Source organism: Mesoplodon densirostris, chromosome 1 (assembly GCF_025265405.1).
Source record: "Mesoplodon densirostris isolate mMesDen1 chromosome 1, mMesDen1 primary haplotype, whole genome shotgun sequence".
Lineage (NCBI taxonomy): Eukaryota > Metazoa > Chordata > Mammalia > Artiodactyla > Ziphiidae > Mesoplodon > Mesoplodon densirostris.
In genome coordinates, this window is record NC_082661.1 from 154,073,264 (window position 1) to 154,649,979 (window position 576,716).

The following is a 576,716-nucleotide window of genomic DNA, read 5'->3' on the forward strand; positions in this document are numbered from 1 at the left end:
CAGATGATAAATAAAAGAGCTGGGATGTGAAATAAAGTTTTACTCCAAAGCTGGTATCTTTCCATGATGGCATTCTATACTCTGACAACAATTTTAGTTTGGAAAAATAGGACTAAATCTCAGAGGAAAGCTAGATAGAGCTAAAAACATTGTTCCTTTCAGAGTAGGAAATGATTAAGAATGAGGAGAGATTAAAGTCTTACACTATTGGGATAAAGGACTAGAGCAGCACTGTCCAATAAAATTTTCTGCAGTGATGGAAGTATTTTATACTTGCACTGCCCAATATTGTAGCCATTAGCCCACACGACTATTGAACACTTGAAATGGGGCTAATATGACTGAGGAACTGAAATTTTAATTCTAATTATAATGAATATAAATTAAAAAACCATATGTGGGGCTTCCCTGGTGGTGCAGTGGTTGGGAGTCCGCCTGCTGATGGAGGGGACACGGGTTCGTGCCCCGGTCCGGGAGGATCACACATGCCGCGGAGCAGCTGGGCCCGTGGGCCATGGCCGCTGAGCCTGCGCATCCGGAGCCTGTGCTCCGCAATGGGAGAGTTCACGGCAGTGAGAGGCCCAAGTACCGAAAAAAAAAAAAAAAAAAAAAAAACCATATGTGGCTAGTGACTATCACATTGGACAGTTTAGAACTAGAGAAACCAGCCAGACATGGAGACAGTCCATCAGAGGAGAGGCCTTGTTGGTAACCCCCAAAATCACTAGGTATTTGATCATCTGCCTTATATCTGTGGGTAAGATTGGTCCTAAGTTTGGGGACTGTAATTCATTAATTAGGAAGGGGTTCTTTCCTACTGCAGACAACAAATTAATTTTACCAACTCTTATTTTTGGAAGGAGAGTAAGTACAATACTCCACTCTTTTCTTCTCTTTTCCCTTCCCTTCCTTTTCCTTTCCTTCCTTTTGCCGCACCATGCAGATCTGAGTTCCCCAACCAGGGATTGAACCCACACCCTTGGCAGTTAAAGCGTGGAGTCCTAACCACTGGACTGCCAGGGCTATTCTGTAAATAGTACCTTATTGTGATGTTTGCACTTTGCACCTCTGTGTTTTGACATTTACTTGACTCTGTTTTTGCATAAGTGAAGGTATTCTCCCAGATCTCTAAATGTTAGAACATTCCAAAAAAGAAATACACATTCATCAAGATAAAAAGGAGGGTAGGGTTCTGAAAATTCTTATTTGTAGTCATTTTTGTATTTCACTTTTTTTTTTTTTTTTCTTTTTGCGGTATGTGGGCCTCTCACTGTTGGGGCCTCTCCCGTTGCGGAGCACAGGCTCCGGATGCGCAGGCCCAGCGGCCATGGCTCACGGGCCCAGCCGCTCCGCGGCATATGGGATCCTCCCAGACCGGGGCACGAACCCGTATCCCCTGCATCGGCAGGCGGACTCTTAACCACTTGCGCCACCAGGGAGGCCCTGTATTTCACTTTGATTTCTGTTTTGATAAAGTACTTTAAATCAGTACAGTGGAAAATCTTAACCCTGATATTTTGTTGTGATCATTAAAATTCCCTTGGTTTAACCTCAGTTCATACACCACATGATCAAGCAAAAATATTAGAAGCTCTAAATGTTGACTCAAAAGATTCCTTGATGTCTGGAAGTTCTGAAGAATGTTGTACTGCTGTAATTAAGATATTTAATGCCTAGTCTCTGATTATCTTATAAGTAGTTGGATAGGTTGTATAATGGTTGGATAAATCAAGTACTCTTTAAAGACTAATGACTTCAGAAGTAGGAACAAGTAATAGGATCTCTTTTGTTGCCATCGATTTTGTACTTGGTAACCTTTGGACTGAAAGCATTGTGATGTAGTCTTGCACTCTGTGTAGTGTTTATGCAAATAACGAATGTATTTTTTCATTAGATTGGGACGTCAAGAAATCTGTGTTCAAGTGCCACTTCTGCTGAGTTGTCTGTTAAGGAAAAGCCATTCACCTCTTTGGGCCACAGGTCCTCTGCAGCATCTAAGAGTTGATCCAGACTTGATTCTAGAATGATCTCCTAAGTATTCTTCTAACTAAAATTCCTTGAATCTTCCTTGTCTTTCCCCCTTTGGTCTCAAAGGACGTACACAGGTAATTTTTACTTCCGTGCTTTTATAAACATGCTCTTGGAATATTTCATTTCCTTGGAAAACAATTCATGGGTGAGTCAGCATGACGGGAAAAAACACACACACACAATAGATATCAAAATTGCATGATGTGGTGAAACGAAAAATGATTTTCTTTGTAAACCGAAATGATGAGGTTCAAAGAAACCAATGACTTATTTGTAAAATGTGTGGTGGAAGGCTCTAGGCAGCAGAGCTAACGTGCTGTTACTTATGAAGCAACGCGGGGGGAGAGGGAGGGGGCCCAGGAGTCCTCTCCATACTGCCTGAAAACGGCTTTGACTATAAACGTTCCTTTCCGTGAGGGAGAAAGAAAATGTGTGTCGGGAGGCGAAAGAAGGAAGGAAGCAAGCAAGCAAGCAAGCAAGGAAGATTAAAAGCTCCCCCCAACCCCATCCTCTCTGGAAATACATCATTAAGGGAATTTCCTCCTGCAGCCACGGAACGTTCTGTGGCCGTTTCCACGTCACTGTTAGGGGCAGCCAGGGATTTTGCTTTTTCTGGCGGTGACTTCCCAACTCCTCCTGCGGGTCCCCTGTGGGTCGCCGAATGTCGCCCTCTGCCCGGGGCGAAGTCAAGTGGCGAGGAGGCTCGGTAGGCAGGCGGGTGGCGCAGCGGCCGGCAGAGGGCGCAGGAGCGTTTCCTGCGTGAGCGTGGCCGCGGGGCCCGTTTCCGGAAGGCTGATTGCATCAGGTGTGGAGCTCGGCGCCTCCTCTGCCCAACCTGGCGGCCACTGCGCCTGCGCGCGTCTCCCCGCCCCGCCCCGCCGCCAAGGACTCCACCGCGGGTTTTCCTCCCGGTCCCGAGGAGATCAATCCTGGAGGGGCGGGCGCCGTTTACCGCCCCGGACCCCCGAGAGTGGGGATGGTAGGGTCGGACTCCTGGGGAGCTGTGGAGTCCGAGGGAATAGAGTACCTGCGGAAAGAGGACCTGCCTGTAAGGCTGGTGGCGGGTCCCGTCTCTGCCGCTGACGGGAGGGGTGGTCTTGGGCTAATTTCCTCGCCTCTCTAGGCCTGAAGGACATAGGCTAGAACTAAAAGGCGTTACAGTTAAGAGTCTGCATTTTCTCAAAGTAGGTTAAACTGTGGCCCCCAACTATCCGTGGTGCACGAACTCCATAGGCGGATCTTGGGGTGCAGAGACTCAGCCCCAAGGATGAGTGAGCACTTTCATGGATTTATAGGGATTTCTCAGTGGCAATATTGTTTTTGCGTTGCGGAAGGAGTGACGTGATTGTTGGCCTCCAGATTGGTCTGAGGGAAGTTGTTCGTGGCAGAGGTTTGGGGGTGCAAATGCCAGAAACTCCTCTTCCACAAGGCAGCTTTCCCCTACCACTCATTCCTTCCAACCCCACTCGAGTGTGCGTCAGGGTTCCATTATACACCCTTTTATACACACCTAGTAGATTTCCCTCCTAACACTCTTCATGTTTGAAATGACATTTTTGAGTGATTATTTAATGGATTTCTGACCACCTCGCTGGACTAAGCTCTATCAAAGCAGGGGTCTAGGCTTTTTTTTATTCACTGCTACCCCCGGGCTAACCATAAGATCTTGTGGGTCCTCAATAAATTCATGACGTCGAAGGAAAAACGTAATGCCGGCCCCAACCGCATCGAGTCCTCTCATGAAGAATAAGGACCGGTGGGGTGTGAGTTTGCTGTTTGAGGAAGGAGTGCATTCTGGAGGTGTGGGGAAGAGGATGAGTGAGGAGGAGCCATTACTTTGTAGTTACTATTAAATTACTTTTAGCACAGTCCTCCTGAAGGAGATAGTAGGTAAGGCTGTGTGTAGAGCAGTGGTTCTCAAAGTGCGGTCCTCAGACCAGCAGCACCAGCATCATCCGGAAAATTGTTAGATGTGCAGATGCTTGGGCCGCACCACAGACCTACCCATTCAGAGACTGTCCAGCAATCTGTTTCCAAAAACCCTCCAGGCGATTCTGACGCAGGCTCAACTTTGACCACCGCATCGGTGAAGAGCAACCCCAGTGATGCTTTGGGGACATTATTCACAGTGTCCGGGGCCGAGCACTGATTACTACCTATTGAGTATCCATTCTTATCAGGATCTTGCTTGTCTGTTTAAATTGGTTAAAATTTAGTTAATATTCCTGGAGGTGAAAAGGAAATTATGTTTTCCCCCTCCTGCAGGTGTGTTTCTTCCTTGAGGCAATCTTGCTGTGATTTTCACATCAAGACATAGTGTGTGTGTGTGTGTGTGTGTGTGTGTGTGTGTGTGTGTGTGGCATATGCCTGGGGTTCTAGATAAGGAGACGGAAGGAGAAGATCTCGCCTACAAGTTGCAGCTGGATGGGCCTGGGCAGCTCTCATCTGAGGATATTTTCCCATTATAAGGAAATGCAGACATGTGGGAGAAAAGACTAGCCAGGGATAAGGTTACCTTTTGGTGCAGACAGACGCCGAGCCTCACGGAGGGGTTATCATACCGGGATGCATCGCCTTGGGTCTCGACACTCTGGCCCGCATTCCTCCCTGCCATCTTCTCAGATGATAAGTGGAGCGCGAGTTCAAGAGGCCCCAAAGCCTCTGCCTGCAGGGGTCGCTCTAGGAGCGCGGCCCGCCCCCTCCTTCCAGGCCCCCGCCCCCGGCCCCGCCTTTCTCGGGATCCGCCCCCGCCCGGTTGGGCCCCTCCAGCCTCTCCGCGCAGCCGCCGCCAAAGCCCGGAGAAGTGGAATATCGCCGGCGCCGCTCTCTGAGCGGGACTCGTGGAGCGGCACTGGGCATGCTCAGTGGCCAAAGCCAGTCCTGGTCTCAAGTAGGAAGCTCGTGCGCTGTACCCGCAGCTGATCCTGGCACTCCTGGCAGGGCGAGACTGGAGCAGAGCTGCCGGGCGCCGGAGCCGAGGCGAGCGCCGCGCGCACTGCCGGTGAGCCCTGCTTTCTTCCTTGCTTTTGCTCTCGACCCTGGGGCGGCCCGGGAGTACTGGTGAGAGACCCGGGCAGCGGCAGCAGCTTGCGGCGAGTGGCTGCGCGTAGCCGGGGCGGCTGCTGCTCTCCTCCCGGCCCCGAGGGCTGCGCGGCCACTGCCTCTGGCCCAGCCGCAGCCACAGCTGCAGCAGCTGCCACCGCATCTGCAGCGGGCGTCTGCTGCGGAGTCCCGTGCGCCCTGCGCCCGCGCCGCAGGGCTGGGTGGCACGGCGCCCGCGGGCTCACTCCTTGACTCCATCCCTCTGGCTTCTCGGCGCCCTCTTTCCATCGGCAGCCGGGGTTTTGCAGGGCCTGGGGCGGGGGAGACAGGGTGGAGGGGTTGCGCCGGGCGGGGGCTGCGGAGGGGAAAAGTGAGGGTGGGCGCCGGCGGGGAAGAGCGCACACCCCCTTGCCCTGGCACCGGCCTCCGCTGTGCGGCTGGGCTCTCCCCGTGCGGCAGCGCGCTCCTGCCGGGGAGTTGAAGACCGAGCTGGCTTATAGGGGATTCAAAGGGGGAAAAGTTCATTTCCCCCTCGGAGGCAGGGAGCGTTTTAACTAGAAAATGGCTGTGCGAAGGGGACCGAATCAGGGAAGCTGGTCCTGAAATCCCCTCCGCTGCCCGCCGGGCGGAATGGAGGGTTGAACGCTAGAAATGACATCTGTGCGATGAAAAAGATTGCTGGGCGGAGGGAGGGGTGCGGAGTCCCATAGAAACAATGAAAGGTGATCTTGATGTCGGCGGAGAGGTCTAGAACTGAGGGGTCAGGGGCCAAGGGCCGAAGGATCGTGGGACCTGGATTTAAAAAAATCATACATTGAAGAAATCAGATTTAGAGTTGTGGCCGTTTTGTAGTCAAGTTCAGCGCTGTTTAGAGCCAGGACTGTCCCAGACGGTTTTGGATGGATTGAGTGGTTGGGGAGGACCAACACTGAGAGGAGAATAAGGTCAGTGTTGGAAGCTCAGACAAGATTGGGCGCAGGTTTTTTTAGAAGTCCCTCAGTCACTGGCTTTACATTGCGCCTGATGACTTAGGTAAAATACTCAAAGGATTATCATAAAATGATGCCAGCAGTGGTGTTTGAATTCCAAGAAATGAAGAAACTTTGTGAGGTTGGCATTGGTTTGTCATTCGTTTTAATATTTCACTGATTTAAAAAGCAAACAGTGGCATCCTGATCCGTTATTATGGATTTGGTTCTCTTAAGTCTTTGGTTTATTTTTCTTGTCATGGATTTATACTTCAAATCTTGTCTTTAATTAAATGGCCATGATAATTAAGAATATCTGAATTCGGGTAGATGGCCTTTCAGGAAGGGGGATTTCTTTGTGAAGCCGCTTTGTTGTGTTTTCAGTTTGTAGCTTGAAAGCAGTTATTTGTTCAACAGTTGTTTATCGTAACTTGCACAGTCCTAGAAAGGGCACTGTTTTGAAAGGATGACATTTGTCAGGAGGATGAGGAACGTCCACGCTGGGGGAAATGCTGAGAGAACACAGGTGGCAGTAGAGCACATTGGTCCGGTAGTCAGAACACCTGGGGAAAACAGATGCAAGGTTTCTATAGCTGTCCTTTGGTCATCGGCTTACTATATGACCTCGAAAAATCACTCAGGGTCTTCCTAGGCTGGGCTTGGTCTAGATATTTGCTCAGGGCCTTTGAGAAAGAACTCTAAAGTTGAGATCCTTTTCCAGGGAAGGTGTTTACTTCTTTCATTCTCTCTTCAAAAGGATACTTTTAACTAAGTAATTCGTCTGCAGGGAGCCAGCAGGGTCCCCTTTTCTGAAACTTCTATAAAGTGGTAGTGGAAAAACTTGATGAGCTCAAGTGTGAAAGACTGGCTTTTTACAGTTAACTGCAGTAATAAGAATACTGACTACAGAATCATCTAGGAAAAGTCTACTAAATAGTGCAAGAATCCACGTGTACAAAGATGAAATATTTTAAAACTTAACTCTTTTTGTCATGTTTCAACTTTTTGATGACTTTTTTTTTCTGCCACCAGAGAAACAAAAACAAACATCAAATTCTTTTTTTTTTTCCTCTCTTTTCTGTTACAGTAGGAATTAATACTGAAAGGCTTGCCATTGTACTAGAACAGTGATATGTTGATTACCCTCATTTCAGGATATCTAAATTTGTCTTTTAAGAGAAATGGAATGTTGTCTCTCTATACCTTCTTCAGTTATGCTTTTAAAATATTCAGTACCCTGATGATATAACCCCTTAAATTTTCCAGGGGCACAGGACAGACTTTTAGTAAAGTATTGTAAGAAGATATTACTACTTATGTGGGTGATGGTTATTTTCCTATCCTAAGTTGAGGAAAATAGCATTTGTTCATTATTTACTATGTGTCAAGTCTGATATTGAGCTTCTTACATATCTTATGTGTCAGCATCTTTGACATAAATGTCTGCTTCCCAAGAAAGTCCCTCTGAGGAGGTGGACAGTCTTTTGCTTGTACAGCAATAGAACTTCAAAGTTTTATTTTATATGAGACTATCTTCAACTGTTTTCATTATTATTCAATAAGCATTCTCTTGTGTAACATATTTGTTATTTAGAATTAGATTTGATTGGAACAGCATGTCTTCAAAATGATTTGAATGTTTTTAAGAAGCCTACATCCAGGTTTAAAAACTGTTTTATGTTCATTTATTTTCAACAATGTTGTACTACCAACAAATAAGTGTAAGGAAGATAAGCCCAGATTACCCATTTTAATTTTATGTGTTATTAGTGCATATGCTGCATGTTGATATATGTTGATGGTGTTTCTTTCGGTTGAAATAGTTTGTCAAAGGCAGAGTGACAGATTCTCCATAATAAAGGGTCTGGTGGGATTTGACGAAAAGACCACCAACCAGGGACTCCTAAGACTTGCCTTCTAGGCCAGGGTCATCCACTACTTAAATTTGCTGTGTGACCTTGGGAAAGTCAGTTCACTTCTTTGGATCTCAGTTTTCCCATCTGTAAAATGAGAGCATAACAGTAGAAAGCACCCTCTGGGTGTCTGTTGGGCCTTCATGTCCCAGTCCAGGGGCCTGTGAGGCATCCATTTGGAAAGGGGGACTATATAGATAAAACCTTAGATGAAGCCGATTTTGTTTCACTAAGTCTGGCCTGTCCTGCTTTGTGGAATGCCTTTCCTTTTTTTGGCCAATTCCTATGTCCGTTCTGGTTTTTATTTGTCAAAGGATGGTGGTCATAACATTAACTCTTTGTGGCGCTGCCAGGTGTAGGTAGGAGATAAGGTAATGATTAGATTTGGGTAGAGCGCCGTAGATATTTGAAACTGTTTTACAGCATCTTCTGAGGAGACACTGTGCTCTTGGGCATGCAGGTAATCCAAGGAATAAGTCTCCTCTGGGGCTGTAGAGGAGGCTGCCCTGTACCTTGGTTGCCGGGGCCTACCCATGTGAAATTTGGACAAACTTTTCCCATGTCCCTGTCCTGTCGATTCAGCTGTTGATCAGAATTGCAGCCCTTGGTCTCTGGAATAAAATTATCATTATCAGTTCATGTTAGCACCATCGCTGTATTGAGCAGGTGCTGTATTGATCTGCTGCCGTAATAGCAGGAGTGATGGCTGTCGGAATGCAGCTATGTGAACCTCTCTTTTGGCAAGCCATGATGATGGGGCAGAGAGCAAAGGAAACCTGGTGTTTGTAGTGTACTCTGCTTTTAAGATGGTCACAAAACTCAGCCTCATTAACGTTTAAGTGAGGCAGGTGAAGAGAAGCCAGAGGTGTCAGCGTTTAAATAAGTGATAATAAATAGTAAGTCTAGAGCTTCTGATCATAACTAGGCTCCAGTGTTGCTGGGCCCGTGGTAGGAGCGGGGCAGTAACTGCGAACACCAGGTGAGAGCTGGCGGAGAGGAAGGACATGGAGGCTAGGAAGTCAAGTCATCACAACTTGGCAAGAAGTAAGAAGGCTTGGTCGGTTTAAAGGTATGAGGCCATTGGGTGTAGAGTTACAGGAGACATTCCCTCTGTACATAACCGTATTTCCATAATATTTGGATCCTACCTAGTCTTCTAAGCATTGAACAAATGCTAGGGCAGGCATTACTTTTACAAGCAGGAAAAAAGTCACAATGTATCACTTATTGGTGTATAAAATGTGCAGATGCATATGGACAGCTATGGAAAGAGAACATGGGAAAAGTGAATGGTATGGAATTATGGATTAAGGTTTTTCTTTATTGTTTGTGAATGATTTGGTCATTGTAAATAAAGCGAACCGTTCTATCCTTTGCCTCTTGTGAAAATCTTGCAAAATTTTGTCTGCTAGGCGATAACTGAGGTTTTTGCAGTGTAACTCTCCTGGAAAGTATGCTTCAGGAATGCTTGGAGTAGGAGGCAGAATGGTTTGTTTTGATTTTTACCTTTCAAGTTGACTAAAACGAATGCACTTTTGGAACTGAGCTAGGAGAAGTGTGTGCTTTGGAGGACAATGTTGGGGAGAACTTGCAGAGCTCCAGAGAGTGAAGGGAAATGCTGTTGTTGAAGAAGGAAGACTTGGCATTACCGGTGGTATGGAATGCAGCGTTTCCCAAATCGCTGCCCTATGAATCAGAGCTTAGTTTCTACACAATATGAAAGTAACTGAGTGTCTACTATGTGCACATCACAGTGCTAGGGCTGTTGTCTGTTGGTGAGGTTTCCACTCTCCTTATCCAAGTGATGATGATGGCAGTGTAGTGAATATTTCATAAGTGTGTCCAGATTAGATGTGTCCTTTTCTCTGAGATTATATCATTCGGATATGGGGGTAAGATTTCTTTTACAAATTGATGGGAATATTTTTATTTGGCAGCTTAATGGTCCATGAAATTGATAAGTCTGGGAATCTGGGCCTGAGATGTAGAGAGCTCTGCCCTCAGGATCAAGTTGAATAGTGGAGGCCAGGCCAAACTGGAGCTTCTGGGTGGGCTGATGGCGCCTCCAGGCCTTCCAGGAATGTGGAGTCACTGGTACAGACCCAAGGTCCTAGGAGCCGAGAAGAAGCTAATTTTGAAAGTGCTCTGGGAACCAGCGAGTATTTTTGAATTATAGCCCAAGAATGACAAGGAAAACGCCAAGATGAAAGATGAGGTTCTGAGAGAGCAGAAAGGAGAAGGGACTGAAATGTGAATTTTTGCAGGCTGGGCTGCAAAATGACACATCTTGGTTTTTTGTTTCTTTGCATACAGGCTTCTTTTTGCCCAAACAGCATGCTTTGGCAATTCAGGATTGGTGATTCTAGGAAATGCTGATGGAGTTACAGCCATAGAACCGGGAGTCGTGTTATAGCCGCCTTGCTTTGGATCTCTGTAGTGCCATTCCCTCCAGGGTGAGCCTTGATAAGTCACTAGAGGAAGTTTAAGAATAATTTGCTCATGGAATTGGTATTATTCACCTTTAGTTTGAGTTGCTGTTAGTGGGTGGTAGGAGAAGAAAAAAAAATTATTATTATTATTATTATTATTTTTTTTTTTTGCGGTACGCAGGCCTCTCACTGTTGTGGCCTCTCCCGTTGAGGAGCACAGGCTCCGGATGTGCAGGCTCAGCGGCCATGGCTCACGGGCCCAGCCGCTCCGCGGCATGTGGGATCTTCCCGGATCGGGACACGAACCCGTGTCCCTTGCATCGACAGGCGGACTCTCAACCACTGCGCCACCAGGGAAGCCCCCAAATTATTTTTGAGTTTTAAATAGTAGCTTAAGGAAATAGGTAATGTATTTTCAGATAATACTTTAAAAATCTGTGCTTAGTAATATGTGGATCTCACTGGTTGTAATAATAATATATTATTAATATTGTGGATCTCTTCGTGCAAAGAGCTTTACGGATGTTGCCCTATTTAATTCTTACAAAATACTGTAGTGCTATTCCTATTTTAAAGATAAGAAAACTGAGGTCCTTTTCACTAAAGGCTACACGGTGAACAGTGATGCTTGCCTTGGAACTGTAATCAACACAGAGGAGTCTGTGGTTTGCTGAGGAGCTGCTAGGGTGAAGAAATAACATTTATTAATTAAGGGCCACCTCTGCCTGGTGCTATACGGGAAACATTTCACTTTGTCTTTTGGGGTACCCTCTTCTTTTTTCCCTTTTTATAGGTGAGGAAACTCTGGTTCAGAAACATTAAAGCACTCACCCAGGCCCTAAACAAAGCCTGTATTATTATTTCCACCACAACATGAAACTTTCCTAGATTCAGCCTTGGGGAGAAGGTGAAAATTTCTCCTTTTGTCCATTTTCAAAATCCCGTTAACCTAAACCTGCATGCTTAGTGGTGGAGCTGTTGCCTCCAGATTATGGCCCCCATGTGCATTTCTTTCGTCTGAACACAAATTGAATAGTTGGAAAATCCAAATATAATTTCTAAATATGTCTGAAACTAAGGGTTGCTGTGTTGAATCTCTCTGGGCAGATTCCAGTTTAGGATATTTCTATTGTAAATAAAATACACCAGAATCTGATTAGTTGTCACATGCCAATCATGAGGCAGTGTTGGGGTGACAGAGGCCTTTGATGACTTCAGAAAGTTGACGTGAGGATTTCAGGGCCTCTCCAGCAACCCTGAGGCTCACTTGAGACTTCTGGCTGCTAGAGAGAGGATGGTGGGTACCCCTTTCTGGGAGCATCAGGCTCCTGCTTGATGGCTTTGTTCTTACCTTCTGATCTTCACTTGGTTTCCCAAGTAGACCTTTGTCCTGGGCTATAGAGTCAGCCAGCAGACCTGCCACATTGAGTGTCTTGATTTGCTGGGCAGTACTCTGTATCAGTGGAAGTTATGACTAACTAGAATTTCATTACGAGTTAGGTTTCTTGAGTTGATTCATTCTTGAGTGAACAAATAAAACTGAATTTTTGAGTAGAACTGAGGCATGGTCTGGACTCACAGTGATCTCAGAGGGGCGTAGATACTTCGGGAAACACTGATTCAACCTTGCATCCTGAGCAGAGCCTCTTATCCTCCCCGATAACCAAACTTTATTTTTTTATACCTTTTCCAGATCACTAGTGCAGACAGACATGCATTCATTTGGGTACACTCAGAAACTTCGGCTTCGTTTGTCCATGCCTTTGTTCAGCAAATGTTTATTGAACACATACTTGGTGCCAGGTACAGTGGGAAGTTCAGGAAGACAGAAGGGAATGTACCAGAGTGTCAATATAAGGTGCTTCAGTAGAGGCATGTGTGTGAGACTCTGAGGGAGGGGAGGCCTTATAGGAGCCGTGGCAAAGGACTGTGGCAGAACCCGCTACAGAAAACCCTTCAGCTGTCTCCTTTTCCATTTTTCTTTGGCTTAGTGGAAGTGTTGTAGCCTGCTTCTTCTATCCAACACCTAGGATTTGCCACTGCTTCTATAAAGGGCCTAGAGATTTGGCCTTTCAAATCTCTGTAGCTGTGGTTCTCAGAGGGGGCAGTTTTGCCCTCCGGGGAACATTTGGCAGTACTCCCTGGAAACATTTTTGATTGTCATGATTGTGGAAGAAGTACTGCTGGCATCAAGTGCGTGGAGGCCAAGGATGCTGCTAAATATCTTGCAGTGTGTGCACAGGACAGCCCTATGGGAAGGCAGTTGAAATTTGGCGGTTACCAGCCAGACTTTTAGGATTCCAGTACTGCTCTGCAATTTCATAGCCATGTGATCTCAGACACCACAGTTACACTTGGACAACCGAATTACACAGTGCCTCAGTTTCCTTATAATGTGGTAGTTATGAGGATTTTGTGAGGTAAAGTATGATAAGGGCTTATGACAGTACTTGGGGGAGTTCCCTGGTGGTCTAGTGGTTAGGATTTCGGTGCTTTCACTGCTGTGGCCCGGATTCAATCCCTGGTCAGGGTAAGCCAAAAAAAAACAACAAAAAAACACAAAACAAACAAAAAAACAATACTTGGCATAAAGTAAGACCTTAACAGCTATTATTATTTTTAGTTTTAAGCAAAAACTTTAACTTTTGTCTCTGAAGAGCTTGAGTTTGGAGAATCCAGGACAGCTGAGTTTATGGCACCGCCTCTCAGTATGCTTTGGGGTAAGAATTGACCATTGTTTTTGTTTCTCTGGTTCCTTTTTGTCCATGGGTTTTATTTTCCACTGTTACCACCTCTTGATTCTAGGACTTTCCTTTGTCTTTCATCCATTTTTTTTCCCCAGGGACCCAAATTTATGCCTTTAATGAACCTTCCCCCTAGAGGGCTGAGAAATATATTTATGATTTTCCTTAGCTCTGTCTATTTTGGGAATGGTGAGAAAACGGGAAGAAGGTCAAGGGAGATGTTGCATTACTTCCTGATGGTCACAGCTCCCTTCTTTATAAAATTCCATGCGGGATTGAGAGGCAGGTGGTACCGTCTGCTTAGTAACTCTTCCCTCTACGCCCACCAGCTCCACCCCCAAGTTAGGTGCCTGCTATTTCCAAAATACCCTGTAATTGGGTCACAGCATTATCTGCCTGCTGAAAATCATTTCTAAAAATCAAAGTAAAGGCTCAGTCTGTCTCAGAGGGATTTGAAATGTCTCTGTCCTCTACCTCTGGGCTTTGCAGAGTTGTTCTGAAAACAAAAGAAAGCAGACTTGTTATCTCGATTAGGTGGCAGTCTCTCTGTGGCCTAGAGCAGTGTCATATTTTCACTTGCACATGCGCTCAAACCATGAGTCCTTTCTGACTTTCAGCTGGAAGGTGAGCTTGTGGACTCCACACAACAGATCAAATTTACTGTTGAATTTTTTTAACGTGATTGACTTGTAAAGGTTTTCATTCAGTGTTTTGAATGGTATCAACAGACTAGAGAAAAATTAAGTTCAGTTGATATAGGTTTCTAATTACCTTCCCCATGACACTGTCCTCTCTCCCTAAATGAGAGCAGTGGCCTCTCAGTGGCCTCTCGGCTTGTCCAGCTCCATTCAATCAGTTTGGCTTTCCAAGTGCTGGGCGCTGTTCCAAACGATGCGCATGGAAACTGACTGGGATGGCCACTGCCTCTGACAGCTAAAGAACTAGCTACGGTAAATGCGATGTGTGCTTCCCAGATCAGCATCTGCTCTGCCTGGGTGTGGGGTGTGTGTCAGGCAAGCTTCCCAGGAGAAGGGATGCTCCATCTATCCCACCGCACACCTGGCCCTTCCTTCTCTGCCGCTGCATAAGGCGCCCCTGACTCCCAGCTCCGAAGTGTGCCTCCACTTCCTTCCCACCGCTCTTGCCTCTCACCTAGGAGGCTGCAGCTCCTCCAGGGCCTCTCCCTGTTCTCAACAGGGTCTCCGAGGTCATCTCTTGAGATCTGCAGGCCTGGGCACGCCCACCCCACCCGCAGGGGCTCCTCGACGCCCTCAGGAGGAAGCCCAGCTCCTTGGCACCGCATCTGAGCCCCTCATGGCCTGCTTGCTCTGCAACCTGTGCTCTGAGCTCAGGCCTCACGGTATTTACAACATGACAGTTTTCTCTGGCCTTTTATCCTATTCCCATCGCCTGCAACCATCCCTGCCATCTGTGTGCTCTTTACCTGCTTGACTTTCCTTCCTCCTTGCAGGAAGTAGCTTAATCATCACCCACCTCAGTGTGCAGCAGGATGACCTGAGGGCTCGTTAAAACACACACGGCTGGCCCCACCCCAGGGCTTCTGATCCCATAGGCCTGTGGTGTCTGTAGCCTGATGAAAGCTTGCACTTTAATGATTTCCCAGGAGATTCTGCTCGTTTGGGGCCTGCACTTGGAACATGGTCACCCAGGAGAGGGTGACTGGTTCTTCTCGCTCCCATGGTGAGCTCCCTCACACCCACTTACATCCCACCTTTGTTAGCACTCAGAATTGTAACCATTTACTTCCCTGGCTCCTTTTCTAGTCCGTAAGCCCTGGAGGAACAGCACTGTGGCTTCTTCATCTTTGTGTTCCCAGTGTTTTGGAAGTCCTGGGTGCTTGATTAACATTTGTCAAAGAATGAGTATGTGAATGAACAAGAATGTTATCGTTCGAGGCTTTGATAAATATGCCCCAGGACATTTTCAGCATCTAGTTTTCCTGAGAGTTTATCCCCAGATATGATGGTATAGGCTTATAGTATGATGTTAATGGGGTCGGTATGAGTTAACATAAGCCGATTAACTTTGTGGTTTTTGTGTCCAGATTCTAGAGAAGTTTTGGGGAGGGGCTACCTTTAAACCCATTATTGTTTCTGGAGTGAATCAAAATACATTGTTTTCTTATAGTGGCTCAGGATGAAAATATATGTTCACAGGAAATGCAGATGTCATTTAATTTAGCCACAGCATAAGCATGGCCCCTTTATTTGAAATAATAAATCATATTGAACTGAAATTAAGTATAACCAGATGTTTAATCATTTCTCCAAGCCAGAGGGAGGGATAGCCAGAATACTTCATTTCCTTATTCATTCTGGAAATGTTTATTAAGCACTTACTATGTGCCAGTGGGTTCGAGGGGCATGGCGATGATTAAAACTCTCTCTGCTGTCTCTGTGGGAGGGTCTGTGAAGAAATAGAGACGGGTGATGTGACGCAAAGTGCCTAGTGGGCTCCTTTAGATCAAGTGGTCCTAGTATATGACTATTAAGCTGTGTCCCTAGTGGCAGTAAGTGATGGCCATGTCAAGATCATGGAGAGGAGCAATTTTAGGCCAGGAGAATGGTACAGAGGGCCTCACTTTAAAACATCTCTTGGTGACAGGGATGATAAGTTAGGAATTTTGGATTAGCAGATACACACTACTATATATAAAACAGATAAACAACAGGGACCTACTGTATAGCAAAGGGAGCTATATTCAGTATCTTGTAATAACCTATAATGGAGAAGAATCTGAAAAAGAATACACACACACACACACACACACACACACACACAATTGAATCACTTTGTTGTATACCTGAAACTAGCACAGCATTGTGAATCAACTATACTTTAATTAAAAAAAAAGATACTCAAGGAATACGCCCCCCCCCCCCAAACGAAAAAAGCTCCTTAAGGAGCCCTAATGATCCTATAGTCCTGAAAACTGGATTGATACCACATTATTATTGTGCCTGGTCATCGGTCATCCAGGCTTCGGCTCTAGGCTTGCTTCCAGGTCCTCTAAAGCAGTGTTTCTCAAAGTGATTGGAAACCTGAGTGATTGGAAATATATTGTGAATAAAGGTTTCTGCCATTAAATTCAGAAAATTGTGTATACCTACTCTCCATCAGCATATTTAAGAAGTCCTGCTGAAAAGAAGTTTGTTAACTTCCTTTAACCCAGCATTGGCCTGTGGGTGCATCTTGCACAGTCTCTTCTGAACTGGTGTTTCTTGGCGCACACCTTGGACAGCCAGCTCTAAAAGTTCTGCTTTGCATGCCCCTGAGAGAACGTTTCACGTGACACAGACTTCTCTGCTCACCCTTCAGTGTTTTCTCATCATTGTGGAGGACTGCAGGATCTTCAGTGGGGACAGCATTTCTTTTATTGGTTTTCCTCATGCCTGATCAGTTGATCAGTCCCGCTGGCTTGGGTCCAAAGATAAATGGCATTTCGAGCCTGAGAGATCATTGCTCGTTTGGTGCATTTAGGAGAGGAGCTGGCTAATGGAGAGTGGTTTTTGACTTGAATTGTTCAAATTATGACTTCATCTTCTTTCGGGTATCTAGACATTGTCTTGGAGGCCAGCTGACTCTAAGTGGACGGAGGGAGAGAGGAGTGACCAGCTGGAGTTGCTAAGGCTGAGCATTAGGTATGAGAAAAATAAACTTGGGGTCAGACTTGGTTAAGCCTGTCCTGGGATTTTGCTGACATTTTGGAATCTTGAGCCCAACTTAAAAAAATATTGGCTTTTAGATTTTTTTTCTGTTGAGGTGTGTTTAGTTTTGGTCCTACCTGAGGTCAGAGCTGATGGACTAGGTCTGTCTTTGTGAAGAGTTTTATTCTCTGATCATCTTTCTGGTTGTAGTTTGGCACAGAGGCCAGGAAATGGACTAGGTCGGGTGAGCTCACTGAAAATTTTCATTTGAGGGAGAGCCCTGGATGAATCTTTTTGAAAGAATATTTGTATAGATAGGATAATTCAGAGTAAAAGAGTGTTGGTTCAGTTTTCAGGGATGGGAGGAGGCCCCTATCCTGTGCTGCTGATATTTTATGCTTGGGGCAACTCCCAGAAAGATATACAGTAGGACTTAACTGAGAAGAGGGTTAAAAGAAGCTGCAGATATAGATGGAATAGCCCCCAAAACCCTGCACCCAGGGAAGGAGCCAGTGTGGAGCACTAGGAGAATTAGGGCTGGGGGTCCCTGGGGCTTCCTTCTAGTTCTGGGAATTTAGACTTTGAATTTGCAGTGATTGGTGCTTTTGGGTCCCCCTTGTCAGGGTACTCTTTTCTTGGCATTGGTGCTTTCCCTAAATGGGACAGTACATTTAGTGTGAACAGTAGATTTATTGCATACCATTGCTGTGGTCAGTATCTCCATGTCTTCAACCATCTATTATCCCGAATTTCAGGGGGAAAAAAAACCCTGTGTTTGAATTAATCGTATTGCAATGATTTGAGCAGAAAATGTATGAGCAGTGGTGCAATAGAAGTAACACTCACCACTCTTATTCATGAGACTTAGCAATTGGGTCAGTGTCGTTTTCTAAAAATGTCTTTTTTTCCAGGACTTGAGGTTATTTGTACTAAAATAAATAGAGGAAGTCTTGCATTCCATCTACTTAATGTATAATGGTCTCCCGATCAAAGCCATCTCCTGCTGACTTGAGTTTTATTTTAGCTTAAATCATTTTCCTTTACTAGTACCAGATCGTGCTGTTATGTGTATATTTTACAAGCTGCAAGTAGAAATAAAAAGCAAAAATAAGATGTGGCATTGTATTGAATTTTGTCTTTTTCCCCCTTTTGTTCTGAGAACATGTGGCTTACAAGAAAAACCAATAAAGATAGATGACTGGGGAGAGTGTTGATTTGTGGCATTATTATCTTTATTTCTTGTAAAGAAAACAGGATTTTCATTAGATGCTATTGTGCTGTTTTCCATTGAGAGAGATAATAGTGGGATGGATGGCCCCATTCAGAGTCTATATACATTTTTGCTTAACATTTAAATGATTTTTGTATGAACATTTGTAAAGGTGTTTCTTTCTTTCTGCAGCACCAGCTATTAAACACTGTGGTGCTATCTTGCCCGAAACAATTTCCTTCCATAGGAGAGCTCGGTGGATACACGTTTTTATGAAATCACATTTGCTTTTCCTTAGTGTTGACCTTGAAAGCTAACTTTTGAAATGCTTGCAGATAGATCTTTTTGATAGATGGTTAGGTCAAAGGAGGATGCCCAATGTGATGTGATTTTTTTTTTTTTAACATCTTTATTGGGGTATAATTGCTTTACAATGGTGTGTTAGTTTCTGCTGTATAACAAAGTGAATCAGCTATACGTGTACATATATCCCCATATCTCCTCCCTCTTGTGTCTCCCTGCCACCCTCCCTATCCCACCCCTCTAGGTGGTCACAAAACACTGAGCTGATCTCCCTGTGCTATGCGGCTGCTTCCCACTAGCTATCTATTTTACATTTGGTAGTGTATATATGTCCATGCCACTCTCTCACTTCGTCCCAGCTTACCCCTCCCCCTCCCCATGTCCTCAAGTCCATTCTCTACATCTGCATGTGATGTGATTTTAAACATTTCATTTGCATAAAGCAAAAGTTCGTGGGAGAATGAATAGAAACAAGTAGAGATTTCACGGTGATGTTGGGGATGACTCGGCCGGCTTTCCCTCTCTTCTTTCCCAGCCACCCTCAGCGTTTCTTATCCTTTTAGCAATGAGTAAAAGGGAAAAACATAATTCTCATGTATTCATTCTTAATTCATCTAAAGGATGTGCATTTCAGGGGTGTTTCTTCAAGGAGACTAACTGGGAATGAAAGAGAACTGGCATCATGCTTAGTGAAATAAGCCAGTCACGAAAGGACAAATATTGTATGAATGTCCTTATATGTGGTGCCTGGAGAAGTCAGATATATAGAGACAAAGTGGAAGGTGGTCGCCAGGGCCTGGAAGGAAGAGGTTATAATGGGGAGTTATTGTTTAATGGGTTCAGAGTATCAGGTGGGGAAGATGAAAAAGTTCTGGAGATGGATGGTGGTGATGGTTGCACAACACTGTGAATGTGCTTAATTCCACAGAACTGTACACCTAAAAATGGCTAAAATGATACATTTGGTTATGTACACTTTACCACAATTTAAAAAAAAGTTTAACCCCCCCCCCCCAAAAAAAAATAAAAAGAGAGAGAACTGGTCCTGTGTCCTCACCAGCAGAGGTACCGTGACCCAAGGACTTCTGACTTATTGTCAATGTGGAACCTGAAGGTGTTCATTTGCACTGGACTGAAGCTGCTGGGGCCTGTTCTGATGTCTGTGCAATCTGCCCCGGGGGCTGAGGCTCTGAGATTGTGCGGGTTCCCAGGACCCCAGGACCCCAGGAGCTGGGGAGGGTACAGGTGCCACTCACCGGAACCTGATCCTCAACTCCTGTGTTTTCAAAAGCTTTCTTTAGTGCAGGACTAACACTGATCCAGACAAGTTTGAAATCGTGAATTGGGTATGCTCTATGTGGGTCATGTTTTTGGTCATGTATATTACTGACTTCTGCTTTGAAGATGAAGTGATTTGGTAAAAATTAATCTTCATTGGGATGTCCTCAAAAACTGTGGCACCTTTCCCATCTCTTCTGTTGAGTGTGCCCTCATAGCCAAGTGACCAGCTGGCCTCACCCTTCTTTTGCCTTGTCCATTTGTGGTTCTAAAGAGAGCATGGACTTCAGATCTAGACAGAGCCGAGTTTCAGTTTGGGCCCTGCCTTGGGATAGGTGGATATAGGTGGGTGCCCTGCCTGAGCCCCAGTTTCTCTCTATGAAATATCCAGAGTGATACCTACCTGGGTGGGAGGGTTTCCTGTGATAATGTGAAAATGTGTGCTATAAAGTGATCAAGATATTTACTGCCTTGATTTCCTGTTGTTGAAGTCGTTGGTAGGTGGACCAGGCATTTTAGATTAACTCCACATTGGTTATTGTGCTGTGGAAGACGGTCCTTGATCAAAAACTTACATATGTTTAGTATTAAAATATTTAAACATAATTCTTTTAAAGAAGGCTGATGGGGAGATATTTGTAATTGGTAGTAGGTTTTTAATGCTTTATATTCAACTACATAGTCTTGGTGTTGACTGTTACGTCCCCCCTCCCCTTTAAGTATCTTCAGAGAATGTGGATGACAGTTCCTCAGCGTCTTTGATGCCTCATATTATAGTTTAATAGGTGTGGAAGACCTACGGGCTGGGATTTGATCCTGGATCGGTCTCTATCAGCAAAAGTTACCGACTTTTTCTCACCTGAAGAGGATCCTGTAGGGATGATAAGGGTTAATGTTTATTGGGCCCCTCCCGTGAGACAGCAGCCACTGGCTGTGATGCACGTGTCAACGTGGAGATCATTTGGCCCCATGCGCCTGTGAAGTAGCTGCTGTAGTTATCCGCAGATACAGGTGGGGAAGCTGAGGCTCACCCAGTTTGTCCCAGGGCACACAGCTAGAGCAGGCGATAGGATTGGGCTGAGTGTCGATTATGAGGACAGAACTCGGCATGGGGAAGGCACTCGGTAAATGTGAATGCAGGTACTTGAGTACACACACATACCCTTAAATTGATATTTCCCTGAGACGCAAGAACTACTAAGATTGCAAAATCAGGAAATATCCTGGGAAAGTAGAGAGAGTCGAAGGACCAATCAGCATGAGAAAGCTCGTGTCAGAAACACAAACTGTGTTTGGTTGTAATTGTAGCTGCTTTGCATTTCTTTCTATTTGCTGTTTGAAACAAAGAAAATGTCTATACTCTCTGTAGGGTGATGTATACTTTCAAAGGATTGTAACTGGGGTTGTGATGTTTTTCTTGAGGAAAAAAATCAGTTATTTCTTTTATCATTGAGGATTCTGTCCTGAGAATGCGCTCAGTATAATTAGAGAGGATAAGCTCCAGCCGCCAGGGGTGAGCAACTGGCGGTCTTGAAATGTTCTGTAAATATATTAGTCTGAAAATTGCATTTTAATGCAGTGTACTAGCAAAATTGAATTTTACTTGCTAATTTATTCCATGTTAATAGTGGCCTTTTTCTACAGGAAGCCTGTTACTTTATTTAAAAAAATATATAGGTCATTTGTTTCTTCCAAAATAATTGAACGATCTTTTGGAATAACCTGTTAGTACTTCCACTTCTATTTGAGCCAGGATAGTGATGGAATACAAGAAAGCAGATAGAATTTCAGGTCAAGAATTTGATTTTAGGAAATATCATTTCCCCTATGATATTTGCTTTGACTAGCTTTGGTGTACTGTGCATCCTGATTTAAATGCTATATTTTGATATTTAAAATGAGTTAAGGCAACTTTGTGGTCCTTTTTGCCACCTAGGTGATGCTAGTATAATAAAATGTATTCATTGAATTAGTTATCAATAATGTCATCTAAGAAAACCGTCTCAAAGATAATTCCTGAGTAGTGAGTTGGTTAACAATTATTTATGCCAGAGAATTTCCCCAAGTCTGTTTTAATAAACAAATAAATAAATAAACAATTTATTTATTTGGCTGTGCTGGGTCTTTGTTGCGGCACACGGGATCTTTAGTTGCGGCATGCAGGATCTTTAATTGTGGCATGTGGGCTCTTAGTTGCAGCATGTAGGATCTAGTTCCCTGACCAGGGATCGAACCTGGGCCCCCTGCATTGGGAGCATGGAGTCTTAACCGCTGCACCACCAGGGAAGTCCCTAAAGGGCCAAATTCTGAATTAGCCTGTTTTGGAAATTTCTGGTTGTTTCCTTAGCATACAGAGAAAATCAGGCTTCCAGTGTGTGGTAAAGGTATTTCACATGATTGACAGATAAAGAAAGCACAGTTGATGTAGGGTGAATGTGCAAGTTTGACATTAGACTCTGGAAGTATAGGGAAGCTATCAATGGGAGAAATTTGAAACACACCTGTTTACTTGTATAGTTGTGTACTTCATTTCCATGTTCCCTTGAGGGCTAATTTTTGTTAATAAAAATTTGAAGGCCGCATGTTATCTTTAACTGTTAGCTGTAGGCCCCAACGAATCAAAAGAAATGGATACTTCTCTTAAGAGTTTCAAAAGAAAATATCAAATGATTATAGGTCACTATTATAGAACGTTGTTTGGTGATTGTTCATTGGTCAAAATTCAGAAGTATTGCCTTGATGGAAGAAATGGAGAGAGAAATGAAGAGAGTGGGAAGGTAAGCAGATTATAAGTATTTTACTTTAAATTTTTCTGGTATATTAACTGGCTTCCATTCTAGGGGAATACTTGCTTTTTTATGATAAAGTTTCTAATTTACTTAAAATATGTTTACATTTTGATTGTGTTCTGTTTACCTTGTATGTAAAGAAATGCTTGGATCTCAAACATTTAACCCTTGAATCTCAAACATTTAACCACTCCCCTCTGTATTCAAAAGAGTGATTTGAGAGCTAACAAATTTTGCACCAATCAAGAGAATTAACTGGCTAGAAAAACGGAGTCATTTCCCTGCATCTGTGGAGTCAGTTCTGTATAGGGTATTTGTTACCTTTAGAACTGTGTCTCTCCCCTTGTGCACTGCCCCTCCCCCACCAAATACCTTAAAGTCTTAACCTCTGGTACTTGTGAATGTGACCTTATTTACAAAATGGTCTTTGAAGATGTCAAGTTAAGATGAAGTGAAACTGGGGTAGGGTGGGCCCTTAATCCATTGTAACTGGTGTCCTTATCAGAAGCGAAATTTGGGCATAGACATAGACTGGGAGAATGCCACGTGAAGACAGAGATACACAGACACAGAAGGAAGATGACTATGTGATGATGAAGGCAGAAATTAGAGTTACGCCAGGGCTACCAGAAGCTGGAAGAGGCTAGGAAGGACCCTCTCCTAGATGCTTTGGAGGGCGCATGGCCCTGCCAACACCTTGATGTCAGAATTCAAGCCTCTAGAAGTCTTAAGAGAATACATTTCTGTTGGTTAAGCCACACAGTTTGTGTTTGTTCCAGCAGGCCCAGGAAGCGACAAGGCTTTAGAGTCGGACTGCTTGAGTTTGAATCCTGGCTTCACATTCTAAATGTTGTGATCTTGAACCTCAAGTTATAAGGCAAGTTTGTGAAACTCGTGGTGCCTCAGTTTCCTCATCTGTAAAGTAGGGCTAAAAAGAATACCTTCCTCATGTAGTCATTTTGAAGATAAAGTAATCTATGTTTAATACCTTGGCAGTGCCTGGTGCTACTACATGTGAAATTCAGTCATTCAAAAACTATAAAGAGATGATTTTTGATCCTTCAACAAATATCTGTTGAGCTTCTTTTTTAATGACAAGCCTCATGCTAGACAGTGAGTGTTCAGAGTGAACCCTCATAGATCCTTTAGAAAGAAGATTCCACGTGGCATCTTTATGGGCAAGAACTGGGTTTGACCTTTCCTTGGACCTTGGGAAGTCCAGTACAGGACCTGTGAACTGCACAGTCAGTGAGCATGGAGCCAAACTGCCTGGGGTCAAATTCTGGTTCTTGCTAGCTTTGACCTTGGGCGATAACAGAATCCTTAACGTTCTCTGCCTCCACATCTGCAAAATGGTGACAATAATTGTACTTTTGTCAATAGGGTTATGGTAAGGATTAAGTGAATTAAAATACATGAAGTGCCTAGAATTGTAAGCACATAATAAATGTTGTTATATTATTAAATAAACCCAGAAAGATTTCAAACTTGTAAATTAATTCATTTTTTTTTGAAATTTATTAAGTGTGGAGAATTCAGATATGAATCAGATACAGCTCCTTTTCACATAGAATGAATAGTTAAGTCAGGGAAGACTAATTCACTTACACTTTGATGAAATAGTATATGAACAAAGAAAATGGTGGTAGAAAGTAGAAAGAGCATGATTAATTCTCAGGGTTTCAGAGTATCAGGGAAGGTTTCCCACATATGGGTTTTGGAGGTTGAATAATTCTCAGGGTTTCAGAGTATCAGGGAAGGTCTCCCACATATGGGTTTTGGAGGTTGAATAATTCTCAGGGTTTCAGAGTATCAGGGAAGGTTTCCCACATATGGGTTTTGGAGGTTGAATACGAGTTTTCTAGGCAGCAAAGGAAAGAAAGAACATTAGGGGAAATGGGAGTAGTATATCCAAAGGCATGGAGTATTACCACCATGACATGCACAGGAGATACACCCAGTGGGTTACTCATAGTGGTACAAGACTATAGGTCCTAGAGCCAGGATTCAAATTCTGCCACTTACTGCTGTGTCTCCTTAAGCTAATTTCTTGACCTCTCTGTGCCTCTATATTTTCATCTTTTAAATAGGGATAACAGACTTTGGGAGGATTAAATGGGCATATTAATTAGAAGTGCTTAGATCAGTGCTTGTCCAAAGTAAGTGTTTTAAAAAAAGTATTGGCTCTAATTAATGTTATTACTCTTCAATTTGCTAAAAGAAGACAAGGGTTCTCTTAGGATTCTTAATCGAGTTCAGCGATTCCTGTGGGCTTGGATAAATGCTGTACCCTTGGGTCTCTATAGTCTCTTGAAACAGCTTTCACCATTTGAACATTTGGGTTAGGAGGTGAAAAAAATACATTGTTTAAGTAGAGGAAAAAGTGATTAAAGTAGGCCAGACATTGGCACAAAGCTTTGTGCAGATTGCTGATTAGGCAAAATAAAAAAAATAAACCAGCATGTTGAGCCAACATGGTTTTGTTTTTAGCTCTGGTGAACCACCTGTATCTTTAAGTGATCAATTTAAAGATGGTTTGGTTTATTGTTAATTGTCTCCAAATTACCCAGTGACATCAGTCTATGTTCTGAACCAGGGTAAGTTTAGAAAAACCATCACTGGAACGCAGCCCATTGGTGGTGCTGCTAAGTTGGCAGGTGTTCAGAGGTGAAAGGAGGCGTGTGGCCTCGGGATTTCTTTGGCTACACTTCTCAGAGCTGTGATGGCAAATGCATGAATGATTTCAGCTGTGGTCCAATCTACTTTTATTTTTAGTTTCTAAAGGGGGGTGTCATTTCCAGTTGTGGTTTTCTTTGATCATGAGAGTCAAATGTACTCATTATGACAAGACTTAAGCAGAAAGAAAATAAAAAGTAAACCATCACCAGAAATGTCAACATTTGGAGATAATAATTGTTAACACTTGGGGTAGAGCCTGCTAAGCCTCTTCCCACTTGCAAAAAAATTAGGCCTTTCTCGACTGCAGGGTCAGTAAGGCCAGCATTGGACACAGGGCAGGCTGGTGAGTGAGATTTTTGGGGAGATGTTTAATTAGAAAATTCAGGACAGAAACAACATAGTGATGATCATGGAATTGTTTTACACTAAACTAGTTAAAAATGTTGGTGAAATAAGTGGCTGAAAAAAAGTTCTATTTACTCACTAAGCATTTTTTTAAATAAATTTATTTAGTTTGATTTATTTTGGGCTGCATTGGGTCTTCGTCGCTGCACGTGGACTTTTCTCTAGTTGCGGCGAGTGGGAGCTACTCTTCGTTGCCGTGCGCAGGCTTATTGCTGTGGCTTCTCTTATTGCAGGGCATGGGCTCTAGGCACATGAGCTTCAGTAGTTGTGGCTCGCGGGCTCAGTAGTAGTGGCGCACAGGCTTAGTTGCTCCGTGGCATGTGGGATCTTCCCAGACCAGGCCTCGAACCTGTGTCTCCTGCATTGGCAGGCGGATTCTTAACCACTGCGCCACCAGGGAAGCCCATCATTAAGCGTATTTATTGAGTGCCAATGAGATGCTAGGGATACAGCAGTGAACCCAGCACAGCAGATAAAAATCTGAGCCTTTGTGGAAGTTGCATCCATTGTCAGGATTATAGACAGTAACTAAATCAAATAAATAATCGAAATCATAAGGAGGAAGTACTGTGGAGAAAAATGAACCAGACCAGAGGGATGGGGTGGTAAGGGGAGGGTGAGAAGGAGGGGATGTGATTTTATTTTATTTTATTTTTTAAATTGAAGTAGAGTTAATTTATAATGCTGTGCCGATCTCTGCTGTACAGCAAAGTGACTCAGTTATACACATATGTGTATATATATACACATATTCTTTTTTTTATATTCTGTGTGATTTTAAACGGGGGGCAGTCAGGGAAGGCTTTACAGAGAAGGTGTTTGAATCAACACTTGAAAGAGGTGAGGGACGGTGGCCTGTGCTGTGCATACTTGGGGAAGGAGTGTTCCAGGCAGTGGTGTTCCAGGAGTTGGAGGGTTTCAGCACGGCTGCAACGAGGGGAGAAGGAGTGGATGGGATCAGAGAGATGAAAAGGTGGGGTGAAGGGCTGAAACATCCCTCTAGGGCTTGTTGGGCCATTGGAACAGCCTTGACTTTAATGCCAATTAAGATGTGAAGCCACTGGAGGGTTCCCAGCCAGGGGTAACTGTCTGACTTACGTTTCACAAGGGTCATCTGGTGGCTGTATGAGAATAGATTTTAGGTGTGCTGAGTGGACTCAGGGAAATCAGTCCAAAGATGGTTGTGGTAATCTGGTTTGAGAGACGATGGAGAGTTGGACAAGGCCAGTAGTGGTGGAAGTGACTGGATTCTTAGTATATTTTCAAATTGGAGCCAATAGGATTTATTGACGGCTTGAATGTGGGGTGTGAGAGAAAGGGAGGAGTCAAGGATGATTCCAAGGATTTTAGTCTGAGCAGCTGGAAGTATGAGGCTGCTCTGAACTGAGATGGAGAAGACTATGATTCAGTGGAGTAGGCTTTGGTGAGGGAGTGTCATGGTCTGAATGTGTCCCCCCACCGAATTCCTATGTTGGCAACCTTACCCACTAATGTGATGATACTAGGAGGTGTGGCCTTTAGATAAGGTCATGAGGGTGTACCCCTCATGAATGGGATTAGTGCCTTTATAAGAGTTATGAGAGAGCTTGCTAACCCTCTCTGCTCTCCACCACGTGAAGATATGAGAAGTTGGCAGTCTTTACCTTTCCTGGAAGAGGGTTTTCATTAGACACCGGATCTGCTGGTGCCTTGATCTTGGACATCCAGCCTCCAGAACAGTGAGAAATAAATTTCTGTTGTTTTTAAGCCATCACTCTATGGTATTTTGTTATAGCAGCTTGAATGAATAAAGACAAGGTGGATCAGGAGTTCAGCTTTGAATATGGCAATTTGAGGTGTTTAACAGACGTTGATTGGAGATACAGACCCAGCAGTTGGATCTAGGGGTCTGGAGCTTAGGGGAGAGGTCTGAGCTGGAGTTACAGGTTTGGGTGTATAAAGATCATCCAGGGAGGGAGTGAAGTTAGAGAAGACTTGCACTGGCAAGTTAGGGTTGGGGAGATGAGAGGAAGAAGAAACAAAGGAGACTGAGAAGGACTGGGCACTGATGGAGGAGTGTGATGTCTTCGAAGCCAAGTGAAGATGTATTTCAAGGGAGAGGTGTGATCAGCTGGGTCAAATCTAAAAATAAATCACATCTCTGTGTGAAACTGTAGTAATTATTGAAAACTTATGTTTGTTCTTTAGGTTTTATCTTATTTACTTCTCAAGATATACGGAATAAAGTAGAAATGCCCCATTCTTTCTTCCTGCTCCCTGTATGTAGCAGAGTTAATAGTTAATAGTCTGGGTAACCTTCCAGATGTGTGTATTTATATATCATATTGATATCTGTGTATCTATATCTATTTGTAAACTTTTGTCTTAAGATATTTCAAATATACAAATATCCCAATAAGTAAAGACTAATGTATTAGATCCTGATGTGAACATATTAAAGAAATGTGACCACTCTTCTGGATGACTTAAAATTTATCTTTACTTCCTTATTATTAGAGTTCATACACATACGTACACCTTCTTGCTTGTGTGCACACGTGTGTGTTCTCTCTCTCCCTCTCTCTCTCTCTCTCTCTCTCTCTCTCTTTCTCTCTCTCTCTCTCTCTCTCTCTCTCTCTCTCCCACCCCTCCTCAGGCTCTTCTAACTTGCCCAAGGCTCTGCTGTATTTTTCAGACAGCTGCAGTAACAGCAGAAACGGTGGTCCTGTTCCCAGCTGGGTCTTGAGAGAGCTGCAGAATTAATGATGCAGAAAACAGCAGCCTCCACAAGGAACGCATGAAGCTTGCTGATGAAAGTAGCCTTGCGGAGTCCCAGGTTTCCATTTGGAGAGCTCAGGAATGCCAGTGGGAGGATCATCGTCTAGGAGAAAGTCTGAGGCTTTGGTGTCCTTCAATCTTTACCTCAAATCCTAGCTCTGGCACGTAACTGTGATGATGGACCAGTCACACCCAGTTTTCTTCATCTACGGACTGGAGAGATCAATTCCCACCTTAAAAAGTTGTGAGGTTTGTAGGTGATAATGTGTGTAAGTAAAGTGCCTAAGAGAGGGCCTATCACATAGTAGGTTCCAATTACATTCGTTCTTTCCCCCAGGTCTTTCTCATCTTTTTCCTATTTTACTGTTAAGGTAATCAGTGGATGAAAAAGGTTTGCAGGTATATTATTTAAGTAAATATATTCTGGTTATCTAGAAAGGAATATTGAGATTAAAGAATTTTAGTACATGAAGTAGTTGAACTGAGACTAGAATTCTACCAGGTTTTTGTTTTTGTTTTTTAAATCCAATTTCTTAGCCAGTAAGCTTTTATTTTATTTATTTTTGGCTGTGTTGGGTCTTCATTACTGTGTGCGGGCTTTCTCTAGTTGCAGCGAGCGGAGGCTACTATTCCTTGTGGTACGCGGGCTTCTCATCGCGGTGGCTTCTCTTGTTGTGGAGCACGGGCTCTAGGCACGCAGGCTTCAGTAGTTGTGGCACGTGGGCTCAGTATTTGTGGCTCGTGGGCTCTAGAGCGCAGGCTCAGTAGTTGTGGTGCACAGGCTTAGTTGCTCCATGACATGTGGGATCTTCCTGGAGCAGGGCTCAAACCCGTGTCCCCTGCATTGGCAGGCAGATTCTTAACTACTGAGCCACCAGGGAAGTCCCTAGCCATGAAGTTTTAAAAGAATTTTACTGAAGGTGTGTTGAATTGTTCAAAATCCAGTACACATTTATTGCACTGTGCTAGGGCAGCGTATAAGGTGCTTAGGGGACAAAAGTGAGTGCGCCGACCCCAGCCTGTCTCCCTGGGGATCACAGATAAACCGTGTTAGCGTATGGAGACCTGTTCCTTTAACACAGAAGAAGGATCAATAAATTACATCTGGGGGTTTTAGAGAAAGTAGGAGAGAGGAGATGACATACTATGTCAGGGCCACAGTTCTACACCTGAAGAATCTGGAGCCAGATTCTTCACGTCCAGAACATTTAGGTAATGACTTCCTTGGGCAAACTCAGTGTTACATACATTACATACAGATGTTCATAAATGTGCATTTACTTGTACTGAGGACTTCGGTCTGTTAAGATGCTTTTGTCGCTTGATTTTTGAACTGGGCCTGTTTTGTTATCAGGTAGCTCTGGTGAGTGAGTTGTTTCGAGGAGGGGATTTGTTATCACTGTAAAGCTGCAGGGATAGGAGAATTTAATTTACTCGTGAAATTTAAAAATTAAGGTATAGCTTCTATATAGGGAAGTACACAAATCTTAGGTGTACAGCTGGATGAGTTTTCCCATATGTATGCACCTGTGTAGCCATTAGCCAGATTAAGATAGAGAACATTTCCATCCTTCCCGCAGCTTTCCTCTTGTCCCCTTCCATAGGGTATCCCTCCCATTACACCTCTGTCCCTGTAGCTGAGCTCTCCCTGTTTTGAACTTCACATATTTGGAGTCATACAGTATGTGCTCTTTTATGTTGGTGCTCTAATGCTCAACCTCCCATGTTGTTGTGAGTTGCAGTAGTTCATTCTTTTCCGCTCTGTGTAGTCTTCCATTGTGTGAATATACTTCCACTTATTCTCATTACTGTTGACAGACAGTTGGTTTCCCGATTTTTGGCTATTGAGAATAATGGTGCTATGAATATTCTTGTATGTGCCTTTTGGTGGACACGTACCATGCATTTCTTCTAGGTGTATTCTTAGGCATCGGATTGCTGGTCGTCCAGCCTTAATGGAGTCAAAGTGGTTGTTCAGGTTTACATCCCTGTCAGCTATGTGTGATGCCACCACCTTTTAACCCTTTTAGGACTTGCTGTGTTCCCCACCATAGTTAACTGCACCACCGTCCCCACAGGCACCAAAGCTGGAAACCTTCCTGCCTGTTTAAGATCCTTTTCTTTTGCCTTGTCCAGGTAGGTCATCAACAGGAATGGCCAGTCTTCTGAAATGTCCCAGGAATCTGTTTTCTCTTTTCAGTCCCCAAATGTCTTCCAAATGGAGTGGAGAGCTGAACTTCAGCAGTGATAATAATGAGGGTCTCATAGGATTCATTTTTGCATGGTTCGATTGTTGGCATACCGGTAAGGGATGGCACATTGCATTTTGGAACTTCCTGGATTCTCCTTAATGGCAAACAGGTAGCAGAGAACTGAAGCTCGCGGTTGCAAACTGAGCATGCACAGGCACCCTGCAAAGTTAGCCACATACCAGACAAATGAATAATAACATGCTAATTGTTATCCTGCCTTGGAGAAGGTCTGGTAGAGTTATAGCTTCAGGCACTGTGTAAGACCTAGCTTTTTAAGCTGGCAAAACGTTGATTACTATTTTTAGTTCAATTTCTACCCTTAAAAAAAAGGTAGCATACTCCTTGCTACTCCTGGATGGTTTTATGTATTTTAATTAATGTTATCTTATTGCCTTTGTGCTCCGAGGCTGCTTTAGTGAAAGATGTAATTTCAGAAGGCTGATGAAATTAGATGGGTCTCACTGGGAAGACTGTTATTCATATTTATGGTTATAAAATATTTCAGGTACATCTATGTATGACATTCCTGGGCTATAGGCACACGGTGTTCTGAAACCATTTGTCTTAGAGTAGTTCAGACCAGTGGAACAGTAGTAACTCTAGTTTAGGGGTGATTTTGTTGGTTTTGGTGTTAAACATGTCTTTACATTTTTCCCTTAGAATCTCATCATGCAATGATATGTAAAGAAGTGAAAGTAATTCTTTAAACCAAGCACACACAACCCTCCCAGCTTTATTACTTTATAGTCAGACCTCACATATTCTTGACTGAATTGGCATGAGATATGGAACCCGGTAGAAATCAGCTTTATTTGGGTCTGAATGAGTAGCCAGCTGTGGAGCATGGAAGATATATTTTAAATCATTTGCCAGAGCTGAATGCAGTTAGTCTTGCAATAAAGTGAAAGGCAGTTCTCTGAGAAAGAAAAAATAATGTCTTGAGTGAGGCTTGAAATAAGACGCAGTCAATAAAGAGAAAGGCTATAATAAGCTATTTATTATGATCAAATGCTGAGCAGAGTTTCTCATTAGTGGGAGTTAAGAATTAACATATAAGATGTCACAAAGCTATTGAACAGTGATAATACAGTATCTTTCCTACCTTAAAGGTTAGGGTCCTGAAAACCCTCTTGATGGTAGAACTTGAGGTTGCAAAATTTAAAATCCTAGGAGGAAGGGAAGAGTCAGGAGTATCAAGATAATAAGCGAATCTCAGGAACTTTGTACACAACTTTTTTCGAAGTTTCTCTGAAATCAAATAGCCATGTGTACTTTAGAAACCTCCTGCCTAGTTTCATTGTGATAGTGTGTATTCCTTTTGCTTTGTGACTATATTAAGAGGCTTTTGTTTTATCCAGGGGCTAGTCTCCTATCCAAATGGTCAACGCCTTCCCTCCCTGCCCCGCCCCTTTCCTTCCTTCCAATATTCCCATTTAGTCATTTCCTGTTTTGTACCAGGTAGTATTTTAGGCTTTGGGGACGCATTGAACCAAAATCCCTTCCCTCAATAAGATTAAGTTCAGGTTGTGGAAGGTAGACAAGTGTCTCAGGGTTGGGTTTTCCTGAAGTAGACGCTGAGATGGAGTTGGGGGAACAAGATGTTTATTTGGGATCAACACGGTGAACAGAAGGGGGTGGAAGCAGCATTGGGCCGAGGAAGAAGTTGAACTGTGATGCAGATTTGACATGACAGAGCCCCCACCAGCCTGTGGAGACCTCTGGAGTGACGTGGATTCCCTGGCAGAGGTTCCGGCACTGAGCGATGACCTCACTGCTTTCAGGTGTGTTACCAGGTGTGGCTGCCCCAGGAGGGGTGTGGCCTCCGGCCGGAAGCTCTCTGCACTAGCTGACCAGCTGACCCCGAGGAGCTGGGCCCTGGAGCCTGTCTACCTGCAGCTGCTCTGCAGGTCCTAGCAGTGGATCTTCCAGTCTATCACAGTAAGTGTTTAAAGTATCTGGAGGTGACGGCACAGTGATGGAGAAAGATAAAGCCTGGGAGGGGAGTGGAGAGTGGTGGAGGGAGATAGGCCTTATGGAGGTATTTAAACAGAGATCTGAAGGAACTGAGGGCGCTGGGACAGAGCAGGCCGGGCTATGGGAAGAGCCAGAGCAAGGGCCCTGAGGGGGAGTGTGTCTGGCCTGTTGGGGGAATGTCAAGGGGCCCAGTGTGTGAGTCGGGGTACAGTCATGTGGGGCCTTTGGGCCGTGGCACGGAGTTCACCTTTTATTCTGTGTGAGGTGGTGTATTAATTTGCTAGGGGTGCTGTAATAGAGTACCGCAGACTGCATGGCAAAACAACAGAAAGGTATTGTTTCACAGTTCTGGATGTTCTGAGTCCACAATCAAGGTATTGTAGGGTTGGTTCCTTCTGATAGCTGTGAGAGAGACTCTGTTCCATCTCTCTCTCCTAGCTTTTGATCATTTGCTGGCAGTAGTTGGTGTTCATTGGCTTGCAGGTCTCGGCCTTCATCTTCTTCACATGGCGTTCTCCCTATGTGTGTGTCTTTGTGTCCAAATTTCCCCTTCTTATGAGGACACCAGTCATATTGGACTAGGGCCCACCCTAAGGACCTCGACTGATTAATCTGTGATGACCCTCTTTCCAAATGAAGTCACATTCCGAGGTATTGGGGGTTAAGACTTCAACATATGAATTTGTGGGGGAAACACTTCAACCCACAACAGGTAGGAAGCCATTAGAGGGTTTTGAACAGGTTAATAATATAATAACCGGATTTATGTTTTACAGAGGATCACTCTGCTTTGTGGAGATTAGAATGAAGGGAGGAAGCAGAGGCGTTGCTATAACTGACGCAGGAGATGATGTTCGCTGTGCCAGGTGCTAGAGGTGGTAGTGAGTGGTCAGGTTCTCGATATAAGGTAGAGCTGTTATCCCGTTAGATTAGATTAGATGTGGAGAGAAGAGGGGAGAGAAAGAGAGGAAACAAGTGCAGTACATTGCCATGTACTGAGATGGGCAAGCTTTTGGGAGGAGCCAGTTAGGTGGTAATAGTAGGAATTTGATTTAGGACTTAAGTTTGTGATGCCTGTTAAACACTCATGTAGAGACGCTGAGCAGGCAATTGGATACATGAGAGATTCTGGAATCCAGAGTTCAAAGATGAGAAGGGACCAGCAAAGAAGACCCTAGAGAGAGGAGTCAGTGAGGTAGAAAGTGAACCCAAAGAAAGAGGGGGGCAGGGTTTCAGAAGGCATGTAATGAATATGTTTCAAGACAGAGTAATCATCCAGTAGAATAAGGGATTCAGATTGACCACTGGCTTCGGCAACATGGAGGCCGTTGGTGACTTTGACAAGAGCAGTTTTGATAGAACGACAGGGATGAAAGCCTGATTGGGGTGAACTCAGTGGGAAGAGAGAAAGTGGAGGCTGTAAATATAGGCAGCTCTTACTTTTACGACTAGCTTGCCGAGGATGGGGGCCCATGTTCACCCCAGAAGTACAGAGTAACTAGGATGCTAGAAAGGGGAAAACCTTTGGGAAACCTTTATGTAACTGTCTTAGAATGGAGGTCAGGTACTTCTCAGGCTCCCTCCCCGTTTCTTTTACAGGGTTATTTAACCTTAACTCTGCTCGGTAATAACAACTTCATGCCAAAGTATGTTATGTTAGCCCCTGTCAGACAAGTTTTAGCTCCTTTCCTCCTAACAGGATAATGTAGTAATACTGAGTTCTTGAGGGGTGAGTCAGGCAGTGTTAGGGTTATATAGGATTAGTCATGAATTTATAAGGGAAGAAAAATTTGACCTGAAAGGAAATTTATCTGGGATTCACTTGCTTGAATAAGGAAAATGAAGAAATTGTACATAATTAGCCCTCAGGATAATTTACATCCAAAACCAATTTTAGTAGCTTCTCAATTTCATCCTTCACATATGTTAAGATCAAGAATTATGAGTAAGGTGTAATTGACAGACTTGAATATCATCTCTTGTCATCTTCCCAGTCCACCAAGGTAAGGAAGCAGAAGACCCCAAAGGGCAACTGCAGTAGTTAAACAGAAGAGCCTTGGATTGTATCTGCACCTCCTCAGTGACTCAGGGAAGCCATTAGGAAAAGCTCTGTGCACCTGCTGGGAACTGAATGTAGGTGAAGGTGTGAACTTAAACTTTCAGGGAGACCTGTACAATTTCAGAATCAAAGGAGATATTAAATGCTTTGTTTCTACAAGGCCATATTAGGTCTGAATCTTTTAAACATAAATGATAGAATTAAATTTGATCACTAACGTCCTCCCTTCTTTGAAGGGCACATCTATTCTGTTAACTCACAGAATTTGCAAATGTGATTATTTTGTGAGATGAAAGGGTTTTTTTTCTTTCAGGGATTTATTCCCTTCTACGGAGTTCACAGAAGGAAAAAAAGGGGGGGGGTGGAATTAAACTGCACAACAAGAAGAGCTTTAGATTTAATAAAAGGGAAGCTTTTCCTAATGAGGCTCCTTGAGGCTGGTCATGGCTTCTCTGTGGGATGTATAAATCACTGCCTCGTAGATGGTCAAGTTGTGGAAAGGCAGAGTGGTCGGGAGACTTAAATGGGGGTGGGGAGGCCCCTTGGTCCATTGGAAGATATAAGAAAACACCTGGGCAAGTTTCATTCTACTTTTAAAGACCCTCAAGAAGCAAACTAGCACAATCCCACCATTCTGCAGGTTTACTTAGGCTTGTTCAAGACCCATGGGTGTTTGAAAGCAGTTGTGTCCGTGTAGGAGATCGTGAGGTAGAGACAGACATACAGCTTTATATGGATTCACAGACCCAAGCCTTTGCCCTCGAGACAAATGATTTCTCAGGTTTTTGTCCATTCCTCTCGTTATTGTGTTCTTGAAACTTTCTTTTTTGTCTTATCTGAGATTGGCCTCTTAAATTCAGCAATGAAATTTAGGTGTGAAAGAAAGAGGAAGATTAAAATTAGTTGGGTAGTGTTTCTATTAAATCCTGTAATGAGTTAATATTATGGAATACTGTTTTGTCTTCTTTCTCCCCGAGGCTGTAAAATATTGTCATTTCCAAGATAAAGGAAGATTCCTAGGCTGCTGTCTTCCTTTCTTCTGAATTTATATATAATCTCGCATTATTAACCCTTTGCGGCTTTTTTATGCCAGTGTATGTTACGGGAAATTTTAAATAAAGCCAGCTGTGTTAAATATTCATAGAATTGATTTCACTTGTTTAAAGTCTTTGGTGATTTATCTTCAGGGAGTGTTAATACAGCAGTAATTCTGCATTACATTTCTTGCACCAACATTTAATTGATACTATATTTCACGAGGATTATTGCAGGTTTATTGCTGTAGTATTTAGAGTTGTGGTTCAGTGCTAGTAATTCAGAGGAATCGGATTCCTGAATCTGTTGTTTCCATTTTAATCGTGTGTGCTTTTGAGCTGGCAAGTTTGAGAAGGGCCAGTAACTGTTTAAAAGACCTGATGTACAAAAACCATTTTGGTGGAGTAGACCTGAAGATACTTTGCTTGTGGATGTCGTTGTGTCTTTTTTTTTTAAATGATGGTATGTAAATTTAATCTGTATTCCTTTTAAAAATGATATGCAAATTGATAAGATCTATATTATTTTGGTGGATATTGGTGGCTGCTTTACTTCTTAATTAAGGTACCTGGGATATCTCAGACTGTGTGAATGGTAGCAATTGTATTGCTTTTTAAAGCAGACTGATTTACATTGTTATTCTCTTCTAGAAACTGCAGTAGTTTTTCAAACCACTAGGACACCAGTATTCTAACTGTGCAGTTCTCATTGGAACCTCACACAGTAGGACAGTTCGTAGGTGCTCACTATTATATTGAAAGAACAAATAAATGTCTGTACAATGAAAGACATTTTGTTGAGTAAATACACAGATGTCCATGCACTAGAAATGGCACCTATATTACACAGTAGTGGGCCCTGAAGGAAGGAGGAAGGTTTGCCCATCAATCACAGTCCTTAATAAATCCTGGTTGAATGAATGAAAAGCAGGAAAAGAGGTCGGAGGCAGTTCTGGGTGAGTAGAAGGAAGGAGTGAAAACCACAGAGGCTGGGAAGTGCGAGGCCAGGCCGAGGCCTTAGTATGTTTTATTGGATTTAACTAGGGCAGGAGAATATTCTGGAAGGAACTCCAGACTAGGGGTTGGCACTTTGGTTCTTTGCCACTGAATGTGACCTTGGGTGGCTCTGAATTTTGGGCCTCTGCCTTCCCTAAAGGCTTACTGTGAGGCTCAGATGAGAAAATTTATATGAGTGTTTTGCAAGCCATGAAAGGTCATACCTATGAGGTGTTGCTGTGAGCCTTGATGGATGCTGAGGGTCATTCATTCATCCATCAAATACCGCCACCTGCAGCAGGCCATGCCTTATGATATTGGTGGGTAAAATGCAGGCCTTACCTCCTGGGTTTTCATTCTAGTGGTGAGAAAGGTATTAACCAAACAATCACTCAAGCATGTAATTACAAATTGTGGTAAAGACTGTGAAGTCCAGTGTGCTAGTGGCTCGTTTCGTCTGCTTCTGGGGCCTGAGGGTTACCCTGTACTGTGTGGAGTCGTTAAGGTTCTTGCAGGGAGTGACTTAAACCCAGCATTGCTTTAGGAAGTTTCCTCTAGTGGATAGGATGGATTGACGAAGGATTGGAGCCTGGGAAAACACTTAAATGAAGCTACTGTTATAGATATCATACATCTGTCATAGGACATATATATGTCATATTTTGGATTTTTTTTGGAATTATTTTAATGTTTTAAATGTTTAATGTTGATATTTTCATGTGCAGTTTTCTAGGGTCTTGATGTTGTTTGGTTTTCATTTGGTATATTAGTGAACATCTGTGTTTAGTTAAACATGAAGTTACCATAAAATATTAGGAACACGTATAGGTTCTTGTGTGTGCCAGAGACACTGTGCTTAGTGCTTTATATATATTGACTCCTACTAACTCTCAACAGCCACATGAGGTGCTGAGACCATGTTATCCTCATTTTGCAGATGAGGAAACTGAACCTTGCTCAAGGATATACAGCTGGTAAGTGGGACTTGGACCCAGGCCATCTTGTTCCAACTGTATGTTCTTAATTACTTCGTTATCATCTTTTCACTTGAAAAGAAAGAATTAATTTAACATCTGTAAGAGAAGGTAAAGATGCCAGTAAAGCAATCTTTACATAAACACTGTGAATCCCTTGTCTCAATATATTTCCTTTGTGTTTTTTAAAAATAAAATTTTGCCAATTACAAAATAAGGAAGAAAACCTATTTTAATGCAAAAAAATTTTTTAAGTTATATTGTGGTTTTATCATTTTGCCAGGAGGAATTATAAAAGTTTGGTAGTCCTTGACATTGCATTGTAGGCTGCATGTCTCCCCAGTTTTTCCTTTGTTTCATAACCAGAATAACTATCAGCCAAGTGGGTGAGTGTCCAGATCTGTCACTGTAGTAGATTTTATGTTTGCTTCTTGCCTTCCATTGCCCACAAGAGCTTCAGTCCATTTCAGTTGTATGTTTAGTTCCAGGGCAATAGAATCTTAGAGTGGGTAGCACCTGTGGTGTGTGTACATCAGCTGACTCCCAGAGATCACAGATAGGGACCCGAGAATTAAAGCAAACAGGGTCATGGTGCTAATTATCGGTAGAGCCACAGTTAGAGGGACGTTGGCCCAGTGTCCCTCCACAGCATGGTTTAGGCTTTGCATGTGGAGGGTACTGGCATACGTCACCCCAAAACATGACTGTAGGAGTTTAGGACGTGCCACCTCCGAATATGCCACTTTGATGTATTGATTATTCTGAACTGTAGGCGCTTGAAAAAAAACAATAAATGCAAGGGAGAGGCTTTGACCCAACTCCCCTTATCTGCCTGAAAACAGATCCTCCAAAAGGAACTTAGTTGTCATAGATCCTCACTCCAGGAGCTTCATCAACCAGGGAGGACTGACTCTTATCGCAGGAGAGGAGCCTAGGTGTCGACACCACCCCCAGACAGACTTTGTCACAAACTATCATACGTCCTGCCTAATCTTCTAAGGGCCCATTCATCTTTCCAGAAAATCATTTACTTTCTGCTAAGAGGCCAGCTTCCCCCTCCCTTTTCCCTATTATGATGGTGTTTAAGTCTGAATTCTAAGGCACCTCCTTGAGTTATTCATTTTCCTCTGGGTATCTTCCATGTATACAAAGTATACATGTTAAGTTTCTGTTTGTTTTTCTCTTGTTAATCTTTTTTTTATTACAAGGGTTTCAGCTAAGAACTCAGAAGCGTGGAGGGAAATTTATTTTTCCTCCCCTACACTGTTCTATGGCCCCCCCTTTTTTTGCATATTGTTCCTGTTCTATTTCATTCGTGTAGTATAATTGACAGTGAAAATTTGTATTAATTCAGCCAAGTGCTTTGAAGTGGGGGTAGGACTATTAGTTCAAAATGAGTTTTTGTTCAAATTATTTCAATTTGAGTATTAATACAATCTTAACATTTTTTTCCTGTAATTTTAGTTTTTTCAACCCAATAATGCTAAATGAGACTTCCTATGTTAATTTCCCTCATCACACTATTGTACTTTTCATTTGTTTTGCTTATTTTTCCTAACGCTAAATTAAAACTTTAATCCTGAGCTGTGGGCCAATGTGGATAATCTATTAAAAAAAGTCTGAGTTCAGAATTAAACTAAACCTATGGCTTTGGCTTAGTTTGGTTTATGGTTCAAAACAGCTTTCTATCTTGATAGTAAGAGAAAATGTTTTGTAGTACCTCATAAAGGACTTTTTATATATTACTTTTTGATACTGCGCTTGTTTCTTGACCTTTGAAAGAAAGTCCCCTGAGGGCTCTGCTTTTATTTGGTTAATGCTGTTAACTGCTAAAAAGCATATTCTCTGTAGGAATTGGGTGTGGGTATAATGTTACTAAAAAGAGACATAGCTGTGCAGTTTCACGAATTGTTACATTTTCTTTATGTGGTTAGAACCTCTTTTTGGAGTCCTTAATACTTTTTGTGATTGGTGTATCTTTCTGTACATTGTATTTTGTCCCCATTTTATCATCTACCAGTTATGTCTCAGTAATAGAGCCAGGAGGCCAGAATCTCTTGAATATTCTGTGCAGAATTTTGTGTTTACAGGATAAGCTCTCTTATCTGGGATTATCATGACCAGCAGCTGCTCAGTTGAAGTGGAGAAGTGTAAAAAAAAAATGCTACATTTATATCTTAAGCATTTTATTTTAAATTCAAACATATAAATGTACATCTGTTTGCTGATTTCTGAGGTAGGACCTGGTAAGTGGTTTCCATGTTGTTTTTTGCACATAAACCATAACCTGTGACGTCTGGTGCACCTGGTTTTCGGTCTGGCTTGCTTTAAAGTGTTATTGGAAATTCAGGATACTTGTGAACTATGAATGTAGAATCCTTCCAGATTTTTCTGATTTGCCTCCCCATCCTTTGTCACTTCTTCATGCCTAATATAACAGCAGTTATTTTAGTGTTACTCTTCTATTGTGTTATTCCACAGTATTCAGATGTTCAACTTCGTTTTCATAGAAACATTTTTTCTGAACTCATATTTTATGTATTTATATACAATTTATTATGTGTTTGGGTACAATTAAATTAAATTATAAGAACAACTGGCATAAATAGAAGTAAACACATCTGACCCTAGAGGAGGATACAGCTTTGCTGGTGGGAGCACATCACTGCTTCTTAACCTATATATGGTGAAGGTCTAGTCTTTTTATTTTCTGTCATGGACCTATACTATTATTAACAAAAAAGGAAAGAAATAAAAAAGACATATGATATGCAAGCCTTAATTCTTTTTAACATTTTAGAAACAACATAAATAAAATTACATCTCAGTAAGTACCAACACAACAAATATTGTGGGAAAAAATTACAAAATCTGTGCATGTTCTTCAGAAGCATGCGTGTATGCAATTCACATAAAGAATCACTGTCACTCTTGTTAATTTGTCAATCCAGTTATAACTAAACAAAACTTGTGAGTAAAATGGTGATGCTCCACATTAAATACCCTATGTATACTTTTTAACAAACTCTGTGTATATCAGTGCTTAAGATTTTTAGTGTCAGAAATGAACTTCTTGCTTGTTTATCTACTCTAGGCTGGGTTAGTGGTAGCTTATCTTGGGGTTAATGAATAACGTATATCTAAACTGGTTGTGGGTTTGTTTTAATAACACTCATGGTAGAGGAACTGGCCTTGTAGAGGGATGTTGATGAAGATGAAAAAAAGCAAAGCAATTTCAGCAAGCTCAAGATCTTCATTTTTCACTTTTCTTCAAAATGAAGCAAGCGATGCTCTAGCGTCAAAATTCACCTTCAGTTCTTCCTCAGTAGCCAGTTCCAACTTGTCCTTTAAACTTACGGTCAAATTTAAATGATCTTTTGATGAAAAGAAATGGATGTGGATTTTAATACATTTATATGAAAATGTATTAACAAAGTAACCTTAAACCATCCCTCGTGGTCACACGGTTCTACAGCACTTGACTAGTAGGCAGCTGGTGCCTCATGCAGCTCACCTCACAAGGTCAACACAGCCAGAACTGGTCACTGAGATGAGTTCACTATTCATGCACTTGGATGTGGCAACTGTGTGTAATGACTACCCACGTTTGTAAATGCTCACTCTCCATTTCCTGGGCAGCTGGTAACAAATAGTTTGCAGACTGGCATCCATCTCTGGACCACACCTTGAGAAGCCCTGGGCTCAGGTAGCACCTCTTACTAGCTGTGAGCCGCTGGTGTGCTGAAACATCAGTTGTTATGCTCTACAGAGGCAGTGGGATGTGCTGATTAATCTGGCAAGTAGGTTAAAGGGGAGAACAGTTAAGAGAGCTGCTTTTGTATAAACACCCCTGCCCCCCACCAAGGTTCTTAGCTTTCATGAGAGTCACAGTATCAGATGTATGTGTGTGCATATTTGTATGTATTATGTGTCTGTTTATTCAGTGATTGTGAGGATAGGGATCATGCTGTCGTCTGAAGGAGTTCACGACATGCCTCCCAAAATGTGCCGCTTTGGTATATTGATTGTTTTAAACTAAAGGCACTTGAAAAACAGCAAATGCTGTGCGAGGCTTTCTCTGAACTCCCCTTATCTACCTAAAGACAGACCCTCCAAAAGGAACTCAGTTGTCACAAATCCTCTCCCCAGGAGTTTCATCAACCGGGGAAGATTACCTCTTCACATACACCACACCCAGACAGACTTTATAACACACTGTCATGTCTCCCATCTATTCTTCTAAGGGCCCATTCATCTTACCTAAAAATCATTTACTCTCCCCTGAGGGGCCAACAAACATCCCTCCCTTTCTTTCCCGTATTATGATGGTATATAAACTCTCAAATCTCACTGCTTTTTTTTGAGTACTCACTTTATTTTTCCTGTGATGTCCCCATGTGTGTAATATTAAAAATGCATAAATTTGTAGACCTTTTCTCCTGTTAATCTGCCTGTTCTCAGTTTATTTTGTAGACCTAGCTATCGAGCCTAGGAGGGTAGAAGGAAAGTCTCCCCGCCCATCTTTGTCCATCTTTGAATTACCCACTGGGCTTTGCATGCAGCTGCTAGATATTGCTGCATGTTTTATATATATATATACATATATACATACATATATATATATCTGTATATATATATATACACATACGTATATATATATATATATATATATATATACACATACGTATATATATATATATATATATATATACACATACGTATATATATATATATATATATATACACACACATACATATATATATCTGGAAGTTCAGTGGAGACATTTTCTAGAGCCAAGTTCTTTAAAGTGTAGTTTTCTTCTAAGGAAACAGCACACTTGAATTCTCATTCCTCCTCTGGTTTCCTTTGCCTGAGTATATTGCCTGGGCCCAGGAGAATTTAGCTGCTGTTACAGTGAAACATATCTTGAAAAAATGATCAGTTTGGGTGTTTCAATACCCCCACTTTTATCTTTTCACTAACTTAACAATTGTGAATGATTTTAAATCCTCCTGTGAACAAGGACTGCTCAGGAGCTGTGATTTATCCTACTTTCATGAGTTCATAGTTGAGGTAGAAGCAAGTTTTTCAAGCAAATGAAATTTTGGCCATAGTTAAAACTCGTTTTCATGAAAGTTACTAGTGGGGTTTTTGTTGTTTGAAAAAGGAGCAAATGCCCTTATTGTAATAATCAGCTGTTTAAAAGAGAAGGCAACTTAATAAAGGCTACAGAGGGAAGTGAAAAGGTACTGATGATGAGTATAGATTTATCTCAGAGTAAAAAAAGGTGTGTTAATTTTAGGAGCATTTTCTTTCTTGATGTTATACCTTGCAGTTTGAAGTTTTTCAGTATCCTAAAAATGAGCTGACTTGACAGTCAAAAAGTATCATTGAAAAAATGACAACTTGGCATCTTTTGCTTGGCTTTTTTCTCCTCCAGCAGGTGAAAGAAAAAGCAGTTGTAAATTTCAAGCATATTTAGAGCAAAGACATTGTGACATAATTCTTTTTTTTTTAATAAATTTATTTACTTATTTTTGGCTGTGCTGGGTCTTCGTTGCTGCACGTGGGCTTTCTCTAGTTGTGGCGAGCGGGGGCTACTCTTCATTGTGGTGCACGGGCTTCTCATTGCAGTGGCTTCTCTTGTTGCCGAGTGTGGGCTCTAGGTGCATGGGCTTCAGTAGTTGCAGCACGTGGGCTCAGTTGTGGCTTGCGGGCTCTAGAACGCAGGCTCAGTAGTTGTGGCGTGCGGGCTAGTTGCTCTGTGGCATGTAGGATCTTCCAGGGCTCGAACCCATGTCCCCTGCATTGGCAGGCGGATTCTTAACCACTGCACCACCAGGGAAGTCCCCGTAATTCTAATAGCTATCACATAATGAGTGCTTACCGTATCCATATGCTTGACGTACTATGCTTCATTTAAACCTTGAAAGAAGCCGAGGACTTGGGCAGGATCATCCACCCCTGTGTCTGAAGTGCAAACTACTGTGCTAGACTTTGGGATGTGGTGGTTTGCAAACCAGACTTAGTCCCTGCCCTCTGGTTGCTCCTAATCTAATCAGGAGACCAAGAGCCTTTATGTAATTAGAAGTGGTGGTAGGTTCTATGAAGGGAAATCGTAGGGTGCTAGGAGAACACCACCAAACAGAGGGTGCTCATTAGTTCTCAAGGTTGGTCAGTGAAAGCTTTGCTGATTAAGTGATATTTAAGCTGAAACCTGAATGATATTGATGAGTGGAAGTTAGCTAGGCTAAAGTGTGTGTGTGTGTGTGTGTGTGTGTGTGTCAGGGTAGAGGGGTGGGAAGACATTCTAGACAAAGAGCACAGTTTGCACTGAGTCTTTGGAGTGAAGATCAAGGCTGACTCAGGAACTGGAGGGTGCAAGGGGGAGGGACCCTGATGAAGTGTGGGGTAGTGGGCAGGGTCCAGGACACCAGGCTACCACCTGGATTTTATTTTATTTTATTTTATTATTATTATTTTTTTTATTAATTTCTGCTTTATAGCAAAGTGAATCAGTCATACATACACATCTGTTCCCACATCCCTTCCCTCATGCATCTCCCTCCCTCCCACCCTCCCCATCCCACCCCTCCAGGCGGTCACAAAGCACCAAGCCGATCTCCCTGTGCTATGCGGCTGCTTCCCACTATCTATCTACCTTAGTTTGGTAGTGTATATATGTCCATGCCTCTCTTTTGCTTTGTCACAGCTTACCCTTCCCCCTCCCCATATCCTCAAGTCCATTCTCAAGTAGGTCTGTGTCTTTATTCCCGTTTTACCCCTAGGTTCTTCATGACATTTTTTTTTAATTCCATATATATGTGTTAGCATACGGTATTTGTCTTTCTCTTTCTGACTTACTTCACTCTGTATGACAGACTCTAGGTCTATCCACCTCGTTACAAATAGCTCAGTTTCGTTTCTTTTTATGGCTGAGTAATATTCCATTGTATATATGTACCACCCGGATTTTAAATGCAACGGAAAACTATCTAAGAGTTTTAGGTTGGGGAAAGACATGGATAGGATTACCTTTTATAAGGATCGTTCTAGGCCACTGTGGATATAGGTCCTAAGGGAACCATATAAAAAGGTTATTCAATTGAAACCAACAGGCTGCTAAACCTTTGCTGAGTTGTGTGTGTGTTTGGCTCTTGGCCCTTGGCTATTTTGTCCTCCATAATCCTTTTTTTTTTTTTTTTTTGTGGTACGCAGGCCTCTCACTGTTGTGGCCTCTCCCGTTGCGGAGCACAGGCTCCGGACGCCCAGGCTCAGCAGCCATGGCTCACGGGCCCAGCCGCTCTGCGGCATGTGGGATCTTCCCGGACTGGAGCACGAACCCATGTCCCCTGCATCGGCAGGCGGACTCTCAACCACTGCGCCACCAGGGAAGCCCCTCCATAATCCTCTATTCAGCAAGATTCAAAGCTGGCTGCTGACATCTCCTGCTTTACAAGATGACTGTACCTTGAGTACATTCTTTTTGTTGGGAGCCGCCTGTTAATCTTTGCAAGAAAGTGTGGGCAGTAACGATCTTTGGGTGTTACAGGCTTGCAGAATGGTGGTTGGGCAGGGCCCACGGCAAGTAGCCCTTCATCCCCATAGTTTGGGGTCTGGCTGTCAGCTTTAATAACCTGGAGAATCAGTTCTTTTCTCAGCACACCTGTAAGGTGATTGGACTCTGGGGATTGGGCTTTTGTTAACTCAAATCATAAGAGATTCATGTAAACTAAAATATCAGATGGTTAATGTTAACGACTAGAGCCAGAAAGGGGTCTGGACATGAGTTCTGGAGGGAAACCTACCCGGGAAGCCAAATGAGAGTGATGTCATGCATTGGTTAGATCTCGATAAGGGCCATCTCTGCAGAGGAGACGAGACCCCTTAGTCCACTGGACATTAATAGACATTGTACAGGTTTTTGCTGCTTTTGGTTTCTTTTTCGTTGGTTCATACACTTCCTTGTCTATTTAAAATTTTTTAGTGTTTTAAACTTTTTATTCTGAAATAATTTTAGGCGTTCCAAAAAATAGCAAAAAGTACAAAGAATTCCTTTACATTCTTCATTAAGATTTTCTTAATGTAAGGGTCTTATATAATCACTGGACAGTGATCAAAAATCAGGGACTAAACATTGATTTAATATTATTATCCAGGGACCTTATTCAAATTTTGCCAGTTAATGTCCCATTAATGTTCTTTTTGGTTTAGGATCCAATCCAGGATTACATGTTACATTCAGCTGTCATAGTGCCTTAGTTATCTTAATATGGAGCAATGCCTCACCTTTCTTTGTCTTTCATAACCTTGACACTCTGGAGAGTAGTGGCCAGTTATTTTGTAGAGTGGCCCTCATTTCGGGTTTGCTGGCTGTTTCTTCACGACTGAATGGAGGTTATGCATTTTTGTTAAGAATATTGTGGAAGTGATCTTGTGTGCTTCTCAGGGCCTCATATCATTCCTCGGTTTTTAACTATAAATTTATTTGTTCTTCCTTCTAAACGGATATGATAGTATTAAGTAGGCTCAAGCTTCTCAAACTTCAGATAATGTGGACCTCTGAGACTATGTCTGGGGGCACGCATTGCGGCTTGAGAAACACTAACAAGAGTTAAATGCTGTCATTTTGAGTGATCTTGGTACCAGCATGCTTATAAATGCAGTTGTAGGAATTGAGATTACTTGACTGTAAGAAGGTTGGCATGTGAATGGCCTAAAGTATGCTTATATTATTATGTATTAATTTTTAAAAACATCAAAAAAAAAAAAGAAAAAACAAATAGAAAGTTTCTAGATCTCAGACTCCTAGGGAAAATGTCCCTGGACCCCCCAGTGAAGGAAGCTTTGGAGGAGGCTATGACTCCTTGCTAACTGCCTCATTTACCAGATCTTGTTAAGGGTTTTAGGAGTTCCCTGGGTTTGAACTGATTATTCAGGGTGGGTACCTCTCCCCCTCCCCCCATAACCTACTCACCTCACCTATTATACATGGGCTTCTAACTTAGAGTAACCTCATTCTGTTTTAGGGTTGTTTTAGATTCATAAAAGAAATAAAACTAGTCAACATTTTTCTTAACAAAGTTCATTCTTCATTCTTTCCTGATTCCTTCCATTTCTAGTTTTATCTTTAAAACCTACAGTAATATTTTCTTTTCCTTTTTTCCCTCTATTCATTTTTGGCTTTTCACCCTGGTAAAATACTATTAAAATAAATCAGCTAAATTTTAGCATAAATATAGTGAAAGCCAGCAGTTGAAATGATTGCAGCTTGAAAAATGTTAGATGGAGGCACTTTAGAAGAAAGATTTCACTGTATCACAGGCTGCTGCTTTGAAATAACTCATGTTTCTTTCCCACCTCTAAACTGTCATTTTTCCAATTCTCCTTTTTTGGAAGCCTCAGTATTCAAAGGTTTGACAACAATTTAGGAAAATGAAATCACTCCCCACTGTGTGTGACATTTGCTTGAAGATAATTCATTTGGCTCAAAATTGACAGTTGCTGAAATGAGTGAAACAATGAAATGTTTGCACGGGTTCATTTTTTAAAGGAAGGAAATCCATCAAGGTGGCCATTTAATTGCAGGGCTCTGAAAGCCTTTACCTGAATATATATCTTTGCTTGGATATTTTCTTCTTCAGTTTCATGTAGAGTTTTATGTAATGATTGGAATTCTTGGTACCTTTGCCTGTGCTGTATCTTACCTCCATCTTTGTCCATTCTTCCACCTTACTTTTGGGTTGGTAATCAGTTTCCAGTATCAGGTAGGATACATTCTATTGTAAATGGCAGAAAATTCAACTCAAATAGGCTTAAGCAGTAAAGAGTATCTGTTGGCTCAGTGAACTAAAAAGTAGAAATGACGTATAGGGTTTAGGTATGGTTTGAGCAAGGCTGTGATTTCATTGCTCAGATCTTTAGGCCAGTGCTTCTCAAGCTATCTGAGGAAAGCAATTTTTTAAGAAAAAATTCTAAACCAGTGCAGATCAGTACTTTTATAAAATACAATACAAACACAAGTGAATTACTAGAAAAATGAAATTTAAAAAGACAAATATATCCCATATTTTTAAAGTTAAATTCAACAGATGTAAAACTTTTCTGCCAAGTTGCTGTAAATGTTTCTAAACATGCTTATTTCTGTCCTGACCTTGTAATAGACTGTTACAGGCTATTGAGAAGCCCTGCTTTGGGACTGGCCTTTCCTGCCAGCTTTTTCAGTGTGTTTTTTTCAGGGTGATAAAATGGCTGCTAGTAGCTTCCAGAATGATATGTATCCTTGTTCACATCTAGGGAAAGAGTTTTCCTAACTATGGTTCAAAAGTGTTGAGGTTCATACCGATTAGATCAGTTCAGAGCCCTTCCCTGTGATCAGGGCAATGCCATTGTCTCCTTGTTCCTGTTATTTGTCCATTCTCGAACCACTGACTGTTAGAAGGAAGATAGGAACATAGGGATGGGGTGGGCAGTCTCACTTAAACCATATGTTTGCCATTCAATGCTGGGGAGGCACCTGCAAGACTACTATTTGGTATTAATAAAGACACCAATAGCCACCATTTGTATTTATGTTCAGCATGTGGTGTAACAAAAAGTTAATATTTCGTCTTTGTCCCAGGTTGCTGGCATAGAGCTCCTAGAACCGTTGGAATCCCTGAGTGGTCAGAATGTCTTTTGTATGCTAATGACATGACTTCTGGCTAAGGGATGGAAGGACACTGCTAGGTAGCTTCAGGATGAGGGCTGGGCACCAGAAATACCAAGCCATGATTAGATGGTTGAGCTCCAGCCCCTCCCGGAACTCGGGGGGTTGGAGGAGAAGAGAGGGACTAGAGGTTAAGTTCAGTCACCAAGTGCCAGTGATTTAATCAGTCATGTTTAATTTAGGCAATGAAACCTACATAAAACCCCCAAATGACTGGGTTGGTGAACACATTGTGGTGCCGGGAGGGTGGCGCATCCAGAGAGGGCATGGAAACTCTGTGTACCCCCTCCCCTCAGACCTTGCCCTGTGCGGCTCTTTCATTTGGCTGTTCCTGAGTTGTGTCCTATGTGATAAACTACTAAATGTAAGTAAAGTGTTTTCCTGAGTTCTGTGAGCTGTTCTCGTGAACCTGAGGGGGTAGGTGTTGTGGGCTAAGTCAGATAGAAATACAGGTGACCTGGGAACTGGGTGCTTGTCACTGGCATCTGAAATGAGGACAGTCTTGTAGGAGTGAGCCCTTAAACTTGTGGGTCTGATGCTCCCTCTGGGTAGTTGGTGTCGAAATTAAATTGTAGGACGCCCAGTTGGCATTGGAGGATCAGAGAATCAGAGATAGTTCTTCAGCATTCCCAAGAGACAGGTGCTAATGTGCCCCTAGTGTACAGTGAGGAAATAGACAAGCGATTTACCAGTGCTACACAGTTAAAACTCGCACACCTGAGGTTCTTTGGATTCCAAATCTCAAACTGTCTTCCTTTATGTGCATGTGTTGCAGACATCTCAAATGGTCAATTAAAATACAAAATACTTGATTTTTTTGTGAGGGAAGTATTCAAGATTTAATGGTTTAGGGAAGTGGTTTATTACTCCGATGGTGAAACTTTCTGAAAATGGGGCTGAAAGGAAAATATACCCACTTAAAATCCTTTGTAAAATAAAACTTAAAAAGAAAAATGAGAATCCAGAATTACGCCCAGAAGGTGGACATTATGTTAACCTTGATATATACTTAAACACCTGGATTTAATGTAGTCCTGTAAAAAATAGGTATGCTTTAAGGGATCATTTAGGAACATTCCTAAGAGAAAGGAATCAACCTCTAAGTTATAACTTTCTGTTGGTTCTGAAAATATTTGGAGTTTACTCTTCGTGTTTACATTAAAGCTAGTGTGATACAGGATTTGAAATTCAGGGGATAAAATCGCTATTTTAGTTATTTAAAAGTTACCATGAGAAGTGATATTATTATTTCACTTTTTCAGGGAGTCTGTATAAAAAATAAGGTTTTTTGGTTTGCTTTTTTTCCCCCACATCTTTATTGGAGTATAATTGCTTTACAGTGGTGTGTTACGTTCTGCTTTATAACAAAGTGAATCAGTTATACATATACATATGTTCCCATATCTCTTCCCTTTTGTGTCTCCCTCCCTCCCACCCTCCCTATCCCACCCCTCTAGGTGGTCACAAAGCACCGAGCTGATCTCCCTGTGCTATGCGGCTGCTTCCCACTAGCTATCTATTTTACATTTGGTAGTGTATATATGTCCATGCCACTCTCTCACTTTGCCACAGCTTACCCTTCCCCCTCCCCATATCCTCAAGTCCATTCTCTACTAGGTCTGTGTCTTTATTCCCATCTTACCCCTAGGTTTTTCATGACCTTTTTTCTTCATAGATTCCCTATATATGTGTTAGCATACGGTATTTGTTTTTCTCTTTCTGACTTACTTCACTCTGTCTGACAGACTCTAGGTCCATCCACCTCACTACAAATAACTCGATTTCATTTCCTTTTATGGCTGAGTAATATTCCATTGTATGTATGTGCCACATCTTCTTTATCCATTCATCCGATGATGGACACTTAGGTTGCTTCCATGTCCTGGCTATTGTAAATAGAGCTGCAATGAACATTGTGGTACATGACTCTTTTTTTTTTTTTTTTTGTGGTATGCGGGCCTCTCACTGTTGTGGCCTCTCCCGTTGCGGAGCACAGGCTCCGGATGCGCAGGCTCCGGATGCGCAGGCCTAGTGGCCATGGCTCACAGGCCCAGCCGCTCCGCGGCATATGGGATCCTCCCAGACCGGGGCACGAACCCGTATCCCCTGCATCAGCAGGCGGACTCTCAACCACTGCGCCACCAGGGAGGCCCCATGACTCTTTTTGAATTATGGTTTTCTCAGGGTATATGCCCAGTAGTGGGATTGCTGGGTCGTATGGTAATTCTATTTTTAGTTTTTTAAGGAACCTCCATACTGTTCTCCATAGTGGCTGTATCAATTTACATTCCCACCAACAGTGCAAGAGGGTTCCCTTTTCTCCACACCCTCTCCAGCATTTTTGTGTCTAGATTTTTTGATGATGGTCATTCTGACTGGTGTGAGATGATATCTCATTGTAGTTTTGATTTGCATTTCTCTAATGATTAATGATGTTGAGCATTCTTTCATGTGTTTGTTGGCAATCTGTATATCTTCTTTGGAGAAATGTCTATTTAGGTCTTCTGCCCATTTTTGGATTGGGTTGTTTGTTTTTTTGATATTGAGCTGCATGAGCTGCTTGTAAATTTTGGAGATTAATCCTTTGTCAGTTGCTTCATTTGCAAATATTTTCTCCCATTCTGAGGGTTGTCTTTTGGTCTTGTTTATGGTTTCCTTTGCTGTGCAAAAGCTTTTAAGTTTCATCGGGTCCCATTTGTTTATTTTTGTTTTTATTTCCATTTTGCTAGGAGGTGGGTCCAAAAGGATCTTGCTGTGATTTATGTCATAGAGTGTTCTGCCTATGTTTTCCTCTAAGAGTTTTATAGTGTCTAGTGTTACATTTAGGTCTTTAATCCATTTTTAGTTTATTTTTGTGTCTGGTGTTAGGGAGTGTCCTAATTTCATACTTTTACATGTACCTGTCCAGTTTTCCCAGCACCAGTTATTGAAGAGGCTGTCTTTTCTCCACTGTATATTCTTGCCTCCTTTATCAAAGATAAGGTGACCGTAGGTGCGTGGGTTTATCTCTGGGCTTTCTATCCTGTTCCATTGACCTATCTTTCTGTTTTTCTGCCAGTACCATACTGTCTTGATTACTGTAGCTTTATAGTATAGTCTGAAGTCAGGGAGCCTGATTCCTCCAGCTCCATTTTTCATTCTCAAGATTGCTTTGGCTATTCGGGGTCTTTTGTGTTTCCATACAAATTGTGAAATTTTTTGTTCTAGTTCTGTGAAAAATGCCAGTGGTAGTTTTATAGGGATTGCATTGTATCTGTAGATTGCTTTGGGTAGTAGAGTCATTTTCACAATGTTGATTCTTCCAATCCAAGAACATGTTATATCTTTCCATCTATTGGTATCATCTTTAATTTCTTTCATCAGTGTCTTATAATTTTCTGCATACAGGTTTTTCTTCTCCTTAGGTAGGTTTATTCCTAGATATTTTATTCTTTTTGTTGCAGTGGTAAATGGGAGTGTTTTCTTAATTTCACTTTCAGATTTTTCATCATTAGTGTATAGGAATGCCAGAGATTTCTGTGCATTAATTTTGTATTCTGCTACTTTACCAAATTCATTGATTAGCTCTAGTAGTTTTCTGGTAGCATCTTTAGGATTCTCTATGTATAGTATCATGTCATCTGCAAACAGTGACAGCTTTACTTCTTCTTTTCCAATTTGGATTCCTTTTATTTCTTTTTCTTCTCTGATTGCTGTGGCTAAAACTTCCTAAACTATGTTGAATAATAGTGGTGAGAGTGGGCAACCTTGTCTTGTTCCTGATCTTAGTGGAAATGGTTTCAGTTTTTCACCTTTGAAGACAATGTTGGCTGTGGGTTTGTCATATATGGCCTTTATTATGTTGAGGAAAGTTCCCTCTATGCCTACTTTCTGCAGGGTTTTTGTTATAAATGGGTGTTGAATTTTGTCGAAAGCTTTCTCTGCATCTATTGAGATGATCATATGGTTTTTCTCCTTCAGTTTGTTAATATGGTGTATCACGTTGATTGATTTGCATATTTTGAAGAATCCTTGCATTCCTGGAATAAACCCCACTTGATCATGGTGTATGATCCTTTTCATGTGCTGTTGGATTCTGTTTGCTTGTATTTTGTTGAGGATTTTTGCATCTATGTTCATCATTGATATTGGCCTGTAGTTTTCTTTCTTTGTGACATCTTTGTCTGGTTTTGGTATCAGGGTGATGGTAGCCTCAAAGAATGAGTTTGGGAGTGTTCCTCCCTCTGCTATATTTTGGAAGAGTTTGAGGATAGGTGTTAGCTCTTCTCTAAATGTTTGATAGAATTTGCTGTGAAGCCATCACGTCCTGGGCTTTTGTTTGTTGGAAGATTTTTAATCACAGTTTCAATTTCAGTGCTTGTGATTGGTCTGTTCATATTTTCTATTTCTTCGTGTTTCAGTCTCGGCAGGTTGTGCATTTCTAAGAATTTGTCCATTTCTTCCAGGTTGTCCATTTTATTGGCATAGAGTTGCTTGTAGTAATCTGTCGTGATCCTTTGTATTTCTGCAGTGTCAGTTGTTACTTCTCCTTTTTCATTTCTAATTCTATTGTTTTGAGTCTTCTCCCTTTTTTTCTTGATGAGTCTGGCTAATGGTTTATCAATTTTGTTTATCTTCTCCAAGAACCAGCTTTTAGTTTTCTTGATCTTGGCTATCGTTTCCTTCATTTATTTTCATTTATTTCTGATCTGATCTTTATGATTTCTTTCATTCTGCTAACTTTGGGGTTTTTTTGTTCTTCTTTCTCTAATTGCTTTAGGTGCAAGGTTAGGTTGTTTATTCGAGATGTTTCCTGTTTCTTAAGGTAGGATTGTATTGCTATAATCTTCCCTCTTAGAACTGCTTTTGCTGCATCCCATAGGTTTTGGGTCATCGTGTTTTCATTGTAATTTCTTTCTAGGTATTTTTTGATTACCTCTTTGATTTCTTCAGTGATCTCTTGGTTATTAAGTAGTGTATTGTTTAGCCTCCATGTGTTTGTGTTTTTTACAGAACTTTTCCTGTAATTGATATCTAGTCTCATAGCATTGTGGTCGGAAAAGATACTTGATACAATTTCAATTTTCTGAAATTTACCAAGGCTTGATTTGTGACCCAAGTTATGATCTATCCTGGAGAATGTTCCATGAGCACTTGAGAAAAATGTGTATTCTGTTGTTTTTGGATGGAATGTCTTATAAATATCAATTAAGTCCATCTTGTTTCATGTATCATTTAAAGCCTGTGTTTCCTTATTTATTTTCATTTTGGATGATCTGTCCATTAGTGAAAGTGGGGTGTTAAAGTCCCCTACTGTGATTGTGTTACTGTCGATTTTCCCTTTTATGGCTGTTAGTATTTGCCTTATGTATTGAGGTGCTCCTATATTGGGTGCATAAATATTTACAATTGTTATATCTTCTTCTTGGATCGATCCCTTGATCATTATGTAGTGTCCTTCTTTGTCTCTTGTAATAGTCTTTATTTTAAAGTCTATTTTGTCTGATATGATAATTGCTACTCCAGCTTTCTTTTGATTTCCATTTGCATGGAATATCTTTTTCCATCCCCTAACTTTCAGTGTGTATGTGTCCCTAGGTCTGAAGCAGGTCTCTGGTAGACAGCATATATATGGGTCTTGTTTTTGTATCCATTCAGCCAGTCTGTGTCTTTTGGTGGGAGCATTTAATCCATTTACATTTAAGGTAATTATCAATATATGTTCTTATTCCCATTTTCTTAATTGTTTTGGGTTTGTTATTGTAGGTCTTTTCCTTCTGTTGTTTTTCTTGCCTAGAGAAGTTCCTTTAACATTAGTTGTAAAGCTGGTTTGGTGGTGCTGAACTCTCTCAGCTTTTGCTTGTCTGTAAACGTTTTAATTTCTCCATCAAATCTGAATGAGATCCTTGCTGGGTAGAGTAATCTTGGTTGTAGGTTTTTCTCCTTCATCACTTTAAATATGTCCTGCCACTCCCTTCTGGCTTGCAGAGTTTCTGCTGAAAGATCAGCTGTTAACCTTATGGTGATTCCCTTGTGTGTTATTTGTTGTTTTTCCCTTGCTGCTTTTAATACGTTTTCTTTGTATTTAATTTTTGATAGTTTTATTAATATGTGTCTTGGCATGTTTCTCCTTGGGTTTATCCTGTATGGGACTCTCTGTGCTTCCTGGACTTGATTAACTATTTCCTTTCCCATATTAGGGAAGTTTTCAACTATAATCTCTTCAAATATTTTCTCAGTCCCTTTCTTTTTCTCTTCTTCTTCTGGGACCCCTATTATTCGAATGTTGTCCCAGAGGTCTCTGAGAGTGTCCTCAGTTCTTTTCATTCTTTTTTCTTTATTCTGCTCTGCAGTAGTTATTTCCACTATTTTATCCTCCAGGTCACTTATCTGTTCTTCTGCCTCAATTATTCTGCTATTGATCCCTTCTAGAGTATTTTTAATTTCATTTATTGTGTTGTTCATCATTGCTTGTTTCCTGTTTAGTTCTTCTAGGTCCTTGTTAAATGTTTCTTGCATTTTGTCTATTCTATTTCCAAAATTTTGGATCAGCTTTACTATCATTATTCTGAATTCTTTTTCAGGTAGACTGCCTGTTTCCTCTTCATTTGTTAGGTCTGGTGGGGTTTTACCTTGCTCTTTCATCTGCTGTGTGTTTTTCTGTCTTCTCATTTTGCTTATCTTACTGTGTTTGGGGTCTCCTTTTCGCAGGCTGCAGGTTCATAGTTCCCATTGTTTTTGGTGTCTGTCCACAGTGGCTAAGGTTGGTTCAGTGGGTTGTGTAGGCTTCCTGGTTTAGGGGACTAGTGCCTGTGTTCTGGTGGATGAGGCTGGATCTTGTCTCTCTGGTGGGAAGGTCCACGTGGTGGTGTGTTTTTTTGTGTCTGTGGCCTTATTATGATTTTAGGCAGCCTCTCTGCTAATGTATGGGGCTGTGTTCCTGTCTTGCTAGTTGTTTGGCATAGGGTGTCCAGCACTGTAGCTTGCTGGTCGTGGAGTGAAGCTGGGTCTTGCTGTTGAGATGGAGATCTCTGGGAGATTTTCGCTGTTTGATATTACCTGGAGCTTGGAGGTCTCTTGTGGACCAGTGTCCTGAAGTTGTCTCTCCCACCTCAGAGGCACAGCACTGACTCCTGGCTGGAGCACCAAGAGGCTTTCATCCACACGGCTCAGAATAAAAGGGAGAAAAAATAAAGAGAAAGAAAGAAAGAGGATAAAATAAAATTAAATAAAGTAAGATAAAATAAAGTTGTTAAAGTAAAACAAAAAAATAATTATTATGAAAAAATTTTTTTAAGTAAGAAAAAAAGAACGGACGGGCAGAATCCTAGGACAGATGGTGAAAGCAAAGCTATACAGACAAAATCTCACACAGAAGCATACACATACACACTCACAAAAAGAGGAAAAGGGGAAAAAATAATATATCTTGCTCCCAAAGTCCACCTCCTCGATTTGGGATCATTCGTTGTCTATCCAGGTGTTCCACAGATGCAGGGTATATCAAGTTGATTGTGGAGATTTAATCCGCTGCTCCTGAGGCTGCTGGGAGAGATTTCCTTTTCTCTTCTTTGTTCGCACAGCTCCCGGGGTTCAGCTTTGGGTTTGGACCTGCCTCTGCATGTAGGTAGCCTGAGGGCATCTGTTCTTCGCTCAGACAAGACGAGGTTAAAGAGCAGCTGATTCGGGGTCTCTGGCTCACTTAGGCCAGGGGAAGGGAGGGGTACAGATGCGGGGCGAGCCTGCGGCGGTAGAGGCCAGCGTGATGTTGCACCAGCCTGAGGCACGCCATGGGTTCTCCCGGGGAAGTTGTCCCTAGATCGTGGGACCCTGGCAGTGACGGGCTGTACAGGCTCCCGGGAGGGGAGGTGTGGATAGTGACCTGTGCTCGCACAGAGGCTTCTTGTTGGCGGCAGCAGCAGCCTTAGCGTCTCATGCCCGTCTCTGGGGTCTGCACTGATAGCCGCGGCTCGCGCCCATTTCTGGAGCTCCTTTAAGCAGCGCTCTTAATCCCCTCTCCTCGCGCACCGGGAAGCAAAGAGGCAAGAAAAAGTCTCTTGCCTCTTCTGCAGCTCCAGACCTTTTCCTGGACTCCCTCCCGGCTAGCCGTGGCGCAGTAGCCCCCCTTCAGGCTGTGTTCATGCCGCCAACCCCAGTCCTTTCCCTGGGATCCCACCTCCGAAGCCCGAGCCTCAGCTCCCAGCCCCGCCCACCCCGGCGGGTGAGCAGACAAGCATCTCGGGCTGGTGAGTGCCGGTCGGCACCAATCCTCTGTGCGGGAATCTCTCCGCTTTGCCCTCCGCACCCCTGTTGCTGCGCTCGCCTCCGCTACTCCGAAGCTTTCCCCCTCCGCCACCCACAGTCTCCGCCCGCAAAGGGGCTTCCTAGTGTATGGAAACCTTTCCTCCTTCAGGCTCCCTCCCACTGGTGCAGCTCCCGTCCCTATTTTTTTGTCTCTGTTTTTTCTTTATTCTTTTGCCCTACCCAGGTACGTGGGGAGTTTCTTGCCTTTTGGGAGGTCTGAGGTCTTCTGTCAGCGTTCAGTAGGTGTTCTGTAGGAGCAGTTCCACGTGTAGATGAATTTCTGATGTATCTGTGGGGAGGAAGGTGATGTCCGCGTCTTACTCTTCCGCCATCTTCTCCTGGTCAGCCTGGTTTGGTTTTTAAAAGGGGTTTATCATCACAGAAAGTATCTTTTAAGCACTTAATTGTGTTTGTGCTGTCTGGTACTAGGATAATTTATTGTGTTCTCTAATTAGATAAAGGGAAATTATGTGTCTTGAGATCATCTCTAAATCAAAGGAGGCTTCTCTTGTGCCCTGTGTCAGTGTCTTGGAAATTTGTAGCCCTAAACTACTGATTGTAATTTGTGTGTACATTCAAAATCAGTTGAGAATTCAGAGATTGAGGTTGTGATTTAAACACTTGCTTACATTTTATTCCCAGATAAAATAAATATAGAGCCCATTAGGAGTTATCTTTTTTTTTTTTTTTAATTATTTATTTATTTATTTATTTATTTATGGCTGTGTTGGGTCTTCGTTTCTGTGCGAGGGCTTTCTCTAGTTGCGGCGAGCGGGGGCCACTCTTCATCGCGGTGCGCGGGCCTCTCACTGTCGCGGCCTCTCCCGTTGTGGAGCGCAGGCTCCAGATGCGCAGGCTCAGTAGTTGTGGCGCACGGGCTTAGTTGCTCCGCGGCATGTGGGATCTTCCCAGACCAGGGCTCGAACCCGTGTCCCCTGCATTGCCAGGCAGACTCTCAACCACTGCGCCACCAGGGAAGCCCAGGAGTTATCTTTACAGTTAATTTTCTTCCTTCTATGATCCCTGTCTTTGAAACATTAGAGAATGTTTATATTGATGTGGGTTTTAATTCAAAGCTATAAAAGTGTGTTACTTGAAGTATTATGGAAATAATTTTTTTTTTCCTTAAGAAAATTGATTCTGTTTTCTGAAATCAGCTTTTCATCTTCTACTTTTCCTGCCTTCTGGTCCCACGTATTCAGTTGACAAATCATGTCACTTCCTTTTATTTTTGCTCATTCCCAGTGGCCTCTTTCAGAGCCCTGTTAACTGGATTATTGGAACCCAAACTGGATTCCTGGCCTCTAAGACATTGTCAGTGCTGCTGCTAACTCTGTCTAATACAGATCTAGTGCTACTCCCCTCATCAAACATGCTCGATGATTCTCAAATCCCCAGCAGATATTCAGGAGCTTTCCTTACCAAACTCTTTTCCCATAAAATCTTTTATCCACCAGCGCTGCTATCAGTTTAAAACATGCCAGAGGGCCTCCCTGGTGGCGCAGTGGTTAAGAGTCCGCCTGCCGATGCAGGGGGTACGGGTTCGTGCCCCGGTCTGGGAGGATCCCATATGCCGCGGAGCGGCTGGGCCCGTGAGCCATGGCTGCTGGGCCTGCGCATCCGGAGCCTGTGCTCCGCAACGGGAGAGGCCACAACAGTGAGAGGCCCGCATACCGCAAAAAGAAAAAAAAAAAAAAAAAAAAAAAAACATGCCAGAAACATTCCCACCTTAGTAACATGCCCAGGTTATCCTCTATGTCATATTGTCCTTTGCTCCAAATGGACCCAAACCATCTTTTTTCAAAGTCTAGCTTAGGTCCCACCACATCCTTGAAGTTCTTCTAGAGCCTTCTCAGATAGTTCTCATCTGTCCCCTTTGAATTAACATTATGGCCTTTATCACCCTCATTAGATTGTGTCTTCTCAGAGATAATATCTTGTCTTATTCACCTTCGTATTCCGTCAGCCTTGCCGTGTTGTTGAACTGAATCAACAATTAAATGGAATTTACTCTTTTAAAACAGAGAGGAGAAGGGAAGAAGGGAGGGAGAGAGTGAAAATATGAAAATGAATATGAATGCCTGTGTGTGAGCCCAGGCATACTTCCTTTGTATAAGGTACAGTGCAGAGCCCTGAGAGAGATAAAAAGAAAGCTCAGCAAAATCCAGACTCTGGGAAACGCTACAGGACAATTGACCTGGTTTCCTCAATGCAGCGCTATTTACAGTAGCCAGGACATGGAAACAACCTAAATGTCCAACGATAGATGAATGGGTAAAGAAGATGTGGTATATATATATACAATGGACTATTACTCAGCCATAAAAAGGAACAAATTTGCAGAGATGTGGATGGACCTAGAGTTTGTCATACAGGGTGAAGTCAGCCAGAAAGAGAAAAACAAATATTGTATATTAACACATATATGTGGAATCTAGAAAAATGGTACAGATGAACCTATTTGTAGGGCAGGAATAGAGACGGAGACATAGAGAATGGACATGTGGACACAGGGGTAAGGGGAGGGTGGGACAAATTGGGAGATTAGGTTTGACATAAATACACTACCATGTGTAAAATAGGTAGCTAGTAGGAACCTGCTGTATAGCACAGGGAGCTCTGCTCAGTGCTCTGTGACAACCTAGATGGGCGGGGGAAGGTGAGAGGGAGGTCCCAGAGGGAGGGGATATGTGTATACATATAGCTGACTCACTTCATTGTACAGCAGAAACTAACACAACATTGTAAAGCATTTTACTCCAATTAAAAAAAAAAGAGAGAGAGAGACAGAGATGAATAGGGGACCTAGAGGTTAAAAGAGACTTAGGAAATATATCAACCAGTTGCAATGTATACACTGTTTGCATTCTGATTCAAACAAACTGTAAAAAACATAAGAAAATTGGGGAAATTTGAGCACTGATCAGATAACTGGTGTTAAGAAATTACGATTAATTTTCATAGGCATGATAATGTTATTGTTTATGCTTTAGACTATCCTTATATGTAAGAGATGCACACTGAAATACTTGTAGACGAAAGGATGTGATGCCTGAGATTTACCTTCAGACAGCCTGGAGTTGGTGGGAGTGGTGGAGGGGTAGGGAATATGTGGTTTTGGAGAGCAAACCAGATTGGGTGTGAGTTGATAATTGTTGAAGCTGGATCATGGGTGTTATGGGGATTCCTTCATTCTTTATACTTTTCTATGTGTGTGAGAGTTTCCATAATAAAAGGTATGAGATAAAATAAGGGATAAGACATGAATCTTGTTTTCAAAGAATTGAAAGGACATGAAAATGGCATTTGGGAGGCTCAGGTTCTAGCCCTCGCTCGCTCTCCAAGTACCTGTGTGACTTGGAGTCACCCATTCAAGGCTTCTGGGCCTCACAGACTCTCCTGAGTAAATGAGCTCACTGGGTGGTCCTCATTGCCACTGGTCGATTGGAATGCTGCTCTTCTGAGAGAGACTTTGGGCCTGCACTCCAAGAGAAAGAGTCTGGATTCAAGGAGCCGTGTCTGTGAGGGCATGATTTTATTCAAGCTGTGTATTTGCCAGATCCTACTTCCAAAGTCGTTGCCTCCTCTTCCCCAGGGAAACTGGCAGCATTCTGTAATACATGTCGTCAGTCAGTTTGAGTTGATAGAATTTCAGGCAAAGAGCAAAGCAGCATCCTGTCGTGAGCTGGGAAGTCTTATCCACAGAGTTGATGCTGTGTGTGTAGTGATTAAGAAGAGCTCAGGCTCTGGAGGCCAGGTTCCAGTCCCCACTTAACTACAGGCTGTGTCCCCCAGACAGGTGACTTAACCTACCTTCCTTAGAGGGTGGTTGTGAGGATTAAATAAGCCAGTACATGTGGAGTGCTTTGAACGGTGCCTGGCACATAATAATGGCTCAATAAATGGTAGATATTCTCATTGGCTTCAGTAGTGCTGCTTGTATTTTGGATTTCTAATTCTTATAGGCTCGTTGAGGCTTAAGGACATTTGTTATCCTCAGTTGCTTCCTTCTCTCCTTCTCTCTCTCCGGGTTAGAAGCACACTGGAGAGCTCACCGTAGTCTCTGGGACATGAGAGCGAGAACAGGGTAACCTGGGAAGGGAGCGAGTGACCAGAATTGCCTCTCAGAAGTTATCCTGTCTCCGCTGCCTGTCACTTGGCTGTTGATGGGCTGAGCTGCTGAAGGATTTGGCTGAGAGGGCATAGTTAGTGGAGCCACCTCTGGAATCCGGTCCCCTGGCTGCTGGTTATTTCTGTGGCTGTGTTCAGCTTCCTGAAGTCTCGTTTGGCATCCTCACTGATGACTAGGAGGCAGTCTTTCTGATCTATCTAGTATTTTAAAAAAATCACCCCCTGTGTTGAGAAGGAAAGTCTGGAATACCCTAGCATTTGTAGGGCAGGGAGATGGGAGGAAGCGTGGTGTTCTTGGGCACTCTGACTAATTGCTTAAGCAGCAGGGATTCTGTCACTTCCTTTCTAAGGCCTCCGTGATCTCAGACCCTTGTCCTCCCCATCCAGGCCTGCAGCACCTGGGAGGCCCCGGCCCGTTCCTTACAGCCCGCTTGCTCCAGGCCCTGGATCAGTGCCTCACAGTTGTCTGAATTACTTCTCCATCCTTGTTTTCATCCTTTATGTTTCCTAGTAAATAGCACTGTTTCTCCGGCACCCACAAAGTAGCATCCTGTGACTTTTTTTTTTCTTTTTCCCTTGAGCCTACTGCTTTCCTCCTTAATGTTATTTCTTCATTGCCTTCATTTTCTTTGGATGTGTCTACTTATTTTCTGTTCATTAAGCTGAAAATAGGTTTACAAGCTTCTCTTATTTATTCCAGGGATGAGATTCCAGTTTATAGATTATCCACATCCCTTTGCTTTTTCTGCAGCTTTGAGGCACTTTGCAGCTCATGGAAATTTCCTAATAACAAGGAAAGTATTATCTCTATAAGATTTGACAGATTACATAAAGATTTCGTAGAGAAAATAACATACTAGACTTAAGAGTTGAGAAGGCTAATAAAAAGAAATGAAATTGAGTTATTTGTAGCAAGGTGAATGGATCTAGAGTCTGTCATACAGAGTGAAGTAAGTCAGAAAGAGAAAAACAAATACCGTATTCTAACACATATATATGGAATCTAAAAAAAAAGAAAATTGTTCTGAAGAACCTAGTGGCAGGGCAGGAATAAAGACACAGATGTAGAGAACGGACTTGAGGACACGGGGAGGGGGAAGGGTAAGCTGGGATGAAGTGAGAGAGTGGCATGGACATATATACACTACCAAACGTAAAATAGATAGCTAGTGTGAAGCAGCCGCATAACACACGGAGATCAGCTCGGTGCTTTGTGACCACCTAGAGGGGTGGGATAGGGAGGGTGGGAGGGAGATGCAAGAGGGAGGAGATATGGGGATATATGGATATGGATAGCTGATTTACTTTGTTAGAAAGCAGAAACTCACACGCCATTGTAAAGCAATTATACTCCAATAAAGATGTTAAAAAAAAAAAGGGGGGTGGTGCCGAAGCCCTCACGCCTAGAGCCTGTGCTCAGCAACAAGAGAAGCCACTGCAATGAGAAGCACAGGCACCACGATGCCCCTGCTCGCCGCAAGTAGAGAAAGCCCACGCACAGCAACGAAGACCCAACACAGCCAAAAATAAATAAACTTATTTAAAAAAAAAAAAGAGTTGAGATGGCTAGATTTTAACCTGGTTTGAATTTCCATTCACAAACTGTGGGTCTTTGGACAAGTTATTTTTACCTTTTCCTACCTCAGTTTTCTCATCTGAAAAATGGGAATCTCTAGGGATTGGCAGGAGATGATATGTTCTTGGTACTGATTAAATTTAATAAACATTAGCTAATATTACTGTGGGTATTGTGATCTTATTGAGCTTCACAGTATAGTGGTTTTTTTTTTTTTGAGGTAGATCAGGTCATCTTCTCCATTTTTATCTATTTTCGTTAATTCATCTATTCCTTTCCTTTTGCCTAGGAAAAAGAGAGAGAAGGAAGGGAGAGATTTAAGGCTAATAAATTCTATTTACAGCTGTAGCATCAAGGCTTGGTGAGTTTGAGATTTGCCCTAAAATCCTCTCCTGGAGGAGGAGGCAAAGGGTGAGTGGAGGACTCCTTTCTGTACCTTTATACTCCAGCTTATTCTTGGTTCAGTACCACCTGAGAGGACCTGGGGATGGGGTGGGGTGGGTATCTGGAGCTTCTCCTTCAGTCCACTTTCATTGTCCTTGATTTAGAACCATGTCCAGGGCTCCTGAGTGCAGGTGATAGGCCAGGAGGCAGTGTGGTGCAGTGGGCAGACATGCCCACTGTACTATAGAACCTTCTCGGCTCTGCAGCTGAACCTCTCTGCTCTTCTGTTTCCTCCTTTGTACGAGAGCTGTGCCATGGGATGATCTAGAGGAGCGGGACATAGGTATGAAGGGCATGACACACTTACCCAATGTTGCGTACCCAGTGTTGGCTCCTTTTCGGGTTTAAAATGTGTTTCTGAGTTGTACAATGGAGGGCTCCTGCTAAAGGGATTTCGGGTTGCAGCACACAGGTTGCAGAGGCATTTGGTGGGCAGTGGTAGCCTCGAAACACCCCACCCTGCCAAGAAAGGCTGGTCTGGTAGAGTTGGGACTTGCTTTCAGCCAGTGTCTGACCTTCGGGTGGGCATGAGAGTGACATTGCTTTGTCAAAATACACCTTCTGGGCTCTAACCCTGACCTACTGCCCAGACATGTACCTTTTGGAAAAGGTTCCTAGGTGCTCCTGATGCCGGCCTGGCTTAGAGCCACTGCTTTAGACAAATCAGAGTGACTGTTAATCCATTTGGTTCTCACACCAGCCCTACGAGTTCCGTGCTGTCATTATGCCCCTTCTGCATGACACGTCCGAGGTCACACAGCTAGGATGGGGTGGAGCCAGGTTTTGAGCCCCAGCGACCTGGCCTTGGAGTCCGTGCCCTTGTCCCTTGTGTTGTCCTCCTCTCTTAATCAGAGATAGAATTGCCTTGGAAATGGGCTTTGGAGAGTGTAGTTCTTACTTAAGGGCTGGGGGAAATTTGGTAAGAACCAGCAGCTTCTTTTTTTACTGACCCTGCGTTATTTCTTGGCGTATCCTGGCCTGCTTCAGATTTCAAGAAGATTCATACCTTGGAGCAGTTGTGTGTCCTGGCAGGTGGGGATGAAGGCAGTAGAGCAAATTGACAAGCCCGCCTTGCATGTTTGCAACTTCCGCTCTCCCGCTTACTCTTCAGTAGGGGTTAGCTTGCTCCAGGGGTGAGAATTTGGGGGTCATTTCTTCGGCTTTTTTCACTGTAGCCAAAATGCTAGACTGAGCGCCCTTCAAGGGTGGCTGGTCCTTTGAGACAGCCTGAGGAGAGTGGCTTTCATTTCGTCTGTACTCAGAAGAGAGCGGAGCACAGTTCCCGAGGGACTGCCGGCTCACGGCTTTAACAAGCCTGGTGTTAGATGGTCGTGGAGGACAGCTTTCACGCGGGAGCCATTGCAGCCTGGGACAGAGTGTTTGATAGTCTGGGGCATACGTGCTTTAGACTGACCTGCCCAAGAAAGTTGTGGAGCCCTCAGACAAATGCAGCAGGTGTGAAAGAACAATAAAAACAGCCACTTGGGGCTTCCCTGGTGGCTCAGTGGTTGAGAGTCCGCCTGCCAATGCAGGGGACGCGGGTTCGTGCCCCGGTCCAGGAAGATCCCACATGCCGCGGAGCGGCTGGGCTTGTGAGCCATGGCCGCTGAGCCTGCGCGTCTGGAGCCTGTGCTCCGCAACGGGAGAGGCCACAACAGTGAGAGGCCCGCGTACCGCAAAAAAAAAAACCCAGCCACTTGCTGTGTGCCGGCCACAGTGCTAAGGTCCTTTAGGACACTAGCCCTCATCCTCATGCCATCTGGAAGGTAGATGTTATGGCCCCCTTTTTATAGAGGAGGAAAGGGACTCAGCAAGTTAAATGATGAGCCAGTCTCAAGGTCACACAGATAATAAGTGATGCAATCAGGATTTGAACCCATTTCTCTCAAGACTCCAAAGCCTGTGAACTTTCCTAATACTTTCCTAAAACTGTGTACTAAGCTTCACAGCAGACATTAATTTGCAGATAAAAGTTTTCTCTTCTCTCTTCCTAATATAACATCAGGATTTACTTTTGGATAAAGCGAATAAAATAAACACTGCTCAATGTTATCCTGAAATGAAAAAAAGGAAAAAGGAGTGAATGAGTGAATGAATGAATGAATGGATGGATGAATGAAGCTGGATTGGTGATGGATTTAGAGAGCACAGGGAGATTCAGTGTCCTCAGGAGCTCTGGTAATTTCCTTCAGAACAATGTCTTTTGGGGATTTCTATCCCTCTTTTGTTAAAATGATACAGGATCTGGACCATGAAGGAGCAGTTTGTATTTTTAGCTACATTTAATTCCTGACTTCTTTACTCTTGAATTTTCCCCCTCAATTAACTGTATTCCTATTCCTCCCCTTTTCTTTTCTCCCACTTGTCCTTTCTAGTAGGTTTTGCTTGCCAATATTACTTGGTTTCAGGTGGATGAAGTGTGTAATTTTAATAGTTGAGATTTCTTTGAAAAAGTCTGAGGAGGATTAATAAAGCCATATCTATCAATGTATGAGCTGTGAAAATATAGGATGAGCTTTCCAACAAATGTTATTATTATAATAATACTTATGGTTCCATTTCCACGTCAGCCATTACAGATGCCCTGAGGAAACAAACATGGGGAAAATTAGATGTGATCATATTAATTATGATTTCACTTCTGTGGTTAAATAGATTTCCAGCTAGAGCTGGAGTTGCTTCTTAATTAAACAAATATTTCTTGAGGGCCTGAAATCTGCCGCACCGTGTACTAGTTTGTGATTTCACCTGTTCTTTGGGTAGCAGCACCATTTATGCTTTGAGTTGGTTTTTTAAATTCTTAGCAGCTGCTCTCAACATAATTTATTAGGCCAGAGTTTAGGAATGCTGTTCCATGAAAGCCCCTTTCCCACATGCTTGAAGGGTAATACGAATTACAAATTTCAAATACGAATCCTGGACTTAGGGTTTAGAATTTAGAAACTTTCATTAGATTTTTATTGAAACATGAGCTGTTTCATACACTGTGGATATCCTTAAATTATTATTAGCAAAATATCAAATTACTTGACTTAAAAAAATTTAATGATGACCAGAAGCATCAATTTGAAGTCCTAGTTCAAACTACTTATGATTTAAAATGAATTAGATGACTCACAGACTTGGATTGGGTGGCGAGACTGGGTAGAGCCGGGTTCTGGTCTCTGCGCATCAGCTGTGTGACCCTGGGTAAGCCTTTCAACATTCTGGGCTCTGGTGTGCTCCTCTGTTGAGTAAGGGATTGGATGGATATGCTGTGACCTCCCTGCTGGTTCCTACTGGGTCAGACTCTGTGGGAAGAGAAATACAAGATGTTGACACATGGGCCAGTGTGTTGGAGAGAGAGTTTTTTTCCTGGTAGGGGGACATTGTATTTTAATTATTATTTTTTTTTAAAAAGTAAATTTATTTATTTATTGCTGCACTGGGTCCTTGTTGCTGCATGCGGACTTTCTCTAGTTGCAGCGAGTGGGGGCTACTCCTTCGTTGCGGTGCATAGGCTTCTCATTGCGGTGGCTTCTCTTGTTGTGGAGCATGGGCTCTAGTCACACGGCCTTCAGTAGTTGTGGCATGTGGGCTCAGTAGTTGTGGCTCATGGGCTCTAGACTGCAGGCTCAGTAGTTGTGGCACACGGGCTTAGTTGCTCTGCGGCATGTGGGGTCTTCCCGGGCCAGGGCTTGAACTCGTGTCCCCTGCACCGGCAGGCGGCTTCTTAACCACAGTGCCACCAGGGAAGCCCTGTAGGGGGACGTTTAAAATGAACTGTCTAGAGGTTGAAGGAACTACAGTCCATCAATCCATAAAGAATAAGAATACAGAAGTTAAAAAGAAATGATTGGGAGTTTCTTGTACTCATTCAGAACAAGAATGCTGTACTCACCCCAATTCCCGGTTGTTGAAACCCAACCAGGAAAGGGACTTCCTTAGGCAAGGACTAGCCTTTGTTTGACACATTGCATTTGCTCTACTGTTGCTAGGTAGGTTTGTGCCATTTTATACATTCTAGTAGGAATGGGTGGTGGTTGGAGCTGGGCTGAGCAGTGCATCTACATATTAGAAGCATATTTCTTATCTATTAGAAACTGCCACTGTTGGAGGAAAGAAACAAAGTGTGCTGCCTTAAAAGATTCATCAGTATTGAGCTGATTCAAACAGTTGGAGACTTTGGGGAGAAATTGGAGCTTAGTAAATGATTTCTTGCTGGTGCTGTTGTATTCCATTTCTCTCTGTTCATTTATGGAGAGAATGATGAATGTATCAAAGGGGTGGCGAAGTATATAAAGACCAGTGTTCCTTAAATCTCAGTAATTTATGGACCTCTTTATTTAAAGGAAAAATTTCTCACAAATTCCCAGTACTAACATAAATATTTTTATTATGAAGAAGCTTAAATATGCCTGAACATAAAACTAGGTATAAACTCCTTATGCTTCCAGCTCTTATATAACTATAAAACAATGACAAATTTATAGAGTAAATTCAAGCAAAACCAATAACATTCAAATTAACATCAATTTATCACGACAGATAATCTTTTGGACTAAAATTAAACCTCTCCTTGGAAATGTGATCATGGTTCTGACAGCCAAAGTCCCAGTTCAATTCTCCTTCTATTTCCCTATATTCAAACCTTCCTTCATATAAAGCACCTTCATTTGGCCAGAATGTATGATTTTGGTTTTAATTTAGCTTCATTTATTTTTCTTCCTTGTCCTTGATGATTAAATTCATACTACTAGGTGCCATGATGATTAGAAACATAAAAGTAAACCCACTTTTGATCAAGCCAGAAGTTGGGACTTGGTGCCTCGTTGCATTGGGGTGGGTAGTGGAGGAAAGAGTAGGGTCATTGGTACTTGCTTTACTGGGTTTCAGATTTGGTTGAGAGTGAATGGTGTCATTCAGCAAAATGTGGAAACAAAGGAGAAAAAGTAGGTTTTGAGAGAAGATGATTAGTTTGAGACGCAGGTTTCTAGCAGTGTGGTGGACTGGATACTCAAACGCACTTCCTCACTAAAGCATTGTAATCTGGATAAAACATTTTTTTGCGGTACGCGGGCCTCTCACTGTTGTGGCCTCTCCCGTTGTGGAACACAGGCTCCGGACACGCAGGCTCAGCGGCCATGGCTCACGGGCCCAGCCGCTCCGCGGCATGTGGGATCTTCCCGGACCAGGGCACGAACCCGTGTCCCCTGCATCGGCAGGTGGACTCTCAACCACTGCGCCACCAGGGAAGCCCTGGATAAAACATTTTTTAATGCACTTTTGGGATCACAGGAACTAAGACATCTCCAAAGTGTCAACTACTAATTAGTAAGGTAAAACCCAAGCTGGGAGCTTTCTGTGTAAACAAACACAGAAGACGGGTTCCCTTCACCAGTGTGGTTGGAGACTAAGCCTTGGGTGAGTTGCAATGTTCAAAGAGCTTGCATTCCATTAGGACCTGTAAAAGAAGCTAAAGTAGCTCAGATAATGCCCATTGGCTTTTGGCAGAAGCTAATGCAAATCCTTTCTGGAGGAAGGCATGCCTACTTTAGACCTTAGGATTCTCCGAAGATCAACCAAATAAGAGTTCAGAATCAAAGATTTCTAACGCTACTAGAAAACGAGCCACCAGGAGTGAGGGTCATCAGAAACAAACAAAGGACAATAGGCTTAACCCTGAGGACTTTAGATATTAAAATTATCTGATACAGAATATAAAATAACCATTTTAAAATGCTTTAAGAAATAAAATATATAATCACACATAAGTGCAGAGAGCCTGAGATAAAAATTGACCAGGCTTGGGGAAAGGCAGTGGAGGAAGGATAAATTGGGAGTATGGGATGCACATTACCATTTATAAAATGGATAAACAACAAGAATTTACTGGATAGCACAGGGAAATATATTCAGTGTCTCGTAGTAAACAATAATGGAAAAGAAGTGAAAAAAAGAATATAGATATATACATATATATGTATAACTGAATCACTTTGCTGTATACCTGAAATTAACACAACATTGTAAATCAACTATACTTCAATCAAAAAAAAAAAAAAAAAAGGAGACTTCCCTGGTGGTGCAGTGGCTAAGACTCTGCATTCCCAATGCAGGGGGCCTGGGTTACATCCCTGGTCAGGGAACTAGATCCCACACACTGCAAGTAAAGTTCCTGCATGCTTCAGTGATGATCCTGTGTGCTGCAACTAAGACCCAGTGCAGCCAAATAAATAAATAAATATTTTTAAAAAAATGACCAGGCATATTATTCAGCCATAAAAAAGAAGGAAATTCTGCCATTTGTGACAACATGGATGGACCTTGAAGGCATTGTGCTAAGTGAAGTAAGTCAAAGACAAACACTGTATGATCTCACTGATATGTCGAATCTAAAAAAAACCCAGACTCATAGAAACAGAACAGATTAATTGTTGCCAGAGGTGGGGGATGGAGGAAATGGATGAAGGTAGTCAAGATACAAACTTCCGGTTACAAGAAAAATAAGTTCTGGGTAGATAATGTGCAGCATGGTGACTATAATTAATAAAACTGTATTGTATATTTGAAAGTTGCTAAGAGAGTAGATAGTCAAAGTTCTCATCATAAGGAAAGAACTGTAACTATGTGAGGTAATTGATGTTAATTAAACTTACTGTGGTAATCATTTTGCAACATATACGTAGATCAAATTATGTTGTACACTTTAATACAATGTTGTATGTCAGTTATATCTCAATAAAGGGGGTGTGTGTACAAGAGCAACATAAATCTAGGTGTTTTGTTGTTACTGGAAAAAAATTAACCAGGCAGATTTGGGGGAAAAAAGCAAGAACAAAACCTAAGGGAAAAAATTATAACTGTTGACATAAAAACTCAATAAATTAGATTAGGAACAGCTAAAGAAGCAATTCATGAACTAGAAAAAAAGATTTGAAGAAAATAACCAGAATGTAACATAGAAATAAAAAGAAAAACATGAAGGTGTATTTGAAGACTATAAATCCTATGATGAGATCTGTTCAGAGTCCCAGAAAGATGATAGAGAAAATAGAGGGAAGTAATAAATGTTTAATGAGAATCTAGTGTACAAATAATTTCCAGAGAGAGTTCACAAAGAACATAAATGACTGGTGTTCCTTAAATCTGAGTAATTTATGGACAAGATAAGGGGGGAAGCACAGCATATACCAATAGGATAAACAAACAGAAATCCACATCTAGACATAGGAAAACTTAAATACACCAAAGTAAGAAAGATGATTTTAAGAATACCCAGAAAAGAAAGATAGATTGTTAATCAAGGGAATGATAGACTGACAGCTGACTTCTCAGCAATAATGGAAGCTGGAAAAATATTTTCAAAATGCTAAAAGAAAATGCTATTGGTTGTATATCAGCAAAACTGTCATTCAAGAAAAAGGCAAAATATGCTTTCCAAAAACATTAAACCTTACGACAGCTGACCTTTACTAAGAAACTTCATAAAGGATGTGCTTCATGGAGAAGAAAGTGATTCCAGAAGGAAAGTCTGAAATGTGAAAAGGAATGATAAAGAAATTGGTAAACTTGTAGATAAATCTCATTAAAATTAAATTTAGTTCCTCAGTCATATTAGCCAAATTTCAAGGCACATGTGGATAGTGACTACTATATTGAACAACACAAATATGGCACATTTCCATCATCGAAGAAAGTTCTGTTGGATAGCTCTGTTGTGGAATAATGGAAGGGAAATACACTAAGATAATCTCTGCGGTTCGTTGATTTAAGTTGCCACTGTTTATAAGAGCCACCATTATACTATGTGTATAAGATTTTAAGAAAAACATTGCCCCAAATTTTTAAGATGCCGTTTTTGTAAGGCACATCTCCACATTACCTGTGTGAAAATGGAAGAAATGTGTCTCTTAGAATGGATGCAATATGGAGTTAGAGCATGAATGAACCAGGAATTGAGATCCAAGTAGGTTGGACATAGAATAGTCAAGAGAGAGAAATCATGGTGTGTACTTGGCATAGAGCATGTCTCAATAAATGTTTGATGAATGAATGGGTGATGTATCGGATGGGCGTCTTCAGACTGTCCTGGTAGCTGGACTTGGCATCATGGTCGAAGTCACCCAGAAAGTTTGTATGAAGTGTGAGGAGAGTCAGGATGAAGCCTTGGTGAATACCATTGATATTCTAGTGGTCATATAGAAAGGAGCCTAAGAAGGAGCCTGAGAAAGAACTTTCAGAGAGGTGGGGAAGAACCAGAGAGAACTCAGGCCACCTGAGGACAAAGGGTGAGGAGGTGAGATGCTACAAGGACTCTGTTAAGATAAGGCATATATATTCTTGAATAAGCATCAGCCTGCCCTATGTGATAGGAGAAACACTGAGAATCACAAAGGCATCAGTGATTATTTCTGCCAGAGCATCTGAGAAGGCTTCATGAAGGAGGTGGTATTTGGGCTGGGCCTCAAAGGAGTAGTAATTGGCACATCAGAGTAGTAGGGTGAGATGGTCTAGGCAGGTGGAGTAACACTAACAACAGTGTGAAATTGTGAGAAGGTGTCAAGCCCTTGGCAGTAACTCCTAATGAGGCCGACTTCACTGTGTCCAGCTTTTTTCTAGGTAAAGGGCTTATGTTGGTGAAGGAGCTTGTGTTCCCTAAGATCAGAAGCATTGATCTTAAGTTGGAATGGAAGGCAGTTAAAATAACTGCATACCTGACCAGACACCTCCCTAATGCTCTGAGTAGACCACACTTTATATATGATTTTTCCAACATTATCTCAGGTTATACAGTTTATTACTGAATTTTGGGATTTAAGTTCTGTATTAATGCCTATGATATATTATTAAGATGATTAATCATATGCCATCCTTAGACTACAGAGTGGGAAACAGATTTAGCTTGCTAAATAAGTTCACCAGATCAGAGTGCTAAGAAAATATGCAGCAGATAAGACTTGGGCAAAAATCCCAGATTCTTGATTTAAAAGCTGTGTAATGTCAGTCAAGTTATTTGACCGCTTCATGCTTCAAGTTTCCCCATTTAAAAATAGGCATAATAATAGTTCCTACTTCAGGATGGATGTGAAGATTAATAGAAAGCACTTAGCAAAAGAGTTATTCATTATTATAATAAAAACATTCCAGGACTTTTTTCAATAAGGAAATACACTGTATCAGTGGTTCCCAGCTGTGGGAATGATGTGCATCAGCATCATTTGGGGCCAGTTAGAAAAATAAAGATTCGTGGGTTTCCCTGGTGGCGCAGTGGTTGAGAGTCCGCCTGCCAATGCAGGGGACACGGGTTCGTGCCCTGGTCCGGGAAGATCCCACATGCCGCGGAGCGGCTGGGCCCGTGAGCCATGGCCTCTGGGCCTGGGTGTCCGGAGCCTGTGCTCCGCAACGGGAGAGGCCACAACAGTGAGAGGCCCACGTACTGCAAAAAATAAATAAATAAATAAATAAAATAAAGATTCGTGAACACTACCCCAGACCTAGTACATCAGAGCACCTGGGCTTTGGACTTTGTATTTTTTGGTAGGAACTCCAGGTTTAGGAACCCTTGCTCTTGGGCTGAGTAGCATTTTGGTCATTTTTTTACCTGCATATTTACATTCTTCTTTGCTCTACAGTATTTTGAACATTGGGTCTTGGTATTTGTTGAGTATGTGAGCTTTCAGGTTTTTAATCCAAGAGATCACTGTGTGACTCTTCACTCCTGTACCTTCCTTTCTCTTTCTCCTCCTTTCCTCATCTACCTCCCCATCATTCCATATTGAATTTTTAGACAGTTGAATTGACTTATCTCCTGGACTAGCCTAGTTCTCAGCACCTCCCCCACAATCTCTTTTAAATAGATTTTTTAAAGAAACTTTGTAAAGGCAGACATTTGGCATGTTAAAATTGAACTTCAGGTTACACTAAAATTAATAATTCAACTTTTTTTATCGTTTGAAAAAACTGACTACAGGAAATACTTCTAAAATACCTTATATTCCCCCTGTTAAAACTGAGGTTGTGTTTGGATAGATTCCAGCATTTGTTCTTTTTCCTTGGGAGGGGGGTAAGATGTGGGAGTGTTCTCCATGCCAAAATACACAAATTTAATCCCTCAGACCTAAGAGTGCCTTTCATATGATGGCAGTTATTTGGTATATTGTAAAATGTAGCCTGGGAAATTTAAGAAATAAAATATTTACTATATTTAGATCAATTAGAATATTCCTTTTAACTTTTGTGTGTGGATATTTTGGTGAAAAAAAAATCATTGTATTGCAGCAGAAGTAGCCTTGCTAGTTAAATCTGTTTAGTTCATATATTTTGCATTTCATTTGGATGAGGAAGTGTCAGCTTCATTAGGGCAGAAATTTTGTTCAATGCTAAACCCCCAGCGCCTAGAATAGCGCTTGGCACATAGTGAGTGTTTAATAAAACTGTACAAAGTGAATAAGGTAATAATTAACCAACCCAAACTAAAAACCACATCTACCACTGCTCACCGAGAAATTTCCTCAAGGGCTTGTGAAGGTAACAGTACCTGAAATTTGTCTGGTATTCAGATTAGAGGCTGCCTGCATGTTCCCATGGCCCCCTGTGCCTCTCACAAATCACACTGAGTCCCTTCACTTAGGTCCTTGCAGGAAGGGACTGGGTCTCATGTTCATGGTTGTATCCACAGTGCTGTATCTGGCAGCTTTGTGGTTTCTTAAGTAAATATTTGTTGAATGAGTACATAAAGCTTAAAAAATTTCTGTAATGCCTTTATATTTGGTTTCATTGGTTGACAATCCCATGAAGCTGGCTGTTTTACAAATGATGGAACTAAGGTTAAAGAGTGTAAATTAGGGCTTCCCTGGTGGCGCAGTGGTTGAGGGTACGCCTGCCGATGCAGGGGACACGGGTTCGTGTCCCGGTCCGGGAAGATCCCACATGTCGCGGAGCGGCTGGGGCCATGGCCGCTGAGCCTGCGCGTCCGGAGCCTGTGCTTCGCAGTGGGAGAGGCCACAACAGTGAGAGGCCCGCGTACCGCAAAAAAAAAAAAAAAAAAAGAGTGTAAATTAGTTATTCCAGAAAGCCTTGGGTCATAAGTAGCAGAGCTGGGACCACAACCTCTCTCTCTGCTGATTTCTTTGTCCCTTGTTCTTTCCAGAACACCCTTTAAAACATTAGAAAGCATAAATTCCCTCCCCACCTCCCCCAACTGTTGAAACCCCCTTTACTTGAGAGCATGACGTGGGACATTACTAGGTGAAACATTTTCCAAATTGTCATAATGTCTCCATAAACTTTGTTGGGTGGCAGTTTTGCTTACTTATAATAGATTCTTTTCAGTTTCTGGTGATGGGTAATTTAAAACAAACCCAGCCCCCTCCCAAACTTTTTAAGACGTGAAATTATCAGTACTTTCAATCTAAGATTTTAAAATCAAATTTCCAGTGCCATGAGAGGAATGTTCTCTGACATATTCTTGCCTGATCATTTTGAGAGAGAAATTTCAGAAGTATTCAATTGGCTTGGCTGATATTTCTGGAATCAGGCTCAAGAAGGAGAAACTTTCCCTTTGATGTTAAAATAGGAAAAAAAAAATGCTGGCCATCCATTTAAGATTCTCAGATGGTGGCAGTGTCTGGGGATACGTTTTGCCAAAGGCATTCACTGAAGCTAAAGAACCAAACAACACACAGCCAAGGTTCCAAGTAAGAAAGGATTTCAAAATCAATGCATCCGATCTAATTCTAATTTGTTTAGTCTCTACTGAGAAAGATAATTTGTTGACTTCAGCAAGATTATGGCCAGATTGATTGGCAGGTCAGAGTTTATTCTACCAGACTGCTAAATTTAAACGTACTGCCATTACCTTACAAATGACTTTAAAGAGTTCCTTGAACAATACTCACCACCAAGCTTTGATTTCATTGTGAAATAGCAACAAGAATCTGATGCCTTTTGCCATCTGTGGACAGTAACCTTTAGCATCCGATCTGAGGCACAGAAAAGAAGGAATAAACTGTCCATATTGTCATTCTTTCAGGATCCAGCCGTGGAAATAGATGGTGGGGACTTTAGGAGCAGTTTGGGGCGGAAAAAATTCGTGTTTTCTTTTTCGAGGGTGCCTGACTCCTGAGATGAGGTGGGACGGAGCCATTGTATTGGTCCCAGCACTCACAAAGGGAGCTCACATCATCCCTGGATGTGGCTTTTTTTTTATTAGTGGCTTCACAGTTCCTGCCTTTGTGGCCCTGCTGCACAGTAGGCAAGGGGTGACAGAGGGAACTCAGCGAAGGCTTTTCAGGGAGTGTTTCTGAGTTTGTCACTGCCATATGTCCTCTCGTCTCCCTTGCTCGTCAGGCTGTTCACATTTTGTGGGACTCGTAGGTTTCTGACTGGTGTGGCATGGATGCTGTAGGTAAACGCTGAGAAAGAAGTGGAGGTAAGCAGTGTTCCTGTACATCACTTAGAGAAAGAGAGAAAAGTCCTGCTCATCCCCAAGCTTGTAGCAGGCATAGGATAAGAAGCATTAGGATTATTTTATTTTAGTTTTTAGTGACTCTCTTCTTTTCTTTTCTTTTTCCTCCCTCCCTCCCTCCCTCCCTTTTTTTTTAACAATGTTTCATTAAAGTATAACTGACCTATAAAACTGTTAGTTCCAGGTATACAACATAGTGATTCACTGTTTCTGTACTTTACAAAATGATCCCCACTCTGTTTCTTAATTTTTGAAATCAGTAATATCTCTCCCCTAAAACTTGAGTTGTTTTAGAAGGAAGAGGCTCAGACTTGATGCCTGGTCATCTAGTAGATCATTTACTTCCAACACTGGGCCGAGCATGCGTCCCTCCTCTCTCTTACAGGTGGCTCACAGGTGCCAGCGTCATTTTCTCTTGTTGAAAACCTCTTGTCCTGCTTTGAGCAGTGGGACTGTGCTGTCATCAGTAGGGCAAGTACTAGGACCAAAAAGCTTTCAGCGTGACAGGCGGTTTCTGTTCAAGACACCTGCTGCCCAAGCACACTGCAACCATTGTTTCTCCGACGGAATGGGTTCTGGGCAGAGCCTCGTCTATTTTAGGCAGCCTTTGAGTCTCTGGTTTTTTTCCTGCATGCATTTCATTTTTGATGGAATAAATTTCTGTCTCGTTCTACTGGTTTTGCTGATGATGAATTTAACATGTGCTGGTGGTTCATACGAACTTGTATTTGGAGGAGTGCATGCTGAGATGTTGTAGTGGCGGAAAGAGCACTTGGTCACAGTGGAGCCAGGCGATCTGGACTCTCATCCCTGCCCCACCAGCTGTGTGGCCTTGGGAGAGACATTTGACCTCTCTGGGTGACAGTGTCCTCATTTGTAAACTGAGGAGGTTGGCTTCTTAGAATGATGGACTGCCAAGTACCCTAATGTTAAGATGCTACCATTGTGTTTTGTGTTTTCTGAGATGCTAGGAGTATCAGAAATGGGAGTGTGGCAGTGTTCACTAAGGGCTCTGCCCCGGTGAAATCATAAGTAACACCAGGAGGCACTCTTTTTAATTAAGTGACAATTGTATGGCATGGCTAGTGATAGAGAAGTTTGGATGCATTAGTTAAGGGAGAGGAATAACTCTGGGTCTTCTTGTTTCTTTGTGACAAGTTTGCAAAATAACAAGATTCCTTGTTTCTGGAAAAGTAGTCATTCAGCCCTGGGAGTGTTATTGGACACTCGGGTTTTGAACTTCTAAATGAAGAATTACAGAGTTCAGATAAATGAAGACTTTAAAATTTTAGCTCTTATTGTTCAGGTAAGAGGAAACCCACAGATCAGGCTAATATAGTATATCGATATCCCATTTCTGATTTGCATTCCCATACTGTTTAATAAGAACAACCTTATTTAAAAATATTCTAATTCTACAAACAATATGTATTAATTATAGAAAACTTGGAAAATACTGAGATGTAAACACAAATATTTCTAATTCCATGACCAAGAAATAGCTATTATTGTTCATAATTTGGAGTCTTTAGATTGTATACACTCAGTTTGTAGAACAAAACTGGGATTATACCACAGGTACATAACTTGATATCTTGCTTTTTTCCTGCCGTGTTCCTTTCAAAATGATTTTTGTGACAGAGGTTCAAATGAAGGTAGAGATTAATGTAATATTGTGCTTGGCACACTTGTGACGGGGTCTGCTCTGACTTAACAGAAATAGAATTGTGGACCTAGTATCTGAAAATAACGTATGTCTCATTCCCTCTTGAACAGGCTTTCAATATTTGGCATATATTGATGTTGTCATAACTGTTGCTATAATTAACAAAGACTTCTTAAGCTATTCTTAATTGTTCACTAATTGCTTTTATAGGATAACCTCATTTGAGTTTTCTGTTTCTAAATTGCTAGCTGCAATATCAGTGAGCCTAAGTTATTTTAACAGTTTTTCTGAATGCCTTGATTCTTCAAGCTGAAGCATAGTAGCTAGTGTGGGTCAGGCCACAGGTTTGGCATGAAGTAGGATAGTTAAGTGATTCCTTTTGCCTGAATATATTATACATTTGATAATATTTATGATTCACTTGAATATTGGTTTTCATATATCATTTTCCTCTATTAGGAAATGAAAGATGATTAGTTTCCCCTTTGGATTATTTAGCCTATAAAATTTTCTGTTACACCATTCACTTTGCCTTGAAAATACATTCTAAATCCTGAACCACGTTGGAATTTTTTATGACCTTTCCCTTATGTGTCTTTTGGTAGTGCCCTTTGAAGTCCTGAAATGTTTTTGTATTTGATTGAGATTAAATCTGGGTTTCATTTTACTTTTTTAAACATATTGAGCAAGTTAATTTTCTGTTCGGGTTCCTAAGGGGAATGATTCCAGCCCTCTGTGTCCCAAGAATCCAGACTGAGCCTTGCCAGAACATTCCTGTGGTTTTCCACAGGGCAGATGAGTGTGTTCATGAAATTTTAGTCGTAGCTCGTGTTTTCTGTGGTTAATTAAAACATGTGGCTTTAAAATTTTCCGCAAACAGAGCATAAGTGTTTGGCCAGACCCTTTCAGTAATGATTAAATACTTCAGTCCTCCCCTCAGAATAGCCCTAACTTGTCTTTAGGACACCTTATAAACTGTTGTCTCTGTTCATTAATGATTTTAAATGTTTGGAAGTTGCTGGGGATTAGCCTGCCAAACATACACTCCTGAGAGAGAGAGTTTGTGACTGTGAATCCCTCTAATGGCTTCCGGCCTTCGCCCCTCCAGGTCGGAGCTGCCGTGGGGTGAGCAGCTGCTGTCCGTAGCCAAGCATGCTGTGGTCGGCTCTGCCCAGCTGTGGAACAGAAACATTTGCTGGATGGAAAATCCATAAAAGAAAGCTCCTGTGAAAGCCTGAGACAGACGATAACTTAAGCAAAATCAGGTTGGTATAAGATAAGAGAGGCTGGGTAAAGTGGACTGGGTCAGATGGGGAAGGTGGTGTTCATTCCATGGAGTGTTTTTGAGCCAGTCCCAAATAATCATTCGCAGTTATCTGAGAGATTCCTAGCATTGTACAGGTGGCAGGTATAGCCTGACAGACTTCTGTGTACAGTGTATTGTGGTCTTCCTTTCTTTCCCTTCCTTGTTCCTCTCCTCTGTCCCATCCTCTCTCTCAGAAAAGAGAGGAGGATCTTAAGCTCAAGCAAACGTGTAAGAAGCCACAGCCAGAGGTCACCCATAATCACTCCATGATCTTGGCTTTATTTTGGAGAGAAAGCCGTGTCCTCGAGAAAGCCTGGACTTGTACTTTCAGAGACTTGGCCCTCATTTGTGTTTCCACGCTAAGAAGGGTAGGTTGTGAAGACTTGCCAAATTTTTGAGGAGGAGGGGTTCTTCTGTGTGTGTGCTCCTTCGGTTTGCTTGGCAAGTTTTTACTTACTTTTATCTCCCCCTGTCAAACGAAAGCTAGCAACACATTCATTTTCAGCAGTGTGTGCACTTGGCATTAAGATACGTAGGATGGAGGAGAAGAAATGTCCTGAAAATAATTGGAATGTGACGAAATGCCACATAGCCTCCCTGTGGACCAGGAGAAGGAAACTGCATAAACAGCCTCACATGTGGCAGTAAGGTGGGAAAGAATTCATTCTGAGAAAGAATGTCATACAGGGACAGGCACTGCAAACACTTTCTGTTGAATATTTGGTGGTTAACTCAGCATTACACGTAATAAGCAGTGGATAAATACTCAGCAAAAGGGAGGGAGTCGGCGGTCCTGAGAGCCTGTGAAGTAGTGAATGTCTCTTGGCTTTGCCCACCCAGCATCCCTTTCCTCCTCCTTTCAATAAATCACCCGGATTTCCCCTGGGCTGTCATTCCCCTTGCTTTGTTCTCAGCCCATATAGTTAGAGGAGGTGACTCCGCTGCCTCTTTCATGGGCATGTGACATCAGCTTGGCTAGTCAGGGTCACAAGGGTCCGTTGTGGAGGTATGGAGTCATGAAACTCTTGCAAAGAGGTTTTTCCTTTCTGTGGGTTTGTTAAGCCGGAGCTGCTAGTGACCCTCTTTTCTACCACGTAGGGAAAACCTTTCTGAGAATGAAGTCAACACAGAGGAAATCAGAGCAGGGAGATGGAAGAAAAGGAATGGGGATGAGGGGGACACATGCACACATACTCCCACCCTACACCCACAACTTATGGCCCTGGATTCAGCAGCCCCTAAAGCCAGCAACTCCAGTTTCACTCTCCAGGCAGGTTAGCTATTTAGTTTGAATTAGGTGTCCATCGCTTACATCTAAAAACATCCTTCCAGGTAGGAGGTCTTAGCATGAAATGACCGTGGCATAGTCCCTGTCCTCAGGGGCTTCGCAGTGATAAGCCAGATCAGTATTAGGTTAGCTGACCCACAGTATGAAAAATATATCACTAGAGGTAAGAACTAATTTCTGAGGGAGAGAAGAGATGGGGAATTATGAATTCTGCTGGCTTGGGGAGAGACCAGCACAGAGAGCTGTTATTTAACAAAGGAGAAATAGGAACATTTTTAGAACTGTATGTAATTCAATTACTTGCCTTTTGAGTCTGAAAGAAAGGGAGGCTTTCCAGAGCGTATAGTTAATTGCAGATAAGGAAGATAATTTCAGAGCTTCGCCAGCAGTAGAGTCTTGGTATTTACTGTACACACAATTGTTTCGGGAGCAGCCAAATGAGAGGTTATCAGAAAGTTGTCCAGAGTTTATTTGAACACCACAGGGGAACAGCTGCTCTTCTCACCAAAACGTCAATTGGCTTTCTGGTGTCAGCAGAATTCCGAGTGCGTCATGAACTTTAAAGATTTGTTTCTTCTTCTCCATGTTAGGCTTTATGATTATTATTTTATTTTTTATAATTGACCTTGTTTGACTTTTAAAAAATTAATAGTCTTTATTTTGGGGAAGCAGTTTTAGGTTACAGAAAAATGGAGCAGAAAGTAGAGTTTCCATACCCATAGCCCTGAGTTTTCTCATAATATTAATGTCTTGCATTAGTGTGATGTATTTGTTAGTTGATTAGCCAATATTGATTTATTATTATTAACTAAAGTCCGTAGTCTACATTAGAGTTCACTGTTTGTGTTGTACACTGTGGGCTTTGACAACCTGTCTTTTGAACCAGCCTTTGGATAGGGATCGTGTTGAATCTCCAGATCAATTTGAGAAATATTGCTGTCTTACCAATGTTAAGAATTCTGATCCATGAACATGGGGTGTGTTTCCATTGATTCAGGTCTTTTAAAATTTCTTTCAACTGTGTTTTCGTTTTTTTTTTTAAACATCTTTATTGGAGTATAATTGCTTTACAGTGGTGAGTTAGTTTCTGCTTCAAAACAATAGTTTCTGCTTTATAACAAAGTGAAAAAGTTATACATATACATATGTCCCCATATCTCCTCCCTCTTGCGTCTCCCTCCCACCCTCCCTATCCCACCCCTCTAGGTGGTCACAAAGCACCGAGCTGATCTCCCTGTGCTATGCGGCTGCTTCCCACTAGCTATCTATTTTACATTTGGTAGTGTATATATGTCCATGCCACTCTCTCACTTTGTCCCAGTTCTCAGGGAACACAGCTTACACCTCCTTGTTAAATTTATTGCAGTGTATTTTTTTTTCTTTTTGATGCCTGTATAAATGGAATCATTTTTAAAATTTCACTTTCAGAGTGTATATACATTGTTAGTGTATAGAAATACAATTGTTTTTTGTATATTGCTCTTGTTTTCTTCTACCTTGTTGAACTTGTTTATCACTACTAATAGTTTTTTAATTGTGTATATGACTACTTTAGGATTGTCTATACACCAGATTATGCAATCTGTGAATAGAGATAGTTTTATTTCTTGTCCAATATGGATGTTAGTATCATTTTACAGTGATTTGAAAACTTTACTGTGACATGAGAACTACAAAATAACATGTTATGGAGATTCTAATGAAATCATCCTATTCTGTAGCTTTATGAAAAGGACAAAGGATGGTATTTATGAAATTTATCCCCTCGTAATTGAGCTGGTAACTCAGTCAGTGAGCTTCTTAGCCATTCCTGTATCTTCTTTGGGGAAATATCTATTTGGATCCTTTGCATATTTTTATATTGGGTTATTTGTCTATAAGTCCCTTTTTGGATATACGATTTGCACATATTTCCTCCCAGTCTCTGGCTTGTCTTTTTGCTTTCTTAATGGTATCTTTTGAAGCTCAAACATTTAAAATTGTGATGAAGTTCAATTTATCCTTTTTTTCTTCCGAAGCTTATGATTTTGATGTTTCTAAATACTCTTTGCCTAACCAAAAGTTGCTAAGATTTTCTCATATGTTTCTTTCAAAACTTTCGTTGTTTTAGCCTTTACATTTGGGTCTATGATCCATTTTTTTTTTTTTTTTCTTTTTGCGGTACGCGGGCCTCTCACTGCTGTGACCTCTCCCGCCGCGGAGCACAGGCTCTGGACGCGCAGGCCCAGCGGCCATGGCCCACGGGCCCAGCCACTCCGCGGCATGTGGGATCCTCCCAGACCGGGGCACGAACCCGCGTCGCCTGCATCGGCAGGCAGACTCTCAACCACTGCGCCACCAGGGAAGCCCCTGTGATCCATTTTGAGTTAAGTTTTGTGTATGGTGTAAGGTTCAGGTATATGTTCAATTTCTTTTTTCTCTTCTCTTTTCTCTTCTCTTCTCCTCTTCTTTCTCTCTCTCTCTCTTTTTTCCATATGGATATCCAGTTGTTCCAGCACCATTTGCTGAAAAGCTTATCCTTTACCTATTGATTTATTTTGGCACCTTTGTAGAAATTTATTTATTTAAAAAAAATAATTAATTAGGGCCTCCCTGGTGGCGCAGTGGTTGAGAGTCCGCCTGCCGATGCAGGGGATACGGGTTCGTGCCCCGGTCTGGGAGGATCCCATATGCCGCGGAGCGGCTGGGCCCGTGAGCTGTGGCCGCTGGGCCTGCGCATCCGGAGCCTGCGCATCCGGAGCCTGTGCTCCGCAACGGGGGAGGCCACAACAGTGAGAGGCCCGCATACCACAAAAAGAAAAAAAAAAAAAAAAAAAAAATTAATTAATTAATTTAATTTGTGTTTGGCTGCGCACTGGCTTTCTCTAGTTGCGGCGAGTGGGGTCTACTCTTTTTTTTTTTTTTTTTTTTTTTTGCGGTACGCGGGCCTCTCACTGTTGTGGCCTCTCCCGTTGCGGAGCACAGGCTCCGGACGCGCAGGCTCAGCGGCCATGGCTCACAGGCCCAGCTGCTCCGCAGCATGTGGGATCTTCCTGGACCGGGGCATGAACCCGTGTCCCCTGCATCAGCAGGCGGACTCTCAACCACTGCGCCACCAGGGAAGCCCGGGTCTACTCTTCATGGCGATGCGCGGACTTCTGATTGCGGTGGCTTCTCTTGTTGCAGAGCGCGGGCTCTAGGTGCACGGGCTTCAGTAGTTGTGGCACCTGGGCTCAGCAGTTGTGGCTCACGGGCTCTATAGCGCAGGCTCAGTAGCTGTGGCGCATGGACTTAGTTGCTCCACGGCATGTGGGATCTTCCCGGACCAGGCCTCGAACCTGTGTTCCCTGCATTAGCAGGCAGATTCTTAACCACTGCCACCAGGGAATTCCCTGTAGAAATTTAACTGACCATAAATGTAAGAGGTTTTTTTTTTTTTTTTAATGACTCTCTTCCTTATGCCAGTACCACACTTCACTTAAGTTTTTGCAATGCAATTTTTCAATGAAAAGGTTTGTTCAAGAAATGGACCTAAGCTGCAGTACAGCTCCCTTTAAAAAAAAAAAAAACTGTTGTACCTTTGCTACTTTTCATCTCCGTTCCTGTTTGAGTCACTCTGTTAAAAGTATTAGTCTCTGGGGCTTCCCTGGTGGCACAGTGGTTGAGAGTCTGCCTGCCGATGCAGGGGACGCAGGTTCGTGCCCCGGTCCGGGAGGATCCCACATGCCGCGGAGCGGCGAGGCCTGTCAGCCATGGCCGCTGAGCCTGCGCGTCCAGAGCCTGTGCTCCGCAATGGGAGAGGCCGTGAGAGTGAGAGGCCCGCGTACTGCAAAAAAAAAAAAAAAAAAAAAAGTATTAGTCTCTGGTTATTTCTCTTTGGGATAACAGTGGAAATCTGAAGTCTTAGGAGAGAATGCAAATTCGTCCCGATGCATTTTCTAGATTATTTTATTTCCAAAAAATACTTTGTTTTTCATAAAAGTGGTAAGCTTTTTTATGCCCATTATCCATTTGTATAAAACAGACTAAATTAAATTTTTTTCATTACCTCTGTCTTAATCATTACCAATAATTATTGGCTGAAAGATTTATACATTTGGTATATTATTTCAGGAATTTCAAGTATTTTCATTAATGGTTATATGAATTGGGTCTTTTATACTGAAAAAGGTAAATTTCACAAAACAATTATTTTACCAGATGGAAACTCTATGAATTGAAATGTCTTGGGTTTTGGGATTATAGTATGGTTTTATAAAATTGGACATTTTTTGTAATATAATTAAAATGCTAGCTACATTTTTATATCTACCTGTGCTATTTTTGCCTTTGTGTTGGTATGGTTCTCAATAGACTGCTGTGGAGACATTAAAATAATTATATTAGAAACACGAAGACTGCAAATTTATATCTCTTCTTTAGTTATAACTGTAAAAATTGTGAATGCATAGAGGTTAAAAAGGAAAAAAGTCAGTGGTTTATTGTGATGTTTGAATTCCAGTTGCCCTTTTTTTTGTTTTCTAGTAAAGTTACAATTTTGTTTGGGGAATGACTTTTATTTTTAATGTGAAAAAAATATAAATTTAGTCTTGCTGAAATTCAGAGACATTTCTCTTCTCTGGCATATAGCTAAAAGCTGACTTCTGCTATTGGACTTTAATCAGATATTAAAATCACATGATTAGATTTAGAACATGTTTTCTGCCGTTGCATTAGTGGGTCAAGCCATGCCTCCCTGTTTCCGGAGGGCTCAGTTCTCCAGGATGGCTTATCTGCTTCCTGCCCTTTCTTGTAATCTTCTCATTTCCACCTGGGTAGAGCTGACGTGTTTTGTTACCTGGCCCCTTTGCTTTCCTTGCAGTCCTCTGGCTGATAATGTCACTTCATAAAAATGCACCCATGGGCAACATGGAATTACTCTTTTTATTTTCATTTAAAAGAAAAAGCAGTAGGTAAGCTTTCATTTATTTCTCTAGGATGTGGGTATCATGAATTTTTTAATCCAGTCACTCCTTTCTGTCCTTTCTTTCTCTTTGGTGCCCTTTAAAAAATCTTTGTGACCTATTTGCAGAATGATGAATGACCTTATGAGGAGTGTAGTATAATGTTCTAGGATGATATGGTCCTATTGGTCTTGTTTTTCTTAGGGAGCTGAAACATACTAGGACTGGGTGAGGGTAACTTCTTAACTGCCCTTTATTCTGAATAGAGGCTTATGTTGACTGAAGTTAGGGGTTCGGAATGGCTGAGCAGTTGCAATTTGAGTTGTGGTACAGTTACATTTTGTGAAGGCTCCTGCCTATTTATAATCATTTGGTCACAGAATCAGATCAACTTGGTCACATTCAGTGAGCCTGATGCAAGAATAAAGAGCATGTCCGGAACTTGCTTTCGTTAGGAGAAACCACATTCTTGTGTAAACCTCTAATGAGGATGTTTATGATAAATATATGTACTGTATTAATAGAATTTGGAATATTACATCTTTTGACTTTTTGTTTGTCTTTATATTTTTTATGTTACATAATCTGTGAGGTATTAGATTTCCTTTAAAAGCCTTCAAAGGTACCATACTCCAGTGACATGTAGTCAATTTATTTTAGTGTAATTACTGATATAAGAACAAGCAGTAGTTTCTCAGTCCCATAGTGACCTGTAATGAATAAAACATTTAGTTTGATTATACTGTCCGAATAAGACCTATACTATTCATGACACGATAACTGTTCAGAACTTCTGAAGTTTCCAGACTGATTACTATATGCTGAGATAAGAATTCATCTTCATTTATAAACAAAAATAAGTCTATTGGATGTTTTTACATAGACAGTATCCAAGCCAGTCATTTATTTAGAAAATGAATATCAGCATCAGTCTAGCTTACATTAGGAAATTGCTCTGTGCAATTTGCTAGTGTGCCCTTTTTAAGAATGAAAAAATTAGTTTTTCCTGCATTATTCATGCTGCTGAGGCCCTTTGAAGACAGAATTTAGACTCTTAGTAACTCCTCCATGCTTGGTTTCATAAGGCTGGTTTTCTTGACGACTTTAGGTTGTAAATAGTTTGTGAATGCTGTGGCTCCTTTCTGGTGTCTGGTTAAAGCTTGACAGTGGCCGTGCCTGGGAAAGTAGGAGGGTAATTAGTGGCTTTACCAAAGATTTATCTCAGAAATAGAAAGTCTGGAGTTCCAACCAAGACTTTAGGTCCTCAATGATTATAAAATTGGATTAAAAATGACCACTGACCTTGAGGAGGCATTCATTTATGAGTGTTAAGAGATGCTGAGTTAATTTTACTTGGTTCAGTGCAATTCAGTTAAATTCCAAATGAACTTGTTAACGGTATTAACAAAGTCTACTTTGGTAGTTGCTGGAGGGGAAAAAATGAAGTATCCTGGAGGAGAAATATCCAGAATACAAGCCCTTCTGGGAGAGGTAACATTTTATTGAGCTTGTCCAGTGTGCTAAGGACTTAACACTTTCTCAACTTCTGATGGGTTGGGACAGGGGTGGGGAGAATCCTCACAACAATCCTATGAGAGAGACAGTATTACCTGTTTTGTAGATAAAGAAGCTCAGGAGCTGAGAGATCAAATGGTTTTATCCAAGTTTCACATCTTGGATAAATTTAATTTAAATTTGAATCTAAACTGTTTCTAGATTTAAATTTGAATCTAAATTTGAATCTAATTTAAATTTGAATCTAAACTTTTCTTTTTCTCAAACCTCATGATATACCTGTGTAAATAAAAGCACAGCCTCTCAAGTGGGTGGCCTGTAGAAAACTCTGTGTGTATCTCTTTATATATCTTTCATCATTATTATAACTAATGAGATAATAAAGGCCCAAAAAGTACTGTATGAATAGGATGCTTTGGAATTTCCAAGTAGAGAGAGGTTAATTTGGATGTAGATTAATCTGGAGAAGTGGCATTTTGTTCTTTTTGATAAATGAACAGGAGGTAGGAGGTTGTAAGTGGATGGGGGTTTTCAAGGCTTTTTACCTGAGGAAAATACCTAATCAGACCCTCAGAGGCAGAAATAAAAATGCATGGCATGTTTGGGAGTCTGTCCACGATCTTACAGCCAAGGTTTGTGGCCCAGCCATGCACTCTTGTCAGCTTGCTGTGAGTTACCTGGAGGTATCTGGTTACTGAGGGAATCAGACCCTCCCAAGCAGCTACTTAGAGAAGGAAGGAAGAAGGTCAGCCTTGGACTTCCCTGACTGTCCCCCACCCTGATTCTGCACTTGTTGTTTGGGGGGCTTCGAGCTTCTTTGCACTGCCTGCCTTGGGGGCTCCCATGGTATTTGACAGTGGGGAGGGACCAAGGCGTTCAACTCTATGACGGTTTCAGTGTTTTCCCCTGGTAGTATTGGTAGTTGAGCACTGCTGTGGCATTAATGAATATGTCCCCTCCTCAAATTCACATGGTGAAATCCTAACCCCCCAAAGATGATGGTATGAGGAGGTGGTGACTTTGGGAGGTGCTTAAGTCATGACGGTGGAGCCCTCGTGAATGGGATTACTGCCTTATAAAAGAGGCTCCAGAGGGATCCTAGCTCCTTCTGCCATGTGAGGAAACAGCGAGAGCGCCAGCTATGAATCAGGAGAAGGGCCCTCACCAGAAGGTGACTGTGCTAGCACTGCGATCTTGGATGTCCAGCCTCCAGAACTGTGAGAAATAAATTTCGCTTGTTTATAAACCACCCGGTCTCTGATATTTTATCATAGCATCCTGAATGGACTAGGATAAATACCTAGCAGATGATAATCTCCCCTTTCCCCCACCCTGTTCCTGCAGTTTTGTCTTAGACAAGAGAATATAGAAAAAAGTAAAAGGTCAGCTACGCAGAGCCCTTTATGAAGCTGTGATTGCCAGCCTCCAGCTTTGATATGTGATGCTTCTGGTTTGGTTCGTAGAGTCTGTGTTGTCTAGAAGAGCTTGACTTGTTCTGTGATGGGGTGGTTGTCTGGCAGTTTTGTGATGCAGTTTGAGACAAAGCAGGTCTGTTTTGGTACTTATATTACATGCAGAAAAGGGACTGCTGTTTGAGATTGGATTATAAAGTAGATGCCACTGGAGAGCAATTTCTCAATACAGTTTAAAATTTAAAATCACCAGCAATTTCATAAATAGGTTCACTTACAACTATGCCAAGATATTTATACAAGGTATATTATATTATAGCATATTTGTAAAGAATGAAAGCTCTGTATGTGTGCTGATTTGGAATTACATTATTTTTATATATACATACACATATACAACTTATATATATATGTATGTGCTTGTGTCTATATAAAATGAAAAAATGTTTTGCAGAATCATGTGACTACCATTCCCTTTTGTATAAATGTTTTAAAGAAGATATTGTATATATGCTGGTACATACCTTTCTTCCCCCTAGGGAGATATTACACTGAAACCCTTTTTCTTTTCCATATTATTTGAGTTTTCTAGCCATGTTCATTTATTCATTTTCTTTCCTTTTAAACAAGAATCAAGAGCTAGCTGGGCAGTATATGATCATGACCATAACCATTCGGGTTTTTTTTTAAATTAATTAATTAATTAATTTATGGCTGTGTTGGGTCTTCGTTGCTGCGCTCGGGCTTTCTCTAGTTGCAGCAAGTGGGGGCTACTCTTCGTTGCGGTACGCAGTCTTCTCATTGCGGTGGCTTCTCTTGTTGCGGAGCACAGGCTCTAGGCGCGCAGGCTTCAGTAGTTGTGGCACGTGGGCTCAGTTTTTGTGACTCGCAGGCTCTAGAACGCAGGCTCAGTAGTTGTGGCGCACAGACTTAGTTGCTCCGCGTCATGTGGGATATTCCCAGACTAGGGCTCGAACCCATGTCCCCTGCATTGGCAGGTGGATTCTTATCCACTGCACCACCAGGGAAGTCCCATTCATTGTGTTTTAATGCAGTTTATAAAACCTTACTAAATGTTTGTAAAAACACTGTAAATTTTTTTCTCATGTTCATTTGTCAGTCTTTCTTGCCTCTTTGCATGCAGAGGAAGAAGGTAACTTTTATGGGAAGAGTGGTAAAGTATGCGCTAAGCCAGCGAACGTTCTCTTGAAAGCTTAGTTAAAACACTGAGTTGAGAAAGGAGAAAGATAGATATTTACCAAATGTGATTTGAAGGACAAAGAATCCCTTCGTGCTGAAGTATGTCTGAAAGTGTACCCTTATGCTCAGTTTTTTTTCCTTTAAATATGAGCTTTGGACTGAATTGTATTTGCTTTTCAGACCACAGGGCTGGAGGTGGCAGTGGAAGTCTTCAAAATCTGATTGCTCATCAGGAAAGCTGTTTGCTGAGAAAGGCCTGCCTGTTTGGAGTAGAAGTTATGACTGATACACAGATAAAGTCAGGGTTCCTTTTAAATATCTTCTGACTTCTGTGTCCAGATTTTGCTTTTCTCTTAATTAAAACCCCAGGCATGAGTCATAGGTCAAAGAAGATGACTCCCCTAAACTCTTCCAGTAACAGTAACTGCTTAACTCTTCCACTCTTGGTAGGCTTCTCTGGAAACCATTGTATCTGTTTCTTTATGGTGTGATTTACCTCCTTTGGTCTTAGTTTGGATGCTGAAATTTAATCATAGGAAGAAGACAATTTTACTTTAGAATGTAGGCAGTTGTCTGGAGAATAAACCCGTTGTAATATCCCTTATGTATGCATAGTTTGATCTCTAATCCATGAGGTTTTGTTTTTTAATCAACAAGGCCATGGAATTTTTCTAGTTTCAAAAGAATTTTAGTGACTTTTTTTTCCCTAAAATGGTTTGATATATAGCTCATCAGTAACATTTATTTTTGCTTTATCTTCCTTTCTTTCTGCATAGCTTTTGTACCGATATCTGACCCTCTTATACTTAGTCATGGCAAGAATTACACCCCCCATATTTCAAGGTGTTTGAACCATAGTGTAGGAATTGTAATCTATTAGGAATGTTAATACAAAATACATATATGTGCGTATATTTGTGTATGTATGTAATTATTTATGTTTATATATAGAAATGTCTGAAACAAGTCTGTCACAGTATATCATGAGTGAGGAAAACTGATATTACCTTCAATAAATACTCAGTTCCCAAAAGAACTTGATAATTAAAAAATTCAAGGTAACCAGTGTCTAGTATGGGGATCACAAACTCATATGCCTACCAGGACCTAACAGAAAAGTAAACAAGTGAACTGGGGCATAGAGGGGGAAAAAGGGCACAATTAGGGACTTCCCTGGTGGTCCAGTGGTTAAGACTCCACGCTTCCATTGCAGGGGACACAAGTTCAATCCCTGGTCAGGGAACTAAGATCCTGTATGCCGTGCGGTGCGGCTGAAAAGAAAAAAAAGGTGTGTGTGGGGGCACGATGACCACTCAGCTGTTGAGGAATGAGGGCCAGTGTTGCCTGGTCTTCTAGTATTTCAAGAGAAGACATAAATTTGGATTTGTATGTGACTGCTCCCAGTCTTCAAGTGTTGACAGTACATTTAAAATAATTCAGGGTTTCCCTGGTGGCACAGTGGTTAAGAATCTGTCTGCTGGGCTTCCCTGGTGGCCCAGTGGTTGAGAGTCTGCCTGCCGATGCAGGGGACACGGGTTCGTGCCCCGGTCCGGGAAGATCCCACATGCCGCGGAGCGGCTAGGCCTGTGAGCCATGCCACTGAGCCTGCGCGTCCGGAGCCTGTGCTCCGCAACAGGAGAGGTCACAACAGTGAGAGGCCCGCGTACTGCAAAAAAAAAAAAAAGAAAAAAGAATCTGTCTGCCAACACAGGGGACATGGGTTCCAGCCCTGGTCCGGGAAGATCCCACATGCCACGGAGCAGCTAAGCCCATGCACCACAACTACTGAGCCTGCGCTCTAGCGCCCGCGAGCCACAGCTGCTGCGCCTGCACTCTAGAGCCCGCAAGCCACAACTACTGAACCTGCGCTCTAGAGCCCGCAAGCCACAACTACTGAGCCTGCATGTCACAACTACTGAAGCCCGTGCACCTAGAGCCCGTGCTTCTCAAAAAGAGAAGCCACTGCAATGAGAAGCCCGTGCACTGCAACGAAGAGTAGTCCCCGCTCACCGCAAACTAGAGAAAGCCCGTGCCCAGCAACGAAGACCCAACACAGCCATAAATAAATAAATAAAAATAAAATAATTCAAACATTGTACTCTTGGATTTTTCCCTATGATGTTCTTTGTCAGCAAGTGTTATGATTGCTGCCCATAGAGTAGGTGTTACGGTGCCTGAAAACTGTACGGCATGGCTCTTGCTTTCTAGGGGCACACAGTCTAGATGGGCCAGTGTGATGTGGGATGTTGAGTATGGGCAGTAAAGGCCACAGGAACCCTGAGGAGGTAGAAACAGGCATGAGCCAGACCATCCTGGGAAGATGTCCTAGAGGAGGTGGAACCTGCAGTGAACTTTAAAGGGGCAGCAAGGGCCTTAAGATCCAGGGCACTGGAGAGGAGCAGGGCGGGTGGTGGAGAGCAGAGGTGGGGTGATGGGAAGGTGTTTGAGGTGTTGGGACAGGGCTGGGCGCGTGAGGAGAAGGTGGTGGGCTTCGGAGCAGGTCTGTGCCCCGAAGGGAGCTCCGCTGTGAGCAGGTGATGCTGTGATGGGGGGCAGCATTCCGAGCACCAATCCTGCTGCGCCTTGTAGGATGAAGAGAGAGAGGGGAGAATTGAAGATGGGAAGAACAAATCCTAGACTTTCACAGCCATCTAGGAATAAGGAGCAGGGTCTTGGCTGGGGCTTCGTTATTATCAGTGAAAAGGAAGAAATGTAGATATGTTTCCAAGGTCCAGTCCATCAGAAAACTTCATTGACTCGGCCTTCAGAGCATACCCGTGTTGCCACCTTGACCCAAGCCGCCATTCTGTCTTGCCTGAATGATTCCAAGGACCTGCTAGCTGCTTTCCTTGATTCTATCCTTGCCTCTCTTTAGTCTGTTCCCAGTAGAGTGATCCTGTTCAAACTCGTCACTCTATGACACGCCCCTGCTTAGAACTTGAAATGACTTCTCTGTCTTCATGGTAAAAGATGAAGTCCTTCCAGTTACCTGACAGGCACCATACTAAGCCCCCTCCTTTCCTCTCTGACCTCACTGCCTCATATTCTCCCCCTGGCGAAGTCCACTCCAGCCACACTGGCCTTTGAACACACTGGGCACTTTTCTGCCTCAGGGCCTTTATGTTTGCTATTTCTTCTTCCTGTATCCTCTTCCCCAGATATCCACCTGGTGAACTTCCTCTCTTATTTACATCTTTGCTCAGGTGTTACCTTCCCAGTGAAACCCACCTACCTACCCTGATGGTATTGAAAATTGCGAACCTTCCTGCCCCTTTCCCCAAATCCCTCTTCTCCTTCTTTGTTATTTTTTCCTATAGAACTTATCCCTTTATAACACATTGCATACTTATGTTTTAAGTTATTATCTTTCTACCCTCACTCTAAAATAAATTTGTACAATAGGAATTTGTGTAAACAGAAGTTCTAAAAGGCAGGGGTTTGGGGGGGTTTGTGTTCACGGGTATATCCCCGTCATCTAGCATAATACCTGGTGGCGAGTGGGTGCTTGATAAATACTTGTTGCATGAATGAATAAGTGGCTTTCAAGAGGCACGTAATATATACTGCATGTCTGTCACTGAGAATTAAAAAACAAAAAAGAAAAAAAAGATATAAGACCTGCCCTCAGAGCGCATGGTCTAGTGGGGAGGTGGCCAGGAATACAGAGTATATTGACTTAATATAGTGCGTCCAGAGTTCTATGCAAACACAAGTCATGGTGCAGATACAAAGGTGAGTAGATCACTGTTACTGCTTTATAGGTTTCATCTTCTAGAGAGGATGTGTGAGTTGAGATGAAAAATGACCAGGACTGTGGCGATGGGAGTGGAGAGGTTGGAAGAGACTGGGGAGGTACCCCAGTAGTGGGATTAACAGGATGTGGTGAAGGACAGGGAGTACAGGGCTGATGGGCTGATGGCTGGGGCTTGTAGGTGGTAATGTTATCTGTACTAGGAAAGGCAGGTGGAGGAGGCAGGGTGGGAAATAGCCACTAGAGACCCAGGAGGGATGTGATAGAGAATGAAAAATATAACATATAGCTCCTAAGTTTTGTCTTTGGGAAATGAGGAGGCTGGAAATACCCATGCCCCAGTCAGGGAATTGGGGAAGGTAAATGAGTTTGTAGGACAGTAGGGGAAATGATGTGTGTATCTTACCAGACTGTCAGTTCCAGGAGGGCAGGGATTTTGTTTGTTTAGTGATGTATCTCTCGCACCCAGAATGCTGCCTGCCACATAGTACAATCTCAGTAAATGTTTATTGAATTGATGAATAACATAGTCGAATTTGGAGGACGTAAGTGTTTATAAGGTCATAAATTGTTAAGGCTTAAATTGAGATTAAACACATTTAAATGATACTGGTTTTGGTATTTCTTTTAAAAAGAGCTTTGGTAATCATTTAGATGTAGGGCTTTAAAACGTTACATTTTGCTGATGATATTCCCGGTCACACACCTGGTGTGAATAGAAGTCTTGATTTCAGTGTGGGTGTGTGTGTTTTATGGAAGTACTGTTGTTTTACAGTATTACATTAGTTTCAGGTATACAACACTTAGTGTTATTTTTTAAACCCATTTCGATATCAGGAGCAGACAGTACAGATTAACACAGCAGTACGTAATCCTGCATGCAAAGACATGAGTGTCTGCATGAAAAGGTACACGCGAAATAAGTGAGAATGTGTTTTTTTACACTTGCCTTCCATGATGATGAATGTCAACTGAATGTCCTGATTTTTCCTTGTGTTGGATCTTCGTTGCAGTGCAAATTGCTTATAAAAAAATGTGGCCTGGCAGCAGCTGGTGCTTAGAGTGTACACCCACCCCCAAAGACTTTTCTTTATGATTGGATTTGGTATGTAACAAAGTATTTTATAAAGGCAGTGAAAATTATATGTTGGTTTTTTTTGTTGTTATCTAAATGAGATTAGGGTTGGGACATTGTTGGCTTGGGACATTTTTGTTGTTATCAAAATGAGATTAGGGTTGGGACATTGTTGAATGTAATATCCTTTCATTATAAAAGAAAGGTAGTTAATGTTCAAAATAGTGAGAATTGGGTTATCAGTTTATTGTCTAGCCTTTGACACCGGTAGGACTAAACAAAAACAGAGTCTTGCCATGGCAGTGGTTCCAGCAGGGCAAAGGGCTGAATTATGTCCCCTCAGGATTCCTATGTTGAAGTCCCGACCCTCAGTACTTTGGAATGTGATTGTATATTTGGAGATAGGGTCTTTAAAGAGGTGATTAAGTTAAAATGAGGTCGTGGAGGTGGGCTTTAAACCATTATGACTGGTGTTCTTATGAGACAAAGAAATTTGGACACAGACACGTATAGTGGGAAGACCACGCCAGGACATCTAACAGCAGAGGAGAGAGGCCTCAGAACAAAACAGCTTTGCCAACACCTTGATGTTGACACCTTCATCCTGGACTTAGAGACCTCTGTTGTGTAAGCCATACAGTCTGTGGTAGTTTGTTAGGGCAGTCCTAGCAAACTAATACAATCTGAAGCCAGGGTTGTTCAGGGAAACTTCCTCCTTGTGACTTTCTCCATCACCTGGTTTCAGCATCACAGTCCCCCTGGGTGTCTGGAAGAGGGTGACTCCCTGGTGCCCTGGGTATTCCCCAAAAGAATGTGTCAATCTGAATGCTCACACATTCAGATTACCAGGCAACTATGGTGGCGATTCTTTGGTATATTCATTCACTTCTGATCATTTTTGTTTGAAGCTGCCTGCCTTGTCAGCATTTCCATTTCCCTCAGAAACTCAATTAAGAGTGTGAGATGAAGCAGAGGCACTTATCTTACAGCTTTTCCATGACTTGATGTCTCAACTTTCACTGATGTGTGTAGTCCAAGCTCTGCAGAACGGAGGAGATGCCTGCGGAGACAGGGCGGCTTTGTGGACGGCTGTCTTTGCTGGGAATTGGGCCATGTGTGTGAGACACCAGGGTTTCAAGCCAAGTCTGCTTTCTCAGGAGACCATCTCTGGCATCTTGAAATTTAAGTGAAGCTTAATTTAATCCCTGGTTTTCACAGTAAATCTGTAGGCTTAAATCTCACAGTAAATCTGTGTTACTTACAGTAGGAGTTGGAAAACCATTGACTTCCTTTAGCCTGTTTATTTGAATTTGATTTACTGGGAAAATCAAGAAACAGAGCACCAGAGGTGTTCCAAAAAACTTAAAATTTTTTCACTCCACATTCCAATAGATCTACTTTCACAGTGGGTTGGGCAAGTGGAGTCTATAATTAATTAGGTTAAAGTAAATTTTGGTCTTGTTCCATGCCTCCTATGCTTAGAGAACATGAGGGGTGAGAACTTTCCTCTTGAATTCTTTCTTGATTGGGTTCCTGGGACACTCAACATCAGGATATTGAGAGCATCCGAAGCCTATAGTGAAGTGTTCCTGTTCTCTACTGTGTGTCCAGTGTCAAATAGACATGTTTGATGTTTTGGGGGGCTTTTTTGGCTGCGCTTTGCGGTATGTGGGATCTTAGTTCCCTGACCAGGGATTGAATCCGTGCTCCCTGCATTGGAAGCATGAAGTCTTAACTGCTGGACCACCAGGGAAGTCCAAGTTTGATGTTAATACACCTGGTTTGGTCGACTTTTCTGAGTGATATCATGAAGAGTGCTTCTTCAAAGTCCTTATTTTCATATATTGCTATTATGTAAGAGAGATGAGCTATCATTATAATTGAGAGCAATTTAAACTCTTCTGCTTTAAGTTATGAAATAACTTGTTTTGGTTGTGCCATCTCCCAGCCTGGCCTTTTCAGCAAATTTTTGTGGCTCATGGGGACAGATGACCCTGAGTGCTAGCAGCACCTGCAATCAGAATAGTTCTCATTCCAGGGCCTACACAACAGGGTGTGTTTGAAAGTACTTGGAAGCAAAGTATAAGCAACACACTGTACACTTCATCATAAAACACTGTACTGGAATCTGCCTCGCCTCAAACCTGGGAAGCCATTCTCCCCTCTATCTTAAGATTTTGTTACAGTTCCCCTCTCTATAAAGGGAGAAAGAGTAAATGGAAATTTCTTTACTAGGATGGAAAATGAAAATACTTAGATGAGGAAAAAGGTGATAACAGAGCTTGTATTTGAAGATGACCAAAATCTGGGTGGAAAGACAGTCCTGGAAGAGTGAATTAGTAATGTGTATTCACCTAAATAAATTGTTTATCCAGCTTATTATTCTTTAACAAAAGCAATTATTCCATGATTAATTAATTGTAGACTATGTATCCAACAGATTGTATGGACCAGAATGTATTTCATCTATAAGAAAAGAAAAAAAAAAAAACACCCTTAGAAAGGATTTAAATCAGGGGTCAGAGACTTACAGCTAAGAGGCCAGATCTGGCCTATGGCCTGTTTTTATATGGCTCACAAGCCTAGAATGGTTTTCACATTTTTAAATGACTGAAAGAAATTAAAAGAAGAATAATATTTTGTGACACGTGAAAGTTATACATATTTCAGTGTTCATCAGTAAAGTTATATTGGAATACAGCTGTGCTTATTCACTGATGTATTGTGTTTGGCTGTTATCATGCAGCAGCAGAGTTCATTAGTTGTGACTGAGGTTCTGTGGCCTGCAAAGCGTAAGTTAGTTACTCTCTGGCACTTTACAGAAAATCTTTGCCACTCTGGTTTGAATAATTGTTTAAATTTGTTCATTTTTTAAAAAATTATTGTTTACTGTGTACTCTGCTGGTTTTGATGTGCAGTGTGGAAAATCCTCATGTAGGATGGCAGGTTAATCCATAAACTCATCTTTTAGTTTACAGAATCCCTTCTATAGCATCTCTAAAGATGGCTACTGAATATCTCTTTGGTCACTGGAAATTTAGCTGCAGTCATTAGCAGTCCTTTTTATTTTTATTTTTATTTTTCCCTAACCAAATCATTTATTCGACAAAGATTTAGTGAGTGCTGACTGTACACCACCCACGGTTCTGGGCAGTGGGGATGAGTGATGATCCTAACAGACAAGGTCCCTGCTCTCTGGAACCATGCGTTCTCGTGGGAGGAGATGGGCCATAGACAAATAAATATATAATGTATTGGGGTAATAAGCACAATGAAGAAAAATCAAGGGGTGAGAGAGAGCTAGAGCAAGAGAGGGCTGCTTAAGAGGTGGTGATGGGGGCTTCCCTGGTGGCGCAGTGGTTGAGGGTCCGCCTGCCAATGCAGGGGACGCGGGTTCGTGCCCCAGTCCGGGAGGATCCCACATGCCGCGGAGCGGCTGGGCCCGTGAGCCATGGGTGCTGAGCCTGCGCATCCGGAGCCTGTGCTCCTCAACGGGAGAGGCCACAACAGTGAGAGGCCCGCGTACCGCAAAAAAAAAGAGATGGTGGTGGGCAAAGGTCTCCTAGAGTAGTTGCAGTTGAGCAGGACTCAGTAATATGGAGACCCAGGAGGTGGCATTCTAGGTGCAAGAAACTGCAAGAGCAAAGGCCCTCAGGTGGGAGTGAACTTGGCATGTTTGAGAAACAGCAAAGATGCCCTTGAGGCTAGGGCAGAGGGAACAAAGGGAAGAGTATTGCAGAGTAAAGCCACAAAATATGGGGGTGGAGTGAGGGACAGGTTGCGAAGGGTACTGCAGGACAGAATGAGGACCTGAAATATTCATTTCTCAGAGATGACAGGGTTTTGAGCACAGCTGACTTGATCTGACTTACATTTTAAAAAGGATCACTTAAACAAGCGGGACTACATTAAACTAAAAAGCTTCTGGGGGCTTCCCTGGTGGCGCAGTGGTTGAGAGTCCGCCTGCCGATGCAGGGGACACGGGTTCATGCCCCGGTCCGGGAAGATCCCACATGCTGCAGAGTGGCTGGGCCTGTGAGCCATGGCCGCTGAGCCTGCGCGTCCGGAGCCTGTGCTCGGCAACGGGAGAGGCCACAACAGTGAGAGGCCCGCGTACCACACACACACACACACACACACACAAAAAGCTTCTGCACAGCCAAGGAAACGGTCAACAAAATGAAAAGGCAGCCTACTCAATGGGAGAAAATATTCACAAATCATATATTGGATAAGGGATTAATATCCAAAATATGTATAAAGAACTCATACAGTTCTACAGCAAGAAAACCAAATAATCCAATTAAAACATGAGCAGAGAAACTGAATAGACATTTTTCCAAAGAAGACATACAAATGGCCAACAGATACTGAAAAGGTGCTCCCCATCACTAATCATCAGGGGAATGCAAATCAAAACCACAGTGAGATAATCACCTCACATCTGTAAGAATGGCTTTTATCAAAAAGACAAGCACGGGCTTCCCTGGTGGCGCAGTGGTTAAGAATCCGCCTGTCAATGCAGGGGACACGGGTTCGAACCCTGGCCCGGGAAGATCCCACATGCCGCGGAGCAACTAAGCCCATGCGCCATAGCTACCGAGCCTGCACTCTAGAGCCCACGAGCCACAACTACTGAGCCCACGTGCCACATCTACTGAAGCCCGTGCACCTAGAGCCCCTGCTCCACAACAATAGAAGCCACCGCAGTGGGAAGCCCGTGCACTGCAACTAGAGAAGACACAACTAGAGAAAGCCGCGCGCAGCAACGAAGAACCAAAGCAGCCAAAAATAAATAAATAAAATAAATAAATTTATTAAAAAAAAAAAAGACAAGCACAACAGGTGTTAGTGAGGATGTGGAGAAAAGGAAACCCTTGTGCATTGTTGGTGGGACTGTAAATTGGTGCAGCCACTGTGGAAAACAGTATGGAGGTTCTTCAAAAAATTGAAAATAGTACTGCCATATGATCCAGCAATCCCACTTCTAGGTAAAAATCCCAAGGAGATGGAAACAGGATCTTGAAGAGATATTTACATTCCCATGTTCATTGCAGTATTATTCACAGTAGCCAAGATATGGAAGCAACTTAAATGTCTGTCAACAGATGAATGGATAAAGAAGATGAGATGTTTTATATATATATAAATGTATACATACACACATATACATACACACAATGAAATATTATTCAGTCTTGAGAAAGAAGGAAATCCTGCTATTTGTGACAACATGGATGGACCTTGAGGGCATTATGCTAAGTAAAATAAGTCAGACAAAGAAAGACAAATACTCTGGTATCACATAAGTATGGAATCAAAAAGAAAGCATTGGACTCATAGAAACAGTAGAAGAGAGGAGAGCCTTGTAAAAGGGTATAAACTTTCAGCTATAAGGTGAATAAGGTCTAAGGATTTAATGTAAAGCATGGTGACTGTAGTTGATAACACTATATTGTGTAATTGTAAGAGAATGGAACTTAAATGTTCTCACCAAAAAAAAAAAAAAAGATAAATACGTGAGGTGATGGATGTGTTAATTAGTTAGGTGAGAAGAAACCTTTTACAATGTCTATGTGTATCAAATCACCACAATGTATACTTTAGATATCTTACCATTTAGTATGTCAATTATACCTCAATAAGGCTGAAAAAATATCATTTAAGCTATAAGTATATTTCCTCTACTGTGTAGTTCATTGCAGATGATGGCATTTTGTGGATTAAACAACAATGACAAAAAAAAAACATGTCAGTACACTAGTCAAAACAGTTAGCTTTTTTTTTTTAACATCTTTATTAGAGTATAATTGCTTTACAATGGTGTGTCAGTTTCTGCTTTATAACAAAGTGAAAAACAGCTAGCTTTAAAAGGTGCCGAAAGGAATTCCCTGGAGGTCCAGTGGTTAGGACTCCGTGAGTCCACTGCAGGGGTCATGAGTTCAGTCCCTGGTTGGGGAACTAAGATCCCACATGCCGTGTGGCACAGCCAAATAAATAAGTAAGTAAGTAAGTAAGTAAGTAAGTAAGTAAGTAAGAAAAGGTCCTGAAATATTGTCGAGTGACTTTTGTTTGACATAATTGATGTAAGGCTGCCATAAAGGTGGGATCAAAACAGTAGTAATTAGGGCAGTATCTTGTTAGGTGAGTATTCAAAGGTTTTAGGTATATGATCAGCCCACGTTTCATCAGGAAAGAGGTGGCACATTCATACTGAGAACTTGGACAGGGTGTAGGGGAACTACCTGAGATCTGCATCGCCCTGGGGCTTGTGGCAGCAAAGCTCCTCCCACTTGGGGGCCTGAGGGGTGAGGGGGGAGACAGAGAGCTGTGTGTAGTGGGCCACTGGACAGGACTTGTGACCTGAGAGCCTGCAGGGAGGGAGCTGTTTTCCTCCTTCCTTCTGCTCTCCTGTGGTTGTCCTCCTGTGGACATTGGTCAAACCCAACCAGGAGCCAGAGGGTAAGGGAGCATGTTTTTTGTTTCTTTGTTTGTTTTTATTTTTATGGAAGTATAGTTGATTTACAATGTTGTGTTAGTTTCAGGTATACAGCAAAGGGATTCAGATATATATATATATATATTTTTTTTTTCAGATTATTTTCCATTATAGGTTATTACAAGATATTGAATATTGTTCCCTGTGTTATACAGAAAATCCTTGTTGCTTCTCTATCTCATATATGTGTCTGTTAATCCCATATTCCTCATTCCCCACCCCGATCCTGCCCGTGTTCCCCTTTGGTAACCATAAGTTTCTTTTCTATGTCTGTGAGTCTGTATTATTTTATTTTTCTCTGTCTGATTACTTCACTTAGTATGATACTCTCTAGGTCCATCCATGGTGCATGTATCTTTTCAAATTAGATTTTTCATCTTTTCCGGAAATATGCCCAGGAGTGGGATTGCTGAATCATACGGTAACTCTTTTGAGTTTTTTAAGGAACCTCCATACTGTTTTCCATAGTGGTTGCACCAATTTACATTACCACCAACAGTGCAAGAGGGTTCCCTTTTCTCCACACCCTTTCCAGCATTTATTGTTTGTAGACTTTTTGATGGTGGCCATTCTGACCAGTGTGAGGTGATACCTCATTGTAGTTTGGATTTTCATTTCTCTAACAATTAGAGATGTTGAGCATCTTTTCATGTGCCTGTTAGCCATCTGTCTGTCTTTTTTGGAGAAATGTCTGTTTAGGTCTTCTGCTCATTTTTTGATTGGGTTGTCTGTTTTTTTTTTTTTTTTTGATATTGAATTGTATGAGCTGTTTGAATATTTTGGAAATTAACCCCTTGTTGTATCATTTGCACATAGCGTCTCCCATTCTGTCAGTTGTGTTTTTGTTTTGTTGATGGTTTCCTTTGCTGTGCAAAAGTTTATGTGTTTGATTAGGTCCCATTTATTTATTTTTTGCTTTTATTTCTTTTGCCTTGGGAGACTCACCTAAGAAAATATTGCTGTGATTTATGTCTGAGAATGTTTTGTCTATGTTCCCTTCTAGGAGTTTTGTGGTGTCATGTCTTATATTTAGGTCCTTAAACCATTTTGAGTTTATTTTTGTATGTGGTGTGAAGGAGTGTTCTATTTTCATTGATTTACTTGAGGCTGTCCAGATTTCCCAATATGACTTGCTGAAGACACCGTCTTTTCTCCATTGTATATTCTGGCTTCCTTTGTCGAAGATTAACTGACTGTAAGTTTATGGGTTTATTTCTGGGCTCTCTATTCTGTTTCATTGATCTATACGTCTGTTTTTGTGCCGGTACCATGCTGTTTTGGTTACTGTAGCTTTGTAGTATTGTCTGAAGTCTGGGAGGTTATGCCTCCAGCTTTGTTCTTTTTCCTCAGGATTGCTTTGAGGGAGTGTGCTGTCAAGTGGGTCAGCTTCCTGGAGCAAAGAACAGAGAGGAAAAGTGGAGGGGCGAGTGGAATGTTAGATCTTAGGTGACACCTGTGACACTTTTTAGGAGTTCCAACACTCTGTTGCTTGCCCTCCCCCACCCTAACCCCACCCACAGATACACCACAGCTGAGTGTGTGCGTGTGTGTGTGCGCATGCACCCCCCCCCACACACACACACCCGCCGTGAAGTTCCCTCTGGTATCCTGTGATCACTTTTCTCATGAGTGCAGGGGAGCAGTCTTATAATATATGCCATTGGACACACAAGGAAGGGTTTGGAGAGCCCCACAGTCCCATCTTTCATTCCTGAAACATTCAAAGCACATGTGTGTTATTGATGGTAGAACAGAGCATTTTATTATTTTTTTTAAAAGTCTCTTGTATAGTTGGATACAGACGGAAAAATACAGTGAGACGGAATTTAATACCTTGGTGAACTATATTCAGTTTTGGTTATTATTCTGGTTAAAAACAAACAAAGCAAGCATTGATTTTTAGCCTCTTTGATCCAAATGGTTTTAGTTTTCCACTGTTGGGCATGTTAAAACTTTGAAGACACAGAAGTACGATTCAGTAAACTGCTTCTTTCAGCAACTTCTGTGATGTCCTGGGGCACTGGAAGCCTTCGGTTTCCTTTCAAGGCAGGAGCAGTTAACTCTGAATCACTCACTCTCTGTGCGAAATCAGGACCTTTATATTTGGTACCAGAGGGCAGAGAAGAATTTTTTTTAATGATTTGATATTTTAAAAATATTTGACTTTTCATTTGACTTAAAGAATCCAAGGTTCTAATAACAGAACCGTCAACTTGGCCATTAGAAAGAGGTCTATAGAAAGAGGAATATGCACAAGCCGATTTTAGGCGTTATTTTGTAGAGGGTGGTCCTTGTAGGACGAACTCAAACTGTGTCGCTGGTAAAACTCATTTGCCTCTGTCCTTTTTCTGGACTCTGGATGAAAACCAAGATCTGTGGCACATTCCCTGAATGTTCTTGGCCCCCGAGTTGGAGGCCTCATTGAGGACTCATGGGGAAAACAAAACTCTCTCTTTTCTATTTATGGTTATCAGCCATGTTGTAAAACTTAAATATAATTTGTTTTGCTTTAAGGTCAATGAAAAAAAGTCATCTTGAACTTTGCATTAGTTGTCAGGCACCAGAACAGGGTATGTTTTTGTTTCATGGCTTTTGCCTGTGGGTAAGCTTTGCAGCTCAGGATCGTTCATGTGGTTGTGGACCACTGGGCTTGGGGAGCACCCACTGTGTGAGGCCATGTGTTAACATGTGGCGGCTGAAGCATGAGTGAAGCGGGGCCCTAGTCCTGAGTTAGTTTATATGATTCTTCTCAGGAGATTGGATGCATGAGCGGATACGTGGCCTGTAGAGAAAGAGCGCCTCCAGGGATGAGGCAAGTATTGTGGACAGTTTCTGGGAGAGGGACTGGCTTTCTGTCTGGAGAGGGCAAAAGCACTGTTGGCTTTGAGCCAGGACTTGGAGGATCCCCCGCGGAACAAGGTCACGCAGTGGTGTATTTGACTTGAGTTCTGACTTAAATTGTAAGCCTCAGTTTTCCTCATCTATAAAATGGTGATGATATCTTTACCACCCATATCACAGTACTTTTATGAGACTAACTTCCAAAATGCACCACAACCAGTGAAATACCCTCAATGCTGTTACTTATTACTATGGTTAATATTGTCAAATGGTGTCTGTTAAATGGTTACATAGCTGTGAGGAGCTGTAGTTTTCCAGGAGTTAGATCTAAAAAAAGAGTTACTGTTACTCATGGTGGTTTATTAGGCTAGCTCCACATAGGAAGGTTTTTATGTGTGGAAATGTAGCTGATCTCACAAATGTGGTGGAGAGAGCCATTTACTAAAGTGGAGAGGAATCCCTGAACGGTATCTGAAAGGCCGAGTTCCCTTTTTTTTTTAGGGAAGAAATCAGGCATAGGATGGTTCAGTATATTAATGTGTAGGTACCTAAAGTTCTGGGTTTGAGATGGCCATGGAGTGTGGGACTTGAAACTCTGTGATTCTTTAAGGAAAAAAACAAAAACAAAAAAATCAAAACCAAAAAATAACCAATGCTTAAAAAAGGAATTGAACATCTTAAGAGTCTTTCTGAGACTTAACTTAAGAACTTGAGTTGATTTAGGGAAGTAGGAGATGTGGTACATTCCTTCCTGTGTATGTTCATTAAAACATCGTGAATTAAGCTGGAGAAACTGGAGCCTGAAGCATGTTAGTGTTGTATGAGGGGAAGGACATACATGTATGAGATTAGGTTTAAAAAACACGTGCCACACATTCAGCTGGAGATCCTCATTTGAATTCATTCCCCAGATAGGCCCTAGTCAGACGTTTCATTGTCGCCCCTTTTGCTAGAATGACTGAACCACTCTTCTTTAGGATTGATTTTATAAGGAGTTTATGAGCCAATCAAGAAAACTGACCTCATTGTCACATTATTTTTTCCTTTTTTAAAATAGACTTTATTTTTTTTAACCGTTTTAGATTTACAGGAAGATTGAGAAGATAGTACAGAGTTCTCATTAACTCTCTCACCCTGTTTGCCCTGTTATTGACATCTTACATTCATATGGTACATTGGTTACAATTAATGTACCAGTACATACATTTTTATTAACTAAAGTCCATAGTTTGTTCAGATTTCCTTAGTTTTTGCCTAGGTCAAAAACTGTCCTTTTCACTCATATCTTTACCTCATCACATAGGGCAGTGGTTTCCTGATAATAGTGGCTTTTCAACAATTATTGGTTGAGCGAATAAAGAAAGAAGATGCAATACCTGCCCTTAAATTGTTACAGTGTACTGGGAAAGGATCAGGCCGCCATGCAAATGACATACACACTAGTGCTTAAGAGTTTAGAAGCAGATGGGCTATATTTGAATGAAGCCTGGAACTGCCACTTACTGACCCTGTAATTGGGTAGGTCACCCAGCCTCTCAAAGCCTGTTTCCTCACCTGTGAAAAGAGGTAATGACAGCTCCTACCTCAGTGGGGTAGGAAAGAAATGAGTGAAGTAAAGAATGCATGCGACAGCATGTGAACAGGGCCTCACACGTGGGAAGCTCTCAGTAAATGTCAGCTTCATTGTTTACCTTGCAGGGTAGAATGTGATAGGTGTGCTGAGAGGTACAAGGTGTAATGGGGAGGCTGAAAAGGGGAGATGCATAAAGTGGGGTGGAGGTTAGGAAAGTTTTCCAAGAGGGGGTAGCCTTTGAGATTGACCTGAAAGAATAAACCAGCTTTCACCAGAGGCCCAGTGACTGGAGGGAGAAAAATGCCAGGTTGAGACAATATAACACACAAAGTTACAGAGGTGGAAGGCGTGAGAGAATGTGTTCTGGAGGAAAGAAAATAATCTACTATAGATGGACTGTAGTCTAATATGGCAAGAGAATAGGACAAGGGAGATAAAACTATGGGGTCATAAATGTTTTTGATATAAATTTAAACTTTTAATTCTAAAATTTTTCAAATATAGAAAAAAGCAGAAGGAATATACTACAATGAAAACCCATAGAACCCCTATCTGATTTCAGTAACTATTAGCATGTTTCTTATTTACATCATCTGTGTAAATTTACATATATTATATATGTATTTTTTATTTATTTTTGCTGTGTTGGATCTTCGTTTCTGTGCGAGGGCTTTCTCCAGTTGTGGCAAGCGGGGGCCACTCTTCATCGTGGTGCCCGGGCCTCCCGCCATCGCCGCCTCTCCTGTTGTGGAGCACAGGCTCCAGACGCGCAGGCTCAGCAGTTGTGGCTCACGGGCCCAGCTGCTCCGCGTGCCCCCTGCATTAGCAGGCAGAGCCTCAACCACTGCGCCAACAGGGAAGCCCTACATATATTATATTTTGCTGAGCCATTTCAAAATAAATTTTAGATATCATGGCATTTTACCCCTAAGTACTTTAGCATTCATCTCCAAGAAATAAAGAAGCTGCCTTATGTAAATGCAGTACTATTATGATGGCCAATAAAATTAATTGTAGTCCTCAAATATCATTTATTATCAGTCCATAGTCAAATTTCCCAAAGACTTAGTCCCCTAGGTCTTTAGCATTGAAAAAAAAAAATTAAACCAGAATCCAAGCTAAAGACCGTGTACTGCATTTTATTTGATTGTCGTGCCTCTTATGTCTCCTCAGATCTAAAATTCCTACTAAGATATTAAGACTCTGAGGCTTTGGAGCACCGAGAAGATTATGGTGCTTTCCCCTCCCCCACCCCATCTACCCTCCATATAATTCAAAATAAAAACAATATTGAATTTCAATAAAAGAAATGTAAGCAAGTCCAAGTAGATTCAGATTTTTTCTCCCATCAAGATGATGACTTTGATGCTATCGAAATCTCAAGTGATCACATTTTTAAATACCTCAGCATATGCTTATTTGCCTTGAATGGTCCAGCTCTAGACTCACAGAACTCAGTAGAGATAAAGTGACTCACTGTTTTCAGTTGAGCTGAATGTCTAGCGTGTCTAAACTTCACAGATAGGAAACCACATCCTTAATAGACACACAGAAGTGATTTTTAGTCCCATCGTACATATAAAGCCTTCCAGACACTAAGTTCCAATCCCTTCGGGTAATTTCACAGTGAGTTTCACAATATTTCTTTAAGGCAAAAAGTCACTTAGGCCTGTGGGTTGGAAAACAGAGGATGCAGAACCTTGTTGGTCCTACTTTAACCAGGAACACTCTGGTTACAAAGTGCCTCTTTTGTTTTTGGCCCTTCCTGAGTCACAGGTACGTATGGCTGGGCAAGAGTCCGGAATAGCTGTGGGTATGGGAGTGGGCATGAGGTGCCCACCTGCCTGGGCTGCAACTTCTGCAACTCATAGGATAAACCTGGCATCCTTTGGAGCAACACAGAAAAGGAGGTATTTGGGGAGTGCTTTCCTGCAAATGCACACCCTCTAATTGCCTTTTCCTGATTATCTTTCCTTGTTACGTTTGGAAGGGAGGCTCCTCTGAGGACCATTTCTTTGCACCTCGCTTGCAGGTGCACGGTGAGTGCTGCTTTAATTTATTGCACTTCGCCTTGTCGGGGAACCCAGCCCACCCCACCTCTGCTGGGAGAAACGCATTTCCACCTCCTTTTCAACTTCATGAGGTTCTGTTGACCCACTTGGAAGAGGTTCATTGTAGCACCTGCTTGTTTTTTTCTTCTGCTTAATTTGGTTTGCCTTTTATTGTCTTCCAACTGAATGGATTCTTTCTCTTTCTTTTAAGGGAAAGGAACCTGAGAAAAGCAATGCTTGTGGTGGTGACTGCTTGCTAAGGGTAATTACTGTTTTATGTTAATGTACATGTTAAAATGAGCAGACAGGGAATTGCTAAATTCACCATCTTGTTATTTCCCAAGTCTGGTCCTCTTAAGTATATTTGTTGCTTAAATAAAGATGTAGCCATGCAAAGTAGAAATGTCCAAATGTACAGTTTTTTATGCATGTGTATATATAGCATTTCAAATTTTTATTTCCATCAGCAAGAGTCATTATAGAATACTTGGAAATTACAGGAAAGTAGAAAGAAGAAACCCAGAGATAACTAGCGTTAACACTCTGAATTTATGTCTGGTCATTTAGTCTACATGTTATTTCTCTTTAAATGGGCACAGTTTCACTATTACAGTCTAGGACTTCTTGCTCCTGGGAACTGTGGTCCATACATCAGCAGCATCAACGTCTCTTGGGAGCTTGTTAGAAATGCAGAATCTTGGTTAGCCTCTTGTATGCATCCCCCCACGCCCCAGGAAAAGAAATGCAGAATCTTGGGCTCTATCACAGACATACTGAATCGTAATTTGTATTGAATGATACTACGTATCCATTAAAATTTGGAAGCGCTTCTCCAGAACACAGTATACCCAGGACAGCAGGTGAAGTGGGTAGGACCCAAAGGCCAAGACTGGTTTTCTCCATTTTCCCTGTGTCACTCTTTCCTAAAACAATTTCCTCAGTATGTGATAAAGATAAAAATGAGGTCAATTTTCTAACAAGACATAGTAGCCTTGATAAGGAACCCAGCTGTCTCATGTATAAACATTTCATTTAGCAAGCATACATTAGGTGCCTGCTGTGTTCCAGGGCACACATGCAGCAGTCACGAAGCCTGCCATTAAGGCTTGCATGTACTGCAGTAGAAACAGATAGAGGGCAAGGGGAGGGGGTGGGTGGTGCTACAGGGATTGGGCTTGGAAGTCAGAAAGAAAAATGGTTTCTGGGCTGAGTCTTGAAATATAATTCACTGAACATGAGTTATGAGTATTGCTAGGCTCTGGAGAGAGCACAAGGCTGGATAAAATGGATCCCTTCCTTCAAGGAGTCTGTGCTTGATTTAGGGACAGGGGACAGTATTTAAAATGATAAATAAAATCTGAAGCACCTTGGTGTTAGGGTAGAACCAGAAGATCAGGGTCTGAATATCAACTTTACAACTCTGTGACCTCGGACGAGTTATTTCACCTGTCTGGGTATCCATTTCTTCCGTAGATAGAAGCAGAATAACGTAAACTACTTCACAGAATTTCAGTGATCTTTTTTTTTTTTTTGGCTGCGTTGGGTCTTCATTGCTACGCGCGGGCTTTCTCTAGTTGCGGCGAGCAGGGGCTACTCTTCATTGCGGTGCGCGGGCTTCTCATTGTGGTGGCTTCTCTTGTTGTGGAGCATGGGCTCTAGGCGTGCGGGCTTCAGTAGTTGTGGCTTGTGGGCTCGGTAGTTGTGGCTCGCAGGCTCTAGAGCGCAGGCTCAGTAGTTGTGGCGCACGGGCTTAGTTGCTCCGTGGCATGTGGGATCTACTCGGACCAGGGCTCGAACCCATGTCCCCTGCATTGGCAGGTGGATTCTTAACCACTGTGCCACCAGGGAAGTCCCTCAGTGATTTTTAAATGAGGTAACATAGTAAAGTTCTTGCCTACAGTGAGTACAGAATCAGTACCATGTGGCAAAGATATTTAAAAAGTGTCAAGTGAGTGCCATAGATAGAAGTATTGAGGAGAAACAGAGAAAAGAGAGGCTGTTTCTACCTGGACTGTGAGAGACCTTGTGGCCAATGTGGCCCTGAGGATGTGAATGAGGAAGAGTGGGCCAATGGGAACCAAAGTGAAAGATGAAGCTGCACTTTTGAGACTGGATAGACTGAGAAGAGAGGTAATAGAAACAAGGGATCAAGTTTAGTGGAGGAGAATTCTGTTTCCAACACATTCAGTTTGAGGCAGCTGCTGAAAGCTGCGCTTCTGGGATGCAAGTTTGCCCACATGGAATGTTCGTTATTCAGACACATGCCCCTCTGTTCTAGGCTTAGCCAGGGCTGGGCATGAAATGAAGTGCTCAGCTTCCCTGGTCCTGGTGTTTGGTCAGAATACCTCTTGCAGAGGGACTCTTTCTTGCTCACTGGAAAGGTACACATCTATCCAGGGTTTCTCACCAGGTTGGAAAACAATGCACAATTTTTTTAAACCTTGAGACTTACCTCTTCTTCCAAAGAAGAGGTATGGAAGAGAACTGAAATTATCTGTGCCTAATTTTTATCCATTGTTATCCTCTTCCTTGGGTTTCTTTTTCTCTGTAAATCTTCTTCCTCCCAACTAATGACCATTAATTGCTACAGAAGAAAAATGAATTGGAAAAAGTTTTTTGAAAAATGGACTAAATGCTCTAACACCAGTGGTCTCTATTTCTATTTGTGTTGGTTTCAACCGTAGGCTCCTTTATGATCTCTCTTCATACGGAATAGACACAGCCTACAAGTAACCATAGTTACTGGCTTTTAGAGGTTACAACCAGCCTGCCATATAAAATGCTAACATTTTGCCAAATTTGTTTTATCTCTGTCTCTCTCTGTTTCTATCTCTCTGTCTCTGTATACATACACTTTAAAACACTTTTGCTGAACCAGTTGAGTTAGTTATAGAGGTCATGACCCTTTACCTGAAATATTAATACTTTAATATGTATCTCCCAAACACAAGAATATTCTCCCACATAGTCCATAATACCGATTCAAATTTCCCCAGTTATTCCAGTAATGTCTTTTTATAACCCCTCTCCTCATCCAAGATTCATCAACAGTCATTCACTGCATTTTGTTTCTTTTCCTTTAATCCAGAACAGTCACCCTGTTTTTGTTTATTTTTGTCATTCATGGCACTGATATCTTGGAAAATGCCAAGGTAATTGTCTTGCAGAAAGTACCACAAGTACTGGATTTGTTTGATTGTTACGTTATGATGAGATACAGATTAAGCCTTTTGACAAACATACTACATAGTCCCTGTGGAGACATGTGACGTTTGGTTATCCTATAATTGGTTGTGCCAACCATCACTTGGGTGAGGTGGTCTGCCAGAGCTCTCCATTATAAAGATACCTTTTCTCCTCGGTAAGTGATAAGTAATCTGTGGGGTGATATTCTGAGACTGTGTGAGTATCCTATTCCATAGCAACCCTTTCCCTAATGGTTTTAGTGTCCATTAATGATCCTTGACTGAATCAATCATTGCCTTGGTGGTTGCAAAGTGGGATTTTCTATTTCTGCTATTCCTTTGGTGTTTATTAGCTGGCTTTCTTTGTAAAAAAGAGCTTTACACTATCCCCCTTTCCATGAATATCTGTGGATTTATGGTTCCTTTTTTTAAAATTGTAATTTATCCGTATCATTCTTTTTGTTGTTCAAATTGTACCACATTTGGCCAGTGGGAGCCCCTTCAAGGCAGCTCCTGTGTCCTCCTGTCGTGTCTGCATTAATATTTGAGCACTTCTTGCTTTCTGGCATAGTATGATGTTCTAGGCTTATACTGTACTTTCCTTACCCCCAGGCCTGGACCCAACTATTTCTCCAGTGAGCTATGGTGCTTAGAAAAACAAGATCTGGGTATTCAAACTTTCCTTTAAAAATGCATATAATCCAGAGAAAGTTATAATTCCTTAATTATTTGTTGAAGCTCCCCCATTCCCCAGCTTCTGCTAAAATATTGCCATGGAGTCATTGGAAGTTTAGAAGTTGGAAGGAAAGGACCAGTGAGAGGAGGAGGCCGTTGAAAGAGAAGGTCATTGGGCTTTGGACCAGAGGTGGTGCAGTGATGCAAAAAGGGGGAGTCAGATAGTGCCAAGACCAATTTAGATTATGTTGGAATTCTGCCCACAGAGTGACTAGAGAGCCTGAGAAAATAATTTCTGCTTATTTTCCAGGTAGACTCTGAAAATTGGTTGCCCTTTTTTATATCCGGTAATGCTAAGAGAGTGTATTCCCCTGAGCTATACATATGCTAATTCTTAGAGCAATTTAAGAAATATAGTTTCCATACTGAGAGTTCCTAAGTGTTCTGTATTTTCAGAGTCAGTGTGAGGTGTGTATAGGTAGATGTATATTTCTGCATGTCTTTTTTAAAAATTAAAATTCATAGTTTTTATTTTGAACACTCCTAATTGAAAATAGTATCTGAATTTATTTGCTGATTATAATATTTGGTTGCAAATTATTAAAGGTGCATATGTGCAGTATTTTAGGCAGCAATTTTTGAGACACAGAAGCCAAGAATTTCAGTTATTTTCCAAAGTAATCAACATACATTTGATAAAATGATAGTCTCTGATCTTGAACTTGAACTGACTGATGTTTCTGGAACTCAGTATCACCTCTGTGATCTCTTCTTGTATATGATAGCATAATTAAAATATTCATTTGCCTTTTCTATTCTGTGAAACAAAACAGAACAAAACATGAAATCAGTAGCTTTGTTTCCATTTGATAGGGAAGTTATGAAAATGCTTAAAAATACAAAAGCAAATTTGAAACAGAAGGGTTTTTTGTTTGTTTTCCATTGAAGTCAGCATTTTTGGAAGTAAAAAACAAAACAAAACAGAGACTAGTACATCTATACTTTGTACAGCAGGAATATGTTTTTGTTTCTTTTTTTTGCGGTACGCGGGCCTCTCACTGTTGTGGCCTCTCCCGTTGCGGAGCACAGGCTCCGGACGCGCAGGCTCAGAGGCCATGGCTCACGGGCCCAGCTGCTCTGCGGCATGTGGGATCTTCCTGGACCAGGACACGAACCCGTGTCCCCTGCATCGGCAGGTGGACTCTCAACCACTGCGCCACCAGGGAAGCCCAGGAATATGGTTATTGTTCAGATGTATACACTGCATGTTACAGATGCCTTTATCATTTTATAAAACAAAACCACACACACACACACACAATCACTGATTTTTAACCCTCAGTGCATTCTTTTTTTTTTTTTTTTCTTTTTGCGGTACGCGTGCCTCTCACTGTTGTGGCCTCTTGCACTGCGGAGCACAGGCTCTGGACAGGCAGGCTCGGTGGCCATGGCTCACGGGCCCAGCCGCTCTGCGGCATGTGGGATCTTCCCGGACCGGGGCACGAACCTGTGTCCCCTGCATCGGCAGGCGGATTCTCTACCACTGCGCCACCAGGGAAGCCCCCCTCAGTGCATTCTTGAGAATGGAGAGTGGTACTAAAGCAATTGCTCTACACCAAATGGTTACTGGCTATTTGGCGTGAGTAAGGCTATGCTGAAGATGGAAAGGGGCACATCCTTTAAATGTGCTGCTTGCCAGAATAGGTAAGTGAACTCAGGTTGTGTGGTGGCCAAATTGTTACACATTGGCCCTTGACTTAAGAGTATTGTAGTTTCACCTTTTAGTTCTTATGCAATTTCAGTGCATGGGATTAAACTAAGCAGACTGATGACTAATAAGGAGTCACCATTTTTGGCAAATGGATTATTTTCAAAGTCCAGTTTTATTGTTATTGGGAAAATTTTAATACAACTGAGTTCTTTTGGAGGTCGTAAAGATCAATATCTCTTTCTTACTTTCTATCAAAAACTCCCTGAGTGAGGCACTCATCCCCACAACCGAATCCATTGCTTCTTGTATTTCTTTAATCTTGATCTTGTTTGAAAGGAGCTTTATCCAGAGCACAATTTCTTCATTCATAACTAAATTTCTTTCAGACATTAAGACAGCTAATATGCAATTATATAATTAAAAGTCTTCTTTCATCTGGATTTTACTAAATCCATAACTGTTTTAGCCAGTAAAAGCAAATTATATTTTGGCCTCTAAAATGGATTTGTATACTTTGAACATCTTTTGGGACTGTATTTGCCCTTGAATTATGAGATAGAAAATACTTTCTGTGACTGGATCTGTTAATACCTGTGGAGGAAGCATCTGGTACCCTTGTTCTTGGGCTGGTGTTCATTCTACTGGCTGGAGTCACATTCAGAATTAAAGTGGAGATAAAAGGTTTTTTCCCCACCAAATGCCTTAGTCCTATTTTTACATAGTGTTTGGTTATTTCTAACTGTAAAAGTAGATGTGATTATTGTGGAAAATTTGGGAACCACAGGAAAATGCAAAGAAAATAAAAATTATTCTAATTCTGTTATCTCTAATTAGCAACTATACACAAATGTTGACTTTTTTTCATTCTAGTCTTTTTTTTCTAGGTATAGATACTTTTAAACAAAATTGAGAGCATATGGAACAAATCATCTTATAGTCTGCATTCCCAATGAACACTGCTTAAAAACATTTTCTCATTTTATTAAATATCTTACAGATTTTAAAAAACTTTATCTGTTGCTGAATATTTATATTTTAAAATTGCTTAAAATGTTATTACTTTAATGGAAAACTTCTTTGTACATATCTTTATGTATATCTTGGACTTTTTTTTACAGATAACTTTAATCTTTTAAAAATTTATTGGTTTCAAGGAATGACAAATAATTCAGTTTCTCCTCTCTAGCAATTCTGGCTAAGTCCTCTTGTCTGCAAGAATCGTATCTTTATAACACCATCATGTTGGTCTGTCCGGAATGGTGCAGTAACGCTTCATTTATCTAACAACACCATTATGGAACTTCTCATAAATAAATTTTTCATGTAACTGAAACACCCTTAAAAGTGTTCATACTAGGTTATTGTAAACCTAGTATGTGAGTGTGATTCTTTCTAAAATTAAATTACATATGTTGCTATCCTCTTTAACATAATTAACATATTTTCAAATCATAATTTAACCCCTCTGGTCTAAATCACAAGTGTCGTGGGACTTCCTTTGGTGGTCCAGTGGTTAAGACTCAGTGCTTTCACTGCATGGGGCTGGGTTCGATCCTTGGTCAGAGAACTAAGATCCCATAAGCCATGTGGTGTGGCCAAAAGAACCCCCCAAAACAAAACAAAACACACCACACACAAGCATCTTTGTAAACACTAGTTATTATACAGTCAGTTCTGCTAAAATGCAATGTATGTGTTTCTAAAAACCACCATGCTATGCAGAATCATGTAGTAAAGCCCCCAGTGCTTAAGGGAAAAGTAGGATCAGGGACATAACACTCAAAAACCTTTATCAGTGAGGCATCCCAGCACTGGAGCCTACCTGGGCTCTTTGGTGGGGCTGATGGTGGACTCTGGGAGGGCTCACGCCAAGGAGTACTTCCCAGAACTTGTGCTGCCAGTGTCCTTGTCCCCACTGTGAGACACAGTCACTTCCTGCCTCTGCAGGAGACCCTCCAACACTAGCAGGTTACCTGCACCACTCATAGAGCCATTTGTGAGGAAAGCCTGTCACATGGCCCTGCCGACCCGGCCACTGCTGACTGAATCACAGGGGACACGGGTTCAAGCCCTGGTCCGGGAAGATCCCACATGCCGCAGAGCAACTAAGCCCATGCGCCACAACTACTGAGCCTGTGCTCTAGAGCCCACGAGCCACAACTACTGAGCCCATGTGCTACAACTACTGAAGCCTGCGCACCTAGAGCCCGTGCTCTGCAACAAGAGAAGCCACTGCAATGAGAAGCCCGCACACCACAACAAAGAGTAGCCCGCGCTCGCCACAGCTAGAGAAAGCCACGCACAGCAACGAAGACCCAACACAGCCAAAACTAAATTTTAAAAAAAACACCAAACCTTTATCAGTGACACATTAAAAAAAAGTAAGATGGGAACTGAATAAAAATTGGAGCACAGTTTTACACATATTAGTTGGTCATGAAGTAAGTAGATAAAAAGTGCACTAAATATGGCATTTTACCTTGAGAAAGTCGTGACGTTTTCTGTGGACTGAGGCCCTGGAAAGGTTGCAGTTTGTGAGTCACTGTGAAGTGGTGGAAGGAGGGTTACCTGAAATCAGAAGGAAAGTTGGGGCACCCAGCGTGGAGGGCTGTGGCTCGGCACACGTCTGGGGGACTGAGATCGCCAACAGATATTTGAGGCGTGGATTTTGTGCCTTTTGTGTATCCTTAGACAGCTGGGTTCCACCCCGTGCAATCTTCTGCTATTACCTAATGTTTCTTGCAGTGAAATCATACCTAAACAAATGTGAAAATCAAGTTACGCTCAAGTTGCTCCCTACTGTATCAACCTTGGAACAAACACGAGTGTTATAGGAGAACTGAGTGTACTGTGTGGCACCAGGGTGATGTCTAGGGGATATTTCTGCTTGTCTCTATCCTAAATGGAGGTAATGCATGTAAAAACACTTAGAGAAGAATCTGGCTTGAGAGTCCATACTGTGTAAGTGTAACAATAACAGTGTAACAGTAATAGTAACTCTAAACTGTAACAGTAACAATGACAGTAATAATAAATGATGACTATTGATGTCTGTGGGATTCTGACTGCCTACCATGGCAATGCTTCCTGCCTCCTCCTAAAGGACCTATTTCTCAATCTCTTATGGCTTTTAAATGAGTTTATCACGCTTCTTAGAATTACATCTAATGTGTGGCCCAGTGTGGGAGAGGCTGACAGGTGCACAGACTTTAGGTTATGGTTTACCTGTGGCATCTGTTACACCTACTTAAACTCGTTTATCTTATGAATGATTTATTACCTATGTATTCATTCACAGGATTGTTGGGGGAAGTAACTGATGTTTTAAGTGAGATTATCATCATGCAGAATTTTCAGATTTTCTCTTTTATTAGAAAAAAGTTGGGACTTCCCTGTTGGCGCAGTGGTTAAGAATCTGCCTGCCAATGTAGGGAACATGGGTTCAAGCCCTGGTCGGGGAAGATCCCACATGCCTCGGAGCAACTAAGCCCGTGCGCCACAACTACTGAGCCTGTACTCTAGAGCCCTTCGGCCACAACTACTGAGCCTGCGTGCCACAGTTACTGAAGCCTGTGCACCTAGAGCCTGTGCTCCACAACAAGAGAAGCCACCACAGTGAGAAGCCTGCGCACCGCAACGAAGAGTAGCCCCCTCTCACTGCAACTCTAGAGAAAGCCCGCGCACAACAACAGAGACCCAGTGCAGCCTAAATAAATAAATAAATAAATTTATTTTTAAAAAAGTTAACACGCCTCTCTCTTCTCATTCCCACCTGCAAAAGTGAAGTGTGCTTCAATGGATACATCTGAAGGGCATTTACAAGTTGTTGGTGAATTTCTTTAAGTTGTTATTGTTCACTTCTATTTACAACTGCTTCTGTGTTTGTGAGATGAGCTCATCTTTGGAAGGTGGGGCAGGCAAGTGTGATTTCAGAAGACCTTCCCTCCCAAGTCACAGTATAATTAGAAGTCCACATCCTCCCTAAGTTGCTTTTTAGAACTCCCTGAGAAGGACATTTTTATCGTGAATGGTTGCCAACACGCCTTGCTGATTCCGGCTTTAGTAACTTTAATAAGATGACAGATCAAAACACTATCTAGATTTAGCAAGTCTTGTTAGTATTGTTCTGAAGGAAAAGTAGCTAATATAGCTCATCATTTAGATATTCCAATGAAATCTGTATTTTAATTATGCAGAGACTCTGAATAACAATGGGATGTTTTGATTTTTAATTTCTAATCTGACTTTGAATGTTAACTTTTTGTCTCTACACAATTTCTAGATATATTCGGGCTGCCTGACCTCATTGAGTGATTGCTATTAATTAACAAGACTGTGGGAAAAGGGAAATTGCCTTCTGAGCTTTGTACCAAAGACCTGGGGAAAGTAAGTAATTTTCTAATTTGCTTTTTAAAAATTTTATTATATTTCTCTCAGAAAGTTAACAGTTTGTCTGTGGCTTTTCTACTTCCTTTCTTTCCTGGCTTTGTAAGTTTTATATGTTCTTACAGACTTGAAACATGGAAAGGGACTCAGGAGACCTTTAAAAAAAAAAAACCTTTCAAGAGATTAGGATGACTTTCTGCAATGTGCCATTTCTTTGGAATTTCATAAACTGAGTCCTCAAGGTTGTGATAAAACCTTTTATCAGGTGTTCAGTAGATGAATTAAACTCTAAAGGTAAGACAGTGTAATATGGTGTGACAGAAGAGTGAGTCCAGTTTTTTGCGCTTCAGGAGTTTTAGACTTTTAGATAAGCTCTTTGGTTCTGAATTTTTTAGAATAAGAATGTAATCCATTTGGTTCTTTTCTTGTCTGGAAAGGAAAATAAAATGTGGAATCACTTGTTCAATAAGTCCCTCATGTAGCTTGGTTTTGGAAGAATTGATGCATGTCAGTTTTATTGTTTTATAACTTTTTCGAGAAACTCTAAGATAGTTTAATTGAGAAACCTGTGTGAATGGCTTGACTATCTCGTAGAAAAAATTGTTCGACGCCATAAAGTTCAGTTTATTTCCCTGATCTTTTTGAAGAGAAAGGTAAAATGGGCCCTAAAAATAATGCAGTCTACTTTTTTGTAGATACTACTTGGAAATGTGAGTGGCCCATAAGAATGTAAGCGAAACAACACACATACACCCACACACACACGCACGTACTCATGCACACGCATTCACACACACCTCCTTTCTGGTGTATTCCAGAAGCAATATCATTGACAGTAGGAACTGTTTGCTCATTAAATCACTAGATAGTTTTCTAAACTTTGTATTCTTTGTGTATTGCAGCTCCTCTACATATCTGACAGTACAAATGAGATAGTTGAAACATTCCTAAAACAAAACAAGACAGAACAGAAACTATACTCTAGAAGTTCCATAGAAGCATTAAACAGTAAGATCAGATTTTATTGTTATATTGTTTGTAGTGTAAATTTATTTATAACTAAATTGTGTGTTATTTGAAATAATTTTAATAAGGTAAGGGTCTTTAATTATTAAGCTGTTTTGAAGTTAAATAAGATGTACTGAAAAGAATATTACATACACACACGGAGTATACACATACCACGAAAACAGTTTCTGAGAGCCATCAAGTCTCTGCTAAAATATAAATCCAATGAAAGCAAGGACTTGGAAAATTTTCTCCAAAAACATTTTTTTTTGTTACGGTGAAATATTTGCAGTAGTGAAATACTATTGTCAGTGGAATTAAAAAAAATGATAGCAATATATTTAGTTGAATTTTTTAGCCTTGTATTCACATATTAACCTTAAAATAAAGGATATTTATTCCATCCTGGAAGGATATTTGAAAGAGGATTATGTTGGAAGTCACCAGTCTGTCCACAGAAGTAGAACGAAAAGAGCAAAAGATTAATTATCTGGCCATTAGGATCTCAATATTTGCAGTGGTGTTTAGATTGGAAATACAACTTAGCCCCAGAAAGTGAGCACTTAAAGTGCCTTTCAAATAATTTAGCATTTCTTTAAAATTTAATATAGTCCCTGGTGAAATATTTTCCTTCCATTACACCAGAATATTCCCTTTGTGATATTGCTGTAAAAGTTACTTTTCCATTTTGTAGAAGCAAGGCATCAGTAGGACTTTTGATCCCCACAATAAGCTAAAGACAGTCCCTGTGTTACCAAAGGGACTATGGCAGAAGGATCCCTGCTTACTGAAACTGCTGTCATAGCTGAAAACTTATATGCACAGAAGGATGTTCACAGTTGACTTTTAAGTTAAAAAGAAGGTGGTTATAATGCATAAGTATGCTCTGTATAAATCTAGTCCTGAAGAACTAGTTATATGGAAGTAAACATTAAGGGAGAGGGCAGGGTGGGGGGAGATGGAGGAAAGTCCCTCCTGAAATTTACAAAAGTCACAGGTGAATGTTTCTGACAGTACTTTGAAAACTGTAAGGGGTACTTAAATGAATTGGTGACTTATTTTGGGGGAGATTAGTGCAATTTTAGGGAAAATTCAGAACCCTAAACAACCACCACACTATCTTTTTTTTTTTTCTTTCTTTTTTTTTTTTTTTTTGCGGTACACAGGCCTCTCACTGCTGTGGCCTCTCCCGTTGTGGAGCACAGGTTCCGGCCGCGCAGGCTCAGCGGCCATGGCTCACGGGCCCAGCTGCTCCGCGGCATGTGGGATTTTCCCGGACCGGGGCAGGAACCCGTGTCCCCTGCATGGGCAGGCGGACTCTCAACCACTGTGCCACCAGGGAAGCCCCCACGCTTCCTTTTAACTCCCATTTGTCCTCTACTTTTATTTTTTCCTTAATCACAAATATGTTTTCAAAGACTTCCTTGTTTCAAGTGTTTTATTTAATTGTTTGAAGTAGGTTTCTGGAAACTTGAGTCTATAATATTGACAAAATGTGGATGCACTTTTGAAAAATTAGCCATGGATTATTTTAAAAGAAGCAGAAAATAGCTTCTATTTTATTATCCTGTTTAATACATATATATGTTTATTTTTATGTTAATACTATCAGAGTAGTATATGCTACAAATTATTTGGTATCCTTTCTTTTCCACTTAAATAATGAATTCCCATGCTAATAAATATTTGTCTACAATATTTTTAGTGAAAGAGAAACAGTTGAATCTTAGCTTTTTGTTTAATTTTAGGTGATCCTGGCTTTCAGTTAGAAGGGAGTATAAATATGTGAAATATATGGTGTGGGTTTTTCATCTGTGAACAGAGAATAGACTAGGATTCACCTTCTACAATCTCTACTGTGTTTACTGTAACCAGACATGTTCTGAGCAGGAGGCTTGTGGGACTAAATATGTGTTCAAAATGGTAAATGTCACTGTTTGACGGGTACTGTGTATAAAGCTTGAGTCTTCTTTGGTCCCTTTGTTATATTACAAGAGTGCTGGAGACATCTTTCTCCCGCTTAGCTGTCTTCATCAATATTTCTGTGCCTAAGGAAGGATTCTACCTATGTATTTCTCCCTCCCAAGAAGCTCTTAATATCTCAGATGAGGTGATGGGTACAGAAGGAACGTTTCATAGACTTTGGAATATAATTTATTGGAGCAAATTGAAATCCAAATTAATTGGAGATGCAAAATGTATTATAGACCTTTTCATGCCTTCTCAATTTTAGGTTCATTTATTAAGCCAACATTTTTTGCACAACTACCATGTGCCAGGCACTGTGTTAGGAGCTCATTATACAAAGATGAATGAGATATGCTCTTGCTTTCAGGGAACTTAATTTGAGTTTCAAATTCAGATTCAAATAACATACATTCAGTGTGTACTATGTGATATTCTGGATATTCTCAAATGAGGTGTTTGACCACTAACATTCAGTTCAGTAATGACATTCATTGACCCATCCCTTTCAAAATAAATCATGAATAGAATTTTCTAATCCTTAGGGGTTTTTTTCCATTTTATTTTCCTGAACTTTTGGTACCTGCTACTACTTGTTAAGTTAAATTAGCAAATAGAAAAAAAAAGTTAATGAATAAAAAGCATTTAATCAATAAACTTAGAACAATGATTTAAAAAACGTGTGTATATATTTATACACACATATGTGTACACACACACACACATAATATTTGGGAAGCAGTATGTATATAATGTAGTTGTAATTTCTCCTAGTAGAATAATTCTTGGTTCATGTGGTACAGTTAAATATACCAAGATTTCTGATATTCTGCCCTTAGACTGGCTCCGCTGTCTGAACAAGTGTGGAAGTCATAGTAGTGAGTCACTAGATTGTCACAGTAATTCTTAGGGTAAGGATTATTGAAACTAGGGGGAAAGTAACTCGCCAGCATTCACACAGCTAGAAAAGGTTTGAGTTAGGATTCTAACTCTGATCCATCTAACTTTAAAGCCCATGAGGTATCCATCTGACTCTGGTGAGCTTGTAGGGAAGATGGATTCACAAATGCTGTGGGCCTGCTGAGGAAGGGGCGGTCATTTCCCGAGGAATCAGGAGTCTGTATGACATTGGGCATGTTCCCCATTTTCTCAAAGTCCATCTCTTCATCTTTAAAGAAGAGTTGGTAGTAGGATCTAGCAGGGCATTGGACCAGAGCAATTAAGGAGCATTGGTAAGAAAAGTAGCTAGGCATGTGAGATGGAGAAATAATAGGTCTGACTGGAAGCCACTGCTAGCAATTAACCCGGGGAGTGTGCTGGGAACTGTATTAAGAGTTTCACGTATTTCATCTTATTTAATCCTATATATCAGTTCTGAGAGGTAGGTGTTATTGCCCCATTATAAAGATTTTGAAACTGAGGCTCAGTGAGGTTAAATAACTTGTCTAACGTCACATAGCTAGGGAGTGGAGTGGTCAAGACTTGAACTCAGGTCTGTATGACTCTCATGTTTATGCTTTAACCACTGTGCTATGATCAGAAGTAATCCTTTCTGTGTGTCAAACTCCCTTAACACCCTACTTCAGTCTCTCTGATAGTATATTCTGATTTTATCTTTTATTGTTTTTAACTTGAATTGGGTTATAGTTATTTACATAATGTTTAATAGACTGTTAGGTCTTGAGGCCTGGGATCTAGTCTCATTCACTTTTTTTTTTTGTCTTTCATAACTCTTTGCTCAGTAAAATTTGCATTGATAAGATGAATAATCTCTAAGATATTTTGTCCCTTGAAATTCAGTGTTTTAAAATTATATATGTGAAGCTTCTGTTGAAGTTATATCAAGTGTTACTCAAATTGGGGTAATTGGATTTTAGTTTGATATTTGTTTACTTATTTATCTATTTAGTTGTTTGATATCTAGATTGATCTCTAAAGTTTCAGGAAATTCCTAATTGCCATTTTATCTTGTGACTTGCTGTCCAAAACTGAAGCTGAGACTAAAATGCACTTCTTGTAAGCCCTTTTGGAGGCTGGAAAGCTGTGCTTGCTGCTTCAATGCTATGGCAGGTATAAAACTGTCTTAAATGATACTTTTGAGTCCATAAAAAATACTACACCATCATTCATGCAGGTAGGGACCTCAGTTTGTGAAAATATGTGGAGCCCTTGTGTTGACGGTTACTCCTGTTGGTCCTGGCTGCTTTCAGATTTAGACAACAAACGGAAGTACTTTTCTGGTTCAGGGCATATTATGGGAGACCGTTGGGGTCAGGCTGCATAGGTTTACACCCTAGTTTCTTGGTTTATGAACTCTGTGACTCATGACAAGAAAGCATCTGTAAAATGAAGATGGATAAGAAAACAGGTTGTTATAATAGGTTCGTGTACTTGGTTCACTGGGAATTTAGGGAGAAAATATCCGTATTCAGATGGGAGCCACTTTTGCTCAGATACTCTTTAAAGGAGGCCAAAACTGTGAGCTCGTAGGACAGAATTTAACGGTTCAGTATTACAGCCCGTGTTTATCCCTAACCCTTTGCTGTTTTTAAACCAGAGTTCACGTTCTCTTGTAACTACTGCATTTATTTTCCTGTACTCTAAGGAGGTAGTTTAGGCTTTGCTTCATGTTCTGTATGCTGGAGCAGAGTAGGAAACGACGTCTTTTAAGAAAATAGAAAATGTTACTCAAGATCAACATTGCCTCTGGGCTTTGAAAAACTCTGGGGTTTCTTTCATCTTCCAAGAGAGCTGTGAGGAAGGAAAACAAACCCTGGGGAAGTTTCATAGCTTGTCTCTGCCACTGTTACTGGAAAAGGGGAAAGTAAGGGCCCATAAATAGCTGTCATGGTCGCAGTTGATGGCAGGTTCAGGTGTGCTAGAAATAAAGCACAGGGAGCTGCTTATTTCCACGGCTGCTGCTCGGCCTGACAGCAGGAGAATGGGTCTCAGAATGTGGCTCTACAGTGAAAACAAAGTGTCCCGTCCATCACAGGCATGCATTTCATAAATTTCAATTTGCACAAAGATTCATGATGTGATTCCCTTTTGAGGTTTAATATCTTAGATTGCTAACAAGTTGGGTAAAAATACTCTTCAGCCTCAGCCTTATTCTTGTAGTTTTTGATTGCTTAGTTTTGCACTTTGAAGGAAGGGCACGCTTGGCCTGTACCTTCTTGATGGTGAAAAGCAGGAGCTATCAATAAATGCTGAATTTAAAAACCATTTCCAGGGTTACCTTCCCCCACTACGTGACCCTTGCAAAAAAGCTTTAGTCTGCTGTAAGCTGGTAATCCCTTAATACATGGATACCCTGGTGGGGAAAATAAAATCGGATTGTATACCTTTCCCATTTACTTGTGGACTAATTGTTGTTCTCCTGCATTTAAAAGCAGATGTTATATATGGTCTTTATTATGTTGAGGAAAGTTCCCTCTATGCCTACTTTCTGCAGGGTTTTTATCATAAATGGGTGTTGAATTTTGTCGAAAGCTTTCTCTGCATCTATTGAGATGATCATATGGTTTTTCTCCTTCAATTTGTTAATATGGTGTATCACGTTGATTGATTTGCATATATTGAAGAATCCTTGCATTCCTGGAATAAACTCCACTTGATCATGGTGTATGATCCTTTTAATGTGCTGTTGGATTCTGTATGCTCGTATTTTGTTGAGGATTTTTGCATCTATGTTTATCAGTGATATTGGCCTGTAGTTTTCTTTCTTTGTGCCATCTTTGTCTGGTTTTGGTATCAAGGTGATGGTGGCCACGTACAATGAGTTTGGGAGTGTTCCTCCCTCTGCTATATTTTGGAAGAGTTTGAGAAGGATAGGTGTTAGCTCTTCTCTAAATGTTTGATAGAATTCGCCTGTGAAGCCATCTGGTCCTGGGCTTTTGTTTGTTGGAAGATTTTTAATCACAGTTTCAATAATAAAGGCCATATATGACAAACCCACAGCCAACATTGTCCTCAATGGTGAAAAACTGAAACCATTTCCACTAAGATCAGGAACAAGACAAGGTTGCCCACTCTCACCACTCTTATTCAACTTAGTTTTGGAAGTTTTAGCCACAGCAGTCAGAGAAGAAAAGGAAATGAAAGGAATCCAAATCGGAAAAGAAGAAGTAAAGCTGTCACTGTTTGCAGATGACATGATACTATACATAGAGAATCCTAAAGATGCTATCAGAAAACTACTAGAGCTAATCAACGAATTTGGTAAAGTAGCAGGATACAAAATTAATGCACAGAAATCTCTGGCATTCCTATACACTAATGATGAAAAATCTGAAAGTGAAATCAAGAAAACACTCCCATTTACCATTGCAGCAAAAAGAATAAAATATCTAGGAATAAACCTACCTAAGGAGAAAAAAAACCTGTATGCAGAAAATTATAAGACACTGATGAAAGAAATTAAAGATGATACAAATAGATGGAGAGATAATACCATGTTCTTGGATTGGAAGAATCAACATTGTGAAAATGACTCTACTTTCCAAAGCAATCTACAGATTCAATGCAATCCCTATCAAACTACCACTAGCATTTTTCACAGAACTAGAACAAAAAAATTTCACAATTTGTATGGAAACACAAAAGGCCCCAAATAGCCAAAGCCATCTTGAGAACGAAAAACAGAGCTGGAGGAATCAGGCTTCCTGACTTCAGACTATACTACAAAGCTACAATAATCAAGACAGTATGGTACTGGCACAAAAACAGAAAGATAGGTCAATGGAACAGGATAGAAAGCCCAGAGATAAACCCACGCACCTACGGTCACCTTATCTTTGATAAAGGAGGCAGGAATGTACAGTGGAGAAAGGACAGCCCCTTCAATAAGTGGTGCTGGGAAAACTGGACAGGGACATGTAAAAATATGAGATTAGATCACTCCCTAACACCATACACAAAGATAAGCTCAAAATGCATTAAGGACCTAAATGTAAGGCCAGAAACTATCAAACTCTTAGAGGAAAACATATGCAGAACACTCTATGACATAAATCACAGCAAGATCCTTTTGGACCCACCTCCTAGAGAAATGGAAATAAAGACAAAAATAAACACATGGGACCTAATGAAACTTCAAAGCTTTTGCACAGCAAAGGAAACCATAAACAAGACCAAAAGACAACCCTTAGAATGGGAGAAAATATTTGCAAATGAAGCAACTGACAAAGGATTAATCTCCAATATTTATAAGCAGCTCATGCAGCTCAATAACAAAAAAACAAACAACCCAATCCAAAAATGGGCAGAAGACCTAAATAGACATTTCTCCAAAGAAGATATACAAACTGCCAACAAACACATGAAAGAATGCTCAACATCATTAATCATTAGAGAAATGCAAATCAAAACTACAATGAGGGGCTTCCCTGGTGGCGCAGTGGTTGAGAGTCCGCCTGCCGATGCAGAGGACAGGGGCTCGTGCCCCGGTCTGGGAGGATCCCACATGCCGCGGAGAGGCTGGGCCCGTGAGCCATGGCCGCTGAGACTGCGCGTCCGGAGCCTGTGCTCTGCAACGGGAGAGGCCACAGCAGTGAGAGGCCCGCGTACAGCAAAAAAAAAAAAAAAAAAACTACAGTGAGATATCATCTCATACCAGTCAGAATGGCCAGCATCAAAAAATCTAGAAACAATAAATGCTGGAGAGGGTGTGGAGAAAAGGGAACCCTCTTGCACTGCTGGTGGAGGAAATGTGAATTGGTACAGCCACTATGGAGAACAGTATGGAGGTTCCTTAAAAAACTAAAAATAGAACTACCATATGACCCAGCAATCCCACTACTGGGCATATACCCTGAGAAAAACCCTAATTCAAAAAGAGTCATGTACCAAAATGTTCATTGCAGCTCTATTTACAATAGCCCGGAGATGGAAACAACCTAAGTGTCCATCATCGGATGAATGGATAAAGAAGATGTGGCACGTATATACAATGGAATATTACTCAGCCATAAAAAGAAACGAAACGGAGCTATTTGTAATGAGGTGGATAGACCTAGAGTCTGTCATACAGAGTGAAGTAAGTCAGAAAGAAAGACAAATACCGTATGCTAACACATATATATGGAATTTAAGAAAAAAAATGTCATGAAGAACCTAGGGGTAAGACAGGAATAAAGACACAGACTTACTAGAGAATGGACTTGAGGATATGGGGAGCGGGAAGAGTAAGCTGTGACAAAGCGAAAGAGCGGCATGGACATATATACACTACCAAACGTAAGGTAGATAGATAGTGGGAAGCAGCCGCATAGCACAGGGAGATCAGCTAGGTGCTTTGTGACCGCCTGGAGGGGTGGGATAGGGAGGGTGGGAGGGAGGGAGATTCAAGAGGGAAGAGATATGGGAACATATGTATATGTATAACTGATTCACTTTGTTATAAAGCAGAAACTAACACACCATTGTAAAGCAATTTTACTCCAATAAAGATGTAAAAAAAAATAAAAGGCAAATGCAAAAAAACCCCAAAAAAACAGATGTTAAACTCTCCCTTTGATGTTCCACAGCAGACAGACTCCAGTTGTGTGTTCCAACTTCTGATGCATATCTGTTGTTAAATGAAGATCAGCTTTGGCAGATTACAGTTTGATGGTTACATTTTGACCTGGATCCACAGAACAGAGTGGCAATTTAGTCTTTCATCTGACACACATTTAGTGGGTTCCTGCCTGGCCCTTTACATAAATTATTTTCAAATCTCACAAATACCACAAAAACCTAGCAAACTTGATAGTGCTATCTCTATTTTATAGATAAGAAAAATAAGGCATAGAGAATGATTAGAAAACTTGCCCAGGGTAACATTGCTATTAAGTGGCTGGGATTTGATCTGGGGTTTTTGGCTGACTCCAAAGCTGTTACTGTGGTGGGGAGCGGGGGAGGGAGTGGGGAGACTGCCTTTTGAGAGGAGTTGTTCAGTGGAGCAAAGATCTTGAGGTGTTGACATAAAAAAGAAGTCATTAACCATGAGCCCGTCATTCATTCATTTATTCAACAGATATTTATTGAGTGTCTATTTTGTGCTAGACACTCTGAAAGGTGCTGGAAATTCAGTGATGGGCAAGACATAATCCTTCACCAGCTTCAAGGAGGAAAAAGGTATGCAAGAAAGAGTGTTCCCCTCCAAAGGCTGCGGTGTCTTGCTTGGGAGAGCAGAAGAGCTTTTATAAAGTTGTTTTAAGATGTGGGAATTTTGACGCCTTAATCAAAGTTGTTTAGTTTATTCTTCTTTTATATCAATGTATATACTGTACTAAATTATCTACAAATAAATAGAGAGGTGGCTTCACTAGGAAACTTGGCAACCGTACTCCTTGGTTGGGCTGCTTAGGACATGCAGAAATGGAGGCTGGAGTGAAATGGTATTGAGGTTTTTATTTTCTTTAATTTATTTGGTTGCGCCGGGTCTTAGTTGTGCCTCACGGGCTCCTTAGTTGCAGCTCGCTGGCTCCTTAGTTGTGGCATGCGAACTCTTAGTTGCGGCAGGCATGTGGGGTCTAGTTCCCTGACCAGGCATTGAACACAGCACCCCTGCATTGAGGGCGTGGAGCCTTAACCACTGCGCCACCAGGGAAGTCCCCTGTATTGAGTTTTAAACAAAGTGTGGTGAATAAAAATTTGAACAATGAGCTGGCAAGGACTGAATCTAATTCAGTTTTGGGATCCCCATTTTATGTAGGAGGACTTAGCACAGTGCCTGGTATGTAGCAAGTTCCTAGTAATTCTGGTTTACTGGTTCAGTGATGAGACATAAAATAAGAGAGGGAAAAGGAAGTTTGTGAGTTGTGGGGTGTGTGGGAGATAAGGTAATATCGAGGAGGAGTGTGAGGGTAGCCATAAAATAATCGGATAAATAAATAAGGAGAGCACACGACATATGACAGACTTGATTCATATGTACAAACCCTTTTAATATCCAAGGCAGGGAGGAGCTGTGTTTATGTAATCTGGAAATGCCATTGCGTTTGGGTGCCTGAGAGAGAATGCAGCTTTCTCTTGACCTTCTGATTGGACTCTTCTGACTTTCTATTCACACATGAACCCACTCTACCCCCTTTCCCACCATGAACTTTATTTCACTTTTTTGAGACTTTCAGCTTTTAAGCATGGTGTTTGGTTCTTTAATAAGCAGGGTGGCAATATGTGTCAGTTTGCTGGGACAGTCCTGACTGTGCCTGTTGCTATTTTTGATAATGCCCCCTTTCAGAACCAAGTGTTCTGGTTTGGATGATAAATTAAATGGCCACCCTACTAATAAGGGAATTTGGTGACGTTCTGTATCATTAAAAAAAATAATCTTTACAGCATTCAGACTACTTTGATGAATTACCTTAATGTGGATGTAGTACCTGTAAAATTTCGAAGCAGACTAGTGTCTGATCTCTTATAATAAGTAGGAAGAAGAGAAAATGAGCGGTACCTGAAAAGATTCAGATGTAGAGAGATATAAGCCAATTTCAACAAGAATTTTAATTACAGCTAATGACTGGCATAGCCTATGAGAAAGGGCATTTAAAGACTGTTCTGATGATGGGCAGTGTTGAGGGAATCTAGCATCTTTTGAGATAATCTTGTCTTGATTGCTAGTTTTTATATAGAGTTTCAGTGTTTCCACAGCAGTGGTAATTTAATTCAGATGTACTTTCATTTGTTCTCTAAGTAGAAAGTAGAAGAAATAATTTCTTAGAACAGAGGTTTTGTCAGAGGTTTAAATAAATGACCAGAGGGGAAGTTGTTGAATTCAAGTTTTTTCCTTAAATCTGTTAAATTGTGTCTTTTGTAATAATAATAATAATATTTTAATAGTAATATTTTAATCAAGTGAGATTCACATAGGGATTCAGTGCACATTAATAGAATATATGCTGGGGCTTTTCTCTTAATAAATAGGATTAAATTGGTTTTATAGTTCGCATACATGGATTTGAAGACATGAACTAGTATTTTGTCACACAGATATATGTAAAAGCTTTTTAGGTATTCAGGTAACACTTGACAATAATTGCAGCATGAGAGTTGGGTAGGATTAAAATCATGCTTGTTAGGCCAGTCTTTTCCATATTAATATTGATATTTTATGAGATAAGGATGCATTTACCTTCAAGTCCCATAGTTTCTTGTTCCCTGCAATGTTATCTTTCATAGGAGGATAGATTTCCAGAGTAGAGGGACTGTTTCTATACAACCTTAAAATTCTGTTTGTTTTGGAATAAAATTCTGGCTCTGCCTCAGGCTATCTGTGGGTGAGTTCTTTCTCTGAGCCTCGGTTTTCTAGCCTATAAAGTGGGAATAATGGTATCTATTGCTTAGAGTTTATTAATATAGTGTTTATTCATTCCTGCATCTGTGATAAGCACTAACAAAAAGGTTAATGTTCTCCAAGTCTTAGGAATCAATAGCAGAAACTGAGATGGAGAGACATATATTATTGTTGGAAGGATGAGACTCAAAATAGTTGACAACCAGATGCTGGCCAATCAGAATGGATGCTGACTATAAACATTGGACAGTCATCACAGTGCTCACCTACTGAATATCATTCTATGTTATCAGTATCAGGAAATCTGTTTAACCTGTGATGATTTGCAAGAAACCCATTGTGTCTCCTAGTTATAAATTAATGCTTCCTCTTCTGAGGTGATCGGGAAAGGACACCATCTTCATATGATGAGGTGAGCCTAGCTCTCATGACTGGATTCCTGTCCCAAGGTTCCCTTTTCTTTGGGGACCTTGCTAATCATTGCTGCCAGCACTGTGATAGCTCTGCTATCCCACTCTGCTTTCCTATTTCCCACTCCATCCTTAGCTTGGAAACATGTCCTTAATTCTCTATAGTAGATAAAAGTTGAGTTTATGACCTTTAACAAAACGCTGAGAGTCCCGTAAAATTGCTACTAGATATGGCATACTGAGACCCATCCTCACTGGGCCCTTACAAGGCTACCTCTCTGGCCTAGACCACCAGCCCCCTCTCCCAGAAGTGACTATCAGCATATTTAGTTGTAGAGGCCAGGCATCAAATAGATTAAGGCCCTGGAAGAGGGAAGATTTCTGCCAGGTCTTTCCTTCCCAGTTTTCATTTCTTATCTCAGGCTCTGCCTCTTCCCAGAATAACTGACACTGGGAAATCCACCTCTCACAGGGCAGATCCTAACCGCTTACCCCAGGGATGGGACGACAATAGCCACAGCTGTCAAAAAATGCAGAATCCGTGCAAAGGCTTCCATATAATCCTAGAAGGTTCCTTTCCTAAGGCAGGCATGAGTTGATTTAATCATATTGGGCATATACTGATGTGGTCAAGAATCTTTAAGAAATTGTTTTGTGATCACCTCACACCTGTTAGAATGGCTGTCATCAAAACTACAAGAGATAAAAAAAGTGTTGGTGAGGATGTGGAGAAAAGGAGCTCTTATGCACTGTTGGTGGGATCGTAAAATCGTGCAGCCACTATGGAAAACAGTATGGAGGTTCTTCAAAAAATTAAAAATTAAAAATAGAACTACCATAAGGTCCAGCAATTCCACTTGTGGGTATATGTCTGAAGGAAATGAAATCACTATCTCGGAGAGATATATTTGTTCCCCCATGTTCATTGCAGCATTGTTTACAATAGCCAAGACATGCAAGTATCCGTTACCAGCTGAATGGATAAAGAAACTGTAGCATATATATCCAGTGGACTATTATTCAGACATCATAGAGAAGAAAATGCTGCCATTTGCAACAACATGGATGGACCTTGAAGGCATTATGTTAAGTGAAATAAGTCACACAGAGAAAGACAAATACTGTGATCTCACCTATATGTACAATCTAAAAAAATCCTGAATTTACAGAAACAGAGAACAGATTGGTGGTTGTCTGAGGTGAGGGGTTTGTGGGTGGGAGAGGTAGTCAAAAGGAACAAACTTCCAGTTATAAGATAAATAAGTCATGGGGATGTAATGTGCAGCGTGGTGACTGTAGTTAACAATACTGTACTGTGTATTTGAAAGTTGCTAAGAGAGTAGATCCTAAAAGTTCTCATCACAAGAGAAAAAAACTTTAACTATACATGATGATGAATGTTAACTAACTTACTGTGGTGATCATTTAAATTTGAATAAATACACATCACGTCATTATATTGTGCACCTTAAACTAATACAGTGTTATATGTCAATTATAGCTCAATAAAACTGGAAAGAAAAAGAAATCATTTTGTGGGGAGATTTTTTCCTGCCAGCAGACTAAGGTGGTACTCCCAACCTGAAGCTCAGGAGTTTTATTAGGGAAGACAGAGGAACACTGGAAACCTAGGTTCTAGTCCGGGTTTTGCTAACTGCTAGTTGTGTGACCTTGAGTTACATAGGTACCCCTTCCTGGGGTCCTCATTTTCTTATCCATAAAATGATTTTCACATGTAATATGATTTTAAAGGTCTTTGTCAATCAGAAATTCTATGCATCTATAATAACTCCTAAAAATGCACAGTACAGGGCTTCCCTGGTGGCGCAGTGGTTGAGAGTCCACCTGCCAATGCAGGGGACACAGGTTCGTGCCCCAGTCCGGGAAGATCCCACATGCCGCGGAGTGGCTGGGCCCATGAGCCATGGTCACTGAGCCTGCGTGTCCGGAGCCTGTGCTCCGCAACGGGAGAGGCCACAGCAGTGAGAGGTCCACGTACCGCAAAAAAAAAAAAAAAAAATTGCACAGTACAATTTTTGAACAAATTGATCCTCTCTGTATCTGATGGTGGTGATTACCTTCCTTGACACTGCCCTGGTTTGTGACTGTAGCTGTTCTGTGGAGACCCAGGTATCTGTTGCTGGAAAAGGCCTTTCCACCCATTATCTGATATTATACTATTCCGTTGGTATGCTTTTCAAGTGCAGTGGCAGAACAGGCTCACCAAGTCTCCCCTGTGATTGTCTCGTGCAAAAAGTTGTGAATTTGGTCCATTGTCAGCCTGAATGTTAGTGATGATGCCACCCTATTTTAAACGTTGAATCCTCTGTATGTCTGAATGGTAGCTTCCAATTCGCAATGTTCAATATATTACTTTATAGGTTGATTAAGTATTATTAATGTCTGTTGGTAACTTGGAGCAATTCACCCTTAAAACTTATTGAAAGAGAGAATATGTGTGGACTTCACAATTGCAGAAATGTCTTTGGGGTTTTGATAAGGATTCCATTGAATATGTGTATCACTTTGGGTAGTATTGACATCCTAACAATATTAAGTCTTCCAGTCTATGAATGAAGGATATCTTTCCATTTATTTGACTTTTCTTGAATTTCTTTCAGCCACATTTTGCAGTTTTCAGTGTATAAGCCTTTTGCCTCCTTGGTTAAGCTTATTCCTAAGTATTTTATTCTTTTTTGATTCTATTATAAATAGAATTGTCTTTAGTTTTCATTTTGGATTGTTCATGGTTAATGTATAAAAATGCAACTGATTTTTGTGTGTTAATTTTATATCCTGTAACTTTGCTGAATTTGTTTATTAGTTCTACCATTTTTTTTCTCTTTTTTTCTGGAATCTTTAGTGTTTTCTACATCTGTGATGGGTTTTCATGTCATCCGTGAACAGAAATAATTTTACTTCTTCCTTTCCAGTTTGGATGCTTTTTATTTATTTTTCTTACCTAATTGCTCTGGGTAGGACTTCCAGTACTATATTGAGCAGAAGTGGCAAGAGTGAGTATTCTTGCCTAGTTCTTGATCTTAATGGAAAAGCTTTCATCCTTTTCCATTATTGAGCATATTGTTAGCTGTGGGTTTTTCATATAAGGCCTTTATTTTGTTGAAGTAGTTTCCTTCTATTCCTAATTTGTTGAGTGTTTTTTATCATGAAAGAGTACTGAATTTTTCAGGTTTATTTTCTGCATCAATTGAGATGATCAGGTGATAATTTTTTTCCTTCATTCTTTTAATGTGGTGTATTACATTGGTTGATTTTCATATGTTGAACCATCTTTGCATTCCAGCAATAAACGCCACTTTTAATATGCTGTTGCATTCTGTTTGCTAGTATTTTGCTGAGGATTTTTCCATCAGTATTCATAAGGGATAATGGTCTGTAGGGATTTGTTTGTTTGTCTGTTTTATGTAGAAAACTTTCATTGGTATTAGTGTAATGCTAGCTTCATAGAATGGGTTTGGAAGTGTTTCCCCCTCTTTAATTTTTTTAGGAGGACTTGAGAAGGATTCTTCTTTTTTAAATGTTTGATAGAATTTACTGGTAGAGCCATCTGGTCCTAGGCTTTTCTTTCTGAGATTACTGATCAGTTTTGTTATTAGTTATAGGTCTGATTTTCTTTCTTCATAATTCCATCTTGGTAGGTGTTTTTAGAAATGTACCCATTTCATCTAGGTTGTCAAATTTGTTACCATACAGTTGTTCATAGTACTCTTTTATAATCCTTTTTATATCTTTACAATTGGTAGTAATGTTCTCTTTTTTATTTCTGATGTTAGTTATTTGAGTCTTCTTTCCTTTTTTTTTAGTCTAATTAAAGGTTTGTCAATTTTGTTGGACTTTTTAAAGAACCAAACTCTTGGCTTTGTTGATTTTTCCCAGAGGTTGGCTTTTATGACTTTTATTCATTCTTAGAGTAAGCAAACTGATGTTTATATTAGTTTAGTATTAGACTTCTGTATTTTGTTTTTGTTATTTGGCAATGAGTAAGACCCCTTTGCCTTACATATGTAGATGTATGAAGGGTTTAAATAATCAGTGCTTTTAAAATAATGCGCTTGACATTTTTTTCTTCTTGGGTGATATTTTTGTCTCACTGCTTATTGTGGTTTGTTCTTACAGTTTGTTGCATTGTTGTGGTTACTCTCTCAGGGATAGTTAAGGTGGTGTCCCATGATTTGGTTTCCAACTGGAAAGTTCCTTACAGTTTCTTCATGTTAAACTGCTAAAAGTTCAGGTGAGATTAATTAATTTCCATTATTATTTTAAGTAAAAAGCCAATTATTTATAGAAATGCGTGAACTTAGGGAGGAAAGCTTAGAGGACTAGGTAGAAAATTACAAATTTTAATTCTGTTTTTGTGAACCATGATGCTTCATTCACTGATGTGGACTTACTGCCTCTTCCCATCTTACTCCTCCATGCAAAAATTTTGAGGTTACCAAAATTCAGTCAGTGGCCCTCTCTGTGATTATAAACCAACAGGAAGCTTCAGCATTACTTTCAAGGGAATGCCACTCAAAGCAATTCATTTCATAGCCCCCACCCTACCCCGAGCTAAAAAATCTTGTCTAGGCCTGTTGGCTTACCTTAATTACTTCTTCTTCTTCTTTTTTTAATTAATTAATTAATTATTTTTGGCTGCATTGGGTCTTTGTTGCTGCACATGGGCTTTCTCTAGTTATAGCAAGCGGGGGCTACTCTTCATTGCGGTGCTCAGGCTTCTCGTTGCGGTGGCTTCTCTTGTTGCGGAGCACAAGCTCTAGGTGTGCGGGCTTCAGTAGTTGTGGCTTGCGGGCTCTAGAGCGCAGGCTCAGTAGTTGTGGCGCACAGGCTTAGTTGCTCTGCGGCATGTGGGATCTTCCCAGACCAGGGCTCAAACCCGTGTCCCCTGCATTGGCAGGTGGATTCCCAACCGCTGTGGCACCAGGGAAACGCTTAATTACTTCTTGGTAGTCCATTTATTCAATCCATTTGGACCAGGTATATTTGATCTCAGGGGTATGATGAAGACTTGACTTCTGTTGTGTGATGTCCTTGTTTCTTTCATTATCCCAATCTTTATATAGACTTATTTGTGAGTCAAATAATTTATTTTGATAAGAGATTTCTATCACTTTCCCCATATATTTGATAGTTTCTTGTTATCTAGAAATCACTTTTATTTCACCAATAAAATAGTTTCTTGTACAGTTGCTTTATTCTGTTTATTCTTTCTTCTGTCTCATTGATTCTAAGACATACATCTTTCACATTTTGACATTCTTGAAATTTGATGTATCTTGCAATTGCTGACATCTTATAACTATTCTTGGCAGCACTTTTGTTTTTATTCTTAGCACATAAAATAGTGGTGTAGCTTCCAATAGCACTTAGATTTGATTAAATAAGTTACTATTAATAATCATTGTAACAATTACTGTTAGACATATAATGTTAAAATGCTACTTTTGCAAGAATCTGTAATGGCAATATAACAGTTTTACAATAGGAGCTATAAATGATGATGTAAATATCAAGTATTACAAAAAGTTTAGAGTGGAAAAATCACCTATAAGCTCCAAATCTATTTACTTAAACAAGTATTTTTGTGTGTATTTCATTTCAGTCTTTTTTAACATATGTATATATTTTTATTTGGTTGTAGTTGTAGTATACATCTTATTTTGACCCCTTCTTTTTTATTATTGTTACATCTTAATTTCCTCTGTTGCAGGCCTTCATGTTTGTCATTTTTAATGGTTCCGTAATCTATCCAATCTTTGACCGTAATAAAACAGCACATTGCCCAATTGTTGAAAATTCAGAATATTGCCATTTTTCTATGATGAATAAAGCTTCAGTGAACACCTCTTTTGCGTATTTTTTTATTCTTAATTTTGACCATTTTCTTAGTAAAATATAACTTTGTAGAAGCCTTCTAAACTTTGTTTTATTGTCAAGAATCAATCTTTGTATTCAGATAAATCACCAAATAAATAGCTACTATTTTAGTGCCGTTCATCATTCATCATCAGTATATTGGATTATTCTGTGTTCAGTAGTGCCAAGAGCTAAGTATTAAAAGTTCAATAGGGCACACCTCTGACCTGTAATATCTCATAGTCCAGTGGGAGACTCAGACTGGTCAAAAACAAATACAGCAATATGAGTGATGTTGGAAAGATATGGTAAAGTTTCTTAGTTGCATGAAGTTGACTTTGACAGTATTGTTGATTGGTATCCTTTATGATATAAGAGGTGTGGATGTATTCATGTCACATAAAATCTTTTAAGTGTGTATAATAGGCTTAATGATATGACAGAAATTGGTCTCTTTTGACCTATCCAACCTCTTGTCCTTCACACTTAAATCTTTCTGGGGGGCTTGTGATCCAGTGTTCATCAGTGTTTCATGTCTCTGCAATATGCTAAGTTCCCTGTTGCCAGTAGGTGTGTCACATGCCGCATTCCTGTTCCACACCTACTACAAACTGCTGTGCTTGTAGTAAATGTTGAAGGATTGGTGTTCATTTGACTTGCTTTCAGTTACTACTTTCTAAAGTGAGTGATAATATTTCACCATTTTATAGTTTCCTTAGAACTTCATTGACTGTCAGTTTACATTGTGTGATATTGGTGAAACCAATGCCATTTTAGTTACATCTTGTCATTTGTTTAAAAAATTTAGATTAAGAAGGTGTTTGAGAGATTATATAGTCATATAGAGATTCTTATAGTAAAAGCTTTTTTAAAATCTGCTACTTGTGATGGTTGGAAGCAGAACCTATGCAGAATGAAACAAAACCCCTCAGTGTGAATTTCTGAATGATCTCTTAAGCCATTGGAGAGGGGAGAAAAACAAAGAAATATTTCTATATACCTAAATATTAATTCAGGCTTTGGATATAGTGAGTCTATTTTGGAAGTAGCTTTTAGGGTTTCACCATTTTGAAATTCAGTAACTAGCTGTGAATTTGCCTCCTTTATACTTATGTGTCAGAAACTGAGACTTATTTTAAAATTTCTCACAAAAGTAGTCTTGGAAAAAGCTTTTGAGACTGATTTCTTGGGATCCCCCCACCTTTTCATTTCTGAAACCTAAGTAGCAAAATCAAAACCTGTGCTTTGTTCTGTACAGAGCTGTGGTGATTAGATTGCATATTTACTTTGACACACGCATGTTGCTGTGTGGAATCACTGTCCGTTGTAATCTCCAAATGAAACAGGGAGCTGGGGGCGGGGTGGTGTTCTGGGATTAACTGAGATGAATTTATCTCAGCTTTTCAAAACACTGTGTGAGCACAATATAATTCACCTGGGCAACTGTGGAATAAAACTCTTGTTTTAGTGGCCATTAGATATTTCATGGGAACTGACGGCACAGGAGAAGAATATATGGTAAAGATGCTTTGGCAGTTGATAGAATTTGAAGTAGCATTTACATCACCGACTGAAATACAATTAATTTTTTTTCCAAGATGATTTATATAGCCTGACTTCTGTGACTGAGGGATTGATCTCTTGGCAAGTCTTTATGAAATAACACCACAGGAGGGGAAATCATGTGCGTACATCAGGCTTTGCATTTACTTTGTTAGCCTTCTTTACAGAGTGCGTGTAATCTTGTTCAGTATGACTAACAAAAACTGTAACTGTACTTTGTCATGAAAGACTTCCTCAGTTTCCAGAAACAATGGGCACCACAGAGAGAGGCTTTCTTTCTTTCCATCCACATTTCTATTAATGTCCTGATTTCACTTTACTCTTTTATGAAGCCCTTTTGGTCACATCAACAGTTTGTTCTAATCTATCTATCTTAACTTCTAGCTTCGTCTGCAAAATTTGTGTGGTTAGCCCAACACACAAGCAGATAAATTGCCTAGGGTTCAGCTTTCTCAGTCTTGGAACTAAATATGCTGCAGTAGGCTGAGCTGATGGATGTAGCTTTTCAGCAATATTGATGTTTCTACAGCTGAATATAAATCTTTGGATGCCTTGGTTTGCATTTTCATATTCATGTGCGGTTCTTGACCACTGGTTTTCAAATAGCTTCAGTTCTCAGAAAGCTCTGTGTTAAGTAGAAAGACAAAGAAAATTGTTCTTCCTCACCCACTGCTCTTCTGCCCACTCACAACAGTAAGAATCGTGAGCACAAGTCTTTTGCCAAATGTGAGTAGTGACAACTCCCAATTCACAAACTGATTACACGCTCGTGGCTTGTTGTCAATCAGTTAGTGGTTTTGAACTTGGAATTTGTTTTCTAATGAGAGAAAAGAATTCAAAGAATAGATGAGCCCACTAAAACTTTTAACCCATAACATTCCAGCAGTATAGTTTTATTTGTACTTTAAAACCTAACCTTCCCCCATGTTTCCCTGTGGAAAAATGTCCTTGATTCTGCTTTGGTATCATAAGGAACGTAAACGTTTCATTCTTAACTTCAGGAGATGGCCACCTATCTCCCCCTGTGTATCCTGGGGCAATGTATCAGGCAGGGTTCTGAGACAGAAACAATGGAGACTGGCTGAATGCTTTACACAGAGAAGTAATTTATGGAGATGCTGTTGGGTGGTTTCTAGAACTGCTAAAAGTTAGGAAAAGGTCAGGAGCAATTAGAGACTACACAGCCAGATTCATAGCCCAGGTCATATGTTATGATTAGTTCTATGCAGGGTGGACCCTGTCACTGAACACAGGATCATGCTGGTTCACACTGACCACACCATGGGGACCAGACACTTGCTACCACCTCTGTCACCTCAGCCTTTGCTGCCTCTGGGCACTAGATGTTGTTGCCATTGCCCTCACCCACAATAAGTTCCTCCTGCCCCTGTCTCCAGCTTTAGATGCAGGTCAGGCCAAGACTAGGTCCCATGCCTTAGCTGCAAGGGAGTCTGGCAAGGTGAGTGTCCAGCCATTTTTGTCTCTATGTTGAAAGGTGTGTCTCTCATCAATACTCATATGATGAGAAATTTCCCAAATATAGGAATGGGGTTCAGATGCTGAATAGTCTCCATCCTTCTTCCCTCTGTAAGGACAAATCTTCACTACAAGAAACCACCGTCTGGGCTCTGGTAGATGGGGAGTGGCCAACATGTTTATCTGTTTGAAGCTGTAGTTGACCACTCTATGATAACAGAGATGGCGGATTCCCTCTTGTGCACTGGTATCCAGGGACCCTTTCATCACGTGTTAACTAAGGCTAGAGGTGTCACTTGACAATTTAGGTATAACTGACCTCTCACAGTGTGCTCCTTACTACTTTAAGATAAAATGCATTACATGGAATTTTAACAATTTGATTAACTAGGAGGAGCAGATTAAGATTTATCTGGTTTTTTTAAAATTTATAGTATAAAATGAAACTTCACATTATCAGTTTGTCTTAGATGATTTATAGATGGTTTATATATTTTATTTTATTTATTTTATTTTTTTTTGTGGTATGCGGGCCTCTCACTGTTGTGGCCTCCCCCGTTGCGGAGCACAGGCTCCGGACGCGCAGGCTCAGCGGCCATGGCTCACGGGCCCAGCCGCTCCGCGGCATATGGGATCCTCCCAGACCGGGGCACGAACCCGTATCCCCTGCATCGGCAGGCGGACTCTCAACCACTTGCGCCACCAGGGAGGCCCGGTTTATATATTTTATTCATAAATTTCTACCCTCTTAAAAATGTTTTTTTATTTGCAGTAATACATATATGTAGCTTACAAGTTGCTGCCTGCTTATTTGCATCATCATTTCCCATTTCTCAGAGGCAACTACTTTCAATTCAGTGAACTCTTCTTCTGATATTTACTTCCATGTAGCTAATTATCTTTATAATGATGTTTCTTGAATTTTTTTTTCTCTTTTAGACGTTAAACATTGAATTTCTATTAAGGAATATAAGGGGTTAGCTCTCTTTTACACTCCCTCCCTTAAATACCTGCCTCTCACTCTCTGAGATAGTTATATCTCGATTTATTTTCACCATAAATACTTTTCCCAGCTGAGTTATGCAGTGTACTGTGATTTTATTTTCTTTCTTGTTCAGCATATTAAAAAAAATCTTTTTTTTTTTTTGGCTTCCTATTCTATTTATGTGCTACTTATTCATCCCCAAATTCTCAAATAAGGTCAAACACAACGGCTTGGCTCTCAGTTCTTTTGTGTGTGTCTGTGGTGTGTGTGACGTTTTTCCGGGAGCCTTCTGCTTGCCTGCTCCCTTCTGGACTGTTTGCTCTTGAGACCTTATGCACAGCTGTTGACCTGGAATTTTCTTTTACTACCATGTTAGGAGTTCTTGATTGACCTGTTTACTGAATAGCATCTCTCCTGGTTTCCTCTTTCTTTTGGGGGAGGCACATTGCCCAGTTGCTTCTTGAGAAAGAAGAGTGTGTATGATGTAATTTTTTGGAGATGTGGCATGTGTGCAAATATCACTTAGTCTCTCCTCACATATGATTGATACAGAATTTAAAGTTGGAAATTATTTTCCCTGAGAGTTTTGGAGTCCCTGCTTCATTTTCTTCCGCTTCCAATTTTGCTATTGTTGGATGCTTTTCTGATTCTGGTTACTTTATATGTGACTTTTTTTGGGAGGAGTGTAGCGGGGGAGCTTTTAGAGTCTTTTATTTTTAATCCCTAATGTTCTGAGGTTTCAGCATAATGTGCCTTGGTGTGTAACTTTTTCCATCCATTGTGATGATTTTTGCGGTAGGTGGTGGAGGATAATTTTCTTCGCACTGTTTTTCTCTTTTCTGAAACTCTTATTTGTCAGATGCTGGAACTTTTGTATTTTTCCTCCAACTTACTTATTGTTAAAAAAAAAAAAAAAGTCCCTGATCTCTATCCTTCTATTTTTTTGTTCTACTCTTGGGGAACATTTAAATCTCTATTATCTTCTAACCCTTCTATGGATTTTTAATTTCTGTGATGATAATATTAATTTCTAGTAGCTCTTGTTCTAATAATATTTCTATTTTATAGCATCCTATTCTTGTTTTGCTTTATGGATGCAAGTATCTTTTTAATAATGTGTATGAAGTTTTTTCCCTGCTCCCAGCATTGACTGACTTTCTTTTCTCCTAAAGTTCCTGTCCGTCACGTTAGGCTCTTCATCACATGTCTGGTGATCATTTGCTGTCCATTTTTATTTATGTGGAGGCTCTTTGTGCGTAAACAAGTTGACAGGGCTCTCTCATGTCACCTGGTGACCTTACTTGCCATAGGATGATTTTCTGTTTTCAGAAGCCCCCTTTCTCCCTAGTTTTGGTAACTGTAGATCTCTTTTCTTGGGCTGGTTAGAAACCCAGCAAGGGAAGGGCTGTGGGTCTCTCTGCTCAGTGTGCACTTTGACTCAGTCCTCTGTTTCAGAATGGTACCTCCACCCAGTCACTCTTCCTAGTGTCCCTGAGTCCAGACCTTCTCAGGCGGAAGGAGAGAGTTGACAAGCTTCATGGCTAAGGACAGATCTGGAGGTTTACTCCTTAAAATGTCTTGCAAGCAGTTCTCCGGTTTTCAATGCCATCTCTGCACTTCCTTCTCCATTCGTCCCCCACTTTAGATGTAACTGGGCTTTGTACTTTCTGAAGGGTCAGTGCCTCATATTGTCTGACTTCTTCCTGTCAGTTCTGCTAGTAGGCATTTCAGTTTTATCTGTCCCTGCTTTGAAAATTCACTCGGCATTTGCCCATCTGCTTTCCATTTTCCAAAAATTTTTTCCATTATTTTTCTCTTTTTCCATTCTCTTTCTTCTTTTGAGTTTATCTCTTCCTCTTATTTGGTGTCACTTAGTGGAGGGAATGCAGTTAAGCACATGATTATAATCCACCACTTGATGCTGAAAATCCTTAATCATGAACTTTTGAGATTTGGTCTTTCCATTTGCATACATGGTTGTCTGGTCCATTAAAAAAGAGTTAATTTGGTTACTCTAGGATGGATTCCATTTACTATACTTTTCAGTTTCATTCAGAGATTGTTACTCTCACTGTCAAAATTGAACTAGGTGTCATCCTTTCTTGATTTGAGTACATAATAGGAAAAAGGGTCAGTTATTTCTTAGGTATAAATTCCAAATCTGACCTCAAACCCAGTCACAAGAATAACACACACAATTTACAACACTTCAAAGAAATGACTTCCATCCCTTCAGGTTTTCCATGGCCATAATCCCAGTTGGGTTAGTTTTTCTTAGATTCCCTACTAGTTTGACTTGAGTTGTGTCCAAGCTGGAAAAACATTCTTTTCTAAGTACCGTTTTATGTGGTGTTCCCAGGTATATTCTGTAGGCTACTGAGTTTCCTTGAAGCATCTCTGTAAATTCTATAGAAGAATGTCAGACCATGATATCTTTCTCCATTCCTAGGATAATATCTCAGAATATCTCTTGTAAAATGCAGATTTCATAATGTGCCAAAGGCTTACATTATTGAACATGTAAACCCCACAGCAGAATCAGGACCAAATATGACCTCTCTTTCAACTTTTTCCTTAAATTTTATTAGTTCTCCAGTTTTAACATTAACAACTAATTTTTTAAATAATGTTTAATGTATTAAGGTATGTCAAGAATTACTGTAAAATTGCTATGGGCCTTATTCAACCATTGTAAAGCAAAGGGAAAGCCAATTCTGATTCCCACCCTAGAGCTTACAGCATCCTTTTTTTTTTTTTTTTTTTTTTTTTGCAGCACGCGGGCCTCTCACTGTTGTGGCCTCTCCTGTTGCGGAGCATAGGCTCCGGACGTGCAGGCTCAGCGGCCATGGCTCACAGGCCCAGCCGCTCCGCGGCATGTGGGATCCTCCCGGACCGGGTCACGAACCCCTGTCCCCTGCATTGGCAGGCGGACTCTCAACCACTGCACCACCAGGGAAGCCCCCCTTTTTTTTTTAAAAAAAAATGTTTACCTTCATATGGTAGAATTAATATGTTCCTGTTTCAGACACCTCATGTTCTTTGTTGGTCGAGGTTGAGAGTATGTAGAGCTTCTGAGAGGAAACATTTCTATTTGAAGGTCCCTGTTTTCATCATGATAGGTAAAGGGTGCCAGGCATCTGTTCCGTGCTAAAGCTTACTAGAAGTATCGCTGCCTCTGAGCAAGAAGCAGGAAGTATTTCTGTCCTTAAAACCAGAAATAGATGCTCTTTCTCATGATCATAACTCAAAAGATCATCTTTTTTTAATGAGATGGGCTCATCCCTTGTGGTTTTCACAGATTTAATGATCAGATTATTTAATGCAGAGCTTGGAGAAAAATAGGTCTGGTGAGATAGATTATGGAGATTTTCCTGGAAGCCAAAACAACATCAACTTTGTGCTTTTTCTTTTTCTCTTTGTAAATCTTTTTACCTCTTCTTTCTCTTTTATTTTTCATTTACTATTTTTGATGATTCTTAAAGAGATTTTCCTGTCTTATTTTAACATGGTGGTACATTTACATAATTTTCACTGTATTTTAACTTCAAAAGATCATCACCAGGGGAGAAAAAAATAATCTGCAAGAAGAATTGGATGCATCAGGATTTAGGTATACTGTATATAGTCTAACTTGCTTTAGAAAACTCTGCCAAGTATTGTGTAATGTGTTGGCAGTCGGAAGGAGAAAAATTACTTCTTTGCTGATTTTAGGAAGTCCTATTTGTGTTTTGGAAAGTGGAGCAAGGTAAAAATAAAGGGAAGAAGGTCAAAGTACTTTAAGGGAAATAGGTATTATATATGAAAGTGTCTTGTAAATTGCTAAATAACATAAAGCTGGTAGCTACTATTATTGCAAGGGCATAACTTACAGTGAGAAAGCAAGGATTCAAAAAAGAAAAATGGGAAAAAGGGAAAATAAATCATTTGAATAAGAAAAAGTTGAGGAAGAAACAAAGTGGGAATATCATAATGGGGGGAAGTTTTACATTCTAGTTTTTTTACCTGAAAGTGCAGTGATACTTGTACTTCCTATTTAAACAGTTACGTTGAAAGCATTTTATTTATTAACCAAAAGGAAAGTTGTCGAAAATAATTTGGGAAGAGGATCTTATCATATGAGGTGGTGAGAGCTGGATAGAAACCACTAGGCAGATGACTTTCTCAGCTCTAAATAAAGATCTGTGTGTCATAGGGGGTTATGTAGTGCGTTTCCACTTAATTAAGGTCTAATTCACATTTGTTGGTATTGTCTGAGCCTTTCATTTGTTCTTCATACCTTTGCAAGGTAGGTATCATTAACCCATGTTACAGATGGGAGTAGAAGGCTAATTGACTTGCCCACAGCCACTTACTTATCCAGTGACAAAGCCCTCCCTTCTTAACCTTTTGAGTTTATTCCCACATTTCCCCAGGTACTTCACATCAGAGCAATTGGTTCAGTTGTGTTCCTGGATATTCAACTTATTGGGTTTCTCTAAAAGAAGTCCTTGAAATATAACTGCAGTCACTTAAAAATAACACCCCAGGGCATGTTTTAGGTTTGGCTGTGTCTGTACTAAATGACTTCGTGCGAGTCCTACTTAAGGAATACGATTTGAATTCTGTAAGAACCAAGGAATAAACAAAAAAGACATCTCAACTGCCCCAATATGGGTTCAGAGTCTGTGTACTGTGTCCTTCAGAACTTATCTGGAGCTTGGTATTTTAAGTTTTAATTCTCTTATGCTTTTTAGTTTTATTTGGTTTCCAAAATCATAGCTGACTTGAAAAAGGGAAAGGTTGATACTCTAAAAGCAATGAGACTCAACTCTTGACAGCAAGGGAGAGGACATAACCAAACTATGAAAGGTAGGCAAAAATATCTCCCAAAATATAGCAGTCAGCAACTTTTGAGTAGAGGAACAGACATCCCTCTGTGCCTGGAAAGGTTGTCTTGCCACTGGCCACTCTAGGCAAGGTCAGTCCGGTTACCAGCAGCACACACATAAAGCCAGTCCTATGCCCTGTCCCTCCATCCCATCTATTCTTCTTCCACTCACATCCCGACTCCACTTGGCTCTAGACCTGGATCTGTGACTTAGATTTCACCTTTGGCTCTCCTTTTCCTTGGTGTTTGAATTTCATCAACCTCTTCCCTTTGATTCTCAGAGTGTCCTGCTGCTTTGGTGGGAACTCCCCATCTAGCTCTCATCATGGTGGTAGAAACTCAACATCTGCCTAGTATCCACTGGGCCAGCTTCTTTTCCTCAGAGATAGTGTTCTCATGTCCTAACAGAGCATGATAATTGATAGTCATATTGATGATCCTGTGTCACCAAAGCCTAATCACATTCTGGATCCTCTGAGAAGACATTACCTTTTAGGGAAAAAAAAATAATCCAGTATGGTTGAAATTAAACCCATTTTATTACTTAGATGGGTCATCCTTCAGCCATTATGAAACTCTTCATCATCCTGAATGCCTTACCCCTTGAGGTTTCTAAAAAGCAGAAATTATACAGTACTATAAGTGCAGAGTGATACAGAGACTTATAATTTGATGAGTTACAGAATATGTTATTTAGAACATAATCAACTTTTTTAGTAGCTTGAGCCAGCTTTCATATCAAAAAAGATATTACATTAAACAAAGCCCTTTAAAAATATTTTGCTCACAAATTTGTCTTTTAGGTTAATAGCAAATACTTAAGTAGAGTTGTTATGTTATAAAACAGTTAGAAAGGGAGATAGTAGAACAAGTGATTGTTGACATGAAACGTTTATTTCGGAGAGAATTCTTGGCATTTTTGCCCCATGTCAGCGTAATAAGAATTTGGAGGAGAGGAGGGAAGCATTGATGTATTTGTTGAGGATTAATGTCCCTGTAGAGCATTTGTGTTAGTGAATATATTATGGATAATACCATAAATATAGTAATTAAAAAGTTGCACACTAAACACTCTGTGCACTGGCATAAATATTCCTTTCCTCCCCTTGGTGGCTTGCATTCAAGTGAATGGTGTATTGTTCATCTTGGTCTCCTAGATTCTTAATCAAGAATAGGAAAAAGGATGGCAGTCTCAAAGATCTGTTTCCTTCTCCATATATTGCTGTTCAGATGGGCAGAAACAGATTGGATGTTTCAGGACCGAGTTATTTTTTAACAGTTCAGAAAAATGTCACGTAGTACATACTAATAAATAAAACAACAACCCCACTATTCCTCACTTTTGGGAACTTTATCCTTAAAGTTGTTTCCAAACAATACTACAATGCGCTTCTTGTCATGTGTAAAATGTGTTCAGTGTGATCAGTGATACCTTAGAGCTTATGCGTTATGAAAGAAATGAGATGACGCATAATATAAATATATGTTAGGATCAGAATTTTTAAGGAAGCGAGACTTGATTATCTCATTTGGATCCGTTGCCCAGTGGGTTGAAGCTGAGCGGGTTGCTGTGTGAATGCGCGGCTGGGAGGAGAGGCACCCTGCTGTTAAAGTAATAATGGGTCTGTCCTTCACACCAAAGGATAACAAAGAAGGCAGATAGATGTAAAGTGGGCAATTTCTATTTCTTTGTATGCTCAAAATGTTCGCACCTACTTATTTTCCCACTTAAGAGGCACCCTGTTTTTCATAATTTCATGATTTCTGATTTCTCTTAACACACAGTATTTATTTATGAGTTCATAGAGACGTTCTTCTGTGAAGAGGAAAGTAAATGCAGTTGAATGCGATTTGCGGCTTGGCTCTGTGTCAGATAGGGTGGGGAAGGAAGGAATAGAAAGACTAATTCTGTTCTCGCCATTTAATTGGCCTCTTTACCTCCTCGTTGTGAGAACTCTTCGCTTATGTATTGGTTTATCGATTGATTCCATGTTTATGGACTGCTTGCTCTGTCTCCTGCGCCCCAGGGACACAAAGACGAATGGCCCAGTCAGTAGTCATCTGATGGATCTGGAACCATCTCAATCCTGGCTGACTTCAAGGATGATAATGATGTGTTTATCTATCTAAAATTCTGTCATCTTCCAAAGATGGCCTGGAGACATGTTCATGTGACCAGAATAGACAAACAACCCTGGAGTAGCCTCAGAGTTTCTGAGATCACAAAGACTGCCTAGAGAACAGAAAATCTGCTTTTCAAGGTGTTTTCCATTGCATTAGATTTTCTAATGAGCCTTGCTACTTTTGGCATCGTTGGAGTGCTTTACAAGAGCTAAGTCACTCCACCCACTTCCGGATTCACCAAAACCTGAGGCGAAAAAGTGGGCAGGAGATGGAGCATGATGACTGCGCTGCTGTCTTAAGGGACATTTCGCTAGGAAACCGCGGGCAGGTGCCGCTGCCAGCTCCACTCTCCTCTTTTTTAATTTATTTTATTTTTTTAATTTTTATTTATTTATTTTATTTTTTATTTTTTATTTTTTGCTTTATAACAAATTTAATCAGTTATACATATACATATGTTCCCATATCCCCTCCCTTTTGCATCTCCCTCCCTCCCACCCTCCCTATCCCACCCATCCAGGCAGTCACAGAGCACCAAGCTGATCTCCCTGTGCTATGCGGCTGCTTCCCACTAGCTATCTACCTTACGTTTGGTAGTGTATATATGTCCATGCCGCTCTTTCACTTTGTCACAGCTTACCCTTCCCCCTCCCCATATCCTCAAGTCCATGCTCTAGTAGGTCTGTGTCTTTATTCCTGTCTTACCCCTATGTTCGTCATGACATTTTTTTTCTTAAATTCCATATATATGTGTCAGCATACAGTATTTGTCTTTCTCTTTCTGACTTACTTCACTCTGTATGACAGACTCTAGGTCTATCCACCTCATTACAAATAGCTCAGTTTCATTTCTTTTTATGGCTGAGTAATATTCCATTGTATATATGTGCCACATCTTCTTTACCCATTCATCCGATGATGGACACTTAGGTTGTTTCCATCTCCAGGCTATTGTAAATAGGGCTGCTATGAACATTTTGGTACATGTCTCTTTTTGAATTATGGTTTTCTCAGGGTATATGCCCAGTAGTGGGATTGCTGGGTCATATGGTAGTTCTATTTGTAGTTTTTTAAGGAACCTCCATACCGTTCTCCGTAGTGGCTGTACCAATTCACATTCCCACCAGCAGTGCAAGAGTGTTCCCTTTTTTCCACACCCTCCCCAGCATTTATTGTTTCTAGATTTTTTGATGATGGCCATTCTGACTGGTGTGAGATGATATCTCATTGTAGTTTTGATTTGCATTTCTCTAATGAGTAAAGATGTTGAGCATCCTTTCATGTGTTTGTTGGCAGTCTGTATATCTTCTGTGGAGAAATGTCTATTTAGGTCTTCTGCCCATTTTCGGATTGGGTTGTTTGTTTTTTTGTTATTGAGCTGCATGAGCTGCTTATAAACTTTGGAGATTAATCCTTTGTAGGTTACTTCATTTGCAAATATTTTCTCCCATTCTGAGGGTTGTCTTTTGGTCTTGTTTATGGTTTCCTTTGCTGTGCAAAAGCTTTTAAGTTTCATTAGGTCCCATGTGTTTATTTTTGTCTTTATTTCCATTTCTCTAGGAGGTGGGTCAAAAAGGATCTTGCTGTGATTTATGTCATAGAGTGTTCTGCCTATGTTTTCCTCTAAGAGTTTGATAGTGTCTGGCCTTACATTTAGGTCTTTAATCCATTTTGAGCTTATGTTTGTGATGGTGTTAGGGAGTGATCTAATCTCATACTTTTACATGTCCCTATCCAGTTTTCCCAGCACCACTTATTGAAGAGACTGTCCTTTCTCCACTGTACATTCCTGCCTCCTTTATCAAAGATAAGGTGACCGTAGGTGCGTGGGTTTATCTCTGGGCTTTCTATCCTGTTCCATTGATCTATCTTTCTGTTTTTGTGCCAGTACCATACTGTCTTGACTACTGTAGCTTTGTAGTATAGTCTGAAGTCAGGGAGCCTGATTCCTCCAGCTCCATTTTTCGTTCTCAAGATTGCTTTGGCTATTCGGGGTCTTTTGTGTTTCCATACAAATTGTGAAATTTTTTGTTCTAGTTCTGTGAAAAATGCCAGTGGTAGTTTGATAGGGATTGCATTGAATCTGTAGATTGCTTTGGGTAGTAGAGTCATTTTCACAATGTTGATTCTTCCAATCCAAGAACATGGTATTATCTCTCCATCTATTTGTATCATCTTTAATTTCTTTCATCAGTGTCTTATAATTTTCTGCATACAGGTTTTTTTTCTCCTTAGGTAGGTTTATTCCTAGATATTTTATTCTTTTTGCTGCAATGGTAAATGGGAGTGTTTTCTTGATTTCATTTTCAGATTTTTCATCATTAGTATATAGGAATGCCAGAGATTTCTGTGCATTAATTTTGTATCCTGCTACTTTACCAAATTCATTGATTAGCTCTAGTAGTTTTCTGGTAGCATCATTAGGATTTTCTATGTATAGTATCATGTCATCTGCAAACAGTGACAGCTTTACTTCTTCTTTTCCGATTTGGATTCCTTTTATTTCCTTTTCTTCTCAGATTGCTGTGGCTAAAACTTCCAAAACTATGTTGAATAAGAGTGGTGAGAGTGGGCAACCTTGTCTTGTTCCTGATCTTAGTGGAAATGGTTTCAGTTTTTCACCATTGAGGACGATGCTGGCTGTGGGCTTGTCATATATGGCCTTTATTATGTTGAGGAAAGTTCCCTCTATGCCTACTTTCTGCAGGGTTTTTATCATAAATGGGTGTTGAATTTTGTCGAAAGCTTTCTCTGCATCTATTGAGATGATCATATGGTTTTTCTCCTTCAATTTGTTAATATGGTGTATCACGTTGATTGATTTGCGTATATTGAAGAATCCTTGCATTCCTGGAATAAACCCCACTTGATCATGGTGTATGATCCTTTTAATGTGCTGTTGGATTCTGTATGCTCGTATTTTGTTGAGGATTTTTGCATCTATGTTCATCAGTGATATTGGCCTGTAGTTTTCTTTCTTTGTGACATCCTTGTCTGGTTTTGGTATCAAGGTGATGGTGGCCTCGTAGAATGAGTTTGGGAGCGTTCCTCCCTCTGCTATATTTTGGAAGAGTTTGAGAAGGATAGGTGTTAGCTCTTCTCTAAATGCTTGATAGAATTCACCTGTGAAGCCATCTGGTCCTGGGCTTTTGTTTGTTGGAAGATTTTTTATCACAGTTTCAATTTCAGTGCTTGTGATTGGTCTGTTCATATTTTCTATTTCTTCCTGATTCAGTCTTGGCAGGTTGTGCATTTCTAAGAATTTGTCCATTTCTTCCAGGTTGTCCATTTTATTGGCATAGAGTTGCTTGTAGTAATCTCTCATGATCCTTTGTATTTCTGCAGTGTCAGTTGTTACTTCTCCTTTTTCATTTCTAATTCTATTGATTTTAGTCTTCTCCCTTTTTTTCTTGATGAGTCTGGCTAATGGTTTATCAATTTTGTTTATCTTCTCAAAGAACCAGCTTTTAGTTTTCTTGATCTTTGCTATCGTTTCCTTCATTTCTTTTTCATTTATTTCTGATCTGATTTTTTATGATTTCTTTCCTTCTGCTAACTTTGGGATGTTTTTGTTCTTCTTTCTCTAATTGCTTTAGGTGCAAGGTTAGGTTGTTTATTAGAGATGTTTCCTGTTTCTTAAGGTGGGATTGTATTGCTATAAACTTCCCTCTTAGAACTGCTTTTGCTGCATCCCATAGGTTTTCGGTCGTCGTGTCTCCATTGTCATTTGTTTCTAGGTATTTTTTAATTTCCTCCTTGATTTCTTCAGTGATCACTTCGTTATTAAGTAGTGTATTGTTTAGCCTCCATGTGTTTGTATTTTTTACAGCTCTTTTCCTGTAATTGATATCTAGTCTCATAGCATTGTGGTCGGAAAAGATACTTGATACAATTTCAATTTTCCTAAATTTACCAAGGCTTGATTTGTGACCCAAGATATGATCTATCCTGGAGAATATTCCATGAGTACTTGAGAAAAATGTGTATTCTGTTGTTTTTGGATGGAATGTCCTATAAATATCAATTAAGTCCTACTTGTTTCATGTATCATTTAAAGCTTGTGTTTCCTTATTTATTTTCATTTTGGATGATCTGTCCATTGGTGAAAGTGGGGTGTTAAAGTCCCCTACTATGATTGTGTTACTGTCTATTTCTCCTTTTATGGCTGTTAGTATTTCCCTTATGTATTGAGGTGCTCCTATGTTGGGTGCATAAATATTTACAATTGTTATATCTTCTTCTTGGATCGATCCCTTGATCATTATGTAGTGTCCTTCTTTGTCTCTTCTAGTAGTCTTTATTTTAAAATCTATTTTGTCTGATATGAGAATTGCCACTCCAGCTTTCTTTTGGTTTCCATTTGCATGGAATATCTTTTTCCATCCCCTTACTTTCAGTCTGTATGTGTCTCTAGGTCTGAAGTGGGACTCTTGTAGACAGCATATATATGGGTCTTGTTTTTGTATCCATTCAGCCAATCTGTGTCTTTAGGTGGGAGCATTTAGTCCATTTACATTTAAGGTAATTATCGATATGTATGTTCCTATTCCCATTTTCTTAATTGTTTTGGGTTTGTTATTGTAGGTCTTTTCCTTCTGTTGTGTTTCTTGCCTAGAGAAGTTCCTTTAGCATTTGTTGTAAAGCTGGTTTGGTGGTGCTGAACTCTCTCAGCTTTTGCTTGTCTGTAAACGTTTTAATTTCTCCATCAAATCTGAATGAGATCCTTGCTGGGTAGAGTAATCTTGGTTGCAGGTTTCTCTCCTTCATCACTTTAAATATGTCCTGCCACTCCCTTCTGGCTTGTAGAGTTTCTGCTGAGAGATCAGCTGTTATCCTGATGGGGATTCCCTTGTGTGTTATTTGTTGTTTTTGCCTTGCTGCTTTTAATATGATTTTTTTGTGTTTAATTTTTGACAGTTTGATTAATATGTGTCTTGGCGTATTTCTCCTTGGATTTTTTCTGTATGGGACTCTCTGTGCCTCCTGGACTTGATTAACTATTTCCTTTCCCATATTAGGGAAGTTTTCAACTATAATCTCTTCAAATATTTTCTCAGTCCCTTTCTTTTTCTCTTCTTCTTCTGGAACCCCTATAATTCGAATGTTGGTGCGTTTCATGTTGTCCCAGAGGTCTCTGAGACTGTCCTCTGTTCTTTTCATTCTTTTCTCTTTATTTTGCTCTGCAGCAGTTATTTCCACTATTTTATCTTCCACCTCACTTATCCGTTCTTCTGCCTCAATTATTCTGCTATTGATCCCATCTAGAGTATTTTTTATTTCATTTATTGTGTTTTTAATCGATGCTTGATTCATCTTTAGTTCTTCTAGGTCCTTGTTAACTGTTTCTTGCATTTTGTCTATTCTATTTCCAAGATTTTGGATCTTGGAAATAGAATCTTGGATCATCTTTACCATCATTATTCTGAATTCTTTTTCAGGTAGACTGCCTGTTACCTCTTCATTTGTTAGGTCTGGTGGGTTTTTATCTTGCTCCTTCTCCTGCTGTGTGTTTTTCTGTCTTTTCATTTTGCTTATGTTACTGTGTTTGGGGTCTCCTTTTTGCAGGCTGCAGGTTCGTAGTTCCTGTTGTTTTTGGTGTCTGTCCCTAGTGGCTAAGGTTGGTTTAGTGGGTTGTGTAGGCTTCCTGTTGGAGGGGACTAGTGCCTGTGTTCTGGTGGATGAGGCTGGATCTTGTCTTTCTGTTGGGCAGGTCCACGTCTGGTGGTGTGTTTTGGGGCGTCTGCGGACTTTTTATGATTTTAGGCCACCTCTCTGCTAACGGGTGGCGTTGTGTTCCTGTCTTGCTAGTTGTTTGGCATAGGGTGTCCAGCACTGTAGCTTGCTGGTCGTTGAGTGAAGCTGGGTGCTGGTGTCGAGATGGAGATCTCTGGAAGATTTTCGCCGTTTGATATTATGTGGAGCTGGGAGGTCTCTTGTGGACCAGTGTCCTGAAGTTGGCTCTCCCACCTCAGAGGCACAGCACTGACTCCTGGCTCCTCAGTTTGGGATGATTTGTTGTCTATTCATGTATTCCACAGATGCAGGGTACATCAAGTTGATTGTGGAGCTTTAATCCGCTGCTTCTGAGGCTGCTGGGAGAGGTTTCCCTTTCTCTTCTTTGTTCTCACAGCTCCTGGGCCTCAGCTTTGGATTTGGCCCCGCCTCTGCGTGTAGGTCGCCGGAGGGCGTCTGTTCTTCGCTCAGACAGGACAGGGCTAAAGGAGCAGCCTCTTCGGGGACTCTGGCTCACTCAGGCCGGGCGGGAGGGAGGGGTACGGAGTGCGGGGCGAGCCTGCAGCGGCAGAGGTCGGCGTGACGTTGCACCAGCCCGAGGCGCGCCGTGCGTTCTCCCAGGGAAGCCGCCCCTGGATCCCGGGACCCCGGCAGTGGCGGGCTGCACAGGCTCCCGGAAGGGTGGTGTGGACAGTGACCTGCGCTCGCACACAGGCCTCTTGGCGGCGGCAGCAGCAGCCCCAGCGTCCCACGCCCGTCACTGGGCTCCACGCTTTCAGTCGCAACTCGCGCCCGTCTGTGGAGCCCCTTTAAGCAGCACTCTTAATCCCCTCTCCTCGCGCACCAGGAAACCAGGAGGGAAGAAAAAGTCTCTTGCCTCTTTGGCAGCTCCAGAGTTTTCCCGGACTCCCTCCCGGCTAGCTGTGGCACATTAGCCCCCTTCAGGCTGAGTTCTCACCGCCAGCCCCAGTCCTCTCCCTGCGCTCTGACCGAAGCCCGAGCCTCAGCTTCCAGTGCCACCCGCCCTGGCGGGCGAGCAGACAAGCCTCTCGGGCTGGTGAGTGCCGCTCGGCACCGATCCTCTGTGCGGGAATCTCTCCGCTTTGCCCTACCCAGGTATGTGGGGAGTTTCTTGCCTTTTGGGAGGTCTGGGGTCTTCTGCCAGCATTCAGTAGGTGTTCTGTAGGAGTTGTTCCACGTGTAGCTGTATTTCTGGTGTATCCGTGTCTCCTCTTCTTTTTGCCTCTTCTTTGAGATGTCTGACTCTTCATTCTCATTAGGTTAGTCATGCTAGAAAGAATCTTTGAATTGAAGCATCTTAAGAGGCCTTGTACGATAGTGAGTAGTGGTTTCATTTAATGAAGCTATATGTAAACGTTTGGAAAGGTTGGTACCGGGGAACAAAGATCATTTTAAGAAGAGTGTTCTAGGCTTCCCTGGTGGCGCAGTGGTTGAGAGTCCGCCTGCCGATGCAGGGGACACGTGTTCGTGCCCCGGTCCAGGAAGATCCCACACGCCGCGGAGCGGCTGGGCCTGTGAGCCATGGCCGCTGAGCCTGTGTGTCCGGAGCCTGTGCTCCACAACGGGAGAGGCCACAACAGTGAGAAGCCCGCGTACCACAAAAAAAAAAAAAAAAAAAAAAAAAGAGTGTTCTTCTGAATCTTTTGCTTGTATGCTATTGTTTTGGTACTACTAATAATTTCTACTGTGGGTGTGCCTATCTCTCAAATGCCCCTTCCCACCTTGATATGTACTGGCGTATATGTTTATTTACCTTAAAACAGGGTCAGACTACTTATAACAGGGTAGCATGCCAGAAACCAAGATTTTCAAGATCTATGTCATCAAACCATTTATGTGTCAACTTATTCCTAGCAAAGAACCTTGGCAGCTATTTATCTACAATACTGATGTCATTTAGTCTGTTGCCTCTAATACCCTAGTGCTGTTACCTACAAGCTTACTATAACCAGATTTGTTTTCACTCCTGTAAGTCTAATCTACTTCTAATATAAGAGGGTTGTGAATTCCCACTTCTTCTTCAAGGTCAGGCCCTTCGTTTGTACTCCTGACCCTTTTCCCCCACCTCCTTTGGGATTTTATTCCATCCTTACCTCCTCCCTCTTGAACTCTCAACCTTTCTGTCTCTACTGCTGTCAATCCGGCCTTCCGTTCGTTAGCACCAGTGCCTTTCAACAACTGTTGGTTCTGCTTTCTCTTCTTTCACTTGCTCTGTTATCACTGCCTCTACCACTTCAGTGAAACCACCTTCAGTCACGGTGGCCAGTGAGTGCTTAAGTGTCAAAGCCAAAGCTATAGTTTTCGTTTCTTACCTTTATGCATCTCATTGTCTCCCATGGTACCTCTCTGCCTTTCTTCCTTGGTCCTTTTCAGAAGATCTTTTTCCTCTGCTAGTTCTGTCATTGTCTCTGCGGTTCTGCTTTTGGCACTAATCCTCCAGTCTTCTCCCTCTACCCATGTTCCTTCGGTGATACCACCCGCTCATCTAATTTCTGCTACTTTCTATGTAGTGACCACTTCTGTGCCTTTACGTTTTGCTCAGGTTTCTTCCCCAAGCCTCACCCTCACGAATATCTGGTTGTCCTCACTCGAATCTTCTACATCTCAATTTCTAATGCACCAAACTAAACCCGTGGTCTTCCTTATTAAACTTGTTAATTCACTAGTATTCTCTACCTCATTTGTCACTGCCGTCCACCCACATGGCGTCAGGTACTGTGTTGTTCTGCTTTTAGTGTCTGGATGTTTCCCAAGTACTAATTCTTCTCTCCTTTTCCCTTCCCCACCTACCTCCACTGCCCTAATCTTCACCCTTCCTCTCCAACCTAACCGGTCTCCCTGACACTACTCTGCCCTCTTTGAATCCATCCAGAGAGAGAGTAATGCATCTGAAACCCAGCTCTGATCCATCAGTGGCTGTCTGCAACTAGTTTAATGTTCTCGAATATGTGTACAAGGTTACAGTCGGGCTCCAGCTTCTTTCCTGGCCTCACTCTAGAGAGTCCAGCAACACTGAATACACCAGGCAGTTTTCTTACTCCTGCCTTTTCCATTGTCTTGTATCTCAGTCCCCACTTGGCTAAGTCCTGCCCAGCCTGAGGACATGCCAGGCACCCCTGGTACTTGGAAGCCTTCCCCAACTTCTCCATTTCTGGGCTGCTTGCCATGAATCTCAGTCATTGTGCTCATCCCACTGCCCTTTGGGGTCAACTGTGTGTGTTTCTTGGTCCCACTAGACTTTGTTTTCCTTAAAGACAGAGACAGTGCCTTATTCTTCACATATAGGAGGTGTTCAACGTATGCTTTTTAAGTGAAGACTTTATAAGGACAATAAATCAATTTGACATCTACAAAAAAGGGCAAAAGTAATCTATGCGTAGTAGTACCTTTAGAGGGAGCACAAAGGGGGTTTCTGGGGTACTGATAATGTTCTGGGTTTTGATCTGGTGTGTTCAGTATAGGAAAATTCATTGAGCTGTCTGTGTGTGGTATGTGTCCTTTTCTATATTTATGTTCTACTTCAGTGAAAAGTTAAAAAAAATTAATTAGATGTCTTTGCTACCCAATGTAGAAAATTAAATTTTTCCTTTCAAGCTTTTAGAGTTTTGTTTTTTTTTTTTTTTTTTTTTTTACAGAATATCAGTTTAGATGTCACAACAAAGAACCAGGCTAGTGCTATTCCTTGACGTTAAGGAAGAGTGAGATGAAAAAGCATCAGCGTGGGTGGGGTTGTCTGGTCCTCTAAAGAGGGCCAGTGGCGGTCCAGTGGTTAAGACTCTGCCCTTCTAATGCAGGGAGTGCAGTTTGATCCCTGGTCAGGGAACTAAGATCCCACATGCCACGTGGCGTGGCCAAATAAATAAATAAAAAGGGCCAGTGAGGGCCAGCCCTGATGGATAGACTTGCAGCAACGTGCACTTCTGTCACACTTAGTATAGGGGCCACATGCTAATAATCATCAACATGCTCTGGGCCTGCCAACAGTGACAGGGAGACTTCATCTCGGATGTGACTATGAATAATTCATAAACCTGGTTATCTGGAAATTTGTGGTCATCAGTAGCATTTGAATGAAAATATGCAATCATTATCCTAAATCTGTTTTTTTATTTCTACTTTCTTTTTGTCTCCCCCTCCCTGTACCACAGCTTAAACATCTCAGTCTTTCCTGAGTACTTGGAAACTGCCGGGGCCCCTGATAATGTGCTGACTGGTCGCTATGGGCAGACGGTACCCAGAGGCTCACTGTTATCCAGGCAGCTCATGTATGTATGAGATTCGTCTCTCTTTTTTTTTTTCCTTTAATTTTCAGTGTAGAATATTGCAGGCTACTGAACTGGTGAAGGTTTATAAGATATGCATGACAGTGTTTAGAAATGCAGGAGAATGGATCCGCTCTAGGGTAAGTTTTTAATATTGAATGATGAGAAATGTTATCTAAATTAGGATTTTTATAATTCAGTGGCCCTATAAGACAGACCAGAAGTGTATATCAGCAATCTCCCTTTTCTGTTTCAGCGCATCCACCCACATACAGGTTTTGTTGTTTGTTTGTTTGTTTAAATTTTCCTTTTTCATCACAATATATAACATTTGAAACAATAGCAATGCCATAAATTAGAAACATTTCCCAGTGATTTAAAAAATTCTCTTGCAATAAAAAAATTCACAGACCCAGAAGAGGTCCTCAGGGTATGTCATTGTTGAATACATGTTGGCAAGAGAGTCCCCGACTCTAATTTCTTTTTTTTTTTTTTTTTTTTGCAGTACGCGGGCCTCTCACTGTTGTGGCCTCTCCCGTTGCGGAGCACAGGCTCCAGACGCGCAGGCTCAGCGGCCATGGCTCACAGGCCCAGCCGCTCCGCAGCATGTGGGATCTTCCCGGACCAGGGCACGAACCCGTGTCCCCTGCATCGGCAGGCGGACTCTCAACCACTGCGCCACCAGGGAAGCCCCTGACTCTAATTTCTTAACATCCTTCATAGGAGGAAGCTGTTGATTCCCTCAGTGATGACTTTCTATGTCTCACAACAGTTAAGTTTTCCCAACAGTAGTCTTTTGGGAGTGGCTACCAATGCAGCCTTTTCCTATTTGGCTCTACCCTGATAACTTAGGAGAAAATGATTATTGCCCATTTAATGTTCTCTCTTACTTCTATAAAGCATAGTCTGTCTCAAACTTATTTTTTGCTCTCTTTGGTCTTTCAGCCTTGGGCCAGCTGTTTAGGTATTTACCTGTTTTTGTTGCTGCCCTTTGGACCTCTGGAATTTTGAATTCAAATCAGGGGTGTGTTTGGGGTAATTCCTCAGAATGCCTTTGCTCCCCTATCCTTTCTGTAGTTAATGGTTATTCACAGTTACCGTTAAGCCCCATTTCCTTGTACATTTCTTTTTCTTTTTTCTTCGTAGAAAAGTTAGAACCATCCTCAAACCCTCTCGCAGACAACTGCTTCTAAAATAAGCCAGATCGGTAGAAGCAGCAGCGGAAGGGAGCACTGACAGCAGACTGGGGGCTCAGACCAACCACCAGCGTTAGAGCCGGCTGGGATGGGAGCAGTGGCTTTTACTGATAGACTTTCGTATCCTCCAAGGGCATCACTTTATTACTCTAAAGTCAGCCATTTTTATAGTGAACATTATCAGAAAAAGTTTACCCTTGTCATACTGTAAGACAGAGATTGGCAAAGGGTGGCCCATGGGCCAGATCTAGCCCATGCCTGTTTTTGTAGGGCCTAACAATGGTTTTCATGTTTTTGAATGGTTACCTACATAATCCGTTTTGCCTCTTGCCCCTCAGAGCCTAAAATATCTACAGTCCAGTCTGTTAAAAAAAATTTGCCTGGGCTTCCCTGGTGGTGCAGTGGTTGAGAGTCCGCCTGCCGATGCAGGGGACACGGGTTCGTGCCCCGGTCCGGGAAGATCCCACATGCTGTGGAGCGGCTGGACCCGTGAGCCATGGCTGCTGAGCCTGCGCGTCTGGAGCCTGTGCTCTGCAACGGGAGAGGCCACAACAGTGAGAGGCCCGAGTACCGCAAAAAAAAAGAAAGAAAAAGAAAAATGTGCCTGTCTCTGCTGTGGAAAAAGTTGAAAGGCATGTAGTATGATTCAGTCACATGAAATTGTTAATATTTGACTGTTTTTGACCTACAAAAATGCTGATGGCTTATGGTTCAATCTAATATATTTTGAGGACATTCTTCCTTTAAAATGCTTAAGATTTTAAAGTTTGGTTTCTTGGAGTAGAAGAAGTAAACTTCCTTGGAAAATTCACAAGTGTGGTCCTGCTCATTTTTCACCACCATCGTACTTTTCCTCTCCAGAACTTTCTAAAGGGCTGTCAAGTTGTTGAGAGGAAGTGCTTCTTTTTCACTTGGCTTAATTCTTACTAATACTCTCTAGGAGAAAACTGTCTTCTTATCTCACCCTTCCTGGGTGCTAGGAATGAGCTTGCCACCCCCAGAATAGAGGTGGCTGCTATGAATACGCTGAGGCCTCTGCTGGACATGTCACCTGGGCCTTTTTCTGGCGGGAAGGAGGGTGCGTGTCTGCCTTGTCCAGGGGGCATGCATGATGGTCCCTTGGCCTGCAGCGTGTCTGCGTAATGTGTTCCTTGAAACATCCTTCCCTGGACCTAGAACGTGGTTCCCACCCTTCTGTGCTTTCCACCTCTCTTTCCAGTGTTCTTGATCCCCTAGTCCAAAGCATTAAAACCATCATTTATTTTATGCGGTTTGTTTTCCATTCTTTCCCCCTCCCCTTTGTACTTCCCCTTTCCTGATGGTTAAGTAAGATTTGCTTGTTGCAATCTCCAGCTGACATTCTTCAGTGGCTACTCTTGGTGGTAGGAAATGTTCACCTCAGCCGCTCTGTCTCCTGTCACCTGAGGCAAGAAATCTAAGATGACTTGGGGCCTCCGGGCCAGGCCTAGATCTGATCAGGAACTTTAGACATGAATAGTTCCCTGGAGATGGAAACTATTTCAGGGGAAAGAAATTCTCTGGAGTTTATCATTTTGTCATTAAGTGTGGTCACAACCCTCCGTCAAGGGTTGGAAGTACATACTGCTCTGAACTGTTTCCGAGGCTTGCATGGCAAATGGGAATTCTGGATTTTCTTTTTTCGTGTTTTGGGACCACTGTTCTGCCTTTCAAGGCTTTTTTCAGGACAGGATGCTGTTCTTTGGTGGAATGTGGAGTGGCATCCATTGAGCACCAAAGTAAGAAGTCAGTAGCTAGAGCTGACCTTTCCCCACTTTTCATATAGATATTTGTGCTTGTGTTAAGACTAGAGTTAAATTATCCTGGAAATTACTAGTCAGATTGCATCCTTATTTATTTTTGTTTGCATCTTGTAGTTTCCTTGTGTGACTGCAGTCTCCGCTCTAACCCTGACCATCAGAGTCTGGACCATTGCAATAGTCTCCCGACCTCTGGCCGGAAGTCTCTCTCCCTGCAAATTTGACTCCTGCATAGTGGCCACATTAATCTCACAGAAGCACAGCTCTAATCACATCACTTCCCTGTGCTCAGCGCATCCCCGCTAGTCCAGAAGGTCACCCTGACGTTGGAGTCCTCCACGTTTTCTTTCACTGCTCCTTTTAATACCCATGATTACTGGTTGGTTACTGATGTGACTGATGTGATTGTGGTTATTGATGTGTTGGTGGTAGTCTTACTCCTCAGTAGGTGTCCTGTGTTGGCCCGAGTGGGCTGCTCCTGCCGAGACACACCCTTTGCCTTTGGGTCACTCATTGTTCGTGCTGTGCCCTCGCTGGAATGAGGATCCCTCTGTGGAGAACCTGCTAAAACCCCATTCTGACTTTCGGGTGCAGCAGAGTTGCCCTCTTTCCCAGGAAGCTTCCCTCGTTTCCCAGCAGGAAGCACGCATTCCTGTAGCTCTTACATCTCCCTTGTGAAGCTTGTGTCCCAAATTACTCATTCTATCTTGGCGTGTGTGTATACTTCGTCAGACCTTTGAAACTAAACTCTGTTTCATCTCCCTCCTCTCCTCTGTGTATGAGGACAGTGCTCCATCAGTGGTAGAAGCTCAAATATTTGTGGAATCACTTTGGGCTTAGGGGTGAGACTGGGTAATAACTGTCCTCAGGAAGCCCCTATAAAGCATTTTCCAGAGAACTTGGTGGAACCTGTGCAGACCAAGGCCAAGGCCAAGGCCAAGGGGGTGTAATTAAGGCCTCCAGGGCTGTCCATGTGCTGGGCCCTGTGCTGCTTGCCCGCCCCTGGCTCTCCTGCCTTTCCTTCCCTCCCACTCACAGGGTGGGCATTTCCTCCCTTTCTTAAGAAATTGCCGTTTAAAAAGTTTAAACAGTAGCAGGCACATATGATTATTTCTTTTGGCCTTCCCTCTTTGACTTCCCCTGTTCTCAGTGATGAAAGACATTGGTTTTGTTTGTAGTCCTACTCCATGCCACTCACTGTGTACTGAATTTACTAGAAATTCTCCACTTCAAATGGGATATACTTTGAAACGTTCATCATATCATCCCCATTTCACAGATGAGAATACTGAGGCTTGAAACAACAAAGTAACTTGTCACAGCGGAGTTGCAGTTTGAGCCTAGGTTTATCTGCCTTCTGTCTGTGTTCTTTCCTCCCACCAGGCTTTCTAGTGACCTGGTCATCACTTGGGTGATCACTTATTTAGATGTTGTCCACTCTCCTGTTCTCCACACCATGGCTTTTAGTAACATGGTCTTAGAGGCCTAAAGGATTCTGCATCAAATGACGCTGACATCTGTCTCGTATCTCCTCTTTTATCCATTATTTGAACCCAGTAATTACAGGTAATGTGAAGGCCCTAGGAGAGCACTTCATATAGAAAGAGTTAATAATAATACAGAAATAGTAACAATGCTTTAAAAATCATGCAAGTAATATATGTTTAATATAGAAATTTTTTAATTTTTATTTTTATTTTATATTGAAGTATAGTTGATCTACAATGTTGTGTTAGATTCAGGTGTACAGCAAAGTGAATCAGTTATACATATACATATATCCATTCTTTTTCAGAATCTTTTCCCATAGAGTTCCCTGTGCTATATAGTAGGTCCTTGTTGATTATCTATTTTATATATAGTAGTGTGTGTATGTTAATCCCAAACTCCTAATTTATCCCACCCCTCCACCTTTCCCTTTCAGTAACCATAAGTTTGTTTTCTAGGTCTGAGTCTGTTTCTGTTTTGTAAATAAGTTCATTTGTACCATTTTTTTTGATTCCACATATAAATGATATATGATACTTGTCTGACTTACTTCACTTAGTGTGGTAATCTCTAGGTCCATCCATGTTGCTGCAAATGGCATTTCATTCTTTTTTATGGCTGAGTAGTATTCCATTGTATATATGTACCACATCTTCTTTATCCATTCCTCTATAGATGGACATTTAGGTTGCTTCCATGTCTTGGCTATTGTAAACAGTGCTGCAGTGAACATTGGGATGCATGAATCTTTCAGAATTATGATTTTCTCTGGGTCTATGCCCAGGAGTAGGATTGCTGGATCGTATGGTAACTCTATTTGTAGTTTTTTAAGGAACCTCTATACTGTTCTCCATAATGGCTGTGCTGATTTACATTCCCACCAACAGGGTAGGAGGGTTCACTTTCCTCCATACCCTCTCCAGCATTTATTGTTTGTGGACTTTTTGATGATGGCCATTCTGACTGGTGTGAGGTTTTTTTAAATAAATTTATTTATTTACTTATGGCTGTGTTGCGTCTTCGTTGCTGCGCACGGGCTTTCTCTAGTTGTGGCGAGTGGGCTTCTCGTTGTGGTGGCTTCTCTTGTTATGGAGCACAGGCTCTAGGCACTTGAGCTTCAGTAGTTGTGGCATGCGGGCTCAGTAGTTGTGGCTCACAGGCTCTAGAGCGCAGGCTCAGTAGTTGTGGTGCTCAGGCTTAGTTGCTCCGCGGCATGTGGGATCTTCCCGGACCAGGGCTCGAACCCATGTCCCCTGAATTGACAGGTGGATTCTTAACCACTGCGCCACCAGGGAAGTCCCTCATGTAGTTTTGATTTGCATTTCTCTAATTCTTAGCGATGTTGAACATTGGAAAATTTTGAAAATGACAAAAAGAGAAATAAGTTCTCACAACCCTGTATACCAAGGGATAACTGTGTTAAACATTTTGTTGAACGCTTTCCTGTACTTCCAGTATTCTCTCTTAATATATTTATTTATTGTTTATTTACAGTAATAAGACAATGTCAGACATTGTGTTTACTTAACAAAGTGGTGTAAATACCTTTCTAAACAAGTAGCAACTCAGTAGCTGTAGCCTGTAGTGGACTTACTTATGTGATGTCCCAGAGGAAGGCAGTAAAAGCAGGTGAGTGCAGGGAGCCTGATTCCCCTCCACAGGAGGAGGGACTTTTATCCTGGTTAAAAAGATGTTGGCCAGGACCCACTGAACTGATTTTCTCCCTCCATTAACACATCTCAACTCTCAGTTTGAAAAGCACTGCCCTAGAGATTACAGAGTACTGGAGGGCAAGCTTGGGCAGACTTGGAGTTTTCAGGGGCTCGGTGTGGGGGAGGGTTCTGAACTCAGTTGGGGTTTGAGGAAACATGGGGAATTTTTTGTTCGTTTGTTTGTTTTGGCTGCACCGCGCTGCATGCAGGATCTTAATTCCCCGACCAGGGATGGAACCAACGCCCCCTGCAGTGGAAGTGCTCAGTCTTAACCACTGGACCGACAGGGAAGTCCCAACATTGGGATTTTTTTTTTTTTTTTTTTTTGCGGTACGCGGGCCTCTCACTGTTGTGGCCTCTCCCGATGCGGAGCACAGGCTCAGCGGCCATGGCTCACGGCCCAGCCGCTCCACGGCATGTGGGATCTTCCCGGACCTGGGCACGAACCCGTGTCCCCTGCATCGGCAGGCGGACTCTCAACCACTGCGCCACCAGGGAAGCCCCCAACATTGGGAATTTGAGTTAAGACCAGGAGCCTGAGAGCAGTGCCCAAGATCATTCACAGCCAAGTGTGGGTCTCACTGCCTAGAACAGCCAGGACGTGACGTGGCATCCCAGGAGAGGGGCTTTCTGTTCTGGTTTTCATTGGTTTTCCTGGTATGGGATGAAGGCCTGCAGGATTGTCCAGATCACCTGCAGGGGATCACAGCAGGGAAGCCCCTGGGGAGTCTCAGGGTTGTAGTGAGTCCATGAATGAAAAGTGGATGTATGTAGGAGTTGGGAAAGGTTAAAGGGAACACGATTTTTAAAATACACTGATTAGATTTTTCTTCTGTCCAAGAAAAAAAAAATCTGTATATTTTAGAAAATGCGTAAATACTAAAAAGCCCAAGGGGGAAAAAAACCATCCTTAACATTTTGCTTGTCTTTATAATCTTTGTGTGTGTGTCTATATAAGCACCTGTACTTTCATGTTAGCATTATTGTTATCATCATCTTATTTTATGACCTACTTTTTGTTGCTTAATTCATCATGGAAATTTGTGATATTAAATGTACTTCTAGTAGGTGGTTTTTACTGATCTTATACTTTATTACAATGCATGGATGTATCATAATTAACAGTCACCCATTGTTGAACATTTAAGTTATTTCCAGTCTGTTGCTGTCCTTGTAGATTACTTATAAGTCTTTTGTGTGTGTGTGCTTAAGAAATATTTAGAAGTGAAATTGCTAAGTTGAAGGGTTGCTTGCACATTTTAAAGATATTGCTACACACATCCAAACTGTTCTCTAGAGAAGTTTTATTTACTTTCATCACTCTTGTGTGAAGATTGCCCATTTCTTCCTACTCTGGAAACAGAGAGAGGAAAAAAAAAACACACTTTTCTATATGATAGGTGAAATATGCTATTTTCATTGTTATAGTTTGGATTTCCTTTTTATTAATATTGAGGCTTAGATTTAAAATTTTTTAATTCAGTTTATTTAAACTTAAAAAAAAGTTTATCTGTTCAGTAGCCCAAAATCAGCCACTTTAAATATGTGCGATGCAAATGTAAAAAAAGTCAATTTGACGTGTGTTGGTAATATGACTTGTCTTCATTACATGTAGCTTGTATTGGTTATAAGCTGAAAGTCTGATTCTTTAAAGAGATAAGGTTGCTAGGTTTTTCATATGATAATAGCTTGGGGATTTAATTAAAATATGAAACCAAGCCCTCAGACTTAGAACTCTGGACTTAAAAGTCGACAGCCTGGGCCTCCCTGGTGGCGCAAGTGGTTGAGAGTCCGCCTGCCGATGCAGGGGATACGGGTTCGTGCCCCGGTCTGGGAGGATCCCATATGCCGCGGAGCGGCTGGGCCCGTGAGCCATGGCCGCTGAGCCTGCGCGTCCGGAGCCTGCGCGTCCGGAGCCTGTGCTCCGCAAAGGGGGAGGCCACAACAGTGAGAGGCCCGCATACAGCAAAAAAAAAAAAAAAAAAAAAAAGTCGACAGCCTGTGAGAGAGTCCTCGAACTGGGAGATGGGAGGCCTGGGTTCTAGCCCTGGCCCTGCCGTTCCCGGACTGAGGGCATAGAAGAGTTATTAGAACCAACTGAATGTCACTTCTGACATCTGTAAATGGAGGAGTTGGACTGGATAATGTTTAGGTAACCTCTAGTTCAAAAATTCTATAGTATACTTGCTTTCCAGAGAAAGAACTGCAACTGAACCTTGGCTCTAGGGAGAACCAAGCCAAAGGCAGAGCAATTATATTCAAGACATAGAACACAAAACATTAACAGATAGTGAAGTAGTGTTTGACCTTGGATTTTAACTGCTTAAAATACCTGCAAACAGGCCAAGGCAAAGAGCATTGAAATGAGAGGTCAGAGCCGAGTAAATAAAGGTAATCCACTTTACTACACAACTGCAGTGACAAAAACACAAGTGCTTTTACATGATAGTGTTTAGATAGCTCGACAGTTTAGACAGGTGTGTTAGTACCTGTTTCCTGGTGTCATTGTGTAAATGCTTCTGATAGGAAAAGTCCTGAGAACCATTATGAATGTCATTAAGTACAGGACCTGACATATAGTAAATGTTCAATACATACATAATATTTTATATATAATGAATGAACAAAGGGGATTCCTTGCACATTACAAGTTTTTCCAAATCCTACTTTCTAACACACATGGTTCTATTGCTTTAGTTGTGTTCAGGGTAGCCTCTTTCTGAACATGACAACCCGTTTTGTTTGCACACACCTGACTTCATCAACCCTCTCATCCAAATCTCCTTAGTGTTCTCCTCTGCAAACTGGGAGGCAGTTCTCACGACAAACTGGGAAGTAATTCTAATGCCCTTGTATGCTTTGGTGTCAGTTACCTTTGTTTCTCTCAAGGCGGAATTATTCCTCTTCTTCTACTTACCTTTTGTATTAGTTTTCTGTTGCTGCCGTAATAAATTACTGCAAACTTGGTGACTTAACACAAATTTACTCTCTTAACTATTTTGGAAGCCAGATGTCTGCAAGGAGTCTTACTGGGCTATCAAGTTGGCAGGGCTGATTCCTCTTGAAAGCTCTAGGGGAGAATCTGCACTCCTGACTTTTTCAGCTTTTAGTGACTGCCTGTATTCCTTGGTTTGTGGCCCCTTTCTCCGTCGTCAAAGTGAATCACTCTCATCTCTGTTCACATTACCCTCTCCTCTTCTGCAGTCAAATCTCTCTCTGCTTCCTCTTACAAAGACAAATTGTGATTACATTTAGGGTCCACCCAGAACATCAGCATCTCTCCCCATCTCAAGACTTTAACCTAATCATAGTTGCTGTCTTATTGCCCATATAAGTTTCTAGGGATTAGGATGGAGATATCTTTTGAGGGGAGGGGATGACATTATTCAGCCTACCTTTTGTCTTCTTTCTTTTTTTTTTTTTTTGCGGTACGCGGGCCTCTCACTGTTGTGGCCTCTCCCGTTGCAGAGCACAGGCTCCGGATGCGCAGGCTCAGTGGCCATGGCTCACGGGCCCAGCCGCTCCACAGCATGTGGGATCTTCCCGGACCGGAGCACGAACCCGCGTCCCCTGCATCGGCAGGCGGACTCTCAACCACTGCACCACCAGGGAAGCCCCAGCCTACCTTTTTTCTTTTTCCACCCTGAACTTTTTCCTTTTCTACTTACTGCCAACTATTTGCTGTTATAGGAACACACACACACACACACACACACACACACACACACACACACACACAGCTATTGCATTTACCTTGAGAAATATTAGTTTCCTCCCCAAACAAACAAACAAACATTCCATGTCTGAATTGCTGTGCCAGGTACTCTAACCAAAAAGGGTAAGATTGCTCCTTACCTGACAGGACTAGGAGGCAAGGTATAGTACAGAGGAGAATATAAAGAAGCCCCAAATTTAAGATACTGTTTTGTTGGCAAATCTCCAACCCCTATTAAAACAAACCCTCCTTATTAGCTGAGCCATCTTCAAATTCATGAATTCCCTCTTTGGCTGTTTCTTATCTATTCCTGAACTTGCGCATTGAGGGTTTTTGCATCCCTCCCCCCACCAAATGAGATATAATTAACATACTATAAATTCACCCCTTTAAAGTGTAAAATCCAGTTGCATTTAGTATATTCATAAAGTTGTACAACCATCACCACTATCTAATTCCAGGATGTTTTTATCACCCTGAAATGAAACCCTGTATCCATCATTGACTATCAGTCCACATTGCTCTCCTTCTCTCCAGGAAGCAAAGAATCTACTTTCTGTCTCTATGGATTTGCCTATTGTGGACATTTCGTATGACTGGAATCACATAATATGTAGTTGGCCCTCTGAATCTGCAGGTTCCTCATCCATGATTCAACCAACCGCTGATAGAAAATACTTGGGAAAAAAATTCCAGAAAGTTCCAAAAAGCAAAAGTTGACTTTGTCATGTGCTGGCAACTATTTACATAGCATTTACATTGTATTAGGTTATTATAAGTAATCTAGAGATGATTTAAATTAAACGGGAGGATGTGTGTAGGTTATATGCACATTCTACACTGTTTTATATAAGGGACTTGAGCACCCGCAGATTTTGATGTTTAGTAGGGGTCCTGGAACCAATCCCCCATGGAAACCAAGGGATGACTCTATGGCCTTTTGTCAGTTAACATAATGTTTTCAAAGTTCACCCATGTTGTATTGATAGTACTTACCAGCATTTTATTCTTTTTTTATTGCTGAATAATACTCCATTGTATAGATATGCCACATTTGGTTTATATATTCATCAGTTTATGGACATTTGAGTTGTCTCCACTTTTTGCTGTTATGAATAACGTTGCTGTGAACAATCATGTACAAATTTTTGAATGGACAAATGTTTTCATTAGGTAGATATATGGGAGTGGAATTGCTAGGTCATAAGGTAACCCTATCTTTAACTTTTTGAGTAACTGCTAGTGTTTTACAAAGTAGCTGAACCCTTTTGCAATCCCACCAGTACTATAGGAGGGTTCCAGTGTCTTGACATCCTTGCCAGACTTTTTATTGTCAGTCTCTTTGATTATAGCTGTCCTGGTGGGTGTGAAGTGGTATCTCACTCTGGGTTTGATTTGCATTTACCTGATGACTACTGATGTTGAACATCTTTTCAAATCCTTTGTTCATTTTTAAATTGAGTTATGTACCCTTTTTTATTTTATTTTATTTTATTTTATTTTCGGTACGTGGGCCTCTCACTGTTGTGGCCTCTCCCATTGCGGAGCACAGGCTCCGGACGTGCAGGCTCAGTGGCCGTGGCCCACGGGCCTAGCCGCTCCACGGCATGTGGGATCTTCCTGGACCAGGGCATGAACCTGCATCCCCTGCATCGGCAGGCGGACTCTCAACCACTGCGCCACCAGGGAAGCCCCCCTTTTTATAATTGTAAGAGTTCTTTATATATTCTGAATACTAGACCCTTATCAGATTTATACAATTTTTCTCCCATTCTGTGGGTTGTATTTTTACTTTCTTGATAGTGTCCTTTAAAGCACAAAAGTTTTATACTTCGATGAAGTCCAATTTATCTGTTTTTTTTTTTCCTTTGGTCACTTGTACTATTGATGTCATATCTAAGAAACCATTGCCTAATCCAAGGTGTTGAAGATTTACTCCCTTTTTTTCCTAATAATTTTATAGTTTTAGGGCTTACCTTTAGGTGTTTGATTCATTTGAGTTAATATTTGTATATGGTCCAACTTCCTTCTCTTGCATGTTCATATCCAGTTGTACCAGTACTGTTTGTTGAAAGACTATTCTTTCCCTTTTTAGGATAAGCTTTTTATATTCTACAGAGAAACCAGATGGGTTTTGATAAGGGTTGTGTTTAATCTTTAGATTGTTTTGGGAAGTAGTGCCATGTTAATAATTTAATTCTTCCAAATCTTTGTTCATGGATAGCTTTCCATTTATTTAAGTCTCCTTTAATTTCTTTTAATGTTTTATAGTTTTCAGTGTACAAGTCTTGCACTTCTTTGTTAAATTTATTCCTATTTTATTCTTTTTGATGCTATTATAAATGGACTTTTTTATAAATTTCATTTTCGGATTGTTGCTAGTGCATGGAAGTAGAATTGATTTGTGTGTATGTGTATCTCTCTTTCTATAGATGAATCAGTCTATCTATAGAGAGAGAGAGGGAGGGATCTTGTTTTTTGTTATAAATTTATTTATGCATTTATTTATTTTTGGCTGCGTTGGGTCTTCATTGCAGCGTGCAGCCTGTCTCTAGTTGTGGCGAGAGTGGGCTACTCTTTGTTGCAGTGCGCAGGCTTCTCATTGCCATGGCTTCTCGTGTTGCGGAGCACGACCTCTAGGTTCCCGAGCTTCAGTAGTTGTGGCACACGGGTTCAGTAGTCGTGGCTCATGGGCTCTGTAGTTGTGGCACACGGGCTTAGCTGCTCCATGGCATGTGGGATCTTCCCGGATCAGGGATCGAACCCGTGTCCCCTGCATTGGCAGGCAGATTCTTAACCACGGCGCCACCAGGGAAGTCCGATCTTGTTTTTTTTAATTTTCCTTTCCTTCACTTTTGGAGTTTGTAGTAGATTTTTTCAGTTTCACCTTCTATCCTTCCATATTATCCCATTTTTACTTTTTTCAATTGTTTAAATATATTTTAAAAGTCTCTTTCACACTCTTCTACTATTTTTAGCTCTTGGGGCACAGATTTTTCAATCTGCATTGGCTGTTTCTTAGAGTGGTTTTTTTTCTTGTTCAGTCTTAACCTGTGACTGTGAGCGCCTCTTCCGTGAGGGTTAACATGGGAGTTTCATGGGACTGGGACTGTGGGAGCCCAGAGGAGTTTTCTTATTCGTCTCAGTCGGTGTCCGTGGGTATCATTGCTTCTGGACCATTTTTTGTATTATTTTCTTGGCCTGGGGCCCTGCTACTACATGGAGATTATGTATGTGGATACCATACCACCATGTGGGAACAGTCTTGGAATGTTGATTTCATATTGGTGAGGTTTTGAAAAGTTGATTTTTATTTATTTATTTTTACCCCATCCCCAAATAAAAGCTTCCTTGCAAAGCTTAGGGAGTGGGGGGCATGAATGTTTTCTACTGAGGGGCAACCCTGTATGACTGCCCCGTTAAGCTAATAGCTCAGCTCTAGCCAGCCAGTTTCATGGGCCCTATTGTCTGTATGCCCCTTTCCTTCCTATAGATCATCAGAGTCTTAGGCCCTAGACATTAAGGCTATATCATGTTCTCATAGCCTTTAAGTCTTCAAAGCTTCAACTTTCTCCACTGACTCTGAGTTCCATCTTCAGTTCTAGCCCAGGGATTTATTTTTCATGATTTTGACTTTTTTTCTTTGTATTTAAAATGTCGTTAGTTATATCTTATTCAGTTTTTCTATGTATTTGAAACAGACAGTCATTCTTTGTCATCTTTGCTCACCATATTGATTAGAAACTTTATCAATGCAGTCTGATTAAAGGATTTGTAAGACTTTTGAATCACCAGATTGCAATCCCTGATTTCCTTAGAACTTTAAACATAAATAAGTGGTAAGCAAATATTAATTCAGTGGATGGGTGTTCTGCAGATCCTTTTACTGAGTTGCCTTGTACCTGAGTAACCACAGTTGTGTAGTGTAGTGAAGTGCAGTCTCATCAGTAGCCACTACATTCCTTGTGGAATACCACTTTCTGTACACCTCTCAGAATCAGTAGGTTAGGTTCTAGGTTTTAACATGGCATGTGAACCCAAGCTGTGAAAATGGTTACCTGAGGGCTGTCTACTGGCAGTATTTTTAGGTATTTACAAATATGGAGCTTATTTCATGTCTTAGTAAATAAGGTTCTATCTTGATATTAAGAGTAATAAAGAAAGGTTACTTCTATATATTTATCCTTCTCTGGAGACAGAAATCAAAGTTCGATCATCCAAATTAAAATCTCTTCTTTGTAAATTTTTGCTTTTTTTTTTTTTTAAAAAAAAAAAAACCTTCTCTATAATCTGCTTCTTCTGAGCTAGAGATTTGAAATCCTGTTTTGTTGTGATAAAAAAAAGTCTCCTCTTCACAAGGATGCTCTGGACCTAGTGCTTTCCCCTGTAGGAACAGAAAGAGAGAACAGAACTAAGAAGCCCTATGTCAAGTCTTTAGCAGTAGGAGTCAACATCCTGGAAGGAAGCCTGCCTGTGTTGGTTGTGGAATGAGACTCTGGAAAACATGGCAAAATAGTCCGTGGAGAGAGCTAAGTGTGCCTCCCTTTTATCTTTCTAAAGACTAGCTTTCTTGCTTCAAGAGAACCTGTTAATAGAGTGTGGTGAGTACCTGCAGACTGCATGCCCAGCATTTCTGGGATAACTGTAGGGGGTTCTGAGCAGCCTTTTTCCCACACTCCATGTGAAGAGGATTGGGATGTTGGGGATGGATTAGCCTCCTGGATACGCAGACAGGCTTTGACTCAGAGAGATGAGAAGGATGTATTGTCCTCAGGGAGGTGGCCACAGCACTTTCTGCTAATGGAGTAACTGGGAGAAAATGCCCCAGCCAGACTGTGGGAGCAGAAGATGGGAAAGGAAAGAAGAGAAATAGGCAACTTTATGGGACAATTTTGAAACCAAAGCAAATAGAATTATTTTTCCAGGTTTCCTGGACACTTGCTCATTTATGCAAACTTGAAATTGTTCTTGGGGGAAGTGAACTTGGATGACCTGAATGAAGGCCACAAAAACGATTACAAAATGAAACCTATAGAATTCTGAAAGGAATGATTTGGTATATTGCAGAGTCACGAGATAGGTCTGTTTGTTGTTAGCATCTGTACCTTCTAGACCTTCCTTTTATGAGTGTGTGTGTGTGTGTGTGTGTGTGTATGTATGTATTTATGTCTATGTGTGTATGTATGGATGGATGCATAGATAGATAGGTAGGTAAGTAGATAGTATAGAAATAGAAAATAGCAAGCATGTACTACTGAATATTCTGTTGAGAATGTTTTATTAAAGCTACATCTAAACTTTTTAGTCATTCTTCATCTTTTAGGTTTATGGAAAATACTTAAATCCATGGGATTATACTTGATTTCTCATTTGAATTCTTTCTTGGGAGTGTCCAATTATGGGAAAAATTGATCCCCATCTCCTAGGGTACAAGAATATTCCTCAAAGAGCTTAAGTTACATGCTGCTTATTTGGAACTTGATACCAGTAAATTCACCATGACTTGGCTAAATCATGCATACCTGCTACCATCTTATCCTTGTGACTGGGGCTTGGTTAGGGTTAAGGAGGATTTCCTGAACATCAGGAGATAGAAGCTTTTTGTTTTTGAAACCACTATTCTTCACACTGAAGGGTCCAATTTAAACAAAGCTTAAAAGAGGCTTCCTTTTTTTTTCTGGTTGAGAGAGAGAGTAGAGTTAAGGCTGGAGGGGGGTGATCAGAGCCAAACAATAGAAGGATTGATGCTGCATCTGCTGTACTCGAATGCTGTGCTGGCTTCTCTGGAGTATTGAGAAGAGTTACATATTGTCCTCAAAGAGCTTATGTTATCATATGTAGACATGACCAAAGGTAGTAACTGCATCAGTTAGACTCAAATTATGTGATGCAGCACTTTAGAGGAGAGGAAGGCCAGTAAAGATATGTGTAAGCAGTGGAATTCAAGAGCTAAAAAACAGATTTAGAGAACGTCTTCCTCCAATAGGACATAAAGGTCTGGTATTAGGTATGATTCTGATCTTGTAGTGGCAGAGCAGCTATGGGATTGCAGGTGCCATGGGTGGTATTTGAAGAGCACGTGAAATGGGATATCATGGAGGGACCTCATGAAGTAGGGTCACACGGGAAGGGTTCAAGGGACTGGATAGCCTGGTGAGAACAAAGCATGTTCATAATAATGCCTATTTATATTATTATTACTATTATTTTAAATATTTATTTATTTATTTAATTTTTGGCTGCGTTAGGTCTTAGTTGCGGCACGTGGGATCTTTGTTGTGGCGTGCAGGATCCTCTGCTGTGGCACGCAGGCTCCTCATTGTGGTGCGCGGGCTCAGTAGTTGTGGCGCATGGGCTTAGTTGCCCCATGGCATGTGGGATCTTAGTTCCCTGACCAGGGATTGAACCCGCATCCCCTGCGTTGGAAGGCGGATTCTTAACCACTGGACCACCAGGGTCCCTATTTATTTATTTTTTTTAATTTTTTTTTTTTTGGCGGTACGCGGGCCTCTCACTGTTGTGACCTCTCCCGTTGCGGAGCACAGGCTCCTGACGCGCAGGCTCAGCAGCCATGGCTCACTGGCCTAGCCACTCCGCGGCGTGTGGGATCTTCCCGGACCAGGGCACGAACCCGTGTCCCCTGCATCGGCAGGCGGACTCTCAACCACTGCGCCACCAGGGAAGCCCTATATTATTATTAATGACTAACACATACATAGCCAGACACTGTTCTAAGCACTTCAGGTGTATCCTTATAATCCCAACAACTCTCTGTGACACAGATACTACTATTATCACTCAATTACAGTTGAGGACATCGAGGCACAGAGGAGATAAGTAACTTATTTAAGGCTATATAGTAAGTGGTGTAGTTGAGATTTGAATCCAGGCTGTCAGGCTTCAGGGTGTGTTCTCTTAACCACTGTGCTGACTGCTTCAGTCAGTGTGAGAGGAGTTGGAAGGGGTTACAAGCAAGGGAAATTGTTGGGGAGAGAGGAAATTCCAAGGTCAAGATTGCAGGGGCCAGGTCCCGGGGATGCAGTGTCTGTTTGGTGGCCACGCTGAGGTGTTAGTGATGTAGATGGGAGTTAGAGGTCAGCGGCGTCGAGCCCATCCAGGAAGCACAGGGGCAAAACTAATGGTCTGGAGCCCTTTCTGTGTGCTGGGCTCTGGGGATAGAGCATTGAATAAGGTAGGTAAGGTCGCCACTCCCTTGGAACTTCCATTCATTCTGGTGATGGAGACAGGCGATGGGAAAGCTATTCGACAGGGAAGATGGTTATGGATTGTGGTCTGTGCTGTGGAGGAGTCAATGGTGTGATGAGAATTACTGAGCGGGGCCCACGTGACATAGGGCGGCAGAGGGAAGATGTCCCTGGAGAAGTGACATTTGATCTGTGATCTGAAGGATGAGACAAGCCCAGCCGCGTGAAGGATGAGGAAAGCTCATTCCAGGCTGTGGGGCTAGGGACAGTTCAAGGGATGGAAAGGAGGCCTGGGTGGCCCCGGCAGAACGAGCGTGTGTTGAGGCTTGGTGGGAGACGAGGTTGGGCAAGGAGGCGGGGCTCAGTTAGACTTGAGGGCCTTGGTAAGGAGTTTAGATTGTTTCCTAAGAGCAGTGGGAAGCCACTGAGTGTTAAGTAGATGGGTGGCATGGTCCCATGGGAGGGCCAGGGTGTTAATTAGATGCACCTGTTGGAGCAGGGAGGAGGCTGAGAGAAGCAGGGAAACAAGGTGGGGAAAGAACAGTTAGGATGTTTCTCCCCCGTCTGGTACCTTAAAAGTTTGAATCACAGCTAATGTGGCCTTTCTGCCTGGGGAAAGATGAACCTCATGTCAGATAAAGCTTCTTAGTATTCGGGTTGTGATCAGGATTCACAGCAACAAGGCTTGATACCTACCTTTTAGCCATTTGACTACCTAATTTATACCTATTTATATATAGAGAGAAAAGCCAGAGCATATGAACCTAAAGATGAAACAACTATTTTTGCTTTTATAGGCCTTGAATTTATAAAATATGACTTTATATGTAGTAGATGCTTTTGGTGTGGGGAGCTGAAGACACTTTGGAAATACTATAATTAATTACCTTCTCTAATGGATGACTTTCTTATTTCTAAGGTGGAGACTCAAAATGAAGGCACAGTTGCTCACTCACTCAGTACCCATATCCTGCTCCCTTTTTGCTGTTAGAACCTAGATTTAATTCAGGGTGGTGTGGTGGTCAGCCTCAGACAGTAGGTTGTGCTGGTCTGAGCCAACATGCCAGTCCTGACCCCTGACTTCCGAGCATTCCTTGTAGCCAGCATGGCCATGTGACCTAGTCCTGGTCAGTGGGACCTGAGAATAAGTCCACTGGGATGGGGGTGGGATTTCTGGTACAGAGCTATTGTCCTGATAAAACCTGACAAAGGAGCCTGTCAGTATCCTTTGCTGCTTTCCTCTGCTTTCTGCCTTGAATGCTGATAAGATGTGTGAGTGCACAGCAGCCCTTATGTCACCACGAGGTAACAAGCAGAAAGGAAAAGCCAAAGGCATCACAGAGTTACCTGCCCTGACATTGTTCCTGTTGAACCAACACTAGCAGCCCTGAGCCTGTCCACTACTTCCAGTTTGTTGAATCCACTCTTTGTTAGGTTTCTGATACTTAAAGGTGAGCACAATGCTAACTGAAGCAAATATGAAGATGCGGTGTTATAAGTTTCATCCTGTGTGTTGTGATTACCTCATAAATGTCCCTTGATATTCAGTATGACCTTTAGCCTGTGTGAAAACAGTTTCTGAAAAGGAAGTTCTAACTTGTATTAAAAGTTGTTCACAGGGCCTCCCTGGTGGCGCAGTGGTTAAGAGTCCGCCTGCCGATGCAGGGGATACGGGTTCGTGCCCCGGTCTGGGAGGATCCCATATGCCGCGGAGCGGCTGGGCCCGTGAGCCATGGCCGCTGGGCCTGCGCATCCGGAGCCTGTGCTCCGCAACGGGAGAGGCCACAACAGTGAGAGGCCCGCATACCGCAAAAAGAAAAAAAAAAAAAAAAAAAAGTTGTTCACAGTTGAAGATGATGAGTTGTGGCCTTAGAAATATAATTTTTGAAATAGATGAATTCGTCTGTGTGAACCTGCTGTAGCAAGTACCATGGAGCCATACTTCATGGCCACTATCTTCCTTATGGCCTTTTGTGTGATGGTCTTAGTCAGTGTTCTGGTGAACTACATCGTGTGTATTTATGGCTTTATAGGAATCTATAATAGTACTAGGGGTAATAGCATAAATAGTCTGATTCTTAAAAATGTGAAGCTCCAACAGGCTTTTTTGGATTTCAGGGTAATGGTATTATTAAATTTTCTGCTTCTTTTCAAACTTTTTTATGGCTAAGTTCCACCCTGGTGGTTTCAAGAAATTTGGGGTCTGGATCTGTATTTTTATGGAAAAAAAACTTATCCTGGAATTCTCACTTGCTTAATTGAGGGGTAGGGGGAATAATTTGGATTTGTTTTTGTTTTTGTTTTTGTTTTTACTGTCTTGGTCTTTGGGTATAGCACTCAATGAATTGTTTTCCATGGGGAAAGTAGAAATAGCCCTATGGTATGCATCATGGAGATAATATAAAGTATAAAATGAAATTGTATTCTAAGCTGTTAGGGAAAAAAGGGACTATAAGTCATAGGGTCATCAAATTATAAAGAGAAAGGAATTGTAGACATCATCTAATAAAATCTCACTTTTTTCATAACCTTAGAACTTGAGACTTAAAACAATTAGTCATTCATTTAAAAAATAAAAATACATGTGGTTACCCTATGCACCCTCTTCCTTAATGAAAGATTTTCTCAAAGGAACAAGGAGACATTGTTTGTATAATCCAGGGGCCTTCAGAAGAAAGCTTTATAAGCTGTCTGTTCTGACTGCCTCATTTTACAGATAGGAAACTGAAGCCCGTAGAGGACGAAGGTTATTTCTTTAAGGTGGACCAGAAAGTAGCTCTTGTAGGGGCAGGACCATGAAACCTTCTAGATTTATTAACATCTTCAGGGCCGTGTGCTGGAATTCAGATGGCAGATGGATGACCTTGGGTAGATGAGCGTTTGAGCTCATCCTTGAGTGCTGCTGAGGGTTTGACAGGCACTGGTAGGAGGCAGGGCTTCCCAGGCAGACCCACCAGTAGGAGCGTGTGAGTGGGACAATTTCAGGCAGTTCAGGAAAGGGTGCAGAGCCCAGTCTGGTGCCCCTTTGGGGTCAGGCGGTAGAGGAAAGGCCTATGTCCATAGAGATTAGGGACAAGTTCAGGCCAGTTTGGGCCAGTGCATGGAGTACCTTGAGAGCCCATCAATGGAGTGGGGATTTTATTTGGTAGCCAGTGAGGTGCTCTTAAAATAATAACAATGATGATGATAGCTTAACACTTACATAGCCCAGACTGTATGCCACCACTGTTCTGAATGCTTCACGTGCTCTCGCCTGTTTAATTCCCACAAGCCTTTGATGTAGGTACTCTCATCTCCATTTTACAGTTGAGGAAACTGAGGCACAGAGAGTTTAGATGACTTAACCCAAAGCGATACTCATAGGACATGATGGAGAAAGAATTCAAACCCAGGACTGTCCCTGGAGTACCACTTTTAATGGTTCAGAACATGGTCTGGTGGTGATAAAGGTGGTGGATTCTCTCGGGAAGGTGGATCTGTAGGAGAGTGCAGGAGGATCGAAGTGAGGGCAGAAGGGTGATCAGGAGGTGATGGAAGGCCTCCAGGAGAGTAATAAAAGCTTGGCGTGGAAATGAAGGGAGGAGAATACAGCTGGCAGGAGCTTCTGAGATGGATAAGTGGTGCCAGGTCCCCAACTGCCTATGGAGGCCGGGGAGGGACGGAGTCAGACATAATTGAGACATCACTTGGATGTCTGCCCCACTGGATTAGGGAAGTTGAGAAGGAGATTTGATGGGAAGGTGGTGATTTATTTTTACAGAGCCCTCTTTTCTCACTGGTTTTTAACCTGGGAAAACTGTCTGGGGAAAAGAGCCACGTAAGTGTGTCCTAACAAATTTCTGAGTTTATGGACCCTCCCCAGCTCATCTATCTTAGCCTGGTGTTGGGCCCACAGTAGGTCTAAACAGTTATTTTTTAGACACTTCATGATCTTCACAATTCTGAGGCTGCTTGTCCTCTTCCCAGCTTAAGAATATTGGGTGGGGCTTCCCCTGGTGATGCAGTGGCTAAGAATCTGCCTGCCAATGCAGGGGACACGGGTTCCAGCCCTGGTCTGGGAAGATCCCACATGCCATGGAGCAACTAACCCTGTGCGCCGCAACTACTGAGCCTGCGCTCTAGAGCCCGTGCTCTGCAACAAGAGAAGCCACTGCAATGAGAAGCCCATGCACCACAACGAAGAGTAGTCCCCGCTCGCCACAACTAGAGAAAGCCGGCGCACAGCAACGAAGACCCAATGCAGCCAAAGATGAATAAAATAAATAAATAAATAAATAAATAAATAAAAATATTTTTAAAGAAATAGAATATGGGGTGTGAGAGCAGGAGAGGTGATGGGTGTGGCTCTTCATCTGGAAGTCACCTTTTGTTTCGGCTTCCCCAGCAGTGACCCTTGACTTCCACTTTCCTGTCCTCCCTTAGGTCTTAGGTGTTGATGGGAGGGAGATAGAGGAGATGGTGGTGTTCCTTTGTGAGTGGGCATCCGGTGCTGGGAGGAATGCCCTGTTCCGGTGGTGGCCTCTGCCCGCAGGTCGGGGCTGAGAGCAGTGTTCTTCCCTTCTGTCGCCTTTCTGAGAAGGGTGACCCTGGCCTGGCAGGTCTTCTCTGAGGCCTCTAACTTCAGGTCCTAGCTGAAGGACCCAGAAGGGACAGCAGTAGCAAGATCGGTAGCTAATATCCTTCTGGGAAAAAAAAGTCCTGAAGTGGATGAGAGAACATGGCAATTACCATTTGGGTTTATGTTTCATCACAATGTCTGCAGTCTTGGGCATTTTCTTCTCCTTTTCTTCCTCTCCTCCCTCCATCATTCCTTCTCCTTCCATCCTTCTTTTTTTCCCCTCTAATCGGAGGAGTTGCTAATTGGGCAGGGTCTGTAAATGTGATGCACCCATTGTTGTATTTGATTTTGGTTTTACATCTTGATTTCCCAGGGAAAGGTAACCCTGGCAAGTCACATAAGCATTGGTTGCATGTGGAATTTATACAGCATGCACTATTCTGGGTCTGGCTACAAGGGGAAGATGAAGGGACTAGAAGACTGGGCTATCCCTGTCCTCAAGCCCCTTAAAAACCTTGGAAGGACAGGATGCATATGTGGGTTCAAGGCCTGGTCCAGTCACTAGCAAAAGGTCCATGCTTTCTCTTGTCTCTCATCTGTAAAATAGGGGAGGTAATATTTGCGTCAAAGGGGCGTTGTGATGCGCAGATGGGACAACATGTGTGAATACTGGGCACTTCTCTTATCTCCTTGATCTCATCCAATTAAAAATTTCTGGGTAGTACCTTAGGATGATCCCAGAAATACTAGAGGGAGATGGGGGAATCTAAGTATTGTGTTAAACTGCTTTATGCATGTTTATTTCATTTCTGCCTAGTAACCATGTTATTGTTATTCTTATTTTCAAGATGAGAGAACTGAAGTTCAGAGATGTTGAAAACAGAATAGTATCGTCACCTGCTGCAGATATGACCTGGAGCAATTATTCAGTATTTTGTTGCCTGTTACCTCATCTGTAAAATGGGGATAATAATAGTTCCCTCCTCATAGGGTGAATATAAGGATTGAAATGGTTACTATACCTAAGTCTTGAAACAGTGCCTGGTAAATAGTCAATGTGATAAAAGTGTTAGAAATTATTGTTATTCAGGCAATTTCCAAATCTCTTCTAAGCCGCTTTATGGTGAAATCAGGATTGATTCATATGCATAATGTGTTGAAATGAGATGATACTATAGTTTTTGAAATGTAGAGTGGATTTGGTTTTCATGGAGAGGGATTGGGGAAGTGATGTTAGAAGCATCAGGAAAAGTCCAAAGGAGAGAGGGGAAAGGATTTCTCTGGCAGAAAAAGAGAGCTCCAGAGATAATTAGGAGGCAAGTCAGAAGGAAAGCTCTGTGTTGCTTTTGTTATACGATGGGGGAGAAGCCATTTCCTGATTGCTTGGTTATGACACTCACCTCCTCCTGGAACCGGTAGGTGAGGGATCCATAAACTCTGTAAATGGGATCTTTGGAGTCCCTGCTTCACCAGCTCCCTCTTTCTTTCCGCTTCCTGGAAGAGGCAGTAGAGTAGAATATTAAACGAAGGATCCTGCAATCAGTAGACCAGGTTTGGAGCCTGAGCCCTGCTGCTTATTAGCTGCCTGATGTTTTGCATGTTTCTTAATCTCCATATAGCTCCGTGTCCTGCTTGTGAAAGGAGGAGAATAATGGTGCCCATCTCCTAGGGCTTGTAAGATCTGAGAAAGACTGTGCACACTGTGTATGTTTAGCTCAGAGGAAGACTCCAACAATTGTTAGTTACCCAGGGCTTAATATATCCCTGGAGCTTTGGTTGGAAATTCGGGCTCAGTGGGCAAGCCATATGTGGTGACATTAGGGGGCATAGCCTGTTCTGGATGACTCCCAGCCAAAACCGTAAAAGACCCTTGGCTCTTATCACTGTCTCAGTCAAGGATCTGGCATGGAATCTTGAGTCGCTTTTGAGGTATACGTTTATCTGCCTCTCCTTTCCCTCAGAAAAGTGTCTTAGAGCTTAGAGGAGAAGAGAAGTGGACATAGTTTCTTCTTCTGCTGGGTTCAGAATACCTGGACCCTCATTTCCCTTCCTCTCATTTTTAATTCACAACATTACTGCACAGTGGGACTTTGATATTTAGCAATTGAAACACAATTTCATTATAAACAAATAATTTTGCACTTGTAGTCTTTGTCATGCAGAGATTTTTCTCATTACCTCCTTTGTTCTCACTACCGAGATAGGATAGGGGAATGAATAATGGGTTTTTCTAAGAACTATTAACAGGTGACAAAATGAACTAGATTCTTCAGAGTCACAAGTCAAGAAGTCAAATCCCACGTGTCCTGACTCCCCATTCCAGTGCTCTTTCCACAAGGCCATGGTTCCCGCAGCCTTCCGTCTTGCCTCTGTTAATAGGGCCTGCCAGGTGTTCCATGCTCTCTACCCTTGGAATGGCTTCGCTTTCTGATGTAGGCATTACCGAATGACCTGTGTCAGCTCTGTGGGGAAACTTGAAATCCTTTCTTCAAAAACTCGTGCATTCTACTTCAGATGAAATCATTTTCCTTGGCCAATTTAACAAGATCCTTGCTCTTTCGTTTCCTTTAATTATCTTGTTAAAAGAAAAAAAAAGAACTGGAGAAGACCATTGCTTTATGAGGCAGTTCATCTCTTACGTTTTCTCTGAGAGGTATATTAAAGCCCAGTTAAGCAAATTAAGGCTTCATCTCATTCTTGTTTGCAATTGTTCTGTTTGGTGCTTTGCTGTCACTGCCGTCGGCATTTCTCAGGTGTATATTTGGAATGTCTTGGAGTATAGATTTATGAAAAGATGTTATCTTTGTTCCATGAATTGCAGGCACTGTGAGCTATTTCCATATAGTGCCAAACAGGGTTCTTTGCTTTTTTAATCTCTTCCTCTCACCATGAGAAGTCCTATTAACATGTTTTCTGAGCTGCAGAGTAAAATCTGTCAAATACAGCATGGAAAGCAGTTGGGTGGTAGCTGTCTTCCTTTTCACAAACTCTAAACTAGTCTTCCTTAGTAAAACTTAGCCTTATCACCGTTTACCCCAGAGCCTTCATTTATGAATAGGAGACATATGCAGTGCAGGTAGGGGAATGGGATGGGTTGCTTGCTACTTCTTTACCTATTTATTTTAAAAGATATATGGCATGTGTGTATATATATCTTCATGTACACACTTTATTTCTTTCAATTTGAAAATAACTCTTTTGCTCTGAATATGAAAATACTTCATACTCATTATTTAAAAATTTACACAAATCAACATATGAAACATTAGAAGACACTTTTCTAAATCCTACGGCACAGAGATTACTGCTGTTAACATTTGGATGAACTTGTCTATTCATTCCTTTATGAACTATTTATTAACTTTGCTAGTGTTCTGCACCTACATGAAACTTTATAAAAGTACAGAAAACTAATAAGATTAAACCCCATACAGACTTAATATTAAGAAGAAAAAAAGGGAGCACAGTTATATCCTTATAGACAATGAAAACATGCCAAAAAGATATGCGTAAAAAAAACACTATTACTTCAAAAGAAAAAGAGATAATTAAAAATTATCCAAGACATGAAAGAACAGCATAATCTGAATTAGAAAAATCTCAGACAAGATGACAGAGCTCAAAGAATTAGAAATTTATTTATTTATTTATTTATTTTGGGGGGCGGTACTCGGGCCTCTCACTGTTGTGGCCTCTCCCGTTGCGGAGCACAGGCTCCGGACGCGCAGGCTCAGTGGCCATGGCTCACAGGCCTAGCCGCTCCGCGGCATGTGGGATCTTCCCTGATCGGGGCACGAACCTGTGTCCCCTGCATCGGCAGGCGGACTCTCAACCACTGCGCCACCAGGGAAGCCCAAGAATTAGAAATTTAAAAAAAAATCACTTTAGAAATAAATTCTTAGATGGAACACAAAATCAGATAAATACCACAAATACTGCCCTAAGAGAAATTGAGGGTGAAAAGGAGGAAAAAGTTAAAAATTGAAAGGAAATGAAGAAAGAAATAAAATTTGGGAAAAAGTGACAGATATTAAAAATAGGAAAAGAAGATCGAACATACCATAATAGGAAAAGCAAACCAAAGCAAGGGAACAGTACAAATACTATATTTCAAGAAAATTTTCCTGAGAAAAAGATTTTAAACGACATTTTTAAAGGGCAAATCATGTATTTTAGGATATCACCCTAGAACAATCAATGCCAAGATGTTTTAGTAAAATTACTGGATTAAAAAGAAGAAAAAGCAAAGTCCTTCGGGCATCTAGAAAAAAAGAGAAAAACAGCAGCAAAAGAATTAGATTGTTCTCAGACTTTTTGAAGAAACCTTTTATATCAGAAGAAAATGGGATAACATATTTAAGGTCCTCTAAGAGAAGAAAATATGATCCTGTACTTTTTATGTCTAGCAATATTGACTTGCATATGTGAAGAACACCAACATTGCATTAACTTGCAAGAAGTGAGAGGAGGAAATATTGTTCCCATGAACTCTTCTTAAGGTATCTCCTAAAGAGTGAGCTTTAAACAATGAAAATAACTGGAGAGATACAAGATGAGCCCAGACATCTCAAGATAATAGCTAGCAAGGTTGTTATCAAAGATTATTAGGACCATGTCAGAAGGACTCAGGAGCCAACTTGAAGAAGCTTCTACTGGCATGGTGCAATTAGAGCTTCAAAAATAAGAATTCCAAGTATGTTTAAATCTGTGAGGGTTGATGATAAGAAAAACAAATTATTGGTTACCTGAGGTTAATGGATCACCAATTCATTGTCTTAAAAGTGGTCAAGAAAGAACCAAGTGTTTACTCTGCCTTTCTTATATGAACAGATCACTGGATAACCACGTAGTAGATGAGGGGAGGCCCTTCCTAAATTTTTTTCCACCCAATAAATGAAAATGAAATGAGAGAATTAGACTATCATTATTTTGCAACCCCTGTTGATTTAATGGATCTGGGCATTGAGCGACAATGGCATCTGACATTAGAAACCCAAGAAAACCAGATATCGTGTGCCTCCTGATGAAAGATCATACAACCAAATGGACTGAATCTCAGTGTTTTTCAAACCTCATAATCCAGCTGCCAATTTGCAGGAAATTCGGAGGGTGGAGGAACATGTTAACCTGCACCATGAATATGTAGTCAGCAGAATTCATACTGTGGAAACTCCATAGTTCAAGTGGTCCAGATTCTCTAAGGAATAAATTGTAAGATAAAGAGAAGGAAAATGGGGGAGGTAGAGTAAACATAACTTAAAATACATGTCACATTTTTTTAAAAATGGATAAGAATTAACTGTGTTGACCAGAGTTGTAACCTTGGGTAATGATATCATAAAGAACCACAAGGAAGTGAATATGATAAGTTCAAGATAGTTTGTTTACTTTTAGAGGAAAGGCATTTTGAGTTGGCTAGAAAAATCTGTTTCTTGATCTGGGTGGTAGTTATAAGAGTGGTTTGTTTATAATAATTAATAAACTATTTGTTTTGTGTGATTTTCTAAATCTGTGTTTTATTTTACCATAAAAATAGTTTTAAAAATTTATGAAAGAATGACACTATACATGCTGCCTTTGTTCCAACTTTTTATTTTAATTTTCAAATATACAGAAAAGTTGCCAGCACTGGGTATGAAATGCCAGTATACTCATCATACTGTTTTATCATTAGTTTTTCATTCAATATTTAGTAGAGATCTTTCTATATAACTAAATATAGAAATATACTCACTTTTAAATAAATGATGCATAGTATTCCATTGTATAAATTAAATCAGTCTTCTATTGATGGACATTTAACTTGTTCCTGGTAGAAATAATGGTGCTTATATGTCCTTATGACAAATTCCTAAAATTTGCTGTCATGGAATATTCTGATGTGCAACATGTAAATGGTTGTGTATTGTGAATGCACAACTGTAGAAACCAAAGATGCAGCCTATATTGATCAAGACAGTGCTATGTAACTGAGGGAGGGCATAAATCTCCAAGAAAAAACTTGATTCCCTGAAGCAGGGTCCTCACATAGCATCATACCTCCCCTGGATCAATTCAGGTTTAATCCCAATGGCTCTTCTGTTGTCTCATTTTGGTTGTTGTGGGTATAGTTAGTGTTATCATTTTTCTGTTGCCACAGTAGAGCTACGCAATGAACCACCCCAAAATTTAGTGGCTTAAACAGTAGCCATTAGTTTCTACAGAATGGATGAGTCATTTTTACAGCCTTTGCTAGGTTCACTCATGTGCTTTCAGTCAGCTGCCGGTATAGTTGCAGATCTCTGCAGGGCTCTCCCACAAGTCTGATGGTCGGCTGGCTTAGGCTGATCTCAGTGGCCTTGGACAAGAGGACTCAGCTATGCTACCCAAGTCTCCAACATCCTTTCAACAGGCCAGCCTGGGTGTGTTCTCGTGGCGGTGGTACAGATCATATCTTTCTCGGGGCTGGAAATGGGCTATGCTTTGACAGCTTCTGTGCCATCTCACTTGCTAACCTTCAACTAACCAAAGCAAGTGACATAGCAAGGCCAGTCAGTGAGAAGGGACTGCAAAGCGACAGAGCAGGCAGCGAGGATACAGAGAAGTTGTTGATTGAGGCCATTAACGCAGTTCATCCTCCACAGCTATCCAGCAGCGAATTTTAAGTTGGCAGTTCTTTTTTTGATTAATTAATTAATTTATTTATTTTTGGCTGTGGTGGGTCTTTGTTGCTGCACACAGGCTTTCTCTAGTTGCGGTGCGGGGGGGCTACTCTTCGTTGCAGTGCGCGGGCTTCTCATTGCGGTAGCTTCTCTTGTTGCGGAGCATGGGCTTTAGGCACGTGGGCTCAGTAGTTGTGGCTCATGGGCTCTAGAGCGCAGGCTCAGTAGTTGTAGCGCACGGGCTTAGTTGCTCCGCAGCATGTGGAATCTTCCCAGACGAGGGCTCGAACCCGTGTCCCCTGCATTGGCAGGAGGAGTCTTAACCACTGCGCCACCAGAGAAGTCCTAAGTTGGCACTTCTTAGAAGCATTAAACATTGCTGTTATTTCTAAACTGTAGATGTTATACCTTTGAAATATGAAAAATGGGGATCAAGTATGTTTGTGGGGAGAGCATAAAAATTTTCTTGTTAAGAGTTATAAAGGGGGGCTTCCCTGGTGGTGCAGTGGTTGAGAGTCCACCTGCCGATGCAGGGGACACGGGTTTGTACCCCGGTTCGGGAGGATCCCATATGCCGCTGAGCCTGCGCGTCCGGAGCCTGTGCTCCGCAATGGGAGAGACCACAACAGTGAGAGGCCCGAGTACCGCAAAAAAAAAAAAAAAAAAAAAAAGAGTTATAAAGGTAATTTGTAAATGGAAAAATCTACATTTATTGTTTTGTCTTGAAAATATTTCTTTTCTAGTTGTTGATGTTTTCCCCTGGGATATAGTTCCGGAAACATGGTTTTTCCTGTGTTTATTTTTCTTTGTTCTTGGAGTTGGTTTTGAACTCTGGCTTTGAGAACATTGACTCAAGTAAGACAAAAAGCTAAAATCACAAATCAACCTCTTTAAGTGTTTTTGCTTCAGATATAAACATTAGCAATAGGATTAGTCCCTGTACCTTTACTGCTGCAATTTTTTCCTTCTATTTTAAGTTGTAGAAGTGGTAAATTTAGGCTCTTCCAGAACAGTGATTCTTAACAGCAGATATGCAGCACCCAGGTATGCAGATGGCAAGAAATTGTACTGGTAATTATATGTCAAATTTAAAAAAAATCAAGTTTATTCCCATAGTGTGCAATATTATGTCACACCTCTCTTCTCCATGGAAAAGCAAAATGCTGAAATAAAAATTTGCATATACATATACTTATGAAATACTCTTTATTGTGTATGCATAATAAAATTGCACACACTTTAATTGTTTAATGGAAACTGTTTTGTGCTAAGGCAATTTAAAGGATTTTTCAAAGTAAGTTTGATTGTTGTCAAGTTTTGCCTCATTTTCTGACTTTAGAACCCACCTGCAGAGTGAGATACAATTTTACACACTTGTTCTGTTTTTTTTTTTAAGTGATGGTCTGAACACAGGCTTATGTATTTATTTAGTTTTTGGTTGCGCTGGGTCTTTCGTTGCTGTGCGCAGGCTTTCTAGTTGTGGTGAACGGGGGCTACTCTTTGTTGCGGTGTGCAGACTTCTCATTGCAGTGGCTTCTCTTGTTGCAGAGCACAGGCTCTAGAGCACAGGCTTCAGTAGTTGTGGCTCACGGGCTCTAGAGCACAGGCTCAGTAGTTATGGCTCGAGGGCTCTAGAGCGCAGGCTCAGAAGTTGCGGCGCACGGGCTTAGTTGCTTCGCGGCATGTGGGATCTTCCCAGACCAGGGCTCGAACCCATGTCCCCTGCATTGGCAGGCAGATTCTTAGCCTCTGCGCCACCAGGGAAGCCCCACCCAATATTCTTAAGCTGGGAAGAGGACAAGCAGCCTCAGAATTGTGAAGATCACAAAGTGTCTAAAAATTAACTGTTTAGACCTACTGTGGGCCCAACACCAGGCTAAGATAGATGAGCTGGGGAGGGTCCATAAACTCAGAAATTTGTTAGGACACACTTAACTTGGCTCATTTCCCCAGATAGTTTTCCCAGGTTAAAAACCAGTGAGAAAGGAGGGCTCTCTAAAAATAAGTTCTAGAATCAAGTGGGTATTAGGTTCTCAGTGGCTGAAAGAACTTTATTCTGGAGGCCTTTGGATTGGGAGTGATTGTGAACAGAGCAGTGTTTGTATGGCATTGTGGAGCTGGGATGGATCTGGGGGGAAGTGTCAGGAGGGATTAGACTGAGGTCATGATAGGAATTATGGAACCAGGTGAAGTACTAAGGGTCTAAAGAGGCGGTGCACAGGGCAGAGAGAAGTAAATTGAGAGGAATTTGTCAGATTTTTTTTTTTAACTGTATTTGGGGAAGAGAGGTAAAGTGAAATTCTTTGTCTTATTTTTATTTTATATCATTTGTTTCTCTGGCATCCTTTAAAAGTACATAGGAAGTTCTCATCACAAGATTAAAAAAAAGTTTTGTAACTGTGTATGGTGATGGATGTTAACTGGACTTACTGTGGTGATCATTTTGCAATATATAAAAATATCAAATCATTATGTGCTACACCTGAAAATATAATTTTATGTCAATTATACCTCAATTAAAAAAAATAAAAATAAGTAAGGCAGTCCTCTTTCCAAGGTATTTACCCTCTGTTGGGAAAAAAGATAAAAATAAAAATTTAATGTGCATTAAGCATAATAATAGAAGTATATAGAAAGTTTAGTGGTGGGATAATAGTGATTAAACAAGTAGGTAATTCAGAGAACATTTTATCAAGGATGCAGTACTTGAGCTGGATCTGAATGGATGAACACTTGTGAGTTTTCATTTATTTTTGGAAAAAAGGAGTTACACACAACTTTAGCTTACTAAGGAGTAATTTCTCATCCTTATAGCCAAAGGATCAGGCATTGAGAGCAGGAGAAGACACTAGTTTTGCACAAGGTTGCTGAAAGCTGGCTGTGAACCTCCATGGTGGTGGTGGGCAGTGCTCACCCTGCACACTGCTCTCTCTTCCTTCAGACCGGGAGTGGTAACTTGCTTTTACTGGTCCTGGGGTCTGCATTATCTCTTGTCGTTTTCCTATTCTGCCCACTTTTTTTTTTAAATAGTCCTTTAATTAGACCCTCCTCAAAATACTCAATTTAAATGTGTCATCTATTTCCTGTTTGAAGCCTGTTGGGTACAGTGTATAATTACATATTTAAAAAAGGTAAAATACACAATAAAAATAAGGGAAAAATTCTTTTTATTTTAAATTACAAACACAATATCGCAAATAAAAAGACCAGTCAGTTACTAAGGCAAATGTAGCACATAAGTGCCTGATTATAGTGAGATAATTTACTGTAGCGTTCTTGGTCTGGGCGTATCATATTGACAAAAATAAAGGCATTGAGGATTGGAGTGTTATCATATAAAACATTGAACTAATATATATGTATATAATTTTGAATTTTTATATTTATGTCCAATGGTGAGGAAAAGTACATAGCATCTTATACTGAACCAAAATACAAGTGGGCATTCAATTTACTTGTTCACTTCTTTATTTGTTTACTAGTGCTTTTGTGATTTCTGCTTAGGCTGCTCCTCTGTGGTCATGTCGGACATTTATTGAGCTCCATTGGCATTGTCACAAGGCACATAAGCATTATGGATTTTCCTAAATGTGACACATAAAAACACTTCTGGAAGGGAAACCTGTTGCTAGATTGATTCATTTAATTTCATTGTTTGTTTTGAAATCATGATTATATCTCTTTTTTTTTTTTGGCCACACCCCTAGGCTTGTGGGATCTTAGTTTCCCGACCAGGGATTGAACCCAGGCCCCAGGAGTGAAAGCGCAGAGTCCTAGCCACTGGACCACCAGGGAATTCCCACAATTATATTCTTAACGTGGAGCTTGTGGTGGCCTACCCTGGGTCTTGGGTGTCTTGGCAACTCAGTATGTGATTTGTATGGAAACAAAGGCACTTGCTCTGAAAGCTGGTATACCTCCTCTAGCTTACAGCTGAGGGAGCATTTGCTTTGCTTTTTCTGGGAAAAGAAGATAGTATTTTGAGTAGGGTAAAGTTTCAGAATCCACCTACATTCCCTAGGTCAGTACTTCTCCAATAGAAATATAATTCAAGCCACATATGTAAGTTGAAACTTTCTAGTACCCACATTTTAAAAAATGGGTGAAATTAATTTTAACAATGTATCTTATTTAACTCATTATATTCAAAATGTTATCATTTCAACATGTAATCAATGTTTTAAAATTATTGAGATATTTTACATTTATTTTCATGCAAAGGCTCCAAAATCAGCATTTTTTTTAACACTCAACTCAGATGTAGAATTTTCACTGGAAATACTTGATCATAAAGTTTAGAGTTGGAAGTAGATTTACCTACCCAAGAAGTTCCAAACTTATTTAAAATGTTTCCCCCAAAGAGTCAAGCATCAGTTTATAAATTTATATTTAAATTAATGACAATGGACCCTTGAGCAATACTGGGATTGCTCAGGGATTAAGCATTCCCTCCACATCCCAGGATTCAACCAACCACAGATCATGTAGGATTACAGTATTCACTACTGAAAAATAAATGGGTGTAAGTGGATCAGCTCAATTCAAACCTGCGTTGTTTAAGGGTCAACTGCATACTTAAATAAAATTAAAAAGTCACCTTCCAAGTGTTAGTAGCTCCATGTTGCTCTTAGTGGCTACCTGCTATAGAATATTCTTTTTTTTTTTTTTTTTTTTGCGGTTCGCGGGCCTCTCACTGTTGTGGCCTCTCCCGTTGCGGGGCACAGGCTCCGGACACGCAGGTTCAGCGGCCATGGCTCACGGGCCCAGCCGCTCCACGGCATGTGGGATCTTCCCGGACCGGGGCACGAACCCGCGTCCCCTGCATCGGCAGGCGGACTCTCAACCACTGCACCACCAGGGAAGCCCTCGAATATTCTTAAAACCATACTTGAGTGCTTTTATACTTTCTCAGGTTATTAGTTATGTAGAATTAATGCATGCTGCAAAGTCCTCGGAAACTGTTTTACTACATTACATTTATTCATCAAGGATATAAGCACCTAGGGAAAAATAGTTCTGCTTTTTGTGCTTTGTCTCCAGGGCTAGGGAGTGCCTTGCATAGCGTTTAGGTGTTTAATAACTTTATCCTGCTAAATCCTGTTTAGTCTGCAAATTGCAACATAAATTTAACTTTCTCAGGGGAATGTTTCCTGACTCTCCAGGCTCTCTATATCACCTGTTCCTTCATTACATTTTCTCATAGAACTGAATTCTTTTCCTCTAGAACATATATACTTACACACTGATTTGATTAATTTTCTGATTAATATCCGTCTCCCCAACTAGTCTATAAATTCCAAAAGAGGGAAGAATGTGTTTTTGTTCACTAAAGGGCTTCGTGCTCCTAGCATAATTCACGGCACATATGGATTAAATACTGGTCAGATGATAATACTAGCACAGGGCCTTTTTAAAAATGAAGTGATTAGCAGAATGTCCAATTCTTAACTTTATAGAAATCAGAGTTTGTTTTGTGTTGGGGAAAAAGGAATATTTTATTTTAAGTATAATACAAACTAAGATATGCAAATTTTTAATTTTTCTTCAAGCCTTTTCAAAATACTCCTGTAAAGCCTTTTCTTAGCTTTCTTTCTACTTTATTGATATTCATTTTCTTGATAGCTATCACCTCATATCTGCTATGCTTATAACTGAAGGTATACTGAAGACAAAAACTGAAAGAAAGGAAAAGTGAATTGTGAAATACTTTTAAGGAGTTGAGAAAGATATAGGGCAGAAGCAAAGGTGCATAGAGGAAACATCTCTTGCTGTTTCAGGATGGTTTAAATTAAGCCCTTCCTTTTAATTATACAAAAGTAATGAGCCTTACCCACAATATGTGAAAATATAATTTAAAAATGTATAGTCTCTTTCGCTTAGGCCCGTGGCGCCGGCAGGATGGGAAGCTCCATAGCCACCGACGAGACCAGAAGTGGCATGATAAACAGTACAAGAAAGCCCATTTGGGCACAGCCCTGAAGGCCAACCCTTTTGGAGGTGCTTCTCATGCCAAGGGAATTGTGCTTGAAAAAGTAGGGGTTGAAGCCAAACAGCCAAATTCTGCCATCAGGAAGTGTGTCAGGGTTCAACTAATCAAGAATGGCAAAAAAATCACCGCCTTTGTACCCAATGATGGTTGTTTGAATTTTATTGAGGAAAATGATGAAGTTCTGGTTGCTGGATTTGGTCGCAAAGGTCATGCTGTTGGTGACATTCCTGGAGTCCGCTTTAAGGTTGTCAAAGTAGCCAATGTCTCTCTTTTGGCCTTATACAAAGGCAAGAAGGAAAGACCAAGATCATAAGTTTTGATGATCAAAGCAGGATAGTAATAAATTTCCATATGCCAAAAAAAAAAAAAAATGTATGGTGGACCAGTAGACAAGGTTGTCAGGTCATTATCTAAATCATAAGTTGGAAGTAATGCCCATTAAAGATTACTAGTTTGGAAAGGTTAGATTAGAATTTAGTCTTTGCAAATATAAAGTTTCTCAACTTGAATAATGCTTTAGAAAACCACTAACATTTAACTTTTTTTTAACATTTCATGGAACTATAGTAAGCATACAGAAATGTACACATAAGGCTACATCTTGATGAATTTTCACCTCCAGATTAAGAAGTATATTACCATCACAACATCCCAGAGGCTACTTTCTTGCTTCTTCCCCTTTCCTGCCCTCCAGGGCAAACTATCTTGACATAATAGATAGGTTTTTCCTGTTTTTGTACTTTATATAAATGGAATCATGCAGTATCCACATTTGAATTAATATAGCGGTTTGTTATTCTAAATGACATTCCTGATAGCAACTCATTGAAAACAAAAAAGTCTGTTTTCAGTTTTCCTTGTTATGTATCTAATGTGGTAAACTGGCAGTTTACCAGTGTATCTAGTTCTTTATTATTCCTTTAAGACATTTTCTATGTAAATGCAAGTGTGTGTGTGTGTGTATATGCATACACACATATATGTATATGTATATGCTTTTAAAAATTTTACTCAAATTCGATCATGCATATTATTTACCTTTGTGATGTGTCTTAAGGCCCCTTTTGTATCAGGTCATGTAGATTCGATTTATTTTTTTGTAATGGCAGCACAGTACTCTATTGTATGGCTGCATCATAGTTTAATGAAGCACTTATCCACTGATGAACAGCTAGGTTGTTACTGATCTTTTGCTTTTAGAACAGGAGAGTCTATGTAAGTTTGTTTGTAAAATAAATTCTTAGGAAAGGAATTGCTGAGCAGTAGGGTCCATGCATTTTAAATTTGCTCATATATTTCTAAATGGCTGTCCAAAGAGTTTTACCAGTTTTTACTCCCACCAGCAAGATTTGGAAATTCTTATTTCCAGTGTCCTTGCCTTAGATTATGTCTTATCAAGCTTATTAATCTTTGCAGTTAGCTACAGGAAAACTAGTAAGTCATTGTTAGTTAAATTTGCATTTTCTTCAGTTTTGAGTGAGGTTAGTTGTTAGGACTTGTTTCTGTCCTTTGCTCATTTTCCTATAGGCTTGTTTATATTTTTCATAATTTCAAAGAGCTCATTCTATATAAAGGGAATTTACCTTTTTATGTCATCTATGGTGTGAACTTTTTTTTTTAATTGAAGTATAGTTGATTTACAACGTTGAGTTTCAGGTGTACAGAAAATTGATTCAGTTTTACATATATATATCTATATCTATCTATCTATCTATCTATCTATATATATATATATATATATATTCTCTTTCAGATTCTATTCCATTATAGGTTATTTCAAGATATTGAATATAGTTCCCTGTGCTATATAGTAGGTCCTGTTGGTTATCTGTTTTATATATAGTCGTGTATATCTGTTAATCCCAAACTCCTAATTTATCCTTCCTCCCACCTTCCCCCTTTGGTAACCATAAGTTTGTTTTCCATGTCGGTGAGTCTGATTCTGTTTTGTAAATGAGTTCATTTGTAATGATTTTTTTTTTCAGTTTGTTTTTTGTCTTTGTTGTGTTTATAGCCTTTTTTTTTTCCTTAACAGAAGGTTTAAATTTTTATGTGGTGAAATTTACCAGGTTTTTTCTTTACTGGCTTCTGAATTGTGTGTTCTTAATGAGAAAAAGCATTGGAAACTTAAGATCAATAGATAGATAACTTAAACTTGGCATGGAAAAAAAATCTCAAGAAATGTTTGTGGGAAATATGGTTAAGCAGGAATTCAAATTTCACTCAAAAGTGGTTTGGCCAACTATAAGTAAACCAAATTTGGACACTGTCTGCCAAGATTTGCTTAATATTTTTAACAGCTTTTAGAAGAATTTTCAATGCTATGCTTTTTTCCTTTCATGCTTTGTTATTTGGGGTTTTAATTTCTCAAATGATCCCTCTTTTCAGATTTCAGATTATAACCTATTTCCTGCACCATTGCTGACGTCCAGTGACCCATGTCAGAAGTACTTCCAGGTCAGATATACTTTCACATGTTTCAGTGCAGCATACTAGTTGACTATTAAAACTTTAACAAATATATATATACTAGATAATTGTTTTGATGTTAAACTTATGATTTACTATAATAACATGCTTTGGCTTTTTTATTGTTTTTCACTAATGTACTAGAAAGGTGGATCTTTAAAGTAAGATAGAAGAAGTAATTGAACTTAACTGCATGCATGTATTAATTGCATGACTCTACTAATATCATAATGTGAAAACATTTTAGTTGACTATAACAGAAAACTAAACCTCTGTCACATTTTGCCATGTAGGATTGCATGTTATATAGCCTGTGAACTGTTAAATTTGAACAAAGGAGGCATTGGTGGTGAGTCTGCATAAACAGCATCTTAGGCATTGCGGGGTTTGTCTAGAATAGAGCTCCCAATTCAGAATTCTCCCTGGATCTAATGCTGATTAATTTCAGGCCTTAATAAGAAAACCAACTTAATTTCATTGTATGCCCCTTTCTCTGTGTCGTGATGGATGCTAGTCTGCATTCAACGTGGTGTGGGATTTAATTCTTAGCCTCATAGTAACATAATAAGAAAAAAGCAATTGCAATGACATTTTGAATTAAACATAATATAGGACTGTAAGTGGCAAATAGATCTAGGTAGATTCTATATTTGTTAGGGCACATACCAATCCGCAAATTCTGAGTCTCTAAATAAGTAAATTTAAACCATGGACAAATAGATGTTAATGTCCCTAAATTCTAAAATTAAACTCAATAAGTATGTCCAAGTCTTTTTCTCCTTTATATAACACTGCATGTTACATCTCAACAGAGAACTAAAATTAAAACATAATAAAATAAACACTAAGCTAAGTAGAGGCAGTTGAATAGTCATCCTTTTATTAAAGACAGCTGAAAACAAGGTGACCAACCTAAATTCACACAGGAAAATTAGGAACTTAGAGGCAATTCTTAGAAGCCGGTTTAGGGGCAGGGAGTAGATTTTCTTTGTAAATCCATATTTGAATAAGGATATTAATTTTGAAAAATCAAAGCAAATACATGTGTCCTTTGACAAATACATTTTAAGTGTTGAGAAGAATTCCTTCTAGGAATTCTTTAGCATTTAAAGTCTTTTATTACACTGCAAAATAGACTCAGCATGGAAACATAAGAATAAAGCTGACAAACATGTAAACGATGTGTTTTCCTCTAAATAGAGGCGAACTAATCAAATAACTTATAGAAATTTCTTATTGTCACTATATTTTGTTATACCAATTATTCACTTTAACTGTTGTTACTCAAATTGCTTTATTCAATTGGTAGTTATATAAGAGATAATGAAACCGTTATCCAGCATGGTTTTTAATAACAGCTACTACTATCATGCATTGGTATAGGATGTAACACATTTTACAAGGAAAACTGTATTTTTATTTCAGTAGAGTATCATTCCAGCCATTTTTTACCTGAAAATCCAATGGCAGCTAGTGAAGTAGAGTATGGACCAATAATTGGGATAAGGTTTGCTTTCAAGCCCGTTTTCAACTCTTAGGAGCTGTGACTACAAAGAGCCTTTAAAAAAACAAACATGCCACCTCGGTGCTTTGTGACCACCTAGAGGGGTGGGATAGGGAGGGTGGGAGGGAGATGCAAAAGGGAGGGGATATGGGAACATATGTATATGTATAACTGATTCACTTTGTTATAAAGCAGAAACTAACACACCATTGTTAAGCAGTTATACTCCAATAAAGATGGCAAAAAAATGTATAGAAAAATGTTGAATAAAGCCTTTCAACCAAAAAAAAAAAAAAAAAAAAAGCCAGAATGTATACCCTTATATGTCTTGGAAAATTCCTGTTGAACCTTCAAGATTCAACACGGGAGTCCCTTCCGAGTAGGTCTCAGCCTGTGACATAGTAGGGTAATTACCCTATTTCAAGGACACTGCCATTGTTTAATGTTTTTTTTCTCTCTTTGGGAATTGACTTGAGGCCAGCTTATCAGTTTTTCAAGAAAACCTATGTTGTTACTTTAGCTTACCTACTTTTCCTCACCTAAACCAGCTTGATCACTGACTATGTTAATCAAACTTGGCCATAAAACTCTAGACCTATATTTAAAAAATACAATTGTCTTCGGAAGACATCATTTAGAAGAAGATGAAATGATGAAAACAGCTTAGAAATTGAGCAAAGAAAATTTCCTTGGGATAAGCATATAATATCCCAAGGTGACTACATCTGCTGGGTGTGATGTTGGAATACCAGGTTATTTTCCCACCTGGAGTGCCTTTCTCTTCCTTGTCCACTGGTGGACCCTAACCCTAACCCTATCCTTCAAGACCCAGCTCAGCCGTTCCTTCTGTGGGAGTCTTCCTTGAACCTCTGTCCTCATCTTTAATACCTTCTTCTTGTAAGACCCTGTGCGTACTTTAGCCGTTGGGAGTTTTGTTAATAACGTATCCTTGTCTCTGCCCTGTCTGAGTTTCCCGAAGAAAAGTGTTTGGTGCATCTTTCTTGACTTTCCTCAGATCCACTTGGGATGTTGAGCAGAGAGAGCCCTCAGGCAGTTTAGCTGAATGGGACCTGGGAAGCCCCTTAGGTGGGTCAGACCTAGCGGGTAAAATCACCTCTTTATCTTAGAGCCTGGGGAAGTTGTCCTGTGAACCAGCTGTGTGCTCCTGGTTTAAAAACTTCTAAGGTTCTAATCCTGTGATCTCTCTGACCCAGGGACCCAAGCTGCCTCCTAATAACCTTTGCCTCCTTTGTTCATAGAGAAGTTCTTATCATTTTTGTCACATTGAGAGTTTACTTTCATGAGTAATTTCAGGAAACCAGCTTTATCCTGCCTCTCCTTCCTAAAAGAAAAAAAAAATCTGAGTTTACTTCATTTCCTTAATACTTTGAGGTCTAGTTCAAAAGGCAACATTCCTCAGGGCAGAAGTTTTGCTGTTAACTCCTCAGTGGAAATGAAGTTGTATAGCAGAAAAATAAAAAAATGAAGAAAATGTGAAGTCTCATTTAAGAATTGGTCAGGCATTGAGCTTCCCCGGCCCGTTTGTCAATTTCCAATTTTGTTAAACATGCCAAGGGAGCAGAGGGAGAGCAGCAGGTTATTGAAGAGAGGAGTTTCCTGTTATTACTGACAAACTTTCTTTGACAGGAGGCTAGAGGTCTCAGAAAAGAGAAGGGGGGAGGGCAGGTTTAACTCCGGGCTCCAGCATGGGTTTGTATTAGGATGTCACCTGAGTTACGGGGTTACATCTCAGGGCTGGGATCTTTGCGACTCAGGGTTTGAGGAAAGCTTTGTTAGCCATGAAATTAAAGTGACCCTGGCTTACCTAATTTTAGTTAGGCTTCATAAAAAATACTCTGTGCATTATATTAACTACAGCTCTTTTAGTTGCTGAAAATCTATTAGATTCAATACCCTGGAAGTCCCGGCACCTCATGTTTCAGGCATGACTCGTTTCAGGGATTCCAGCCATGTCATTAGGGCATGTTCACTTTCTCTCTGTTTCCTGGCTCTGTCTGCCCATTTGTTAGGTCTTACGTACACAGGTGTCTCTTCATGGTGACCTCTTAAAGCTCTAGGCTTATATCTTCTAGTTCAAGAAAAAGAGAAAAGAGAGCACTTCTCTTCTGATCATTCTGGCAGAAGGCTTAGGATTGGTCATATGCTTTTCCTTGAGCCAGTCACCACAGCCATGGAGATTTGCTCCTCTGATTGGCTGGGCCTAGGCCATGGATCTCATGAATAAGAGGTAGAGTCATCTCTGCCTGAAACACAGGGGCTGAATTCCTCTGTGAGAGCAGGTATTTTAATTTTGTCAGTTTTGTTCACTTCTGTCTCCTCAGCAGTTAGAACTGTATCTGTCGCATAGTAATGCACGAAAAAATATTTGTTGAATGAATGAATGAGCGTGGACGGAGGCTGATTCTCAAGAAAAACTGTAAAGCTTCTACATGCCAGGTCATGACAGATGTTTGTGCATTGTCCATGCAGGAGAATGACAGCAGTAATAATATGAGCTCTTGTCACACTCTTAGCTCTGAACGTATACTGAGCTCTGGACTAGGAATCGAGCCTCTTGAATTGATGTTGGATCTTTGTGAGTTATGCTCAAGACAGCATGATGAATAGATGCGGAGGTGATGGCAAAGTCATGGGTCCCATTCACCTTCGAGATATCCAGGGGCAGAACCACCTTTGTACTGAAGACTGGCCCTCAGGGTTATCGGCATTTGCTTGCTCATTCCTCATTCATTTTGCTTGTTTTGTACACTGTTGTGTTCTTGACCTTGAGAACAGCAACTGGCATGTAATAGATGCTCCGAGAGTATTTAGTTAATGAATGAGTGAAAAATATTTAGTTAATAAATGAGTGAACCAAACATTTATTGAGTGCTCTTATGTGCCAGGCTTTGTAAAAGGAACTGGAAACTCTGGAATATAAAAATGAAAGGGGAATGCAAATCAAAATTAAATCACACTTGTTTGGGTAGCTATAATCAAAAAGAGACAATAGGAAGTATTGACAAGAATGTAGAGAAATCAAAACCTTCATGCATTGCTAGTGGGAATGTAAACTGGTACAACTGCTTTGCAGAACAGTCTGGCAGTTCCTCACAAGGTTTTATATACACACACACGCACACACACGTATACATATGGTATGTATGTCTATATATATGTGTGCACATCACAGGAGAATTATAATCAGCAGTTCCACTCTTGGGTATATATCCAAGAGAATTGAAAACATATGTCCACACAAAAACTTGTACACAAATGTTCATAGCAGCATTATTCATAATAGCTAAAAAGTGTAAACAATCCAAATACCTGTGTTAACTGATGAACAGATAAACAAAGTGTGGTAGATCCATACAGTAGAATATGATTTGATTATAAAAAGGAATGAAGTAGTGATACATACTAAAACATGGATGAACCTTAAGGATACACATAAATGAAGGAAGCTAATCACAGAGACCACGTATTGTATGAGTCTGTTTATATGAAATGTCCAGAGCAGGCAAACCCATGAAGACGGAAAGTAGATTAGTGGTTTTCAGGGGATTAGGGGAGAGAGGAATAGAGAGTGACTGCTAGTGAGTACAGGATTTCCTTTTGGGGTGATAAAAATGTTCTGCAATTAGGTTGTAGTGATGAATGCCCAACTCTGTGCATATGCTAAAGATCCCTGAATTATACTTCTAAAAAGTGAACTTTATGGTATGTGAATTATATCTCAATAAAACTATCATAAAAAGTGAACAAAACAGTCACTGCCCTCAAGGCACTTGCAGTGTTGAAGGGGAGAGAGACCTCTCAATTGATATTATGGAATAGTATAGAAGTGCTGATGTGAACTGCATGTCACACACCTAGCACAGAGGATTATGTTCAGGAGTCAGAGAAGACCTAAAGGAGGACATGTGAGCTGGGTTTTGAAGGATTTATAGGAGTTTTCAGGCAGGAAATAGGGCAGGGGTAAAGCAGATGAGGGCAAAGGACCTTCCCGGGCAGAGGAAACAAATTCTATGTGCAGAGGCAAAGAGTAGTGAAGAGGCTTAGCATCCTCAGAAAAGTTCACTGTTGCTGTCATGTAGGGACCACAGCGGGAGGGGGAGGTGCAGTGACAGGAGATGCCATGGGAAGGGTAGATTTAGGCTAGCAGAGGAGAATTTGAAGTGCCTTGTATACTGAGCTGAATTTGGACAACAGGGAGCCAGTAGAAATTTTTAAACTGAGAATTGCACAGTCCATTTGTTTTTAGAATTGCAGAGGATGAACTGTGTCAAGGTAGACTGGAGTTTGAGAGACTGTTGTGCTTGGGAGATATAGAAGGAAACTTCAAGTGGTGAGAACCTGAAAGCAGCCATAAAGATGGTGAGAAGGGGGAACTCAATTTATTGGAGAAACGTTTTCCAGTAAAATTGACAGAATTTGGTAGGATAAGAAACTCAAGAAGGGCTATTCCCAGGTTTCCAGGCAGGGAATTCGGGAGAATGGCAATGCCATGAGTTCTCAGTTAGCATCTAGCCCATGCATTAGTGGACTTAACTTCTCCTCTTTCCCCAGTTTATAGGGAGTAGTATACCAAGTTATCTTTGATCTACAACTATAGTAAAATCATGTGAGGCAGAGAAAAATGGAACCAGCTTAAATACACCAACTTTTGATTAGAGTCTCAATATAGCATCTTTCATTCTATATCCTTTCATTTCCACGTCCATAGAGCATCTGTTTTTCAACATAATTTGTTATATTACTGTTATGTTGCTATCTCCCATTCTACTTAATTCTCTTCTGTTCAGTGTTATTAATGATGCAGATGGTAAACAGGAGGAGGTAAGGAACAGAGGAAGGCCCAGAATTGGGTGGTGGGGATCACAGGGTGACAGGAGCACGTGTGCTGTGTGCACCAGAGCTTCTGCTGGGCCTCCAGTTTTCTTCACACCAAAGCACGGAGAACTTTAAGCTGTTGGGATCACAGCTGGTGAGAAATGATGTTTGGCAAAGAAGTACACCAGTCTGCTCTGGGTCAAAAAAAAAAAGGCTATTTGACTCTAAATAGTCTTTTCTTTTTTGGGGAGTTATGACAGAATTGAACAGGAATTTTCTTGAGCTGAGACTGAGGAACAAAATAAATTGGTCTAGACAGTATTGAAAGATTTTATTTTAAATCTTACCCAGATGCTGCTTGCATGGGGGGAAAGCTGAGATAACTGACCACTGATCACCTTTTCCCTTTCTGAGAGCATTAGTCTTTTTCAAGGAAAGGAAAAATGAATTTACTATTGACTATTTAGGCAGTAATGGTGGTTTCCTTTTCAATCTTTAATAAGAAACTCAAAAATTTAACCTAGGCTTTTTAAGTAAACATTTCTTGAGATGTTAATGAAACACTTGTCTTTTTCATTTTATTCAACAGTTTATTCTACGAACATTTACTGAGTACCTACTGCATGATAGGCCACTGTGCTTGTTGCTGGAAGTCACAGCTTAGTGATAAACTCAAATAGGTTAAAAATAAAACAGTGTGAGAAATGCTGTTATGATATGGAGAAATGGAGATAGGTTTATGAAAGGCGTAGAAGAAGCAGCCCTGGAATCTGTCTAGAGGGGCAAGAGAAGGTTTCCCAAAGAGGTGACATCTACCCTGAATCTTAAAGGTGGAGCAGAAATTTGCCAGGAAGGAGGGAGGGATGCTGAGAATGTGTGCATGTACAAGGAACATGACATGTGTGACCAGAGTGTTCCAAGAGCCTCTGAAATCATTAACATGCATATATATCATCTTTTTCTTCCAAATCTCTCACTTACTGCAGTGGTTCTCAGCCTTGGCCACACACTGGAATCACCCAAAGAACATTTCATTTTAATACCCTGAGTGGGCCCAATACCAAACTAATTGAATCAGAATTTGGGAGTGTCTTAGGGGGTGGGGCCTGGGCTTCTGGGCTTTTTAAAAGCTCCCCAAGGTATGCATGCAGCTAGGGTTGGAGCAATCCCTTGTTCCTGTCACACCTGTTCCCTTACCTTTCAGAGACCTCTGACCCCTTGGCCTTTTCCTTTTCCCCTAGCTCTTCACCCTCCTCCCGGCTCCGTCTCCTGCCCTCCCCAGGCCAGATCCTGGAGTGCATTCCTCACTGTTCACATCTGACACCTTAATCATGTACCCCTCTGTGCCTATTTCTTTCCTTTTTAAAAATCCCATTCCAAAGGTTGCCTTTTCATTTTCTGTCTGACTTACTTCACTTCACTTACTTCACTCAATCTCTAGGTCCATCCATGTCACTGCAAATGACATTATTTTTTACTTTTTTATGGCTGAGTAATATTCCATTGTATATTTGCACCACATCTTCTTTATCCATTCCTCCGTTGATGGACATTTAGGTTGCTTCCATGTCCTGGCTATTATAAATAGTGCTGCAATGAACATTGGGGTACCTATATATTTTCGAATTACAGTTTTCTCCAGAAATATATCCCCAGGAGTGGGATTCCTGGATCATATGGTAGCTCTATTTTTAGTTTTTTAAGGAATCCTCATACTGTTCTCTATAGTGGCTATACCAATTTATATTCCCACCAACAGTGTAGGAAGGTTCCCTTTTCTCCACACCCTCTCCAGCATTTATTGTTGCAGATTTTTTTGATTCTGACCAGTGTGAGGTGATATACCTCACTGTAGTTTTGACTTGCATTTCTCTAATAATTAGTGATGTTGAGCATCTTTTCATGTGCTTTTTGGCCATCTCTGTGTCTTCTTTGGAGAAATGTCTATTTAGATCTTCTGCCCATTTTTTGTTTGGGTTGTTTTTTTTTTGATATTGAGCTACGTGAGCTGTTTGTATATTTTGGAGATTAATCCTTTGTCCATTGCTTCATTTGCAAATATTTTCTCCCATTCTGAGGGTTGTCTTTTCGTCTTGTTTATGGTTTCCTTTGCTGTGCAAAAGCTTTTAAGTTTAATTAGGTCCCATTTGTATATATATATATATATATATATTTTTTTTTTTTTTTTTTTTTTTTTTTTTTCCCGGTAGCGGGCCTCTCACTGTTGTGGCCTCTCCCGTTGCGGAGCACAGGCTCCGGACGCGCAGGCTCAGCAGCCATGGCTCACGGGCCCAGCCGCTCCGCGGCATGTGGGATCCTCCCAGACCGGGACACGAACCCGTGTCCCCTGCATCGGCAGGCGGACTCTCAACCACTGCGCCACCAGGGAAGCTCATGTTTTTATTTTCATTACTCTAGGAGGTGGATCAAAAAAGATCTTGCTGCGATTTATGTGAGAGAGTGTTCTGCCTATGTTTTCCTCTAAGAGTTTTATAGTATCCAGTCTTAACACTTAGGTATTTCACCCATTTTGAGTTTATTTTTGTGTATGGTGTTAGAAAATATTCTAATTTTATTCTTTTACCTGTAGCTGTCCAGTTTTTCCCAGCACCACTTATTTAAGAGACTGTCTTTTCTCCACTGTATACTCTTGCCTTCTTTTTTCATAGATTAGGTGACCATAGGTGCATATGTTTATCTCTGGACTTTCTATCCTGTTTCATTGATCTATATTTCTGTTTCTGTTCCAGTACCATACTGTTTTGATTATTGTAGCTTTGTAGTATAGTCTGAAGTCAGGGAGCCTGATTCCTCCAGCTCTGTTGGCTCAAAGTTTTTACCTGTCACATCCAGGGTATAAAAGCCACTTAAATATTAACTCACCAAGAAATTTTGATGGTATTCTTTCTGAAAATGTTTATAATTATAAGCAGAGTAAATAAAAAATTCTCCCTAATAACATTGCTAGGATATAGTATCTAACATCGTAAAATAGCCTCATAGCAATTTTTTTGCCATACCTTCTAAAAAGCCAGCAGATTGCCAGGTTTTTTATAATAATGTCACTCTAAATACCCAGAAGTCTAAATGTAATTTTCTCTTGTGTGCCTATGTTATGGTTGTGTGTCTCAGGGAAAACTTCATGTGGGTTCAATATGGACCCTTTTCATATCAAATGCTGCTCTGGAGTGAGGTTGAATTATAAATTGAAATATGTTTTCTGTAAAATGGTAGTAGTAGCCAAAACAGTATACATTTTTGTTTAAAATTTAGTCATCAGAATAGTGTTTAAAAGGGAAAAACAAACCAGATTCTCAATGAAGCCCAAGTGCAGTAGGTGCTGGGTAAGCAGGAATTCTTATAAATAATAATTCTAAAGATTGGGGCCCAAAGTCTAACCACTTTGGGTTACAGCCTTAGCTATCTCTGTGGACCATATGGTCATTCTGTTGTAAATATGGACACTGCCTGGAGTGTACAGATGTTCCCTAGCTTCCAAGAAGCACACAGACTCTAGAATCACTGGGTAACTCTTTTCTAAAATAGCTCATCCTGAGTATCGGATGATGGAAAGGGATACCTCTAAGCTTCCGAACAGTAGAACATTCTTACCTTCCTTCCCTGCGGAGGTCTCTGTTTTGCCTGGTGGAGGAAGAGGGAGTTGTCACAGTACAATTTCAGGAATGTTGGGAGCTGTGCTTTGGTTCATCTCCTGCTGGTGTAGAGCCCACGGAGGTCTCTGGAGGGCAAGGGATCAGATAAGAAAGAAGTCATTCCTTATAGACTGAGAAATCTGAAACCTTAGAAATTCTTGCTGATGAATTTTATTCCCTTCTAGTCTGAGAAACCTTTCTGTCTTCCTAGCAAGAGACGCATGGAACAAATCACTGATGGTGTGAACAATATTTGAGATAAATGCAACTGTCAGATAATTTCCTAGGAGTTCTACAAGGGCTTGTGGTGACTGCAAACCGCTGAGTCTGTGTTTTAATTCAGTGGAATATATTCAGACTCCTTTGGGGAGTCTAACACGTCTTTAGCCAAGGGCTCAATGCTACATTATTAGTAATAGTTTTATGTGAGTATGTATGTTCTTGAGCAATTAAGCCATTTCTCCAAAATTTCTGTTTAGTACAAACAGTAAGCCCAGGTCAGAAATGTTCACAAGACATTATCAAACTCTAATGGAGGTTTGATTTTTCCTGGTGTTCAGAACACAATTTCTAAACATGATGAAGAAAAATTACCTTGGATGTATGGTGCTTCATTGAACAGTGACCTTTCAGGTTAATTAAGAAAGCTGGAGCCCCAGAGGATTTTTGAGCAACTTTTTTGTTGCCTGAGGGAACGACAGAATAGAAATGTGATGTAAATGTTTAGAAAGGGGATGATTTGCAAGGCTGTGAAAAAGCAAAGACCAGCTGCTGGAAGAAAATGCTTTTATATGATTTCAAAAGAGAGATACTTTTTTAAGTAAAATTTGGACCCTCAGACCTCCTAGCTTTTCTATAAATTGGCTTTTGTGTATCCACATTAAGCCTTTTATTTGCTCCTGTTTAATGTATGATCAAACGTTGAAAAGAGAGAGGAAAATGGGTCCGTTCTACAAAACTGCAACGGAAGCATTGGTTCTTTCAATTTTCTGTATAGAAATGTTTGATCACTCTCTATGCTAAGTAGTTTAATCATGCCAGGCGTCTAATGACCAGTTTTCTTTTTTTTTTCCAGCTGACTCAGGTGTAGACACTTTGGCAGTGTTTATGGCCAGCAGCGGAACGACAGACGTCACGAATCGGAATAGCCCAGCCACACCACCAAACACCCTTAATCTCCGTTCCTCCCACAATGAATTGTTGAACGCTGAAATAAAACACACAGAAACCAAGAACAGCACACCCCCCAAATGCAGGAAAAAATATGCACTAACTAACATCCAGGCGGCAATGGGCCTCTCGGATCCGGCCTCACAGCCCCTGCTGGGAAATGGCTCTGCCAACATCAAGCTGGTGAAAAATGGAGAGAACCAGCTCCGGAAGGCTGCAGAACAAGGGCAGCAGGACCCCAACAGAAACGTCAGCCCCACTGCAGTCATCAACATAACTTCTGAGAAGTTAGAGGGTAAAGAGCCCCACCCACGGGATTCCTCGGGCTGCGAGATTTTACCCTCCCAGCCCCGAAGAACCAAGAGCTTCCTGAATTACTATGCAGACCTGGAAACCTCAGCCAGAGAACTCGAGCAGAACTTGGGCAACCAGCATGGGGCTGAGGAAGAGAAGGCCCAGCCAGGCCAGAGTCAGGCCTCCACCGTCGCTGGGAATGGCGACTTACTGCTGCAGAAACCAAACAAACCCCAGTTCAGCCCTGAAGATGGCCAGATAGCCACCGTATCATCCAGCCCGGAGACCAAGAAGGATCATCCTAAAACGGGGGCCAAAACCGATTGTGCACTCCACCGGATCCAGAACCTGGCACCGAGCGACGAGGAATCCAGCTGGACGACCCTGTCCCAAGACAGTGCCTCCCCCAGCTCCGCAGATGAGACAGGTACCTGGGAAAGGTGTAGCCTACGGTGGCACTTTCTTTTGGTGTTTTCCCTTACTGATGGAATTAATCTCTACACTGACCCCCTCCCCCCAAATTTTCATCTGCAGGTAGAGAAGAACATGAGCCTCTTGGGGTAAAATTGGGCAATTTGTGTGAAAATATCATTAGATTCCTCAGCGGTTTCATTTTGATTCATACATAAGTTGTTTGTCCCGGGAAGCATAGCTCCCCGGTGTTAAGTACAGTAAAACATCACCTATTTAGCAACTATACTGCCAGTGGTTAGGTGAACTATTTCTATATACTATGTAGATATGCTGGGTTTTGTTAAGGAAAATAATAAAAGGGAGACACTTGCCAGGGGCAGGATATAACCTGAAAAAGAGAACCAAGTATTTTAAAATTCTCAGAAAAAACTTATTTATGCTCAAACTAATGAAAAGTTTAAGGTTTAAAAAGTTGAAAGTCGGGCCTCCCTGGTGGCGCAGTGGTTGAGAGTCCGCCTGCCGATGCAGGGGATACGGGTTCGTGCCCCGGTCTGGGAGGATCCCATATGCCGCGGAGCGGCTGGGCCCGTGAGCCATGGCCTCTGGGCCTGCGCGTCCGGAGCCTGTGCTCCGCAACGGGGGAGGCCACAACAGTGAGAGGCCCGCATACCGCAAAAAAAAAAAAAAAAAAAAAAAAGTTGAAAGTCTATTCATTAAAGACATTTCCCTTTTGACCTTTACTGGGGAACATTTTATTAGCCTTGTTCAAGTGATATTTGAAAGTGAGAAAGTAGTGTCTCTTTTAACATATATTTAGAAGTTTTGGATTTTAACTAGTCTAGTTGAGACCAGTCTTTCCTGACTTTTGTCTATATTTTGTAACATCTTTGGATTTTTCAGAGGAGTGAAAATTGTCACAGAAATGAACAGGGTCCTAAAAATCAGCTACTTTTAATCTTATCTTCTCAAAACCCCTATTTTACTGATCATGAGACTAAAAGACTGGAGAACTGTATTGTGTCTGAATTCACTGTAAACAAGCACTCACAAAGGCTTATTTCTTTAACCTAACCCTGCCTCTGGTGGATCCCAGGGCTCTGTTAATGTGATACAGATGTAACAGATAGAACCACCAGGGAAGGAACTGACATTTTCCCCACCTGTAAGTCAGAGAAATTACAAAGACTACAGATGGGAAAATAGGAGAAAGTAAGACATTAACTTGTTTAAAAAAACAACAAAAAAAGTGTTTTTGAAGTGCCCTTTAAAACCAGAGTGCTTTAAATGATAGATTTTATCAGCATCCTGTAGCTGGATATGGCAGTAGGGAGGTTGAGATGAGCCCATTCATCTCAGAAATGCCTGGATCTGCACGTTATTGGAATCGTAATTATGTATAGTAATGTCACTGAGTTCACAACTCTCTATTACTTTTCACATTTAGAGACTTCATATCCTGTAGCAGATGGACACTGTCACCTGCTAGTGTTTGAATCTATATAAATGGCTCCTTGAGTGTCTCACATTCAAACTCAACCTCATGTGTTCAGCGCCCTCCACTGAGGCCACACTCTCTTCCTCACGTCGTGGCAGCCTTTCTGCTGCTCTTCCAGGACCTGTGCTCCCTTTTGTAGCTATATTTTAAATTTTACTGAAAGGTATTAAGTAACAGTAAAGTCTCCTCGGTTCCTCACTCTGGCCCCCTTTTTTCCCGTGACAACCACTACTTTTTTTTTAGTTTTTATTTTTTTCAGAAACTATTTTAGGCATATACCCACATTTATAATAAATATTAAAATTTACCCAAATTTTATAATGATATTTTTAAAGAGTCCTTACCATTTAGAGATACATACTAAAATATTATAGTATAATATAATATATTATACTATAATATCGTATATGGGATTTTGCCCATAAGCTGATCCTTGTTAAAGGTGGGTACATAAGGGTTTATTATTCTGTTCTCTCTCATTTTGTATGTTTAACATTTTCCACAGTAAAAATTAAAACAAGAAAAAAAATGACACATTACATTGTTTTATAAATGCTTTGCTTTTTCCACCAAAGTATATATTTTGCAGATCAGTTCATATCAGGATATAGCATTTTTCTACCTCAGGCTGAATTTAAGTATTAAGCATGCTGTTCCACCCTCTTCAAGCTCCATGATTTATTTAATGATTCCCTCGCTGCTGAGTGTTTAGTGTATTTCTTTCCCTGGCCCCTTCGCCTATTGAGTGCTGGTGTCAAAAAGGGCTGGTGGTGAGCACCAAGTTTATTTTTAATTTAATTTAATTTAATTAATTTATTTATTTGGCTGCATCAGGTCTTAGTTGCAGCATGCAGGATCTTTTGTTGTGGTGTGCAGGCTTCTCTTTAGTTGCGGCGTGAGGGCTTCAGGGCGTGCGGGCTTAGTTGTCCCACGGCATGTGGGATCTTAGTTCCCAGACCAGGGATCAAACCCGCGTTCCATGCATTGGAAGGCAGATTCTTAACCACTGGACCACCAGGGAAGTCCTAAGAGCACCAAGTTTAAACTGTACCTGTACACTGTCTTGGTCCACTGCCACTCTCTCCAGGGGGCCTTTCCAGGGTCCCCTTGGCTCACCACTCATTTGCCCGGTGTCCTGGTGTTACTTGCTGCTGGGTTTCTCTACAGAACCCATTACAGGGCTTGGCATGTGATGTGAACTGGATTAGAGTTTTCTGACATGTTGGGGGATACATTCATTTATCATTCTTAAAGTTGCTTTTGAAGACCTTGAATTTTAGAGTAAGGATGGCAGTATGGTGATGGCCCATAATGGCTAGCTAAGGATAGACATTTTGAATCAGATGTGCTTGAAAAAGTGTGTTAGCTGTGACCCAACTCTCTAAAGCTGTGAGACTGAGTTTTTTACAAATGCTAGAAACCATCCCTTCAAAATCATCACTTCGGGATCTTTATTTCAGCTTAATGCAATGCCTCAGAATATTAATAATATTTGGGAATTCTTTTGGAATTTCCTTAGAGCCAGTTGTGAACTCCAACTGAAAAGACACCTCTTTACTTCATGATCACACATATCACATAAATTAGCGAGTAAAGTAAAATAATTGATTATTCAGCATTGGTATTTTGAGTTCATCTTTCCAGTGAAACATACTGTTAGTGTTCACAATGATCACAATCAACTTTTTTTTTTTTTGGCCACACCGTATGGCACCTGGGATCTTAGTTCCCCGATCAGGGATCGAACCCATGCCCCCTGCATTGGGAGTGCGGAGTCTTAACCACTGGACTGCCAGGGAAGTCCCACAGTCCATTTAAATTAAACACTTCTAATGGTGAAATCATTATTATATATGTTTTATATAGTATATATGAGTTTATATATATATATATGTAAAATAAACACAAACTACTAATTGTTGAAAGAAAATAAATAAGAGCAAGTATTTTGTCAGATACTAGTATGCAGCGCCATGGTACATATATACATATACACAAAGTGTACATACTTGCTTATTCACTGTGTGCTAAGCAAATATGCATCACAGTGGTGTATGTTGTATGACTAAATCTTGACCCAGTTATCTTTGGATTGTAGACTGTGCTTTGGGGAGCCTGGAAAAATAAATAGACTCATTTCTACCTTAGGGGCATGCTTTCCAAGTTAGAATGCTATTTATAAAATAAAATGCACTGCCCAGCCCAGAGATTGACCACTTTCTATTTCCCTTTCTTTCTGAATTGCCCAACTCGGCATGCTAGTAACTTTCTTTGCACAGTCAATCATGTATATATGTTTCTCCTCTTTTCCTCCTATGTAGTCTGTCCTTTGAGAAGCAAGAGGTTATTAGAAGCGGGGGGTGGCAGGGAAGCATCAGCGGAATTACTGAGTTTCATAGGAATTTAGAAAAGTTCAAAAGAATGCCCTGACCTGGATTCTAAAGGAAAGTGTTGCATCATTTTGGTACTTGAAAGTGGGAACCTTAAGTCTGTTCAGGTTTTGCCAGAGATGCAGTCCCCTCGATGGCCCCAGGTAAGCATGATGGCTCAGATAGATATAGGTTGGTCAGATTGTGTGTAGTCTTTCCATTAATCACCTGGTGGGGTTTTTTTTTGGTTTTTTTTTTTTGCGCTACGCGGGCCTCTCACTGTTGCGGCCTCTCCCATTGCGGAGCACAGGCTCCGGACGCACAAGCTCAGCGGCCATGGCTCACCGGCCCAGCCGCTCCGCGGCATGTGGGATCTTCCCAGACCGGGGCACGAACCCATGTCCCCTGCATCGGCAGGCAGACTCTCAACCACTGCGCCACCAGGGAAGCCCATCACCTGGTGTTTTATGTTTGCTTCATGAAAACTTTGGAAAGACACAACATTCTGATACCACCAGGGTACCTAGTTTGTACCAACAGGTAACTTAGGTTTAATTTGGGGCTTAATAAAATTGAAGATATAAAATGTGAAACTGGATGGATCTTGTGGAATAGGCATTTCAAAATTAGGTTCATTACTAAAGTGTACAAAGGCAGAATATACACCGAGAAAATCAAATCTAGATGGTGTGACAGTGGGCCCAGTGCTGCATTAATTTATCATTGAGAGGATGGGCTCTAGAGTCAACTTCCCGAGTTCAAACCTCAACTAGGTTCCATGTAGGCAATTTGCATAGCCTCTCAACTGTAAACTGGGGGTGCTAGTAGGGTTTTATCATAGATCTGTTGTGAAGATTAAGTGAGAGCATCTTTGAAGAGCTCTTAGAACAGTGTCTGGCATATAGCAGGAGCTTAATAAATATCAGTGCTTATCATTATTAGTGATAATCATTATCAGTACAGCAGTGAGATAAAAGTTTACGTCTCTCTTAATTACGGATTACCTATATTTTGGGCTCTGATTTTATTACATATTAAGAAACTTTTTAAAAATTGGAGTGTAGTTGCTTTACAGTGTTGTGTTAGTTTCTGCTGTACAGTGAAGTGAATCAGCTTTATGAATACATATATCCCCTTTTTTGGATTTCTTTCCCATTTAGGTCACCACAGAGCATTGAGTAGAGTTCCCTGTGCTATACAGCAGGTTCTCATTAGTTATCTATTTTATACATAGTGGTGTATATATGTCAATCCCAGTCTCCACATTCATCCCACCCCACCCCCCGTTTCCACCCCTGGTCTGCATACGTTGGGCTCTGATTTTAGTTAGGACTTTCTGCATCTTCTAAGGGCAGGGATTGGTTTATCTTCATCTTTGTGCTGTCAGTGCCTGAAATATAGCAGGTAAACTTAGTAAATAAATAATGACTAATTGAATAAAAATGGAAACGATCTACATATATCTCCAAATGGCCCTGATGTATTGAGTAAATCATTTAATATTATATTTTAATCAATGCCTGATTTTGATATTGGGTACATATTTTTAACTTAATTGATGATATTGCCTCACAGTGGAGGGGGGATACTGATTAACAAATTCCTGGGGAAGGCACAGTGAAATTCTGGGTGCCAGGTCTTGTTTGTGATACTCTCTCACACTCAGGTGGCCATGCTGGGACTTGAACCAAGATCTTTGGACCTAGCATCCAGCGCTTTTCCACTGTATCATAGTTCTGAGACCTAGGCTCGTGGCACCAGTGGCTGGATACATCAGACTTTATCCACCTCAACTAGATTATCCTGATAATCTGAAAGATAGAAAATTATATTTTAGAGGAATTTTCCATTCCTGCAAACAGTTGAGTTTTAGCTCAATTTTCAGCTCCTCTGTGAGGAGGAGCTAGACCCTCTGAGCTGTTGAAAGTCCTTTTTCTGTACCTCAAGGAAATATTTCCAATTCTCTGTTATCACATTCCTCTCAGCAGTTTGTAACCTTACTGGAAAGTTTTTGTTTAGACTTGGAGCTCCATGAAAGTAGGAGCTGAGTCTTCATTACGTGTGGATGTGAACCTCTTCACACAGTACGTAACACATAGTGACAGGCTCCATAAATGTTATCAGTTTGCTGGTTAGGTAGATGGAGCTGGACCACAAACATGCATACTTTGAGGTCTGCTACATCAGTACAGCTTTAGAAATAGAAAAGGTAAGCACAACTTGTATAAAATAATTGTTCAGAGCACCTGGATACGGTGATTCTTAATTTGTATTCTAGGCTCCAGGGAGGGGTGAAGAGTTGGGGCCAGTAGTTCAGTGTGTCACAGACGTTCTTTGTGTTTGAGTTTTTAAGTCTGCAAGTCAGAATAGCCAGGGTTAAGGAAAAGGACCATTTTGTTTTCACTTACCTTCACACTTTGCCTTGCATTGTAAGTTGAACCATGTTGCTCGAGAGTTTGAATCCTTTGCTGTCTTAAGTTGATTGGTTTCCAGTCTTGAGGCAAGCAAAGTGGAACTCTTTTGCAAGTTGGATAGCTGGTGAGGGCAAAAGCCAAGGCACAAACCTAATTATGTCAACGCAATTGGCAGCACTAATTATTTCTGGACTTAGCTAGCTTAAGAGTGTTAGAGCTTTGGATAAGTTTATATTATTAACTTTCCGAAACGTCTTCTAAATGTTCATTTTATGTCAAATGGATTTTGGTAATTTCAACCATAAATTATTTTTAAATTGCTTTTTGAAAGCTCCTATCCCTTTAAAAAAAAATTCCAGGATATAGAAAAGACCCAGTGTTCAGCTGGTTTGTCCTGCTGAATTAATTTTAATCTTTCAAACACCCTTTAGTGATTCACTAGCCTTCTTGTCTTGTCTTCTCAGTTGAGCGTTCCCTGATGTGACAGGAGGAATTCAAGAAGACAGATGTGAGATGTTTCCAAAATAGCTCGGACACATAGTTCTGGGATGGATGGTGTGATTTCCAAATTAGATTTTAGTATCTCGGGAGTAAGATGTATAAAAAGATTTTTTATCTCACCTCATGAACTTAAGGAAGAAAATGATTTTGCTCAATTAATTATTTTTGGAAAGTTCTAGAAACAATTTATATTCAGTTGAATGATAGGATAGGTTTTGGTTGCCTTCCATTATAAAGTATTATACTAGGTACTTCAGGGTACACAAAAAAATGAATACAGTGCAATGAGTGGCAACAGAAGTCTACCAGTCTAGTAGTGAGCACAAGACCGTTGATATATTCAAGATGGAACCAGGAAGGAGCCATGAGATGGTGGAATGTTGTGGGGTAAGGAGAGCTTAGAGGAGGAAGAAAATTTGACTGGGATATGGAAGCTCAGGCATCGAAGTTATCTGTGCTGGAGATTAAATAGGTTTTCAACAGATGAAGATGTGGGGAGATCATTGCCCTTCAGAGCTGTTAAAAAAAGTAAGGAGTCCTGGGCTTCCCTGGTGGCGCAGTGGTAGACAGTCTGCCTGCCAATGCAGGGGATATGGGTTCGTGCCCCAGTCCGGGAAGATCCCCCATGCCGCGGAGTGGCTGGGCCCGTGAGCCATGGCCGCTGAGCCTGCGCGTCCGGAGCCTGTGCTCCACAATGGGAGAGGCCACAACAGTGAGAGGCCCGCGTACTGCAAAAAGAAAAAAAAAAAAGAAAAAGGAAGGAGTCCTTTTCTTTTTTAAAATTAATCACTGAAGAAGTGTAATTCATGATTTTTTACCCCACTCTTATGTCTGCTTCACTGGCATCTTGAAAATAAAAATTTTAGAACCTAGTTTGGCAGGTTGCTTGGCTTCTGGGGAGAGGGAGTGGACAGAGACAGAGAGTCGCTGCTTAGGAAATGACTGGATGGAGTCCTCCAGTAGTCCTGCGTGAAGTGCTCCCAGAAGCGCCAGTGATGCCTCCTTGGAGGAGGGCACGTCGCCTCTAAGACTGTGACTCAGTGGGATCATAGAGACAAAAATACTACCAGCCACTTTCAGAAATTTTCTGGTCAAATTTCATCATGAACATTCTGCCCTGACCCACTGTCCTCACAAAAGAACCTTAAGTTAATAAACACATAGAGAGATTTATGGTTTTAAAAGCCAAGAGGCTATAGCAACATCCAGATCGTCGGCAAGCTTGAATTTGTCTACATTTATGGGGAGCTGAAATGGATCTGCAACTTTACCGTGATTTTCACTGAGCCGTAGTATCCGTGGAAGTTAACAACCATTCAAGAGTTTGTGGGTTTGTTCACCATTGCTTTGTTTTAATTCATCCATTCATTTTTTCATTTGTTAATTCATATATATGTACACATGCCAATTATTTTTTTAATGTCTACTCTGGGGGCTGTGCTAGGTGCCCCAGACATAGAATTAAATTAGAACCAGTCTGCGACCTCAGATAGCTCACCTACAGTTTCCTGTCTCCATGGAAGACGTCCCCACCATCTGAAATGTGTCCCTGGGTTCTTTGTCCCATTTCACACGGCATGCCTCAGGAAGTACGGAAAGATAAAGCCCATCCCCAGATCCTGGGCAGTGTAGTTTACAAGCAAAGAAGAGAAGAAGGTGTTTAGATGTTATATTAGTTTCTCAGGGCTGCAGCAACAAATTACCATACACTTTGTTTTAAGCCTTCCCTGGTGGCGCAGTGGTTGAGAGCCCGCCTGCCAATGCAGGGCAAGGGGATTCGAGCTCTGGTTCAGGAAGATCCCACATGCCGCAGAGCAACTAAGCCCATGTGCCACAGCTACTGAGCCCGCATGCTACAATAACTGAAGCCAGCCTGCCTAGAGCCCGTGCTCCATAACAAGAGAAGCCACCGCAATGAGAGGCCTGCCCACCGCAGTGGGCAGTGAAGAGTAGCCCTCACTCGCCGTAACTAAGGAAAGCCCATGAGCAGCAGCGAAGACCCAGTGCAGCCAAAAATAAATAAATAAAATAAATAAATTTATTTTTAAAGAAAACATACCATACAGGCTTAAAACAAAGAAATTTATTCTCTCGCAGTTCTGGAGGCTAGAAGTTTGAAATCAAGGTATCAATGGGCTTATTCACCCTCTAAAGGCTCTTTCCTTGCCTCTTCTAGGCTTCTGGTGGGTCCTAGCAATGCTTGGCATTCCTTGGCTTATAGCTGCATCACTGCAGTCTCTGCCTGTGTCTTCCCATGGCCTTCTTATAAAGACAACAGTTGTTGGATTTAGGGCCCACCCTAATCCACTACGGCCTCACCTTAACTGATTATATCTGCAAAGACCATGTTTCCAAATAAGATCACATCCTGAGGTTCTGAGTGGATATGAATTTTAGAGGAATACTGTTCAACCCAGTACAGATATCTTCGTAGATAATTCCTTAGTATCTGCAACACAGAGGAGATGTGAAAGGATATTTGCAGAAATTTTGTGTTTAAATTTTTCAGGAAGGAAAGTTAATACTTGCAGATATTGTCAGAATTGACAAATAGATAGAGTATGCTGCAAAGGACCTCAAGATAGTTTTGGTTGCCTTCACCCAAATTCTTGTATGAAGGAACTTAGTGTGGACCTGATACTGGTGAATCTAAAACCATAAACCCAACTGAGATTGGGAATGAGTATGGGAAGGGCAGGAAAATGTGATAAAGACACTGTAAAGCTTCACATTTAGCACTTTGGCTCAGTTCTGAACAGGATAGTTCAGGGAACTTGGCAATATGGGGATGGTGTTATTCCTTTGGATCAAAGCTTAAAAACAGACAGACAGCGATATTAGCAACAGCCATGCTTTTCTTACCTCTGTTTAAGAGACATTGCTTACCAAACATAGAGTACGTTCTTAGGAGCTTTGCAGAATATAAAAGAAAAATTATGACCCTAACTTTAGGGCAATGCAAAGGCAATATGATGCCATGAAAGTTTCAGAGATCACAAATGCACAGTGCTGGGGAGTGCACAGGAGGCCTGCAGACAGGTTTTGTCTAGCAGATGATGTTTTGAATTAGATGCCAACGCTTAGAAATTGGGAGCTTTTACATAGAAATATGGGTTTCCTCTTTCTTTTCTAAATCCAGAAATCTCATAACACTGGGCTCAAATGCCATGGAGATCCCAGTCAGCGGCAGCCCTTTAGATGGGTCCTGCCTTCTGGGGCTCAAGGCATTAGGCCTGTGGATTCCTGCTCTAAGTGTCAGCCATCACACACACGAAACCATTATAGTAGAAAGAACTAGGCTTGGTTGGTATTGCCTGTTACAGCTGTGTGCAACTGTAATGCTATATAGTAGCAGCATGCTCGCACCTGCAGACTTGTTTTAATCATAGTCATCCTAGTCTCAGTCCCATGCCTTCTGGTAGAATTATAAAGTGTGACATGAACTGTTAAGCAAAACATGCTTGAAAATTCCAAAGACATCTTTAGATGACTTCTCAGAGTTCTCCATCTGTTAATCTGGTTAGAGGAGGGAAAACATTAGCTTTTCAAAAGCTAGGTTGTAGGTGGTTCATAAATTTTGTGCTTCAAGTCTGGCTCAGTTAATACACCCAGTTTGCTTTCATAAATGTGAGGGTAGTTACCAAGTACCCTTATAATTTTTTTTTTTTTTTTTCCTTTTTGCGGTATGCGGGCCTCTCACTGTTGTGGCCTCCCCCGTTGCGGAGCACAGGCTCCGGACGCGCAGGCTCCGGACGCGCAGGCTCAGCGGCCATGGCTCACGGGCCCAGCCGCTCCGCGGCATATGGGATCCTCCCAGACCGGGGCACGAACCCGTATCCCCTGCATCGGCAGGCGGACTCTCAACCACTTGCGCCACCAGGGAGGCCCCCTTATAATTTTTATATTGTGTTTCCCTTTCAGATCCCTTGGGTTCAAAGCAGTGAAATAAAATCTTCCTATTCGAACAGATTTGACTAGAAAATTGAATCATTTAACTATTAGAAAATCATACGTGGTTAGCATTCCATGTGTAAGAGTCAGAACGTGAGAGGACGGGATAACTCCAGCCCTAAAACATTGTTGTCAGTATCTAAGAGAGGAGGTGATATTTATTACTACGTGAGCTTTCCTTTTTTTCCCTTTTCGTTTTGCCTTCTATAGATTTACTCTTGAATATGATTGAGTTTAATCTTTGCAAGGATTCTTCTTTAATATCATTAAGGACATTGTTAGGTGATCATTCTTCTTCCTCAGCATAATTTGAAGAAGTCTTCATATAGAACTGTACTGAATTGGTACACCTAGGCTATTATAAAGGTAGATCTCCATCCTGGAAGTGGCTTGTTTAGGAAGCTGATTTCGGTCTGGTATTTTTTTGTTACCAGGACACTTTTTTTCCTCATACACATGTAGTATACGTGATGGTTAGGTATACAAGACGGCTGGCCCATAAAAGCCTACTTAGACATGTGAAATAGTATCAGTAGAACTGTAGGACCTTTTCTCAGCATATTCTAGAAGAAAAGGTGGTCATAGTTCTATGTGATTTTGTCAGAAAGTGGGAGAATGGAGATGACCCCCAACTCCAAACCATTGGGAAATGGTTTTGGGAGGTGTAGCAAAGGAAGTTCAAGGGCTGAGGGTGGTGAGTTAGATACCTGGTAATTGGAAGCCTCCAGGGACACTTCTTTGTAATGGGCTAACTCCTCAGTTCCTACTTTTCTGTTTCTGCTGCAGGGATGTGTCCTTTGGGGGACCTTTGACCAACATTTCCTTTCATCCTTTGCTTACTATGGACAAGGAAGACATTCTATGACCTCCTGCCCTTCCTTTCTTTCCCCGGAATAAGCATCAGCTTCTTTTCAGTGTTCCCTAGTGGCTTTCACCTTTTAGTCGACGTCTTGTCACTCTGTCTCTCGTTTATTTTTCCTCCACATGCTATGGAATAAGAGCCCTGAGTCAGTGAATGGACTCTCTGTGTAATGTATCAGAGAGAAGCATTTTCACCTCAGGTCCGTTGTATCTTCAGTGTAGTTAAGCATTATTGGGTTGGTAAAGTCTAGACTGTTTATTTTTAGGATACTTTTTAGTAAGGGTGATAAGTTAACCTTAATCTACTCACATACTTTCAGCTGATGAATGTCTACTGGGTTCCTAGTATGTGCAAGGAACTGAGCTAGTTCTCTGGGTGATTCCAAGATTGAGGCATAAGCTTTCCTTCAAGGAACTCAGAGGCTCCTTCCTCAAGATTATTTTAAATCTCTGTCTTACCACTTTCTGGGCTTTAGAGTCAAACATTCTGACTCATCCCAGTTCCATCACTTTCTTAACCTCTGAGTCCCAAGTTTCTTATCTCTAAAGTGGGCATAATAATAGGACCGACCTTATAAAATTGTTACTTAAAGCCCTTGGTGCAATAACTGGCTCACAGAAAGCACTTTTTGAAATGTTAACTATCATTATAATTATTGTCTTATCTTTGCTATGAGATTGAAACCTTCTTCAGGGTGTAAGCTGTTTTGCCTTTGTTGTTGTTGTCTTTAATCCCCAGAAATGACTCCATTTGATGGGTACTCATGTTTGAGTGAATGATTAGCATAATAGGTAAACTGTATTATTTATACTAGGAGTGCAACAAATTAAAGGTAATAGTTTACCTTCAAGACGTTGACGATAATTAAGAGGATGCATAAATCCTCTGCTTCTCAAAGTTAGTGTACAGGAAAATCTCCTGGAGATCGTGTTGAAATGTAGATTGTGATTCCGTAGGTTTGGGCTAGGGCCTGAGATTCTGCATTTTTAGCAAGCTCTGTCATAACTCTGGTGCTTGACTGCACGCTGAGTGATAACACCGGACTGTAAACCACAGGAGGAAGGGTCCAGTCTGTTTTATTCACTGCTTTATCTGGAGCACACAGGGTAAACAGTGCCTGGTTTATACTTGTGTTAAAAGAATAACATAAGCATACCTCAAAACATAAGTAGTTGGTACCAGCTAGATTTTTGCCAAGTATGCGGAACAGATCAGGGTCATAAAGTTCCGGATAAGGTATTTCTTGACCTGGAGGGCTCTTGTGGTGCAAGAAGAGGACAAAATTGAAAGACAAATGGGGTTTGGAGAAATAAAGAAGTGGTGGGCACACGGAAAAAAGAAACTGGAAGAAATCAAAAGAAGAGTTTGCTCTAAAGCACTGTTCTCAAACTTCTTGGTCTTGGGGACCTCTTTACACTTTGAAAAATTATTGAGAACCCCAAAGGTCTTTGCTTATGTGGATTATATCTATAAGTGTTTATTGTTTATTTATTTAGAAGTTAAGACAGGTATTTTAAAAAATTACTTATTTAAAAAAGAATAAGAAACCCATTAATGTTAACAAAATAGGATGTTTTGTGAAGCACAACCATTTTTCCCCCAAAGCCAACAGCAATTTATGAGAGAAGTGATAATTGTTTTATTTATTGGAAAATCTCTTTAATGTATGGCTTAATTGAAGGCATCTGGATTCTCTTATCTGCTTCTACCTTTAGTGTGTCTTAGTAAGTTGTTTTGATTAAAGTAGATGAAGAAAATCCTTCCTACCTCTTACAGTTATATAGGCAGAAATAGCCTTTTCAGGCAATTATGGATATTCATTTTTTCATGTTACACCAAAACTTGGTAATTGGTGGTTTCTTAAAGGTTAGTTACAATGTAGAATCTGAAACCACAATAGTAAACTTTTTTGTCCTGTGTTATATTAAAATCCATTGGTCTGTCATACATAATTTTGTAACATCATGCATTGGCAATTTGGAAAATGTTGGTTCAATGAGTTATGAAGATCCAAATGTTGACACATTTCATTATACAATGTAAAAACATTACATTTGTTAATCTTACCACTCATCTCATCAGAAAAGTCATTAATTATTGGAAAGCTGTCAAACTCTCAGTGGTGGATACGAGTTTTTCCAAAATTCTAGTTTTTGCTTGAAAGCTCACATTTTATCATTGGCAACAAATACTGTCAGTTGTTTTCCTTGAAGTGACAGGCTCACCTCATTTGTTTTGAGAAAATGCCTGCCTGGTACCCAAGTTCGAATAACCATAGTTTGTCTGTCAGTGGTTCTGTCAAGTAAAAAGAGTGCTGGTTCCACGTGCTTTTCCTTGAAACAACAATCATACTTTTTTATGCAGCAGAAGTGCTCTGTGCATAATTACCTTAAAGAAGTGTATACGAGGGTTGAGATTTAATAAAATTAATAATTTTTACTCCTTCAACAAGGACATTCTTAGGTGAAACTGGCGTTGGTTTTAGTAGGACTATGTAGTGTTAGGGAATACAGTAATTACTAGTATAATTTGTGCCATTTTCTTGCTTTGTGCTGAGATGCCAGCAATTTTATCTGTATTTTTTTGCATCCTATCAGTTAAATGTCAGCTCAGTGAAAAAGACTATAAATAACAACTTAGTATTATGAAAATAATTTTGACCTCAGAGGTCCCCTGAAACCCCCTTGGGAAACTTTTGCTCTCCATAAGAGGGTTAGTGCTTCCAGCAGTTTTGTTGGAGAGGAGAGTCTGTGAAGGATAATTGTGAGAGAGGTCAGATAGGTAGGTGGAGGCCAGATTGAAGAATGCTAACACTTAATTGTGAACTTGCTTTTGTCAGCCAAACATGACTGATGGTTATGAGAAAAGAAGTGCCATTTGCAGGGTGGAGTTTGAAGACGGTATATCTGACATTGGCGCCTAGAATATGTCAGAGGGTCAAATGAGGCAAGCAGTTATGAGAGTTTCACAGCAATCCATTTGAGACCATGAGGACTGGAGACTAGTAGCTTTAAAAACAGAGCAGAGGTGGAAGAAAGGAATCTCTAGGATTTAGTGATAGATTAGATATGGGTGATGAGGGAGACAAGAGAATCAAAGATGTCAGATGTTCCGTTTGAAGACTAAAAAAATGCTGGTTTTCAGAAATAGTGAGGTTGGGAGGAGGAATTAGTTTTTGGAGAATTATGCTGTTTTTGATTTTAGATGTATGAGTTTGTGACAATGTGGGAATAGCCAGGGGGTAATGTCTTGAAGTTAGAGTTGTGGCTCTACTTGGACATAATTCTTCCACTATGTCTAGGACTTTTCTATGTTCTTTTGGTGTGCCTAAGTATGTTTTAACCATACTTAGATTTAGAAGAGTGATAGGATAAGGATGGAGTGGGAACATGGGTGTCCTAACCAGGTTGGGTGGTATTAGAGGGTTGCAACAAAAAAAAAGAGAGAGAGAGAAAGAGAGAGAAAGAAAGCAAGAAAGCAAGCAAGAGAGAAAGAAACCACTGAAATAGTTAATGATGGTTTGAACCAGTCTGCTCTTTTTTCCCATTTTAAATATTAAACATGATTTAGCCATACTTCTAGAATAATGGCTAGCTGTCTCATTCACTGGTGATTGAGATGTTAAACACAGGGATGACCCATTCCATTTCTCTTAGTTTTACTTCTCTGCAGTAAAGTTAAGGGGCCACAAGCATTCTTTCCCACTCACAAGTTGACATTGAGGGTCTCTGCCAGGTAAGGCACCCAGCAGTCCTTACCTGAAGTGGTATTCGTGACCTTTCTAGCTGACAGGCTCTAAAAAGCAGATCTGTCTCTTAGGGATGGACTGATTAATCAAATTCATGAGACTGAAATACTACAGCAAAAATATCAGTTTAATTTCTGATGAGAATGATCATTCTTCCAGGCACTGGATTTCTTGACATTATACAATCAGTGCATACTCTCAGTGCCAGTGTATTATTTCCTAATTAGAAATAATTATCACACGACCTGATTTGCCCTAAACTACGTGACTAGGCATTCTTCCCCTCTAGACAACCACACAGGAAACCCAGACATAAGCAGAAGTTTGCTTGGGGAACATGGTCTTAGCCAAAGAGAGTCAGATGAAGCTCATGTTTAAATGGTATCAAACTGGAATGGCCTGATGTGTCCTGTGTTCCCTCCCTGTGGGATGATGCTACCATGGACCCAGAATCCTTGAATTGGCTAAGATGCTCTCTTGTTTGGAATTTGAGTCTATGGTCTGCTTTTTCTAAGCTACCTAGGTTTCTGATATAGGGTCTGCTTTAGTCCAGGCTTGCACTTGTGTTTAAAGTGCCATGTTCCTTTTAGAGTCAGTACTGATCTGGCCAAAATTGAACAAGAATTATAATTCTAATGAAAAACATGTGTAAAAATACATTTCCTTTTAAAAAAACAATGCTTTGTTTTGCTTTTGGTAGAAGCAGGAGGTGTTCTTAATTGCTGTAGGCTCCAGAAATTAAACCACTGGAAGTCTTTTCTCTGGCTCTTGACCCTGAAATGGGATCTGTGACATCAGCTTTGATGCCACATAAAGATTGAATGTTTAAAATCCCAGCTCTGTCATTACTTAATGGGTGATTGTGGTTGAGTCACTTAACATCATGCGTTTCCCCCTCTGTAAAATGGGGTTAATAGTAGTACCTGCCTCATGGGTGGTTGCAAGGATTAAGTGAAGTAAGGCATGTGGAGTACTTAGCACAGTGCTGGATATGCGGTCAAAGAGGGACTAGAATCATGTACACGAACAAACAGATAAGCACCGGAAGAGAAGAAAATAGGTAGACAAGGATACAGTTCTTAATAAAGGCGTTGCAAGCAGAAGGCTGGCCTGCTTTCCATCAGGCCCTACAGAGTTTGGTTTGTGAGTCACTGCCCATGAGAATCAGCCTTAATTGAAAGGGTAGGGCGGAGGGGTGGGTCCTGAAGGTGGTGCAGTCCCCTGGGTGTGGGCATCCGGAGGGCTGGGTTCTGCCCTTGACACTCCCAGCCACAAGCCAGGGTTACTTGCACAGAGTCCTGGTGTTTTTCCCCAGCCCAGCCATCCCGTGCTCCTCATTGAACAATTTTCCAAGTTTGGTTTACTCTTTTCCTCACTACTTATTCATGAGGCATCCCAGAATACTGTCCAGGAGATATCAAACATGTTGTTTATTTCAGAAGAGGAATCTATAGCTGCTAAAATGAACTAAAAAGCTATGTTGATAACCAGTCAGATGAAGTATCATACTTTTCATTCACAAAAAGGTGTTCTGAGTATTAGCTGCAGAAAGTGTTAGCAAAGATGCTTTATTTATCATATCTTTTTACTTTGACAGCTTTCACTCTGTTACTCTCAGTATGAGTTTGTGGTATGTGCATGTGTGGGAGAGAGACAGAGGCAGACAGAGACAGGATAAAACAAACGTTCTCTTGGTTGTAGAGTGCTGTCGCTGGTAGCGTTTATAACTTTCTAGGTATAAACTAGATGGTCTGAACATTCTCATAGGAGATTTTTAAGAGAAGTCTCAGCCCCCCCTTGTGAAAAGGGTATGATGAGTAGAATCCTCAGCTAAAAAATACCTTCTGTTGTTCTGCAGATTCTGAAAGAAACCTAGAAAACTGAGGGATAAACTAAATTAGGGAAGGAGAATTTTCAAAGCTGTAAATTTAAAAGCCCGTCTGTTTTGGGAAGAGGGGTTAAAAAGTCTAGAGCTTATCTCTACATTTTGCTTCTTTCTCTGCTCATTTGCCAAAAACGAACAAACAAAATCATCTCACTTCAAACTCAGTATCAACAAGCAGGAGAAAATTGCTGTAGTTCGAACTCTGTGTATATTTTTTTCTGTGTTCTTGGCGTATGTTTTAAAAAAAACATACTATATTATCCCTTCTATATTATCAACTCAAACACATGCCATACTTCATGTTTCCAAATATTAGTTGGGTTTTTTTTGTAAAAAAAATAAATAAACAGAATCATTTAGTATAAGTTACTCTGGACCACCATAATTTCATCTAAAGTGTTTTGAAGGTTATATTCTTACACTTAAGGAAAGAACAGGTTAATATCAACAAGGGTATGAATGTTTCAAAATGCATGATATTCTCCAGGGGACTTATTATCAATACCAGAAAGCAAAATAAGAAATCTAAAAATCAGAAACTAATTTAAAATGACCATAAATCTGTGCAATCAGCAGACTAAATCCTCCACCCTCCTCTCTCTATTCAGAATTCTCCCTGCTTCTTTCTCTTTTTCCCCCACTTGCCTCTGTAGAGCATATAAACCCTATTTAAATCTTCATGAACTGAATCTCAGAGTCTTTGCTTTCCTTGGCACAAGTGGAAGAGAAGATGCCATATACAGTTTGGAGTAACATGGTGAAACATAGTTTTAAAATGATGAATGTAGTTTGGGATGAAATAAATCACTATTTAATCTGCATTACTTTGCCCACATGGATGCACTTGGACCCACCACACATTTCCTGCATGATGGCATATTTGGACTGGATTCCATCAAGGCGAAACATTTCCCCCAAGAGCTTGCCATAGTCCTGTCAAGAGCCTTCTGGAAGTCTGGAAGGTTTGGAATGGTAGGCTAATGAAATGCTGAGCTATTTGCTGAGTTCCTTTTTCTTCTTTTTTTTTTTTTTTTTTTTGGTATAGAATGTGGTTATGGCACAAGTGCTTTCATGAGAAATGATTAACTTTGGATGAATTTCACCACTTGTTTTTGGCACTTTTGTAAAATGAACACTTGTCTCAGGTTAGACACCTGATACAGCTGGAATGTTCGCGTGATGCTGGGCAGCAAACTAGGCAAAGTCAGTTTTAGGTTAAGTATTATTTTATAAAACAGTTTTTAGAGTTGGATAAATAACATGTGTATTTACTGGATTATGAAGAGAAAATGCATTTCTTACTTTCACCACATTCTGGGGGCGTACTGAAAAAAGAGTGGTATTTAGAGTCAGATATATCTAGGTGTCAAATCCCAGATCCGCTTCATTGTTCTGTGTCCTTGGGCAAGTTATTAGGCGTCTCTAAGCCTCAGTTTCTTCATTTGTTAAGTGGGCTGATACCACCTTCCTCATAAAGTTCCTGTGGTGATCGAATGAGCTAACAACATGTGGAAAGTGTATGTGCTAAAATATGTGCAGATTGTCTCTATATGTAAAGTATTATTCCTGGCACATGGCAGGAATCAATAAATATCTAGTTTCCTAAAATATTAGTAATGCTCATTGGTGATTCCTTTGATCTGGTGTTAACATTGGTCTAAGCTATTATTGTAGAGCCAGCAGAATGGAACTTGCACTAGAATAGATTTTATGGGTCTGAACCCTACTGCTTGCTCTGCCGAACGACTGTCTTCTGTTGCTCAGGCTGGCTGTGTGCCGTAAGCTCCTCCTTCCCTGCCTGCCCTCCCCTGCCCCAGTCTGTAAGCCTGGCTCTGTTTAATGACAACATGTTTCAGGCCTGCCTTCTAAGATGGCATTAGGATCCGCATTTCTTTCTAGGAAATCTAGAAACAACTTGCAAATTTTTTTCATTGTCCTTTCTGTTATTTGAATATACATCATGATCATATGTATATGTGTTTATAAACCCCACACATTTGCAACATACTAATATACTATGCGCATAGATTCAACATACAAAAATAGAAATAATTGGATACAATAACAATTAAGTATAAATAGAAGATATGCTTTCTTCATAATCCCGGTGGACTATCTTGCATGTCTCCCATTTTTTAAAAAATTGTGATAAAACACACATAACACAAAATTTGCCATCTTAACCATTTTTTTTTTTTTTTTTTGCGGTATGCGGGCCTCTCACTGTTGTGGCCTCCCCCGCTGCGGAGCACAGGCTCCGGACGCGCAGGCTCCGGATGCGCAGGCTCAGCGGCCATGGCTCACGGGCCCAGCCGCTCCGCGGCATATGGGATCCTCCCAGACCGGGGCACGAACCCGCATCCCCTGCATCGGCAGGCGGACTCTCAACCACCTGCGCCACCAGGGAGGCCCCCTTAACCATTTTTAAGTGCACAGTTCAGTTACATGAAGTACGTTCATATTTTTATGTGACTGTCACTGCCACCGATCCTTAGAACTGTTGTAAAACTGAAACTCTATATCCATTAAATAATAACCCCCTCATCTCCCCTCCCCTCAGCCCCTGACAACCACCGTTCTACTTTCTGTCTCTATGATTTTGACTACTCTGGGTGCCTCATATAACTGGAAACATACAGTGTTTGTCTTTTGTGACTAGCTTATTTCACTTAGCATAATGTCCTCAAGGTTGAATCATGTCTAGCAAGTGTCAGAATGTCCTTCCTTTTTAAGGCTGGGTAATATTCCATCATATGTGTATGCCATATATTGTTTATCCATTCATCTGTTGATGGCACTTGGGTTACTTCCACATTGTACCACTCCCACTTTTGAGACTATTGGTGTAGCAGGTGGGCTAAAGACCTATGGTAGGTAAGCGTAGGATGGGGAATAAGAAAAGATGTGGGGTTGTCCTTGGCTAAGGATTCAACCCTGTAGTTCTCACTCTGGCCTACATTATAATCTCTTAGCTTTAAGAAATTATCTGTGCTGGGCTGTTCCCACCATGGACTCTGATTTCACTGATCTGTGATGGTAACAGTATTTATTTAAAGCTCTGGTATCAGTATTTTTTAAAGCTCTCCAGCTGATTGCACTGTGCAGGCAAGGTTGAGAATCGCTGATTAACCTTGCAGAAAGTTTCACTCTTGTAAAACGCATTGACAGTACTCACTTTATGGGAGTGATAATTGCCACCATTTCTTGAATGCCTACAGTGTGTTAGTCTCTATCCAAGCCTGAGGGAATTTAATCTTCACCACAATCCTACCGGGAAGATCCCTCCCTCCCTCCCTCCCTCCCTCCCTTCTTTCCTTCCTTCCTTCCTTCCACTGAGGCTCAGAAAGCTGTAAGAATCATGACTTAAATTACATAGCTAAGCAACCAGAATGATCAGGATTCACACCAAGGTCTGTCTCTTCGGATTGCATGTTCCCTTTCTTTTCTTTCCTTTTCCTTTTCCTGAAAATGTGATTGAAAGTCAGATGTTTGAACAGGGAACACTAAGGGGAAAGGAGTCTCTGTTTCTGGAACACAATAAGGGTCTCAAGTCCATCTTTGGGACCTCTTCTTTGATGATTGACATAGTTTTAGAATTTTGTATGTGCTCTTTCATTTTCTTTTTTTTCCCACTTGGACAGACAATCCACTGAAGATCTCTTTGAGGCCAGGATTTGCTCTTCCTGAATACCCAATGATTATTATCTTTGTTGCTGTTGGATTAGAAAGTCTGGTTGCATGCTATTTAATCTATGAATGTGGCATCTATAATAGCATCCCCTAGAGCGAAGACATTCCCCTTCAGATGAAGCCTTCGTGACACAGTGATGACACTAAAGCTCAGCATAACAGAGACCAGGATTCAGTGGGAGGTTTGATAATCTCTGTGATGCATGCACTTCTGTAAATCACTCTAAATTGTTTATTAGAGTAATTACAGGATAAATAAACAAGCATATTATCAAACAAAGTAAATATGTAGCTAGTTTGAACATCTGACACATTTGGGATGGCTTTGGGGAAAAAAGTACTTTCTAGTCGACTCAGGAAATTAAAAACTCTTGCGTTTTATTGATTTCCACTAAGCTTATCTGCACATTGTTTTTATAAAAGCTAAGTGATGAAAGAAAAGCCATAATTTTTGGAAGCATAGATTTTAGATGCAGAGATTTTGGTTTTGCTTCCTGGAAATGAGCCCTTTCTGTAGAGAAACGTCCACCTCTGGAAGGCATATTTCATGTACATGCTGGTGTGCTTCAGTGAATAGGTGAGGGGAGAAGGCATCTTGTGTGAGCTGAGCTTGGCTTTCCTTCTGCCTCAGACCCCTGAAAAGTGCAGCAAGAGGCAAGGCATAATGGATACCTGCCTTCTTTGAGAGTCCAAGCAGGTAATAATGGTAAACTGACTGTTAATCCCATGCAGCAGTAAATGAGGTAGAAAAGGAGGCTACGTTACCAACCTCCTCTTTCTTCTCTGTGTCACTGAAAAATCCATTTGTTTCTCACCCACTATATAAACATTGAAACATCCAGGAGAAGACTTTGGACAGCAGAAGAACACTTCATTTATTTAGCATTCATTACAGTAATATTAATTGTATGTGTACCATGTCCTAGCCCCTGGCATTTGTAAACAAAAGGGTGGATTTGGTGTGGGGGGGAATTAAGCTTTAGTCATTTGCATTCGAGTATAGTGGGTATTGAAATAAGGGCTTTCAGCACAAGTACAATGGGAATAACACACTTGGATCAGATCTGGTTCTGCAGCTGTTGGGATTGTGTGTGTAGGTATAATATGGCTCTGAAATTCTTGTCAGAATTGGCTTTGAATCATCCTTGGGGCACAGTCACTTAGTCATGGTGACCATTTGTTTCTTGCCCACTGTATGAACAGTCTGTTCACATCCATTATCTCATTCAATTCATAAAATATTCCTGGATAAAATTATTTCCATTTCTTTAGACATGGAAACTGAGGTTTGGAGAGATTGGCTTTTGTCTGATGAATGCTAATGTTTGAGTGTAAAATCTCATTTTAATGTAGTGAAAGACCACAGAATCTTGGAATTTGCAGGGACTTTAGATTTTATCCACTCCAATTGCCTTCTAATTCCCTTCTGTTCCATTCTAAAGAGCTGGTCACTAAGCACATGTTTAGGACGAATCCACTAGGTTTTGGGGTTTTTTTTAAAATAAATTTATTTATTTATTTTTGGCTGCGTTGGGTCTTCGTTGCTGTGCGCAGGCTTTCTCTAGTTGCGGCAAGCCGGGGCTGCTCTTCATTGCCGTGTGCGGGCTTCTCATTGTGGTGGCTTCTCTTGTTGTGGAGCACGGGCTGTAGGCGCGCGGGCTTCAGTAGCTGTGGCTCTTGGGCTCTAGAGCGCAGGCTCAGTAGTTGTGGTGCACAGGCTTAGTTTCTCTGCAGCATGTGGGATCTTCCTGGACCAGGGCTCGAACCCGTGTCTCCTGCATTGGCAGACAGATACTTAACCACTGTTCCACCAGGGAAGCCATCCACTAGGTTCTTGGAGAGGTGCTCTATAGCTCACAGAATCATTCTTTTTTCTTTCTTTCTTTCCTTTTTATTTTTGAAGTATAGTTGATTTACAATGTTGTGTTAGTTTCTGTTGTACAGCAAAGTGATTCAGATACATATATATATGTATGTGTGTATAGATATCTCCTTTTTCAGATTCTTTTCCATTATAGGTTATTATAAGATACTGAATATAGTTCCCTATGCTATGCAGTAGGTCCTTGTTGTTTATCTGTTTTATATAACGTAATGTGTATCTGTTAATCCCAAATTGCTAATTTATCCCCCCTTCACCTATGATAACCATAAGTTTGTTTTCTATGTCTGTGAGTCTGTTGGTTTTGTAAATAAACTCATTGTTATCATTTTTTTAGATTCCACATGTATGTGATATCATATATTTGTCTTTCTCTGTCTGACTTACTTTACTTAATATGATAATCTCTAGGTCCATCCATGTTGCTGCAAATGACATTGTTTCATTCTTTTTTATGGCTGAGTAATATTCCATTGTGCACGCGCACGCACACGCACACACACACACACACACACACACAAACACCCATATACCCCCCACATCTTCTTTATCCATTCCACTGTCGATGGACATTTAGGTTGCTTCCATGTGTTGGCTATTGTGAATAGTACCACTATGAACTTCGGGGTGCATGTTATCTTTTCAAATTATATATTTGAAAAGATATATACCCAAGATATATGAGTATATATCTTTTCTGGATATATACCCAAGAGTAGGAATGCTGGATCATAGGGTAACTATTTTTAGTTTTTTAAGGAACCTCCATACGGTTTTTCATAGAGGCTGCACAAATTTACCTTCCCACCAACAGTGTAAGAGGGTTGCCTTTTCTCCACACCCTCTCCAGCATTTATTATTTGTAGACTTTTGGATTGATGGCCATTCTGACTGGTGTGAGATGATACCTCGTTGTAATTTTGATTTGCATTTCTTTAATAATTAGGTTATCTTTTCGTTTTGTTTATGGTTTCCTTTGTTGCGTAAAAACTTATGAGTTTGATTAGGTCCCATTTGTTTATTTTTGCTTTTATTTCTTTTGCCTTGGGAGATTCACAGAATCATTCTCCATAACGAGTTCTAGAACCAGAGGCCTTCATTAACATGGTGATACATATCTACTTGCCAAAGTTCTTCAACTTTTTCCATTTTGTGCTCACCAGCCAGAAACACCATGAGAATTCTCATGCCCTAGGTACAAATTGTACACACTGACACTATGTTCAATCCTTCATTTTGAGAAATGATGACTATATAACTTTAAATATATTTTAAAGAATTAGTCATTGGATTTGAATGTAAGATCTAAAAAAAAAGTCCTGTGAAATATATCCCTTAGGGTACAAATCATTACCTAAAGTGAACAGGAACAGTAAAATAAAGAACTGGTTCAGTGTAATTTGTAATCAAACCATCAAAGCTTCCTGCTGATTATTTTATAACTTTAGATTAAGAAATTTGCTGAACTGAGGAAGAAAACAACTTTTTACAATTACATTGCCAAGTTCTGAAGTATGTTTTGTGCCTGACAAATTCAAAATTGACCTTTTAAACTTTGACAGCAAATCAAATGTCCACGTAATAAAAAGGATAAATTTATTACTCTTTTGATATATATACTCGGCATCTAATTATTTAACATTGAGCTTTTCTTTTCAAGTCAGCATATTGGCAAGCTGTGGAAAAGAGTTAAACTTTTTACCTAATAATTCTCTTAAGAGTAGTAATTTCTTAACAGACACTAATTTAATTTTACTCCTATATTGCCCACAAAAAAGTTTTCTTGGTCATTTTGGCTGATGTGATTTTTGGCTTTGCTTTAAATTATTGATTATGGTTAAAAAGGGGAGGGACTTTCTGATGAGAACAGCACTCTCTTTAATAGCCTTTCCCAAAAATCAATTTCCACCATTCCTGTTTTGCTCCTGTGAAGTTTTTAATAAGAACCTTGGGAAGAATTATGTCTCCTAAATCTGTCTTTATTATTTTTTATTATTTACTCCTTTCTCCCCTCCATGTTTATCCAAACAATTTGCAGTGAAATCTTCTTTTGGAGTGGTTTCTTTTGTGCTCATAAGAGGAATGTGTATATGAGGAGTTTTTGCTGTTTAGGTGACTACCTAGTATCAATCATGGGTGATGGATCAATGTAGTAGATTCATGGTCCAGATGCCCTGTTTCTTGATCTCATCTCTTGAAGGGAATAAGTCAGGTCACTCATTAGTGTCTTTCAAACTGGAAGCAGCTCAGTGGTGAATGCACTTTTCTTAGTTGCTGTGTTCCCAGCCCATCCAGACAAGGGGGCATTGATGCCATTTGCATGTGGAGCTTCAGCAATGTGATTTCCAGGCAAAGGTGAATGGGAGAGGTGATTTCATTCTTCCCTAAAAGTCGATTCTGCTTGGGCTAATTAACTAAATTCTTATTTACACACAAAACTATTTGCCTTGCTTGGAATGAGGAGCTGACTTGGAGGTATGTGAAGGAGGATAGGAAACTGCTGAGAAATGTAATTCAAAAACCTAAAGGATGCTGGTAGCAGATCAGCTGAGAGTGGATTGTGCTGTCCCAGTGAGAGGTTGTAAGTAATCTCTTACTACCCACGGTATGTCATTGGTTAAAACTTGCTTCCGGATTGCTTTGGAACTTTATTTTTTACCTTATCATTTTGTTGGGCTGGCAGGGGGATCATAAAAAGAGGAAATGAGCAATTTTGAATTGATGGAGTAGCTTGAAAAGAGTGGTCTCAAAATTAAGTTTTTAGCTTTCCTGTGGCCTGAGTGGTGAGGTTTGGAGATTGTGATCCGTGGAGCTTGAAGATTTTCAAACAACTAGAATCCGTTACAAAACTTGTTTTTTCTCCTTCATGTGTCACTAATTTCTTCTCTGCAACAACCTATTAAGTTATCCAAGTAGAAAAAGTCTGTACTCAAGATAATATGAATCAGCAAGTTCATTCCAAGCCAAACGCTTTAGTGCAGGGCGAAGTAACTTTTTACTGTAATGAAATATAAACCAGATCTGAAGATGTGTAATTATTACCCATGATGCTTCTCTCAGTTTGACATATGTCTATAAATGCTACTTTGCTCAACTTTCCAGAAATTATTAATGTTCATCTTTTTACTCAGCTTCACTGTCGCAAATTAACGAATCTTATCTGTTTATTATTTTAATACTTAGAGATTTAATGTGGTTAAATTGTAGCAGGATGAAAAAATATTACTTTAATTTCCGTATATCCGGTAAGAAATTTGCCTTTAATAGTAGAAATTACCATGATTTTTATCTTCTCCTTTATTATGGTTTGTAGATTAGTCATTATATTGAACGTGAAATTTAATGTAACTAAAGTGGATTTTACAAGATAATGAAATCAATACTAACTTGAAAAGACCTCTCCTGGTCATAATGATCTCACCATGGACACTGTGCTGACTATCGGGTGTATCCTTAGGTTCTGCAGTCCTTTGTGTAGCCTCATGAAAAGTTCTGCTTGTCTCCTAAGATTAACCTTGCTGAAATGGACTTTAATTAACTCAGCTAAACATAGCTTACCACTTATGGGTTGTTTAATTATTTTTCAAAATAATTAACTTAAGCAGAGAGTTTGAAATTTTAGTAATTTATTACCTGCATAGATCAACGCATGTTCATTGAAGACAAGGTTAGATAACATAGATAGATGTAAATTAACAATTTAAAATCTTCTCTAACTCTGCTACCCAGAGGTAAGGACTGTTATGTATTTTATGATTATCCTTTCAGACTTAGTTCTGTGGCACTCTGTCTTTTCATATGTATATGTCTGTTTTTTCCCTTCTTAATAAAGATGAAGTTACTGAACATTTGCTTGGTAACTTGCCCTTTTCACCTATTATTACATTAAATATTAGATATATTGATAAATTTTCATGTCAGCAAATATACTTTTACTACATGATTTTTTTTAAGTACTGACCATTTTATTTATTTATTTAAAAAAAATTTTGGCCATGCCACATGGCATGTGGGATCTTAGTTCCCAACTAGGGATCAAACCTGTGCAGCCTGCATTGGAAGCGTGGAGTCTTCACCACTGTGCCACCAGCAAAATCCCTACTACATGATTTTTTTTAAAAATATTTATTTATTTATTTTTGGCTGTGCTGGGTCTTCATTGCTGCACACGGGCTTTCTTTAGTTGCAGTGAGCGGGGACTACTGTTCGTTGAGGTGTGCGGGCTTCTTACTGTGGTGGCTTTCCTTGTTGCGGAGCGTGGGCTCTAGGCGTGCGGGCTTCAGTAGTTGTGGCACACAGGCTCAGTAGTTGTGGCATGCGGGCTCAGTAGCTGTGGCTCATGGGCTCTAGAGCACAGGCTCAGTAGTTGTGGCGCACAGGCTTAGTTGCTCTGCGGCATGTGGGATCTTCCTGGACCAGGGCTCGAACCCGTGTCCCCTGAATTGGCAGGCAGACTCTTAACCACTGTGCCACCAGGGAAGCCCCCTACTACATGATTTTTAATGGCTGCCCAGTAACTTGGGTGTGTAATGCCATAATTTATTTAATTACTTTCATCGTTGGATATTTAGGTTGGTCTTTTTCTACCACTCATTCATTTGACAAATGTTAACTGATTTTCTAGCACAGGTCAGCAGTAGAATAGATCCAAAGCACTCATGGTTCCTGTCTCATGGAACTGATAGCTTTGCAGAGGAAAGTTGGTTATACTGATCATGAGACGTGCTATGGGGAGAAAGTTCTGGTAGCCCTGAGAGTGTAGAGACAAGGGAAAGGATGGCCTTGGGGTCCCAGGAGGGTCTTCCTGAGGAAGTGATGTTTACAGGAAGGTCTGAAAATTGGAAAAAGGTTAGCTGTGTCAACAGATGGAGGTAGGGATGAGTAGGTAGAGAAGAGGATGAGCAGAGTCCCTGGGGGCGGGTGGAGGATGGCAAGCTTGAGTTGCTGAAAGGCAGCTGGTGTGGCTACAACCTAGGCAACAAGAGATCACTGATGCCAGCTGAGACCAGAGAGGCGAGCCGGGGCCAGATATTGAGTACTTTGGTTTTTATTAGCAAGACAGTGGGAAGCCAGGTGACAGTGACATCAGCACCATGTGAAGGTGACATCAGATTTGTGTTTTGAGAAAATAAGTGTGATCGTGGTGTGAAAAATTAGCTAGCAGGAGTTCTTGCTCTTTATTGTGCTATCGATGGCTTTGACTGTCTGATGAAGCTCAGAGACACCTTCTAAGAATAATGTTTTAAAATCTATAACATAAAACACATAGGATTACAAAGGAGACCAATTGTATTGAAATACAGTTGTCAAAACATTAAACACACATGTGATGTAGTGGTATATGTGCTTCTTAACACATTAAATAGTAAGATTTAGTGGGAAGTCTAATAGCTACTGTAATCTCAAAGTAGTGATGACAGTAAAGAATATATCTAACAACTCATGTTATATGAAAATACCTGATTTCTGTTGGTGGCAAAATCACAACAGCATTTGGAGTATTGGTATTCTCCCAATAATATCAGCATTCTCCTAGTACTAATACTAGTATGGTTTGTTGTTAACGTTCATGATTGATTGAAATGCTGAATTTCATTCTGAGATTAATGAAAAAAAGATGTCATATTTCCGGAGTCCACGGACCCTGGTTAAGAACCTCTGGGAGGAAGACAAGAGTAAAGGCTGGAAACCAGTTAGGAGGCAGTCGAAGTGTCCCAGGTGAGAGATTGTTTTAGCCTGAAGGAGGTAGCAGTCGAGATGGAGGGAGGGAAGGAGATGGATGGAAGAGGGAAACAGTAACCAACTATTCTAGGATTAGATTTAGGGGCGTGAGGAAGAGGGATTTGTCAGGAAGAGCCCTAAGTGGCTTCCGTAACTGGAGGGACGAGATAGGGACTGATGGAAGCCGGAGGACCAGGCCTCGACATGGTAAGTTTAAAGTACCAGTGGCGATGCCGAGTGGGCAGTCGGTGTTGTCGGGAACTCGGGAAGGATCTGGAGTGGGGGTGTAAGTGTGAGAGGAATGTTCCTAGAGATCGTAACTGGGCACGGAGGAGGTTGCCTAGAAGTTGAATCAGGTGTACAGAGAAAGGGCTCAGGCATCAGCCTTCAGCACTGAAGGCCCGCGTGGACGGTATAAGGGAGTCGGGGAGACTGAGGGGTGTGGGAGCGGAGCAGAACGGCCAGCTGCGACAGACAGGAGGGGGCAGTTTCCTGGAAGCCATTTTTAAAAGAGGATTGAAAGACATAAAGGAGTGGAATAAAATGAGAATTGAAAAATACATTTTGATTTTTACCAGCAAGAGGTTATTAATGACTAGAGGAGAGTAATTTTTTTTTTTTTTTTTTTTTTTTTTTTTTTTGCGGTTCGCGGGCCTCTCACTGTTGTGGCCTCTCCCGCTGCGGAGCACAGGCTCCGGACGTGCAGGCTCAGCGGCCATGGCTCACGGGCCCAGCCGCTCCGTGGCATGTGGGATCTTCCCGAACCGGGGCACGAATCCGTCTCCCTTCCATCGGCAGGCGGACACTCAACCACTGCGCCACCAGGGAAGCCCGAGGAGAGTAATTTTGAAGATGTGATATGAGTGGAATGCAATTTGATGTAGCGTTAGGAGTGAGCAGGAGGTAGGAACTTGGAGGAAACCAGTGTAGATGATTCCGGTTCCAAAAGATTCAGACAGTTCTGAAGTCTAGGCTTATAAGTCAGAACTCCCTCTCGTACCCACTCCCCATTCCACCTTCTCTCTTCCCCAGAGGGAAGCTCTGTGTGTGTGTGTGTGTGTGTGTGTGTGTGTGTGTGTATTAGTGAAAGAAGGATGGTAGGGGAGAAGAGGAGAGCTATGGTGGTGGCTTACTGGTTTTATTTTATATAAATGGGATAATCTATAAGTATTTTTCTCCCCTGCGTCCCCCTCCAACACATGACATATATTGGAGATGCTGCTACTAATAGTTAACACTTTTATGGCCCTTATTCTCTGTCAGGCAGTGTTCTAAGCACTTTGCTTATAAACCTCCCATGAGCCCTATAAGAAGACCATTATTATTATTTGTATTTTACAGTATCAGGAAATTGAGTCCCAGAGAGATTACAGAATTTTCCTAAGATCATGTAGCCAGACCCTTAAACAGGGAAACAGCGATCCATGGACCACTGTTTGTTACAGCCTTGTTCATAGTAATAAACCTTGTAAGAGGTATCTGTCAAGTGTGTAGTGGAGCTGGGATTAGAATATGGGAAGTCCAGTTCAAGATTCCACGTTCAATACAAAGACCTCCTCGTTCTGCTACGTAATAATCTCGAATTTAGGTGTACTACATTTATTTTTATTGTTCCTTATTTCTGGGCCCTTAGGTTTGTTCTTGTTTTCCTCATAACAAACTAGTCTTCAGTGAATCTTCTTATGCATCTCATGAATATGTCCAGATATTTTTCTAGAGGAGTTATTTGGATAAAGAACTTCTGACAGATACCACTGCCAAGAAAGTTTACTATTATAAACAAAGCTGTGACAGACATTGGGTTCCTGAATCTCTGTTTCCTTGTGCGTGGGCCTCAGCAACAATATTAAATATAGTATTCATCAAGAGGGTAGAGTCTTTAAAAAATCTATTAAAATGTATTTTATTATTAATTTCATAACATGAAATACTGCAATATGTCAACATCTTTACTGGAAACTATTCTTTCTACCCACCCCACCCCACCCCACCCCCCAAAAAAGAGGCAACACACTAAATTCCCAGCTTCCTCTGGGCAGATTTTCTCTTCCTCTTTGCTACTAGCGCCGTCATTTCACCTCTTGAGGCTCCAAGAGACTGGATGGTACAGAACACATCACTATGGTGAACCACATGACCGTGTCAGGCCAGGACTGTTTTCACAGAGCAAGATGCCCTTGAGTGGGGATGTCACGGAATGCTACCTCCTTGACCCCCAACTGTTGCTCAGCCCTTGGCTTCCTTGGTGGAACAGTTCCTTTGGCCAGTGACCACATATCCTCTTTTGTAAACCCTACATTCCATGCTTAATTTTACCTAATCTACCTTTGCCCTCCATTCTCTCAGAAATTAGGTCCTTTAAGATCCCTGAAAGGAAGAAAGACAGCTCTGAACTCACTCAAAGATACCTGAGTCTAGGCTCAGTGACCGAACTTTTATTTTTCTTACTTTTTTTGGCTGCACTGCACAGCATGCAGGATCTTAGTTCCCTGACCAGGGGAACCCAGGATCAAACCCAGGCCCACGGCAGTGAAAGCACCAAGTCCTAACCACTGAACTGCCAGGGGATTCCCTGAACTTTTATAAAAGACAGCACAAATGCTGATGATCTTGGGATGGGCCAGCTTCTCCGGTCGGCCCCCTGAAGGTTTCATGCTTGACCACTGTCCTAGTACAACTGGGAAAGGCGTCCCATGTCTGTGATTTCCGTAGTCTGACACACCGTCAATTTTTCAACTTCACCCAGCGATCCCTTGCACTGGTCATTGTGCACTGCTGCCTTCTTTTGCCTCTAAAGATCAAGATCAAGTTATGAATCTGTGGAATAGTCCACCCCTAGCATTTTAACCAGATGTTTGCTGAGCCAGGGTTTTCTTTGGATCATTTCATTGAACAGTGAATTCACCGGCAGTGTTGCAAATAAGAATGCCTTTTTTTTTCTTCTCTCATGAGAGACTTCATGATTCAGGGATCAAAATATCATAGTACACAGGACTCTGGATTTATGGATTTAGACTTGCAGTGACATTGTATTGGGTTGGCTAAAAAGTACCTTCAGTTTTTAAGTAAAAATAAAAGACACATTTTTCATTTTCACCAGGAACTTCATTGAACAACGTATTCACCCTATTGTTCCACTACCTTCTGCCATTTTTCAGGCAACTTCATAATTCCATCTTCCCAAAACTTTTTATCTTTTTGAGCAAAGAACTGTTCCAGGTACCTTTTACAGTCTTCCAGGGAATTGAAATTTTTTTCATTAAGAGAATTTTTTAAAGACCTAAATAAATGGAAATCCGAAGGTGCAATATCTGGTGAATACAGCAGATGAATCAGAACTTCCCAGCCAAACTGTAACAGTTTTTGTCTGGTCATCAAAGAAGCATGCGGTCTTGTGTTATCCTGATGGAAGATTATGCATTTTCTGTTGACTAATTCTGGACACTTTTCGTCGAGTGCTGCTTTCCTTTGGTCTAATTGGGAGCAGTACTTGTTGGAATTAATCGTTTGATTTTCCGGAAGGAGCTCATAGTAGAGGACTCCCTTCCAATCCCGCCATATATACAACATCACTTTCTTTGGATGAAGACCAGCCTTTGGTGTGGTTGGTGGTGGCTCATGTCACTTGCCCCACGATCTCTTCCGTTCCACATTATTGTACAGTATCCACTTTTCATCGCCCATCACGATTTGTTTTTAAAACGAAACGTTTTCATAACGTTAAGTAGAGAATCACATGAGAAAATATGGTCAAGAAGGTTTTTTTCACTTCTTATGTGGAACCCAAACACCAAAGTGATGAACGTAACCAAGCTGGTGCAAATGATTTTCAACACTCGATTTGGATATTTTGAGTATGTCGGCTGTCTCCTGCATGGTATAATGTTGATTGTTCTCAGTGAATGTCTTGATATGATCCCTATCAACTTCAGCTGGTCTACCTGACCATGGAGCATCGTCCAGCGAGAAATCTCCAGCATGAGACTTTGCAAGCCACTTTTGACACCTTCGATCAGTCACACAGTACCTTCTCCATACACTTCACAAATCTTTTTGTGCGTTTCAGTTGCGTTTTTACCTTCTTGAAATAAGGAAGCATAGTATGCCAAAAATGTTGCTTTTTTTCTTCCATCTTCAATATTAAAATGGCTACACAAAAATTCACCAATTTTGATGTTTTTTTTTAATACACACTGATATGACAACTGTCACAATACAGTCTAACAAAATTGTTTCCAATGAAGTTAAAGACAACTAAGAGCTACTAGTGCCGTCTTATGGAAAAAAACGAAGGAACCTTTTGGCCAACCGAATACTAAGTCAGGTCTAGCTGTTTTGTTTATTACTGAGACAGATAATATTTACATACCTCCTAGAATGGTAGGGAGGAGAATATCTGTGAAATGTTTGCTAGTTCCTAATATTTTACACTTAAATTATAGAAATGTGTGTTTCATTCTTATTTTCCAGAAACAGTCCTCTTCATAGCATAGATGGGTTGGTAGATTACCGAACGAATGCCTTTTAAATCATCTTTGCTTTAGTATCAGTTCTTAGTGGATTTGAATCCTAGCACCAACATTCAGTAGCTGTATGACATTAGGCAAGCTGCTAACTCTCGCTGGTCCTCATTTTCCTGTGAAATGGGACGCTTTGAGAATTAAATGTACAAAAAGTGCTTAGAACAGTGTCTGATTCATGGTAAGTACTCAATAAATGTCAGCTACTCTTGTTATTTTTGCATCCTTAAATATAGCTAACGTTTCTCCCTTGTCTGCTTCCATTCTTATCCTCCCCCAGCCGTTGAGTGGGTCAGGCTGGGAAGGAGTGACACAGGGCAGTTCCAGCTCCCTTCAGAGCACAAAGTGTGTAAAGCCAGGTACATGTCAGGGGTCTGTCACCTGTTGGTTCCAAAGAGGGGACAGTTTTCCCCTTCTATACTTGCTGCATTTGAACAAGTGGAAGGACTTTTGGAACTTTGATATTGTATCTCTGAGGAAGAAGAGGAGGAGGACGTCCCTGATGGTCTGCGTCCTGGTAGGAGTCCAGGTGGGAAGGAACCCTGCCCATGTGCTTTTGCTCCATCTTTGTGTTTGTTTACATTGGTTATTAAAGTTCATCCTGGGGGAGGGAGAGAGTGGTTTTGGCTTTTTTCTCCATTGAATTTATCTCCTGTGTATATTTAGTTTTAATTGTTTAAAACTAAGATTGATTTTTAAGTGATGAATAAGAAGTCACCAATATGCATTATTTTTGTGACTTTTCATCACTTCATGACCAAAGAAATACATTTGAACACTTACAGGGGAAAATATGGGGTGTTTTTAATTTATTGAATAAATGCATGTTTTCTGATCTTGGGGGAAAAAAGGGTTTACTGTAATCAGAAAACCAATCAGCCTCATCTGAAGAGAAGGATGCCTAGAATGCAGTCTCAAACATGTTATTTATTATCTCTGGTTATCATGTAAGGGATTTTTTATTTAGTGAGAATTGTTACTATAGAGAGGTGGATTAGTTTGCTAGGGCTGCCATAACAAAGTAGCACAGACTGGATTGCTTACACAGCAGAAATTAATTTCTCACAGTTCTGGGGGCTTGGGAGTACAAGATCAAGATGGCGGTATGGTTGGTCTCCTCTGAGGCCTTTCTCCTTGGCTGCAAATAGCTGCCGTCTTGCTTCCTTCTCACACAGTCTTTCCCCTGGACCCACGTGTCCCTGGTGTCCTTCGTCTTTTTTTTTTTTTTTTTTTGTGGTACGCGGGCCTCTCACTGATGTGGCCTCTCCCACTGTGGAGCACAGGCTCCGGACGCGCAGGCTCAGCAGCCATGGCTCACGGGCCCAGCCACTCCGCGGCATGTGGGATCTTCCCAGACCGGGGCACGAACCCGTGTCCCCTGCATCGGCAGGCGGACTCTCAACCACTGCGCCACCAGGGAAGCCCTCTTCCTCTTCTTATAAGGACACCAGTCCTGTTGGATTAGGGCCCACTCTTTAACACCCTTATGTAACCTTAGTTACCTCTTTAAAGGCCCCATCTCTCTGTACAGTCACATTCTAAGGAACTGGGGGTTAGGATTTCAACCTAATGTTGAAATGATACCCTAATGAAGGGATACATACTAGTCTACAACAACAGGATGTGATTTGTTGGTGACTGAGTGAGCTTGGGGGTTATTTTACGGCAGATTCTACTTTTCTGCATGCTCAGCACGTAAGGAAACATAGTCCCAAACACGAATGTGACTGCTACAGTGGAAGAATTACAGGGGCTGCACCTGGAGAGAGTAGGGACAGCTTGCACACATCATCATGGTAGCCTAGTTGTCTACAGGGAGCAGGGACCACGCCTGCAACCAGAATGGACACTCGTTGTTTGGAGCTGATGGGTGGTTGGGAGGTGATATTCAACGAAGAACCTTCCTCGCAAGCCATACCAGTGATATCTCAGTGTACTGTCAAATTTTGCACCAGTCATAAAATGCTAACTAATCACAGATCTTGGTGAAATGGAATTTTTCCCCCTAATGTGTTTACATATTTCTGTCACTACAAAGTCATTTTATCTTAAATGCGTAATTATCTCTACTAATGGGGGAGAATATTAGTGTGGAAAATGCAGAGACACTGATTTACTCCCAGCCTCCTGGTCTGTGTTTGTAAATTTTACATTCTCGATTCTAATTATAGCTCTCTTCCTTGCTAACCATATCTCTGTAAACAAGTTGCTTAGCCTCGTGTTCCTTACCTATAAATGGATGGGATTAACCAAGTTAGATCACTGGTTTGCAAATTTGTGTTAAAGTGCGAGTTCTCTGGGCCCCTCCCCATAGAGATTCCATTTCAGTCGGGTCTTAGATGGGGTCCAGGAATCTCCATTGTTGGCAGGTATCCCTAAGTGAATCGGACACTGGTGGTCCTCCCATCCCACTTCAGTAACCTGAGATTTCTCCTGAAAAGAGACTGGAAGCTGAAATAGACTTGAGAAAAAAACCCGAATGGGAGAAATAGTAGGTTTTGGATACTTCTTACTGCCTTTTTTGGTCCTTATCCCTAAAGCTACACGATTTAAATTTTGTTTTGTACCCATATGCATTTATCAAGCTATGAGACCGTAAGCACTGTCTACTAGATTGCACAAAATGGAGAAGGGATCTAACTTTAGGACTATAATTTCTAGTGTTTTTGATATTGTACCAAACCTTCCCCTCTACGGTGTTATATATCTTCGAGCTGAATGGTCATACTTTTACTGGACACTTGCTGGCTCTGCTGTATCCCTTCGTGGACCACATGTGGACGTCCTTTCTTTTATCTCATGCCCACAGTGGAATGGCTACTGCTCTCTCAGGCCAGGGTTAGAGAAGTGTTAATGGATCCAAAATGGATACAAAAGAAAAAAATCATGAGGAAGGCAGAGAGTGCTCTCCAGGAAATTATGGACTGGAGAAGACTGAAAAAGGTCCAGCTGGTGGTAAAATGGAGAAACAACCCTTGATTTTGTTCCCAAAAGTCTAGGTGTCCTATATTAGTTTTCTCTTGCTGAGTCACAAATGCTCACAAACATCTGTATTTCCTGTGGGTCTGGATTATGAGTAAGGGTTATCTGGGTCTTCTGATTAGAGCCTCACAGGCTGAAGTCAAGTTGTCAGCCAGTGCTGCAGTCTCACCTGAGGCTCGGGGTCCTCTTCCAAGCTCACTCGTTGTCAGCAGAGTTCATTTCCTTGTAGCTGTATGACTGGCGTCCTTGTTTTCTTGCTAGCTCTCAGCCAAGACCACCCTCAGCTCTAGAGGCTGTCCTTGGGTCCTTGCCATGTGGTTCCTTCCTTTTACACATGGCAGCTTGCTTTCTTCAAGGCCAGTCTGCTGCTGCTTGTCACCTTTAAGGGCTCACCTGATTAGGTAAGGCCCATCCAGGATAATCTCCCTTTCAGTTAGCTCAAAGTTAACTGATTAGGGATCCTTTTTTTCGTGGGCGGCACCGTGCGGCATGTAGGATCTTAGTTCCCCCACCAGGGATCAAACCCGCACTCCCTGCATTGGAAGCACGGAGTCTTAACCACTGAACCACCAGGGAGGTCCCTGATTAGGGATCTTAATTAAATCTGCAGGATCCTTCACCTTACAATGTAACATAATCACAGGAGTGATAACCCATCGTATTCCTGGGTCTTGCCCATTCTCAGGGGAGGGAACTGTTCAGAGAATGTTATCAGGAGGCAGGAATCTTGGAACCCTCTTAGAAATCTGCCTGCCACATATACAAAGATTGTTCATTATATGTGGGGCACCAAATCTTGACTGTTAATTGGCTAGAAACGCTATAAAAGTATTAATTTCTAGGAGTCTAGAATTAGGTGTATAGATTCTAATCTGCAACTTTTTAGAGAAACGTTGTTAAGCAGAATAAAATATCTACCCTTTCCTTTTAGAATTTAAAATCAAAGTGTTAAGAAAACCCCAGAGCTCACTCATCCAGTTACCTGCACTCCTTATGCAGATTAGAAAACTGTCTCAGTGGAAGCAACTTCCCAAGGTCATGGAGTAGAGGAAGGCTGGGGGTCTGCTGGCCCTTTCTATCATTTCTTTTCCTATGTGTCTCTACATTTTTCTCAAAGATAAGCTTATTAATCAGGAGCTCATTGACTTTAATGAACAGTTTTCCTTGTTTGCCATTATTGTGTTGAATTAGAACGTTTTTCTTCTAATGTGTTTATGAATTAGTTACTAAATGAAATAGAATCTTGGATAAAATGAGCGTTTGGCTGTTTGTTTGTTATTTGTGTAATTTTCTTTTTTTCTTTTTTTATTTTTTTTTTCTTTTTGCGGTATGCGGGCCTCTCACTGTTGTGGCCTCTCCCGTTGCGGAGCGCAGGCTCCAGACACGCAGGCTCAGCGGCCATGGCTCACGGGCCCAGCCGCTCCGCGGCATGTGGGATCTTCCCAGACTGGGGCACAAACCCATGTGCCCTGCATCGGCAGGCGGACTCCCAACCACTGTGCCACCAGGGAAGCCCATTTGTGTAATTTTCGTAATTTTCATGATGACTCATACAGTCAAGGAGTTAGAGAGCTGAGGGTGGGGAGAGGAACCAGAGGAAGCTTTTTTTTTTTTTTTTTTTTTTTTTTGCGGTACGCAGGCCTCTCACTGTTGCGTCCTCTCCCGTTGCGGAGCACAGGCTCCGGGCGCGCAGGCTCAGCGGCCATGGCTCACGGGCCCAGCCGCTCCGCGGCATGTGGGATCCTCCCGGACTGGGGCACGAACCCATGACCCCTACATCAGCAGGCGGACTCTCAACCACTGCTCCACCAGGGAAGCCCCAGAGGAAGCTTTTATGATTCAACTGCCTCACCAAAAACCCTTTTATTGTGATGGACAGCTGGATTGATATTCATTAAGTAATTTTCCATGCTTTTCTCCCCCCATATTTGGTGATACTTGCTAGTTCTAAAAAAAATACTTCTTTAAGTATAAAGCTGATCGACTATTTTCTCCATGTCTTCCTCCGTAGTAGAATCTTACCATTGACAAGGCAGGGTTTCTCTATAGCAGTTTGTATTCAGGCTTCCTCTCCAGACTGCCCACTGCTAAATGACCTCGCAGGTGGGTAGACTCATCCTTAGCTTGAGGAGTGACTGTTACCAAATAAGAAGCTAGTTTTTGTCCCAGCATGGAGACTGTGGATGTGTCAAGTAGGAACAGAATGTCCTTCACTCATCTGTATGGCTTAGCCCAGCCTCAGGGCTGCCTGATTTGGGGGTGAAGCAATGGACTAATTGCCAGTTTCGGTCTGAGCACACATCTTTGGCAGTTGTCTAGGCATACTGGTGGGCAAAATACCCCAAATCGAGAAAACAATGCAACCATAGGCTATTTCTGAGTACCATCCTTTGCATCTTCATATATATCAGCACTTGGTTATGGGCACAAACAGGGACATTTCTTACCTTCACGTGAGAATGGCTGAACCGTTTTGTCACTGCTTCTGCCATGAAGCCTCTTATCATCGGCCACATCACTGTAACACACCCTCTTGTGCCCTGGAGCACACAGTTTGTGTTTTACACTCTGATATGAAACTCATTTGTACATTGGTTTTGAGATTTGTTAAATCTCCATTGGAAAGAAGGTTCCTGAGGTCAGGGACAACGTCTCCAGTGTCTTCCTGGCAGTCATCTTTCTATCTGTCACAGACTGTGGTAATTCCTAGTCTGTCGGCCTCAGACCTCTGGGAACAAGGAGATATTTCAGGGTCTGCATTTCTGTTTGTACCCAGTGTATATTTATATGTGTGTGACTCTTTTTCAAATGTATTTAGATGCTCTTGAGATGAATAAAGCGTAAGTTTCTTTAAAAGTACACTGACTTCATTGTAATTTAGCTCTTTACCTAATCAGTACTTACTAAGAATATAATAAAAGACGCCCTCATGCTTGCATGTTGAGAGCCACTGCCCTTTCAGCATCTAGCAGGGTGCTTTGCATTTTGAGATATTTGGGATATTTCCCTATTGCAAGTCTTCCGGCATGTTTCTTCTGTGAGGTATGTAAAGAAAACTGGCAAGGCTAAGGCTTCTCGTTTGTATCACTAATAAGTTTTTCAGTTCTTTAGTTCTTTTAATGAAGAATATCTGATTAATATTCACCTCCACCCCTAGACTGGAAGCTCATGATCCCCAGGCTGAGTCTACCCATGACCCCACTGCCTAGCAGAATGACCCTCACATGGTAGCTTCAATACGTATGTTAGTGGTCAAAGGCTTTGTGACCACAACTGGTAAGTGGTTTTAGGACCACTCTTTAACATGTAGACACTTTTCTGCTTTTTAGAAGTTGAGAATTCCTATAGTAAATAATGTGATCCCCAAAGGTCTGCAGTCTCTGAATCAAAAGATTTAGAGGAATACCTTAGCTAATTTTAATGTTAAAATGTCTGCCACCTGGTGTCAGATTAAGAATTAGCATCTTGGTTAATTCTCATACCTAGTGAGTCCCATTAATGTTACCGTTTAGTCCCATTAATGTTAATTTAGTTACAGTAAATTATACAGTTCACATAAAATTAAAACAACCACCATTCTGAAATTGCTTTTAACTTGCTACTATGAAGCTGGAATTTTTGGATTTGTTGGATTTTTCCAGATCTAAAAAATAATTTGGAATTAAAATCTAACTTCAGTAAATTTTCTATATACTGTTAACTCTGTAGCACTGAATTTTATAGAGAGAAATAATAACTTATATGAAGCAAAAATAGCCTTAAACATTATTAATATTTCATGAGTTTGCATAAACCTTATTATTGCTGATAGTTTTCCTAATAATTTTGTTCAGAAGAAGGCATAAAAATTCATTAAAAAACAAAAACCTGGGCTTCCCTGGTGGCACAGTGGTTGAGAGTCCGCCTGCTGATGCAGGGGACACGGATTCGTGCCCCGGTCCTGGAAGATCCCACATGCCACAGAGCGGCTGGGCCCGTGAGCCATGGCCATTGAGCCTGCGCATCCGGAGCCTGTGCTCCGCAACGGGAGAGGCCACAACAGTGAGAGGCCCACGTTCCGCAAAAAAAAAAAAAAAAAACCTTTGAGTAACTTAAATTTACTGGTTTGGATTAAATGAGAAACCAGGTGTTTATTAGATTCCCTAGAATAAGTAAAGAATGTGTCTGTTTTGTAAAGAATGAGGTTTATATAGCAGAAAGTAGGGTTTCTTTCTTTTCTTACTGCATTCAAATCCCTTATTTACCTGAAAGTTGTTTCTATGCACTGTATAAGCGACCTTAAGGTATAATGTCCTCCCTTCTAGGCCAACCATAAGATTATATGACATAAAGTGTATGGTGCCTGGAGTAGTCAGGAGTCATAAATGTTACAAGATGAATACATTTATTACCAACCTGTAGCATATACCAAATATTGTACAAGATGCTAAAGATCCACTGTTATATCCTTCTCCATTTATAGCTGCAAGGAGCTGAAATTCTATTGCAGGAGTCAGACAATAATTAAACCATGTAATTAGACAAAATTAGTTGTGATTACTGCTCATCGTAGAAAACCACCGTGGTGGAGAAGGGTAGGGGCAGAACTCGATCAATGATGAGAAGCTGAAACAAGGGCAAAAACCTATTAAGAAGCCAAAAATAGAGGCCCCATTGTCCCTATACTGAACCACTTTCATTTCACTTATTAAGAGCCTCCAGGCCCGGACCTCCCTGGTGGCGCAGTGGTTAAGAATCCGCCTGCCAAAGCAGGGGACACGGGTTCAAGCCCTGGTCCGGGAAGATCCCACATGCCGCGGAGCAGGTAAGCCCATGCACCACAACTACTGAGCCTGCGCCTTAGAGCCCGCGAGCCACAACTACTGAGCCCGCGTGCCACAACTACTGAAGCCCGTGCACCTAGAGCCTGTGCTCCTCAACAAGAGAAGCTACCACAATGAGAAGCCTGCGCACCGCAACGGAGAGTAGCGCCCGCTCGCCACAACTAGAGAAAGCCCGCGCACAGCAACGAAGACCCAACACAGCCAAAACTAAATAAAATAAATAAACAAATAAATTTTTAAAAAAGAGCCTCCAGGCCCTTGCTCCAAGCCTATTTACTCTGATTTAGACATGTTTCTAATATGGCTTTATAGAAGACAGGGGATTAGATTTAATGGGTTAGAAGGGAGCTGGGTGGTGGAAGGATCAGGAGAAAAAAGAAGCTGATAGAGCCAAGCCTTCCAATATTAGCAAGGTGATAGCTCAGCATGGGGGCAGGGTTGGAGGGGGCAGGAACCCAGAACAAATCCTAAGTGCTCGGAGAGCATGTTGGATAGCAGGGGTAGAGGTAAAGAGTTGAGTGTCTCTCATTCTAGCAGGTCACAATTGGCGTAATGGCCTTGAGTCACCAAAATAAGGTACATGTATGCTTGAGCACTTGAAGAAAGCAGAGAAATGTGCAATGAGCACGACACCCTCAGCATTTGTATTTGGGGTTGTTTTGCCTTCACTGGAATGTGAGTTCCTTGAAGGCAGTGACCATAGCTCATTCACATCTGTCTCTTCAGAATTTATCTCAGAGTCCAGCCCAAAGCAGTGAGTTGTTCAGTAGATGTTCCCTGAATGTGTTAAAGAGGGTTACTTCTCTAGACAGAACTTCATGGAGATGTTAGAATTAGATACGCCTAAAACTAGATGTACAGGCAGATGTAAGCTCAGCATCCCTCCTTACAATTCTGTAATGGAGAGGAAGTAGTTAGGCAGCTTTTAGAGTCTATTAACATGATGTTTTTAACTATAATAAAACCACAATTTTTTTTTTTTTTTTGGTGGTATGCGGGCCCCTCACTGCTGTGGCCACTCCCATTGCGGCGCACAGGCTCCGGACGCGCAGGCTCAGCGGCCATAGGCTCACGGGCCCAGCCGCTCCGCGGCATGTGGGATCTTCCCGGACCGGGGCACGAACTCGTGTCCAGGAGGACTCTCAACCACTGCGCCACCAGGGAAGCCCACCACCACCAACTTTTTGACCTTTATGGTCGGCCTCGGAACTGTCATGGTGCCTGTGGGTGTGTCATTTAGCATGCTAATGGATTACAGTGAGTGTATACTGAGGCTCAGGGTCTACTGAAGTCAAATCTTCCACCATCTTGGACCTAGTTGGTTCTAACCAGTTTTTGTCATATCCTCAACAGTTGCGTCATTCTTTTAAAGGTTGTGCCCTGCCCCCTTCCCTCCTTTTTCAGCCTGACTGTGCTCTTGCAGAGAGGGAGCTGGGGAATTTGTCCTCAGACCTCTTTCTCCTCCAGCACTCCTATGGCTGCTGAGCCTCTCATTGGCCAAATCTGCCAAAGATTTAGCTCTTAGCGTCCAGGGCAGAGTGGAAAGGGTGGTTAGTAGTTCTAGCGGGGAACTGGAGAATATCTCACACATTTGGGGTAAGGGGTGTATGTCATTCAAAGGTATCTGTTCTCTATGAGAAGGAAAGAATCTAATGTCTAAGATAGTACTATGCATACCACTGGTTCTCAACAAATACTGTGATTGCCGATATAGGCTACCCAGAAATGTTTATTTTAGAGTACAAGATTTAAGGCAGTGGAATTCATTCAACAAATTCTTATTAAGTGCCTACTGTAGTGCTGGGTACTAGTTAGCCCTGGGGATAAGCACTGAGTGAATCAGACTCTGTCCTTACCCTTAAAGAACTTAGTCTAGTAGGCACCAACTATATTAACAAGGGTTAAAACTCCCGTAACACTCTACTTTTCTCATAATACTCAGTGTAATTTGAAATTAAAAACTAGATGCCACTCTTTTCCTGTGGACTGCAAGCTTCATGAGGCCAATGGTGGATGTTTACTGCTAGGTCCCAACACCTAGCCCACAGCCTCGCTCCTGGCAGGTGTTCGCTGAATGAATTGATGAATGAATGAATGTGTGAGTGAATGACAGAGTTCCTTGTATTTGCCAGAGAGGAAAAACTTTTTCTCTGTCTTCTTAGATTCAGTGTTTGGGGCCTGCAAATTAAACTGACATAAGACAGATTAGCAGGAGAAAAAAAAAAGATTTAATTACATTTAATTTACATTTAATTACTTATGAGAGTTCACAAAGAAATGTGACTCAAAGAAGCTGTTAGACTTTGGGGCTTAATATACAGTCTTAATAGAGGATGGGGAGGGACAGAGGGTACTTCTGGGAGAACAAATGACTTTAGAAGAGGGGAGAAAGGAAACTCTGGAAAAACAAATGATTTTTGAAAGATTGGGCTCTTAGGAGAATAGATACGAGATATAATAGTTTGATGACAGTCTGTTTGGGCATAAACTTCTCATCTCTCAGAGGGATTAGAGTTGCTCCCAGGGAAGGAACTTACAACTGCTGAGTCCTCTTGGGAGGCTCTGCTTTTAGGCAGATAAGGGATTTCAAGAACTCAAATGCCTTCAGCTCAAAATTATTTCTGTGCCACTGTGGCTTATTCTAGACCCTTTCTCCTCACTATTGAGGAGTTTTTGAAAATTACTGGGTGGCTTAAAATATACAAAATTGGACAAAATAACTGCATTAGGGAATATTTGCAAGGATTATTTGAATGGATCCTTTACAAAGCAAGTATGCTAAAACAAAACAGCCTACAATTTATTTTATAGCTCTAGATTTAGTTTTTGGAAGTTTTATTTTTTGTTGAGAGAGCTTTTGTTCATTTTTAGATATTGAAACCAAATATTATCTTTTTGTTTTCTTTGGTCACTGTTCTCATAAACTGATTTATCCATAAAAATATTAACTGAAGTTAAATGAAAACTTGAATGTGAATATGAAAAGATTTGTTATGCAGTATATAGCCTTTTCACATCTACATCAATGGTTAAATCTAGACCAAGAATTTGGGGGAATGTTACCCACAAAACTGGGTTTGCCTCTTGATGGGTATTCAGCCAAAAGACACAACCAAGCCAAAAATCAGGAGAAGGAAGGATTTATGACTTGCAGCAAGTAAGGGGAACACCAGGGACCTTTCCCAAAGCAGTGTCTCCTGGAACTGCAAAACTGGGGATGTTTTTTAGCTAAGGATACATGCACATTCATGAAGGGGCTTGAGCAGAGGAGAATTCAGCATAGACTTGGGGCAAAGGTTGACAGAGTCCAGGCTTTACTTGATTGAATTCACGAGGGTCAGAAAAGGTCAATACCATCATTCCATCCTCCACCTAGGTAGAGCCCCTACTTCCTGCAGAGCTCAAAGATATGTATCAGATGTTACTTATTTCTCTTGAGGAGGAACTAGGACTGTGGTTTATGCTGAACTATTGTTTCTCAACTGCTTTTCCTTTGTTCCTGCATTCCCTCACTTCCCTTAAGATCATTAATTACTGAAACCTGTTCAAGGGCAAGCATTGTAGCCAGGCTTAGATCACAAAATTTTGGCTTAGGCCTAAAATGGCTTCTCTTATGTCAAGAAAGCCATGCCTGGTTCTCTTTCTCTGGGGACCCCCTAGCCTATCTGCTTACACAAATACATTTACTAATTTTAATGCAAAATGTCTGCCACCTGGTGTCAGATTAAAGAACCGAAAGGTGTCAAAGGGAGCAGTTATGTGGTAGACTTTCTTCCTCTGCTATTGAAACATTTTCTGGTATTAAATTAGGCGTATTAACTCCTTTGGGCCTCCAAAGCACCATTACTAAACAGAAACCAGCACTCCTTTGATGACCATATAAGGAGAACATTTCTAGGAAAAATAGTGTAGAACCCTTGAGTAGCTATGTTATCTAATAGCCTCAGGATGAGGAAATTTAAAGAGAATAAAAAGTGGCTGACTTAACCATTTTCCCACAGAGAATGTCTGGTATTTCTGCATAAAGATGTATAATGTTATCCCTAGGGATTCTCATCCCCATTATTGTGTCCTTTATTTAAATGAATAAGTACAGAATCTAGTTCTTATAGTTCTCAGTAGTATAAAATGCCTTTTCAGCTTAAGAGTAACAGAGGAAATTACTTGTAAAAAAAAAATTAATGGGGCTTCCTTGGTGGCGCACTGTTTAAGAGTCCACCTGCCAATGCAGGGGCCACGGGTTCGAGCCCTGGTCCGGGAAGATCCCACATGCCGCGGAGCAGCTAAGCCCGTGCGCCACAACTACTGAGCCTGTGCTCTAGAGCCCGTGAGCCACAGCTACTGAGCCCACGTGCCTGGAGCCCATGCTCTGCAGCAAGAGAAGCCACCGTGGGCTTCCCTGGTGGCGCAGTGGTTGAGAGTCTGCCTGCCAATGCAGGGGACATGGGTTCAAGCCCTGGTCTGGGAAGATCCCACATGCCGCAGAGCAACTGGGCCTGTGAGCCACAGCTGCTGAGCCTGCGTGTCTGGAGCCTGTGCTCCGCAACAAGAGAGGCTGTGATAGTGAGAGGCCCACGCACCGCGATGAAGAGTGACCCCCGCTCACCGCAACTAGAGAAAGCCCTCGCACAGAAACGAAGACCCAACACAGCCAATAAATAAATAAATGAATTTATTAGGAAAAAAAAAGAGAGAGAAGTCACCACAATGAGAAGCCCGTGCACCGCAACGAAGAGTAGCCCCCGCTCGCCACAACTAGAGAAAGCCCGTGCGCAGCAACGAAGACCCAACACAGCCAAAAATAAAATAAAATAAAATAAATTTTTTTAATTAATGAAGGAAACCAAAGATAAGAGAAGGCAGGTTCAGAAAGCCACTGGTCTGTTTCTCAATATGTTGTTTGAATTTTTAAGATTAAAATGTTTCCTTCCTCCTTAGTTTGAGTCTCCTAAGGAAGAATTGTGCTCCCCTTTGTTAGGTCTCACTGGAGTTTCGCAGTCAATAGAAATATGCCGAGCCATGAGAAGACACTTCATAGCCTTGATGTAGGAATTATTCACAGAAATGCTGGTTTGAAAGTTCACCCTTGTGAGGAACTAGTGAGTTATGGAACCATAGAGAATTCTTGGAGGACAGAGGGGCAAATGTATACTTACTACCCTTGAGAGAGGAAGCTCTCCAGTGTTTGACAGTGACAGACCTTTATTTATGCTGGACTTAAGGTCACGGTTTGCTTGGTACTGGGAGGTTTCCTAGGATTCAGGACTTTCAGTGCTGAAATCAAGAGAGTTCCACATTCACAAAACAGACTGGGAGAACGAACTTATGGTTACGATGGGGGAAGGGTGGGAGGAAGGGATAGTTAGGAAGTTTGGGATCGACATGTACACACTGCTATATTTAAGATGGATAACCAACAACGACCTACTGTATAGTACAGGGAACTCTGCTTAATGTTATGTGGCAGCCTGGATGGGAGGGGAGTTTGGGGGAAAATGGATACATGTGTATGTGTGGCTGAGTCGCTTTGCTGTGCACCTGAAACCATCGCAACATTGTTCATCGGCTATACCCCAATATAAAATAAAAAGTTTAAAAATATAAAAATAAAATGAGAAGAGTCCCAGGAAAACCCGGGCAGTTGGTTACCCTTGCTAGACTGCCCTGCTCATTGTAGGACATTTAGCATCTCTGGCTCCCACCCACCAGTGGTGTCTCCACCCATTGTGAGAATCCCAAACACCCCCATACATTTTCAAATGTCCCCTAGGGGTAGGGACCACTCTGAGTCTAGCCCGAGGCTAGGGAATCTCTAGGGATAACATTATATGTCACTCTGGTCCTCGGGGCAAGACCATTACTGAAGTAAGGTGGATGCAGGAGGCCCCCTTCAGTCTTCAAACAAACAAAAATCCAAATGCAGTTAGTTTAAATGCCTTTGGCACAAAAAGAGAGGTAAGGAGAGGTGAAAATGGTTTATTTTTTTTAATTTTAAGATTAGGTTTATTGATCTCAACAGATTTTCTAATAGACGATGTGCATCGAAAATCCAGTGCATGTTAAAAAATAAGAAAGTTTATTCTATTTATAAACTTTTAGTCAGCTTTTTATTGTTTGTGGTTCTTATTCACAAATAATTACTAGTTCTCACAGAATTTCAAATTAATTTGTATAGTCGTGCAAGATGTCCAACATGTAGATAATTTGGAAGCACGCTGCACCCCCATCCCGTCTCCTTGAATCAAAGAATCAGTTCCTAACGAGAGTACACCCTTCAGAAGGGATGAGATAGAAGACAGGTGACCTCTGAAAGGAAGATGTAGGATAATATCAGTAAGTGTAAGAACAAGATATGTTTTGAAAAATTCCTCACTAATTACAGGACTAGTGTGTAGAACTTAGGTGCACGTTATTATTATATGTAAAGAATATAAATGCTAAAGCATGATTTTATTGATTAAAAACACCCAGCCTGGTTCTATTACTTAAGGGGATTTAAAGAGATTATATTGGGTAACCTTGGTTGAGACACATTTCCTTACATTTCAAAATTGGTCAGTGTATTCTTTATTTAAACCGATTGATCCTCATCCTCTCCTTTTAAACATAAGCTTGTTCACAGAGATACAGCTGGAAGTCATGTTGTCATGACAACAGTTACACACTGGGAAGAAAGACTCTTTCAAATGGCCAGTGATTGCGTTTTTAATCACTGATTTATATTGATAGCAAAACGAAATAGGGATGGAGAATTGGTAATTATGTGTTATTTGGGCTCTATTTTCACATCTATTACGGATATGTAATTTTTGAACATGTGTTATAATACATAAATTTTGCATTAATACATACAATGCTATCTCATCTATTTTCTGTCTTGTCAATAATAATATTCTCAAAACATATGGGGTCTCCTGCTCAAAACTTTCGATCGCGTTTTGTTGCCTGTATAATAAATTCTGAGCTTAAAAATGTGGTTGTGTAGGGGCCCTGTGAAAGTAGCTTCCACCTCACATTTCACTTTCTCTCTCAATGGCATCCTTTGTGGATCCCACACACATATGATCCTTGACTCTGGCCTTCAGGAGCTGAGGGAGATGCGTGTCTCACACTGGAAACTATAATACTAACATCGACTGAAAGAAAATCCACAGCCTAAGAGCTGTCAGTTGAATTTTATTCCAGGTCTTAGTGAATAATAGGCCGGGAGACAGCCTCTCAGCTAGCTCTGAGTGTACGTATGGTTTTGGCAGGGGAATATGCGCAGTCAAGCATACATCTCAGTAAAAGGTTACTGCTAGTCACGAGGATCAGATATTTCAGTTAATGCTTTTAGCGCTTATGTGTGGGAAGATGCAAGAATTGGGGTTCATTAAAAAAATTGTTTTTTTGGACTTCCCTGGTGGTCCAGTGGTTAGGACTCGGCACTTTCACCGCTGTAGCCCTGGGTTCAGTCCCCGGTCTGGGAACTGAATCCCGAAAGCCGCGAGACACAGCCCCAAAAAAAAATTAAAAAAAATTTTTTTTTTCCCCTGAGATATCTCTAACCATCTAAGTGGCCTGTTTTTTCCAAAGCACAGAGTGTGTTATCCTGTTTTCGTCTTGAATTCCTTTCAGGGTGTACTGTTTCAGGCAGCAACTGCAGTGGCTAATGACTTAATCCTTGTAGAACTGGATGGTGGGCAACATTCTTTGTTTTACCCTAAGTAGAAAATTGTCCTAAATGATCTCTAAAGGGAGGTGGTAGACAGGGAGGAAATGGTTAATTTAAAAAATGGGTGATTAGGAAAAGTCTCTCGGAGGGACCCACCCTTGAAGGATGACCAGTTTTTAGTGTGGAGGCAATGGAGAAGAAGGGGATTCCGGTCCAGGGGAACAGCACAAGCCAAGGCACATGGATGCAGAAATGTATGGCTTGTTGCGAGACGCTGAGTACGCACCTGGCCTGGACTGGAAGGGGCATAAGGGAGTGAGAGGGCAGAGGGCGCGGAAGGCATTGAAGGGGACATTGATTGGATGCACTGCCATGCTAAAGGAGGTCGATTTCTTTTGTGCAGGAACAAGAACAGGGAGTGGTTGACATGGGTGTTCTCTGGGAAATTACCAGCTGCAGTATGATTAGCAGGAGCCAGTGTAGTCACCGTAATTGATTATGAACCATTTTCGAATCCAGGTGAGGCTCTTGAGAGCTTGGACTGATGCAGTCTGTTGGGGTTGGAGGCCGTGAGTATGAGAGCGCTGTACCGCTCCAGATTCATTTCCTGAAATAGATAGTTCTGTGTATTGATTAACAGGTACCCGGGAGCGAGGGTTCTGGCTGGTGTGCGGCTGCCTGCCTTGAATCCCAATTCTGCTGTTACTAGCTCTGGGAACCAAGAGTCAGTGACTTACCCTCTCTAAGCATCATCTATAAAATGGCGATAAGATAACACCAACCTTAAAAAGGTTCTCATAGGGAGTAAGTGAATGGATAAACGTAAAGTACTTAGAACAGTGCCTGGCACGTGGCAAGCACTTCAAGTAAACAGTGGATGCTGGTGTTGATGAAATGGAAACATTGTTGAGTATTTGGTACTTTTTCATAATTTTTTTAAGCAATCTCAAGAAAATAAGTTATCTGACTCTTCCTCCCCAAACACCTCAGTCTGCCCCTCTGGAAGCACTCACTTCTGGTTAATTTGATGGGTAGTTATTGACCATCCATTATGTGCTGAGCATTGTGCTCAGAGCCAGGGATACAAGGGTAAAAATGCTGTGGTCTTGTCATAAAGGAGCCTAGAGGCCTTTAATAGGTGGCCATTGGTCCACACAAAAGAGTGCAGGAAAAAATAGTCCACATGTGACAAAGGACCACACATGTCAGAGAGAGAAAACTAGCAAGGGAGAGAGGAGGGATTACTGAATACATGACCTCTAAATTGTTACTGCCAAGGTCATTTTGATTTTAAAAAAGCACCTCCCAGGAGTGGATGCTTAAATCATATATTTGTGCAACTATATTGATAAATTATATCGGGCTTTTCCAACTATGTCTTATTATTTTAAACCATAGCTTTGGAATAAGTTGTAGTAGAAATTTCTTTTCCCTTAGTCTCGTTTAGAGGACTGGGCTTAAATTTCTGAAGAGCAGCATTAATCCTAGAGACGTTTTAAAGTGAGAGCAGTGGAAGGTTGTGAGTGGTTCAAAATTGTTGGCAATTCCTGACCTAGAATTTTAACATTTAATCCTGAGCCGCTTTTATATCCTTCCAGTCAGGGGGCCATATTATGTTTTTCAGGACCTTCCAATTTGAGGCTCCAAAGAAATTTTTATATAAAGGATCCCTCTTGTACCCCTGGCTTACTGGAAGCCTCCAGACCAGTGCCATCCACTAGAAATACAATGTGAACCACATAGGTAATAGTAAATATTCTAATAACCACATTAAAATAAGGTAAAAGAAACAGGTAAAATTAATTTTAATCGTGTATCTTACTATTTAACCTAGTATATCTGAAATATTGAGACTTCTCTGGTGGCACAGTGGCTAAGACTCTGCGCTCCCAATGCAAGGGGCCTGGGTTCGATCCCTGGTCAGGGAACTAGATCCCACATGCATGCCACAACTAAGGAGCTGGTGAGCCACAACTAAGGAGCCTTCCTGCCACAACTAAGACCTGGCGCAACCAAATAAATAAATAAAGTAAATAAATAAACAATCTCATCTTTAAAAAAATAAAATATCATTTTGACATATAATCTGTATAAGAATTATTAATAAGATATTTATATTCTTTTTATTGTGCTGAGTTTTCCAGGTTCAGTGTGTGTTACACTGGCAGCACATCATCGCTTGGACTAACCACATTTCCTGTGCTCAGTAGCCCCACGTGGCTAGTGGCTACCATATTGGACATCATAGCCCTGGAACTTTGGCCTTTTCGGAGCCCTGGGCCACTTCAGTAGCTACCTAAACAGTGGCTGTTACATTTGATGATTTTTCAAAATTAGCGTTTTTATTGTTAAGGAAAATATGTAAATGTGAAAAAGTGAGTTTGATTTGGACCTCAGTTGTAGACAGTTGAGTTAATCATAGGCCACAATTCATGATTATTTTCATCACTGGTCCATATAAAACATATTGTTTTATGTTCTTACTTAATTACCTCCTGTTTTATTCCCTTACCTCTCTCTATTCTCTCCACCCATGGGCAACCATCCTAATGTGTTTAATGTGTAACTTTCTGTTCAGAAGTGTACCTGCGATGTACATTATTGTTTTCTGTGTGTGTTTTCTTAATTTATTTAAAGGGTGTTTTCTTCCCCATGTGCTGTGTTTTAGAGATTTATCCATAAGGCTGGGTGGACATTTAATGCATTGTTTCTAACTGCCGCATGGCACTCTGGTGTTTCCCTTTCCCCTTGTAGAATGGTGGGCTCCCAGGGTGTGCCCCTTTCCCCAGCACCGTACGTAATCTCGCAGGGGGCACCCTGGCTTGGATCCTGTAGTGGAACGATGTGAGGAGGTGTGAGCTCTACACTTAGTATTGCTGGCTTATAGGGTGTATATTATTTACTTGTTTTGAAAAAAAAATGATATCTTATTTTTATTGATGGATATACTTTTTTTAAATGTATTTATTTTATTTATTTATTTTTGGCTGCATTGGGCCTTTGTTGCTGTGGGCAGGCTTTCTCTAGTTGTGGTGAGCAGGGGCTACTCTTCGTTGCGGTGCGTGGGCTTCTCATTGCGGTGGCTTCTCTTGTTGCGGAACGCTGGCTCTAGGTGCGTGGGCTTCAGTAGTTGTGGCACGTGGGATCAGTAGTTGTGGCTCGCAGGCTCTAGAGCGCAGACTCAGTAGTTGTGGCGCATGGGCTTAGTTGCTCCGCGGCATGTGGGATCTTCCCAGACCAGGGCTCGAACCCGTGTCTCCTGCATTGGCAGGCGGATTCTTAACCACTGCACCACCAGGGAAGCCCTGGATATACTTCTATATAATTTTGTTCAGTGAAAAATAGAGCATTGCAAGTGTTTGTTGAATCAGATCCTTTTGATTGGTAAAGTGAATCAAGTTGTGGCTTTTTTTTTTTTAGGACTCGCTAACCAATTCAATTCTTATAAATGTGTTTCTCAAACAGACCCAGTGGCCATGAAAGAGGTCAACTTTCCCAGGGTGGCCAGTTGGAATTCGGGCCAAGTGCAAGTAGCCTTTATTCACAATAAGAAAATTTGCAATTTTTGCTCTATCAGCAGAGTAGAATATATGTATTTTTAATGAATTAGTCATCAAAGCAGAAAGTGGAAGAAAAAAAGTTATTACCCTTAAAGAAAAAATCCCATGGAAAATATACACTGAAAATGCACTCTTGCTTTTAAAAGTAATTTATGCTGTTTGTTTCTCCAAAGAGAATTAAACAAAACAAAACAAAAATACAGTGTTTTATTTTACTCAACTCCTCTCCCCTCCTGGCTCCATGGTTAGGTACTTTCCACTGTAATATTTTCTAAGGGAGGGATAAATGCTCTCAGTTCATTTATCAAAGTGCACCTGTGACACAGGAAGACACACAAAGTTTGTTTCTACAAGGAAGGAAACACAAACAACTATGTTGGGTGAAGTTTCCACGTAGTCATACACTTGTCCCCACCGATCTCTGCCTATTTGCCTGCAACAAGGAAGACTTTGACACAGCATCTGATTCATTTGCTTCCAAAGAGTATTCCTCTGTACCCACTTCTGAGATCTAAGAATCATTTGTGTGTGCTGAGCAGAGTCTTCTCTCAAAAGGCCTTTAGGTTATAGTAATTTCTTTCAGAGAGGAAGTAATGGTGAGAGTTGAGGAGGAAGATGCTTAGAACGTATCAGAATTCAAGAACAGATTGACCGGGCTTCCCTGCTGGCGCAGTGGTTGAGAGTCCGCCTGCCGATGCAGGGGACACCAGTTCATGCCCCAGTCCGGGGGGATCCCACATGCCGCGGAGCGGCTCGGCCCGTGGGCCGTGGCCGCTGGGCCTGCGCGTCCGGAGACTGTGCTCCGCAGCGGGAGAGGCCACGGCGGTGAGAGGCCCGCGTATCGCAAAAAAAAAAAAAAAACAGATTGACCATCATTTACAGATGGACACTAACTACCAGTAGATCTAGAAAGAAGGAAATGGAACTAACCCAGAACAAAAACTTTGTATGAATCAGTTTTCACAAGTAAGAGGCTTAGATTTTGAGACAAGGAAAAAGAAACCTATTTCTGTAGCATAATAAATTTGGAATCCTTCCCAGACGCCCTGCAGATAAGAAACCCCTAATGCTTCAGGAGCATTTTTCTAGTAGGAAAATAATTTTAGCATATTGACTGGGATTCATGGCCTAGTGGGTAACCAGTACATTTGTGGGTAAATAAAAATGAGCAAACTGTCATTCTACTTTCTTTTTGGATGTCAGTACAAAGTAGAACTCCGCTGGGACTCAGGAGGCAGGCAGCTTAATGGTACAGGCCACAGCCTCGTTTTCCCTCCCTCCCTCCCTTCTTCCCTAGCTCCCTTTCTTTCTTCCTCCTTTCCTTCTTTGTCCTCCGCTTTCCTGTAGCTCTCATTCATATTGGTGTTATCTTGGTAGCCTCTGCAGTTTCAGAGGATGAGATATGAGAAAAGGGAGCCGCTCCCAGCTATATCCACTTACCTTCAGAAAACTTACATTGCATACCTACTGTGCGTGAGACATGTTTGCGGTACATCGAAAATGCGGTACGTGTGAATGCAGTACATTTAGTCGGTTGATTAAAATAAAAAGAGGAACAAGCTTGATCTTGGCTTTAAGGAATTTTGATCTGTTTAATTTGTGATTAGTAGCATCTCTATGACACTTTTTCTGATCTTTTTGCTCCTGAGGACCCACAATTTAAACACCAGATAGTTCCACATCCTGATCACTAAAGAAATCCGTCTAAACTTTGAGCACTAATTTATTGTTTGAGATTTTTGAGAATAATTATTCTGTTTACTTGTCCTTTCCTGGAATTTTGGCCCAATTACCTAATACTGTCTTATGCTCGATTCTATTATGAGAAGCATGAAAAAATGAGACTTGCTACACGTGCATCCTTGGCAGATGGGATCCACAAATACCCCTGCCTCTTTTCTGCCAGTTGCCTCAGCGTTTTTGAAAAACTCAGAGCTCTGTGTACCACTCTTTCATTGCTGGAAAAGAATAACCAAGCTATTGCACAGGTGTACATCAGCTAATAGGTTTTGCCATTTTGTTTTCCCCTGGAGAATCTTTGCTTTTGTCTCCTGACCTAGAATTGGAAAGAGTAGTGGAGGAGGATGGTACAAATCAAAGAATCAAAAGCCTTGAGTCAAATGAATGGCTGAATGTTGCTTGTGGTTGGTTGAATCCTGGTAGATACTTTCTTTGAGATTTGTGAAAAATTAGGCCCAACGCAGTGTCTGCATTTGGTATTTTTTACAAGAGTTGGAGATGAGGTTAAAATGCTTGGATTGGTGGGGGTGAAAATGAATGAATGATAACCAACGAGGTTATGTTCCAACAATATGCTGTCTTGGACAGTGTTGGAGGGGTTGGGAGTCAGGAACCTGGGTTTCTTAACTCAACTCTATAATTTAGATGCCTTTGAATATGAGGTTGCAAAGACAATCCATTAGAAGCTGTTTCTTTCCTAGGTACTAGGTCTGAAATTCAGTTTCCTGCCATTAGATGAATGAGTTAGGATCAACTTCAACTGCTAGTAATACAAGACTCTAAAATAACAGTGACTTATTACAATAGAAATGTATTTCCGTTTCACGTAGAAGAAACCTGGCAGTAGCAGTCCACTGATATAGTGTCTCTGTTCCACAAAGACCTCAGGAACCCAAATTCCCTGACCTTACTACTCCAACATGCCTAGGGTATAGCCAGTGTACTCATGGTCCAAGGCAGCTTGTCTGTTCCAGGCAGCCAGAAAAAAATGTGCCTGCCAGCTATTTTATAAGGAAGGCTCTTAGAAGCTGCCATATAATCCTTGTACTTTCATCCCAATAGTTAGAATGTTACCTGCATGCAAGGGAAGCTGAGAAATGTATTCTAGATGGCCATGTATCCAATAAAAAGGAAGAAGACACTGGATATTGATGAACACCTTGTAGTGTCGGCTGCCTTATTTATGAGACCCAAACACCAGGCTTCTCATAGACAAAGGGAAAAGCACAGAATGGTTTGCCCAGTTAACTTTATTATTAAAAAAAAAAAAGTTTACACGTAATTACCTAGTGTACAACATGATTATAATTTAGAACAAGATTACAAAATAAAACCACCTAGATGCAATGTGAAATGATCATCAGTTACTGCCTTTCTACCTCCAGTGCTGTTTACTGCATGCTAAGTTCCTCTTAGATTTGGTGCTTAGGAAAAAGTTTCTTTTTTTGTAAACTTCTTTTATTAGATAACTAAAACTTTGTAAATTTTAGGGGCAAGAAATTAAATTTCTTCTCAATTCCATGGCTCTATTTTCTCATGTTATTTTATTGGTTTCAAATACATTTATATCTTTTATATAAGCTGCTTCAAATTCTCTTTTAATTTAGGTAGACAATAAATATTTCAGAAGAGTAATAAAAAACAGCTTTTACCCTGATCCTTTTAAATGTGTTTTTAAAAGTTAATCTCAGAAAAACATTTCTCTCTGAACTCCTCCACCCCATCCACAGCCTAAAAATCCTATTTTACATTTTACATCAAATGTTAAAGCTTGTCCACTAACCACTTAGGCATACTGAACAAATTACTTCAGTTATGCTGATTTTTTAAAGGGCACTTAACCTTTAAAAATACATTTAACAAATAGAATGGTTCCCAAACAAAAATACACTGAGATTTCTCCACAGTCAATGACAACCAGTTTCCCAACCTTGATCAAGTTATATAACGTTGCTGAAATCTGTATCTTTACCTGTAAAATGGGAATAGTATCTCCTGTACCTGTCCTGTAAGATTTTGTGGGATCAAATGAGATTGAATTAGTTACAGAACTTTGAGAATTCCATAGTGCTCTAGAAGTGCATGCTCTTGTTCTTGTATCAGAAACAAAATATACACATTTTAATCTATGGGAGTATAGTTCTATATGCTCCCACACACTGATTTTGACTTTAGAAAAGGTGGCATCCACTTCCACTTGTGCTTTTAACATGCTGATAAAAGACCAAATTGTAGTTGGTTGTTGAATACTTTGTTGATTTCCTAGATTCTCCATAATCATCTTTTGTCCTAATACTTAATGTAGATGAGAAGGCAAGGCCTCTCATGCCACTGTATAGAATAATAATGACCTTGAAATTGGTCTAGGCAGCCCGTAGAATAGCTTCCATCTTGTTATCAGTGCTCTTGTGTACCAGCCTGAGGAGGACTACAGCTCTTAAGAGAAAAGTGTATTGAAGACCCTGCCAAAATAGTGGAAAAGAAAACAGGCTTTATTTAATATACTTTCAGACCTGTCTACCTTGAAAGAGTATGGTGCCAGTAATAATTGTATCTGTGTAATTGCATGGAAGCCAAAGAAAGATTGCTGCCCGAGGTGGCATTTTGTCTTTTCTCCAACTGCTCGCTGTGAAAGAATAATCAAATGAGGAAGATGTGTGGTTGGTTGACTGCAGACATGGCAGCTGGACATGTTCTCTGAATGATGTTGTACAGTTGCTTAATCTCCATATGATTATAGGTCTTCCTGTTACACGGTGTTTAGGCACTAAATACCTAAACTTGAAAGCAAAGAATATTAGGGCTGACTTGTTGATCTTCCTGCCAAACCTGAATAATCCCGTCTGGTATTGCACAGGATGCATTGCTGCCTTTCAGTTAGTTGAGTGGTATAGTCAGACAACTGAAGGAAAAAGTAATAAACCTGCCTAGCAATTTTATATAAATATGTTGCAACCTTAACTTTTTAAAATCACCAACAAGTTGCTGATTCAAGAGCATGCCCACCTGCACCCATTCTCCATTTTTTATTGTGAATAGACTTTTGAATTTTGGAGATTGGTTAGCTTCAACACAGGTGTTTCCCAGCACGTCTTAGAAAAACAAAATTGAGGTTATTGAAATGATCTGTAGCTTTCTTAAAGTACTATTCTCCATTCAAGTTCTAAGGTTTTATTTTTACGTTTTTTGGAGGGGAGGGAAGAATTTAAGCCTGCGGCTTCTCAATAGTGTTTGTAAATTATGCTACTTTGTGCACGCTCTAAAAGGAAATAGTGTTTTAGGTTATATTTCATATCTTAAAATTTTAGTATCTCCTTTTATAACTTGTAAGAAAATGCATGTTTTATTGTGTGTTTCGAATGAGACCTTATTATGATATTTAAAATATTCTGCAGCCAGGTCATATGATTAACTTCAGTTATATCTATGTATAGGTATGGATGTATGATTGGATATTTACACATACCAATTTTTCCCCCTGGATAATTTTTAGTGGCTTACATTTCATGCCCTTTAGTTTTTAAATTTGTCTTTGCAGAGTCCCCCTGACTCTGTTTTGATTTTGGTTAACAGTCTGTGAACAGAGAGGCATAATTTCCCTTTTATTTTCCGCCATCATCGGATCAGTTCCTATTTACATACTTTCTTCTTTTTTTATATATTTATTTATTTATTTAGGCTGCACCAGGTCTTAGTTGAGGCACGCTGGATCTTTAATTGTGCCATGTGGGTTTCTTAGTTGTGGCATGCATGCGGCATCTAGTTCTCTGACCAGGGATTGAACCTGGACCCCCTGCATTGGGAGTGTGGAATTTTACCCACTGGATCACCAGGGAAGTCCCTACATACTTTCTTGAGGACATAAGGTAGAGCAGAAGCAGTCTCAAAAGAAGGATGTCTTAAATAACAAAGCAGACTTCATAAACTATTTTGTTCTGATTTTATTTCTGCTTCTTTAATGGCTCAACTGCATGACATAAAGCAGCCACATGCTGGTTTTTTTCTTTTTTGGGGGGCTGCGTTGGGTCTTCGTTCCTGCGCATGGGCTTTCTCTAGTTGTGGCGAGCAGGGGCTACTCTTCATTGCAGTGCACGGGCTTCTCATTGCGGTAGCTTCTCTTGTTGTGGAGCACAGGCACTAGGCACGTGGGCTCAGTAGTTGTGGCTCGAGGGCTCAGTAGTTGTGGCTCATGGGCTCTGGAGTGTAGGCTCAGTAGTTGTGGTGCATGGGCTTAGTTGCTCCATGGCATGTGGGATCTTCCCAGAGCAGGGCTCGAACGCGTGTCCCCTGCATTGGCAGATGGATTCTTAACCACTGCGCCATTGGGGAAGCCTCCACATGCTTATTAAAGAGGTACCACAAACTCAGACCAGTGGGTCCTCATGTGATATGTTGTTTCTGAATGGATATGTAAGTGACCACTGTTCTCATCTACTTTTCTTGATCTAAATAAAAACTACCTTTTCAGTAAAAACACATTTGGTGGTTGCAAACTCTCAGAAATCTTAGTTTTTCAATGAAATGCACTATGGTTGATGCCATTTCAAAAATGTTTCTGTTACATAGTATTTTCCCCCAAAGCCACATTTGAATGAAGTAATGAATAGCGAATAATAACAGACATTTACTGAGTGACTGTTACATGCCTGGCTTTGTGCTGGGCACTCTGTTCCACATCAACTGTATGGCACAGAAGCTATCATCAGTTCTGTCACAGTAAGCAGACAGGCCATTAGAAATTAAGCTGTTTGTCCGAGGTCACACAGCTAGCCAGCATTGGAGCTGAGATTCAAGGTTGTCCACTCTCTCCAGAGCTCCTGCCTGCGATAGTAATGTGGCCCTGAAACAAATTTAATAGAGTAAGCCCAGCAAAAACTATGTCCCCAGTGAGTTTAAATTAAGAAATATTGTGTTGATCTTATGCCAAAACATTTGATAAAAATACACAAAGTATACAGTATTGCCAGGCCCAAATTTAAGAGCCATTTAAATAGTGAGTTCTTGGAACATTTACTCAAGAATTTTTAACAGAGCTTGGTTCAATATGGTGGAGTAGGGCTTCCCTGGTGGTGCAGTGGTTGAGAGTCCACCTGTGGATGCAGGGGAAACGGGTTCATGTCCTAGTCTGGGAAGATCCCACATGCCGCGGAGCGGCTGGGGCCATGAGCCATGGCCGCTGAGCCTGCGCGTCCGGAGCCTGTGCTCCGCAACGGGAGAGGCCACAACGGTGAGAGGCCCGCATACTGCAAAAAAAAAAAAAAAAGATGGTGGAGTAGAAGGACGTGCGCTCACTTCCTCTTGCGAGAGCACCGGAATCACAACTAACTGCTGAACAGTCATTGACAGGAAGACACTGGAACTCAGCAAAAAAGATACCCTATATCCAAAGACAAAGGAGAAGCCACAATGAGATGGTAGTAGGGGCACAATCACAGTTAGATCAAATCCCATAACTGCTGGGTGGGTGACGCACAAACTGGAGAACGCTTATACCACAGAAGTCCACCCACTGGAGTGAAGGTTCTGAGCCCCACGTCAGGCTTCCCAACCTGGGGGTCTGGCAGCAGGAGGAGGAATTCGTACAGAATCAGACTTAGAAGGCTAGTGGGATTTGATTGCAGGACTTCAACAGGACTGGGGGAAACAGAGACTCCACTCTTGGAGGGCACACACAAAGTAGTGTGCATATCGGGACCCAGGGGAAGGAGCAGTGACCCTTTGGAGACTGGACCAGACCTACCTGCTAGTGTTGGAGGGTCACCTGCAGAGGCGGGTGGTGGCTGTGGCTCACCGTGGGGACAAGGACACTGGCAGCAGAAGTTCTGGGAAGTAATCCTTGGCGTGAGCCCTCCCAGAGTCCGCCATTAGCCCCACCAAAGAGCTGGGTAGACTCCAGTGCTGGGTCACCTCAGGCCAAACAACCAACATGAGGGAACCCAGCCCCACTCATCAGCAGACAAGTGATTAAAGTTTTACTGAGCTCTGCCCACCAGAGCAACACCCAGCTCTACCCATCACCAGTTGCTCCCATCAGGAAGCTTGCACAAGCTTCTTAGATAGCCTCATCCACCAGAGGGCAGACAGCAGAAGCAAGAAGAACTACAGTTCTGCAGCCTGTGGAAGAAAAACCACATTCACAGAAAGACAGACAAAATGAAAAGGCAGAGGACTTTGTACCAGATGAAAGAACAAGATAAAACCCCAGGGCTTCCCTGGTGGCGCAGTGGTTGAGAGTCCGCCTGCCGATGCAGGGGACATGGGTTTGTGCCCCGGTCCGGGAAGATCCCACATACCGCAGACTGGCTAGGCCCGTGAGCCATGGCCGCTGAGCCTGTGCATCCGGAGCCTGTGCTCCGCAACGGGAGAGGCCACAACAGTGAGAGGCCCATGTACTGCAAAAAAAAAAAAAAAAAAAAAAAAAAACAGAAAAACAACTAAATGAAGTGGAGATAGGCAACCTTCCAGAAAAAGAATTCAGAATAATGATAGTGAAGATGATCCAGGACCTCGGAAAAATAATGGAGGCAAAGATCGAAAACATGCAAGAAATGTTTAACAAAGACCTAGAAGAATTAAAGAACAAACACCAGAAGAATTAAAGAAGAAACAAACAGAGATGAACAATACAATAACTGAAATGAAAAATACACTAGAAGGAATCAGTAGCAGAAAACTGAGGCAGAAGAAAAGATAAGTGACCTGGAAGACAGAATGGTGGAATTCACTGCCGCAGAAAAGAATAAAGAAAAAAGAATGAAAAGAAATGAAGACAGCCTAAGAGACCTCTTGGACAACATTAAACACAACAACATTCACATTATAGAGGTCCCAGAAGGAAAAGAAAGAGAGAAAAGACCCGAGAAAATATTTGAAGAGATTATAGTCAAAAACTTCCCTAACATGGGAAAGGAAATAGCCACCCAAGTCCAGGAAGCGCAAAGTCCCAGGCAGGGTAAACCCAAGGAGAAACACACCGAGACACATAGTAATCAAACTGACAAAAATTAAAGACAAAGAAAAATTATTGAAAGCAACAAGAGAAAAACAACAAATTACATACAAGGGAACTCCCATAAGGTTAACAGCTGATTTCTCAGCAGAAACTCTACAAGCCAGAAGGGAATGGCACAATATATGTAAAGTGATGAAAGGGAAGAACCTACAACCAAAATTACTCTACCCGGCAAGGATCTCATTCAGATTGGATGGAGAAATCAAAAGCTTTACAGGCAAGCAAAAGATAAGAGAATTCAGCACCACCAAACCAGCTCTGTAACAAATGCTAAAGGAACTTCTCTAAGTGGGAAACACAAGAGAAGAAAAGGATCTACAAAAACAAACCAATAACAATTAAGAAAATGGTAATAGGAACATACATATCGATAATTAACTTAAATGTGAATGGATTAAATGCTCCAACCAAAAGACACAGGCTCGCTAAATGGATACAAAAACAAGACCCATATATATGCTGTCTACGAGAGACCCACTTCAGACCTAGGGACACATACAGACTGAAAGTGAGGGGATGGAAAAAGATATTCCGTGCAAATGGAAATCAAAAGAAAGCTGGAGTAGCTATACTCATATCAGATAAAACAGACTTTAAAATAAAGACTGTTACAAGAGACAAGGAAGGACCCTACATAATGATCAAGGGATCAATCCGAGAAGAAGATATAACAATTATAAATATATATGCACCCAATGTAGGAGCACCTCAATACTTAAGGCAACTGCTAACAGCTATAAAAGAGGAAATCGACAATAACACAATAATTGTGGGGGACTTTAACACCTCACTTCCACCAATGGACAGGTCATCCAGACAGAAAATTAATAAGGAAACAGAAGCTTTAAATGAAACAATAGACCAGATAGATTTAATTGATATTTATAGGACATTCCATCCAAAAACAGATTACACTTTCTTCTCAAGTGCACACAGAACATTCTCCAGGATTGATCAAATCTTGGGTCACAAATCAAGCCTTGGTAAATTTAAGAAAATTGAAATCATATCAAGGATCTTTTCCAACCACAATGCTATGAGATTAGAAATCAATTACAGGGGAAAAAAACATAAAAAACACAAACACATGGAGGCTAAACAATACATTACTTGGTTATTTAACCAAGAGATGACTGAAGAAATCAAAGAGGAAATCAAAAAATACCTAGAGACAAATTAGAACGAAAACACGACAATCCAAAACCTGTGGGATGCAGCAAAAGCAGTTCTAAGAGGAAGGTTTATAGCAGTACAAGCCTACGTCAAGAAAGTAGAAAAATCTCAAACTATCTAACCTTACACCTAAAGGAACTAGAGAAAGAAGAACAAACAAAACCCAAAGTTAGTAGAAGGAAAGAGATCATAAAGATCAGAGCAGAAATAAATGAAATAGAAACAAAGAAAACAATAGCAAAGATCAATAAAACTAAAAGCTGGTTCTTTGAGAAGGTAAACAAAATTGATAAACCTTTAGCCAGACTCATCAAGAAAAAGAGGGAGAGGACTCAAATCAATAAAATTAGAAATGAAAAAGGAGAAGTTACAATGGACACCACAGAAATACAAAGCATCCTAAGAGACTACTACAAGCAACTCTGTGCAAATAAAGTGGACAACCTGGAAGAAATGGACAAATTCTTAGAAAGGTATAACCTTCCAAGACTGAACCAGGAAGAAATAGAAATATGAACAGACCAATCACAAGTAATGAAATTGAAACTGTGATTAAAAATCTTCCAACAAACAAAAGTCCGGGACCAGGTGGCTTCACAGGTGAATTCTATCAAACATTTAGAGAAGAGCTAACACCCATCCTTCTCAAACTCTTTCAAAAAATTGCAGAGGAAGAAACACTCCCAAACTCATTCTATGAGGCCACCATCACCCTGATACCAAAACCAGACAAAGATACTACAAAAAAAGAAAATTACAGACCAATATCAATTCTTCCCTGATGAATATGATGCAAAAACCCTCAGCAAAATACTAGCAAACAGAATCCAACAACACATTAAAAGAATCATACACCATGGTCAAGTGGGATTTATCCCAGGGATACAAGGATTCTTCAATATATGCAAATCAATCAATGTGATACACCATATTAACAAATTGAAGAATAAAAACCATATGATTGTCTCAATAGATGCAGAAAAAGCTTTTGACAAAATTCAACACCCATTTATGATTAAAAAAAAAACTCTCCAGAAAGTGGGCATAGAGGGGGCCTACCTCAACATAATAAAGGCCATATATGACAAACCCATAGCAAACATCATTCTCAATGGTGAAAAACTGAAAGCATTTCCCCTATGATCAGTAACAAGACAAGGATGTCCACTCTCGCCACTATTATTCAACATAGTTTTGGAAGTCCTAGCCCTGGCAATCAGAGAAGAAAAAGAAATAAAAGGAATCCAGATTGGAAAAGAAGAAGTAGAACTGTCACTGTTTGCAGATGACATGATACTATACATAGAGAATCCTAAAGATGCCACCAGAAAACTACTAGAGCTAATCAATGAATTTAGTAAAGTTGCAGGATACAAAATTAATGAACAGAAATCTCTTGCATTCCTATACACTAAGAACAGAAGATCAGAAAGAGAAATTAAGGAAACAATCCCATTCACCACTGCAACAAAAAGAATAAAATACCTAGGAACAAACCTATGTAAGGAGGTAAAAGACCTGTACTCAGAAAACTATAAGACACTGATGCAAGATATCAAAGATGACACAAACACATGGAGAGATATACCATGTTCTTGGATTAGAAGAATCAATGTTGTGAAAATGGCTATACTACCCAAAGCAATCTACAGATTCAATGCAATCCCTATCAAGTTACCAATGGCATTTTTTACAGAACTAGAACAAAAAGTCATAAAATTTGCATGGAGACAGAAAAGATCAGAAAAGCCAAAACAGTCTTGAGGGAAAAATTGGAGCTGGGAGAATCAGACTCCCTGACTTCAGACTATACTACAAACTACAGTAATCAAGACAATAGGGTACTGGCACAAAAACAGAAATATAATTCAATGGAACGGGTTAGAAAGCTCAGAGATAAACCCATTCACCTATGGTCAACTAATCTATGACAAAGGAGGCAAGGATATACAATGGAGAAATGACAGTCTCTTCAATAAGTGGTGCTTGGAAAACTGGACAGCTACATGTAAAAGAATGAAATTAGAACACTCCCTAACACCATACACAAAAATAAACTCAAAATGGATTAAGGACCTAAATGTAAGACCAGACACTATAAAGCTCTTAGAGGACAACATAGGAAGAACACTCTTTGACATAAATCACAGCAAGATCTTTTTTGATCCACCTCCTAGAGTAATGGAAATAAAAACAAACATAAACAAATGGGACCTAATGAAACTTAAAAGCTTTTGCAAAGCAAAGGAAACCACAAACAAGACGAAAAGACAGCCCTCAGAATGGGAGAAAATATTTGCAAACAAATCAATGGACAAAGGATTAATCTCCAAAATATATAAACAGCTCATGCAGCTCAATATTAAAAAAAACAACCCAATCCAAAAATGGGCAGAAGACCTAAATAGACATTTCTCCGAAGAAGACATATGGATGGCCACGAAGCACACGAAAAGCTGCTCAATATCACTAACTATTAGAGAAATGCAAATCAAAACTACCATGAGGTATCACCTTACACCAGTTAGAATGGGCATCATCAGAAAATCTACAAACAACAAATGCTGGAGAGGGTGTGGAGAAAAGGGAACCCTCTTGCACTGTTGGTGGGAATGTAAATTGATACAGCCACTGTGGAGAACAGTGTGGACGTTCCTTAAAAAACTAAAAATAGGATTACCATATGACCCAGCAATCCCACTCCTGGGCATATACCCAGAGAAAAGCATAATTCAAAAAAACACGTGCACCCCAGTGTTCATTGCAGCACTATTTACAATAGCCAGGTCATGGAAGCAACCTAAATGCCCATTGAAAGACGAATGGATAAAGAAGTTGTGGTACATATATACAGTGGAATATTACTCAGCCATAAAAAGGAGTGAAATTGGGTCATTTGTAGAGACGTGGATGGATGTAGAGACTTTCATACAGAGTGAAGTAAGTCAGAAAGAGAAAAACAAATAACGTATATTAACACATATGTGTGGAACCTAGAAAAATGGTACAGATGAACCAGTTTGCAGGGCAGAAATAGAGACACAGATGTAGAGAACAACTGTATGGACACCAAGAGGGGAAAGTGGCGGGGGGGCGGTGGTGGTGTGATGAATTGGGAGATTGGGATTGACATATATACACTAATATATGTAAAATAGATAACTAATAAGAACCTGCTGTATAAAAAAATAAATAAAAATTTAAAAAAAACTTTAACAGAAAAATCCACAGTTACAAATAACTACGTATTTCAGGGACACTAAATATCTTAATGTTAATTTTTTTAAAGGAAAATAGGGAAAAAGAGTTAGAAAATCAACGCTCCCAAAACGGTTAAGAGGTTTATTACAGCTGTAAAAAGAATGCAACCACAGGAAAGCTCAATTGAGTACAATGTGTAATTTTTCTGAGGCTGTGATAGACACTTCAGGGTCCCAAATAGGCCCTGCAAATAAATATCAAGAAATAGCAGGGGCCCTGAAACTGTTTTAGGTCAGCTTTCCTCCCTTCTGTCTGGCAGGCCAGCGGGTCAGAGAGCTCACATATTTTGGACATTTGGGGCTCATTCCCTTGTTTTCCACAGTCATTGTTTTTGCCAGTTCCTTTGACTGAGGACAGTTTCACCCTGGGTTCTGAGCAGCCTCTGTATGCTGCCTGGAACCCTCAGCAAAGCTGTAATAAATGATCCAGACCTGGAGTCCTGGCTCCACGCTCTTGTCTTCAGAAGTCGGTGGTGAAGCTGGAGGGAATGAAGAGCCTTCTTGCTGTTTTCTGACAAGGAGGTTCTAGGTCCAGAAAGAATAAAGGGACTAAGTAGTGAGTTGGGAAAGAAGAGAGAGAGGCAAAGGAAGCAGACCACCGGTGACCGGAGAAAGTGTTTTAAAGCTAAATTCAGATAGTTTGGATTAAGGCATCTGGCTCCCTCTGGAACAACAGTGCTCAAAAGAGAAGCCAGCAGTAGCTGCAGCTAAGACTTCCGAAGAGAGAGGTTTTTCTTCTCTAAGAATGGGAGCATTGTGCAGATTACTCTTCTGATTTTGAAAACACAGACCACACAAGAGCTTCGAGAGCTTGCCTTTGCATAGAGGGTGAATCCTTAGCCCTTATGGCCTTAAATCTTATCCTAGACCACTCCCATCTCATTCAAGTGACTTTCTGTTGTAATGACACAACAGGCTCTTCCCTGCCATGGGGCCTTTGCACTTGCTGTTCCGTCTTCCAGGAGTGCTGTTCTCTTGTCTCTTCCCAACGCTGGTGCCCCTTCTAGTTTAGGGTGACATTGTTCCTTCCTCAGACCATCCTATCCACATAGCCCACCCTATCCCCAGACACAATTGATCCCATTATACCTGAATTGCCTCTTTTATTCATTACTGTGTTCTCAGCTTCTAGAATAGTGCTTGGAATGTATTGGAGGCCCTCAATGCAAGAGAGTGAATGAATAAGTGGGTGAATAAATGAAAGAATGATTGAATATAATTCACATTTTTTATTTTCTGGAGCCAGCAGTTAGATGGAGTTTGGTGGAAAAGATTAATTACCTTTTCTGTTTTCCTAGGCCAATGGTTCTTAAAAGTGTGGTCCCAAAACCAGCAGCAAGAAATCAGCACCACCTGGGAACTGTTAGAAATGCAGATTCTCAGGCCTCGCCCCAGAGCAACTGAGTCAGAACCTTGGCGGTGTGGGGTGGGGAGGTAGTACCCAGCAATCTGTGTTCTAGCAGATTCTCCAGGTGACTGTGAAACTTGAGAACCACTGCCCCAGTTCACGGATGCTGGGCCCAGGTCTATCTGATGAACTCTGTGCCCCCCAGCCCTAGAACAATGCCTGGCACAGAGTAGACAGGAAGTATTTGTTGAATGAGTTAATCTGTCTCCTCTTTCTTCGAAAGGTGCTCACCCTCTGCCGTACACACTGAAGGCACTGGGTATACAACTGTCAAGGAAGGGAGTGAGTGCCATTGAGAGGGCCAGAGGGAGGCCTCTTGTGCTCTGCACTGAAGGCGTTGCCAAATTTAGAATCCCAGCTCACCCATCCCTCCTTCCTGTGGCCTCCGGAGCAAGAGGGGAGATTTCCAGCTGCTGCTAGATGCTAATTCGTTTTCATTTGACCCTTCAGTTCCTGCAAGTGAACCCAGGGGTGAGGGTGATGAGAGGCAGGCTTGCTTCACACACAGACCAGGGAGGAGAGCGGGAGAGAAGTGATAGAGGTGGAGCCAGGCCAGCAGCGGCACTGGCGCCCAAGGCGGCTGGAAGGGGCAGGTCCTTGCTGCTCATAGACGGGCTCCTTGTTTCTATGCCAAGTATTGCTCTTGGCCCAAGAGGCTCCCAGCACAAGAGAGACTTTCTGGGGCTCTCAGCCTTGCTATTTTTACACTCCGACTTCCAGGCCGTGCTTCTGGAACAAAACTGCAAATGATAACGTGGGCCACAGAGCCACTTAGAAAGGATATCTATAGCTTTCTGCTCTTACCACTGAACCGTGCCCCGCTTCCCTCTTCTCCTTGAAGGCGCCTTCAGCAAGATGCAGTGATGCAGTGATGCAGTGATGACATGACAGGAGACCATAAAGCTTCTTAGCTGTGGGATCCTGTAGGGAAGGGAGGAGGGAGAAATAGGTGGGATCTCAGTCTCTGCTGTGTGCCTGGGTGTGGAATATGATCCTCGGGTTTCCAGTGGGAGAGGCTGCATATCCATGGACCAGCTGAAGTGGCTGCCTGGGTTTACTGGATGCAGAATTAGGGAGGGAGACACGGAAGGGAGGACCCTATGCAACGCCTATATTGGAAGTGTCCTTGCATGGATGTACCTAGTCTCCAGGGCAAATCTTGGTGCCCTCACTCACCAACTCTGTAACCTTGGTCAGGTCAGCTGGCCGGTCTCATAGCCTCAGACTTGAAGCCATTGTGTCCTTTCTTATGTGTCCCCCCCTGCCTCCGCCCCATTTATGCACCTTCTAAATTCCCCCAAGCTGACCACAACTGATTTTTATCAGATCTCTGAAAAAGTAACATCCATTTCTACATAGGGACATAGTTTACCCCCTTGGCTTTAAACCAAACTGCCATCCTCTCCGAGCCTTAGAAATGGGATAACCATAGTGTGTCCTTCATAGGGCAGCAGTGGACACTCCACGAGCTCTTGCAATAAAGAAGCAATAAAGCAGCTGGGTATTTCAGCCCACAGCCCACATCAGCATCCCTGTTACTTTTACTGTAAATAACAGCACAGTTGTTACCAGCTGCTGAGAACCTCATGGGAGCATTAAGAGAACTTGGGTTTAAGCCTTGAAAGGCCCGGCTTCTTGTCTTGGCTGGCTATTATTCCCACTCTTACCTTCTGGTGGGATTGATTTGAGCATTCAACTAATCCCTGTTTTCAAGGAAAATCATGCCTACAAGACCAATATTTTAAAAAGGTAAAAATGTTGCTGCAACAGTCAAAAGACTCTGGACAGGCCTGGAGTTCCACCTACCTGCACCACTGTCCTTCTCCCCAATTTGATAACATTTGAAAACCACTGACCTGTTGAATAAGGTCCAGGGTACTTATTTAAATGTGTACATAGTTTTATGTAGGAAAACAAAGCACATTGGGGCTTTGAAGATGAAACAAAATGAAGTGTAATGGCACTGAGGTACCTCAGAAGGCATACTTCTTGCTGTTCCTGTGGAACCTATCAATAAAAAAAAGAAACAAAATCTCAACTCCAGCCCAGGACTCTTTCCAGTTTATCATATTGTATTTCTTTTTGTCCATAACAACATTCACATTTGCCTTCAAGGGAAGTAGACATGCTCTTAACTAGAAGCTAGTATTCCCGAGCCTTGTGAAGTTGCTCTGTTTTATGAAATTATATAGAACTGATTTCTTCAGAATTCTTCTTTGCTAAGCGCCAAGTTCAATTCCCATCATTCAGGACTTCATTCACTTATTTCTCCCTCCTTCTTTGTGCATTCTTCCTTCTTATCTTCCTTTCTTCTGTCTACCCATCTGTCTATCCATCCATCCACCATCTATCCTCCGTTCATCCATCTCATTGTAATTGAATACCTGCCATGCTAGGTGTTGGAAATATGATGGTGAACATGACAGAGATAATGTCTGCTTGCCCTCACGGGGCTTACATTCCTTACAACCAGGGTAGGGTGATGTGGAAGGGATTCTATAAATGATTCTGAACTGCTGATAATATTGTAGATGTGCGCACCTCACTCCTTCCATCATCATCATCTGATCATCACCAATTTTTAGCAACAGAATAACCCCCCTTGTAGTTTTTATTCCAACAAAATCTCACCAGAAATTCAAAATATAAACCAAATATAAGTGAATGGGTCTGGTTGAAACACAACAGACCACTTTCTGCCATGCAGCCCAAGGCCCCTCTCAACCACTTTGGAAAGCCACACCTGAAGACTGCTGACCTTGGTCTCTGCCCTTGGTCTGATGTGATTTATTTTCTCATAGTGTTATGTAGCTATTCTTCATCTATGCTAATGTCCCAGCTGTAGAGACAATGGGGATACATGTGTAAATTCAGGCCCTCAGACCTTAAAAACAACAGAAACGGTAACTGTTTATGTCCTTTTAGTTTCCATCTCGAGCTTGTTGTCTGAGCTGCTAGAATTGGACAAGGGAACACCCTTGGTAGGGTTTTCTCCAACTTAATACCAAGACCTGTGTATTTTACCTTTCCCAGCCCAGTTGAAATATTTAAAACAAAATAACAGCATAAACAACCGTCTCACCCCCTAAAACGGAGACAGGACAGAGGAGTGTATGCACATGTTTGTTTCGAGTTGTTTCTGAAAGATTTGGGTAACTTGAAATTATTTAATCATGCTTAATTTCCTGTAGGGGGAGGGGAAATTTCCATCATAATTTGAGACAAGTGGCAGTTTTGCCTCTGGCAGATTTAAATGAGAAAAGTGAATGCTGGGATGCTAAACAACCGCATGAATGCACATCTGTGCCCATAGCCTTAATCAACTTCTTTGTTTGGTTTCTTTTTTTCTTCTTGCGGCTGTAGCAGCCTCAGTGACGCCAGCCCACATGATGCAATGACATTTGCTGAGAGCAAGGCCCACATACTTTCTCATTTAAATTGCTGTAACGGCTCCAGCCTCTTGTGAATGACCACACAGAAAAGGGCCTCATCCTTAGAATGAAGTGATCCCCAGATTTAGAGCACAAGTTTATTAAGTTTTTCTACCTGTGTATGTTGATAATAGCCGCCTGCGATTCCTCCATTATGCCTCCCTCTCTGTGGATTTCTTACTCTGCTTCCTTATGTCTCTCCTCTCTTCTCTAGCACTTTAATCCATCTCATACTCAACTCAAAGAAGGCCAAAGATGAGATTTTAAAAAAACAAAGTTATCCAGTAAATTAATAAAATATTGATATAAGCCAGGGATGACTGAAATTGCCCAGTAGATGTATTTTATTTCCCACATGCACACACATACAGTTCTTAAAAAATTATTTTTTGAATTTAAATGCCTTTGGACTTTGCACATGCTTACCAGTTTGCCACCATCCTCACCATTCTCTGTTGTATCCCACACCTGTCCTCCTTCATGCATTTATATTACTGGCCGGTTTTTAGTGTCCGTCTGGTTCCTTTTCGAATTCCAAGGCTTTTTCAGTCTGCACTCCTTGGGAATCTTCTGTGTGCAGTTTAGAATTCTAGAGTATTACAAAAGACATGGCTACTTTGTAGATGTTTACAATCAGGGCCTCCCTGGTGGCGCAAGTGGTTGAGAGTCCGCCTGCCGATGCAGGGGATACGGGTTCGTGCCCCGGTCTGGGAGGATCCCATATGCCGCGGAGCGGCTGGGCCCGTGAGCCATGGCCGCTGAGCCTGCGCGTCCGGAGCCTGCGCGTCCGGAGCCTGTGCTCCGCAGCGGGGGAGGCCACAACAGTGAGAGGCCCGCATACCGCAAAAAAAATAAATAAATAAAAATAAAAATAGATGTTTACAATCAAATGGGAGGAGTTGTTAAAGCAAATGAAAGGTATAAATCCAGTACTCATAAATCCAGTAACTCATCCAGAAAGCGGTTAAAGAACATTAGAGTTGTACTCATCGCTGGGAATGATATATGATCCCAAACAGTAAATCTTACAAATGTACAAAGGGATACAGTAGGTTTTGTGTTTAACCTTGCAAATTTTGCTTGGGTAGTTAGTTGATTCTGACTAATGGAGCTTTAGCCTGTTCGTTCATAGGGTCCTTGGAGCTGTAAGATGACTTGATAATGGGTCCTTTATATCCATGTTCTCAAGTGTCAACCTTCCAGTTCTTTCCATGTTTCTTTCCGTATTCCCCCTCTTTCCATACTTCGTGTCCGTAGGATGGCTTTAGTTCTCATTCGGGCTATGGACACATCTGCCTGTGGAATTCTCCTGACTGTTGGTAGTAAAATTGGAAGACTGTAATTGTTTCCTCTTTTAATAAAACCCTCTCTTTTTTTCCATTTTCCAGCAGATATATGGAGTGATCACTCCTTTCAGACTGATCCAGATTTGCCACCTGGCTGGAAAAGAATCAGTGACATCGCTGGGACCTATTATTGGCACATACCAACCGGGACGACTCAGTGGGAACGCCCTGTCTCCATCCCAGCAGATCTTCAGGGTTCTAGGAAAGGGTCCCTTAGTTCTGTAACGCCATCTCCCACCCCAGAGAACGAGGTAAAACGGAGTGTCTTTTTGATGGCTTAGTAGAGTGGATGTAACTTGTGATTTCTCTTTAGACTCATTGCTTCTGCCCCAACAGGTCATCAAGGTAAGCTTTTGACTTTCATGCATGTTGCATTTGAAACCGAAAGGCTTCCTCTTAGTGAATAGTGTTAATACCATCTTTCAGGGATGTTTTCATTTTTTTAATGGCTTTTGGTCTCTTGAAACACCATTTCAGGTACAGAAAGTAAGAGAGGCTGATTAATGAGAAGTGGTTAAGATTCCCTGGGGCTCACTGAGGCAGTAATTTACTCTGTAGGTGCTGTTGCATGGTGCTGGTTCCATAAAATATTTACACACAGAAGAATGTCTCTTGGCCAGATGTGTTATAATTACTGCATATCTTATTAATATCCGTGGGCTCATTTGACTGCATAGAGAGAATGTCTGCAGGAATAACCCTTGAGAGCCCTTAAATGCTTAATTTCTAATAAAAAAAAAAAAAGAGGATCTGTTTATTTAGCAGAAGTGACATTGTTTTAGAAGTAATTAGCAGTATAAATTTGTTCTGTCCCTGAGGATGAAATCTGATGTTTAAACAAAGAACTGAGGCATTAAAAAAATTCCATCGTGGTATTTATTAATACAAAAATCCCTGCAGTGAACCTTTGTGAATCCTGATAACTAAATATTCAAGAGAATTACAGTGGAAAAAGGTTAGAGTTAAGTAATGGCTTTTCTGGAGAAAGGAAGTTTCATTCCTAACACACGGGCACTTCTGCCCTTTTTTTTTTTTTTTTTTCTTTTTGCGGTATGCGGGCCTCTCACTGTTGTGGCCTCTCCCGTTGCGGAGCACAGGCTCCGGATGCGCAGGCCCAGCGGCCATGGCTCACGGGCCCAGCCGCTCCGCGGCATATGGGATCCTCCCAGACCGGGGCACGAACCCGTATCCCCTGCATCGGCAGGCGGACTCTTAACCACTGCGCCACCAGGGAGGCCCACTTCTGCCTTTTTTTGATCACAGTTTTCTGCTCTTTAAACAACTCATTTTCTTTTACTTTGAGGACATGGAAGGAATTTGAACTGCATCTCTTACCCCAAAGTTTCTCTACATATTTGCCGCTATTATCACCCTTCCTGTCTTTGAAAGTAAACAACATCTTCCATTATTTACTTGCTCTTCTCTGGGAGGCAGGAAGACCTACATTCCAGCCACATTCCTGCTTTTACTGGGCTTCGGCATCTCACCCTACCTGGGCCTCAAATTCTCCATCTTTCGAGTGACGGGTTGGGGCGAGCTATAGGCCCCGTTGATAGACCAGGGCCTTGGTTTGTTGGTACTTGGCCCTGATGATCAGATATGTGCTTCAGTTCCACTGAATCACTTAGGATTTTGTTGCTTATCACTGGGTGATTTTGATAACTTTTTATTAGCATAATATTCCTCCTCTCAGGGCACATCCCATTCAGTCGATTTATTCGCCTTATGTGAGGTGTGCTGGGGGGTAAAGATGAACCAACACAGGCTGCTCCTCATGGAGCTCAGCATGAAGTGGAGCCCTCTTCCATTCCGGCCCAGTTACCTCTTGGCATTTCTCCCTGGACCGCAGAGTGGCCTCCCAGGGGCTGAGTGGGCCAGGACGCCCCTGGGCTCTCACTGAGGCACAGAGTTCCTCTTTCTTCTTCACCTGTACTGCTTGGTTCTTGGCATCTCTGTTAGAATCTTTCTCCATTCCAGGGCTCCATCCCCCTTATTGTAACCCTTTACCATCTTCACCCCCAGGGAGTGCCCTGCAACCAGAGAATACCCGGTTGGGAAGGGGACATTGGCACCAGTATCTGTCCATTACAGACAGGGAAACCGAGGCACAGAGAGGCCAGTGACCAGCAGCCGCGCTGGCTCTAGAACGCAGGGTTCCCGAATCCTCCTTGAATTCCAGGTCAGAGTTCTTCTCACTTGGCTTCCCTGGCTCTGAGATCTCAGCCTGCCTGCTTTCTCTTGGTCCAGAGGTGAGGAGATCAGACTAACTTTGAGATACCATTTCTGTTCAATGAATCTCTTGTCCTCTGTATGTGGAAGAAATGAAGTTTGTCTCGGAGCCCACCTCCTGAGGCCGAGGCATGGGTGGGGTGAAGCCCAAGGAGGGCATCCCGAGGTTTATGTGCCTCGGATTTTTACTTCTTTGATTAATATGGTAGACTTTCACTTTCATGTTTTCTGCGAAAAGTCTTAGGAAGAACGCAGCACAGGTGGGCTGCTGGCTCTGGGGATAATTATTGGGAAGCAGAGTCCTCTTCTCATCCCTGAGCCGCCTTCTGATGCCCACTGTTGCCTGCTCTGCCCCGTCCATGCCTGCTTCCACCCCCCTCCCGCTCACTGCCTAGCCCCCCTTCCCAGGCTCCGACTGTGTCCTATGGCCGCCTGCCTCACTTGCGCTCCTGGAGTTCAGTGTTTCCATCACATCCCCACTGGTCAGCCTCCCAGCTGCTCTTCATGACTTTTTGTGGCTTTCAGGGTATTTTCATAAACGTCACTTCATTTGTCCCCTTCAAGACTCTTCATGTGGCAGAGATGACAGCTATTATGTTTCCCACTTAAGAGGTAACCGAGGCTCAGCGAGTTGAGTAACCAGGCAGGTGGCGTCAGGGTGGCAGGATGGTTCCGTTCCTCTCTTCTGTTGCCATCGTGTTGGACAAAGCCTTACCCCTCCAAGAAACGTGTTAACAAATGTGTAGTTTTTTGAAGTTTCAGAGAGAGGCTCATTCCCAGCTCTTTATTTTTCTTTATTAATTCTATTTATTTATGTTTGGCTGCGTTGGGTCTTCATTGCTGCGCAGGCTTTCTCTAGTTGCAGTGAGCGGGGGCTACTCTTTGTGGCATTGCCCGGGCATCCCATTGCGGTGGCTTCTCTTGTTGCAGAGCACGGGCTCGGGCTCTAGGCGCACGGGCTTCAGTAGTTGTGACTCACGGGCTCTTGAGCGCAGGCCCAGTAGTTGTGGTACACAGGCTTAGTTGCTCTGTGGCATGTGGGATCTTCCCAGACCAGGGATTGAACCCGTGTCCCCCTGCACTGGCAGGCGGATTCTTACCCGCTGCGCCACCAAGGAAGTCCCCCAGCACTTTAAATAGACCAATGGGATAGATGTCCTTTGGATCAACCTTTCGGTTGTTTGTTTCATGTACATTTTTTCGCCTGGACATCAGGCCATCCACTAAGTCAAAGAACCAAGCAGATTTAAAAGGCAATACATTAAAATCCTAGGGGCAAAGAGGTGAGCAGATAGGTAGAGAGGAGAGGAAGGGGAGAGGTGGGGGAAGATACAGGCTGCTACATTCCCAGGTCCGGCAGGTGCTGACACGGATATTAAAGCAGAAGCACTAAGGGTAATCGAGTGTTTAGAGCTCCAGCTTCATGCCTTGTCTCCTTACTCATAAAACCCTATGCATCTGTACGACAGTTGTCATTACCTTTTTACATTTGACAATGCACACAGAGAGGTGAGGGAGCTTGCCCAGGATCACACACCTAATACCTAGTGGAGTCAAGCCTGAATGGAGGTCTGCTGGCCCCTGCCCCTACCCCAGGTTTCACTATGTGTGTATCGAGGCTTGGAGAGCCTTGAATAGCTTCATCTCACTGCAGGGGAGGGCGGTGACATATGCAGCACCTTCTAGAAAATGACTTCTCTTGATAACATTGTCTCAGGTGCTAATAACAGTTGAAGAGAAATGATTATATCTTTGATGCCATTTCTTTGGTCCCTAAATAGAATCTATTTTGACTAATTTGGAAACATGAGAGAAAGCAAAATGGTAAGGGCGAGAAGAAGAAACTTGTAATATGTCGCGTTAGAAACGCATATTTTTATACAGATTTTTCCTGAGCTGGCTTAAAAAAAAAAAAAAAGTAAGTGCCAAATCTGTTGACTCAGCTTCCCAAAAGTTTAGGACGGAAGGCTTCCTTACAGTTTGAAAATTTTACATTTCACATTCCAAAGTTCACCAGGGAAGTGTTAGGCGCAGCGCATAATGTTCCCTCTGCATACGCCAGCAGTATTTTTGAAAGTTTATACACTGGCCGGGAAGCATTTGCTGCTGAAATTTGGCCCAAAGATGATCTCCCCCCAGTCCATCAGTTTGTTCCAAGTCACTTAGATGTTGAATTTTAGAGAGAAGAGGAAGCTACACAAAATATTGTAAGGAATAACTGTTGGCCCATAAGCAAGTCTTACTTAGAATCTTTCCAGCAGAAGGTGTTTCCAAGTTCCTTAAGGATAAAAGTATGGAGGACCAAGTGGGTCTGAAGCAAGGGAAGGTCAAATTGTTTCTCAGGACCATGATCTCTACTTGATCACAATTCACTCTGTTCTTGCTGCATTGCCTCTGGAGTCTGGGAGGGGCCTGAGCAGCTAACTCCCCAGGAGGGGCAAAACCCATGTATTGCATTAGAACCTACGGATTTTCACATACATTTCGAAGTAAGATGACAACATAAAGGGGCCAGTCTGTCATCATTTTACTGAAATTCTTGACCTGATCAAGTAATCATGACATTTTAGAGCTGGCAAGAACCTTTGAGAAGGGCCTAGTGAATGCTACGGCAGTACTTCTCAGCCTGTGAGCCAAGGACGGTGGCCAGGATGTCCTTTGGGGCTTGCAGAACATGCTAAGTTTCCTTATTTTTACCCCAGGCCACTGAGCTAGACTCTCTAAGGGTAGGGCCTGAGAATCGGCTTTTATCATAAGCGTTCCAGGAAATTCTGAGTGAGTGCAAGAGCTGGTCTTCTAGCAAATCTAGTCTCCCTGTTTTTATTTATATGTCACTTCCCCTTCAATTCTTTGGCTTCCCGCTAGCATCTCCTGGGAAGGATTGTTCTCACCCGTCTGCTTTGAAAGCCCTTTAACCTTTATTCCATTGTGTCTCTTTGTAGTATTCTTACATGAGGCACGTCCGCCTCCCTTTTGGGGGGTGTCGGGACCTGCCCCCCTCGTCTTGTGTCCTCGGCACCTGGCACAGTGCCTGGTATGTGTCAATGTCCATTAAATGTTTGCTGAATGAAGGACTAAACCAGCTTTGTAGCGGAGGGAGCTCTTAGTTGACTTGCTGTAGAGGCAGAGCCAGCACTAGAGACCCAGGTCTCCTGATTCTCCTCTAGTTTCCAAATAGTGCTGCTGCCCACAGAGACTAATTTAATTGCACAAGCGTTTGTCAGTTTGTCTTCTAGTTAGATTCTTTTTTTTAACTTCTCTGGATTTTATTTGCATGATAAACCATAACTGTTCTTTTGATAGTGTTGCATCCAGCAAAACACGGAAAGCAGTTTTAAAAGAAGGAAAAAATAGGGCTTCCCTGGTGGCGCAGTGGTTGAGAGTCCGCCTGCCGATGCAGGGGTCACGGGTTCGTGCCCGGTCCGGGAAGAGCCCACATGCCGCGGAGCGGCTGGGCCCGTGAGCCATGGCCGCTGAGCCTGCGTGTCCGGAGCCTGTGCTCCGCAACAGGAGAGGCCACAACAGTGAGAGGACCATGTACCGCAAAAAAAAAAAAAAAAAGAAGGAAAAAATATACACACATATATGGATACAGTGCTTATTAACATTGACTGGCCTATGCCTTGGAATTCCAGAATTCCAGGTACTCTGCCATTTATCATCAAGGCTACACATACCAAGGCTCAAGTCTTGACAAAAGAGGATTACGAAGCATAATCCATAACCCTTTGTAGTCCCTAGGCTCTCAAACTTTTTATCCTTACAAATGCCTTAGTAGAGATAAGGGCACTGCTATTCCTGGGCACTTTCAGGCAGCCAGCCCCTGGGCTAAGGGCTCACGTGCTTGACCTCACTCTGTCCACACTCTGGTGGGAAGTCTCCTAAGATCCCAGAAGAAAAGTATGGAAGAAGAAAACTCTCAGTAGTCAAGGTTATACAGTCAGATTGATTCCCTTAGTAGGTCATGAGGGTGCCATGCTGAAAGGTCATGAAGGGTCACGGCAGGTGCCGTGCTCCAGGCGCTGGGTCAGTCCCCACTGTCTCTGAGGAGCTAGGGCTCCAGGGCTCTCGAGAACCTGAATGTCATCACCGTAATCAGGATAAGGGGTGCTGCAGCCTGGCCAAGGTCAAGACAAGCACCAGGAGGGTGTGTCCCCAGCCATAACTCTGACACCACCATCTCTCAGCTGTGCAAGGCTTTAGCTGCATTGCCTGAGAGATGACCGATTGGAGGTTGTTACCCATGGAAGATGGTCCCTGTTCTTCCTCTACTCTCCTTTACCTCTCTTTGTGTCTGTCTTCCCTGGGGCATGTTGCTCGCCTGCCTTTTCCTCTTTTATTGTCTTTCTCTTTGTCTCTTCTTTCATCTCTCACTCCCATCACCCAGACTGCAGACTTTCTGTACAACCCAAGCATCTGTGTTGGTGTCTTTTTTCTTTAAATTATTAGCTAAAATGTTATATTCTCTCTTCTTAATTAAAAAAATAATAATAGATGAATAGAATATATCGTTCTTAACATTTAGGACAAACTGTTTTTGTCCTTCATTGCCCTTGACTTTAAAAAAAAATAGTCACTTAAATGGAGGAGAAAATTTCTCATCTTTGATGTCAATGAAAATTTTAAATATGGGAAGGAAAAAAGGTCTTTGGCCTGTTCATAACATGTAATGTTAGTTTCCATTTTTATTTGCTTGAGTTTTGTGCTAAAGGGTTTCTTTAGGAATACTTATGTTATTTTAAGGTTTTGCAAAATCACTGTATAGGGCCTTTGTTTATTTAAATCTGTAAAAGGTGATTGTTGGAAGTTTGCCAGCTGACTCATGTCTCCGTAGCATGAGAGCTAGATTCATGCAGTCTTAGAACTATAATCAACTTTTACTTTACAGGGACTCCTACATCCAGAAAGTAAATACATAAAAAAATTTAAACACACATGTATAGAGAAGTGTTTGATAAAATGCCAAAGCCTTTTCTGAATACTTGTTTTAAAAAATGCTCTTCTTTCACTCTTTGTAGTCCTAACACAGTGTCTTTTGGGTATAATTTCTGATATCAGATTCCCTTTGTCAGACACACATGCCTTTTTAAAAATGTCTTCACAAGAGCATAATTATCTTGAATCTTCCTAATTCACCATCTGATTACATTTTCAAAGTTCAACCTAAATGAAAACCAGATAATGCTCACGTGTAAATGATGATGACAGTTTGGGACCAAATAGGCTTGTTTTCTTTTTTAAAAAGAAATTTTAGCTTAAAATTTTATTTTGTACTTGATATCTCAAGTCCTCATCGTGAGTGTTTATTAATCCCCCTATGATGGTAACTCTAAACATTTTTCGGTCACTGGCCCTTCTGAGAACAGAAAAGTTGGGGATAAAATGCACTTGCGCAAAACCCCACATCCATTTCAGGGGGTTCATAGGTCGCCACAGCTGACAGGTTAAGATTTTCCTGTAATGTTTTCTCCTCAGTAAAAGCTGAACACTGCTTTTGGGGATGGAGTGAGGAAAGAGGTGAGGGGCTGGACAGCATTCCTGCTCTGTGCTCAGTAAAAGAGATTATTTTTGAAAAATAAATAAACACAGTGGTCCAAGTTCTGTTTGAAAAACTGCAGGTTGGGTGCCTAGTCCAGCAAAGAAAGCAACAATGACACCAACTGTGTAGAAGTGATAATGGATCCAAATTTGCAATGACCGTGCCCTCAGAGAGGCCTTCAGAGCCAAATAAATGCATTTTTCAGCACCTGGGACATTTGATCTTCGCTGCTTCTTGCTTTGAGTGGCTTTAAAAATTGTATTGTGTGCAGATGTTATGGGTCAATACTACCGTCTCATTTTCAAAGAACTTTAGTTGTAAACTAACTTAGTGGAAAAGTTTCTCTTACTGATTTATTATTCAAGAAAAGAGATTTTCCTGACAAGTGGAACAAGTTCATAAGGATGTGCCTGGGTGTCTCATTAGTATCATTTATTTCCCCAAATGTCACGTGAAAAATATTTGAATATTCAGTCAATATAGTAGAAAGAAAAAAAATGTTTCCATTGTTGTCCGAGGTGAATAAAGGAAGGAGTTGTTTAGATTCGAAGGTCTGTTGTCAGAGGTTGCCCAGCAAGGCAGGGCTTTGCACTTTGTTCTATAACTATGTTTAGAAAAGCATTTCATGATCGAATATTAATTTGTGAAGAGGCTTGGGTGGCAAGGAAGTAGAGTTTTTTATGAACAAGAGGAATTTACATTAGATTGTCTAGAGCTATTTTTTTTTTTTTTTTTTTTTTTTTTTTTTGCGGTACGTGGGCCTCTCACTGTTGTGGCCTCTCCCGTTGTGGAGCACAGGCTCCGGACGCGCAGGCTCAACGGCCATGGCTCACGGGCCCAACCGCTCCGCGGCATGTGGGATCTTCCCAGACCGGGGCACGAACCCGTGTCCCCTGCATCGGCAGGCGGACTCTCAACCACTGCGCCACCAGGGAAGCCCTAGAGCTATTTTTTATTAGATTAAATCTCAGCAAGATGAGGTCAGGCTGGGGTCTTTGCCCTCCATCATTGCCATTTTTTTCTTTTAAGTGAAAATAATTTGGCCCCCAGCTTTTTTATGCCCTTAGCCATGGACATTCCCGTTTCCATCCAGCACATTGACAAGCATCATCCCTAATTCCACCTCCAGCTCAAGAAAACAGTTCTGTTTGGTTAATAGGAGAGAAAAAGGTGCCTGTGAAATTAGGTACGCTGGGTATTTAATACTTTGATGCATAGTGTGTGCTTTTAAGACCACATTTAGAAAGTATCGATAACTTCACTGTCTGGTAATAACATTCAGCCATTTGTTTTGGTAAGTAATTAAAGCGCCCTCTCTTTCCTCCTGCCCTAGGCCTCAGGTGTTGATCTAGATCAAGGGAGAGCGAGCTCACATGCTGCCGTTAGAGTGAATTTGTTCCCTAACCCATCCTGTGAATATCAATGCTAACAACAGTGTCTTGTGTGTGTGTGTGTTTTCTTTTTTTTTTTCCTTTCCTTTTCTATCCTTTATTATTTTCTTTCTTTCTTTTTTTTTAAATCAATGTGCTTTTTCCTTGTGAATAATTATATGTCTAGAAACAGCCATGGAGTGATTTTGCTGTTCTGAATGGGGGAAAGATTAATAGTGACATTTGGAAGGCAAGTATATTGTCAGATTTTAGCTCATTTAATATTTTGTCCTTTTTGCATGGCTGTGGCTGCATCTTCTTTGTGAATATCATGCATTCTGCAGGGACGGAGTGATGGGGCTTCTGGCTAGGGCTGTGGGACTCACACGTGTTGCCTTTTTTGATGTCTCCCATTGTGAATGACTTCAGGCTGATTGCCCCAGGTTCCTGTTGTCTTGTAAGAAGCGGCACTTGCACCAAACCGGCATCAGCAGCCCATGCATGCCTTTTTCTGCCTAAGCTCACATACACTCTCTGCCTCGTGCTGGGAGGACTTCTCTCCCCTTTGATATTTGAGGCCATGTAATGGGTCATTCCCCTTTCTACATTAACAGGGATCTCTTTTCCTCTAGGATTTGCATGCAGCCACAGTCAACCCGGACCCCAGTTTAAAAGAGTTTGAAGGAGCAACACTGCGCTATGCATCCTTGAAACTCAGGTAGGGCATTCAGAGCACCTGCCGTAATGAGTGGCTTTGTGCAGCTAGAGATTGCAATAGAATTCTAAGTCCAATTTTCTGTTTTTCTTTCTAGAAATGCCCCACATGCTGATGATGATGATTCTTGTAGTATCAACAGTGACCCAGAAGCTAAGGTTTGTAAGAAAGTGCTTTCAGCGACCAGGTTAAATATTCTTGCATCAGAATAATGACTTTGGATAATGGCCCAGTTTTTTACAAACCATCAACCCAGAGCCACTTAATAAGGAATTATTCCTCAGCCTCTCTTTCCTAATCTCCCCAACAATTAAAGTAAACCCCTCGGCCAGGTTAGGTTTGGGAAGATTTCTGTAATCATCACGACTCTGCTTGTATCTCACTACATCAATTCTCGGTGCGTCGCAATAAGTTAAAATTATCGTTCGAACAGGTGGGCTTCAGAAGCCTTTGAAGATAAGCCAGGCTCTGCCTTGCAGTGCCATGGGAGGGGCGGTGAACAGGTGCCACAGACCCCTCACACCCAGCTCCTCCAGGGCAGCCTCGCACCTGTGCAAAGCGAAAGTTCCTCCTCATTCCTGTCCTAAACACAGGCCTGTTTCATGGTGGGGAAGCAGCAGGACCAGCTGACGGGTATGCGACCAGTACAGTTGCATGGGGCCCTGCGTGGAGAATCAGGGCCCCGTGTTTTTCTGTGCAGTTGCTCTCTTGATGTTCTGCGTACTTTTATCTTTGACTCTGTGCTCTGTAGATGGAGTGCAGTAGGGCAACGGAGTGTGCCCCGGGGAGTTGGAGCCTTGGCTCATGCACAGTCCTGCCACCTCCCTACCTGCCCAGTGTGTCTCAGCTGCCCGTTCCCCTGCTGCTTGGCACCTCAGGCCCTGCCACCCTCCCCATCGCTGCCCCCCACCCAGCAGTTACTGTTGCCTTCCACCCCTGTAGGGGGCTAGGTGTGAGCCTGGGGAGAGTGGATGCTAGGTACACAAACTCCATGGTGTCCCAGGAGGGGACAAAGTAGTGGCCTGCCCAGCTCAGGTGGACGGCACAGCAGTGTGTTCGTGGGTGACTCAGTGGGGCCCCGCCCACTCCCAATCCAGGTACCTAGCGTGTCCTGGCACAGGTATTGCAAACAGAGGGTCATCCATTTGCTGTGGGCTGGGGTGCTGAGTTCACGGGAAAGGGGGATTCTTGGCTCAGTTTCCCCACCCCTGGCCAGGATGTGGTGCATCGGCCTAGCAGCTGATGGTCTGTAGGGGTGGGCAGCCTGTGATGGTCTGCACTCACCCTGTAAGTATCCCCGTGCCCGAGAGAGCGTGACATTAAATGACAAGCAAGAAACACCTTAGGAGTTGAGAGAGAGAATGCAGAAGAAAGGATAAAGCTTCATGTCTTAATACTTTTTACAGCTTTTTCCCCCCTGCTTTTTGAACATGGGGCCATGTGTTTTCATTTTGCATATTTCATTTTCATTTGCAAATTATGTAGCTGAACCTAGATATTTTTCTGAATCCCAAAGTAGATCTGTGTCTATGAATAAAGCAGCAGATAGGTTCCTGTAGCAGTAGTTAAGTGGGGAACACCATGCAGGTTCAAAACCTTGGCTCCCTAGCCAGAAGCTGCCACATTGCCATTGGTTCTATAAGAATCCCAGGGCTTCTCCATTGCTCCTCGTTTGCTCAGCTTCATTCTAAGCACAGCCTGATCAGGTTAAGGCTGCTCCAGAGCCAGCAGTGTTCTGAACAAGTTCTTGGTTGGCCGCTAACACCCTGGCCTTTAAAGATAATTATGGCAAGGAAGGGAAGGGACGCAGTAAAACAGGAAGGCAGGCTGTGAATAATTTGCTTTGCTACCAAGTGTTTTATAAGGGCTATCTATCAGCAAAGACTGGAGGAGGAAGGGCGAGCAGCAGCAATATTTTTCTCCACCCGGAAGGGCTGGGCCAGTGATGTCTGTAAAGCTGAGTGTGCAATTGACAAGAGTGGGCCGGAAAGGTGTCGCATGGAACGGAGATTGAACGGGTAGCAGGAATAAGAGGTAATTGAGCTATTACCTAAGAGGGTGCTTTCTCTTTTTCCCTCTCAGTTGTATTGCTTACTGAATTCTTTTTTTTTTTCTTTTCGCGGTGCGCGGGCCTCTCACCGCTGCGGCCTCTCCCGTTGCAGAGCACAGGCTCAGCGGCCATGGCTCACGGACCCAGCCACTCCGCGGCATGTGGGATCCTCCAGGACCAGGGCACGAACCCGCGTCCCCTGCATCAGCAGGTGGACTCCCAACCACTGCGCCACCAGGGAAGCCCGCTTACCGAATTATTGATCTACCACAGTTCTATTCCCAACGTGTCTATTCTAGCACCTATTAGGAATTTGTTTATGTTAATAAGGAGGCTCAGCTTTCTTAGAAGTAACTAAAGTTGTACTTAGTTCTAAACAAAAAAGCATGTGTATTGCATTATTTATTTTTTATCCTTCTTTGTTCTATAAAAGATCTGAGGAGACTTATGAAAGCATTTACAAGCCACAGGAAACATAAGGGAAGAATCAGTGCATCTGTCTGTACTGGGACAGTACATGGAGTTAGGACAGATCAGACTGGGGAAAAGGAAAAAGCATAGGACTTTTTTTCAGAGCATAGGACTTGGCATAGTTAAGAAAATTGACCTTTGGGTCCATTTTTGTACCTCCAGGTGATTATTTATACTGAGGACTCTTATGGTAAATGGCATGAATTCCTATAAGGGCATCTCAGAATCTTGAAAAAACCTCTGCAAACTACACATGCTTCTAACTGCCCCATCTCACCCTAGATTCTGAAGGTGCCCTGTGCTATAGAAGGTCACTGTCACTCTTGAGGACCCTAAGTCTGTTGGGAGGGGAAAAGGGTCTCAGAACCCTGCTTTCTATGAACCACACTGTGCATGAGGTAAAAGCATCTCAATTCCTTATGGAATATAATGGTTTTTCTAGTGCTTTGTTATAAAATAATTGTAATAATGAATATTTTTTGAGTGCTAACTTTTTGCCCAGCTTAGTCCTAAAGACTTCATTGCTGTTGACTCTCATCCTCACAAAAATTCAAGGGGCTGACTGTCATTTATTGCAGATGAGGAAAATGAGGCATAGAAAGTTGAACAGCTACTTAAATAGTAGAGTCAGGATTTGAATCCAGGCCATTTGGCTCCAGAGCCCATGCTCACTAGACTGTCCAAAGAAAAGTCTCACTTGGAGCTTCATTTAGGGGCCACCATCAATTAATGTGATCAGTGTCCTCAACAATACTCCAAATTTATGTAAAGACATAGAAATTTGGATTTTGCTCATTGGAAGCAAAGGACAAACCCATTTCAAGTAAATTGGTGGAGGATTATGACAGCGTGGACCAGCTTTCCAGTCTGACTTGAGGCAGAGATGAACCCTAGACTCTAGAAGTGGAATGGATGGGCTGCAGGTTTTTTCAGACCATCCCTCAGTGGTGTAAGTTCAACCAGGCTTATGATAAAAAGTTGGGCCAGAACAGGAGGAAGCGGGGGCTGGAGTGGAGCTCATCTGTGTGTCTGGCGATTGGCCGAGCTACCCACTTTAGATACCCCACACAGATGGCATCCCTTTGGGGAAATTGAGTCTTGCTGTGCTTCTCTGGAGTCAAGTCTCTCCACCTCCTGATGGAAGTGGGCCAAGGGAAACCCTGCAGGGAAGGCTAAGGTGATCCTTCAATGCTGTTTCCAACAGCACTAAATGAAATTATTTTTTGCAAATTTGGAACAAGTCCACTGGTTTAGAGCTGACTTTGATGAGGCCACTTTGGAGGTATTCCCCATCGCCACCACCCTCTGGCCTCTCCCATCTGCCCCCTTAGTCACCCCTCGCCTGTTTAATGCTGCCTGGGGCACCTAAGCAGGCAGAAGTGGCAAGATCTAGGTTCCCAGATGTTCAAGCTTTCAATAGATCTAAAGATATCTAAAGGGTATCTTTAGTTCACCCTTTCCATTCTTTCAATTTGCCAAGGACTCAGGAACTGAGTGCCCCACAAAGAAGCAGAAGGTATCCTTTCTTTAGGAAACAAAAATATTTAATTTCATGTTCGATGGAATTCTAAATATAGTCCCCGAGGAATGATTACTAAAAAGATTATTATAGAAAATGTCTTCCTTACTCCCTCAATGAAACTTAGATGCTGGAAAAATAAAAGTCATTTTTAGACTATCAGGATATGAATCCTTCAGAATTCTCCCCAGCCACTCTGAGTCAGAGCATCTTGATAATCAGTTGTTCAGTGAAACATCTAAGTAGAAACATAAATGAACTCTTCCCCCCATGCCACCCCACTCCTGCAAAAGCAAAGTATTTTTATAACTCTGTCAGTGTTTTATGAGCCTACCTAACTTTATATACAGTAAATATTTTTTTAGTTGATTGCAGTATGTGCATGAGTTTGTATATAATTCTGAGCTCTTTAACTTTTATTTTAAAATAATTATAGATTTACAGAAAAGTCACAAAGATATTGAGTTCCCATACACCCTTCACCTATGTTTCCCTAATAGTAACATCTTCATAATCACGGACAATTATCCAAACTAAGAAATTAATATTGATACCGTATTATTAACTAAAATAGGCTTTATTCATTCACATTTTCCCATTTTTTCCACTAACATCTTTTTTAGGACCTTATCTAGGATACTACATTGCATGTACTGAGCTCTTAAAAAATTACTTCACTTGGGGCTTCCCTGGTGGCGCAGTGGTTGAGAGTCCGCCTGCCGATGCAGGGGACACGGGTTCGTGCCCTGGTCCGGGATCCCACATGCCGTGGAGCAGCTGGGCCCGTGAGCCGTGGCCGCTGAGCCTGCACGTCCGGAGCCTGTGCTCCGCAATGGGAGAGGCCACAACAGTGAGAGGCCTGCATACCGCAAAAAAAAAAAAAAAAAAAAAAAATTACTTCACGTATTCCTTTCCACAATTCTCAGATTTATCATTCTTAATTCCATTATAATATTCCATTAAATTAATAACACCATAATCTGTCTAGGCACCCAGTGGCCATAGGAACAATTTCCGGTACTACAGGGCAGAGTTGCGACTTCATAAAAATAGGTGGCTTTTTTTCTTTTAAATCATTGCTTTGGGACAGGTTGCTAAAAAGGTATTACCGTGTCAAAGGCTATCAACTTATGGCTTCTGTTACTTATTGCAAAACTGCTTTTCAGAAAAGGCTACGGCGGCATATAATTCCATCTGTAATACCCTAGAAGACACCTTTGTCCACTTCCCATTATTCTTTAGGATTTGTCATTTTTACTTATTTACCTTATTTTATTGCATGTGAGCTACTACCTACTACTTTAAAATTCCCCCCTCTTAAATTATCATCAACATAGGGCATTTGTTTTGGTAGGTACAAAACCCTATGTTTATTATGAAACTCCGTGTTTCTGTCCTTTCTTGGCTGTCTTTTGCCCTTATTTTTCTATGTATTTTTTATTTTTTTATTTATATTATTTTATTTTATTTATTTTGTGTGTGTGTGTGTGTGGTACGCAGCCCTCTCACTGCTGTGGCCTCTCCCGTTGCGGAGCACAGGCTCCAGACGCGCAGGCCCAGCGGCCCTGGCTCACGGGCCCAGCCGCTCCGCTGCATGTGGGATCTTCCCGGACCGGGGCACGAACCCGTGTCCCCTGCATCGGCAGGCGGACTCTCAACAACTGCGCCACCAGGGAAGCCCTCTATGTATTTTTTAAATAAAAATTTTATTTTGGAATAATTTTGGATTTACAGAAAAGTGACAAAGATAGTACAGAGAGTTCCTGTATACCCATTACCCAGCTTCCCCCAAGGTCCTATCTTACATAATCATAGTACACTTGTCAAAACTAAAAAATGAATAGGGATACAAAACTATTATTAACTAAACACTTTATTCTGATTTTACCAGTCGTTCTTCTAGGTCCTTTTTCAGTTCCAGGATTTAACTCAGGACAGTACGTGGTGTTTAGTCCCTCTGCATTTTTAAATTCAAAACTTTGTTATTGTAATCTTAAAGATTTTTTTCTAATTATTTTTTTTCTCTGTCTATTTTGCGTCACTTCTCCATGTGAAATGTTTTTAAATGTCTGCGTGTACAAGCTTTTTGTAGATAGTTGCCTCTTGTGCCTCATTTGTCAAGAAGGCAATTTCTAGTCATGTCTGAGCGGCCAGGTAGCTTGCACTTCTGAATCCCCACGATTCTACACTATGCCTCCTGGGCTCATCCTACTACCTTAGTAGCCTAATTTAGCCCTTTAAAACGTTCCCTTTCTCATGGCATGTGGCTTATTGCTGGCCAAATGCTTGACTAGAATGATTTAACCCTAAAATAAAAGCCAGTTATAATTAAATTGTAGAAAACTGAATGCTTTGGAAAATATGTACGGATTCCTTAGAGTGCTTTCCTCTCCTTTGTGTTCACTATGCTCAGACTTCTGTAAAGGAAGTGTTCTGCCATCTTGTGGACAATATTAAAATTACGTCCCTAAAGAAATCAGCATTTCATTTGAAATCATTGAATTGCTTAAAGCTAGAAGTGACATTAAAGATGATCGAATGGTCCTCCTTGACAGGTGAAAAAGTGAATCCCAGAAAATTTGTGTGCATACCTTTCCTAGGGTCCCACAATTAGTGGTGGAGATGGCACTCAAAGGTGGGTCTCGGGCTTCCCTGGTGGCGCTAGTGGCTGAGAGTCCGCCTGCCGATGCAGGGAAAACGGGTTCGTGCCCCGGTCCGGGAAGATCCCACGTGCCGCAGAGCGGCTGGGCCCGTGAGCCATGGCCGCTGGGCCTGTGCGTCCGGAGCCTGTGCTCCGCAACGGGAGAGGCCACAACAGTGAGAGGCCCACATACCGCAAAAAAAAAAAAAAAAAGGTGGGGTCTCCTGGGCCTCTGACCAGGAGTCAGAGTGTATAACAAATCATTTTCAGGATATTTGTGAGGAGAAGTAATTAGAACTGCTTTCAGAACACTGTTCTTTGGAATCCACAACAAGGGAACTGGGTAAGGAAGATTATTTTTTCCCAAGCATTAAATTCCCTGGGTTTCAGCTTCCTCGGCTGTAAGATGAATGTGTTATCATCTCAGAAGTCACTTCTGGTTCTGAGAAATTTTCAGATCTGAAGTGAAGTGAGCAGTCCTGATCTATGGCGTCTGGAGATTAAATAGTTCAGTCTGGTCTATCTCCAGATCTGGAGAAGGAAAGAAAAGAGTAGTTTGAGCTCAGGGCTGGAGAGAGGGAGCTGGCTCCCTTTTCTGAACACACGCTCTGCCACGCCCTGCCCTATACTAGGCACCTACATGCAATTTTGCTGCAAACGCAAGGCACCGTGGTTGTTTCCCCCATGTTACAGATAAGAAACTGGTGCTTTGAACAGGTTAAATCATTCATTTTATCACACAGCCAGTAACTGGTGGAACTGGGACTCAAACCTAGTTGCATTTGACTCCAAGGTCTAAGGTAGCGTCGTGCCCACCCACTCCCAGGGATCGTTTCCCTAAGCTTTATGGTCGCTGGCTGCCTGGGTGTCTGAGGTGGAGGCAGCAGGGATGTCACAGGTAGGCAGGGTGGGGGGGACTGGAGAGTCGTTGCTTGAGGACAGACTCCCCCTTCCTTTCCAGCGCTCCCAGATGGTCCAGTCCTTGGCAGTGCCTTCAGACTTTCCTGCCCATATTGACAGATTCAGATTCAGTTGTTCTGGGGCCGGGCAAGGTACTGCAATTCTGCTAAGCGCTCGGGTGCTACTTATGCTGCTGGCCTATACACAACACGTCAAGCAGCAACAGTAAAAAGTTTGAAATCAGATAAATAAGGTGTCATTTCTGTGCATCCTCTGCAGTCTTCCTACGCAGTACCTCCCAGTTCTATCATGGCCACTTGCAGCCAGTTCCCAGCGGCTCGGGGATGTCTTTCCCAGGCACTGGTTTTCATGAAAGCTTTGCTTGTCTCTGTCCTCTTTTGTTATAACCTGCCCCAGATGGAGAGAAAAGAGAAAGAGGTGATACACATCAGCTGGTCAGTAGGTTTGACAGAGGAATGTCCTGAAGTGAACGGTGAATGAACATGAGATTCTAATATTCATCTGTAAGCTTTATTTATCTGTGCCCTCCCTTGGTTCCTATTCGCATAGATTTTCCTGAAATAATTATATTAGTGGCTACTGACTAGATTAGCACTAATAGATAAAACAGGAAGGGGTAGGGAGTATCTTTTCTCATTCAGATTTATTTCTGGTCTATGTAGCAAATTCGTTATCATTACTTAGCATTTGTATGGGATTTTTATGTTTGCATGTAGTTCTTAGAATTGATTTTTGTTCATGTGGCACGGGTTTTTTTTTTTTTTTTTTTTTTTTTTTTTGCGGTATGCGGGCCTCTCACTGTTGTGGCCTCCCCCGTTGCGGAGCACAGGCTCCGGACGCGCAGGCTCAGCGGCCATGGCTCACGGGCCCAGCCGCTCCGCGGCATATGGGATCCTCCCAGACCGGGGCACGAACCCGTATCCCCTGCATCGGCAGGCGGACTCTCAACCACTTGCGCCACCAGGGAGGCCCGAGGCACGGGTTTTTTTCTTTCAGAAATCCTGATCTGTATGAGAAGTTTGGGTTTGATTTCTGTTGTTGATTCATTAATTGAGTCAGAAACATTTATTGAATGATTAATGTTAAAGAAAAGCTGTGTGTTACGGTGGCTAAGAGCATGGACTCTGGGCCCTGACTGCCTTGATTCAAAGCCAGCCTCTGCTACTTACTTAGCTGGGTGACCTTGGGCAAGTTACTTAGCCTCTCTGTACCTCAGTTTCCTCATCTAGAGAGTGGGCATAATAATAGTACCTACCCCACAAGGCTATAGTAAACATTAAGTGAATTGATACAAACATAAGATCTATGTCAAGTGCTTAGAACCACCTCTATCATACTTTATGCATTAGACGTTATGACTCTTCTCTTACAAGGAGGAACGGATATGTCCCCTGCCTTCATGGGGCAGACAACAAACAGGGAAATTTAGTGCATTGTGCTAAGTGCTGAGCTATCATGTCATGGATGCTGAGCCGGGGACATCTATCCTGGCTGGGAGTAAGGGATGGCATATGGTTTTCCAGAAGGAGATGATGCCTAAACTAATGAGTATACTTGCATTGCAGCGGGATTTAGTGATTCTCTCCCAAAATGTAAATGTAAGTGCTCAAGATTAAAAAATAATTTTATATGTAATTTTGTGTTCATTTTCAGCAAATGCTTTTAGGAACAGATCTATTAAGATGAGGCCCACCCATATTTGTCCAATACTGCAGATAACATTGTTTTTGTCATCTGTTAATGTGTACACATGTTACAAACTATTCCCAAACTTGGTAGCTTAAAACAACCGTTGATTTTGCTCCTGAAATAAATTTTGTGGTCTCAGGAATTTGGGAAGGGCTCAGTGATGCAGTTCCTTTCTGAGCCACATGGGGGCATCTGGGGGCAGGTGGGGCTGGAGAATCCACTTCCAAGATGGCTTCTTCACTCACGTGCTTGGTGGCTCAATGTTCCTTGGCCACTGTCTCTCTTCATGTGGCATCTCATCCTCCAGGGCCTCTCCATGTGGCTTGGAGTTCTCACAGTGGTGGTCTCTGGGTAGGCAGGTGTACTTCTCGCATGGTGTCTGGCTTCCAAGAAGCAGGAAGCTTCCTGAAGCCACCAGGTGAGACAAGGCTGTTTCAGGAGATGGCACCCCATCACTTCCACCCTGTTCTGTTGATCAGAGCAGTCACAGCCCAGACCCAAGGGTGGAGACACAGACTCTACCTCTTGAGGGAGAGTGTCAAGGTCATACTGCAGAGAGCATGTAGGATGCAGGGGAGAGGATGCTTTATTTCTGCCATCTTTGGGACATACAGTCTGTGACATGTTATTCTCACATTTTAGTTATTCAGCGAAAACGCCCTTAGTGAGGGGCATAACCATCAACACAGTTGAATCAAGAAACCAAGGCACAGAGCCAATGACGAGCATACCAAGTCCTGGCAGAATGAGATTTCATCCTCTCATGAAGGGCTTTCAGGTTGACATTCACAAAGAGAAAATAAGGACCGTCTCATTCAAGCCTTAGGAGAGGTGGAAGGAGCACAGAGAGGCAGGGTTATCTGCCCAAGAGTGTATAGCTGGTCTGGGAAGAGCAGGACTCGAGCCAGGCTCCTGACCCTGGTCCAGCGTGGTTTTCCACTGAGCAGGGTGACACTCACTGTCTCTTGGACACTGAGCCATTGGCTTTCGATACTCATTTTGTCTCCGGGCCCAGAAGCCAGCTTTTGTGTTTCTAAAACAGTTTTCCTCCATTTATTTGCCAACATGACCATGCATAATACCGTGTTTCTGGCAGAGCCACGGCTCCCTTTCCCTTATTAACTTCTGGTCACTGCGCTTGCCTGAATGAGCAGTTGAGGAGTTGGCAACCATGCGAGCCCCCCGGGTTTTGAAAGGCACTGTTGAAACGAGCTGTATTGTTATCCACCTGTTGGCAGCTGCTCCCTCTGGTGGGCAGATGCCTAGATGGCGAATTAAGGAGAGGCAGACTTCCTTCTTCGCTTGAAGGAAGGAAGCAGGAAACAGGTGAGGTGATGGGCGGCCCCCAGCAGCAGGGGTGGAGGTGGGCATCCTGAGAGTGCAGGGGCAGCAGATGTGTCAACCTGGCCCCGTGAGATCCTGGCAGAGAATTCTGGGCCGTGGGTATTCTCCGAGCTGGACAGCCTCAGGTAGAAGCAGCAGCAGTGGTACCTTCATCGAGCAGGGCTGGGTCCTCTAGGAAGCACCAGTTGGTCGAGCCCTGGGGGTGTCCCGAAGCTGGCATTCCGAGGCTGCCCAGAAACTTGACAACACGTACCAGGCGTCCTCTTCTCGGGGCTGTTGCCTGAGAACTTAATGCCGGTGCCAGTACTGAGGTAGTACTGTGGACATTTCTTATTTATTTGCAGTTAATGAAATTGATAGAGAAATGATGGTTCCTCCTACAAGACTATTAGAATAATTCAGACACTGAGCCATTTTAGCTAAGCCACACTGTCCCCTCACTCCTATGCCTCCTGTTTAAAATCCCATTGAAGTGTGAAGCCACAACGATCAGAGCCTGAGTTCTTCGTCTGCTCCAGGCTCTGGTGCTTCTAAGGAAATGGTTTTAATAGTCAGGTTTGCATATTTTCAGTCTCTAAATTGACAGGAAGTGCGACAGCTCTCCACAGTTGTCTGTAACCAAGCCATCCATCCACTCATTCTACATATATTTATTCAACAATTGCATGCAAGGTGAGATAATCAATCAGACGGAGGAGAGGAGGAGAAGAAAGTAATACAGCAGAGGAAATGGGAATCCAATCTAAGAATGACAGTTACGATGTTACTGGACTTGAGAAAGAGACAGTTTGCATTCTGTACGTAGAATTTCAGTTGCTTCCTGTTGAAGGAGACATCTGAGATCAGTTCATAATCCATAAATAATTTAAATTGGCAACCTAAGTGTTTATTAGCAGATGGATGGATAAAGGAGATATAGTATGTATATGCAGTGGAATATTATTCAGCCACAAGAAAGAAAGCTTGCCATTTGTGACAAGCTTTGGACACGAATACACCTTGAGGGTGTTATACTGAGTGAGATAAGTCAGACAGAGAAAGACAAATACTGTATGATGTCTCTTCTATGTGGAATCTAAAGAAGCCGAACTCTTAAAAACAGAGTAGAAGGTTACCAGGGGCCAGGAACAGGGGAACTGGGGAGATGCTGTTTAAGGGTCCACACCTATAACTAGTAGATAAATAAGTCCCAGAGATTCAATGCACAGTGTAGTGATTATAGTCAACAATACTGTATTGAAAACTTCAAAGTTGCTAAGAGACTAGATCTTGATTGTTCCCACCACAGAAAAGAAATGATAAAAATGAGACATGATAGAGGTGTTAACGAATGCCATGGTGGTGGTCTTACTGAAATATATAAATGTATCAAACCAGCACGTTGTACACCTTAAACTTACATAAATGTTATATATCAATTATATCTCAGTTTTTAAAAATTAATTTAGAAATAACTCAATTGACCTTAAAAGATCCTCAGACTAAAAATCACTTCATTAAGACTGTGCTTAGCTGATGAACCAGCACATTCTTTTGTTTGTTTGTTTGTTTGTTTTGTTTTTGGCTGTGTTGGGTCTTCGTTGCTGCACACAGGCTTTCTCTAGTTGCAATGAGCAGGGGCTACTCCACTGTGGTGGCTTCTCCTGTTGTGGAGCGTGGGCTCTAGGCACGCAGGCTTCAAACTCTGGCACAAGGGCTCAGTAGTTGTGGCTCATGGGCTCTAGAGCATAGGCTCAGTAGTTGTGGTGCACGGGCTTAGTTGCTCCACAGCATGTGGGATCTTCCTGGACCAGGGCTCAACCCCGTGTCCCCTGCCTTGGCAGGTGGATTCTTAACCACTGCGCCACCAGGGAAGCCTGAACCAGCACATTCTTAACCCACATCTCCAGCCAGACAATACTGCAATTCACCTCCTGTGGGCACAGAGCAGAAATGTGTCCCTTTGGATTCCCTTACAGTCTCTCATTCTCTCAGCAGACCTGCTGCTCAGGAAGGGAACACAGGTCCCCACCCAGGGCCCACTTTTCTGCTCCAGCCACATTCCCAGTGGTAGGTTTGACCAGCAAGTGACCCCTGTCTCTACTGAAGCTGAAACGTTGGCCCATGTAAATGACACACGGACCCTAGAAGCAAGAATATATGATTTCTGGGCTTCCCTGGTGGTGCAGTGATTGGGAATCTGCCTGCCGATGCAGGGGACACGGGTTCATGCCCCGGTCCAGGAAGATCCCACATGCCGCGGAGCAGCTGGGCCCGTGAGCCATGGCCGCTGAGCCTGCTCAGCGTCCGGAGCCTGTGCTCCGCAACGGCAGAGGCCACAACAGTGAGAGGCCCGCGTACTGCAAAAAAAAAAAAAAGAATATATGATTTCTCAAAAAGCCCTTCTCCTGAGAGCTGTGATTTTTTTCAGAGCTGTGAGTTCAGATGAGATCTATAGCAACCTATTTTATAGAAAATGTCAATTTTCCCTCTTCACCTAATGCTATAGGCCAGTGTCACTTAGCAACTAAAATACTATATGAAGCTCATCTCTCCTTCTTCAGATATTCTAATACATGTCTGCCCTGTTTTGGTTGAGATCTAGAAACAATAAAATGAATGGATATCCAACATAGACCTTCATCATTTGGCAACAGTAGAGGGTTGGGCAGAGAAGAAAACTAACGTTGCTCTGATTCCAGCCATGTGCTGGGCACCCTACTGGGTGCTTTACTTGCAGCGGGCCATCTGATTCTCGGAACAACCCTGCAAGGGGGTGGGTGATGTTGTTATTCCCGCTTTACAGATGAGGAAATTGAGATTCAGAGAACCCAAGTCACTTTCTTAAAATCACAAATCAGTTGTATGGACGAACTGAAATTTGAGCCTGAGTGAAGCAGACTCTAAAGCCCGTGTTCTGATAATAAAATACGGTGATGATTGCTGATGTTCACTGAGCATTTAGTATGTTATGGGGCACATATATACCAAGGTGGTTTGGGACCGTTATCGGTAAGCTCAGTTTCTGTCTTTCAGGCTCATCTAGCACCTCTGTAAAAGGCAATAGCAAACATTCCCATGTGACTTCCACTGTCCTGCTTTCCCACAAACCCCAGGAGCTATGTTTTTTTACTTCTCCTATTTTTAGTTGAAGCTGAGGCACAGAATCTTACGTGACCTGCCCACAGTTTCAGAGCTGATAAATGGCAGAGCTGAGATGTGAACCCAGGCAGTCTGGCTTCAGAGACCAAGCTTTTAATCTCTGGGCTGTCCTTCCTCTTGTGTAGGTGGGCCTTCCCATGGTCTTGCAAGCATGCCTTTGGTTTGGTTCTCTGATTCCCTGTGTGATTGTTGTGTGGGAGTTCTATACCACGAGCTCAAGTTCACCTGAAGATGTGCAACTGTGTTAAAGATTGAGAGGAAAAATAAAATATGTTCTTATGTGTGTGTTTTGGTTTTGTGTGTATGTGTGTGTCTTTTAGTGGATTACCCAAGCACTTGACTCCCGGTGAAGGACAGAAGAGGAAAAAACAACTAGAGTCTTTGTCCGTAATGCAGGGCCATGTTCCAAGGGGAAAGGGTATGAAGTAGGAGCTGGAATCCTTGGGTTCTGGGCCCAATGCTGTCGGGGATGAGCTGTGTGATTTTGTTAACCTGTCTGAACATCACTTTTCTCATCTGTAAAATGGGATGGTACTAATGCATAGTCTTGGAAACTCATAGTATTACTGTGAAGACCAAGTAAGATGTTATACAATAGCAATGTTTTGCTGTACAGCACTAAGTCAACAGGATGTATGGTTTTGATCTTCCAAAAGTTTCTTTAAAAATTCGGATGTAATGGTTCCCAGCAGCCCCATCACTCGTGGTGATTTACCCGTTTTTGCTGCTGTATAGGTCCCACCAGGTGGAGGCTGTGTGGGACTGAGCCCAGTCCCAAGTATGCCATCTTTAAGGCCACCCTCCCTCTCTCTCTAATCCATTTAGTTTGGGAATCATTTTGGCGATCACAGTATTACAATGTGTCATAGCTTAAGTGAAGCAGCTTTACTTTCTTTTTTCCAGACCTTAGAAATAAATTAAAATAGGAAATGTCTCGTGACACACTGGTTATTAATGAAAATGCAGATAGTACCAGCTTATATAAGTTATACGAGGAGTTTTAATCTAATTTTTGGAACAGAGGCAGTGATGATAGGAATAAAGAATTTCCTTTGTGTCAGTGGGATTGAGTGTTTGGAGCCTTATCTTATAGACAAAGCAAACCCTGAAACAGGTTTTTGACTTGTTGCAGTTTGTGCGTGCGTGCGTGTGTGTGATTTCTCACTTTACGTAGAGCATATTGCTCTCCCCTTTTTCTGTATGTTAGGACGCATTTATGTAAAGCCTTCATCAATTCAGAATTGCTCAGTGGTGCAGCTGGAATAGCAGTGAAGCACTTGAGTTCAGTAACGCAAGCCTTCCCTTCCTAGTGTGCCAGTGCCCAGGTAGAAGCCCAGGCTGGTCTCGGCCTCTAGAGTTCTGGTTGAAAAGCTTTGGGCTTCAGCCATGAAGAGCTTTATACTAGCTTTAAAAAAAAGAAAAGTTACTCCAAAGTTCTGTGTACATTTTATTGACATTGAAGTTGCCCCCCTTTTACAGGAGACTCTAGATTGTTCCTTCCTTAGTTGCTACTTCTCCCCAGCATTTACAGTGACTTCAGAGATTACAAAGACTGCCGAAAAGTGGGGGACTGCAGCAGAAGCTGGCCTGCTGCCGTTAACAGCATTAAAGTACTCATATTGTCCACAAGATGAGTTGATAAATAATGTAGCATTTGTAAAACATTTTCCCAAAAATCTTTTTTTTAACTTATTAAAAGTTAACATGGGGGGGAAAAATTGACCCAGGAAGCTGAGAAAGTCACCAGTGGCCCACAGCTTATTTTGGCATCACGTTACATACGGAACCTCCCCATTCCTCTAATGTTCTTTGCGGACCTCTCTCTATGAAAGATTCAAGGCCGCAGAGGCGAGCGCGTGCAAGAGCTAACTGTACTGGGCAGGGTTGTGATGTGTGTACTAGGTGAGGCTGGTCCCTGTTCCCACAGAGCAAGCTGTGTGGAGTTAAGGTAATGTGGTTTCGCCAGCCCTGGGGCACTCCACATTGTTAATAAGTGAAGATATTCTCAAGACAGAAAAATACATTTTATTTTGTGTCCTCTTTTATGTGCTTAAGTGGAACTACCATCTTCTCCTTCAAGATGTAAAGACTCTTCCCAAAGCAGTTTGAAAAATGGGATGGTTGAGGTTCTCATGTATTGTCGTGAAGTAAGTTTCACAGAGGTTGTATTTTACATGCAGAATTGTAACCTATGTGCAGAATAAATCTCGTGTCTCTGGTCTGGTCATCTCTGTTGAAACAGGAACATCAGTGGGGACAGTTAACTTAACATCCTACTTTTAAAGCTTTGCCCCAGGAGTGAAGAGTCCACAGCCCTCTTGGTAGAGGGTTTCTTGTTTTAGTATCTCTTTTCCTTAAGAAGTTCATCATTACTGCTTTCCAGTTTCTCCTTGTCTTTCCAGAGCCCCTACCCCTTGCTCGACGCCCTAGGTAGAAGGAGGACTTTGGGTTGCATTTTCCCCATGCTTTTTCAACTGCTTCACGATAACGCTTCTCATTCTTCTCTGAGAAAATTAATCCAGACTCCCTCCACCTTTCTTTTTTTTTTTTTTTTTTTTTTTTTTTTTGCGGTAGGCGGGCCTCCCACTGTGTGGCCTCTCCCGTTGCGGAGCACAGGCTCCGGATGCGCAGGCCCAGCGGCCATGGCTCACGGGCCCAGCCGCTCCGCGGCATATGGGATCCTCCCAGACCGGGGCACGAACCCGCATCCCCTGCATCGGCAGGCGGACTCTCAACCACTGCGCCACCAGGGAGGCCCCCACCTTTCTTTATAATTCACAGGACTCATAGCACTTTGATTAGTTTTGGTGATTTTTCTCAGGATACCCTGCATCTTCTCCTTGGAAGAAAAAAATGAATCAACAGATATTAAGTGCTGCTGGTGTGTGTGGCACTTACCTGGGCATTGTGGGAGAAGAAAAACACACACAAGGGCTCCCTGACCTCAAGTGGCTCCTGGGAGAGGGGTACGGTGTTGAGAATCAGGACACCCCACTGCTCACCTGTACCGGCCGCTCACAGGCCAGGAGACCCTGGATGAGTCACTTCCCCTGATGGGCCTCATCAGTCAAGCAAAGGGGACAAGCAAAGCTTTGAGTTCAGCTCTGAAAACAAGGCTCAGAGGCTAATGGGGGAGGTGGCATTAATTCAAAGAATAGTAGAGCATTAAGAGGTAAGCTACTGAGTATCTATAATAAGAGTCCAGGAAAAGGGGAGATGAATTTGGGAATGAGGCTTCTCCTTGAATTTGGACCAGCAGCCTCTGGCCCAAATCACTGGACCTCCACCCTGGGTCCATTCAGGGGGCAGGGCTGCAGTTGTCCCACAGGCAGCAGTAATGAGCCTCAGGCAACAGCAGGAGCTGCCGTGACCCAGGTGCCCTGGCCCCGAGGCTATGTACCCTGAATAATGCAAAGTTCTCTCTCCCTCCCTCTGCCCTCGGCCCCTTCCTGCCGGGAACTCCTCTCTGCCCCGGTCTGTAAGTCTCCAGCAAGGCTCGCCTCCACTAACTGCTTACTTCGATCTCAAGGCTTTGTGACAACATCTAATCTGCAGTCACTTCCCTTGGAATTTTGGGAATCCATTGCCTTGCAGCATTCTCTGGGTCCTTCCTTCTCCATGGTTATTTCGTGTGATCACCAGGGAAGTCTTAGAAGTTTCCACTTTCTGGAGCTACAGGGTTCCTTAAGGCGCCTTCTTTCCTTGTGTCCACACACGCACAGGATAAAACCTGAGTGTACTTGAGACACAGGTGTGTTACCTGCTTGTGAGGAGGGGCCACAAGGAGCCTCTTTGGTCAGTCTGTCTTCAGATGGAGTCCTGGATATGTCTATTCTTCAGATTCCTTGTCACCTCTGGGAGTAGGTTTTTAGCCTTTAGTCTATTGCTGGAAATGTCCTCCTTTTTAATATCTCAGCTCTGTGAACATGCATTCCTACCCTACAAACTCAATATAGCTAATTTAAAGCAGTCTTTAAAACAACTACTTAAAATACTTCTTCTTGAATTGCCGTAAATGTCTTGGAATAGCGAGTGTTCATACTCACTTCATCTTTGCATTACACAGTGATTCCAGTTGCTCAGGTACCATCTCAGTAAGTGGCGGTGACTAAGGGAACCCTTTAGGGACAGACTCCCCTGCCCACTCCACTCTGCACAAGACAGACACTCATTCTTGTTAGCGGCAACTCAGTGCAGTGCTCTCGGGACTTGGGTCTATTCATTTGTGAAATGAGGTGGTCGGGTTCCGGGGTCCCCAGATCCCTTGTGCTCTGGATCTCTGTGCAGTGGGCCAAGGCTCTTCCCGTGTGTGTACCGTGTAGACTTCTAGGAGTCAGCTTCAAGAGCGAGGACCTGGTGAATGCTCCCTTAAGGGTGCTCAATCAACAGCTGTGCTTTTAATTCAGGTCTTTGTAGGTCTTCCCACTTTACGAGTTTACTGCATTCATCTCAGACACTGTAAAAAGTTGCAGATTTTTCCTTTCTTGGTGAGCAGTGCAGTTTAAAAAAAAACTTTCTTGAAAGCCAGCAGTAAAAACTACAATCAGTCCCAATAATGATGATGAGTATAGCTTTTACCAGGCACCAAATACTGCTCAAAGCCCGCTTGATGTGTATGAACTCATTTAACCCTCGCAGCGATCAGATTCTGTGCTTAGGGGCGGAGGAGACTGCAGACCAAACCCCTGCCTTCATGTAATTTGTGTCTCAGTGTGGGGAGAGAGAGAAACAGCAAAACACAGAAGTGGAATATACATACATTAGGTGAAAATACATTAGGTGAAAATATGGAGAAAAATAAAGTAGGGAAAAGAGCTAGACAGTGCTGGGAGGGGTCGCAGTTTTAAATAGTCCAGGAAGGCCTCCTGAGAAGGTGACATGAGTAAGATGTGAGGGAGGAAACCAGGGAGATAAGGGGGAGCCTGGGGGGAGGAGGGATCTGCCTGGAGGCCAGCGACGAGAACCCAGGACTCCGTGGTTCCTAGTCCCACCTGCACCGGCTATACCCCAATCCAGAAAGCTAGAGTGATCAAGTCCCCCTCCACCACCCTGTGCCCCCTGGCCTTGCTCTAGGAGGAAGGGCAGGTATGGTTGATTCTCACTATTGTAGTGGGTCTATAAAGCTCTGTAAAGGCACTGCCAACACTGAATTAGCAAACACTGAAATACAGTATTCCTCGGGAAGTGCAGAGTTAGGTTCCTGCGAGCCTCTGGTCACATTTTTATCAATACATAACCTCATTTTATGTGTGTTTCTGTTGAAAGACACCTGATTTAATATATATTGTTGATTCATTAGCCTTGAGCCCACAGTCAGCAGCACTGACTCACCCCTGAATGAAGCTCATGGAACACATGGATTTTCTCCAGAATGCACATCACAGCCTTCTCCTGCCAGAACACTAGACAGCACTTCAGTGCTACACTTGGAGGCCGTTTTAAACAGTGAAATCACCAAGAAAAAGCACACACACATATACAAAAAGGTGCTAAACAGACCGCGGAAAGGGCGCTCATTTGCCGTATGAGGGCTGAAACAAGAAGACTTGTTCAACCTCAGCTGGGAACATGCACATCATGCAACCCAGATTTTTTGCCAGTCTTTGCATGTCCATGAGTGACCAGAAACGTGCCACAAATATTGATGTGGAGGTTGCAGATAAATTTCGGAGAGTAAGTGAATCAACTGTACAGGATCAACTGTATTTGCAGTTGAGCTATTTAGAGGAAGGATTTATTCAAGACCCACACGGCATCATTCTTAGTGGGGTCATCTATTGGGCACATTTTAGAAGAGGATCAAATTAGTTCTGAATCGCCTCAGACACGGCAACGTTTGGCTAAGTGTTATTAAGAATGGTACTCTGTTTATTTGAGTTTTGCATTTTCCGTGTTGCAAGTAGACTTGTTACTAGCTGAGATTGGATCTGTAACCTCCCAGTCTCCCCAGTGTCCCGGCCCCGACTATGCCCAGGTCTCCAGGTCCCCAGCCCCCAACCCAGAGGATGCAGTCTGTCTCCTGACCTCAGGCTCTCTCTGGTCCTTCCTTTGGATTAGCATCCCCTCTAGAGCTCACATGGCCATCTTGCTTGCCCCAGCGAGATAAAATGGCCAACTTTATGTGCCGAATTTGAGGATTCATTATGGTTTTACTCTGTGCTTTCTCTGCAAATAACATTTCTCAACAGAAATAATATAAATCTGTAGTGTAAATCAGCCATGTGGACCATACAACTTGCCTCTCGATCTTTTCCAAGACTCCTGTATGGGAAAACTAAAATACCACTCACACTTCCAGGGCGGAACAGTGGTTTCCCAGAAGTGAAGACATCTGCTTCTTCTCTGCAGGAACAGAGGCTGCTCCAGCCAGCCTTGCTGCTGGGCCTGGATGGGCATGGGCTCTTACTAAAACTGTGAGAGAGTGGGCCGTGAGCTGATGTTTACTGCCACAGACTCAGCTTTTGTTGGCATTCAGGTGTCTCCAGCTGAAGAAGTTCCCTTTTGTGTAACACGTTCGCTGTCCCACCAGGAGAAGTTTCTGTGGTTACTGTCAGATTCTGATTCTCAGCGATGCTGCGTGGTGACTCTGAGTTCTCCCAGGCCTTGGGCTGCAGTGGGTCGGGCTGTCCGGGAGGGGCTGTGATTGGGCGTTTGGTCAGTGGGATTTGATAGGTGCCTTAGTTGGACATGTCAGGCATCAGGTTTAAGAAGTGCCCCTCCTGCCCCTACCCTCCCTCCCTTCGTAAGAGAGCCACCGTTTCCTATCATGTAAGAAATAATCTTCTGTGGAAGCTTTTGAATTTTTGAACAGTTGAACAAAGCATTGAGTTCTACACTTGTCCGTGTTGCTTGGATGAGTGTAGGAATGGTCCAGATTGTACCCTCCAGAGGCTTGGCAGGCTTGCTCCATGTCCAGAGGGACCCATCTGATGAGCCGGTCCTTGTAGCATCTCAGTGGTCTTTAGCTCAGAGTCAGGGTTGGGACGGAGGGACAGCATGACAGTGAGGTGTCTAGATCCCACTGGCACCTAAAGGGAACATCAGCACAAAGCACTGCCAGGGGACTCAACTCCAGGACAGGACCCTTGGTCCAGCCAGGTGCCCAGAGTGTGGATCAGGAACCAATTGGAAGTCCAGAGAGAAGGGCTGCAAACACAGCAAGGGCTCAGGTTGTTCCTCAGTGCTTGTGTCCCAGGACCCTTAAATGGGCTCCTGTCTGCAGGGCTGTGTCAAGGCTGCACCAGCTAGTGAAGGTAGGGCTCCTGATAAGGATGGATTGGGCCCCAGGCAGGGATTAGCCTCCAGAAGGACTGGCCCTCCGGTTTCACAGTGGAGGCACATGATACCTGACTCTAGCTCGCATTACTGGCTACATGGATATTTTTATATGACTTTTATATCACTAGGCATAGCCTAGATCAGATTTGTTGATAATTTAGAGCTAATCATAATAATAGCTAACACACTGAACACTTACCATGTACCATTCTAAGCACGTTAGATGCACCATATACTATTTATTTCTCCCAATGTGCCTTAGGACATAAGTATTATCATTGTCTCCATCTTACAGATTAGAAAACTGCATCACTCAGGAATTAAGTGGGCATCTGGGATTCAAACCTGGGTGCTCTGGCTTCATAATCCAGGCTGTATGCATTTGCTATGGTAAAAGTGGCTATGCCAGGCTCTCTACCAGTGCTTGGTACACCCCCTTGAGTTCTCACCAGCGTCTGTGGCGTTATCCCTCCAAGGATGCAGAAACTTAGGTCAATTAACTAGCCTAGGGCCCAGCCAGGTTGAGGACTCCCAGTCAGATCCGGTCCACTCTTGCCACCGTACCTCGGTCTGCCTCCAGCTCAAGTGTCTTCATTTGACAAATATTTTTTTAAATTAATTGTTTTATTTATTTATTTATCTGGCTGCATTGGGTCTTCATTGCTGCACACGGGCTTTCTCTAGTTGTGGCGAGCCGGGGCTGCTCTTCGTTGCGGTGCGCGGGCTTCTCATTGCGGCGGCTTCTCTTGTTGCGGGGCATGGGCTCTAGGCGCGTGGGCTTCAGTAGTTGTGGCTCACGGGCTCTAGAGCGCAGGCTCAGTAGTTGTGGCGCACGGGCTTAGTTGCTCCGCGGCATGTGGGATCTTCCCAGACCAGGGCTCAAACCCGTGTCCCCTGCACTGGCAGGCGGATTCTTAACCACTGAGCCACCAGGGAAGTCCGAAAAATATCTATTGATCATGTAGCGTGTGCCAGACCCTCTTTTTGGGTGGCAGGCATTCAGAGGTCCACAGAACAGGCCTGTTCTCAAGGAGCCTCCTTTGGATTGAGTGCTTCTGTTTATAGAACAGCTTATGTAGAGCAAAGAATGGTGAGAGCAAGACGAGGCCTTGGATCAAGCCGGTCCACAGCTGAGTCACTTTGCTGAACTTCACTGAGCTGGTTTTCTTTTCTGTAAAATCAAGACAGTAATCCACCTTGAGTACTAAACCTCAGATCAAATTCCAGCTGCTGCTTATTTATTGTGTGACCTTGGGCAGTTCAGCTCAGCTCTCCAGACTCAGTTTCTCACATGTGCAATAAGGAGCTCCTGCTTTGTAGGGTTGTGAGAACATGTGCTACGTGCTGTAAGGCATGAAGCGTTGAGAAAGTGATCTATAAATGTCAGTGCCGCCTTGCTTTACCCGCCAAGTCCAAACTCTTAATTTTGTATACAAAATACTCAGCACAGAGTAAGCACTGGCTAAATGGCACGGCTAGAAAGACGATGACGATTGTACGTGAAGATGTCAGATGCGATATATCTGCAGGTTTATGTTTAAATATGCACATAGGTCTCATTTGTTCTGTGACATTATGGAAATACTGGCCTAAGTCTCTTGGTTGAACCCACCTCCACTCAACTTTTCCATTGATAAAAATAGGCCTCATAATGCTGGCCTGGTTCCTGGGCAGGAAATGACTAATACAATCAACTATTTATGTATTAAATCACAACCCGGAGGCCTGTGTCTTGCACTAGCGATGAGTCTCCGAGGATCCTGGCCATTAAGACGTGGAAGCAGGCTCCCTCTGCTTGCCTCTCTGCTCATCAGCCTGCGGCGGGCTGGTGGTTAAAACTGGAGTGGATTTCCTCCAGAGGATGAATCCTCTTGTTGGGCAGCCTGAGCATCCAGTCAGACTTACATTTCCCTCTGTAAATTAATACATTGACATTCTGGTGTTTGTTTTTAAATGTATATAGATTCCTCATAACGTGGTGACAGTTCACCCTGCTCGGTAACAGATTAGCGACCGTCACTGTGGACATTGCCACGGGACGCTGGCCCTTCTTTAATTGAAGAAAGCCTTTCATGGGAGAGAAAGAGCAGGACCTTGCCTGAGGCTCCCCAGAGGCCTCAGCGCTACACTGGCTGCCCCTTAGCCCTCCCACAGGTTGTCCCAGAGTCTAACCACCCTAGGCCTTCCCAGAACACAGTGTGAGCAGCTGTGCAGTGGCCTAGAGGGATGAGAGCACAGGCATCAGGCAGTTGATTACATTTGATTTCCTTTGCCCCCATGGAGACTCCTTACCTCCAGGGCTCTGTTCCCAGGAGTAAGGGGTTGGGAGGGAGAAGGATGATGGTGCCCCCTGGTGGACAGTGTGCACAGGAGCACCCAGACCACCACTTCAGAGCTAGTTAGTGCCTTGTGGTAGGGGCTCTCTTAGACCTCTGAGAAGTCTCAGGGCCAGCCTGGAGCAATAAAGCTAGACCTGGGAGGGGTACGAGGGTTGAAGTACTCATTCCCTGCTCAGGGGGGGATTTCCTTCTCCTCAGCCTCTTCCCGCCCTTGAATTCTCCGGGGCCTCTTTAGAGTGGGACCAGGACTCCTGACCTCTGGTCTCAGCCTGGTCTAGCTGTTGAGAACTTAAGATTCTGGGAGAGGGCATGTGCACATGTGCACAGTGTGTCAGGTTGAGGGAGGGGTTATAGGTCCTCTCTGAGGTCCCTGGGTGTAGAGTGAGGTATGCCTGCCCCCCACCCCCCCTTTAGGAAAACCAGCCGTGTTACAGCTCCTAGGAGGTAGCATGGCGTGTTGACAGGGATTTGTCAGTACATGAACTTGGGTTTGAATGCCAGCTCCACCATATGCTAGCTGGTTACCTTAGGTTTGTATACACCACTGTATTAATCTACTCGGGCTCCCATAACAAAATACCACACAGATTGGGTGGCTTACATCAACAGAAATTGATTTCCTCACAGTTCGGGAAGCTAGAAGTCCAACATCAAGGTGCTGGCAGGTTTGGTTTCTCCCAAAGCCTCTCTCCTTGGCTTGCAGATGGTCACCTTCTCGCTGTGTCCGCATGTAGTCTTTACTCCGTGTGCTCACATTCCTGGTGTCTCTTCTTTTTATAGGGACACTAGTCCTACTGGATTAAGCCCATTTTATGACCTCATTTAATCTTAATTACCTTTTTAAAGGCCCTGTGTCCAAATATAGCCACATTGGGGGTTAGAGCTTCAATATATGAATTCTGAGAGGACACAATTCAGTCCCTAACAACCACTCTGTGCCTCAGTTTCCTCATCTGTAAAATAGGAATAGTAATAACATTTATCTCATATGTTGCCATGAGTTGATTAAATATGTAAAAGAAAGTGGTATACACACACACACACACACACACACACACATACACACATGTATCTGCCCCTGGTTCCTGACCCAGAGCTCCTAAATCCTTTGGAATTTCCTGGATGATAGCAGTGTCTTTTGTTCTAATGAGGTGACTCTAGGTAGGCTCCTGGATTGGGGCTGGTCACCAGAAAGACCAAGCCATGATTAGAAGCTTGGAATTTTCAGTCCTACCCCCATTCTCCAGAGAGGGGATGGAAATGGAGTTAATGATCGATCGTGCCTTCATCATGTGAAGCCTCTATGAAGACCCCCTAAAGTACAGGCCTCAGAGAGCTTCTGAGTTGGGGAACACATGAAGGTGCTGGGAGAGTGGCATGATTGGAGAAAGCCTGGAGGCTGCACGCCCTTCTCACACACCTTGTCCTCTTCCATCTGGATGTTCCTGAGTTATACCCTTTTATAATAAACTGGTGTGCTAGTAAGTAAACTTCCCCTGAGTTCTGTGAGCCACTCCAGCAAATTAATCAAACCCGAGGAGGGGGTCATGGGAGCCTCCAATTTGTAGCCGATTGGTCGGTCAGAAGCACAGGTGACAACCTGGACTTGCAGTTGGTGTCTGAGGGCGTGTGTGGGGCAAGCAGCCTTGTGGGTCTGAGCCCTTAACCTATGGGATCTGACTCTCTATCCAGGTAGATGGTGTCAGGATTGAGTTAAATTGTAGCACACCCAGCTGGTGTTGCAGAGACTTGCTTGGAGTGGGGAAAACCCCCCTCACATTTGGTGGCTAGAAGGGTCAGAAGTGAAGCATTCTGGGTGAGTAGTAAAGGAGAAGTGGATTTTTCCCACTCGTTGTGTAATGTGTGCACAGACACTCATAATAAATGCTGCGTGTGATACTGTTGTCCGCCACCTCTTTCTCGCCCACTTTAACCCCCTCCTCACCACCACATTCACAAGTGTTAGCATCAAGTGTGACGACACCGTGCCGCAAAGTCAGATTTTCCAAAACGTTTTATGAAGCCTTAAGCTTGCCAGGGTTCCTTTAGGAGTCAGTTTCCTCTTCTCAAAAATGGGTAGAATACCTCATTCACTTCATTGTGAGAATTAAACTAAATTGAATTAGGTCATCAATAAAGAGCCTCTATCATAGGAACACAATAAATGCAAATTCCCTCCCTCCTCCTTCTCGTTCTGAAATCCCCTCACCTAAGCACTACTGAGAATTTTTTTTAACATCTTTATTGGAGTATAATTGCTTTACAATGGTGTGTTAGTTTCTGCTGTATCACAAAGTGAATCAGCTATATGTATACATATATCCCCATATCTCCTCCCTCTTGCGTCTCCCTCCCACCCTCCCTATCCCACCTCTCTAGGTGGTCACAAAGCACCGAGCTGATCTCCCTGTGCTGTGCGGCTGCTTCCCACTAGCTATCTATTTTACATGTGGTAGTGTATATATGTCCATGCCACTCTCTCACTTCGTCCCAGCTTACCCTCCCCCCACCGCCCTGTCCTCAAGTCCATTCTCTACGTCTGTGTCTTTATTCCTGATGAACCTGCCACTAGTTTCATCAGTACTGCTTAAATTCCATATTATATGTGTTAGCATATGGTATTTGTTTTTCTCTTTCTGACTTACTTAACTCTGTATGACAGACGCCAGGTCCATCCACCTCACAACAAATAACTCAGTTTCGTTTCTCTTTATGGCTGAGTAATATTCCATTGTATAAATGTGCCACGTCTTCTTTATCCATTCATCTGTCGATGGACACTTAGGTTGCTTCCATGTCCTGGCTATTATAAATAGTGCTGCAGTGAGAATATTGTTTTTAAGACAATAATAAACACTTAGAAATATGCTTAAGGCATATGGATGTCATGATTTCACTGCTGTGCAAAAATGCATGTCTTGTGTCTTAAATTAAAAGCAAGACCTGTTGGCGTCATGATTTCAGTGCTGCTCAACCGTGTGTTTTAAGTTAAAAGTCAAAACCCAGTGCACTGGCACCGTCCCACTCCCCAGCGTGAATCCCACCCCCCAACCTGAGGGGAAAGGAGGAAACCAGGCTACAGCTCTGCCCAGTTGGACGAGCTCATCCGCCAAAGAGACCGTGCAGTGAGGAGGCGTGAGGAAGCAGAGACACCCCAGAGACTGTTAAATATTTAAACTCATGCAGAATCAGATCTCGGTCCTCCCAGTGTGACTGCCCTTGTGCACGCCCTTCAGCACATCAGTGGTTCAAACCTCGTTTCTGGTAAATCTCAGAATGATTGCTTTTCTTGATGTGGTAGAGTGGTGAGTCAGCAAGCGTTTTTATAAAGCAGAAGGAGCAGTTACAGAATAGTCATCGCAGGCAGGAGCTGACTTGGGGAATGGCACAGAGAGGGAGAAATCAAGGCACAGGGCTTTGAAAGAATCCTTACATTTTCATTTAAGGATTTAAAGTCACCGAAGCCTTAAATCTCAGAAACCTGCATGGCTCCACGTTGTGCATGAGAGATGACTACGGGCACTGCTTCTAAACTGTGGTGCATCTTCCTCTTCTTCCATTAGATAATTTAGCTTGGAGTCCCCGTCACTGCGCATGCTCTGAGCATTTCCTGAAATAGGGAATCTGGTTGGTATTCCTGCCCTCTGACCTTGTAGGTTTCCAGAGTGTTTACTAGGAACAGAGCCTGTTATTTACTAGAGACAGTGGGGAACCCCCCCTCCATGAACTGACCACCAGGAACCAGGGGAGCAGGCAGGCAGGAAGGTGGGCATTGTAGACGATATTTCAATTATGGATCAGTCCTTAGTCCCTGACACGCTGTAAGTACCACATGCATGGTAGTTATTATGATGACTGTCCTCTTTGTAGCAGAAGCTGTCAGCACAGAATGTTAGCATAGGATGTATCTTTCCAATAGGGTGATCTTATTCTGAAAAATAGGAAAGAGGGAGAGTTAAGTAAATGGCACTTGCGGGCCCAAGTGCCCCAAAGGGCCAGGTGTCTTGTTTTCTGCCCGAATGCTTACCATGTTGCAGACAGCCTGGGGAGAAACAGAAGGAACAGCTGAAGTGCTCATTGGGGTCAGTGTAGAAATGCTCTCTGGGTCCTCCCTGGCTGCCGAGGTCATTGCCGTGCTGAATAATTAATCAGGCTGATTCTTTGCTTCAGCCAGATGGAGAACTGGGTCATGCTCCACTCCAGAGTCCCCAGGCACCTCTCTGGCCGAGAACATTGAGATGCTGGATTTAGAAAGCATTTCTGTGTTTCAAAGAAAAGCAGTAGCAGATGAAGCCTAATTTTATTTCAAACTGTGTCCGTAATGACAATGATCTACATTCCTATGTATCATGACCCCAAACTCTGATTTGCTAAAGACCTCCCTATTACGGAAGCCATGTCCAGGGAAGATATTTTGAACCTTGAAAAGCCTATGCATTTTTAAAACAGACTCTGAAAGTCGTTTGAGGTCACAGCCCTTTGTTTACTGGCTGCCTTATTTCTTAGCAAAATCTGGATGGTCCAGCGATCGGCCAGTGGGCAGAAGTCAGGTTCGTGCTGTCTCTGATGCAGTAACTGGGAATGGAAAGGGCAGAGGGGTGTTCTGAATTCTTAGGGAGACATCCCAGGACGTAGGCTATCAAATCTGATGAATGTACCCTAAATGGGTATGTTACTGTGGCCACCAGTATGAAATAAAAAAGGATTCTCTCACAGTTTCTACGTGGGATGTATGATTATTCAAAAGGTCCTTCCTCATAGTCACATACAGTGAGAATATGTTTATTTTTTTTCCACCTGACCCCAAGAGCACAGACATAAAGAGTCTCCACAGAGCAGCTCTGCGTAGCTCAGGCAGCAGCAGGATCGATATGCTCTTAGAATCCAGGTGAAATGGGCTTGAATCCCAGTCTCGTGTGCTGCGAAGTCCATGGGTTCCCCCGCACAGTTCTGCCCGTTCCCTGGGCTTATATGTCTCTTGTGTTGACTCCCTGTTCTCCACTCTGAGGCCTCCGCCACTACTTTTCCTCCACCACGCATCTCCCCAGGAGAGGAGTACACCCTTCTCTTAATTCCTGACTTCATCCATCTCTGTAGCAGACTTTTGCTGGAGCATCAGGGATAATATCGAGGGAGCTTACATTGCATCAAAAACAGTCACTGGTTTTCAAAACTGGCTGTTGGGCTTCCCTCACCTTTCTTTTTAATGGCAGTGCCTGCCATTTCCGAGGTTGTGCTTCCCCAGAGGCTGTGCAGTATGCAAACACACACATACTTTTGGATATATTTGCAGGAGGTTTAGAACTTGCTGAAGCCCCGTGGCTTCCGTGGCTCTCCGAGGTCCGAGGACTCTTAGGTGGACCTGAGGGTTCCACCCCCTGTTCCTCCCCAGGCCCCGGGCCTCTCCCCACCCCCAGGCACCCAAGGTATATCCGTAGTGAGGTTGGATCATTAGTTGGAAAAACGAAACAGGATTGACTGGCTGACTGTTGGTGGTGTTCCTCAATCCTGACGCTTTTGACAGAGATCAGAGACCTTGTGAAAACAGTAGCCACCTTTCCTTGAGCATCCCCTATGGGCCAGGCCCTGTTCTTAGCATAAGCCTTCCCGTTCATCATGCCAGTACCCCCAGGATGTGCATACCGCTATCCCCACTGCAACAGATGAGGAAACTGAGGCTCACCAAGATTAAGAAACTTGGCTCAGATCACACTGCTAATAGTGGCCAGCCTGGGATTAGATCCCAAGTCAGTGACTTGAAAACCTAGGCCCTAAACCAGAGTGCTCACAGCCCCTCCCCCCATTCCACTGCACCTTACTCTTTGTGGTTCATGTCCACAGAGCTGTGTGACCTCGGGTGTCACAGCCGAACACATACGCCCTTCCAGTTTTTTGCGGTACTACTCAGAGCAGAGTGTTTGGCCTCTTTGGTTCATTGATGTGCCTCCAGTACCTGGCATATAGCAGGTGTCAGTAAATCTCTGTGAAACGAATGAACCCATCCATCCTACAAGGCTCAGCTCAATACCATCTCCTTCCAGAAGCTGTCCGTAACTCCCTCTCTGTGAGTTAAAAGGCTCCTCCTGGGCTTCCCTGGTGGCGCAGTGGTTGGGAGTCCACCTGCCGATGCAGGGGACGTGGGTTTGTGCCCCGGTCCGGGAGGATCCCACGTGCCGCGGAGCGGCTGGGCCCGTGAGCCATGGCCGCTGAGCCTGCGCGTCCGGAGCCTGTGCTCCGCAACGGGAGAAGCCACAACAGTGAGAGGCCCGCAAAAAAAAAAAAAAAAAAAAAGGCTCCTCCCTCCATGAGCAACCAACGCACACGTGCGCCTCTGCGTCCCCTTATTTCTCGTTGCCGTGTCGTGGATTCCCGCTCCGTGTCTACCCCGCGTCGCACTCATTTCTCTATGTCTCCAGGAACTAATAGGCACTCGGTAAACGTTTGTTGACTTGAAGGCACAGTTGTTATTGTGCTGCAGGGTACTTATAGGCTTAAGTGGTAAGCAGTTCCTATAAATGAGTGTTCATTAGGATTACATTTGTAGTGCTAGACCAAATTGTAGCTTTTCTCTTAAATTTTCTTAGTTTTTTCATACCTATAATTTAGTGTCGCTGTCAATTCTGGTATCGTTTACTTTTTCGTCATCATCCCTCCGTAGTTATGTAGAGCTCTGACCGTGTTCTGGGCTTCAAATGCGCTACTTCACAGACTTCGCTCATTTGAGCAGCATCTTCTTTGGTGCCGTGCACAGAGGCTGGCTCGCCTGGGAGGAGGCAAGGTTTGTGTCCGACTGTAGCTCCAGTAGCTCCAGTTCCCTCGTCTCTCCTGTCCTCCATCCCCTGCCCCACCTCGTGGTCCAGGAACGAGGCCCCCAGTTTTCTGCCAGCAGGCTCTCATCTTGCTTGTCCTCGCCGAAGCTCTGACGAGGAGAAGTGGAAGGCCTGTGGGAGAACACAGGCGGCCATGAGAGGGTCTCCTGCAGCCAGAGAGAGAAGAGAGGGAACATTTGCTGAGGGCCTGCAGTGCCCCAGCCCTGACCTTCCTCGTTTGCTTTTTGGCTCTCCCGGAAGGGCTCTGAGCTTACAGTTATTGTCATTTTGCAACTGAGTAAGCTTAGGTTCGTGGAAGCTGAGCACCCACCGATGGGAATAGAGGAATGCGGACCCGGGACTGTCTGGCCCTGGAAACCAAGGCTTGGCACTGAGTTCTACCCCTCGACACATGTCTTAGGAAGAGGTTCTCCCCAGGCATCAGGCTCTATTAATAGAGGACTCAAAGAAACAGAAGTTGAAACAGGATGTGTGTTTCCAACCAGGATATGACAGTTGGTTCCAGTGTGGGGGAGAGAAAACCAGTGGGAGAGAAGGAAGCCCCAAGCCAAGAGCTGGGTCCCTCCCAGTTCAGCCATGACCCGGGTTCCCTAAATGCTCGTAATAACTAACAGCATCGACAGGCACAGCAGCAAACTCTGCCCTGTTCATCCTCACAGCATAGATAGGTTGTTGTGAGACAGGGATTTTTAGTATCCACGTTTTACAGACGAGGAAACTGAGGCACAGAGAGGTTAACTAACTTGCCAGATTCGCCTTTCAGGACCAGTCGTAGGAACAGCATGACTTTGAGTAAGGAAGGGGCCGTCTGCGGATGGCAGTGGTTCTCAAAGTGTGGTCCTCAGACCTGCAAATTCAGTGTCACCTGGGAGGCTGTTAGAAGTGCAGGTTTGGGGACCGCTGAATCAGAAATGATGGGGATGGTGTCCAGTTTTCTGTGTTTTAACAAAGCCCTCTGGGCGTTTTAGCTTTGCCTGAGATCTGTTAAACTAGAGAAATCTTTAAAATCCACACATAGAGAAAAAGTTAAAATTTATCAACAGCATAATAAATGTTTGTTGAGTTCTTATTATATGCCAGGCACTATGCTAAATAGTTTACCTGCATTATCTCACTTAGTCCAACAATAGTACTATAAAGTATGGGTACTATTATTATTCCCATTTTACAGATGAAAAAACGAAGCCTTAGAGACCTAAGTGACTTCCCCAAAGTCACCAGCTGGTAGGTAGCAAAGTCATGACTTGAATCTAGATCCATCTGATGACAGAGTCCATACCCTGAACCATCCATTACTCATTTTTGCCCTTTTGGTAAAGAGCTATTGAAGAATGAGCATTAATATAAGTACAAATGTTGATATTTTTTGCAAAATTTGAAAAAAGTGGGATAGGGAGGGTGGGAGGGAGACGCAAGAGGGAGGAGATATGGGGATATATGTATACATATAGCTGATTCACTTCGTTATACAGCAGAAACTAACAAAACATTGTAAAGCAATTATACTCCAATAAAGATGTTAAAAAATAAATAAATAAAATGACCAGCAGGTAACTTAAAAAAAAAAGAAAAAAGTATTTGAAAAGTCAGATTGATTAAACATTTGATTACATATTTTGACTGAATATTTTGAGCTCCTATTCTCTGAAATGAGCATTTATTCACAGAGCTGATTCTAATTCCCGAGTTTAAGGAAAACTGGTGTTGGTTATAAACCTTCCTAGCCACACGAGGGCAGCACCAAATAGCGCAGGTTGCTCTTTGCCGCTTGGTTCTTTGAAAGGAAACGGAGCTCGCTGCTTAGTGGAGTTTCCCCTCCATAAACCCGTTTCCCCTTCCTTTGTCCGTAGGGACCAGTGGTGAAGCTTCTCAGATCAGATACTAAATTACATACGGAAAATTAATAATATTGTGAGGGCTCTCGTTTTTTGAAATCCATGTATTCTTGGACTCAAGGACAAAAAAGCAGCCAGTATTTTTTTTCACATTCTATTTTTTATTTTTTAATTTTTTTAAAACATCTTTATTGGAGTATAATTGCTTTACAATGGTGTGTTAGTTTCTGCTGTATAACAAAGTGAATCAGCTATACGTACACATATATCCCCATATCCCCTCCCTCTAGCATCTCCCTCCCACCCTCCCTATCCCACCCCTCTAGGTGGTCACAAAGCACCGAGCTGATCTCCCTGTGCTATGAGCTGATCTCCCTGTGCTATGTGGCTGCTTCCCACTAGCATCTGTTTTACATTTGGTAGTGTATATAAGTCCATGCCACTCTCTCACTTCGTCCCAGCTTACCGTTCCCCCTCCCTGTGTCCTCAAGTCCATTCTCTACGTCTGCATCTTTATTCCTATCCTGCCCCTAGGTTCTTCATAACCATTTTTTTTTTTAGATTCCATATATATGTGTTAGCGTACAGTATTTGTCTTTCTCTTTCTGACTTACTTCACTCTGTATGACAGACTCTAGGTCCATCCACCTCATTACAAATAACTCAATTTCGTTTCTTTTTATGCAGCCAGTATTCTTTTTCACCTTCCTTATTGTTAATAAATTCTTTGAGTCTTCACAGGCTGTAGGACTCTCGAGTAAGCTATTAGAGAAAGTGAGGAAGTGTGCTCCTGGCTTCTAGTTTTAGGACATAGGACCATCCCACAGTAATGCTGGTGTATTAGGGTTCACCCCCACCAGGATCACCAGGATGCTGTACTGACAGCAGCTGCTGTTGATCTTGAACCCCATTTCCACCTGGGCATATCTTAGTATCCCATCCAAGCCTTGGTTTCTATGCCAGAGGCTAAATTCACTGGAATTTTTTTTTTGAATTTTATTTATTTTTTTTATAGAGCAGGTTCTTATTAGTTATCCATTTTGTACACATCAGTGTATACATGTCAATCCCAATCTCCCAATTCATCACACACACACACACACACACACACACACACACACACACACACACACACACACACACACACACACACACACACACACACACACACCACTTTCCCCGCTTGGTGTCCATACGTTTTTTCTCTACATCTATGTCTCAGTTTCTGTCCTGCAGACCAGTTCATCTGTACCATTTTTCTAGGTTCCACATATATGCGTTAATATACGATATTGGTTTTTCTCTTTCTGACTTACTTCACTCTGTATGACAGTCTCTAGATCCATCCACGTCTCTACAAATGACCCAATTTCGTTCCTTTTTATGGCTGAGTAATATTCTATTGTATATATGTGCCACATCTTCTTTATCCATTCATCTGTCGATGGACATTTAGGTTGCTTCCATGACCTGGGTATTGTAAATAGTGCTGCAATGAACATTGGGGTGCATGTGTCTTTTTGAATTATGGTTTTCGCTGGGTATATGCCCAGTAGTGGGATTGCTGGATCATATGGTAATTCTATTTTTAGTTTTTTAAGGAACCCCCATACCGTTTTCCATAGTGGCTGTATCAATTTACATTCCCTCCAACAGTGCAAGAGGGTTCCCTTTTCTCCACACCCTCTCCAGCATTTTTTGTTTGTAGATTTTCTGATGATGCCCATTCTAACTGGTGTGAGGTGATACCTCATTGTAGTTTTGATTTGCATTTCTCTAATAATTGGTGATGTTGAGCAGCTTTTCATTGCTTCTCGGCCATCTGTATGTCTTCTTTGGAGAAATGTCTATTTTGGTCTTCTGCCCATTTTTTGATTAGGTTGTTTGTTTTTTTGATATTGAGATGCTTGAGCTGTTTATATATTTTGGAGATTAATCCTTTGTCTGTTGATTCATTTGCAAATTTTTCTCCCATTCTAAGGGTTGTCTTTTTGTCTTGTTTGTAATTTCCTTTGCTTTGCAAAAGTTTTTAAGTTTCTTTAGGTCCCATTTGTTTTTGTTTTTATTTCCATTACTCTAGGAGGTGGATCAAAAAAGATCTTGCTGGGCTTCCCTGGTGGCGCAGTGGTTGAGAGTCCGCCTAACGATGCAGGGGACACGGGTTCGTGCCCCGGTCCGGGAAGATCCCACATGCCGCGGAGCGGCTGGGCCCGTGAGCCATGGCCGCTGAGCCTGCGCGTCCGGAGCCTGTGCTCCGCAACAGGGAGAGGCCACAACAGTGAGAGGCCCGCGTACCGCAAAAAAAAAAAAAAAAAAAAAAAAAGATCTTGCCGTGATTTATGTCAAAGAGTGTTCTGCCTATGTTTTCCTCTAAGAGTTTTATAGTGTCCAGTCTTACATTTAAGTCTGTAATCCATTTTGAGTTTATTTTTGTGTATGGTGTTAGGGAGTGTTCTAATTTCATTCTTTTACATGTAGCTGTCCAGTTTTCCCAGCACCACTTATTGAAGAGGCTGTCTTTTCTCCATTGTATATCCTGGCCTCCTTTGTCATAGATTAGTTGACCATAGGTGCGTGGGTTTATCTCTGGGCTTTCTATCCTGTTCCATTTATCTATGTTTCTGGTTTTGTGCCAGTACCATATTGTCTTGATTACTGTAGCTTTGTAGTATAGTCTGAAGTCAGGGAGTCTGATTCCTCCAGCTCCGTTTTTTTCCCTCAAGAGTGCTTTGGCTATTTGGGGTCTTCTGTGTCTCCATACAAATTTTAAGATTTTTTGTTCTAGTTCTGTAAAAAATGCCATTGGTAATTTGATAGGGATTTCAGTGAATCTGTAGATTGCTTTTCACAATATTGATTCTTCCAATCCAAGAACATGGTGTATCTCTCCATCTGTTTGTGTCATCTTTAATTTCTTTCATCAGTTATCTTACAGTTTTTCTGCATACAGGTCTTTTACCTCCTTATGTAGGTTTACTCCTAGGTATTTTATTCTTTTTGTTGCAGTGGTAAATGGGAGTGTTTCCTTAATTTCTCTTTCAGATTTTTCATCATTAGTGTATAGGAATGCAAGAGATTTCTGTGTATTAATTTTGTATCCTGCAACTTTACCAGATTCATCACTGGAATTTTGGCTAGAGTAATTATAATAATTTATAGAGTAAAAGGAGTAAAAGGAGCTGCTCTTAATAATTTTTCCAGAACAACAGAGATAAATCAGAACCATCCTGAGGATAATTGGAGCATAGGATCACGCTAATTTCAAATCTCCTTTCATTTTCCCCCTTTGATGACTCCTTTTAAGATGTTTGTGAGACTATATTCATTTGTTCTTTCACTCAGCAATGCTCATGGAGTGTTTTCTGTGCTAGGTTTTCTGCCTGTGTTATGTTGTTTTCTCCTTGTAAGAACCCCCTCTGAGTTAACTATCATTATTATTCCCATTTTCGCAAATAAGAAAAAAATTGGGACTTTGTAAGTTACATGGCCAAGATCACAGTACCTGTAAGTCAGAGCTAAGATTGTAGTTTAGGCTGTCCATGCTCTTGGGCCAGGTACACTCAAACTGTATTGACATCACTGACTGTGTTCTTGTGCCTCTTTGTGGACCCAGCCCCATCGGATACTGTCCCTCCAACAAGCTCTCAGGCATATGGCAGAGTGGTTAAGAGTGAGGGCCCAGAAGTCACACTGCCTAACTTGCATCCTAGGTCCACCACTTATCAGCCTTGTGCTTCACTCACTTTCCTTTCTATAAAATGGGTACAGTAGGGCTTCCCTGGTGGCGCAGTGGTTGAGAGTCCGCCTGCCGATGCAGGGGACATGGGTTTGTGCCTCGGTCCGGGAAGATCCCACATGCCGCGGAGCGGCTGGGCCTGTGAGCCATGGCCACTGAGCCTGCACATCCGGAGCCTGTGCTCCGCAACAGAGAGGCCACAACAGCGAGAGGCCCGCGTACCGCAAAAATAAATAAATTAATTAATTAAATAAAATGGGTACAGTAACTTAGTATTGACCTCACAGGGTTGAGGAGAGGATTAAATGAATAAATACTTATGAGGTGACTTCTAGAACTCACCTAACGATGGGGGCTAGTGGAGCCCACCATGTTATTAGAGGGTTGGAACTTCCAGTTCCATGCCCACCTCCAGGGAAGGGAGAGGGCCTGGAGGTTGAGTTCAGCCACCAGTGGCCAGTGACTTAATCAGTCGCACGTATATGATGAAGGCTCCACAAAACCCAGAGAGCAGGGTTCAGAGAGTTTCCAGGCCAGCGAGCACGTGGAGCTTGGGGAGAGTGGCACCTGGAGAGGGCATGGGAGCTCCGGGCCCTTTCCCCATACCTTGCCCTGTGCATCTCTTCCCTCTGGCTATTTATTCCTAAGTTATATCCTTTTATAATAAACTAGTGATCTAGTATACAATGTTTCTCTGAGTTCTGTGAGCCACTCTAGCAAATTCATTGAACTCAAGAAGGGGGTCATCCGAACCTCGATCTATAGCTGGTCGGCCAGAAGTACAGGCGACACCCTGGACTTGGGATTGGCATCTGAAGTTGGCGGAGGCAGGAGGTGGGGCGGGCAGTTGTTGGGGGGACAGTCTTGTAGAACTGAGCCCTTAACTTGCAGGGTCTGACGCTCTATCCAGGTAGATGGTGTCAGAATTGAGTTGAATTCTTGGACACCCTACTGGTGTCTGAGAATCGCTTGTTGGTGTGGAGGAAAACATCTGCACATTTGGTAAAGGTGGAAAAGCTGAGTTTTTCCATTACAAGGTGGTACGTAACAAGATGAAAATGATGGGGGAGGGCTGGGTTGTGGCATTGTGAGTTTACTCATGAGGGACTATGTAGGGAGCCAACAAGGGAGGGGAGTTCCTGGGCATAGCCCCGTGCAGTTCTGGGTAAGGGGCTGCCCTTGCACCTGTGGCATCCTCTTCCCCTCGGGCAGTTTCTCTCCAGCAGAAACACATGAGCACGTGAACTGTGAAGACATCTCCCAGAACCTTTCCCCAGGACACAGGGTCCTGAGTAGCTTTCGCAGTTGTTGTGGGGATGACCTTCTCTTTTTTGGTGTATTTGTAAAAGGCATCGTGTGCACCGTCAGTGAGCAGGAAACGTTCCACTCCGGGCGGTGACGCAGGTACCTCCGTCCTTCCTTTTAGGACGTGAGGATCCACCTTCTATTAGCGTAACCGGGTTGTCTTTGGTCTTTTCGTGTTTTGTTTTCCCCTGAGAAAGTGTGGTTAGCAATTCAGGAAGGAGGCACCCAGCCTGGGTGTGGGGTCTGAAACAGAGAAGGTTGAACTAGAGTGAATGTGGTCACTTTGGGACAGTTGGCTGCATTTCTTCATTGTATTATGAAGTTCACTTTGGGGAACTTCAGAAGACACTCTTTGAGAAACAGCCTGTTGGCTCCACAGAAGTGTGGCACCTTATCTGCCCTCCTGTCCTTCAAAGGTGGTCTCTTCAGTTGGTGTGCAGCTCAGGAGGAGACCCGGGTCACAGGTTGCGGTGAGAAACCGCAGTTCCAGCCACCTGGTAAACCTGGTGATTAACAGCTAGGCAGATGCTCTAGCCAGATCACCCTAGTATGTCCCAGGAACTTCTTTCTTGATAAATTTTTGGATTCTTTGCTTGTTACATTATGGATAAGATCCTTTTTTTTTAATTGAACACCTGAACTTTTAAAAGGAAGACAAGGAGTGTGATCTCAAATCAAATATCTCTAAATGATAAAAGAATAAATGGAATTTGTGCTCTAAGGTATCTCACAAGTCCATCCATTCTGCAGGCTTTCAGGATTTGGGGCTAGTAACAAATGCTGAGACCTATTATCATGAAAGCACATTTCCCCTCCTCTTTTTTTTTTTCATTTCTGGTTATTAGAGAATACATTTTGCCTCATTGTTATTAGAAACAAGTGACAAACATGTAGCTAATTCTTTCTCCCAGGTGCTTAACAAGTAACAAATTTCACAGGGGTTACATTTCTTACTACAAAAAAAAAAACAAAAAACCTGCCTTATACTAGATAAAGGTGCTTAGAAATGTTTATACCCATTAGCCCTGTAATTCTACTTCTAGTAATCTGTTCTAAGAAAAAAAAACCTGAACACACTCACACACTCACAAGCACACACACACACACAGAAAGTTAGGCAAGAAGATAGTTATTACTACATGTTTTTTTAATTAAATTTATTTATTTATTTATTTATTTTTGGCTGCATTGGGTCTTCGTTGCTGCACGCAAGCTTTCTCTAGTTGTGGCGAGCGGGGGCTACTCTTCGTTGTGATGTGCGGGCTTCTCATTGCAGTGGCTTCTCTTGTTGTGGAGCACGGGCTCTAGGCACGTGGGCTTCAGTAGTTGTGGCACACAGGCTTAGTTACTCCACAGCGTGTGGGATCTTCCCGGACCAGGGCTCGAACCCGTGTCCCCTGCATTGGCAGGTGGATTCTTAACCACTGCGCCACCAGGGAAGTCCTACTACATTTTTTTAATAGCAAAAAATAGCCACAATTTAATTTTCCAACAATCTAGGATTTGTTGCTAAATTAGATGATTGAACATTTTGTAGTAATTAAAGACGCATTGAGTACACCTTGTAGAGGATTTTAAGGTACGTTGACCTGTGGCCAGTGAGTAATCTCCTGTTCTCTGACTTTCCTCCTAGTGTTTTGCTGTGCGCTCTCTGGGGTGGGTGGAAATGGCAGAGGAGGACCTCGCCCCTGGCAAGAGTAGTGTTGCCGTCAACAACTGCATCAGGCAGCTTTCTTACTGCAAAAATGACATCCGTGATACAGTCGGCATTTGGGGAGAGGTAAGTAACAGGTGAAAATAATTAATGGCAGACTTGCTTGCATTCCACTGTTCCTTATGAAACCCCAGAGCTCTGAGAGCCGAGAGATTTGGTACTGATGGCTGATGAAGGTATTTATCGAGGTCACTTTCCCATGAAGGCAGCTGGTGTAGACATGATGCACCTGTGATTTACCTATTAGCCCTGCCAGAGCCCGTTGAGGACTGGGGCCCTGGGAGAGGGCGTTTCTCGGTGTCTAAATGACAGGATCTACTTTGGTATCCTGAGTCCCCAAGGATCCATGGATGGACTTAAGGGCCCAGAAACCCCCTAACCTCCATGCATATTTGGATGTGCCAGTCTACAAGAGCAGTTTTCTGGGAAAAAGACCCATACCTCTCTCAAAGTACATTCTCAGAGGGGAACGTGACCCCCACATATACCCCCAAAACGTTCTTGCCCCTTCTCTAAAAGTTGACACATCATCCTTTTATAATACAGTCTTCTTTATTTGTGATCTGAAAATCCACCTCGTACATGAGTTTTGGAATTGATACCTGTGTATTCTTTCTTACTGTGAAGAACAAAGCAATTCCAGTTTGAAAGGTTAGTTGAGATCATTTCAGAAAGGAAAGTCATGAGTAAAAATACCAAATTTGTATAAAAATCACGTGAAATTGGAAAAGCCATATTCCTACTAAGCTCTGAGACCTGTACAACAAGCACATCGGGAGCATCACGAGATAGTGGTCCACGTGAATCCTCTCTACTTGATCAGTCCCCAGTTAAGAGCATTGGCAGCGAAAGTTTGCTTTTTGATTGGGCTGTTAGGAGCCCCTGTCGCCTTTTGTCCTAGCAGCACTGTCATAGCAGGAGGTAGGTTCCCAAGGCTCCTCATGGTAGAGTCCGTCTGCTTTAGAATGGGGCTGAGCTGCATCACGAACCAGATTTTTAGATCCCAGGCATGGGAGGAGAGGAGGAAGAATTTTCTCCTGCCAAGAAAATGACACTTTTTTGGTATTTGCCTCTATTATCCTTTCACTGCGTTACCTTTCCAATACCCAGGCCTATTTCTCCCACCAAATTATCCATCTGTCTTCTCTCTCCTTCATTCAAAATGCTGTTCTACCAAAGGCATAGATCTCAGCTAGGATTTAGAAGGACAGCTGGTGTAATCTATACTGCTGTTTGAGAGACTAATGAATACCGCCAGGTATTTAGAAGAGCTAAGTAAGATTCTAAAGGAATCTCCAATTGGCACGATTCCAGCAGGAAAGAAAGCTTTGGGTGGGCCAGCAATGCCTGAGAATCTGCTATGCCTTCCCACCTAGTTAGCCCCTGCTAGGCCATTCCTATTTTTCTCAGTTCTTGCCTCTTCTTCTGAAACGATAAATTCTTCAAGCAGTGTTTCTAGTTCATAGTATATAAAGTACAGCTCAGTGTTTAGGGTTATGAGCTTTTTATGTTATGTGACTTTTTGCCATGCCTCACCACGCACAGCACAACTCCTTAAAGGTTTGTTGAACGGCTGACTGAAAATAAAGTCATGACTTTCAGATGAGTGTCCATCTTTAGATGACACCTGCATAAGCATTGGTCGTTTGGGTTACAATTAGCAAGACTTTACAGTGGTCAACCAGGAGTTGCTGAGTGTTCATGAGAAAAGGGAAAGGGCACATATGGGAAGACACGAGTGTGCCTAGTGAACTCAACAGAAGCCACGATGCATTTTCATTCAGGGATAGTCCACACTCAGCCAACCATTCTCACTTCAGATGACCAGCTGGTAGCTGTCACTGGTTCTGTCCGGTAATACGATGACTGTCGACAGAGGTAATTGACAAAGATGGCCTGTGTTGCCTTTGCGTGGACCAGTTGTGGTTTCTAAGCTGAATCAATCCAAAAGAAATGCACCACCCAGCTCAGTGCAGGGTAGGGGGATGATTTCAGCTCATCCTGGATCTCATCTGTAGACGCTTGGCTTAGACATTGACTAGCAGAGGCACTGAAACACCCGTGTCTGCCACCTCGGCAGCAGAGCTTGTGTTTACTCTGAGAACCTTTGATGGGGACCTGAAATATCGTTCTCAAAAACCAGACCAAGGAGCATCTGTCCTGCTTTGGATTTGAACATCTGCCAGGAAGCCTCACTGTGCTGCCTTGCTAGACCTCCCTAGCGTCCACGCCACAGCATCTGGGCTGACCATGACCTTCAGTGGACAGTTTAATAATTTCTTTAAATTATGCCTGAGGATTTGCAAGGGGAGTGAAGTTGGATGGCCTAGCATTCCTACCCTCAAAGAGCCAATATGTGGGGAGACAGGAGACCAAAACCTGAAAACCTGAAGAGTGATGCAAGAAACCTCAGCCTCCCCCGTGTTGGTATCACAACAGCACATGCGCTAAAGGCCTTGCGACTTCTGTGTCAGGCTGTGAGCAGGTTACTTAACCTATAAACCTCAGTTTTCCCATCCGCTAATCACAGATAATAAATCCAAGCTCTGAGGCAAGTTAGAGCCCTCATGACCCAAGGAACCTGAAGCCTGTCGCATAACATCTGAGGTGTGATAAAGTCACTTCAGCGTTAGCTATTGTAGCACTGAGAAGTGTCACAAAGCTGTGCCTGCTATTTACCAGCCAGATCACACAGATAAGAAGTGGTGTAACAGTTGAGAAGAGACAGACATCGTTGTGGACCTGGGAAGGGCGTCAAGGGGATGCCTGGTAGGGTCTGGCCAGAGGGGAGGGAATGGGGACAGAGGGGTTGTGAGGGGATGACAGACTTGGAGTCAGTAAAAGGCCAGATTCTCCAGGGTACCCGCCTTTAGCCTTTTTTCTTAAAGATTCAAAGTGTAAATAATTAAAAATAAGAGCCAGCTAGAAAGCAGGCTAGGGACACATTTCAGAGGATTTGGAGAAGGAGAGAGAAATTGGGCATGTGAGGGGAAGGTGAAAGATTTATGAATCTTTTAATCAGGAGGGGATGTTTCTCCCTTAGGAGAACAAATTACAGGGGTGAATTTTTGATCATTGAACCGACACCCCCAGGTAGCCACAGACATCCCGAGGACGTGTGGTTTCGTGAGGAAGGTAACCTGTCTTCTCGTTGACTCCCAGGGGAAGGACATGTACCTGGTCCTGGAGAACGACACGCTGAGCCTGGTGGACCCCATGGACCACAGTGCGCTCCACACGCAGCCCATCGCCAGCATCCGTGTGTGGGGCGTGGGCCGCGACAACGGCCGGTGAGTGCCCCGGGCCGGCGCTGTCCTTTGTCACCTCACCCGATGCCCCAGTTTTAGCTTAACCCTGAAGCGGGGCCTCACTGTTACTGCATGTTGCTGAATATGAAACTTGACAGTAGACTCTCTATAGAAATGTAAAAACTTAAAGCACATCTCTAGCCCTGCCTTGTCAACCCTCTGAGCTCCTTCCGTTCCTGGTTTCTGTACCTCAAACCTTTTGTCAACTCTGGATCCTGCCTCTGATTCCATGTATTTCTCCCCCAACCCCCACTCATCCTCATTCATCTAAGTTCCCTACTCATCCAGGCTTTCTGAACTCCCACCTTTTTTTTTTTTTTTTTGGCTTCTCTGCAGTCTGTTTTAAAGTTGAGTCTCAGCTATTTCAGATGCTCTGCTATTGGCATTTTCTTTGTAGAGGGCTTGTTGGAAGGGAGAGGTGGTACAGCCTTTAATCACATGCTTTATTATTTTTTTTAAATTTGTTTTATTGATGTATAGTTGATTTATAATGTGTTCATTTCTGCTGTACAGCAAAATTCACACTGTACAGTATAACTGTACAGGGACTCAGTTATGCATAGATATACATATTCTTTTCCATTATGGTTTATCATAGGATACTGACTATAGTTCCCCGTGTTATACAGTAGGACCTTGTTGTTTATCCAAATTGCAAGCTTTAGATCATTAACTCATGCTGATCAGGAGCTTCTGGGGTTTGAAGATGGCTGAACTCTTTTAACGTTTGAAATGTCTGGTCATACCAAAGTTCCACTCAATGTGTATTTTTCTGAAATTCTACTGAATATTTGTCATTGCCAGCAAGTACTTCTTAATAGATGTGTTGTGAATTTTTTGCTGTCCAGTGACTGGAAACAAGGAAGTTCTGATTTTCAAGTACATATTCTAACTAATAAAGTGACAGTAATCACAGGCATCATACTTTGATACTTTATGAAGTAATTGGGCTACATGAAATGCATCTAACTCTTGAATTAAATTAATCTTTGTCAGCTCTCGAGGTATACCCGAGGATCTCCTAGCATTTAGGGACAAGCTATAGGATGATTATTTATTGCTCTGTTGAAAAGGGGCAAGAGCATTGCAGAAGCTGCTGAAAATCCCAGACGACAGAGAGACTGCTCCCCTGGGGTGGCTCCATTCCTGGGCATCCTGGCTTATTGGATCATGGGGTCCTCTAGGTGGCTGTGCCTTGGCTTTGCCATCCTTTGTCTTCCAAAGATGGGCAGTAGTGGATTTGATAGTTTTTTGATTCAGTTGCAAGTCCTAAGCCTGAAAGGAAAGTGGTTAAGCATTCATCAAAGAACAAGCATTTTTGCTGGAATCACAGGTGAGAAATGGTCTGCAAAACAGAGAGCTGCAACGTCCTCTGACAGCTGATTGGATAAACCTTCGTGGGAGCACAGTTGTGTCTTTGAGCTTTTGTAACAGTGATGAACGGTGACAGCTGGACCAGGTGCTTTGGGGGGAAATGAGTAGATAGATTATGCATCCACACCTGTCATTCAATTGCTTAGCAGAGCTGGAGCACTGGAGTTGATGCATTGGCATGAATTGATTAAGTTTACAGAGGAAAATACCTGATGATGTTTGTGCATCATTAAAAACATTTAGCCTTGATGGAAGAGTATAAGATACTTGATCCTTCCCTACTTCCTGTCCTCCAAGTTTGTTTTTAAGACAGGAGTCAAGATGAAGATCATGATTTACGTGTACAACTGGATGGGGTTGTGTTTTTTTGAGGTTAGCTTGTGAGTGGATTTCATCGATGAGGTTTTCAGTTCACCCCAACTCTTTAAAGTAAGGCCAAATGCTCTTTGTTCAGGGAGAAAATATGATTCAAATTGCAATTGACAAAATTATTCAAGCCCTGAGCTTAGTTTTCTCTCATCTGTGAAATGACGGTGATAATAAGGACCACAAAGCACCACAAAGCACGTGTATGTATGTGCCTCTGTGTGTATAGTAATTGGCCCACTGATGGGAGATGTGGAAAATGCTTAATGAATGTTAGCTCTTGAATCGTTAAAGCAACATCCACTAGAAGAGACAGCTAATTACATGGCTTCCTTTCAAAGACAGGGAGGATGAGGGAGGGGTCAGACCTCAGGGAGGTTTCGAGGACAGTTTATCATTGATAACAGAGGGCGAGAGGCTGTTTCAGACACTGAGTTCAGTTGTCCTACAAAGCAGGAAGGGCCACTCCCCTTGCCACCCAGTGATATCAGTGTAAATTAGGTTACCTTGCCTTGATTATGTTTTTGAAGTGTGGGCTGAGTTACTCATGTTTTTTAAACCATTTCTTATTCTTACTCAATGTTAGCAGGTAAGTGTAATTTAGAAATACACTGAGGGCTCTGCATCAGCTGTCAGGACCTCAGAAAGCTCATGTAGTGGTTGGGGGCCCTTGAGCTAGATTGCTTTTAGAAACAGTAAATAAAAAAGTATGTTTGTCAGTGAAAGGTTGTATTTCTCCCATTGGACCCCTGAGTTTTCATTCTCTAAAAGAAGGCCTTTGTATTCCTGCTTTTTTAAAAAAATACTTTCTTTTGCTCTTGATTCCTTTTTTTTTTTTCTTACAGCAATTTACAAGAGCAAATTCAATTTGTAATGCTGCAAAGGAAAGGAGTTTACACTTTGCATGAATAAAACATAAAAGTGTTTCATTTTGCTTGAGAAAATGAGTCCATTTCACATTCTCTTTTGTAACCTCCCTTGCCGAGAAAATGAAATCTCTTAGGGAATTTCTTGATGTGGTTAAAATGAATATGGAAAGTATGTATACCAGAGGCTTGAAGGGCACAGTCTGTCTTGAAATTCAGAGTGCTTCACTGAGCCATGTCATTTCAGGATTTATAAAGTTGTTTTGGGTTTAGCATTTTCTTAAGGCTTTCAAGTGGATTTGAGTTGCTCTGATGAAATTCCTTATGGAGTAAGTTTACTTTGGGTGAGGGGATGATCCAGCTGTGACACACCCCACCGATCCCCCAGGTTGATTTGGAGAAGCCTCTTATTATGAATGGCTGAGAAGTTGCCATCGCATCAGACGTTGGTTCTCTGTGGGGTGCTGGTGATTGCAGGACTGGACTGAAGTTTTTGTCTTGTTCTTGAGAGTCACGCCTGCCTTTATTATGGCATTTCTTGGAGCCCATGTGCATTACTGCCAGGCAAAGGGAGGGCTCCCTCCTCCTACTTCGGTTCCTTTTGATCACAGTGAGATAAATGTCAAGGCTCCCAGAGATGGGACTGGCGAAAGGGGTTTCATGAGCCTTGTATTTCCAATCACAGGCAGCACCAGGGAGCACCCAGATTGACCTGCTCTGCTTCCACCCCTGTGGGAAGGAGGCCCTGGGTTGTAGAACTGGCATTTTGCCGCCAGTGACTGGGGCAGGTGACCACAGTGCCATCTCTCATCTTGTCTCTACGGACCTGCAGGCTGCCCTTCCAAGGATGGGGTGGGAGGGGTTTCACAACGATTTCAGGGGCTGTGCTAATCCGGCCACAGCTCTCCTATTTATTCATTTGGCCCTGGGAAGCAGCACTCTCCTTATTCTTTTATTTTATTTATTTATTTATTTTTGTTTTTGCGGTACGCGGGCCTCTCACTGTTGTGGCCTCTCCCGTTGCGGAGCACAGGCTCCGGACGCGCAGGCTCAGCGGCCATGGCTCACGGGCCCAGCTGCTCCACGGCATGTGGGATCTTCCCGGACCGGGGCACGAACCCATGTCCCCGGCATCGGCAGATGGACTCTCAACCACTGCGCCACCAGGGAAGCCCCCTCCTTATTCTTTTAAAGAGATATCAATAGCAAGCAGACATAACTTCTGAACATAGGAGACTTTAAACTGGGACTTTCCTTGCCTCTTGTGACAGGTAAGGGAAGGGGCACACAGATCCTTCTGTACGTTGCCAATAAGCAATAGAATCTGCTAATCCTGTCTGTTTCCCATGAGAAAGGAAAGTGGGTGGATGGTATAGTCCAGGGTTTCAGACCCCATAAGTGGGATTTCCCAGGTCGGTGTACCATGGAGCACTAATCAGGTCAAATGTTCATAGACTTTCCTTGAAAGGGAAAAAAAAAAAGATCTAGGATCAGTTGGGAAAGTGGGTTAAACCAAGTGCATCAGGCCCCTTTGCTTTGGACCCTCTCGGAGGTTCTCCTGTCCTGATGTGGACTGGAACCCTTTTCTTCGTGGAAATGTAGTCTCATGGAACACACTTTGGGAAACGCTGCTCTGGTCAATAAACTCATTAATTTAAATTAGTGGCAACACTAGACTGCTGTTTTTGTCTTTAGGAAAAACTGGAATTCCTTGTAATAAATAACCATTATAAGTGGTGACCCCACTGGGCCTGCTCTAATGAAGGTAAAATTCCTTTATAATTAAAAGCAGCCATCACAGCCATTGTGCACAAACGCTTTTTAAAAAGCACTTTCTTATGCAGGTTAAATGTTGACCCTGTGATACTGTTTGTGCTTATAGTTTGTAGAGCAGAACTTCTCTTCTGAGAAGGTGTTTTATGTGTCTCTTTCCTGCTTTTGATGAACAGTTTTTAATAAAATCTTACTGTGTGATAGATTATTCATAAATTTCCAATTGTTTGTCTTTGACTTAACTGTTGTATCTGGTTAAGATCTCAGGAACTTTTATCTAAATAACATAGTAAGTCTCAAGTGCACTGAATATTTGTTTCGTTTTCTCTTCTCTTGGAATATTCCCAACTGGTTTTATCCACCAAGTCCCTGGTTTTAAGTTGCTTTAGAAGTCTCCTGCCACACACAGTTCATGCTTTTGTTTTCCTGCCAGTGTTGTTCTGTGTTGATTCTTTGGAAAAAACTGCTGAATTTTGGGATGGGGTTGGGGGGTACATGGGCATCCTGGCTGTAACACTGAGGTTAGTCAGAATATGCAAAACTGTAACTTGTAGGCTTTCAAATGTAAAAGGTGGTTTCATAACCACTGTCTTTCAACCTCTTTATTTTAGAGATTAACTGAGGACAGAAGGGGATGATTTGCCTTAGGTGACCCATCTAGTTGTGACAGGGCAAAGACAGACTCCTGGAATTGTCCTCTGTCCAAATAGGAGCTCCTCTGTTAATCTGACAAGAGATAATGGATGGTCTCACATAACCTGTGCTCAGCAGGGAGACGGAGAACTCTGCACTCAAGGCCTGGTCTCTTTCCTTGGGGAGATGAAACCACAGGTGTGAATTAAAAGCAGAGGTTGACAAAATATGGCCCCGAGCTGAAAATGGTTTTTCCATCTTTAATGGGTTGTTTTAAAAAGGAAAAAATGGGCTTCCCTAGTGGCACAGTGGTTAAGAATCCACCTGCCAATGCAGGCGACACAGGTTCGATCCCTGATCTGGGAAGATCCCACATGCCGCGGAGCAACGAAGCCCATGAGCCACAACTACTGAAGGCCGCGTGCCTAGAGCTCGTGATCCGCAACAAAAGAAGCCACCGCAATGAGAAGCCCACGCACCACAATGAAGAGTAGCCCCTGCTCGCCTCAACTAGAGAAAGCCCGTGTGCAGCAACGAAGACCCAACACAGCCAAAAATAAATAAAAATAAAATAAATTTATTTAAAAAAATATTTTAAGTAAAGGAAAAAAAGAATAGGGGACCCAAATGTGGAGGACCCAGCATGGCCTGGTTCTTTCCAGAAAGAACATTTACAGTAACATTCATTCAGAATACAATGAGGCAGTCATTGTGGCTTCTGTAGGAAGTCTCTGTAAAAGGCAAGTCCTGTTCTGCCATCCTTCCAGTGTCTTCCCAGTCTGACCAACCAGCGGACTTGTCTGTAAGTTGAAGGGGACCTGGAACTTGCACATGTAACAGTATGCCCACATTCTGTTCATATCCCTTTGGCCACATGCAGCTGCAAGGGATTCTGGGAAATGGAGTCTCTAGCTGGGCCAACAATTGCCAAGTTAATACCACTATTAAAAAAAGATGAGGTGAGGGCCTCCCTGGTGGCGCAGTGGTTGAGAGTCCGCCTGCCGATGCGGGGGATGCGGGTTCGTGCCCCGGTCTGGGAGGATCCCATATGCTGCGGAGCGGCTGGGCCCGTGAGCCATGGCCGCTGAGCCTGCGCGTCCGGAGCCTGTGCTCCGCAACGGGGGAGGCCGCAGCAGTGAGAGGCCCGCGTACCGCAAAAAAAAAAAAAAAAAAAAAAAAGAGATGAGGTGAAACAACTAGCCTCTTACACAGTCTGAAAAGGAATCACCTCAGTGTTCCCAGCCTGTGACCTATTGTTTCCTGTGCCAGTTTTTAAGCTGCTGCCCTCAGCTCCAAACCCACCCTTCTCTGCTCGCTTTGTGAGAGTGGAGCTGGGACTCTGCAAAAACGTTTCTGCTCCTCTAGTTTGCTGCTCGTTAGACTCTGACTAGAGGGGGCTGCAAGGCTGGAGGAAGGAGAAGGAACTTGCTTCCCGTGTCTGTGAGCATCATCCTAGAACAACTTCTTCATCCTGCTGTGTCAGTTCTCATGCAGCTTCCCTAGCACTCACAGAAATGCAGAACCGTTGATCATTCCCCGTCTTCAGAGCCGCCAGGGCCACTGGCTCGGGTGCCCTCTTTAAAGGTCTGAGTCCCGACCCTGCTTCCAGTCTAGAGACACCAGCCCAGCAGCACCACCTCCTCAGTGTCAGAGGTTTTGCACCATGGGGCTTCTCCAAGCTTCTAGGTTTTGATCATTCCAGCCTCTGCCCTTTGTTCTCTCCACCCTCCAGGTCACAGCCCCCTCTTGCAATTGCTGCCTCCATGATAACTTCTTCCTATTCCCTTTTTAGTTTTGTAGTTACAGGTCTTTAAATGATCTTTCTGTCCCAGTAACTGGTGTGGTTCCTGTCTCCTGCCTGCACGCTCCCGACTTGACCCTTAAATGGAATTAGCACTGACTAAAGGAGGCAGCATGAGGGTGTGCCTGCCCTGAGGAGGGCATTCAGGAGAGCAAGTGAGTGGAGCTGTTCTTTATGTTCAGCTTTGCACATTGTGGTGACACAACAGCATGTATGCCAAGGAGACGTCCTTTCTAAATTGGTGGAAGTTGCCAGTGATAAAGGGCAGTTCTGTTTTAGGTGACAGGATTTTAGAAATAGTGGGCCTCTTGGTTTGTTTTTTTTTTTAATGTTTTCAACATACACATTTTTTAAAATAAATTTATTTATTTATTTTTGGCTGCGTTGGGTCTTCGTTGCTGCATGCAAGCTTTCTCTAGTTGCGGAGAGTGGGGGCTACTCTTCATTGCAGTGCACGGGCTTCTCATTGCAGTGGCTTCTCTTGTTGCAGAGCGCGGGCTCTAGGCACGTGGGCTTCAGTAGTTGTGGCACACTGACTCAGTAGTTGTGGCTCGTGGGCTCTCGCGTGCGGGCTCAGTAGTTGTGGCACACGGGCTTAGCTGCTCCACGGCATGTGGGATCTTCCCGGACCAGGGCTCGAACCCATGTCCCCTGCATTGGCAGGCAGATTCTTAACCACTGCACCACCAGGGAAGTACCAGGCCTCTTGGTTTTTGATCTAATTGAAAGTTATCTCTATTTTCCCTTTGCCACTGTTTCTTTTCCTAGGAGTGACGGAGGGAGGCGGGTCTTCACAGGGAGGATGGAGAGCTTCCTAATGACATGTAGTCAGAGGGTTCTCTGAGCCAGCCAGTAATGAAAGATTGATGGAATTCCAAGATCTGATAAAAGTTTAATCTAAGGTATATGCTGCCTTGCCTCAGGGAGAAAAGTCTCAGGGAGAGAGCAGTAATTCTCTCCCTATGTTCCAGTATTATCTTGACCTCTAGAGCTAATTTCTTTTTAATATAGACACATGGTAAGCAGAGGCATCAGGATTTACTTGGCCATTCCGCTGATTTACACCATAGTTATATTTTATCTCTATAGAAGTGGCCTTCTTGCCTTCTATTAATCATGCTGGGATGCTTGCTAATACTTTCAATCTAGAATAACCTGTAAGGAAAGACATTGTAAGTGATTGTCTAAGAAAAGTTTCCCTCAGAGGAATGCCTTGAGAGTGTCTTCAAGCCGATCCTTCCTTAGTGGATATATGAAGACAACAGTTTCTTCTGAAGAACGCATCCTGTGTTTTGATAGCTGGTTCAGTGCATAATCCATTGTTTCTCATAAGCATGTTTCAGCACCAGGCGGTGTAGCGTGGGAGCTTGAGATTGTTGTGTCAACAGCAAAAAATTCTGATGATGATCCCTGAGCAACTTCCATCTCACGCTTCCCCTGAGTCCCAATCCAGGTGAGGGATGGCCCATTCCAGATGTAGCATGACGGTGATCCATCATACTAGGCTCCAGTGATTCTCTGTCAGTCTTGAAAGTACTGCGATCTTCTTGGAACACTTAGAACCTTCCGAAACCAGAAGTAAGAGTAGTGTCAGCGGAGAAGAAGCCTAATGACCCACGCAGACATGGATTCGTGTCTTAGAGAGCAGAAAAAGTTGTAACTATTGTAACCCAAAACATCACTTGGTCACTTGGCCTGTCGTATATACTCAACAAATGATTAAGTGTTTGATAAATCGCTAAAGGCCTTACGTCATCGCAGATGAATGGATAGTCACTGTTTTTCATACACAGATTATCACCTTGAACTTTTTTTTTTTTTTTTTTTTTTTTTTTTGCGGTAGCGGGCCTCTCACTGTTGTGGCCTCTCCTGTTGCGGAGCACAGGCTCCGGACGCGCAGGCTCAGCAGCCATGGCTCACGGGCCCAGCTGCTCCGTGGCATGTGGGATCTTCCCGGACCAGGGCACAAACCCGTGTCCCCTGCATCGGCAGGCGGACTCTCAACCACTGCGCCACCAGGGAAGCCCCACCTTGAACTCTTTTACTTAAATGTAATCATCTGAGATTTTGGGCTTCCTGGTGAATCCAGTGATTTAGAGCATAATGCAGCTCCTCTGATTCGTTTCACTCACAGAACACTTCTGACACCAAATGTGTCGGTTTTCCACACCAAGCAACTCTCCAGGTCTCTGCCGACAGCAACTGGGTGTCCCACAATTTAATTCCATTCTGACACAGGAGTTAGCCCAGACCCCTCCCCGCCCCAGGTTAAGGGCTCAGTCCCTACAAGACTGCCCCCATTTCAGATGCCAGTCACAAGTCCAGGCCACCCCTACATCTGCCCGAGAGCAGCTATAAATCAGAGGTTCCCATGGAGGTTTCTGCTCAGTTTCAGTGATTTGCTATAACAGTTCACAGAACTCAGGAAAACACTACTTACTATTACCAGTTTCTTATAAAGGATACAAAAGAACAGCCAGATGAGGAAGCACAAAGGGTGAGGTCCAGAAGGGTTATCAGCTTCTGTCCCCGTGGAGTTTGGGGTATGTCACCCTCCTGGCACCTGAATGTGTTCACTGACCCCCGACCCCCAAAGCTCTCTTGACCCCATTGTTTAGGGTTTTTCCGGAGGTTGCATTACATAGGCTGACTGATTAAATCATTGGCTGTTGGTGACTAGCTCAATCTCCAGCCCTTCTCCCTTCCCTGGAGGTTAGGGTGAGACTGTAAGTTCCAACCCTTTAATCACAACCTGGTCTTTCTGGGAGCAGCCCTCACGCTGAAGCTATGTAAGGGCCCCCAGACATCTCATTCATGTGCAAAAAGGTACTCTTGTCGTTCTGGAGAGTCCAAGGGTTTTAAAAGCTCTTGTGTCAGGAACCAGGGTCTAAGACCAAATATTATAACAGAAGATGCTCCTACCACTCAGGAAATTACAACGGTCTTGGAAGCTTTGTGTCAGGAATCATGGACGAAAACCAAATATATATTTCTTATTATATTACAATATCATGGTGCACAGTTGGTTACTGGAGAAGATGAATTTGAGAACATCTGGTGGAATTCAGGGAGTCTCCCCACATATGATTTGTCAAGTTTTTGAGAGCCAGGTTGGTCAAGAGAAGGAATACTGGTATAGGAATCCCACCATGTGCAATTTAATCATGGTTCTTCCCTGGCACTGGTGTTGGGGACTTAGTGTCCCAGACTCTCCATCTGCAGTGGGGATTTTTGCTGGGATGGCAGAGATGTGAAGGTGCTTTCATAGAACTGTCAGGCACTGTCCCCAGGGGCAATACTTTTATTAAGAATTAATATTTCCTTGAAATATTACCCTGGGTCAACTGTAACAGATTATAAAAATCAGGAGAAAATTTAAAACATGGGAGGTTCGCATTATTTTGTCTTTGACTTTAAATATCTAAAACTCTTCCATTATTGGTTCCCTGTGAGTCTTGACTGATGACGTGATGCCTCTTCAAAGGCCAACACTGATGTTTAGACCCTCCCCTCTCCCTGCCCCAACCAAGTGGCTTAGTGTGTTTCTAACCCTCTTCTTAAACCAGACTTGGTGCTTATGTATCACAGCTGTGAATTAAAGCCTGGCAATGAATTGTGTATGCAGGAGTTATTTTTTTAATAGAGAAAGGTGAGAATTTATGAAAATTATCCTGTAATGAGTTTTCAGTCCAGTCACTTGGGATCCAAGACTCCCTGCTGCTGTCATACCTGTCTGTGTCAGCATGAGCTGTACCAGCTCCCACTGAGGCCCAAGTTTCTCTTCTCCTCCAGCTCGCTGGCCTCTCTCCTTCGGCAAGAGGACGACCGAGTTATGTTCCCTGTTTTCCCTCTTAGCGGCACACAACCTTTGGGCTCCAGCACCGGGTGCCCTGTTTCTTTATTATAACTTCAACTGGGAATTCTTCTTTTCTAGGCAGCTCCCAAAGAGTGCCCAGGGGAACTGCTCTTTAGAAAAGTAAAGAAGAGAAAGGAAATCGAAAACAAGAATTAAGAAATTAAAGTCAGAGTCCTCAGGCAAGGACTCAATTTCTGAGGGTAAAAAAGTCCTGGGAGCAGAATCAGGCAGGCTTTGTCGCAGTGGCCAGAGATTGGAAATACCAAATCAGGCTTGGGGCCAAATGAAAAATATGTGAGCCAAGGAGTTCATTTTCAGTGGAAAGAGTAAATCTCTCTAAACCCAGGAAGAATCATTTAGATTATAAATAAAGGAACACAGAGTGGGTGTGACAGACTGGATCTGGTGCCATTCGCATATCCAGAGAAGTTGGATGGTAGGGGGAGTAAGAAATAAAACGTAGAAAATTGTGTCATTCTACCTGTTATTTTACACCAGAAGCATGCCCAAGGGCAAGGAGTGTTTGAAAGTACTGGGGTGGGATGGGCTGGGGTTAGGGGTGCCCAGTTACAGGCTCTGAAGGAGCCTGGGGTTGGGGGAGGCTGCGTACAGGGCTTGCTGATGTGGCAAACAGAACTGTCAAGTAATGCGGCAGGGGGCTGGCCATGAGTAGAAAGGGCCAACCAGATGAGGACTGCCTTTCTCTACCCAGGCAGTGCCTTGTGCTTCTAACTGCTTCTCTAGGCCTAATCATCTCCCCTGTCTTGCCAACTCTGCCTCTTTGGGTGAGTGGCTCCAGCTCTGTTTTCAAAGGCTCCTTTTTACCTGCACAGAGCACCCTGGCCCGTTGGAGATCCACATTCAGGTTGGGCTCACGCATCCGGGCCCTGTACCCTGAGTCGCCCAGCCCAGAATGGGGCAGGTCATGATAGAAAGGAGGGTCCCTTTGTAACTGGAAAATTGTTTGAGGCTCCTGCCTCTTCATCTCTAAATCCTTTCTTGCCACCCGCTAAAGGAGAACTCCCAAGTATCAATTTATTGGAAACAAAGCCAGAAAAATCTAAGCCTCAGTCTGTAGCCCAGTAGAACCAAATGTTTTCTAGGAGGGCACCGAAACCAGGTGGGTCCCAGGAGACAAACTAAATAGAGAACAACAGACTATGGGATAAGTTTTGCAGGAATTTTACATACAGCACCAGTAGAGGCACCAGTATCATTTCTTTGATGACCAAATCTGTGAAATAGATATTTAGTTCAGATCGAAAGTGTCTGATTCTCCCTGGCCCTGACCCCTCAGCAGCCCTCCCACCCCATCTGCCTTTGTCTTTTTTTTTTTTCTTTTTTTGTGGCACGTGGGCCTCTCACTGTTGTGGCCTCTCCCGTTGCGGAGCACAGGCTCCGGATGCGCAGGCTCAGCGGCCATGGCTCACGGGCCCAGCCGCTCCGCGGTATGCGGGATCCTCCCGGACCGGGGCATGAACCCGCGTCCCCTGCATCGGCAGACAGACTCTCAACCACTGTGCCACCAGGGAAGCCCCCATCTGCCTTTGGGCATAACTGGAATGGGGATTGGGATAAGGATAAGAGGACACAAATCACTCCTAAATCTGTAAGCATCTGTCTGAACTCCAGCGAGTTCAGCTGCCTCATGAAAGAAGCTTCTCTCCTTACTGTGAAGCACAAGGCCGTAGATAGTCGTTTGTGCGTGGCGCCTGCTTGGCTAACCTATGGCCAGGTCACCTTTGACCTTAGTCCAGTGTGGTTCATGGTTCTGCCATCTAGTCAGCTACACAGTCAACAACTTGGGGGTCCTCTTACCCCCACCACATGTAGGGCGTGGTCAGACCCTAGTGCTTTGGCCTCTTAATACTTAAGTCAGCTGCCCCTCCCCAGGCTCTTCCACCTCTCGTCCAGTATGGTGGCCAAGTGCACATGCCCAGCTGCACCGGCTTGTGCCCTTGCGCCGCACTGCCCTTTCCTGCCTGCTCATTTTCTAAACCCTCCTGGTGAGACCTTTATGTTTCCTTGGATTGAACTGACTATTCCCTCCTCTGGGACACAGCCAGAGCCTATGGGAACTTACACCCCAGCACCTCTGAAGGAAGAAGCTTTATTTAACTTGATTATTATATGTGTGTATCTACCCACGAGAAAATAAATTTTGCATGGACAGTTATTAGATTTTTTAAAATTTGTGTGTGAACGCCCACATTCTTTATAGTCATTTATTTTTCTGTGTCATTGGCTTTCAAGCTATTTTGTCCTAACCTGTAAGAAATACAGTTTATGGCATGACCTAGTTTTTCTCCCTCCCGCCTCTCTCTCTTTCCTTGACTCACACAAAAGTTTTACACGACAGTACTTATATTCGCAGTGTGTTCTGTTCCTTGATTTGTTTCTTTGCTACACTCTGTTCTATTTGACTTTCAAAACGCTGTTTGTGACCATTAATTGATTATAGTTTGAATAACACTGATCTTTGGTTAACTTTTCCAAAAAGTCTTTGAACTGAACACTCTACCAGCTTAATACCTGGTGTTTAAATTTTAAAAGATTCCACAGACAATTAATGTTAGGAAACGTCCTGCTCTCAGAGAGCCCCGAATACACAGCTTAGCTGTTGAAGGCTCTAAGCTGTCCTACACTTAAAACTTGGTGAGCATAAAAAACACATTAATTGCTTCCTACCAATGAACTTCAGGGAACCAGTGGCGTTTCTAGAGCCCGCCAGTTTAGAAAACACTGAACTACACTGACCTAGGGATTCTGAATGATGACTCTATATCACAATCTGTTATCACAGATCTCTATTTTTAGATGTTCCTTTGCCTAGCACTCCACCCCCATGCCTGCACTGAAAAGTGTGGTATTCTCACAAGCATAGCTTTCAGTGCAGTCCGAGAATTCTCAGAGAATTTGGCCTACAGTGAAAATTGCGTACTTTTTCACCTTTCCCTTTCTGCCAGGAAGTTTTGTGTTAAATCAAACCCTCAATTGCTATAATGATAATAGACTGAACTATATGACTGCCTTTTTTGTGGATCAGAAATGGTTGAATGTGGTTCAAATTAATATTTAGCCTAACTGATTTATAGACTCACTTCGTCCTTCCATCTGGTTTCAAATTTTACTTTCTAATTTAAGAGCCTGATAGATTGTGTGCCTTTCATTGTAAACTATTTAATTCTTTTGGGAAGCAAATGGGATATAAATTTTAATAAGTAAACAGAGTCCAGCTGTAATGCCCCATTAACAATAGAGTGTTTAAAATACAGATTTTTTTTTCTGATTTCCCTATTATTCAATAATTGGTAAATGCTATGCATTTTGCAATGAGGAGTATTTTGAGTGTTTTTTTTTTTCCCCCTGTACAATACGTGGGTAGCTTTAAGAACAGCAAATTTGGGCCTCCCTGGTGGCGCAGTGGTTAAGAGTCCGCCTGCCGATGCAGGGGATACGGGTTCGTACCCCGGTCTGGGAGGATCCCATATGCCGCGGAGCGGCTGGGCCCGTGAGCCATGGCCGCTGGGCCTGCGCATCCGGAGCCTGTGCTCCGCAACGGGAGAGGCCACAACAGTGAGAGGCCCGCGTACCGCAAAAAGAAAAAAAAAAAAAAGAACAGCAAATTTTAAAATATATCTTTGCAGACAATTAATATTTATTGACCAATCCAAATGACATTTGTGGCTTTCTCCATGATTTAGAGAATAATAGTGTCGCAGAAATCACCTCGGCCCTTAAGGTACTTGCTTTACCAGACTAGTTTTCTCCACCACCAGGGATCTCGTTACAAAGATAAACAGCAGGGCCTCCCTGGTGGCGCAAGTGGTTGAGAGTCCGCCTGCCGATGCAGGGGATACGGGTTCGTGCCCCGGTCTGGGAGGATCCCATATGCCGCGGAGCGGCTGGGCCCGTGAGCCATGGTCGCTGAGCCTGCGCGTCCGGAGCCTGCGCGTCCGGAGCCTGTGCTCCGCAACGGGGGGGAGGCCACAACAGTGAGAGGCCCGCATACCGCAAAAAAAAAAAAAAAAAAAAAGATAAACAGCAATTACTAAAAGCATTACGTCTAATGGATGGTGTGGAATTTCTTAATATATTTCCCCCCACAAATTTGGTGGCCTAGAGTAATTGTCTGTGCCCCTTTATTGCCTAGAGGAAATATTTTGATTTATCTCTATATAGCTTCTAGCTTGAGTTGCTTTGGGTTTTGTTTTGTTGTTCGACTTAGGAGAAACTTAGAAGATATTTATTAAGAAAGATAGGGTTTCCCTGGTGGCGCAGTGGTTGAGAGTCCGCCTGCCGATGCAGGGAACACGGGTTCGTGCCCCGGTCCGGGAAGATCCCACATGCTGCGGAGCCTGCGCGTCCGGAGTCTGTGCTCCGCAACGGGAGAGGCCACAACAGTGAGAGGCCAGCGTACAGCGGAAAAAAAAAAAAGAAAGAAAGATAAAGCCTAATCCTATTCATTAAATTCACTAAGTCAAGGGTTGAAATAAAAGGGAGAGAATTTTTTTTTAATAAAAGATAAGGTTTTAATATGTCTATACTGTACGAATTAGAGTGCTTCTTTAAAAAAAAAAGAGAAGATGGTGTATATCTTAAGTCTTTAAATCTTGGGTCACTTTTAATCATAATGTTAATCATTGTCTTATGACTTGAAATCATGCTGTTAGAACAGATTATAGCAAAGAGGTATGTTAATCAGGGCAGGAGGAGAACAGAAATGGCTGTCATCATCTGGAAGGGGCACCATCTTTTTTTTTTTTTTTTTTAAGCTTTACAATTTAACCATAATTGTACCTGTGTATTTTTTTTTTTTTTTTTTTTTTGCGGTACGCGGGCCTCTCACTGTTGTGGCCTCTCCCGTTGCGGAGCACAGGCTCCGGACGCGCAAGCTCCGGACACGCAGGCTCAGCAGCCATGGCTCACGGGCCCAGCCGCTCCACGGCATGTGGGATCCTCCCGGACCGGGGCACGAACCCGCGTCCCCTGCATCAGCAGGCAGACTCTCAACCACCAGGGAAGCCCTACCTGTGTATTTTTAAATGATCTATCAAGGTGGCTTTCATCATGCCCAAGGCCATATCGTCCTTATTCCTCCCTTGAAGTGTCAAGCTGTGGAATTTTTTTTCTCCCTCCTTCCTCCTCTCTTGTATGGTCCCATCTGTCTCTCTGGGAACTTAGTAGACACCCATGTATTAAGTCCCCAATATGTGTCAGCCACTATGCTTGGCACCAAGGATATAGCTCTGAACAAGCACTTCATAGTTCCTGACTTCATGGGCAGTACTAAGTGGAATAGTAATAGGAAGTAATTAACTGAGTTCTTAAGTCCCATGAAGCACTTTGTAATATAACTACCAAGCCCTATACAAGTTTTAGATGACACTGTTGTCCTTATGACTTAGGGTCCCACCTTTTCTGTTAGCCTTTGTGTCACTATTTGCATCAGTCAGCACTGGCTAGGTTATGCTTCAGTAACAACCAGAAGACTCAGTAACAGTCCTCATTCTACTAAATGTCCGTGGCATGTTGGCTGGAGGTACTGCTCCTTATAGTATTGTCCTCATTCTGTGTCCAAGGCAGATGATACAGTCACTATTTAGACTAGAGTATTGCCAGCCATGGTATCAGGAGGAAAAGATGCATTGACTCTTAAAATTTCTGCCTGGGAACAACACAACACTTTTGTTCACATTTCACTGGCCAAAGCAAAGTTACATGACCAAGCCTGACTTCAGGGGATGGGGAGATATACTTCCCTAGGAAGGGGACTGGATACTCACATCACTGCAGTGCCCTATGATCTTTTATCTCCATGTCATGTAGATCTTAGTGGCACTTAATCTTTCAACCTTGTGTTGTTACTTAATGTTGTAAATGTGTGCGTCTCCCCAGTTAGATTGTAAATTCCCTGATAGCCAGCACCATGTTTTTATACTTCCTTGTATGTAACTCAGCATGATGCTGTCCTTATATTAGGTGCTTAAAAATGCTTTTAATTGTATGAAGGAGAGAAGGGAGAATAATCAGAACCCTTTCCATATTTTAATATAATACTTTATAGTTTAAGGCTCTGTGTACACTATCTCCTTTAATCTTTTCAGGGACCAAAGGACATAGTATTATGCCTTTAACAGATCAGGAAAATGAGACCCAGAACTTGAACATGACTTGCTTAGTGTTGCACCAGAAAAAAAGTGATTGAGCTATATCTGAAACCATGAATTCTAAATCCTGGGCCAGTGGTTTTTCCTATTCCTTGTAGTTGTTAATATGATCACCCCAATATTTTTACTTGTGCTGAGGATCACACAGGGGAAGGGAGAAGGAAGCTTCAGAGAAAGAGTTGAAAGCTCCTAACCAGGATAGGGGTATATCTCCTGGCGTTTGGGTCATAGCAAAATTGAAGGGGCCACACAGCAAAATTCCCAGCTTGAATTCAGCAGGTCAGTGTCTTAGTTTATCTAAGGCTGCTGTAACAAATTATCACACATTTGCTGGCTTAAAAAACTACAGAAATTTGTTCTCTCACAGTCTGGAGGCCAGTAGTTCAACATCAGTTTCATTAAGCCAAAATCAAGATGTGGGCAGGGTCCCACTCCCTCCAGAAGCCTGGGGAAGAATCAATTCCTTGCCTCTTCTTCCAGCTTTTGGTTGCTGCTGGCATTCTTTGGCTCCTCCCATTTATTTTTCTTAGTGAATCTAAAAATACACAATGTTAATTAAATAATTAATCATCCTTTCCTAGAAGGGTTATTTCATTTCACGGATGAGCAGTTTATTGCCAGAGCACTATGTCTTCCTCCAAAATGATGTATAACATGATGTGGTACCTACATTTTTAGACAGTTGAATGTTTTTTCTCTCTGCCAGTTAAGCTTGAAGGTAATGTAGTGCGTATTCATTTGTATTTTGTTCCTTTCAAGAAATACAGATGTGCATAGTGGGGTGACCTCATATTTTTCCATTTCTTTTTTTTTTTTTTTCCATTTCTAAAGTAGTATATAGAACCTGATATGTTAGTGTACGTGAATTCCAATAAATTTTAGTATTTACTAAATATTAGTATTTAGTGATAAGTACCATAGGTAATAAGCCTTCACAACAGAAAAGTAAACAGTTATGTAATTGGCAAGGAAACTAATGCAAAAGTTTAAAGAAAGAAATACCAAAGCCAATTTTTTTCTCAAATGCTTTTGTGGTTTTACATACTTCATTGTCTGCCTTTAGAATCTAAAATTCTAGCCTAGTTTGTTTATAAAGCAGTCCCTTTAGACATTTGCCTTATTTTTAAGAAATGTTTATGCTAATGCTAGGTTAGTAAATAGGGGTTACTCACCATCTTGGCTCTCATGACATGAAGGGCCTGAAATGCTGGGTGGAGAAGAGCCAGGAAACCAGATCCAGGCCTGGGTGAGGGATTCTGTGATCTGTTAGTCATGTCTGCCATGGCCATGGAGTAGCACATAGGCATGACACAGCATGAGTATTGAACAAGTAATTATTGGAATTATTACTTCATCTAGGCCCTTACACAGTTGGCTTGCCCCCAGAGTCATTGGTTAACAATAACTTTGATATAGGAAAGGTAAAAACTGAAAAAAAAGGGGGGGGGTCAAATATTGAATACTCTCAGTACTTACCCATCATGTCTGAAATTTGGTGATTTCTTGATAAATATCTATTGAAGGAAGAAAGGAAGGAGAGAATTGTTCTAGAGTGCTGTGACCATGCATGCAGTGGAAAAACTTGTTTTCAGTACCTGATTGTGAATCAGGAGGACTCTGAGTTTGTAGCAGCTCCCGGCATGGAGCAGTTTGCAGTACTCAAAAGGACCAAGAACACCCCGTACATTCATTTGTGGGTAAAACAGCATAAATACAGTGTTTGAATATTAAATGTTTAAAACATTTGCATTGTCTAACAACAGACACATAGTGCTGGCAACAATGTGGTCTTTTGTTTTTGTTTGCCACACCACCGGAAGGAATAAAATGGATTTTTTTTTTTTTTTTTTTTTTTTTGTGTGTGTGGTACGCGGGCCTCTCACTGTTGTGGCCTCTCCCGCTGCAGAGCACAGGCTCCGGACGCACAGGCCCAGCGGCCATGGCTCACGGGCCTAGCCGCTCTGCGGCATGTGGGATCCTCCCGGACTGGGGCACGAACCCGTGTCCCCTGCATTGGCAGGTGGACTCTCAACCACTGTGCCACCAGGGAAGCCCCAAAGACATACATTGTAAATTCAGAATAATTAGAGTCGAAGATACCAGCCCATTCAAAACCTCCATACGTAGAAGGAGAGATTGAGTGAAAAGGGTTTCATGCTGGAGTCTGTCACCCATCAGCCATGGCATCCTGGTTAACTCACTTCACCTCCTGAGTCTCAGTTTCCTCCAGAGCTTCCTCTGAGGTGTACGAAACAATGATGACAATAGCAACAGCAACAATAATAATGACAGTAGGGCTTCCCTGGTGGTGCAGTGGTTGAGGGTCCGCCTGCCAATGCAGGCGACATGAGTTCGAGCCCTGGTCCAGGAAGATCCCACATGCCGCGAAGCAGCTGAGCCCGTGCGTCACAGCTACTGAGCCCGCGATCTAGAGCCCATGCTCTGCAACAAGAGAAGCCACCGCAATGAGAAGCCCGCATGCAGCAACGAAGACCTAACGCAACCAAAAATAAAAAATAAATAAATCAAATATATTTTTAAAAAAATAAAATAATGACAGTAAATGTTTACGTAGTCTATCGGTCGGGGCACAATGATGAACACAACAACTGCTCTAAATATTTGAAGCAGAGGGAATTTAATGGAATTGGTGACATGGGTGATGAAAGAGTTGAAAAGCAAACAGGAGACAGGGAGGCACTCAGAGATCAGCAACAGCAGGAAGCTGAGGGGCCCAAGGAGGTGGAGGCTACCCAGCAGATCCACAGCCATGGTGGCCTGTGCAAAGGAGGCTGGAGCCCTGAGGAGACACAGCCTGGAGGTAAAGAGAGGGAAGAGGAAAAGAGCGTAGCGCAAAAAAAAAAAAAAAAAACATTGTATGTCTTGCCTAAGGGCCCCCTTCCTTTTTGACTCCCACATACTGGAAGATGTGGCTACATGACACCTGCTGAGGAACAGCCATCCTCACAGCCAGTGACTGCTTTGGGGGTCATACATCACCAAGTTGGAACTGACCTCAGTCCTCATGGGGTTCCACCACAGTGTGGGGTGGGGTGAAAGCTCATTGATCACAGGCAACAGAAAATGATTTGAGTGATCTTAAGCAAAAGACGATTTGGGTGTCTTCTGGAACCCTGAGGCAGGGGGATGCCCAAGAGGACAGAACAGGGTCTGAAGTAGTATCAGGATCACTTCTATCTTTCACCTCTATTCTTGGCTTTGTTCTCATCTCTGCTTCTTAGTTCTTATGGTAGAAAATGACCTCGTACATTTCTTTTCCAGCCAGTCTTGGAGTGTAGTCTCTCAATTTTAAATTCCTAAGGGAAGAGACTCATACCCAGCATAGACCAGGTGCCCATCCTGGTCAGACTGACTGGCCAGGTCACTTCATACAAGATGTCACCCGGGGGCCTGCTGCTGCCACATAGGTTGGGGTGGTGTGGTGTTTTACAGAAAAGGGGATCACAGGTGTGCACTAGAGAGCCCATTTCAAGATTTCTAACAGCCTAATTCATAATCATGGGAAGCACAACTGCCATAGCTGGGTGCCCACCATCCGCCAGAGGTGGTGCCAATCACATTATATCTGGTTTTGTTTGTTTTTTTTTTTAATTTTAATTCTTAATAACAGCGTTAGGAGGCAGGTTTTATTATTTGCATTTTGTAGGTGAGGAGAGGGCAAAGGGAAAACTACGCATTTGTGCAAAATAAGCGGGCCAGCTAAAATGGTAAGGGTCTTTGCTTCTGGCGGGAATGAAAATACATCAGCTCAGAGTGGCAACATTGGTTAGCTCATGCTGATCAGAAGTTATGAGTAGTGGCTAAGTATACCTTTGATTAACAGAGAAAAGTGGCATGGGGACAAATCAAACTAGCTTGTTATTTGTATAAGAAATATATATTCAAATAAGAGGTCCGTGGTGATTAAAATAATAAAATGGCTCATTGGTGGTTAAAAGGACCAATTTGGTCCAACTCCTACTCTTTGAAAATAAGGAATTTTGCTTGAGGTAAGTAATTTAGGTCTTTTGTGGGAAGTTCCTTCAACTTCTAAGATGATTCAGAGTTTGGAATTACTGATTCCGTCTTCTGACTATATCAGGAGTGTTTAAATATACATTTCCCACTCAGTTAATAAGTCATGAATTCACTTAAATTTATCATCAGTGCACTCAGAAGTCATCAAAGTAGACTTTGAGCTATGAGCATTTGCTTCTCTCCTCCTGGTTAATCCTGACACATCTCACATGTCATAGTTTTCCAAAATTCTAAAACTGGGAACACTTACTGTAAAAATTGATGATTAGATTGAGAAATTATGAACTTGCTTAAATGATATAGTCTCCTCTCTTTCCATCAAAAAATTTTCTACATGAGTGGAGAAAGTGGAATGTATGGCCTAATAGCCAGTGATGCTCAAACTTGAGTACTCATCAGAATGAGCTGTAGGTCTCTGTAAACACAAGGACGGCTGAGTCCCATCCTCAAAAGTTTCTGATTCAGTAGCAACAAGTTCCCAAGTGAGGCTAATTTCATCCACGGACCACACTTAGAAAACCACTGCTCTAGGCTGAAGAGAGAATTTGCTGAGAATAGGCATAGTGCTTTCAGTTTTGTGGCTTTAAGAGAAAGTGATGGGGGTGGCAGATTTAAATGATTAGTCTGCTCAGTCAGAAGGCTCCACTCTTTGCTAGGAACTCAACCTGGATTATATGAGTTTCCTTTCTTTAGGGGGAAAGATAATACACAGAGGAGGATTTACTATTATGATAATGAAGCTTAAAACTTAGGGCCCCTTTCAAGGCCCTGGGGTGGGGGGCTATTGATAAGTGCACATGGTTTTTGTAAGATTTGCAAAAGGAAGATATTTTTGTATTCATTTTCTTAAAGAAGTCCCCAGAAATTGTCTAAGCTTTCATTCCCATAAAACCCGAGTCAACCCTGATAATTAGTGAATATAATTAACTGATATGTATACGAGGAATAGAGTTTGTAACAAAGAGCAGTGTTTTGTAGGTTAAGCAATCTCTAAAAGTGTCAGTAATAAGGGTAAGTGGGGACATCATCTCAGAGGACATGTGAACTTTGCGTGGAACTTACTTTAATTGAAAGAGTTCAGTGGAGCATTAAGCAGATGAAAATCCAAGGTGATATTAGCTTGTCTACTAACTGATTGGCTTGCTGTGTGTGCTGTATTTTTATTTATTACATTTTATTTATTTGTGATGAGAGCAGAAGATTTGGAGAAACGAGATAGGTTCCAGTTCTGGCTTCACCTCTTATAAATGAGTTCATTCATTCTTTCTGAGCCTATTTTGTCTGTAAAGGGAGATGGTGATAATAATAATAGCCAACTTAATAGGGCTAATGGGATTCTGTAATGAAATGATTGATATGAGCAGACATTTGTTCATACCTGAAGATATAAAATGCTACACGAATGTTAGTAATTTGTAGCTATACAATGCTATACTAATAGTACACTAATAATTCATATTAATTGAATGATTAAATGGGCGATTCTGTTGGATCAAGCGTCAGCAAACTTCTTCTATAAAAGGCCAGACTATAAATACATTAGGTTGTATGGGTCGTTCTGTCTGTCTCTCAACTACTCAACTTTGCCACTGTTAGGCAAAAGTAACCGTAGACAAGATATAAATGAATGGGTGTGGCTGTGTTCCAATAAAGCCTTGTTTATTAAAAACAAGTACACCTATGCTCAATGATGTACCAGAATTGACGCAAAAAGCCACAGTCCTTCCCAATTAGGAGCTTGAAGCATGAAGATAAGACAAATATTAGCAATTATAAATGATGTTTTTGTTTAAACTCAACATTGAAAGATCAAAATGCTGGCACATTTTATCTGCTTTACTTTCCATAGGCCCCTGATGTAGCTGGTATCTCTTTGGGGGATGAGCAAAGTGGGGTGAAGGAGGGAGTCAAGGTTAAGAACAGTTAGGGGTCAGAATGCCACCTTGTTTCTTTTTATGCTTCCTGGCTCTGGAAGTGGCAATAACAAAGTGAGCTCCTGTTTAAACTCTCCTCTAGGATTAAGACTCAACAGCAAGCTCCTAAGAATAGAGGTTCGTGACCACCAAGGAAGTAGGTGGTTCTATTTTGTAATCTTTTAATTATTTTTAAAAGATCACTGAGATGCCCAGGTCTGTGAACTTTGGAAAACTAAAATAAACCAAAGGAGTTTTAGGAAACCCATTAAAAGACAATTGCCTATACATCTCAAAAGGGAAGTTAATCATGAACCATAAATAAAGTTGCTATATGGAGGGGTGGGATAGGGAGGGTGGGAGGGAGGGAGACGCAAGAGGGAAGGGATATGGGAACAGATGTATATGTATAAATGATTCACTTTATTATAATGCAGAAACTAATAAAAAAACTGAAATAAAATAAAATAATAAAATAAATAAAGTTGCTATAAACATTCACATACAAGTTTTTGTGAGAACATAAGTTTTCACTTCTTTTGGGTAAATACCTAGGAGTGAGATTGCTGGGTTGCATGGTAGTGGCATACTTAATTTTATAAGAAACTGCCAAACTGCATTTTGAAGTAACTGTACCATTTTGTATCCCCACCAGCAGTGTCAGGGAGTTCTAGTTGCTCAGCATCCCCACCAGTGCTTGGTATTGCCAAGTTTTTGTTTGTTTGTGGGCTTTTGTTATTTTAGCATTCTAAAATGTGTGAAGTGGTAACTCATAATTTTAATCTGCATTTTTCTAACATGATTATATGGATTATCTTTTTGTGCTTATGAAAACCTTCTGGTTTTCTCTGGTTTTGTCTTCTCTGATGAAGTGTATGTCTAAATTTTTTGCCCATTTAAAAAAATTGGGTTGTTTGTTTTCTTATTATCAGTTTTATTCATAATTGCCCCAAACTGGAAACAACACAGATACCCATCAACTGGTAGATCAATAAACAAACAACGGTATATTCATACATGAAATTCTCAACAATAAAAAGGCATGAACCACTGATACACTCAACAATTATGCTAAGTCCAGCCTCACCCTAATATCAAAATCAAACAAAGATATCACAAAAGAAGAAAATTGCAGGCCAACATCACTGATAAACATAGATACAAAATCCTCAACAAATTATTAGCAAACCAAATTCAACAATACATTAAAAGGATCATACACCATGATCAAGTAGGATTTGTCCAAGGGATGCAAGGATGTTTCAGTATCTGCAAATCAATCAATATGATATACCATATCAACCAACTAAGGAATAAAAATCATATGATCATCTCAATAGATACAGAAAAAGCTTTTGACAAAATTCAACATCAGTTTATGATAAAAACTCTTCAGAAAGTGGGCATAGAGGGAACATACCTCAACATAACAAAGGCTATATAGATGGCAAGCCTACAGCTAACATCATACTCAACAGTGAAAAGCTGAAAGCATGTCCTCTAAGGTCAGGAACAAGAGAAGGATGCTCACTCATGCCACTTTTATTCAACATAGTGTTGGAAGTCCTAGCTATAGCAATTGGACAAGAAAAAGAAATAAAAGGAATCCAAATTAGAAAGGAAGAAGTAAAACTCACTGTTTGCAGATGACATGATACTATACATAGAAAATCCTAAAGATGCCACCAGTTACCTGCTAGAGCTTATCAATGAATTCGGTAAAGTTGCAGGATACAAAATTAATATACAGAAATCTGTTGCATTTCTATACATTAACAACAAACTATCAGAAAGAGGAATAAGGAAAACAACCCCTCTTACAATCACATCAAAAAATATAAAATACCTAGGAGTAAATCTGACTAAGGAGGTAGAAGACCTGTATTTGGAAAACTGTAAGACACTGATGAAAGGAATTGAAGACAACACAAACAAATGGAAAGGTATACTGTGTTCATGGATTGGAAGACTTAATATTGTTAAAATGACTATTCTACCCAAGGCAAATACAGATTCAGTGCAATACCTATGAAAATACCAACGGCATTTTTCACAGAACTAGAACAAATAATTCTAAAATTTATATGGAAACACAAAAGATGCTTAATAGCCAAAACAATTTTGAGAAAGAAGAACAAAGCTGGAAATACCATGCTCCCTAGTTTCGAACTATACTACAAAGCTACAGTAATCAAAATACTACTGGCACAAAAAATAGAAACATAGATCAATGGAACAGCATAGAGTGCCCAGAAATGAACCCATACTTATATGGGCAATTAATCAATGACAAAGGAGGCAAGAATACACAGTGGGGCAAAGACAGCCTCTTCAATAAATAGTGTTGGGAAAACTGGACAGCTACATGCCAAAAAATCAAAATAGACTACTCTCTCACACCATGTACAAAAATAAATCCAAACTGTATTAAAGCTTAAATGTAAGACATGAAACCATAAAACTTCTAGAAGAAACCATAGGCAGTAAGCTCACTGACATTGGTCTTAGTCGGTTTTTTTTTTTTTTTTTTTTGGATATGTCTCCTCAGGCCAACAAAGGGGAACAAAGGCAAAAATAAACAAGTGGGACTAAATCAAACTAAAAAGTTTCTGCGCAGTAAAGGAAACTATCAACAAAATAAAGGCCACCTACTGAATGGGAATATTTGCAAACAATATATCTGATAATGGGTTAATATCCAAAATATACAAATAATTTCTATAACTCAATAGCAAAAAAACAGTCCAATTTAAAAATGGGCAGAGGACTTAAATAGACTTTTCTCCAAAGAAGACATACAAATGCCCAACAAGTGCATGAAAAGGTGTTCAACATCACTAATCATCAGGGAAATGCAAATCAAAACCACAGTGAGATATCACCTCATAGCTGTCAGAATGGCTGTTATCAAAAAGACAACAGGGGCTTCCCTGGTGGTGCAGTGGTTGAGAGTACGCCTGCCGATGCAGGGGACACGGGTTCGTGCCCCAGTCCAGGAAGATCCCACATGCCGCAGAGCGGCTGGGCCCGTGAGCCATGCCCGCTGAGCCTGCGCATCTGGAGCCTGTGCTCCGCAACAGGAGAGGCCACAACAGTGAGAGGCCCGCGTACCGCAAAAAAAAAAAAAAAAGACAACAAATAACAAGCGTTGGCAAGGATTTTGAGAAAAGGGAACCATTGTGCACTGTTGGTGGGAATGTAAATTGGTGCAGCAGCTATGGAAAACAGTATGGAGATTCCTAAAGAAATTAAAAATAGAACTAACCTATGATCTAGCAGTTCCACTCCTGGGTATTTATCTGAAGAAAACAAAAACACTAATCAGAAAAGATATATGCACTCCTGTGTTTGTTGCAGCATTATTTACAATAGTCAAGATATGAAAGCAACCTATGTGTCTATCAGTTGATGAATGGATTAAGAAGATATGGTGTGGACTTCCCTGGTTGTGCAGTGGTTAAGAATTCGCCTGCCAATGCAGGGGACATGGGTTTGAGCCCTGGTCCAGGAAAATCCCACATGCCGCGGAGCAACTAAGCCCATGTGCCACAACTACTGAGCCTGCACTCTAGAGCCTGTGAGCCACAACTACTGAAGCCTGTGCACCTAGAGCCCGTGCTCCGCAACAACAGAAGCCACCGCAATGAGAAGCTCGCGCACCACAACGAAGAGTAGCCCCCGCTTGCCACAACTAGAGAAAGCCCGTGTGCAGCAATGAAGACCCAAAGCAGCCAAAAATAAATAAAATTTAAAAAGAAGATATAGTGAATATATATGCATACAGAGGAGTATGAGTCATGAAAAAGAATGAAATCTTGCTATTTGTGACAACATGGATGTACCTAGAGGGTATTATGCTAAATAAAATAAGTAGACAGAGAAAGACAAATGCCGTATGATTTTACTTATATGTGGAATCTAAAAAACAAAACAAATGAACAAACATAACAAAACAGAAACAGAGTTATAGATACAGAGAACGAACAGGTGGTTGCCTCAGGGGAGAGGAGTGTGGAGGGTGGGGAAGAAGTAGGTTTGGGAGATTAAGAGGTACAAACTTCCAGTTGCAAAATAAATGAGTCAGGGTATGAAATGTACAGTGTGGGGAGTATACTCAATAACTATGTAATATCTTTGTGTGGTGACATATTGTAACTAGACTTATCCTGGTGATCATTTTGAAATATATAGAAATATCTAATCACTATGTTGTGTAACAGGAACTAACATAGTATGGTAGGTCGATTATACTTCAAAAACCAATGAACAAACTCATAGGAAAAAGAGATCAGAGGTGGGGGAGTAGGGAGGGGGGAATTGGATGAAGGCAGTCAAAACGTACAAACTTCCAGTTATAAGATAAGTAAATAAGTGCTAGGGATGTATTGTACAACATGATAAATAAAATTAACACTGCTCTATGTCATATATAAAAGCTGTTACGAGAGTAGATCCTAAGAGTTCTCATCACAGGAAAAATTTTTTTCTATCTCTTTATTTTTGTATCTGTATGAGGCTTACTGTGGTACTCATTTCATGATGTATATAAGTCATTATGCTATACACCTTAAACTTACACAGTGCTCTATGTCAGTTATATCTCAATAAAACTGGAAGTTAAAAAAAAGAAAGTTAGAAAAAAGACGTTGGGCCTTATAATAAAATTTATCCTTTCCTCCCCCAAAATTATGCTAAGTGATAAAAGCAAGATTCAGAAGCTCTATGTGATATGATTTCATGTATGTGATATTTAGGAAAAGACAAAACTATAGGGACATAAACCAGGGCAGTGGTGGGCTTGAGATGAAGGAAAACATAATTTATTTCAAGAACTTCTCTTGGCTTCACTCTACCAGCTCCTACCCTCTTACCCCTGCCCCACCTTCCCAGCCATGGATTTAGTAGCAATTTAAGGTAGAGTTTCTAATGCAAAACACAAACATGATTTTTCTCTCATTTTAATCATGGAAATTGCCAGAGAACAGGCATTTCCCTTGGCCCTCCAGTGTCCCTGCTGAGTGAGTATGAGGAAAGTCTGGAGGTGTCTTCATCCTCCTGCTTTCATTGCCCCTGCGCCACCTTGCAGTTCTGTGTCCCAGAGAGAGCAAGCCCTGGGACTGAGAAGGAAGATGGTTGAGCAGACGCATTTTAAGACTTGAGTGTTGTGTTGGTTCTGTTAGGATCCGGAATCCTCGAGGGTAACGGTTTATGCTCACCGCCCACCACATAGCAGTTGGCAACGTGAGAACTGTCAGGCGGGGAGCGGGGGCTGGCAGGCAGGGAGGAGGGATAAGTCAAGTCTCTTTAAAGTACACTGAGTGCTGGGGAGTTGCCCACTGTCTTTGGTCTAGTGGGAGGTTCTGTCTGCTGAATATTGCATAAAGAAAATGGGCTATGCTCCCTACGTAGGGCGTGGAAATGTCTTCCTCTTACAAAGGTTTTTGTTGTACACACTTATTATAAATAGCCTTTGCATGTTATAGAGCAGAACAGGAAGACTCCGGGCCATTGAGCAAGAGAATTTTTTTTCTCAAAATTTTCTCTAGAGCTGAGTTAAAAGAAATACTGTAGTAAAACCTGGAGGTCTTTTAGAATAAAGGTCACACCCTTGTGTGAGTGCAAACAAGTCTTCTGCTGCATCTGATGTTTTGTGGGGCAGTGGGGCTCTTCCTTTACAGATGCACGTTATGGATTCTTCCAAGAGCAACCATCAAGTACACAGTCCTTTAAAATAAGTTGGGAAATATTACTCTTGGTCCACCACTCCTTGGTGTTCATTGCCAGGTTCATTGTAGATCTGAGGGTTGCATTCTTTTTTGCTGTTTCTTTGTCATTGTGGCCATGTTTGGCTAAGTTACATCTGGATTCTTGCCTCTGAAAGTGGAGTCTTTGGACTAGAGCATCAGCATCACCTGGGAGCTTTTTAGAAATGCAGGCCCCGCCCCAAACCTACTGATTTGGAATTGGCATTCTAACAAATCCTCAGAGGATGCATCTGCACATTGACACTTGGAAGGCGCTGATCTAGGTCCTGCCCAAACACCCCCCTGCTCTGTTGATAACGTTGTTAGGATTATGTATGACCCTCAGAAATGTACCCTGGTTAATTCACTTGATGTCCCTGTAGGTGAGAGCATGGGTGCATGCCACCTTGCTACAAATGAACTTAATTTAGTAAGTGCTTGGTGCTGACCTGGGCCCAAAGACACAAAACCAAAAAAGGCATGGTTGAGCTCCCAGGAGCTCAGAGTCCAGTGGGGGACACAGAAAGTGCTACAGCATCGCATTGTCCATTGTCTTTATCTGTGTCATTTGACTTCCTTCACCCACACAGAATTCCTGTCCCCTTCTCTGGAAACAGTTTCTCAGTGTACAGTTCACAGGCCACCTGCCTCCCAATCCTCTGGGTGCTTTTGTGAAAAGAGCAAGGGGTCACTCCAGCCAGACCTTCTGAATCACTCTCTTGGAGTGAGCCCGGGCATCTTCATTTTAACAGTTATTATGCACATTATAATTTAAGAACCACCAATGTGGGTGCTGCTTTGATATCCTCACTGATTCTGCATTGTGATACGAAGGAATGTTTAAAAAAAAAAAAACTCAAATATTCAAGGAGTCATTCGGAGCTTTCCTTATCCTAAATTCAGGGGGAGTTTCAAGTGGCCTCCAAGTTCAAAACTGCTTTTATCTTTGGGTGAGGAGGCAATGTAAGGATCTTTGTGTATGGGATTTAAGGATTGTTCAAATCCATATTTATATATTTTCTAGCAGCACGTTTTTCTAGGAGCAAATTAAAATGTTTGCCTATAATGAGTTAACAGCTTGAACATTCTTATGACAATCCCATTAGTTTCTTATTTAATGTTTATACTCATCTAATCAAATAAATTGAAATTGGATTATGGCTGTTGCACATCATAGCGTTATTATCCAGTTTAAATACAGGTCTGAAGGAAATAAAATTGGTTTTTCTGTGCTACTTGCGGACACCATAGGTTATTGGTGTGCTGTTTGAATTTTCAGTTAGGTTTGTACAGAGGAGAATAAGATTAGGGCTTGGATTTTTTTTTTCTTAATGTAGTATGTAAATAAACTGTAATATTTCATTCTAATTAGGGAGTCAGATGCTTAAAAGTTTGGTGATCTGCTTTCATATTTTATTTAAAGCATGTCAGGTTTTTAATGTGGTTAATAATTTTGAGGAACATTTTTATTTTTAGAAAGAAAAAAAGAAAATAATAGAGTAGAATACCATTATAATACTCAGTTACTACAGTAACAGCTATCTTATTTTTCAGGGAATGAGCTGTAATATGTACCAGGATTTCACAGATAACTGAACCTATCTTTCAATAAACCAAATCCTTTTTTTAAAAATTGCCTTTATTCTGCAAACACCTTTTGTATACCTGCTCTGTGTAAGCACCATGCCCAGTGCTAGGGACTCAGAGTTGCTCTAACATAGTTCTTTCACAAGGAGAGACATTTCAATACCACTGACTGCTCTGAAAGCAGAGCAATGGGCCAGAAAACACAGGCAAGAATGGCAAGCCCTAGGGAGTGGGGAAAGGCTTCAGGGAAAAGATGACGTTTGATCTGGACCTTGACTCAGAAGTAGGAGTTGGCAAAATGGACATCTAGTCCTTAAATTGTTAAGGCATTACATGCTGATTATGTGCTCATTTCAAAAGTACCCATAAAAATTGTAAATTATTAAATTTGATTATTAAATGTATTAAGCACTTACTGTGTGTCAGGAAATGTGCTTGCTGCTGAAAATATGATGAGGAATAGCTCACAAAACCACTCTTAGATTCAATAATCTGCTAGAAGGATTCACAGAACTCACTCACAGCTAAAGGGTACGGATTAAACTCAGCCAAGAGAAGAGGTGCATAGGGCAAGACCAGGAGAGATCCACATAGGAGCTTCCGTTGTCCTCTCCCTGTGGGCTCATGGACAGCATAGTCTTCCCAGCACTGATGTGTGACAGTGTGCACAGAGTATTGCCAACAAGGGAAGTTCATCTGAGCCTTGGTGTCCAGACTTCTTATGGTGGCTCCGTCACGTGGACATGGTTGACCATCCATGTGGCTGAGCTACGTCTCTAGCCCCACAAGAGGTGGAACTAAGGCCAAATGACCCAAAGCCCCTACCCTAAATCACATTGTTAGACTATCTGGTGTGACCCGAGACCCACAGGTAAACAAAAACACTCATATCAGGTATGACATTCCGTTTCTTAAAGATTACCTCCCAGAAGCCCATGGCAAGAGCCAGACCTCTTTTTGGCCAAGGCTGAATTCTTTACTATTCAGAAACAAAACCAAACCCCACTATAAGTTTATAAAACTCACCAGAAGATGAAGAAGATGGGGACTGTGCAGGAAGAGTCCGGATGCTTGGGGTTGTGAGATGGGTGGTATTGTTAGGAAGATTTTTCACAGGGAGGTAAGTAAACTAAGACCTGAAGGATGAGACAGATTAGCCACGTGAGTAGTGCAGTGAAGAGCATCTCAGGGGTAGGGGACAGTTGGTGCAAAGGCCCTGAGGTGGGAAGCAGCTGGGCATGTTCCAGAAACTGGAAGGAGAGGAGGCTGGAGCAGACAGAAAGAGGAGGGAACGTGGTTGCAGCGATGACTAGAGTGAAAATAGGGACCAGATCCCAGGAGGCCTCAGAGACCCCGAAAATGATTATGGACTTTATTTCCACCTAACTGGAAGCCATTGTAGAGTTTGCAAGCAGGAGCGTGGATGCTCAGATTTGTGATTTCTTTTTCTAAAGGGTCATGTGTGTGGCTGCAGTGAGACTAGCCAGTCAGGGACAAGAGTGAAACCAGGGAAACTCTGAGAAGACTATTTCGACCATCCCGATGGGAGGAGATGGGGGCTTGGCACTAGGTGGTGACACTGGAGTCGGAGAGAGGGGGTGAGTTTGAGACAGCAGGAGGAGGTAGAGTTGGCAGGTCTTGTCAGCCCTGCCAGCAGACCCTTGGCTGTCATACTGTGCTGTCACCAGTGGGCATCTGGCAGCCCCATCTGATTTGTGGCTTCCCCTTGGCTGCAGGCAGAGAAGCAGATAACCAAACTGACTAGAATTATGTGTAAGGAAGGAAAGGTGCCCTCTGACAGGGTGACAGGTACAGTCCGGTGAAGTCAATTCATGTCTCCAGACTAGGTGACACCTGTTGAACCCCTGCTGAACCCCAAGACTCAAGGCCACCCCCATGCCCACTTCTAGTATGGGCTGTGTTCCAAACAGCTGCGGTTGCCAGAGCAGTTCATTGTAAACAGTTCTTCTAAATCACTCAGGTATTACTGGTCATATATTCAGTACACCATGAATTAAATCATGCCCCCCTTGATAAACAGTCACTAACCAGAAAAGCCTAATATAAAATTGTTAGCACAGAGCCTGGCACTTAGGAAGAGCTTAATAAATGTTGAATGAGTGAGATGTTTAATCCTCTTTTAAAACAGGAACATGAAAAAAAGAGTTTCCAGTATATCTGTGGTGTGTTTTACTAAACCCAGACAAGGCCTTTTAGTTACATACTCCCTTGATTTTCCATATATATTTTGTATTTTCTGTTCCTTTCCTTATAAAAGGAGTGTATGGAACTTTGAATTTGGCAGAAAACATGGCTGATGTTCTCTGCCTGTTTCATTTTGTAATCGCTCAAGTAACTTATTCTTGCCCAGAAATAATTAGGAAAAGTAAGTAGTTTCAGTACACAAAATATATGGTCAGTAAGAGACCTTGGGTTTTCCTTTCAGAACTGTTTTGGCCAGTGGCTGGCCAGCACTCTTACTTAAATGCTGTTGTTTAGCCAAGGGAGCACTTTTCTGCTTCCATGTATGTACGGGGGGTCGGGGGGGAGGAAGCTCCCAGCTAGATACAGTGTTGGGGTGCCATCCTGGCTTTAAGTCAACAGTGAACAGAAGGTGCCTTATGAGAGGCCGGGATGGGGAAGGTGTGGAGGGGTGAACCACTGTTATGGGCTTCGTGTAAATTGTCAAGGAATCTGTAAAAACTACTTTCAGCTCAGTTCAAAACTTGCTGCCTGATTGATTAAACTACAGTTTGCTTCTGCTTAGTTGTAGTATTGCAGAGGCTTTCTGGCTGTGGGTTGCAGGACGGCCCGTCTCCCTGGCATCATCAGGCAAGTCGTAAGAGAAACCGGAAACCCAGGTCCGGCATGTCAGCTTTTTAAAGAGTTGGGATTAGGATGAAGTTTCCAAGTCCCCGGAGTCCCAAAAGGGAAACATTCGTCACAGTATGGGGTTAGGTAGGGATGGGGGTACTCCGCCCCGCTCTTTTGCTCGCCTTGGCCCTGGCCCCGGCCCCGGCGGCTGGGAGCACCTGGCCGGGGGCACCTGGCAGGAGAGTGAGCGGTGGGCGGGGACGGGCGGGGGGGCGTGCTCACGTGCCTCTCCAGCAGCCAATGGGCTGCGGCGGCGGGCGGGCCGCGCGTGGGGAGGCGCGGATGGCACTTGCTTCAACTTGGGACGGAAGGAACGCACAGCAGCTGGTGTGAGCGACCGCTCCGGGGTGGCTGGTACCCGCAACCTGGTCTCGTCCCCGACACGGGGGCGGCATCCTCGCCCAGCCCCGGGGCCGCCCGGGAGGCCAAGGTGAGGGCCGTGGGTAGGGAGCGGCGCGCCTTTGTCTGCAGGTGAGCGCAGAGGTAACTGGCGGGGTGGGCGCCCGAGCTTGCGCCCGGGAGACCCGACCCGCGGGACAAAGGCTGCATCCTCCCTTCCCCGGAGTCAGTGCTTTGCGAGGTTGGGGGCGGCCGGGAGGGCTGAGGAGGGGTCTTTCTGCCTTGCTGGAGGGAAGGATGAGTATTGTATGAAATGGAGGGAAGGTGGAGGAGTCTTTTGATGCAATTTACCAGGGTGGCAGGAAGCTGTTCAGGGGTGGGCTGTTCAGATGGTCCACCCTGGGCATTTCTGTTGTGTCCAGTGTTATGATTGAGCAAATGAGTGCATTCATCTCACATGCCCTCTGATGAATCCACGTTTATGTCCTCTTGTCTACATTAGGAGTGAAAAATATTGCAGGATCTTGGTAATCCGGTTTTTGAATTAAAAGCAATATCCTTTGGTGTAGAAAGACTGTGCGGTTTCAGATAATTTTAGTTGGATGACTTACAGTATTGGTGGACTTCCACGCAAATGTCTCAAATTCCCAAAAGGTAGAAAACTGCCAACTTATCACGTGCTTGTTCTTGGCACTGAAAAAAAAAAAATAGATTTTTGGTTTGGGTTTATTTGGTTGTTATTTTTTTTTTTTTTAAGAAAAACGTGATCTAAATATTGAACACAACACTTGATTGGATTCTCAGGGAATCTGTGTCTTTTCTATGTGTTATCTATTTCCCTGTACCAGTATTGTATCCAGGCATGTCTATCGATTCCCCAGTTAATGTGTTAGCTGTGAATCTTCATTACTGCCTTGGGTGGGAAGAGGCGGGGGAGGAGCAATCTCATTAGTCTTTTCTTTCTCTTTATAACTGCAGCTGCAGCCTAGCTTTGACTAGTATCATGAATGGTGGATTCCGCCTGCTTTCCTCGTGTTGTTCTCTTTCTGGTTTCCTTAGACCATGGAGCAGTCAGTTTCTCCTCCAGCCTTACTCTGACACAAAAGCAGTTTTTAAGCTTTCTCCCCAAAGTTCAGATCTTTGCCACTGCCCTTGAGTTGTTATTTGCTTTGTGAAGCCTTTCAGGACAGAGGTGTCCTGAGGCCTTTCCTAAGAAGTTAGATACATAATGCTTTGTGAGGAGAACAGCCCTAAATCTGTATTTGTAAATTTTGTCTGTAATTTTATAAGTTACCAGCGGTTTTGTTGTCCAAAGTGAGATGTGTAGAACAAGCTTAGTAGGGGAAAGACTTTCTACAAGGCATCAGCCGCTGTCGTTGTAGAAAGTGCTATCGGACTTGGCTCAGAGCGAAGGCATGGGCTGTGTGTGCCGGTTTGGTCAGGAACCCCACCTTTCTGACCGCTGCTGGTTCGTTTGTGAGTTTTTCTGTCGTTTTAACAAGTCCTGGCTTTTGAGCAATGGGGATAATTTATTTAACAAGCATTTATTGAACACTTGCTATATGCTTGGCATTGGCACTAATGATCAAATGGTAAATGCAACAAGTACCTTCTTGCTTTCTTGGAGCTCACACTGTTCTAGCACAGGACCCATTTGGGGTCCTCTGAACTGGAGCATCCCCGGGGAGCATTATGGATGACCCCGAGGTGAGCCAGGAGGATGCTGCTGCTAGCTGCTGCCCGGGAGGTCAGCTGAGCCCAGGCTGTAGGTACAAACAGGTGGGGCCAAAGTCACCTCCGCTCCAAGGGTGGAGGGTCGTTGTGCGCTGGACTCTGTCTTCTTGAACCTGCTTGCCTTGATTGTGGATACCTCTCAGAGGAGCCTGGGACTGCAAGAAGGGCCAGGAGAAGCTGAGTTCTCAAAGAGTCTGAACAGTGGCATTGTTTTTTCAGATGTGGTGATTCCAGTCTGTTTCAAAAACTATCCTTCATGCAGCCTCCTAGTCTCACCTCAGTAGCGTTCATCTTGAAGAGCCCCTCAGGGAAATGAATTTCATTCTGGACCACTGAGTGAGCTAAGCTTTATATCTGTCCCCAGTTTCCCAGGTGTTGAGGTGACTCCTAGGTTTAGAGACCTGGAACATGGTTGCGAAACCCCTGTCACGCACTCTCTACTTTTCATGGATTTGGGGGAGTGTACTGATGATACTTAATTTCTTACTTGTCTGGGCTTTCAGACTTTTCCACAGATCCCTAGGGTCATGTGAAAACATACTAAATAGTAGTGTAACTTGTCCTTTTCAACTGCCTGTTTTAAATGAAGAATATGACATTTTTGAGAAGGTCTTAGCTCTTTGAATTCCTTTGTTCTTAACATAGTACCTGGCATAGGACGCTCTCCATAAATAATTGAATTGTTGAATGAATGTAGGTGAAATATTTCATTTTCTGCTTTTAGGGTTTAACTGTGGTTATCACACGTACTTGATGTTTATAATCTATAGATTAATTTGCCCTTCAGCAGATGTGGAACATCCATGTGTCAGGCATCTCGTGAGGTACATGAGGAAGTGGGAGAGATAGGGTTCAAAGAGGCAGGAGATAAGCTGGAAAAACAATTCAGGAAGCAAGATGGTACGGATTATGATAAGTGCTGTGAGGTCAACAGCACAGTGCAACAGAGAGAGAGTACCTTGGTAGGGAAAGGGGCCACCAAGGGGCAGCCCATCCTAGGAGGTGGCATTTGAACTGATCTTGAAAGCTGGGAAGAAGCCGGGTGTGTGAGGGGAGCAGGAGGAAGGAGGACGGACAAGGGGTGCTCAGCATGTTCAAGGATGTGAGAGAAGGCCAGGGTGGCTGGAGCCCGGAGCGGGAAGTCCAGTGATACGTGCTGCGGTGCAAGAGGTGCTTGGGGTCTGGGGGACAAGATCCTACAGGGCTTTTTGGTTACGGTTGAAGGTTTGAATTTTCTTTTTTAATTTTCTTATTTTTTTTTTTTTTGCGGTTCACGGGCCTCTCACTGTTGTGGCCTCTCCCGTTGAGGAGCACAGGCTCCGGACACGCAGGCTCAGCAGCCATGGCTCACGGGCCCAGCTGCTCTGCGGCATGTGGGATCTTCCCAGACCGGGGCACGAACCCATGTGCCCTGCCTCGGCAGGCGGACTCTCAACCACTGTGCCACCAGGGAAGCCCTGAATTTTCTTTTTAATGCCATGAGAAACCTCTGAAAGGTGGTAACCAGGGGAGTGCCATGATCTAATTTGTTTCATGAAGAAAGATCTCAGTGAATGCTGTTAAGGGGTATGGATGTCGGCAGCTGAGATGGAAGCTGAGGGTTCAGTTATCGAGTCCTGGTCCGGGAAAGATCAAAGTGGTGGCAGAGGGGATGAAGAGAAGCGGGTTGTGGAGGTTGAAATGTCAAGGTTGACTATGGAAGATGCAGGACAAGGAGTCACCTAGGACCGTACCTGGATTTTTAGATTCATTGTTTATTTCTGTTGGATATATGTATTAATAGAAATAATGACTGTATAAGGACAATTAAGCAATGAGCAGCTCACTTTCAATTTATATTATACCAAGACCTTGACTTAATTCTGTCTTATTCTCCAGTACGGATGAGCAGCCCTACCCAGTGGAGTGCTGTGCATTTGGCCATTTTTTCCAGGACATTTTCACCCTTCAGTGCCCTGACTATCCTTCTCAACTGGTTATCAGACCTTTGAGCATTTTCTCTGTTCTGTCATAAAAGTGAAGGATCAAAGTAAGAAAGAAGGCGGGTTTAAGCTTTAATCCATACGGAATTACTCTACCTTTGCTTCCAGATTTATAAGATACCATATAATTGATAATTGCATCTGAAGTTGTTTCTTTCATATACAGTATCCTCCATTGTTCCAACAACAGATATTCTGTTGTAAATAAGACTTGTTCTATATCTATTTAAAATCAGAAAGAGTAATATTCCTTAGTAACTTTGCAGGAAATTCACTGTGCATTTTGCGAGCTAGAAAAGCCATTTCCTTGTATCTCAAAAGTAGAGAAATGAAATACTTGGTCTCTGATGGGATTTTGGCGGGGGGGCCCTCCTTCTAGCTTCCGATTTGTGAACATGAAAGCTTACAATGTCTTTGTCAGTTAACTTTGGTTTTGAAACCATCTTTGGTTTGGGTATTGATATTGATGCAGAAAATATTTCTTCTGCAGTCAGAATTTTAGGCAGATGAGAAGGGGCTGCCATCCCTTCTGATCTGGAAGCCTGGACTTGTTACCCTAGAACATGTAAGTGTGTCTGGGGATGAATAAATTATGACAGCTGAAATAATTATGATAGAGGAAGAGCAGCTGCGGAGAACACAGTTGACAATTGGGGCTGATTTGACCCGATTCTGTCATGTCAAAGCATGCATCTGTTTGCCAGGTTACATGAAAATGCTGTTTTCAAGGAGTCCAGTGTGTTTTGTTTTTTATCCAGCCCCCCGCACCCCCCAAAAAAGAAAACAGAACAACATTCTAAGAAGAGTCACAGCCTGCTAGTGACTCTTCCAAAATAAAGTGGCCGGAGCAGAGACCCATATTGATTCTGGTTCTCATTTTGGGCACCCATGTAGCATTTTAGTTGAGCAAAAGATGTTTTGATTCTAAAGCTGAAAATTGGAAGAGTTCTTACTCCTGCTTCTGGGTGGAATAGTTTCCAGCTGGCCCTGGAGTTTGTCACCTGTAAGAAGGATTATTCCACTATCTCAGCCAGTCGCAACGGGTCTAATACACGCTTGGTTCACTGCTCTGCTGTTACCATCTTGAAATTCGTAATCATTTTTTCACCCAGGGCCTTGGCGTTTTCATTTTGCACTGGGCTCCGCAAGTCATTGAGCTGGTCCTAGTCTCACTGTTTATCCATGTTGTGCGTTGCACCTCTGAATCAGGCCGACATCTAGATCAGGGCTCCACACTTGTTCTGTGGAAGTCCAGATATTAAATATTTGGGGCTCTGTGGTCTCTGTTGCAGCTCCTCAGCACTGTCACGCTGGCACAGAAGCAGCCTTAGACAGTAGGAGATGAAGGAGTATGGCTGTGTTCAGTGACACTCTGCTTATAAAAGCAGACGGGGGTGGATGGACTGTGGTCCTGGGGCCATCGTTTGCAACCCCTGATGTAAAGGACCTGAGTGGAAACCACAGTGACAACTGAAATAGAGATCTTGTCCTTTGGAAGCAAGAAGGCTCGGTCACCTTTGGACAGCTTTATGGTGCTCTGAAAACCAGTCTCCAGAGAGCACTCCTGAAGAAGGTCAGGCTGGTAGGGGTACTTCTGCGGCAGACCGTCATTTGAACATCCCTGAACCCATGCTTGAGCTTCTTTGAGATGGCATGTTAATTCTATTTGTCAAATGTGAAGACATATGGACAATAAAAGGAAGGTGAACTCAGACAGTAAAAACAGGATGCTACCGTGATGGGACTGTGATTTTTTTTTTTTTTAAGATTTATTATATTTGAGGGAAAAGAAAGAAGATTCTGGAGTAAGCAGGCTAGCTGTGTATAAGAAGTAACTTCATCGAATAGGAAAGCTGTGTCTTCTTTCAAACTGTATCCAGAAGTTAACCCCTGCTCAGACAGTGTAGCACCTCCCAGCTTGGGGTACGGGGGGCATTGGGGGGATGCTCTGTGCAGCCTTATATATAGTAGAGCTCTCCATACTTCCTCTGCCTCCGCGTGTATGGAAATATGTTGTCTGGGGTCTTTTCTCTAAATGATAAACGAAAGTTTATTTCTCTTAGAGTACAAAGATAAAGAAGAGTATCTGGGGAGTCAGAAAATCTTGATAGAAATCAATGTACAAGGGAAATTTATATATTGATTTCTTTAGGAGAAGAGGCACCGTTTTTCATTTAGACAAATGTTCTAAAGAAGGAACCTAGTTAGGGGCTCTGGAAACGTTTCTGCTGGAGATGATCAGAGTATAGATTTGCTTTGCTTTCAAATTGAGTCACAAGAGATTAATAATCTTCTAAGAGCTCGCTTCCTGCCCATTCAGATAAGATATATGTTTTATTAACATTATTTCTCATTGACATGAGAACGGAATGTGAACTAAAGCCATTATTAAAGTGCCGGCTGTAATAAACAATAGCAGGAGAAAATAAATCCAGCCAAGCCCTTATTATTCACAGCATTATTCTCTTACCAACATGATCAGGAATAAGGGAGGAAGACCTTTGTTTATGCTACTTAGTTATTTATTAAAAAATATTTATTGGGCCTCCCTGGTGGCGCAAGTGGTTGAGAGTCCGCCTGCCGATGCAGGGGATACGGGTTCGTGCCCCGGTCTGGGAGGATCCCATATGCCGCGGAGCGGCTGGGCCCGTGAGCCATGGCCGCTGAGCCTGCGCGTCCGGAGCCTGCGCGTCCGGAGCCTGTGCTCCGCAACGGGGGAGGCCACAACAGTGAGAGGCCCGCATACCGCAAAAAAAAAAAAAAAAAAAAAAATTTATTGATTCCCTATTATGTGCCAGGCAGTGATGGGTGAACACTTACCCATGGTGGTGAGCGAACAAGGCAGAAACGTTGCTGTTCGCGCAGATTTTACTTTTTTGTGGGGCAGAAGGAAGGACAGACAGTAAACAAATAAGCAGAGGGTAGTTTTAGATGCCTTGAGAGTTGGTGGTGGCTGGGTGGTCCGGAGGGGTCTTCTGGAGGCGATGACGATAAGGCGTCCTTCATGGGACATCTGGGGGACTCAGTGTCCAGGCGGCAGGAACAGTGAGCACATAGGCTCCAAGGCAGAAGCGGTGGGCGTGTTTGTGAACACAGTATGGCTGGAGCCCAGCAAGTGTGGGTGAGGCAGGAAGTGAGGTCAGAAAGATAGATGGGGAGTTTGGGGTTGGGTGGGGGAAGGGTCATAAGCAGGGGAGCAACAGGGTAAGTGTCTGCTGTGTAAAGAATGAAATCCTCAGCCTTTGCCCTGCAAAGTTATTTAGACCAAACACAGCACTTTTTTTTTTTTTTAACAATTTCTTAATACCAGGAGATCTTCATTCCTCCCTCCCTCCCTCCCTTCTTGCGTTGGGTCTTCGTTGCTGCGCGCAGGCGTTCTCTAGTTGCGGCGAGCGGGGGCTACTCTTCATTGCGGTGCACGGGCTTCTCACTGCAGTGGCTGCTCTTGTTGCAGAGCACGGGCTGTAGGCACGCAGGCTCAGTAGTCGTGGCTCTTGGGCTCTAGAGCTCAGGCTCAGTAGTTGTGGCTCCCGGGCTTAGTTGCTCCGCAGCATGTGGGATCTTCCCGGACCAGGGCTCGAACCCGTGTCCCCTGCATTGGCAGGTGGATTCTTAACCACTGCTGTACCAGGGAAGTCCCACAGCACAGTTTTTGTCACCAGGTCCAGCTGTGGTGGAACCAAAAATCCAATAGAGATGGAGACAGGAGCAGAGAGCTGAGGCCACCTTTCTTCATCAAGGGGTGAGGTCCTGAGGAGAGCCCATTCACTGGGAAGGAGGCAGGCTCAGGTGCCCCCAAAACACAGAGCAAAGGTGAGACCAGCCAGGCCAACCTGTCTCCCATTTGTGGATCCACCACCTTCTAGCTTGGGGGTTTTGAACCTTAGATTCTCTCATAAAATGAGAGTCGCGAGGCTCCCCTTCAAGGTTGTGTGGCTTGGCATTGATGTTCACCAAGAACAGAGCCTGGCTGCGTGGCAGATTGAATAAAACGGGAACCGCTAGTGTTATCTTGCTTTTAGCAATCATTCATTCTAGTGTTGATGTCTATTTTTGTGTAGGTATTATTGAGTTTACAGAGTGTTAGGGATACTTGTATCTACATGGAAGTTTCCGTAATGTAAGTGAAGGCCAAATGTCTTTTGGTTTTTTGTGTTATCTGTACTAGTATTCCTTCTGTCTGCACAAAGGAATGGGGATTGGCTATATAGGTATAGCCCTAAAGCCTCTTGAAAATTCAGAAACAGATTTAAGAATGTGTCTTCCCCACAAGAGGCCCTCCGTGAGACTGGGTGCATGGAGTTGAAGGAAATTCACCCACAGGCTTGCCGTGGTTTTAACTCAGAGCCTGGTCTGTACCCTGCCAGGGGTTGGTGCCCTTGTGGCACTTCTTGCATGGAAACCACCTTCCCAGTACAGGGAACTGTCATCTTCACCGCTCTGTACCAGAGTCTTTAAATGTTCCCTTGTTCTCACACCTTGTCAGATAGGGGCCTTCTGGGTATCAAGTATTTTGTTTTTTGTTTTACCATCTCTACTTTCAGGAAGGAAGCCAGCCCATGGTTTCACAATTCAGGTATATTTTACATGAATTTTATCCTTTGATTGTGCCCTAAACGTTATACCGTGAAACCATAATGTGGCATGAATTATCTCTCACTTGAGAACTAAATATAAGTTGTGTGTGCGTATTCTCTTTTTGCTCAGATATTCAGAGAAGCAAGGTTTTTTGGTTTTTGTTTTTAACTGTAATACAGCACAGATGAAAGCAGACGCTCGTTAATTCTTGCTGTCTTCAAAGATGGACTTAAAAAAATTCTCATTTCCTGGTTGCTCTCAAATATCCTTTTTTCCCTCATTAGTAAGCTGACTGGTAACTATTGTGTCTTCTCTCTAGTGGCATGAGAAAGTCCTTTGTTTAGAAGAATGTGCCTTGAATTTCAATAACCTTAAACCACTTTAGATCCTCAACTTCACACTTATTCTAGTTGGAACGCTAAGGCCTGTGTCTGCCAGTCACCAGTTAACAGGCTCCCTGGTGCTGGGGTAGGGGACCGGGAGAGACAGGAGCAGGGAGGTGGGAAGGATACTCGTTTTGCAAAGGAAGGTACACTTGTCAGAGAGAGGTGTTCCTGCTGCCGTTTGGTTCTGGGAAGGACAGAACCTTTCCCTGAGCTGCATTTTTCTGAAACTCACTAGACACCAGATGGTAAATTTGCATAAACTCAGAATTCAGTTCGGAGGTCTTTCACCTGCAGGGTGTGGATTCTAAAGGGATCTGTGAATGAGTTTCAGGGATTATTGGACTTTCTCCCCTCCGCCCCTTGCGATGGTGTGTGAAAGTGTGGGTCTGTATGTATTTCTATCTGGAGTGTTTTCATCAGAGTCCAAAAGGTTCCATGATCCAAAAGAGGTTAGAAACCTTCCTCTTGGCAGACCTCCTCCCCCTGCGTTGGTAACGGCACTACTCAGCGTACCCATCCGGTCCACACTGCACGCCGTCCTGCTGTGAGAGTCTGACACGGATTAATGGGTGCGATCCTCACAGCGCTCTTAGGAAATGAGTAGTAAGTACCACTTATTGCTCCTTTTTCACAGACGAGGAGACTGAGGAACAAAGAGGCTAAGGGCCTTGACCAAATGCAGACAGCGAATAAATGTCAGGGACAAAAAACCTGAAGCTGGGGAAAAAGAAACTGTCGGGTTCATGAGTTTGTTTGAGAGCTTTCATGACATGAAGTTTTATGTCTTTACTTCATTGCCATGTGGGTAATTCTGGCCTGTGCTGGCGCTCAGAAGGCTCAAAAGACTCTCAGTGATGGCAGACGAGCATCAAAAAGTAGTATGAAGCAGAGAGTTCTGCAAACATGGAGCGAGAAGTACCCTGGCAAGTCTTTGCTTTACATGCTCAGTTTGTGAAAACTAGACGGTGTGCATTGCATAAGAAGTAGGTGGCTGTGCTGGGGAGATGCGTCCTCTTCCAAAGCGCTGGAGTAGACATTGTTATTCTGGTATGCTATTTTGTGTGTGTGTGTGTGTGTGTGTGGAATTTCCTATTTATTTGGATGCCTGGTTACACATGCCAAGTAGTTCTGTTATTTCAGGCTTATTTTAATGAAAACATTGACAATTACTCCTCCGTTCATTTTCCCAAGAAACAGCCACCGAGAGCATGGCGATCAGGCAGGCTTCGGGTGTGAAGCTGGTATGGAATTCATCATGGGGTTGAATTCTTCCCACTGGCATCTTGTGTGGTGAGACGGGAGTAAGCTTGCACCTGACTCTAAATTGAGCCTTCCCTGTTCTCAGAATGGCGCTTCACGCAGAAGCCCAACTTTGGGCTGATGTTTCTTCCCCAGCACATTACAAGGTGTCGAATTGGTGAAGCAGCGGCCACTAGGACTCTGCTGCATTTTTCCAATGACATTTCAGAGATCTCTCTGAAGTCCCTATTTATGGCTGTTTTTCTCTTCAACACTTAAATCAAGCAGTGTCTATTAACCCCAAACAAATTAACCTTGTTAAAAGTTCAGTGTCATTTTTCTGAGTACTGCCCTCAGGGAAAAGCAGGGTAGCTACATATTGATGTCATTTCCTTAAGTGAATCACTAGTAATGGGCCTGATTTCAAATATCCAAGGTGCCAATAATAATTATACATGAAAGAAACAGATTGCGTCCTTGGGGGTCTAGACTTAAGGTTACTTAAATATACTACGTATACTAGGCACAGGCTTTTTATTAAGAATAAAAATTAAAAGCACCTGGCATAAATCAAAAGTTAGTGAAAGAAATGCTGCCCATTCATTTTTGTATGAGTCAAAGCACTTGAATTCTTTTCTGATAAAAATCTGAGCATTAGGAGATTCGAAGAGCATGTGATCTTAGATAAGAAACCCAAGATTGAGGTTAAGTGACTTGCAGAGTGTTTACTCAAACTGAGACTAGAGTCCAGGTCTTTGAATCCTTTGCTGATGATCTAAATTGCCTCCAAAGACTGGTTTTGATAGTGGGGCAGTGCAGAGGGGCAGGCTCGAGGTGGAGGGAGGTGCCCTCAATGCTATGGTAAGTGGTGCCCAGTAAATCTGAGGAGAGGCCACAAATACTCCCCCAAGTGACCTCCCTTCTGTGGGAGACATTTCGTCTCAAACGCTGCCCAGCACGACCCAACTGAGACATGACACCGTCAGGTGACCTGGGAATGATAACTATAGTGATGCAGTCTGTCGCACTTGTAACAGAACACGCATTCTTTGCACACACCATCTCATTTAATTGAGTTCGCGTGATTACCCTGAGCCAGGGGTCCTTGTCCCTTTTTCACCGACGAGGAAACAGGTTCCAAGGGGCACAGAGAGGGACCCCAGGAAAAAGAGAGGGTAAGTAACCAGCAGGGTTTGAACACAGCTCTGACTGCTTACTCAGCTAAAGGGCCTCTCTTGGGAATTTTCAGCTGCCTTCTCCCCGTGCAAAAGTTCACAGGCCTCAGTGAGGGAGGGGGGGGTCCCCCCGTTTACCTAAAACCCCAGTTGCAAACCCTTTGCCCCATCTTGAACACCTGTGCATAGCAGCGTGCTGGCTCATTTGGGAGACAAACTGTGAGGTGACTGTGCAGGACTGTGAAGAAGCGTGGGGTTCCCGTCCTAGGTGCATTCCCGGAAGACCAGAATGAGAGTCCTGCAGGCCTGCGGTCGAACGCTGACTTCCCATGTACCTTGGTCAAGTCGCTCAACTCCTCTGAGCTTGTTTCCTTTTCTGTCAGTGAGAACAGTAGTATCTGCCTTGTCAGGTTGCTGTTAGGGCATCACAGAGCCGGAGCTCAGTGGACGGTAGTCTGGTAGTCGCTGGGAGTGTGATTGTGGCCATCACATCTACTGCAGGGTGGTTTTCCTCAAGTGTTGAGGTAGATGTTTACATATTTGTACTACAAAAGTCACGTCTTCTTATTGTATAATATTTAAATGAATATATTAAATACAGTCCTCTGTAATCCCCCCTCTAGGTAAGAGTTGACAGTTGGATGTTAAGTTGTTCCAGATTTTTTGCCACGCACACATTAAAATACACACTCAAACATGTGTTGTTTTTTCCTGTAGGATCTTATATCTGGGACTTGGGTTGTTTGCTTGCTTGCCTTCCCCCCATTTGATAAGATGTCATGGTCGCTGTTCAGTATCAGAGTGGACAGCTTCACCTTTTGGCCCAGCGACGGGGCGTGCTTGCTCTTTCACACCGTGATTTCAGCCCTCATCTCCGCAGGGTCCTGTTGGCCGCTCCGTGACCCTGGCCACAGGGCCCCTGCAGGGGCAGCTTTCTGCCTTTGCTCCTTATCCGCCTCTTCAGTCTGTTCAAGTGGGATGCATGCCTGTGCCTGACTTGGGGCTCTGTCCTCGGGGCCCCTTCAGATTGGCTGTGCTGAGACCAGCAGGGGGTCATGAGCACTCTGGGTCGGGAGGTTAAGTGGCGTCATTAGCGTTGCTCTGGCAGCTCAGAGCAGCTCTGGGGATGGAACTCAAAGCGTTCAGCCCCAGACTCCAAATTGCTGTCGGCTCCTGTCCGCCTTCCACCCCTCTCTTCCCCGGCACAAATCTGTTTTCTCACCCTTAAGCTCATTTACTGGCCCGGCCTCGTCCCACCTCAGCCCTTGGCCCTCGGCCCTGCTTCCACCCCCTCCTGCTCTGTTGCCCTCTGTGGATGCAGTTCCGTGAAAGTACCTGGAGTGTAATGTTGTAGTTCTATTAATAGGATGTCAGAAGTGTTGGTAAAGCAGGTAAGGCTGTTGCCATGTCATTGTTTCCATATGTTTTTTTGTTTGGTTTGGTTTGGTTTGGTTTGCAGTACGCGGGCCTCTCACTGTTGTGGCCCCTCCCGTTGCGGAGCACAGGCTCCGGACGCGCAGGCTCAGTGGCCATGGCTCACGGGCCCAGCCGCTCCGCAGCATGTGGGATCTTCCTGGACCGGGGCATGAACCCGTGTCCCCTGCATCGGCAGGTGGACTCTCAACCACTGCGCCACCAGGGAAGCCCTCCATATGTCTTTTTATTGGCAGCAGGTGGAGCTGGAAAATGAGGATAAGTACTCTGCGCTGTTCACTGCAAATGGTTTCCTGTATTTCACTGTGATATTTTAGGCTTGATTACCTCCCCAGGTTGATATGTTGCCTCTGTAAACTCAGCTGGCATCTCTTGGCTTCATCGTAATGTGGCTCAAAATACACACTTCTGTGTGAGAGAGTTCAGCTAAAATAAGCACCGAAAGGCTATTAATTGCAGCCAAGTTGGGAAATAAGATGGGATGTCAGAGCTCAGAGTCGCTGTTAAGGGGACTGTCTTATGCACCGGTTGCCATGTGAATGCTAACGTGTTGTTTCTGCTCTATCCCCTCATGCCTTCCCGGATTCAGAGAGAGGTAACCAACCAATTTTCACTTCTCCCCCTTTGTGCTGTCTTAAGTGTCTGGCAAAGCTCACTTGCTTTCTTCATGCCCTGTCGCCACCATCATAGCCATCGCTGTCTTTAAAGGCAGAACTTTGTTTTGTTTAACCTTTTCTCATCATCATTGTTATGTGTCCTGCATTTAAACTAGTGTGGCATTGCCTCTGGGTCCCTGATCCTCTGTTGCTTGACCCTGTTTGGGGAAGGTGTTGGTCAGAACAATAACTTGGTCCCTCTCACTACTGGCTGAGCAGGGTCTAATCAGCATGCTAGGGAGAAGGCATGATAGAAATAGTCAGGCTAGGTACCATGTTGTGTAGGAGGCTTTTTGTGCTTCTTGGAGAACTAATACTGGGACCTGCTTGTTATGACTTCTCTATAGAGTTTCGTTGGTGAGATTTGGTTCTAAGCCAATAGCTGGAAGGACTGACTCCATTTCAGTCTGGATTATTAGCAAAAATCTATGGAATTCTTCTCCCTTCCCACCTGTAGATGAACATAATGATGAAAAGGCTGTAACTCCAAAATGAAAGGCATTTATACCTCAGATGTGTGTGTTTCCCGCGCTCTGACCATCAGCCTGACCATTTGGCTGATTGGGGGCTTTTAAGCTCCATGATTCCTCAGCTCTATCATTTAATAAAAGCTCCATTTTTGATGAAAGGAGAAAGTTTTGGAATTTTTCTCCTTGAAAAAATGATTGTGAGTACTGCTTGGCAAAGTGAAGCAACACGAACGCTGACCTCTTTGCTTTTTGTGCTGGAGTCCGTCCCAGGGGCCTCCCTCCTGGCTGGGGCTGAGCTCCAGCTAGCGGCCACTGTCCTCCCTTAGGATAAGCTGCTGTCATAGCTCAATGGCTGGAGGGAAGGGAGACGGCGTAGGCTGGGTGGGTAGCACTTCCACAGTCGGTCTTCCAGAGAGTTTGCTTAGGAAAATTTGGGAGCTTGATTGACTTTCTCACTACTTTTGAGGAGGCTCTGGGCCCCTGGAGGTGATGCAAGTTTCTGGAGGATGAGGGCTCTGGGTTTGGATACAAGCTCCCTTGTCTGAAGTCACCACACCTCTTGTCAGAGTGCATGGTAAGGACGTTTTCGGATCTTTGCTAGTTCCTACCCTCCGTGTCCTCGCTGGGAACCAGTTGCTCTGAATATTAACAGCAAGACTGTTCTAGAGAGGGCTACAAATTCTGGTTCGCCCAAGCCACCTGGATTATTTGCAGGTGGTAGAATTTCAGATCTGCTGTGTACACAGTCTGTGTGTCTCCTGAAAGCACCTGGTGAGGGTTTCCCTGCAGAGAATTTGTGTTTACCCAGGGGATGAGTTGCTAGAATGCCCCTTTCAGAGTTTACAAACTTAGCATCTTCTTAAGCTTGCAAAGCAGGAGAGTTTGAGTTTATCAAACCAGAGCCTGAGCTTTGTGAAATTAATGATGCCCACATATGGTGCATGTGCCAGTGGGTACAGTTTGAAAAACAAGGTCGTGTATGTGTATGTGTGTAACCTTCTGGATTAGCTATTTAGGAAGATGACATTTCTCATCCCCTTTTCCCCCTCTTTCCTCCTCCAACGCCCCCAAAACAAGATTTTCAAAATGCAATCAGAAAACGAGAGCAGTTAGGCAAAGAAGAGCAGGCAGTCCTGAAAACAGGATTCCTCCCTCCAGGCCCTATGCAGGTGAGATGGAGAGAAAGCCCTTTATCATAAAGGGCTGGGAATAGAGTGTTTAGATCCAACCTGGTTGCTGCTCTTTTGTCCTTATTCGCAGGTGGGTCCCGTCCTCTGCAGTGGTAACAACTCTGTTCGCTTATTGCTTCTACAGAAAGATAAGCTGGGAGGATAAGGGTCTTTAAGTACATTTCAACAAGTGTTATTATATTCATATCAGTACAAAGATTTATTAAAACATCCCTCATGGATAAGGTGACAGTATTTCAAAGTGGGCTTTTTCTTTGACTTCGTTTTCCTCACTTATAATAACAACTGACATTATTCAATTGCCTTCATGGGCCAGCCTTCACAGATTTGACCTGAGCAAAATACGGGTTATGTGAAAGACGTTACCAAATCGTGGAGACTTGGTCAGGAGCGCTAACAGAAAAGATTTAGCGAGAGAGTGAATGGCAAGGAATCTAACAGAAAAGAGAGGAGAGAGCTACTGCCAGACACATCTGGGCTGTCATGTGTCTGAGGAGGGCAGCTCCAGAAAGCAGAACCCAATCCCACAGGCAAAAGTTGCAGGGAGGCAAGCTTCCATTCATCATTAAGAAAAAATATATTTTGGTTCGCAGCGAGCATTCAGCAGTGGAGCTCCTGATCCATTAAGTAAATGAGGTTTTATACCACTGATATATTCTAGGCACCACCTGTCTGGGTTGCTGTAGAAGGAGGGACTTTGAAACGTTAGCCTGGGTAACTGCTACGAGGTCTGTAGGTGCCTATAAATACCTTTTGAGGACGGATAAACACATAAGCAGATTTCATTTATGTAAGAGTCGTGGTGGGAGAGACTTAGGGAAAGGTCGAGCAGTTCTGTTCTGGCTACTTTTTAATAGAACACATTTGAATAAAGAGTCATTTATTCATTCATTCCGTAAAGATGGATTAAGCCCCTACATGCTGTTCAGCTGAGAGCAATAAAAGCAATCTTTTGCCCTTTTTCTTTGCCATTAAGAAATTTGAGGCTGTCACGTAAGATGTCTTAGCACTGACATTTTTCCCTGTCAGAACTCGCTGCTGGTCCTCTGGGGGAATAATTACTGGGAGAAGAGCAAAAGGAGAGGAACAAAAAGAGTTGGAGACACAAGGGCTTAGCCAGCAAATGGTGAAAGGTAGTTGATTCACTTCTGTTACAGTTTAAGGAAGAGACTTATATAAACCTTCCACTTCCTGGTTTATAAAGGAAATGCAGTGATCCCCCTGACTGCAGGAAATAAATGGGGCAAAACTCCAGAGGGGACCGGCACCTCTTTTAGCAAATGGCGCCTCCAGGAGCGAGCTGGAGCAAAGGACAAAAATGGTCCTTGTTGCTCAGCGTCAGACACGGTGACTCAGACGGACGGGCATCTAGCAGAATTTGTTAGAAAAGATGGGCGCCTGCTCTGACTGGACCTCGGGGGCCATTTGGGCCAGCTCTGTGGTTTTACAGACCACACCGAGGCCCTGGACGTGACCACGGGGGTGGCGTGGAAGCCCATTTGAGCGCATCTTGGCTCTGAGCTGTGACGCTCTCGGTGCTGTGGGCACCGGGTAGCTGCAGCCCGAGTACACCGCACCGTGTCAGAGCCCCTGCGGGTGCTGCCCGGCTGGCTGGGTGATACCCGCCGACGCCCGCTGCTCTATCCTCCCAAATTCCCACGCGTGGCACTGGGCTGATCTGTCAGGGATACTCTAGCCGTGGAGGCTGGTAATTAAAGCAATTTCTTGTCCCCCTCAGTATAGGAAAAGCTCTAGAAAATGTTAAATTGCTCTTACATATGGGCATGAGGACTTTTAGGATTATAATACTGATTGGAAAAAAGTCTGAAAGGCTGAGTTAGGCCACATCTTGGTCATTGCGAAAGTGAATGATGGGACATGGGTGTTCATTGACCGTCCTCTCTACTGTGTGTTTGAGAAGTTCCACAATGAGAAGTTTAAGAAAGGAGGAGAAATAGAAGAGGTACTATGTTCTTTTGACTCCTGCACCCTGAAGCTGGGACCCAAACTCCATTCTCCAGGGGAAGGGCCCGGCAGGCTGAGGTCACTGCAGACCTCCATGTCGCTGAGACCGAGTGGCTTGTCTCCTGCTGCCCAGCCTCTGCAGCCCTGGGGACTTCTCCCGAAACTTCTCCTGGCTCTTTGGAGCCAGTCTGTCCTGGGCTTTCCTTCTCCCAGCACTCTTTTTTCACCCTTTCGTTGGGCCTTTGGCCTCCATTAGCCCTTCAAATGCCTTTCCTCCTTGGGGTCCAGCCCTTGTTTTGTCTTTCTCATTCTCCAGTCTCCCATCTGCTCCCCTGACTTCAGCTGCCCCCTAGGCCCAGACCACAGGCCTGAGCTCAGGGACCGAGTGTCCACCTGCTTGGTGCCCACCCCCGCCCCAAGCACCTCACACTATTGTCCCACCGGGAGCTCATCAGCTTCCTTCACCAGATCCTTCCCCGTCCCGTCCCCAGTGTGAGGGCACTTAGCTGTCCCAGGAGGGACCTCAGAGTTATTCTGGATTCTCCTTCTCATCTCCCGCATCCCTCAGTTCTGCAGCCACCCTTCCAGTACCTCTTACCCATCTGTCTTCTCCACCCTGCTCTCGTGGAGGCTAACTCAGCCTTGCCTTTTCCAGCTGTTCGAGGCTGGTGCCTTCCTTGGCTCGTGGCCCTTGCGCCGGTTCTTTTACTTACAAGGAAAGTGCCTCCTCCTCTCCCTTGTAATTGTGTTGGGCCCACCCCCAGATAATCCAGGATAACAGCCCCTTCTCAGGATCCTTCACTTAATCCCATCTGCAGAGTCCCTTTTGCCATGGAAGGTAACCTATTCACAGATTCTGGGAGTTAGGACAGGAATAGCTTGGGAGGGTCATTATTCTGTCTACTGCTGCAGCCTTTTTCAGAAATCAGGTGCTGAAAAGCCAAGGTTTTAAAACAACCAGTGAAGAAGTGTTTGGATTTCCTTCTGAACAATAAGGAGATTAACTCAGCCATGTATTTCATTGCACACAAAGGAAGTTGTCCCAACTGTACTCCAGGTCAGAGAGAGGTCTTGCAAATCCCCGTGTTTGAGGCTTTCTGCTCTTTTAGGGTGACTTGGGATATGTTTCATGGGAGTAAAACAGGAGAGACATGCAAATCTCCTGACCCCCGCAGTGAGGAGAAGAAGGCACTTGTTTTCTCCTGGGAGGTTAGTTACCGGCAGATTTCTGCTTCCCTGATCTGTTAGCCTGGTACCTGGGAGGGAACAGGAAAAGACAAAGCTGTTTAAAAAAAAGAGTCAGAATCCCCCAGACAGAGCCTGCGGCTGCTGAGCTGCCCTCTTGAGGAGATGTGGATTCCAGATGGTTGCCTTAGGCATTAATCACTTTCTCCTGAGCCAGAAGAAAATGAAGATTAATAATAATAATTTTTAAAAATTACTCCTAAGGGGTTGCCTCTGAAAGAGCAGAGGACACAGAGCTGAAGTTTGATGGGAGCTGATTATTGATCAGGGCCTGTTTGGTCCTCCATGATGGTGACCTTGCACTTGCTACACTTGTAAGGCCGACCAGCTGTCATGGAGAGCAGGATGGATCTTGGAAGCTTACATCATAGGATATCAGAGCCAGAAAGGGACCTTGGAAATCATGTTCCATCACTTAGAGATGAGGTTTGACTCCATGCCCAATGTTGTACAGCTCAGTGGAATCAGGAATGGGACTAGCAGTTGGGTTGCCTGGATCCTGATCCGTTGCCCTCTAGCTGTCCCTTACTCTCTCTCTCAGAGAGGACAGATGGAGGTAAGATCTCTACAGTAACTACTAAACGTAGGATGTACCGAGCTGTAATCCTTTGTGGTGCAGAATACAGATCCTGTCAGCATTCAGACACAAGCAAGGTGCTGGGGCCAGGGGGCCAGGCAGGCTTTGGAGCTGGGCCGTACAGAGTAGGTAGAGTAGTGAGCTCCAGACGGTGCAGGGAGGCTGGTGGACACCACGCCAGGCAAGGGGAGGTATCGTGAGCGGACGTGGAGCCCCAGCTTTCTGGAGCAGAGGGGAGAGCCCCTTAACTGGAGTAAGGATGCTGGAGGAGTTGGTGGGACAAATTTTGGGACTCCAGAAATCCAGACAAAGGTCTTTGGACTTTCTGTGGGTGACCACAGAACTTCAAAGAGATTTGGCCTCAGAAAATGGCGACTGAGCATGGAATTTTGAAGAGGAAGAGTTGTGCGTGGTGAGACGCTGCATATATTACTTTAGGAACCATCCAGGAAAGAGAAGTAGCCAGAAGGAGGGGGGCCAAAAACAAGACTGCCGTTGAGCATGTCTCCAAAAGTGATGCCTTCTCGTCGTTTCCTTTTTTTTTTTTTTTTTTTTTTTTTTTTCAGTACGTGGGCCTCTCACTGTTGTGGCCTCTCCTGTTGCGGAGCACAGGCTCCGGACGCGCAGGCTCAACGGCCATGGCTCACGGGCCCAGCCGCTCCGTGGCATGTGGGATATTCCCGGACCAGGGCACGAACCCGCGTCCCCTGCATCGGCAGGCGGACCCTCCACCACTGCGCCACCAGGGAAGCCCTCGTCATTTCCTTTTTGAAGCAATATGCTGTCTCGATGGGGGTTGAGACTAGGATGGAAAGGCCTCAGGAGCCCAGTGTGGGATAGGGCTCTGCTCGCCCCCAAAGTCTGGGCCCAGCTCCTCACCCAGACCCCCGCCCTCAGCCCACTGTCATGGCACCCGTTCACAACTCTGACCACTAGCCAGCTTTCCCGCCGGGAAATGGGGTTGGGGGGGGGGACGTGCTGCAGATCCCTATGCTTGAGAGAGGGGGGCACTCCGTACCAATTATGGCTGGGCCCAGACTGGGTGTTGGGAATGGAAAAGGCTCACATCGTCTTCACGGAGCTTCGAGGGGTTGTGGGGAAGACAAAACTCTTGAGCAGACGCCCATGGTACCCAGTGGTGAGTGCTGTGCGTACGGGGAACGCGGCAGCACCCGGCAGGGTACTCGCCCAGCTTCAGCTGCGTCTTCACCCGAGGCCGGGGCATGGAGACGGTGTGAGCAAAGGCAGGGAGGAGAGACCCACCTAGGGTGCCTGAGTGGTGGCAGGGCTGGCGAGGAAGGGGTTGGCTTCAAGACACCGTCAGGAGGTAAAATCGGCTGAACACGGGGGTTGGGTGTGGAGTGCCGGGGCCGGGGGTGGGAACATCAGGAAGTCCCCCGGTGCTAGCATGGAGGACACCCACTGCCGTGGAACGCGAGGGCGCAGGGGAAGCTGGAACAGAGCAGACGTGAGGGCAGGTGTGCGCAGGCGGAGGCTCGAGTGCCTGCGGGTGAAGGTGCCCCTGGCCTGGAGCCGCTGCGGGACGGCCTGGGGCACAGCAAGGCCACAGGGCAGGCTTTCTGGCCGGGCCGTCACAGTGGTGACCAGTTGCCTCCGTTGGATAGACTTCTGTTCCTTCCCAAAGAAGCCAAGTCTGTGTTGGGGAAAAATCTATCCCAGTCTGTGAGGACACCACCAGCTCTTACTTTAAGAGAAGTAATTAATAAATTCATCCATGGTTATACCTACAGACAGGGATCCTGGCTTAGCAACACGTGCAAAGAAATCACTGTGACCCCTTACCAGATGGGTAAATCTGAGCATTTATTTTTCATAAATACTCTGATCTTTTAAACCACTGTCCTCAGTAGTAACAGTGAGAAATTTAGTTGTGTGGTGTTATTCTTTTGAAGCCAGGTCGTGTCGCGGGCACAGTATCCTTCTCATCAGTAAAGCAGATGCTGAAACCCAGCACTAGCGGCACGCTCACCTCGGCGTCGGAGCTGACAGTGCCCAGGGTGAGGCTGCCGCCCTCGCCCCAGGCCCTGGAGGAAGAGGTGTGTTTAGCAGAATCAAGTGCCTGTGACCGGACTTCAGTCTGTGGCGTCTCTTTGTGTCCCCGTGACTGTCCGTCAACGTACTCCGCAGCTGCGGGTCGGCTCCGGTCTCTGGGCACACATTTACGCATCAGAGCCTGTTGTTCTGCTTCTGCTACCCACGACTGTAGCCTCACTCATGCAAATTCATGCTCCTCTCAAGCCTGTCTTCTGCTTTGTGATCATTATGTTTATAACCATGATATTTGCTGTTACTCTAGGTAGAAGGTTCCTGTAAAGTTCGGTTTTCATTAAGCGTTGTTCATTAAGGTTCCAGGAGCTCAACAGGCAGGGTCCGGGGAACACTGTAGTTATTTTACTCAGAAATGAATTCCTAGGATCCATACAACTGTTCCTCTGTCGGAGGTGGCTGTTGACGTTTGTTTATTTTTTTAACCACTGCGTACTGTGTTTACCTCTGACGTGCTGGCTGCTCACTCGGTTAACATTCATCGCTAGAATGTGTGTTGTGAAGGTTCCTCATTCTAATGTACCGATAAACTTTGTTTGCACAGAGATTTTGCTTACGTAGCAAGAGACAAAGACACAAGAATTTTGAAATGTCATGTATTTCGATGTGACACACCAGCAAAAGCCATTGCCACAAGTCTCCACGAAATCTGTTCCAAGGTAAGGTGGGTCAGGGCACGGGTCCGCCCCGCTCCTTTTTCCCGCCCGCCGCTGAGCAGGGAAGGGCGTGTGGAAGGACGGGGGAGTCGGCACGTTCACGTTGACCTGCAGGTCGACCGCCAGCCCAGCCAGCGTGGTTAATGCTCTTTCTGCGTGTCAGGCGTCTCCACCTACAATAGGATTACGGCCTTGGTGCCTCCCACAGTCCAGGGGTCTAACAGGTGGACAGCGGCGTGGCGGAGGAGCTGTGTATCCCGAGCCCAGCTGGAAAGCGGGGCAGGGAGTCAGGGCAGCTTTCCCAGGGCGGGGGCCACCTGATCTGAGCATGGACCCGGGAAGAAGGGAGGAGGGTATGAAACCAGCAGGCGTGTCTGTGGAAGTGCAGGCGGCCGGGGGTTGCCGTGAACACGTGCTGACGTCACAAGACGCACAGCGGCGAGGCAGGGCCGTGGTCACAGTCTCACACTGGTACGCGTCCCGCTCACTCCTCCAGTCACAGCCTCAGAGTCGCCGCCTCTCTCCCCCGCCCCCCCACTCCCACAGAGCCCATGCCGACACGCTCGTCCCACCCTCTGCCCGGCCCTTGTACTTGTCAGGACACGGCTGTGTGACGCAGTGGCTCTGGCTGCTGCAGAGCCCTTCCTTGTGTGGACCTCCGTGTGTTTACTTGAGATGTGTGGCCTGTAGCAGAGGAGAGAGGTTCCTTGTTTGTCTCTTTGCTGGGCAGCTTTTGCGATTTGGAGACGGTTGGAGCTGCGCGCTGTGCCTGGCACATGTAGAGGGCTGGACACACGTGTCTGTCGTCCAGCCTTCCTGCTCCTGGCTTCCTCCTTTGTCCAGAATGCCCACCCCGTCACTTCAGCCACTTTCGGGTCTCGCGGTGACCAGGCTCCTAACCGTTTTCTCCTGGGCACTCTCTGCTTGGTTCTCCCGAATGAACCAGTGTTCCACAAGGGAGTCGACAGAGAACGGACCGTGGCCATAGTTGACCTCCAGGGATACATAGTTAATGTTCTCAGCAATCCCATTACCCACTGGCCTGTGTTCCAGTAGTGGGAGCCAGGTCTCCAGGACGCTGTCCCCAGCTTCCTTCAGCCAGGCCTTTCCACTCCCCAGCCTTACTGCTTGAATCTAAACACAGGACTTTGCTGCCCCGTGTTAATGTCACCTTTCTGGTTCCCGGCTGGCATCGTTACCCAGCCTCACTCCCACAGGTCCTCCCGAGCTCCCCAGGCCCAGGTCACGGCCACCTCCACAGCCCAGCCTGGCCTCCGCAGCAGGAGCGGAGCAGGTGTAAGCCACAGTTCCCAAGGGAAGGGTAGGGACTGGGGGCTGCCCCAGCCCCAGAATAGCGCAGCACTCTGCTGCTCTGACCGAATGACCGGGACCTGCAGGGTGGGTGCTGGTCCGGAGACCCCGCGTTCACCTCAGCCCATGTGCACGTTCCTGCACAGATGGCACTGGGGCAGCTGCTTCTTGTGCAGCCCTGAAGCATGCTGCGCCGCCCGGGTTTCGTTTCCTCATTCATTCACGCAGCAAGTGTAACCGAATGCTGCTTATGTGCCAGGCACTGTCCTGAGGAGACAGCAGAGACCAAAACAGAAAAAAAAATCCTTGCCCTTGTGGAGCTTATATGCTAGCGTAAAGCCCTCAGAACACAGCCTGGCACAGAGTCAGTGCTCAGTGAATCTTGGATTTTACTGTCAGCAGCCCTCCTGCCCGCTGACCCAGGCGCAGATCTGGAGACGGGCCGAGTGGAGCTCCGGGGGAAATGACTTGTTCCACTTTGGGATGGAAAGCTCGGGCAGGGGATGAAGGTGTGAGTTGCTCTTGCGGTCATTGAAGGTGGCTTCTTTGAGTCCCTAAACCCACAGCACTGTGAACAGGGGTGCGAAGTGATGACTGTCAAGTGAAGGAGATGTTAGTGCCCCCAACAGAGGAGACGCACTTAGAAAGACGGCTGACAGATTTAAACAGTGTGACCATAACACCAACAGCAATAGCAGCTAATATTTCTGAGTGCTTGTATTTACTGTCAGGACTGAAATTATTTTATTATTAGGGACATAAATATTATCATCCACATGTGCAGTGGAGGAAACGAGACAAGAGGGCAGGTGACTGGCTCAAGGCCACTTACCGCTAGTAAGTGGCGGGCGTGGGATTTGTACCCAGGTACTCTGTCCGCAGAGCCCTGAAAAGAGTCCCTGGAAGTGGCCATGTGGAAGCAGCGGGGGGAATCTGTTGCCCTGTGTTCCACCGACCGCTGTGGGCCGGGAGGTGTACGCGTGACCGGGGGGATCGTGCGGTTTGTTGCGGTAGAGGTGGGAGCCTGGTCAATGGAAGAATGAATTCCAAACAGTCAGGAGACTGTTAGTCACTCTGAGGAACAGTCATTCACTATTCTCCCCAGAGAAGATGGGCACAGTTCTCAAAACGTGCGGCTCCGAGACGGGGGTGAGGAGTCAGGCAGCAGACTGAAGCCAGTTTAACTTGGAAGTGAAGTCAGCGCAGACACTCCACTGGCTGGAACAGCTGAGGGCACGGGGTCTGTAACCGCGAGCCAAAGCTGTGTTTTCTCTCCTTCAGATCATGGCCGAACGGAAGAACGCCAAAGCCCTGGCCTGCAGCTCCCTGCAGGAAAGGGCCCACGTGAGCCTCGACGTGCCCTTGCAAGGTAGGTCGGCGCCTCTGCCCCTTTGCCTGGTGCTCTCTGCCCAGGTCACCAAGCGCAGGGTCTCGGACGGCTCCCTGGTGTATCTAGTCTCCCTCAGAACCGAGCTCGACTCAGCGGACCCGGGCCGAGTCCGCACTTGGAACCTCGGGCGCGCTCGGCTTAGAGCTAATTTTGGGTCAACAGGGTTAGGCATCAAGGGCCAGGATGAGTTTTGTTGCTGGACAAGATTAAAGAAAAGTATCTTTAGTGCTTTTGTAATTCATGTACAGCCTGGGGTAAGGGTCAGCTAGTTTAAAAATATGTGGGTTGCTGTTTTGGGGAGCTCAGTTTAGTCATTTTTCCTGTCTCTGATTTTGCCCTCTGTGATTAAATTTCCTCAGGGCATCAACCTCCCCTAACAAATAGAGCACCCAAAGCTGCTACTTAGCACACATCCAAGAGAGAGTCACAGCTTAACACACAGATTCCAGTTCCTGCTTTCAAATGCTTTCCTACCTAGAAATGAAAGGTGAATGGGATTTTGATTGACAGCCCCAGTGTCTGGTGGAAGAAATGGCTGTTCTTATCGCATGATTGGCACATTGACCTCTAGAAACACAGGACATTATGTGTCTGTTAGAACCATTGAGAAAAATGTGTTGCTTTATTCCCTGTAGTAGATTTTCCAACACCAAAGACTGAGCTGGTCCAGAAGTTCCACGTGCAGTACTTGGGCATGCTACCTGTGGACAAACCAGTTGGTATGTGAAACGTGATCTTTCCACTTTGCAAGCATTTGGGAGCTCATGAGAGATGTTCACCCTCCCATGGGGGTGGGGTCTGCTGTTTCACTCCTTGCCTTGTCTTGAATCGGACCCTCACACTGTCACCAGCCAGAGTGCACAGACAGTCCTGATCAAAAGATCAGTACAGGACGGGCTAAGCTCCTCGGATGCACGGTCCCAGAATACAGGGACTTGAACAAAGTGGACCTGATTTCTCATTCGCTCACAGTCCAGGGCTGCGTGAGCCAGGGCTGTGGAAGGGCCCTGCCTCCAGAGATGGAAACCTCGGTCCTGAACTGAGGCTTCCATCTCTGGGGCCAGGGCGCCTGCTTCAGTCCTTGTCGCGTGCTGGGCAGGGAAAGGCAGCTGAAGGAACCCTCCTGCTTTCCTGTTAAGGTGTGACCCAAAAGTGCACACAGCAGTCAGCAGTCAGAAGTCAGCTCACATCTCAGGGGCAGACTTTAGTTGCTTAGCCATACCTGGCTGGAAGGAGGCTGAGAGAGGTAGCCTTTTCCTGGGTTAAAAAACGGCTGTGGGGAAATCAGAACCCTCACGTACTGCTGGGGCGAATGTAAAATGGTGCAGCTGCCCTGGAAAACAGTCTGGCAGTTCCTCAAAAGTTAAATAGAGAGTTACCATTTGACCCAGCAGTTCTGCTCCTGGGCTTTGTATCCAAGTGAAACGAAAACATGTGTCCACACAAAACCTCGTACACGAATGTTCACAGCAGCATCATTCATAATAGTCAAAAAGCAGAAACAACCCAAATGTCCATCAGCTGATGAATGGATAAACCAAATACACTTCCATACAGTGGTACTTCATTTGGCAATAAAAAGGAATGAAGTATGAGACATGCTGCAACATGGCTGAACCTTGAAAACATGATGCTGAACAAAAGAAGCCAGTCACAAAGGACCATATCCTGTACGATTCCATTTATATGAGTGGAGTAGGCAGATCTCTAGAGATAGGGCTGGGAGGAAATGGAGGGTGACTTCTGAAAGGTACGGGGTTTCTTTTTGGGGTGATGAAAATGTTCTAAACCTGATGGTGGTGATGGTCGCACACCTCTGAATATACTAAAAACCGTTGAGTTTTACACTGTGAGTAAATTGTATGGTATGTGGATTATATCTCAGTAACGTTCTCCCACCCACCCACCACCAAAAGCAGCTGTGGGAACACCCAGCCAAAGAGCCCCATCGAATAGCACATGCTATTCGTGTCCAGAGGCCGCCCAAACTTGGCCTTATTTAAGTGACAAAGTACAATGAAAGGTGATCAGGGTAATCTGGCAGATGCTGGCTTCTGTTGGGTCCCCTTTTTCAAGGTTCCTTGCTTAGGAAAAGGTAGCATTTGAATACTGTTTATACACTCGGAGCTGGGGAATCTTTGTAGAGAGAGCAGGGAGGGAGAGCGATGTCCTGGTTAGACAGGACATCACACACTGCTTCTCTGGAGGTTCTCATGACCCTTCTTTCTGTTGAAAAGGCTGGTATTTCTTTTCTTTTGAGCAATGAAATGCTCAAATGAAATGTCTTATCTGGGGCTACAAAAAAAAAAAAAAAAAAAAAGACCAGTCTGGGCATAGGTGTTACTGGGTGATTTGGGCCCATGTTTGTGATTCAGAAATAGCTTTAGGACCTTTTTCAGTTATCCCTTCCATCCACAGGAATGGATACCCTGAACAATGCCATAGAAAGTCTTATGACCTCATCCAGCAAGGACGACTGGCCTTCGGTGAACATGAATGTGGCCGATGCTACTGTGACTGTCATCAGTGAGAAGGTGAGAAGGGTGGCAGATGGAGTTGGCCTGTCGAATACAGTGAGGTTTCGGATACAATAATCTTCCATGAAACTTAGGTATGTGCCAAGGCTTGGCCTCTGGGGAGTTGTGCTTGCTTGTGATTAAAATAGCCTACATTAAAAAGAGACATTTTGCCCTTTGTGCCTGGATCTCTGCACACCTCAGAGGCTTCTATTCTGGCGTTCCTCATGCTTCCTTTCTACGAAGCCTGGGAGATTGGAATCATTTGCTGGAGGTGACTGTGTGATACTAGCAGTAAGTCACTAATGAGGCTTGGTTTTCTGGCCACTCTCCAGGCTCCGGTATTGACTGGGCTGTTATCTGGGCTTGGGGCGCAAGAGATGCTTCTGTGTTGGAAGGTCCTGTGGTAGCAGGGACCACTAGTCATCGGGAGAGAGGCCAGCATTAGCCTCAACACAAATTACCTCAACTTTGTGGTTGAGGAAACTGAGGCACAGAGAGGTTAAGTAACTGCCCCCAGGCACAAAGCAAGAAGTAGCAGAATCAGTTTTCCATTCTGCCTCTGTGAGGCATCTGTCATGGAAAGACCGTAAGTCCTTGGTCTGCTCTTGCTTCTGTCCACTAGCAGCTCACCTTCAAGCCAAATTCAATTTCTTTTTCTTTTTTTTTTTTTTTTTTTTTGCGGTACGCGGGCCTCTCACTGTTGTGGCCTCTCCCATTGCGGAGCACAGGCTCCGGACGCGCAGGCTCAGCCGCCGTGGCTCACGGGCCCAGCCGCTCCGCGGCACGTGGGATCCTCCCGGACCGGGGCACGAACCCGTGTCCCCTGCATCGGCAGGCGGACTCTCAACCACTGCACCACCAGGGAAGCCCCAATTTCTAAAGAGGAGTAAGATGCTCACTGACCCTGCCTGCCACTCCAGCCTGTGCCGCTGGATTTTCTTCAAGTCTGCAAACATGTGGTGCCTTTTCCTGCCTCAGCACCTTTGCAAGTGCTGCTCCTTCTGTGCTCTACCCCTTTGCCTTCCCAGCCCCTACGTAGATCTCAATGTAAATGTCATTTCTCCCAACAAAACTTCCCAGCCTCTGAGACCAGCTTAGTTTGCCTGTTAATCAGTCCCACAGCACCTGAGTGAATATTTAATAAGTCAAGATGTGAGTGAGCCAAAAGTCAGCATTATTCTGGATGTATTCACTAATTTTCAAAAATTGCATATGGCTGCTTCAAAGGATGTGGTGTTCATAAGAATGAATTCCATCCAAACACTTCTTAACTTGGCACCATATGGATACCAGTTTGTGAAAAAGGAAAAAAAAAAAGTATTTGGCAACTTTTTGTTTTACACAGTTTTAGATAGAAATATGATTCAATGTGCTGTTTAGTTGGGGAAGAAGACCTGGATGGAAAGAGACCCATGGCTCCTTTCCTCTTGGTGCTCTGGGGTTTCCGGTGGGTTTGCCTGGGCAAATGGGTTCTGAGCCACTGTATGGGCAATACGGAAAAAGTATACATGACGTTGTTCCCGCCCACAGTGAATCCATGGGCTTGGAGTCGAGCAGACAGAGTCCGGAACACACATACCCAGTTGCAGTGTGGTTCAGAGCAGATTAAATGCCGGAACGAGGCACCCACAACAGTGAGGCCTCTCCAGACACATTTAGAAACTTGCCTTTCTAGAAAAATAAGTCCTGTCTAAATTTAGTCTGGCTGTATATTTTTAGACACCATTTCCTCTGTGCAGCCACTCTAAGCGGATTCTATGACTTAAGGTCCGAACGTGTCTGTGACTTTGGCCAGAGCTGCTGAACAGCGTTTCTTGCAGAATGAAGAGGAGATCCTGGTGGAGTGTCGGGTGCGATTCCTGTCCTTCATGGGTGTCGGGAAGGATGTGCATACGTTTGCCTTCATCATGGACACTGGGAACCAGCACTTCGAGTGCCATGTTTTCTGGTGCGAGCCTAATGCCGGTAACGTGTCCGAGGCAGTGCAGGCCGCCTGCATGGTGAGTGAGCCCGCTGCAGGGGTTCAACCCTCGGGCCCCTGCTTTTGTTTAATATGCCGTAAATTAGAGCAGAGTTACTGACTTAAAAGAAGCCAAGTCTGATCTCTAAAGTAACGCCTTGCTGTGTGACACCCTCACTCCTGCGGACAGAATCAATCATGACAAGCACTTTGCCGTCTTAAGAGGCCAGGACACCTGAAAGAAGCAGGACTGGATGGAGCCAAGTTCCTCTGCAGAGATTCCAGGAACACTGAAAGCAATGATCTTCAAAACCACGGATTTGAGGCCTCTTAATTCTTGATCCCTAAGTAATTTCAGTATGCGATCAGGAGACGCTGGTCATGCGTGAGTTGGTGCTGTTTGGAACCAACTCAATAATTCTTTAAAAATTCAGTGTATTGAATGGTTTTTATTTTAGATAGTTGGTCTGAGTGCATTGTTGTTACATACTTTGTTTATATCTATGAATTCTATTCTTACCACAGCCCTGTTAAGTAGTTCTCTTTTATTTATAACAAAATAGAGGCTCAGAGGAAAGGACAGGCCCCAGGGCAGAGCTGGTAAGTGACAGAGGCTGCGTTCACCCTCAAGCCTCCGGGTAATAAAGCCAGTGCTCTTTGTACCACATATATGACTTCAAACAAACAGAAACACCTTGTCACTCATTCTGCAAATATCCTTTGAGCTCCTGTCATTCCCAGCACTGGGGAAGTTCTAGTAAAAAGAGGGAACCGTTTGAATGTAGACATCCAAGCCTGGGCTGCATGGTGTATTCCAGCAACAGGAGGTAGGGTTGCTGGAACCAAGTGGAAGGAGGTGAGGTCCATGTCCACGAAGGACCTGTGATCTCGTGCCAAGATGTGACCTTCAGCAGGGATTGTTAAGCAGGAGAGTGCGTAGACCACGTTAGGCTTTAAAGCACACTCCAAAAACGAGAGAAGAAAACAAAGTGGAGGTGGGTTGAAAGGATGGGGCAGAGGTGGGGAGATGACCAGGAGGTCAGTTTACTGGTCCCTGGGAGAGTTGCATCTAAACCAGGAGTGGCAGTGGGGAAAAGGCAGGAGCAGGTGATGGAGAAACACCTGGCTGGCAATGAGGCATGCTGAATTTGAAGCACCTGCACTTCTTTTAACTCAATCCACCGTTTGTAGGCTGGACTCTGGGAAGTTCAAGTAGGAATAAGACACGATCCTTGCATTACGGAGTTTAGGCCTATGGGGGAGACAGGTAAACCAGAATTCTGTTGTGGTGTAGAAAGTGCTCTAAGTGAAAGTGTAAGACTGCACTGGATGGAGGAGTGACCGGGAGGAAGAAGGTGGCCTTGAAAGCAGGTCACTCACCGGGTCTGTGGTGAAGGAGTGGCTGGAAGCATGCCGTTGAGATACTTGCTTGTTGGCTGGGGGGTTGGGGCGATCCTCACAGTTTTGAGGCTGAGGGAGATGAGCCAGTAAAGCCAGATTGAAAGAGGGGTCATATTTGTAGTTGGGCCAAGGTCTTGGTGGTAGATGAAGGGCCTGGGGTTGGGTTAGAGTGCTGCTTGGTTCGAGTAACTTTGAGACTGGCCAGAAGATGCCCGGAGTCCAGGAACAGGTGGAGCTGAGGGCGGTGGAGGGCGTCCTCTGTTTCTTTACAGACAGTACACTGCTAGTTAACAAAGAGGGGAAAGGACGAGGTGGACGGATGGCAGAGGCAAAGGTGGGGGACGAGGAGAGAGCCAACTGGCTTTTATTTTAAAAGACACCTTTGAAACGGAGAGGGGAGGAGTGGGAGGGGAAGACCTGTGTTGTGCACTTATTATCTGGCTTCATTCTCGCCACAGTCCTGTGTTAGAGTGCAGTTTCCCCTCAGGTGCTGCGGGGCCAGGATTCTAACTCAAGTCCACCTGCATATAAAGGACCGGGGCTGGGTGGAGGGGAGCAGCACAGTGAAGCAGTCGAGATGAACCTCCTGGCCAGGCGTAGGGATCTGAGATGGGATGAACGGACTGTGTGAAGAAAATAGAAAATGGGAGAGTCCAGCCAAGCAAAAATGGATGGTGACTGTTTAGGTATTTTGTGAAATTGTAAAGGATCGTAACAGATGGTTTTAGTCATAAAATGAATGGCTTTCAGCCTTAATTATACATTTTAAATGCTGATGGCAATTAAGTAATTAGCTTTATCACTGGTTACAGTTTGTTCTGATTCCCAGACTCATTTTTCTCTCCTCTAGAAACAATTTCTACTCACTTGTTTACTATTTTAATTGTATTAGGGCCACCAGCTGAAGTGACTCAGCCAATCCAACATAAGACATACGGGTAAAATCAAACCTTTCTTTACACTCTGTATCCAGCATTTCTAACTGGGTGGCTTTCCTCTTGATTCAAATCTGCATGATTCTCCATCTGAAATATTTATGCATCAACTTATACAATCTGAAATATCTCTGGCATTAACACATTCTGAATCTACTGAATTTTTAGGCATTTTTGCAGCTGAGTGGTATAGGCCCAGCTGAAACTATTTTGATGAAATTTAGAGGGAGATGGAGAGGGGTCCGCTTAATGAAATTCATCAGGCACAATTCTGATTTGCACTGGATATAATGTAACTAACATTAGAAACTCCCAGTCCAGTATACCATGTTGCGGTACCTGCCCATTATAAAACTGTGTTTGGAAGTGCGTTGTTTTGATTGTGATGCAGACCTAGGAACATACTTTACACGCAGGAGACGTGATCAATCGTTTTTCATATGATTGGGTTGAAAGGGGCTAATTTTGTGGCCTGTGGGCTATGACAGCACATTGTGACGAGAGTCTTGCTGTAGGATAGTTCATGCTTTTCACAGGGAAACATCAGCCTGTTTCACAATTGTTCTAAGGAACCTATTAATATTTAAGTAGGTTTTTGAAAATCAGTTTAAAGTGCTTGGATTTTTTAAGTGCTTGGATTAGAAAAAAAGCATCTGATACATTTTAACCTTTTAATCTAATTTTGAAGAATGACTTACCTTTGCATTGATACAAAAGCAGGTGGATTGTGACTTTGTTTCTGAAGGATGGAAACTGTCCCTGGTGCCAGTGCTAATGGATTTTTAAAAATTAAATCTATTAAGATTTAGACTTGTATGTAAAATATATCCTGAAATCTTAATAATTTTTTTTAAATTAAAGCAGGACAGGAACAAACATTTATGAACGCCTTCTGTGTCGCTAGGCCTGTTTCAGGCATTCTGCAGGTATTCCTTAATCATAACACTGTCTTTTAAGGTCGCCATTCTTCAGCCATTTTACAAATGAAGAAACTGAGGCTCAGAGAAATTTAATAACTTGCCTGGGGCCATACGGTTCACAAGTGGTAGAGCCAGATTCAAACCCTGCCCTTTCTACCATGCTGACCCTCACTCGGTTTGCCATAAACACCTACTTCATTACCTGTCCGAGGAAAAAGTTAATAATCTCTCTCCCAATCCTTTTTCTTTTCATTAGCTCTTCGACTATGAGGTATATTCATCGCAGCCTAACAATACAGAGAACTTCAAAAGAACTTAAAACACTCCACATTAAGGAAAAAAAATAGTAAACTCCTGGATTCATGTTTAGGAGCTAGGTCGTTAACCTTTGGGAGTTAAATATATTGATGAATTAAAATCACATTAAACAAGAAGGGATGATAGATTATTAACGACCATACAACTTTTTTATTTCAGTTACGATACCAGAAGTGCCTGGTAGCCAGGCCGCCTTCACAGAAAGTTCGACCACCTCCTCCGCCAGCAGACTCTGTGACCAGGAGAGTCACAACCAATGTAAAACGAGGGGTCTTATCCCTCATTGACACTTTGAAACAGAAACGCCCTGTCACAGAAACGCCGTAGCTGCATATGTGAAAGGATCCTGTAATATTTACTGAAGATTGAATAGCTACACTAAAGAGGAGCTGATCTCTGGCCTTCCATTCAGTTGCTGATGCTTTGTCTTCAGAGATTAATAACCTAACCAAACAGTGTTAGACAAGCATGTTCTCTCGTCTTGCCACCGTCGTGTGATATGAAAAGCATGACTAATTTTTTTTGCTGTCAGTAAGTTACATCATGAGCAGTGGAAGCTCCCTTTCTTATTGTAAATATCGTGAACACTATGTAACTTCACACACACAGGGAAGAATGTGGCCACACCCCTCCCCGTGAAGCAGCTGAGTCCTTGGAGTGAGTGACATGTGGGTTAGTTTCACTGTCTTCTTGACTGGATCTGTCACAAGCAACTGTTAATTCCTACAGCACTTTGCCCTGTTTTCGACATTGGAGTAGACACTGCATACCGGATACCACTGAATTGCTGTAAAAACAGGATGACTAGTTTTTGTTTTAGTTTTTCATAAAATCGAACCTTTGGTTGACAAAATTGGCTGTTGGCATCAGTATAGAAACCAACTGGCAACTTTCCTTGACGAGCTCTTTGACACATGAACACCATTTCATGTCTACAGCTGTTTGGGGGATGTTGGGGAAAAAGCGAAGCTTCAAAATTGAAAAAGTAAATTTCAGAAATTAAAACAGAACAAAAATAGCCTTTCTGTTCAGATGGTTTTCAAACTGATTATTAAGAAAAAGAAAGAGATTAACAAAATCATAATGCATTTTGGGTGGGACATATTTCAAACTTCTGCCTTATACTGTACAATGCAGCTAGAGAATTACAGTTCACTATGGCCATTCTCTACATAAACATTAAAATGAAATATTCCTCATAAGCCTTTCATCCTTAGTTTGATAATTAGCCAATATGCAACTTGGAGTTGAGGAAATGTCATTTATATTTTAGATCTCCACCACCACGTTGTTTTCCACCTCCTAGGTAAATGTTCTGCTAGGATTCTGCATTTAGCTCAGTCTTACCTTAATTAATGCTTTTTGCCCAGAAAGCTGTCTGTCCATCATGTATTGTCCATGGCAACAAACTTCATTAAATTGAACCTTTCTGAATTTATGTATTTAATATTAAAATTTGTTGGACTCTAGATATATTTTTAAATGTATATTTTTTCCATTTATTTTCAAGATTTAAAAATTTCATATCAGAGCAAAATATACATAGGAACAAAGGACTATTTAACAGGCTTCCCAAAAACAGCACTTTCCTGCTTCTCTATATAGATGAGAGACTTAGCTGTAAAGATAAACAGATTTAGACACTTGTTGATAATGTTTTAAAGACGAAGTTGCTAAGAAGCTCAATCTAAACATTAGTTCTGTTTACTTTTCAGTGATAAAATTATCATTTTACAACATCATTGTAAAAGTAATGCTTTATGTTTATCTACTGCTATGTACTTGTCAAAATGGTTTCCACATTCTTATCGTCACATTTGAGCCTTATAAAGTAGAGAAGGTACTAAACACATTTGAGAAATAAAAAATATGAATTAAAGAGGCTCAGTCACCTAGCCTAAGATCTCACGAAAGTTAGTTAGTGAGAAAGCCAGAACTAGGACCCGTGCTTCTCAACTCCCAGTTGTTAAGTTATGCTGCTTCCACACCAGTCAGGAGGAGTCTTTCCAAAATTACTCTGGGCATATCCAGTTACTGTCAGGCAATCTTAGGATTCCCTGTACAAGTAGGGAAGTATGTCCAAATTACTCATGCCGTGATTTAAAACCATTATCTGCTCTCAGTTTTCCTGCAGTGTGCCTCAAATGTGTTGTAGAGGACAGGATTCTACATGCAGTCCAGAGATGATGTTACATGTGGTAGAAATATTCCTAACTCATGATAGCCACCAGAGAACATGATGGAATGAGTAGGTGGCCGCCTGCCTCTGTTCCCTCTCAGAATTCTGGAATTGTTTGCTAGCACCCTAGTGTTATGACAAAAGAGATGCCACTCTAGAAGTGGATTATACTTCTCACCAGCCTATATACTATTCTACTAAAGTTACCAGTGACATCCTAAGAAATTACTGCCCTAAGAAAATCCTTACTGTGCCCTTAGAAAAAGCTGTTCAAAATTCAATCTTGATGATCTTTCATCTTGACCTCCACAGTGAAACAAACATTTTAGTGTGATAAACTTCAAAATTCTTTAAAAAGTGATCCACTTTTATACTGGACATCTCTACCAGAACCCATTCATTTTTTTAAGGCATACATATATTTTCAGGATCAAGAATACTGAGCTAGCTTTAAGTAGCAAACTGATTTATATATGCAATTATAGGATGCATTAAGATGAATGATAGCCTTTACATACTGAAAACTTTACTGCAGATACTTTGTTTTAAAAATAGCTTTGCATACTAAATGCAATTAATTTTATAAAATTAATTATGTTAAGCCGTATGTTCAGACACTTTCTGCCATGGCCAAAAAGTATGTATGAAAGTATGTGTGTATTTTCTGTGAAAGGATGCTAGCGTTTTACCTGATATTGTAGTGACACTTCAGTTATCTATGCATTCTTTGTATCTGTGATTTGGTAAACAGGCAGCCATGTTCACTATGCCTTGTATGTCTTATCATTTTTTTAATTAACCTGTTAAATACAGCTTAAAATATTTTTATTTTATTTATTCTATTTTTACTGAAATATACTGCATTATTGTGTTAATGTATTATCTTTACTGGATATTATCTCTCAATGTATCCAGGTCTACGTAATCTCAGTGAACTATACATTGCCTAAAAGGTGGTTTTGTAATGATTTGTAGTCACATTTTTATTGGAATATGTATAAGAAAAGGCAAAATACTTAAAAGTTCCTTTTATTTTTTAAAAGCAGCTAGATAGACGCATACTTGCCAACTCACATATGTGCTCCTTGGCCGCATCAAGGGGAATAGCCAACATGCCTATGGCTAAAAACTTCTTTGCAAACTTAAAGCACTGCTTGGTGCTTCGTTTTTATATCCTTCACAACACGTGTGAGCTCATCTAAGAGACAGACACATGTCCTCCTGCCCTTTGTTTACACCTGGATATATGATCACCCATAGCTAATTAGGACCATTGTTTTTGTTTGTGTCTGTCTTACTGCATGAAGCGACATTAGACCCATTTCCATTAAAAGAAGCTCTTGGTGATAAACTGTTGGCACTGCTACTTTTTAAAAAATTCCACTTTATGATTTTATGAGGAACATTTGTACAATTCTACACAAGGTCATTTACTAGAAGCCCTAAATCTTTCCTCCTCTTCTTACATGACACACACTCATTTCATAAGCATTGCAACACAAACTCAAGATTTCATAAACAATGTGAGAAACATCTCCCTAACTGATATTAGCACAGCTTAACTAGTAAAAGCATTAGCTCTCTAGTTTGCCAGGCTTACTTAACCCAATACACAGCTAACGTGTGTTACACAGCCAGTAAAATGAAGTTTATTTCAGCTTCAGGGAAAAGATACTGCTCACACTTTATCAGTGAGAGCACTCCCTGCCATCCAAAGCAGCTTGTTTGTCCCAAAAGAACATCTGGTTTTGCTTTCTGCCCCTTTTGCTGTTGACCACTTTTACACATTTAAATGTAATATGTTGTGAGAATAAACTTAGCTGCGTAAAATGTTTGGCTCATTTATCTGACATCAGTCATACATATCCAGGAATAGAAATAAAAGTTTAGTGTCTCCACGCCAGTCATTTTATTTTCAAATTACTCTTATCTCAAAGGTCATTTTAGTAATGTTAAGATTCTGCTTTGATTAATTATTGTATATTTCCACCTGGTAAGAACTAGAAAGTAACTTTAAATTTTGAATAATTCATCGCATGGTCCTTACTTGGTACTCAGGAAGGACAGCTAGCATTTTGGACATAGAGGCCTATTCAGTCACCAACTTGATGCTTGTGTAAGCACTCTTTCTAATGTTAAAGTCAATCTTTCCTTTAAGAGCCTGATATCAAAGAATGAAAGATAGAGTGGTACAGGCACTAAATCCAAAATGAAAGGTGACTAGAAAAACAGCAGTTGAATCTGGCTTAGTTTAACTGTTAGACATATGGAAGAAGATAAATAGAATTTAAAGTGTGTACCTATTTTTTGTTCATCTTGCATTTCCCCCAGTAGTTTACCTTTTTCCTCAATCAAAGGCAGTTACTGTCAAAGAGCAAAATTTCATTTGGTTTCAGGTATTATATAGTGGTAAATAATTATACATTAAAAATCTGAATTTGCTATTGGAGTATCTAAAAACCAGTAATTTCATTACTTTAGATTTTTGCAGCACTTTTCTCTAAGAAGCTGAAAAAAGAAAAATGTCAATGTAATCAATATTCTCCTCTACTAGAATTCTCCCATATTGTTTTTAATCCAAAGTATTTCCCTTTTTAGTCTACCAAGATATTTAAATAATTGATCACATCCTTCTTAGAAGATTCCAAAGAAGAAAACTGCAGGCTTAATGAATGAATGGTTTAACTCAGAATCTCCATATACTTAGAAAAATAATTTATGACAGGATTCATGTTATGAGATACTGAAGATAAGGGGCTAAAGTTGTGATGTGACATGAACCACATGCTGCTATAGAGATCAGAAAAATATCCTGAACTATTTCATAACAGTGTGAGTTTTCATCTTATAATAACTATTAGCAGAAAATAAAAATCTTCAGACCTGCTACTTTTGGACAATGGAATACTCTTCAGCCTGGGGCAGAGGAAAGATGTAAGGAAAGGGATAAAAGATCCCTGGGATAAAATATCAGCTCTTCACTGAACAAGTTCAGTTCAGCTGCACTGGCCTCCCAGAGGCACGGAAGGCTCTAAGCCAGAGAGTGGGAATAGGAGGAAACTATACTATAACTTTCAGACCAAAGATTATATAGTTTGTGATTTTTGAAAGTAGTAAAATAAGCTGAGCATTTAAAACATTTCTGTATTTTTTAAGAGTCATAATTAACAGAATTCTTTTGGGATTTAAAAATAAGTCTGGTTCGGGGCTTCCCTGGTGGCGCAGTGGTTGAGAGTCCGCCTGCCGATGCAGGGGACACGGGTTCGTGCCCCAGTCCGGGAAGATCCCACATGCCGCAGAGCGGCTGGGCCCATGAGCCATGGCCGCTGAGCCTGTGCGTCCGGAGCCTGTGCTCCGCAACGGGAGAGGCCACAGCAGTGAGAGGCCTGCGTACCACCTAAATAAATAATAAGTCTGGTTCAAGTACAAAAAGTCATGTTTCCTTTCTTCACTGATATTTTACTAGTAAGTGTAAATCTTCAGTTAAAAAAATTTATTACTGCTAAAATGAAATTTACCGTTTTTTATCCTCACTTCAAGTGAGAAAATTATACAATATTAGAGCTGAAATAGACCTAAATATTCATCTTGAAGAGGATAATAGTCTACTAAAATCATGCCACCTGAATTGAAATTTAGGAATTTACTTAACACTATTCAACACAACTGGATTCTGAAAACACAACTTTAAATTCAAACTCTTTGTGTCTATGAACATGTTTATAAACAGTAGGATTTATAGTTGTAACATATTTGATTTAATGTCACTTTCTGTTGCCATGATGAAAAAAAAATCAGTAGACCCAGAAATGATAATCATAACCAATTCTTGGAAGGCAACTGATAATACAGTCAAGATGAACTGACTTTTAATATAATTAAAATACTGCTACAATATATTTTAATTGAGTATCAGAAATGACTTACCAAAGTTTGATTACTGTGTACCACTTGAAATGACCATCTCACCTGATCTTTGAATCATTTTTCAACAACTTGTATAGATTTCTTCAACAACTGGGGTGTCACTTGTATTCAGCAGTTTGGCCTCTTCCTCAGAATTACTATTTAGATGGAAATTTGCTTACAGTCACTTTTTTTACAACAGTATTTGGCATAAATAGTTAAAAGGGAGAGCTTATGTTCAGTCTGCTCAGGATCCTGGAGGTTCTTCCAGTGAGAAACAGTTTTCACTCTGTGAATGGACAGCTGAACTACTCCTTACACCTAGAACTTTGGACCTTCCTGTTCTTCCTACTCATACTCAACCTCAATCACATTACAAAAGCTCATAACATCTCCTATTTTGATGTTTAAGGAAAAAAAATCAACCTCGATAGTGATTGAAAATGTTAAACTACAGCTAACTCGATACTGAAAAGAAATCTATAGTCTGTGCAAGAGCATCTTTTCCAAACCTATGCTTTCTAATAAACTGCCTCACAAGTTAACTTTGAAAAGAAGTCTGTTCTAAGGCACACACTGTTTCCCTTCAGGAAAAATTGTTGCCGCTTTAAAACCAGTGTCCTAAGTCCAGACAGAAAGTTAACAAGAGTGAGACAAGTTCTAACAGCCGATACCAAGTCTACAACTGGTCGTTCTAAAACAGATCAGCATCCAGCTACTGAACTCTGAATTCTGCTTTGCTTAACTCACCTACATTATTCTCACCTGTCTTAATTCACGTGAAGGTAATAATCACATTTAGAAGATACTAAGTGACCAAAAGGATGAGTATTTTGTGTAGGGATGTCTAACCTTCAGAGAAATATCAGACTTTGAAAAAAAAACCTACTACTCTTGACCCCTGTAAAAAACACAAGACAGTCAAAGCCATGGTTGAGGATGCCTGGGTAGAGAGGAAGGTAAGTTTTCTTTAGGTTTTTCCCCTCTTCTTGGTATTGATGGTGTGGGAAGATAGCCAGGCATGACAGTCTTGGGCCCAACCCAACGACAGTAAAAATGTTGAGTTGGTATCTGAGATCTGATCCCTTGGGGACTAGAAAATGGCAACATTACTGGAGGCAAAACAATCTCTGTGGGTTTCAGTGCAATCATTCTGTCTTCTGGGCGAGGTCTTACAAAGTTTGTGGGCCGTTCACATGGTCTGGAGGGAGATGTGTTCTTCATAAATGTAGGCACTAAAGGATTGGTGGTGGGCTTGTTGGATTTTCTGACCTGTGAGGAAGAACCCACTTGATTTGTATTCTTCTCTGGAATAGATGTTTTTGTTGTTAATGTCCCTGACTGATGAGCACTTGCGTTAGTTTCTTGACTCAGGAACTCAGCAATTTTCATCTGGATGCTGCTACTATCAGAAGTGGAAGATTTTGGCAATGACATTTTTGATTTTTTCTTCTTCTTCTTCTCCCGTTTTGAAGGTTTACCCAACTCGATCCCATCCAGTAGACCCTTTGCTGCAGCACGGGCCAAAACATCTTTCACAGACACTGTCTCAGATGGGTCCCGCTATAATTAAATGTGGGAGTTAACTGTTACTGTGCATATTACAAATATTTATCAGTGTTTCAGTAAAGATAAAAGAGTATCTTTGTTATACTAAAAGAAATAGTTTTTAGACCTTAGTCTCTAATATATCCTATAAGCCTCAGGAAATTACTTTCTTTGTACTTAAATCTCCCCATTTGTGAACCTGATAGGAAAAAAAAGAAGAATTACAGAGCTTCTTTCTTTCTTTTTTTTTGAATTTTTGAATTTTATTTTATTTATTTATTTTTTTATACAGCAGGTTCTTATTAGTTATCTATTTTATACATTAGTGTATATATGTCCAGAGCTTATTTCTTATCTGTGAGCTAAAATGAACTGGATATTGACAAAGTGCTTGGAGAAGTGGGGGTGGAGAACAGGCAAGGGAAAAACACTCAGGAGGACAATAAAGATAAAAATAGGGATTTCCGCCATATAATAATAATTCTTTTTCCTGCCCTTTAGCTATTTATGAAATAAGCATACCGTTATGAAATGTTCATAAAGTTCCTATGTTCCTCTTATGAGGCTTTGTTGTTTCTTAATTCCTAAGTATGAAATGGATTGGGATTTTTTTTTTATCCTTACCTCCCTTGTTAGAACAGAAAGAAAACAACCATTGGTAATTTCAGATGGTTCCATTCTGAAAAATTTGTCAGTGGACAAATGTATTTCCTTTAAGGAGCACAGTGGAAGGACAGGGGGACTAAGCCTGCAATAGATAACAGCAAACAATTAATAGTTAGAATGTCTTATTTGCCAATGGAGGGAGACAGTAAATTGCAACCAATTTTCTCTTATTATGTTTTACCCATTATTTAAACAAAAATTCCAAATAAGAATAAAATGTCAAGGGGAGGGATCAAGATGGTGGAGTAGTAGGATGTGGAGCTAACCTCCTCCCACAAATACATCAAAAATACATCTACAGGGCTTCCCTGGTGGCGCAGTGGTTGAGAATCTGCCTGCCAATGCAGGGGACACGGGTTCGAGCCCTGGTCTGGGAAGATCCCACATGCCACAGAGCAACTGGGCCGGTGAGCCACAACTACTGAGCTTGCACGTCTGGAGCCTGTGCTCCGACAAGAGAGGCCACGACAGTGAGAGGCCCGCACACCGTGGTGAAGAGTGGCCCCCACTCGCCGCAACTAGAGAAAGCCCTCGCATAGAAACGAAGACCCAACACAGCCATAAATAAATAAATTAATTAATTAATTAATTAAAAAAAAAAAAAAAACATCTACATGTGGAACAATTCTCAGAACACCTACTGAACCCTGGCAGAAGACCTCAGACTTCTGAGAGGGCAATAAAATCTCCACATAACCAGGTAGGACAAAAGAAAAAAGAAAAAAAAAGAGGGAGAAAGGAATCAGGACAGGACCCTGCACCCCTGGGAGGGAACTGTGAAATAGGAAAGGTTCCAGCACCCTGTGAAGTCCCCTCACCAGTGGGGAGATCAGCTGGGATGGAGGGGGAGCTTTGGAGCCTCAGAAGAGAGCACAGAACTGGTGTGCAGTAGGCAGAATGGAAAGAGACCTGCACAGACGGTCGGTATCACAGCATTGCACTCCCCAGCCTGAGACGTGCATCCACCAGTATGGGTGGGGGCTGGGAGCTGAAGCTTGGGCTTCGGAGGTCAGACCTGGGGAGAAGACTGGGGTTGGCTGTGCGGAGACAGCCTGAAGGGGCTGGATTTTGGTATGACTGAAACCAAGGGTGTACGCAGAGGAAGCCCAGGCCCACCATAGAGGCAAGGTGTCACTGTTGAGGGCATGCGAGAGGAGGGGTGGGACCTTCCATAGCAGCCTCCTTCCCTGCACATGCACTCTAAGGTGACAGGACACTGCCTGCATGAGCTCCAGGAGCAGGCACCAACCGCTACTGTGGGCTCAGGGGTGGGCATGAGCCACCGATGCCATCGCAGGCTCCAGGGGCACGAGTGAGCCACCACTGCACCGAGAGCTCTGGGAGCGGGTGCCAGCTGCCACCTTTGCGGGCTCTGGGAGAGAACGCCAGCCACTGCTTCTGCACACCCCCTATCGATGGGATAACAGCCAGCACACACTGAGGAAAGAGACAGCAGGCATCCGTACTAAAAACAATGCTTGCACCAAAAATATTAAAACCACACAAGCTACGCAGGGCTGCTCCTACATATAAACAGCCCTCCAAGACGATAGTAGATAAGTGTTTCTCCTAAACTCACAGAGTAAGGGAAATATAAGTAAAACAAAGAAGCAGAGGGACCACTACCAGTTAAAAGACCAAGAGAATTTCCCTGAAAGAACAAACAATGAAATAGACCTCTTCAGTCTAACAGACGCTGAGTTCAAAAAGGAGATAATGAAAATATTGAAGGAATTAAGAAAGTTTATCGACAGAAATGCAGAATACTGTAAAAAGGAGCTAGAAACTATAAAGGGGAGCCAAGAAAAATTAAAAACTCATTTGCTGAGATGAAAGCTGAGCTAAAGGCAATGAACAGCAGAATGAATAATGCAGAAGAACAAATAAATGATCTGGAAGATAGAATAATGAAAATCACCTGATCAGAACAGCAGATAGAAAGGCAAATTTAACAAAAAAAATGAAAGCAATATAAGACATGTATGGGATAATATAAAGCTTGCCAATCTACCCATAATAGGGATTCCAGAGGAGAAGACAGAGAAAACGGGATCGAAAATGAATTTGAAGAAATTATGGCTGAAAACTTCTTAAACCCAAAGAAGGAAACAGAAATCCAGATACAGGAAGGAGAGTCCCAAACAAGATGAACCCAAACAGACCTACACCAAGACATATTGTAATTAAAATGGTGAAAGTTAAAGAGAGGATTCTGAAGGCAGCAAGAAAAAAACAAAGTGTTAGTTAAAAGGGAACCCCCATAAGGCTATCAGCTGATTTCTCTACAGAAACGTTACAGTACAGAAGGGAGTGGCAAGATATATTCAAATTCCTAAAAGGGAAAAATGTGCAACCTAGAATACTATACCCAGCAAGATTATCATTTAGAATAGAAGGAGAGACAAAGAATTTCTCAGATAAGCAAAAACTAAAAGAATACAGCAATACTAAACCTATCCTAAAAGAAGTATTGAAAGGTCTTCTCTAAATAGAAGAGAAGCAAGAATGTATAGAAAAGAGAAAATCACAATTGGAAAGTAAATCACTTAAATAAGTCAGTACACAGATTTTTAAAAAATCAAAACATTTTTGTGAAAATGATGACAATGACAGCAAAAGGATAAACATGAAGATGTAAAAGAGGACATCGAAATCATAAAATGTGGGGAAGGAAAGTAGGAAAATGTGGATTCTTTTTTTTTCAGAATGTGTTTGAGCCTATATGACTATCAGTCTAAAGCAAGTAGATATAAGAAGGGGTTAACATACTTGAAAAACAGAATAACCACAAATCAAAAACATAATAGATTCACAAAAACCAAAAAGAACACAAGCATAAAATAAAGGGAAATCATCAAACCACAGAAAGAAAAACAAAAGGAAAAAGAAAGGAACAAAGAAACACAGAATCAACTGGAAAACAAGGTTTAAAATGGCAATAAATACATATCTATCAATAATTACCTTAAATGTCAATGGACTAAATGCTCCAATCAAAAGACACAGAGTGGCAGATTGGATTAAAAAACAAAAGCCTAGGGGCTTCCCTGGTGGTGCAGTGGTTGAGAGTCTGCCTACCGATGCAGCGGACACGGGTTCGTGCCCCGGTCCGGGAAGATCCCACATGCCGCGGAGCGGCTGGGCCCGTGAGCCATGGCTGCTGAGCTTGCGCGTCCGGAGCCTGTGCCCCGCAACGGGAGAGGCCACAACAGTGAGAGGCCCGCAAAAAAAAAAAACAAAAAAAAAAAACACAAAAGCCTACAATATGCTGCCTACAAGAGACCCACTTTAGGGCAGGAGACACACATAGATTGAAAATGAGGGGATGGAAAAAGATATTTCATGAAAACAGAAATGACAAGCAGGGGTCACAATACTCATATCAGACAAAACAGACTTGAAAACAAAGGCCATAAGGAAAGATAAAGATATATTACTATATAATGATAAAAGGATCAATACAAGAAGAGAATTTTACACTCATTAACATATATGCACCTAATACAGAAGCACCCAAATATATAAAACAAATACTAACAGACATAAAGGGAGAAATTGATGGGAATACAATAATAGTAGGAGACTTTAACACCCCACTCATATCAATGGAAATATCTTCTAGACAGAAAATCAATACGGCAACACAGATCCTAAATGATAAAATTGAACAGTTAGACTCAACTGATATTTTCAGGACATGACAACTAAAAAAAACCAGAATACACATTCTTTTCAAGTGCACATGGAACATTCTCTAGGGCTGACCATATACTAGGGCACAAAACAAGCCTCAACAAATTGAAGAGTATAGAAATTATCTCAGACATCTTTTCTGACCACAATGGCATGAAACTAGAAATCAACCACGGAAAAAGAAATGAGAAAAAAATGACAACATGGAGACTAAACAACATGCTATTAAAAAACCAGTGGGTCAATGACAAAATCAAAGAGGAAATTAAAAAATACCTTGAGACAAATGAGAATGAAAACACAACCAAACAAAATCTATAGGATGCAGCAAAAACAGTTCTTAGAGAGAAGTTCATAGTGATACAGGCCTTCCTCAAGAAACAAGAAAAACCTCAAATAAACAACCTAACCTACCACCTAAAAGAATTACAAAAAGAAAAAACAAAACATAAAGTCAGCAGAAGGAAGGAAATAATAAAGATCAGAGAGGAAATAAATAAGAGATTAAAAAACTACAGAAAAAAAAAATAAAACCAAGAGCTGGTTCACTGAAAGGGTAAACAAAATTGACAAACCTCTGAACAGGCTCACCAAGAAGAAAAGAGAACCCAAATAAAGAAAATAAGAAATGAAAAAGGAGGGACTTTCCTGGTGGTGTAGTGGTTAAGAATCCACCTGCCAATTCAGGGGGCACGAGTTCGATCCCTGGTCTGGGAAGATCCCACTTGCCACAGAGAAACTAAGCCTGTGCACCACAACTACTGAGCCTGCGCTCTACAGACTGCGAGCCACAACTACTGAAGTCCATGTGCCTAGAGCCCATGCTCCGCAATAAGAGAAGCCACCACAATGAGAAACCCATGCACCGAAACAAAGAGTGGCCCCCGCTCGCCGCAACTAGAGAAGGCCTGCACGGAGCAACTAAGACCCAACACAGCTGAAAATAAATAACAAAATAAAAATAAATAAATTTATTTTTTTAAAAAGAAATGAAAAAGGAGAAATCTCAACTGATACCACAGAAATACAAAGAAAAAAAAAGAAAAAAAAAACGGTCAGAGAATACTATGAAAATTATATGCCAACAAATTCAACAACCTAGAAGAAATGGACAAGTTTTTAGAAACATAGAGCCCACTAAAATTGAATCAAGAAGAAGCAGATAATTTGAACAGACTGATCTCTAGAAGTGAAATAGAACCTGTAATTTTAAAACCCTCTACAAACAAAAGTACAGGACCAGATGGCTTCACAGGCAAATTCTACCAAACATACAAAGAAGAACTTTTACCAATCCTTCTCAAACTCTTCCAAATGATTCAAGAGGAGGGAACACTCTCAAAGACATTCTATGAAGCCACTATCACCCTGATACCAAAATCAGACAAAGATACCACCAAAAAAGAAAATTAGAGGCCAAAATCTTTGATGAATATAGATGCAAAAATTCTCAACAAAATACTAGCAACCCGAGTCCAATACACATAAAAAAGATCATACACCACGACCAAGTGGGATTCATCCCAAGTTCATAAGGATGGTTCAACAAATGCAATTCAATCAATAAGATACACCACACCAACAAAATAAAAGACAGAAACCACATGATCATCTCCATACACGCAGAAAAAGCATTTGACAAAATTAACATCCATTCATGATAAAAACTCTTACCAAAGTGCATATAGAGGGAACATATCTCAACATAATAGCAAAATTATGACAAACCCACAGCCAACAGAATACTCAATGGTGAAAAACTGAAAGGCTTCCCGCTAAAATCTGGAACAAGACAAGGATGCCCACTCTCACCACTTCTACTCAACATAGTATTGGAAGTCCTAGGCCCAGCAATCAGACAAGAAAAAGAAATGAAAAGTATCCAAATTGGAAGGGAAGAAGTAAAATTGTTATTATATGCAGATAACATGATACTATATATAGAAAACCCTAAAGACTCCACACAAAAACTACTAGAACTGATAAATGAATTCAGCAAGGTAGCAGGATACAATATTAATATACAGAAATCGGTTGCATTTCCTTACACTAACAATGAAATATCAGAAACGGAATGTAAAAAAACAATACCTTTTAAAATCACACCAAAAAAATAAAATAGGAATAAACTTGACCAAGGAGGTGAAAGACTTATATGCTGAGAACTATAAAACATTAATAAAGAAAATTAAAGATGATTCAAAGAAACAGAAAGATATCCCATGCTCTTGGATTGGAAGAATATTGTTAAAATGGCCATACTACCCAAAGCAGTCTACAGAATTAATGCGATCCCTATCAAATTACCCATGACATTTTACACAGAACTAAAATAAATAATTCTAAAATTTATATGGAACCATAAAAGACCCAGAATTGCCAAAGCAATCCTGAGGAAAAAGAACAAAGCAGGAGGGGACTTCCCTGGTAGCACAGTGGTTAAGAATCTGCCTGCCAATGCAGGGGACACGAGTTCAATCCCTGGTCTGGGAAGCTCCCACATGCTGTGGAGCAACTAAGCCCCTGTGCCACAACTACTGAGCCTGCGCTCGAGAGCCCACAAGCCACAACTACTGAGCCCACATGCCACAACTACTGAAGCCCACGTGCCTAGAGCCTGTGCTCTACAAGAGAAGCCACCGCAGTGAGAAGCCCGTGCACCACAACGAAAGTAGCTCCCACTCGCCACAACTAGAGAAAGCCTGAGCACAGCAACAAAGACCCAACACAGCCACAGATAGATAGATAAACAAATAAATAAATAAATAAAATTTTAAAAGAAGAACAAAGCAGGAGGCATAACTGTCCCAGACTTCAGACAATACTACTAAGCTACAGTAATCGAAACAGTGTGGTACTGGCACAAAAACAGATATATGGTCAATGGAACAGAATACAGAGCCCAAAAATAAACCCACACACCTACAGGTAAATAATCTTTGACAAAGGAGGCAAGAATATACAATGGGAAAAGGACAGTCTCTTCAGCAAGTGGTGCTGGGAAAGTTGGACAGCCACATGTAAATCAATGAAGTTAGAACACACCCTTACACCATGCACAAAAATTAACTCAAAATGGCCTAAAGACTTAAACATAAGACATGACACCATAAGACTCCTAGAAGAGAACATAGGCAAAACATTCTCTGACAGAAATTGTACCAATGTTTTCTTAGGTCAGACTCCCAAGGCAATAGAAATAAAAACAAAAATAAACAAATGGGACCTAATCAAACTTACAAGCTTTTGCACAGCAAGGGAAGCCGTTAAGAAAATGAAAAGACAACCTAAGGAATGGCAGAAAATATTTGCAAACAATGCAGCCAACAAGGACTTAATTTCCAAAATATACAAACAGCTCATACAACTCAACAACAAAACAACAAACAACCCAATCAAAAAATTGGCAGAAGATCTTAATAGACATTTCTCCAAAGAAGACATACAGATGACCAGTATGCACAGGAAAAGATGCTCAACATCTCTAATTATTAGAGAAATGCAAATCAAAACTACTTGAGGTACCACCTCACACCGGTCAGAACAGCCATCATTAAAAAAATCTACAAATAACAAATGCTGGAGAGAGTGTGGAGAAAAGAGAACCCTCCTACACTGTTAGTGGGAATGTAAGTTGGTGCAGCCACTGTGGAAAACAGTATGGAGGTTCCTTGAAAAAGTAAAAATAGAAGGGATTCCCTGGCGGTCCAGTGGTTGGGACTCCACACTTTCACTGCTGAGGGCCTGGGTTCGATCCCTTGTCAGGAAACTAAGATCCCACAAGCCATGTGGCGCAGTCAAAAAAACCCCAAAAAACAGAATTACCATATGATCCAGCAATCCCAATCCTGGGCATATATCCAGACCAAACTATAATTCAAAAAGATACATGCACCCTATGTTCAGAGCAGCACTATTCACAATAGCCAAGACATGGAAACAACATAAATGTCCACTGACAGATGAATGGATAAAGAAGATGTGGTACATATATATGCAATGGAATACTACTCAGCCATAAAAAAGAATGAAATAGGACTTCCCTGGTGGTGCAGTGGTTAAGAATCCGCCTGCCTATGCAGGGGATACAGATCCGAGCCCTGATCCGGGAAGATCCCACATGCCATGGAGCAACTAAGCCCGTGTGCCACAACTACTGAGCCTGTGCTCTAGAGCCCGCAAGCCACAACTACTGAGCCCATTTGCCACAACTACTGAAGCCCGCGTGCCTAGAGCCCATGCTCCACAACAAGAGAAGCCACTGCAATGAGAAGCCCACGCACCACAATGAAGAGTAGCCCCCACTCACCGCAACTAGAGAAAGCCTGCACGCAGCAACGAAGACCCAACGCAGCCCAAAAAAAAGAACAAAATAATGCCATTTGCAGCTAGAGATTATCATGCTAAGTGAAGTCAGAAAGAGAAAGACAAATACCATATGATATCACTTATATGTGGAATCTAAAATATGACACAATTGAACCTATTTATGAAACAGAAACAAACTCATAGACATAGAGAACAGACTGTGGTTGCCAAGAGGGAAGGGGGGTGGGGGAGGGATGGAGTGGGAAGCTGGGGTTAGCAGATGTAAGCTATTATATATAAAATACATAAACAACAAGGTCCTACTATATAGCACAGGGAACTATATTCAATATCCTGTGATAAACCATAATAGAAAGGAATATTTTTTAAAAAGAATGTATATATATGTATAACTGAATCAGTTTGCTGTACAGCAGAAATTAACACAACATTGTAAAGTCAACCATACGTCAATAAAAAAAAAAGAATATAATGTCAAAGCAGTACAATACTACTATAAAATAAAAGCTCTAGTATTTCACGTTAGCTCATAGTTTATTACACTTCCCAAGTTTCCCATCTTTAAACAACTATGCCAAGAACAACTTTTCAACATATTAAAAACTCTTCCCCAAGTCACTAATATGTTAATAAAAAGGCTTCCATTATCAAAACAGGTAAATATGTATAGTAATCACAAATGTATAATCCAAAAAAATCCTTTACCTCCACATGTCAGAATACAAAAAGTACGACTTCCTTCTTTTGGTTACTTTTTGCACAATTACAATATAAGAATATGGCCTATCACTACATTATTCTTCTCAATCACTTTTGAGATTAATAGATGACTTACGTGGTGTTCAAGAAAGTACATTCCAAAGAAAAGACTTTGTGTCAGAAATACAAAAATCTCTAATCACTAATATGTTTAAACTAAAATTTTAGTTTTTATATTTAATATTTAATTTTTCATTCAATAGTAAATGGTTCATTCATAAACAATAATTGTTATAGTCCCATGTTTTTATAAATAAAACATTTAATCAAAGGAATAAATAATTTTCCATAAAAGTTAAAATATCAGGAACTCTTATTAATAATTTTGTATGTTATATTCTGAAGTTTAAGACCATTTCAAATTTATATTTATCCACTCATTTGCCTACTATGTGAAAAGCACATAAATAAAATATTAGCTCTCTTAAATAGTTTACAATTTAGTTGGAGAAACTAATTGGTATACAATAATATAAAGAAGACCACATACGAATGCTGAGCCAAGTAGAGACAAAATTATGTAGGAGTACAGAATAAGGTACAATTAATTGTGGCCATGGGAGATAGCAAATATGAAGACTTCGCAGAGGAAGGAGCATTGGTGCTATGTCTTGAAGAATAAGTAGGTTTCCAATAAGGCAAAGACAGGATTCTAGGCAGAAACAAGAACATGAACAAAAGCACAAGTGTCATGAAGATGTATGTTCAGGGAACAGCAAGTATTTCCATGTGGCTGAGGCAGAGAGTGAGTAAGAGGATGTAGAGGTCACGTAGGATGTGGGCAGACACACGTGACCTCAAATGACATGCCAAAGAGTCTGGCCAATAGTGGTGCTTAATAAAATGTTTGTGCCTAACTAAGCTGAAATATAATAGCTGTGTAGGTTCTACACAGCTAGTCACTCCTCGTACCAACCCTGTAACCAACAAACTGAATTTCTGAAGCCTATTCGTCTATGTTCTCTACACAAATAGAAAGCATCAAAAAAAATAATTCACTTACATATTAAGTAAAGAATACTCACTGAAAATAATTATTTCTTACCAATGTAAGGTTGGGATTTTTGTCAGTTAGATATATCTAGCACCTAGAAGAGTGCCTGGTATATAGTAGGTATTCAACAAATATTTATTTAATAGACCATGATATATTTTAGCTACATACATGCTATAATAATCCATAATCAATACTGGTAAAGTTACCATACAGAAATTGGCCCTGCATAACAAAACGATCTTCAAACCCCAACTTACAGTCTATTTCTTTGAATAATAAAATAAGTTAATACCCAGAGTCCAGCTCATACCTGACTTAGATGATGACATTTGGGAGTTTTTGAGCTGGTGATACTTAAATTAGATTTTGGATTTAGAATTGATCTTGGAATGGATGAAGACTTGAGAATGTTGGAGTGAGATAAATGTATTTTGTGTATGAAATAGACATCAATTTTAGGGGACCAGAGAGTGGACTATTGTGGGTTCAATAGTGTCCTCCCCACCAAATTCATGTCCACCCAAAACTCCAGAATGTGACCTTATTTGGAAATAGGGTCTTAGCAAAGGAGCTAATACTGGAGTAGGATAAACCCTAGGTCCAATATTGGTGTCCCTACAAGAAGAGAGTATATACAGAGACACACAGGGGAAGAAGTCCACATGACGACGGAGGCAGAGATTGGAGTGATGAAGCTACAAGGCAAGGAACACCAAGGACTGTTAACAAACACCAGAAGCTGGAAGAGAGTCACAGAATAGATTCCCTCTCAGAGGCCCTAGAGGGAATCACCCCTGCCAGCTACTTGATTTTGGACTTCTGGTCTCCAGAACTGTGAGAGAATAAATTTCTGTTGTTACAAGTCAACAAGTTTAGGATAATTTATTGTGGCAGCTCAGGCAAATAATACACATGGAAAAAGGAATTTTGCAGATGTAATTAAGGTCTCAAATTAGTTAACCTTAAGCTATGGGTATTATCTCAGTGGACCTGACCTAATCACAGGAGCCATCCAGGTCTACAGGTTAGAAACAGAAGAAATCAGAGATTCAAAGCACGAGCAGAGTATAATGCACTATTGTTGGCTTGAAGATGGAGGAATGGCAAAGTGGCAAGGAATGAATGTGGTCTCTAGAAGCAGAGAGCAATCTTGGATTGATAGCCAGCAAAGAAACAAGGACCTCAGTCCCACAACCACAAGAGTGAGGATGGAAGCAAATTTTCCCCCAGAGTCTCCAGCAAAGAATTCATCAGGCTGACATCCTGAGCAGAGAATCCATCCATGCCATCCAGACAACTGACCTACAGAACTCTGAGTTAATTAACAGGTACTGTCTTCACCTGCTACGTTTGTGGTAATTTCTTAAGCATAAATAGAAAACTAATACACAATGGCTTACATTTAGTGAGGAGAAATGCCAGACTGTCATGGCAGACAGTGGAAGATAGGATTAAAAGCCTCAGAGGAGTGAGCTTGCTTCAGTGGATGTACTATTAGGGCTCAAGAACTCTCCAGAGGACTATGTTGAGAGGAGGGCCCAGAAGATACATATTTTATCAGAGCAACAAGGAGTGTGCGGCTGGGAGGGCACTAGCAGCACTCATAAGTTCACTGGTGGGTCCCCTCCCTAGGCCAGGGCTGACAGTAGGAGAGGCCATTATAGAACTGGGCTCACTGAGAGCAATGAGAATAAAGATCCTGAAACAATAGAGACTAAGTGGGCAAAGTACCCATCAGAAGCCAGGTGTATGTGATTACTGATTATCTTAATGAGCATCAAGGCTAGAAGAGCAATCCAATCCCACTCATGCACTGCTTATCTTCCCTATACTCCACCTTTACTAGTAACAGAAAATCAAAACACAGAATACAAGCTATCAGTACCTAGCCCTCAAGCTCAAAGACTGTCCACTATTAGAAAATATTTAGCATTAATTCACCACCATGTTAAAATGTCAGATGAGAAAAACGTTTGATCATATCATTAAACGCTGCAAAGGCTTTTGATAAAACTAGGCATCCAGGGCTTCCCTGGCGGCGCAGTGGTAGAGAGTCTGCCTGCCAATGCAGAGGATGCGGGTTCATGCCCTGGTCCGGAAGATCCCACATGCCGCAGAGCGGCTGGGCCTGTGAGCCATGGCTGCTGAGCCTGTGTGTCCAGAGCCTGTGCTCCGCAACGGGAGAGGCCACAACAGTGAGAGGCCCGCGTAACGCAAAAAAAAAACTAGGCATCCATTAGTGATTTTAAAAATCTCTTATTATGATCCTGGCATAAGTATAGACATACAGATCAATGAAACAGAATTGAGAGGCCAGAAATAAGCCCATTCATCTATGATCAACAGATTTTCAACAGGGGTGCCAAAACCATTCACTGTAGAAAGAATAGTCTCTTCAACAAACCGTGCTGGGATAACTGGATATCCACATGCAAAGGAATGAAGTTGGACCCCTACCTCATAACATATACAAAAATTAATCAAAATGGATAACAGACATAAATGTAAGAACTAAGATTACAAAATAGTTGGAAGAAAACATAGGCATAATTCTTCATGACCTTGCATTAAACAACAGTTTCTTAGGTATGATACCTAAAGCACAAGCAATAAAATAAAAAACAAATAAATTGGACTTCTTCAACATTATAAACTTTTATGCATCAAAGGACATTATCAAGAAAGTAAAAAGACAGCCCACAAATGGGAGATAATAATTGCAAGTTATATATGTGATAAGGGTATGATATACAGAACATATAAGGGAGTCTTACAATTCAACAATAAAAAAGACAAATACAGTCATCCCTTGGTATGAGGGGGATTGGTTCCAGGACACCCCTTGGATACCAAGATCCACAGATGCTCAAATACCTTATATAAAATGGGTAGTATTTGCATATAACCTAAGCACATGCTCCTGTATACTTTAAATTATCTCTAGATTACTCATAATACCTAATACAATGTAAATGCTATGTAAATAGTTGCAGCAATTTCAAGTTTTGCTTTTTGGAAATTGCTGGAATTTTTTTCCAAATATTTTCAATCTGCAGTTGGTTGAATCCTCAGATGTGGACCCCTCAGACATGGAAGGCCAACTGTAACACAATTTTTTTTTAATAAATTTATTTATTTTATTTATTTATTTTTGGCTGCGTTGGGTCTTCGTTGCTGCGCATGGGCTTTCTCTAGTTGCAGCAAGCAGGAGCTACTCTTCGTTGCAGTGTGCAGGCTTCTTGTTGCGGTGGCTTCTCTTGATATGGAGCTTCATTCTGAAACCACCATCACCCTGATACCAAAACCAGACAAAAACACTACAAAAAATGAAAACCACAGGCCAATATCTTTGATGAATATAGATGCAAAAATCTTCAAAACAAGATATTAGCAAACAAAATCCAACAATACGTAAAAAGGATAATACACCATGATCAAGCTATAATCATTCCAGGGTAGCAAGGACAGCTCAAGATACGCAATCAATCAATGTGATACACCACGTTAACAAAAGGAAAGACAAAAACCACATGATCATCTCAATAGACAGAAAAAGCATTTGACAAAATTCAACATCCATTCTTTTTTTTTTTTTTTTTTGCAGTACACGGGCCTCTCACTGTTGTGGCCTCTCCCGTTGTGGAGCACAGGCTCCGGACGCACAGGCTCAGCGGCCATAGCTCACGGGCCTAGCCACTCAGCAGCATGTGGGATCTTCCCGGACCGGGGCACAAACCCGTGTCCCCTGCATCGGCAGGCGGACTCTCAACCACTGCACCACCAGGGAAGCCCCTCAACACCCATTCTTGATAAAAACTGTCACAGAAGTGGGTATAGGGGGAACATATTTCAACATAATAAAAGCCATTTATGACAAACCCACAGCCAACATAATACTCAACAGTGAAAAGCTGAATGCCTTCCCACTAAATTCGGGAACAAGACAAGGATGCCCAGTTTCACCACTTCTACTCAACATAGTATTGGAAGTCCTAGCCCCAACAATCAGATAAGAAAAAGAAATGAAAGGTATCCAAATTGGAAGGGAAGAGGTAAAACTGTCACTATTTGGAGATGACATGATACTCTATATAGAGAACCCTAAAGTCTCCACACAAAAACTATAAGAATAAATGAATTCAGCAAGGTAGTAGGATACAAGATTAACAAACAGAAATTTGTTGCATTTCTTTACACTAACAATGCAATTTCAGAAAGTAAAAAAAAAATCCTGTTTAAAACTGCATCAAAAAAATACCTAGGAATAAACTCAATCAAGGCAGTAAACACCTATATGCTGAAGACTATAAAACTTTGATAAAGGAACTGAAGATGATTCAAAGAAATGGAAAGATATCCCATGCACTTGGATTGGAAGAATTAATATTTTTTAAATGGCCATACTACTCAAAGCAATCTACAGATCTAATGCAATCCTTATCAAAACACCCATGACATTTTTCACAGAACTAAAACAAATAATCCTAAAATGTATATGGAACCACAAAAGGCCCAGAATTATCAAAGCAATCCTGAGGGAAAAGAACAAAGCAGGAGGCATAACCCTCCAGACTTCACACTATACTACAAAGTTACAGTAATCAAAACAGTGTGCTGTTGGCACAAAAACAGACATATAGTTCAGTGGAACAGAATAGACAGCCCAGAAATAAACCCACAAACCTAGGATCAATTAATCTTTGACAAAACAGGCAAGAATATACAATGGAGAAAAGACAGTCTGTCTTGAAGACTTGTTGATGAGGTATTGGGAAAGCTGGACAGCTACCTGTAAATCAATGAAATTACAACACTCTCTCACACCATACACAAAAATAAACTCAAAATGGTTTAAAGACCTAAATATAAGATTTGACACCATAAAACTCCTAGAAGAGAACATAGGCAAAACATTCTCTGACAGAAATTGTAGCAGTATTTTCTTAGATCAGTCTCCCAAGGCAATAGAAATAAAAACAAAAATAAACAAATGGGACCTAATCAAACTTACAAGCTTTTGCACAGCAAGGGAAACCATTAAAAAAATGAAAAGACAACCTAAGGAATGGGAGAAAATATTTGCAAACAATGCAACCAACAAGGACTTAATTTCCAAAATATACAAACAGCTCATACAACTTAACAACAAAAAAACAAACAACCCAATTGAAAAACTGGCAGAAGACCTTAATAGACATTTCTCCAAAGAAGACATACAGATGGCCAGTAGGCACATGAAAAGATGATCAATGTCGCTAATTATTACAGAAATTCAAGTCAAAACCACAATGAAGCATCACCTCACACTGGTCAGAATGGCTGTCATCAAAAAGTCTACACATAATAAATGCTAGAGAGGGTGTGGAGATGTTCCTCTATTTTTGCCATATTACATTCTTAGAACCTATCCCCGACAGACAAATCAAGAGTCATCCACACTAACGATTTTGGTCATATACCTGCAATAATTCTCTTTGCCACTAGATGGGAGATTTAGTTAATGCTGTGTTGAGAAGATGGCAGAAAAAAGGTTGGCTGTTAGCTACCAACAAGAATTACTAAATAAGGAAGCAAAGTAAGAAGGGAAATACGGATGTGGTTAACAAACATGTCCACCTGTGAACTGGCAAAGGAAAAATATCAAATTAAAAGGAGAGAGCAAACCATATACATATTAAGATGCTACTATAAGAATTATAGGAAAAGTTCAGAACAGGAGAAATAAGTAAAAAATAGGAGACATTTTTAAATACCTTATTAATTGTCACAGTCTTGAAGAACTAATTGGTATCATATAGTAATCTTAAATATACTCCTTATCTTGACGTCCAGAGTTTGGATGGAGTATTACTGTTTTTCTTCTCTGCCCCTAGTTTATTATAGCATTTTACTCAGAAGCTACTATGGTTTTTCAAGCTATTCTTATCTTAGTCCCTGTGGGTGCCAAAGGCTAAATGGGTCTAAGAAACACATGTTTTCAGATAATAAACATCCAATTTTCTCTCTATTTTCTAAGGTTATTTTATACTCTTACTTTTCTTCTACTGAAGCACAGATGTATCTAAAACTCAGGGTATAAAGTTTATACTCAATTTATCCAGAAATCAATCAAGTCAAAGCCCAAATGCCTTTAGCCTTATTTAACAATAACAACAAAAACAAGAATCTTTTAGTGTACAAGAGAATGCACATGCCAAGCCATTGTAAAGGCTTTACAGAATCTACTTTAAAGTTGTAAGAAGTTAGGCTATTTGGTCAGATTAAAGTCTAATAAAAAGGAACTGAAACGTCTTCTACTTCTAACTCAGAAAATCAAAATTTTTCACTTTCAAAAACATCTGGTTGGGCCTCCCTGGTGGCACAGTGGTTAAGAGTCCGCCTGCCGATGCAGGGGATACGGGTTCGTGCCCCGGTCTGGGAGGATCCCATATGCCGCGGAGCGGCTGGGCCCGTGAGCCATGGCCGCTGGGCCTGCGCATCCGGAGCCTGTGCTCCGCAACGGGAGAGGCCACAACAGTGAGAGGCCCACATACCGCAAAAAGAAAAACAAAAAAAAACAAAAAAAAACATCTGGTTGAAGTGTTTAGAAGGATTCTTCCTTTCTTACCTGTAAGATTGTACTTTAGTCCCATGGTCTTGAAATTCCAGTGCTTTCTTCACAACAGCTTCATTTTCTTCTGGATAAACTGAACATGTGCAGTAAACAACTGCTTGAGCTCTAGTAACTACATTTAAAGAAGATGGAATTAATATAATGACCCCATTAACAATCCTAAACAAATCTGTTATGTTTTCAAACGTCTGTCTGTACTAATATCACATGGTTTTGATGGGAATTATTTCTATAGATGCTTGCATGGCTCCCCTTTAAAGCATGTATTAGTAATGTAGTCTGTGGCCAATAAATAAAGTAAATCTAACTGGATTGTATGGAAATCTAATCAATGTGACCAACCTAATTACAAACACAAACAAATAAATACTGCAGATTACCATAAGCTTGACACTCCCAGCTGTTCTTCCACAAGCCATATCACGTAACTAGTTAAAAGGACTCTAGAAACAGACAGACTTAGACGTGAATCCCAATTCTATAACTTACTGAGTATGAACCTGGGAAAATTACTTAACTCTCCAATTCTTCAACTGTAAAATGAGGTAATCTTACTACCTGCAACTTGCTCACTTATTCACACTTACTGAGCACCTACTATGTGCTAGGCAGTGTTCTCACCATTCAATATACACACACAAAAATCCCTGCCCCAGGGAGCTTATTTTCTATGTTTCATTGACATAAGACATAAATAAATAAGAAAATTAGGGAATTCCCTGGTGGTCCAGTGGTTAGGATTCAGTGGTCTCACTGCCAGAGGCCCAGGTTCGATCCCTGGTTGGGGAACTAAGATCCTGCACGCCAAGCAGTGGCACAGCCCAAGTAAAAAAAAAATACACACACACACACACACACACACACACACACATATATATAGCATTAGGAAGTGACAAATGCTATAGAGCAAATCAAAGCAGATACGGAGGACAGTTAGTTTCAAAAGATTATCCTGTAACTTTAAATAGAGTAATCAGAGAAAGAAGTTTAAAAATGCATTATTTATCATCTTCCTCATCTTCCAATCAACTCATTTCATAGATCATATACATACTATCATATTCAAATTAATATTTTAATAACATCAATTAAAGGGGCAGAACTCCTCTGTGTTTTCTATTTTGCCTTATTTCTACTTTACATATGTTATATCTTTATATATTAAATCATCTATACCCTATACTTACCTTTGAGCCTTTGGAGGTCAGGATTTATCCACACTCATATCCCTAACAACCAGCTTAATATCTGACCCAGAGTAGGCATTTGATAAACATGCACTGAATTAATTAAAGTTTATATAATTTCTCAGAGACTTCTAGATTTCCATATCTATGTGTAGAAGGGCATTGGTACTCAAAATCTAAATGGTACTCAAAATCTAAATGCAGTGATTGAAGCAATAATATAAATACTTAAAGAGCCTTGTTACTCAGACTTAAAGAGATCTAGGCTTTATCTGTAATTGCAACTCTCTTCTCTTTTTAGTACTAAGAGAAGTAAGAGTTTGATTAAAATTGGGATTATAGAAGAGTTAGGAGCAGGCACAATGACAACAGAAAAATTACATCGAGTAAGAAGCCAAAGAAAAGAAATAAAGAAGATGAAACTATACAACAATGGATGTATGTAATTATTTTACTTCAGCATTAAAGAAAATTGTAAATTATTGTTGCTAACCTATGTTTAAAATGATAGTAAGGCATATACTTTTGAGAATTAAATTGGTAAAAATAAATATTTTGTTATTTGAAGGAACTGAGTGTTCTGAAAAATTCACTTATGGTTCACACATCATTGCCTGAATATAATAGATAAATGAAGTATTAATGTTTCTAAGATTTACAACATATTTTCAGATTACACTGATAACAAACTTACATTTCATTGCATGTGTTAGCTGTTCATATTGTTGTTGAGCAAGAACATGAAGTTTATCTTCTGATGGGCCTCCTTGAGAGAAATCTTTAAGTAAACCTGTATCTAAAAGGAAATAAATGCTTTTAAATATATCACTATTAGATGTTTTTCATATATTGCTATTATCACATTATTTAATATTTTAATCATTTTCCCTATTAATGACAGTTTTCATGGAAAATATTTATTAAAAATAAATAGGCAGGGGACTTCCCTGGTGGCACAGTGGTTAAGAATCCACCTGCCAATGCAAGGGACACGGGTTCAAGCCCTGGTCTGGGAAGATCCCACATGCCACGGAGCAACTAAGCCCATGCACCACAACTACTGAGCCTGTGCTCTGGAGCCCGCGAGCCACAACTACTAAAGCCTGCATGCCACAACTACTGAAGCCTACATGCCTAGAGCCCATGCTCTGCAACAAGAGATGCCACTGCAATGAGAAGCCCGTGCACTGCAATGAAGAACAGCCCCCGCTCGTTGCAACTGGAGAAAGCCCGCACACAGCAAAGAAGACCCAGCCAAAAATAAATTAATAAAAATAAATAAAATTTTTTAAATAAATAAATAAATAGGCAGTATTATAAAAATACTGACTTAAAAACTGAATTGATAAAGGTAATTTTGCTTAGTTTTAATATTATTTTTCCTTTTTTCTGCAAGTTCTTATGATATAGTCATCCAACCAGCCAAAATAAGTCATTTAGGTATAAAAAACAGAATACAGTCAGTCTGGGTACTAACAGAGGGAAAAAAGATTTATTTTCCAAGGTAGAAACTGATGGGCTATGGTCAGATCTGAGTAAGAAAGAACACAAAAGGATACAGTTAAAAACATTAACTTACTGAAAGAAATTTAGGAAGAAAAAATTAGAGGGCCCGTGTGCAGCAACGAAGACCCAATGCAGCCAAAAATAAATAAATAAAATTAATAGAAAGAAAGAAAGAGAAAGAAATTCTTAGAGTAATTCTTTAAATTTCTGAAACTTTTTTTTTTTTTTTTTTTTTTTTTTTTGCGGTACGCGGGCCTCTCACTGTTCTGGCCTCTCCCACTGCGGAGCACAGGTTCCGGACGCGCAGGCTCAGCGGCCATGGCTCACAGGCCTAGCCACTCTGCAGCATGTGGGATCTTCCTGGACCGGGGCACGAAACTGGGTCCCCTGTATCGGCAGGTGGACTCTCAACCACTGCGCCACCAGGGAAGCCCCTGAAACTATTTTTAACATATTTCTTGATAATATTAACTAAGATATATTGAATACTACTCTATATAGATTATCTTATTCAACAACCCCTTGAAGCATTATTATCCTTTTAACATTGAAAAAACTGTTCAAGCATACATTAAACAACTTGTCTAAGGTCACATAGCTACTAGTTGAGAGCCAGGTTCTAGCTTGGCAATCTGACCAACCTCTAACCCCTGTTTTATTCTGCCTCACAGTAACTCCCTGCAGTATGAAAACCAATTATTTATACCATATATTTGGCTATTCCCCACTCCAGTAATATCACTAAAGCTTAATTAAACTCCATTTCTTCCCAATTTAGTTTTACACTTTTCTCTTTCATCACTTTTTTTTTTTTTTTTTTTTTTTTTGCGGTATGTGGGCCTCGCGCTGTTGTGGCCTCTCCCGTTGCGGAGCACAGGCTCCGGACGTGCAGGCCCAGTGGCCATGGCTCACAGGCCCAGCCGCTCTGCGGCATGTGGGATCTTCCCAGACCGGGGCATGAACCCATGTCCCCCGCATCGGCAGGCGGGCTCTCAACCACTGCGCCACCAGGGAAGCCCTCTTTCATCACTTTTTAAAGGACTATTTATCCATTATTATACTCTAAAACCATATCAGCTTACCTTTTCACCCCATTTTAAAATAATTCCAAGTTGTTAGCAGAGATCGACTTCATACATTCCTCAAATATGATAATTTTTATGATAAACATTCTAAAATTGGTTGTAATGTTTTCCAATGTTAAATTGTTTTTCAAACTAATTCATGATTTCTCACGAATCTAAGTCTTTTGGATTCATCCCCACTAAATTTATGACTAATATTTCTACCATAACCACTAGGTCAGCAGTTCCTTATTTGCTCTGGCTATTACCTCATCAAAGTACAGTTTCCTTCAAAACCCTCCTTTTTTCCAAGTTTTCCAAAGACCACTTCTTGGCTTATCCGGCCACCTCTTCAAGGATTTCAAAGTATTACCAATATCTAGGAAACTTTTTACTTTCCCTCTTTTTGTCATTTGTAGTTACCTTTGTGCTTCACCCACACCCCAGCCTCTAAATGATTTTTACCTATGGTTTATTTTGTTCTGCATTCCCACTTCAAAATGACCCAGGATAAGGCCAGAGTCTCACAGTAGTTCTAAGCTCTAGTTCTCTTAACTGGAATGCTTATTGTAGGTGCAGCTATTTCGTCCCCTCTTCTTTCAAAATCTAATTCTTCTTTGATCATTTCCCATAGTTAGTGTGGGAATTTTCTCAGTCTACCATACTCCCATCTGAGTTGGTTAGTCTTGGAAAGAAATTTTCTGTAGCAAGACAGAATTCCACATAGTTCAGTATAAGCCCAGTTAAAAATTGTGTGGTATAGTGCAGGGGTCCCCAGCCCCCAGCCACGGACCAGTAGTGGTCCATGGCCTGTTAGGAACTGGGCCACACACAGCAGGAGGTGAGCAGTGGGCGAGAGAGTGAAGCTTCATCTGTATTTACAGCCTCTCCCCATCACTCACATTACCGCCTGAGCTCCACCTCCTGTCAGATCAGGGGCAGCATTAGATTCTCATCGGAATGTGAACCCTACTGTGAACTGCACATGCGAGGGATCTAGGTTGCGTGGTCCTTATGAGAATCTAATGCCTGATGATCTGAGGTGGAGCTGAGGCAGTGATGCTAGCGCTGGGGAGCGGCTGCAAATACAGATTATCATTAGCAGAGAGGTTTGACTGCACAGAGACCATAATAAATCAACTGCTTGCAGACTCATCAAATCCCTATCAGTTATACAGATTGCCAACAAACACATGAAAGAATGCTCAACATCATTAATCATTAGAGAAATGCAAATCAAAACTACAATGAGATATCATCTCACACCAGTCAGAATGGCCATCATCAAAAAATCTACAAACAATAAATGCTGGAGAGGGTGTGGAGAAAAGGGAACCCTCTTGCACTGTTGGTGGGAATGTAAATTGATACAGCCACTATGGAGAACAGTATGGAGGTTCCTTAAAAAACTACAAATAGAACTATCATACTACCCAGCAATCCCACTACGGGGCAAATATACCCTGAGAAAACCATAATTCAAAAAGAGTCATGTACCAAAATGTTCATTGCAGCTCTATTTACAATAGCCAGGACATGGAAGCAGCCTAAGTGTCCATCAACAGATGAATGGATAAAGAAGATGTGGGGGCTTCCCTGGTGGCACAGTGGTTGAGAGTCCGCCTGCTGATGCAGGGGACGCGGGTTCGTGCCCCGGTCCGGGAAGATCCCACGTGCCGCGGAGCGGCTGGGCCCGTGAGCCATGGCCGCTGAGCCTGCGCGTCCGGAGCCTGTGCTCCGCAACGGGAGAGGCCACAACAGTGAGAGGCCCGCGTACCGCAAAAAAAAAAAAAGAAAAAAAAAGAAGATGTGGCACATATATACAATGGAATATTACTCAGCCATAAAAAGAAATGAAATTGAGTTATTTGTAGTGAGGTGGATGGACCTAGAGTCTGTCATACAGAGTAAATTAAGTCAGAAAGAGAAAAACAAATACCGTATGCTAACACATATATATGGAATCTAAGGGAAAAAAAAGGTCACAAAGAACCTAGAGGCAAGACGGGAATAAAGACATAGACCTACGAGAGAATGGACTTGAGGAGATGGGGAGGGGGGAGGGTAAGCTGTGACAAAGCGAAAGAGAGGCATGGACATATATACACTACCAAACGTAAGGTAGATAGATAGTGGGAAGCAGCTGCAGAGCACAGGGAGATCAGCTCGGTGCTTTGTGACCACCTGGAGGGGTGGGATAGGGAGGGTGGGAGGGAGGGAGATGCATGAGGGAAGGGATGTGGGAACAGATGTATATGTATGACTGATTCACTTTGATATAAAGCAGAAACTAAAAAAAAAAAAAAAAAAGAGTCATGTACCAAAATGTTCATTGCAGCTCTATTTACAATAGCCAGGACATGGAAGCAACCTAAGTGTCCATCAACAGATGAATGGATAAAGAAGATGTGGCACATATATACAATGGAATATTACTCAGCCATAAAAAGAAATGAAATTGAGTTATTTGTAGTGAGGTGGATGGACCTAGAGTCTGTCATACAGAGTAAATTAAGTCAGAAAGAGAAAAACAAATACCGTATGCTAACACATATATATGGAATCTAAGGAAAAAAAAAAAGGTCACGAAGAACCTAGAGGCAAGACGGGAATAAAGACATAGACCTACTAGAGAATGGACTTGAGGATATGGGGAGGGGGAAGGGTAAGCTGTGACTAAGTGATAGAGTGGCATGGACATATATACACTACCAAACGTAAAACAGCTAGTGGGAAGCAACCGCATAGCACAGGGAGATCAGCTCAGTGCTTTGTGATCACCTAGAGGGGTGGGACAGGGAGGGTGGGAGGGAGGGAGACGCAAGAGGGAAGAGATATGGGAACATATGTATATGTATAACTGATTCACTTTGTTATAAAGCAGAAACTAACACACCGTTGTAAAGCAGTTATACTCCAATAAAGATGTTAAAAAAAAAATCCCTATCAGTGAGTGGCAAGTGACAATTAAGCTGCATCTTATGGAGTAGACTGGACATAAGCAACACACTTTGGTTGTCACTGTCTCCCATCATCCCCCGATGGGACCATCTAGTTGCAGGAAAACAAGCTCAGGGCTCCCACTGATTCTGCATTATGGTGAGTTGTATAATTATTTCATTATATATTACAATGTAACAATAATAGAAATAAAGTGTACAATAAGGACTTCCCTAGTGGCACAGTGGTTAAGAATCCGCCTGCTGGACTTCCCTGGTGGCAGAGTGGTTAAGAATCAGCCTGGCAATGCAGGGGACACGGGTTCGAGCCCTGGTCCGGGAAGATCTAAGCAACTAAGAGCAACTAAGCAACTAAGCAGAGCAACTAAGCCCATGCATCACAACTACTGAACCTGCACTCTAGAGCCCATGGGTCAAAACTACTGAGTCCGTGTGCCACAACTACTGAAGCCTGCATGCCTTGAACCCATGCTCTGCAACAAGAGAAGCCACCGCAATGAGAAGCCCGCACACCACAACGAAGAGTAGCCCCTGCTCGCCACAACTAGAGAAAGCCCGTGCGCAGCAACGAAGACCCAACACAGCCAAAAATAAATAAATAAATTTTTAAAATTAAAAAAAAAAAAAAGCGCACAAAAATGTAGTGTGCTTGAATCATCCCAAAACCATCCCCCCACCCCAACCACCGGTCCATGGAAAAACTGTCTTCTACGGAACCAGTTGCTGGTGCCAAAGAGGTTGGGGACCACTGGTATAGTGGAATTCTTTCTATAGTGTAGTATAGTGGAATGTGCTAACTAATCTGAATTTGAATCCCAGCTTTGAATCTAGCTACATGACCTCAGGCAACTTGCTAAATTTGTCTGAATCTTGGGGGTTTTTTTCCCCTTTATAAAAGAGAGATAATTAAATAACACTATCCTCACAAAGTTATTGTGAATATTAAGTTATAATGCATGAACACTTCCTAGATATTGACTGGGGCATAGTTGCGCTCCATATATATTAGTTTCTTTCCCTCAATTACTTTTTCTTCATTTTAGATTCTGTCCTTGCTAGAAATAGAAAACAGTTACTCAACATATACTGAATGTTGGTGGAATGTCTTCATTGTTTAATATTCTAGTTAACCGTACCTATGCCTTTCACTATAAACAAGGAATTAGAGTAAGAAGCAATTTCAGTTAACATGCTGTGATTAAGAGCATGATTCAAAGGGCCAGAGTCAGAGCAGTAGTGTTTGAATCCAGGCTCTGACACTTACCAGTCAAAAGACTCTGAGAGGCTTCAACCTCTCTTGAGCCTCAGATTCCATATTTATAAAAGAGAAATAATGAGTAACCAATTCATTGAGTTCTTGTGAGGATTTGATAAAATAATCCAAGCAAAGTATTTAGTTCAGCGCCTTATACATAAGTGCTCAATAAATGTTAATGTTAAATAATACCTCTTAATTTATTAAAGAAGCAAATAAAATATTCTCAGAATATTTAATCTGAGATATTCGTATCATAAAACATACATACTGGGGGTTAAAGAAGTCTTGAGTTTGAAATAGTCTGATCATGATTTAATTGGGATCATCTTGAAGCACAGACTCTAGTCAGGCAGATCTAAATCTGAATCCTAGCTCTCTTACCAACTAGTTATGTGACTTCATAAAAACGAATGAATCTTTCTGAGTCTCAGTTTTTTTATCTATAAAATGCTGATAAATGTTAATGCCTATATTCTGAGCTCTGGTATATACCAGAATAGCATACTGGCATCTGTTCTGATTGCCTACGTCACTCTAATTATTGAACATTTTGAATATTCCCCTTGCCCGTATCTCAGAGAACTGGTATAATAAAGATTAAATGAGGTAATGAATGTAAAATACTTTATCCATAATAAGTGCTTTATATATGGTAGTGATTCATTAATCAGATGTATCGGATATGTCATCTTAATGATTTTAAATAATTTCATTTTAAAAATATTAAAATTTCAATAATTTAGAAATTAAAAATCAAAGCAAGTACCTTCATGCTCAGTTAAAATAAAGTCTACTGGATTGCTAACACCCAGTCCTGAACAACGAGGTAGCAGCAGAATCACTTTCACTTTCTGTAACCTATGATCCTCTGACTCAAGGTTAATCAATGTCTCATGAAGTATTTCAATATCTGGGAGAAAAAACACAGAAAATGTATGTAAAAATATTAATTAAAAGTCTTAATGCAGTATGTAATTATATCTATTTATCACTGTTCATTTTTAAATCCTCAACCCCACAAAACGTCATTTTAATGCAGTCAGAAAAGAGGATTATTTTCTTATAACATCCTAAAGTTAATGCGTGAATTCTCTTAATAGAGTTTTCTCCTTTACTTGAGAGAATGATTTTGAAGTTTAAATATCTTCTACATAAAATATAATTTAAATTTTCCATTCTGAACTTCAGATTCCATTTAAAGCAGTATGGTATAGTGGAGGGAAATGGCTTTTAGAGGCAGAAATACCCAAGTTTGACTCCCAACTTCACTATTTCCTATCTGTGACTTAATCTCTGTAAGCCTCAATCTCCTTATTTGCAAAATGGGATAACAAAGCCTACACCTCATCTAATTATAGTGAAGATTGAGATAAAGTAGTTAGGTTTAGCATGGTGCCTAGTATACAGTAAATGCTCAGTATTGGTTACTTCCCTTCCCATTTTTTAACCCCTTTTATATTCTATTTTTCCCAGAAAAAAAATTTTTATTAGCATTTATATTTTCACTTAGCATTTTATAATTTTTATTTAGCCACAGTCTAAAGGTCCTCAGGGACCTTATAATTTAGTTTAAGAGTGTCTGCCTTCCCTCAGGTTATAACTATCTGTGACCCTATCTTAGGGCCACCCCTTCACTTCTGCAATGGCTCCCATTCCCCGCATCTGCTGAGGAGTCACTCTTGAAATTGCCCTACCCAACCCTTCTCTTGTCTGATCAATTCTTCCCTCTTTCTATTCTGTCTCTTTTGAAAAAAATTTTTTAATCAAGTGGGCCTTTTACTTTTTTCCCCTATTTTTAACTTTTTATTATAAAAGTTTAAACATATTATGTCAAAAGTAGACATAATATGTAATCAATTCTCAAGTACCCGTTATGGTGCTTCAACAATGAACCATTCATGCCCAATCTTGTTTCATCTATATCCACACCCACTTCCACTCCCCCATATTATTTTGAATCTATAAAATATTTCACCATATATCTCTAAAAGATAAGAACCCCTTTAAAAATACAACCCCATACATTTTAAAAGTAATTCCTTATTATCATCAAATAATAATGGCATACAATCGTGGCTCAAATTTTCCAATAGTCTCACACTTGTCAAATTTTTTTTACAGTTTGTTTAAATCAGGATTTAGATAAGGTACATACATTGCAATTAGTTGATGTCTTATTTTAAATTTCTTTTTGTTTATAGGTACCCACTCCATTTTTTCTTATCATGTATTTCTTAATGAAACATGTTTTTTTTGTACTACTAGAGTTTCCCGCAGTCTGGATTTTGCTAATTACTTTCCTAAAGTGTAGTTTATTAGTAGCTGGATCTTTAGAGCTTAATTAGACTCAAGCTCTTTTTTTTTCTTGGTGGGTGGGGAGCATAAAACTACTTCACAAGTGGCGTCACATTCATCCATTAAATTGCCTTTATGGTACCAGCAAAGGGGTTGCAAAATAGTCATATTCTACTCCCGTCTTCCCTTTTTCATTTATCACCTGGAATGCTTCTAAAAGAAGAAACTTCCCTTCCTCTACTGCTTGGTTACCCAGTGGTCCCTATTCTCTCTGGTTAACTAGGTAAAAATTCAAAGGGGTAATAAACCTGGAACTGCTGGATCATAGGGCATGTATTTTTTCAATTTTAGTGACTAATGCTAGTTTTCCAAAGTCACTGTACAAATTTACAGTCCAACCAACGGTGTTTGAGCATTCCTAATGCTCCTTACCTTGCCAGCACATGGTACTGCCATCTTTTTAATTTTAATCATTCTGTGGATATGTGGTGGTAAGTTGTGATTTGAACTGCATTTCCCTGATTACTAATGGGGTTAAGATACTTTTACATAAGTTTTTTTGGTATTTGTATACCCTCTTTTGTGAAAAGCCTGGTCATGTCTCTTGTACATTTTCCAATTGGGCTTTTTTTTTTTTTTTTTTTTTTTTTTGCTGTACGCGGGCCTCTCACTGCTGTGGCCTCTCCCGTTGCGGAGCACAGGCTCCGGACACACAGGCCCCGCGGCCATGGCTCGCGGGCCCAGCCGCTCCGCGGCATGTGGGATCCTCCGGGATCGGGGCACGAACCCGTGTCCCCTGCATCGGCAGGCGGACTCTCAACCACTGCGCCACCAGGGAGGCCCTCCAATTGGGCTTTTTTATTGTTAATTTGTAAGAATTCTTTGTACACTGTGGCAAAAAAAAACTCTTCATCAGTTTATATATTCCCTCTCTACAGTTTGCCTTTGGACTCTCTTAATGCATAGAAGTCCTTAAATTTAAAAAATTTTTACTGTAGTCCAATTTATCAATCTTTTCTTTTATGATGAGTGCTTTATGTGCCCTGTTTAAGAAATCTTTACCAACCCCAGTCAAGAAGTTTTCTCCTATAATACATTCTAGATTCTAGATTTAGATGGTGTAGATAGTGTGAAGTATGGGTCATTTTTTCCCAGCACCATTTACTAAAAAGACCTTCTCTTCCTTAATATCCTGTAGCATCAAGAGGACTGAATTGAATCTATACAGATCAACTTGGAGAGGAAACATCTTTATGACATTTAGTATTTCAATTCATGAACATGGTCTGTTGTTTCCATTTATTTAGGTCTTCTTTCTTTCTTTCAATAATGTTCCATAAGTTTTATGAGATGTATTCCCAAATGTTTTATGTTTTTTTGTTCATTGTAAAAGGTATCTTCTTCAGTTTCAAATTTTTGTTATTGGTGTATGGAAACTGAATTTGTATGCTGACCTTGTATCTAGCAACACTGCAAAAGTCATATGTGTAACTGATTCACTTTGCTGTACAGCAGAAATTAACACAACATTGTAAATCAACCATACCCCAATAAAAATTAATTTAAAAAAGGCATATGTGAAATCTATAGTTTATAGATTACTTTGTATTTTCCACATATATAATCATGTCACCTATAAATTAAAGACAATTTTATTTCTTCCTTTCCAATCTTTATATCTTCTGTTTCTTCTTTTCCTTCCTTACTGTACTGCCTATGATTCCCAGTACAATGTTGATTAGAAGTGGTGATGGCAGGCATGCTTATCTAATCCCTGATACCAGAAACCTTTAAACATGCCATCAAGTATGATATTTGCTGTGTATATATATAATGAATGAATGTTAAACTTTATCAAATTTCTTTTCTGCATCTATTGAGATGACCATAAAATTATTCTCCTATTAACATGATAACATAAATTGATTTTTAAGAGTTAAACCAACTTTGTATTCCTAGAATCCAGCTTATTTATAATGTATTATTCTTATATATTTCTAAATACAGTTTGCTAATACTTATTTCAGCTAGCTAACACTTTTTACAAATGTGCTAATGAGTGGCACTAGCCTATAATTTTCCTTCCTTTAATATCCATTTCAAGTTTTTGATATTAAGGTTATAAATTAACTGGGAAGTAATCCTTCTTTTTCTATTCTCTGAAAGAGTATTATTTCTTCCTTAAAGGACTAAAGGTTTTTAAATTTTTTGCTTTGTGAGTGGGGAGATTTTCAATTATGAATTTAATAGACATTTATATCCACTAATTTTAAGATCTTAATAGATAATAGATACAAGAGTATTCAGATCTTCTATTTCTTCTTCTGTCAGTTTTGGTAAGTTGTGTTGTTCTAGGAATATGCCAATGTCATCTAAATGTTCAAGTTTGCTCATAGTATTTTTTATTATGTTTTAAATGTCTCTAGGGTCTGTAGTAATATCTCCCTGTCCATTACTGATAACTGAACTGTTTTATAAACTTTTTTCTTGAAGAGCTGAATTAAATTAATATACTTTACCCATTTTTAAATTGTGATATATGTCTTATTATTGTTTACATATTCTAGATACAAGCCCCTTATTACATATATGATTTGTAAATATTTTCTCCCATTCTGTGGGTTGTCTTTTCACTTTCTTGATAGTGACCTTTGAAGAACAAAAGTTTTTCATTTAGATGAAGTTCAATTTACCTTTTCTTTTGTTGTGCTTTTGGTGTTTAAACAACCACTGCCAAATTCAAAGTCACAAAGTTTTACCCCTGTGTTTTCTTCTAGAAGTTTTATAGTTTTACCTCTTATAATTAGGTCTTTGATCCAGTTTGAGTTAATTTTTGTATATGATTTTTTTTTTTTTTTTTTTTCTTTTTGCGGTATGTGGGCCTCTCACTGTTGTGGCCTCTCCCGTTGCGGTGCACAGGCTCCGGATGCGCAGGCCCAGCGGCCATGGCTCACGGGCCCAGCCGCTCCACGGCATATGGGATCCTCCCAGACCGGGGCACGAACCCGCATCCCCTGCATCGGCAGGCGGACTCTCAACCACTTGCGCCACCAGGGAGGCCCAAATTTTTGTATATGATTTGAAGTAAGGGTCCAACTTCATTCTTTTGCACATGGATATCCAGTTATCCCAGCACCATTTGTTGAAAAGACTATTCTTCCCTTGTTGAATGGTCTTGGCGCACTTGTCAAAAATCAATTGACCGTAAATGTAAGATTTTACTTCTGGATTCTCAATTCTATCCACTGATCTACATGTTTATCTTTATGCCAGTCCCACATTGTCTTGATTTCTAAAGCTGTGTAGTGAATTTTGAAATCAGGAAGTGTGAGTCCTAAAACTTTGTTCTTTTTCAAGACTGCTTTGGCTACTCCAGGTCCCTCGGATTTCCATGTGAATTTTAGGACAGAATGTCAATTTCTGCAAAAAAGCCAGCTAGGGTTTTTATAGGGATTGCATTAAATCTGTATTTTTTCATGGATTCTTTAGAATTTTCTATATATAGAGCATTTTATCTGCTGTTTCTAGATAATGTGGCTTTATATATGTTGAGACTATGTTATTATGTACATACTTCTTAGTACTGGTATATTTTCCTGATGACTTAAACATGCTATATTTCTAGTAAGTTTTCTTGACATAGCACTACTTTGTCTGTAGCTCTTTTTGTTAGTATGTTCACTGAATATCTTTTTCTGTCCTTCTAAGTTTTTTTTTTAATATCCTTTTATGTAAGGGGTATCTCTTATAAATGGCATTTTTAAGTTGATCTTTAAAAATCCAGTATTGATGTTCTTTGTCTTGTAATTCAAGTATTAGTCATGCATATCTAATATGTTTACTTATTGATTTATAAATACATATTTTTTAAAGTTTAATCTACTTACTTCCTTTCTATTTGTCTTTCCTTTTATACATTACTATGGTGATTCCAATTCCATATTCCACCCCTCCCCCTTAGCTATTAGTTTTACATTCTTTTATTATTTGTTTATTGTTTGCCCCGATATTATAACACATACCAATGACTTAATAATTTACTACTTTTATCATTTCTTAGACAAAGCAACAATGATAGAACACATTAATTCCATTTCCTTCTCTAAACTATGTGCCATTGTTGTAATGTATTTTAATTACATATAACACAAATATTGTTAGCTCCACAAGACATTAGTTTACAGTCCCACAAGACACTAGACTACAATTATTTAGATTTACCTATGTACTGACCTTTTCCATTGCTCTTCATTTCTTCCAGCATCTACAACCTTCTGTATGAGATAATATTCCTTCTACTCAAACAATAATCTTTAGTAAAGCCTTTATTGTATCTGCTGGTAACAAACTCACTCTCTTTTTCTGAGAGTGTCTTTACTTCAAAGGAAATTTTTGCTGAGTATAGCGATCTAGCCTGACATTTTATTTCTGCACTATGAAGATACTGTTTGTCTCTGGCCTCAGTTGTTTCTGTTGAAAGTTAATTTTTAGTTTTACTGCTATCTCATCGAAGGTAATATGTATTATTTCCCTGGCTGCTTTGAATATTGTTCTTTGTCTTTGGTTTTCAGCAATTATGCTATGATGTGCCTACTATGTTTTTTACACATTTATTTTTATTGGAGTTCATAGGGCTTCTTGAATCTGTGACTTTAATCAATTTTTAAAAACTCCCAGTCCGAATTTCACATATTGTTTCTTCCCAGTTCCTTTTCTCCTTTCTGGGTTCCCAATCACAACATACCTGAGATCACTGGATCACTGAATCTCATGTGTATTTTATGGTCTCTTCCATATTAGTCATCCTTTTATCTCCTGATGCTTCAGTCTGGATAGTTTCTTCTAACTGATCAGTTCACTTATTCCTTCTTTTAGTTTTAACCTACTGTTAACTCTATCTGTTTATTTCTTAATTTCACATATTGTATTTTTCAATTCTAGAATTATCTTCTGAGTTTTTTAAAAATTATAGTTTCCAGTTCTCTGCTGAAATTCTGCAGTTTGTCATTTAGTCTCTTCAGCATATTAATCATAGTTAAAGTCCACATCTGATACCTCCAATACCTGGACCTTTTGTGGGTTTGCTTCTATTGCAGTATTTTTCTCTTTATTTCACTCACATCTTTCTTCTATTTTGTCTGATTTTTTTTTTGAGTGCCAGACACAGCATTTAAAAAAAAATAGGAGATAATATGAGATCCAGGATGATGTTACTTTCTTCCAGAGAGAATTCACTTTTGCCTCTGGCAATCCCAGATCACCTTAATCCAATTGGGAATTGAGATGACCGGAATTTGGACTTCAATTCATCAGAGGACTGATCACTACCCAGGGTATACTTCTGTGCTCCAATGAAATCCTGGGTATTTACCAGTCTACCTCTCCATGTCAAGGCCTGAATTCTACTTATCATCTCAGCTGACCCTGTGAATCTATCAAAAGATTCGTTTAGTTTTTCAGCTTCACTGAACCTATAATGAAATGTTATCTTTTGTCACAGCATGATCCAATGGAAAAATTCTTTAAAACTAAGAAGCTTAAGGACTTAGCATCTGGTCCTAGATATTAACTTTGTCCCTTAAGAACTCCTGTGATTGTGTTCTTATTTATTAAAAGATGACAATTTCTACCACTTACTTTAATTATTGTTTGAAACTCAAATTATGCAGTAGTTAAATGTCAAGCAATATACCAAAATGCCAATATATTCATTAATTTAAACTGCAGTTGTTTAACCAATATTAAGCAACAAGAACAGCCTGATATAATACAGATTAGTAGGGGTTTTAGGAGTATAGTTCATATATAGAGTTTTATATTACGAGAGATAACAAATTCAAATATTTTTAACATTTCTAAATCTTACGGAACATTACCACCAAACAAATAAATATTTGTACATACTTTTACATCCCATTTTTGTGAAAAGGTTCTTCAGGTCAGGATCCTTAGCTTGTGATTGTACTCCACACACAAATATTTTTGAGGTATTATTATTTGTTAAGACTGACATATGGGCAACTGTGTACCACGAACCTGTATTGACCATTAAGATGTCATCATCCATATTTAATAAAGCCTTTACAGAATGGACAGCGAGACTTCGAGATTTGTCCTACAAGATAATGAATGGTACAATTAGAATTTCGAAGGGTTTGACTAGAAGCATGTACTGACTTCTTTTTGCCTTAGGTAAAACAAAGTATTGGCAGAAATTCTGAAGAGATACCTAACGCATTCAAGTTTAAAAGATCTTAACATATGTTAAAATATAAACTTAACAAAGATAACTGATATAAACTGATTTAAAACAATACCCTAACTTTGTTTAACCTTAATTATGACTGTTATCATTTAACTTTTATACCCTAACTTTGTTTAACCTTAATTATGACTGTTATCATTTAACTTTTATACAGTGATAAGGCAATGCCAAAATCCCCAAAATGTGATTAACAGATTACTGATGTCCTGCCTTAGCTCCCACTCTTAAGCCTTCATGAAAATGCACCCATTTGCTACTGCCATTCTTTCTTCCCCGTTACACTGTCATCTAAATGGCTGCTAGCTCACATAGATTAAAAGTAAGATGGTTGACAAGCTTATAAAAGGGGGATGGAGAGATGAGTTTCTGCAACTGATCTCAGTGCTCAATAAGGTGTCACAACAAAATAAGGCCAAGAGACTCTGCCCAAGAATGCAGGTACTATGAAGGGATAAACCTTACAAAACTTAGGTGAATGTGAGGCAAGAATTGAAATCTAAGGACATAAAAATTAATTTAACCTGATTTCTTTTAATTTTTCATTCTACTGAAACCACCTTATACCTCACATTCTCTTCCTGCATTGACAGCCATTTATATATACACATCTTACAAATCAAAGCTGTAGGAATATAGTAAAGAGGTAATGGGAAAGTATTACACATTGCATTTTCAAATGCAGGATGGCACTAGCATCTTCCCCAGAAATGGAAAGAAGAAAAGGAATCATTGTGCCTTCTCTTGAATCCTCCCTTGGGAGAGAAAAACATAGCTGTAGGCAGTAAGTTTCCCCATCTATGGTGTGTGGGAAGAATATGTTCTTTACAATATGCCCACTTCACATGGGGCAAAGATGCCAAAGTATAAAACGAAAACGGACTGTAGGGGTATTAGTTTTATTCAAGGTGAAAATTAGGCCTTATAAACCTCCTTGATAACCTATACAAAATATAACCAATTTGTTAGGTTTTATTTTTAAGTGCAGGAATTCTCTAGGTGAGCAGGATTACTGAGAATCACAATGAAAGTAAGTGTTAGTTTACCTGAAATACAAGTTTATAATCTTTGAAAAGATCTATATTTAGAAGATCACTTTTAAGATGAGATGGAAAAATTAAGACATCATAGCAATGTTGATCCACAGCAAAGACTTTATTATCAATATGCAACACAGATTTGACTTTATTATAGCCTTTTTTCTTCAAACTATGATAAACTTCTTCAGGGCTGTAAATATATAACATTAGGTTTTAATTACAAATATAATACATCAGAAGTGTATTTAACACTAGAATCTTTTTCCTACAATAAATAAAAATATCACTGCATATATTGCATCTAATGGAATTTATAATTTTAGCCAACAATAAGTTGAAAAACAGAGACAAAAAAGTTAACATATTTATGTAATTACTTTCAGTAATCTGGTGATAAAATCCTGAACTAAACTATGATTCCCCAATCACTCCCCCCAGATGAGCCCCCCAACAATTAAAAAGGTAATATTTCTTATCACATTATTTTGAAAGGCAAGTGACTTAAATAAAGAATTTGATTAGAAATCTTACCTGATTTTACACGTATTTATCCAAGCATAAAGTGGCAAAGCTGAGGCCCTTAGTTCCTGGTTCCTAACTGTTTCTGGAAGAATGTGGTAAATTGAAAGGGCATCATGTTTGATTCGACATCTTGCCAATGCCGCAGCCAATTTTGTCTTAAAACTAGAAATAGAAAATCCATTCTTGGTAAGTACTGCATTGAAGACAAGACTATCAATTTTCCACTAGAAACATTAACAAATACTTCTATAATTCTATTTCAAATTTTTGAAGTCTAAAATTAAAATTTGCCATATTTAAAAATGGAAATCCAATAATCCTGCTTCTTTTTTTCAGTTTTTGATGTCTCTGTATAGCTGTGTATCTCCTCAAATATTTTCTTTTTTTTAATTTATTTATTTATTTATTTATGGCTGCGTTGGGTCTTCGTTGCTGCACACGGGCTTTCTCTAGTTGTGGTGAGTGGGGGCTACTCTTCGTTGTGGTGCGTGGGCTTCTCATTGTCATGGCTTCTCTTGTTGCGGAGCACGGGCTCTAGGCACGTGGGCTTCAGTAGTTGTGGCTCGCGGGCTCTAGAGCACAGGCTCAGTAGTCGTGGCGCACGGGTTTAGTTGCTCCGTGGCATGTGGAATCTTCCCAGATCAGGGCTCGAACCCGTGTCCCCTGCATTGGCAGGCGGATTCTTAACCACTGCGCCACCAGGGAAGTCCTCCTCAAATATTTAAAATGATTGCTGGCTGAGAGACAAATTTTATGTAGTGAAAAAGATATAGGATTTAGAGTCAGACAAACTTGAAGTTAAATTCAGGCTCTGTCACTTACTAGCTGTGTGACCTTAGGTGTGATACTGAATCTCTCATCAGCCTCAGTTTTCTCATCTGTAAAATGTGATCAGCTCACCTTGCAATTAATGTGGTGATTAATATCATGTGTGTAAAATACTTAGCACAGTGCCTAGCACATGGCAGGCACTCATTATAGGTCAGTTATTATTATCAGAGATGGCAACAGTGTACTCTTGATAAGATTAAGGAACTTTCATGAGTCTGTATCCAGTCCTTCCCAGTTCTGACTATTCCACACCTCAAAATTCCCAATCACAGAAAAGAAAAACAAGAACTGGTTAGCATAACCATGAAGACCCAATGATTTTCTTTAATGTCATAGCCCAAATTTTTAATAAATGAGAATATAGGACTTACTCTTGACCTATATTCATAGCATTTTCACAATAGGAATCTAACTGAATAATAAACCTCAAGGATAACCTTGAATGAGAAATGAGGAAGAGATGCCACAAAAAGTCAAGTTCCTTGAGAGTGGTGTATGTGGCTGCAGAAAGCTTAATAAGATAGAGATAGAGACAGAGAGCAAGAGCAGGGGGTGGGGGGGGAGGGAGGGAGGGAAACAGGGAGAGAGGATGAGAACACAGGGGCACTTTGGGTGGGGGGAGAGGGAAGGGTTATCAAACATTAAGCCTTCTGGGGCTATCATAGAATTAGATTTGTGGGAACTTCCCTGGTGGCACAGTGGATAAGACTCCATGCTGCCAATGCAGGGGGCCCAGGTTCAATGTCTGGTCATGGAACTAGATCCTACATGCATGCCACAACTAAGAGTTCACATGCCACAACTAAGGAGTCTGTGTGCTGCAACTAAGACCCAGTGCAACCGAATAAATAAATTTAATTTAATTTAAAAAAAGAATTAGATTTGTGTAGTGCTATGTCCTAATGTCATAGAACTACAGCAAGGGACATTAAAAATAATTATATATTAATGTACATCGAAGAATAAATTAATATAAAGGGGGTGAGTTACTATTCTATATTATACACTGAGATGTTTCTGAGAACAGACTATTTTTGACTAAACAGTCCTTCCAAATACCTACGTAGTTCGAATTTACCATAATAAATGCTACTGACAATTATTCATTCATTAAATATAAAGACCAGAGATATGAAGCCTAGAAAAATGTATGTGTTGTGTATATACAGGGAGTATAGGGAGAAAAGATTTTCCAAAACCCAGATAGCAAACATTTTGGACTGTGAATTTTAATATAATTTAATAATATAAAAAGTAACTTGAAGTATATGTACAGTTATAAAGATTCTTATATAAACATACAGTATCAGATTGAGGACAAAGACCAAATCCAAATGCTATTAGGATAACCAGATATAACACTTCCATAAATAAAATATCCTGTGATTACTAAAAAAACTTCCATAGCTTTAAGGTAGACTGCAGTGATGAAAATGGAAGCAAAAACAGCCTTTCCCAACATTCTTGATCCAGAACTCCACCTCCTGCTACAATTTGTGTTATGGCAGAGAGTTGCTTAATTATCTTTTTATCAGCATCCCTGTTATACATGTAGCCAGAACTTTCTTTCTATATGTTAAATTGTAGTTATATAATTCCTAAGCTTAAATCTTAAATGAACCCATTAACTACAGGCCAGAATCCAAACTCTTTATCATGACACACAAGGATATTAATAACTTAACCTGAACCAACTCTTCCTTTCTCAGTTCTCACCACTCACATCCATAAATCTACCTCTAGTCACACACTGAGCTATTTACCACTCTTGCTTACATGCCACATCCATTCCCCTCTTTCTCTACTTTGCTGTTCCTCTGTCTCTCCAGCCAGTATGGTTTGGACTCTGCAATCAGATTACCTGGGTTCAGATTCCGGTTCCACTAATTACTAGCTATGTGACTCTAGACAAGTTACTTAGCTTCTCTAAGCTCTAGGAATTAAGAAGTAGTATCTAACTTATAGAATGGTTGCAAAGATACTTTTGAATGTATTTAAAGTTAAGTTATTCAAGAAATGATAATGATTAATATGCTTATTCTTTTTTTTTTTTTTTGGCTACGTCAGGTCTTAGTTGAGGCACACGGGATCTGCATTAAGGCATGCGGGATCTTTCATTGCGGCACGTGGGCTTCTCTCTAGTTGTGGCGTGCGGGTTTTCTCTTCTCTAGTTGTGGCGTGTGAGCTCCAGAGTGTGTGGGCTCTTTAGTTGTGGCGTGTGGGCTTAGTTGCCCTGCGGCATGTGGGATCTTAGCTCCCCAACCAGGGATCGAACCCATGTCCCCTGCAGTGGAAGGCGGATCCTTTACCACTGGACCACCAGGGAAGTCCAATATGCTTATTCTTTTATTACTAGTATTAATCAAGTACTGTTATCAGACCTGAGCTATAAAGATTAAAAGATAGTTTCTACCCTTAAGTAATTTACAATTAGGTGGTAAAACAGACATATAAACAAATAATTATAGCTCAACATGGTTAATGTTATAAGATACATAGATAAAGAAGAGAGTAAATGTATTGGAAGAACAAAATCAGCCTAAAGGGACTTCCAAGAGGAGAAACTTGAACTATTAAAGGAGGAGCAAGAATTTTCCAGACCACAAGAAAAGACATACAGACAGAGGGCAGAGTACCGTAAAAAATGGAGATGTTAAACAGCAAAGCATATTTACAGAGCAATGTTTCCACTTGGAGCAGAAACCTACAGCTTTCTATTCTAAGCACCACTTCCCTCTGGGAATAGAAACTTCCCCTCTTCTGAAAAATGTTCCTCTCCTCCCTCCATTCGTATAATTTTCTTGGGAGGTGTTCCTAACTGACTCTGTCTCCTTGACTACAGTTGATTGGGAGAGGGTGAGCACTTGACCCAAACCAGAGTCAAGTGAATTTTTGTGGGTAGCAACTGAGAGTCAAGCCAGTCTTTCTAGTTTTTGTGCTGTGTACGATATAAAGCTCCTGAGTAGTCAGCAGCCAAGTTTCCCATTCTATGAACAGAAAAAAAGATCCAAGAATGAAGGTAAAGCACACAAAGAGGTAGAGACGAGAGTCGAAGAGAGTCCTGATGATACTTGAGCCACAGGATTTAGTTAGTAGAAGCACAGCCACATCAATGTCTTTCCTGCAAGTCTCATTGTTCAATTCTTCCGTGTGATACCTTATAGTAAAATTTCTCTTTTGTCTAATCTAGTTTGAGCTGGAGTCCTGTGTGTTGTCAAAAAAGAATCCTACCTAATACAAAAAAGGTTTGACTCCTTTTTGGCTTCAAATTTTCAGAAATTTTATCTAACAATGAACAAAATATTTCAAGTTTTTTGTTGTTGGTGGTGGTTTGTTTTGCTTTTTGTTTTTGTTTTGTTTTGTTTTGGCCACACCACATGGCTTGTGGAATCTTAGTTCCCTGACCAGGGACTGAACCCAGGCCCTCCGCAGTGAAAGTGCCGAGTCCTAACCACTGCGCTGCCAGGGAATTCCGAAAATATCTCAAGTTTTGGAGTGCCATTAGTAATGCCTAACACAAAAGAATTATGGTTCTCTTTAAATATAAATTGAATATTTTCTTAATGCCAAAGGATAATCTTCAATGAACTGCTTGAATCTCCCATACAAATATAAAATCAGACATCATACTGACAACTGTTTCAGAATATTCACTAAGTAAGTGAAATGGGCTAAGAGTTTCCAAAGAAGGGGTGGAGAGAATATGAGAGACAAAAACCCATGAACAAGTGTTTAGGGAGCATTTCAGCAAATGAGAAACCCTGGAGCATTATGTGAATGAGAAAACTGAGGAATAGAAAAAAAGGGATATATCCAAGCAAATGCGATTTATCCCCAAAATCCATGGTTGGTTATAACATTCATAAATCATTCAATGTGAATTACCTTACCACATTAATAGAATAAAGGAGAAAAAAATGATCATTTCAGATGCTCATCCCAAAACTCTGATCTCTGTTTTCTTAATTTAGTAAGACTACAGTTTTCCTCTTGAGATCCTCCTTCCTGCACTGCAGTTGGAAAGTACCTGTAGGCATATAGCCAGGACTACTCTAGGGCTCACCTCATTTGTTTTCATTCTCTCAAGGATCCAAATTCTGTGCTGCTTTTTGTCTAATGTCCAAAATATTTGCCTCATATATTTTGTCCATCTAGTTGTTTACAAGAGGAATATAGTTTGATCCTAGATACTCTGTCATGACTATATAATCACTTTTTTAAAAATATCACTTTACCTGCCATGTGGAACAGATTGTGAAAAAGTAAGAGTTACAGGCAGAGAAGGAGGACTACTATTGCAGTAGTCCAAGTGACACATTATAGTGGCTTGTATTTGGACAGTAGGAGTGGAAATGGAAACAAGTAGACACACTCAGCATGTTTTCCAATTGGAGTTACAGAACTTGATGTATTAGGTGTGGTATGGGCACCGGGGAGGGGAGGAAAGAGGAATCAAGGATGATATCTAAGAAGCTGGTGGTGCCTTAATTGTAATGGGGAAGGTTTCAGGACTGTTTTGGGTGGTCTGGGAGGATGGACTACTAAGTTTTTCCTCTCCTTCTGCCATTCTACTCTTTCACTGCCCATTCTCCAATTCTGCCTCACCAAAGCCCAACAAATTATTTGGCAGAATCAGATTCTTGGGCTAGTGTAAGGCGGGGGGGAGTAAGAAAGGAAGAAGCTGTGGTCTCCTTTTATTTAACCCAGTCACATAGTATTTAAAATATGGTTGCATTTTGTACAAGGAATGAGTTCTTAAAGACCTTGCATATGTCAATAATAGGTGTCATCTTGGATTATATCTCTAAAGCTATGAACAAATGAAGAAAAAGATACAAGTTGGACTAATAAGAACCTGCTGTATAAAAAAATAAATAAAAGAAAATTTTTTTAAAAAGATACAAGTTGGTAGAGTGATAAAACACAAGGATCTCTGGAAGAGACAATAACAACAAAGATCAAACACAATTTTCATAAGGAGGAAATAATTCTCATTCAATTTCTTGCTAAATAATTTCTTCTATCACCTCTTAAAATTAGTCTTCGTCTTCTTGGTAGAAACATAACTAAAGTATACTTCAAGCTTACAATGATTCTATTTCCCTGGGGACAACAGTGCCCAGCCCCAAGCCACAGATGATCTACAGAGGTTGGCCACTACCATTCTGTCTCAGTTCAGAGTTCTGCTCCATTGGCTATGGGGGATTGGCCCAGGGGAATGCACCTGACCTACATGGAGCCAATCAAATTCCCAGGGGAGGGATTATAATTTAGAATTGGGGTTAGAGACAATAAGTTAGTCTAAGTGAAGAAACTAACATACAACTGTAACAAGTAAGCTCAAGACCTGGAGTGCAATAGTAGGGCTTTCTCCATGTAGACTAGAGAAGCAGAGAAGGCAGATCTGCAGAGGAAAAAAGAATGAAGCAGATATTAAGAGAGAAGCAGAGTTTAAAAGATAAAGAGACAAAGAAGCAGAGATAAAGAAGGTCCTGACATCTTTCCAGCTCCTGCTTTCATCCTCTTCCTGAGTCTCTGAGTTGCATGAGACATTCCAATATCTTTATAAGAACATTTTCCATTTTGCTCAGGCTAACTGAAGATGGCTTCTATTACTTGAAAGCTGAGACTCTTGATTAAAACCCTTCAGTGTTATCTTCATACATGTATTTTCTCAACATGATTTTTATCATTACACATGGATTTTTTTCAGTGTTATCTTTATATAAGTATACTGCACTACTGTTCTCTGCAATTCAATCACTAAATACACGCATTTCTCCTATAGCACATTATGAATTGAGTATAGCATGAATTGGGTATGAAATAACTTATTAATATGGGAATAAGGTCTGCATTATATGAAGCTCTATTGGTTTGGGTAGGGGGAAAAACTGCACTGACAGTTTCTCGCACTGACAAGAATGGAACCAGATGTGTGTCAAGGCAGGAGGTAGCATGGTATGTATTATGGGAAAAGGGAAAAATCTGGAGAATCAGGAACCTTAGACAGTAATATCTTCTGGTTCCTCTGGCCTCCTGAGCCATGACCTTTGCTTGTCCTATTTCCGGCCTGGCTTGCTAACATTCTCAGCTAAAAATCTGCTGCTCATGAAACCACAGTCTGGTCTTTCTTACTTGGTTGGAGCCCTGTGGCTTTCCTAACCTCGGCTCTCATTATGCTCACTGAGACTAAGTTGAGACTTCCATGAGCATCTCCTGAGTCCTGACTAAGTCAAAGAGAAACTGACAGCAGCTCAGGAAAGCTGAAACTCAGAGCCTGTCCCAGAGCATACTGCCCCACCAACTTTTCTCTGATGTATCTGCACCCATCGTGGGTGCCCGTCCTCAGAGGCAGGTTGCCCGGTACTGGTATGGGGGGTGAAGTAGTTGCCCAGAAACCTATGCAGTAATCAGGGGCAAGATCCTTACTTATCTTACACAGAGGGTACATACATCTGATTGCTTTTGCTTTTCTCCATCTCCAAATTTCTCATGGCTACAACTGACATGAGATATGACTATGTCATATCTTTCATCTTCTAGAGTACTTTAGCCACCACTCACTATCTTAAGTGGAAGGAGTGGTAGCATATAAATGGTTAAATCCTGGGCTCTAGAGTCAGCATTCCTGAATGTGTATTCTGGCTACTCCCCTTTCTAGCTCTATGGCATTAGGCAGGGTCCTTTAACATGTCTGTGCCTCAGTTTTCCCATGTGTAAAAATACAGGTTGGTAACAATATCTACCTCAAAGAGTTGTTATGTAAAGAGCTTCTTATAACAATGATTGATACATATTAAGTGTTCAATAAAGGTAAGTTATTACTATAACTCCATTACGTGAGTCCTCTGGTCTCAACCTTCAATACTGTAAGTGAAACTGCTTGAGTTTCCCATAATAATATAAAATGAGATATGACAACTCTTTCAGATTATTCACCTGGTAAAAATCTTCCTACAACATTGCTGTTGTTGCTATATTGTGCTTTCTATTAAGGTTCAACGATGTAATAGCAAAAGCCCTAACAACAGTAGCGTTTAACACTGATTGACTATCTACTAAGTGTCTGACTCTAAGCTCAGCATTTTATATACATTAGTTAAATTACTTCTCCCAACCACCTTTTTAGGTAGATGCTGTTATTATCCCCATACTAGGTTTCTGCTGATATTTAGGATAAAAGGAAAACAAATTTAAAACATGTTAGTTTTGTTCTTAACTACTAACATGAAGTTGTAGATTTTTTTTTTTCATCTTGGAAAAGTGATAGGTTATTATCTACTGTTGGAATTTTCTTGTTTGATACATGTTAGATTTTTTTAAAGAGCTATAAACAAAGCCAGGTAAACAAATAATAGCTGTTTCAAATGAAGTGTAACTTAAGTACGTGCTAAAAATTGTCAGGAATTTTTCATCATTTTCCAAATACTTACAAGTTGGATCTTACAATGCAAGCTTTGAAAAACAACTTGAATTTAAGCAGAATATATACCCTGTTCAAGATTTGTTTGTAAAGGAACTCAAGAAACTTATGAACTTTTATATTTCTTCTCTATAAAATTTTAACACTTACCTACACATTATATTGTATACAATTTCACCAGTGAAAATACCAATAATGATTTCATATAAAACATTGTTTTCACCTTTACAATTACCTGTTAAGAAGGTTCTCTACTTCTAGAACTTCCGCTATAGACTCTTCATTATCAGAAAGGAGACGAGCTTGAAATTTTCTATCTTGGAAATCATACAGCATCACAATGATAAGACTGTTCAAATGATCTGGCTACCAAGGGAAAACACACATAAAGAAAAGCATACAAACAATATCTAATAGCAATATTTTCCATTCCATTGTTTTTCATAAGAGAGCAGTCATAAAAATATGACTATTTTTACATAGTCTGGTTGAATTGGGAGATAGAAGAGGACTGCAAAGGGACTTCCCTGGTAGCACAGTGGTTAAGAATCTGCCTGCCAATGCAGGGGACACAGGTTAAGCCTTGGTCCGGGAAGATCCCACATGCCGCGGAGCAACTAAGCCCATGCACAACTACTAAAGCACGCACTCCTAGAGCCCGTGCTCCACAACAAGAGAAGCCACCGCAATGAGAAGCCCACGCACCGCAACAAAGAGTAGCCCCCGCTTGCTGCAACTAGAGTGCCCGCGCACAGCAACAAAGACCCAACGCAGCCAAAAATAAATAAATACATACATACATAAAAGAAAAAAAGAAAAGGACTGCAAACTAGAAAACAAATCCAATAAAAAATAAACTTTTCAAAAAGGACAATTTTTGGCAGATTCATCAAAATGAAAGGAGTAGGATCTATATTAGAAGCCTTAGAAGTATGAGAGTTAAGGATGTGTTTTGAAGAAGTCTCAGCATTAAACAAACTAGTTATTTAAATGTGAAGGCTTTTTGGTACTTTCTAAATAACAACCACGAGACAGGTAATTATATAAAAGTTACACACTTACTATTGTGGTGCTTGGGAAGATACAGCTGTCTATTAATACAGTTTCCAAAATATCTTGAACTACAAGACAAGGAAAATGTCTGTTACTGAAAATTCCAAAGCTGAAAATGAAAATTTTGGAATCAAAATACACTTTGGACAATGCTATAAAATACTTTTACTTTCATATCTAAAACATAACTAATTCTTGATAAAGACTCAAATTACAATGACATGATGAAATATTTGTCATCTTTATGAATCCTGGACCCCTGTGACTCAGGCTCCACATGGAATCACAGTCAAAGGAACATTATCTGAATAGCTGAAGTAGTAATAAAGGAATTCCAACCTTTAATTTATATCCCTTGAAAAACATTAAAGAGGATGTAATTTATAATGTCTTATCCTCTTTATGTTGGATATTGTTGGATTCAATTTGCTAATTATTTTATTATACAGGGCACATGGGTGCTCCTTTTGTTATAACTACTTAACTATATATATATATATATATATCATATAACAAATGTTTTAATAAACATAGATTTTTGTTCTATGTTTATGTTCATGAAGGATATTGGTCTATAATTTTCTTTTCATAATATCTTTGCCAATGTTGGTATCAGGATTTAAACTCTGGAAGAGTTTGGGTTAAATTGGTGTTATTTCTTACTTAAATATTTGGTAGAACTCACTAGTGACGACATTGATAAGATGACATTTAATCTAAGTCCCAAATGACAAGGAGTTAGCCATGTAAAGATCCAGAAGAAGAGAGCATTCCAGGCAGAGGGATAATTGCAGAGGTACTAAATGAAAACACATGAACACATTTTAAAACCTCCACAGGGCACATAAGTGTTCTTTTGTTATAACTACTTAACTATATATATATCATATAACAAATACTTTAATCAGTTAACAGGAAGCTAAGACAGCTTCAATTCATTCAACATTTATGGAACACCTCCTATATACACAATACACACTGAATTTCAGTTTTTATCTGGGGGATGGGAAAACTAAAAAGAATTGACAAACTTGGGAGCACAGACTCCAGTTTTCATAGGAAATCTTTCAGGTATCATTACTGTATTTTAGCCCCCAATTGTGGCTGTATTGTACAAGGCAATATCCCCATTTCACTTACAAGGAAAATGAAGTTTACAGTTTCACACCCTTAGTACCTGCAAACCAATTCCTACCTACTTCAGAGTTTCTCAGCATGAGTCCCAATTTTTGTCACAGAAAATATACTTGTCATAAGAATGAAGGACTTCTAAGATAGCAGACCTGCATAGGCTATAGAACTTTGAGCAATGGAGTTGCTGGACTCCTAAAAATAGGAGCAGTAGAATGAAGGAAAAGAAGACAGAACATGATTTTGCCAACACTGCATTTTTTTCCTAGGGCTCTTGTCAAAACTGACAATCTCTGGGCTGTCTCTAATATTGTGCAGAATGCATTGCCTTTATATATCTCTAGTTTACAGAACATTCTCAGATAGCAATATCAACATTAATTCTGTATACTCTAGAGAGTGCTTTCTATGTGCTAGACACTGTTCTAAATGCTTTCCATGTATTAATTCATTTAACCCTCACAACAACCTTATGAATTAGGTACCATCATTATCCCATTTTATAGAAGTAGGAAATGAGGCACTGACTGGTTAAGTAATATTTTCATAGTCACACAGCAAGAATCAGATCAGGGACTCAAACCCAGGCAGTCTGGCACCCGAGTGCACGCTCCTCACCACATTATGCTGCCTATCCTCTACGCACTCTTACAACAAACGATACTGGCTAAATAAAACACACTGCTGGGCTTCCCTGGTGGCGCAGTGGTTGAGAGTCTGCCTGCCGATGCAGGGGACGCGGGTTCAGGCCCCGGTCCGGGAAGATCCCACATGCCGCGGAGCGGCTGGGCCCGTGAGCCATGGCCGCCGAGCCTGCACGTCTGGAGCCTGTGCTCCGCAACCGGAGAGGCCACAACAGTGAGAAGCCGCGTACTGCAAAAAAACCCCAAAAAACAACACACTGCTAATGACTGATGTGGGTTATCAGGACTTATTTGAAGATAGCAAACCTTACCTATCCTAATTCAGCACAATAGCTCCAATTATCCCTAGTGCCCCACTAATTAAAGCCTCTTCTCTTTAGTCTGTTGAAGGGAACTCTTAATCCTCATTCCTCATGTTTCCAATGCAGAAGGCCTTCCCTAGAGAAACACCCTTGGACTCTCTCCCTTCACTCCATGTGAAAAGAAAATTGAGTTTATTTAATTAGTGAATTTGGAAGAATATATCACTCCCTCCCCCTTCCAGTCTTTGTCTGCCAGTGTTTCTGCAGGAGGTGGGCATGTATTCCAGACTGCTCTTTGCCAAGTGCCTTGCATGAGTTGGGTGGAGGGATCTGCAATTCTTCAGCTGTGTCTGGATTAGATGGGAAGTTCTAATTCAGGAATAAAGTATTTATTTATTTATCAAGGAGGTGGAGTAGGAAGATGTGGAGCTCACCTCTCCCCATAAACAGTTCAAAATTACTTCTACATGTGGAACAAGTTTCAGGGAAAACTAACTGGAAACTGGCAGAAGAACCAAGGCAGCAAGAAACAGCTCCACGTAACCAGGCAGAGATAGGGAAAAAAAAAAAAAAAAAAGCATCATGTTGGGAACTGAGCCCCTGGAAGGGACCTCTGTAAGGAAGAGAAGGTCCACATAGGTGGACCCTAGCCCTGGGGAGTAAGCAGGTCAAACCACAATCTGGGCATCCCAGTCCTGGGGTCCTGCACAGAGGAGACAGGCCCCCTTGTCTGCTGAGAAGTCCACTGGGACAGACAGAGGGCTGGAGAAGCCTAGGCTCTACACGTGAGGAGTGACCACATGCTGGCTTGCTGAGAACCAGGGCAAAGAGAGCCTTGCACTGGCAACTGCCACCTTGCCCCACTTCCCAATCCAAAGGGGCAAACACCCTGACCCCATTCACTCCACACCACAGCCTGGCATGAAATCTGGGCAGAGACTCAGTAGAGCTGCATAGAGACAGACCGGGGCACCTGGGTTGTGCTCTGGGTGGAGCCGCAGAGGCCACTGTCAGCATGCATGTGAGGTAGCGCCACAGGAGCCTGCAGTGGCTAAGTGTTGAATCTTGGGCATATAGGCCCTAGGAGAGAACTCAATCTAGCTACTGCAGAGACAGCTGGGAGGTCCTGGAGCGTGGTGTGGGTGGAATGGTGACAATCACTGTCAGCAAGCTCAGGAGTAGCAGTGGTTAGTCTCCTAGCAAGAATACCCCAGTGTGCCCACACCACACCGCAGCTTAGCGCTAGATATGGGGCAGACAGGTCCTGCGAGTCTGCCACAGAGGCAGCCCAGACCTCAGGCAGCAGTGCAGCCACCTCAATTCCTGCAGCCACAACACCCCGACCCTCAGCCCCAGCCTACTCCACACCATAGCCTTTAACTAGATCTGAGACAAACACAACAGAGAAAGGAACACAACCCTGGGCTGCTTCGGAGTGGAACTATGGATGCCTACACAGGCAGCATATAAGTGCTCTGTGACCACATGGGCGTCACTTGCTTCAGAAATCACCTCCTGAAACTAATAAAAAATTTTTAAAAAAATATGTCACCTCCTTTGGGACACAGCACATACTCAAGGGCAATGGAGTCCGACTGAACCCAACCCTCAAGCCTTCTACCCCAACAACTGGGGAGCAGACCCTGCCCCTGACAGGGAAGTGACAGCCACGGAGCAGAGAGAAAGCCCTGCCTCACATCCAGTACAGGCTCTGGACACCAGAATACCAGCCACACTCCCATCAAGGGGATAATGGCCAGCACACCCTGAGGAAAGACATGAACGAAGTCCATACCAAAACCAGCCACTGCGCCAAAAACACTGGACACACACAATCTACATATGAACACTCCCACATAAAAACACCCTTCAAGACCACCGTAGATAACTGTTCCTCCTAAATTCATAGAGACGGAGAAAGTTAAGTAAACAAAAAGGCAGAGGAACTACTCCCAATTAAAAGAACAAGAGAAATCTCCTGAAAGAACAGATAATAAAACAGAGCTCACGGGCTTCCCTGGTGGCACAGTGGTTGAGAATCTGCCTGCTAATGCAGGGGACACGGGTTCGAGCCCTGGTCTGGGAGGATCCCACATGCTGCGGAGCAACTAGGCCCATGAGCCACAACTACTGAGCCTGCGCGTCTGGAGCCTGTGCTCTGCAACAAGAGAGGCCGCGATAGTGAGAGGCCCGCGCACCGTGATGAAGAGTGGACCCCGCTTGCCACAACTAGAGAAAGCCCTCGCACAGAAACGAAGACCCGACACAGCAAAAATAAATAAATTAATTAATAAACATCTTCTAAAAAAAAAAAACACAGAGCTCACTAGTTTACCAGACCCTGAGTTCAAAAAGGAGATAATAAAAATTCTAACTGAATTAAGAAAGAGTATCGATAGAAATGCACATCACTGTAATGAGGAACTAGAAGCTATAAAGATGAACCGGGGCCTCCCTGGTGGCGCAAGTGGTTGGGAGTCCGCCTGCCGATGCAGGGGATACGGGTTCGTGCCCCGGTCTGGGAGGATCCCATATGCCGCGGAGCGGCTGGGCCCGTGAGCCATGGCCGCTGAGCCTGCGCGTCCGGAGCCTGCGCGTCCGGAGCCTGTGCTCCGCAACGGGGGAGGCCACAGCAGTGAGAGGCCCGCATACCGCAAAAAAAAAAAAAAAAAAAAAAAAAAAAAAAAAAAGATGAACCGATCAAAAATAGACAATTCAATTGCTGAGATTAAAAACCAATCTAGAGGGCTTCCCTGGTGGCACAGTGGTTGGGAGTCCGCCTGCCGATGCAGGGGACACGGGTTCGTGCCCCAGTCTGGGAGGATCCCACATGCCACGGACCGGTTGGGCCCATGGGCCGTGGCCACTGGGCCTGCGCGTCCGGAGCCTGTGCTCCACGACGGGAGAGGCCACGGCGGTGAGAGGCCCACGTACCGCAAAAAAAAAAAAAAAAAAAAAAAAAAAATCTAGAAGCAATGAAGAGCAGACTAAATGCCATAGAAGAATGAATAAGTGACCTGGAAGATAGCATAATGGAAATCACTAAATCAGAAGAGCAGACAGAAAGACAATGAAAAAAAAATGATAGCAACATACAAGATTTATGAGATAATACAAAATGTGCCAATGGATGCATAATAGGTGTTCCAGAAGAGAAAGAGAAAGAGAATTGAAAGTGTAATTGAAGAAATTATGGCTGAAAACTTCCCAAACCTAAACAAGAAAACAGATATCAGGTACAGGAAGCACAGAAAGTCCCAAACAAGATGAACCCAAAGAGACCCACACCAAGACATATCATAATTAAAATGACAAATTTATTTTATTTGGCCACACCACACTGCCTGCAGGATCTCAGTTCCCCAACCAGGGATCAAACCCGGGCCACAGCAGTGAAAGTGCCAAGTCCTAACCACTGGACCACCAGGGAATTCCCTAAAATGACAAATTTAAAAATAAAGAAAGGATTCTAAAGGCAGCAAGAGAAAAACAAAGAGTCAGTTACAAGGGAACCCCCATATGGGTATCAGCAGATTTCTCTGCAGAAAACTTCGCAGTCCAGAAAGGAGTGGCATTACATATTCAAAGTCCTGAAAAGGAAAACCTGCAACCTAGGATACTCTACCCAGCAAGATTATCATTTAGAACAGAAGAAGAGAAAATTTCTTAGACAAGCAAAAACTAAAAGAACTCAGCAGTATTAAACCTACCCTACCCTAAAAGAAATATTGAAGGATATTCTCTAAATAGAAAAGAAGCAAGAAACTATAGGAAAGGGAAAATCACAATAGGAAAGGCAAATATATAAAAAGATGGAAGATCACTTAAGTCAGTACACAGATTAAAAAACAATCAAAAAATTGTAAAAGCAATTATAACTACAACTAACAGTAAAAAGATATGGATGAAGATGTAAAATAGGACAGCAAAATCACAAAATGTAGGTGAGGGGAGTATAAAAATATAGATCGTTTAGAATGTGTTTGAAGTTGAATGACTATCAGTTTAAAGCCAGTAGACACAGCTGTGAGTTAACATACTTGAACTCCATGGTAACCACAAATTTAAAATATACAGTAGCTTCCCTGGTGGCTCAGTGGTTGAGAGTCCGCCTGCTGATGCAGGGGACACGGGTTCGTGCCCCGGTCCGGGAAGATCCCACATGCCGCGGAGCGGCTGGGCCCGTCAGCCATGGCCGCTGAGCCTGTGCTTCCGGAGCCTGTGCTCCGCAACGCGAGAGGCCACAACAGTGAGACGCCCGCATACTGCAAAAAATAATAATAATAAATAAATTTAAAAAAGAAAACAACAGAGGGACTTCCCTGGTGGCACAGTGGTTAAGAATCTGCCTGCCAGTGCAGGGGACATGGGTTTGGTCCCTGGTCCAGGAAGATCCCACATGCCGCAGAGCAACTAAGCCCATGCACCACAACTACTGAAGCCTGTGTGCCCTAGAGCCTGCATGCCACAACTACTGAGTCCACACACTGCAACTACTGAAACCCATGTGCTCTAGGGCCCGCATGCCGCAAGTACTGAGCCCGCATGTGCAACTACTGAAGCCCGTGCTCCTAGAGCCCTTGCTCCGCAACAAGAGAAGCCACCGTGATGAGAAGCCCGTGCACCACAACAAAGAGTAGCCCCTGCTCGCTGCAACTACAGAAAGCCCACATGCAACAACAAAGACCCAACACAGCCAAAAATAAATTAAATAAATAAATAAATAAATAAAATAAAGTAAAATAGAAAACAACAGAAAAGATCAATAAAACTAAGAGCTGTTTTTTGGAGAGAGATAAATTCAACAAACCTCTAGCCAGGTTCAACAAGAAGAAAAGAGAGAAAACCCAAATAAACAAAATAAGAAATGAAAGAGGAGAAGTAACAGCTGATACAGAAATACAAAAAAATCATAATACTATGAACAGTTATATGCCAACAAATTGGACAACCTAGAAGAAATGGACAGTTTCTAAAAACATAAGACTTGCAAGAACTGAGTCCAGAAGAAACAGATAATTTGAACAGAACAATCACCAGACGTGAAATAGAATGTGTAATGATTTCAATAAAGATGAAAAACTGAAACCATTTCCACTAAGATCAGGAACAAGACAAGGTTGCCCACTCTCACCACTCTTATTCAACATAGTTTTGGAAGTTTTAGCCTCAGCAATCAGAGAATAAAAGGAAATAAAAGGAATCCAAATCGGAAAAGAAGTAAAGCTGTCACTGTTTGCAGATGACATGATACTATACATAGAGAATCCTAAAGATGCTACCAGAAAACTACTAGAGTTAATCAATGAATTTGGTAAAGTAGCAGGATACAAAATTAATGCACAGAAATCTCTGGCATTCCTATATACTAATGATGAAAAATCTGAAAGTGAAATCAAGAAAACACTCCCATTTACCATTGCAACAAAAAGAATAAAATATCTAGGAATAAACCTACCTAAGGAGACAAAAGACCTGTATGCAGAAAATTATAAGACACTGATGAGAGAAATTAAAGATGATACAAATAGATGGAGAGATATACCATGTTCTTGGATTGGAAGAATCAACATTGTGAAAATGACTCTACTACCCAAAGCAATCTACAGATTCAATGCAATCCCTATCAAACTACCACTGGCATTTTTCACAGAACTAGAACAAAAAATTTCACAATTTGTATGGAAACACAAAAGATCCCGAATAGCCAAAGCAATCTTGAGAGCGAAAAATGGAGCTGGAGGAATCAGGCTCCCTGACTTCAGACTATACTACAAAGCTACAGTAATCAAGACAGTATGGTACTGGCACAAAAACAGAAAGACAGATCAATGGAACAGGATAGAAAGCCCAGAGATAAACCCACAGACATATGGTCACCTTATCTTTGATAAAGGAGGCAGGAATGTACAGTGGAGAAAGGACAGTCTCTTCAATAAGTGGTGCTGGGAAAACTGGATAGGAACATGTAAAAGTATGAGATTAGATCACTCCCTAACACCATACACAAAAATAAGCTCAAAATGGATTAAAGACCTAAATATAAGGCCAGAAACTATCAAACTCTTAGAGGAAAACATAGGCAGAACACTCTATGACATAAATCACAGCAAGATCCTTTTTGACCCACCTCCTAGAGGAATGGAAATAAAGACAAAAATAAACACATGGGACCTAATGAAACTTCAAAGCTTTTGCACAGCAAAGGAAACCATAAACAAGACCAAAAGACAACCCTCAGAATGGGAGAAAATATTTGCAAATGAAGCAACTGACAAAGGATTAATCTCCAAAATTTATAAGCAGCTCATGCAGCTCAATAACAAAAAAACAAACAACCCAATCCAAAAATGGGCAGAAGACCTAAATAGACACTTCTCCACATAAGATATACAGACTGCCAACAAACACATGAAAGAATGCTCAACATCTTTAATCATTAGAGAAATGCAAATCAAAACTACAATGAGACATCATCTCACACCAGTCAGAATGGCCATCATCAAAAAATCTAGAAACAATAAATGCTGGAGAGGGTGTGGAAAAAAGGGAACACTCTTGCACTGCTTGTGGGAATGTGAATTGGTACAGCCACTATGGAGAACAGTATGGAGGTTCCTTAAAAAACTACAAATAGAACAACCATATGACCCAGCAATCCCACTACTGGGCATATACCCTGAGAAAACCATAATTCAAAAAGAGTCATGTACCAAAATGTTCATTGCAGCTCTATTCACAATAGCCCAGAGATGGAAACAACCTAAGTGCCCATCATCGGATGAATGGATAAAGAAGATGTGGCACATATATACAATGGAATATTACTCAGCCATAAAAAGAAACAAAATTGAGCTATTTGTAATGAGGTGAATAGACCTAGAGTCTGTCATACAGAGTGAAGTAAGTCAGAAAGAGAAAGACAAATACCGTATGCTAACACATATATATGGAATTTAAGAAGAAAAAAATGTCATGAAGAACCTAGGGGTAAGACAGGAATAAAGACACAGACCTACTAGAGAATGGACTTGAGGATATGGGGAGGGGGAAGGGTAAGTGTGACATAGCGAAAGAGAGGCATGGACATATATACACTACCAAACGTAAGGTAGATAGCTAGTGGGAAGCAGCTGCATAGCACAGGGAGATCAGCTCGGTGCTTTGTGACCGCCTGGAGGAGTGGGATAGGGAGGGTGGGAGGGAGACACAAGAGGGAGGGGATATGGGAACATATGTATATGTATAACTGATTCGTTTTGTTATAAAGCAGAAACTAACACACCATTGTTAAGCAATTATACTCCAATAAAGATGTAAAAAAAAAAAAAAAAAAAAACTCCCTGCAAACAAAAGTCCAGGAGCGGACGGCTTCACTGGGGAATTCTACCAAACATAAAATGAAGAAATTATACCGATCCTTCTCAAAATATTCCAAAAAATTGAAGAGAATGGAACACTGTGAAATTCATTCTATGAAGCCACCATCACTCTGATACCAAAACCATACAAAGACACTACCAAAAAAAGGAAATTATAGGCTAATATCTTTTTTTTTTTTTTTTTTTTTTGCGGTATGCGGGCCTCTCACTGTTGTGGCCTCTCGCATTGCGGAGCACAGGCTCCGGACGCGCAGGCTCAGCAGCCATGGCTCACGGGCCCCGCCGCTCCACAGCATGTGGGATCTTCCCAGACCAGGGCATGATCCCGTGTCTCCTGCATCGGCAGGCGGACTCTCAACCACTGCACCACCAGGGAAGCCCTAGGCTAATATCTTTAATGAATATAGATGCAGAAATCTTCAAAAAAAAATTAGCAAACTGAATCCCACAATACATAAAAAGGATCATACATCATGACCAAGCGGGATTAATTCCAGGGTCGTAAGGATGGTTCAACATATGCAAATCAATCAGTGTGATACACCACATTAACAAAAGGAAAGACAAAACCACAAGATCATCTCAAAAGATGCAGGAAAGCATCTCATAAAATTTGACATTATTCCTAATAAAAACTCTCACCAAAGTGGGTATAGAGGGAACATATCTCAACATAATAAAAGCCATTTATGACAAACCCACAGCCAACATAATACTCAACAGTGAAAAGCTGAATGCCTTCCCATTAAATTCTGGAACAAGACAAGGATGCCCACCCTCACCACTTCTACTCAACATAGTACTGGAAGTCCTAGCCCCAACAATCAGATAAGAAAAAGGAATAAAAGGTATCCAAATTGGAAGGGAAGAGGTAAAACTTACACTATTTGGAGATGACATGATACTCTATATAGAGAATCCTAAAGTCTTCACACAAAAACTATTAGAACTAATAAATGAATTCAGCAAGGTAGCAGGATACAAAATTAATATACAGAAATCTGTTGCATTTCTTTACACTAACAATGAAAGAGAAAATTTTAAAAGTTATATCGTTTATTGCATCAAAGAAAAGAAACAAAACCCTAGGAATGAACTTAACCAAGGAGGTGAAAGACCTATACACTGAAAATTATAAAACACTGATAAAGGAAATTGAAGATGATTCAAAAAAATGGAAAGGTAGTCCACGCTCTTGGATTGGAAGAACTAATATTGCTAAAGTGAAGCACTCTACAGATTTAATGCAATCACTATCAAAACACCCATGATATTTTTCAAGAACTAGAACAAATAATCCTAAAATGGATATGGAACCACAAAAGGCCCAGAACTGCCAAAGCAATCCTAAGGCAAAAGAACAAAGCTGGAGGTATAACCCTTCCAGACTTTAGACTATACTACAAAGCTACAGTAATCAAAACACTGTGGTACTGGCACAAAAACAGACATATAGATCAATGGAACAGTATAGAGAGCCCAGAAATAAATCCACATACCTATGGTCAACTAATCTATGACAAAGGAGGCAAGAATATACAATGGAGAAAAGACAGCCTCTTCAGCAAGTGGTGTTGGGAAAACTGAACAGCCACCTGTATCAATGAAATTACAACATTCCCTCACACCATTCATAAAAATAAGTTTGAAATGGCTTATATTACTAAATATAAGACATGACACCATAAAACTCCTAGAAGAGAACATAGGCAAAACATTCTTGGACATAAATCGTAGCACTATTTTCTTAGGTCAGTCTCCCAAGGCAATAGAAAAGAAAGGCAAAAATAAATAAATGGAACCTAATCAAATTTAAAAGCTTTGAAACAGCAAAGGAAACCATCCGCAAAACAAAAAGACAACCTATGGAATGGGAGAAAATTATCTGTAAACAATGCTACCAACAAGGCCTTCATATTCAAAATATACAAACAGCTCATACAACTCAGTACCAAAAAAACAAACAATCCAATCATAAAGTGGGCAGAAAACCTAAATAGACATTTCTCCAAAGAAGACATACGGATGGCCAACAGGCACATGAAAAGATGCTCAACATCACTGATTATTACAGAAATGCAAATCAAAACCACAACGAGGTATCACCTCACACCAGTCAGAATGACTATCATCAAAAAGTCTACACATAATTAATGCTGGGGAGCATGTGGAGAAAAGGGAACCTTGTACACTATTGGTGAGAATGTATATTGTTGTAGCCACTATGGAAAACCACATGCAGGTTCCTTAATAAAACAAAAAATAGATCCAGGCTTCCCTGGTGGCACAGTGGTTGAGAGTCCACCTGCCAATGCAGGGGACACAGGTTCGTGCCCCGGTCCGGGAGGATCCCACATGCCGCGGAGTGGCTGGGCCCGTGAGCCATGGCCGCTGAGCCTGCGCGTCCGGAGCCTGTGCTCCGCAGCGGGAGAGGCCACAGCAGTGAGAGACCCGCGTACCGCAAAAACAAAACAAAACAAAACAAAAACAAAAAATAGATCCATAACATCCAGCAATCCCACTCCTGGGTATATATCCAGAAAAGATGAAAACTCTAATTCAAAAAGATACACGCACTCCAATGTTCATAGCAGCACTATTTATAATAGCCAAGACATGGAAACAACCCAAGTGCCCATCAACAGATGATTGACTTAAGATGTGGTGTATATATATACAATGGGATGTTACTCAGCCATAAAAAAAGAAAGAAATATTGCCATTTGCAGCAACATGGATGGACCTATAGAACATTATAATTAGTGAAGTAAGTCAGAGAAAGACAAATACTATCTGATATCACTTATACGTGAAATCTAAAAACAATACAAATGAATCTATATATAAAACAGAAACAGACTCACAGACATAGAAAACAAACTTATGATTACTAAAGGGAAAAGGGGGAAAAGGAGGGACAAATTAGGAGTATGGGATTAACAGGTACAAACTACTATACATAAAATAGATAAGCAACAAAGATTTACTGTATAGCACAGGAAACTATATTCAATATCTTGTAATAAGCTGTAATGGTATATAATCTGAAAAAAAAATAACTGAATCACTTAGCTATAACCTGAAACTAACAGAATATTGTAATTCAACTATACTTCAGTTAAAAAAAAAGAATGCCAAGGCCCTCTTGTAATTATAAATATAGGTGCATGGGGTTTCTCTATCTGTGGGAGGAGGGAAACTTGACAACCTTCATAGATGTTGTCATACATTGTTGCTGGAAGAATTAAGCACTGTCCGTAAGACTCCTTTGAGAAAGAACAATAGAAAGCTGTACCTGGTCTCTTCTGGACTTCGTCCTGTGTATATTTTTCTGGTGCTGATCTTAATCTTTATCCTTTCATTGTAGTAAACTGTAACCATGAGTATAACAGCTTTACTGAGTTCTGTGAGTCCTTCTAGTGAATCACTGAACTTGAGGGTGGTCTTGGGGATCCCTGACTACACATACTTATTCCCAAAGCCATAACCAGACCATATATTAAGTATCTGCTAGGTTTTTCACTGACAGGTTACATGATTTTGAAATGACCGAGTTAATGCCACAGCCAGTTCTTTGGACTGAGAGGTCATCAAATACTATTTACAACTAGAGAGGTTGGAGAAAGAATTAAGCCAGGAATAAGATCAACAATTTCAGGAACATCTCTTTCCTCAATTTTTTTTCTTAATGGGTTGTTCATTAATTTATTTTTTAAGAAATCGTTTCGCCAGTTTTTCTTCTGTTTTAATATTTAATAGTCCTTGAAACATCCAGAGATACTTTTAAAAAATAAATTAGCTGCTAGTACTCTACTTCTTTGACATAAGTCGAACTTAATAGGAATAGGTTACTCTTTATTACCTTCTTTAGCAGAAAATTGACCTTGCAGTTATTTAGCAGAGTGAGACTAGTGGTGGTCATTTCAACAAACATGATGCTGAGCCCCTTAAACCTTTAAAAGATTAATCAGAAAAATACACTCTCTGCTTTGAAAGACCTTATACACAAAGGACATCAACAAAAGGGCAAATAATAAAACTGGAAAACATAAAACACAACCAAAAAAATACACTTAACATTTGTATAATTAGATTTTTTTCTTTATACTTCCTTAAAAAGATATGGTAATATGATCCAATTACCTGTTCACAAATTCACAAACAAAAGAGACCATTACCCAAGCTCTCTTTAGTTTGTACATTAACCTTTTCAGCTTTACTGCTCCTATAAAACCTTAGAGAAGAAATCCTCAGTTTTCGTTCCTGAACCATGATTCCCTGAACCTATACTGTATAAGCCAGATGTGAGTTTACAAAATATTACATGTGAAAGTATTGATAGAACACTGATAATACAAAAGACAAAAGTGAAATGCATAAGAGTCTCCAATATTTTAATTATTCAGCCATAAAAAGAAACGAAACTGAGCTATTTGTAATGAGGTGGATAGACCTAGAGTCTGTCATACAGAGTGAAGTAAGTCAGAAAGAGAAAGATAAATACCGTATGCTAACACATATATATGGAATTTAAGAAAAAAAAATGTCATGAAGAACCTAGGGGTAAAACAGGAATAAAGACACAGACCTACTTGAGAATGGACTTGAGGATATGGGGAGGGGCAGGGTAAGCTGTGACAAAGCGAAAGAGAGGCATGGACATATATACACTACCAAAGGTAAGGTAGATAGATAGTGGGAAGCAGCCGCATAGCACAGGGAGATCAGCTCGGTGCTTTGTGACCGCCTGGAGGGGTGGGATAGGGAGGGTGGGAGGAAGGGAGACGCAAGAGGGAAGGGATGTGGGAACAGATGTAAATGTATGACTGATTCACTTTGTTATAAAGCAGAAACTAATTTAAAAAAATTTTTTTTAAAAGAGTCTCCAATATTTTAAAGCAAAATATCAGGTTCTTAATTATCTTGGAAGCCCACTGAACTTAGGAATTCTAGTTTTATTCCATTTGTACATTCAGAAATTATTCAGATGATAATTTAAAGCAAGATATTATCATTAAGAAGAAAATAATAGTTGTACCAAGTAAACAACCAAAGCCATCTCATCTTAGAATTTGAACTTATAAAAATGAACATTTCAAGGAAAAGTAGGTTTATAAAGGTCTATGATAATAATTTATCTAAACGGGAATTTCTGGGTTATTAAAAAATGTCAGTCACAAAACCCTTTCATAAAACAGAAATATAGATCAAGAGAAAGAAAAAGATAATCTACCATACACATCACTATAGCATGACCATCTAGTCAATGCATTAATCTTACAAAGAATAATTTCAGGCTTTTATAATTGATTTCTAAAGGTAAGATTCAATGTTCTTATCGGGGGAAAAAAATGGCCTATAATAGAATTTTGGCACTACCATTAAAATATCAACTAATCAACATAAATGCCTAGTCTGCATTTCATTGTTGCAAGGAGAAAATGTTCAAATGTTCACCTGACTCATGATTTAAAGTACAACACTCTGGTTGGTCTTTAAATCTGCATTTTAAAAAGGAAGAGGAGGGAAGGGATGAAATAGAATCTGAAAGATTAAACTGGAGGAGGGAAAAATGGCTAAGACAGATTTTAAAAGAAAAAAAAAAAGATCACAAGCAGAAAATAAAGAAATGAAACCCAAAGAGTAGTTGCCTCTTAACATCTTATAAATTTTTCTCTGTGATGGCAAATTCCTGGCCTCAGAGTTGAGCTACCTCATGTCTGCAGACAACTAAAAATATACATTCGTATCTGAGTAATTACTGGGATATTTTAATTCACTGAACAGTTGTTAACTGCCTCTGTGCAAGGATGTACAAGGCCCAGTAAGTACTAACACTAAGGAAATACATGCAAATGAGTGATGCCCTTTCTGGGTGTCTCTTTAAGAAGCTCATCATTTCAGCCAGGCTGCTAATACTCCAAACATTTCTGGAACTTCTTTTGGAATACTCAGTACACAAACCAATATAAACTTTATAGTTTATATTGTATTATAGTTTATAGCTAGTACAGAAACATGTCTCCAGGCCCTTTGACTGCTCTCACAGTAAAAATATTTGATTCTGGGCTTCCCTGGTGGCGCAGTGGTGAAGAATCCTCCTGCCAATGCAGGGGACGCGGGTTCAAGCCCTGGTCCGGGAAGATCCCACATGCTGCGGAGCAACTAAGACTGTGCGCCACAGCTACTGAGCCTGCGCTCTAGAGCCCGCGAGCCTAGAGCCCATGCTCCGCAACGAGAAGCCACCACAATGAGAAGCCCGTGCACCGCAACGAAAAGAAGCCCCCACTCTCTGCAACTAGAGAAAGCCCGCGCACAGCAACAAAGACCCAACGCAGCCAAAAAATAAATAAAATAAATTAAAAAAATATATATTTGATTCTGTACTGGAGTCAACTCCATACTCAGAAGTTGATCATTACCCACCATTGAGGTAATCTGCAATATGACACCTCAAATCCTGGTGGCAAGTTAGGGGACTTTTACAAAAATTTGAAAAAATAAATTTACAAGCTTCCAAAATTAAAGCGAATGGCAGTGAATCGGATCATCTTAACTTGATTTAATTTTGACTCATCTAAGGACAAGGCACGGTTCTAGGCACAGGGAAATCTGCAGAGAAAAAAACGTTTCTGGCCTGAAATAGCTTGTTGTACAGGGAAACTCTCCTAATGCCTGGACATTTGCAACTGACCAAAGATATTCATAAGCCTAAAAACAAAACCTGGTGTGTGCATGAGGAGGCAGGAAGGGGGACTGCACTCCACAAACGCTCTCATTATTTTCCGTTAGTGCTGTCAAAACTGGTACTACTCACACTTCAGGGCACTGAAAGCCAGCTCACAGGACAAACGCTGAAAGGATTCATCCTCAGACTCGGTGGAGGACGGCAGGGGCTCATTCCCATACTTTATTAAGACTTTCTCTGGTGACTTTTCGAATCGAATGCCCTGAAAAATGTTCGCTGCCATAATGTAAACGGAGTCCAGATAGCCAGTTTTTTCGGGCAAACCAGTTGAGGTTTTTTCGCTGTATGCTGTGTCCCCTGACAGTGCCAGGGAAGAGAGTTGGGAGATCTCCTCGGTAGTTTTTTCTTCCGAAAACTCCACTTCACTGGCGGAGTTAAGCATGTTTGCCCCTTCACTGTCGTAACTCAAGCTTGAATTACAATTCAGATGTCCCAGGAAATGGTTTTCCTTGTACCTTAAGCATCGTCTCTGAAAAGAAAAGATTATCTCGGTAAATCACTATTTCTGCAGGACCACACTTGGTGGCCCACCTCGTGTGGCCCTAAAGACCAAGAGGTGGCATTTACTGGCCGACCCGAGCATCTCATACTTCGAGCCGGGCAAGTCCCAACGAAACCTCCACACACTCACAAAGGGAGACAGGTGGAGACGGCTCCCAATCGCCTCCGAAGCAACGGGACTTTTACCGAGGCCCGTTTGGGAGCGTCTGCGGCCCCTCGGGCGCTCCTTTCACTGGCTCCCGCGAGTCCTCCCTCACCCCAGAGGGCGGAGGTTCCCCGGGGCTTTGGGGACAGAGACGCCGCAGCCGCCGCACTTCGGGCACCTGTGGCTGGTGCCTGAAACAGCGACCTCAGGAGCCCCGGGACTGCGGGGTTGCGGCGGCGACCCGCGCCGGCAGTTTGGTTCAAATGAGCCTCTCCCACCCGCCCGGGTCGGGGCAGGGGGGTCGCGACCCCGGCTCTCGCTCCGCTCCGGTTCCCGGAGGGAGGACTCGCCTCAGGGCTTCGCCCGCCCGTACGCTGTCGCCCTTGACGGACGGGGCTGCGGAGCACGGTGAAGCGCGAGTCTGGTGAACCAGTCGACTCAGGCCGCGGAAAGGTAGGCCTCCCCTGCCTGTAGCAGTCCGCCGGCCCGGGACTCGGGTCTCCTTGGCAACCAAGGTCGGTGAGGGAAAGCCGCCGGGGGGGCGGGGGGGTTGGGTAGGGCAGTTCCCGCGGGATTTGGCCAGAGCCTACATTCTCCCTGCGACTTCTCTCGACTTCCCCAGATTCACAGGTGGCCCCTTTTCCCCAACACGTCCCCTGTGGTCTCCTTGAAAGCGAGAATTTTGTATCGCTGACAACACTCAGTTTAGTGGATTTAGCGGGGGCGCAGGAAATGTTAAAACAGATGAGTGGGGCTTCCCTGGTTGCGCAGTGGTTGAGAGTCCGCCTGCCGATGCAGGGCACACGGGTTCGTGCCCCGGTCCGGAAAGGTCCCACATGCCGCGGAGCGGCTGGGCCCGTGAGCCATGGCCGCTGAGCCTGCGCGTCCGGAGCCTGTGCTCCGCAACGGGAGAGGCCCGCGTACCGCAAAAAAAAAAAAAAAAAGATGAGTCTAGAACTACGGAAGAAAAGGAAAAAAAGGGACTAGTCGGCTTTATTTCCACGCTTTTTAGAACAATGGATATCACATTAGACGGACCCTTCCAGAGCAAGTTGTGTAAAGGCCTTTGCCAATTTAAGACCGCATCCTTCCTTTCCAGGGTTGCCTGCAAAGAAAGATGCTGCTGAAATGGGCCTACAAAAAATCAAATTCACCCCACCCTTCAAATTATGGAATGGAACTGGGATTATATATAAACCACCCCAAAGGGTTTTAATATGGCTATTTTAATTTTTGAGAGCCCTGGAGCGAAGTCTGCATCCTAATGCATCAAAGAAAGTGAGCTGTGCTCTTTTTTTTTTTTTTTTTTTTTTTGGCAGTACGCGGGCCTCTCACTGTTGTGGCTTCTCCCGTTGCGGAGCACAGGCTCCGGACGCGCAGGCTCAGCGGCCATGGCTCACGGGCCCAGCCGCTCCGCGGCGTGTGGGATCCTCCCGAACCGGGGCACGAACCCGTGTCCCCTGCACCGGCAGGCGGACTCTCAACCACTACGCCACCAGGGAAACCCTGTGCTCGTTTTTAAAGGTAGTGGAAAATACTCTCTTAATTTCTAGAATAAAAACAAAATGAATGAGATTTAAATCTTCTACTGAGTTTATGTGCATTTTAAACACTTCATTGATAGCCTTTTAGCCTGTTATCTCCAAAGTGCATGTTCTAAAACTGGAAAGGAAAAGATGAATTTTTTCCTCTAATGTACACCATTTGTATTGCTACTTTGAAACTTCTCCAGCAGATTTCCATAGATCTGGTAGTCTACTGATTTTACTGCCAGTCAGAATATCTAGAGCTTTTTTGTATGCACTCGAATTTTTCTTACAGTAAAACTCAATGAACTAATGAAAATGTGAATATATAAAGGTCATGCAATGAAATGTAACATATATGTACTTCACATTTCTTGCTGGGTTTAGGAAAGTCTTCAGTAAAATAGAAATGGGCGTTGGATTGTGGAACTTCACAAATTATGTTTCAAGTTTTAAGTGAAAAAAGTCGAAATCATTTTAAAAATCATTAAAAGAGTTGCTAATATCTACTTAAAAGAAAAAAAGAAACCTTCTAGGTACTTGGTCTCCATTTTCTCCATAAGGCAAAAACCAAAGCCTGCAAGTTGAGTGAAGTTCTTCATTTTGTACTGAGATCAAACAAAGTCACATGAAAATCTTGCAAGTCCAAGCCCCAAACTCAGCAAAAAGCATGCTAAATATACTTGAATTAAATATTGGCTACTGGTTAGGAATCTCAGATTTTGTTCATCTACTTTGTAAAAGTGGTCCAATCTGGAAAAGAAGCATAATTTACATAACTAAGATCAGTTATGGTCACTCAGGAATTCTAAACTGTGTTCACTAGTCCTTCCTCTGTGGGTTAAACAGGAAGGGATAGACTTTGGCATTTGATGAACTGATATCTATGTAACCTTAGGCGAGTCCTTAACATCCCTTGGCCTCAGTTTCTGCATCTGTAAGGTGGAGTTAGTAATGCCTACCTTCGAGGATGTTTGTGAGGATTTAGTGGAATGATGTGTGTCAAGAAGACTCTCTGGAAAATATCAATAGTAGCTCAATAGTTAGTCCCTCCTTTCCCCCTCTATAAGTTTTATTTATGAAGCAGCTTTTTTAATCTTTAGATCCTAGAAGGTATGAGATTACAGAGAAAGCTAGTCTGCTGAACTAGCATCTGAAAGACTTTTACTGGAATAGTAAAATAGAGATGTTTGAGGTAGACTGGTATAGTCAATGGTTTTCAACTTTCACGTACCTAAAACCCTTGTTAAAAGTGCAGATTCCTGGAATTATCCCGAGATTCTGAGTAGATATGGAGTGGAACCCAGGAGTTAGCAATTTTAGCAGGTAACCCAGCTGATTTTGATGTAGTCAGCCCAAAGACCACACAGTTGGAAAAACTCTGGTATAATTAAAAGACTACTGCTTCTAATTCCACCTCTGTCCCTGACTCGGGAAAAATCCTTTAGATTTTGTTCCCTGTCCTACAAAACAGATTAATTATCCCACCTTATTTTGCATGTGAGTTGTGAGACTTTAATCTTTTCACTCTCCAGCACACCTCCCATACAGTATCTTCTTGTCTACCAGGACAAAACCCAGCTTTTCAACAAGGCAGACAGGGTCTTCTGTTATCTGGCCTTCGTTTGCCTTTTTTAAAAAAATATTTATGTATTTATTTATTTGGCTGAGCTGGGTATTAGTTGTGGCACGTGGGATCTTTGTTGCCGTGGGCAGGATCTTCGTTGCAGCAGGCGGGATCTAGTTTCCTGACCAGGCATTGAACCTGGGCCCCGTGCATTGGGAGTGCAGAGTCTTAACCACTGGATCACCAGGGAAGTCCCAATCTGCCTTTAAAGCATCATTGCTTGGCATCCTAAAGTCACTCCTTAAACTTCCATATCTTTACACATGCTGTTCCCTCAGTCTTGAATGCTCTTCCCTTTTTGTCCACCTGGTGAACTCCTATTCAATCTTTGAAACTCAGTGCAAGCATCACCTTTTGTAAAAGCCTTCCTGACACTTGTATTAGGATGTAAATTTAGCATCCGCAACAGAGACTCAAAATAACCACTGGTTTCAGTAAAATAGAAGTTTATTTCTCACATAAAGTCTTGTTGACATAGTGGCTCTCCTCCACAAAGTTGTCAGGGCCCAGACTCCTATTTTAGAATGCATCTGAAGGGTTTGCCCTTGTCAGCTTAGCCCAAGATGGCTTACCACGATGTCCATTTCCAGCCGGTGGTTAGAGGAATAAAGAGGAAAGGAAGGACGTGCCTATTACTTTTAAAGACATGACCTGAAAGGTGCACACATAATTTTTGCTTACCTTCCGTTGGCCAGTCACATGACATCTCTAGCAGCAAAGAGGGTTGGCAAATGTGTCCAGCTAGAAGTGAAGGGTACTATTGCTAGAGAAGAAGGGGAGAATGGATATTGGGGAACTATCAGTAGCAATCTGCTACAAACCTCTACCCCCTGACCCCATCACCCACCAGTTCACTCATTTCCATTATTCTCCATGTCAAGCGTTCCCTACTCTATGTTCCCATAACATTTTGTTCATGCATATGCACATTCATTCATTCATTCATTTAACAGGTATATATTAAATTCTTACCATATACCTCACACTTTGCTCAGCGCTGGAGGTAAACTAAATGAATGTATAGAATGATCCGGGCCCTTACCCTCAAGAAATTGATGGATATACTTGTTTTGGGACACCCTTCAATTTTTATTATATATATTTATGTACAGCTCTGTACCCCCCCCTTCTGCCATCCTTCTACTCTCACAACTTGAACAATACACACTCTAAAATAGTTTTATCATATCTTTTAAATTTTATTATATATTATATCTTTTTATTCCCAGATGCTTTTTGTTTTCAGAAAGAGCAAAATATCACTCTTTCATACACACATACCTGCACAGAAGGTTATAAATATGAAGATGTTTTAGGGGTCATGATATATTTTATTATGCACCACGCAGTACACAGTACAATCTGTGGAAAATGTGAGGTAAAAGCTAGCTATAAACTTTAAAATACTACTGTCTTTCAAACTATAATTTGAGGAGCTCTTGTTTTTTTCATTTTGTTTTGTTTTGTTTTTAATGATAGATCAATGTAAGTGACAGCTCACTGTATTGAAAACAAGATTTAATGACAGTCTCTATCCCCAAAGTAAAGCTTAGGCCAACAGTTGTGGGTTGGTGAGTTCATGGTTACTATTTACTGTAAGCATGTGCATAATCCTGCCTCCTTACCTTTTACTCCTGGTTTATGGACTCATTGTGGACTTAAAGTATTGTAGGGGAGGGCTAGAAGGAAGCATATCAAATTTCAGTGAGCACCATACAGAAGTAACCATAGAGATAGGTACGTGGATTCAACTGTTGTGAAAGCAGATAGGAAAAAAATATAGTCTTTGTTTAAGTCGCACTCTGTAATGTGATCGGAACATTAAATCAGAGATGGTGTAGAAAATTAAAAGTTAGTTACCTGGAGTTTTCTGCAAAAGGAACTTAAAGAAGTGATTTTCTTTCCCCAGGGGGTAGAGTATTGGAAATATTTGTAAATTAACATTCCTTGCATTTGACTCAGAGTAGCTCCTTTATGTTAGCCAAGTAGGTATTCAAAAAACATTTGCTCACTTGCTTCAGTTTGATCTGGGCATAAAAAACTGTGCTCAGTTCCACTGAAGCTTGTTATAGAAATGTAAAAAGCATGTGAAACAAAGAATTTTAACTTGTGTTCTTAAACATCATGACACAATTTATCATTATGGTTACTTAGAAATGGTACCATCGATTTTCTTTACAATAATTCTTTTCCTTATTCTTTTTTATTTGGCAAAGCTATCTAGTGTTCCATTGTGGACCTAAGCTTGGGCAGGCATCAGGGACCCTTTTTGTCTGAGGATCCTCAGGGTCTCATGGGTAAGGTACATTTGGGGACTGACAGATACTGAAATAGCCCACTCCAGAGGAGGGAGGAGGGAATACCCAAGAAGGCAGGAAACTCACCCTGAGGTAAAGGAACATCATCCTCTGATGCTGGGTGAGAGTTGGTGTGAAGGAATACTTTGCATATCGCAGAGGGTAGCATTACTCAAGAGTTTTCTTGCCTAGTCCTTGTGGAAACTCATCCCAAACAACTTGAAAAAGAAATGCAAAGATCCCTTTAGGAAAATCAAAATATGATTGTGGGTTCTTTAACACAAGACCATCAAAGATTAACCAAAAGAGACATAACCACTTGCAGAGGGGTAAAAAAATCTTCCTTAATTTGGAAGCAGCAGAAGACTGGGATGGAGCAAAGAGTCTTGAAGGGTGAGCAAGTGAAAAGGAACAGAAGTCCAGAGCATGGCAGTTCAGAGAAAGCACCATTAGGAATAATTCTGAGATTTAGAAGCCAAAAATGACAAGGCAGCTAAGGAAGAGTTTGAGTTAAACGAAAGGGGAAAAGAGGATTCTGGAGACTTATCATCCCAGCCCTTGACTGTTCTTTGTGGCCCAAGAGAAACAAGGGTGACAACGGACAGCAATTGTAATAGATTGCAGCAACAGAGTAGTTTCCCAGAGTTAGTCATTCAAACACCACGTTCATGAGTTATTTTTCCATATCCATATACTGCCATTTATATTACTTACTCAGTATTTTATTTTAACTCAGAATCATGGTTTTACTTAAATAGAAAACTTGTAAATGGAAAATCATTATCATTTGCCATAAATGAAATAACAACAATAAAAACAAAATAACACTATTAAATTCTAGCTAGAGTGGTTGTACCAATGATCCAGGCTTGAGGTTGATTGTTCTTGCTTAAAAAGGGAGATGGGCAATGTTAAAGAGGCATTAAACACCAGTACAAAAATGACACTTTTCTCCTTGACGGAAGGAATAAAAGAGGATTGGATAAAGCAGCTTTCTTATTGTGTGTTGTTATTCAACACTGGTTTGGCAAACCACTTCAAATCATTTCTCATACATTTAATGGTGCTGGCCTCACACTTGGGGAAGCGCAGTGTTAAGAGTTCTGAGTTCGGGCCTCCCTGGTGGCGCAAGTGGTTGAGAGTCCGCCTGCCGATGCAGGGGATACGGGTTCGTGCCCCGGTCTGGGAGGATCCCATATGCCGCGGAGCGGCTGGGCCCGTGAGCCATGGCCGCTGAGCCTGCGCGTCCGGAGCCTGTGCTCCGCAACGGGGGAGGCCACAACAGTGAGAGGCCCGCATACCGCAAAAAAAAAAAAAAAAAAAAAAAAAAAAAAGAGTTCTGAGTTCAAGAATTAGTTAGGGAAACAATGCTTCCTCTGAAACAAGAGGAAGAAAATATAAGAAATTCAGAACTAACCAAAAAAAAAAAAAAAATAGAAGGATCTCATGTCACAGATTAATTCCATCCACTTATATGGCACAGTGGTAGTGGGAACTTTGAAACTAGAGTCAGAAGACCTGGGGTTTTTTTTTGTGTTTTTTTTTTAATTGATTTATTTTATTTATTTTTGGCTATGTTGGGTCTTTGTCACCGCATGCAGGCTTTCTCTAGTTGAGGCGAGAGGAGGCTACTCTTCATTGTGGTGCGTGGGCTTCTCATTGCAGTGGCTTCTCTTGTTGCGGAGGTGGGCTGTGGTCACGTGGGCTTCAGTAGTTGTGGCACGTGGGCTCAGTAGTTGTGGCTTTTGGGCTCTAGAGCTCAGGCTCAGTAGTTGTGGCGCACAGGCTTTGTTGCTCCGCAGCATTGGGATCTTCCCGGACCAGGGCTCGAACCCATGTCCCCTGCATTGGCAGGCAGATTCTTAACCACTGCGCCACCAGGGAAGTCCAGAAGACCTAGTTTTTAATCCTAATGTTGCCATGAATTTGTTGCATAACCCCAGGCAACTCTCTTCACTATTTCTGTTTGTTTCTTGATATGTTCAAGTCTGTGATTTACTTACTAAGAAAAAAGCACGTGGGGAAGGATTTGATGAGACTGAGAAAGATTGGCGGTTTATAGGAGAAAGATATTTAAGTATCTATTTTAATATTTGCTTAACAATATCTATTTAAAATATCCATATAAAAGTTTACTTTAGGGCTTCCCTGGTGGCGCAGTGGTTGAGAGTTCGTCTGCCGATGCAGGGGACACGGGTTCATGCCCCGGTCCAGGAGGATCCCACATGCCGCGGAGCGGCTGGGCCCGTGAGCCATGGCCGCTGAGCCTGGGTGTCCGGAGCCTGTGCTCCGCAACGGGAGAGGCCACAACAGTGAGAGGCCCACGTACCGCAAAAAAAAAAAAAGTTTGCTTTAGCAAAAGAAGGCAGAAATGGAGGAATAAAAGAACAAAGACATATGACATATAGAAAACAAATAGAAAAATGGTTGCTATAAATCCTAATTTGTAATTACATTAAATGTAAATGGGTTAAATACACCAATTAAAAAGCAGAGGTTAGTAGAATGGTTAAAAATCCAGGTATAAGTTGGCTGCAAGAGACATGTTGAGATTCAAAGACACAAATGGACTGAAAGTGAAAGTATGGAAAACTATAGCCTTGCAAAACAGAACCAAAAGAGAGCTTGACTGGCTATACTACTATCAAACAAAATAGACTTTAAGACAACAGTTGTTTCTATAATACTTTTTTCTTAGAAAATATACTTGAATATATCAAGACATTCTGGAATTGGCAAAAGGTTAGTAAAGTTATGGCATGTCAAAAAATTCTGTTGAATCACTGATTTTATTGGGATCACTGGGTGTGTGTTTTGTGTCAAAACACAGCTCGTTTAAGAGGTACAAACTATTATGTATAAAATAAGCTACAAGAATATATTGTACAGCATGGGGAATGTAGCCAACATTTTATAATAATTATAAATAGAATATAACCTTTCAAAATTGTGAATCACTCTAGTGTACTTCTGTAGCTTATATAATATTATACGTCAACAATACTTCAATTTTTTAAAAAGGTATAAATAAATAAAAACAGAGCTCATGCCTCAATGCTAGAATATCCTAGCAAATCAGACTGCATGACAGAGGTAAAGGTATGGTTTTTATGGAGAGCTTTGCCCTAAAGCTCAGGATACATAATTTAATTGGTATGAAATTCCTTTGTGAAATGTCAGAGCCACTTTACACTGAAATTATACGTGTTGCCTTAGCATTTAAATGCTTAAGCAAATATTTAAAAAAATTAAAAATTAACTTATTTCTTTTTCATTTTAATTCTAAAGTTAAGGATTATGAAGAATCATATGAAATGGCTGGAAGGGATGTTTTATGTTTTCGTATAACTAAATTAAAACTTCCATCCCCCACAAAAACTAACCCACCCACAACAAACCAATCAAACAAATAAACACTCAAAACAACAAAAACCCTGAAACGATAATGACTCCTCACTAGGTCTGAGTGTACTATCTTATTCTAAACTAGATTTGGGGAGCCATCTGCTGGTAAAATGATGAGTTGTCTATGACTTTTTAAATGGATGTTTAGCTAGGGTTGCCAGATAATTTACATAATGCTCAGTTAAACTTGAATTTCAGATAAACAACAAATAATTTTTTATCATAAGTATGTCAGTACAGTACTTGTTCCATATGCCAATGCTACTTTGTTTTATAATTATACTCTTTCAAGTGACTCAGAAAAGATTTTCTTGAAGTCCAGATAGTATGATTATTTAGGAATATATTCATTGCTATATTCACATGCTCCAGCATGAAGTGTTTGTCTTCCTCTATTGTATTTATATCTGGCTCCTTGTCATTTTTTTTAACATCTTTATTGGAGTATAATTGATTTACAATGGTGTGTTAGTTTCTGCTTTATAACAAAGTGAATGAGTTAAACATATACATATGTTCCCATATCTCTTCCCTCTTGCATCTCCCTCCCTCCCACCCTCCCTATCCCACCCCTCTAGGTGGTCACAAATCACTGAGCTGATCTCCCTGTGCTATGCGGCTGCTTCCCACTAGCTATCTGTTTTACATTTGGTAGTGTATATATGTCCGTGCCACTCTCTCACTTTGTCACAGCTTACCCTTCCTCCTCCCCATATCCTCAAATCCATTCTCTAGTAGGTCTGTGTCTTTATTCCCATCTTACCCCTAGGTTCTTCATGACATTTTTTTTTTCTTAGATTCCATATATATGTGTTAGCGTACGGTATTTGTTCTCTTTCTGACTTACTTCACTCTGTATGACAGACTCTAGGTCCATTCACCTCACTACAAATATCTCAATTTTGTTTCTTTTTATGGCTGAGTAATATTCCATTGTATATATGTGCCACATCTTCTTTATCCATTCATCCAGTGATGGACACTTAGGTTGCTTCCATGTCCTGGCTATTGTAAATAGAGCTGCAATGAACATTTTGGTACATGACTCTTTTTGAATTATGGTTTTCTCAGGGTATATATGCCCAGTAGTGGGATTGCTGGGTCGTATGGTAGTCCTATTTTTAGTTTTTTAAGGAACCTCCATACTGTTCTCCATAATGGCTGTATCAATTTACATTCCCACCAACAGAGCAAGCATTTATCTTTAAAAAAGTAAAAGGGGTATAGATGTATATTTTATTTTTGACCTTAAAAAATTTTTACTTTGTGTTTTGAATTGGTAATTTATTCACATGGTTTTAAATTTGTTTTAAAATATGAGAGTATTCCATGAAAAGTCTCTCACTCCTATCTCTGACAGAGAGACAACCAATATGCTTTATGTGATTTTAGTCATCTTAAGGAAGGGCATTATTTTAAAGTGAAAGGAGGCAATAGGGTTATCTTTCAAGGGGGAAAAAAGTACTGTAGATGACAATAAAAGACATTTCTTTCCTCATAAACTATAGTTTTTAATTGAATGGCTCAATTTTATTTTGCCTGTGGGGCAAATAACAAGAAAATATTCTCGTAAATCTTGGTGGCATACGAATGATCGCCTATAGTTGCAAGATCCAAATTATTAAAAACCTGCGTTATAAAATATCACAAGATGGAGATATTGCTCCATGAAAGTGACAGTTAAAGAGAGTGAGGAAAAAAATCTTTTGTCTATTTTTGGACTTTCTTTTTTCTATCTTGCTCCCTGTCTTCTGTCATTTGAGATAGTGAGAAGCATTCTAAGGGCCTATATTCAAATCCCAGATTTGTCTCTTTCTGCCTGTAATTCTGAATTAAATTAACCTCTAGCAGCCTTAAGATCATCTGTAAATTCAGGCTTATGCTTTTGTTATGAAGATTACATTAAATAATATATTTGAAATGGCGATGCCCTCCAGCCAAAGCTAAGAACACACCTGCAGTTGAATAAGTTGGGTTTATCACTCATTGCAATGAGGGAGAATGCACACCATGGGAAGAGGGAGGCCTCTCAGTAGGAGGGTGTTAGAAAGGGCCTATTACAGGATTTGGGCTGTGATTGGGTGATTTGTGGGAGGGTCAAAAAAGCAGGTTCACTCCGGATTGAGTGCTGTCAGAATGCAGGGACAGTTAATGATGGGATAACTCAATTTTATTTATAGGAAGAGTAGAGTGAGGTTAAATTCTAAAGGTAAGGAAGCAGTACTGAGTCCTATTAGCTGGGAAATGGAGCTATTCGGTATTTTGTGGGTTGTACAGTGACTTTGTTTTTGTCCATGCTTGGACAGTATTATAAAGTGGTCTTGTTTTATCTCACTTTCTCGTGGTCCCAGAGTGACCTTGACTGATTTTGGTGTTTTGTGAGATTGTTTATGTCCAAAGAAGAATAACTTGACCTAGCAATGAGCTCTAGGCTGGCTTCTGAGCACATGCAAGCATAGCTATAAGTTTAAGGTCAATCAGTAGATGTCAAGGGTTGCTTTTTTCTTTCTTAGAAAGTATCTGGCACTTAGTTGATGCTTACTAAAACTTCGTTAGATCTGGATTGTATTAGAATTATTTGATGATATAGTGTTCTCCCCTATCACTGGACTATGAGCTTCTACAGGCCAGAGTTCATGTTTCATTCAACCTTCTTCTGTCTCTCACATGAAACAGGTGCTAACACTACTGATGCAATAAATGTCTTTGCAGCCTTACTCTTGTTGCCTCTGCTCCTCTCTCCCTCCTTCTGTGTCCTCCCTCCCTTTTCACTCTTTTAATCAGTTGTAGTAAACAAGTACATATAAGGTTGATAAAACAGAGATTTCTATAGCACAACCATAGAATGATATTGTTTTAAAGAAGTTAGCCAAAATAGAAACTTTTCTCTTTGCTCTCCCAAACATTTAAGGGGGTCCAAGTACAAGTACATAATAGCTCTTATTTTAAATTGTCACTATTTTTTTTTTAAATATAGATAAATAAATAAATAATCTTCACTATTTAGAATTCTCTTGCACCCAGAGGCTTCTAGGAGCCTCTCATCTTCCTTCACCACAACTTCATATACACCCTTTGTGGTCCCTTCACTTTTCTCCTCTCTGCTCTGCACAGTGCCACACAACATACTCTGAAGGACCTGCTGCTTTTTATAGGCTCTGGTTGGTTTTCTCTGGTTCTGTTTTCTTCTCAAAGAGTTGGGGTGAGTATGGGTGAATTTTCATTTCCTATAATGGTGGGCCAGGCTTTTCAGGTCAGTGTTCCCATAGAAAAATTAATTCTGGAAAAATATGAAAACAATAACTGGATGCTTCAAAATAGTAAGGAATTAAAAGGCTAAAACTAAAGCTAACTCAGGAACCCAGAAAGGTGCTCAGGATACAGAATCTGCTTTTGCTCTAAGGGTATTTGTTGATCCCAGTAAATCTGAACCTTCGTTGAGGTGGCCTTGACCGGTGAGGAGGTCAGAAATGAAAGCACAGGTCTGCAGAAGATGCAAAGTCTAATAAGAGACCTTCCCCACAGTATGCTGGAAGCCCAAAGGGATACACCCTTAGGGTCAGGCTGAACCAGAAGTAAATGAGACTTCAGACAGACTTTCTGTATGAATTGGGAATCTCACGACTTGGACCTATTGGTCTCATGTTGGTTGTGCCCCCCAGGGACCTGGCAAAAATAAATGCAAATCTTCTTTTGAGGAAGGAACCCTTCATCTAGACCTCAAATTATTCCTACAAATAATATTTCAAGTACAGTGGGCAGCACACCAAAGAAATGAAAGACACAAAGAAACAATGTACTATAACAACAATGAAAAACCTTAACCATTAAAGTTGTAAAGAAATAAATATAAAAAATAAAAAAGTAAGACCTTGTTCTTTTGACATAAAAAAATAAAGTAAGCAGAGTTGAATGGCAGCACATATGAAAAAGCTTTAGAGCTAAACCTTGTCTGCAATGTTATTAACAGTGAAGTGTAGCTATGAAAAAGGTCCTTTAATGGAAGCAGTGTTCAGAGCAAAGTAGCTATAGACAGAGGGGGTAAAATCTCCCCTCCATTAGCAGCCAGTCAGACACAGACATCACAGTTAAACGGATAATAATATCAATAACCTGGAACACTTCCAAAGGGTAATTGCCAACAAGGGTGAGAAGTCTGAAAACTGACAGCTGAGAAATGGCTAAAAGATCTGAGTACTGTTAATCTCCTAGAGCAGTCATTTTCAAATTCTTCAAGAAAAGAAGCATCTGACTTGTTCTGGATCATTCCGTTTGGCAAATAAAAATAAATAATGATGACAACTAGGATTTATTGACCACTTACTATGTACAAGACAGCTTTACAGAAATATTTGTCATCAATCCTGATAATAAACCTATGAGTTAGGTACTGTTATTCCTAGACATAAAGTTTGGTAACTAGTCTGAGGTCATATTGATAGTAAGTTGTAGAGTGGGGATTCAAGCCCAAGGAATCTAATTCTGGAGTTCACACTGGGCTATGTTGTTACACTGACTGTTCACTGTACCCTTTTAATCCCCACACCAACCTTATGAGATAGGTACCCCAATTACTCCTATTTTAGACATAAAGAAAATGATGTTTAGAAAAGTACTTTCCCAGGGTCACAAAGCCATTGTTTTTATTTTTTTAAACAGCTTTGTTGACGTAGACCTGATATCAAATAAACCACACATATTTAAAATGTATCATTTGATAAGTTTTGACATATGTATATCTCTGAGAAATCATGTAGCATAATCAGTATAATAAACATACCCCCAGAAGTTTCCTTGTGACCCTTAGTAATCCCTCCCTTTTCCCTCTCCTTGCCTCTCCGAGCCCCAGGCAACTACTGATCTGCTTTCTGTCCTTATAGATTAGTTTGCATTTTCTAGAATTTTGTATAAATGAAATCTAACAATGACTGAGCTATACTAGAGCTGAGGCAAAAGGAAAAATCAGTCATGCCAACCCTTCCTTTAGTTAAAATTTTGATATTTTGTTCAAGAATTTTTTGCATTAATTTTAATTTTTTAAAATCTTACACTAAAATATCATTTATCTTGATTACTGAGTTTTTTGGTTCCCCCTTAAATTTTGTGCCTGAGGTAAGTGCCTCACTTGCATCACTTAATTCACCTTAGTCCTGGCCCTGGATTTATATCTTTTTTTTTTTTTTTTTGCTTTCTTTTAGACTGTTAATATGGTAAATTACATTGATTGATATTCAGATTTTAGACCAATCTTATATTCCTCAAATAAATGCTTTTTTTTTTTGGATTCAATGTGCCAAAATTTTGTTGACAATTTTTGTGTCTATGCTCATGAGGGATATTGGTTTGTAATTTTCTTTTTCACAATGTTTTTCTCTGGCTTTTCGTATCATAGTATTGCTATTCTTATAGAATTGGTTAAGAAGTGTTCAATCCTCTTCAATTTTCTAGAAGAATTTGTGTAGTATTGGTATAATTTCTTATTTAAATGTTTAACAGTATTCAACAGTGAAAACATCTGGACATGGAGTTCTTTGTTAAAAAGTTTTTTCATGGCAGATTCAATCCTTTAATAGATATAGGGCTACTCAGGTTATCAGCATCTTCCTGAGTGAACTTTGCTGGTTTGTGTCTTTCAAGAAAGTTATCCATTTCATCTACATTATTAAATTTATTGGAACAAAGTTATTAATAATATTATTATTCTTTACGGCTATAATACTTGTAGTGATGTCACCTCTCTCATTTCCGATGCTGATAATTTGTATCCTCTCTTTTTTTCCTGTTTAGTCTGGCTAGATGTTTATCAATTTTATTTATCTTCTTGAAGAACTGTCTTCTGGTTTCATGGATTTATTTCTATTGTTTATTTTCTTCTATTTTCTATTTCATTGATTCCAACTCTGATCTTAATTATTTCCTTTCTTCTGCTTACTTTGGAATGAGACTTTTGGAGGCCTTGAAAGAAAGTAAATATATTTTGCCTTTGGGAAGGAGGTGAATCATTTGGGCCCAGAAGGCAGACTGTGGTACCCAATCTTCAAGATGACCTCTAGAGATCCTTGCCTCTTGGTTTTTATGTCCCTGTATAGTTCTCTCTCACACTGTATCAAGATTGTTCTGTGTGAACCACAGAATATGGCAGAAGTGATGGTATTTCATTTTAAAACTAGGTTATGAAAGACATTGTGGCTTCTGCCTCACTCTTTTCCCTTTTTCATTCTCTTTGGGGAAAACCAGCTGCCATGTTGTAAGGGCACTTACCAGTGCAGAAACCCATGTGGTGAGGAACTAAGGCCTCTGGCCAATAGCCAGCAAAAAACTGAAGCCTCTTACCAATAGAACTTGAATGATGTTTGAAAGGGACCCTTCAACCCCAGAGAAGGTTTCAGTGATTGTAGCCCTTTGTGATAGCTTATGACCTCAAGAGAGACCCTGAGTCAAAACCACTGAACTAAGCTGCTCTGGCATTCCTGCTCCAAAGAAATGGTGAGATAATAAATGCTTGTTATTTTAAACCATTAAGCTTAGGGGTAATTATTGTAGAGCAATAAATTACTAATAAACTTATCTTTGTTCCTCTGTACATAATTATTTTTTCTCTGATAGCTTTCAACATTTTCTCTTTATCCTTGGTTATTTATCCCTGGTGTAGTTTTCTTCATGTTTCTTGTGATTGGGTTCATTGAGCCTCTTATATCTGTGGGTTTATAGTTTTCATCAAGTTTGAGAAATTTGGAAAAATTTCAGCCATTATTTCTTCAGTATTTTTTCCACTCTCTGATCTCTCCTCTTTTTCAGTGACTCCAATTATACATACTTTTAGCCACTTGAAGTTGTTCCACACTTCACTGATGCTCTTTTTTCCCCCTAGTCTTTTTCTCTCTCTGTTTAATTTTGAATTTTTTTCTATTACTATGCTTTTACATTTCCTCATAATGTCTAATTTGACATTAATTCCAAGTGTAATTTTTTTTAATATCAGGCATTTTAATTTCATCTCTAGAAGTTCAACGTAGGTGTAAAAATATACCTTCCATCTTGTGAGAGCACTGGAATCACAACTAACTGCTGAACAGTCATCGACAGGAAGACACTGGAACTCAACAAAAAAGATACCCCACATCCAAAGACAAAGGAGAAGCCACAATGAGATGGTCGGCGGGTTGCAATCACAATAAAATCAAATCCCATAACCATTGGGTAAGTGACTCACAAACTGGAGAACAATTACACCACAGAAGTCCACCCACTGGAGTGAAGGTTCTGAGTCCCACATCAGGCTTCCCAAGCTGAGGGTCCAGTGAGGGGGAATTCTCAGAGAATCAGACTTTGAAGGCTAGCGGGATTTGATTGCAGGACTTCAACAGGACTGGGGGAAACAGAGACTCCACTCTTGGAGGGCACACACAAAGTAGTGTGCGCATCAGGACCCAGGGGGAAGGAGCAGTGACCCCATAGGAGACTGAACCAGACGTACCTGCTAGTGTTGGAGGGTCTCCTGCAGAGGCAGGGCATAGTTGTGGCTCAAGATGGGGACAAGGACACTGACAGCAGAAGTTCTAGGAAGTACTCCTTGGCATGAGCCCTCCGGGAGTCTGCCATTAGCCCCACCAGAGAACTTGTAGCCTCCAGTGCTGGGTCGCCTCAGGCCAAACAACCAACAGGGAGGAAACCCAGCCCCACCCATCAGCAGACAAGTGATTAAAGTTTTACTGAGCTCTGCCCACCAGAGCAACACCCAGCTCCACCCACCGCCAGTCCCTCCCATCAGGAAGCTTGCACAAGCCTCTTAGATAGCCTCATCCACCAGAAGGCAGAGAGCAGAAGCAAGAGGAACTATAATTCTGCAGCCTGTGGAAGGAAAACCACATTCACAGAAAGACAGACAAAATGAAAAGGCAGAGGACTTTGTACCAGATGAAGGAACAAGATAAAACCCCAGAAAAACAACTAAATGAAGTGGAGATAGGCAACCTTCCAGAAAAAGAATTCAGAATAATGATAGTGAAGATGATCCAGGACCTTGGAAAAAGAATGGAGACAAAGATTGAGAAGATGCAAGAAATGTTTAACAAAGACCTAGAAGAATTAGAGAACAAACACCCAGAAGAATTAAAGAACAAACAAGCAGATGAAAAATACAATAACTGAAATGAAAAATACACTAGAAGGAATCAATAGCAGAATAACTGAAGCAGAAGAACGGATAAGTGACCTGGAAGACAGAATGGTAGAATTCACTGCCATGGAACAGAATAAAGATAAAAGAATGAAAAGAAATGAAGACAGCCTAAGAGACCTCTGGGACACCATTAAACACACCAACATTCTCATTATAGGGGTCCCAGAAGGAGAAGAGAGGGAGAAAGGACCTGAGAAAATATTTGAAGAGATTATAGTTGAAAATTTCCCTAATATGGGAAAGGAAATAGCCACCTAAGTCCAGGAAGCACAGAGAGTGTCAGGCAGGATAAATCCAAGGAGAAATACGCCAAGACACATAGTAATCAAACTGACAAAAATTAAAGGCAAAGAAAAATTATTAAAACAAGGGAAAAATGACAACATACAAGGGAACTCCCATAAGGTTAACAGCAGATTTCTCAGCAGAAACTCTACAAGCCAGAAGGGAGTGGCACAATATATTTAAAGTGATGAAAGGGAAGAACCTACACCCAAGATGACTCTACCCGACAAGGATCTCATTCATATTTGATGGAGAAATCAAAAGCTTCATAGACAAGCAAAAGCTAAGAGAATTCAGCACCACCAAACCAGCTCTACAACAAATGTTAAAGGAACTTCTCTAAGTAGGAAACACAAGAGAAGAAAAGGACTTACAAAAACAAATGCAAAACAATTAAGAAAATGGTAATAGGAACATACATATTGATAATTACCTTAAATGCGAATGGATTAAATGCTCCAACCAAAAGACCAAAAGACGCAGGCTCGCTGAATGGATACAAAAACAAGGCCCATATATATGCTGTCTACAAGAGACCCACTTCAGACCTAGGGACACATACAGACTGAAAGTGAGGGGATGGAAAAAGATATTCCATGCAAATGGGCATCAAAAGAAAGCTGGAGTAGCAATACTCATATCAGTTAAAATACACTTTAAAATACAGAACATTACAAGAGACAAGGAAGGACACTACATCATGATCAAGGGATCAATCCAAGAAGAAAATATAAAAATTACAAATATATATGCACCCAACATAGGAGCACCTCAATACATTAGGCAAATACTAACAGCTATAAAAGAGGAAATCAGCAGTAACACAAGAATAGTGGGGGACTTTAACACCTCACTTACACCAATGGACAGATCATCCAGACAGAAAATTAAAAAGGAAACACAAGGGCCTCCCTGGTGGCGCAAGTGGTTGAGAGTCCGCCTGCCGATGCAGGGGATACGGGTTCGTGCCCCGGTCTGGGAGGATCCCATATGCCGCGGAGCGGCTGGGCCCGTGAGCCATGGCCGCTGAGCCTGCGCGTCCGGAGCCTGCGCGTCCGGAGCCTGTGCTCCGCAACGGGGGAGGCCACAACAGTGAGAGGCCCGCCTACCGCAAAAAAAAAAAAAAAAAAAGGAAACACAAGCTTTAAATGACACAATAGACCAGATAGTAGATTTAATTGATATTTATAGGACATTCCATCCAAAAACAGCAGATTACACTTTCTTCTCAAGTGCACACAGAACGTTCCAGGATTGATCACATCTTGGGTCACAAATCAAGCCTCAGTAAATTTAAGAAAATTGAAATCATATCAAGCATCTTTTCTGACCACAACACTATGAGATGAGAAATAAATTACAGGGGAAAAAAATGTAAAAAACACAAACACATGGAGGCTAGACAATACATTACTAAATAACCAAGAGATTACTGAAGAAATCAAAGAGGACGAATGACAATGAAAACACAATGATCCAAAACCTATGGGATGCAGCAAAAGCAGCTCTAAAAGGGAAGTTTATAGAAATACAATCCTACCTCAAGAAACAAGAAACATCTCAAATAAACAAACTAACCTTACACCTAAAGGAACTAGAGAAAGAAGAACAAACAAAACCCAAAGTTAGTAGAAGGAAAGAAATCATAAAGATCAGAGCAGAAATAAATGAAATAGAAACAAAACGATAATAAAGATCAATAAAGCTAAAAGCTGGTGCTTTGAGAAGATAAACAAAATTAATAAAACTTTAGCCAGACTCATCAAGAAAGAGGGAGAGGACTCAAATCAATAAAATTCGAAATGAAAAAGGAGAAGTTACAATGGACACCACAGAAATACAAAGCATCCTAAGAGACTACTACAAGCAACTCTATGACAATAAAATGGACCACCTGGAAGAGATGGACAAATTCTTAGAAAGGTTTTGCCTTCCATGACTGAACCAGGAAGAAATAGAAAATATAAACAGACCAATCACAAGTAATGAAATTGAAACTGTGATTAAAAATCTCCCAACAGGGCTTCCCTGGTGGCGCAGTGGTTGAGAGTCTGCCTGCGGATGCAGGGGACATGGGTTCGTGCCCCGGTCCGGGAAGATCCCACATGCTGCTGAGTGGCTAGGCCCATGAACCATGGCCGCTGAGCCTGCGCGTCTGGAGCCTGTGCTCCGCAACGGGAGAGGCCACAACAGTGAGAAGCCCGTGTACCACAAAAAAAAAAAAAAAAAAAAGGGTAGAAGACCTAAATAGACATTTCTCCAAAGAAGACATATGGATGGCCAAGAGACACATGAAAAGCTGCTCAACATCACTAATTATTAGAGAAATGCAAATCAAAACTACAATGAGGTATCACCTCACACCGGTCAGAATGACCATTATCAGAAAATCTACACACAACAAATGCTCTAGAGCGTGTGGAGAAAGGGAACCCTCTTGCACTGTTGGAGGGAATGTAAATTGAGAGAGCCACTATGAAAAACAGTATGGAGGTTCCTTAAAAAACTAAAAATAGAATTACCATATGACCCAGCAATCCCACTACTGAGCATATACCCAGAGAAAACCATAATTCAAAAAGACGCATGCACCCCAATGTTCATTGCAGCACTATTTACAATACCCAGGTCATGGAAGCAACCTAAATGCCCATCGACAGATGAATGGATAAAGAAGATGTGGTACATATATACAATGGAATATTACTCAGCCATAAAAAGGAACGAAAGTGGGTCATTTGTAGAGACGTGGATGTATCTAGAGACTGTCATACGGAGTAAAGTAAGTCAGAAAGAGAAAAACAAATATCAAATATTAACGCATATATGTGGAACCTAGAAAAATGGTACAGATGAGCTGGTTTGCAGGGCAGAAATTGAGGCACAGATGTAGAGAACACATGTATGGACACCAAAGGGGGAAAGCAGCGGGGGGGTGGGGTGCGTGTGTGTGTGTGTGTGTGTGTGTGTGTGTGTGTGATGAATTGGGAGATTGGCATTGACATATGTATACTAATATGTATAAAATGGATAACTAATAAGAACCTGCTGTATAAAAAAATTATTTCAAAATGAAATAGTAAAAAAAGAACCTGCTGTATTAAAAAAATAAAATAAAATACAAAAAATATATATATATTTATGTATATACTTTCCATTCCCTACTTAAATGTTCAGTCTTTTCTCTAGTTTCTTGAACATATGTTCTAATATCCTTGTCTACTAATTCTATCACCTGTGTCATCCCTAGGTTAGTTTTAATTGATTTTTCTCCTCATTATGGATTGTATTTTTCTGCTTCTTTGCATGCTCAGCAATTTTTGACTGGATACAAGACATTGTAAAAATTTACCTTGTGAAGAGCTGAATATTTTCATAATTTTATAAGTAGTATAAAGATCTTAACTGAGTTCCAGAGCTTTGTTCTAGAACTCAGTTAAGCTTATTGGAAACAGATCCTTTCAGATCTAACTCTTAAGTTTATTTATCCAGGACCAGAGCAGCATTTAGTCTAGGAATAATTTTCCCCCACCCCTGAGACAAGACTCTTCTTAGAATTATAACCAGTATCTGCAAATTATGAGATTTTCCAGCCTGTCTGTTAGGAACAGGGACTAGTTCTGGCCTTTCGTGAGCTCCAAGAACTGGTCACTCTTCTCTCTAATCCTTTCAGGTGGTTCTTTTCCTGACCCTGGGTAATTTCCTCACACACATTCACAGATGGGCACTCAACCAAAAACTAAAGGGGACCCTCTGCACATCTCCAGAGGTGTCTCTCTGTGCTGCTCTCTCTGATCCTGGAATCTGCTCTGTGAATTCTACTGACCTTGGCTCCCATGGACCAGCAACTCCAAGGGAGAGTTGGGGAAATACTGCTGGTTTCCACTTGGGTTCCCAACTCTCTGAGGCCTGGAAATTTTCTCTAGGCAGTAAGCTGCAGGCAATTGTGGCCTTACCTCATTTGTTTCCCATCACTCAGGGATCATTGTCCTTGTTTGCCTAGTGTCAATATCTTGAATTCTGTCATTTCCTATATTTTGTTCAGTTCTGATTGCTTCAGGTGGGAGAGTAAATCAAGTCATTGTTACTCCATCTTGAGTAGAAGCAGAAGCTGTCTAAAAAAACAAAACATCCTGTTCTAAATCATTGAATTACAGCACCTTAAACAACAACAACAAAACTAAACAAATATACATTAAGATAGTACCTGCCTTAGTTCAGGTGCTATAACAAAGTACCATAGCCTGGGTGGCTTATAAACAGAAATTTCTTTCTCACAGTCTGGAGGCTGCAAGTCTGAGATCAGGGTGCCAGCATGGTCAGGTTCCAGTGACAGCCCTCATCTGGGTTGCAGACTGCTGACTTCTTGTTATACCCTCACATGGTAGAGGAAAACACCCAAGTGACCTAGTTCTTTGGTCTCTTCTTATACAGGCACTTAATTACATTCATGAGGGCTCCACTCTGATGACCTAGGTATCTCCTTAAAGGTCCCTTCTACAAATACTATTATTTTGGGGATTAGATTTCGACATACAAATTTGGGGAGGACACAAACTTTCAGTCCATAACAACACCAAAGTGTATTTTGACTCAATATAAAAATGCCTTTCTATAATGACAGTTACACAAAAATGGAATAGTTTTCCTTGAAAAGTAGTGTGTTCCCTGTTACTGCAGATGTTAACGGTGGTTATAAGCATTGTCTGGATATTGTGGGAAATATGCAAGTAGGGTCCGCAAACCACAGCCCGCAGGCCAAATATGTCCCACCACCTGTTTCTGTCAGTAAAGGTTTATTGCCACACAGCCATACACATTTTTTTTTTTTTACATATTGTGTGTGGTGCTTTTATGCTACAGTGGCATAATGGAGCAGTTGTGCTAGAGACTCTGCCCTTCACAGCCTAAAATATTTACTATCTGGCCCTTTGCAGAAAAAGTTTGCCAACCCCTGTTTTAAAGCTTCTGATATGGCTGATGTGACAAAGCGACTTCTCTGATTTCTTCCCAATTTGAGATTCTATGAGTCTGTGGAGGCAGGGAATAAGTTTCTTATCTAATACAAGTGTTGCATCTTCCTCTATCACATATTTATGTTTATTTTAATATAATATTCTGCTCCCCACTTCAGTTTTCTGGGTAAAGTTGATCCTCCCCAAATAGTCCTATACTTGTCCTTTACTTTTGCATATCTCCTCCCCACCACCATATAATCCTAGTGATGCAGTATCAACGTATACACTTTCCGCCTACTACTTCTACTCTGCTCCTGTTTTTCTTTCCCCTTTACCTTCCTGCTTTCTCTTCTCCCTTTCTCTTTCTTCCCCTCTTCTCCCTCCCCCTTTCTCTTTCTCTTCCTTCTCTTCCTTCTTCCTCTTCTCTTTTATTCAATAATTATTTATAAACACCTCACCAGGCTATTTTAGACATTGGGGCTATAGAAGTTATAAGACAGTCTCTGCCATCACAAAGCTTACATTGGTACCCCGATTTGAAAAGCAGCCATTGTATGTTCCCAGGTCACAAACAAGCGAGTGTCACCAAAAAGGATTTCAGAGAATCCAAGGAAAGACACACTCACCAACTTTCACAATGTAAGAAAACCCAGAGTGATCATTCCCTGGCAAGGCAATGCCCCACAGCCAATCTTCCTAATTTTATTGAAAACTAAAAATATCTTCTGCTTCAATATCCATGCAAAACCTCTTCATTCTAATTTCTGTTAATTGATTTTTTAAAGCAAAGTCTTCTTTAGGAGAATACTTTTTTATTATCACTTTCAATTTTTTTCTCAGAAACGTGTATTTAATAGAGGATTAGAATAAATTATGATACTGGAAAGTAAGGAATGCTAGTTATGGAAGATTCTGTAACTGCGATCCATTTAACCCAATAATTTAACAGTGTCTTCATCTCCAAATTGAGCTTTGTACTTTGGATGTTGAACTCTAGTTTACAGAAAACTTCTAAAATGGAATTGCTACAAAGTTCTCCAGTTGTTTCAAACACAGGGACCTACTACTTGGCAAACCTGCTTGATCTTTGTTTCTTTGTTCTCTTCTTGAATTCTGCTGCTGTCCTATTTCCCTGGGTATGCAGTTTATATAGTTGTTAAAATGCTTTCAAATTGAAATATCTGCTCGAGAAAGGTACTAAGTAGGTCTGATAAGTAACTACCTTGACATTATGTTGCCTCGAATAAAATTCCAACATCAACTACTGAATAAGGAAATAGCTCTAATCTTGCCTATTACTTCTTTCTACTTTATTTGAACAGGACAACTTGAAATTGGCTATGTTTCTGAAAATAGAAGAAAGATATATAATGGGTTTATCAAAATTCCTCTTACCTGCTAAAAATATTACAGAAGGACTATCTACAGATAAAGATTAAGCAAATGCTATGAAAAAGTCACTGAGTTTAATGCAACATTCAAAGGAAATGTATGTTATTATATTTTTACTTACTATCCTCAAAACAGGAAAATTTCTGATTAATTTTGTTAAGATTAACTATTTACTGTGAGTTCTTATTTAATATGCTTGATTACTTGGAAACTGTCATTTTCCACTACTTAAATCTATAATCTTTTGTATTGCTTCTGTATAAATGATGGTGGATAATGTATATGATTACACATGAAAAAGTTTTAATTTAGTATATGTACAATATACAAAAAATGGATAAATTGGACTTCATCAAATGTTTAAATATATATTATCAAGAGTAAAAACTTTAATGATGTAAAGGACACTATCAAGAAAATGGAAAAACCCACAGAATGGGAGAAAATATTTTCAAATATATTTGATAAGAGACTTGTATCCAGAAATTATAAAGAACTCTTGCAACTGACAATAAAAAAGACAAATATCCCAATCAAAAAACAGGCAAAAGATCTGAATAGCCATGTTTCCAAAGAAAATACACAAATAGCCAATAAGCACATGAAAAGATACTCAACATCATTAGTCATTAGGGAAATGCAAATCAAAACTACAATGAGATACCACGTCACACCGACTAGGATGATTATAAAAATAATAATAATAAAGGAAAATAACAAGTGTTGGTGAGGACAGAGAAATTGGAACGCTTTTTATACATTATTGGTGGGAATGAAAATGGTGTGATTGCTTTGGAAAACAGATTGGTAGTTCTCTCAAAAACGAAAACATAAAATCATCATTTTACTCGGCAATGCCATTCTTAGATATATATGCAAGAGAAATGAGAAAAAGGTGTCCAAACAAAAACTTGTATATGAATGTTTATAGCAGCACTATTCACAATAGCCAAAAGGTGGAAACAATCCAAACAGATGAACAAATAAAATGTCTTTATCTAGATAATGGAATATTATTCAACCCATAGAGAAGAATCAAGGACTGATACATAACGCAACATGGATTGAGCTTTGAAAACATCATGCTAAGGGAGACAAATCAGATAGAAAAGGCCACCAATTGTATGATTCCATTTATATGAAATGTCCAGAATGAGAAAATCCATAGGAACAAAAAATAGATTGCTGGTTGCCAGGAGTTGGGGGGAAGGAAGAATGAAGAGTGACTGCTACTGTATGTGGGGTTTCTTTTTGGGGTGATCAAAATGTTCTGGAATTAGTGGCGATGGTTGAACAACTTGTATACTTTGAAAGGTTGAATTTTAAGCATTTGAATTATATCTTAATCAAAAAGTTGTATGAGAAAAAAATGCTAGTGTATGGCTGAGATCAAACCCACATAGACCATGCAAACAAATTAATTTTATCTGACTCATAAACATAAAGGTGACATCAGAGTAGTTCTTTATAATGCTATTACATTGTATATATTTACCTGGCTTAAAATTTTAAGTTGTAAATTATAATTTATTTACTTGGGGGAAAATTAAAGTTCAATTTATGAAAATTAGAAGGAAAGAGGCTGTTGGTGGTTCCAATGAGATTTATCAACTTGATAATAATTTTCATAACCATATTAACAAATATTTATTAAACCTATACCATTAAGAGAATATGATGAGCATTTTGATAGATTATCTACTATAAGACCAGCACTGTACTAGGTTCCATGGGGTTTATATAAATGACAGTCCTTGTTTGAAATCTGGTTCAGGAAACAAGACTAAAGGAAATGAAGCAATTACGGAGCAAGTGTGGTATATATTTTAGGACTGAATGGTATGTACAGACTCCTAGAATTGCAATCCTTAGTACTCTTTTATCTCAAACTTCTCTTTTGGCAGGCCCGACTTTAGGAATTAAGTGTGATAGAGTTCTGAAAAGGGGCAAACCCATTCATCTATTCAATAGATATTTAGTGAGCCTGCTATGTGCCAGAGATCTAAATGCCACTAATTGAAATTATTACAAAAATGAAAATGACTCAGTTTAGCTATGTGCATCTAGCATTATGGGAAGGAAATGAGAGGGATTTCAATCATCTTAATAGCAGACATTTTTCACTGTTGAACTTCCCCAGTTCAGTCCTATCCTATGATAGCATATTAACAATCAGAGGAAGCAATGAAATTTGTGGTTAGGAAATACAAGTGTTTCTCAAGGTGCCCATGTATTCACACACATAAATATTTATATCTTTCTATTATCAAATACATATTCAAATTTGATGCCATAAATATTTAAATCAGAATTTAATTCTATTTTTCAGAGTAGACAGCTTGAGATTAAGCTACCATTTAACTTTACCATTAATTTTTTTTTCTCCAGAAAGAACATAATGGATTCTGGATTCTGTCATCAGAAATTGACCAAGGTTCCACATTTAGTTACTAGCTGTGTAAACTTGGGCAAGTCATTTAATCTCTCAGCTTCAGTTTCCTCATCTGTAAAAGGTAGGTAGCAATATTGCCTACCTTGCTGCCCTGAGTTGCAGCAAGTTCAAGGTTGCCCTGAGTTCAAGACTAATGTAAATAATGGTTTTAGCATTGTACCTGGTACTTCATAGTCTTCAATTAACATTACCTATGATATTGGAGGAAAAGTTTAATTAATCTGCCTGTTTCTCCAATTACAATTCACAAAGCAGCCATGGAGCTCTTGGAAATGGTGGATGTATTTGGCCCTTATAATAATGTCTATTGTATTTTCACTGCTTTTTCCATTACATATTTCTGAAAACAAAAAACTGAAAGTCTAAAAAAAGTCTTAATTATAAATAAGCTTTGGATGGGAACAATAAAATATTTTATGCAAGACAAGTTTTTAAATGGTAAACTTGCAGGGATCTAAGTTCCTTGAGATCAGAGTGGAAGAAATTCATGTCTAGAGAACAGAGAGGATCCTAGGCAGAAGGCAGGGACCTGAGGAGCCAGCCATAGCAAAGCAGGAAGTTTGTGAAACGTAATGAGAGGTTTTGCTTCGGGCAACACTTGTGAAATCAACACTTGTGAAATTGGAAATTCTATAAACTGACCAAGAAAATAGATGAGAAACTGAGCAATGAATGCCTTATTAAAAACTACAGGTCTTCTTATGGCCTGCATCCTTGAATGAGTAGGCATCCTTTCAAAGTTAAGGAAAATAAGACACAGGAGGGTTTAATCATTTGCCGTAAGTCACTAACAATATTCTTATTCTAAAAGTTTGTAGTTAGGTCAAGGCTCAATATTTCTCACTGTGAACTTACTGAGGGAGATGAATTTCATACAGACAGAAAGTAGATTAGTGTTTGCCAGGGGCTGGGCATGGGGAGTGGATGGGGACTGACTGCTACTGGATATGGGGTTTCATAATTAAAATCAATGGGGTGGTGAAGAGAAGAGACATGGTTCCTGCCCTCATGGAGATTACTATCTATGAGGGAGATAGACAAGTGAAACAATCATTGTAGTACATTTTGTTAAATGCAATAGTGGGAAAAGTGAAGGAAGCCAGGTTAGTGGCATTTATGCAGGAAGTAAGTTCTAAGAATGAGTAAGTTAGTTAGAGGAAGAGGGATGGGAGGCAGCAGGAAGTAAATTCTGGTGTTCCTGGCAAAACAAGCAGTATATTCAAATGATCAGAGATGAAACAGCACATGGCATAGTTAGGAACCTGGAGAAAAAAATGAGATCAATGGGAACAGGGTGGGAAGCAGAGAGAGACCCCAGATGGGGGTCAGACCACACAGGAGCTCATAGGTCACATCAGGGAGTTTGAACTCTATCCCCAAAACAATGGAGAACCATCAAAAGGTTTTAAGGAGGCAAGTGACACGACCTGATTTCAGTGTTTGAGAGATTACTGCAGAATGGAGAATGGACTAGGGTGAGCAAGCCTGGAAGCAGGGAGACTAGTTAGGAGGGAAATCTTGGTGAGAGATAGTGTGACTGAACCAGGGTGGTGGCAGGGAGGATGATGAGAGGTAGAAGAAAGAGAGATTTTGGAACTGAATCAGCAGGACTTTGTGATTCATTGGAATGCGATATTAGAAGGAGGCAAGGATTATTCTGTTTCTGGCATAGGCAACTCAGGGCCATTCACTGAGCTGAGAGCACAGAAAGGGAGGAGATTTGGGGAGATTTCAGTTTTAGAAATATTAGGCTTGAGGTGCCTCTAAAGTTATCCACATGAATATGCATAGTGGGCAGTGGGTGGTACGTGTCTAAAGCTCAGAAGACTGGTCTGGAGCCATGGACCAGTGAGTCTAGAGATGGTCATTGAAGCCATGGAAAGGGATGAGTTCCAGGGAAAGTATAATAAGAAGAGAAGGGATCTCAGGATACAATCATGAGGAACACCAACAAGTAAGAAACGAACCAAAGGGAGGAGCCTACTAAGGAGCCAGAAGCCAAGAGGAAGGAGGAGAATCAGAGGCTCATTGTGTCACAGAAGCCAAAGGAAAGAAGAATGGTCAAATGTGTCAAATGCTAAAAAGAAGTCAGTAAGAGAAGGACTAAGAATTCTCTATCGAATTTAGTAACAAGGAAGTTGTTGGTAATTTTGGGATTTCAGTGGAAAACCAGATTTTAGTAGGTAAATGAGTGATCTGAAGATAAGGCAGTGGAAACAATCCTTTGAAGAAATGGGTCTGTGACATAGCTGAAGAGAAATGTGAGATCAAATGAAGTTTTCTTCAAACAAACAAACAAACTAAACAAAAAGAGTGGGAGGGAGTTAGCTAAATTTAAAAGATAAAAGGAATTAGCTAATAAAGAGGGGAAAGTTGAGGATGCAAGAGGGACTTCCCTGGTGGTCCGGTGGTTCAATCCCTTGTCAGGGAACTAAGATCTCACGTGCCTCGTGGCACAGCCAAAAAAAAGCCAGAATTTCAAGATGCAAGAGAAGGGTTTTAACTGATAGAACAAAATATTGCAGAAGGCAGGAGGCATTCACTTTAGATAGATGAGGAAAAGAGGAGAGACGTCTCTTTCATTGTAACTGAAAGGGAAGGAGAGCATGTTTTGGATGCATTTGTTTCTGGGTTTCACGCAGTGTGTGCTGGTGCCAGCTCCCACTAGCTCACCGGAGCCAGTTGTTAAACTTTCAGGAATTTTGAGATCTGGTTAACTTACGTTAATAGCTTGAATTCAGCCGTAATGGGAATATTTACACCATGGAAACTGGCAGACACAGCAGATCAGAACTCCCCCACATCCCACCCCGAAGACTGTCAGTTATCAGTAATTTACCACCACACCCCTGGAGGTAGGAAAGTGAAAGCTCCTATCTGAATAGCACCATTTTCTCTGTTGGGTAAGAAGGCAGATTTCGTGCTGATGTCAGAGGTTTGAGGAAAGTGAAGAGAAGCTGAATCCTGTGAAGCATGGCAGACAGAGAGAGCCACCTAGGAAAATATGAAATGACTACCAGGCTGAATTGAGGGACCAACTGAGATTGAAGACCATTAGTCTCCGGTGGAATCAATCCATGCAGTTGTATGATTTCTCCTGCAAGCTGAGCAGCCTGGGGAGCTCAGCAGAGAAGGGAAGAGGTGATTTGATCCAGAGTCAGTCTTTTGCCTGGCGGTTGCGATGGAAGAACTAAATGGAGATAGTATGACAAAGCTATTTATAAGAAAGTAGCTGCAGTAATGGGCCATGGAACCCAAACTGTAAAGGGAGAGAGGTGAAACCAGAAGGTGATAAGTAAGGAGAAGGTGGAGGAGTCATGTTTTCCTGGTATCACATGTTTTGAGTCCTCTTGCTGTATCCTGTTCTCACCTTTGCAATTTGGTCCTCCCATTTGACAGTGCCATTTTTAGAATGTGACAGATCCAGGTCCCTCAATCTTATATGGTACTCCAGCTTCATCTGACCATTAAATACTATATAGTTGTCCTTGTTTTAGACATCATATCTTAAAGATTGCAATGCCCGGTGTCACTGGAAGAGCTTAACAGCATTATTAACCACACAGGATAAATGAGTTGAAGCAGGGATAGGCAGATTTTTAACATTTTAAGGGGAATGATATGATATTTGATCATTTTGATCCATATCACCAATGAATAATCATTGATATCCTATAGTATATACAATCACTCCAGATCAGCAACAGTGAATATAATTGCCATGAGGATATCATTTTGCAAATTATTAGAAGAACATAAAAGTATTAAGTAACAAGGGAGAACTTCAGAAAGTTAATGTAAAATCTCTAAATGGCCTTCAAATAAGCTTATTTTCTTAAGAGTAATTTAACCACCAGGAGGAAAACCTTTTCTGGATTACACAGAATTTGTTTATTGGGTAAGACCAGAAGCTGCCTTAGAGATGGAACTGTTAACTGGCAGAACCTCAAGAAAGAACAAATCTGCTATTATAAGACAAGACTCAGGGGCATAGGAACTAGTACTTTAATTTTAAGTGACAATGAATTTTTATAGCTGATACCTGCTTCCAAAACATTCTAAAGAGTATAACTGTCAGAAATCTGTGTACTTGGTGGACTACATTCCCCATTTCGCCTTTCCCTAAGATTAAATAAATTGAGTGTAGTGTCAGTATTTAATTTCTCAATATGTATATGTTACAGGAGTTTTCTTTCTGAATTAAAAATGTCATTTCACTGAGATAACTGAATTGATGGTACTCCTGTGTTTGCAATTCCTCATGATTAGTGCCAGATTCAATAAATATAATTCATTTTCACCCACTACCCTGAGATTAGCTGGATGTCATGGCTTTGAAATAGCTAGAATCCCTGGTGCTATGGATATAAATCTTGCCCATGTAACTTATATTCCTTCTTTTGAGGTAAGTGAGGGTGAATGGCATGTAGTTTTCATACGGAGGAAGACACTTCCTTCCCCATCAAAATGATTACATCATTGCATTTCCCACTTGGATAGCTGACCCCTCAAAAACATAGCAAACAAAGCTGTTGATTTTAGTCCCCTCATACTAGATTTTTTTCTTACCATTTTTTTTTTTTTTCTGACCATTTTGTCTTTTCTAACCTTGAGGTATTTGGATACATGGTAAGAGGAAGAAATATCCGGGAGAACAGGAAGTGTACAATTTTCTTTCTTGTGTCACTCTTCACATTGGCCAGCAAGGGGAGTTATAGGAACAATTTCAGGTGTTTGAGCTGAGACAGTTACTTCCCACAGTTGATTATTAGTCACCATGTCTCTTGCACTGGACTTTCTGCATAACTCAGCTAGTATTTTTACTGTTGTGTGCCAGTGTAGTTTTCCTTTCATCTCATAGTTTGCTGAACAAAAATTAATTGTGAACTTCAAAGTGAAAAATTTACCAGAATGGTGGGACACTGGAAATGAAGTGAGCTTCTATGCCCAGGTGGCATAAAAATCTAATTGTAGCCGGGAGAAGCCCAAGCCCCCTTAATGAGGATAAGACAGCATTCAACTGGCTTCAATAAAAAGGGACTTAAATGGAAAAGAGGTGGCCTTGAGGAGAGCAGCGGGACTGCCAGGACTGAGAAGGCCATTGTTCTAAGTTCTCCTGGGGCTTATGGAGATTGACAAGGCACCTGCTGCTTTCCAGAGCCGAACATTCAGAGCAGCCCTGAAAATACCCAGGGCTGGGACACTCCCCCGGCCTCTGGCCCACAGCCATCCAGGAATCACCCAGCCCATGCTGGAGATTCAAAGACGTGGGCAGAAGGTGTGGGAAGAGCCTTCAGGAGGGATCTGGAGAGACAGTTTCCACTCTGTGAGCAACCCAGGACAGCTCTCTCCCCTTTAAATCACATTTCATGCTTCTTAGCTCCAACCAAGGATTTCTGTGGTCTTCTGTGGAGTCCCTCTACTAGTAACATTTAATCTCTGACCACTGTCACAGATAATGGTTCACTTCATTCGCTTAGTTTGGGACCAGGATCAATGATTATGTACCCTACTGACTGCCTTGATTCTGCTTCCCCAAATCCCCATCCTGGCTGCCCAAAACAATACTTTGCTGTTAGTGGCAAAATAGACTAAAAATCAGTAATCACTAGTTTTCTCTATGTGAAGGTCAAATTCTAATTTAAATTATTTTACATATATGTTTTGAATGAATTATGATCCCATGCTTTGCTTATGAACAAACTGCGTTGTATGGAGAAAAGAATCTGGTCCTGAGAGTAGGAGATGTAGATTTTAGTTCTGACTCTGCCACTTAATAGCTGTATAATCTTGGACAAATCACATGATTTGGGGGAACTTAAGTATTCTCACTACAAAAATGGGGAGGGTGGACAAACTGAGTGGACAAGATTCTAGACTTGAGAGTCAGGCAGAGCAGGATTTTCATCCTGGCTATTTCATGTATTAGCTAGATGACTTTAAGTAAGTGACTATTAGCATTATTTTAAGGCTTTAATGAGATAATGTGCATGAAACCCTTAGCATCATCCTTAGAATGTAATAAGCACTCAACAAAGAATAGTTATTATAATAACCGTGATAATGATCATAAAATTAGGACATTTTTTAAAACTCTAAAAGGCAGTGACTTGACTCAAGTGTTGTGACCAATTGCTCTGAATGCACCTGTTCATTTGATCCTGTGCTTCTTCAAAGAATTTGTTAAGAAATAGACTGAAAGTTTAGAAAACTTTGCAAAGTGTTAGATTTTGTTGTATAGTACTGCAGTCACATATTCAGCAAACAATGTGATTATAGGCATTGTGATAAATACAGCCATGGGCTGATTTCCTTTTTTTTATGTCATAGTGTAACGCCTACTAGAAAATCTGTAAAGGTTAAAATTTGTTTTCAGTACTAGCGCAGTGAGTGAAGCAAGAGAGGGATTGGCTCTTTTCAGTTTTAAAACTGACTTCGAATTTTCTTTTAATTTACAAGTTTTGAAAATGTTTTCTCTATAAAGTTTAGGCTTAATTTAAAATTATTCTCAGATAGTAATAATGACTGGAAATGAGCTGAGTTCACCAGCTCTACAACGAGGATGGCAAGTAGATATAACTTATTGAATAAGTATCTATTGAATGCCCATTACGTTCCAGGCACTGCTCTAGGTGTTAGGATACAGCAGTGAATAAAACAGACCAAAGTCCCACCCTCATGGAACTGACCTTCTGCTGAAGTTTGCCTTCTGTTGAGGTGCCAACTCTAATAGAGGGCCTGTCAGGCTCTCTCTAGTGACAAGAATCAGGAAACCACACCAGGGCTCATTAAGGAAGGATGCGGTGGCTGCTGGGTGACTTCCACCTGGGGTGAGGTGTGGGAGGGTCCAGGACTGTGCTGTATTTACCATCCTCACGGCAGAGCAGTGCTGTCCAATCAGGCAGCCACGTGCCACATGTGGCTATTGAGCTCTTGAACTGTGGCTAGTCCAAATTAAACTATACTATAAGTATAAAATACACACTAGATTTCAAAGACCTAGTAAGAAAACAAGAAAGGAAAATATCTCATTAATAATTTTATGTTAATGGCATATTGAAATAACAATATTGTAGATATATTAGGTTAAAGAAAATATATTATTAAAATTAATTTCATGTTTTTACTTTTTAAAAATCTTTACTTTTTAAAATCTGGCAGTTGCAATGTGGCTACTAGAACATTTTAATATTAGACATGTGGCTCTCATTATATTTCTGCATGACAGCGTTGGTACAGTGTTATGTCCTGGCTTGAGTCCATGTAACACCACAAATTTCTTAACCAGCACAGGCAGGAGGCAACACTATGAAAAAGTGAAAATGTGTTGGCTTCTTTTTTAACTTTCTCTTCTTTTAGTTACTGCCTGATCCCTCAGTCTTCTGCCTGGAACTCTGAGAGGACTCAGACACATTTCATGGAGTTATTTCCAGGCAGTTTTTGATACTTCAGAAGTGTCCTATCCTATCAGAACTTTACTGTTCAGAGTCCCATTTCTGTGAGATATTTAGCTTTCTACGTTGTTCATAGATTCTGACATTTAGGATATCATCTTTTAAAATGTGTTCATTAAATGCATGTACCCTGTAATAAAATACCTTGGCTGAGAGAAATCAATCTCAAGTAGTGGTGATTTTGTGCTGAGTAATAGAGCTGGAGCACTTTTTCTTCCTGGCACAGAAGCACAGAGACTATAATCTCACCTTGTCCACAACTGTCCACTGTGATCAAGACCAGCCAAGTCTTCCCTACACATCCTCCCTCCCTAGTATTTGGACATTATTTCACAGTTCACAAAGTGCTTTCACAGAAGGTTTCTCATTTTAGCTTCCAACCACCCCGTGAAATAGGTAAGGATGGACATATTAATTGATTTAAATAGAAGATTTTAAAAACCGAGGTCAGGAAGCAATAGGTTTTCTGGCTATCAGGGTCTGTGGAGAAGGAGTCCAAGATGATCCATGGGGACGTGGAGAATAGTGGAAAAGGAAAGTGAGTAGAACTGTCCTAAAGGTCTTAGCTGTGGGATGGAGGGGAATTGGGGATGGGGTGGTGGTCAGCAGGGCTGGATTAGAACATTATAGTGGGAGTTATACTGCAACTCAGGGTTAACTTATTTTCAAATAATACTAGAGACATATATTCTGGTATAGAGGGCAGGGAAAGGGATAGAATGGGAAAAAATACAGGAGATATGCCAAATTCGATAATGGAAAGTATATTAACTTGTTGAAATGAGCAAATATAGAGAAAAAGGAAAAGAGCAAACAAAAATCTAAATTAAATAGATCAATATCGTGTAAGATAAGAACATTAGATGTGATAAGCTCAATGTACCCATTAAAAAGCAGAAACTGCCAGATTTGGTGAAAAAGCAAAATTCAGCTGTGTGGTAGCTATAAGGAACATGCTTAACAAGGTATCAAAAAAACATATGCATGCAGACAGAACTATAATTCAAAAAGATACATGCACCCCTATGTTCATAGCAGCACTATTCACAATAGCCAAGACATGGAAACAACCTAAATGAATGGATAAAGAAGATGTATTACATATATACAATGGAATACTACTCAGCCATAAAAAAGAATGAAATAATGCCATTTGCAGCAACATGGATGCAACTAGAGAATATCATACTAAGTGAAGTAAGTCAGAAGGAGAAAGACAAATACCATATGATATCACTTATATGTGGAATCTAAAATATGACACATATGAACCTATCTATGAAACAGAAACAGAATCATGGACATAGAGAACAGACTAGTGATTGCCAAGGGGGAGGGGTCTGGGGGAAGGGATGGAGTGGGAGGTTGGGTTAGCCGATGTAAGTTTGTATATACAGAACGGATAAACAACAAGATCTTACTATATAGCACAGAGAACTATATTCAATATCCTATGACAAACCATAATGGAAAAGAATTTTTTTTTCTTTTTTTTTTTTTTTGCGGTATGCGGGCCTCTCACTGTTGTGGCCTCTCCCGTTGCGGAGCACAGACTCCAGACGTGCAGGCTCAGCGGCCATGGCTTACGGGCCCAGCCACTCTGCAGTATGTGGGATCTTCCCGGACTGGGGCACGAACCCGTGTCCCCTGCATCGGCAGGCGGACTCTCAACCACCACGCCACCAGGGAAGCCCGGAAAAGAATATATTTTTTTAAATGTATATATATATGTATACCTGTACACTTTGATGTACAGCAGTAATTAACACAACATTTAAAATCAACTAGACTTCAAAAAAAAAAAGACAGCAAATGCAAAGAAAAAGCAGGCTGGTAACATTAATATTAGACAGATGAAATTAAAATTGAAAGCATCAAGCAAGATGAAGAACAGTATGTAAGCACATAAAATTAGGTAAATAAATTTACAAGCTTTGGACTTCCCTGGTGGCACAGTGGTTAAGAATCCACATGCCAATGCAGGCGACATGAGTTCGATCCCTGTTGGGGAAGATCCCATATGCCACAGAGCAACTAAACCTGTGTACCACAACTACTGAGCCTGCGCTCTAGAGCCCACGAGCCACAACTACTGAAGCCCACATGCCTAGAGCCTGTGCTCTGCAACAAGAGAAGCCACCGCAATGAGAAGCCTGCACATCGCAACGAAGAGTAGCCCCCGCTCGCTGCTACTAGAGAAAGCCTGCACACAGCAACAAAGACCCAATGCAGCTGAAAATAAATTTTAAAAAAAATTTACAAGCTTTAAATTTTATTTATAAAAAGAAAGATAATAAAAGTTTATCACGGGGACTTCCCTGGTGGTCCAGTGATTAAGACTCCGCACTTCCACTGTAGGGGTCATGGGTTCAATTCCTAGTTGGGGAACTAAGATGCCATGTGCCATGCAGTGCAGCCAAAAATTAAAAAAAGTTGGGACTTCCCTGGTGACGCAGTGGTTGAGAATCCACCTGCCAATGCAGGGGACACTGGTTCGAGCCCTGGTCCGGGAAGATCCCACATGCTACAGAGCAACTACTGAGCCCACGTGCCACGTGCCTGGAGCCAGTGCTCCGCAACAACAGAAGCCACCATAGTGAGAAGCCTGCATGCTGCAACGAAGAGTAGCCCTGCTCGCCGCAACTAGAGAAGGGCTGCGTGTAGCAACGAAGACCCAATACAGCCAAAAATTTAAAAAAATAAAAATAAAAAAAATCTGTCTGGAAAAAAATAAAGAAAAATGAAAAAAAAAGGAGAAAATAGAAATCTTTGGGAAGTTATCTTTATTTTTTTAAATGCTTATTTATTCGTTTGGCTGTGCCAGGTATTATTTGCAGCATAAGGGATCTTTTAGTTGCAGCGAGAACTCTTAGTTGTGGCATGTGGGATCTAGTTCCTTGACCAGGGATCGAACCCAGGCCCCCTGCATTGGGAGCGTGGAGCTGTAGCCACTGGACCACCAAGGAAGTCCTGGAAAATTATCTTTAAAAAAAAAAGTTTATCATGGATTTAATCATCATTAGAAAACAAAACGTTTAAAAGAAAGTTTATCATGGATTTAATCATCATTAGAAAACAAAAATAAACATTAAAGGAACTAAGAATCTATTTTAAGAAATTAGCAATGAGAAAAAGGAAACATAACCAGAGAAATAAGGGAGAGTTATTAAGGCTAAAAGCCAAAACCAATGAAATAAAAAACAAAAATGATAGAGAGGACAAATAAATCTAAAATCTGGTGCTTTGAAAAGATTAATGAAATAGACACTTTCTCCTCCCCTTTTCCCTCCTCACACACTGCAAGGAACAGAAAGAGGCAAAATGAGGAATGAGAAAGAAGTCCTATCCCCAGATACAGGAGAGATTAAAGGAATAGTTACAGAGATTACTTCATGAAATTCCATGGCAGCAGTTTGAAATTTTAAAGAAAATTAATGATTTCTTGGTGAAAAACAAGTGAGTAAAATTAACCCCAAAAGAAGTATAAAATATGAACAAATTATTATAGAAGAGATTGAAAAGATGATTTAAAGTCTTCTATCAAAAAAGGCCACCAAGGGCTTCCCTGGTGGCGCAGTGGTTGAGAGTCCGCCTGCCGATGCATGGGACACGGGTTTGTGCCCCGGTCCGGGAAGATCCCACATGCCGCGGAGCGGCTGGGCCCGTGAGCCATGGCCGCTGAGCCTGCGCGTCCAGAGCCTGTGCTCCGCAACAGGAGAGGCCACAACTGCAAAAAAAAAAAAAAAAAAAAAAAGCCACCAAAACCATATGGTTTCCCTGCCAAGTTTATTTGACTTTAAAAGAAGATATAATTACCAAGTTATTTATCATTACAGATGAAACTCTTCTAATTCACTGCATAAAATGGCAAACTTTAATACCCAAACCTAAAAAATATAGTATAATAACATAAAGTACAGACCAATCTCACTTATGAATGTAGATGCAAAAATTCAAAATAAAATATTAGCAAACAAATCTAATTGTGTAGCAAAAGAATAATATACTATGACCAAATAGGATTTATTCCAGAATATAAAAATGGTTCATTACCAAATAATCTATTGCATCAATAAAGTAAAGGAGAAAAAATAAGCATGTCAAGAAATGCTAAAAACATATTCAATAGAATTCAGCAGCCATTCCTGATAAAATCCCTTTAAAAAATAACAGTAGAAGGAAACCACTTAAATATGTTTAAGATTAACAAAACTCAGCGAGCAAATATGCAGTGGCAAACCACAAAACCCATTTCAATCAAAAATAGGATAGCTGGGACTTCCCTGGTGGCGCAGTGGTTGAGAGTCTGCCTGCCGATGCAGTGGACACGGGTTCGGGCCCTGGTCTGGGAGGATCCCACATGCTGCGGAGCGGCTAGCCCCGTGAGCCACAATTACTGAGCCTGTGCGTCTGGAGCCTGTGCTCCGCAACGGGAGAGGCCGCGATAGTGAGAGGCCCGCGCACCGCGATGAGGAGTGGCCCCCACTTGCCACAACTAGAGAAAGCCCTCGCACAGAAACGAAGACCCAACACAGACATAAATAAATAAATAAAATTAAAAAAAAAAAAAAAAAAGGGCTTCCCTGGTGGCGCAGTGGTTGAGAGTCCGCCTGCCGATGCAGGGGACACGGGTTCGTGCCCCGATCCCGGAGGGTCCCACATGCCGCGGAGCGGCTGGGCCCGCGAGCCATGGCCGCGGAGCCTGTGTGTCCGGAGCCTGTGCTCCGCAACGGGAGAGGCCACAGCAGTGAGAGGCCCGCGTACAGCAAAAAAAAAAAAAAAAAAAAAAAAAAAAAAAAAAAAAAAAAAAATATTAGCAAACAAATCTAATTGTGTAGCAAAAGAATAATATACTATGACCAAATAGGATTTATTCCAGAATATAAAAATGGTTCGTTACCAAATAATCTATTGCATCAATAAAGTAAAGGAGAAAAAATAAGCATGTCAAGAAATGCTAAAAACATATTCAATAGAATTCAGCAGCCATTCCTGATAAAATCCCTTTAAAAAATAACAGTAGAAGGAAACCACTTAAATATGTTTAAGATTAACAAAACTCAGCAAGCAAATATGCAGTGGCAAACCACAAAACCCATTTCAATCAAAAATAGGATAGCTGGGACTTCCCTGGTGGCGCAGTGGTTAAGAATCTGCCTGCCAGTGCAGGGGACATGGGTTTGAGCCCTGGTCTGGGAAGATCCCATATGCCATGGAGCAACAAAGCCCGTGCGCCACAACTACTGAGCCTGCGCTCTAGAGCCCACGAGCCACAACTACTGAGCCCGAGTGCCACAACTACTGAAGCCCATGCGCCTAGAGCCTGTGCTCCGCAACAAGAAAAGCCACCGCAACGAGAAGCCCACGCACCACAACAAAGGGTCGCCCCGGCTCACCCCAACTAGAGAAAGCCCGCACGCATCAACGAAGACCCAACGCAGCCAAAAATAAATAAATAAAAGACCTTTAAAAAAAAAAAAAACAGGATAGCTACCACCCCCAATATTATTTACATTGCCTTATAGGTTTTGACAAGCAAAGAAATTAAAATAATTGCCATCTGTCTAGGAGAAAATGAAAAAGGACCTCCACTATACACTATTATAAAATACATTCTTAGAAGTTTAAAAACTTAAATGTAAAAATATAACTCAATAACGATATCACACAAAGAAATGTAGGTTATTATATATGTTCAACCTAAAGGGTGAGGGAATATTTCTTTCTGACCATGGCTGAAAAATTCCGAAGCTCTAAAAGAAAAGATAGATATACTTGACTATATAAAAATGGCTGTCTTCGTATGACAGAAGACATAAACAAAGCAATAAACAAACAGGGGGCTTGGAAACATACTTTTATCCTTTGCATTTTTTTCCTAGATACATTATTCACACATTCAGAAAAAAAGAAAATGCTATTTTCTCTGTGGAAAACAAATCTGATAAGAGCTGGAGAGTCTCTGAGGAAAGAGAAAGCACAAACACATACAGTATCAGGGTCTGCTTAAACCCCACTCATTCACACTAGGTGTGGTCCATGTATCCTAAATTAAGAATTCCTCAATAATAACAACAAAAGCAAATAACTGCATTAAAAATGGGCTAAAAACTTTAATAGATATTTCTCAAAAGGAGATATGAAAATGGCCAACAGCATATGAAAAAAAAATCAGCATCACTAATTATCAGGGAAATGCAAATTAAAACCACATGAAATATCACCTCACACCCATTAGGATGTTTACATAAAAACAAAAACAGAAAATAACACATTTTGATAAAGATGTGGAAAATCTGGAACTCTTGTGCACTGTTGGTAGGAATCTGAAATGGTATAGCTGCTGTGGAAAGCGGTATGCCGTTTTCTCAAAAATTTAAAAATAACATTATCATATGACCCAGCAATTCCATTTCTGGGTATATACCAAAAGAATTGAAAGTAGGATCTCAAAGAGATATTAGTACATCCATTTTCATAGCAGGATCATTGGAGTAGCCAGGAAGTTAGGGATTCAGCAATGCAAGAATCCCTCAGCAAATGAATGGCTAAACAAAATGTGGTGTATATGTAAAATAGAATATTAGTCTTAAAAAGGAAGAAAATTCTGGCACATACTACACCATGGATAAGCCTTGAAGACATTATGCTAAGTTAAATAAGCCAGTCACAAAAAGACAAATATTTATATGAGGTATCTACAGTGATTAAATTCATAGAAACAGAAAGTAGAACCGTGGTTTCCAGGAACTGGGGAGAAGGGGAAATGGGGAGCATTTGTTTAATGAGATTAAAGATGCAATGTCGCAATACGAAAAAGTTCTTGAGATTGGTTGCACAACAATGTGAATATACTGGACATTACTAACCTATATATTTTTTAATGGTTAAGATGGTAAATTTTACATTATGTATATTTTACCACAACTACCGCAAAAATCCCTGCCTTACACATTTTCTACATAACATAATTTTAACTGCTATAAGCAAATACCATTGATCTCAGGTTTGTAACTCTAGTACAAAGTTCTCCCCTGATGTGATGATTTATATCTCTGATTGCATACTGGGCTTCTCTTACTTGGTTATATTCCACTGGCTTTTTAAACTCAGCATGTCCAAAACTATTTTACCCACAAACCTGGTCCTCCTCCTATTTCCTGTTCTATGCCCATGAATGAATGAATGAACAAATGAATGCACCTTGGATTTTTTTCATAGGAACCTAATAATCTGTCTGATATCAAGATAATGGGTCATTTGAGTCCTGTTATATTTTTTTTGTAATGGTTTTATTGACATATAATTCACCTACCATACAATTCGCCCATTTAAAGTATACAATTCATGGCTTTTAGTATATTCACAGAGTTGTACAATGTTAACCATAATCAATTTTACAATATTTTCATCACCTCCCTCCAAAAAACCCTGCACTTTTTAACTATCACCCTGCAGTCTCCCCATCTCCTCCAGCTGTAAGCAACCACTAATCTACTTTCTGTCTTTGTAGATTTGCCTATTTTGGACATTTTAAGTAAGTGGAATCACATAATAGGTGCTCTTTTGTAACTTTCTTCTTTCACTGAGCATAATGTTTTCAAGATTCACCCATGCTGTAGCATATATCAGTACTTCGTTACTTTTTATGGACAAATAATATTGCATTGTATGGATAAATCACATTTTGTTTATCCACTCATTAGTCAATGAACATTTGGGTTGTTTCTACCTTGGCTGTTATGAATAATGCTGCTATGAACATTCATGTCTAAGTTTTTGTGTGGACATATGTTTTCATTTCTCTGGGGCATATATCTAAAAGTAAGGAATTAATGGGTCGAATGGTAACTATGTGTTTAACTTTTTTTTTTTTTTTGGCTGTGTTTGGTCTTCATTGCTGCGCGCAGACTTTCTCTGGCTTCAGTAGTTGCAGCACTTGGGCTCAGTAGTTGTGACTCGTGAGCTCTAGAGTGCAGGCTCAGTAGTTGTGGCGCACAGGCTTAATTGCTCCGTGGCATGTGGGATCTTCCCGGACCAGGGCTCGAACCCGTGTCCCCTGCATTGGCAGGCGGCTTCTTAACCACTGCACCACCAGGGAAGCCCCTTGTTGAAAGGTCTTGATACCTTTGTCAAAAACCAACTGACCATAGATATATGAGTTTATTTCTGGACTCTGAATCCTATTCTATTGATCTACGTATATATCTTGTCCCAGTACCACATTATCTTAAACACTGTTGCTTTGTAATAAGTTTTGAAATCAAGAAAGGTGAGTCCTCCAATTATGTTCATCTTTTTTCAAGATTATTTTAGCTATCCTAGGTCTCCTGAGTTTACATATGAATTTTAGGATAATTTTATCAATTTCCACAAAGAGGCAACATAGGATTTTTATAAGGATTGTGTTGAATCTGTAAATCAGTTTGGAGAACATTGCCATTTAACAATATTAAGCCTTCAAATTATGAACATAGGATTTTTTTCCTTCTTTAATCTTATTTAATTTCTTTCAACAATGTTTTGTAATTTTATGAGTGTAAGTTTTGTACTTCTTTTGTTAAGTTCCTAAGTGTTTTATTCTTTTTGATGTTGTTATAAATGGAATAATTTCTCTATTTCATTGTAGATTGTATATTGCAAGTATATAAAAATATGATTGATTTTCATATATTGATCTTGAACCCTGCAAACTTGCTGTACTTATTCATCACATTATGTTTTGTTTACTTATGTTTGAACCAGAAAATTATAAACCAAAAGAGTTTATAATTGTTGCCAAATGTTACCATTTGGAATTATTGAAGTAGAGGGCATAGAGGAATCAATTTCCAACTAATACAACATTTTATTTATGAGTGTGGCATTCACACCAAATTTTATTTCTGCTACTTTTTTTCAGGGAAATTTATTGTTTTTTCAATTAATTAGTTGAAAGCAAGAGAATATAGAGATAATACCAAAAAGCAAAATGCAATTTATAAAATTTATTTTGTCACAATTCAAATGAAATTAACAGTATTGCACTTTAACAAATTTACTTATCTAACAAATAGTTTCTCAATGGTTTGGTTTGTCAGGAACCTTGTAGATATCTGGTAACTCATTTGCTTATGATTCTGGGCAGCTATAGATAGAAGTCAGATTGCCGCAGTCTAAATGTCAAGGTTTATACCACGCACAACTTTTTACAGTTTCTTTAACTTTTAAAATTAATCAAGATATTATTTTCAAAGAACAAGGCCCCAGTTTACATCAGTACCTTAAAAATAAAAGATTTATTTCAATGGAAGATAATTATTGTGAAAGCATTTTTGATATGAGCACACTTTCTATATTTGCACTTTGCTTTAGAATAAAGCACAGTCTTTGTCTCCCTCAGCAATTGTTTTCTTGAAAACTATTAACATCATTTACACATTCTTTGCAGCATTATAACACACTCATATATAAATGTCACTCTGCTAGCAGCACTAACTGTACTGATCGTAGTTATATATTATAGTTTCATATTACTCTTTCTTTTGACTGGCATGTTGTAGTGTCTCTTTTAAAATCAGGAATATGAATGAAATTGTTTCCTCACTTAGTAAAGGAGGGTTTTGAACTTATTTTGACAAAATAATCACTGCCTACATTTAGGACTTGAAAGTCCCTCTTGCTAATATTTTCATTGTTTGAGGATAGTGACTTAATTAATGTTGTTAATGCTGCTATTATATCTGGCAATAATAACAGTTGTCTTCACCTGTTACCTGTTACCAATAATAACTGTCTTTTTTAAAAAATATTTATTTATTTATTTTTGGCTGCACTGGGTCTTCATTGCTGCACACAGGCTTTCTCTAGTTGTGGGAATAGGGGGCTACTCTTCACTGTGGTGCGCGGGCTTCTCATCGCAGTGGCTTCTCTTGTTGCGGAGCACAGGCTCTAGGCATGCGGGCTTCAGTAGTTGTGGCACGGAGGCTCAGCAGTTGAGGCTCACAGGCTCTAGAGCTCAGGCTCAGTAGTTGTGGCACACGGGCTTAGTTGCTCCGTGGCATGTGGGATCTTCCCGGACCAGGGCTCGAACCCATGTCCCCTGCATTGGCAGGCGGCTTCTTAACCACTGCGCCACCAGGGAAGCCCCAATAATAATAACTGTCTTTAATAACAGTTGTCACTCTGTTTCATTTCTGCTATTAAGATAGATTTCTAAAAACTAATATTAAAGATGACTCCAAGATTGTAATCCTCAGGATTTTTGCTTTGGCTCAATCTTAATCACTCAAAGCTAGGCTTTTCTAGAACATCATCTGTTGACCTCTAATTATGGGTTCATCAGAAAAGTATTTGGCTGGGGTACAAAGGGCTTTTTTCCGAATTAACGGAGCTGAAAGCAAAATATCTATGGTATTAAATCAGTAAGATAAGTGTCCTATATTTCCTAAATTTTCAAGGATATTTTGCAGTAAATTATCTGAATAATCATCTTTGTGTGGCATGTCTCTTTTGGAAAAGGATATATTCTGAGGGTGCTTTCTAATGCTTAGAAACGCTAGTATATACTTGGAACCCACAGCAATAGATAACTGGGAGACAGAGTGGTAGTAGGAATAATCTTTCACTGGGTAACTAGGACTGAGATTTGCAAATAAAATGGTTGGAAAAGAAAGAGTATCCCCAAGAAGCCTAAGTGTCCATCATTGGATGAATGGATAAAGAAGATGTGGTGTATATATATATAGATATATATACACATATATATGTGTATATATATATATACACACATATATATGTGTATATATATATATACACACATATATATGTGTGTATATATATATATATACACACACACACAATGGAATATTACTCAGCCTTAAAAAAAGAATGAAATCTTGCCATTTTCAACAAGTCACACAGAGAAAGACAAATACCACATGATTTTACTTACACGTAGAATGTGAAAAACAAAACAAGCAAACATAACAAAACAGAAACAGACTCATAGATACAGAAAACAAAACAAATTGGTGATTGTCAGAGGGGAGGGGGTCAGGGGGATGAGTGAAATAGGTGAAGAGGTTTAAGATGTACAAACTTCTAGTTACAAAATAAGTCACGGGGATGTGATGTACAGCATTGGGAATATAGTCAATAATAATTGTAATACCTTTATATGATGACAAATGTTAACTAGACTTATGGTGGTGATTTTTATAGTGCAAAGATATCAAATCACTATCTTGTACACCTAAAACATATAATACTATACGTCAATTATACTTAAATAAAAAATAAAAATAAAAGTAAAGAGAAGGAACATATCCAGCCTGGAAATTTTTTCATCAGGCAGTGACTGGGTCTTTAACTCTCTTAGTTGGGTTTTTGTTCATTTTCAAACAACTGGGGATTGTTAGCCTGAGGTCCACTGATAGAATTCAGGGTGATCTTAGATGAAAAAATTAAATTTTTGTTTTCACTAACCCCTAAATAAAGGTTAACATTTCCTTCAATAATGAATGTAGGGGCTTCCCTGGTGGCGCAGTGGTTAAGAATCCGCCTGCCAATGCAGGGGACATGGGTTCAAGCCCTGGTCCGGGAAGATCCCACATGCCACTGAGTAATGAAGCCCGTGAGCCACAACTACTGACCCCACGTGCCACAACTACTGAAGCCTGTGCACCTAGAGCCCATGCTCTGCAACAAGAGAAATCACCGCAATAAGAAGCCTGTGCACCGCAACAGAGAGTAGGCCCCGCTCACTGCAACTGGAGAAAGCCCACGTACAGCAACAAAGACCCAATGCAGCCAAAAATTAATTAATTAATTAATTTTAAAAAAAATAATGAATGTAGGCAACATATGACAGTAGTATTAGCAGTAGCTGTGGCTTTTCACTAAAAGAAATCACAGACATTTTCATTATCACATTACAGTTATTACAGGTATCTTGGAAATATTGTATAAACTACTTCAAATTTATGGTAATTAGAACTCAGATCTTCCTTTCTTTTCTGTTATAGTTTATATATGAATATAGTTCCCTGTGCTGTACAGTAGGACCTTGTTGTTTATCTGTTATATATATAATAGTTTGCTAATCCCAAAGTCCTAATTTGTCTCTACACCCCTCTCCGCTACTATCCCCTTTGGTAACCATAAATTTGTTTTCTATGTCTGTGAGTCTGTATCTGTTTTGTAAATAAGTTCATTTGCATCATATCTTAGATTATAAGTGATATCATATGATATTTGTCTTTTTCTTTCTGCCTTACTTCACTTACTATGATAATCTCTAGGGCCACCCATGTTGCTGCAAGTGGCATTATTTCATTCTTTTTTGTGGCTGAGTAATAGTATTCCATTGTGTATATATACCACACCTTCGTTATCCATTCGTCTGTCGATGGACACTTAGGTTGCTTCCATGTCCTGGCTATTGTAAATAGAGCTGCAATGAACATTGTGGTACATGACTCTTTTTGAATTACATTTTTCTCTGGGTATATGCCCAGCAGTGGGATTGCTGGGTGGTATGGTAGTTCTATTTGTAGTTTTTTAAGGAACGTCCATACTGTTCTCCATAGTGGCTGTACCAATTTACATTCCCACCAAAAGTGCAAGAGTGTTCCCTTTTCTCCACACCCTCTCCAGCATTTATTATTTGTAGAATTTTTAATGATGGCCATTCTGACTGGTGTGAGGTGATACCTCATTGTAGTTTTGATTTGCATTAGAACCCAGATCTTGTTTTCTACTGTGTTAATAAGAAAGCACATACATTATCATGTAAAAATTGATAACAGTATTTCAATATATTTTATTTTTTAATAATGTATATTTTATTTTATTCATTTAAAAACATTATTCTTAGAACAAGTAAAGAAATCCATGGTGCAAAAAAGATTAGGAACTCAGCAAGTGTAGGCTTACGTATAGTGGGACTTGCAATGTGTTCTGGGGGGGGATGCCTATCAGTGTGGTCGCTGAACATGCCTCATCTGTTTGCTCCCTGTGTTTGAAGGGAACTATGCCAGTTTCAGTATCCAGCAGAACCCTGGGTCCTGGATAGATCCTGTCCACAAGCTGATATTGATAGGCGAATTCCTTATGCTGACTGTGGCCAGCTTGAAAACTTACATGAAAATGCATCTTCTCAGGATCTGCCAAAACTAGGTTCGGACTGCCCTGAGCAGTCCTGACTCATCTTTGATTTCAGATTTTCACCCTTAAACTAAGCCCTGGTATCGTGAGATGAGCCAGCACATGCTGAATGGAGTTTCCCCACCACCACTGCCGCCACTGCACTTATGCCTTAATTTGCCATTAGACACATTGGGGAAAGTATCAGATAGGAGCCACCCCAAACCATAAAGCAGAAGTGGAAGACACATACTAATGAAGGCATGAGTTTTACAAGGAGTGTCATTTCAGTGGTTGGACCAGGAGTACTGGAAAGACAAAATGATAATTTGTTCAAGGAAAAGGTAACTATCTAACACAGTGGTTTAGTTAAATCGTCACATTTCAATTATAGCTGTTTACTGCACATTTAAAGTGATCTTGCAGGTAGAAAGTTCAGCTGACTATGTATTAATTACCTCCAGGTCCATTGGGTATTTCTAATTTTTTATGTTTGTAGAATGAGAGTGAAAAGAAAGAAGAGTTTCCTTGTTTTCACTCACCTTAAACAGTAATAATGTGCATGACAAACAGAATTTGCTGTACAGCTGGAGCTGCCTTTCTGATTGTTTACTTAGATTTTTAGTATAAGAGATAATTGGTAAAGAAAGATTCTTAAAAATAGAAACCTTGGGCCCTAACCCTGATACTTCCCCCTCTTAAACCAATTATGTTCTTGTGTAAGTCCCTGTATTTTGCTGTGCTTGAATTTCCTCAAACTATTGACATAGAGATTGTGGGGGAAATGAAGGAGATGGGAGAGAGAGAAAAACAATGTGAAGTTCTTTGCATTTACAGGAAAGTTGAACAGACATACTATTGTAAAATATTTTTAAATTTTCTACTATAGTTTGCCTTGCAAATAGCAGGGGAATGTTTATTGATTTGAATTTGTTTGACGTTAGTATTGTTCCTTATGTTTCAAAGCACTTTGTAATAAATAAGGAACTAATCAGGTAACTGTTATTAGTGGTTTTTATTCTTTTTGTTGATTGTCATATAAAGAGCAAGATGGTAGCTCAGGTTTGTCAGTGTGGAAAACTTTATATTGTACATTCCTCTGAAAGAGGATACAAGAGAATTTGTTTACTATAATACACTCGGAGCCTAGAATATTGTCTGGAACATGGTAAACCTTCAATAAATGTTGAATGATATAAGAGCCCTATCATCACATCTTCAAAATAATGCTATATTAATTATATAGCGATTATACATAAATTTTCATTAGTGGAGAAGATTAGAGCAAATTTTTCTTTTAAGTCCACTAATTCCAGGCTGGGACAACAAATATTGTAATTAAGCTTCCCTGGTGGTGCAGTGGTTAAGAACCCGCCTGCCAATGCAGGGGACACGGGTTTGAGCCCTGGACCAGGAAGATCCCACATGCCACGGAGCAGCTAAGCCCATGCGCCACAACTACTGAGCATGTGCTCTAGACTCCTCAAGCCACAACTACTGAGCCCACGTGCCACAACTAGTGAAACCCGTGAACCTAGAGCCCATGCTCCACAAGAGAAGCCACCACAATGAGAAGCCCACACACCACAACGAAGAGTAGCCCCTGCACGCTGCAACTAGAGAAAGCCCGCGCACAGCAACAAAGACCCAATGCAACAAAAAATAAATAATAATTAATTAATTAAAAAAACAAATATTGTAATTAAAACATTTAACCTACTGCTTTCCTCCCCCTATTACTTTAGCTTAATATTTGCAGAGCTTGCAGTTAATAATAGTATACAATTTTGTGGCAGAGGGAGGGAAACATTACTAATAGAAAGAGTGTGTTGTATTTTTGCCATTATATTATAGATAAGGCATGTGGAGTAAAAATGGCAGGCATTCTGACTTTGCTTTAATTAAGGATGTTTCATAGAAGCCCTGGCTCACAGCTTTAAAATGCCCCTTCCTCACATGTAATTAACTTATCTTCTGTGGCTTTCATTATTTTCATTTCTTTATGTTAGGGTACAACCCATTAAGCTGAGTAAGCAGGAAAAAATAGAGCATAGCCCTGGTTCTTCCATATTCTTACACAAGTTTCTTCATTTCTCCAGGTTTTGACTTTATGCTCTAGAGTAGGGGTTGGCTAATGGATCACAAGCCAAATCCAGCCTATCACCTATTTTTATACAGCCCACGAGCTAAGAGTAGTTTCTATATTTACAAACGGTTGGGGAAAAATTTTTTTTTAAATCTTCATGGCATTTGAAGTTATATAAGATTCAAATTTCAGAGTCTATAAATTAGATGTTACTGGCACATAGCCAGGCTAATTTGTTTATGTATTTTCTTTTTTTTTTTTTTTGCGGTACGCGGGCCTCTCACTGTTGTGGCCTCTCCCGTTGCGGAGCACAGGCTCCGGACACGCAGGCTTAGCGGCCATGGCTCACGGGCCCAGCCCGGGAAAGCCCGGGAAGCCCCGTTTATGTATTTTCTATAGCTTCTTGCACACCAACAATGGCAGAATTGAGTAGCTGTGACAGAGCTCTCAAAATCCACAACATTTACTAACCGGCTCTTTACAGAAAAGGTTTGCTGACCCCACTTCAGGCTGTTTAATGAATGAAAGAACTTTATTAAACTATATGAAATGAAAATATATGTAGGCTTTTAAATAAATTAAAAACAATTTTAGATATTTCCCATGGATTGAGGGATCATCTTTAAAATGAATTTGGTAAGAAAAAAGAGTATTCTGAATGAACAGCTAAACTGGTTTTGCATCAAGAATGTCCTGGCTGCTTCCTCCAAGTACTCTTTCATTTTATTTAAACTGATGTTCTAATATTCTGGTTTCATTCAGAATTTTAACCACAAAAATCAAAGAAAGATGAGTCAGAGTCAATTCCACCTGAAGGGGACTCAGAATGGAATTCTTGAGTTGATGAGACCCAGGTTTCAGTTTTGGTTCCACCACTTATTACCCAGGAAATACAGTATTTAACATCTTTCAACCTCAGTTTTCCCATCTGTAAAGTGGCAGTAACCACATTTACCTCTAAGGCCAGACCAGACATGAGGGCACCACAGGTATTAATTTGGTGCCTTTGCTTCAAACCAATATTCTTTATTTATTTACTAACTGTTAGTGGGAATGAAGAGAAACTAAATTTTCTATTGACAAAGATAAATTGCGCCAGGGCTTCCCTGGTGGCGCAGTGGTTGAGAGTCCGCCTGCCGATGCAGGGGACACGGGTTTGTGCCCCGGTCCAGGAAGATCCCACATGCTGCGGAGTGGCTGGGCCCGTGAGCCATTGCCGCTGAGCCTGCGCGTCCGGAGCCTGTGCTCCGCAATGGGAGAGGCCACAACAGTGAGAGGCCCGCGTACCACACACACACAAAAAAAGATAAATTGCGCCATTTTTTGATGTTCAGAGTAAGGGAAGGGGTTTCTTTTTTGAAAAAAATATTTATTTATTTTTGACCGCGTTGGGTCTTCGTTGCTGTGTGCGGCTTTCTCTAGTTGCAGCAAACAGGGGCTACTGTTCGTTGTGGTGCACGGGCTTCTTGTTGCAGTGGCTTCTTTTGTTGCGGAGCACGGCCTCTAGGCGCACAGGCTTCAGTAGTTGCAGCACTCAGGCTCAGTAGTTGCAGCAGGTGGGCCCTAGAGTGTGCGGGCTTCAGTAGTTGCCGTGCATGGGCTCTAGAGCACAGGCTAAGTAGTTGTGGCACACGGGCTTAGCTGCTCCGTGGCATGTGGGATCTTCCCAGACCAGGGCTCAAACCCGTGTACCCTGCATTGGCAGGCAGATTCTTAGCCACTGCGCCACCAGGGAAGTCCGGGTTTCTTGAACTATTTGGAATCACGTTTCACTTTGCAGATTTTTCCATCACTGACAACTATGTCTGTTACTCTCAGCCACCAAGGATTAGGCTAATTGATGTGGATATATTTATAAGTATCATTCAAAATACATTTTAAAGGTCTTTTTTTTTTCCGTTTTCAGTACTTGCAAAATGTCTCCCATCTTGTCTCTGTGTATCTGTGTGCTCACACACATGTTTTGTGTATATGATTTTCTAAAGCAGACCACTTATTGGGGGAGATATTTAAAGTTTTATAACAGATGATAAAGGACAAATTGAACTTCCTCAGTAAGGACCGCTATATCCATGCATTGTTTGGTTCCAGTTTTAAATGTCCCCTGGTTGACTCGGCCTCAGGATTCATGCCCTGTGGTACTTGAACTTGTAAGCCCTCCAGATTCTGAAAAGACACAGATGCATAGTTGCAAGAATTGTCTTTGATTTGCATTAGAGGTCCCTAAGATCTGATGAGATCAAAACCAATTTACATTTTGCCTATTGATTTAAGGATTTAAATATGGAAACCTGAGTTTTGTTTTTTTTAATTAATTAATTTGTTTATTTTATTTTTGGCTGTGTTGGGTCTTTGTTGCGGTGCATGGGCTTCTCATTGTCGTGGCCTCTCTTGTTACAGAGCACGGGCTCTAGATGCACAGACCTCAGTAGTTGTGGCACGTGGGCTCAGTAGTTGTGGCTTGCGGGCTCTAGAGCTCAGGCTCAGTAGTTGTGGCGCACAGGCTTAGTTGCTCCGCGGCATGTGGGATCTTCCCGGACCAGGGCTCGAACCGGTGTCCCTTGCATAGGCAGGCAGATTCTTAACCACTGTGCCACCAGGGAAGCCCCTGGAAACCTGAGTTAATGGGCATCAAATTTCCAATTTATTGCAGTGATATTATAAAATAGCCTCCCTGAGCTGGCTCATGGTTTAATCCTATGAGGAATAAATAAGATTGTATATATATTACATATATATCTATATCTATATACATATACATATCTATCTATTTATCTATCTATCTATCTACCTACCTACCTATCTATCTATAGCACTCTATTACCACACTCTTTGGGACAAAGTAGGCACTGAAAGTAAGGCAATTGATATAATTATTGCCACCTTGTTACAGGTGTCTCCTTAGAAAGAGAAGCTATATCAAAATACTATGGAGATGTGAAAGGTAGGCTCTAGAACAATGCTGTCCAACAGAACTTTCTATAATGATAAAAATGTTCATTTTATTTATCTGGGCTATCCAATGTGGTAGCCACTACCCATATGTGAACCGAGGAACGGATTTTTTTTTTAATTTAATTTTAAGTAACTTAAACTTTAAAGTCACATTAAACGGCGTGACTCTAGAATTTTTAAAGATATCAACAAAGGATTAGACAAAATAACATAGCGCTGATAACACAGGGAGAATGAATTCCTAATAAGATACCAAAATGGGAAAATCCATAATAGATACAGAGTCACATTAAAATTTGTGATAAACAGCCTTTATTTGACAGGGTTTTTCATGTAATTGATCATGCTGCAATGATGAGGGAAGGAATTATAACATCTAGGAAAGGCATTCCAAAGTGTAAGCATGCAATTTATTAATATCACATATGTTTACTCCAAAATATATTCACAAAATTAAAATAATATTTTTAATATTCACAAAATTTTAAATAATACTGAATGGAATTTCAGGATTTGTGAGATCTGAGCTTTCTGCCAAAACAGAAATAACTCCAAACAGTGGATTCACTGGTGACTTCATTTTATGTACCACATTTGATTGATCAATTATCTAATTCAACAAATCTCTGGAACCCTTAGACTCAGGATATGTAAGGATGAACCAAAGAGACATAAGGAAGAACATGTCAGGAAGTAGAAGTAACCTGGGAGAAGGCCTTGTACTGGAAAGAACTGAATAAAAGCAATGTGGCTGGAGTAGAAAGAGACAGATGGAGGGGAGTACAAAAAGAGAGAGGTGGACAAGGGCTAAACCTTACAGAACCTTTAGGCCAGAGGGTAAAGTTTGAACTTTCTCCTAAGAGCAAGTGAAAGCCATTTGAAAATTTTTTTAAGTTGGGGGTTGAAAAGGGATGATGACAAGATTAGACTATTTTTAAAAATCTGATGATTGGAAATAAAACAAATGGATGGAAGACTGTCTAGAGAGAAGCATGGGAACCAATCTGGGAAATATGAGGGCAATTGAGTAACACACAAGGTCTTTCAAGAATAAAGTAGATTTTATCGTATTTCATGACACAGCCCCAAACTGTTTTCCAACACAGCAGCCAGAAGGATACTTTAAAAAGCCAGATCCTGGGACTTCCCTGGTGGCACAGTGGTTAAGAATCCACCTGCCAATGCAGGGGATACGGGTTCCTGGTCCGGGTTCCTGGTCCGGGAAGATCCCATGCTGCGGAGCAACTAAGCCAGTGCACCGCACGCAACTACTAAGCCCACCTCTAGAGCCCACAAGCCACAACTACTGAGCCCACGTGCCACAACTACTGAAGCCCTCGCACCTAGAGCCCGTGCTCCACAACAAGAGAAGCCACCACAATGAGAAGTCCACTAGCAGCAACGAAGAGTAGCCCCCGCTCACCGCAACTAAAGAAAGTCCTGTGCAGCAACGAAGACCCAACACAGCCAACAATAAATAAATTAATTAAAAAATAAAAAGGTCAGATCCTATCATTTCCCTGCTTAAAACCCTCCAATGGGCCCCCTTCTCACTCAAGCCTAACACTGGCCTACAGGGCCCTATGTGATCTGGGACCTACAATCTCTCTGACCTCATGTCCTATAATTTTCACCCTCATGTCACTTCAACCCCACTGGTCTCCTAGTTGTTCCTTAAACATGCCAAGGCCTCTCTGTAGCACAGCTTTTGAACTTGCTGTCCCTTCTGCCTGGAATTCTCTTCCCATCAGATATCCCCATGGCTTCTTCCCTCATTTCTTCAAGTCTCTGTTTAAATGTCATTGACAGTGGGTGCCCCCTTATCAGCCCTAAACAACATATGTAAGATAGTACCTCCCACCTCCCAAGAGTCCCTTTTCCTGTCATCCTGTTCTCCACAGCACTTATCACCGGCTGATGTACTATTTATTTATTTGCTTGCTGTTTCTCTCCCCAGTAAAATGTAAGCTCTGTGAAGACAGGGACTTTGATTTTTTCCCTGCCATATCCTCAGCACTGTAGGTATTCAATAATTATTTGGGGTTTTAAAAAATATTTATTTAAAAAAATTTTTTAAAAATATTTATTGGGTTGCACTGGGTCTTAGTTGCAACAGGCAGGCTCCTTAGTTGTGGCATGCGAACTCTTAGTTGTGGCATGCACATGGGATTCAGTTCCCTGACCAGAGACCGAACCCGGGCCCCCTGCTTTGGGAGCACAGAGTCTTAACCACTGCGCCACCAGGGAAGTCCCAATAATTATTTGTTGAGTGAACAGATGAATGAATGATGAGGGATGGACTTGATGACCTCTCTAATTCTTCCCCAGCTCACTGACTATAGTTTAGAGAACCGTGACCAGCATGTCATGTTCTGCTACTTTGTGCAGAAGCACACTCCCACCCCCCAGCTTGGGACAGTTCCAAGAATTGTGGCCAATCTCTCCCATCTTCCACTTCTTTCCCCAGCTCAGGTATCCACAAGGAACCGTGCCAACCCTTCACCCAGCACCAATTCTTTCCAGTGCCAACTACCTTCTCCTCGACTCTTTTGCTTTACCAGAGGATGAGGGAGCCGATCAGGATGGCTGAGAGCCATGAGGGCTAGACTGGGGGGAACACTTGGTGGCTGCAGCCCAATTGCAGAGCTTTGGAAGTCCTCCAAGGACGCACACAGGGCAGCTGCTGCCAGATCATAAACTTGTTTCCCATATACCATATAGAACCCTTCCTGGCAGTACAATGCATAGACCGCCGGTCCTGTGAAGGAGTGCCTCTACATCGGTTGTAACAGAGATGGGCCACATGTGTCAAATTCACCTGGTGAGCTATTTATTGTCTTTAGATTTTAGAGGAGGAACCAAACAAATGGGATTTTTAGTCTGTCTCAAAAGCACCAGTAATTTTTATTTTATTTTATTTTATTGAAGCACAAAGTAGAGAAAAGAAGGTGGATTAGGACTCAGAAGATCTGGATTTGAATCCCATCTTGTGACTTGGTTTGTGCTATAGCCTTGGGCGAGTAACGAAACCTCTACTGGCTACAGTTTCCCATCTGTCAATAGGAATAACTATTCCTGCTCTGCCCAACCTCTCAGGGATGTTGTGGGGATTATGAGACCATAATGGGTGCATATTAGGTGAAGTATACAATATTTTTCATACGCAGAGGTTTTTATGAACAGAAACATAATGGTGGCATCGCTCAAATGCCTGACAAAATGAAAGTGATCTCTCTTCATCCAGTAATGAAAGGCAAGTTCAAGAGAGGTGAGGAAACGGATCTTGATGCATTTTTGGACTTTGCATTTCCATGGAAACCATCAGCACACCACCTATTGTCTTTAGAGAGATATTATATTACAGATGTGTTTTTATGGCATAGACAAATTGACTACCTCTAGTAATTTAAATTCTCTTAACCAAAAAAAGATGGATTCACATAGTCATGATGACAAGTTAAAATTATGGCTCTCAGAAGGAATTTACTTTTTTAAAAATGGTTGGTTTGACTGTATATATATGTGTGTGTATATATATATATGTATGTATATATATGCATGCGTATACATATGCTTATTTTAAATAAGTGTGCATGCAGAAATGCTTTTAAAATATACTCCATGGGCCTCCCTGGTGGCGCAAGTGGTTGAGAGTCCGCCTGCCGATGCAGGGGATACGGGTTCGTGCCCCGGTCTAGGAGGATCCCATATGCCGCGGAGCGGCTGGGCCCGTGAGCCATGGCCGCTGAGCCTGCGCGTCCGGAGCCTGCGCGTCCGGAGCCTGTGCTCCGCAACGGGGGAGGCCACAACAGTGAGAGGCCCGCATACCGCAAAAAAAAAAAAAAAAAATACTCCACATAATTTTAACCTAAGCACAATAGTTTAATTAAGATTGACATGCAAAGTACAATGTTATGAAAGAAAATGTCATCATCTTTTTTGAGCACGAAAGAGGCTCTAACATAGTATTCATCCGTCATTTGCAAGCGTGAGGTTACTGTAAATCTAGAGAAGTGGCGAGGCTGGTCTACTGTTTCTGGGAAAAAGGATAGGTGGGCACAGGGGAAATCCCAAATGAAAATTCTACAGCAAGTAGAATTAAGTGATCTGTATGTCTCTTCCCACACATTAGACAAGACTTGAGATTTATCAAAGAGAAAAATCTAAAATTGCCTTGGGTGGTTGATTCTGAGAATGAGGCAACCTCCTGTTCTGCGTAACCCTAACATGAGGTCTCAATGTTCAGTTTTCAAAGGGTCATCATCCAGTTTGGGACTGAGCCCACGGCCTTGGCATCTTTACACATGTGTTTCATGACTCAGAAGTTCCTCTGCAGGATGAGGATGGGAAAGAGGGTGGAATCCTACCAGCAATGTAGGCCTTGGTCACAGCTGTGCCTTGGTGACAGGAAGAGTAAAACTAAACTGCTGAAATAAGGGTTTGAGTTTATGTGTGAATTTCAAGTGTCTGTGATAGTCCCATCTGCATAGCATGGAACTCTAACGTGGCACACCTTGTTGAAACCAGCAAGTTTGCAAGGATTTCTTTTCTTTTCTTTTCTTTTTTGGCTGCACTGCACAGCACGCAGGGATCTTAGTTCCCCAACCAGGAATCGAACCTGTGTCCCCTGCAGTGGAAGCGTGGAGTCTTAACCACTGGACCACAGGGGACGTCCTCTGCAAGAATTTCCGAGCGATGAGATGAAGCTATGGGTTTCTCCCATTTTGCCGGTTAATGTTTGCTCTGGTTGGGAGAAGATTGGTGTGTATCTGGTGGTTCTGACTGTGTCACTTGTGGTCATTCTGTCCTCTCCGGAGCTGAAAACCTCACTCTTCAAACCTGCCCCTTGGTTCCTGGTTGTTCATATGTTCAGCAGCCTATGGATCCCATTGTCTTCCATGCATGTTTTAATCATGCAACACATGAAGCTTGTGAAATGGAATATCCACATTATATAAATTGCAATAATCAGCTCTTGACAGATTTCTACAAAATGTATGTCAGTAACTTCCTTCAATGTCCTGAGACATTTTACAAAGAATCATTGTCAGTGTTTCAGAGAGAAAGAAAAATGAGATAGTTATCTATACTATTTCTCCATTCTAGTATTGCATGTGCCTGGAAGCCAACCAGATTTCTAACAGGGTTTAAAATGTCAGCCAGAATGTACTGAATATATAGTAGAGGCTAAGATTAAATTTCCTTTGGTTTACTTAGATAAACTGGGCTTGGGGTTAGCTTGGGGGAGGGAAGGAGTCACTGGTCTAATAATATAATTCATTGCCCTTTAATAAATCTTTTCTTACTTTCCCCTTCAATTTCTGCTCTTCTACGCTTTTTATCATATCCAGAGAGTCAGGCAATAGTCAGGTCTATTAAATAGCATCTTGTTTGAATATGTTCTAAAAAAAAATTACCATGAAAAAAAATTAGTCATCAAATCGCACACATTTCTCTACACCATGAGAAAATATAAATGAAGCAATTCGAATTACTTTATACTCTCCCTAAACTGAATAAAGATGTGGAGTTCCCCCAATGAGAATGAATTTGCTTATATCAGTCCCAAACAGAATTACTTTGTTTGAAAATCAAATGGACAAGGATGTTTTCTATTTGATGAAAAACAATCTCTACGCTTAAGTTGCAAACAAAGCTGCTAAGTTCCCATGTCACTCCTGGACCCATTTGAGTTTTCCTGGAAATGCTCCAGGTTCAGCCCAGCCTGGCAAGAAGCACAGGCTTCTGGGACACTTCTTGGGCCACATCTGTAGCTGAAAGAGCTCTTCAGAGCTCTCTGCACCTGTCTCCCTGCTGATATTGGCAGAAGCAGAGCCATTATTGCTGAAGCTCTACAACTCTTAAAAAAAAAAAAAAAAGGCTGTTGGCAATATCCAAGCTCCTTCTCTTCTGCCATACTCCTTCTCTTTTTAAGGTCTAGGAGCTGCCAGTGGTCACTAGCCCAGTTCCCCTTCCTCTGCGTAAGCTCCAGGATTAAAATCCTGCCATCAAGGAGTTCACGTTTCCCCGGCTCAGGAGAAAGAATCACCATGATCCTGTGCTTTTAAGTCCTGATGAATTCTAACTACCTCCTTATATACATGGCTTAATTATAGCGATGAATTTTATATGTGATTGAGGTGCCATGACTTCACCATCATATTTTGAACATAGATGATTATAGTTTATTGTTTAATTCATGAGAATAAAATGATGTAAGTTTTGTGATTATAGACATATGGACCTAGGTGGGGTACTCAGGGTAAGTCCCCTGCCTCAAACCAGAAATGGACATTAACTGTCTTTCAAAGATGGTCTTTGTTTGTCTATCCCTATCGACCTCAGAAAAAATATAAACAAACAAAAAGCTGGATACATTTTTAAACAAAAGAGACTGACTTTTCCTCTACAATCCTTATCCCAGTGACTCTACTTGGGAAAAAGAAGAGGCAGTGACATAAATCTTATCAGCATTTCTTCTCTTGGTGGGAGACTTTCCTTAAAGATAATTTAGTTTGATCCCTCTATTCAACAGATGAGGGAAGGGAAGCCCAGAAAGTCTCAAGGAATCATAAGTGTTTGACAGAGAACTGACACTGGAACCTCAGACTCGCTATGTCTGTCTAATCCAGTACTTTCAGCATTGTTTCACCATGCTTCTGGGTCATTAAATCACCTGAGGGCACATGGGCAGAATTGTACATGCAACATTTTCAGCCATTCCATACAGGCCTCTGGAGTGTAGTCTTTGTGCTAAAATAAAATCTGTCTTTTCTACTGTTTGCACAAGGCCAGTACAGGTAGATAGGCCATACTTTCCCTAAGGCTGTAGAATATTTCTGCACTTTGAGGAAGGCTGTGGCCAGAACAGAGGTGGGGTAGGGCAATGGTTTTCAAGTGCTTTCACCACAGTAAGAAATACATTTCATATTGTGACAAATCCCAAATAACATGACTATGAAGATGCAAGTATATGCATACAATGTAACTGAAATAAACTCCACAGAAAAACACTTGCCATTATTATTTCAATGAATTCAGCTCTATTATATATATATATATATATATATATACACACACACACACATACACACACACACGTATATATATAGATATATATATATTTAGTTTGTGACCCGCTGAATAGATTTCATGTCCCTTTCACCCTTTCATGAATGGAACATGAGTCCGGAGCTTTATTCAGTGGGGATATATCTCACTTTCCTCATCATACTATTCCTGCCCCAAATACAACCAAGCATATTTATTTCTTAATGTAGATCCAGCCATACCCTATAAAACATTTAATTGGGAGCCATCTTGGTTGGTCTCAGCATGATCAAAGGCCTTTCCTGTCAGCGTGTCCATGGGTGTGTCCTAGGAGAGCAGATGCTCTTTAAGAACTGGGCTTGTGTCTCCTCTTTCAAGCTGCTGAACCATCTTTTGGGTCCCCTTCCCATCTCTCTTCCCAAATAGGAGTGATCAATAAATGGTTGCAGGCCAACCTGTCCTACTCTATGCTGTGACCTTGAGCAAGTCACTTAAACTCTTTGATCCTCGGTCTCCTGATCTATAAAATCAAAAAAAATTAATTCCATCTCACAAGGCTATTGCGAAAGGCAAAAAATATATTAAATGAGAAACTGCCTTCTCAACTTTAAAGTAAATGTTAGGCATAATTATAATTTTACCTATAACACTGTAGGCCATGACACATTAGAATTAAATGTACAATGACATAGTGAACTGAAGCTCTGGGAGGTTTCCTGATGCTTCTGCAACTCTCTGGTATTTAATAAACTAACAAGCACATTAATATGTTCTAAAAGCAGATTATTAAATCTATCAGTATCTATATAAAGTTATATGTCGCTACCTAACAAACCGTCTTAAAACTTAGTGACTTAAATTCGTAGAGAAATAAAGTAGAACAGTGGTTACCAGGGCTGGGGAGGAGGAATGGGGAGTTAGTGTTTAACGGGGACAGAGTTTCACTTTGAGATGATGAAAAGATTCTGGAGATAGATCATGCTGGTAGTTGCACAATAATGTGAATGTACTTAATGCCACAGAACTCTGTACACTTAAAAATGGTTACAATGGTAAATTTTGTTATGTATGTTTCACAATAGAAAAGAAACACAATGACTTAAAACCACAACCCTTTTAGAGCCAGGATTTGGGGCAGTGCTCAGCAGGCTTGGGTCAGATTGCCCATTGTGGTGTCTCTTGGGACAGTTCACATGGCTTCATTGACCACTTTGATGCTGTCTTTTAGCTGAGGTGCCTCTGTTGTCCACATGGCTCTCAGCCTCTGAGGCTTCTCAATACCTGTGTCCTCTCTCTACAGCTGGACAGCCTGGACTTCTTTACAAGGCAGTTGGGTTCTGAGAGAGAAAGCAGAAGCTCCAGATCTCTTAAAGGCTTGAAGTCCCAGGAAGTTGCTTCCATCCTATGCTATTGGCCAAGTCAGCCATTATGCTGGCACAGATTCAGTGTGGAAGGGGACTGCACATGAATTCAGGGAGGCATGGTTCATGTAGAACCATTTTCTAACAATGTACTGCAGGCTCCATGCCACATTGGTATCATCTCTCCCTGCTCTGCTTATCTTGAATTCTGTTCTAGTGCAATTTCTACATATTAGCAGTGCGGGTAGTGGGTAAGAGGATGGACTTTTGCAGGAGGCTTCAAACGTTGGCTCTGCCGTTTGTTGGTTCTGTGACCTTTGGCAAGTTATTCACTGTATCTGTGTCTCAGTTTTCTTATCTGTGAAATGGGGATGGCAGTAGTATTTATCTCATTGTGTTGTAAATATTAAATGATGAATCTGAACTGAAAACTTAGTAACAGTGCCTGGCACGAAGTAAGAACTACATAAACATTTGCTATTATTGTTGCTGTTGTTTTTGTCTATTTTGTTATAAAACAAATAGGGTGATACGGTGGGAAAGGGAGTATTTAGGGCTAACTAAGGCAGAAAGGCTAGAAACTTGCTTAAGTACACAGGACCTCCCTGCCTCACTGTTCTCACTTACATCTAGATCCCTTGCTGACATTTAAGCCTCTTTCCTTTTGTTCTGCCCACAGGAGACATGGAGAACAGCTGATCAATATCTCCTCATAATAATCCCCTGAACACCTGAAGACAGCTGTGAGAGCTTAAAGATTTGCTGAGGCTAATCTGAACACAGGTAATTGAGTTGATGATATGTTCAAATGCGCATAAACTGGTGCCTGGGCACAGCTGTGAAGTAGTACTAGGCACCTCACACTTCCCTTCACCCCCTTAGGAGCTGGAGTGGTGGGTGTCGTCTGTATGCAGTTAGGGAGTGAGTCTCCTCTTTCTGAGCAGAAACCTGGAGCGGGTTTCTGAGGAGGAGGACAATGCAAGCAGGGCCTGAGAGGCGCCACGTGTATGGCACTCTGCCGGTTCAAAAGAAGAGCTAAACCCAGGAACCAATCATGTTGAGCAGTTACTTAGCACCTCCTGTTTATTTCAGTGAGTTCTTGTGGAGCTCACCAGTGGACCTAGAGCTTAATCCAATAGGCACTTTTCAACCCTCAGCTTCCTAGACAGCAGTCGTACTTGTCATCCTCTCCTGTTTTGGAGTGAGGCAGGACATTGTGGGTTTTTTTCAAGTATTGGAGCCAGAACGCCTGGATTCTAGTTCTGGCTCTGCCACTTACCAGCTGCATGACCTTGTACAAGTTACTTGGCTGGTCAGTTTCACCTTCATCCTCATCTTCATCTGTAAAATGGGTTTGACAATAGTTCTAAATTATTGCGTTGTATGTATGTATTTATTTATTTATTTTGGCTGCTTTGGGTCTTCGTTGCTGCGCTCAGGCTTTCTCTAGTCGTAGAGAGCGGGGGCTACTCTTCGTTGTGGTGCGCGGGCTTCTCATTGCAGTGCCTTCTCTTATTGCAGAGCATGGGCTCCAGGCGTGTGGGCTTCAGTAGTTATGGCACACAGGCTTAGTGGTTGTGGCTCGCGGGCTCTAGAGCGCAGGCTCAGTAGTTGTGGCGCACGGGCTTAGTTGCTCCACGGCATGTGGGATCTTCCTGGACCAGGGCTTGAACCCATGTCCCCTGAATTGGCAGAAAGATTCTTTTTTTTTTTTTTTAATTTATTTATTTTTGGCTGTTTTGGGTCTTCGTTTCTGGGCGAGGGTTTTCTCTAGTTGTGGCGAGCGGGGGCCACTCTTCATCGCGGTGCGTGGGCCTCTCACTATCGCGGCCTCTCTTGTTGCGGAGCACAGGCTCCAGACGCGCAGGCTCAGTAGTTGTGGTTCACGGGCCCAGTTGCTCCGCGGCATGTGGGATCTTCCCGGACCAGGGCTCGAACCCGTGTCCCCTGCATTGGCAGGCAGACTCTCAACCATTGCGCCACCAGGGAAGCCCCCTGCAGACAGATTCTTAACCACTGTGCCACCAGGGAAGTGCCAGGGTTCTCGAAATATTAAAAAAGAATTTTTTTTTTTCTTAGCACAGTTGGGGAGCCATGGTAAGGATTAAAAATATTTTTTAAAAAACTCTTCTCCACTGACTTCTGGGATAGTGGCTCTTCTTCTGCCTGTTAGACCACTCCTTCTATGCCTCTTTAGCCAACACTTTTCTTTCACTCATCCATGAAAAATTAGCAGTTCCCCCAATGTCCTATCTTTGATCCTCTCCTCTTCTCATTTTGTGTAACCTCCTATATGATTCATGCCCTTGGACTCAATTACTATCTGTACACTGATGTTTTGCAAACCTTTATCTCTAGGCTCCCTTTTCATTGTAGAGTATCTCTATCTGGATAGTCCAAGGCTCTTTAAATGCAAAAGGTCTAACACCAGGACATCTACCCCTGGCTATGATGGAGTAGAAACTGGTCACAGATTAGCCATCCCACCACTTTAAAAAAAAAAATCACTAAGGTGAGCAAAATATTTGAGTCAGCTGTTTCAGGCAGAGCACAAGTCTGTGATCCTTAAGAGAAATTCAAGCGGTGAGGCCCAGAATCACTCTGCCTCTTTATCTGGGGGCTATTTCCCAACCAAGAAGCAATGAGCTGAGGTACCAGCTAAGCTGAGCAGACAGAGATTGGAGTCTGGGGCAGCTGAGCACCTCTAATCTGCAAGGTAGGGCACTGAGAGAAGGGAGCTTTGCAGAGGGAGGGCTCCAAAAATCCTGTGAGGATCCTCTGTGGGTGCTTGGCTAAAAGCTGGTTTGCACATGTATAAGGTGAAAGTATGCAAGGATTACCAGATACCAACTTCTGTGGGGTTGAAAGCTGAGCAGGGTTATTAGAATTCAAGCAGTGATGAGGGTCATTGGAGTGGTGGCCCAGCCTAAGTGGAAGGCCACATTAACAGTTTGTTAATAACACCTCAGGCATCCAGCTGGGACACCAGAAAGAACACATTTTAAAAGTAAGGATAATGTTCTAAAGCAGCATTTCTCAGATAGCTGTTCCTGGGCCAGTAGCATTAGCATCACCTGGAAATTTGTTAGACATGCAGTTGGAAATACTAATTCTAGAGTCCCACCTCAGATCTACTCCATCAGAGACTCAAGGGAAGATGCCTAGAAATGTGTTTTTAACAAGCTCCTCAGATGATTCTGATACATGCTAAAATTCGAGAACAGCTGCCCTACAGGAAGACCTACAATAGGACTGCCCTAACAACGCCTAACACCAAGCTTGACAAGATCACAGGAGAAACAGTGTGAAGGCTGAGTGCGCTAAGTCAGAGGGCTTGGGAAGATAGCTTGGACTTTCCAAAGATCTACCCTAAAAACTTAAAGCAAACAAACAAACAAAAATGCCTACACAAGTTCAAAGTGGCCAGACAATAAGTGAACTGCCTACTACAACAAAAATCAAAACTTTTCAGAGGAAAATAACATAGTACAGAATCCACAATTTCTGCAATGCATCATCTGTAGCCTTAAGTATGACAATAAAAAATTACTAGACACGCTTTTGGGACTTGGGAGCTGCTCTGTGGTGCTGGGAACAATAGTTTTCAGTGTAATGGAGCTCTTATGTGGAGAGCCTAAGCTTTTTTTAGATGCAAAGGAAAATTTCAAAACATACAGGAGAATATTGACTGGAAAATGACTTGGTTAAAACCTGATGATCTTACCAGAATCCTGCAGGTCGATGAATATTAAAGAAGCTAGGGATGTCACTGATAGATGAGCAGCTTTATTTTGAATGTGGGGTCGCTGTCTGCCTATTGAAAGAGGCCAGTTTGCTGTGAAGTTCCTAAGGTGTAAACATTTCTGGCTAGTGCCAGATTTGAGATTTACTTTGTTGTATGAAAAACTGGTGATCAGGAAAACCTCTTCATTTTATGGATATGGAAAGAGAACAAAAATCAAGACGGATTATATTTTTTAATTTTGAAATTGATTTGTAAATAGATTTCTGAACCAACATCGTATCTAGATTAATGCATCCATAAGATTCAAGCCATTTCTATTTAATCATGTCACTGCCCTAGAGTCATAACCTGTTAACCAGTATATTACTTTCTAGCTCTGAAACTATTTTTAATGGAAAATTCTTTTTCAGTTATCCAGCCTTGTAATTAAATAATTTTGAATGAATGTTCAGCCTTTGGTCACCTCTCTGAATTTAAAATGCATGATTGTAATTACAGCCAAGTGAAAGTTTATAATACTGTGGGAAAATCCTTAGTAAGGTTTCTAGGGAGAGATGACTTGGTTTGGCAATCACAAGAACGGAGGATATGGAAAACCTTGGCTTTGTGCAGGGTACTAAGTATTACCGAATTAATGGAGGTGAGAGCATAGTGGAGAGACAGGATCTATTACTAGGGTGAGGGGAGAGAAAGCCAGGCATCAAAACAACCAGTATAATTACTAGCTGAATTATGGAATATTTAGTCCTAGTGTAATAGTAATATGAAAGGGTATTTATGCTAAAAATAGGGAGGAGTAATGCTGAAAATTAAGAGAGCACAACGTAAAAATCAAGAGTCATGAGGGAAGGTTACTGATAAAATCTGGGTTAAAACTGGTCAAACATTGTACAGAATGGGTAAGTGTAAACAGTAATAGCATCTGATCTAACCAAGGTGGTTAGGCCCCATGCATAATCATTTTCCCTAAATAGCTACATGAATAAATTGTTTCCAAGCCCATATTTAAATGTCACAGTCAGATGCCAATATTCTTGTCATCTTATAATAAACTCTTTTTCTTTAAAAAAAAAATTACTAGACACACACACAAAGGAAAACAAAAGTAGAAAATAGAAATCAACCCTAAGATTATTCAGATATTGGATTTAGTAGACAAAGACATTAAGGCAGCTATTATAAAGATAGTCAAAAAATTAAAGGCAAATATGTTTAAGATAAACAAAAGTATGATCTGAATGAGTAAATAAGTAGGGAATAGATAGGGAATCTTGAAGATGGGAACTATAAAATAGCAACGTAAACCCCAGAACTTTTCAAAGTAAAACAAGATAACACAATTCACTAGTGGCTTAACAGCAGATGGAAGATGGTAGAAGAGTCAGTAAACCTCAGGATTAATCAATAGAAATTATCCAATTTGAAGAACAGAAAAATAATTGAAGGAAAATGAATAGATCCTCTGAGACCTGTGGGATAATATCAGATGTATGTGTAATTGGTGTCCCAAAAGGAGACAGTGAAAATGGGACAGAAATATAATAGAAGAAAAATATTCCCAAATTTGATGAAACTGTCAACTTAACAAACCTCCAAAGCTCAGTGAACCCCAGGCAATGTAAATACAAAGAAAAACTACCAGATACATCATTGTCAGGTTACCAAAAAATACAAAAATAAAAATAAAGAGAAAAATTTGAAAGCAGCCAGAGAAGAATAATGCATTACATACGGGGCAACAACCATATGGAGGTGACCAACTTCTTGTCAGAAACTGGAGAGAAGACAATGGAATGACAGCTTCAAAGTGCTGAAAGAGTCCATCACCAAATTTATTACCTTTCCACTTCTCACTGTGCTCATCATTCTCTAATCTCCATTTGAATTACTGGTCACCATCCATTTGACATTCCAAGTCAGAAAATTGGGAATCATTCTAGATACCTGCTTGTCCTCTCTCCTTACATAATTGCCCATCAGATCTTTTTGATTCTACTTTTAAAATGTCACTGAACTAGTACCACCTGTTCATCCCCATTTCTATTGCTTTAGGTCAGGCTCCTGCTAGCTAATCTTCAGAAGTCAGATTGCCTGGGTTTGAATTTTGCCTTACTAGATGTAACTTTGGGCACATTCTTTGACTTTTCTGAGTCTCAGTTTCCTGATCTGTAAAATGGGAATACATAATAATAATAATAATAAGCCTATCTGTGGAGAATTTTAAGATTTTACAGAAATTTTTTGTGTCTCCTCCATAACAGTCCCAGGTGAACTGGGTTATGCTACAGTTACAAACATCCTTCAAATCTCAGTGACCTACAACTGGAAGTCAATGGGTGCTCTGCTATCTGTTGTTCTCACTCTGGAACTTGGATGAAAGGAGCAGCCACTACGTGGAATACTGCCAGATGTCATGGCAGAGAGAAAGCAAGAGCCTAACAAATTTTGTTCCAGTTCTTAGTTCTTAAAGACTCCTAGTTTTCAAAGCTTCTTCCATTTCTTTGGCCAAATTAGGTCACACGGCTCACCATATCCAACTTCAAAAGCAGGTCAGAGCAAGAGGGAGGAGAAATGGGGATATATGTATATGTATAGCTGATTCACTTTGTTATACAGCAGAAACTAACACACTATTGTAAAGCAATTATACTCCAATAAAGATGTTAAAATAAATAAATAAATAAAATTAAGTAAACCATTAAAAGAAAAAAAAAGAAAAAAGCAGGTCAGAAATGTGCAGTTTTATTCTATGCTCAGAACAGGATGTGGTAGTAATTAGTGCTGGTGTCTGAATATTTCTGGTTCTCCTTTTGGACTCGTGGTGGGGTTGCACTTCCCTTCTCCCCTGGAGTTGGCTGTAGCCATGTGACACTTGGGCAGAAGCTTCGAGAGCCTATACACAATGAACCACCCTCCCTGCCTACTGCTGGGATGATGATCCCCCCTCACTGCTGTGAGGTATATATTGAGATGAAGTCTCCATTATCCTGGGTTTCTTTGTGGCTATGAGGAGCATTGCTCCCTGGCCAACCTGCATGGGACATGTGGTAGAAGCAAAGAATTATTTTAGTTGTTTTATGCCACTGAGACTTTGGGGTTGTTTCCTGTCACAGCATAACCTAACCTTCCCTAATATACTACCTTATAGAATCATTGTGAGGATTAAATAACTTATGTCATGGGCTTAGCACAAGGGTAACACTCAATATATGTTAGTAATTACCATTCTTGCTTGAACTCTCATACTAACCTCATAACCACTGGTGTCTGACCCTGCCCCATTTACTCCATCTACTCCATTGCCACCAGAGAGATCTTCCTAAAATGCTAATCTGATCGTTCACTTCCTGTGTGAAATCCTTCAGTGTTCTCCTGACTTTGATTAAGCCTAAATTCCCTAGCAGGGGTCTAGAGCTTCCATGGCCTGGACCCTGCCTGCCTCTCCAGTCTCATCTCCCACTAATCTCCCAAAGGTCCCCTGGGGTGCAGCCACATCAGGCAACCAGTCCTTGTTCTGCTCTTCTTACATTCATATCATTGCAAATACTGTTCCTTCTGCCTGGAATGCCCTTCCTTCCCTCGTCCACAAGGCAAACTGCTTATCGTTCTTCAAGACAGCTCGAAGATCATCTCCTCTATGAATCTACTCTGATACACTCAGTAAGAGTTAGCTATAGTCCTCTGTTATGCACTAATTGTTTCCTTGTCTATTTTCATTAGACTGTAGCCCTGAATGGCAAAGACTTTGCCCACTTCTTTTTTGTAGCCCAAGTGCTTAGCACCGTGCCTTCCATGAGCCAATTATGTGTTTAATACCTGTTTATTGAAAGAGTGAATAAATGACTATTTATTGAAGTACTGTTTCTAATACAATTCATTAATTAGGACACACCAAGGTGGGCAAAGTTTCCGGTTTTTCTTCTTAGACATGACAGGACCTAAAAATAGAAAAGATTTTCAAAATAAAAGCAATGCCAACTAAGGTAATTTGTAATTCCATATTTTTTATTCTGAAGATTCCAGGACTCATCTCCAAATTCAGTTCCATGATTGTCACATAAGTGGTAAGGTAATGTAATAGGTAGAGGTGATAGCTGTTACATGAAATGCTTATTTTTTGACATTTTGAATACCTGAGATACTTTATATGACAATATTTTTGATATAATGCAAAAACAAACCATCAATAGATAAAATTCCTCAGGAATATACTTCTAATTAGTATTCTATGGGTGCACTTTCTTTTACAAATTGTAGTGTTTTTTTTTTTGTTTTTTTTTTTTTGCTGTACGCGGGCCTCTCACTGCTGTGGCCTCTCCCGTTGCAGAGCACAGGCTCCGGACACACAGGCTCCGCGGCCATGGCTCGCGGGCCCAGCCGCTCCGCGGCATGTGGGATCTTCCGGGATAGGGGCACAAACCCGTGTCCCCTGCATCGGCAGGCGGACTCTCAACCACTGCGCCACCAGGGAAGCCCTACAAATTGTAGTTTTAATAGCCTTGAACATCTGCAGTCACTTTTCTGGTAGGATTACTGCCCTTTTTATGGCAGATATTTACTATTCCTTTAATCTGCAGCTTCTTTGAGAGTTCTTTATTGTCTCTCTTACTAAGAATGGTAGCTTTTTTCTGTTGAGTTTTCAGAACTTTTTACCTCCACTTCCACCATAAAATTCATAACCATTATGAAGGGTATTGCTTGAGATTTTTCCAACAAAACTTTCTCTTCCTGAGTCCATGACTTGATTTCTATGGGCCATAAAAATTCCAGAACCCTTATACTGCGCATTACTATCAAACTAACATAGTTTTGCAAGGCTGAGGTAGTCCAATAGCAAAATTTCTAAATAAGAGAACTCTAAAAACCAGACTTCCCTGGTGCCACCCTGGTGGCACAGTGGTTAAAAAAAATCCACCTGCCAATGCAGGGAACATGGGTTCGAGCCCTGGTCCGGGAAGATCCCACATGCCACGGAGCAACTAAGCCTGTGCGCCACAACCACTGAGCCTGCACTCTAGAGCCTGCGAGCCACAACTACTGAGCCCACATGTCACAACTACAGAAGCCCGCGCACCTAGATCTCGTGCTCCACAACAAGAGAAGCCACCACAATGAGAAGCCCGCACACCGCAACAAAGAGTAGCCCTCGCTCATCACAACTAGAGAAAGCCCGTGCGTAGCAACCAAGACCCAACGCAGCCAAAAATTAATTAATTAATTAATTAATTTTAAAAAGAGAGAGAGAACTCTAAACACCTAAGAAATATATCTCAAAGATTTATAAAGATCAGATGGAGCAGAGGTTGAGGTGAGGAGGGCATGCAATAATCAGTAAGAAAAGGAATCTTGAAACGTGGGTATAAATCGACCCGTGTGTGGCAGAGTACAGGGACCCAGAGTGACTTGGAGAAGGTCTTCACATAGGAAACTGCCTCTGCAGGTTACGTCTTTAGAAAAAAAGGAAACATGGCTAATGAAGAGATAAGTGTAGCTCCCAGTCAAGGAAAGGCATGACTCAGAAATGCAACACTTCTGAGAAAAAATTTGGTACCACCCACATGGGCTAGTCTTTAGACCTGGGAGTTGGTGTAACTGCACTTAGCAGATGGGAGGAAAGAGAAGAGCAGAAACACAGTTCTGGGACAGGAAAAGGACGTCACCAAAAATACTTATCTCCTCTCATACACCAGGGTGTTTTGACCCTCCAAAGACAAAAATGACTTCAACCATAGGGACTTCCCTGGTGGTCCAGTGGTTAAGACTCTGTGCTTCCACCACAGGGGGCGTGAGTTAGATCCTTGGTCAGGGAATTAAGATCCCACATGCTGCATGGCACAGCCAAAAAAAAAACAAAACAAAAAAAACAATAAAGGCTTCAGCCGTTGTTGGTGATTTCAAAAAGGAAATGTAAATTCCACAAAGAGAAAGAATTGGAGCAATAGCACAACCGTGTCAGCAGTGGTGGGAAAACATATGTCATGTGGTGACTGAGCTGACATTTTAAATTTATTTATTTATTTATTTATTTTTGGCTGCACTGGGTCTTCATTGCTGCGCGTGGGCTTTCTCTAGTTGTGGCGAGCGGGGGCTACTCTTCATTGCGGTACACAGGCTTCTCATTGCGGTAGCTTCTCTTGTTGCAGAGCACGGGCTCTAGGCGCAAGGGCTTCAGTAGTTGTGGCTCACAGGCTCTGGAGCGCAAGCTCGATAGCTGTGGAGCACGGGCTTAGTTGCTCCAAGGCATGTGGGATATTTCCAGACCAGGGCTCAAACCCGTGTCCCCTGCCATGGCAGACGGATTCTCAACCACTGTGCCACCAGGGAAGCCCTGAGCTGACATTTTAGGTTCAAATAGTCTGTCGAATTGTGAAGGGGACCCACCCAGCATTTAGCATATTGTATCTATGAGAAAACATGCTCTCGGTTGAAAATGAGGCTGGAGTACAGGCTATTTCTCATTTGTGGCAGTTTGTATCCAAGTAGCCACCTCTTTCAAGTGCATAACATCTTTAGCAGAATATGACTAGTCATGCATTGCAAAGGAACTGGCAAATTAAACATTTAATGGTCACTGAACAGAAAAGTCCATTTTTATTTTTATAAAGAAACCAACTGCATAGATACAAGGAACAACAAAAGGAATGTAGTTACTGAAGTCAGTTCTTTCTTGGACTGTGTCTGAAATACTCTGAACATATGGATTGTTTATTATTACTGTTTATTAGTTGTAGTGAAACGTGCTTTAGAGAAAGACCACATCAGATCACATAATAAAGTTATGTGATTAGCAAGGAGTTCCCAACATTGATCAATCCAGATTGATATTGTAGTTCTTGGTCTTCCATTTCCTAAACTTGCTTCAGGTAATAGACCCGGGGATCTGATCATTCTTTGTTATTTCAGATGAAAATGAATGAACAAAAATAGAAGTAATGGTCTGTGTGGAAGTATTTGCTGGCATTAAGTTAGGGTTTCAAGGAGAGGGACGTGTCTGCTCCCTGTGTTGGGTATCTGTTGTCTCTGTTGTAGCTTGAAAAGCAAGTTAAATATTATGCTGGTCAGGACACACATCTACCCAAATGTCTTTGTATTTTCAAGTTAAAATGAAATAACTTTTCCCAATTTTAGAAAGAGATAAAAGGCCATCTTTATTTTGAGTGATATTACCTGAAAAGAGCAATTTTTCCCCGGTGGCAAAGAATCCCCCAATTGTTTCAAAGAATGTCTGAAACACCAAAAGCTGAAACCACTGGATTAGATGGGGATTCAGGAGTCTTCTGTGATAGAGAACTAGGCCAAGTTGAAAATTTTTTGCAAGGAGGACCAGAGATTAAGGAAGTCCATCTTCAAAATACACTTGAAAAGCCTTAAGAGCATGCCAGTGTAAGAAGTCAGCAAATTGGTGAGACTGAGGATTAACAGCTATACAGGATGGTTCGTTTAGTAATGCTCCTGAACTCAGAGAGCATTTGTTTCTCTGACTCATGTGGGTCAACCAGAGGGCAGTGTACAGGTAAGGTGGGGGAAGGGATGATGGTATGTAGTTGTTAATACCATATTCCTAAGTTATTATTGATTCTATATACTTTAATGATTACTTATAATTTATCTTAAAATTTCAAATAATCTTAAAGCAGGAAATGAGATTTTTATATTGATTAAATAAATGCATAGGTTAAAATGTACCAAATGGTACTTGAGGGCCCTCATTTAGACTCCCTTTTGCAGAGTTCACGGTAGCCCTTTCAAATAGATTGGTCATGATTCACAATACTTACAATCATTTAAACTATAATCTCAAGAGAAATGATAAAATCAAAATCTTCCTACCTAACTACTAGTGACTCAGTTTTTACTCTATAAGGATTTCTGTCCTTTCTTCAAAGTATCCACCATTGTTAAGGGTGAAAGGGACATAGCCAACATCCCAGTGGTCCTTTTCTACAGGAGGGTGAAGTCTGTCTGCTTTCAAAGTACCAGCTACTTCTACCACTACACACTGTAACTGTGTCCAAAAGGAAGAGTATAGTCAGAGAAAGCTCCCAGAATACATAATCCCTTATAAAACATGTTCAGCTGGAGCACAGACCCTTTCAAGTACAACGTATAGCCCCATGGTGACTTATCTGAATGCTCCACTCAAAGCTTACTCTGGATGGCAGGGTCAGATTGAGACTGCAAAACTGTACAAGTGTGCTTCCAAGCATCTCCACCAAAAACTTCCACTGAGCCATGCAGATGGTCTTGTTAGATCACTAGTCTTTGGGCGGGTATGATGCCTTCCTGCCTTAAATGTATGCCCATCAACCTTTTAGGTTTCATTGCCATTCCCACACAAAGAGGCCCTTACACTGTCAGAAAGTTCTAGATCAATGGTCCCCAACCTTCTTCTTTATTAAAATCTCCTTATTAGCATCAACACATTGTAACTTTATTTGGACTTTTATTGAGTGAGAAAACTACATAACTGAAAAAAAAAATACTAGCAACCTAAAATTGAGAATTAACTTATTAATCAACATTATCTATAGGTATTTTAAAAAATAATAGTTATGTATGAAATATAGTCAGTCTTCAGGCAAGACTTGAAGACCTGTTTTACTTAAGGCTCTTTTGGTTGCAAATAACAGAAACAAACTCTGGCCAGAATAGATTAAAAGGTTCCAAGGAAAAGATAAACACCAAGCCGTGGGAAGGGTCATGGTCAGTGGCAGTTCATGGCTTCATTTATCTAGTTGATGACAAGAGTCAACTCATCCCAAAGAGTTACACCCTCCCAAAAGGGAGAGATCTTCAAAAACTTACTCAAATTCTATAGCTTTTTTTCCTGAAGGTCACACAGTATTAGTTGGCTAGGGCTGCCATAACAAAATTCCATAGTCTGTGTTGCTTAACAGAATTTTTTTTTCACAGTTCTGGAGGGTGGAAATCCAAGGTCAAGGTGCCAGCAGGATTGGTTTCTCCTGAGGCGTCTCTCCTTGGCTTGCAGATTTTCATCTTCTCATTGTGTCCTCACATGGTATTTTCTCTCTGTGCACATCCCTGGTGTCTCTTGCCCTTTTTATAAGAACACTAGTCATATTGGATTAGGGTCACCCTTGTAATCTCATTTAACCTTAGTTACTTCTTTAAAGGTCCTATCCCCAAATACAGTCACATTGGGGTGGGGGAGTAGGGCTTCAACATATGAATTATGAAGGGACACAATTTAGTCTATAATAGACACCATATCTGTTTTTTTCTCAGTAGGACTTATAAACTGCCATTGGCCAAAAGCACAAGAATCCTACCAGGTTGGGCACCTTGTTTTTTGCTTTTGGCCATGCCTTGTGACTTGTGAGATCTTAGTTCCCCAACCAGGGAATGAACCCGGGTCTACGGCAGTGAAAGCCCATGTCCTAATTACTGGACCACCAGGGATTTCCCTGGGCACCTTCTTAAGTAGGTAGGATTAAACAATTTTGATAACTCAGAGTTGAACACCAAAGAAGCACTGACCCAGGAATGTCACACTTTACAGGAACACCTCCTGGCAGATTTCAGTATTGCTACTTCACTAGCTGCTCATTTTGAAGTTCCAATGAGCAAGGAGTTCCATGATTAGCATATCTAGGCTGCTGTATGGAATTTTTTAAATATCTGTGGAATCATCCTTATAGAATAGATTCAAGACCAAATGGAGATAGTTCATTTTTTGACTTCCAAATTAGGGAAAAGCAAGGAAACACTACATGTATGGCTGGTTTCAACCAAATTCTTTCTTCAAATGACATAATATCATTCCTTACAGGTTTGGATGCCACTGTCATGGGAAAAAATGAGGGAGGTAGGGAAGAGTTAGTTACATGTTATTCAGTGAAAATTGGAATTTGAACAAAATCTTATCCGGAAAAGAAAGAAAAAGCATTGAGACTTAGAGTTTTTTGTTTGTTTGTTTGTTTGTTTGTTTTGCGGTACGCGGGCCTCTCACTGTTGTGGCCTCCCCGTTGCGGAGCACAGGCTCTGGATGCGCAGGCTCAGCAACCATGGCTCACGGGCCTAGCCACTCCGTGGCATGTGGGATCTTCCTGGACCGGGGCACGAACCCGTGTCCCCTGCATCGGCAGGCGGGCTCTCAACCACTGCGCCACCAGGGAAGCCTGAGATTTAGAGTTTTACCAAACTTCCAACCAACTTGGACCAAGATCCAAAACAAATACTGTTGACCTGTGAATAACTCGGAGATTAGGGGTGCCAAACTTCTGTGCAGGTGAAAATCTGTGTATAATTTATAGTTGGACCTCCAGATCCCCGGTTCCTGGTTCCTCCTTATACACAGTTCTTCCATATGTGCAGTCCAGCATCCGCGGATTCAACCCACCTCAGATAGTGCAGTACTATAGTATCAATATTTACTATTGAAAAAATCCTGCTACGAGTGAACAGAGCAGTTCATACCTGTGTTGTTCAAGGGTCAACTGTACATGAACTCTCAGATCAAAGACAAATTTTCCAAAAACTGAAAAGCCCTTACCAAACAAGTCTAAGGTACAAAAAGATCTAAACTACAGCTATATATAACCCAATATGTAATATCTATCATTCAAACCTTATTACTTTAAAAAAGTATGGATTTTTATCTGGGCTTACAGCTTCTTTCTCCTCTAATTATGTGCCAAAATAAACAGAGTTGTTCATATTCTGGTACATAAAATCACTTTTATAGTATTGCCTGCTATTAATTATCACATGAAGAGTATCAAAGTATAGTATTACCTGGAATGAGTAGTTTTAAGTATTAGTCCAAGGAGGAGAACCTCTTTCACCAACTAAATCCCCTGGCAAACACTGGCACCTCCCAGGCACAGGCACTGCTGCCTCTCAGCAAGGAACAGCCAGTCCCAGGGGTGCCATATTGTTGAATGCAGATAGATAATCACCAAGACAGAACAGAATACCATGTCCTCACCTGTGTTAAAAACATATCTGTGGGGCTTCCCTGGTGGCGCAGTGGTAAGAATCCGTCTGCCAATGCAGGGGACACGGGTTTGAGCCCTGGTGCGGGAAGATCCCACACGCCGCAGAGCAACTAAACCCGTGCACCACAACTACTGAGCCTGTGCTCTAGAGCCCGCGAGCCACAACGACTGAGCCCGTGTGCCACAACTACTGAAGTCCACACGCCTGGAGCCCGTGCTCCATAACAAGAGAAGCCACCACAATGAGAAGCCCGCGCACCGCACCAAAGAGTAGCCCCCGCTCACTGCAACTAGAGAAAGCCCGCGAGCAGCAATGAAGACCCAACGCAGCCAAAAATATACAAACATAAACAAATAAATTTATAAAAAACAAAACCAAAAAACATATCTGTGAAAATGGTCTACATGATATATTATCGTGTAAATATTCATGCTGTAGTCTGTGTATAGACTATCTTAGGAAGATGTATGAGACTATAGTATCAGTATTGCTTCTGGGAGCCCACTGTCTGGATGCCTTGGGTGGGAGAAAAACTTAGTTTTTATTGTTTATCTTTTCAAACCCTTTTAAGTTTTGTAGGATGTCAAGTATTGCTAATTCAAAAATAAATAAATAAACCATAATTTGAAAAATCCATGCCACTGTCTGATAAGAGAGTAGGTTAGGCTGGGGGTGAAGAGAGAAGCCTTAAGTGACTCACTTTTGCTACTCAATGCCAGGCCCTACTGTGAGCATTTTGTACATATTTAATTCAGTCCTCACCGCAACCCTATGAAGTACATACATGCTCTACAGGTGAGAAAACTAAGCACAGAGAGGTTAAATAATTTGCCCGAGGCCACATTGAAAGAATACAGCAGAGACAAGGTTTGAACCCTAGCAGCGTGGCTCTAGACTTTATGCTCTTATGGATGCTGTGTTGTGCATCATGATGTCATGATGTGAAAACTATGCCTTGATCCTATCATATTTAACACAGTCAACCCCAATATCCTGAAATTAATTCAGAACCCCATCCCACCCCCCTTTTATTTTTTCTGGGCCTTCAGTAATGTGCAGAGGCCATTCCTTCTTCATTTTAAGGTGACAGAACTTAAGTCAATTCCCAAAATTCAGTTGGTATCTGTACTATAAAAGCCTGAGCTCAAAGTCCTGTGTTGATGAACTCCACCAAAGTACATGGGAAGGAAGAGGAAGAGGCAGCTTTGCCAAAATTATTTAACAAGGGAGGGAGAAGTATTGGGTTGGCCAAAAAGTTCGTTCGGGCAATATCTTACGGAAAAATCGGAACGCACTTTTTGGCCAATCTAATAACATACTCAGAAGATAAGGGAGGAACTCAATCTTTGTCTTGTTAAATTAGAATTTCCAAATCATCACATCAATGCTCCAACTAAAATAGAGATCACTTATTATGTGCAAAATACTATTTTAACATCCATAAATATGAGAAAGATCGTAATAAGTATTTACCATGGACAATTCAGTCTCGTCTTATGCTTGATTCACTGAGTAGCTCAGATACTTATCTGCTCCCTGCACCAAAGGGGTCCTCATGCGTTAACAGTGGCTAAATTGATTGTCTACTATTTTACACACATACATTATCTCTAATTTTCAGGGAAATTCTCTGAGCAAAGCATTTGTTGTAGGCAAAATTTTTTAAGATAGCCCCCAAAGCTGTCTCGCCCTAACCCCTAGAACGTATGAATATGATGAGATTTCACTCTGGTGATTATTTTATGTTATATGGCAGGGGTGACCTTAAGAAAGGGGGATTATCTGGGTGGGCCTGATCTAAATACACGAGCCCTGAAAAGCAGTTAGCCCTTAAATGGGTGAGAGCAGAAGTCAGAGACACTCCAAGTGTGAGAAGGACTTGATGTGCAGTCCCGGTCTGAAGATGGAGAGGCCTCAGAGAAGGAACGTAGGCGCCTGAAAGAGCTGAGAGAGGCCCGCAGCTCTCAGACCTACAACTGCAAGGAACTGAATGCTGCCAAGAACAGAAAAGCGCTTGGAAGAGCACCCTGGGCTCTAGGTGAGAACACAGCGGATGGATACCCTGATTTCAGCCTTGTGAGACGGCTCAGAGAACCCAGTTGTGCCACCCGGGACTTCTGACCTACAAAACTGCGAGACTATAAACAGACGTTGTTCCAGTCCTCTAGATGTGTGCAAATTTGTTACGCAGCAGTAGAAAACTAATATACATTAATACCCCCCTTTTACAGAGGAGGAAACTGAAGCTGAAAAAAGTCAAGTAAATTGGTTAAAACTATCTTGTGGGGAATTCCCTGGCATCCCAGTGGTTAGGACTCCGGCTTCCAAGGCAGGGGGCTTGGCTTTGATCCCTGGTGGGGGAACTTAGATCCCGCAAGCCGTGTGGCCAAAAAATTAAAAAATAAAAATGGGACTGTGGTGAGGACAGGGTTTGACTTAGGCTTGACTTCCCAGCCAGTTCACCTTTCTCGCTCACGGCCATACCACATACAGTGGGGGAAGCTGACGGCCCTGCCCACCCGCTGCTGAGTAACGTGTTAACCAATCAGGAGCCACGGGGGTAAAAGGAATAAAGTTCTCTCCGGCTGAGGAAAGGATGACTCAGATTCTTATTTTAGAAACCAACATGAAACTATTGGCTGAACAATAGCTAGGTTTTCTACAGAGATCTTGATCCGTGGGAGTGGCCTCCACTATCTGCTCTGTTGAGATGTATTAGTTGGTCTCCTTTTTTAGCTGCAAGCACTAGGTGACTGATTTTCAAAGAAGTGGAGCTGAATGGATTTAGACAGATTAACATTCAACAACAAGAAATGGGGGAAGAAGAGCGAATCCTGCGGTGCTTGCTAACGTATTGAAACACATTCAATAAAACCCCCCTCTCCAAGGCCTAGCTTTGTAAATATTTGCGTTATAAAGATATGTCAGTTTAAAAGGGAGTAGTTTCGAAGAGCAGTTGCCAGCAGGATCTGGCCCCAGCTCCCTATGTGACCTTTCTTCCTCCTTCCGGCTTCCTCCACTCCAATCACAGGGCCCCTGGGCATTCCCTAGAACCTGCCAAGCCCTATGCTGCCTTAGGGCCATTGCCCTTCTGTTCTCCCTGGCCTGGAACGTTCTTCCTCTAGTGCCTGCCCTGAATTCACTCAGATCACTGTTCAAATGGTATCCTACTTGAGTGTCTTTCCCTGACCATCTTATTTAAAGCAGCTGTGCTCCCCGCCTGTCACTCTCTCCTTACCCTGCTGTATTTTTCTTATAGCACTTTGACCACCTGAGACTCCTTACACATAAAAATATATTTATTTGTGGGGCTTCCCTGGTAGCGCAGTGGTTGAGAGTCCGCCTGCTGATGCAGGGGACACGGGTTCGTGCCCCGGTCCGGGAAGATCCCACATGCCACGGAGCGGCTAGGCCCGTGAGCCATGGCCACTGAGCCTGCGCGTCCGGAGCCTGTGCTCCACAATGGGAGAGGCCACAACAGTGAGAGGCCCACATAACACACACGCACACACAAAAAAATATATATATATATTTATTTGTTATCTTCTGTCTCCCACACTAGAATGTAAGCTCTAGGAGGGCAGAGAGGATTTCTTTGTTATATTCTTTGCTGCATCCCCAGAGTCCAGAACAATTCATGGCATATAGCGGACAGATATTTGTTGAATGAATTAATAAATCAGGAACAACAGCATTGCATCTGTTTAAATAATTTGTCTGGGACTTCGCTGGTGGCACAGTGGTTAAGAATCCGCCTGCCGATGCAGGGGACACGGGTTCAAACCCTGGTCCGGGAGGATCCCACATGCCACGGAGCAACTAAGCCCGTGCGCCACAACTACTGAGCCCGTGTGCTGCAACTACTGAAGCCCCTGCACCTAGAGCCCGTGCTCTGCAACGAGGGAACCCACCGCAGTGAGGGGCCCGTGCACCACAACGAAGAGTAGCCCCCGCTCTCTGCAACTAGAGAAAGCCCGCGCGCAGCAATGAAGACCCAATGCAGCCAAAAATAAAAAATAAATAAATAAAAATAAATTTTAAAAAAATTAAATAATTTGTCACTCCTGAGGTATCTCTGCATCCACTTTGTTTTCTCTCTCTTTTAAAGCATTTGCTAACATGTTCAATATGGAACAGATACTTGATTGCATGGTTATACAAAGCCCAGAATAAAAAAAGATTGAAAATGTGAAACAGACTAAGAATGAAGTTCTTCCTTGCCTTTCAATAGTTATGTGACCTCGGAAAAGTCAATTATTGCTCTTGGCTCCAGACGTCTTATCTTTTAAACAGGGATAGATAGTCTTTTTTTTTTTAATTGAAGTATAGTTGATGTACAATATTACATACATTACAGGTATACAACATAGTGATTCTCAACTTTTAAGGTTTATATTCCATTTATAGTTACTACAGAATACTGGCTATATTCCCTGAGTTGTAGCACGCAAATTATAGAGTCTACTTTGAAGGACCAAAGCAAATGGGATCTAGAGGTTTCTTCCTACACTAAGATCCTTTGAAATTTGAATTCACTTGGTAGAGAAACAGGAAATATCGGTTTTAGCTTTCCCAATGTTAAATGTACACCGAGTATGTAACTTAAGACATGTCCTTTAACCTCTCTAGGCCTCCAGAGAAACCAATATTTTTTTGAGGTCCCTTTGAGGTCAGATCTTAGTCACCAGCAGGGGTGGAGGTGGTGCAGAGCTGGGTCAACCAGATGTCCTGGTGTTTGCAAGACCTTGATCTCTGTCTCTACAGGGCATGGGTCCACCTGTTGTTTGGTTGGGGTGAGGCTCAAGACTGAAATGTTGGTTCAGTAAATATTATCTGAGTACTTGCCATATGCTATGTGCTGGAGGATACCACAGTGAACACTGCAGACAAGGTTCCTGCCCTCTTACATTCTAATTGTAGGAAACAGATGATAAATAGGTAAATTATAAATGAATCAAGACAAAATGATAAGTTCTAATAAGGAAGCAGAATGTTGTAATAGAGAATAGCAGATAGGAACTATTGGGTTAACTTGGATTAGGGAAGTCCTTTCTGGAGCATTTAAACTGAGCTTTAAAGGATAAGAAAAATCCAGCTACAGGAAGAGCATTCCAGGCCAAGGGAAAGGCAGGCCTAACCAGCAAGACCTTGAGAAGGGAAAGGGACGTTCTAGGACCTGACAAAGGCCAGTGTGCAAAGGGTGTAATGATTGAGGGGACAGTGGCATGAAATGAGGCCATGAGGCAGGCAGGAGTCACTTCCTGTAAGGCCTTACGGGCCATGCTTAATGTGACCAGTCACCCCTATTGCCCAGAACTGAGGAGTTTCCTGGGATGAGGGACTTTTAGTGCTTAGATCAGCAAAGTCCTGGGCAAGATACGGGATGAATTGGTCACCCATGGTAGAGGGTTGTACTGTAACCTGTCTGCAACAGGCAGTCACTGAAGGGTTTTAAGTAAGGAAATGATATGTCTTGCCTTCTCTTTTCAAAAGTCATTCTTGGCTTTTGTGTAGCAAAAGGATTGGAAAGGAGCTAAAGCTGGAAAAGGAGGCCAACTAGCCAATTATTGCAATCCTCCATGCAAGGGAGGATGGTGGATTGAAATAGACTGGTGGCATTGAAGATGGAGAGATGTGGATGGATGGAAGACACATTTTGGAGGTAGAATGAATAGGACTTGGGAATGTATGTTAGTGTTAGTGAAGTGAAATGAGTTAAAGATAACTCCTGGGCTTCTGATTTTAATAACTAGGTAATGATTTTTTTTCAGAGGGAAATCTGAGAAGGACTAGATGTGGAATTTGGTGGAGGACAGGGATGGAGGTATCTAGAGCTCCATTGGGAGGAAAATGTGGTATTTGGAGTGAAAACACTCTTATTGTTGATGTTCAAAGTATTTTGTAAGCAGTAACTAATTAGTTCTCATAACAGTCATTCTGAGTTGTTAATTACCCAAACCCCATTTTACAGGCTCTGGAGAAGAGCAAGTGTCAGTAATTCGCCTAAGGCTAGAGCAAATTAAAGAAGTAACAGCAGCATGAATTAATACCTGGTAGTCCTATGCTCTGCCAGTCTTTTAAAAGAGTAACTCTTTTGGGTAGGGTGAGTAAATCAAATGGTATTTTGGAAGAGAATGGTATGGATTTTGAGGTTAATAGACCTGGAGTCATGTTTTGGCTTTGCCCCTTATTACTGATGTGATATGGATGCATATGTAATAATAATATCCTTGAGCCTCAGTTTCCTATAAAATAATACTTATAGAGTCAACTATTAAACATGTTCTTATTTCTGCTGTATTTTCTGCCTAGAAACAAATTTTCCCAGAAAGCCAACTGTCATCCTATTACAGAGAGCTTCTCTGATCACCTATAATAAATTAGCATCCCCTCACCCAAAGGCATTCTCTACCCACATTAGCCTGGTTTGATTTCTCTTTATAGCACTTATTACCACCTGACCTATTATATATCCATTTCCATACGATCAGGGATTTTGTCTGTTTTGTTCCCTGCTGTGTCTAGAATAATGCCTGGCACAAGAGAGTGCTAAGTAGTTGTTGAATGAATGAATAAATTAAACAAAAGTTTACATATAATAAAACTCTTTGCATGATATCTGCCATGATAGGAACTCAATAATCGTTATCAGAATAGAAATTGAGAAACATACTCAATTTTATGTATTCCTTGTCTAAGAAACATTTTAGCAGTATTTCTCTGTATATTATATTAAAGATAAATCTTTAGGTTATTCCTAAAAAGGTATACCAATTTTGTGTTTCACTTGATTCATGTACAGAAAGACAGTCTTTGCCGTTCTGTGGTAATTCTCATTGTCATTTTGTGGATTACAGTTTTGTGGTCATGAGAACAAACCACTTAATGCACTGATTCACAAACAGTATGCGCATGAACAAACAAAACTGACTGAAGGTTCAAAAGTATGCTACCACCACTTAGGGATGAAAATTGTATTTTTAAACAATTGAGATGAAAATTGAGTTATAGATACTTTGTCATCTCCCAGACCTCCCAGCGAAGAATGGGAAAGCTACAAGTAACTTTTCTCCTGTAAGAGTACCCAACTTCTCAGTAGTAATTTTATTATAAAATATTCATTCTTAATTTATCTATTCTAGTGATATAGGTCTTACCATTCTTATTATTATCTTTCTTTTAACCTCATCTCCTTTAAATATTTGCTCAAATGCCACCCTATATGTGAAACCTATTCTGACCATACACCCTCCTGTCCCTACAGGCACTCCTGGTCTCCCTTACGTGGCTCTACTTTTTCAAACCACAGCACTTGCCACCTTAATGCTATTATATAATTTACTTATTTATTATGTTTATGATCTGTATCCCCCCAATTAAAATGTAAACTTCACGAGGGTAGAAATTTTTATCTATTTTGTTCACTTCTATCTGCCCAAGGCCCAGAACATAGTCTATCACATCATAGATGAATGACTGAAACTGAAACTCTAAGACTAAACAAAATATAAGTTTGTTGGAGCTTAGGGAGATGAGATGGAAACTGCAGTCTCTGGTCTCAAGTCACATCAGACAGGTGTAGTAGCATAATCTCTGCATGATGCCAATGAGACTTCTAACCATGATGTCAGCCTAGTCTGTCACTGTCTTTTCTGCTTCTCCTTGTACTCCCAAGCATTAGTCTCTACTTGGTTACCAGCCTTCAGCTCATTTATTTTTCTGGCCACTTCCATTTTATTAATTGTCTCTTTCCCCTTCCTTCTAATTTTCTACCTTTCCTCCTTCATTGAGAATAAACAAACGAATGAAGCATCAATCAATGAATCAGTCAACAAACATTTACTATCTGCTATATATTTAGCACCAGCAGGCATATAATATATCCTAGTGGTTGAGCCAGCAACTTTGGGGTTGGACAGGCTTTGGTTGAAATCCTGGCTTTGCCCTTTACTAGCTGGCTGACTAGGGACAGTCACTTAATTTCAGTGTCCCCATATGTGAAATGAGGGTAATAATGACATGTGCCTGAGAGGCTGTTCTGAGGAATGAGTGAGAGTGTGAGTATGAAATACTTAGAATACTGCCAGACACAAATTAGGTGATCCATAAAAAACCATAACATAAACATTAGCTCTTAAGATTAATTCTGTTCTAGTTCTCTGTGGGGAATAAGCTATATGTCTAAAACTTGATCCTCATCTCCATAGAACTTCTCAACCCATAAGCCAGTTAGAAAACAATCCAGGGCTAGATATATGACCTAGTACTCATTTGTTCAGTTTAAACTGTATAGAGATGTAGTGGTGTTGAAAGGAGTAAAAAGGGAAAAAAGTAAATGCCAGAAATACTGATTTGTAGCATACTTAAGAGGTAGAAAATGTATATTATTAGATTTGTGGTGCATTAAAAATTTTATATATAGTATATTTAAAATATGTATTAGATTCATAGTATTGGAGGAAAAAACTTGTATGAATTGCAAGCATTATTAGCCTTTTGAGGTGCAATGCATTGTAGTGGTTGAGAACTTCAATATCCTAGAGCCATATTGTAGGTTCGAATCCCACTTAATTAGCTCTGTGATGTTGGTCAAGTCATTTAGTCTCTCTGTACCTGTTTCCTCATCTGTAAAATGGAGGTGAAAATAATGATAAATATATTGTAGGATTGTTATGAAAATTAGATTGATTAACACATGTAAAGTACTGAGAACAGTGCCTAGCATATGGCAAGTGCCCAAGTGTTAGATACTATCACCCCACATTTATTCTTTCTTTCCTAAGTCTTCACAAGAGAGGAATAGTTTAAAATGCCATAGTTAGATTTTTTCATTATTTACTCCTAATATAAAATATGTGTTTAATTTGAGCTACCTCGTAATATGTTGGTAGCAAACAAAGCAAAACAAGACGAAGAAAACACAATCCTTCTTAAGAGTCATTTTAATGCAGTGATGCCAGGTTAGCATCCTGCTGTCTCCTGGGAGGACCAGTTCTTGAATACTGTGTATGAAGGTGATATGGGCTTGATTATGTATTAAAGGGGAGAGCTGTTATATTGCCTCATATGCCCAAACTATCGAGCTCTGTTATTTTGCATTTACAGTATTACCCTTCCTCCATATGGATTTCCAGGCTCTTTCATTGCATTAATTTTTTTTCTACCCAAAGAATTACCATTTAATGACTATACATGGCACATACCTAATACATAGGCCTCACTGTTTTTTTTTTTTCTTGTCTCACATGTTCATTACAGTCTAAATTTTCCTTTATACATGTTATTTTAAGTTTACAATAGTGTTCCATTGGTCTATTACTCCATGATAAAGCCTTTTTTAAAAAAATATTTATTTATTTATTTAGGTTGTGCTGGGTCTTAGTGGCAGCAGGCGGGCCCCTCAGTTGCGGTTCGTGGGCTCCTTAGTTGTGGCTCACTGGCTCCTTAGTTGCAGCACGCAGGCTCCTAAGTTGTGGCATGCAAACTCTTAGTTGCGGCCTGCATGTGGGATCTGGTTCCCTGGCCAGGGATCGAACCCATGCCCCTGCATTAGGAGCACGGAGTCTTAAGCACTGCACTACCAGGGAAGTCCCCATGATAAAGCTTTTAGACCCCATTCAGATAAGTTTTGCATAGAAGTAACCAAAACGTTTTTTATCTGAGCTGCTACTCAAATTATATTTTAAAGTAGTTCTGTCTCTTTTACTTCAAATAATAAAGTACATTGGGATGTTGGTTCATATGTATAAAATCTTTCATAGGGCAGGATGCAAATGTAAAGCATTGTTACAGACGGCTCTGGCATGCCAAAAAATCTTCCTTTATTCTAAGATTGCTAACAATGTCTTCTGTTCTAGAAAATAAGTGTATAACTTTGCAGTGGAGAAACCTTAACCAAGTAATCAAGTTAATACCACCACTGATAAAGAGATATCAACCTCCTGTTCCCCCTAAAATGATGCACCAAGGACACATCATTTCTGTGGTCCTCCTGCCAAAAAGGCAAACTTCAATCTAATCATGAGTAAACATCAGACGAACCCAAACTGCAAGACATTCTATAAAATAATTAGCTGATACTCATTGATAATGTCAAGGTCAGGAAAGAAATGCAAAGACTGAGCAACCCCTGTGGATTGGAGGATACTAAGACGACACAACAACTAAATCTAACACAAGAACTTTTGTTGGATCCTGGACTTCAGTGGAAAACTGCTGAAATTTGAGTAAGGTTTATAGTTTAGTTAACAGACTTGTTTCTATGTTAACTTTCTGGCTTTAATATTTGTACTACAGTTATAAAAGATGTTAACATCAGGGTAAGCTAGATAAAGGGTAGTCGTGAACTCTATACTATTTTTTCAACTTTTCCGTAAGTCTATAATTATTTAAAAATAGAAAGTAAACAGGGCTTCCCTGGTGGCGCAGTGGTTGAGAGTCCGCCTGCTGATGCAGGGGACACAGGTTCGTGTCGCGGTCTGGGAAGATCCCACATGCCGCGGAGCGGTGGGCCCATGAGCCATGGCTGCTGAGCCTGTGCTCCGCAACGGGAGAGGCCACAACAGTGAGAGGCCTGCATACCGCCAAAAAAAAAAAAAAAAAAGTAAACAAACAAAAGAACTCTCTGTGTCTGACTTTAAGGCCCTGACTCTTTTTTTGTGTGTGTAGTACACGGGCCTCTCACTGTTGTGGCCTCTCCCGTTGCAGAGCACAGGCTCTGGACACGCAGGCTCAGCGGCCATGGCTCACGGGCCCAGCCACTCTGCAGCATGTGGGATCTTCCCAGACCGGGGCACGAACCCATGTCCCCTGCATCAGCAGGCGGACTCTCAACCACTGCGCCACCAGGGAAGCCTTAAAGCCCTGACTCTTAACCACCAGAATGTACTTTGAATTCTAGGTCCAAGCTTCATAGGGATTGGTTGATGGTTGGCTTGTGGAACTGCATTGCAAGACACCTGCCTGGTATCTCAGAGCTAAGTCATGTGTTTAAGGTAACTGGAAATAAATAAACAGGAAAAAGAATAAGTAACAGTTTGCCTTCAATTAACCTATTAACAAACTTTCAATCCAAAAACAATTAGAAAGCATGTCAGCGTTCAAATAATAGCTAGTATTTATATGGCACTTACTATGTACTAGGCCTTTCTCTAAGCATGTTACAAATTTTAACGTATTTAATCCTCACTCCAACCCTTTGAGGGTAGATAGCATTAATTATCCCTTTTTACAGATGATGAAACTGAGACATAGATTTTAAGTGGCTTGCCCAAGGTCACAAAAATGATAAATGGGAAAGCCAAAATTCAGACCCAAGCAGTCTGTCTCTAGTCATTGGCATGTGCTTATCCAAATTTCTACACTGCCCTCCACATAGATTTTTGCATTTTTAGAAATTTTATTTTGCGTTACCTATGGTTTGGGGAGCACCAATGTTTGTCAACGTTTAGGGTCTTGAGGCCTGTACTTTTTAGACCCTAAACTATGTCCAGTCATGTCCTGGTACACAGCTCAAACCCACCCTGCAGTTTCCCTGAAGGGTCTACAGAAAAGGCACTGAAACCTCGACCAGGTTGGCTCACTGATCTAGCTTTGCCCCAGAAACCTGGAGAGAAAAGATTCCTTTCCCAAACGCAGGTCTCAGTTCTCTATCTTAGGAGTGGGTTTTATTTTCTCTACACAAAAATAGAATCGAATTTATGCTATATAATCAGTGAGTTTGCAAAGTAAGGATTCCATTTCCCTGTGATAGTATCTGAACTGAACATGTGAACCAACAGGCTCCTAAAACTATTGGTTAGTCAATTCAACTAGAAAAACAGAAAATATGCTAACTGGCATGGCTGGGCCAGAGTGGGTGGAGGAAGGCTAAATTTCTATTCACAAAGTCTGATTCATTTAGAAAAAGAAAAAGTCACATGCCATCAGATTGGGGTTTGTGTTCACTGCACTGAGGAGAAGTACAGAGCCTTCATACTCTCAGGGGTGACTAAGCCATTATTTCACTTGGAACACAAAGAACTGTTGCTTTGCACACCCCTCACTGTAATTAGCCCTTGCAAGCAGGGGATGAAGAATCAAACACGAGAGCTCCTTGGCTGTGGGCCAAACACTCAGAATTATTTATTTTATTTTGCTTAAGGAAACAGAGGAGAAGAGGGCCACGTCTAACAGACTGTTTCTTCATGGGCCCCTGATTTATGTGCAGTGGGATGATAATTATGCACTCTTCTGTCTGAGAGCAGTAGTGGGTCCTTCCGAGAGACTCAGATCGCACATGCTGGTTTGAGGCAGTGGGGCATTGGTTTGACAACCGGCTTTGGGAGAGGTTGAAGGCTGATTTGTTGTGTTTGCCAATTTCTACAGGGTAAATACTCCTACCTTGACTGATTTCAGGCTACTAATCCGACATCACTGAACAAGGAGTTGGGAAGAGATGGATGTACAGAAGTATGGCCATTATATACTCTTTCCACCATTCAAATGCAGTTGATGTAACTAACCTTAAAAACAGAGATAATGGCAAAATGTAACGAAATAATTAGGAAATGATAAGTATTAAGTATTTGTTACTTCATTTTAAATGGAATTTATCGAATTGTAAGTTTGCATCATTTAATTTTAATAATGGCTGTATTTAACAACTGGCTCACCAGCTGTGAGAGCCAGAACAAGGCAGCTCAAGCACCGCAGATCTGAGCCCTGTGGCAGGGGCCACTGTGTGGCATGGGCACAGAAGAACTCAAATACATCTGTCACTTCAAAACGGAGCCCACCCATTGTCATCCGGGCTTCTATTTTCTCATTTTGTGAGAATAGTCATTCTAGAATGTCTTGCCTAGCTTTACTCACCGACAAAGCAGAGAGAAGACCATCCCTATTCCTGGTTATAGTCTGCAGGTTCTCTAATCCAAGCCTCTGATTTTACAAAAGAGGAAAGTAAGTCTCAGAAGAGTCAAATAATTGTAATAATAATAGCTGACATTGATTAAACTCCTACTATGGGGACTTCCCTGGTGGCGCAGTGGTTAAGAATCTGCCTGCCAATGCAGGGGACACGGGTTCAATCACTGGTCCGGGAAGATCCCACATGCCACGGAGCAACTAAGCCCTTGAGCCACAACTACTGAAGGCCTTGAGCCACAACTACTGAAGCCCGTGCTCCTAGAGCCCGTGCTCCGCAACAAGAGAAGCCACTTCAATGAGAAGCCCACACACCGCAACGAAGAGTAGCCCCTGCTCGCTGCAACTAGAGAAAGCCTGAGAGCAGCAACAAAGACCCAAAGCAGCCAAAAGATAAATAAATAAATAAATAATAAACTCCTACTATGGCCAGCTGCTGTGCTAGTTATGTCATGGTTCACCAAAAAGCAGCTCCTCCTCTTGACTTTGTGTTTTCATCACCCAAGCTGCCTCCCATTTATACCTTGAGAGTAAAGACTATGGCTTTATTATTTTTATATAGCCTGCCATAACTTGCACAGAACCTTAAATATAATAGGTGCACAATAAATGTTTACTGAACTATATTGAGATATTTAGGCTCCAGACCCAAATATGCTACTTGAACTCTTGGAAAACACTGCCCCAGTATTCCCTGTCATTGCCAAAAAGGCTTTTAGAACATTTGAAGGGGAGTAAAATATACATATTATAAAATGTACCACTTTAACCATTTAAAAATGTACAATTTAGTGGCATTAAGTACATTCACAATATTGTGCAACCATTATCACCCTCCATTTTAAACTATTTTTAAAAAGACACCCACAATAGTTATTTTTTTGTTTATTGAATAAGTAACATACGCATATGACATAAATGTAAACAGTCTGTGAGGATTTATAGGAAAAAGAAAGTCTTCCCATTCCAGACCCTGTAACCTCCCATTTCTTCTCTCCAGAGGCCACCAGTATACATTTCTACACATCTTTGTATTCGAGGAGAACATGAACACTAGAGCTAGTTGGCATGGGTTTAAATCCTGGCTCAACCACTGACCAGCTGTGTGACCTTGAGCAAATCACTTAACCTCTCTGTGTCTCTGTAAAGTAGGGATTATAATAGTACCTAGCTCCTAGGGTTATTGTAAGGATTCATGCATTCATATGTATAAAGTACTTAGAATTGTGCACATAGGAAGTACTGTCTATTTCCTGTGAATAATACACTGGGATTATTATCTTCCCAAAGACCTTAGTGCATATATGAGTGATATGCAAGTGTGTGTGTGTCACAAGCAGTGTGGGAGCACTGAAGGGTGAGGGATGGGATGAGGCAGCAACAATATGCTGGGAGGACAGCATATGGAAAATAGGAGACTGGTGATCTTCCTGTGTTGCTGACAAGCTTTGGGGCTTCAGACGTTACCTCTCTGAGCCTTTGTTTTCTCACCTGTGAAATGAGAACATTTGACCAGATGAATTTTAAGGTCCTTTTCACATTTAACATTCAGTATCTGTCTCTAACAGGTTTGAAAGGTGCCAGGACTTTTTAAGGGAACTGAAGAAATCAAATTAGTAGGTAGGGAGGAGGTTTCCTTAGAGAGACATTGATACTTCAGTGGGACCGAGACTCTCAGGTCAACTGTGCCACCTGCTTGAGTCATCTGGTTTCCCACATCCTCTTTCAAAGGAGCTACGCACCATTCCTCCACACTAAGGTTCAATTTCAAGTTCACGTGGTCCAGGTCTAACAGGCCAGAGGGATTCTTTGCTGGCCTTGATGACTCATAGGGACAGTTTGCCACCTATTTTACTGACTACAATCCAGGATTACTGTGCTGATAGATTCTTGAGTCTTTTGCTTGGTTTTCTTAAAAGGTAAAATTTACCAGCTGGTAATCTCTGGTTATTTTCTGGTCTGCTTGGCCAGATGGCGCTTTCAGTGATAAAGCTGCACAGCACAAAGGTTTCACTTTGTTCTATATCTTCTCTGCACTGTTTCTCAGATATCAACATTTCTACTCACGCAGCCTTTTTTCCTGAACCCAGAAACTTAGACATTCAGTGGTGAAAACTGATGAGGGAATCTTCCAGAGTCTGATTAGCTTGGAGTCATCATCTAGTCACTGTTTGATTAGACATTCAAATAAAATTATACACATTTCTATTTGGAGACTCACTTTGATTATGAACATTTGAAAATTCACTGTTATTGTTGTTGTTACTACTGCATTATCATTATTGTATTGATAATAAATATTGTATAGAATACTTGCATATTGTCATTCACAAAGTATCTTTTAAAATATTAGCTATTTGATCTATATTATTATTCTTTGGGGAAGTATAGGGCTGTAAATGAGAGAATAAGCCTCAGAGTTTTACCAGATTGGGTTTGAATCCCAGCTCTGCTCTTAGATTTGTTAGTCTCAATGTCCATGTCTGTAAAATGGGGATAATAATACTTAATTCATACAGCTGTGGGTGGCACATAAAGCCCTCAATAAATGGTGGCTATGAGTACTACTGTTATAATCATTCTCCTTTTCTACATGAGGAAATTGAGGCTCAAAGAGATGAAGAGATTTACTCAGGGCTGTTTATGCCATAAGTGATAAAGCTATGATTCAAATGTAGGTCTTTTGGACTCAAAATACTTGTCTATAAGGGCTTCCCTGGTGGCGCAGTGGTTGAGAGTCCGCCTGCCGATGCAGGAGACACGGGTTTGTGCCCCGGTCTGGGAGGATCCCACATGCCGCGGAGTGGCTAGGCCCGTGAGCCATGGCCGCTGAGCCTGCACGTCCGGAGCCTGTGCTCCTCAAGGGGAGAGGCCACAACAGTGAGAAGCCCGCATACCGCAAAAAAAAAAAAAAAAAAAAAAAAAACTTGTCTATGTTCTTTCCACGGTGTGACATTGCCTCCCAAAACAACTGTTTTAGTACACTAAAAGTGCCTAGCTTTGTGATTCAACTCATTAAAAAGGTACTTGTTGTGTTTTTAAGTTTTATTAGCTATTTTGCTTTGTTCCCTTTTTTTTCTTGTTTTTGGCAGCGAACAGGGATTGAACCTGGGCCCTCGACTGCCAGGGAATTCCCCCCTTTACCTCTTGATAGTTTTCTCTTTCTCTTTTCCTCTCTCTCTCTCTCTCTCTCTCTCTCTCTTTCTCTTTCCCTGTCTCTCTCTCTCTCTCTTTCCCTGTCTCTCTCTCTCTCTCTCTCCCTCTCTCTCTCCCTCCCTCCCTCCCTCCCTCCCTCTCTCTCTCCTCTCTCTCTCTCTCCTCTCTCTCTCTCTCTCCTCTCTCTCTCTCTCCATTTAACAGAACCCAAATTAGGGAATTTGAAGTGAAGAGCAATAAAAATAGTCCTTGGATTGGTTTCTGACTCATAGCGAAACAGCTCCAACTTACACTCAAGCGCCTACCTGTTTGAAAGTCTCCAAATGTTCCCTTAGACCTTTGGAGCTGGAAGTTCTCTTCTTTCTCTTCCGTGTCATCTAGCACAGCTCCTTCGTGAAAGCAGAGGAAAGCAAGTTAGCACAGGAAGTTCAAACTCGTGAAGGAGCCAGAGCTGGAACCCACATGTCCAGGATCCCAGTCCAGGTTTCTTTCTTCTTCTCTTTGCTCTTCGATGAGCGTTCTCTCTCCTCTACCCTTTTACTAAACCTAATGGACATTGTCTTCATAATCCTATGTGCTGGATTCGATGATCATTTAAAATATCAGCGGCTTACACAATTGTAACACTCGAGACGTCACAGTCATAAGACTAGCATGGCTTCTTTGGAGATCATGCTGTCCAGATGGGAGTCTCCTCCCAATGCTTTTGTTCTGGTCTTAGGGTGGTAACACGAGGCTTTCTCCTGACTTACCTAAGCCTTCCTGCTTTGGGCAGAATTGAAAGCAGGGCAGTACTTGCCAATCCCGTGGTATTTCAGTGTCTCCCTATGGTCATGACCAACGTTAGGAAGTATGAAATTTTAAATCCTATGCTTGCAGGCTTCCTCCCTCCCTCCCTTCTTCCGTTCCTTCCTCCCTTCCTTTCCAAGCCAAGTACACTGCTAAACCCAAATTTGGAGATTTTCCAAAAGTTAGGCCTCTTTAAACTTGATCCTCTAAAAGATCCCTTCCCCCTTCTCTCTCCCACAGTCACAGTGCCTACCTCACAGTGCACCCAAAGGCAATGAATTTCCAAATGCACAGAGGAGGAAAAAAATATGGGCCCAGTTTTGAGTTATGATCCCTGACTAGTTTGAGCACATGACCTAAATCAAACAATGATGGTCATCTTGTGTTTTGAACTGGGTATGAATTATTTTCAAACCCTTCTTGTCACTTAAACCTAAATTTCATTCCTTACTAGCTGGGACACCTTGGGCAGACGAGTCATTTGACCTCTCTAGGTTTCTAGTTTTCCATCAGTCCAAGGCTGTGATAATAGCTCAAAGGGCTAGTAGAAGAAATAAATAAGTGCTACCTTCCTGGCACATGTCAGCCCTTAAAAAATGCTGACATTCTTTCCTTCCTTGCCTCCTGAGTGCCTCTATTGCCCCTCTTCAAATCCTCCTTGGTTCTTCCCCAATTTCCACTAACAACATGGTGGAACCTCAGGGTCAGTTTCCTGTGCCAACTCCCATTTCTTACACTGAAGGCTGTTTAGTTCATTTCCATTTCTGCTCAGCAGGGAAGACCAACTTTCCTTCTCATGGCTCTGGAATTTGTGTTCCTCTTTGTTTGTTTGAAGTCTAACATTGTGGGGTATCAGCCTCCACCTTCGATCTAATCCCTGCTAGTCCAGGCAGACAGGTCTTCCTTGGCAGTGAGATTTTAAAATAACACCGCAGGTAAGCACTGCTGAAATTCAGCTGAAACCAGCCTTCCCTAAAGACCAGCTGCCTGCTTAACCAAAAGTCTTGGATTCCTCTCCAGGATTACATCTCCTTCTGGGCTATTTACTCAGCCCACAGCTTACTACAGAGCTGGTTTTCACCCTATGATAAAAACTACAAAGATAGCCGCTTTCTTAAGACTGATGGCATCTTTGAGTTCCCTCAGGCTTATCTGCAGCAATTTTCCTGTAGCCATTCCACCAACCCGCAGGCCTCTAGTCACTGGTTTTCACACCCTTGGAATTTATTCTATGGATTGCTAATGGCTGGGCAAGTCTGTTTGGAGACTTGCCCTGCATTGAAAGGACCCTTTTTTTTTTTTTTTTGCAATAAAATCACAATCAGAGTCAGTCCTGCGGGAGGGGCAAGGAAAGGTTTCCTAACCTCCTCTCAAGACACAGAATTCCCCTTGGCCCAGCAGTGCAGGGTCAGGAACATGGCTTCCAGCTTTTTCCTGTGTACGCGGGGGTTATAGCCAGGAAACCACGGCAGAAGGCTCACATATTCTTTCATCAAATATTTATTGGGCATTTACTCTGTACAAGGCACTTTGCTAGGGCCTGGGTTGACAAGCTAAGTCATAGTTTCTCATAAGTCCTAGTGGGCAAAGATAAACACACCTACACGTAATTACAATGCCATGTGATGCACATCATAAGAGAAGTCTGTGTAAAGGGCCAAGGATCTTGGAGGAAGGAGGCCCTCGCATTGGACGGTAGAGTATGGTGGATGAAAATGGTATCACAGAGGAGGTGATCATCCAGCAGAACTTCCAGAATGGGGAACTCAACTGACTGGAGACAAGTGGCATAAGGGCCGAAGTGGAGGAGAAAGGAGAGACTGTTTGATTGGATTCCTCCAGAAGTAACTTCAGAGACAAGGACTTGAATGCAATAATTAATTTGGGAGATGATCCCAGGAAACAGGGGTAGGAGAGTGAGGACTGCAACAGGGATGGAAGGAAGGTGCGTTTTCAAAACAGTGGCCCTTGGACTTCCCTGGTGGTCCAGTGGTTAAGACTCCGTGCTTCCACTGCAGGGGGCGCTGGTTTGATCCCTGGTAAGGGAGCTAATATCACACAAGCTGTGCCGTGTGGCCAAAAAAAAAAAAAAAAAGTCTGGCATCTAAAGCTGGCATTAAAAGAAAAAAAAAAAAAAAAGGCTTCCCTGGTGGCGCAGTGGTTGAGAATTTGCCTGCCAATGCAGGGGACACGGGTTCGAGCCCTGGTCTGGGAAGATCCCACATGCCGCGGAGCAACTGGGCCCGTGAGCCACAACTACTGAGCCTGCGCGTCTGGAGCCTGTGCTCCGCAACAAGAGAGGCCGCGATAGTGAGAGGCCCGCGCACCGCGATGAAGAGTGGCCCCCGCTCGCCGCAACTAGAGAAAGCCCTCGCACAGAAACGAAGACCCAACACAGCCAAAAATAAATAAATAAATAAATATTTTTCAAAATTTATATTAAAAAAAAAGACAGTTGCCATTGTGAGTAATTGGAGCTCAACCCCTTTGGGCAGCTCTGGGAGTCAGTGTAGCATAATGCATGGCTCACACTTACCCCAACAGAAGGGCAAAGATATTGGAGTAGGGAGGAGCTGCTTCCAGGGACACTTCTGGCTTACCCTGCCTAGGGTGCTCCTGCAGCCAAAGAAAAGCCACAGGAAAAGAGATGCAGATGTTTGCAGCAAGTTTTAGTGTGGACAGGTAGATGTGGCCTGATGTGAGCGAGGCTCTCATAGCATGAGACATGAAAAGAGCACCATGAATTATGGGCCATTAGTGAAGGGGCAAGAGATAAAACTGAAAAAGAAAGTGGTAGTCAAATAGAATGCCTTGCTAAGGGGTTGGATTTTTATTCGTTAGGGGATGGGAATCACTGAGGGATCTGGGCAGCAGAGTGCTATGGTCAGATGAGCCAAGTGCCACAGAAGCAGGACAGGTTGTGAGATGGGAAGGCAAGGCAACACCCAGGTACTGGGCCTGTCAGCATACCTGATGGACAAATCAGCAGCGCTTACAAGGAGGAATTAATTGTTCCTTCTTCAGGAAGGAACTTCAGTACTCTCAGGCAAAGCAGGACCTTTATGCTTTTATAATAATTGTACATGCTTACTCAACCAGACCATCCGTTTACTGGCTCTGGTGTCATGCATCATCCTGAGCCCCATACCTAGTGCAGGGTCTAGCACATGGCAGGTACTCAGGAAGTATCTGACTGATGGATGACTAGGTTGGTTTATACTCACAGCCCTCCCCAGAGCTATTCACTTTGCTTATAACAGGATTATCCTTGATTCCAAAGGGCGCTAGATTATTTTGTGTATGCATTTTGGAAGTGGACTGCAGAGGCTGTGCTGACAGGATGCTCTGAAGTATTTTGAGTCTCCGCTATAAGCCCAGAGCAGGTCACAGATGATGTTTCCTTCCCCCTGTGCTGCTCTCGCAAGGCCTCAGTGGAACTTTCCCTAATTGTCACTTCCATGGAGACATTTTGCCACAGTCCCTGTGTCATCACCAGAGGCTGGACTTTCCCTCTGGCCTTGGCCAACTAAGTGTCCTAGCCCCCTCTTTCTGCCTAAATCGGACAGCAGTCTCTTCTGGTTGCCAACCAGAGAATGAGGCTATCATTGTCATTCAACAAGAGGATAGTTTTCTGAAGTGGCTCTGTGACCTTTGCAGAAAATCCCCATAGAAAGGGGAAATATCCTGATGATAAACAAGAGGAAAATAGAAACAATTCAGTAGCCAAATCATTTCCGGAAGGGGCTCCACGCCCAGTGATTCTGACCCAGATCTCAAAGTAGAGGAGAGTTAATCAGATCCCACCACCACAGAGTCCAAAAAGAACCTCTAGAGGTCATTCGATCCATGGCTCTGCTGTAGGCACAACCAAACTGAGTTCATTAAACAGCTGTACTTCAAACATTTTAGGAAGGAGATTCTTGATCCTTTTCCATTAGAGATCAAAAAATTTTATGGTTAAGAAGTCCTTCAAGGAAGTAACAAAACTTATGACCTGGAAACTCATTTCATAGCTGATGAAACTGAAGCTGAGCCAGTGCTAAAACATTGTCCCTTGACGCTCAGTTTAGAAACTTCCTTCAATCACTCATCAAGCATTCCTTGAGTGCCTACCATGTGGACCTCTAGTTGGAACTGGGAAAACACAGCTCAACAAGACAGTTTCTGTACCCCCAGGAGGGGGCTCATAATCCAGTTGAGCAGAAATATTTGCATCTAATTAACTATAACCAAATATCACCAATGCTAAAATAAAGGCATATTCAAATGCATCTTGAAGTCTTACCAAGGTCTTTTTTGTTTAAAAAAAAAAATAGGTGCTAATATTTACAGCAGATTGCAAATGTTTCTACTTCTACCTCCTGCTCCAATCCTCGTGTTCATTAAGAAATGTATGCATTTCATTAGGTACACACTAAATGACAATTGTGTAAATCCCTGAATTTTATTGTAAAATCAGAAAGCACATGCTCCCAACTCAAGTTGCAGTGTCAAGCTGTTATTTGTCCAAAGCGGTAAAGGAACTGAACTGAGGTATTTACCTTCCTACTGCCTACGACCCTAGAAACATCGTCACTGTGTTGACAATAAATGGAATCAGATGCTAAAAAAAATAAGGAAGAATAAAGAAAAAGGAAATCTTACTACTTTCCAGGTTTATTGTAAAATCCACAATGAAACCCTTAATGTTTTTGAGGGGGGGAGTCATACAGGTCACTAGCGCATGGACTGGTTGTCATTGCCAAAGAAATAGGCTGAAGTTAGAATGTGATTTATTTGAACAATATTGTGTCAATTAGGGCCTAAAAGAAAGATGCTGGTAGACTAGCCCTCTTATCATTCTAAAAAGAAAAAATGCACTAGTCTTACCAAAGTTAAGAAAGGAGATACTACCAGGATGATAGCTTTCTGATTAGTAGGACATGAGGGCGAAAATGCCCCTGGGGACAGACAGATAAGTGTGTATAAATTTCACTAACTCTGCCATTGCTATTTCATATGACTCTTCAATCAAGAATTGAACTTGAAAGTGTCAATCAGTGATACATTGAAGCAAAAATGACACTTAGGTTCTGGAACCAAATCTCCTTCTGCTCCCCTATAGTCAGTACTGACCTAGTTTCAACTGCTGGCCCCATAGCTGGATGCTGTGGCAAACCTGTTCCTGGCAACTCATGGGATGCCCCACTCTCCTACCTGCAAGTCACCACCTCTCTCTGTGAATTCCTGTTTTGATTGATGGTCATATGAAGCTAGAAACCTTGGAAGCAGGTTGCCTGCTCTTTTTTCTCACTGCCACTCCCTCCCTTCTTCCTTACCACATTCAGGTGACATCAGATTCTCTCAGTTCTATTTATTCAACAAATCAGGGAGGGTTAAATTGCAGTAAATAGAAATCATTTTAGCTGTTTTAAGCAGAAAGGGATTTAATATACACAACTAAGTACTTATACAATTATTGGAAGTGCAGGTATTCCACTGGACCTTGAGGCCTGGCTTCCATAGTAACACTGCAGAATTGGCCTGTCAGGGGAGCTGCTCCATTGCCACAATCAGGGAGGTGGGGGGTTAGAAAACCACCACTGGAACTACTGAGTTCAGGGAAACACCTTTTTCCGGGGTCAGAAAGCTATCACTGCCATGTTTGCAACAGACGCACGCCATGTCTGCTAGATCCACACCAGCAAAAAATGGGTGCTCTGTGCTCTACCCACACAGCTAGCAGCCCCGTGGGATGATGCCACAGGAACACTCCACGTGTTTATGACCGTGCTTGCTGGAAGAAATAGCAGAAGCAGCCAGAAACCTGGCCCCTTCCTCACTTTTTTTTTTTTTTTTTTTTTTTTTTTTTTTTGCGGTAAATGGGCCTCTCACTGTTGTGGCCTCACCCATTGTGGAGCACAGGCTCCGGACACTCAGGCTCAGCGGCCATGGCTCACGGGCCCAGCTGCTCCGCGGCATGTGGGATCTTCCCGGACCGGGGCACGAACCCGTGTCCCCTGCATTGGCAGGCAGACTCCCAACCACTGTGCCACCAGGGAAGCCCTTCCTCACTTTTATCTTCCAAACTTTGCATAAAATGGATCCGTTTGTCAGAACTCACATTGCCTTTGGAGCTTCAACTGCAAGGGGTCTGGGAAATATGGTTTTTAGCTTTGAAGCCTTTCAGAACAAGGAGGTACACTGGAAGAAGAGTAGAATGAGATAATTCACAGTATCTACCACATTCAACATCTCTTGAACAGCCACTGCCATATAGACCTGGTCATCTCTTACCTGAACCATTGCAATTTCCTCATAACTAGTCTCTCTGCTCCAAAGTTCTCCCCCTCTACAATCCATCCTCTGTGTTGCACTTAAAACACACCTGGGATCATGTCACTGTCCTGCTCAAAATCTTATCACCCATAAGAATAAGGACCATTCTCCTTTCAAGTCTCTTAACCATCTGGCCCCAACTCACCTTACCAGCTGCAAATCCTGCCACTTCACCACCCCCCAGGCTTTGGTCACACTGGGTGTTAAATGCTTTCACCACTCCTCCCCCTATCTTGTCGTTATTGTTCAAGGCCTTCCCCTGACTAGAATTCCCTACTACCCTTCATTTTTCTTATTTTTAATTCCCTGTTCAAACGTTACCACCTCTAAAAAGTTCCCTTCATTTTCCCCCTCTTTCCACACAGGCAGAATTAATTGGTTCTTCCTGGCATTTTGCATCTCTCTCTATTGTCTTCCTTGCTTTGTATTATGTATAGTTAAATATGTGTCTGTCTTTCCAATATGAGGGAATGGATCATGTTTCTATTCATCTGTGTATCTCCAGTGTGTGATTCTTGGTAGATACTCAATAAATATTTGTTGAACAAATGAATGAATGAATGACTTGTTCACTGGGTCTAGGACACCCTATCCCACTTGACTAGCTTTCCTCTTCAGCTTATAGACATTCCGAGGCCTTTCTCCTCTCAAAAAGCAAGCTTTCCTTTGATCCTCTGGCAATTATCCTATCACCGTTCTTCATTTCAAGCCCAGTTATCTGAAAGGGCTGCCTACACCTGCTATCTTCACTCCTTCACCACCCAGCTTTACCACTCCACCAAAATCACCCTTGTCTAGGTCACCAGTTATCTCCTAGTTGCTAAACAAAATGAGAGTTTTCAATCCTTATCTTACTTAACACTTTGCCTCACCTGAATTTGTGAACAAGCCTTCCTTCTTGAATCTCATTCCTTCCTGGGCTAACACTTTCTCCTTAGCCTTCTCCCTTTGTCAGGACACAGTTTCTGTCTCTAGTCCTCTTCTTCTCCCAACACTCTGGGTGATCTCATGGCCCCATTATCCTCCTAACTCTTTTTTTTTTTTTTTTTTTTTTTTTGTGGTACTCGGGCCTCTCACTGCTGTGGCCTCTCCCGTTGTGGAGCACAGGCTCCGGACGCGCAGGCTCAGTGGCCATGGCTCACGGGCCCAGCCGCTCCGCGGCATGTGGGATCTTCCCGGACTGGGGCATGAACCCGTGTCCCCTGCATCGGCAGGCGGACTCTCAACCACTGCGCCACCAGGGAAGCCCCCTCCTAACTCATTTCGTATCATTCTCTCCTTCCATCCCTCCACTCCAGCCAGCTACGCCAGCCTTCTAGCTGTTCTCAAAAAGGCCAACAACACTCTTGCTCTGCCTGGAGTACACTTCCTCTGGGTGTTTGAGTTGCTCTGTCCCTCACCGTCTTCATCCCTCTCAATGTCACCTTTTCAGAGAGGCCTTCCCAACCACTTTTTTTTTTTTTAACATCTTTGTTGGAGTATAATTGCTTTACAATGGTGTGTTAGTTTCTGCTGTCCCTGATCACCTCTGAAATATTGCAACCCACTTCAACTTTATTTTTCTTCCTTGCTTTACTCTTCTATTCCCTTCCCTGTTTTATTTTTCTTCATAGCTTCATGGTACTTACCATCATCAAACCTGCTGTATATTTGGCTTATTTATTATGTTTTTTTGTTTTTTTTTTGTCTGTCTCTCCCAACCAGAATGTAAACTCCATGAGGACAAGTTTGTGCCTGTTTTGTTCACTGCTGTTTTCCCAAGTTCTAAAACAGTGCTTGGCACATGGTTGGTGTTTAATAAATGTTTGTGGAATGAATGATTACCTCTACTCCAAACCTTTTTGTGTTTCCTAACTCACCCCCAATAACTGATCATTCACTAAAGCCCCATGACTCTTACCTCCTAAATATATCCTTAATCCTCTCTTCTCCATGTGCTTTGCCTCTAGTCTAGCCTCCAACAGGTATGCGAATTTGATACCTGCACCCCCTTTTCAAAGCCCTTCTGAACTCCTTAGCATAACAGATAGTTCTCATGAACTGGTCTATCTCTCAATTTCATTTTACACTACTGTCATCCAACCCTCTAGCTATAGAGAGCTCCTTGTCTCAAACCCCTGAATCCACCATCTCTCTTGTTCTGGGTTGGTTTTCACTCTCCTGAAATACACTTCTCAACTTCTTTACCTGTCAACTCCTAAGCAACCTACAGGCCTCTCAGTTCTGACATCATCTCCCTTAGTAGACCCCTAAAGCCTAAGTTAAACTGCCATGAACGTCCTGGGCTTACACACTGGAATGCCATTGGCCGGTTGCTTACCTGTTGCCATAGAGTCTAAATTCCTTGAAGATAGGGAACTTATCTCATTTATTTTTCTATATTCAGCATGATGCACAGAACCTAACACATAATAGATGCTTGATAAATATTGGTTGACAGTTGGATGATGAATCATAACAGGAAGTACTTACATTGGGCTTATTATGGTCTGGTGCTCTTCCCAGCACCCCAATTACAGTAACACATGGAAACTTCCCAATACTCCTAATGGTGAGGATACTGGTAAGGAGCCTAAAGACCCGCAGATGGTTAAGTTATTTGCCCACAGTCACACAGTTGGTAAGCGGCAGACACAGGATTCAGACTCAGCTATCTGGCTCCACACTGTCTGTAACACTATGCTTATACCAGTGATGGATGGATGGAAGGTGTATACAAGGATAGTCTAAGTAGAGAAACAATAGAAACAAAGGTGAGAATATTCTTATTTTTATGTGGCTTTTATGGTCAGTAAATTTGGCCATGCCTGAAATGAATTCTGTCATGTAAAATACTCATCCCCGGACTTCCCTGGTGGCACAGTGGTTGAGAATCTGCCTGCCAATGCAGGGGACACGGGTTCGAGCCCTGGTCCGGGAAGATCCCACATGCCATGGAGCAACTAAGCCCGTGCGCCACAACTACTGAGCCTGCCCTCTACAGCCCATGAGCCACAACAACTGGAGCCCGCGTGCCACAACTACTGAAGCCTGCGTGCCTAGAGCCCGTGCTCCGCAACAAGAGAAGCCACCACAAGGACAAGCCTGCGCACTGCAATGAAGAGTAGCCTGCACTTGCCGCAACTAGAGAAAGCCCGCACGCAGCAACGAAGACCCAACGCAGCCATAAATAAATAAATAAATAAATTTATTAAAAAAAAATACTCACCCCCTACAATGTATGTCAAATTAAAACCTTATTCAGGGGCTTCCCTGGTGGCGCAGTAGTTGAGAGTCCGCCTGCCGATGCAGGGGACACGGGTTTGTGCCCCGGTCCGGGAAGATCCCACATGCTGCGGAGCGGCTGGGCCCATGAGCCATGGCTGCTGAGCCTGCGCGTCCGGAGCCTGTGCTCCTCAACGGGAGAGGCCACAACAGTGAGAGGCCTGCGTACCGCAAAAAACAAAAAACAAAAAACAAAAAACAACACCTTATTCATATTTTGGACAACACACTTTGTATTCACTCTCCAATGTGACCCTAAACCTCAAATCCTAGATGAGCTAAACCCTACCTTCCTTGACACACACTTCTACAAACTGATATAAAAACATTCAAATGTATATCCACATTCACTCATTCATTCAACAAACACGTTCTGAGTGCTTCCTGTGTGCCAGGCACTGTCTTTACACTGGTTCTACTGCCACTAGAGTACACACGCCCATATATAATATAATCATAGACAATATAGAACCTTTTCTGAGGCTGTAGAGTGTAGTGGTTAGGATCACAGGCTAAGGAGCCAGACTGCCTGGGTTAAACCCCAGCTCTGCCATTTTCTAGTTGTGGGATCTCAGCATTGTCATCTGTCCTGTGCATTGGTCTCTTCATCTATAAAATGGGTACAACAACAGTCTGTCTCCAGGGGTTGTTGTGAGAATTAAATAGTTAAAACATGTAAAGTGCTTAACACAGCATCTGGCAAATACTCTGTAGCAAGCACTTAATAAATGTTAGTAATTTTATGTTGACAATCTTTTTAAATAAGTTATTGTGGAATGATTGAGCTTCTTATGTGAGGCTGTCTTCCATTATAAAATAAAAAGAAACCTGGAGGTCTTCTCTGATGGGGAATAAACCTTAAAGAGATATAAAGGAATTACCACATTTGTTGCCATAACAAAACCATGTCTTGGTCTCAAGTGGGCCTTTAAGGGCCTGTAATTTACATTAGGGCTTCTTCTATCTCAGCAGGCGGGTGAGGCGGGCTTTGGCAGAGCTATTTGTGCAGGAAGAACGGAGGTCAAGGGACTTCTTGTATTAAAGGCCTTTCTCAAAATGAAGGATTTGGCTTCTGAGATTAATGTTCGAAGTGAACCCCTGCTATACTTAATTCCTTTTTCTGTGAACTCAGTGCATTTTTAAAATTCAGTTAGGGGCCCTCCTATGGTGTGGCATGGAAACCACAAACCCAGACGCCCTTCCGATGGAGTTCACACTGCCCTCCCTCATCTTTCGACCCATGGGCTGATGACTGCATTCTAGGGTTAGTCACTGCGCTAAATTCTTTGGGTTAAAGTGTTCCCAGAAATAACATGTCTTAAATTTGCACACTTTAGATCCACTGGGGACTTAATATAAACATTTAAAAATAAAAGATTTCTTTAAAAAAGGCTTCTATGGGTAGTTAGTGGCCACCATGTGAGGAAATGAGAAGCTGTGGAAACTGTGGGGATGAGAGGTCTCTTTGGGTCGAGTTGCATTTTTTAGATTATAATAGGGTTTCTTTTCTGAATAATTTCTGTTGGGCAAAATACCAACAGCCTCAACAGAAAGCTTGGGTTCAGATTGATGATTTTATCCCATCTACCAATAAGTTTTCTGTTTTAGGTAAAATTAGGAGGAATGAGGGAAACTGGTGGAAAGTAAATCCATTGAGAAGATATTTGCCTTTTTCACTTTATAAGATCAGCTCCCAGGAGAAATAAACAATAAAAGCTCCCCTCCCCACAAAAGCCAACTGCTTATCATATAACCACTGTTACAAGGAATTGTTATATAGGGAAATGATTATAACAGTAATAATAGCAAACAGTTATACAGCAATTACTATGTGCCGGGCATTATTCTAAGCTCTTTGCACTTATTTGTTACATGCCTCATTTAGGCCTCATATGTACCATTTTAGTGCATAGTCTTAGTCTTAAAAAAAAATAACTAACGTGTTGAAACTTAGAGTGTGTCGAGCACTGTGTTTTTATGTGTATCACCTCATTTATCTTCATGATGACCCCACAGTTAGGTATTGCATCAGCCGCAAACTGAGGCTCAGAGAGTTAGGTAACGCTCTCCACAACTGCCAGGATGCAAACTTCGGTCTTTTTGACATCGAGCCTGAGCTCTTTATCTTGCTGCCCTTCTGTTTGTCATAGAATTGGAAGCATACTGCATAGGGTCAGTATGCCTCACTTTCACAGGGATACATGATGGGGTTCTTTGTGGGTTTCCATGCCTCCAAAGTGAGGAGTGTCCGGAAACTCTGGCTAGAATTTCCTGGTCCTCTCCCCACAACTAGGAGCTAAAATAATTGTTTGGAACGCCTTGATTCTGTTCCCGAACTGGGTATAGGAATAGAGTAATCATAGTTCTAGCAATAGGAATAGTGAAAAGCAGTTAAAAAAACCTGAAACAAAAAACCCTGGCTCTGCTATTTACCAGCACCTTGGAGCAACTCTTGTTAACCTCAGTTTCCTAATCTGAGCAGTGGGGTGATACAAATGATTTGTGACTTACCCATACACACACTGTTGTGATGACCAAAGATGACAATACATCATCATTGGAAATTCTATGTAAATGCGTGGTTATTATTGTACTGTGGTTCTCTACAAAGGTCTGAGGCTTGCCCCGATTAATGAGGGTGTCTTGCAATAGTGTTATTTGACCTTAAATATGTGAAAGACAATTCTTTGTGAGCTGTGGAGTAGGTTTTTTCCAGGTACAAAAGGAAATACCATTTCTGGAGTACCTACTATGTGCCAGGAATCATAATGAGACTTCACCTCTCATTTCACTCTTATAGAAATCCAGAGAGGGAGATGTTATTATTTTATAAATGAAGAAACTGAAGCTCAGCGCAGTTAAGCAATTTGCCCAGCATCGCATAGCTAAGAGGTAAAATTTAGATTCAAACTCACAGCTATGGGAAAACAATCTCCATGCTATTTGCATCCACTCTAGCACTCTGCCTTTTAGGCAGAAGGAAAAGAAGAAAACAGAAAGCAAAAGCAGGGGTCTGCAGAACTCAAATGCCCCAGGATTATGGCGTTTGCCTGAGAATTAAAATGATGATGATGATGATGATGATAGTAATAGTAAAGACGAAGAACAGACATCAAGGTCAGCCACAAAGAAGTAATAATGAAAGTTTACATTTCTTTTGCCATAGACTGCCACTGAAAAAATCCATTTTGTTTTCTGTACATTCCTAGGGATAGCAGTGGGAAGTAGTTAGGAATAAGAATTATACCCACTTAATAGGTGGCAGTGTACAAAACTGAGAAAGAAAGAGCAGAAGTGCCAGGCAACATTTGAGAGAAAGTAGCCAACTCAGAACTGCCACAAGGACTTGCTTCCAGGGCCATCTTCCTTGACTCCAGCTTCAGTTCACCTGCAGTCACTGACCTCCACACTTTCAAACTCATTGTATTATTCCTGGTCATTATTCCCCAGGTTTGGCCCAGTCCTTCCTGTAGAAAAACCTGTTCTGAGGTGGAAAAATCTGTGAGCCTGAGAATGTCCCCTCTCGAATTCTTTAACTCAGAGGGTCCCTGACACTGGGAGGCTCTCAAGGCCACAATCCAGATATTTCTGGAAAAGAAAAGAAAAATTCAAGCTAATGTGGAGTTGGAGTTTTAAAGTTGTCTTGTGGTTGTGGAGCCCTTGTGCATGCCTGGCAGCTTAGATACTGTGAGAGAACCTCAGAGAGTTCTTGATGCCTGATCTTCATGCTTCACTCTGGCTTACATACTGACAAGGAATGAATCTAAAACTCAGAAAATGTTTAATTCATCTGTTATGCCTTGCACCATAGAAAGATAAAAAATCAAAGGGATTTAAAATGTTTCAGAATTCTTTGCTGGTTTTAAGGAATCATTTTTTCCAAAAGGTGGCAAATGCTGCTTTTAGATTTAACTAGAACTGAGAACAACCCCAGCCTCACCACTCAGGGAAAACTTGCATTAATTGATCTCAGTGCCTTCAATCTGCAAAATGGGGATAAAGTACTTAATAGGATAGAACTGTAGGATCAGATAAGATGAGGTGGGTGAAAGTGCACAACAAAGTACAAAGGGCCTCATTCATGTAAAGGGACTATGATTTCTTTCTTTAAGAGTGAAGTTAAGTGGAGGCAAAAGGGTGTCAGCACTGATCACATCTTAGCCTTCAATAATCACTTTCGAATATTTATGAGGAGTTTGAAAATTATTTCCCCCGATTTCACACTGATTTTCAAATGGCAATGACCATTATTTGTCCAGCATTGGCTCTTAACTGAATAGGATAAGTAACTCTCCCAGGGTCAGACAGTAAATCAAGTGCCTAAATCCAAATTAGAATGAAGCACACATCCATGGTAGATTGCAGGGTCCTGAGTTTCCTCTCTGTTAGTGAACTTCATGGAGTGTACAGGCCGACTTATTTTCATGTATCTTGTCAACCTTGCAACTTTTAAGTGAGATGGAAATCATCTGAACACTATTTTACAGGACCTTTATTTTCCATCACATTCAAGACTGTCCACAATGAATATAAACTGCAAAAGCCTCATCGTTAGAATCTTCCAGAAACAGAGGCTGGGAGAGGTTAAAAAAACAACAAAAACAAAAACACTGACTCAAAGCCTTACAGCTAGTGAGTGGCAATGCTGGATCAAGAGCCCACTTCTCTGATCAGGACCTCTCCTCTTCACAAAGAATCCATAGTACAAATAATAATAATAATTTAAAAATATATAGTGGCAGCTAACACAATGTGCCAGGCACTGTTCTAAGCTTTTTGTATGTATTAACTAATTTAACCCGCAAAAAAAAAATTTTGGAGTATTCCTTCACTAAAGCAGCCCAGTGAGAAGCAGCACTTTTTTTTTTTTTTTTTTCTCAGTTGAATGACATTGCAACCCGAAATCACAACTCCGTTTTAGGTTCCTGGTGGTGCCTGCTTCCTCTTCTAGTTTGTTTAGTCACAGAATTCGATTCCTGTTGGCCGATTACGCGCCTACAAACAGGCTTAGCGCTCAATTGAAATGCGTGAGGCTCCTTAACTCTTGTGTAAACAGGTAATGCGAAGGGGTGGGGCACAGACGGCGGATTTCTTTGCGACGGGGATGGGGTGGGAGTTAGAACCAGCTACCCAGAGATCAGGCAAGGTGAAGGGAGGGCTTGGCTGCTGTTTTTAAATGCAGTGTTTTTTGTTCCCTTTCTAGAAACCAGCTGCAACTTTAGGTCAGAGCGCATTAAAATGAGCCACTTCTGAACGAGCAGCGCCCAGGCCCCAGGCCCTGCTGTGAAGGCCCCGGCAAAGGTCAGGGCTTGGTCCGCGTGACGTTCCTCCTCGTGCTCATCCAAGCGGTGCTCTGCCTCAGGTAAGGACACTCTGGGAGGTTCCCCCGTCTTCAGGCCCGCCGCCGAGCTCGCGGTGATCCTACCTGCTCAAACGACTTCTTTCCTAGGGGGGAAGAACGGGGGTGGGGTGTACTGATCGGCTCGTGATTCAACAGCTGGTTCCTTATTCCTCAAACGTGGTTCTGCTTGGGTTCCCTCAGCAGCCCAAAGGGGCCAGACGTCTGATTCAGACAGATGTCCTCAGGTGGCGCAGGTGCCACTTCTGGGGCTGTTTCTGGCTGTCTGAAATGGATGTGACTTTTTGAGCGGGGAGAGAAGTCTGTGAGGTGAAGTCCCCAAATCTCTCCCAGTCAAGACAAGATTTTTTTTTTTTTTTAACCTTCAGCAAAGGTATCTGCCCTCCTAAAACAACAGGAATGTTGCACTGGCCTTCAGCCAGCGAAGGCTCAGCGAGCAGGATAACATTTCAATGCAGATTTACGGGAAGTTGCCGGTGCTGGGAGTAAAAATCTGGTTTGGTGAGTTTAAGGGAAGGGAGTAGACGAGAGACAACCTTGCTACTGTGAGGCGCGGAGCCTCGGCTGGGGGAGGGCAGAGGGGAGGAGGGAACAGGGAAGAGCTGGAGCCGAGACTGAGCGCTCCCCGCGCGCAGCGCCGGACGCAGCAGGGCTTCCTGGGCCGCCGGTCTCCCCCGGGTGCGGATCCGACGCCGCTCTGCCAGTGGAATCGCCGCGCTTTCAAGTTCACGCTCCCGCCAGGAATTTAGCCCCAGAGAGCTGCCTTCTGGTTATCGCTCCTGCTTCCCACTTTGGAATGTGCAGTTTGGGACAGTGAGAAGCCGGGGCTCAGGGAGTTTTCCTCGTAGAGAGTTTCTCCCTGCAGGTTTCCAAGGTTAAGAAATTCTGACAAACTGGAATTCCCAGAGCCTGGGAGTTAAGCCTCAAAAGATCTGTTGCTTTAAGCGGCGCGGTAGGGAGTAGCTGGACACTCCTTATTTTGGTTTTACATTAAAAAGAGGGAGGCCGAGAAGATGTTGTAGGTTACTTCCTAGCTCTGTAAATTGCTACCGGGCTGTGAATGGTGTTAATTTCTGAAGTGGGCGACTGCAAATACATAACAAAGGTAAGGTAGCTTTGGGCAATCCTTCTAACTACTGTCCCTTAATGTTACATTTGGGTCCCAATTTTGAAATCTTGTTTTCTTCTCTTTTTAGTCCTTATCTCCCCTCATTCTACCACCCCGCTTCCGATTCTGGTATATTTAATGGGAAAGAAATGGTTTATAAAAAGATTTTAAAAGCGTCAGCTTCTGGAAAAGCAGAAAATCATATAGTCAGCCCCATCGTTTCCTCTGGTGATGAAACCTTTTCCATACAAGAAACAGAATTTTTTTTTCGCTCTTGAAAGCATACGGTTGGGCCGTCCAGAGGCACAGGTGACTTTTTAGACTCAGATTATTAAAGTGAGATTGAGGAAACCTTTATGACAGGCGTCTCGCTTAAGTGAGTGGTAAGGCGGGGGTGGGGGAGGGTTGCTGGGGCATGTGATGTCTGTCCTCTTGTACTCATTTACCTCCCAAGGTAACACTGAGTACAGGCTTGGTTGTTTAAAGTTAAAAATTCAGTCCGCATAGAAGCGTAGAGTTGATGAACTCAGACAGATGACAAATCAGTCACCGGATATTTAAGAAGTCAGTTAAAATAAATGAAGTGGAATTTTTCAAATAAGTGATTCATTTTTTATTTAGGCAAAAGTTCATATACTCTTGGGTACTGTCCCAAGGCATTTGGGGATGAGGCTTCTTTCTTGAAAGCTAATCAGAGATAGTGTCCTCCAGGTACTCACCCGTAGGCTGTACTGATTTGAACGAAAAATCAAGCAACTTTTTTCTAGTGGTGTTGTAATGGCTCACTCGGTTTTCTTTAGCATGAATGTAGGATAGAAATGTGTTCTTTCAAACTTGTAATGCTGGAGTCACACAAATTTTTTAGGGCAGAGAAAGCAAAGGGTTGACAACACAAACATGAAGAGGTTGCCACAGTTTGAAGGACCATTGCAATTTAGACCAAGAGCGTCTGAGAACTGCAGGTGCCAGTCCTAAAGGGTGAAAGGTTGTCAGCAGAGTAAAACACAACCTCTAGACAAAGACAAAGCCAAGTACCCAGTCAAGGCGATGAGGTAGCATTTTACGGGAGTTTGTGTTGCTATTAATTTAAACCATAATCCTTGTCAGATTGAGGATATGAAATCTTGGAGGGAAACAAAACTAAACCAGTCTGAAATGGAAACAGGAGGAAGGAAAGAAAGAAATTTGGGTTTTTGTATCCTTTCTTGTCTACCTTACCCTTCTCCTTGTTCTGATACATTGGGTTGGCCAAGAAGTTCGTTCGGACTTTTCTGCAACATTGTATGGCAAAACCCGAACGAACTTTTTGGCCAGCCCAATACATACCATTGCTTAATTACTGCGCACGGGGGAAATGAGGAATCAGACATTTCACGAGCCCAGCTCATTACTTCAATATTTGTTAAAGGAAGAAATAAATTGACCCAAACCAATCTCCTGGCCTAACTCTGCCATGCTTCTTTACCTGACTAGGTTATGCTTAAATTCTGCTCAAGAATCTTTTGTGAACATATGCTGGAAATGAATCAAATTTTGAAGATTTATTATCTTTCTCTTAGTTTTTGAGTTTTCAGAAATTTGTAAGATTGAAAACTCGGCATCATCACTTTACTCCAATCTCTATAGTTTTAATTTTCAATGTATTTTTGATTCCCTACCTGTGCTGCTGTAGAGTAAATTTTGCCCAAAACAGTTGGTGACGCTGAGGATGAAATCAAGATAGGAAGCAAGGAAACTATGTGCTTCTGGACACATGTCTTCAGTACTTGCTCTGACTAGTGTTTAGGACTACTCCCATTTTTTTCCCTCACATGATAAGAGCATTCAGATTAGACTGTTCTCTTTGGTTTACTAGTAACAGAACCTGTTCCCAGTAATTTAAACAAAGATTAGAAGGTTAACGTAGATGAAGTTATTTTCTTACAAAATGAATTTGCTTTCCAAATTCTACTTTTGATCAGTTGATTAAAAATAAATCACGTCCCAGATGATTGAGCTTTGACTGCTGTAGGAAAGTATTTGCCTGTTTCAGACAGGTTCCCATCTCCACATTTCAAGTCCCTTCTGATTTTTCAGGACTGGATACAGGGGTGCTGGTGGGGGAAGGGAGATCTCCTCAAAGTTAGACCGAGGTTCAAGTGAAACTGTGATTCAGTTTTCCCAGAGGACGCATAATCCTAGAAAAAACTTACTCCGAGGAGGGCTTAAGTTTGGGATTCATAAGACTTAGAAAAAGGATAGATTTTGAATGAATCTAGAATTTGTGTGCCACACGTTTGTGAAATTACAATGAATATGTAAATGCAGTTTAAAAAGTGTTTGTCGGAATGATTCCAAGTTAAAGGTTCTATTGGAACATTTCAGCTACTTGCCTTATTAAGATATATTTTTCCTCTTGGGACCAGTCTCTGTGTCTTATGACGATGTTGATTTTCTGGTTTAATATTCTAAGACGTGTGTGTTAGTCACAACAACCACCTGCTCAGAGCAATTGTTTCAAAGGACAACTGGAAAAAGATTTTCAATAATGGCAGTGCAAGGATGACTTGGGTTATGAGATAGAAGGCCTTTAGAAACTCCAGAGAAGAACTAGCACAGAAATGATAATAAGTAATTGTTCAACTGCCACCTCAAGTTGTTCAAAACGTCTCATACGGAAGGATTTAGGGGGAAATGGCACCCTGCCACTTTTTGTGTGTGGTCCTGAATCATCTTGTCAGTGAAACGCTCCTGAGATGGTCTGAGCTTGCTTTCTGATTGTTTCTGCTCCTTTCATATATGCCTTCCCTTCTATTCTGACAGCCTCTGTATGGGGGAAAGGAGGCAGAGGGCAAGGATATCCTTCCCTCGAAGTCAGTGTACCCCCTCTTTTCGGAACCTCTTACTTTTTGCCCGGAAAAGGGGGCAAGGAAGGAATTTTCCAGTGAAAGTAGAAGGGGAGAGAGTGTCTGGAGGAATAAAATGCCAAGAAACAGGTGAGCTCCAAACCCTGTTAAGTAATATGTTCACCCGAAAGCTCACATGGAGATTATCGATGCCCTCCAACTATTGCAGGTGAACTGGCAACTGTAGGAATTTGAGGCTCACCCCCCTTTTGTAATTCAAATGCTCCTAGTGCACTGCAATAGATGGCTCATCTGAATGAGTTCAAGATGTCATCTCTAGGTACAACCCAAAGTAAACTGATTACAAAAGGCACAAGCCTTTCTTTCAACTACGCTCCACTCTGCCTTTCCTCTACTTTCTGCAGTGGTTTAAGGACACCTGAAAAAAAAAAATCACAACTTAGTTTATGTAATTTAGGTATATAATACGAGCATTCTTTTTCATTGTGGATGTTGAGTTTTTGTCATCTTAGGAACTTAGTTTATGCAAAAGTGATTTGTGGGTGTGTTTAGATGTAAACAGTTTATATGTCTGTAAAATACAAAACATGAGGAAACTGATACTATGATAGAAATGCTCGACTATATTTTATAGTTTCTCTTTTTGGTAAACCCTATCAGGTTTTAAGAATGGGGTCATTTTAGAAATCAAAAGAACAATCTACCTTTCTGAAGGCCACTTAAGAGAGATGACATCAGAAGACAAAGGGCTGGTGTAACCCTGAAAACCCTTTGTGATTTTGAGAAAATATCAATCCTTTGGTCTCAGCAGATTCCGGGTAGTGCAAAATGTATACTTAAAATTACAGCCATTTACATTAATCAAGAAAACAATCGCCGGCCTCAAATCACGATATTTGTCTTTGGGAATACTGTATGTTTGTGGTTCTTAGGAACATGGCGGCCCAGTGCCAAGACCATAGTAGGTGGGTGTATGTTGATGAAAGGGGATTTGCTGACAGCGTTTGCCTCCTGATTATGCTTTGCTTTGGCTAATAGTCAATTTTGCTCATGTTCCTTGAGTTTCCACCTACTGGGGAAAAAAACAACCTGATCTCAGAAGCAGTGGATAATCCACATGTGAGTGAGCAAGAGTTAACTATACATAACAATGGGCAATGGGTGGATGTGCAATATATGTGGGGCATTGTGTAGCTGAAACAGGAACAGGACACTTCTACCCGACCAAGGAAATGCCAGCCTGTAAAAATTATAATAAAAAATATTTACCTTTCAGAGCACTGAGACCTGGCTCAATCATTTTAAGCATTACACATCATGCCAAAAGAAAAAAAGAAGTATTGAATAAAGTGAATAAGATTTTTTTTCAGATGTTAATTCTCTTAGGTCAATTTGATTGCCATTCTGAAAATGTGTATTTGGGCCTTTTGAGCTCGAGTAAAATATTCATGTTTCTGAAAAGTAGGGATCCGTGTCCATGATGATGATAGCACTGTGCCTTTTGAAAAGACAGCTTAAATAATATTTCTTTTTGTTTGCTGTCATTTATTTTTAAAAATAATAACATGGTTCTTGGTACACCAAGACCTTGCCAAGATTAAGCCCATCTTCTCAGTAGCCTTCTCAAGACAAAGTTGCCTTTGTGTAACAACTGGGAGGATTTGGTGACACAGAAAACTCAGTGGGGCACTGCAACTTATTATTAACAGAAAATTCAATGGCCTGATGTTTTTTCTGTTGCTGTTATTTTTATTCTACCAGCTAATATCTATGATATATTTCTCCATGCAGATGATCTTACTACTTTATTTTAGACTTTCCCAGGGAAGAATGTAGTGGTTGAGAATTTACGTTGGAATTTAGTTAGATTATAAAAGACGAAAGCTGCAGCGTACTGAACTTGGCTCTGTGGGCTAGTTTGTTCTGGGGGTAGTCAGCAAAATTTGGTCACATGTGGAGGGAAAGAAAAGGTAGCTAGCCAGAGTGAAAATGACAACCTGGGGGAAAAGGATGACCATTCACATTAAATTTAAACTCCATGGGGATGTGGCTAAGAACACAGTCTACCTTGGTTCAAATCCTGGCTTGGCTACGTATGGGCTGTATGCAGGTTACGTAAATCTCTCTGTGACTCAGTTTCCCCAACTGTGAAATGCCTACCTCACAGGGTTGTTACAAGGATTAAATAAGTTAATCTATTGTGTAAACAGGGCATGGAACAGTGCCTGGTGTGTAGTCAGTATGATATGGCACATAGTCAACATGATATACGTCATGTTTAGATGCCTTTCTGTGTTTGAATTCTTATCTCACTACCTTACTCCTTTCATGACCTCTTCTGCTGGTTGTAATCCAGGATTCTCTTCCTAAGATCACTCCTTTTGACCAAGTGCCATTGCCATTATAGGCAGGCACTATTTTTGCAAGTTTCTTTTGGTTTTCGTATCTTAGTTGTATGGAGAAAATGTAACTTAGAATCACCAAGGTGCCGTTTTCTTTTCTCTCAGAGAGGTATACTATGTTGATTAGAAGCAAAAAGAATGATGCTATTATATCTGTCAAGTGAGAGACTGGCAAGTGTCTTGCTGACAACGGAATATAGATTCTGGAAACGGCTAATGCAAAGTAGAAATATTTTGTGTAAAAGAACTTAATACAATACAGCAAACTTAAGTAGGTCCTATTATGACTTTTGTTGGTTAGTGTTAACTGGTCATAATCATAATCACAGTATGAGACTTTCTCAGAACTGCCACAGTGTCTTATCTGTGCACTTCTCATGGCATTTATATCACTGGCTACTTGTACATATACTGTTTTCCCTGCCAAACAGAAATTAAGAGGCAGAATTTGTGTCTGAATAACATTTGCATCCCTCAATGTTCCTATTTTATAGTTCAGTGCTCAATAAATACAATAAGAATTTCTTTGCCCAAATTCATTACCATCTAAAATAACAGCATTTTTGCATTCCATAGGCATGTATTATGCATCATATTTATTTGGATGACTTCTACTTTTTTCCACAAGCATTTTAGCAAAAATTCTTGGATAGAATATGATGGAGAGGTAGTGAACTCAGAAAGCAACCAGAATGGAAGCTTTATCCACAGCTAAGCCTCTGAAAGCATGGCAGGATGGGGGAGGCCAAGGGCAGGGAGGAGGTGAATTGTTGCAGTGCTTGGGTGCCCATCGCATTGTTTAAAAGTTTATACCTCTTGGGGCTTCCCTGGTGGCGCAGTGGTTGGGAGTCCGCCTGCCGATGCAGGGGACACGGGTTTGTGCCCCGGTCCGGGAGGATCCCGCATGCCGCGGAGCAGCTGGGCCCGTGGGCCATGGCCACTGGGCCTGCGCGTCCGGAGCCTGTGCTCTGCAGCGGGAGAGGCCACGGCGGTGAGAGCCCCGTGTACCGCAAAAAAAAAAAAAAGTTTATACCTCTTTTTTCTGCTCTTTAACATTCTTTGAAAGGCCCAGACTTGTTACTAGGTAATTATGAGAAGGGGAAAAATGCATTTTGTTAAAATTAGAAGGAATTTATTAGATAATTCTAGGAAAAAGTGCATTTTCTCACAATTAGGAAGAGTGAACAAAGAGATCCACTGAGGAAGAACAATACCAAATGAATATATAGCTCTGTGAGCCACAGTGGTGTGGTGTTTCCAGTGGAGCTGCTGGTATACTCTTGGCTAAGGCAAAGACAAGAGGAAGGAGGGCAGGTGGCTGAACAAGTATTCAGAGAATTGCCTCCAGTGAAATCCTATTTGCAGAGCAAAGGGAATCCTGTAACAAGCTAGCTCTAACCAGCTGGTGCAAACAATAGTTTGGCCCAGGTACTTCCTTGGCTCTTTGCCCTACATTGTGGGTTCCAGGATGCACCTCAAGTTATATGTAGAGTTGCCAATGAGTAGACAGAAACTACTAACTCCGAGGGTACTAATGAGTTCTGGAATTTGTGCCTTGTATCTGCAGTGGCTCCATA

At 41.7% G+C, this 576,716-nt stretch overlaps 3 protein-coding genes across 18 annotated transcripts; 2 read left to right on the forward strand and 1 right to left on the reverse strand.

Moving 5' to 3' along the window:
• The first annotated feature begins 4,842 nt into the window (after positions 1–4,842).
• On the forward strand, positions 4,843–397,197 carry APBB2 (amyloid beta precursor protein binding family B member 2). Of its 16 annotated transcripts, XM_060110696.1 has the most exons (21): positions 4,844–5,032; positions 32,250–32,406; positions 77,871–78,027; positions 116,049–116,152; positions 117,055–117,160; positions 126,144–126,244; positions 155,610–155,726; positions 192,394–192,462; positions 203,543–204,358; positions 275,815–276,023; positions 285,098–285,160; positions 285,543–285,628; positions 285,723–285,783; positions 324,358–324,504; positions 327,601–327,728; positions 382,323–382,437; positions 385,027–385,114; positions 385,771–385,854; positions 387,554–387,669; positions 389,475–389,654; positions 393,348–397,197. In XM_060110696.1, the coding sequence occupies exons 8-21, from the start codon at positions 192,444–192,446 to the stop codon at positions 393,513–393,515; spliced, it is 2,280 nt and encodes a 759-aa protein (XP_059966679.1). In that variant the 5' UTR covers positions 4,844–5,032; positions 32,250–32,406; positions 77,871–78,027; positions 116,049–116,152; positions 117,055–117,160; positions 126,144–126,244; positions 155,610–155,726; positions 192,394–192,443; the 3' UTR covers positions 393,516–397,197. The 16 variants fall into 16 exon arrangements, with proteins under 16 accessions (XP_059966724.1, XP_059966732.1, XP_059966679.1 ...); XM_060110667.1 differs by lacking the exons at positions 117,055–117,160; positions 126,144–126,244 and adding an exon at positions 37,469–37,505; XM_060110660.1 differs by lacking the exons at positions 117,055–117,160; positions 126,144–126,244 and adding an exon at positions 106,407–106,457.
• Positions 154,164–190,370, forward strand: LOC132488685 (small ribosomal subunit protein uS12-like). The gene is made up of 2 exons (XM_060097168.1): positions 154,164–154,173; positions 189,897–190,370. Exons 1-2 carry the CDS (start codon positions 154,164–154,166, stop codon positions 190,316–190,318), a joined length of 432 nt encoding a protein of 143 aa, XP_059953151.1. The 3' UTR covers positions 190,319–190,370.
• A 2,997-nt stretch (positions 397,198–400,194) lies between the features above and the next one.
• NSUN7 (NOP2/Sun RNA methyltransferase family member 7) lies at positions 400,195–461,871 on the reverse strand. Its single transcript, XM_060091527.1, has 11 exons — positions 461,559–461,871; positions 445,292–445,350; positions 444,465–444,595; positions 435,982–436,134; positions 435,457–435,640; positions 434,053–434,263; positions 426,620–426,763; positions 419,760–419,861; positions 417,873–417,990; positions 401,446–401,569; positions 400,195–400,836 (listed from the first exon to the last, which is right to left on the reverse strand). The coding sequence occupies exons 1-11, from the start codon at positions 461,869–461,871 to the stop codon at positions 400,195–400,197; spliced, it is 2,181 nt and encodes a 726-aa protein (XP_059947510.1).
• Positions 461,872–576,716: the final 114,845 nt, after the last annotated feature.

Bases quoted from the DNA above. Each gene is read 5' to 3' on its own strand.
- APBB2 (XM_060110667.1), top strand. The intron at 276,024-285,097 runs GTAAAACGGAGT...TTATATGTCTAG, and splicing joins CTCCCACCCCAGAGAACGAG to AAACAGCCATGGAGTGATTT. The intron at 324,505-327,600 runs GTAAGTAACAGG...GTTGACTCCCAG, and splicing joins CAGTCGGCATTTGGGGAGAG to GGGAAGGACATGTACCTGGT.
- NSUN7 (XM_060091527.1), bottom strand. From the start codon at position 461,871: ATGCTTAACTCCGCCAGTGAAGTGGAGTTTTCGGAAGAAAAAACTACC. The intron at 444,596-445,291 runs GTAAGTGTGTAA...TTCCCTTGGTAG, and splicing joins TCTTCCCAAGCACCACAATA to CCAGATCATTTGAACAGTCT. The intron at 417,991-419,759 runs GTAAGTTTGTTA...CTTTAAATGTAG, and splicing joins GCTAACACATGCAATGAAAT to TTACTAGAGCTCAAGCAGTT.